A 426,480-nucleotide genomic window follows, 5' to 3' on the forward strand; every position below is an offset into this window, starting at 1 on the left:
ACATTTTTATGCTTGTCCCGTTGAGTTGAATAGCCAGGTTTTCAGTTGTTTTCTGAGAGTTAGGTGGTCATTCTCATTTCCTTTGGTACTGAGTTCACAGTTTGGCTATCAAATAGGAGAATGCGGTTCTTCTGAATTTCCTTTTCTCATGGTGTTTCATTTCTATTTGGACGTCGTTGATCGATCTTAGGTTTCTTTCTGGTTGGTAGCGGTTGATTTTAGCTTGGAGAAATTCGGCTCCTAGTCCATGTAGTGATTTGAGGGCAATGCAGGGGACTTTAAAGTTAAAAATATGTTTTTTTACTGATAGCGAGTGTACACTTCTGAGGGCAGGTGTTCTATTTAGTCTCAGGAGTAGTCTTGCTGCAGTATTTTAGATGCGATCTAGTTTTCTTGTGAGGTGTTCTGGCATTCGAATGTAGAGGTATTGTCTAATGTTGATAGTTTCAAAGAGATGATTGCGAGGGTTCTGTGTGGGAAGTGGCGGTATGGGAGTATCTCTTTTATTAGTCGCAGGAGGCAGAAGCAATTATTTGCCATTGCGTTGACTTGTGGTTCTAGAGAAAGTCTGTTGTCTAGGAGGATTCCTGGGTTTTCTTCAAGGACGATGTCTCTTGTTGTGTTCCCATGCACGGTGGCCAGCTCAGATATGTCAATGTTGCATTGTCTTTCTGTTTTGGTCAGATTTAGGTTGAGATTGTTGTTTGTCATCCAGGTGTATATTTCTGTGAGGCATTTGTTGAGGGTGTTGTTTGGGTCTTGGGAGGAGGTTATCTTGGAGGTTAGTTGGTTATCATCTGTATAGTTGCAGGCGGTCTGTTTGAATGAGTTTCATCAGGGGGGACATGTTGATGTTGACGAGGAGCAGGGAGAGGCTTGATCCTTGTCGTACGCCGCAGGTGATGGTTTTAGAGTTAAATGTAAATGGTGGGAAGTGTGTTCTTTCTGTTTGGTTGGGTTGGAAAGATTTCGCCCATTGTAGTACAGAGTTTTTATGCCACATTTCTCCAGTCTCTGTATTAGTGTTGTGTGTCTGATTGTGTTGAAGGTGACTGATATGTCTAGTAGTATGAGGGCCAATTGGGTGCTGTTGTCTGAGTTTATTTTTAGGTCATCCCATATAGAGAGAAGTGCTGAGCCAGTTTCTCTCATGGGTCTCAAGCCGACTTGGGAGTGGTTGAGTATTCCATTGATTTCTACATGGTTGAGTAGCACTTTGTAGATGTGGCTCTGAAGGATTTTTGCTGGGTAAAATAGATTCAATATAGGTCTGTAGTTGGTAGGGTCTTCTGCATTTCCTGTTGCGGGCCCCTTAATTTTTTAGGAGGGGCAATATGCATGCTGATTTCAAGGTTTTAGGTACTATTGCTGTGTTTAGGGATAGGTTCATTAGTAGTCAGAACTATGAGGCTTGGGTTCTGTGGTTGAGGAGTTTTTTGAAGATGCCCGGTGGGCATGGGTCACTGGGGGATCCATTGAGGTTGATGTCTTTTTTTAGATTGTTAAAAGTTTCTTTGCTTATAGGTTTGAAACGATTGAGTGGTTGGTGGCGTGTAGGTTTCTGGCGGTTCTGAGGGCGTGTTTTTAGTAGGGCAGCTTGAATCGATGGTCTGTTGTATTGCTTCTATTTTTGTTCTTAGATGGATGTGATGTTGTCACATAGGGATTGTGATGGTACGACGCATTTGTTGCACAAGGTGAGGTTTTTAATGATAATTTTGAATAATTATTTTTGTGGGTTTGTCGCTGTTTGGATTCTTGTAGTGCAATATGCTTTTTTTTTGCTTTCAGGCCTGTTCATTTGTAAACTAGGATTAGTCAGTGATTTCTCCATTGTTTTTCCAGTGTGCACTTTGTTTTTTGAGTTCTTCTTTGAACCATCTTGCTGCAATTTTCTTCAAAGTGGGTTTGAAGAGTTTTACAGGCGCTAATTGGTCTAGGGCGTCTGTGATCCAGGTGTCAGGTTTCTCTTCCGCTGAGTCTGGATTCATTCTATGTAGCTGCAAGGTGCTTGGTTTGGTTGATTCCAGAGGCTCTGTTAGCGTTTCTAGGTCAAGACCCTTCAGGTTTCTTTTGTTTTGTTTGTTGCAGGGACTTTTACATCTGTGGGTATCATGGGTTTTGGGATTTTAACAGTAAATGGGATCATATGGTGATCGCTCCATATGATTGGTACTGGTGGGGCAGTTGTCGAGAGTGTATCTCTGCAGAAGATTGTATCTAAGGTGTGTTCAGCACTATGGATGGGATTGTTTACTATTTGTTGGGAGTGGATGTTTTCAGTGGGGCACTGAGAGGTTTGCTGTGATTTAATTTTCTCTTTCGTACCAGATGTTGAAGTCCCCCTGAACAATTATGTTGTAATGATAAGTGGAGAGGTTGGCTATGGCGCCAGTGAGATTTGTGGCAACTTTGCGGTTGTAGGATGGCAGTCTGTAGATCAGGGGGAACAGTAGGCTGGATTGGTTGTTGAGCTTGATGTAGGAGTGATTTGCAATCTTCTATGTCGGTTGAGGGGAGTGGTCTGGAGCAGATGTGCTTTGTGTGCACTATTGCTATTCTTCCTCCTCTTTGGTTTTCTCTGTTAGAAAATATTCGTTTTAAGTTGTCGTGTATGGCTTTGTGGCTGATTGTTTTGTAATTGTCTGATAGTCATGCTTCTGTGAGGAAGAGCACATCAGTGCGGCCTTCGCTTAAGAGGTTATACATTTCTGTTTTGTGCTTAGCCATGGATCTTAAGTTGGGTAGTCTGCAGTGTAGAGTGTGCGTTTTTCCTTGCTGTTTGTAGCGTATCATTTCTCGCGTCACGGTTTAGGTGCTGCCGGACAGATTTTTGATTCTCTCTTGGGTGAAGCTATTTGATGGTTGTGTATTTGGGGCCTCTAACCCTTCTTAGAGGAGTTCAATTAAGTTGTGTGATGGGTTTCTTTGTTCTGGGCCATAGTAGTCGGGTGTTTGGTTGCCCATTTGGTCTTTTTTCCAGTGTCTGATTCTTTATGAGGTTTTTCCAAAAATGTCCTTGGAGTTGCTGGGTTTTGTCTGTTGTAGTGTGAGGTTTGATAGTCTGGTGGGGTCCACTCTAAGATTCAATGGTCCTTAAATGTGGGTTGTTTGTTTTCGTTGTGGTAGGATTGTAGGTGGAGAGGCAGCAGGAGATGTATGCTGGTTTTGTTCTTGTCTTGGTCCATATCTTTAGTCTGCTTAGTGTTGGTTGGTGGGGGTTTTGAGGTGTTGCACATTTTGGTAGGTGGTTCCAGTTCAACGGGGATGCAATTTCATTCCTCTTTCTTGTTCTGTTTTCCATTCTTTTGTGTCCTTATTGGATAGCGGAATGTTTGTGGTCTTGAAGTGTCTGGCTGTTGTGGCTTGGGGTTGTACAGCATGTTTGGTTCTGTGATTACGTTGTTTTGCGATGTTTTGCATTTTGCATTTGCGCTCCGAGCGCGTTGTTGTGCCTGCTCTCCACTCCCCTCCCACTTCCTGGTCTTCCTCTCCCTCCCGCCTCCCTGCCCGCCCACCCCCCCTCTGATTGGCTGTCTGGCTGCCTCCCTTCTGGGCTACTCGACGCCCGCTCCCCCTGCTCGCTTCTTTGTTGAGCTGAGCGTGGGAGAGCGGTCGCCGGTAGCCAAGAGGGAACTGCAGGCCAAGAAGCCCTGCCTGGCCCTAGCGGGCCTCTGTGAGTGATTTCTGTGTTATTTAAAAAGAATTTTGCATTTGCGCTCTGAGCGCGTTGTTGTGCCTGCTCTCCCCTCCCCTCCCACTTCCTGGTCCTCCTCTCCCTCCCGCCTCCCTGCCCGCCCACACCCCCCTCCCCTTCCTCTCCTCCCTCTTCCTATTACCACCCCGCTCCTGGGCAGCCCTCTGCCCGGCAGCCCCCTGCGGCTAAGGGCCCCAAGGCCAAGGGCGACTCCTGCAGTTGCGGCTCCCTGTGTGTCTGCAGGTGTCCGCAGGGGACGCAAGGCGCAAGTAAATTTCGCCTTCTCCACCTTCTTCCTGCCCACCCCCACCCACGCCTGGCCACTGCATTCGCACGGTGTCTTCACCTCACTGTGTTCCACAGTTGTGGTAACTAGGGTTTTTCTCTCCTCGCAGGATTCTCAAACTTAGGTGGCCTCTCCACTGTGTTCCTAAAACACAATACTGTTGTTGTTCTGAAATGTGGTAACCTGTCTTGCCGTTCCTTCCTGTCTGTGGGCTCTCGCATCATCTGTCTTCCCCCCCTCCCCCCACTCCATGGTGCTCTCTATCTCGCCTATCTTCTCTAACTGCTTCTCTATTGACTATCCTGCTCTCCTCACTAAATCTGGTAGGAAAAATTTTAAAAAGGACATCCTGGTCTCCAAACCAGGCCTCCCTATCGCTGACACCTACACTAGTGCCTGCTCTAAGGAAACTCTCACTGACATCCTCTTTTTCGTGCCTTCACCTGACCTATGGACCCTTCATATGGTCTCTGTGCTCTCTCCTTTTTCCTCTTCTCCCATTAATGGTGGCACCCGTTGGGATGTCCTCTTGGCCCCCTTCCACTCCTCTAAGGCCATCATTAATGTCTACGCTAATGGGACCGTCTTGGTCCAAGGCCCTCAGGCCAACCTTCACCTCTTTGATAGACGCTTCCCTCGCCTCATCAACTTCCTTTCCTCCCCTGCTGCCCCCCCCCCTGTCTTCGGCTACCTTGCCTCTACCCTCCCTCCCTGCCCCCTCTCGCACTCCCTCTTCACCTCCTTCTTCTACACCTCCGCAGGGCGTACCTCTGATCTGTACCCCTCCCCGGAAGTCCGTCAAGGATGGCAACCTTCTCCACTTTGCCACTCTTAACTCTCGCTCTGCCATCAAGCATTCCTCCGATATCTGTCGCCTTCTTGAGGAACTGGACCTTGACGTCCTCGGTCTCACTGAAACATGGTTCACAGCCAGCTCTGTCACGAGCTTTGACACACTCCTACCTGAAGGTTACAAGATCCTCTCTGTGCCCAGGCCCAACCGTGCAGGGGGGGGTGTTGCCCTTATCTTCCCTGAGTGGATTCCTGCCACTGTCACTCCTACGCAGACCTACTCCTCTTTTGAATGTCTTGTCTGCCGACTCTCTCTCTCTCCTAGCCATTCCCTTACCGTGGCTACTATCTATCGGCCACCTGGTCAAATTTCCTCCTTCCTCTCTGAGTGGGCTGACCTCTCCTCCTCACTCCTGTCCTCTACTACTCAACTCCTCTTACTTGGTACTTCAACATCCACCTAGATGCCTCCTGTCCCCCCACTGGACTCTTTTGTGACCTCTGCGACTCTCTCTCACTCTCTATTCTCCCGTTTGGGCCTACTCATTCTGCAGGGCACACTCTTGATGCTCTGATCTCTTCTGACCTTCCCCTCTCTGTCCCTCTCTCCACTCCTCTCTCCTGGAGTGATCACTTTCTCCTATCCTCCCACCTCACCCTCCCTACCCCACAGGCAAACCCACTCTCATCATTGCCACCCACCTTCTCGGTCATCCGACCCATGAAGCGCGTGTCAGTTGCGGCTTTCGCTGCCACCTTCTCGCCCCCCCCCCCCACTTCGGCTGACTCCCACCCTGACACAGCCCTCTCCTTGCTCCACTCTGCTATATCTGATACTCTTGATATCCTTGCCCCTGTCATGAAAATCCGCCTGAAGCCCAAAGCCAAATGTAACTCCTGGTATGATTCGGATCTCGTCACCCTAAAACGCAAGTGCAGGGTGGCAGAGAGGAATTGGCGTGCTTCATGTTCATCCTCTGACAAACTGGCCTGCCGCCTGCTCCAAAGGCAATACCGGCTCTCTGTTCTCACCAAGAAGAGAGCCCTTATCCAAGCCCGCATCTCTGCGGCATCTAACAACTCGGATGAACTCTTTAAAATCTGCAAGGAGCTTGCCAACCCTGCTGCAGTCTCTACCTCTCCTGTCCCCTCCCAGGCCCTCTGCACTGCACTGGCCTCCCACTTCATCTCTAAAACTCAGGACATCCTGTCCTCACTCTCCTCCTATCACCTCCCCCCTATCTTCCCTGCTCTTCCTCTGGCCCTTCTGCAGCCACCCCTCCTCCCTCCTTCTCTGCCTTTCCCCTTTTTTCTGCTGACAAGGTTTCCAGACAAGTCCGATCTATGAAAGTCTCGTCTAAACAGATTCACCCCTGTTCCTCCAAAACTATCAAGGACCACATCGACTCCCTGGCTCCTGCCCTGGCTGACTTTTGCAACCACTCCTTCGCCTCTGGAGTCTTCCCATCCCCCCTCAAGCACTCCCTTGTGCACCCTCTCCTTAAGAAACCGTCTGCCGACCCCTCCTGTCCGGCTAACTATCGCCCAATCTCCATCACTCCCTTCCTGGGCAAGCTCCTGGAGAAACTGGCCATCTCCCAGCTTAACCTCCATGCTGAAGCTGTTGATAGTCTCCATTACCATCAATCTGGCTTCAGAGCGGCCAGAAGCACGGAAACTGCTCTCCTGAACATCCGTGAGGACCTGCTCTTGAACCTCGACTCCAACACTCCGTGTGTTCTCATTCTGCTCGATCTCTCTTCTGCCTTTGACACTGTCAACCATGCCATCCTGCTCAACCGTCTCCGTGATAACCTGGGTATCACTGGTCAGGCTCTGGCGTGGCTGACCTCTTTCCTTTCCAATCGACCCTCCCAGGTCCAACTTGGGTCCTTCCTCTCTGACATCTTCTTCTCCACCTGTGGCGTTCCCCAGGGATCTAATCTCTCTCCCTGGCTGTTCAACCAGTATCTGGCACTCCTTGCAAACCGCATCGCCGCCCTCTGCCCCAACTTTCAGTGCTATGCGGACGATGACCAGCTCATTTTCAGGCTACCCTCGGCCTCCTCCTCTCCCTCCCTCATCTCTGACTGTCTGTCTGCTATCCAGGAATGGTGTGCTGCCAATGACCTCTGCCTTAATTCTAGTAAGACTGAGATCCTACTCATCGGCACACCCACTCCCTCCTTCCCTGCAGCTCTCTGGCCGGCCTCTCTTGGCCCTCTTCCTGCTCCTATCTGCAAGGCAAAAAACTTCGGGGTCATCTTCGACTCCACACTCTCCTTCTCTCCTCATATATCTGACGTCTCTAAGAAGTCACATTACCAGCTGCACCTCCTCAGAGGTATTCTTCCCTCCCTCTCCTTCCCCCAGAAGCTCACTGTCTCCCAAGCCCTGGTTCTCTCAAAGCTGGACTACTGTAACAGCCTCTATCTTAATCTGCCTGCCTCCACTCTCCGCCCTCTGCAACTCATCCAGAACAGAACTGCGAGACTTGTCCTTCGCCTCAAGCCCAGGGACCGTATCTCTCCAGGACTAAAATCTCTACACTGGCTCCCAGTGGCTACGAGGATTAAGTTCAAAACCCTCTGCATTGTCCACAAGGCCTTCTGGGGCCTGGGGCCTAAATACCTTCAACTCTCTCTTCCTAAATATCTTCCTTCCCGAGCCCTACGCTCATCCGTCTCCAACTCCCTCAGGGTCAGCCGCTTCTCGAAGCAACGAGCTGGGGGTAGATCTCTCTCCGCGGCAGGGGCCTCCCTCTGGAACAGCCTTCCTGCCTCCCTGAAACTTGAGGAGAACCATCTCCGGTTCTGTAAGCACCTCAAAACCTTCCTCTTCACTTCTGCTTTCTCTCTCCCTCTCCCCTGCTAAAATCTTCACCAAAACTGCACTGATTCTGCAACTGGGCCACTCTCACCGACCTCGGTCCTGGGCCCAGTCACTCTTCACTTGCACTGCCTCCCTGGCAACCCCTGCACTGCGGGACTGTCTCTGTATCCCTACAGCCCCCCCCCCCAGCACTTATCTGCACTTACCTTGCACTTGCCACCAGCTGGCCCCATTTATTTTTTATTTTATTTCTATTCTACTTATTTGTACTGCACTCCCCCCCTCCCCCTTGCACTTTTTCCCTTCCCCCTACCCCTGCACTTGCGCGGTCTGAATGACACCTGGCCTAGTAGGATCGTTGTCTGTCTTCCCCTTGTTCCCCCCTCCCTGCCTCGTCGCGCCTTGAAACACTTGTGTATAGGCACGTTACAAATGCCATATCATATCATATCATGTTTGGCTTTCTGCTTGTTCAGTTCTCTGATGTTGCCTGATTCACTGCTCATTTTGATCTGACTAGATGAGTCGTGGTGTTAAATGGTTTTTGGTTGAGAAGATTGTGTGTATACCTAGAATATGAATATAATTGAAGTCATTCCTGGGTATACCATCAAGCAGAATATTGTTAATGCTAAGTTGTTCAAGGCAAAAGGGAAAGGGCGATTCCTTGCTACCTAATTTCAAGTTGCCCATTGAAAGTGAGAATGGTATGCTGTTACATAGTTATTAAATAGAAATATCACTGAAGGGAATCTAGCCTACATTTTTCTTTCTACAAGCCATTTACATACATGAAGGTCCAGTAGTTTGTTGTAGTTGAGTTTTTACAATGCTGTTGACATTGACATGTCTATTGAGTATGGAAGGAGGTTTCCATTTGCAATAAAGGGGAAGTACAGAGAATTTGATAGGCAGGGATTTTTAAATTAATTATTTGTTTTTGACAAATGAAAGTCTTATGCTCGATACTCATGCAATTTAATCAATGTGGCATGTGCACCACGGGTAAGCAAAACATATAAGTGGTGATGTGTGTGTTACAAAAGTCTCTATTTCTATGACTGCAGCATTGAAAACTGAGGTGAACAGTTTCCTGATTATTTTTCATCATTGCTTTCGAATGTAATGGAAATGCAACTTATTTTCTGACTGATTCAATTATTTCTCTTTCGTTAACAATAATACCCGAGCCATTGTTGGGAAGGGGCTGATCCGTCCCGCCCCATGCACTTTAGAGTAAGGCAAGCTGCATTCGATTCACTATGATGGGCCAGGGGGAAGGGGAGATGGTGGTAGGTCGCCACCCCAATATAATCAACCCACATGGTATAGCCTAGGATATGAACAAGACTGCCATTTTGCGTAGATGTTAGTAATCATAGTTAGGAGATAAGGCCTGCACAGCAAATGCAGCATTTCATGCACTAGGCCCTAATTGTGAGACGAGGGAAACTTCCAGCCATGCCCGAGCTCCCATGAGGACAACCCACACCCCCAAACACTGTAAAGCTCATTCATTTCTCCAACAGTGTTGCAAAGATGTTTTTCTACCCTAAAGGAATGTGCCCTACAAGATCACGATCCTAGACAGGCGCTTGGTGTGCATGTTATCTCGCACTGGCCAAAGTCTGACTTTGCCCACACCCAGGCAACCACAAGTTATATAGCCCATATAACAGACTAAGTCCCAAGATCCCTGAATTCCAGGGCACCGGGTGACCTTTGACCATCACACCTAAAGTAACAAGTCTTGAATGTTCAAAGAGAACAAACATTGCACGTCTGCGAGCTACAATTATGTGATTTGTATTGCGAGGTGCTGGGAGGGATAAATGATAGTGTCATTGCAGAGTGTTCCTGTGTTACTCTGTAGCTGCTGTTGTCTGTCGGTTTGGACAAAGTCTTTCATTAATTTCAACAACGTGACGTGCAATGTTAAAAACTGGCTCCATAGCAGAGTGTATTGTGGAGTGTCATTGCAGAGTGTTCCTGTGTTCCCGTGGCTTCCCAGGCTTCGGTACTCCTCTTCTACCTGCACCTGCGAGCACGACCGCATTAAAGTCTGCCAGCTGTTCTCCAAAGTGGTAAGCCGATACTGCTTCGTCTCAGGTAGGGGGTGTTTGGTTATATAAGGAGCATTCCATTAAGCCCCATGTTACGCTTCCGCTAAATACTTGTACACTGGGCAGTGTCCCATGGAGCCCTAGACTTCTGTGCACATGAGCTATACTGTTAAGTAGCTATCTACACTCAGGGCAAAATCTGTCCGCATTCGAGATTATTACATCTCCCAGTGGAGCAGCGTGGCAATTAATGAAGTAGCCCTAATCAGTATAGAGGCTTAGTCTCTCCGTTTAGAGCCACGGGGAGTGCGGGACTTGTTCCTTTGAACCGTGTTCTCCTCAATTAACGATCTACTCATGTTTGTGGATCCATCAGTGATCGCTCAGCGGTCACTTCCACACTACCTTTGCCTGGTAAGATCCAGCACTGCACTAAGGTTGTGGCCTGTTGCACGAAGAAACCCTACGGCCTGCGCTCAGGAATGCATGCCGGAGCATCCATAGCCACTTCGGAACACCTGGAAACGGAAGTGTGGTGAGGGGATGGTAAAGGAGGCGCAGCCTTCGCTAAACGGCCCCCTGAATGCCTATTTCCCTACCAAGTCAGCTGTCTCAGTTGCTGCTTTGGTAAACACAGAAGTTCCTCCCCCTTCAATGGAGGCTGACAATAGCTCCCACCCCCTTGATTTGGACAACGATTCCCTATTACAACTCTGCTACGCACTTCAAGGAAACGTTTCGGCTGGGCTTGGCATGGGTGCATCTAGTTGCCCTTCTTCTACGGTGGGCCATGTGCCTCCGGCTGTTGTAGCTGACCAACCCCTTAATCATTTATCAGATGTAATTGCAGCTAATCGATCTGTAGAGCTGGGACACATAGTGAATGGACGTCCAGTTGCTTTGGTTCCTCGCTCAGCTTCAAATTTATCAGCTCCTTTGTTACAGGCACCTACTACAGGTAACCAAAGACTATCTTCAAGCCCTAATTTACTATATGAATCTGCATCAGCATTCTCTGGTTCAGCACACAAGGACTTCAGTACCCACGAAACCTCTGGATCTTTGCAGAGTAATGGAGTCCCTAATTTTGCCGTAAAGATCCTATTAAAACTCTGTGGCCCTATGCACAAAGATCTAAAAGCACAAGGGGTGACTTTGGCTGCAATGTATGGAATGTGACTAATTCTCTATCTGCAGATGGACCAGTTACTATTGATATTCGAGATGAAATAACTCAAAATCCCGAATCCCAGAATCCTAAAGCCCCCTCTTGCAAAACACCTTTTATCTCTGAATCAGATCTAGTTCCTGACTGTATACCACTAAACAGTAGTGTTGTTGAGGCAACTTCTCTGACGCTCTATCCTTCCAGGAAACAACTAAGACGTGTAAAAAAAACTGCAAGCTAAGGCTGCTTCACAATCAAAACGCAGGCACATTCCTGGTGCTCATAACACCTCGGCTGATGCCGAACCGTTAAATTCAACCTTGCGCCCGAGCAATAATATTGCATCAAAGAAACAGCAAAAGAGAGCAGCCAGATGAAAGAGAAGGTCTGCTCTGTCTGTAGGAACTTTAACAAGCTGGCTTGTAGCGGAGGCACCAGAAAAAGATCCCTGAGACTGCGGCATTAATACGCCTAAATCAGTCGTCTCTGGTCCACCTGGGTTACATGTTGGATGTCCCGCTGCTTGTGGAAGGGAAGCTTCAGGCTGCTTCGAGTGTAACTGCTCGTGAGTCCCTGTAAATACAATCTCCCAACAAAAGATTTCTCAGGCATCAACTAAGCTTAATGATGACCAAGGGTGGGAATGGCCGAGGAGCATGATCCCCCAAAGGAGACCAATAGAGTGAATCAATTTTATCCTAAATTGGAATACCCGGGGGGTTCAACCATTGGCTTGGCCAGGGGGGTTCTCGTGAACTGCTTACGTCCTGTGAAATCTTTGTCCTTCAGGAGACCTGGGTTACCTTCGAGCTGGAGTTCGATGGGTATGTAATACATCAAACCCAGGCCCATAAGGGCAAACGAGGTCGCCCTGCAGGGGGCCTATTGATTGGAATCAAAAACTGCCTTAACCCAAGAATAATCCATCAGGGACAACCGGGAGGCAACAGATTGGCCGTCGAAATATCTCTTGTGGAGGGGAGAGGGGTAAACAGGAATGTTTTGGTAGTTAACATCTACGACCCACCTGGTACCAATCTAACAGAGTCTATATCTGATTAACTGGACCTCATATTATCTAAATGGTATGGGAAGGCTAATGCGTAGGGCTAATCCTCTGTGGTGACTGGAATGCCAAATGCATGGATAACAATGGGTGTGGGTCACATGGTAATGATTTTGACCGTTGTGTAATGTTAATAGGCAAATCCAATGACAAATGAAGACTTTGGTTGGACTTTTTGAATGAATGGAGTCTGACCTTATTGAATGGCCGTACCATAGGGGACCAACCTGATCGGGTGACTTGGTCGGTTGGTACTAAAGGTCGACATTGGATTATATGGCCGTCAATTATTGTTAATTGGAACATGTGGCACGCCTTAAGATTGAACTCAATGATTATAGGGACCATGCTACTCTAATGTTGGCATTGATGTTACCTACAATTAATGAGGGGATTGGGGTATGCAGAGATGTGCTGCCCAACAATGCTGGTAATAGAATCCGATGGACACAAAAAAGTATTGAAGCGGTGTGCACCATTGCTTTCCCTGTAGGATTTGAGGTGGGCATTAGCCTGAGGGGTAAAGACCCTGGGGCTACTGAAACATGGATTCAGCAGTTAACCAACTCTGTTTTCAAGAGTAATCCTAAATCTGATATAGTGTGGAAAGCTGGGGGTAGCAACACCTTTGATATAAATATTCGTGATCAGTAGCGCAAGATGCGCAGAGCAATCAGAGCTGCCAGGGCGCAGGTTATACATATTGGCACAGCTTCCCAGCTGCACAGAGTGATTAATGCGATAAGGGGGAAATATCGCTCCGGGCTGAAACTATTTCGACTGTCTGAGCAAAGGACTGCCTGGCAGAATTTTGTCCAAACAGCGATTAACAAAGACACCCGGAAAATCTGGTCTATTAGCCAAAGCCAGGGGTGATACGGTAACCAAAATACGGAACCCCATATCGAGTGATAGCATATATCTGCCAAATTCTATACTGATAGGTTTTCCCCTACTGTAGAGCATTTTCCTGATCCTTGGCCTTTACCCCTGAGTCATAGGATACAGAAGGATGCCATATTGAATCTTAAATCATCCAATGCCCCTGGCCCGAAAGGTCTGGTCAATTGGGCCCAGGTTTTGCTCATTCTCTTTTCCCGACTATGTCAATTGTGCACCATCCCGTCCTCATGGCAACATTCGGTCCTTATGCCGGTGAACAAAAGAGGGGACCGGACTAATGTCACTAACTACTGTCTTTTTTCCATGTTGGGCATTACTGGAAAGATTTTTACGTCACTTGTATTAAAGGAATTGCAATCCTGGGTGCCCTCGAATAAGATCCTCAATTTTGTTCAGACTGTTTTGCGACCCTGGTTCAGGCACTACCCATAACTAGGAGTCCTTGACCAACTTATACAGTCCACTCATAGTAGAAGGGACGCTACGCTTTACATTGCGTTTGTCGACTTCCGTAGTGCCTTTGACCAGGTTAACAGGGAAACATTATGGGCAAAGCTTAGCGACATGAAGTGTCCGTCTTGGCTTTTGCACATTCTGATTCTCCTTCATAGCAATATTTTTGCCAGAGTAAGACTTCATAACGAGAGAGTGCTTCAGATTCTATCCTCATAAATATAGGGGTCAAACAAGAGTGTGCTGCTGCCCCTCTTTTGTTTAACTTATACATCGCTGACCTTCTCTCTCGTTTGTTCATAAAATTTAACTGCCCTCCGAAGAAAGGAGACACATCACTAGTGGGCATGTTGTACGCCGATGATTTGGTGTTATTCGATCGAACAATTTCTGGCATGAGGAATATGCTCAACGAGATGGCTAAATATGCCTCTGAACTGGGTTTAACCATCAATCTGGAGAAAACCAGTGTAATTTTAGTCTCCAGAAACAAGGTCAATAGGACTAGGATGGATACCTTAATTTGTAGCATAGACTATACACTAGCCTACTTCTATTTAGGCCTTGAGTTTGATACCCGGATTGACTACTGGCAGATATTAAGCTACAAAACGAGGCAAGCAAACCTTTTAACAATACAAGCTTGTAGGTTTGCTAGAGGCCATGCAGGATATAGTATACTGGGGATTATTAAGCTAAATCAGCAATGCTTTGTCCCAGCTACCCTGTATGGTCTCGATCATTAGCTATGCAAGATCTTGTTTGGCTGAACAGGCTTGAAGGTCACTATTGACGCTCAGTATTGGACTTGGGTCCGTCCTGCTCAATGGAATTTCTTCGATTAGAGCTGGGCCTAACTTCACTCGGGGGTATGGCACTTTGGGCCAGGGGATGCTTATACTTAAAATATTGTGCCGATCCGATCTGTAAATTGTTGGCAGTGACAGGGCGGAACCTTGACAATCAGAGAGTATCTCGAGGCCTGAATTTCAAGTCCTTGAATGAAAATGTCTTTGCAGAGATTGGCTGGTGTTCGACTCAGATCAGAAATAGGCCTTACCTCCACTCCAAAAAAATCCTTTGAGAAGAAACTCAATAAATGGGATTGGTGTGGGAACTATGCACATCTCTCAAAGTTAAAGGGGTAAGTGGAAGTATTGCAGGTGGTACATCGATACAGAAAAAAGTATACCTCCTTTTGTGTCCCGCCCCTCGTTTAAAGTTGTGGCCTATCTGGAAAACCAGAAACGGGCTGACACGTATTAACTCAGTGTGTTAACTTGAGGCCACTAAACATGTGCAATTTGGGTAGGCATGTGCATTGTTCTGAGGAAATTACCTCAGACTCCTTTTGGGATTATTGTCTAAATTTTTCCTTTCAACCTGCTTTATTTTGGGTGTGGCTGCATATTAAATCTTTGCTCCCCAATTAAAGGGCCTTACCCATTTCCACTCTGTCTAGAAATGTATGTCTTGGGGTGAAGTCAAGCTAAGTTAAGTTTGGGTCTTCTGTTACGTAATGCATGAAACATCTGAAGGAATGATTGATCAGTTGGTGAATAATGTGAAATGATTTAGTGATCTGCTAAATTTCTTTTATTTCACTCTTTGATGAATTGTCGCGGAATGTTTTCTTGAATGTGTTATGACTATTGTGCTTAAATCACAATTGATTGTTTGTTTATGCACACAATTTTGATACCTTGTAATTGGTGCATATGAATTAAAAAAATTTAATTATATCATGTATCTTATTTATATGCTTAACTTTGTGTAAAGCTCAAATTTTGAACTAATCAACAATAAACTTATTATTATTATAGTTTAAAACAAGGGTGGAAACCTTGGAGCCGGGTGGCGCTAAGGGGAGTGAAATGTGTGTCTGGAGGTCAGAGTGCCACCTTTGTGCCAGTCTTAAAGACTGCTAGGTGCACAGTATAATGATGAAGTAGCATTGTGTTAGGAGTGTAGTTCATTTGTTCTTTGATCTTCCTTGATGAGAAGATGATCTCTGCAGCACCCAAGTGATGGAAGACGGACGGACTGGGCTGGAACTAATGACCTGTCATCCGTTATGGAGCAGGTGGATCCTGTATAGGCGCACACCAACCAGCCGCGTGGGTTTTTACTGTATGGTATTGCGTCCTGATGACGATGTGTCTCCTCTTAAGCCTCAGCTTGTAGCCTTTTCCAGCAGAACGTTCTTGGCAGCAGAGTTCCTTGCTGTTGCTCTAATTTTTGTGTGAGATTAAAACTTGTTAACTTTGCAAGATCGACTTGGGCCTTTGTTTCCTAGCGGGTTGTATTCTCTCTGGGTGAGCGTTCAGGGGCATGCCTTCACCATATAGTGTGGGTCTTCTCATCCCCTTTTGATTGTCCCGTTTATACCTCCTGTACATCACAACAGATGAGAATGTGTTCCATACAAAGTACAACGTGCACCAAGAGACCTCCCGCTCCCACATCTGGCTCAGGAGCCTAGCACTGAAGAAGAGGAAGAGAGACTGCTCACACTGCATTTTATGTACTGGGTCATATGAGAACTGCTAGTCTTATGACGCCAGCTCATTAAGGAGCTTTGTTTCCTGTTTTCTCTAGTTATTCATAAAATGTTTTAAAATATGTTTTTTTGTTGCTTCTGGAGTAGATGAAGATATTTTATGAAAGTTGTTTGCAGGTTCAAATAAAGCCTGCATCAGTGGAGTAACTTTGCTGAAAATGTTGGGGGGGCAGATGGCATCTAAAGGAAAGGGGCCTGCCAAATGAGGGGGACAAAATGGTGTTCCACAAAAGTTGTTGGCGGGGGATGCATCCTTGTCCCACTCTAAAATTATGTTAGTTCCATCGTGGCTTCTGTGTGCCTATATAACGTGGGTGGTGTGGCGGTCAGAAGGGAAGAGATAAGTGAATGTTTTCGCTCTTTTTATGCCAACTTGTATGCTGAGGGCCGTCTTCCATTAGAAAATGAACTAGCTGAGTTCTTTGATAAGATTGATGTTCCCTGCCGCTCCAGTGATGGTATAGATTCTCTTGATGCTCCAATTTCCGTTGCGGAAGTTCTACAGGCTGTCAAAGGGTTAAGGGCTGGGAAATCTCCTGGTCCAGATGGACTGCCTGTTGAATTTTATCAGTCAGTTAGCACCAGAACTGTGTGCTCTTTATAATCGGTTCCTAAGTGAAGGTATTTTATGTCCCTCGATGAAGGAAGCTATTGTTAAGGTGATCCCCAAGTCAGAACGAGATACATCTAAGGGCCTCATTACATGGAAAGAGGTAAGAGTTAACGGTCACCGGTAATGGTATCAGTGACCGTTAACCCTTACCGCCTTACCACGAGGTCCCTTTGTGGGTTGGTACTTTAACGCCTGCTTTTTAGCAGGCGTTAAAAACCAACCCGCAAAGGGACCAGGGTGCTAATTACGGTACGGCAATTTGCAGTACCGTAATTAGCACATTCCCATTCCCATTATGCCTAATAGCACCTTGGTCCACCGCCTACCGCGTAATGAGACCCTAAGTGTTGTAACTACCGTCCTATATCACTCCTTAATGTGGACGTGAAGATTTTTACAAAAATACTGCCAACAGATTGGATAAATATATAGGTGACCTTGTTGATAGAACGCAAGTAGGACTTATGAAACAACGCTATGGCTATGATAATATCAGAACTCTTCTAGATGTTTTGAATTTGTCAAATTCGGAATCCATCCGTTTGTTCATTTTTTTAGATGCTGAAAAGGCTTTTGACAGTGTAAACTGGACTTTTTTGAATTACACCTTGGTGAATATGGGCTTTGGCCCCTTATTTATTAATGCTGTTGGAGCTCTACGGTTGGATATTAGTGCCAGGGTTAGGGTGAATGGGGACCTATCAGCTTCTTTTAAGCTATTCAGAGGCACACGACAGGGATGTCCTTTGTCGCCTTACCTCTTACCTCTAATTTGGCATTGGAGCCTTTCTTGATTTATATTCCACAGAGTCAAAGTCTTTCAGGCTTCAGGGTAGGGGAGAATGAAATTAAAATACTGGCCTATGCAGATGATGTCACGATCATTCTTGGTAATCCAGAGGAAGGGGGCTCAATTTTGCAGAATATGATTGAAGAGGTGGGTATGCTTTTGGGTTATAAAATTAACTGGGAGAAAACTCTAGTATTTCCAGTTAGAGATACTGCTATACGTGATCAATTGATGACTTGGGACTGTAAATGGGAGAATAGGAATGTGAAATATTTAGGGGTATATCTCACCAGAGATATGAAGGGATTGGTTGGGTATAATGTGGATAGAGTAATAGAAACTCTTTGTAGAGATATCCGTAAGTGGGGAAGACTCTTATTGACTATCTGGGTGAAGATTAATGCAATTAAAATGGTGATCTTACCTAAGGTCCTATATATCGTTCAGTCACTCCATTTAAGATTTACAAAAACGATTTTGGGTCATATAGATAAAGTATTCCAGGAATTTCTATGGGGGGTTGGTAAAAGACCTAAAATACCACGGTATGTTATGGTCCATAGTGTCCACAATGGGGGGTTGGATACCCTATTCTTGAAAATTACTATAAAGGTTACTTATTTCACTCTCGACAGACCATTGATTCTGCGATGGGCTCAGATTGAGGAACATAAAATGAGGCCGTATAGCATTGAGAGTTTATATTCATTGGGAAAGTTACCTAAGCATGTGGCTGATTTACAAGCCGTGATCGCCACCAAGGAGCCTTTAACTTCGCTGATATTGGGTAGTGGGCAAGGTCTGTACATATATAGCGAGGCTTCCATCTGGCCCAATCCAGGATTACAGATTAATAATAAAATGTTATGTTGGAACAGTTGGATTAACATTGGTATATTGTCAATAGGATACATCTGGTGTGATGGAGGAATGCCAACCTTTGAATATTTGAGGTGGCTGTGATATCTGAGAGACAGCAAATGCTGGACGTACCATTGAAGCAGAGGCCTGGAAGGTGTGATTTCCCTAAAATTATTCCACATATGGTGTCAAGTTTTTTAAAGCTCTTTCCATTGGAGAGTCAATCAATAGTGTCATGGGATAAAATGAGACTTCATTGTTTTGAAGAATTGGGCAGGGTTATCTTGATGACGGGATGGAGTATGTGTGGAAGGTTCCTATTAAGGCAAAAATTGATCTGAATCAACAAAGGATTTTGGGGCGCCTTTTATGGACCCTGGTTAAGATGAGTAGGTTGATATTAAGTGACAGTGATACATGCTGGGGATGTCTGAAAGAAAAGGGCACCTTGTTACATATGTTGTGGAATTGTACCAAAGTGTCAGTTTTTGGAATGATGTTTTGGATAGGATCGACATATGGAATATTGTATTTCCAATAACTCCTCTAGCTGTGCTTTTGAAATCTCCGAATTGTGGTCGACACCTTGATTATGTGACACTGTGTTGGGTTAACAAAGTTCTTTTGGTTGCTACCAGATACATATTAAGAGCTTGGAAAACCAGGAAAAAACTGTGTGTTGAGGAATGGCTAATAAATGTACAACTTCTTTCGAGCCCCGAGTGGGTCAAATTTGGTAAACTGCATAGAGAGGATGCCTACAAGGAACAATGGAGACTGTTTAATGAGTTCTAAGAATAATACTTTGCTAGGGTGTATATGATATTGTTTCAAATTTTTATGGTGGGGGGGTCTGTTATGGGTGTTGGTGTTTGTCATGTCCTGTGTCTATGTCAGATTAATTTATAACTCTGATAATATGTCATCAATTTGCTATTTACTAATCAGATGGTCTATTGTTGATTCATTTATTGTTTAATTTGTTAATTTTTATCCTGGAAATGATAATTATTTTATATGCTGAATTTATTACTTATGCATTGCTTTATTGGTATGTTACTGTTGTTGGAAAAGTAAATAAAGAGCATAAAAAAATTAGGCACATGGTATGCATCATGTGTTTGTTAATTACTGTCACTAAATGTTTTCATATACCGATGCCATTTTCGAGAAAAAAAAACGGTTTAAACCGTAGTCGCCATAATTTCTGCATTTAAAATTAAAATGCATGAACTAGTTGCACATGCACTTCTTTAATTTCGTAAAGTAAAAAGTTTTGACCCCGCGTTAGTCCAGTGTGCGGATCCCACAGCTCCTGCTGCACCCGCTGCAAGCGGGCCGGGACGTGATCCCATGCAGCCCCCTGACGTTCTGGGTCCAAAGGTATCATCCCATCAGTGCCAGGGCCTGCAAACCTGCTACGGTGAATGCGTAGCCAACGCAGTCGCCGCAGCTTTCCCTGCAGGATCCTGCAACGCTGATAGCGCAACTTTGCTAGCCTCGGCCCGTAGGCGTGTAAGAACTCTGCATAAACTACGCCGTTGCCGCAGCTTTCACTGCAGAATCCTGCAACGCTGATAGCGCAACTTTGCTAGCCTCGGCCCATCGGCGTAAGAACTCTGCGCAAGGTACGCCTTTGCCGCAGCTTTCAATGCAGAATCCTGCAACGCTGATAGCGCATCTTTGCTAGCCTCGGCTCGTCGGCGTGTAAGAACTCTGCGTAAGGTACGCCGTTGGCGCAGCGTCCTAGGCCGCAGTTGCCCTTGGCAGTCCACGTGAGCCGCTCCTCCGAAGCTCTCCACCATGCAGGCCGCCCTCCGTGTCCTGGCTCCCCGGGCCCTCCCGTCGCTGGGACCCCTCAGTTCCTGCAGGCCTCGGGCGCTGCACTGCACGGCCAGCTGCGCCGGGGCCCGCGTGGCTGTTGTGAGTATCTGAGGCTCTCCCCCCCGTGCCGTGTCCCCACTTTTCCTGAATACTCTGCTCGCCTCTCTCCCCTTCACTTCCGGGTCACGCCTCCCTGACTCCCAGGTGTTCCCTCCTCGCTTATAGCTTCTGGCTTTGGCCGCTGCCACCCCCTTCTGGCCCCTCCCTCGCTGGAAACACAGCGCCTTCCCACCTCCTTCCCCCAACTTTCATTCTCCTGTTCAATTGCCCCCCCTCACGGGTCGAAGGGCACAAATAGTGGTTGAACCATGTTCCCAGCCACCCCCAACTGACCCCATTCACACCCCTCACAATACAAACCTCATACCTGTTTCCTCGGGCCTGGCCTTTCTCCCACTCCACTCCCCACTTGTGTTTTACATGACCACTGTTACTTTCAGCCATTAACCATCCAGCCCCAGCTTTATGCACCCTCATCTTTCTAATCATCCCCACAGCTTCCAGGTTTATGCACCCTCCCCTTTCTAATAATCTCCCACCTCCCCTAGTTTCAGGTTTATGCTCCATCCCATTTTAATAATCTACCATTCACCCCCTAGTTTGCAGGTTTATGCCCCCTCCCCTTTCTAATAATATTTTATTCACACCTCTTACGGACACGCAAACACTAAAGCCACCCCTCCCATCCTCCCTCCCTCCCACCCATTATATACACACACATAGCAGGGCCAGCAGCAATTTCACATTAATTGGTTGCTTAAATGCAAGAGGCACGATGGTCACTGCAGGGACAGGGCTAAGGGAGTAGGCGTTATGTCCCAAGCAAGCTATTGAAATAAACAACAGCAAGCCAGCAGCTGCAAGATAGCTCAATGGGTTGTGACATTAGAGCCGATACAGCAGGGCGGGGGTTGGATCCTCGGAAAAGGGGTAGCAAAACACAAAAGCGCCCCTTGCCTGCCATCCAGGAACGGTACTGAGTGTGAGAAAGAAGGGATCAATAGAGGAATGTCATAACCTTTTAGTTCCCGCCCACTTGGACCTCTGATCATCCTCGTAATCTACCCTGCTGCAGTATCCCACTGTCCATGTTCCCCAAACTCTTCTTCAGACTGTCTTTGTAGGCCCTCGTGCCTCCCTAATGTCCCTGTCCTTCCACTACATCTGCACCGTCCCACCCGCACTATCTTCCTCCCCACTGCCCATGTTCCCTACTACTCCTTGCTCTATTGTTTTGTTTATACTGCCTTTGTCGTGCCATTGGTTTCCCTACTTCGTGATAAAGTTCGCAGATGGTAACACCCAGTGCTTTAAATGAGGGACGGTGGAAAGAAGTGCATGTACTCAGCAAGCTACGAAACTGGACATTCCGGTGCAGCACTTTTGGCGCCAGTTTTTTTGGCACGGCACCGTGGGCACAGGTCCGTTTTAGGCACACCATGTTGTTTGCAGGCAATGCCCAGTGAGATTAAATCATGTGCCAGGGGGCACAAACTTTGGTAAAGCAGTGTATCTGAGATCATTTCACACAAACTTGCAGTTTGTTGTTATGCATTATGTTAAGAAAGTTTGAATATCTGTATTAAATAAGACTTTCTTTTTTTGCGTTTCAAAACTAGCAGATATCATAGCTGTAATCTAGGCTTTAGAAGGAAGTTTTATTGCTCACTTTCATTGCTTAATAAGAAATAACTGGAGCTGTGTGCGAGTTTTCAGTCAAAAACGTTCCCCACCACAACTCTTAATTACTTAACATTTACATATTAGAATAGGCACTGCTAATAACAAAAAAAATCTTTAAAAAGTAATTTCCCAGACTTTCCAAACCAATCATTGCTCCTTAAAAGGACGCCAATGGTTACAGGTGAAGGCCACTTAGCGAAACAGTGTTCCGTGCCTAGAGTGGTGAGAGCAGAGTAGCAGCATGTTTGTCTCTCCTTTTGTTCTGCAGGGTAAGGGTGGGTGGGCGGTGGGTGGGCCCTGAAAGAGACATTATGGGTGGGTGGCTGAAGGAGACATTATGGGCACTGCAGGTGATGGAGAGAGGAGGAGAGCAAGGACACTGCTTTTCCCAGCAAAGGCTGCAGAAACTTAATCCTTAAAGTTGCGATAAAGTGAAATTAAAAGCTTTCATTTTCACCTCGCGACCTAGTTGAGCACTGGTACTCTCTTTCAGGCATTGAGAAGTGCAGGTACTCAAATGCTCAAAAATAATAAGTGCAGGTACTGTGGCCGGGTAGAACCGGCCCATTTAAAGCACTGGTAACATCAATGTCTCATGGATTACTGCTTCAGTCTCAGGGACAGAGGCAACTGACTCCTCAGACACCCAAGTTTCTTCAAATACATTGTAAAAGTATAACCTTAGTAGGTTTATCTATGATCTCACTATGCAACAAGCCAGGCAAAGTGAAGTTCAGTATAATGGGCTTTGATTGGCAAACAACGAAAACCACAATTCTAGATTCACAATTGTACAAATCTGCCTGTTCTACCTGGAACTGGCAAGCTGATATGGAAGGTTATCTGATTAAATGCCCGAGCAAGAGGTTGCGTAGTGACTTCATGCACTTTCGCTTTAATGTCTTGTCTACTAAATAAGTACAATGCATTAGAAATCGTACAATTGAAGGTGATCGATGGTGCAGGTACTGCAAGACTGTTGATGTTGTTGAAACTCTCCAGCACATTTTATTGGTTTGCCCCTGTTTAAAGACTCAGAGGATAAAGTACTTCTCAAAATGTGCAGTGTCTATACATGAAGTGCAAAGAGACTTCATATGGTACAGAATGCTGCACGATAATTGCATAAGTTTAAAAATATCTGTGACAACTTTTTTGAGAAATGTTTGTGACTTGAGTTAACCTGGGTAAAAGATTTTACTTGTCTTGATTTACGCAGATCTGGATCTGAGGAAAATTTTCTCATCTGTGTTTTTCTTTTATTCTGAAAACATAATGTAAGTTTACTATGATATGAACATTTTGATACAAAAAAGGATTAACTTGTATTCAAAGTTTGGTACTTTTATGCATTCTTTTTTTAAACTTTTTTTTTCTGTACAATCAATGTTTGATAAATCTTGTGATATTGTATATTGTATTTTGTGATATTGTAAAGGTTTGTAAATAAACCAAAGCAATAAATAAAAAAAAATAACCTTTACAAACCCAACAATACCTTTGGTCCCCCTTATCGCTTGGTAAACCCATCAGTCTCTTTTTTTTTTAATGGGTCATTATATACGCATGACACATAGAATGTTAGGAGCTGCATATTTTGTGCCATTAGATGTCGTTTTCTAGGGGAGTGAGATGTTTTGCCTCGGGCATAGTAACACACAAGCAAAGAGAATACTAGAAAGATCTAAGCAAGCCTTGTCAGTTTGTTGGCGGGGGTCTACTGCTGGCTGTCAAGGACTAAGAGGAAGCTTGCCTTTCAGATAGTCATCACACCGCGCATACTGTCTAAAACACCCTATAGTGTGTGGGCGCTAGATGTGATGTGTAAATTCCCTCCCGATAGCCTTGGGTACATGTAGACAAAAAGTGCAGGGTTCAACTAAAGATCTGCAGCTAAGCACAAGAAGGCCACATTTTTATCTGTGTGCGCCAATAAATACACCAGCAGAAAAGCACTGCAGTGGCTACTGAGCGTTTAATTATAGATATTGGTCGGTGTCTCCGTTTTAAAAACAGTCTCTTGTTTTGGGGAACAATTGCAGAAATCAATAACTTATGGTGCTCTCCACGTACCATTTGCTGGTTTCATCAGCTGTGTACGCTGTTCAAGCATTCCTCAGCATAGTTTAACTGTGTGCTACATAAGGTAGTCAAATGATTTGCTTGTGTAATCTTCTGGACATCTGTTCCTCCAATACCTCTCAAACCAGCACATCTGAAAGATGCAGTACATTGACCCCGCTTCTACGTGTAGTCCTACATCATTCTTGTGTAGTATCCAAACTTTATATCAAGAGACAAAACATTCTCTCCATTTGTGTAATAGTCAAGTTGATGGAGGAGGCATGGCCCTGCTATTCACCGCCATTGCGGGTCAGATAGCACAACGTGCTAAGCGTTTGCCCGTGATATCTGTGCACGGCCTGCTGTGGCAGGCTCGAATCCCGGCATGGTCAACTCAGCCTTTCATTCTTCCGAGGTTGATAAATTAAGTACCACTCTGTTGGATAATAATGTCTTCTGTTATTTCAGCGCTCTGAGACCTATGGGTGTGTAGTGTTATATAAGAAATACGTTATTATTATTATTATTGAATATGGGGCATGCTGGAAACACAAGAGAGAGGTGTAGTGTAAAACCTCAAACCCTTTTATAGGCCATGATCTATGCCCTAGGGAACAACTCCCACTGTTTTCTCAATGTTCGGCTCCTTCTCAAAAGTCTGATATTGGAAAGACAGGGGTGGGCAAGTTGTAGATCATTAATGTCTAAGAATATTTTTGTATGATGCATGTACTGTAAATGCAATCTGTGTGCCATGCTATGCATAAGGTGCCATGTACTCTGCTGACCCAGTAAATGTTTAACACAAACTTGTACATCACATGATACCTGGAGGGGAACTACAACCCTGAGTTAGCCCGACTGGCCCTGGAGAGGCTTACCTCCTTACTCTTGGATCGCCCCTCCAAGGTCGAACTTGGTCCCTTTCTTTCCGCCACCTCTCTCTACCTGTGGCGTACCCCAGGGCTCTATCCTCTCACCCTGGTGTTTCAACCGCTACTTGGCCCCTCTGGCCCACCTGATCTCCCCCTTCTCTAACTTTCAGTGTTATGCAGATGACAATCGGCTTTCCTTGAGGGTCCCCCCAGCCTCCTCTCCTCTCTTGCTCATTCCTGACTGTCTATCTGTGATTCAGGATTGGTGCACATCCAACAATCTCTGCCTTAATGCCAGTAAGACAGAGATTCTTCTCATTGGGACCCCAACCCCTGCTTTCTCTCTCTCACTCAGGCTGTCCGCCTTGGTCCCTCTTCCTGTGAGGCTAAAAGCCTTGGTGTCATCTTCGACTTTTCTCTCTTTCTCTCCTCACATCTCGGACGTTGCCAAGAAGTCCCATCACCAGCTGCACCTCCTCAAAGGGACTCTTCCCTTTGTCACGTTCCCCCAGAAGATCACTGTCTCCAGAACCCTGGTTCTCTCTAGGCTGGACTACTGCAACAGCCTCTTTCTCAATCTGTCTTCCACTACTCTCCACCCTCTGCAACTAATCCAGAATAGGACTGCACGACTTATCCTTGTCCTCAAGCCCACAAGACAGTATCTCTCCAGCCCTGAAATCTCTGCACTGGCTTCTGGTGCTGCAATTATCAAGTTCAAGACCCTTTGCATTGTCCACAAGGCTTTCTGGGGCCGGGCCTGCACTACATCCAACTCTCTCTTCCAAAATACCTTCCTTCTCAAGCCCTTCGCTCAGTTACCTCCAACTCTCTTAAGGGTTAGACGCTTCTCCAGGCAGAGGGTAGGGGGTAGATCTCTCTCCTCTGCAGGTGCCTCCCCCTGGAATGGCGTCCTTGCCCTTCTCAAACCTGAGCCAGACCACCTGAAGTTCCGGAAGCACTCAAAACTTTCCTCTTCTCTGCTTTCTCTCTCTCCCTCCCCTGCTGACCTACATGTCTGCTGTACCGACTGGTTGCTTGGCTACCCTCAGAGTCTCACTGGGTACCAGGCTCTTTCTTGACCAGTCACCCTTGCACTGCCTCCGTGCCTACCACGCACTTAGGGGCTGTAACTTTAACCCTACAGTCCCTTGTTCTCATTGCACTACCCAGAACCGCACTGCCCTGGCTGCACTTACTCAGAGCATTGCTGCCCTGTTTTCCCTTCCCGCTCCCTTGCATCCCCAGCCCCTTTCCCCTTGCACTTCTCGTTCTTGCACTTGCACGATGTGAAGGAGGCAAGGCCTAGTAAGATTGTTTGTCTTGTCCTCCCTCTGTCTTCCCTCCCTTGTCTTGTCGCACCTAGAAACACTTGTGTACAGGCACGTTATAAATGGCTTATATCATACTGCCAGCTGGTGCCACTTGCCCTCTTCATGAGGACCCGGTTCCGTGGTGCCAAGATACAAAATCCATTGTTGCTTTCATCCTTTTTGGAGCTTGTATTTGTTCAATTACCGTCCACGTAAAGTCATTTGGACTGTGTACCTTTGTCCTTCCTATTACGACTACAAGAGTGATGTTCCCCTATCCAGATTTTGATCTGTCTGCTGGTCATGCCCATATCGCGAAGTTTGCAGGGACGAGATGTAAAATAAATGACATGGGTTATGGTACAATAAAGTTCCTCTATTTCCATGCATTGGTATCCCCAAATCAATCTCCTTGGTCCCCTTTGTGAGTGGCGTGACAAATCTAGAGAATTCGTCCCTTCTCCCCAAGGGGGAGACAACCCTTCTGAGACTAGGGTTGTGAGTCCACTATGCAGAATACTCCCCAGGGGACAGGGCAAGCAGGATCTGAGGGTGACCCCCACCTTAGGGGACAGGAACTTCCCAAGCAAAGATATTTCTATACCTCTCTATTGAATCGCCAATCTCTGCAGGATGCGTGGCAGCAGAACCTTGTAATAATATACAGGGTACTTTAAATGGGTTTGGCTTTGTTTCTGACTCTTGTTTGTGTGATGCCACGTTAGAGGTGTGGTGGGTGGAGAGCCCGTGGAATGTTGCTGAGCCCAGGCGAGAGGTAGAGAGAACTGAGCGACTGAGAGGAACAAGTAAGGAGACAAACAGACGCCAAAGACTGGTACCCGACCGACTGGAGAAACCAAGAGCGGCAACCCGACCGAGAGGAAGTCAGACCGGGGGTTCTGCCACCGGAACCTAGGCCTCCTTCCCTGCGATGCCTCACCGCAAGCAAACAAGTATGCAGCTGTGGACTGGAAGCTGGTGGAGGGCGGACTCCTACTGTAGGAGCCCATGCAGGGCTAATGCCGTGAAGAGCCTAGGAGAGGCCGAAGCTGCTAAAAACCCACAAGGGGTTACAAGTGAGTATGCTCTGGAAAGGGGAGAATCTTGAGAGTCAAAAAACCCACAAGGGGCCCAGAATGAGAATACCCCAGGGGGAGTGAAAGACAACGACGAAGCTAGCAAGGGGCTAATACCTTGAAAGGCCTGTGAGGGGCAAAACTGAAAACAACCTGTCTGGGGCTTACAAGTATGACTATCCTAAAAAGGGGAAAACTAAGAGAATGTATATACCCAAGAAGGGGCACAAATAAGGAAGTTCCAGTGGGGAGTAGAGCTCATAATAGAAGTTTGAATACAGAGAATCAACAAGCCTATTAGAAACGGACACAATCTCCACAGGAGAAGATAGCAAACCATAAAGCCAGAGGCCTGGAGGGCACGATAGTTCAAGCAGAACTATAAGTGACGAGCTGAGTAAAGCATTACATTCTCCAGAACTAGAGACTTACTTTGAGGAGCGAGTGCAGAAAGACACTGAATACCTATAATCAGTAATTGCACGAGAGTGTTGACAATGAATGGGACAATTTTCATGGGGAGCCCGAGCCACCTATTATCCAGGAACAAGAACAGAAACCCAAGGATTACAGTTTTTTGCTTAACAGGCCGTATCTGTGTTAGAGGAGACCAATGGGAAAACTGGGTGGGGGTCAGAAAGCAGCCACCCCGTGGACAGTATAGTGGACATAACTTACTGAGGCTAGTTACATTGTTGAGTTTTAGTGGTAGGGCTAGCATAGGACAGAATAGGTTTGGACAGAGGACAGAATTTATGTGAGACATCTTGGCATGCACTTACTTTTGGTTGATGATAGGGAACCTCGTCGTAGACATAACGCTAGTTCCGATTTTCTTTTCTTTAATAAACACCCTTGAAACATGTCTTCTTGTCCGACTTCTATGTTCGAGTTACCACAGTGGGAAAACACATTTTCCATATGCCACATTTGCCAGCCAGTAAGATAGCTCAGTGGGTTGAGCACTCGCTGCTGTGATCTGTGTGTGATCCGTAGGGGCCACGTTTGAATCTGAGCATGGCCAACTCAGCCTTTCATCCTTCAGCGGTCATTAAATGAGAACCAGCTTTGGTTGGGTGATTTTATGTAAATTTTCATCATTATATGGGGTCTGTCTGGTTGGGGTCGGGGTCTCATAGAGTGTTGGCTGTGATCATAAAGCGAGTCGTATGTCCCAATTTCTAAAGCTACTCTTTTTAATCTTTTTTGTGAGAGGTGAAAAGGATAATACGCATGTTAGTATGTCTGTGTCATTGTTCCTCGTAGACGCTTAACATGACTGCTCTCGGAATCAATATTACCCTTTGTGTATGTGTTCTTCACTAATCTTGGATTCCCCTGTTAACATAGGAATTGTGCCGAGTGTCGATTGTTGATTAAATCCCTGAGTAATTGAACAATTGCATCTAAATCATGAAAAATGACCAAGGTGTACATTTCCCCTTATTCTTCTTGTATATTGTATGCCCCGGGAGGATAGCACAGCGGCAAAGTGTTCGCCTTGGAAGCAAGATGACACAAAGCAACACAGGTTCGATCCCCATGTCCGCGCTTAGAAACCTCTGGGTATTTAAGCATTATAAATACGCAACTAACACAAAAAGAAAACAATTACGCAAACAAACAATTCCTGTAACAGCGCCTCGATGCCCGCTGGCTGTGTGAGCGCATTAAAAATGCAAATAAAGAAATATTCGTTGCTACTGTACTACAGAAGAGAGTTACGGTCTGAGGGTTCGAAATTAAGATCTGGTTAGCAGAAGCTAAAACCAGTTCCTGGGTGTAGGGCATCAGCCAGTAGGCAGGAGCTAGCAGTGGGGACCCAGGAGCGAGTTACCAGGGCACCTCAAATCTAATTCCATATGAGATGAACACTTCTACTTGTTTCCATTACGAATGGTTCATTATGTTTGAATGTGCACTAGATGTGTCCTAATTCTTCTTTATTAGCATTCTCAAATACTGACATGTATTGTCATGTATACATGTTTGTAAGGCACCAATTGCCTTGGGAGCCAAAAGTAGCTCCTGGTTTCAAGCGAATCAGGCTCTCCTAGGCTAGAAGCAGGAGCTTAAAAGCTCCAAGTTCCCCTCAATTTTGAACCCTGGATCTGGTGGGTTTTCTGTATACTATTGTCAATAATTGACTATTTGTTGACTGGATTAGTAGGTTCAGAAAATATACATGAGTTGTACTCTGGGTGCATGTGAAATTAAGAAACCTCTTGTTCTGTTGGTTCAGCCATTCATGAAATACCGCCATTAGAGTCTCAGAGCCACCCAGATCATCAGTACATTGAGGTGTGCAAAATTTCAAGTCGTAAGCCACTAGCCACAGGAGGCTGACAAGGTGGTATCATTTTGGCTGTAGCCATTTATTCAAATAAAGAAAATAACCTCTCCCTATTTCTAGAGGGGTTTTCTCTACAGAATAACTCAGGTGCTCGTCAGTATGTAAGTCAAAAACCAATATACCATCCTCTGCCTAAACCAACTACTCCATCCCTAGCACTAAGAAATAAACCAAGAAGAAACGGGTTCAATGAACCTCTTAGCCAAGCCACCAGGAGAATGGCTTGCTTCTCCTGGTGAAACAATCCAGTCTTAGGTTGACTTAACAGCAGTCTCTTGTATCAGGATCGGAGTTACCAAATATACGTAGATCAGGAGAAGTACTCCCTTCTCCTGGTCTATCTGGAAGAGCTTTGAAGACTGTTCCTTGATAGTCCTTTGTACAAGTCTTTAGAATTCTCTATACTTCCTCCCAAGGATTTGCGAACAACAGAGTTAAGTCTTAATCAACTATTCTTCTTATTGATGGCACTTTGTCAGCACTTTTTATATCTTGATGATTGGGGAGATTACTCCCTGACAGTTCTTTGTCTTTTGGTATCTTTGACATAGACATAAGTTGGGTTTCCCACTATAACAAGGGAGTTCACTCCCGAGGCACTCTTGAGATTTATGGTTTCTCGTGTCACCACTGTGATGAGGGCGATCACTCCAGAGGAATACTTGATTTTTCGGGCTCCCTGGACCCCATCCGGCCTTCCTGTTGTATCTTCACTGGGAAGTGCTACCGGGGTCTCAGGTTACTGTTCGTTCTGCACACGTTTGCGCGTATTCCTGCTTTCCACCTCTTTGGTCTGTACGGCTCACCGGAGCCATTGCTGCAGCGGTCCCAGCGTGTTTTATGGACCAAACGGTAATGATTTCGGCAGCGCAGGTTTGAATTTTCCGGGCCCTGCAGGGTGGATGCCAGCTTCCCTGGCTACTCTGCCTGCTCCCGAACACACTTAGTCCTTCCTCTGTCTTTACTGTATACTGCTGAGCCCCCCCCCCAGCGTAGCGTCTGTGTTTGTCGTCAATACCTTTTGAAGTTATCTTCCTGCCTCCTAGTGTCCACCTCGTCGCAGTTCTTTGGTAATCTCTTTTACTATTGTTGTTCATCTCAGTCCTATCTGGTCTTACAGATGCGATAGTAAAGGCTTCACAATAACACACATTAGTAGTTTCAGGTTGGGAGGAAGGAATAGTCAATGGGGTCATGACTTTTGGGGACAAGGGTTTAGGGAGTTCTTTTACGGGACAGGAGTCCTTATCCCCATGAGGGGAGTCTCACCCTATGAGGTCCTCTGTCTTTTTTACCACCCCTAGGGGGACTATTGGGTAGCAGCCTCCCCTTTCTAGCCTCAGAGGGAAGTCTTCTCTCTTGGGAGAAGTGACGAGATCCTGTGAATAGTCCCACAACACACAAGTCACTTGCCTTATCTGTGAAAGAAGGTTGGTGGATGACACGAGCGCACCCACACCTAAACCTTCACACTAATGTAGTAGTGATATCAATAAACATGACAAGTACATATTATCACAATCCAGTTATGAAACCAAACAATATGTTTTATTCACTTTCTCATTTTTGTTTTTGGCGAATTTCTGTGGCAAAGTGCCACAAAGCTCCCTAAACCATTGTTGCAGAAGAGAGAGAGAGGAAATGGGGTTGTGAAGCATAGCAACGGGCAATGCCATGGCATAGAACTGCCAAATCATTGAAAGTTGTATAGCTCAATGGCAACGCGCTCATCTTGGAAGCAAGACGACACAGAGCAACAGAGGTTCGAATCCCCAGTCTGCGCTTACAAGTGTGTTATAAAAAAACGATTATAATTATAATCTTTTTTTTCAAACTCTGCAGCTCTTCTACCCAATGAGAATTTCCCTAATAATATTTGCTACAATCATCAGCTGTGTAAGAATCGAGTCAGGTTCTAGGCTTTCCATTTCCCAGCTGTGAAGTGATTTCATATTTGGCTAGTTTGGGCTATTTTCAAACATTTGGTTTATTTTGGGCTAATACTGGCAGCAGATCTTTTTTCTTTTTGTCCTCCTGAGGCTGCCTTTCTACCCCCATTTACCCCACACCCACTCTTCCACCGTCCACCCTCTTTACATGTCTTGGTTGGGTTTTGTTTGGAGTATTTTGGGCTCCGTTTGACAAGTCCGCCCGAGGCTGCATTGTTTTTCATGTTTTTTGCCCCCAACCAACTACCAACACTGACCCCCTAATCTCTCTAACCCCACCCCTACCCACACCCTTTCATACTACTGCCAGACACCCATCTCTCTCTACCCCATCCACTCTCTATCTGACATTACAATTTTCTGTTTGGAATATAGATTTGTATGAATGCCCTTATTAAGGCCATAGAATGTGTATAGGTGAATTGATGTTTTTTTTAAAGAAACTGAGTGTTGTTTGGTACAAGAAATAATAAAAAAACGTGTGTTTTATAATGAACAATAAAGTCAAAATACCAATCGAATATTTGAACCATTGTGTTGTGACATAGATAGCCTTGATCATTGATAGATTTTTTTTGTGAGTATTAACCTGGAGGATCAAGGCTCACCAGGTACACTTGATATATAACTCTTGAGTATTCTCCAGGCATCCACGACCCCAAGGTCTGACATACCTCTCTGTATCACATGGGCAGCCTTAGTAAGATGCCGAGTGCTATGCCCAGACAAATCAAGTTATTATCTAATATTGTGTTGAATTTGCCTTCCCCAACAAGATTGATATCAAGGGGTACAATGCCAGCAGGTCAATTATGCCAGAGTAGAACTCAGGATCGTCCACATTTGGCCCATAAATGTTCATCAATACCACTTTGTGTCCCATCAATGTACCACATAGTAGCACATAGCGTCCCAGGGAGTCCAAATGTGCCTTCCTATGTGTGTATTGTAGTGACTTGTGGATTAAGGTCATCACTCCCTCACATTGAGTAGAATATGTTGTGGAATACCTATGTGCGCCTCAGTTCCTGGCAAAGCTCTCGAGCCAGAGACTACTGCATGCGTTTCTTACAAAAACAAGATGCAGGCTTTGTGTCGCTCCACATACAGTTAAAGTCTCCACATTTTGACTGGATTCCCCAATCCTCGTACATTCCAACTCATGCATCGAACTGTCTCAACACCCCATCAGGCCAGCATGCAACTTGGGTATTGTGTACACATATCGGGCCTGTACTGAGCATTTCAAGAGAATTGCCATTGGATAACATTGCACATTGATAACAGTAGCACACGTCAAGCACATTTTTGATTTTTCACCCAAAACTCCCTGACCCCTCTCTCGACCAGAGGAGTATGTAACTCACTCCCATCAACCCAAAAACAATTGCAACTCTGCATGGGGGAAGAGGGGTGTTTGTCGGCTATAGCCCGGTCAACAACACATCCATGACGCTATATATCTTAAACATGTTTCAAGGTGTGTAATGTGGATTCAAAAATTTGTCAAATGGGAATTTTATGACAACAGTGATAAACAAAGCAACTGTGTTGAGTATGTAGGTGCAGTCTGCAACAACAACTAAATCATGCAGCGTTCACCATATTTCAATGAACATTGATCGGTAAGCTTTCCTGGGTAACATGGGCAGCTCAGTATTCACTCAGCCAGGGGAGCGTTCATCCAGAAACCTCATGGCATCCTCAGGTATGGTGAAGCAGTATACCTTGCCTCCATGTTCGATTCGCAGCTTAGCTGGGTATAGCATAGCGTACTTTACACCTTGGTCACGAAGATGCTTCTTTACAGCCATGAAGGATTTTCGCTCCTGTTGCACCGCGATAGAGAAATCTAGGTATAGGTGAATCTTGTTGGAGCCTAACAGTAGCTTGCCCTTAGCTCTTGCAGCCCGTAGTATCGCATCTCTGTCATGATAGTTCAGCACACAGGTTATTATCGGGCTAGGCAGGGCTCCTGGTTTGGGGGCAAGAGCCCGGTGAGCGCATTCAATTGCAAATTGTGTGTATAGTTTAGGGGCCTCCAGTAAGGTTAAGAAGGTTTGTTCCACAAAGTCTTCCATGGGCCCATCAATGTTATCCTCTGGAATGTCTATTATCCGCAGATTATTGCGTCTTGATTGGGATTCCAAGTCATCATTCTTCTTGCCAATATTAAGCACTTGCTTTGAGAGTGAGGTGACATCTGCTCTCAGTTCCATGATTTCATCCTCTGCCGTTCCCACACTAGTTTCTGCTTCAGAGATGCAAAGGTCAGTTTCCTCCATACGGGACATTATAGAGCTGATCGTACCACTCATATCATCAAGCTTGGTGTTTATAGCAGTGAACCCCTTGCACATGTACTCCATTATGCGATGCAATTCGCTGGACTCTCCCTGTTCAACATATCTCCTGTGGTGCCTCCCGCTCCATCAGCAGGTTTAGGTGCTGTTTTGGCAAGCATGTTAATGGAGCTTTGTTTCTGCCCCGCGCCTTTAGTCATATCTGCGTTTCACTGTAGTGCCTCTGCAAACACAATGCAGAGGGGAGGAAGGGAACAGCACCACCAACAACAATTGCACACAGTAGTGTCTCACTGTGCGGTGCGGTTGATGGCTGGATTACTGATTGATCAATAGCAGGGGGGCACAGGAACACACACGGGCCGACACTGGTACACGTGGGTATGACAATGCAGGCCTGTAGGGTGATGTGTGTCCACACATGGTATTTGACTCTTCCAAACCAATGGTAACGTGGCTCCCCCACAGCAGTGTCTGATTGGTTGAATATGGCCCTCAATCTGGTGCTTCCTGAGTGGGAGCACCAGGCGTACAGTGTAATAGTCTGCAACACACTTGTCGCGTACCACATTGCTTCGGCAGTCTCCCACAATAGACAAGCTTGTTCTGCTACGGATCCCTGGTTCTTACTCTTCTGGAGTAACAGAGGTGGCTACTCTTCTCACAGTCTTTGGGGGATGGGCAGGGAGCCACAAATCGAGCCATGTGTTTGCCGCTTAGATCAGCAGCAGCGTTCACCGCATTCTCGCCGCCCCTGGTGGGCCGTAGTAGCAGAGCACCCACTGGGTCACGGCGGGAGAGGTGGAACAAGTCGCGGTTCTGCAGTGCGTGCCAAGCTGCCCGCTCAGCTACGCATCACCGGCTCAGTAATTATCAGCGAAGCAGAATCAGCATGCCACCAAAAGTTAAAGTTGCTGGTAGCGTTCTAATGCAAAGCCGTTCAGCCACAGCATAGTATGAATTGGTGTCAATGTGCACCCCAGACAATTAGTTATTGGCCGTGTGAAGACCTCGGGCTGTGGATCTCCTCTTTCAGGTGGCCATCCTCTGCCGTGCGCAACAGCTGCCCCACCCCCAAGATCCCTTAGTTTCTGATTACTTTCTATTTTTCAGTGCACAAACTGCCTCTTTTTTACAAGGGATTGCTGTCTGTGGGGTATTGCTGACTAGAGAGATCAGGATCTCAGTCTTGTCAGTGTGTAGTTCAAGGTTGTTTTTTTATCATCCATCTATGTTCTACTTGAATGAAGCAGCTGGTGAGGGTGGTGTATGTGCGTTTGAAGGTTGCCATTTTGAAAATGATTTGAGTATCGCCTGCATAGATGTAGTAGGTTAGACCATACATTTTGATGAGTCTCATGGATTGGACCTTGTATATGTTGAAGAGCAGAGGGGATTGGCTTGATCCTTGTGGTACTCCACAGGTTATGGTTCTTGACTTTGATCTGTAGGGTAGTTTCCAGGTTGCTTCTGTACTGACTGTAATGAGTGACCTCATATTGTATAGCAGAGTGTTGCCCAGTCCTGCTTCCTGGAGTCTCCTGATGAAGAATGTGTGTTTACTGTGCAAAGTGCTGTTGAGGGTCCAAAACTGTGAGATACGAGCAGAGGGTTATATGACCTTGTCCAAGATCTCTTACATCTGGGATACTCTTACCACCTCTCCCTTCTGCCGCCTTCGTCTTTCCCCCTCTTCCGTCCTTTGCATTTGCCACCTAGAGTTTTTCTCTCCAACTTATACCACTGAATTCACACCAATCCTGAGGACAGCTAAGCCTCATTTGTACCTCTTTTGACCCAAGTACCCTGTAGATGGTGAAGAAACGTTCACCCCTCTACTGCTCCTATCTCTGTTCTCTCTTTAATTTCTCCATCCCACAGGATGTTTCCTTTCTGCTTCAAGGTAGCTACTGTCCTACCAATCCTAAGGAAGACGGTGGCTGCCCCCAACAATCCCGCCAGATATTAGCCTCTATCTCTGCTTCCTCACTATTCAAAATACCTGAAAGGCTTACCTTCAGCAGGCTCTTCACTTACCTTAATGTTGATGACCATAGTGACCCACTCCAAGCCAGATTCCTGAGCCAGCATTCTACTGAAACATCTGTCACCCATGTCTCCAATTTTCTGACCTCTGCTCATCACTGTAAGATCTCCTCTATCTTTCTGGGTGTCTCTCCGGCCTCTGATACTGTGGAGCACCCCTCTCATTTGGATCCTGCTAACCTTGAAATCCAGCGTACCTCCCTCAACTTGATTGCCTTCTACTCCTTATAATTTTTTCTCCATCTTGTGTAACAGGCTGACTCTGATCGGACCTCTAACCCTGTCATTGTCTCCCAAGGCTCCATCCTTGGACCTTTCCACTTCATCCTTTGCACCTCATCTCTCAGAAAACATGTCTGCTCGGAGGGGCGCTGTTGCGCACGACCAAGATGGCCGCCTGATGTGAGAGCTCCGACCTGACAGAAATCCGAACTACATTTGAATCCTGTTTCGGAGCCCCCAGCGGATAGTGGAGTCGAGCAGAAGGTGCACCTTGACCCAGTCCACACCCGACTGAAATCCTGAGAGCGACGGACTAAAACTCACAGAGATATCGGCGTTGGCATGGTGTGCGGGAGAGGGCCCGGGAGGTGGCCGCGGAGGACATCCGGCTGGTCTGCGCCCCGTGCCGCTGACGCTCTGGCCTGAGAGACATAGAGAGGTGGGACTCATGGGCCATGGTCGCGGTGTCGGACCCGTGGACACTGTGGAGCGACTGGTGTGACCCCCCCTAGGGCCCCGTACGCGTGGCTGTGCGAAAAAGTGTTGCTGACTCGTGGGCCCTGCTCCGGACCGGAAACGAGGTTTTGACCGGGTGTGCCCGGTGGGACCCTGCCTTCGCAGTTATTGAGACCATCCTGTTGGGCGAGAGCTGGAGCTCCCTGCCGCGGCACGGCGGGTGCTGGAAAGTGAGCCATCGTGGGACGGCGTGATGTCCTGTCCTCCCCGACCGAGGAATCGACTACATTTTCTGGCCTGTAGCGGGGCGCGCCACGCGTGCTACATTCCCTGCAAGTTGGCGGGACGGTGAGTTGGGCGCCGTTCGACGGCTGCGGTGCAGCTCTTTTCTACGCATGAGCGGTCGAATTATCAGGCTACCGCTGATACCTGAACGTTGATGGCTCCATGAAACACTGTTCTTGCGATACCCAGGCCTGAGCGAGCCCGCTTGACAAACAATATCCTACGCGGCACAGGCGGCCTGCCTCCGCAGTAAAGTCACACAGATTCCACTGCCCCTGTCGGGCTGTGGTGGGATACTGGCAGGTGTGGCGAACATGGGCAACACTAGGAACCAGGATAAGGCGGCTGAAGGGGCGACGGGGAAAAAGAAAGGCCCGATGGATTCGTACACCAGTAGCCAGGCAGCTGGCCACGAGCCGGATGTCTACAGCGTCAACGGCGGAGCCTGGCGTGGAAGGCGGCGACAGGGTTGATCGCCTTACCACGATAGTGCAGAATGGCTTCCTATCCCTGAATGTGAAACTAGATGACATTGTCAACACCATAGGAGCGCTGAAAACCAGAGTTGACAAAGAGAGCCTTAGAATCACCGAGGCTGAAGACAGAATTGGTACAAGCGAAGACACTATTGCGCGACACGATCGCGACATAGCGCAGCCTAAGGCGGGCATGAACGCACTGCAAAGTAAATGCGAAGACCTAGAATCCAGATCCCGAAGGAACAATATTCGGATTGTGGGGGTTTCTGAAAAGTTCGGGAAAGGCGCCATGGAACAGCAAGTGGAAAACCTACTTAAGACTCTTTTTGGAACAGAATCCTTTCAAGCCAATTCCTGGTTGAGCGAGCACATCGCACTCTAGCCCCCGCGCCGAAGCATGGAGCCCCGCCGCGTACTATCATCGCCAGACTGTTGAATTACAGAGACAGAGATGCGATACTTAGGAAGGCCAGAGAAATTGGGACACTACAATATGAGGAGAACTGCATACATATCTATCCGGACTTTGCTGCGGGAGTACAGGCCAACAGGAGATCATATGAGCCGGTCAAACTGCTACTGAGGGCGCGTCAGGTCCCGTATGCGCTGATATTCCCGGCCAAGATGCGAATCCAGTATGGAGGAAGAGCACACTTTTTTGAGACTCTGTCTCCCTCTCTGGCGTATATGGAAGCAACTATACCCCTACCACCTAGAGGCCGTGGACCAGACCAGAGCGGAAGATCCCTCCGGGAGGGGGAGACCGGGGTGCTGTCGATTGAACTTGGTTGCGCACATATCCTATGCAGCTGCTTTGTCTATGTTTAAAGGGATTCTGCTCCCACTGGGGGCTCTGAGTAACCTTCGAAGCGGGTCGTGAGCCCGTTCTGGTGGCCTCGTGACGACAACGTGGCACCCACAGGAAAAGTTCCAAAAAAAGTTAAGGGTACATCGTCAAGTTGGGGTGGATGATGTGGGTGGAGGGTGGAGTTGGGGAAGTCTGGAAGTTACAGACTGTTATTGCTGCCAGGGCATGTTTGGGACCTGGGATTTAGATTGGTTTAATTTCAGTTCCAGGTTGGTTGAAATCAGGTCTGGCGGGTGCACGATGCGGCCACAGCAGATAAACACAAGACATGGTGGAAGCAATGGCACAGCATGGATTCTATATATGGGGAAATAGGTGACGGGGTGAAGATAACTTTATTGTCTTGGAATGTCCGAGGGCTAAACAACCCGATGAAAGCCAGAAAGGTAGGAAATTATGTCACCAGACATGGTCCTCAAATCCTAATGCTCCAGGAGACACACGCCCAGGGAGCGGTTAACCGAAACATAATGGCTAAATGGGGCAAGCTACGTTATTATACAGAATACCAGGGGGGTCATAACACTCATACATCCTGCGCTGGGATTCCGTACTGAGGGGCACGAGGCCGATCCAATGGGAAGATATGTGTAGGTGTGGGGGGAAATGGCCGGCAGACGAGTAACCCTGGTTAACACCTACGGCCCTAACATAGATGACCCGGATTTCTATCTGAAAATATTCGACACTCTCAACAAACATGACACAGCAATCATTATATGGGGCGGCGATTTTAATGTTGCACTCGACCCCATGTTGGATAGGTCAACCAGCGTAGTGAGGGCTCCCACGAAAACAGCGACAACCCTGAACCAACTCCTCCCACAGTTGTCACTGATAGACGCTTGGCGGGTGCTGCACCCGGATGATAGACAATACACATATTACTCAACAGTGCATGACAGTGAGTCGCGTATGGACTACTGGTTCATATCCTCTGACATTTCGAATACGCTGCGACACTGCGCGATCCTTCCCCGCACGCTGTCCGATCACTCTCCTGTCTTATTGAGCCTCGTTTTCCAAGATGTTCCCAGACAGGCCAGAAGGTGGAGAATGCCGGGGGGACTGTTGGGAGATGCAAACATGGCCGAGTCACTACATGAAGAGATAACCAACTTCTTTGTAGACAATCTGGGGACGGTAGACCGGATATCCAAGGTCTGGGAAACCTTTAAGGTTTGGGTTAGAGGGATCCTTATGTCCAAATCAACAGGACTCTTGAAGGGGGTGAGACGGGACCTCGAAGTGGTGGAACGGGAACTGAAAGAGTTGGAGGAGATATACAGCCGCACCCATGATAGGGACACCCTTGCTGGAATTCATAGACTTCTTAGGACCTTTGACAATTTAACCACGAGGAAGGTACGATACATTGCGACCCCCATGCGGGCACGTCGCTATGGGGAGGGGAATAAGACGGGGAAAATGCTGGCCAACCTGCTTCGAAATGAAACAAATAACGTCCCAATAGCCGCTATTCAAACAGCTCCAACTGTAATGGTCACAAGCGATAAAGGTATCAACGATGAATTTGTTGAATATTACAAAACACTCTACACGAATAGAGATCGGAAAACCCCCACTGAGACAAAAGAATACCTGGCCTCACTCGGTCTCCCGACGCTCCCAGAGGAAAATAGATTGGCTTTGGAGCTACCTGTCACAATAGAAGAGATCACTGAAGCCATCAAGGATCTCACGTCGGGTAAAGCTCTGGGTTCTGATGGACTGGGGGGCGAATTTTATAAGGAGTTCCATGAGGAGCTGGCCCCTATTCTACTCAGAACCTGGGAGGAGGCCCTCGAACAGCACAAATTGCCCCCTACAATGAGGGAAGCTATTGTTACGGTGCTTCTCAAGCCCAGATGCCCACCCCAGGATATGTCCTCTTACAGACTCCTCTCGCTCATAAATACCGACGCAAACATTTTCGCGAAGGTCATGGCCAATCGTATGTTACCCATGGTTCCAGCACTGGTCCATCCGGACCAAAATGGGTTTATTCCCGCTAAACCTCCGTAGGCTGTTTGGAATCATGGAACAAATCGACTCGGGCGGGCAGGCGGTTGCGGTGTCCCTCGACGCCGAGAAAGCATTTGATTCGGTCTCATGGGAGTACCTCTTCTCGGTGCTGGAGGCTTTCGGGGTGGGACCCAATTTTATCAGATATGTCCGCCTACTCTACACAAAGCCGGGGGCGAGAGTATACACTAACAGAACCATGTCTGACATGTTCGAACTGGGAAGGGGCACAAGACAGGGATGCCCGTTCTCGCCAATCCTATTTGCTCTTACAATAGAGCCCATGGCTGCTGCAGTCCGATTGCGCCATAAAGATAAAGGCATAGTTATGAAGGGCTCCAATCAGCTGATTTCGCTTTATGCGGACGACACACTGTTATATATCCGTGAACCTGACAAAAACCTTGCGCCTATAATGGCAGATATACACGAATTTGCTGATTACTCTGGTTACACTGTGAATAGTTCTAAGTAGGAAATCTTCCCACTCACCCCTTGCACTAAATGCCCGGAAATGACAGAAGGCCTTAAATGGACGGAGAGATATATTAGATATCTGGGCGTTCTGGTCTCCAGGAGCAGACAATCTTTATTTACCGATAACCACGAAGGGGTGCTACAGTCAATTAATGCGAAGCTTGCGATATGGAGGCACCTCCCTATCTCACTGCATGGCAGGATAGCAGTGCTAAAAATGACCGTCCTTCCTAAACTACTGTACCTGTTTGTGAATATCCCGATATGGCCAGGCAGGGAATTCTTCTCCAGGCTGCGATCAATGGTGACCACATTTCTATGGAACATGAAGACTGCTAGAATGGGATGGGAGAAAATGGTGGAACCATACAGTTCCGGAGGCATAGCAGCCCCGGACTTTGAACTTTATTATTTAGTTGCCCAGGCGCAGTTTGCGAGATATTGGTATGAGACGGCAGAAGAAGCACCGCATGCATGGGTTGAGACACACACAGTTGCACCCTCGGATGCGAGATAAATTATCTTCGCCCCACGACATAGAGACGTGTGTGAATACGACCCAGCGAGCTGCACGTTCCGGGCTTGGGGGGCAATATATTGGATACTTAAAATCGAAAGGCCCTATAACCCTCAGATTCTCTTGTGGAACTTTCCCGGCATTCCTCCCACATTCGACACGGACATGCAGGAAGCATGGGACCCCAATGGGGAAATGGTAGTAGGGGACATGTTCATAGAGGGGAAATTTGTTAACTTAACGGATATTTTAAGGGCACTGGGGAGAGGACCGCTTCGAACACTCCAATATTACCGAATGAGATCAACATTCCAGGCTAGATGGCCCCTATTTCCTGATGAGCCACTCTCACACCCTTGTTTACAATTGATCACAACTCAGGGGGGTCTCAGAGTCTCCAAATTATATGCATCGGTGCAGGCCCAGACCCCCACGATCAACAATGTGAAAACAAAATGGGAAACAGATTTGCAGGTAGCCATTCCAGATGAGAAATGGGTAAAGTATTGTACACTCACTAAAAGGGTTTCGCTCAATGCAGGACTGCGCCAGATACAATTTAAAATTCTGAACAGACTGCACTATACACTGGCCACAGTAGCGAGGTTTGTACCAGACTCCTCGAGCGAATGCCCCAAGTGCAGCGCCCCACAAGCAGGGTCTTTCCACATGTATTGGGACTGCCCTGAGCTGGGGCGGTTCTGGGGGGGGCGGGTGGCTGAGTTACTGGCGGAACTAACACAAATATCCCCATTCCTGTCTCCACAAAAATACCTGTTTGGTGATATTGGGAAGTGCTCAGAGAGAACTAGAAGACTCTTTAATGTTTCTTGCGCAGTCGCTAAAAAATGCATCATCCAGGCTTGGAAAAGCCCTACGCCTCCGAGCATGAACACCTTTCTACGAGAATTGACGTATGTGAATGAGAACGAGGAACAATATGCACTGACTCAGCCGAGAATGAGCTGACCGAAAGATATCTGGGGCCCGTTCAGGACATACTTATGTGAACTGCCGTCGGACAATGAAGACCCCATGTGAATATGTATCACTTGTGAAAATGTAAAGTGCCGCCACTGTATAGTTTTTTCTTGTTATGCTGTTGAAACGAGTTGTGAACCTGCTACTACCTCAATAAAAAGATGTTAAAAAAAAAAAGAAAACATGTCTGCTCGCTTGAACTCTTCTGTTTCCTTTTTGCGGATGATACTCTCTCCTTCTAAACTCTCAATCCTTATCTCCCTACAAATGTATCAAATTGCTGGTCAGTAATCCGGCACTAGATGGCACCTTGCTGTCTTAACGTCCGTCATTGAGTGTTACGTTTATCTACCCCAAGGCCACCAACACTTCTCCCGCTGATCCCCCACTCCTATCTGATCTCCCTATCCCCTAAAGCATGCAACCTCTGGGTTCTTTTGGACAACCATTTCAATCTTCATCACTTTATCACGACTACCTTTAAAACTGCCGGGATTCACCTGCTTAAAAACAAGAATTGGTGAATGAAGGAGACGATAAGTCAAAACCGTTACATGAATAAATTTATGTATTTTAATTTTGAAAAATCGGATGCATAAAAAGCTATCCTAACACATATATAAATCAAATATCCGCCGTAACATTTGACACAGCAATATATAGTGATCCCTGCCCCCACGACGCTAGGTGAAATAAAAGACATGCTGGACACTTTCAGAGGCCACGCCGACAGGGAATTGAAGTTTCTTGATAGCCCAGTTGCAGCAAGGTGATACAGTGACGGTGAGCTCCCGGCTGATTACTGGCCAGGGTCATGCAACAGGAGGGGGCAGACCACAACTTCCCGCTCATTGAAGACTCAGCTGGGGTGCTGGTCCACACATTGTCAGATGTAAATGAGCTGTTCTGATCCTTCTACGCAGCACTTTATGCTAACAATAATGTGGCGCCTGGCACAGACTTAGACGCATTCCTTGATGAACTTCCACTCTCGGTACTCTCTGCCGAGGCTAGGGATGCTCTGGGCGCTCCGATGAGTGATCAGGAGATCTCGCGAGCTATCGAAGCTCTACCCTCTGGCAAAGCCCCCGGTCCAGATGGCCTTACAATGGACTTCTACAAATGTTACAGATCCCGCTTTGTGCCCATTTGTCCGCTCTATGGGACGAATCCTACCGCTCACAGAGAGGCAGTGATTACTGTGCTCCTTACACCCATTAAGCCTGCCACACACTGCGGCTCATATCGCCCCCTTTCACTAATGAATAGTGGTGTTAAGATATTTGCAAAGGTACTGGCCCTCCGGTTCACCCCCTATATGCCACATCTCATACACACTGATCAGTCCGGAGTGGACGTGAGGGCGGTAGCTGCAACACTAGATGTTCAGAAGGCTTTTAATTCTGTATCCTGGCGTTTCCTTTGGGCTTTATTAGAAAAGTGCAACTTCGGCCCTCGATTCACCTCGTGGATACAACTACTCTACACGCTACCGGTGGCCCAGGTTTGCACAAATGGCCTGCTTTAACCCCCATTTGATATCTGCAGGGGGACCAGACAGGGCTGCCCGTTTTGCCCACTCATGTTTGCGGTAGTCTTGAAGGCCCTATCCGACCTGATGCGCCATAAGCACTTTCCCCTCTGCCTTCTGGCCCCACACTTTCCTTTTCCCCCTTCCCTTGCACTTGCGCGGTCTGAATGACACCTGGCCTAGTAAGATCGTTGTCTGTCGTCTGTCTGTTCCCCCTCCCTTGCCTCGTCGCACCTTGAAACACTTGTGTATAGGTGCGTTATAAATGCCATATCATATCATAAGCATGCACATAGAGGGATCAGATTCTAGGGCTCCCCGAGATCATATCGATGTATGCAGATGATGCATTGCTATATGTTAAGAGATCCTGAAGTAAATCTCGCTCCCATCATGCGCAAAGTCCTCAGTTTCAGGCTCCTATCCGGACTTAGGGTCAACTGTGCCAACTCCAAACGGTTCCTACAGGACCTCATGGGGTTTGCTTGGTCTCCCATTGAGATTAAATATCTCGGGGTCATAATTACTAGACATCCAGCCTCGTTGTATGACCGGAACTTCTGATCCTACTTGCAACAACTCTTGGTTAAACTGCGTATGTGGGCAAAACTACCTATAACTCTTGTTGGTCGGGTGTCACTCCTGAAGATGATTGTATTACTGCAACTACTGTACCTCTTCCTGAATGTCCCGATATGGCCTGGTGCAGCATTGTACGATGGGTCGCTGTAAACGGCTTCCTGTGGCATGCTGGGGCGGTAAGACTCAAATGGGCCCCTTTCACTAGACCATACGGTCAAGGAGGGCTGGCTACCCCTGACTTCGAGAAATACTGGCTAGCGGCCCAGGCTCAATACGCAGCATACTGGTTCACTGAGGGCCCACCACACCCACATGTAAAGATCGAGCGGCACGCGACTAGGCCCCGGGACATCCGCTCCCTGGTACTACCTCCTACTGTGGAAAGACCCTGATGTTGCCAATCCAGCTGCCACCACGGCACTGGCACGGGCTAAGATATGGTGGCTAGTCGATAACCATTACCCATTTCTTCGGGACTTACCGCTTTGGAACCTCTGCCCTGACTTTCCCAGGATAAGTGTGGGCAGCCGATGGATACATCACTCTGGGTGATATGTTCGCTCTGGGTTCCTTTATCAAGTGATCTGACCTACCTAAACTCCCTGATAGGTAGACCTCCCGATGACTGCAATATGCGAGACTACGCCGGGCGGTCAAGAAAGCATGGAGGGAGTTCCCCACGCTGGCCCCCGATGAACCACTTCTGGTACTGGTTATGGAAAGCGCTATGACCACAAGAATGGTATCTAGACTGTACAACCTGGTTCAGGACCGGGTTAGCAAACCTCTATCCAAGTTGCATGAGGCCTGGGGTAGAGATAATAAGGGTTGGGAGGCTATGTGCATGCAGACACATGGGGTTTCCCTTAATGCTAGGTTCCGGCTAATTCAATTTAAAGTATTGCACAGATTTCACTACACCATAGCCAGACTACACCTTATGTCCCGAGACCGCACCCCCTGTGCCCTAGATGGCACTCAGACGATGCAGGTTATTTTCACATGGTTTGGGCTTGCCCCAAAATCTCTGAGTACTGGGATGGGGTATGTGCTGCGGTATCTGATATGCTGGACGATGTTATTGAGCCCTGCCCTATGAACGGCCTATTCCATGATTTTTTATCACTTCACTGTACCCATCGCAAATGTTCTAAGCTCTGTATGATTCTTGCTGTGCGCTGCATATTGCTGTTGTGGCTCCGACCTGATACCCTCACTGTAGACCACTGGCTCCGCGATGTTACTCTGGTATCAGACCGGGAGGAACGTTGGATTTCTCTGCAACCGGCCCGCGGCAGACCCTGTGGGCATTTGGCCCCCCTTCCAAGCTTATCTGCAAGCACACGCTGACGAGGGATCTCGTGATGCAAATCTCCCCGACCTCCCCCTGAACTTGACAACTTTCCCGTTACAATCATTTATGTTCTTACCGTGTACTTCGATCCGCTCTCGTGCAACGAGATGTATCGATGTTGGCCGATTGGATTTTTCTTAAGTTGATACTGCCTTGTTCAGTACTGTTTGTATAACTGCCATTGTCACATTGTCAAGCACCCAAAAAAATAAGATGTTAAAAAAAATAACATATTCCATAGATCAATACAAAAAATGTATACATAACATAGACATAAAAGAATATGATGATCAGATCTTTCAGTGCTGAAAGCAGAGTGAACCCCCACCTGGGTTAACACAAAAAGTGCAGATTGTACTGAAAGTGCATCGAATAAAGAAACACGACTGTTGCATCACTTTAAAATCTAGTTATCGCCATTTATAATTTCCTCCAAAGGAAAAGAAGAGAACGAGTTGCAAATGCGTGATTTGTATTAAAAGACAGGCCTGGGATTCACCTGCTTACCATTGAGGAAGTCGGCCCTCTTCTCAACTCCAATTCTACTGAAACCCTCATACTATACCTCCTGGGCATTTCCCCTTTTATTCCTTCTCCATGTTCAACAAAACAATTGTCAACTGCGCCAGACTCCCAATCCTTTTTCCCTCCAATTCACAACACTGTCATTGTCAGGTGACTCACAATGAAAAATAGGTCCTTTTCACATTTCAGAAACAAAAAAGGGAGGATGACCCAAAAGTCGATTTGAGTGGGCATTTACAGATTTTGGGTGGGCCTTGCCTGCTCGGCCCTACCCTGTCTATGCCTCTGCATTGGCTACAGGGGAGCAGTGAGGCACTGGCGGCGGAGCTGGAACTAGCAAGAGACTACCCAGGAATAGGGGCAACCGATGAACACACACCAAACCCAGTTTATTTGAACATTTACGTTCCAAGTATCAATCCTGAACTGAACCTGTTAGAAAAAGGAAAAGGGAATATATGTTTTTAACTGAGTGAAGGAAGGAGGAGTTGAGGTATTGTACGTAGCGGAAGCCCCCTGACGTGATCGCACCTCGGAGGAGCAGAGCAGAGTTGCGGAGCCACGACTTTCAAATCGACGAGGGACACCACAGTGAGACGCTGGCGAGAATAACAATGGGGAAACCACTGCCCGAGGAGAGGGAAGTATCCAGGAGCTGGTGGTGGTTTGACAATGAACGCACGTGGTGGGTAAGGCGCCCACTGAAACCACGCTGAGACCATCACAGTGGGGAGAGCAAGGAGCTCCCTGTTGCCCACGTCTGTAGATGGCTGCAGCGTGAGAGGAAGCCGACGAGCATCCGGAACGGGAAAACCGACAACATAGAAGAATACCCGAGTGTGTGCTGAGTCCTGCAACGCTCCATTGTGCAGATGAACGTACCGGACCGGGGAGAACAGGAAAAGGAGGAACCCGCCAGCGCAAGAGTACATAAAGGGCCTCACTACACGGAAGGCGGTAAGGGTTAACGGTCACCGGTAATGCTACCGGTGACCGTTAACCCTTACCGCCTTATTACGAGGTCCCTTTGCGGGTTGGTACTTTAATGCCTGCTTTTAGCAGGCGTTAAATAACGAACCCGCAAAGGGACCTTGGTGCTAATTTCGTTACCACAATTTGCGGTACCGTAATTAGCTCCTTCCCCATTCCCATCATGCCCACGGGGGCAAAAATGGGAATGGGGAAGGGCCTTTGTGAATGGGGAATTACCGCCCCCGGTCACCTTGGAGTAGGGCGGTAATTCCACCATCCACCAAGGCGGACACGGTAAAATACCGGCGGCAACCATGGCGCTAATAGCGCCATGGTTACCGCCTACCGTGTAATGAGGCTCAAAGAGTGTTACTCGTCCCAGTCATAAAGACGAGATACAAGTAAAAAAGTATTTTGATTGGCAATGTGAAAGGCTCGTAAAGCAAGTAACAACCTTATGAGGAGAATAAAGAGGAACTGGAACTGGAGACAATTACCCTGAAAAGAAGGGAAAATAACTGATGGACAAAAAGACAAAAAGTGGATAAAACAAAACACAAGCACAGCATTTGAGGAATATGATATAAGAGAGAACCCAGTGGAGAACACGGGCGAGAACCTAGGATTGGGGGAATATAAAAGGGGTCCACCCAATACAGGTCACGCAACCGACACACCTTTCTTGCCCCTTCTCATTCGTTCCTTGTATGCACAATGCCACTGCTTTACTTCCACAGTGGTGCCGGGTTTGCTTTCCTGCCAGGTGAAGGGCGTTTCTCATTTTACATTCTAATACTGCTTTACCATGTTTGTCTTGCCACTATTCATGTTGCAGTTCATATGTTCTTATGGCTCTTGCAAATGCTCGTTAGCTTCTCAGATCACAGTTTCAAATGGCTCTTTTCAACACTTGTTTGCTTCTCAAATCACAGTTTCAAACGGCCCTGGCCAATGCTTGTTTGCTCTCACGGATTTCTCTTTGTTGCCTTTTTATAGTATAATCCTGTTCATGATTTAGCCGTGGTTCATATGCCTCTCTGTAGTTCCCAATGTTTATGACCATCGGCTCACGGAATCTCTGAGTATAATTTATGCAAGCGGTACACGATATGAAGCGCCCCAGTGTCCTGTAGCCCTGGAAAGGTTCACTGGTTACTGGTGGCAGCTTTGTTGTCCTCTGCGATGGCTGTAGGGCGTAGCGGTTCTCCTGCTCGGCAGCCCGGCATCTCCTGCCGTCTGGGTCTCTCCCTCAAGGAGCCTTTGTTGCTCCTCCCTTCTCGACCACGGCTTTTCCGGTCTTGCGCCTCTCTCATCGGCTCTGCTTCCACGCCTCTCCTTACAGCAGGTTTCACTGGACAGCCACGCTGTTCCCAAGCCGCTGCCTGGGGCATGGAACTGCTCTCCCTTTCACATGCAGTGTCTGCTGGGAACCAGTCACAAAGGTTTCACAACTAGACCGCTGACTTAAGTTAGCGATCCTCTTCCTCGTCCCAGTACCAGACTGGGGTTTGTATATATGCAAGTCAATGGGACTGTAAGAACAGGATTGATAACACCCTACAAAAGCCTGGGGGGCATTGACCTCTCTATAAAAGGGAAATGGGGAATACTGTGTCTCGTCCAAGGGTGCCTCAGCCCCACTTCCCAAGTCTCCTCCACCCAGGTGATCCTCCCTTGCATATCCACCCCCAGGGTCATGATTCAAAAGCGTTGGCCTTTCCCTGGCCCCTGGGAGGAGGATAGTTTGGGGAAAGAAGTGAGGACACCCTCAGATTCCTCACTTTGCGCAATCCACAAGTAAGGACCGGAATTTCTCAAAAACAATATCTCCCACTACCACCCCACAAGAAATCTTAGATCAGGCTCTGCATACCTCCTGGTAGTCCCTCCTTTCAAGTTCTATAGACTAGGAGGCGCCTGCTCCTGTGTCCTCACACCCATATTCTGGTACTCCCTTCCCCTTGCACTCTGCCTCATAGTGGATCAACTAGCCTTCAGAAAAGCCCTCAAAACATAGTTCTTCCCCCGACCTCATGATCTCCCCCGTGCCCACCTACCGCCTATCACATACCTGCTCCAGCCAGCAGTCCCCTGCCTTTCACCACTGTGTCCCCTTACCTCCCACCTGCCCCTCTCAGCTACTAGTCTCTCCTTCTGCAAACAACCTGGTTTTCCTGCCATCAATCCAACCTTCCGTGGGGAATGCAATACACTCATGGAGGATTCAGGTGGTCACTTCAGCAACTTGCACCTAGAACGAACCTGATAGTGGGCCAGGTATTGCACTCATATGGGCGGAGAGGGTGATAACGCATTGCACTTAATATGCACCTTGAGATTATCAAGCTGATCGTGCCGAAGGAGGACAACAAAGCACCTCGAATCCCGATGCCCAGAGTTGGCACGGCAGATAACTCTAAAGCATGGATGGTAGGCCAGGCTGCCACACGCAATTATGAAATGGGGTCCCTGTTCCCTCAATAGAAGGAACTAGGGATGGCAATCTCTCTCTAAGAACTGCTCAGAGGGCGAATATTATGCACTCATCAAGCACTTAAATCTCCCATGAGAGAAATAATGCTCCTTGTACATAGATGGAACCCAGGAATTACTTGTTGGTTGTACAATTAACCTATTTCACCCCTTGTACATTGCACCTTTGCAGCTTAGTGAAAGGCACGGCTTCACTTCATACACCATGCACACACATATAACACAAACACTCTCGCACATGACCTCTACCATAAGAATGAAGCTACGTTTAACAGCACAAATTTGAACTGTAGGTTCCTACATATCTTCTATCGCCTCTAACACAAGCCCCCCTTAGTCAATACTATTCCACCACTGCACCCATACACACTCCTTTTAGACATGGGTGACTACCAGGGTCTTGGCCACCCTCGAATAACTATAATGGCTGAAATGCACCTCCCAAACCTTTCCCCAAATGTCTGGACCCCGGTCTGTCCGAGGGGTGTTCAAACAAAAGTGCATTGGGACCATAATTGTGGTGAAAGGCGCTGTAACAAATGACACAATGAATGAATAAACTTAAAGAGAGAACCAAGCCCAAACGTGTTTTAAAAGAGCTACAAAAGCTCATGGGGGAGATAGCCAGAGCTTACCAAAGAAGGTTGTATAAAGAAATTCGTGTAAGAGAGACCTTTCCATACAGAGTCTATCAGAAACTACGTGAAGCCCAGGAGAAGACATACCTTTTCCTTGCTGAATTTAAGTTGGTTAAACTAGTGGTAGGGTCAAGTAGAGTTAGGTTTGGACTAAGGACATTTTACTTTAGGACTTCCTGGCGACAAACAAGCACCGTAATTTCTTTAGATAGGCAGGGTGATCCCCCTAGCAATAGGGAAAGTTAGGCATCTTCATATAATTTCATTAAAGTTCATAATGTCCTTAATATGTCTGACTCCTTCTATTGCCCCCCGCAATACACACAGCACCCCATTTCTTAATCGGCAAGAGCCAAATATCGCTAGTCAATGGTGAGTGCAAATTTGCACCCTGTCTGATGGAATCCCCCTCAGATTACCATGATGAGCAGGCGTATTCCATATGAATCCATTAGTAAAACATTGCCTGCTAAGTGTAAATTGCAGGGGGGCGTTTACTTTTTTACAAAGGGTCAAGTAAACCTGAAGAGTAAAGGCGTTATCACCTGATTTGACTCAATTTTTACACTATGCTTTGTCAATTTTTAAAATTTCATGCAAGGGACCAGCAACACATATATGCAAACATTGGTACTCTCCTGCATACAATTAGCGTATGTTGTACACATTTCTCTTACTTGGACACCAGGGAGCAAAATCACTGCATGGCAGGTGGCAGTGGGAACACTAGGGAGAAAAATTACAATAGGAAATTAGAGTGGGATACAGGGAGCAAATCACTGTAGGGCACATGTTGGTACATCGGAGAGCAGGATCCCAGTGGGACACGTGGGAGCAAAATTACTGTAGGGTTTATGTTATTATGGTGTGGAACTAGGTAGCTAAATCACAGTGCGATACCATTTGCAGTGGGGACATCAGAGGAGTAGCACAGTGGAACATCTGGGAACAAAAGTAGAGTTGGAAACATATCACAGTGGGTGGTCACCAGGGAGCAAATTACAGTGGTGCACCAATCACAGTGGGGCATAAGGGACCAAACTACAGTGATACACCAATCCCAGTGGGGCACGAGGGAGGATGGTGTGAGCGTAGCACGAGGGAGCAGGGTCCCAGTGGGACAGGAAGGGAGGACATTGCTGTAGGGCACACATTACAGTGAGGAAGACGAGTGGATTCAGAGATCTTTTATCAAGGCAAAAACAGGTTAAGGCCATTTTCACAAGCCTGGAATGGCTGCGAAAGATAAGCCTGGAACAAAGATAAGGCATACACCTTGACTATAAAAGATTATGCATTTACAGGAATTTCATATCTTGGCTGCAAGGACAATCTTATAGTTACGTGGCACAAGGGGACCCACAACTGGAATACTGGCTGCATACAGGTACTGCGACTTATTATTTAGAAAGCAAACCTGTGTCAACAGTTAATGTTTAAGCTAAGTAAGGCCAATGGCATATGAAATGTGACCCTTGTGCCCAATCCTAGGATAAGAGTGATGTAGCAGCAGCAAACATGAGCAGCGATAAGCAAGAAATGATCATGAACTAGGAAGGGTGACTAGTGGGCAGATCAACATGTAGGAGAGGGCCCAGCAGCCAACAAAGCACTCAGAACTGGTATCTGGATGACTGTCACCAGACATGTAGACAACAATAAGAAATGCACCATCAGAAAGCAGCAGTCCCACTCTACAACATTTCTCTTACATCCCTATACCAGTGATGACATTATTGCCTGTGCATTAATCATTCTGACATGCCCTTTGAATAAATAGCGCACTGTCAAAGAACTATGTGGATAAGTATTTATTTCTAATGTGCCAGTCCTGTGTTGCTACCCAATTCTACACAGGCACCCACTCGAAGCGTAACAAAGCTGCTAAGGAAACAGGAAAATGTTCAGAGCATGGAGGAATTTTGGTGCATTTGATTGGAGGAGGGAGGGACTTCCACGCTCTGGCCACACAGAATGAGAATAATCTACCCATGGAATGTGTCTACACATTAAGATAGGTTCTGTTTGCATAGTTAAGGAAACACATATGTTGTGCTCACTAGAGGAGTAAAGGAAAGATCCGACTCCACTAAGACACCAAGTGGGTCATTACGAGTTAGGCGCTAAAAATCAACATTACCGGCTTGCCGCAAAAGTCCCTAAAACATCCCTTAGCGGCATCATTGAAAGCGTTGACGGCCCTTCCGCCTCCGTCCACCTCTAAATAACGGGCCAGGCATTAACGGGTCCGGCCCGCTAAAACCGGAACCGGAAGTAACGTCATCGTGCCGGAATGGGAAATGGCACGGCGGCCATCTTGAAAAACACAATCCATTGCCATCCTCGATACACAGGACCTTGATCCTCAGTCCAACACCAGAACATCAACCACCACACCACCAGCACCATGCCAAAGTCGATTAAGAAAGGGGCATCACGGCAGCGGAAGGAGCGGTTCTCTGAGGATGAACTCAACATGCTCGCGGACACTGTTGCTGAGAATGCAGAGGTGGTCTTTGCCTCGGACCTGAAAAGAGCAGCACAGCTAAAAAAGAAGGAGATATGGGAGCTAGTGGCCCAGAAAGTCGGTGCGATTGGCACCAACCCCCACACAGTAAAGGACGTCAGAAAACATTGGGACGACCTGTGCCTCAGAGTGCGCAATATCTTGTCAGCCAACTGGAGCCAGGGCCTGGCTACTGGTGTTGGCTCAAACTCACCAATCAAACTGAGCCGCCGGGAAGAAACCTGCGCAAGCACAATCGGTATGGAGTCCATTGAAGGTGTCGGGGGGGAAATTCTCTCGGGGTCTGCTGGGCCGTCCGCGGAACCCCGGGCAAAGAGGCCCAAACTCCTCCCGCGTATCCCAAAAATGAGTATGAGGCACACGCAAGAAGCAAGGTGGTTCTGCTGTTTATTAAACAACGGCAGGGATGGGTCAAGGATCGTACTCGTCCGTCCTGACTCTCTCTCGAAATTCGTGGGGCTCGCAGGCCCTTTTTACCTCAGTATGACGTGCTACTTGCGTCACCTGGAAAAGTTAGCAAAAAACCTATCGTCACTGTGGATTGGTTCCTCGAGTGGTAGGGTTAGTATAGCATACGTATAGAGAACGCTGTTAGTGGTTAAGGGTCAGTCAGGTGGTATACTTGGGTTGTCCCTTCTATTAGATACATGAAAATTGTTACATGAAGACCCCTGATGATTGGCTAATGTTAATGACGTCAGTGATAAGTTCCCCATGTTCTGATTGGTCCACTCGCGAACCCCCCAGCTTGGGACCATCGTTGTTCCCAGCTCGCGGTGCACCTGCCATTTGCAACAATGTATAACTATGTGTTTGTGCAGACAATGCGTGGATTTGTTCATAAGCTTGAGAGCAGACTACTCACACCGCCGCAGATGTCCATTGAGTCGCTTCATTGTTGCTGCCTGTGTCTCAAAACGTGGGACCCAGGCGCCTCCTCCCTCCTGGGCCTGGCACCCTGTCAGGTTTGGCTTGGTCACGTGAGGAGAGACCGTGGTTGAGGCAGAATTCTGCACATTTAATGTTGCATTTTCCAGTGTGTGTCTGGCTTAGTTTGCAGGTGTGACCTTGGCTTCGGCTTGTGGTATGCGATTTTGCAACATTGCTCCCTTGGCTGTCTGTTCTCGCCGGCTCATTCTGCAGGGTCAGCAATTGTACTCTTGCTCGTTCAATGTTCGTGGAGGCTCTTGCTTGCGGCCTACTTGGGCCTGGTGCATAGGTGGGGATGTTTGATGCACGGCGCTTTAAGTTACGGTGTCATATTGCTTTATCCCCAGTATCATGTCTTCGTTATATTTCTCATTGCAATGCATGGGTCAGGAGAAGCGTCAGCAAGCATTTTAGATGAGTTTGTTGTGCGTCGTGCGTTTCTGCATTTTGAAAAACCTATGTGAAAAATAATAAAGATGCGCGTCAGTGGGTGTGTCTGTCACCTACGTCATAGCACTGAATATGTTCTTCGTGTGGATTGGTGTGGGAGTGTCCAGTGTGCATGTTTGCACGGGTGTTCTGACCGTTGGCTAGGTCGTCATGGCATCTCTAACGATGTGTTTATTTACTGTTGAATGGTTCAGTCGAGTTCATCCATGCCGCAGGTGTCGGTTTGGGCAGGGCAGGCTGGTGGGCACATCCGTATGTTCCTGTACCAGGGTATTTGGTCGTCTGGTAGATAGGCAAACTCCTCTCGTGGCGGGTATCTGGGCCGCGATCCTCTAGGCCAGGGGCGTGAGGGGATTGGTGGGACTCTTTTGTCCCATTCTCCCACTTCAGTCCCCCCTCTGGTCGACTTGTCGACCACAAACATATCTTTTTCCTTATCTCCTCTTACTCTCCATATTTTAGTTACTCCTCCCAAGTGTCCATAGTGGTTGACATGGTCTTCAAATGACCAATACATATATACACAGGTTCCAGGTGTGCAGTATACCCATTTCCCTATGTAGCTCCTTGGGTTTCTTGGGTTTTCGAGCTTCACAGATGGTGGGTCCAGGTGGTTGGTGATGATCTGTTTGCGCAGTTTTTCTCTTTCTTTTATTATTGTGCCTGTGTGCTGGCCATCATCTGTCGGCATCAAGGGGTGCATGCCAACCATTTCGATCATTTCGTCTGTCGTGCGTGCCTTCCGAGCCTTCCAAAATCTTATTATGATCAGTGCAGATCCAGCCAGTATTATGCATCCAACTATAATCTTCAGTCCGTCCGACAGCCAAGATGGCATCCATGACCATAACATTGAAAACCAGCTGTCATCCTTCTTCACTCCTTTACTTTCTTCCATCATTTTGGAGTGCATCTGGGCCAGTTGTGATACTGCTTCTGTCAGTGTACCATTGTCAGCATCGTTAGCAGGAATAAATGTGGAGCATGATTGTCCTATCTTTGCGCAAACTCCTCCTTCCATTGCTGTAAGGAGATCTAATACATATCTGTTCTGTAGTGCTACCATCCTCACTGCTCGCAGTTCCTCTTTTATTGCGTTGAATCCATTTACTGTAGAATTAATTGTCATCATTAGCTCCCATCGAGTTATCTGGAGCCATTTTGCGTTTGCGTAAGCTTGTAGTCCCGGATGTATTATTGACGAGAAGAACATTGCTGCTCTGCTGAATAGTCTGTGTTCTGGTGGGATTGAAGTGAGTGCTGTTTCCGACCTTCCCCATAGGTAATTTCCTGTCAGAGGTTCTCCTTGTCTCTTCTTTCTATTCAGGACATTGTTGTTGTTGTTGTTTTCGTTCTCTGACCCCTTCTGAGGTTTTACAGATCTCTTCTTCCTCTTGTTTCCTTCATCCATTTTAGGGAAGTTCGCCATGTTCACATGTTTCTGGGGCACCACTAGTGATGGTACATTAACGTGTACAATTGTGCATATACCATTCCACAGAGGGGGCAGTGTGTGGTATGCCTTGTTTCCGCAGGCCCAGTAATGGTCCATTAATACTGCTGTTCCTGCTCCCCCCTCAGGTAACTCTATCACGCTTGCACAGTTGGTGTTGTATCCCACGTCCACTTCTCCTCTATGTTGGTAGCATATCATAGGTGCAGACAGCGGCAGTATGCTCATTGGGTCTTCATCCTTCTCCATCCACGTCATCATGGGTACGTACTTGCCCCAAATCGTCCAACATCTGTTATTGTGTTCATCAATAGTTGTAATATTTTCTCTTGTTACCATGTTGCTGCCAATCACTCCTATGTCCCATTTGTTGTCCATGTACACCTTCCCTGTTATTGTTACCAGTGGTCTTTCCCAACATCCTTGTGTACAAGGAACTTCAGTGGCGTACCAGTCACATGGTAGGTATTATAGTGTTACTTTCTTTGTTTCTCCCTTTTCAGGACCACTTGTCATGTATCTGAATGCTTCAGCATGCAAACTGCTTTTGTGGTAACTCAAATAAGTCTTGAGGAAGTTGTTTTCGTATGGATACGTGTCTCGCGTTTTCCACACCAGTCTCACCACCGTCCCTTGAAATCTCCCTTTCATTTGGAACAGTGCCAGGTATATTATACATCGTGCTGTCTTTTCATCTATTTCCGTGGCAACGAATGTTCGAGAAGCGCTCATGGCATATGGGATCAATGAGCAGACGTAGCAGCTGTCTTCTGTTGTCTGCTTACCTATTTGGGTCATGTGTTGGTACCACATGTTGTTCGAGACGTGTGCTGAATCTGTTATGTAATTATCAATACCTTTATTATCTGAGTATGTGCTACGTTTAACTCTATCTCCCTTATGTGGAGGCTTGCTAGTACCACCTGACGTAACACCTGTTGCAGCTGTGGGTGGGGGTACATTAGGTTTGGGTACAGCCAAAATATTGATAGCATAACTTTTTTGCCATACAGAGGCAGCCAAAAACCCAGTGATCATCAAAATCCCTATCATCTTTATTACAGAAGCTAGTCTCACCGCCATTTTGCTCTTACCTTGCTGCAGTCCGGCAGCTTATTCTTGCAACGTTAAAGTTGCCCGCCTGAAAATTCTCAATATGCTTGTTATTAGTGTTGTTGTTTTCAAGCTCTCCCTATCAAGTAGTCGTTCAGTGCCCAGGCGAAGAGCTGTTCCCACGCCAATCTAAGAGATCTGTCTCTTAGGGCAGGAAAGTGTTGGTGAAGATGGGGCATTGATTGTTCTATGGCCAAGATAAATGCTGTGTAGTAGACACGTACCCTCCTTCTTTTTAGGTACTTTGGCCTTTTTATGTGATAGACAAATTGGTGTGATAGGGCTTCACGGTAGTTATCGTCTGAGGGTAGCATCTACTCCTGGGCAATGAACTTTATTAGTTATCTGTTTTCTTAGCAATACAATAATACGCGGTACCTGCATGTGCGAGAAAGAAAAAGAGAACATTCAAGTGTTTACATGTGTATATGTGCAAAACAATGTCCTTCAATTGGGTGGTTACTGTAGTAGGTAGGAGGTCGATGGGCAGAGGGTTTGGGGTTCAACTGGCGGAAGTCTCTTTACTCATTGATCGTGTGACCATGGGGTGGGCGGTATGGGAATTACCAGTTTCTATTTCAGTAGTTGTCTCTGGGGAATATGGGGGGTGGCACGGTATGGAGACACTTAGGTCGTCAGCTGTGGTAGAAGTCTCTTCCTCCGTGGGTGACGCTGTTGCTGTTCTTCCAACGGCCCTGTCGGTGACGCTAGGGCGGGTCTGGAGTTTGCAGATCTTTACGTCGTGTAGGTGATTCCAAGCACGCTTATCCTGCAACTTTACTGCTCTCGTAGATACCTCCTCTACAAGGGGGGGACCAGTGAAGCGTGGGCTGTTCCACTTTCTATTGAAATTGCAGAGTAGCACGTGGTCACCTATAGCAATTTTGCACAGTTTTTCCTTTTCCGATCCTTGGTCCTCGTCTTTTTGTTGATAACTCTTAGACCCGCCCCGCGTGCTCTCGAGCTGTTGAGACACAAACACTACACTAGTAATCAAAGAAGACACATATTGGTACATTTCATCACCAAGAACAGTTGCAGTGTTTTCATAGTCTGTGAATGCCCTTGATGTTGGCGTTAGAGGAAGGTGCATTTGACGTCCGGTCACCACCTCATGAGGAGTGAGGTGGTGGTCGGAGCCTGGTCTACTCCTCAGCTCAAATAGGGCTAGCGGAAGGCAATACAACTAACTCTTCTTTGTTGTTTGCTGTATCTTTGCAATTGCCTCCTTCAGTAGGCCATTCAGGCGTTCGCATATACCGTTGGCCTGCGGGTGATATGCACATGCAAATTTATGCTTGATGTTCAGTAAGGATGTGATGTGCTGGAACATCTAATTAGCGAAATGCGGGCCGTTATCCGACCGCAGTACCTCGCACACTCCCCACCTGGGGAAAACCTCCCTCACTAGAAATTTAGCTGCTCTAAATGCATCTGGATGTGAGCAGGGTCCTGCCGCAATCCACCTGGAGAATGGGCATACTACTACAATCATATACCTATTTCCTTGACATACGTTGATCATATCAACGTAGTCAATATGGATGTGCAGGAAGGGTCCCTCTGGCCGGGGTATAGTACCTTTTATCACTTTCAGCGTGTGACCGGCCGTAAATTGTTGACATGTGAGACAATTGCTGATAAAATTTGTCACATGGGAATTCAACTCGGGACAGAACCAATCTTCCTTAATTCGTGCTGCAATAACTTCCTTGCCTGTGTGGGCTGGGTGGTGGAGTTGGCTCAGGGCGGTGTTCAATAGTGCCAATGGCATTACCATCTTTCCAGTGTTACCCTGGCGCCATAGTGCGTCAGTTGGCGACATTGTACATCCTCTTTTTACCCATATTTCTTTTTCTGCCATTGTTGCAGCCGCTTGTAACTCCATTATCTGTGTGGCTGGGAGATGGGTGTACCCTTCTCTCATCAACATCTCTTTAGCTATCCCCCTCCCTCTCCCTCTCTCTGACTCCGGGGGGTTCCATATCTCACCAAAATATGCGGCATACTTCGCATGTGCGTCTGCTGCTGCATTTCCTTTTGAGATATGATCTTCTCCGTTAGTGTGTGCGAGACATTTGAACAAAGCTAGTTCTTGGGGATCATTTATTACTTCAATTAATTCAGCTAACAAGAGAGCATGTTGCACTGGGGTGCCGTCAGCTCTCCTAAACCCTCTTCTCCTCCATTTGGACAATCCTGAGTGGACAGTAGACGTGACATATGCGCTGTCAGAATATATACACTCTTTTGTCAAAGCTTTCCTTCAACGCCAAGATCAGTGCAACCAATTCTGCTGCTTGAGCAGAGTAATGTTGTGGTAATTGTACGCCTTTCACCGCCACACACACCAATTCCTCTGTCATTTTTACCACTGCTGCCCCAGTTCTCCTTATCCCATCACTTTGGTCTATTGTTGATGACCCATCAATGAACAAGAGCTCTCCTCCATTTAGCGCGTCCTCTTCAACTTTTCTAGTACATGAGTACATTTCGGTAGTCTGCGTACAATCATGTGCATAGTCGCCTTCCTCAATTACGTCCGCTATAAACCTTGCAGGATTAACTGTGCTGCATCTAACAATTGATAATTCTGGTCTAGATAAGATGATCTCATAACCTGACGCCCTCTGCGTGGTTAGTGTGGACTTAGGCTTGTTCAATATTGCAAATAGTGCATGTTCCACAAATAGTGTGGTTGGGCACCCCATTGTAATTGATGATGCTTTCTGTACCGCGAAGGCAGCTGCGGCGAGACCTTGTTCGCAAGGGAAATGTCCTAACATTACAGGATCCAAGTGACCGCTGTAAAATGCTACTGGTTTGTAACCCATGCTTGTTTTTTGAGCCAACATTGCTTTCATTACTGCTGAGTCGCAATGTGAAAATATAAAGAATTGTTGTTCATAATCAGGGGTGGCCAGTACCGGAGCAGTTGATATTGCATCTTTCAGTTCATCAAAGGCCTCTTTCATTTCCGTTGTCCACCCCAATTTTTTCTCCCCTTTGTTAGCTTCTCTTAATGCCTCAAGTAGGGGTCCTATGTATGAGCTCGAATCAAATACCCATGCTCTACAGTAGTTGCACAGTCCCAGGAACTGCTGCAGTTCCCTCACTGTTTGTGGCAGCGGCGTTTTTGATATGGCCTGTGCTCTTTGTGGTGCAATCTTTCTTCCGTATTGGGATATGAGCTGACCAATGTATAGTACCTGTCCCTGACAGTACTGTAACTTTTCTTTGTCTACCTTGTAACCCTTTTCAGCCAATATTGTCAGCATCTTCAATGAGTCCTCTCTGCATTTTTTTTCGCTCGTGCTGCAAATTATTATATCGTCAACGTACTGCAACACTGTGCTTTCCAATTCAATGTTTCCCAAGTCCATCTGTATTACTCTGTTGAAAATTGAGGGTGACTCGCAGTACCCTTGTGGCAATCTGGTGTGTTTCCATTTTGTGTTTCTGTATGTGAAGCTTGTTAGATCTTGTGAGTCTGGATGCAGGGGTATTGAGAAAAAGGCATTTTTGAGGTCAATCACTGTAAATCGTGATGCCTCTGCTGGAATGCCACACAATATTGTGGCTGGGTTTGCTGCTATGGGGTATTCTGCTTCCACTATGTTGTTCAAGGGCCTGAGGTCCTGGATGAAACGCCAAGACCCTCCTTTAGCTTTGCGCACTGGATATACGGCTGTGTTACATGGTGATTCTGATGGTACCAATATGCCATTATTTATAAGGGCCGTTATTGTTTCATATATGCCCTCATCTGCCTCTTTTGATAGCGGGTATTGCTTCACTCTAGGGAGTATTGCACCTTTTTTCACTTTTATTCTTACTCCCCCTATACTCTTTATGCACCCCACGTCATAGGGACTAGTAGTCCATAATGATGTTGGGACTTTTGCCATATCCTCCTCAAAGAAGGGAACTTCAAGTGCCATTGCAATTTTCTGTGCCACTTGTTTGTATGTCACTCTTAGCCATATGTCCACACTCATCATAAATACCATTTCACCTTCTTCCTTTCCTTCTGAAAAGAGCTCCTCGTCTGACACCTGGGTGAGCCTGCATCCCTCAGCTAGGGCTATCACTGCCCTCCATGCTCTTCCTTCCCTGTCTTGGGCATGTACTGCGATATAATCAGCAGTTGCTATAATGCTCTCCATGCTCACTAAAATCACCTTTCCTTCTGGTTCATTGGCTGGTGTTTCTGGTCTAAACAAATAGGCTGTTGGCCTCCTCCAGATCTTTCCTTCTATTCCTGGCATCCATGCGAATGCCATGTCTGTTCCGTACTGGAACAGTTCGCCATCTACTGGCTCAGCCCTAATCACTGTCTGTCCACATTATGCTTGCATAATTTGCCGTGCAGTGAGCATGCTTATTCCAGGATTGGAGCAAATTATGCCGTCCTCCGTAAAGGAGATCGTCATATTCAACCTGCTCATTATGACTCTCCCAAGTATGTTTACTGGTGAGTCCCTAGAATATAAAAGCGGGACGGACATGTCATAATCCCCTATCGATAAGGGAATGCTATCAGTAAAGGGAACCAACCCCCTAGCCCCAGAGAATCCTTGGGTGTTCATGGCCTCACCTGACATCTTAAATTTACCTTCCCTTATGCAAGACCGGGTCGCCCCGGTGTCAACAAGGAATGACAATTTTTTGTCACCTATCGTTACCTCTATGCGTGGTTCCTCCACACTATTAGGTGTTACCGACAGGATGGGACACACCAAGGCCGTCTGTGGGCTGTCCTATTGTGGGTATAATGATTGACCACTTCCTGTGTAAGGGTTGTGTCCCAGGACCGTCACCCTTCCCAGTTGTGTTTGCTGTAGTTGTGTATTGGTAGATGTTATTTTATGGTCTTGAATTTGGGCAGGTTGCTGTACTTGCTGCACTTGATGTTGTTGTGTTATTGCTACCTGTTGTTGTGGTAGTGAATATGTCTGTGGCTGTTCTTGTGTTACTAGTTGTTGCTGCACATTTCCCGGTTGCAGTGCCTGCTGTTGTTGGATGCCCTGCTGTTCCCTTGTAGGCCCTTGTTATCCCTGTTCTCCCCATGCTGGTGTGCCGGGTCTCATTCTACATGTGCGTGACATGTGCCCTAGTAATCCACAAATCCAACATACCGGTGGTTCCCTGTTCTGCCATGGAAAGCTCCCTGAATTGTCCTGGTATACTGGTTGTCCGGTGGGGTAGAAATTTCTTAATCCTCCCCCTTGCTGTTGTGTGTTATAGCCGTATCCCCTCCCCCTCATCATTCCTCCCCTTCCCCTGTTATAATTATAATATCCAGCTCCTGGCGTTGAGTATCCTCCTCCCATGTTAGTCGTGTATGGTTGGGGTGGTGGCAGCTGTTGTGCTACAATCTGTGATGATTGTATTTGGGAGGGATCTTGTGCAGCCACTACTTGTGTGGGGTCTTGAGTCATTGTTGTAGGTGTAGTTATCAGTGCACCTTCCATCGTGTATTTAGTAAGTTTTTTCTGTACCAATTTAGCCTCTTCCGCTTTTCTATCCTCTTCCTTTTGTTTCATCTTTTCTTGCCATGTCCTACAATGATGTACTATCGTCAGTTGTATTTCTGGCCATGCTTTTGCTTCCATCCCCGCTACCTTCTTCAGTTGTTTCTGAACTGCTTCTGGGAGCCCTTGTATTAGTATATGATAGAATATTGCTGGTGTTTTGTCCCATTGTTCTCTAGTTTCCATACGCCACTTCTCTTCAATTTCCTGGATATAATCAACAGGATCTTCGTTCTCACGCATCTTGCGTGATGTAATTGCTCCTATGTCTGATGTGTCTGGGTACTGTACCCTCAGCGCTTGCCATAATGCATGTCTGCAGTTTGCGAATGGTGCCCCATCGTGTGATGTGTTTGTTATTGTGACCCCGGGGAAGCCTGCTCTCTTCCAGATGTCATCTGCTGCATCCCCCAAAATTGATATTAGAAGGCCCTTTACATCCCCCACTGCCAGTTTCTGTCCTGCGGTGTGTTTTTCCATTTCATATATCCATTTTCCCGCACCTCCACTTAATGATGGGAGCCTGCACTTTATGTTTTCCTTATCTGCATGCTTCCAAGGGACGTATTGTGGTCTAACCCCTCCCCTCTCCAGAAGTGGCATTAAGTTGTGTCCTGTTTGACCCCCTGGGTTCCCGAAAGTCGAGTCCGTGTACCCCTCCTCTTCTTCCGTGTCGTCTATATCGCCAATTGTGTCCATATTTCCCCTGCTCGTAACTGTTTCTCCTCCATCTCTTCCCCTTCTTTTATCATTTCCTTTATTTGATGTGGGCGTGTGTATTCGTTCTTCCTGCCTGCGTCCAGGGAGATCTCTAAGCCTGCCTGCATAGGGTGTGAGTTCGTGAGGGGCGGGTGCGGGTGTAGGTGGGCATGTTGCACGGGATGAGTGTGGGGTGGTGGAGCATGTTGGACGGGATGATGAGGGTGTAGCTGCACGTGTCTGCCTTCCTGCCATTCCTTGCTCTTCCCCCTCACTTCCCTCCAGTTCTTCCTTTCTCCTGCAGGCCCATGGTGATTCTCTATTTGTCCGGGTGATGTAAAATTTATCTAGGCTTTCCCTTTCACTATTTCTTCCTCCCTTCTCCATTCCTTCTTCTTCCTCACTACAAAAGTCATCTAGGAGTGACAACCCCCAATCTGTCTTTTTCCCCCTGATCGTTAATGTTTTTAAGTCTATTAGATCCGTTCCTCCCGTTTCTTCTTTACCAATTGCTCCCCTTTGTGCTGATGTTGTGGCTACTTCTGTGTTCCTGCGTACATACCTCCTTACTTCACTCTCCCCTCTCCTATCTTCTCTTTCCCCTTCTTTTTTCTCCGCTATTTCTCTACCAATTTCCTCTCTTTTCTTTATTAACTCCTCCATTACTTCACTACTCATCTTTTCCAATATCCTTTCTTCTTCTCTCTTCCTTTCCCATCTCGCTCTTTCCCGCTCTAATATACTCTCTATCATCCTCCCTTCTTCGTATTTCTTTGTCGTTTCTGATAGTTATCTCCTCTTCCATATTTCCATTTCTTTTTCTTTCTCTTCTTCCTCTCTTTTCTTGTCACGCAGTGCTGCTCTGGATACCCTTTCTGCTACTGCCTTTACCCTTTCGGCTTCTCTCTTTTGCTCCTCAGTTCGTTCCCTCATTTTTACCAACTCATTCTTACTTTCTTTCCTTTCCCGTGCTCTCTCTCTTTCCTCTCTCTCAAGCTGCTTGATCAGTGCATTCTGCTCATCCCTTAATTCTGCTAATCGTTCCTCCAAAATCTCTTCCTTTTGTCGTAACAGCTCTTCCTCCTTTCTTTTCCCCTCTTCCCCTTTTATGTCACTCTTTCTGGTATTATCCTCGTCCATTTTCCTTACTACCTCCTTCTCTTCTCCTGTTAATGAACCTCGTAATTTTAATAATACCTGCGCAGCTACCCACTCATCATGTCCTATTCCCGCGATCTGTTCTTCGCCAGTCCTCCCCTCCCCTGCGGGCATCTTCGTATGAGCTGATCCCGTCGTACTAGTCTGCTCTCCTCCCGTGTGGCCACCTGTAGCTGTATATGGTGGCGTGCTGTATGCCGGGTTCGAGTACCCCTCAGCCGCCCTTAAGTGTTCTCTTACTATTTCTCGTAGTTCTGTTAAAGGATATAACCCCCCTTCCTCCGTTTTCACTACCTTCGCTAGGGGCATATCGTCGCTCTGTTCCTTTTTTATTTCCTTTTCGTTTAGGTTGTTACTCTTTTCTCCTCCCTCTTGTCCGTTCCCCGTGTTCTGTGTGTCTTCACTCTCTTTTTCCCCATTCTCTCCTTCCTCCTTTATCTTCTTTTCTTCCGTTGTTTCCCCCATAGTGAATATTCGGTTTGGTCCTGGTCGGGCCCCTTGGAACATCCTCCATAAGTTAAACACCTCCACGTGGTGTGTCAACTTCTTCCCCTTGTATGTGTTATGCAGATGGGTTAATAGTGAATGTTGGGTATATGGATCGAAACTGCCATTAGGCGGCCATGGTGTCGTCATTTTGTTGTCCGTCCCCTGTGTCCATTCTATGCTGTATTTGATCAGTTTCTCCCTATGGGGTGACAGTGTTTTACATATATGCTGTAGCGGGGTAGTGAGGGTGTTCTCCCACCCTCCCGATCCTGTCCCGTATGACATAGTAGCACTTCACTTGTTATCCTACCCCTATTTGGTAGCGGTTATCTTGCTAAAAGTGTACGCTATACAATCTTAGATCTTTTACCTGGCCCTGTAATTTTGGGGACTTGCGATTGTCCGCTAAGGAAAAATAGTAAAATATAGCAGTTGCATTTGCATATTCTTTTCTTTTTTTTTTTTTTCTTTCTTTACCGAACACCTTTACGGCCCCCTACGGCCGAGGCGCACGTAGCCCCCTGCGGCTGCGTGCCCTGTGCGACGTTCTTATACAGCCGTCCCACTTTTGTTTTACCCCTCCTCCTCTTTCTTCACTTGTCGTGGCCGGCGTTCTCCGTGCGTGGCCACGTCCCTTTTCACCTTGCCCCGATCTACTTGTTACTGTTTATCTCCGTCTCCACTCCCTTTCCATTATTCTCTTCCCCACCACTCTCCGAAAAATGCCTTGTGTTCGAGATATCCTATGAAAGCCCTACTGGTGACGTCACCGATCTCTTCCAAAACTACTGGTAAGTTCTTTACATGTTTTTAAAAGTTCGAAATACGCTTGCAATCTACCCCCGTTAGCCACACAGCTGTCCTCTTGTCACGCCTGGAACAAGGTAATCAACAATATAATCAGACTGCACACGCTGCGTCGCCTCGCGTGTGATACGCCCCTCGACAGGAGGGCTTAACCAGCCAATTATCTTCCGTATTAGGCAACCAGCTAGCTACCGCCTACAGGGAAACGTCATCTATCTATCGAGTTTTCTGCTCGATCAATAGGGATCCTCGTCTACTCATTGATCAATAATCACCAAATCGTAGGAAACCGCACACACACACACCCTTACAGGTGGTCGGGACCTAGGCCAATCAGTGTCTACGAGCGGCCGCACGTGATGTTTTCGTGCTCCGCCCCCTCCTCTTCCGTAACGTAGCGGACTGCTCTCGCACTTGTCCAGCTACCATTCACTTCACCCTCAACACTAATTTATCAAACCTTCGCCGCGCACCTGTGTAACACCTCCCACCTCCCGTATTCTATTCCCTCCCCCTCCCTTACAATTTCACATTGCTTGTTGGGCGTGGCATACTCACCAAGTTCTCTTGATGCGGGGCCGCTCGACCGCGTGCACCCCTCCAAGCGGCTCGCCACCTCCCCTCGTCTGGACCACGTCTGGACACTCGCCAACCGCGGGCGGGATACTTCTCAACCGGCTCCCGAAGGCCAATATCCGGATTGCGCTGTCCGGTCTTCTCGCAGTTCCGCGATGGTCCTGTAGTCCTCAAAAAGAGGGCAGCGGCAGAGGGGGCCGCGCCGCCGGGCCTCCTCGCAACGAGAGCACTCAGAAAAATAAAATAAAAGCAGATCTTAAACAGATCTCAGCAGTGCCTCCAACTTGTCGGGGGGAAATTCTCCCGGGGTCTGCTGAGCCGTCCGCGGACCCCCGGGCAGGGAGGCCCCAACTCCTCCCGCGTATCACAAAAATGAGTATGAGGCACACGCAAGAAGCAAGGTGGTTCTGCTGTTTATTAAACAACGGCAGGGATGGGTCAAGGATCGTACGTGTCCGTCCTGACTCTCTCTCGAAATTCGTGGGGCTCGCAGGCCCTTTTTACCTCAGTATGACGCGCTACTTGCGTCACCTGGGAAAGTTAGCAAAAAACCTATCGTCACTCTGGATTGGTTCCTCGAGTGGTAGGGTTAGTATAGCATACGTATAGAGAACGCTGTTAGTGGTTAAGGGTCAGTCAGGTGGTATACTTGGGTTGTCCCTTCTATTAGATACATGAAAATTGTTACATGAAGACCCCTGATGATTGGCTAATGTTAATGACGTCAGTGATAAGTGCCCCATGTTCTGATTGGTACACTCGCGAGCCCCCCAGCTTGGGACCATCGTTGTTCCCAGCTCGCGGTGCACCTGCCATTTGCAACGATGTATAACTATGTGTTTGTGCAGACAATGCGTGGATTTGTTCATAAGCTTGAGAGCAGACTACTCCCACCGCCGCAGATGTCCATTGAGTCGCTTCATTGTTGCTGCCTGTGTCTCAAAACGTGGGACCCAGGCGCCTCCTCCCTCCGGGGGCTTGCACCCTGTCAGGTTCGGCTTGGTCACGTGAGGAGAGACCGTGGTTGAGGCAGAATTCTGCACATTTAATGTTGCATTTTCCAGTGTGTGTCTGGCTTAGTTTGCAGGTGTGACCTTGGCTTCGGCTTGTGGTATGCGATTTTGCAACATTGCTCCCTTGGCTGTCTGTTCACGCTGGCTCATTCTGCAGAGTCAGCAATTGTACTCTTGCTCGTTCAATGTTCGTGGAGGCTCTTGCTTGCGGCCTACTTGGGCCTGGTGCATAGGTGGGGATGTTTGATGCACGGCGCTTTAAGTTACGGTGTCATATTGCTTTATCCCCAGTATCATGTCTTTGTTGTATTTCTCATTGCAATGCATGGGTCAGGAGAAGCGTCGGCAAGCATTTTAGATGAGTTCGTTGTGCGTCTTGCGTTTCTGCATTTTGAAAAACCTATGTGAAAAATAATAAAGATGCGCGTCAGGGTTTATGGTCATAATGTCGAAAAAAAAAATGTCGACAAACAAAAATGTCGAAAAAAAAATGTCAAACAATAATGTCGACATCCTATGCATATAATAGAGAAAGTCAATTTTCCGAAAAAAAAATGTCGAAAAAAATGATCAATTAACGTAGGCAATAGCACGAAATAAATAAACATAAGAAAAATACTGTTTATTATTGGGGGGGTTCCCCCCCCAACACCCCAACCTCACCCTACATCACGAACCATCCCAACACCCCCTCCCCTCCCCCTCGCCCGTGATCACCCACTCGTCTAATACACTGGAGAAAAGTAGGTTACGAAATGGTTAACACGATAGGTGACATTCCTGAGTAAAGCACCTTCTTTTGGTAGCAGGAAACCAGTAACGGCTGTGGAAAACCGTCATTACCTGACAGAACATCTCGTGAGAGCGTACTTCAGGCAATAGATTACAATTCATTCATACTCAAAACAGGTAAGAGACACGAACACTAAAAGAAAAGAAAATGTACTATAAAACACATAGTATAAAATACCACAAAAAATAATTTTATGTATCATTTCAGGTGATATAATGGAAAACAAAGTGGAATTCATAAGCAGTCAAAAAGGCGGAAAGCAGTTAATTTTAAATGGTTACGTGTTCTATAAAGAACTTCAGAGAAAAGAACGGATTTACTGGCGCTGCGCGGAATATAGAAAAAATAAATGTACAGCACGCGCAATAACAGTCGAATCGGAAGTACAATGTAAACAAGAACACAATCATATGCCTGATCAGACTAATATAATCATCAGGAAAACCTTGACGGAACTGAAAAGAAAAGCAATTGACCATCAGGGGGAAGCTAGCGGATCTGTGCTCAGAGAAGTTTGTGGCCAGTTACCGACCCATATAACAGCTCAGTTGCCGGCTGAAAAATTAATGCAGCGCACAATTAACCGAACAAAACATGCGAATGAAAACCTGCCACCACCACCAATGTCATTTAAAAATATAACAATTCCGGATATTTTTAAGGTAGCTGCAAGAGGAGAGAATTTTTACCATGGCACAATTGTAATGAACACTGACAAAATCTTAGTATTCTCTACCGCAAATAACTTTGAGCATCTTAGTCGAAGCAAACAATGGCACAGTGACACAACATTTAAAGTATGCCCTCAACCGTTTTTTCAATTTTACGCAGTACATGGGACAATAAATGACAAAATAATACCGCTAGTATACTTTTTGATGCCAAAAAAAACAGAGGAAACATACAAAATCGTGTACAATAAAATTAAGGAAACAGCACCAGAATCGAAACCAGAGACAATAATCATGGATTACGAAACAGCTCAGATCAAGGGATTTTCAACCGTGTACAGAGAAACTAAAGTAAAGGGATGTTTTTTTCATTTTACACAGAGTATTTGGCGAAAGATACAAAAATTAGGTTTGGGATCAAAATATACAGAAGACAGTTGCTTTCAATTTAACATTAAGAAACTTTTTGCTTTAGCTTTTGTACCAGAAAATCATGTAATTGCTTTTTACGAACATTTAATAGAAAGTCAATACTATAAAAATCATGAGGAGGAGTGTACAAATTTACTGGACTACTTTGAGAACACCTGGTTAGGCCAATTAACGAGAAGTGGAAACAGACGCAGACCAAAATACCCAATAGAATTGTGGAACTGCTACCAGGCTACCATGGAAAACACACCGAGAACGAATAACGCATTAGAAGGCTGGCATAGCCGCATAAATAAAAAATTCAACACACAGCATCCGAATTTATGGCATTTTTTAAAGGATTTAAAATTAGAAGAACAGCACCAGGAATTACGTATTTCACAAACAATATCATTGGCAAACCAAGCACCGAAACGAAAAAAGTACAGAGATTATGACAGTAAATTGATGCAAATAGTACACGATTTCAACATGGAAAACAAGGAAAATTATTTAGATTCACTGGCATTTAACTTAAAATGTTGAAAAACACTTACAGTTAATGGTCATCACGATTCCACGGTGAAATAGTTGAAAACTCCAAGATAAGCCCTTGAATCCTGGTGTAAAGCTACATACCATATAATTGATCCACGAAATAGCCCACGGAAAAAACAAAATTCCAATGAACAAAAAAAGTGATGATTCCAGGCGAAAATCCAAACCAACGAAAAAAAATATCCACACTCAATGGAAGGAATCCGTAAATCCAGATGTGAAATTTCAATCCTAATGTCTGTTCCAAGAAAAATACATAATCCAGGAAAAAAAACGTATTAATCCATAGGAAAAAGGCCGCCGCTCGAAAAAAACAATAATCCAAGAAAAAAAAAGTATTAATCCTTACGAAAAAAGAACTTTGCTCAAATAAAAACCTGACTCCAGGAAGCATCCAAGAAGACCCAGTCCATCCAGTGAAAAATGCAAGAAAAAGTAGTGAAAACAAGAAAAAATCCAAAAAAACGAAGACCCAACTATCGGAGACGCGACCGCGGGAGAAGCTTTTGGAGAGTGAACTTTAAAAATGGCGCTTACGGTTACGTAGCAGAACGTACCGTGCGTAAGAAACCAAAACAAACATTTGTTATTAGTAAACATGCATTTTTAGCACAATAGCACCATCAAATGGTCATTTAATATATTACATGTTCAAATGAGATTTAGACTTAGGATACAGTTATTTATTTATTTAAGTAGTTACATGCAACTAAAAGTTTTTATTTAGAAACAATAATTGGATTTAAAAACATTATTTATTTTACTAATAAGTTATAGTGATATATTTACTATTTGAATATTATATTGTGTTAATAAAAAATGAAGATAACTTACCTGTGATGAATGCTTTGCTTATTATTTTAGTAATTGATGAATACTTCTTATTTTAGAAATTTCGAAAAATAGATGTCGAAAAAAAATAATGTCGACATTTTTGTTTGTCGACATTATTGTTTTCGACATTTATTTTTCGAAATTTTGACTGTCGACATTATTACTGTCGACATTATGACTGCCCACCGCGCGTCAGTGGGTGTGTCCGTCACCTATGTCATAGCACTGAATATGTTCTTCGTGTGGATTGGTGTGGGAGTGTCCAGTGTGCATGTTTGCACGGGTGTTCTGACCGTTGGCTAGGTCGTCATGGCATCTCTAACGATGTGTTTATTTACTGTTGAATGGTTCAGTCGAGTTCATCCATGCCGCAGGTGTCGGTTTGGGCAGGGCAGGCTGGTGGGCACATCCGTATGTTCCTGTACCAGGGTATTTGGTCGTCTGGTAGATAGGCAAACTCCTCTCGTGGCGGGTGTCTGGGCCGCGATCCTCTAGGCCAGGGGCGTGAGGGGATTGGTGCGACTCTTGTCCCATTCTCCCACTTCAAAGGTGTGGGAGAAATGGAACATGGAGCCACGTCATAGGCAGATGGAGGTGAGTGTCCTAAGAAAACACTGTATTGCAAAGTATGATGATAGTCCACCAATGGGACCATGCCAAGAAGCAATGCATGGCCCATTACACACACATGGACACATCTCTGCCTAGATGCCGTCCCCAGCACTTACACATCCACATGCATGCAGCATGCCTATGCCATACCTGACACACACCGCAGACAGGGAAACGGCATGTGTCACACTGTACGCAGTCCACAACACAAAGGCATGTCTCACAGCAGACACCACCTCACACATGTCTGAACCTAACATATGCCTGAGCAACCCCACCAAATGGCAGATAACCTGTATGCCACAAGAGTAGGACAGCAAGTCATCAAATGTGTACAACTGGACTAATACCATTGTATGCATGATGCGTGTACAACCATCACTGATGCCGTCCCTCTTATGGTCCCCCACAGGCCGAGATACCGACAGCGATGCAGAGGACTCTGCAGCACAGGCCACCACACCTACCAAGAGGGCCAAGTCTAGGGAAGAAATCAACAGGCCTTCCACCTCCAAGGTCACTGACAAGGCAGATCAGCAACCGAGGAGAAAGGCACCATTGGATGGCAGGAGGAACAGGGGCGTCATAGCTCATCCACTACTCCCCAAATTCCAACACCTGTGGTATCCGTAGCTGTAGAGCCGGTGGGACCCTGTCTGCAGCTACCAGTTCGGTTGGGGAGGCAGCTGCCACTGCGCCACAGAGTGGCGATGAGGTCCTTTCCCAAGGCGAGGTCAGTGTCCCTGAGGGCCCCTTGCCACACCAGCCAACCACCTCCACAGCGGTCTGGGACGGGGAGTTCAGGATGACACCGATGGAGGTGCGCCAGCAGGCGTTGAACGGCCTAGTGAAGCAATATGTCACTGATGGTGATGTGACGAGGAGGGAGGCCAGAGACAACACTGCGGTCATGAAAAGGGCCATAGATGCAAGCACACAGAAGATCTGTGAGGAGCTGTCGGCAGTGCGGCAGGTCCTTTGCAGGATTGCGGATGCCATGGAGGCTCTGCGTCCTGCCCCGACAGTTGAGCATGCACCCACGGGGTCTTCCTCAAGCTCAACACAGACAAGCCCCCTGCACAGGTCTGTGCGCACCATGCGCCGCTTCAACATGCCACCCCTGGAGTCAGACACAGGACATTAGTTGCACACCTATGCAGACTGGAGTGGCATAACATTGCATGCCATGTGTGGGGGAGTCGTGGGGGTAGGGGGTTTGTGGGGGAGTTGTGAGGGGTAAGAGCACTTTCAACATTTTCCTGTTAAATACTCCCGTTGTGTACATGAAAAAATACTTGACTGGACATTCTTTATTGTGTATGTCTTATTTATTGGTTTACAGTGCATAGTGTCCATGTACCCCCACACCCAGTGCCCTCAGTCCCACATTCATGGCACCCTCTGCACCCATGTGTCTCAAAAGTATTGGCCTATCACTGACTGGCGCGCAGCACGTCCCTCATGTGCATCTCCACCGGGATGATGTACAACCCCATCTTCTTCATCTTCTTCATCCTCACCTGGTGGTTGCTGTTCAATGTCAGAGGCCAAAGGTACGTTCCGTCGGATTCACATGTGCAACATGACACATGCCATGATGATCTTGGCCACCTTCTCATGCCTGTACAGGAGTGCCCTACCCGACCGGCTAAGACAGCGGAAACGTGCCCTCAACAGGCCAAATGTCTGCTCGATGACCACACGGGTACGGGTATGGGAACGATTGTAGTCCTCTTCGTGCCTGCACTGCGGGTTCCGGACAGGGGTGAGGAGCCACATCTTCAAGGGATAGCCACTGTCACCTGCATGGGTGCAAAATAAGATATGTGTAAGTCAATTCCTGATGGACACCTGCACTTATCACACATGCCTGCAGATTTCTGTTGTTCACATGCACGTGTCCCTGGTTGTATGCACACATTTTACCTTGCCACAATGTGTGCTGTGCCATGGTCTTATGGTGTGGGTTGCGTCTTCCAGTTGATACTGGGTGTACACTCCCTTGATGTTCTTCATGCACTGTGGATGCATTCCGATTTGTGTTTGTTATCATTATGTGATGTATAGTGATTAGTATAATTGTGTTACTGGCAGAGTTGGCAGACGTCTCAGCATTATTTGTCATTCTGCGCTTATTATTCTTATGGTAACATGCAGCGCTACTGTGCTGGTAGCCCTGTGACAAGCAGTGTATACCCTTGGTTGAATTGATTTGTGCACTCTCATGGATGCTTATCCTGTGTTGTGAATTGCTCTGGACATTTACAATGTGCATACTCTCAGCATGTTGCTGGATTGTGTTACGGAGGGTGAGGTCTGATGATGGGTGGTGGACTTGTTGTGGGATGTGGGCTGGTTGAAAGTTAGGCATGCTGTAATTGGTGTGCAGCTTCCATCATTGCTATGGGGATTGGTTGTCATGTTCAGTCTGGGATGCTTTTGGGCACAGTGTTTTGCGATGTGGACCTTGTGCTGTCACCACAACAATGACGCCATGGTGGTGTGTGCATCTCTCCCCCCGTTACACTGCCATGTGTCTGTCATGCGACTTACCAAGCAGCCGGTCACGTCGTCCTGCATGTCGCTCCATGTAGCGTGGTAGCGTGGAGTTCCGCAGGACCATTGAGTCATGAGTTGATCCGGGAAATCGGGCACAACAATGTGTGATGATCTTGCAGGAGTCACATACCATCTGTACATGATGGAGTGATATAGCTTACGATTGCGGTACACCGCCTCTGTGGCATGCAGGACCACCAATTCTACATGGGTGCAGTCAAGTGCACCAATACAATTTGGCATGCCTGCCAGTGCATGGAAGCCAACTTTTGTGTCAAAGATCTCCTGGGCAGTCTGTGGTAGGGTTATGTAGTTCCTTGAGTGCTTTAGGAGGGCATCCAGCACTTGGTTCAGCATGCGAGAAAATAAGGGTTGTGATATGCCATGCATGTGCCTCACTGTCTGCTGGTAGGTGCCTGTGGCCAGGAAGTGGAGCACAGATACTACCTTCAGTAGAGGGGGATGGCAGTTCGTATTTCAATCAAGCTGTCTATGTCGGCGTGTATCATGTCCACAATGCTGGTGATGGTGTACCGGTCCAGACGATACAGGTTGTGGATCTGCTCACGGGGTAGGTTGAATGGACTGGCTCTGATGCGAGGGTTTGGGGGCTGCCTGCGTGGTACCACTGGCTGGGCTGGTGGGGCTTGCTGGGCCTGTCTCACCCTCCTTCTCCTCCTGTGTCTCCCCTGTGGCCCCCCCAAGACTTTACCACTTTGGTAGTGCAGGGAGCGTCCCACCGGTCGTTAGGCCGTTGGTTCAGTGGCCGAGGACCTGCATGTTTAGGTTTTTATTCAAGCTCTAAGTTCACATCCAAAACAAATCTGGAAACGCTCAGTTCATTAGATCTCATATAGAATTATTTCAATGTCATCTGTATATGAGAACACATGAAATGGTTATTTGCTGAGGATTGTTTAAAAAAGTGATTTGATAGAAACCATACATTTCAAACATGGATAAATGAACAGAACGACTCAACATCAAATGTATGGAGACTTATCATAATTGATGTCTTTGTGTGTGAATTTGGATTCTGGCTCAATGACTGATATGGTCTGATCTTTTGGATATTGGCATTTGACTAAACAAATGATATTTCTCGACAACAATCTGTGTGTTTTGAAAAAATGTGTTATGTTCATTTATCCACATTTGAAATGTATTGTTTCTATCAAACCAATGTTTTAAACAATCTTCATTTTCTACTGGTTTTCGACAACAGTTATTCATTTGTTTGAAATGTGATGCAACATATGGATTTTGTTTTGGTGTCGGCATGATTGCTGCTGAAATCTCCAATCATTATTCACTATGTGGATGAAACTTTGCCAAACTCTAATGGATGATGATATGCTGGTGATTTTAACACATTTACACAGTTATGTAACATGAATTATCAATAACTCTAGCATAATCAAAACCCTTGAAAACGACCAGTGGTCCAAAAACGTGTCATCTGAGTGCAATATATTACACATCTTATATAAGACTCACTGAGACTTATGTTTCTGTTCAATCCCTATTCGAAGGTAAGTGCATGAGCATAGCAAACAACCATTTCATGAGTTTTAGACTATAGAGACAACAGGGAGAGTCTCTGTTTCGCTAGGCACTGCAGCTATCTAATCACTAGAAAGTAGGACCCAAGAACAATCTAAACCTAAGTGCACCTGCCACCCAGGAAACCCTTGAATTCTTTAGCTTTGTATATAAGAACACCATAGGATTTAATGATGTTAATAAGTAGTCAGCCTCTAAGCATGTCTGGCTCGTTCCTGACATCCTTACACCTAGATGATGAAGGATCAGCAGAGCACACAATACAATATAATGCTTTACACCGAATATCAGCAAAACACAATCAAATAAGTTGGATTAACTGTTAGGGCAAAGGGTTATTTCATTACACAATGGGATATCTTTCTATGAAAATAATGGGCTGTTTTTCTTTTTCTTAACTCCTCTAACCTACTAACTCGTCTCTTGCTTATTATCCCTGAAGCCACATTTATAGCTACTCCTACATGAAGGGGTTGGGCTAACACCTATAGCAATGAGGGTTTCCACTAAAAGACAAATGGGACAGCTGTATTAACGTGTCAGTCTGTGCTGTTTTCAAATAGTGTAAGGTGGTGCTTAATTTCCACTCAACACAAGCCATTGACTAGTGATACTTGACTCTTGGCGAGTAAGAAAGCGGTGCTTTGTATATGTATAGAATTGAGGTGGCGAGTGACTTTTGCGTGGCTTGCTAGTAGCTTGCATTTTTTGCATCCTGGACACAGTCCAGTTGCATGGATATAGGTCCCATCCCACATCTTGACTTCTACCAGCAAGTATTTCTTCCTCCCGCCTTCAGACCTTACCGTGACACACTCCTACTAGCACAGATTTCCTTTTCCTTTGCTTTGGGAACAACTCTTTGCATTGTTGGATGTGCCCCTCTAGGGGAGAGGGGGCAGAGGGGTGGGCTTGCACCTTTTCCAGAAGGGTGAAAATCCCCAGCTCAAAGGGAACATTTAGAGCCTCTCAGCATATTTTTTTATATCCAAACAACATATCCCCAGGATGTTTGTGCGCCCCGTGGTGGCAAAAGTGAAATTGTGCCGTCTGTATGTGTGTGTGTATGCATATATGTATATATATATAATTACACGGCCCGCAGTAGTGGGCGTGTAGTTATGGTTAAGTTGCTAAACTCATAGGAAGTCCACTTTTTCAGCGGCTTATTACTCTGCTCCTCCTGGAGGAATCCTCACCAAACCTTGCAAAAAAAGTATATGGCCCGCTCTGAAAATTTTGCAGCAAGTTTGGTGATGTTTGGTGCAGGGTGGGGAAAACTAAAGGGGGGGGTCCCCACATTTCTTTTTTCCCCCATAGACTGAATGGGCAAAAACTGCGCACGACTACAGGACGAATGGCTGGACGGATTTGCACCAAATTTGCAGCAAGAGAGGGGGCTTGGGTCAGAAAGCATGCTTTTGTGTGTTTGGTGGAAATTCAACCAGTACTTTTTTTTCAAAGAACTGAAATGTACGTCTCAGAAAATGTGTGATATCTGGCTCCGCTCCGCTGACCCATTTCCCTGTTCGCTCCGCAGACAGAAGGCTCATTGGCTTGCAGTACACTGTGCTGGCAATAAACCTTGGATGCGGCTGGTGGTTGGCTGGAGAGAAGCATGCTGTGCATCAAAGTTTTTGGGAAAAGCTGCCATGGTGTATCGGAGGACAGTGCACCGCCTAAAAGGGGACTGACAAACTTAATGTATGGCATGTGGTGGTGGGAAGACGGGATGGAAAGGGTGGGGGAGCGAGAAGTGGTTCATCAAAGATATGTGATTAATATGTGGACGAAGATGTTGGCGTGCCTGCAGTATCCGTGCGTACTTCGCTGGTCCCTGCACATGCCCCAACTATGCGTGGTTAATGCAGGCAGCCTTCGTTGCGGCACGATATCTTGTGCTGCGACCTCTTACCATGCTGACTGCTGGTACCTGAATAGCAGACGTGGAGTGCATTGCACAACATATATTACGCCATGTGATGGTGGGAAGAAGGGATGGAAAGTGTGGGGGAGTGAGAAGTGAATCATCTGAGATATGTCAATAGGTGGACGAAGACGTTGATGTGCCTGCCGTGTCCTTGCGTACAGCGCCAATTCGCGGGTCTCTGCACAGCCGCCTCCCATGTGTGCTGCATGCAGGCAGGCTTCGTTACAGCACAATAGTTGGTGCAGAGACCTAACTTCCGTGGTGACTGGTGGGAGCTCATTTGCAGAAGGGGAGTGCATTGTACAAGACATGCACATTATAAGATAGCGTGTACTCCGGTGTGTTGCATGGATGGAGGCCTTGCAACGACAGCTATGTGCCGTGGTTGGAATTAGGTTTGACATTGTTCCCTTCTGTGTGTGGTATGTCAGCATTGCATAGATGGTTGATTGCATGGATTCTGTGCTTCTTAGCACATCCTACAGTGTATAATCCATGGCTGCAGGTACTGGAGTGAACAGTTGTGCAGTGAGTCCACTGAGTGCAGTATTGCAATACTGACAGTATTGAAGAGGGTAGGGATGTAGTGCACCTTCTATGTGCATGGGTACTGCAGGGTGTGAAGTGGGCGCAGTTCTTCATTAGTGCGTGCATACGAGTGGAGATGGACTAAACTGCATATTGCATCGGATTGCATAGTGTCTATTGCGCGGAGTGGTGACTTCTTTACTGCAGTATGACGTATTGCTTTTCTGTACTGGATAGAGAGCTGGGAGACGTACTATGTGAATGAAAGTGGGTATGGGTGCCGGAGGCTCTGTTATGTTTCCATGAATAGCTGTATTACGGTGTGGTTTGGCAGTAGTGGCGGTGGCTGTGGTACGTGTGTGCAGTGTGGTACGTGAGCACATGATGGTATGCATGCCTGCATTATGTTGCGGTGGGTGTGGGCAAGGCCTAGACTATTGGGTGCATGGCCGTAGGCCTTGCCCACACCCACCGCAGCAATGCAGTTTGCACTGCATCTGTCACAGACTCCTCACCTTTACAGAATGGTTGTGGAGCACATTGTACCCTTGATAGAGCACCAGAAGTCAGCTGACATGCAAATACTATTGGTTGGTTGGGTTGGCAGTAACACCATTGTATGTGAATGAAAGTGTGTAGGGATGCCGGAGGCTGTGTTAAGTTTGTAGATTCAGGTAGAAGGTGATTCTTTCTATGCATAGCCGTATGACGGTGCAGAGCTTGGGTAGGAGTGCCAGTGGCTGTGGTATGTGTGTGGATTGTGGTACTTAATGACATGTTGCTATGCATGGCTGCATTACGTTGTAGTGGTGAGGCCAATGCCTAAACCATTGGGTGCATGGCCAAAGGCCATAGGCCGTAAGCCATGCAACCGAAAACCAAGGTCTTCACCACAGCCACTGCAATACACATTTTACTCTTCATAGAGCACCAGAAGTGTGCTGACATGCATACATTGTTGGTTCCATGTGTGCAGTCATTGTTGCAACATCCTGCAGTTTTCGGTGTATGGCTGGAGATTGTGCAGTGAAAAGTCTTGCAGTGTGCCCACTGGATGCAGTGTTGGAACACTGTCAGTATACAAGAGGGTAGGGTTGAAGTCAATGTGTGATGTGCTTGGACATTCTGGTTTGTGTAGCTTTCTGGGAGTAGGCCCAATGTTGTGAGGATTATGCGGCTTGGTTTCCAGAGACATTATACTTTGTGCAAGGAAGTGGGTAGGGGTGGGGAAGGCAGTGGTATGTTTGTGGAATTTGCTAACTGTGACATGTTTCCATGCATCACTGTGTTATGGTGCTGGGTTTGGGTAGGAGTGCTGTTGGCTATGTTATGTTTGTGGATTGTGGTTTATGGCCACATGCTCTCATGCATGGCTCCATTATGTTGTGATGGGTGTTGGCAAGCAGTAGACTCTTCTGTGCATGGTCAAAGGCATGATGTGTTGAACGGTAAATATGGAGTCCTGCACAGAAATTATAGTGTTGAATGCTGCCCTCTTGGCTGTGACTGGTACATGCATGCCTGCATATTTCACAATCCTCAATGCGGGAGTGCTGGAAGAAGAACAGTGCTGGGGTGCAGCCCTCGCTGTAGCTGGGAAAGCGCGCGCGCCTGTCATGATGCCTACCCCCGGGGACCCAGACCAAGTCCAGCAACCCCGGAAGCAGGCATCAAGTTATCTCAAGCAAGCCCAACAACCCCTGCTAGGGGCTATTTGGGTGCAGTCCTGGCGTCTATGGCGCCTGGCTCATATGGAGAGTCAGTCCTGGCGCCATAGGCGCCAGGCTCATAGATTAAAACTTACCTGATGCAGACCATGCTGCAAGAGCTACAAGCCAAAAGATGCTTGGAAGGGACTACTTTACCTAGGGACTATTTTTCACTCGGGTGGGGCTGGGGAGGAATACTTACCTGGGACTACTTTGGGGGCTATTTAAACCACGCCCGAAGAGCAGCACACGCTTCGCGTTATTCTGCATCCAGCAGCGTAACACTCACTGTGCCTGCAAGTCTGCATCCAGTCTTCTGCCATGCCCGCCTCGAGTCCGGAGCTCCTAAAAAAAGGGAGAAAGAAGGAGAAAAGGTTAGAACAAGAGCAATACCTTTGATCCTTACCTGAATTCCCGATCCATCGCCCCTTCGAGCTGGAAGAAAGAAGTTATCTTGTGCGCGTGGCCTCGCCTGCTGCAGCGCCGCGCTGAACTCACCGGCCTTCGCAGCATCTTCACATTCCACCGCATCCTCCTGCATGTTCCTGCCGCACTCCGGCACCTAAGGGGAAGACAAGAACAGCAAGGTGAGCCAAGGGAATACACAGAGGCAATATTAGTTACCCCCCATAGACTTACCTGATTTTACCATCAGGGCTAGTATTCCTCTTCACGGGTCGGCGCAGCTTCCACTGCATCTTCGCCGAACCCCGGCCCCTAAGGGGAAACAAAAGGACAGCAAGGTGAAACAAAGGGACAAACAAGGGAAAACCTCCTCACCACAATAGACTTACCTGATTTTACCGCCTGAGGTATTATTCCCCGAGACTTCATACTTTCTCTCAGCGCCTGAATAAGGGAGAAAGCAACAGGTTACATATTGACATTATTTTATCGAACTGCGTTGGATAATACAAATCCTTATCTGAATATTACCGATAGCCACGAGGAACTCTTCGCTAGAGTCAAGCTGCAACCTGCAAGGAATCCGACAAGAGTGAAAGTCAGACATTTGAACTCTTACGAACTGCATACTTACGGCGTCTTGCCGGGAATCTCAGAGTCAATATTGTTCTGGAACTCACCAATTCCTTCGAGCCAGTGAAGCAACTGGTTATTACGCACCCCTGCACTCAATGCAGGATGGAGAGCTCTTCTTTCCAAACCATCAGGTGAGAATATAAGAGGGAACATAAAATGTGATCAGTGGGGAGAACAGCGCGGGGGGGGGTAACGCTCAACTCCACAGGTGGTTAATTCCCTTTCTCCATTTGCAGAAGAATATTCCTACGGGCCAAGCACAAGCAAACGAAGCTAGGTGGGCCAGTCCAGTCCGTCATCTCGGCACTATGCGTCACATTGGTGGAGACCGCAGCTGTCCAGTTCAGATCGACGCCTCTGTGGGAGCCAGGTGAGCGTAACAGCTCCACATCCTGCCATTCTCCGCATGGTGGGCATGCGACTGGAAATGTGGGTATTATGGAATCATGTATTGAAGGTGTGGTTCACAGGCAAGGGTGGTACTTCATTCTCCCAATATACACAAAGTGCTGATCATGGGTGATACATGTGTACCAGATCTGTACAGGTATGCCGTGCAAAGAGGCGTTGGTGCTAATTTCGGTTTGGAAGGAGTGGACGCTTTGTGGGCCAGTCTCGATGCGTGCAGTTTTGGTCGGATGATTGACCTTTGCAGATATCTGGCCTCCATCTTTACTGGTGAAGTTGTTGTGGTGTATTATGGAGGTCTACATTTGGGTTACATTTCGTATGGATGTTTGCCCCATCACCTGAAGAAGTTGATGACTGCAGAGATGCAGATTTTTCCCACTGCCAAGGTCGTTTTCTCACCGATTCCCCCAAAAGGAGTATGGGACCATGCCAGTGTAATTTGTCCCCAGCCACAGCTCGGAAGTTGTCTTATGAACAGAAGCATGTCTGCATTTATGTGCGCTGATGGCATGTTGTCCACCCACTATGACAGTATGAATTTCCAAAACATACACTGTACACGAAGTGTTGCCCTTAATTCGGTAACAAACGAAGGAGGAGGAGCAAACAGAAAGTCATACAAAGAGAAGAAACAAAAACTGTGGTTTGCAAGCACGTAAAAAACAGGAAAACGCACGTAAAAAACACAAAAACAAAGAAAAAAATCAAACCTTTCCAGAGGGACCACTACAAACCAAATCGCCTACCCTCTTTCTCAATTCTCCCCCCCTCCTTCCTAGCACGAACACTCCGTGGATTCCGCTGTACTTTCAGGATTACACATGGCACATCCTGCCATTTTCAGAATGGGAGCCATGGAAATGGGACTGTGGAGCGAAATACACTCAATAAGGTTTGTGGTTGTGGTGTGTACACAAAAAGTGTAGTCGAAGGTCCCTTTGTACAAAGAAGTGCAGAAGGCTATGGTGGAAGTGGGCAAGCTAATGGCCAGGCATCCTGTGTGTATGCATGAACTGTATGTACTTGTTTGAAGTGCGTAACATGAATGCAGTGCTATTTGTGAGCGATAATTTTTGAAAAGTGTGCAGTAAGTGGGGTACTACAGAGAGAAAACAAAAACCTGTGCAGTGTACAAGGTAAGTGACTGGCAGCCTACTGTTATGAATGCATTCTGTGTATGATATTATATGATGTGCAATTGTATGCTATGGCATGTGAAATGCGCCTATACACATGTTCAGCAAAGTGCACCGAGTCAAGGGATGGGGGAACAGAGGGCAGAAGAGACAACAAATCTACTAGGCCAGGTGTGACGTACATCGCCCAAGTGCATGGGTGGGGTGAGGGGAAGGTGCAGTACATGGGTAGAAGAAGAAATGACAATAAGTACAAATACGGGCCGCTTGTGACAAGTGCAAGGATAAGTGCACTCATCAGGTGGTACAGGAACTGTTAGGGATACCGAAAACAGTCCCCAAGTGCAGGGTTTGCTAGAAAGGCAGTGCAGGGGTTTGCTTGGCGTGGGAGGTGGCATGGGCCCGACATCTCAGAGTCGCCAGGTACCCAGTGCAGAATCAGTTTACACCAGGCAGTCAGCCGGGAGGAGGAGGAGGAGAAGAAGCAGACGCGAAGAGAAAGGCTTTGAGGTGCTTCCGGAACCGGCAATGGTTATCCTCAAGTTTCAGGGAGGCACGGAGACTGTTGCAGAGGGAGGCCCCAGCTGGAAAAAAAACATCTACCACCAACGGGTTGCTTGCAGAAGCGATTGACCCTGATGGAGTTGGAGGCGGATGAGGGAAGAGCTCGGGCACAGAGATACTAAGTGAAAGTTGAAGGTATTAAGGGCCCAGAAGGCCTTGTGCATAATGGAGAGGGTTTTCACCTTATTCCTTGCAGCCACCGGGAGCTATTGCAGACATTTCAGTGCAGAGGAGATACCATCCCAAGCCGGGCAGTCCTCTTCTGGATGTGTTGCAGAGGGCGGAGAGTAGAAGCGGGCAGATTTTAAAAAAAGCCTGTTGCAATAGTGCAGCCTAGCCAGAAGCACAGATGTGCAGACAGTGACCTTTTGGAAACTTGCTTTAGGTTGGTAAGATACATGTAGTGCTCCTTTTGGTGGCGTATCTTTACGATTTATGTATGAGATGGGTTAGTGGGGAAAACATTTCGTAGCATTGCCGGAAGTAAAGTAGAGAGCTCATGTTTCAATATTACAATGTATGATATGGATAAATGAAAACTTACAAGCACACACCACTGAAGTGAAACTTGACGGTAGGGGATGGGGAAAAAAAGACAGTATTCTTTTAAAGAACGTAATGGACGCTCAGTGGCAGATACTGTGCGCAGAGGCATGTATAACATAGCAGTAAACATACAGTAGACAAAGTTTTCATACCTCCATTTTATGGTGATGGGTGCGCATGTCAAGGCATGTGGATGCACAAATCTTGCAATCTTTTACTGAACTGTCTACTGCACGTGCTTTTGAGTGACAGAACACTTGCAGGCTGATTTTGTAACGGTACCTATTAAGTGTTGTGCAGAACTGACATTGTTAGATGCTATCGTCTTGGATGGCATTGGTGGAATCGTGTGTGCCTATTTACCCGTACCCATTGAGGTAGTGGTGGACAAAAGATAGTGGAAAGGGAAGAAGGACTGCCCCTGCTTTACTGGGATGTGGCCCTTGTGGTACTTTGGGAAGAGAACACTGCCACAATCTGCGCTTCTCTCCATGCTGGCCTTTGGACATGGGTCTTTGGGGATTATCCAATCAGGTACTGTGGGTGTGGTTAACAGGAAGAGGTGGTCATACTGTTCTACATCACTCTGCGTAGTGAGGCTGGCTGACATGGCGAAATGCATTGTCTTGACTTTGGGTGATGCCTTTGTGATAGATCTGCACAAGTATGCCCTGGAAAGACACTTTGATGGCAATTTCGGTTTGGAAGGAGTGAACGCATTGTGGAACGCTGTCTACGAGCGCAGTTTTGCTGACATGCATGCACTTTGCAAAGACCTGGCCACTTTTGCTACTGCCGATGTCATCGTCCTCCACTACAGCAATATGCATATGGTTTACGTGTCTTGTTCAGGTTTGTTCTGTCAACTGAAGAGGTTGCTAAATCTAGTGAAGAGGCTTTTTCCCACTGCCACAAGGTGCTTTTCTCATCCATAACACCACGATTAGTATGGGACAGTGCTCCTGGATGTTGTTCCGAGCCAGAGGCAGGACAGTGTCTCATCAACAGAAGCATGTATACTTTTTTGTCCGCTGGTGGGATGTTCTTGTGCAACAATGACCTCATTAGTTGTGGAAATGGAAATGTGGAGTTTTTCCAAGCAAATGACATTTCGTTGTCGCCCATTGGTAATGCTGTTTTGTTTGCCCGTCTACAAGATGCAGTGAAGGGTTTACTGTAACAACGTGAGCACAAGAAAACACAAAATCAATTAAAAACTGAAAAAAGGTGTTTCTCTACAAGCATCCAAAATAAAAACAAAAAAATGCTCTTTTAGAGCCACCCCTTACAACGATCTCCCCCTACCCTGGTTGCAAGTTATTGCCCCACGCCCGCACGCAGCACGAAAGCCACATCCGGGGATTTTGAGGATGGCCATGGAAAGGGGACTGTGGGGATTGTCCAATCAGGTGCTCCGGGTGTGCGTCACAGGAAAGGTAAGCAATAGGAAGAATGACTCCTCCTGCTTTGCTGGGGCGCGGCCCTCGCTGTACTTGGGGAAGCGCACGTGCTGCATTCTGCACTTCTCACCATGCTGGCCAATGGAAATCGGACTGTGGGGATTGTCCAATCAGGTGCTCCGGGTGTGCGTCACATGAAAGGGCAGCAATATTTTTCTCTGTTACTCTGTGTAGTGAGAGTGGCAGGCAGCGATGGAGAGACATACTGCCCTGATAGTCGATGATGCCTTTGTGGAAGATCTGTTCCAGTATGGTGGTGAAAACGGCTTTCATGGCAATTTCGATTTGGAGGGAGTGGAGGCTTTGTGGTGCTGTGGCTATGTGTGCAGTTTCGGCCCTGTGCTTGCAGTATGTCAATGAGTGGCCTCTGTAGCTACAGTACATGGTGTGGTCGTGCAGTATGGAGTGTTCCATTTGGGTTCCATGGCTTGTTCCCGTGTGTACCGTCAACTGAAAAAGTTGATGAAAGCAGTGAAGCGCATTTTTCCCACTACCAAGGTGCTTTTCTCATGCATCCCACCAAGAATAGTATGGGACTATTCCCATGACTCCTGACGCCAGCCAGAGGGCGGAAGTGGTCTCGTCAACACAAGCATGTGTGACTTCTTGAGTGCTGGGATGTTCTCCTGTGAGAATGAGAACATTGGTTCTCGATATATACACCTTTTCAAAGCAAATGGCATGTCTTTGTTGACCAGTGGCAATGATATTTTGTTTCACAATCTACAGGCTGCACTGAAGACCCTATTGTAAGAATGTGGGCTGACGTATAAAACACAAAAATACGTATAAAAACTGCAAAAAAGGTGTTTCTGTGGAAGCACTTTTCAGCAAAAAAGGCTCTTTTCATAGCTGCCACAACGAACAACGTCCCCTACCTTGGTTGAAATGTATTCCCGCACTCCTGTGCATGCACAGCACGAAAAGTCAGCCGACATTGAGATAGTTGCAGGGTTGCACGTGTTACATACTCTCCTTTTGCAGATGACGGCCATACAAATGGGCCTGTAGAGGCTACGGGATTGGTCAATAAGGGTTCTGGGTGTGGCTTGTACGCACAGACTGTGGTACACAGTGTATTTGTCGACAGAAATGCAGAGGGCGAGGTTATGGCTGTGTGCTTCACGAGCCACAGCATACAGGTTTTGGGGGAGTTCTAAATACATTCATTGAAAGTGAGTGGAAAACACTGTGCAGTGGCTGGTCATTTTGCATTCTGTCATGTGGATGCGTACTGCTATGGAGAACCTACAATGAAGTGACTGATTTTGGTTTGTCTGTGCGACACTTTGGTAACGTGCAAACATGCTGACATTGTTCATTGTGGAGGGAACATTGCACAGCATGTTACAGGAGGAGCAATGATGGAAGCACTTGCCCAGGCCGTGCGTCTGTTTCCGATCTCCTGAATAACTTTCTATCGCATTACACAGACACTGATATGGCTGCGTTATTTTTCATTTGGTCCGCAAATGGAGAAAGCGCGGTACATTGTGAAGAAGTCTATTTGTGCCTTTCTACGGCATGTGGCAATGGCGTACTTCACACATGGGAATATGACGTTTCACAGCACAAACAGTTTTTCCCACCAATAACGTTCATCTTGCTATGACTGTCATCCCGATTTATGCACGCCATATCCAAATTGCCCTGTTGCCCTTCTGGAAAGTATTGGAAGAATTTTGGTAATAAGTGTTGCACACTTACACTCTTCAAAACGCTTTGCAACATGTAAAGAAACCTCTTTCTACAGCAAACCCCTTTCTACCCGATTCCACTATAGTGTTTTGCACAGTGCCACGCCTCCCTTTATTTTGCGTACATGGTATGGAGCGTATACGGTGCGCCGCGCCCTGCATCCGTTCATTGGCAATTCCATTGTTCAACTGTTAAAGGAGCTTTCTTTATTTCCCTTCTTCCTTTCCCAGTTCCTTTCCATTTATTTTGGTCTTCTAACACATGGCACATAAGGAACGGCAAGCAAGGCCCGGTACGGAAGGGGCAGCACCTGCATGAATAACATAGGGGACGTGCAGAGAGAGGGAAATATTGGGTGGCCCTCACCTTCATAGTCATGCTCCCGGACGGACCCTTCCCACGCACTTCCAAGTACCTTCCCTCTGTAGAGTAGCACGTTGCAGTACGTGCACAATACAATGCCCTTTGCCGGGTAAGGGTCTGTAGTGCGGCATATGGTCTGCAAGGAAGTTTTTGAGCTCTGCTGCCCTATAGGAGTGCCCCTGTTGTTGGCTGCAGCAGATGTGGAAAATTCTGCACATGAAATTACCCTACTGCATTTTTGGAAGGGCAGTACCCTGCTCACTGGTTCCCTGTGCTTCCATTTCAGCCGTCGTCACATGCAGTACAACCACTTCATGCTACACCATTAGCAATAGGACTAGCATTAACGGAGATGCATACGTTCTGAAATACAGGAGGTGACTCTGGTGATGGTTTCTTATAGGTGGAGTGGAGCAGAGAGACTGAGGCATTTGTGTGTGAGGGTAAGAATCTTGAAGTCGACTATTTCTTTGACGGGGAGCCAGTGGCCAGCTTGTCTGGCCTGTGTGACGTGGTCTCTTTTGGGGATGCTAAGGGCTGCTCAGAGCGCATTGTTTTGTACCATTTGTAGACTGTTGATGTTTTTTGCTGAGGGGCCTGCAAGGAGAGTGTTACAGTAATCCAGTTTTGCTCTGATAGTGGCTCGGGCAATGTTGGCTGGTTAGAAAGGTTTTTATGGCATTAATGAGTTTGGTGGTGTGGCCAGCAGCGGAGGAGATGGTGTTGACCTGGCGGGTCATTGAGAGAGTGGAGTCTATGTATATTCCTAAGGTTTTTACAGAGGAAGAGATGGGTATGATGCTGTTGTCAATGTTAAAGTTTCATATTTTTTTGTTTAGGCAGAATTTCCTTGGGGCCTATGATGATTAACTCAGTTTTGTCCCCATTAAGGCATAGACCATTAGTTGCCATCCAGGTTTGGATGGTAGTGTACATTTGAAGGAGGGCTGCCTTATCTTGGTCATAATCGCCAGTGAGCGGGAGGAGTACCTGTGTATCGTCAGCATAGATCGTGTAGGATATGCCGAGCAAATCCAGTTTGTCGAAGAGGGGCTTCGTGAATAGGTTGTATATGGTATGGGCAGTGCAGGATCCTTGGGGAACTCCACAGTGGATGGTAGTGGGGTCTGCATTGACCTGATCGGAGTAAACTTTCATGGCTCTGCCCTCCAAGAAGGAGGTTATCCAGGAGGTTGCATGATTGGAGAAGTGGGCTGCGTTCGATAGATGGGAAGTGAGGATGTTGTGGGCAACCAGGTCGAATGCAGCAGGGAGGTCTAGGAGTAGTAGAAGGGCTGGTTTGCCCCTGTCCATTATCTCCGTGATTTGTTTTTTTGTTTTTTTAGGTCGGAGGGCAGTTTCTGTGCCATGACCTTTGCGGAAGCCTTGTTGTCTCTTGCCTAGGATGGCATTGGACTCAAGGTAGTGTTGGATCTGTGTGTGGGCAGCTTTATCAAGAATTGTAAGAAGGAAGGAGACAGTGGTTATGGGCCAGTAGTTGTTAGGGCATGTTGGCTCTAGAGATGTTTTTTTATAAGTGGACGGACCCATGCTTCCTTCAAGCTTTGTGGCACGGTTCCTGTGGCGAAGGATGCATTGATAAATGCTGTGATGATGAGGGATAGGGCGTTGGCGCACTCTTTGATGATGGTAGGCGGGCAAATGTCCCCTTTGCATGTGGATGGTTTGATGTGTTGGATGAGGTCAGCGACTTTAGATTCTGTGACGTCTCTGAAGGAGAAAAGAGGGTTGGAAGTGGGCAGGGGGGTAGGATTGGGCATCGGCATACTGTCAGGTTTGGGTAAAGTATCTCGTTGTGATTGAATGTTATCTTGCAGAAGTTTGATTTTATTAAGGAGGGCAGCCTGAATACTGGAGCACCAAGTTTTGTCTTTGATGATTTCGTCTGGGCTGGTGGCAGTTGTGATGAGGATGTTTCTGTAGGCGGCTTTAATGTCGCAAAACGGACCAGAGGTAATGATACTAGTTTGAAATCTGCAGCAGAGTGCCTCAAACTGCTATTACTGAATACTAGGTTCAGCGCCTCGATGCTCCCGGGCTATGTGAGCGCTTTAAAATTGCAAATAAATAAATAAATAGGTCCTTATTAAAGCATGCAGTAGAAGTAGAATCATATGTCAGTAGTCAAGATGTTGATATATGTGCAGTCACTGAGACCTGGAGTCATGAAGCATCTGGACCTACTTTAACATTGGCTATTCCAGGTGGATATAGCATGGTACAGCAATCTAGAGCTACAGGAAAATGAGGAGGGGTAGCATTTAATTTTAAATCCAGCCTTGATGTCTGGGAGGGAGAGCCTCTAATTAGTGATGGAATTGAGATCACATATATTAATCCGGACAAATGCTGAAACTACTATAAATATGCTATTAGTTTACGGACCGCTTACCCCTATGCCGGACTTTGCTAACCTGCTGAGCAGCCATTAATTGCCCTTACTGAAAAGCAATACCAGGGCAATAGTTCTTGGAGACTTACATCTGTGGCTGGGTAATGAGAATTACCTCATGGCCAAGAGGCTGGAGGATTCTCTAGACAATCTGGGCTTTAAACAACATGTTTCTATGCCAACCCATGAAAAAGGTAATATCCTGGATTGGATAGCCACACACAACATTAAAATAAAGGACTTACAGATCCTCCCATGTCCTTGGTTGGACCATTTTTTTACCCATACACTACTGGTTGCCCATAGGGGTAGTTACCTTCTATGTTAAAATGTTGGGATACATAAACTTTATATCAAACTCCAACCAGCTCCAATCATTTATCTTACAAATGTTCCTATAGGAACATACACAGGATTCAAGGCAGCACCCCACAAGGCCTTCAACACGCCAAGAGCAACTGAACCGACAGGCTCCCTTCACTGCAATCCCCATGGAATAATTCTACAATGGGACCGCCATAGCCACATGTGCCGTTCCACATGGCCCTTCAGATTCAGGAATTGGGATCGAGCTCCGGTAGGTAAGTGCACTACCGGCGCCTAGAGGTGGTTACATATAACCAACTTTGTTCAAGTGCTTAGGTCACTCAGGCACTCTATGAAGCATGCACTACTCATATACTATATGTATTTGTTCACAGGGTCCTCGACATGGAGTCCTGACAAAGGCGGTATTCGAGTAGCCTGAGACTGCCGAAACGTGAAGTTTACCGGGAACTATCACAATTGGATTGGTTCCCCAACTTGAGATCTTGTCAAGTCAGATCTTTCCACGTTGGCTAAGAAAAGATTGGTTATGAAAATATTTTAATAATAAGACCCTGACACAACATGTATTTCTTAATTACCGTTTGCGCCTAGGGTAGTAGGAAGACCCTAACCTTTCCAGTATCAACAAAGACCCTAGTCACAATTTGCTCACCGACAAATAGCCTACACTTGGGGCAGGTGTTCAAATCTGAATTGCACACAAAAGCTGATACAAAGTAATAATGCGAATTAGCTTCTTCATACTTTCTATGCACTCTTTTTTCATCCTTTACGGTTCAAGAATAAGTTGAAACAACACATCTTTGTACTCAAATTGTTTATTTACTTTTCTCTCCTTTTTATCAGACTACAATATCTTCACATTTATTTGAGTTTATATTGAGCATTTTACACTTAAATATTGATCGATTTGTATAAAGTGACAACTGATTGTTAAACACCCATGATTGTTGTTTTTATGTCAGTATAATGATCAATCAATTGTGATTTGTATTTTTCTGTTTAAACTTTTTTCAAAACATTGTTTGGTGAAGTAAATCAAACACATGGATTAATTCCTTCTTCTTTCTCATTGCTTTTGACTTCTTTGTAATTCCTGTCCTATCAGGATCGATAGCGGGTACTCATAGACCAACACACGATGATCTCTAAATACAGAGACTCGACAGTACTACTCATCAATAGTCTAAATAGCAGGGTCTATTGAGTGAACTATTTCCTTCTTGGATAACTACACAGAGGTACACTTTCCAGTTGACACAGACCATTTTTTTATACATTGCATAGTAGACACAGAGAAACCCATTAAGCAAAAAACAGAAGGAAAGGTTTCTATAACGGCTGGACATCTGAAAAAGCTTACAGCTAAGGCACTAGAGCCACGGCTAACTTCTTTATCTAAAAAAATTATGAATCTTAAAACCTGCGATGAGATGACAGGGATATATAAACAGATGATTCAGGAAGCTACTAACTCACTTGCTCCTCTGAAAACTAAGCAAGTGATTGAGAGGAAAAGTAATCCTTGGTTCTTGGCAGATTTACAAAAGCTGAAAGCCATTAAACAGAAATACTTCTGTGCATGGAAATTAACACAATGAACTCATGAGCAGGAGGGCTGTCGGATTGCAGCTAAAAGAGTTCAGACAAGCTGTGATTGCAGCAAAAAGGAACTTTTATGATGACAGGATCACAAAAGCAGAGTCAAGTTCAAAAGAACTTTTGAAAGTATTAAAGGAATTGGAAAAACCGTGCACAGTTAATACAGACACTATTGAAAAGAATGCTGCATGGTGCAATACTATTCAGGATGCGTTGCTGGGAAAAATGAATACAATTAAGGGGAATATTGAAGCTAATAGAAAAACCCATCATATAACAGAGAATATATCAACAGATGATTCCATCCAGCAATCAGAGAGTCATGAACACCGGTTTAATTTTAAACCTGTAACAGAAACTGAGTTGGCTGAAATCATTACCAATCTGAAACCAACAAATTGCAACCCATGCCCGGTCATGGTAATTAAGGAATGCGCTCCACAGCTGATAGGTGCACTTTTTTGTAAATGCATAATTTCGGGAGAACCATGTTCCTAGTGACTTAAAGAATGTGTGGATTACTCCACTTCTTAAAAAGCGTGTTCTCTGTCTAGCGACAGCTCTAAATTATCGTCCTATCACAAATACACCCTTTTTGTTGAAGATTTTGGACCGTGTGGCCTGCATGCAACTTTCTGTGTTCTTGAATGAGCACCATACTTTGAATAAGTGGCAATCAGGCTTCAGACAGGGACACAGTATGGAGACGGTGCTACTGGATTTAAAATCACGGTTGTTCTAGCATATAAATATATGGGGCAGATGGTGACATTGATGCTGCTGGATTTTCTTCTGCTGCCTTTGACCTGGTGGACCATGGTAAATTGGTCACCAGGTTAAAGGAGTTAGCAAGATTTTCCGAAAAATGCAAAATCGTTGGATTACATAATTTCTAAGCAAACATAGCTGTAGAGTATGGAGTGGGGAGGCAGAGGCTACTCCTGTATTCTTGAAGTTTGGCGTTCCGCAGGGAGCATGCTTGTCGCCATCGCTATATTACATATTAACAGTTCCTTTCTTCAACCTGCTGAAAAAAAATAACATAAGGTTCACTAACTTTGCAGATGACACCCAGCGTGTCATTCCCATGTTGGGCCAACATAAGGAGGATGAAAAAAGGATAAATGAGACATACGAGATCATCTAATCATGGATGATGGAAAATGGCCTGCCGCCCAACAAAGAAAAAACAGAGCTGATCATAATGAGCACAAGCAATAAAATAAATAAATTGGATGAAGACTTTAAACACTTTTTAATAGCTGGTTGTGATATAGAAACTAAAAAGAAAGTAAAGACTCTAGATATTGTCCTTGATCAGAACTTAAACATGAAAGCACACATAGACAGCCTGATGTCTTCTACAGCATATCATATTAAATTGCTGGCCCAACTTAGACCCTACAGTTCCCAAACCAACTGCGAGATTGTTGCTAGGGCTTTTGTTGGGTCTAAGATTGACTATTGTAGTAGTCTTTTAGCCAGAGTAGCCAAGATTGATGTCTCTCGACTTCAAACACTACAAAAAACCATAGTTCGAATTATTGTTGCCGTTAAAAAGAGAGACCATGTGTCGGAGTCCAAGCGGGGATTGCATTGGCTTCCCATTGCTGCTAGGAATCAGTTTCGGCTGCTGACTATTGCTCATAAATGCTTGGAAGGGATTGGGCCCGCGTTATCTAATGGAAGCATTGAGGAAAAAATCTAATTCTAGAACGTTGAGGTCAAATAACTCAAACCAGCTACAAATTTCCAAATGCAATCGTACACAAGTCATTTAAATGTGCGTTCTTTATGGCAGCTCCTAAAGCATGGAATGCAATCCCACCTGGCCTTAGAGATATTGACTCAATAACAATATTTAGGAAAAGGATCAAGACATTGCTTTTCAAACAATATTGTATACTGTTAGCTGTTTCTGTCCTGTGCATGATCTTTGTTTGTCATGCCCTCACGCCTCCGGGTTTTATGGTGAGCTATACAAGTAAATAAAGTAAAGTTGGATCACTTCTCTTTTCACAGGTCTTATCTGGGTGTGGTGTTTTTGACGGGACAGAGATTCATGAAGCTTCAGCGTAAGTGTAAGAGTATAGGCTTATAGTCGATGTGTTTCTGTTCTTGTTATGAATATCTTCCTATTCTCCCTTCCCTTCGTTACAACCCATCCTAGTTAATTGTGCTTTCTCTGATTTTGTTACAGTTGTATAATTCGCAATACTATGTTTTAATAGTGCAATCACCAACATTAGGATTGAATCAATGACACACTTGCCTAATGTCTGTACTATTTCACATCTGATAACTTTAACTTACAATACTATTGATGAAGCTATGTGCCATTGCTTTTTGTCTATACAGGTAGTTCATTTTGTTAAAAAAAGTGTATTGCTTTTATATAGCGGTTTAGCCAAAGCGCTTAACAGTATGTAAAGGACAGTCCATCAAATAAACAAATGGATGTGCAGAGTAAAAGCAACGGAATGGGGTTTAGTTTTAACCTAGAGCAGACGATGTGACGTGAGGGGGAAGAACGAGACTGGGAGCGAGAAAGGGAAAAGAACGGAAACGAGAGTGGAGAAAATGAGAAGGGCGTCCATGGTAGTATTTAACACAATAGTGAGGAAATGGAAAAGGAGACGAAAATCAAAGGGGATGAGTGAGATGGACAGGAGAGAGAGAGGTAATAGAAGATTGATGAGGTAAAAAAAGCCAAGCCAAGTAAGATGACCCACTAGAAAAGAAAACAGTAGTCCAAAATGGGAAAGAATGGAGGAGGAGATAAGAGGTTTGGTAGCGTGGAAAGAGAGAAAGGGTCTTATTCGACATAAAGTATAGAAATAATATATGAGAAAATGATAATGAAGGGTCAAAGGTGACACCAAGATTGCGGGCGAGTGAAGAGAGGGAAAGGCAGGAGGGGAAAAAGAGATCAGAGCAAGCGAGAACAGGGAAGATGCAGGAAAGAAACGCATTTAAATTCTGGATAGATTGAGATGAAGGAAGTGAGAAGACATTCAAGACTTAACAGCTAGGAGACAGGCAGTGAACGCAGAATGGAGGGAGTCAGAAAAAGAGAAAAAAGGGAAGGTCTGTGAAGTTGAAATACTGGATGAGTGCAGAAAGAGGAATAATATAGATTGAGAATAGCAGTGGCCCAAGCACAGAGCCCAGAGGGACAATGTAAAGGGAGGTGAAGAGGTAAAACTAGCCCAAGATACCAAGTAGGTGTAAGAGGAGAGATGGGAACGAAACCACTGCAGAACATTACCAGAGACTCCAAGAGAAAAGAGGGCACAAAGTAGTGAGGGGTGGTTGACATGATCAAATGCAGCAGAAAGATCAAGGAGAATAAGAATAGATTAAAGTCTGTTGTGCCGAGGGGAGAGTTGGAGACGTGTCGGTGAGCGGTTTCCGTGGAATATGCCAATCAAACTCCAGATTTGACAGGAGGTTACAGAAAATGGGCATGAAGATAAGATAAGACTTTAGAGTAGATGGCCCTTTACAGAAGTTTAGAGAGAAATGGGAGAAGAGAAACGGGTTGAAAGTTGTAGCGGTCAAAAGTGGGGTTTCGAGAATAGAAATGATGGTAGTGTCGTTAAAGGGAGAAGGGAAGGATAGGTAAGATAGACAATTTAAAAATAGAGGTAAGCTGAGGAATGATAGACTATATGTGGTAGGGATAAGGGGAGAGGGTGAGAGGGGGATGCTGTGGGAGGCATGCAAGAGGAGAAAGGCGGTGTCAGAGTTGGTAAGAGTTTTAAAAGAGGACAAGGGTGGGATGGAGGCTGATGCAAGGGAAGTAGATGTTGCTAAGGAAGGGGAAGAAGTGGGCACAAAAGAGGAGCATAGAAAGGAGACTTTGGAAGTTAAATATTCTGCAAAGTCAGTGGAGGGGAGTTTAGAAGAAATTGATGGATCTGGGGGGGAAGGAGAAGGTATTTTATTGAGTAACAAACAAACGACAGTGGTGCTGGAACATAGATGAAGTGAGAGAAGTACGAATTTCCGGTACTGAGAAGAAGGTAATCATAGGAGGCATCAAAAGCAGAAAGAGTAGTGAGAGTAGAGGGAGTAAGAGTTTTCTTACACTGCCATTCAGCTTTGCGGAAAGAGTACCAGGATACCGTAGGGTGGGAGATAGCCATGGTTGTGAGGGTTTCAGAGAGGGAGTAAAAGGACGAGAAGGGTAGTAGAGAGAAGAGAATTATGCAGAGTAGATGTACCATAGTCTGAAGTGACTCTGGAAGTGCGTGAGGTGGAGTAGAACAGGCAAGAGAGGGGAGATTTGTGAAAGAGGAAAAGGAGCATAGGTCGCAACAATAGAATGAAAGGGTCAGTGAAGGGGAAGAAGGACTAAAAGGCAGTGGGGAGGAAACAGAAAGAAGGTGATGATTAGAGGAGTAGATTGGATGTGAGTAGACAGGGATATTGAGTGGTACAGATGAGAAGAGAATATCAAGAGAGGAACCAAAGATGTGAGAAGGAGGACAAGAGGGGGGTAAGAGAGTCAGGGAGGATGAATGGTGGAAAGATGGATTGAAGTAGCCAAGCAGAAAGAAAACGGAGGAAGATGGAGAGAGAACAGAAAGAAGTGAGTCCAAGTCATGATTGAAACTAGAAAGAGGACCAGGAAAAAACACATTTTCCACACATTTCACTCGGCGCACCCATCGAAACACGCCGCCAACAACACATGGCCTACCGTCCCGCGTTCCCACAGGTGTCCCGATGAAAACGATACCTCACATGTGTGGGTGCACCTACCTGGGCACCAAGGGGAAAGCCTAAAACACAAGTAACCCCAAGTCTGTTTTCACACCTGAATTGCACACTCTCACATCATACAGATATGGGCCTCGGGTGTCCAAGCCACCAAGGAAAACAGGGAACCCCATGCATTTCCAAAAAGAGGACACCCGTGGGAATCCACAGAGGTATGATTTGCGCAAATCGGGCCAGAATTTATTACCCAGACACCCCCGCAAAATCTGGAATGTGGGAAAAAACACATTTTCCGCACATTTCACTCGGCTCACCCATCAAAACACGCCACCAACAACACATGGCTTACCGTCCAGCGTTCCCACAGGTGTCCCGATGTAAACGATACCTCACATGTGTGGGTGCACCTACCTGGGTGCCAAGGGGAAAGCCTAAAACACAAGTAACCCCAAGGGGGGGCGTGGCTACAAGGGCCATGTAGGAAGACATGTTCCGGAGGAGCTCCTGCAATCCTGCCATGATCCTTGCAGAAAGTGCAGTTATAGATGCGTACGACTATTGAAAATAAATATGCTTGTCTATGAAGGTGACGAGCATGCCTGCTGAACTTTTGAAGCCCACGGGAGGTACTGAGACGGAGTTCTACATATTACCAGATTGCTAGAGTGTTAGAGAAGAAGGTGGATACAAAATGGCCGGCGGAGAGTGAGAACAAAGGAATCAGTCGGCTTTGAGATGGAAATGCGACAGTAGCGAAGCGCAGGCAATGTTGCATGGTGCAGCGTACTGGGATACTCTGTAACAAGATACGGGCTCAGTTGGGCCAGAATGCTTGGTGGGACGATGGATGGAAGCGTGTGCGGAGCCCAACACACATGAAAGGGATCCCTGGACAGACCGTCGCTTCGGCTTGCAGGCAGCCGGGAGCAGTGGCGAACCACAGCTGCAGAGGCGGCAGCCGCCTGGATGACCAACTGCAGCCCTAGTATCTGGAAGAGCTGGACGGGCAACAATGTTTCCAACGGACGCGTAGTCCAGAGGAAATGAAACTTGGCAAGATCACAGTGAGGAGCTAGCCGCAGGGTCCGGAATCGTGAGGACATGGGACAATAACTGGCAGCCTGAATCGGTGAAGTGGAGCGGAGCAGCTGTGTGGAGTATAAGTACGTGGCACACACATGGAGCCTGGCTGTGAAGGGTAGCGACAGGCCAGCTACACAACGCAGGCAGCGGGTGCGAGGAAGTAAGCTGGGGATCCGAGCCCCGAGGCGGCGCACGCCACGACGAAGGCAGAGGCGGACTGGAGAGGAAAGCGGCCAGAACGAACACGAGACACAGGACCCGCGGGGCAATCTATACGGAAGGCGAGCGGGAGGGGTCTGTATATAAGGCCGCCATACACGGGAGCAGAGTGCACGGCGGACATGGAGCTGCATTAAGAAACAGGCAAAGTGAGAAGACAGGCACTGCGGGGGGATGCGCACATGAGACGGCACGGAATGCTTTGTTTGCGGACCAAGCGGCCTGCACAAGACACTGATTGCGGTCGGAGAGGTGGGAGTGCCCTGCGCATGATAAGCATCGTGGTGGAAGCACTATGTTGCGGCTGGAGACGCGGGGGCAAGGCAAGTGAGGGATATTGGCTCATATGAAGACAAAAAGACCATCAATAACAGCCACCTCGGATAAGGCCGTCAGGAAGTGATATGGACGATGTTGGTTTGCATACCAGGCAACAAGGGAAGCTTTCCAGGACAAATGTGCTATCACCAAGGTGGACAGTTGCAAGCCAGGACGCACAGCTGGCGAACCTGGTATGAGCCTCTGATCCTCTGAGCATCCCTTAGATGCACAGCAACCTGTGGACAATAACAAGTAGGATCAGAGGATGTGTGCGAGTGTACTTGGTGGAAGGTTACAGAGGGCCAGCCAGGAGACTTGATAGGCAAAGTGTCTGGGACCGCGCACAGCAAATAACAGAGGGAGCAAGACGCACAACCTGTGTGAGAATAGAAAGTGATAAAGCCCTGAAGTGTTGCGCGGCACAGAGCACATATAGAAACAGCTAACATGCCCGAGGCCTGGGGGCCGCTGGCGGAGCCGGAAAGGGAACTTATATGGTCATGTGGGAGGGCACAACCCATTCCTGCAGCATTGAAATAGTTTCGGGATGACATTGGGCCGACTCCCCCTGGGCTCGGGCGCTGACAGAAGTCTGCCCCCACCGGGGCTGGAAACCACAAGTGAGGGGGCCCACCCACAAATCCCAGCCTCAGCGACATGAACAACAAGCCTCCAAGATTGAAGGGCAAACAGCCTATGCTAGTCGAATATGCCAGGACACTGCCTGGCCCGGAAGGAGCCAGGAGCAAAGACAAAGCCCTCGCAGGGGGCATGGCCGCCATGGGCACGAACCAGGAGGTCCTTGCAGTGATTGCCGATTTGAAGGTGGCTTGGGAGACCAAGCTTTAACTGGCCGTGACAGAATTGAAAACAGCGCTGAAGCTCAAAGTTGGGGCGGTGCAGGAGGAAGTGAACCTTCTCAGGCAAGATGTCAGGTCACTGGCGGAGCGCACAGAGAATCTTGAGAAAGAGGTGGACCCGACCACAGCGGACTGTGCTACACACAAATTGGAGCTTCATGCCCTGGTGCAACGTGTGGGCAACCTGGAAAGCAGGGCGGAGGAGGCGGAAGGACGTGCCCGGAGGAATAATATCCACATTGTTGGTTTGCCGGAGGGAGCGGAGGGTTCCAACCCTACAGAGTTTATTGAGACTATGCTGATGTAGGAGATCACTGGAGGAGCCTTGTCCCAAGGGTTTGCGGTGGAAAGGGCGCATAGGGCCCTAACGAGGAAACCGCCGCCGGGTAATCCGCCTAGGCCGATGATCGCCAAGATCCTTAACTATCGGGATCGAGAAAGAATCATTGAACACTTCCGTAAGGGCAGCACAATACAGAGAGGAGCAGCGAACATAACTGCCTACCCAGATCATACCCTGATGTGATGGTGCAACAGAGCCGTATGAACTTTGGGTCTGTCAAGAGAAGATTGCGAGAAGCGGGCCACAAGTACATGTTGCTCTACCCGGCGAAGCTGAAAGTTTTCCATAAAAACAGAACCTTGTTTTTCGAAACTCCGGAAGACGCCATGGGGTGGCTCGACATGCAAAGCTGCCCCCAGGAGTCGGACATCCAGATGGGAGACGGAGGAGGAAGAGATAAGTAATGCACAGGGGGAGCACCTGAAGGTGTCGGGACTTAAGACTATGGAACTTGATTATAGTCACTGACGCAGTTTATGGGCGGGCATGCATAGTTCGGAAGGAAACATGATCCGTGAGCACTGAGACTATTGCTTGGTAAGGGAGCCTCTTAGGGCTAGTCTTTATATCCCCATCTAGAGTTTAGTTAGGTCACTGATAGTGTGGTGACACCCTGCTGGGTTCTTAGCTTGGGATCCCAAGGCAGGACCAAACGCGGGGACGCCTGAGATCCAGGGATGGAGCTGGTCAGTTGTTGGGGTTGGGGTAGGAAGGAGAGGGGAGGATTGTGTGCTGTGGTTTATTGTAGTTGCGAAGGGTGTTCAGTTGGGGGGGGAGCCTACACTCCGGGAAAAACGAGATGACCCATGGGAGGCCTTAAGATAGTCACTTGGAATGTAAGGGGGCTCAACAGCTATTTGAAAAGAAACAAGGTTATGATGTACCTGCGCAGACAGAAAGTGGACATAGCCTTGTTACAAGAAACTCATTTAACGCAAGCAAAACTGGAAGTGATACGGAAGACGTGGAAAGGGACGGTAGTAGGAGTGGCATACTCTGCTTATGCAAGAGGGGTAATCACATGGGTGGCCCCACATGCCCCGTTCCAGCTGCTGCATTCTGCAGCGGAGTCAGATGGCAGGATGGTGGTTATGAAAGAGCTGGTGGAAAATAGAGAGATCTGTATTGTAAATACTTATGCTCCGAATCAGGAGACGGCTGGGTACTTCAGAACCCTGTATGGTAAACTCAGTGAAAGTGTGGGGGAGGCTGTACTGTGGGGGGGCGATTTTAATTGCGTGCTAAACCCCAACATAGATAGATCAGACACTAAAGTGGACAGACCCACTCTGGCGGCAAAGGCACTGCAGTCACTGTTGGCAGATTTTGGGCTGGTTGATGCATGGAGGGCACGCCATCCGCAGGATAGACAATATTCACACTATGCAGCCCCACAGGGCTTATATACTAAACTAGACTATGTGTTTGTCACACATGATTTAATGACTGAAATACCGCAGGCGGAATATAAAGCAAGAGTCCTCTCGGACCACTTGCCACTGATGGTAGTGTGGCAGTACCGACCCCAGGGGGAAGGATACCCACATGGCGCTTGCGAGCAGAGGCACTTAAAGACAACGTATTTAGGGAAGACATGGGAGAGGAAATAATAAGTTACTTTGAGATAAACACTGGCAGTGTTCAGACAGCAGGCTCACTCTGGGCAAGGTAGTAGTGAGTGGAATTGCCATAGCCAAGTCCAGGGGGCTGCTGTCATGATGCCTACCCCCGGGCATCAGCACCAAGCCCATCAGCTCCGCGAGCAGGCATCCAGACACTTATTAAAACCCCAACAGTTTGGGTTCAGTCCTGGCGCCTTAGGCGCCAGGCTCATCATAGAAATCAGTCCTGGCGCCTTAGGTGCCAGGCTCATAGACTTTACTTACCTGATGCAGACCATGCTGCGAGTGAGTCCAAGCCAACGTGAGGCCTGGGTGGGACTATTTTATTACAGGGACTATTTTTTACTCGGGCGTGGTTTTGGGGAACTTCTTACCTGGAACTACTTTGGAGGCTATTTAAACCACCCCCGAACAGCAGCACCCGCTTTGCGTTATTATGCATCCAGCAGCGTAACGCTCACCGTATCTGCAGCCAGCATCCAGTCTTCTGCCACGCCCGCCTCGAATCTGGAGCTCCTAAAAACAAGAGGAAAGAAAAGGACAAGGTTAGAAAACGAACTATTTTCGAATTCCTCACCTGATTCCGGGTCCATCTCGCCTCCGGACCTGGAAAGAACATCATTTCAGTACGCGTCGCATCTCTAGCTGCAGCGCCGCACCATACTCACCAGTCCTCGCAGCATCTTCCGATTCGGCGCTGCCTCCATCATTTCTTCGCCGAACTCCGGCACCTGGAGGACAAAAGAAAACAACAAGGTGGGCCGAGAAAACCAACAAATATAACTCTTATCACCATAGACTTACCTGATTTACCACCGGAGGCATTATTCTATAACTCTTCACATCTTCATGTGCCGCACCTGCAAAGAGAGAGAAAACAACACGTTAAACACGTGCAACATTTACCGGACAGCGTCGGGTAATACAGACTCTTACCTGAGCGCCACCAGCTACCACGAGAGCATCTTCTCACGAACTCAGCTGCAAGACAAGGAAGGAAGGGGGGAACAAGAGTGAACATCGGACATATTGAACTCTATGAACTTGATACTTACTGGTCCTAGCCAGGAACCTCAGAGTCAATACTCTCCGGAACTCTCCCACGCCTTCAAACCAGTGAAGTAACTGGCATCAACGTGCCCCTGCAATCCATGCAGGATGGAGACCTCATCTTTCAAGAGTATAAGGTGAGATTGCTGAAAGGGCACTTCAGAGTGATAAGTGGGGAGGACTGTGGGGGTGCCATCACTTGAATCCACGGGTGGCTAAATCCATCTCTCCACTTGCAGGAGAATACTTCTACGGGTCAAGCAGACAAGATTCGGAGGGCCAACCCAGTCAGTCATCTCTGCACTACGCATCACATTGGTGGAGACCGCAGCCGTCAGGGTCCGACCGATGCCCCTGTGGGAGCCAGGTGAGCGTAACAGAACGCGAAGACTCTCTATAAATGCCCACCCGGGCGTTATGGAAACCTCGGAAACCGACCAACTGGCCCAATTACTGGGGGAACTTAGGGCGGAAGTGCACTCCGCTCGCCAAGAGACTAATGCCCTCAGGAGAGAACTGATTGTTTCGAAGGAGCGCACTGATGATCTGGCTAGGCAGCTGCTGCAAAACCAAGCAGGGCAAACACCTTTACCAGGACTCGGGGGGGGGGGGGGGGATCCAACTCCTGTTTCATCGAGCAATCCGGTGCAAGTGGTTTTACCAGGGGCTATTCCTTTAGCTCCACCTGAACGCTTTGCTGGGGACCCAAAAAGGTTTGCCTTGTTTATGAACCAATGTCGCTTGCACTTTCTATGCAGACCTGGAGCTTTTCCGAATGACCAAGCCAAAGTAGCTTTTGTATTATCATACTTGAGTGGCAGTGCAGCTGAATGGTCGATTCCATTAGTCAATCAGGATGACCCTCTTCTTCGGGACTTTCAGGGTTTTCAAATGAGCATGGAAAGACTATTCGCTAGACATTCCGAGGGACAGGCCCTGGATAACAAACTTTTATCCCTACGACAAGGTAACCAGGATCTGTTAACCTATATTGCAACCTTTAATCGGCTGGTGGTAGAAACCGGATGGCCAGAGGTTAAACGAATTACACTATTTCATTGTGGACTTCGGGGAGAACTTAAAGATGTTTTGGCCCAAGTTGTGAACCCACCTCAGGATTGTGCAGAATATATAGACTTAGTGGTCCAGTTAGACCATCGGCTTCAGAATAGAAAGGCTGACCGAGCTAAGTTCGAGAATCGGGTATTGGTTAAACCCAACGTCACCCCCAAAGGAACAGATGCAGCAGAACCTATGTAGATCGGGGGGGTTAAGGGACCCTTAACTCAAAAGGAAAGAGAAACGAGACGGCAGATGCAATTGTGTCTATACTGTGGGGCCTCAGGACATTTTCTACGGAATTGCCCTATAAAACCATCCAAGAAAATAGTCGGAGTCGCTGATAGAAATCAAACAGAACCTGATTCGGGAAACAACCATGCCCGACAAGCGTAGAGGTCTGCTTGCCGAGCTTAAAGAAGGACACTCAGACCTTGCACCTAATCATACCAATGGTCCTTATTGATCCAAGGCAGCCATCACGTATGCATGCAGTAAGGGCATACATTGACAGCGGGCCGTAGGGAACTATATGGACCACGAATTGGCTTCTAGGATGAATCTACCTTTCTGCAAAAAAACCTCTTCGGATGTCATCACCACAGTTGATGGAACTGAAATCGCCTCTGGGCCTGTAACTCATTCCACCACAGAGATGACACTGTTGGGCCAAGATGGGCACCGAGAGACTATTGTGTTTGATTTAATCAAAGCCCCGCAGTTCCAAATAATACTGGGGATACCTTGGTTGGAAACACATAATCCTAGTATTGATTGGCTAGAAAAGAGAAAAACCTTCCCGGATTGTGCACAGATCTGTTACCCGGAAAAAACCTTGAACAAAGGTCTGGCCACAGATGCTATCCCAGTCGCGCAGTTACCTCAGGAATATCAAGAATTCCAAGATGTTTTTCAAAAAGAACAGGCAAACACTGTACCACCTCACAGATCATACGATTGTCAAATCGACCTCATACCCAGTGCACTACCCCCATGCAGTAGGATCTACGCCCTTACGGAACCCGAAAACCTTCACCTACGACAATACTTGGACCAATACCTTGCTAATGGCTTTATTAGTCCATCCAAGTCCCCTGCATCCTCAGCTTTGTTCTTCTTGCCTAAAAAGGAAGGTGACCTCAGAACATGCATAGACTACCGCGCATTAAATCAGATTACGGTGAAGAACCGATACCCATTGCCTCTGATCCCCGAATTACTAGCCCAAGTAAAGGATGCTTGCATCTACACTAAATTGGATCGCCGAAGCGGGGAATATCATCTGGTACGTGTAAAGAAAGGCGACGAATGGAAGACTGCCTTTCGCACCAAGTACGGATTATTCGAATATCAGGTGATGCCCTTCGGGTTGCGCAATGCACCAGCAGCCTTCCAGTATTTTATCGACGATGTCCTTCGTGAACTCATTGACGTCTGTGTTGTCGTATACATAGACAATATTCTAGTGTACTCCTCCTCAGAATCAGACCATGTTAAGCAAGTGCGTGTAGTCCTTGAGAAACTACGCCAGCACAAGTTATATGCAAAATTGGAAACATGTGTTTTTCATACTACGGAAGTTGAATTCCTTGGATTTATCCTGACTCCAAAAGGAGTCCGAATGGACTCTCGAAAGGTGGATGCAATTCTCAAGTGGCCATCACCCAGTTCAGTTAAAGGGGTACAAAGTATGCTCGGATTTGCTCATTTCTACTGCAGATTCATTCCGGATTTCTCACATGTTGTACACCCCATCACAGCACTTTTGCGAAAAAACAAACGCTTCTTGTGGACCGAAGAGGCTGAAAAGGCCTTTCAAGAGCTGAAAGCAAAATTCACGTCTGCACCTGTCTTAAGGCATCCCCGCCTTGAGCTTCCATACATAGTTTAAACTGATGCATCCAGTTTAGCCATGGGAGCTGTCCTGTCGCAGAAGGATCCCGAAACCGGTCAACTTCACCCAGTAGCATTTTGGTCCAGAAAGTTCTCGGCACCCGAGTTAAACTATGCGGTTACCGATAAAGAGTTATTAGCTATCAAATCCGCCTTCAAGGCTTGGCGGCATTATCTTCTCGGTGTCAGGCATACCATCACTGTAATCACTGATCACCGGAACTTGCAGTATTTAAAAACAGCCAAAGCCCAATCATCGCGCCAACTTCGATGGGCATTGTTCTTTGCCGAGTTCGATTTCGTGATCACTTATCGACCAGGCTGTAAAAACGGCAAGGCAGATGCCTTATCCAGAATAGGGATGGGAGAAGCATATGCGAACCCGGAACTGGTGCCTATAATTTCAGAACAAAGAATTCTTGGCATAACTACTCTACAGACACTAGAGGATATTAATGTAAAAATCCAACAACTCTTCGATCCAACAGCCCTGCAGGACTGGGTAAAGAAAGGCCCGGACTACTCAGTTATCAACGACCTACCTTATTATCAAGGGCGACTATTTCTACCATACAAGGAACTACAAGAACTAGTCATCTCCAATTATCATGACACCCTGATGGAAGGGCACCCAGGTATCGCAAAAACTGAAGCTAAAATTAAGAGACAATTCTGGTGGCCCACCTGGCGAAAAGACGTAAAGTCATTTGTGATGTCTTGTGGCATTTGCGCCCAAAACAAAATCCAGAAGAAAAAACCAGCTGGCCTTTTACAACCTTTGGATGTTCCACCTACACCATGGCACACCTTATATTTACACGTTATTACAGATCTACCTCCATGTAACAGATTTAACACCATTCTAGTTATTGTGGATCTTTTTTCCAAGATGGCCCACTTTATTCCTTTAAAGGGATTACCTTCTGCGTCAATTCTGGCCAAGGAGTTCCTCGAGAACATTGTTCGAATACACAGATTTCCTTCCGTATTGGTCTCTGACCGAGGTAGTCAATTCATTTCACAATTTTGGAAGAAATGTTGTCAATTGGCGCAAATTGACGTGAGGCTATCAACCAGTCACCATCCCCAGACCGATGGTCAGACGGAGAGGACCAACCAGACACTTGAACAGTACCTACGTTGCATGCTACACCAGACCGAAAGTAATTGGAAAGATATTTTATGGATTTCCGAGTATGCATACAATAACTCAGTACATTCAGGAACCGGACAAAGCCCCTTTTATACCATATATGGACATCACCCCCGAACCTCAGAACTAGATTCGCCTCACCACTTAGAAATGCCCACAGTTAGTCATTTGCACTCTACTATTACACAAGCCTTTAAGGAGGCAACAGAACATTTGAAACAAGCAAAAGAGAAATATAAGAAAAATGCTGATCAACATAGAAGTGAAACTCCACAATACCAGATTGGGGATCAAGTTTGGCTAGCTACAAAACACATACCTCTGAAGGGAACTCAGACTTTTAACCCTAGATATTTGGGACCTTACACCATTAAGGCCATTATCAACCCAGTGGCCGTCAAATTGGAATTACCCTCTAATATGCAAATTCATCCTGTCTTTCATGTTTCACTTTTAAAACCAGTTCAACCAGGAACAAGATTAACCAAACCACCCGACCCCATCTTGATAGATGGAGAACCTGAATTCGAGGTAAAAAATATCCTGGACTCCAAGACGATTAAATCAAAACTTTTTTATTTAATCGATTGGAAGGGCTACGGACCACAAGAAAGGTCATGGGAGCCTAGTGACCACGTTCATGCACCTCGGTTGGTGAAGAGATTCCATCGGGACTTCCCAGACAAACCAGGGCCAAGGGGAAGAACAACTTTAGGAGGGGCCTTGGGGGGGAGTGCTGTCATGATGCCTACCCCCGGGCGTCAGGACCAAGCCCATCAGCTCCGGGAGCAGGCATCCATACACTTATTAAAACCCCACCAGCCCCGGCTGGGGGCTGTTTGGGTTCAGTCCTGGCACCTTAGGCGCTAGGCTCATCATAGAAATCAGTCCTGGCGCCTTAGGCCCCAGGCTCATAGACTTTACTTACCTGATGCAGACCATGCTGCAAGTGAGTCCAAGCCAACGTGAGGCCTAGATGGGACTATTTTATTACAGGGACTATTTTTTACTCGTGCGTAGTTTTGGGGAACTTCTTACCTGGAACTACTTTGGAGGCTATTTAAACCACCCCCGAACAGCAGCACACGCTTCGCGTTATTCTGCATCCAGCAGCGTAACGCTCACCGTATCTGCAGCCAGCATCCAGTCTTCTGCCACACCCGCCTGGAATCTGGAGCTCCTAAAAACAAGAGGAAAGAAAAGGACAAGGTTAGAAAACAAACTATTTTCGAATTCCTCACCTGATTCCGGGTCCATCTCGCCTCCGGACCTGGAAAGAACATCATTTCAGTACGCGTCGCATCTCCAGCTGCAGCACTGCGCCATACTCACCAGTTCTTGCAGCATCTTCCGATTCGGCGCTGCCTCCACCATTTCTTCGCCGAACTCCGGCACCTGGAGGACAAAAGAAAACAACAAGGTGGGCCGAGAAAACCAACAAATATAACTCTTATCACCATAGACTTACCTGATTTACCACCGTAGGCATTATTCTATAACTCTTCACATCTTCACCTGCAAAGAGAGAGAAAACAACACCTTAAACACGTGCAACATTTACCGGACAGCGTCGGGTAATACAGACTCTTACCTGAGCGCCACCAGCTACCACAAGAGCATCTTCTCACAAACTCAGCTGCAAGACAAGGAAGGAAGGGGGGAACAAGAGTGAACATCGGACATATTGAACTCTATGAACTTGACACTTACTGGTTCTAGCCAGGAACCTCAGAGTCAATACTCTCCGGAACTCTCCCACGCCTTCAAACCAGTGAAGTAACTGGCATCAACGCGCCCCTGCAATCCATGCAGGATGGAGAGCTCATCTTTCAAGAGTATAAGGTGAGATTGCTGAAAGGGCACTTCGGAGTGATAAGTGGGGAGGACTGCGGGGGGTGCCATCACTTGAATCCACGGGTGGCTAAATCCATCTCTCCACTTGCAGGAGAATACTTCTACGGGTCAAGCAGACAAGATTCGGAGGGCCTGTCCAGTCAGTCATCTCTGCACTACGCATCACATTTGTGGAGACCGCAGCTGTCAGGGTCCGACCGAAGCCCCTGTGGGAGCCAGGTGAGCGTAACAGCTGCAGAATGGGATCCTGGCTGAGTTGCAGGACGCTGAACAAGAGCTAGAAAGGGTATTGGAACGGGGCGGTAACACTAAGGAAGATGCAGAAATGGCACTCTGCCTACAGCAGAAATGTGTAGTATACTGGGAAAGATTATGCAACCTCAATTATAAGAAGTATATAGAGAGGCAACACGCAGAAGGGGACAAACCAGGGAGAGTCCTGGCATGGCTCTATAAAAATGAGACCCCTAGGCCCCCAATCAGAACGATAGTGAGAGAAGATGGCAACAGGGTGGATACGCAAGAGGGGTTAATCGGGAATTTGCAGAGTATTATAGACGCCTGTATGGGGATGAGACAGGAAGCAACAGGGAGGAGATAAGGGACACATTGGAAGATATTGGATTACCCCAGATTAGTGCAGAGGAGAGGGAGGAGCTAGATGCCCCGATCACCCTAGAGGAAATGGAGGGAGTAGTGAGGCAGCTGCCCACGTGCAAAACCTCTGGAACTGAAGGACTCCTGAGTGAATTTTACAAGGCATATAAAACAGAGATACTCCCCCAGCTGCTGGAGATGCTCAACGAAGCATATGAAGCGGGGAAATTACCAGAATCCTTACGTGAAGCGGTCATTATACCACTTCCCAAGCTCAACAAGCCTGGTAGCGACTGTGGCTCTTATAGACCTTTGTCGTTGTTGAACCAAGAAAGCAAGATTCTAACAGCGGTCTTGGCGAATAGATTGAAGAAGGTCATCAATAAGTTAATACACCCCGATCAGACAGGATATATCCCGAACAGGAACATCTCGAATAATCTTAGGCGACTCCACCAAGTGGGTGAACATACTAATGGGGATGCAGGCGAGATGGCGATAGTATCATTGGACGCGATCAAGGCATTTGACTCGGTCAAATGGCCCTGGTTAACGGCGGCCCTAGCCAATTATGGTATTGGACCGGGATATCTTAAATGGGTTGAACTGTTGTACAGCCCGCCACTAGCCAGAGTGAAGACAGGAGCTGTGGTGTCTGAAAGATGGCAACTCAGCAGAGTCACCAGACAGGGATGCCCATGGTCCCCTATGCTGTATATTTTAGCCTTAGAACCCCTGGCGATTTATTTAAGGCAGCAATATGATGCAATAGGTATTGTCGTCGGGGAGACACCGCATCTCATTTCATTATATGCAGATGACATGTTACTGTACTTGCGCTACCCAGAAGAGAACCTCCAATATATACTGGAAGTGATGAAGAGGTTTGCAGAACTTTCAGGGATAGCTGTGAACCCCAGTAAATCCTGCGTGTTCCCGTTGGCCAGATATAGAGGGCTCCCGTTAGAGAATCTGCCGATCCTGCCGATACTGTGGGAGGTTACAACGTTCAGATATCTTGGGGTAGACATATACCATATGGTAGAAGCTGAACATAGGCATAACACAGAGAGAACAGTTGGGAAACTGGAGAGTAGCATGAAGTTTTGGACAAAACTCCCCTTGGCAATGATGGGACGAGGGGCGATGCTCAAGATGGTGGCGTTGCCCAGATTGTTGCACTGCTTTGCGAACAATACCCAGGAAATTCTTTGTCAGGCTGAACGGTATATGCAGGAAATTCTTATGGCACGGGATGAGGAACAGGGAAGCCCTGTGGAAACTACAAAATCCATACGGGAAAGGAGGCATTATGTTACCAAACTGGGAAGTCTATTATATAGCGAGCCAATTGCAATATGTAGCCAAATGGCTCTCTGAGGAGCCTACCTTAGAACATAGGTTGCTTCAGAGGGACTGCGCCCCATACTTTCTGAGAGAAATGATATGGTTGCCCAAATCGGAGTTGGATGGTCGCCCGGGGATGTTGGGTCTTGGGTGGGGAATGTGGCAAAGGGCATGCCGATTAATGGACAAGCCGTCCCCGTGCTCCCCTCAGATCCCACTGGTTACAGTGGTGGGAAGAGAAAAGCAACTGAGGTTAATGATTAGGAAGCACTGGGAACCGGCGGGGATAGCAAGGATGGTGGATGTGTGGCAGGAGAGGAAGATAGTGGAATTTGGGGAGCTAGTGGAACTAATGGGGTTAAGTGCGGGCCAATATATCACGTATCACGGGGTGGTGCAACGAATTAAAGATACCTGGTCTGAAGTGGAACTGTCGGAGGAACTGGACACTACTTTGGACATGATATATGACATTGCAGAAGGAGGACATGAAACGTCTAGAGTGTACGAAATGATAATGTCCCAAGTGGGCAGGGAGGTGGTGCAACTTAGACTGGACTGGGGAGAGGAAGTAGGGGCCCCGATGAGTGATGGGATGTGGGAGAGAGCGCAAGGATATCATAAAAAAGTATCGAGAAATGCTAGACTGCAGCAGATACAGTTGTATATAACTCACAGGGCATACCTGACGCCACAAAAGATAGCTAAATTTAATGCACTGTAAATAAATTGCCCCAGTTTTTATTATCCACAATCCCTGACGAAGTGTGAAATTTGGTGGGGAAAAAACACAATGTTCACTTCGTCTGGGGTGGTGGATAATAAATTATGGGCCGCTTCGCGCAAGTCAGACCTCTGTGCATTCCCATGGGTGTCCTCTTTTGGGAAATGCATGGGTTTCCCTGTTTTCCTTGCTGGCTTTGACACCCTAGGCCCAAATCTGTAGGTTGCCCACATGAACAAATTGTGCTGTGGCGAAAGGCTTGGGGTTACCAGCGGGTTACCCTTTTCCTTTTGCGCCCCCGGTGGGAACGCGAGAAGGTATAACATCTGTTGTTGGCGACGTGTTTCAGTGAGTGGACACAGGGAAATGTCTCTGAAATTGGCTGGAAATGAAGACAATTCTCAGACATTTCGCTCTGCCAACCCACCGCCAACAACACATGGCCTACCTTCCCACATCCCCACATGTGTCCCGATGAAACCGGTACCTCACATGTGTGGGTGCACCTACCGGGGGCGCAAAAGGAAAAGGGTAACCCACTGGTAACTGCAAGCCTTTCGCCACTGACCATTTTGTTCATTTGGGCAACCTACAGCTTTGGGCCTAGGGTGTTGAAGCCAGAAAGGAAAACAGGGAACCCCATGTATTTCCCAAAAGAGGACACCCGTGGGAATCCACACATCGCCAAATTGGAGGGGCGGCCCATCTCATGTAGCCCTCGCCAGGGGCAGATAAGGGGGGGGGCTGTCCTGCACTCCTCCCTGGGCTCAGGCGTCCGTTCCTAGGAGCAGATATCTGGTCGCAGGGAGGGCTGCATGACATGGCACCCACCCCATTGCGGCTGGGGGGTGGGGGGTCAACGCCTCATCCCATTAGAAAATTCCCAGACCCTTTGGGGTGCCCCTCAGCCTGCCCTAAAGTGTAGAGTACCATTTTCCATTTTTGTCTTTGTTTACAAAACTTGCCTTGGCGCAGAGGGGCAGATTGGTGTGCCAATCTGGCGCCATGGTGGCCAAACCTCACTGCCCCACCCACTGGGGGGCCTGTCCCACCATTTTTGGGGACCCTCTCCCCCCTCACGCCAAATGGGTGGCGGGGGCACCTCATGCAGGCCTAAATGGCTGCGTGAGGTACACCCCCCTCCATTTGGGGTGGGGGGGAGAGGGCCGCGACGGGTACGGACGACGAGGTTTACGACGAGGATCTCCCGTCGTCACCTCCCACCCGGGCTTCCCCGCCCGACGAGATTGGATCGTTTCACTCCATGATCGCCAGGGCATCCAAGCTTTTCCAGCTCTGCCCGGAAGAGAAGAAGGAAGGTTTCCTTTATCAACGTCGCGAGGCCAAGAGGAAGACGGTCCTCGCTATACCTCTACTGGACGATATTTGGGATGAAGGCCTTGCCCTCCTCAAGAACCCATCCACGACACCGGCTAGAAGGGATCGGTACGAGAAGAAGTACCGGGTCCCGGACGCGGCCCCCTTGTGCCTTCGGGCACAGCCGATCCCGGACTCGCTTGTCTCCGCGGCGGCCAGGAAGAAAGCGGGGGGGGGGCGCGGCCTCTACGTCGACCATCCCGCCGGACGGCGAGGGTAAGAAATTGGACATGATGGGACGCAGAGTCATCTCGTCGGCAGCGACGACGATTAAGGCGGCCAACGCCTTGGCTATCGTAGCCCGCTACGACAGGGAGTTGTGGTACAAACTGGCCCCCCTGCTGGACTTCCTACCAGACGACAAGAGGGCGGAAGCCCTAGAGATCTTGCAGGAAGGAGAGGTGGCGTCGGACCACGCCATTACGATTGCGACAGACATCGCTTACACTGGATTCCGCCAGTTGGGCAACAGCGTGTGCCTTAGGCGGCGTGGATGGCTCAAGGCTACTGACTTCTGTCAGGACGTGCAGACCAGTCTTGGACATGCTGTTCGACGGAAACAACCTGTTTGGGAAAACAGTGGACGATTCCCTTCAGGCCATCAAGGCGGACACAGAGACGGCCCGGGCTCTTGGGGTTCTCCAGCAATGGCGGCCTCCCTTTCGGAGCGGCGGAGGCAAACAGGGTGCCTCCAAAGGTTCCAGCGGCGGATTTTCCACCTACCGTTGAGGCAGTTCAGGCGGACCCCGCCGTCGTTGCCAGGGAGGACAAGGCGGCAAAGCCTCGTCGAAGCAGGACTGAACCAGCCGCGGGGTCGGGCCCCCACCGAAGTACCCCGGTGGGAGGCCGGCTGGCGAGCTTCGTCAGCGTGTGGGAGTCCATCTCCACCGACCGTTGGGTGCTGGACGCCCTAGCTCAGGGTCACGCGCTCGAGTTTCTAAAGAGGTGCCCGCGCGTTCCCCCTGTGGCCAGGAAAGAACATCACGTCCCTCAACTTCTCTTGGAGGTAAAGGCGATGCTCAAGAAGGGCGCCATCAAGCTCATCCCAAAGAGGCTTCTCGGCTCCGGAGTTTACTCAAGATACTTCCTCGTGAAGAAGAAGACGGGAGGATGGCGTCCCATCCTGGACCTACGATGACTGAACAAATTCATCAAGGCGCAGAAGTTCTGGATGGTCACCCTCCAACACGTCCTGGGTCAGCTGGAGGAGGGTGATTTCCTGTCGGCGTTGGATTTGGAGGATGCCTACTTCCATATCCCCATCTTAAAGGGGCACCGAAGGTTTCTCAGGTTCGTGGTCCAAGGGCGCCACTACCAGTTCAAAGCCCTTCCCTTTGGTTTGAGGTCGGCACCCAGGGTGTTCACCAAGTGCCTCGCACCGGTGACGGCGCAGCTGCGCCGAGAGGGGATCCACGTCTACCTCTACCTGGACGACTGGCTCATCCGTGCAAAGACAAAGGAGCTCGCCGTGGAGCACACGGCAAGGACCGTCCAACTACTCACGGACCTGGGATTCTCCATAAACTACGCCAAGTCCCACCTGGTGCCCTCGCAAGACGCACTGTTTCTGGGAGCGAAGCTCGACACAGTGTCGCTTCTGGCCTCTCTGTCGGAGGAGAGGACGAGGGCCATCTTGGGCAAGGTGCAGCGGATGCTGGTTGCGGACGCGGCCAGGGTGAGGTCCATCAAATCCCTCCTCGAAATGATGTCTTCTTGCATTTATCTCATCCGCCTGTGCAGGCTTCGGCTGCGCCCGTTGCAGGAATTCCTGGACGCGCGTTGGATCCAGACGACGGGCAGCTTCGAGAAGAGGATCACACTCGACGAAAGTTTCCGACGAGCGATCCGGTGGTGGGGCACCCGCGCGCATTGACGGCGGACATGGACTTCCAGACCCCCGGCCACCAAGAGACAGTGACCACGGATGCCTCCCTGGAAGGGGTGGGGAGCGCACACCGAAAATCTGCACGCGAGAGGCCTTTGGCTCCTGACGGAGAAGTCCCTCCATATCAACGTCCTGGAGCTCCGTGCAGTGTTTTGGGCCCTCAGGTCTTTCCTTCCGTCCCTCAAGGGTAAGGTGGTGAGGATCTTCACCGACAACACTACCACCATGTTCTACATCAGAAAGCAGGGCGGTACCAGATCCCCAGCCCTGTCCAAGGAGGCGCAGGATCTGTGGCATTGGGCCGTCGCCCAAGGGATGTTTCTGGTGCCGTTTCATCTGGCAGGAATAAAAAACACCATCGCCGACTCGCTCAGCAGAGAGCGTGTCACGAGTGGGAACTACGACAGGATCTAGTGGACCGCCTCTTCCGACGGTGGGGCACTCCCCAGATCGATCTGTTCGCGACGGCGACGAACTCCAAGTGCCGGAGGTTCGCCAGCAGGTTTCCCCAGCCGAGGAGCATGGGCGATGCTTTCTCGTTCCCCTGGGAGGACCTGTTTCTATACGCGTTCCCTCCATTGCCATTGCTGATCCGGCTCATCAACCAGCTCAAAAGGTCACGGTGCAGGATGATCCTCCTCGCACCTGCGTGGCCGAGGCAGATATGGTTCCCGGACCTTCTGGACTTGTCAGCGTCCCCGTCAATCAAGCTGCCAGTGGACACGGATCTTCTCTTCAGGGAAGGAGGTGCCATCCTCCATCACGACCCGAAGTCGCTGAACTTGCAGGCCTGGCTCCTGCAGTGTTAGAGTTTGGAGGATACGACATACCGGCAGACTGCAGAGAGGTTCTTGCAAAGGCCAGGGCGTCCTCAACTCTTAAATGCTATGGACACAAATGGAAGAGGTTCTCTGTCTGGTGCCACGCACAGAAGATTAACCCTCTACGGATTACGGCCCCCAAAGTACTGCCGTACCTTCTGACCCTGGCCAAGGCTGGACTGGCTCACGCGTCCATCAAGATTCATCTTGCTGCAATCTCCTGATACACCAGAACCACGGGGCGGACGTCTTTGTGGTCTCATCGTCTGGTGAAGGAATTCATGAAGGGACTGTTCAGATCGTTCCCGCCGGTGAAGCCTCCGGCCCCGGCGTGGGAGCTCAACGTGGTGCTGACCAAGCTCATGGGACCTCCGTTCGAGCCTTTGCACTCGGCTCCGTTGAAGTTCTTGTCGTGGAAAACAGCGTTCCTTGTGGCCATCACCTCCGCACGACGAGTGGGAGAGATCCAGGCCCTTTCCTGCAAGCCGCCGAACTTGACTTTTCACGGCACGAGGGTGGTGCTGAGGACGCATCCCTCCTTCATGCCCAAGGTGCCATCGGACTTCCACCTCAACGAACCCTTGGTGTTGCCTGTTTTCTTCCCGTCGCCTTCGTCGCCGGCCGAAAGGACTTTGCACTCGCTGGATGTGGCTGGAGCGCTGAAGTTCTACGTGGACCGCACAAAGGGTTTTCGGAAGACGTCACAACTTTTTGTGAACTTTGGACCTGTCAATCAGGGGAAGGCTCTCTCAAAGGCCTCCATTTCCAGATGGCTCTCCGGCTGTATCATGCACTGTTATCGGTTGGCAAACCGACCGCTGCCTGGCCATCCGAGAGCCCATTCCACCAGAGCGATCTCAGCTACCACAGCGTTCCTATCTGGTGTGCCCTTGCTGGACATCTGCAGGGCTGCTACGTGGAGGTCGACGCACACCTTCACGAAATTCTACTGCGTCGATCGGGATTCCAGGGAGGAGTCCAGGGTCGGCCAAGCAGTGCTGCGCAACCTGTTCGCCTAAGGTGAGCCTGGTGAGGAGGTAAGAATTGCTTAATGTTGAGTTTGATGTAATGCTTAATGTTGAGCCTTTGCCACCTCCCGTGGTTGTGCATGTGTGTACTGCTATGTATTCTTTATTCATGAGCATGTGAATCCATGCCATACCCCATGCTGGAGAAGGAACAAGTTACTTACCTGTAACTGTTGTTCTCCAGCATGGGCCTGGCATGGATTCACATGCGAACCCTCCCGCCTACCCCTCTGCGGCTCTTCACTTGGTCATACTACCACTTCACGTGCTAACAAATCTGAGGATGGCTGCCAGAGGCGGGGCTTAGGTAGAGGGCAGTCATTGGCTGTGGTCAGTATGACGCAGAGATCAGTGATTGGTTACTACTACGAAAGACAGATCAGAAACGAAACTGATACTGATTTTTTCTTTACCGAGGATTCCCAGCCTGACGACGGGGAATATTCATGAGCATGTGAATCCATGCCAGACCCATGCTGGAGAACAACAGTTACAGGTAATTAACTTGTTCCTTCTGTTGACTTCCCTAAGGTCTATACAGTAACAAATGTATCCATTAGGGTTCTTAACAATGAAAATGGGGCTTCCCCACTCTGAAGCTTCTGCTTTCTCTATTACACCATCTTTTATCATTCTCTCAATTTCTTTCTCAACGTCTTTTTTGCATGCTAATGGTACAGGCCTAACATTTGCAGCAAAGGGAAGTGCATTCCTTCTCAACTTAGTCTCATGAACAAACCTATTCAAACATCCAACACGAGACTGAAATACTTTGGGTGCCCACACTCTGTTCCATACATTCACCACTCTCACCTATTCCCTTCACAGATTGCACATCTGTGTGATTGCATTCATTATACATTTGTTCATCTCGATTGGGATCTAATTTTATCCCTAACTGTGCTTTCCATGTCCGTGACAGCAGGTTTTCACCTACATCTGTAACATACACTTTCGAATTAACCATCTTCACTTTGAAGCTCACTTCAGCAACAGGTTTTCCAATAATAACAACGGGGTTTTCACCATAGGCATTGGCTTTGACTTTAGCCTCTTTCAATGTGCATTTTTTTTATTTATCTTGCCAAGATCTCTTACTTATCAATGTGTAATCTGCCCCACTGTCCACTAGCATTTCAATTCCAGGCCCATTTATCCCAATAATGGCTCTGGGCTTCCTGACCTTCATTTAATGTGTTGCCGAGACAGCATCAATCACTTTTATGATGTTGATCCCTTCATACACTTCAACATCATCCTCACCATCCACTTCAAAATTTCCCATTTCACCACTCCAAAACTTAAAACATCTAGAAATGTGTACCCTTCTACCACATTGCCTACATTCTACAAATCTGGCCATACACTCTTTGTCTCTGACAAAAGTATTCATATTTCCATATCTGTAGCATCCACCACCTCCTCTTGAATTGTGCCACCTAAATGTTCCTCTATGTGCTTGAAAGCTTGATGTTCCTCCTCTGTTGTGTGGTTGAAGACCTCTTCCTCTTCCACAGAAACTGAATTCTTCAGCTCTATTCCTATTGAGAGTTATAACCCTCCATGTATTCTTTTTGCTCCTGACAAAACTAGTCTCTGTTCCTTCCGAGGAGTTCTTTTTTGTCAAGTGCAAGGGTTTTCCCTTCTTGGGCTAATTCCTTAATACAGATGGAGGTATGTTCAACGGTCTTTGCTATCTCAATAGCCCTGTCTAAGTCTGGGTCTTTTTCTTTCCATAGTTCTTTTCAATTCTTATCCTCTTTGCATTTTAACATGAGTTGATCTCTCTTACAATAGGCTTTGAATTGGCACTTTAAAGCCAGACCCCTTAGAGCTGTTAGAAACTCTTCAATTGTCTCCTCCTTCTTTGCTCTCTAGTGGCAAACTTGTATCTTGCTAAAATCTTATTTTCTTTGACTTCAAAATGTTTGTCTAATTTCAAAATGCTGATATCAAATACATTGAGCATGTGACCTTCTTGTGGTGGGTCTGGTAATCTTTTTAACACTTCCTGACCACCATTTCCAAGACAGTGAAACAGCAAGTCATATTTCCTGTCCACTGAATAGTTCGGACCATATACAGACAGGGTGAATTTCAAGAAATCTTCCTTCCATTCCCTCCATTTAATTCTTGGTTCACCGCATCCCTGGGGAAGGAAGATTGCCGGGCATGGTATATTTGCCATGATCTCTATGCTCTACTGTATTTGCAGTTCTTTTGATGGGATATTACCTTTGTTCAGCCTCCTGTGTGTCCTTGCTTTCCTCAGAGGTGATATTTGCAGTATAATTGTGGTTATTGAGCAAAACAAACAATGGTGTATCAATAACTAAATGTCTTCCATTTGTTTAAATGGACTGCGTTGTATAACCGTGTATTTCGGATCACTTTCCCTGTATGATGAAAGCATGTATCGTCAGCGGAGCCTGTGAGTGGTATGTCCGCGCTGTTTTTTACCTTGTAGCTATGGATACCGCCATGGCCGATAGACGCATTGGCATGTTAATACGTCGCTTCCTCTAATGTTGGTGCGCCATGCGGCGCAGATCCTCCTCTATCGCTGCACATCGTTCACAGAATGTGTTGCACACCCTGACTTTCTAAGACGCAGTGGCCCTTAATCACTCGCGTTCACACTACGTTCCCCAAACTCAGTGAATTTTAGGCGCTCACCTTCATGCCGGGCGTTGAGATCGTGGCACGCAGAGTATTCACATAGGTGTCGGGGTCACTAGCCACTTGCATGTGGCTGGCACATACCTCAGGTTGCCAGGGGTTCACCAGACCACGTCTTCATCAGCTGCAGCCCAGGCAATGGTCAATCCTTGTCGCCAGTATTATATTCCAAGTTCTCCAGCATGGGGTCTGGCATGGATTCACATGCTCATGAATATTCCCCGTCGTCAGGCTGGGAATCCTCGGTAAAGAAAAAATCAGTATCAGTTTCGTTTCTGATCTGTCTTTCGTAGTAGTAACCAATCACTGATCTCTGCGTCACACTGACCACAGCCAATGACTGCCCTCTACCTAAGCCCCGCCTCTGGCAGCCATCCTCAGATTTTTACTGCACGTTCAAGTGATGGGATCCTCGTGCTATTGCTCTCGAGCGTTAGTGCTTTTTTTCACGTTTTTTCTCAGAAAAATTTCTCTTTTTTCGGTCAAAGAGCCTCAACCTCCACCGTCTCTTCATCCGATTAACGGTGACCCGTGTCTGATTCGTCTACGCCCCTCAAGGGTGAAGATTTCGTCGAGCCACGCTTTTGGAGGATTCCAGAAGTTTCTCAGGCCCATCTCGGACATGGCCCAGGAGAAGGGAAGCTCGACGCCCCGGAAAGCTGTTCAGGGTCTGCCCTGGATGCCAGCTTCAGAATGTCTTTAAGGAGGACGAACACTCCCTTTGCCTTTACTGCCTAAATGAGGATGAGGCGCACGTGGAGAAGGACTGTGCGCTTTGCGGCAATATGTCGGAGCTGACCATGAAGGACCGCGAGCAACGTCTCGCCAGCTGGCTGGAAGGAAAGAGCCTGTCAGGTGAGAAGAAGAAGAAGAAATCCGAGCGGTCTTCTAAGACCTTTGAGGGCGCCCCGGCGACGGGGGTCCAACAGAAGGCCAAGAACCGTGAGTCCGCTGGCACTGGGAGCGCCGAACTGTCGGGCTCTACGGACGCCAGGCAGGGCGCATCCTCCCCGGCGCCATCAACCACGAGCCAACGCTCTGGCTCGGGTAAGAGGAAGGCCGAGCACCCGGCGAAGCTCCTGGAGAGACCCCGGTCGAGCTCGAAGGCCCCATCGGAGGGGGAGCGAGGTGGTGACCCTCCCCCGAAGGAGAAGGCGGTGAGCGCACCTAAGGTGGTGAAAGCCTTAATCCACCCGGCCAAGGCCTCTATCGAGACAGTTGCGGCGGCCCTGGCTCAGCCTGTGGAGGTTACACCAGTGGTGGCGACCTCGGGGCCCAGAGTCTCCCTGCAACGCGGGGGGAGTCCTCTTTCTTGCCCATCGCAGGACCCCCGTGAAACCTCCGACGGAGAAGAAAAAGGGGGGGGCAGGAGGTCGTCGTGGATTCGGCCTCAACCTCTGAGGAGGAGCTGATCGAAGTCTTAAGCCACGGCGTTGGCGTCGAAGAAGACCAGCCCGTCGGGAGGGACCCCGACATAGGAGACGACGAGAACGTCAAGGGTGCCGACGGGGCTCCTGACTGCCCGTCGGACTCCCCTCAACCAGTGCCGCAAGACAACTCGGCGGCCATTTTGTTGGCTATACAGTCCTTATGCTCGGAGATAAGGATGAGACTGCCGTTACCACCGACGGAGGAACCGCTCCCGACGGGGGACCCGGAACCAGGCCCTTCTGGGAGCCCTCCCCCTAAGAGAAGAAGGATTCATCCTCCACCTCCTTTTCAGCCATCGCGCCCTGTTCAGCCCTCCTCCCCGTCCATGGCACGTGGGGATTATACGGGGACTGACACAGCCGCAACGGGTACAGACGACAAGGTTTACAACGAGGATCTCCCGTTGTCACCTCCAACCCGGGCTTCCCCGCCCGACGAGATTGGATCGTTTCACTCCATGATCGCCAGGGCATCCGAGCTTTTCCAGCTCTGCCCGGAAGAGAAGAAGAAGGAAGGTTTCCTTTATCAACGTCGTGAGGCCAAGAGGAAGATGCTCCTCGCTATACCTCTGCTTGACGATATTTGGGATGAAGGCCTCGCCCTCCGCAAGAACCCATCCACGACACCAGCTAGAAGGGATCGGTATGAGAAGAAGTACTGGGTCCCGGACGCGGCCCCCTTGTGCCTTCGGGCACAGCCCACCCCGGACTCGGTCGTCTCCGCAGCGGCCAGGAAGAAAGCGGGGGGGCGCAGCCTCTACGGCGACCACCCCGCCGGACTGCGAGGGTAAGAAATTGGACACGATGGGACACAGAGTCATCTCGTCGGCAGCGACGCCTTGGCTATCGTAGCCCGCTACGACAGGGAGTTGTGGTACAAACTGGCCCCCCTGCTGGACTTCCTACCAGACGACAAGAGGGCGGAAGCCCTAGAGATCTTGGAGGAAGGAGAGGTGGCGTCGGACCACGCCATTACGATTGCGACGGACATCGCTGACACTGGATTCCGCCAAATGGTCAACGGCGTGTGCCTTAGGCGGCGTGAATGGCTCAACTTCCGTCAGGACGTGCAGACCAGAGTCTTGGACATGCCGTTCGACGGAAACAACCTGTTTGGGAAAACATTGGACGATTCCCTTCAGGCCATCAAGGCGGACACGGAGACGGCCCGGGCTCTTGGGGTTCTCCAGCAACTGCGGCCGCCCTTTCGGAGCGGCGGAGGCAAACAGGGTGCCTCCAAAGTTTCCAGCGGCGGATTTTCCACCTACCGTCAAGCGGCCCGTTCTTCGTCACAGGAAGCTTACAGGGGACGAGGCAGGTCAGGCGGACCCCGCCGTCGTCGCCAGGGAGGAGAAGGCGGCAAAGCCTTGTCGAAGCAGGACTGAACCGGCCGCGGGGTCGGGCCCCCACCGAAGCACCCCGGTGGGAGGCCGGCTGGCGAGCTTCGTCAGTGTGTGGGAGTCCATCTCTACCGACTGTTGGGTGCTGGACGCCCTAGCTCAGGGTTACGCGCTCGAGTTTCTAAAGAGGTGCCCGCGCGTTCCCCATGTGGCCAGGAAAGAACATCACGTCCCCCAACTTCTCTTGGAGGTAAAGGCGATGCTCAAGAAGGGCGCCATCGAGCTCGTCCCAAAGAGGCTTCGGGGCTCCGGAGTTTACTCATGATACTTCCTCGTGAAGAAGAAGACGGGAGGATGGCGTCCCATCCTGGACCTACGACGACTGAACAAATTCATCAAGGCACAGAAGTTCCGGATGGTCACCCTCCAACACGTCCTGGGTCAACTGGAGGAGGGCGATTTCCTGTCGTCGTTGGATTTGGAGGATGCCTACTTCCATATCCCCATCCTAAAGGGGCACCAAAAGTTTCTCAGGTTCGTGGTCCAAGGGCGCCACTACCAGTTCAAAGCCCTTCCCTTTGGTTTGAGGTCGGCACCCAGGGTGTTCACCAAGTGCCTTGCACCGGTGGCGGCGCAGCTGCGCCGAGAGGGGATCCATGTCTACCCCTACCTGGACGACTGGCTCATCCGTGCAAAGACGAAGGAGCTTGCCGTGGAGCACACGGCAAGGACCGTCCAACTACTCACGGACCTGGGATTCTCCATAAACTACGCCAAGTCCCACCTGGTGCCCTCGCAAGACGCACTGTTTCTGGGAGCGAAGCTCGACACAGTGTCGCTTCTGGCCTCTCCGTCGGAGGAGAGGACGAGGGCCATCTTGGGCAAGATGCAGCGGATGCTGGTTGCGGACGCGGCCAGGGTGAGGTCCATCAAATCCCTCCTCGGAATGATGTCTTCTTGCATTTATCTCATCCGCCTGTGCAGGCTTCGGATGCGCCCGTTACAGGAATTCCTGGACGCGCGTTGGATCCAGACGAGGGGCAGCTTCGGGGAGAGGATCACACTCGCCGAAAGTTTCCGACGAGCGATCCGGTGGTGGGGCACCCGTGCGCATCTGACGGCGGGCATGGACTTCCAGACCCCCGGCCACCAGGAGACAGTGACCACGGATGCCTCCCTGGAAGGGTGGGGAGTGCACACCGAAAATCTGCACGCGAGAGGCCTTTGGCTCCCGACAGAGAAGTCCCTCCATATCAACGTCCTGGAGCTCCGTGCAGCGTTTTGGGCCCTCAGGTCCTTCCTTCCGTCCCTCAAGGGCAAGGTGGTGAGGATCTTCACCGACAACACTATCACCATGTTCCACATCAGGAAGCAGGGCGGTACCAGATCCCGAGCCCTGTCCAAGGAGGCGCAGGATCTGTGGCATTGGGCCGTCGCCCAAGGGATGTTTCTGGTGCCGTTTCATCTGGCAGGAATAAAAGACACCATCGCCGACTTGCTCAGCAGAGAGCTGCGCTCGTGCCACGAGTGGGAACTACGACAGGATCTAGTGGACCGCCTCTTCCGACGGTGGGGCACTCCCCAGATCGATCTGTTCGCGACGGCGACGAACTCCAAGTGCCGGAGATTCGCCAGCAGGTTTCCCCAGCCGAGGAGCATGGGCGATGCTTTCTCGTTCCCCTGGGAGGGCATGTTTCTATACGCGTGCCCTCCATTGCCATTGCTGATCCGGCTCATCAACCAGCTCAAAAGGTCACGGTGCAGGATGATCCTCGTCGCACCTGCGTGGCCGAGGCAGATATGGTTCCCAGACCTTCTGGACTTGTCAGCGTCCCCGTCAATCAAGCTGCCAGTGGACGCAGATCTTCTCTCCAGGGAAGGAGGTGCCATCCTCCATCAAGACCCGAAGTCGCTGAACTTGCAGGCCTGGCTCCTGCAGCGTTAGAGTTTGAAGGATACGACATACCGGCCGACTGCAGAGAGGTTCTTACAAAGGCCAGGGCGTCCTCAATTCTTAAATGCTATGGACACAAATGGAAAAGGTTCTCTGTCTGGTGCCACGCACAGAAGATTAACCCTCTACGGATTACGGCCCCCCAAGTACTGCCGTACCTTCTGACGCTGGCCAAGGCTGGACTGGCTCACGCGTCCATCAAGATTTATCTTGCTGCAATCCCCCAATACCCCAGAACCACGGGGCGGACGTCTTTGTGGTCTCATCGTCTGGTGAAGGAATTCATGAAGGGACTGTTCAGATCGTTCCCGCCGGTGAAGGCTCCGGCCCCGGCGTGGGAGCTCAACGTGGTGCTGACCAAGCTCATGGGACCTCCGTTCGAGCCTTTGCACTCGGCTCAGTTGAAGTTCTTGTCGTGGAAAACAGCGTTCCTTGTGGCCATCACCTCCGCACGACGAGTGGGAGAGATCCAGGCCCTTTCCTGCAAGCCGCCGTACTTGACTTTTCACGACACGAGGGTGGTGCTCAGGACGCACCCCTCCTTCATGCCCAAGGTGCCATCGGACTTCCACCTCAACGAACCCTTGGTGTTGCCTGTTTTCTTCCCGTCGCCTTCGTCGCCGGCCGAAAGGACTTTGCACTCGCTGGATGTGGCTAGAGCGCTGAAGTTCTACGTGGACCGTATGAAGGGTTTTCGGAAGACGTCACAACTTTTTGTGAACCTTGGACCTGTCAATCAGGGGAAGGCTCTCTCAAAGGCCTCCATTTCCAGATGGCTCTCCGGCTGTATCATGTACTGTCATCGGTTGGCAAACCGACCGCTTCCTGGCCGTCCGAGAGCCCATTCCACCAGAGCGATCTCAGCTACCACAGCGTTCCTATCTGGTGTGCCCTTGCTGGACATCTGCAGGGCTGCTACGTGGAGGTCGACGCACACCTTCACGAAATTCTACTGCGTCGATCGGGATTCCAGGGAGGAGTCCAGGGTCGGCCAAGCAGTGCTGCGCAACCTGTGAGCCTGGTGAGGAGGTAAGAATTGCTTAATGTTGAGTTTGATGTAATGCTTAATGTTGAGCCTTTGCCACCTCCCGTGGTTGTGCATGTGTGTACTGCTATGTATTCTTTATTCATGAGCATGTGAATCCATGCCAGACCCCATGCTGGAGAAGGAACAAGTTACTTACCTGTAACTGCTGTTCTCCAGCATGGGTCTGGCATGGATTCACATGCGAACCCTCCCGCCTACCCCTCTGCGGCTCTTCACTTGGTCATACTGCCACTTCACGTGCTACCAAATCTGAGGATGGCTGCCAGAGGCGGGGCTTAGGTAGAGGGCAGTCATTGGCTGTGGTCAGTATGACGCAGAGATCAGTGATTGGTTACTACTACGAAAGACAGATCAGAAACGAAACTGATACTGATTTTTTCTTTACCGAGGATTCCCAGCCTGACGACGGCGAATATTCATGAGCATGTGAATCCATGCCAGACCCATGCTGGAGAACAACAGTTACAGGTAAGTAACTTGTTCCTAACTATCCACACAACTGGATGGGTTGATGAAGCTTTATTTAGGAACTCAGGTAAGGCTGCAGCTCTCTCCCTTTGGCCAGCACTTCAGCTGATTCAGTTCCTACAATAACATTCTAATGTTTCTACATTCTAATTGTTACCGAGGGAAGTGTTCTATGCAGAATGGTATGAGGGTGTAAGTGAAGTCTGTCTGTGAGGGTGCAGTGGTCAGTGGTGTCAAAGGCTGCTGATAGGTCGAGAAGGATAAGTGTGGCACAACCTTCCAAGTCTTAGGTTATTTTGAGATCGTCCCAGGTGGAGGCTAGGAGAATTCCGTTCCTCGTAAGGGTCTGAAGCCAGATTGAGTGGGGTCAAGGAGGGAGTTGGACTCAGTGAAGAGGCCTAGCTGGAAGTAGGCAGTTCGGTCAATTAGTTTGGCATTGAAGCAGTTGTTTGAGATCAGTTTGTAGTTGGCCGGTAGAAGAGGGGCAAGGGAGGTTCTTTTTTAGGAAAGGTTTGATATGGGAGTCTTGAAAGCAGCTTGGAATGTGCCTGAAGTGAGTGATGAGTTAATGATAGAACTTGTGATGCTGCCTGCACAAGTTGAGGAAAGGGTATCTTTAAGGAGAGCAGGGATCTCCAGGGGATCCTGAGGGGCGGCTGCTGGTCAGTAGCTTAAGGAATTCAGGATGTGAGATGGGAGGGAGGGGATGATATGATATGATGATATGATATGGCATTTGTAACGCGCCTATACACAAGTCTTTCAAGGCATGACAAGGCAAGGGGGGGAAACAAAGGGAGACAGACAACGATCCTACTAGGCCAGGTGTCATTCAGATCGTGCAAGTGCAAGGGTAGAGGGGAAAGGGAGAAGTGCAAGGGGGAAAGGGAGAGGGGAAAGTGCATTACAGGGTCAATAGCATATAGGAAATAACAAGGGCCAACAAGTGGCAGTGCGAGTAAGTGCAGATAAGTGCTGGGAAGGGGGGCTGTGGGATACAGACACAGTCCTGTAGTGCAGGGGGTGCCAGGGAGGCAGTGCAGGGGAGAGTGGCTGGGCCAAGGACCGAGAACGTCGAGTGGCCCAGTTGCAGATTCAGTGCAGTTTCAGTAACTTTAGCAGGGGAGATGGGGAGAGAAAGCGGAGGCGAAGAGGAAGGTTTTGAGGTGCTTCCGGAACCGGAGATGGTTCTCAAGTTTCAGGGAGGCAGGAAGGCTGTTCCAGAGGGAGGCCCCTGCAGCGGAGAGAGATCTGCCACCAACTGGTTGTTTGGAGAAGCGGCTGACCCTGAGGGAGTTGGAGGCATATGAGCGAAGAGCTCGAGAAGGAAGATATTTAGGAAGAGAGAGTTGAAGGTATTTTGGCCCAAGGCCCCAGTAGGCCTTGTGGACAATGCAGAGGGTTTTGAACTTGATCCTCGCAGTCACTGGGAGCCAGTGTAGTGATTTCAGTCCTGGAGAGATACGGTCCCTGGGCTTGAGGCCAAGGACAAGTCTCGCAGTCCTGTTCTGGATGAGTTGCAAAGGGCGGAGAGTAGAGGCAGGCAGATTTAGATAGAGGCTGTTACAGTAGTCCAGCTTCGAGAGAACCAGGGCTCTAGAAACAGTGAGCTTCTGGGGGAAGGAGAGGAATGGAAGGATACCTCTGAGGAGGTGTAGCTGGTAGTGTGACTGCTTAGAGACGTCAGATATGTGAGGAGCGAAGGAGAGTGGGGAGTCGAAGATGACCCCGAGGATTTTTGCCTTGCAGGTAGGAGCAGGAAGAGGACCAAGAGAGGCCGGCCAGAGAGCTGCAGGGAAGGAGGGAGTGGGTGTGCCGATGAGTAGAATCTCAGTCTTACTGGCATTAAGGCAGAGGTCATTGGCAGCACAGAGAAGAGTGGGCAGGTGGTGAGAGGGTGTGTGAGGCCGGCTGTGGGTGCAAGGGAGAAGGGTGGGAGCGCTGCTAGTTTAGAGCTGATGGTCCAGTTTCTATCCACGGTTATGTTGTGGAAGTGGTCAGAGAGAGTGTCGGAGTGCATGAGAGTGGGGTGGGGTGGAGGAATTACAGAGAGGGGCCTCGAATTCTGAGATTATCGTGTGGACTGCCCTGCTGGTTTTCGGGCCATTGGAGATTCTGTTCCCGTAGAAGTTCTTTTTGGCGTTCCGAATTTATGCCCAGTTTGCTTTGATCTGATGGGCTTATGCAGTTCTGTTCGGAGGTGAGGGGTCGGCCCGTCATCTGCTTTCAATGATGTGGTTTTGTGTTTTGAGGGATTTCAGGGTTGGGGTGACCATCTGGAGGAGAGGCCTTGTCTGTTGGACGAGGATCCAAAAGGGGTGAGAGGTCTGAGAGCTTTGGCGAGCCATTGGTCAAAAAGGCTTATTTAGAGCTGGCCTTCCCCGAGTGGGAGGGAGGATAGGGAGGCATGCAGGGATTCAGCCAGTTTTGGAATTACTTTGACCTTGTTCCATAGTCGGAAGCGGGTAGATGGTCCAGTGCTAGTCAAGAGGGTAGGGGTGTCTGCTATTGCTATTGTGAAGAGGATGGCAGAGTGGTCTGTCCAGATTAGTGGATGTGGGGGATTGTGAAGATCAGTTTGCAAGAAGTGAACATTGTGTCTAAGGTGTAGCCTGCAGAGTGTGGGGCACCTGATACTACCTGAGTCATGTGGAGAGCTTCAAGGTTGTCCAGCATAGGTTGTGCCATGGAGTTGTGCAGGACATCGAACCATATGTTGAGATCTCCTAGCATGGTGAGGGGAAGGGTGAGTGACCAGGATGGCTGCTAGGGTGTCGCTGAGGGTATCCACATAATTTCTGTTGTATCTTGGGGGTGTAGGATTAGGAAGCTGCGAGTAAGCGAGTGGGTGATGAGAAATTTCACTAGGAGAGATTTGCAGTCTGCGTTGCAGGCTTGTTCCTGAGAGTGTGTAATGGAGAGGCACAATTTGTAGAGGATGGCGATTCCGCCTGCCCTGCTGGTTCTGTTGTGCATGATAAGGGTGTAGCCTGAGGTAAGTTAAAGGCCTTGTGAGAGATGGGTTGGAAGTCCTGAGAGAACCAGGTTTCTATGATGAAGAGAAGGTCAGGGCCTTCAGAGGATACTAGGCTGTATATGTTGTTTCAATGGCTGGGCATTTTCTGTGAGGGTCGATGGATTGAGGGGGGGTTAGGGGCAGAGGGTGACGGTCACAGGAAGGCGGTGCAGTGGTGGGATGGCTGAGGGGGTATCTGGTCAATCCATCGAACACCAAAGCATCTAATGCAAAACCATCGAATTATATACAACGAAATTCCATTCCATCGAATAGCCATTTCGTTGTATATAATTCGATGGATCCATCAAAATTAGTGGGGTTAGGTTGGGGCTAGGGTTAGATTAGGGTAAGGGGTTAGGGTTGGGTTAGGGTTGGGTTAAGGTTGCGGCTAGGGTGGGTTAGATTAAGGATTACATTAGGCTTGGGGTTAGGGTTGGGGCTATGGTTAGATTAAGGGTTACTTTAGGGTTAGTGTTGGGGCTAGGGTTAGATTAAGGGTTACATTAGGGTTAGGGTTGGGGTTGGGGTTAGGGTTGGGGCTAGGATTAGATTAAGGGTTACATTAGGGTTAGGTGTCACACCCCGGGGATACCTCCCGACACTCCTCCTCACCTTTATCTTCAATAGAGCTGTTCGGAGTTTCAGAGTCCTTCTTGCATGGTCCTTTGAGTTCCTTCAACTTCCTCTCCTTCTGACGGAGATTGGAGCGAGCTCCCTCGGAGGCCACCTTGACCGTAAATAGAATCCAATCCAGGGGATCCCCAAGAAGCAAGCCCCCAAAAGATCAGGGAAAAAGCCTTCTGGAGGAAGAAACCCTAATTGGTATAGATACTGTTGTTTGCCCAAGAAGCTGTACTCAAGATGGTAAAATGATGAAAATTGGTGATGATATTGCAAGGTGGTAAAGTCTGAATCCGAAGTGGAGATATAAGTACAGATAGTCAATGGTGGGATCCTGGACTAGTTATCTTCCTTAAAGGTAAGGAATAACTCCTTCAGCATGCGTACCACAGAAGAGAGTCTGTAACCTAGGACCTGCTGTATGATGGAGGAAGGCAGCAGACAGAAAAATAGGAACAGGACAGAGGACCGAACAAGGAAGAAGGGTAAGTATCGGAACCAAACAGCAAAATATAGACGGAGAAAGCTAGGAAAAAAGGAAGCAGGCAACAAAGTGTATTAGGACGCCGGAAGATAAGGAACAGTTACACAGGCCGAAGCGACCCGAGCGGAAGGAAAGAAAGCAGACCGCGACCGCCAGGAAAGAGGGAGGAGTGTACCACCGGCAGACGCGACCAGTAAGAGCAGACAGGTAAGCCGATCGCAGCCACCGGAGGAATAACTACCGGTAGCTGCGAGCGGAGAGTAATAAAATATGGAACAAATGAAACGCAGGGAAAATAAACACTGGGTACAGACGGAAAAGAACACAGATACTAAAGATAGGAAAGTAGATGATAGCCGAGAGGAAACTATGCGAAAAGAGAGAGAAGAAACAAAATTTAAGGAGGCAGCAAAAGTAGGCAACACAGAGAGAGTGTACAGAACAAGAGTTTACGGAAACCACGGAAAATACCTGAAACGGAAAGAAATCACCACTAAGGTGACAAGAACAGGAAGAACACAAAGCAGCGGAAATAAGAGGAACTCAAGAACACTGCAGTAAAAACAGGCTCCAGCAGCGTAGTCCAAGAGACGGATACAACGAAAGGAAACCATGCACTTCCCCTGGTGTTAAAGGGTCTGCGGCCATATTGGAGAAAGACTAGACTGTCAAAGTGGAACTGTGAACAGCCATGTTAGGTGTATTTCCATCTTTGCCAGCACTTCCAAGGGCGATGTATGACATTAGGGTTGGGGCTAAGGTTAGAGTTAGGGTTCGGGCTAGGGTTAGGTTAAGGGTTACATCAGCGTTAGGGCTAAGGTTAGGGTTGGGGCTACGGTTGGGGCTAGGGATAGGGTTAGGGTTAGGGTTGGGGCTAGTGTTAGATTAAGGGTTACATTAGGGTTAGGGTTGGAGCTAGGGTTAGATTAATGGTTACGTTAAGGTTAGGGTTGGGGGTGCTGGGGGGGTACCCCCCCAATATACAAAAAAAAATTGAAATGTTACAAGAAGCTGGCCAGTGCCGAAATTTCAGCACTGGACAGCACCATGTAACGTTTTAAAGTTACAAAAGAAAGCATTGAAATGCTATCTTTTACAGGTGAAAGTGCATTTCCATTGAAACCAGTCCATTTATATTTTCGACGGACTGGTTTAGATGCAAAGGCACTTTTACATGTAAAAGATAGCCTGTCGATGCTTTGGCATTCGATGCTTTTTATTAGATGCTTTGGTTTGACGTCGTTTTTTTTCCGATTGAATCATTATAAACCGCTAAGGGTGAGGAAGAGGGCTGACGCTGACCTCCCCAAGGGGAAGCCCCGTGTGTGGAGGCGGGTGTGAGAGGGAGGATGATTTGGAGGGGCAGGGATGGGTGTATAGTGAGGTGGCTGCTGAGTGGAAAGGGGTTACATAGGGTGGGTGTAGTCTCTGTTTCGAGTGGAGAGAAAGGATGCTTGGTATGTTATTGATGTGTGTGAGAAGAGTGTTCGTGATGTGACGGTTCCTAGGGAGTTAGTGGGCTGCGGTTGGCTAGGTTGGTCTGGTTGGAAGCCTGTGTCGGGGGGGGAGGGCAGTGGGGTTTGTGTGATAAGATGGGGGGATGTTTATTCCCAGAGGGTGGGCATGTGGAGGGAGCAGAGTTGGGTGGGGATGGGGTCTAGGAGAGGGGGTGGCCTGGTTTCTGGTGCGCCAGAGTGCCCCTCTAACTTTAGAGCTGCTTTACATGGTGGATGATCAGCTGTTTTAGCCATGAGGAAGAGATGCAGGGTTGTGTAACAATAGAGTATCTAGATACAAAATACAGCTAATTTAAAAAATACAGCACTTTGGCACCATCCATGTGGGTAAAGATGCAGGGAAGTGGCGCAAGCAGTAGTTAGATAGAAAATACAGCTAACTACAGAAATACAGCCCTACGGCACCATCCCTGTAGGAAAAGGTGCACAGTAGCGGCACAAGCAGTAGTTAGATTGAAAATGCAGCTAACTTAAGAAATACATCTGTAGGGCACCATCCATGTGGGAAAAGATGCAGGATAGTGACGTAAGCAGTAGCAAGTGTAAAGGCATCATAAAGAAGGACACAGACAACAGATTCAAATCTTAAAATGAACACTTTTATTAACTTAAATGTCAGGATGGAAAAAGGCCTAACTTGCTCTATACTTAGGTGGGATTACCCTACCTAAAGAAAACTAAGGAAAGTCTGAGTCAAGAAGTTTAACGGAAGAATCTGTCTGTGTCCAAAACCTATACTTGCCCTCACAACTAATTCTATACAAAGTGTGGGGACATTAGAAACCAAAAGAAAACAGTGTTTAACCCCCAAAGTTCTGAGCTTCTTCCAGCTCGCAGCTTCTGTTCAACCCTCTTCCCCAAGTGTGAACATAGTTGTATAACAAAGTCTCAAAATTCTCCTTTGAAAACCATGAAAACAGGAAACAGTTTAAATCATGACCCAGGGTTCTCTTCCCCAAGTTTAAAACTGCTCCCAGCAAAAGCACCCGGGTTCCCTTCCCCAAGTTCAAAATAGTTCACCATGTAAAGACGGGGGTTCCCTTGCCCAAGTTCAGAATTGTTCACAGTATACACACTGGGGTTCCCTTCCCCATTTTCAGAATAGTTAACAATGTAAGCAATTGAAGCACTGCTTGCCTGTAGTACTTCAAATATAGTTTAAGTTGGTTTTATCCCCTTCACTGTGTTCAATAGGGTTCCCTTACCCACCTTTGTTTCACTCCGATATTTAGTAAAAAGCCATCTGCTTTGTTTTGATTCAATTTGAGGTTTAAAGAGGTTTAAGTATTTTATAAAGTTGAGTAATGAGGATTTTCACCATTTAAATGTTTGTTCCCGGATCGGAACCGTGCAGAACTTCTCTGTCTCCTTCTTCAAAGTGCACAGTCCCTTTAACAGTTTATATAATGGTTGATTTCAATGAACAGTTGAAACAGAAACTTTCGAGAACATGTTCTGTTCCATTCAGACCCACGCGACCACCCCGCTACAATGTATACATTCCCAATTACTGAAGAGTGGTTCGCTGCGCTCTAGGTTGGTTTCACACCAAGTTTCCTAATTTATGAAACGCACCCGCTTCATTTGCAGCTTTTTCACATACCACGCTTGACCTACTTTGGTTATCTTCATGGTTCCTTCCACTTCCACTGAGACACTCCCGTGCTCTCGCAGCGCCACAGGAGAAATGAGCACTCTACTTCTTTTAGAAGGCTGGCACTTAAGCATGCCGCCTTCCCTTGCCATGCAGTTGCACCTGAGAACTTCTGTTCTCACACCATCCCGGTTCGGATCGCCAGCTCTTGCGGGCTCTGGTATTCCGACCCTTGTTACACGGCAGCTCTGCATCCAACGGCTCCTGGCAGTGTCTCGCCTTTCTCTCCCTCTCTCTGCTTTTTTGGCTACCCAGCTTTTATACACCTGTGGTTTGTGAAGGAGCTGCAGGTGTCTCTCTTTAAATTGCCTGACCATAGTTAGGCTTATTAGTGAGATACGCCTGATCTCGATAGTGGTATTCCTTTGAGGCTCTCTTCCTCCTCTTAGTACTAGAGTGGTGTAGTTGCATGTTAGTGTGTATGCCTCTTGGTTGTTTCTTCCTCGTCTCAGTACTAGAGTAACATGAGACAAAATAAGGGAAGCTGGTTTGCAATATCTCATGAAGGTTCGAGAATGATTGGTTGGGGTTTTCATTAGAAAAAGGGGGATACCATGTCTAGCCCAAGGGCCCCCCATTACCCAAGGACCCTCCAACCAGATGATCCTCCCTCGCTTGTCCACCCCCAGGGTCAGGATCTAAAGGTGATGGCCTTGCCCTGGCCACCTGCACAGAGGATTCAAGAGGAATAGGAGTGAGAATACCCTCTGGTTTCTCACACTAAATAATACAGCTAATTTCAGAAATACAGCCCTAATGCACTATCGCTGTGTGAAAAGAAGCAGGGTGGTGGCACAAAACAGCAGCTAGATACCAAATGCAGCATACTTGTAAAAATCAGTTAACCAATGCAATGACATACTATCTTTTTCTTCTCCAAGGTGTCCTGTATAAAGCCCTATATGCTCATCTGGTTCTTCTATGAATATTCCAACTTATTCAGCTGCTCTTTGTAAGGTGTCTGAATTTTTTTAAATTGTCCTCTTTTAGGGAAGAGGAAACTGGAGGGTCAACTGTCTTGGTACTCCTGATGCGAATCAGTATTGTCAGTGTCCCCAAAAATCTTCCTGATCCGTGAAACGGTCTGACTCTATCCATAAAAGATATCATTCTGGATAGTTTCTGAATTTATGCATGTTGTGATACAAGTTATGACATAGTGCAGAGAAGCCTTTGCTTTGCCTTTTACTACTTCTGGCCAATAACTGCCTTGTACTACTTGTGGCCAATATTGGATTTTGTCACATTGGGCCTCATTACAAGTTTGCAGGTCTGGAATTACCGGTGCCGGCAGCACCGTACCGGCACCGTTTTCCAGACTGCCACATTGCGGCCCACGATGGCATAAACACTCAGTGCAAAGTGACCCCCCACAGTGCTACCGCACCCGGTAGCACCGTGACCGCAAACAGCGGGACGAATCGCTGGACGGCCCTGAATTACCAGCACGCCAGTATACCGGGTACATTACGAGTAGCACCTATTGTGTTAGCACCGTGACCACCGTGCTTTTATTACCACCACCACGGACCAGGCGTTAAACAGTGCCAGGTGATCACCAGCAGGCAGAGGTGGCCAAAACTAGCCCTGCTGCACACCATTGGCCACTGGGAACCTACAAATGGACCACACCCACACCCAACCCACCTTCCAACACAACTATGCTGGTAATCGGGCCACAGGTGGCCAAAATTAACCCTGCTGCACACCATTGGCCACTGCGAACCTACAAATGGGCCACACCCACACCCAACCGACCTCCCAACACAACCATGCTGGCAGTCGGTCTAGCAGCAATTGGGCTGGGGAACCTGCAAGCAGCTATGGAGTTAGAAGCAGCACTGAGGCAGAGGAGGAGGCGGAGGTGTAAGCACAGGAGGCAAATGAGGAACCAGGTGGCCATCCCAAACATCATTCTTCAGTAGGTAACACCCCGCAGGCAGCCAGCAATACCACGCATCACGGCCTCACCCTGGAACCAGACGCCAAGCCAAATCCACACCTTAAACCGCTTGACAGGGACCCCAGAATGGTAATAGTCACCCTCATTAAGGATGACATCTGCAGCATCATAAACATCCGGACTGCAATCCCACCCTTGCTGAAGGTAATGTTGGTACTGCACTTCCTTGCAACCGTCACATACCAGCACACCTTTGGTGAGCTGCACGGGCTGTCACAACCCTGTTTTTCAAGGATAATGTGCCACGTAATGGATGCGCTGCTGCGCCATGTGTCAGTCCACATTGTCCTACCCCGAAACCCTGCACAGGTCAATGCCACCAAAGTGGCCTTCCATGCCCTTGCCAGCATGTCCAATTGCATAGGTGCGCTAGATTGCACCCATGTGGAGTTGACTGCCAGACATGCCATTGAGGCGGTGTATAGAAATCGGAAACTATTCCACTCCCTGAACGTGCAGATGGTCTGTAATGCTGAACAACTCATCACCCATTGCTGTGCAAGTTTCCCGGGATCGACACACGACTCAATGTTTTTGCGGAACTCCACGTTGCCAGTGTACATGGCATGCTACCACGGAGAGAACGCCTGGCTGTTGAGAGTAGAATTACCAATGCAGGAACTCTGTGTAGTGTGGGTGGGAGGGGGGGCAAATAGACACTCATCAGAGTGCTTTGGATGTTGAGTGAGTAGAATGACCAATGCAGGACCTCTGTGTAGTGTGGCGGGGGCAAATAGACACTCATCAGAGTGCTCTTGGCTGATGGGTGAGTAGAATGACCAATGCAGGACCTCTGTGTAGTGTGGGGGGGGGGTGCAAATAGAAGCTCACCAGAGTGCACCCAGCTTACACTTCCAATAGGCAAATGCCAGTTTGCCATGTCACGGGAATCCATATACTGGCTAATGGTAACACCCCCGAACCATGGAGTGGCAGACCATGCAATGGTGACATGTGAATGTGAGTATCGGCACAGGCGAGAAAGTGGCAGGTGCTCCCATGTACACAATGCCTATTTCACCCACTCTGCGCAGAAAGTGTCTTCACTCCTGTGCGCTGCGGGTGCATAACGCTGATTTTGAAAGCACCTTACAAGACATGAGGCACCTGGTACGTACACAAACAGCATCATGCAATTTGTAAGTAATAAGACATGTAGTTGACTAGAATGCATCATGTATACAGACATTGAGCACGCCAAACAGTCTCAGTAGGAATGAGTCAGCCAAGTGTGTCATATTGAAGAGTACATCCAAGACAATTTAGCAGGTTGCATTCTGAAATCTGTGCCATTTACTATGTTCTGTGCTAACAAAATGCTTGAGGCTGTGTACATGCTATAATCACCAACACTAAATTCCCACCATAAACATCAGATCACCTTTCTGTCACTCCCATGCAGGTGATGCCGGATACCTCCTCACGCCATGGCTCATGACACCCACCTCACGATCATGGAACATGCATGATGAGGCCTACAACCGGGCACACATACGTACATGGGGCATCATATAGTAGACTTTTGGACTGCTTAAGGCCAGGTGCCGCTGCCTCAGCAGATCCGGCAGGGAACTGATGTATAACCCCGTGAAGGTTGGCAAAAATTCTGCTGGCATGTGCCATGCTGCACAATATGTGTATACGCGGGAACATTAACCTGCCCCCGGATATGGACCCAGCAGATGAGGAGGAAGAGGATGATGACGATGATGATGGGATGGGTGTGCAACCAGGGCGAGGTGCCATGGATGGACAACATGCACAGGAAGCACTTATTCACATTTTTTTCTGAATAATCATCACATGCACTTTGAGCACATTATCCCATGCATAATTTTGAACACTTGCATTAAATCATTCATTCAAACACAGAAGAAGATTCTCCATTCGTTATTCTGATTAACAACCCTGTGTATTATGAATGAAAAATTCAACCGGTGCTACAACAAAACACGTCCAACCGTACCCATCCACCTCCAAGGACCCAACCACCTATCCCAACTATGGACCTCCCCCTCCACCTCCTAAACGTACCCGCCCACCTCCCAGGATCCAGACCCAAAATGCCAACATGTGCAACAATTGTCAGTCAAACTGCACTATTCTTGCCATGCTTGGGCGCATGTATGTCCCTCTGAGACGCCCCAGACTGCCGTGTGGACGTCCTCCTGGGGCTACCTGCCTGTGAGCTGGTTGGTGTGGTGCTGGTGGAGGGCATTGTGGGGTTATGTGGCGGCAGACGCGTCATGATGGCCTGTAGGGCCAGCGCCATTGTCTCCGCTATGGTTGACTGTACACTGTTTCCCTCACGGACCCTCTGTGACATCTGCATATTGCAGGTGGCACAACACCCAATGGGTTGTACAACACGGCGCCCAATGGTCTGGTTGCTCTCCCATTGCAGCCTAGACTCCTCCAGATACTGCTGGACCAGTGCAGCCAGCATGTCCTGCCTTTCCTCAATCCGTTGGAGGCGGCTGCCGATCTCCTGCAAAGATGGGGTTGGAGAGCGCATGGGACTCCGGAGGATCATGGGGCTGAATCTGCCCAGTGGTTCCGGGGTGGCATTTCCTCTGGACTGCTGTCCGTGCTCTGGGACTCGGCCTGGTGGGTGGTGCACGTCCATGTGGGGTTCCAGGGGCAGCAGGGGGGTCGGGCTGGGGGGCCTGCTATGTCCCAGGGGCAGCAGGGGTGTTGGTCTCCGGGGCGTGGGGTACCTGGGCTTGTATAACTTCCCGGATGGCCGAGGTGCCTGCAGTGGAGGTGGACTGACGTTGTGCTGGCCGACGTGCATGTCCCATCTCCCGCAACGTCCTGGTTGTCCCCCATTGGTCTCAGATGATGTTCCTGTAGGTGAATGAAAGGCATGCTGTTAGTGGACTGACACGATGTGCATAGTACAATGACATGCAACACAGTCATCAGGCAACATCACATTGTGGCTACACGCATTGATGTGTGCTGCATTGTAATGTGGGTGTGTATGGGTACTACTCGGGTGCAGGCCATCTGACTGGCTTTGCACTGTATTCTGGGCAGGAGGGGCATGGGAGTACTGGGTGTGCTTGGGGTGATGTGGACTGTGATATGTATTTTTGGTACATTGATGGTGGGCAGGATTAGCTTGATTCAGCTTCATATTTGAGCACTTTCTGTACTCCCCAGCCTCGACAGGTGTCCCAGCTCCTGCCTCTGCTGCACTGACTCCCTCGATGCCCTCGAGGTGCAGCACACTGCTGCACTTTTCCTCCCATGGGAGCAGCTTTAGGGGAGACTGTTGCAGTGCATTGTCGTCTGTGGGCTGACAGAAGGTTGCGTACCCTTATGCGGAGGTCATCCCATCTCTTATGGCAGTTCTTGACGCTACGGGCTGTGACACCCACAGCTGTCACCTTCTGGGCCGCCTCAGCCCATATGACCTTTGCACCTCAGCTGCGTGCTGCGCCGCTGGTCAGCTGAGAACAACTCCCCTGCATTTTCCACAATGTGGTCAACCAGCAGGCTGTTTTGTGGGGTTTTGTGGGATTCTTGATGTCATATCCCTCTGTATGTTTGGCCACTCACTGTTGCTGGATGCCTTCTGGCACAGTAGGACTGCAGTGGATTGGGATTTTTGTAATGGCTGCTGCTCTCTTTCCGGTTCCGGCGATCACAGTATTTCCGGTTCCATTGTTTCTGGCTCTGCGTATGCAGTGCCTGGTATGTCCGGCATGCATGTGGCAGAGACGGATGCACCGCCAAGATTTGTGGCGGTACATCCGTCTCCGCCGGTGTTTCCGTAATGGCGGTGCCACCGGTTCCACGCATTAGTGATGCGTGCAGCTTCCAAGCCGTAATCCTACCTTGTTTACGCCACCATGCAGTGGTGGAAACGGTACGGCCGCCATCACAGTAACACCAGATTTTTACTGCCGGACCCGTGATGAGGGCTATTGTGTCTGGAGATTCAGTTCTCGACTCCATTGTACTGCTTACTAATCAAAAATTAAGAGAAATGTGCAGACAACAATAAAAACACTAGTTCAGGCATTTCTGTTTAAACGTATGAAACTGGAAATAGAGGCAGAGGAGTACTTGAAAGAAAGTACGCTTTAGGATCCATGGCAGAAGTGGTGACTCTACTTTGGCAAAAGGGTTACAAAAGCTTCATTACTGAAAAGCAGCCACACATTTGATGGGTCAGGCTGGCTGAGACGATCTGAGGAGCAGGCTGTAAGCCTGAGCCTTAAGGTGATCGATCAATCCTGGGTTGTAGGTGGAGGGTAGAGCAAGACTGGGATAGAGAGGATGGCCATATTTTCCGTCACTCTTTCCATATAGTAGGTAGAGTGGCTATTCATAGGTCCCAGGGTGGTCTGCCTACAGCCGATTTAGGTACCAGGCAGTTCCTTTTATGGGAATGATGGTTAGTCTTAGGAGAACAGAAGCATAGAGAAATGGTGACCATCGATTGGAGTAAGTTAGAGTTTGAGGGCCTGAGGAATGAACGCTTGGTTATCCCTAGTGATGGGGTTTGTTATAAGAACTGCGTAGCCTTGGATAAGACATCACACCCCCAAGGATTTAATCTAACCTTAGATGTTTGGGAAGGTTACCTTTGATTGGGCTAGAGGATTTGCACTAGCTTCTCCAACTCCAGATGCAAAGGCAGTATTGTGGGGTGCAGCTTAGATGAGTCACTCACTGACACGGGGAAGTGATGCTCTCATCCAGAAAGCGTCCATTCTTAGGACATTTTGAAAGACAGCTAAGCAATGCCTTGTGAGTTTTAGAAAACTCCCAAAGAGGGGTAAACCACACTTTCTAAGCATTTGGTCATTTGTCCTTGTATCTAAGTGGCTGGGTAAGGGGTAACTATGTTGACACATACAATGGTATGTACATTCAGAGCATTTTCTTAAGAATTTAAAGGCAGAGTTGCATTGATACTTTGTTGACAAGATCACTGACCCTGTGGAGCTTGCAGAAACCACTGCCAAATATGCGGGTACTAAATCAGGGAAGAGAACTCAAACAAGTGCCGAAATCCAGTATCCAAACCAGAAGAAAAGGCTTCTGACAAAAGTAAAGCAAATAAGCATATGTGTATAACTTGTAACGGTTTTATAACACAGCACATTCCAGCCAAGTGCTCCTTCCACTGACAATAAATGTGGCGCACAATAGAAATGCTTTTTATCTTTAGTCAACTTCTGGTTCTTTATTTGAGAAGGCCCCCAACCTGTCTCGCACCCACTTTAACAAACATTTCGTGTCGCAATGAACCAGGCTGGTGTGGAACAATATGATATTTATTAATTTTATAGTCAAATGAAAATCAAGCAAAATCAAACAATTGGCCAGCAACCACCAAGGTTGTGGCAATACAAATGCAAAAATCCAACTCTACAGTTAATTCAAACTCCTAACACAATATACAGAAACCTTTACTAGCAAACAGAAGAAAAATTGTTTTTAAAAGCAACAGATGGTATTCAAGTTAAGCACTTCCCCTGCAACACTCACCCCCAACCATCTGCTAACTAAATTCTTTGTGGATGGAAGGCAGTGGCAAGGTGTCAGTATGAAGAGGGCAAAATCGGATTTTGAATTCAACCCACCACCCCAAGATGGGAGGCCAGAACAGAAAATGAAAACCTTATTTATGAGCAAAACGGCATAATCGGATTTCACTTGTTACTCACACAGCAGTTGACAACCGCGGTGGGATAGCAAGGGAGGAAATTCGGGTTGCTACACTTGAGAGATAAGGAAGCGCACAGACTACTAGGCAGGGCAGCAAGGCAACGTGAACACAAGATAAGAAAGTCGATTTGGGGAAAAAGACAAATGCAAAGAAAACACGCGGCAGAATGGCAATTCGTTTCTACACAGGATTTGGGATGACAGGCAGCCACAGATAGGGCTTTGGCTGCCAAAATCGAAAATCGGCTTTCAGGATAAGGAACAGATGCACATAACAAATAGGATTCTGACAGAAAGGGATTACTCTTAATGGGATTACAGTTTGGGTTTTTCTATGGGACAAATGCAAATCGGAATTGGTAGGAAAGCACACAATACACGAGCAAATTCATTTTTTGTTAGGCAAAGACTAATTCTGTTGAGGCTATATTTTATTGACTATAGTTATTAAAGAAAGGCACTTGACATGAGCTGGTTAATTTCAAATGTCAACCAGCTCACCGTGAATCTCTTTATAGGTGAATTAATTGGTTTACTGCAAAATGATGCAAAAGATTTATACTGACTATTGAAGGACATATAAAAGGAACTCACTAACATACACAGCTAATACACATTTGTCTATGGAAAGGTGAACAGATTATACTGGCAATTTGGGATTTGAATGGGATTTCAATGGGATGCAAGAGTTAGAAGAGCGGGACATGCAGTTTGGGGACTGGGGTTAGGTGCTACTTACAATGTAATTTTGAGTTTGGGATTCTGGAAAGCCATCGAGGTCTCTGGACAGCGGGGCCAAGGGATCTGGTCACTCTGGACGGCTGGGCCAAGGGATCTGGTGACTGGGACAGCAGGGTTAAGGGATCTGGTCACTGGGCTCTCCTGGATGGGATGCTGGACAGCTAGGCAAGGTCTGGTCACTTCGCTCTCCTATATGGGATCAGCTAGGCAAGGGATGTGGTCACTGGGCTCTCTTGGAGGGGATCAGCTGCTGTCATGATTCCTGCCCCTCATGTCGCCAGCCCTCCAAGATGTCAGGCTGGAGCCAGGCCACGATCACCTACATGGCCCTCAAAGGCCTCTCCATCCCTCCAAAGACCCACTTGGAGTCAGACTTGGCGCTTGTGGCACCAGACTCACTCACTCCCATAGGATAACATTGGGGATTGGACTTGTAGTGCATTGATGGGGACAAGATGGATGCCCCCACATATTTCGTTTCCCAGAACTGCATGTGCAGTCTAGTCTTTTGGTTGTGGTTCAGCCCAGAGACACCTGGGATACCCAGAGACTATTTAAGCCACGCCCAGGCTGAGAAACATGCTTTGTGTTTTCTGCACCTGCAGCGTGACACTCACCGTGTTCGGATCGGTCTCCAGTAGGCCTGCATCTTTCTTCTGCGCTCAGCTCCTGCAAGAACAAGAACACCATTAGGAACAGCCTTACCTTGCGGCGCTTCTGCCCATCATTCATCGCTCCTTCTGTTCTGCGGGCATCTTCGGCGGTGTCATTCCCATCCCGGCACGCCGCTTCCTAAGGAAAAGGGAAAAGAACAGAAAAAAGGCATTAGTAAGCATTCAGCAAATCTTCGCTTATTTTTAAAGACTGTACGAGCTTCAAACGCTTACCTGAATCCCAGCCGCTCTGGGGGAACTCTGTCTCCGGAAGTTCTCATCCATCTGCAAGAGAGAAAAGACACTCCAGGTTAGTGTGGAAACATCTAGAGGCGCTGCATACCGCGCTTACTCACCGCATTTCTTCTTCATAACCGGCATCCACGCTGAAAACGTTGCGGCACCTAAAAGACACAGAAAAAGAACTCAGTTCAATACAAATACGAAAGGGTCGCATCGCGCTCTCACTCACCTTCAGCGCTACTCTTCTCAGCAGCATGTCGCCATCCCCGGACGCCGGCCATCATCTAAGGAAGGAAAGGAACGAAGTTAGAGAACTGTTCCAAAGACTCATTATACTTACCTGTCGGACTCTTGCCAGTGAAGTAACTAGGCAGCAACGAGCCTGCATCAATCAACGCGCCCCTGCGCTGAAAGCAGGACAGAGAGCACACTTTCCAAGAAAACAAGGTGAGCTGTGGATCAAAGGGAAGGGTTGGACCCCGGGGAAGAAGGGGTTCAAGCACACAGAGACAATAGGGAGTTAAACTCTACCAATCCTGTGTTTCAGGCCCCGTCTCCAGTCGAGTAGACTCCAGGGAAGGGTTCGAGATCGTAAGAGGTCAGAACAGGCTGAGTGACGTCCCCGTGGATACCAGGTGAACGTTACAGAACACAAAGCCTCACATCAAAATCCACCTGGGCGTCATGGAAACGTCAGAAACCTACCAGTTAGCCCACATGCTGGGGCAGCTACGTTCCGTAGTACATGCAGCCAGGCAGGAGACCAACACCCTGAGGAGAGAGCTGATAGTAGCCAAAGAACGCACTGATGATTTAAGCTGGAAACTTCACCAGTCACAAGCAGGGCATGCACCATTGCCGGGAAGCGTGCCCTCGATGCCAGCACCATCAGCCAATCCCGTTCAGATAACCCTTAGTGGGGCGTGAGCAAACTGTCTCTGCCAGGCTCGGCTTACAACAAAGGACTTTTATGATGCCCTTTGAAGATTGACAGTTCCTCCTTCAGAGTGGGTGCTGGAGGAAATCGCACCTCTCGGTCATGTATCAGCCCTACTAGCCTCCTTTGTTCCTTCTTCCAGAGCTGCCTGCTAGTCTAGCAGGGTAGTGAATCCTCACACTCTCGGCCACCCCATGTGTCATTGTGGGCTGGTTCACTTATGGATGCGACTTTTCAGTGGGGGGCAGGGCTGGCCATAGCATTCAGTACCTGGGCCCAAAACCCAGCTTTACTGGTTTCTGAGTCTTTTCCAAGCAACCAAGTCTTGTGGGGAAAAATATAATGTACATTATGTAGCCAAACCCCCAACCACATATTCAACAATATTTCTGTGCGAACAAAAGCTGTCTTTTGACATTAACTTTTAAATGACATTTTCCTTATTTCCAAAAGAGCAGATTCACAGGCCTTTCATTTCAAATTTGCAAATGCGGTTCTGCAGACCACAGGATTGTTTTTCACTTAGTCTTTTTTGGGGGGGGGGTTGCATGTATTGTTGGTTCATGGATACAAAGGGATACTGCACAGAATCTCTTTGATATTGACATGGAAAAATAAACACCACGTTATTGCTTTCATTTACTGAAATTTGAGCGGAATGGTTCACATAAAAGGGAAACAAAAGCCATGTTGGGTGAAAAGCAGAACTCTCTGCCCTTTATGTAATTTTTCAGGAAGACAATGCCGTTCTTGGAAGGTATTGCCTAACTTTTAGGAGATCACATGAAATAAAGCATGCAGGTGTGTGTTTAAATGGAATGCACAACTTTGTGAGGTTTTACATTAAAGAAAGAACGATTTCAGGGCCGTCTTGAATGTTGTGCACAACTTTAGGATTTCAAAGGACAGACATTATATTCAGAGGACATTATAGAGCCGTTCTGAATGCAGGACATTTTCTTATGTTTCAACTGGAAGTAAAGCTAATGCAGAGCCATTCTTTGGGTGGCAGTGTTCAATGCTCGCCACACATATGCCTGGGAGACAAAAGCACTGCCGTTTTTGTGGCACTGTTTCAATGCGTTTTTTGGTGGAGGGGATTTCTGCGCAGCGCCATAAATGTATCCCACAAGACCACACTCGTCCTTCTAAAAAGTCCTTCAAAAGTCTCAAGGGAAATCTCATTCACCCCGGATCATTCTTTCAGCAGAAACTAGAAGTGATGGAACCAACTAACAATGGGGATCCCTCAACATCCAGACTGTGTTTTGTACATAGAGAAATGTCTTGTAAACAGGGATATCCTGCTTGTAAGGGCAAAGCCAAGCTGTCTGTACTCAGTGTGCACTTTATAGAGGAAATATTCCCCATGGGCCATGAAGTGGCAGAATATGCATATGTATTTCTCTTTGGGAATGGTACTGGTTCTCCAGTGGAGTCCTCTTCCATATACCACACAGCTCTTTATCGAGCAGGTCTTAATGAATGTACACAAACACCATGTGCTCTGTGCGACTGGTCTTCATGTAATGATGAAGAAAAGAGGTGGGCACTATTGAGTGACTTACATGTTCTGCATAACGCTGTCTTAACTGATCGAGTAGCATAAATATAGAGGAGAAGACGGGTTAAGGCATTTCGGAGGAAGTCTCCTTCATCAGGGCTGAGCTGAGCCCTGATGAAGGAGACTTCCTCTGAAATGCATTGGCTTAAGAGCTCTTTTTGATGAGGCAACAGCTGGCCTCTCCTACTTTTGTTATTAAAATGTAATTTTTTTCGCTAGAAAACCCTATGACTGGTTTGTGAAGCTTTATATCACTTGAAGAAACCTTTTGTATGAATTTTTCAGAAGGGATATGTCTTACACTTGCCTTTCTGCTACTAACTAGTAACTCCGGAAGGGGAACAGAGTGAGAGCGACTGGCTAACTGTGTGGTTCCCACCCAGTTTTTTCCGTACTACAGATTTTTGATCCTGGTGTCTTTGGATCGCTCCTCTATATTTGTGCTACTTGATCAGTTAAGACAGCATTATGCAGAACATTTAAGTCACTCAGTAGTTCCCGCCTCTTTTCTTCATAATTTCTTCAACCTCGAGACACATCCAGGTGGAGGCACACAACAATTTACATTGTTATCAACACTTGCAAAATGTAGTTTGAAGATATCTAAACTCTAACTACAAAGCATGCAGAAACTCTAGGTTTTACTACAGAAGAGGTGGATACCATCCTAGGCCTCATCAGTGACACCACATTCAGCAAATTTAATTCTACAAACTCTGATCCAGCAAAACGCTTCAAACAATTGGAGTATTTAATACGTAAATAAATGAATCATAAGCTACATGCGATCACATTAGGCAGATATTATAAGAATCAACGAATTCCAAGAGGACTAAGGATCCAGTTACGACCGTCTTTATGCAAGGAAAACAGGAAGTTTTTGCGTAAGTGGGAGGCCATCCTGAACAAGTGTTCACTGGACCTAATTCTCCAAACCATTCAGGAATTGTCAGCTAACTTAATGACACTCAATACAGAAATAGAAGAAATAGAGAAAGAACTGCTGGAGACATTGGGCAAAGAAGACTTTAAAGAGATTCTAGCAGAGATTAACCATAAACTTGATAGCTACAAAAAAGATTTGGAATAAAAAAAAGTAAGAAAATTCAAGAGAGTTGCGTATGATTATCCCAACGAGGAAGTCTACACGTTGATGGAGAAATATGGGCCGCCTTTGAGCAAACCACGACGAGACAATTCGAGTAACACCTCCAGTTCAGATTCTGAACCAGCCCGGGAATCGATTAGCAGACAAGGCACAACACCCAACCTGGAACTAACGAAGGGGCAGCAGCAACGACCATTGTATCAACTGTCCTTTTTTTAGGGGCCAGACGAAAAGAACTAGAAGAGGCAAGAGCAACCAAAAAGAGGGACGTGTCACGAGGCAACAAAAGAAAATGTAGTAATTAACATTTCGAACAGAGTACTTACTTCGTCAGAGAGAGAAACTTTACAGAAAGGCCTCAGTTTTGTTCCTACTTATGGGACAACCCTATTTGACAGCAAAGTAGAATAATTTCACTTTATAAGGTAATTGAAATTGAAGGTCTTCCTTGACGAAATTGAGGCCAGTGGGCAAACCTCTATGAACACCAATGAGCCAGAATTCAAGGAATTTAGAGCTAAAAGCTCCTTTATGCCGCCCACATCAATACCATCAGTAGAGATTTTCCACAAACAAGTAATTAAAGATCTAGAATGGATTAGTTATACACGTCCCACATGCAGAAATCTCAAACCACATGAGATGACTCTGATAGAAATCTTTATGGAGCCAAAGAAATCACCATCCATCTCACGGATAAGGGAGGGTCCTAGTAATTATGAAAATGTGACTATGACATCGAATGCATGAGACAACGGAGACACCAACACCTATGCCCTACTTAATGGGGATCCCACAATCATTATCATGCGTAATCTTGAAGAAATATTTACTAGGACTAAAGATCTTGGGTGGATCTACTATCATATGCACAAGTTCCTCATGACCCCTCATCCAAGAATCCCACATTTTTACACTATACCCAAAAGTCACAAAGACCCCATGAAACCAATGGGCAGATCAATTGTAGCTGGCATGAACAGTGTGTTACAGCCTTTGGGGAAGTATGTGGATTTATTTCTACAACCTCTATTCAGAAAACACACGTATGTGAGGGACACCACCCACGTTCTACAACAGCTAAGACAACCAGATATGATCCTAACAATATTCTATTGACAGGGGACGTTAAAGGTTTATACACGTCGATACCACATAACCTGGGTCTTGAAGCCATCGAAAGGATGCTCTTGAGAGAGCAGACATGAAAGCACAAAAAGAGTTTATCCTAGTTCTACTTCAATTTATAGCTAAAAAAGCATACTTTCAGGATAAGGACAGTTTTTATTTACAGGTTTCTTTAAGGATGAAGACCACAAATGCGCAGGGTCTAGAGAGGTGGCTAAGAGAAGAGATAGAGGAGTGGGGTGGAAGTTGAGGATAAGGTGATGTTATGTTATGTTGTTACTTGAACCTATAGCGCGCACGTTCACCTAGGGGCATCTTGGCGCAAGAACATCACAGCTAAGCAACACAACTGCAGCCTAGAACATCAGAGTTTTCAGGAACTGCCTTAACAGAAGATGATTCTAAGCACACCAAACAGCGAGCGGCAGACCATTCCACAGTTTACCAGCGGCAAGGGTAAACGCACAGCTTCCAATTTAGGATAGCCGAGTTTTCGGGATGGTCACTAGGTGGGCACTACCGGAGCAGAGCTTCCGACCAGGAACATAGGAGCTGAATTTCTCTTGGAGTTAGTCCGCCCACTGACGGTAGAACGCCCGGTGAAGGATTTAAATGTAATCCACTGGTCGTACTGGGAGCCAGTGAAGGGACTGGAGAACAGAACTGATATGGGTGCCATAGGGAGAGCCAGTGGCCACCTGATTCTCCAGGTTTTGCAGCAGCTCTAGGTGATGTATCAGGACAATAGACTGAGCCAGGAACAGAGTGTTACAATAGTCAATACGACTAGTAACTAATGAAGAAACAACCAGAGATTACAGATGACGGGAGAAATGGCAGCACTTTCCGGAGCACTTTAAGGAGAAAGTGACCCATTTTGCACACTGCACTTACTTGAGGGGCTATCGAAAGGGAGGAAGATATGGGAACCCCTAGGTGTTTTACCACCGTCGCTGGAATAGGAAGATCACCCAGGGTGGAAGGCAAGAAGGAAGACACCCATGGTGCTGGATGGGGTGGGGGGTCCCACCACCAGTACCTCTGTCTTGTCCCTATTCATCTTAAGCCAGTTCCCATTCATCCACTCGCCGCCAAGCACTCACACAAGCGCAACGACACCTCAGCCTAGTCGAGATCTAACCGGACCAGAATCTGGGTGTTCTCGGCATAGGAGTAACATCGGAAGCCGTGGGAGCAGATGAGGTGAACCAGTGGCTGGACATGGATGTTAAAAAGCGTAGGGGGACAAGGCGGAGCCCTGAGGAACACCAAAGGAAAGTGCTTGAAGTGAAAAAGAGAAAGGAGAAAGAGAGAGCAGTTGGCCCCTATAAGCCAGAAAGGAGGTAAACCATGACAGGACTGGGACAGAGAAGCCTGCCGAGGCCAAGCAGGCCAACAGGATGGAGTGGTCAACGGTGTCAAATGCATCAGACGGCTCTAATAGTATCAGGGCTCCCACTCCACCCTGGTCAACAAGCATGGCCAAGTCATCAACTACAGACACCAGAAAACTCTCTGTCCCTTGCCCTGGGTGGAAGCCAGACTGAAAGGGCTCCAATTGTAAAACACAGACATTTCAAGAAAAGATGACGGAAGGGGGATACCAAAGATTCCAACAACTTCATGAAAAAAGGAAGCTGAGAGAAAGGACAAAAAAGGAAGGAGAGAGATGGGACGAAAATGAGACAGAACCGAAGCATCCTGTGACGGTTTTATAAAAGGAGATAAATGTTGCTTGTTTGAGCTCAGTGGGAATAGAACCTGACTGACGGGCTAGATTAACTTCCTCCGTGACCCTTCAGATCATGCCAGGCATAATGGCTTTAAGATTAACCAAAGGAACAGGGTCAGATGGAGCCACAGACTTAATTTGGCTGACCACAGCTAAGGGCTTCCTCCGTAGAGAACTCGAAGAACTGAGACCTGGAGTGAACTGCAACATTTGCTACTTGCGCCGTAGATGAGAAGAGTTCTGACTATTAAAGTGGATATTCTTTCGAATGTCAGCGACTTTGGTGATGAAAAAGTCAGAAAGAGAGTCGCACAGAGTTTGAGTGGAGAGCAGAGTGGCAGAAGAAAATGACTTAACCACCGAGAGCAGTTATTTGTATTGATTCAGGGCCTGCTCTACTTTACATGTGAAAAAACTCAGCAGTTTGAATGCCTAGATGGTAATCTTGGGTGAGCTGCCAATAGACGCTCCTCTCCATAAGAGTGGTGCCACTTGCGCCCTGGCTGGGTGAGTTCCAAGCTTGCGGCTTCAGTTCGTCTGTGAACCAGGGTTCAGAGGAACGTCTCTGAGATTGAATATGTTTAAGTGGCGCAACCTTGTCAGACACAAAAAGTTATGTCATTTTGAGAAAGGATAGATCAACTGTCGAGGAGTTGCTGCAGTTTAACCTTCTTTCCAATTCTGTTGGCTGTCTCCATGACCACCAGTCTGGCTTCAGAGCGGCCAGAAGCACGGAACGTGCTCTCCTGAACATCCGTGAAGATCTGCTCTCTAACCTTGACTCCAACATTCCCTCTGTCCTCATTCTACTCTATCTCTCTTCTGCCTTCGACACGGTCAACCATACCATTCTGCTCAACTGTCTCCGTGATAACCTGGGTATCACAGATCAGGCTCTGGCCTGGCTGACCTCTTTCCTCTCTGATCGAGCCTCCCAGGTCCAACTTGGGTCCTTCCTCTCATCTATCTTGCTCTCTACCTGTGGTGTTCCCCAGGGGTCTGACCTCTCACCCTGGCTTTTCAACCAATACCTGGCAACTCTCACCCACTGCATTGCCATTTTCTGCTCAAATTTCCAGTGCTACGCTGACGACACTCAACTCATTTTCAGGCTGCCCTCGGCCACCTCCTCCCCCTCTCTCATCTCGGATTGCCTAACTGCCATTCAGGATTGGTGTGCTGTCAGTGATCTCTGTCTGAATGCCAGCAAGACGGAGATCCTCCTCATCGGCACACCTTCGCCATCCTTTCCCCTCACTCTCTGGCTGGCCTCCCTTGGCCCTCTTCCTACCCCCACCTGCGAGGCTAAGAACCTCTGGGTCATCCTTGACTCCACACTGTCCTTCTCCGCCCACATCTCTGAGGTCTCTAAAAGTAAAACTTCCTACTGCACCTCCTCAGAGGTACTCTTCCTTTCCTCCCCTTCCCCCAGAGGCTCACTGTCTCCCAAGCTCTGGTTCTCTCTAGGTTGGACAATTGTAACAGCCTCTTTCTAAATCTACCTGCCTCTACTCTCCGCCCTCTGCAACTAATCCAGAACAGGACTGCAAGACTTGTCCTTGGCCTCAAGGCCTGGGATCGTATCTCTCCAGCTCTGAAATCTCTCCATTGGCTCCCAGTGGATGCAAGGATTACATGCAACACCCTCTGTATTGTCCACAAGGCTTTCTGGGACCTGTGTTTTCTGGGACCTGTGTCCAAAATACCTTCAGCTATCCCTCCACAAATACCTCCCCTCTCGAGCTCTTTGTTCCTCTATCTCTAACTCCCTCAAATAAACAAGCTGGGGGTAGATCTCTGTCTTCGGCTGGGGCCTCCCTCTGGAACAGCCTCCCTGCCACTCTAAAACCTAAAGAGAACCATCTCCGGTTCCGGAAGCACCTCAAGACCTTCCTCTTTGCTTCTGCCTTCACTCCCCTTCTCCCCTGCTGATCTGCTCTCTCTTGGCACTGTGCACCTGGCTGCCCTCTTTCCCCTGGACCCAGGTACCTGCTCACTCTGCCACCCTCCTGCACTTCCCCCTGGCCACCCCTTGCACTGGTTACTGTATCTGTACCCATACAGTCCCAACCCACCACCCCGGCATTTTCTTCTTTTTGTGCACTTATCAGACGTTCCCAGTTCTGCTGCCGTAAACATAGCACTTGGCACTTGCTGGCTGCACTACCACTGTTTATTGCCTCCATTATCTATTAATTTTATTTATCATTATTTATCTGTTCTCCACTGCTCCACACTTTCCACTCTCCCCCCTTCCATGCACATTTCCCCTTTCCCCTTGCCATGCACTTGCGCGTTCTCAATGTCACTGGACCTAGTAAGATCGCTGTTCTGTTACTCTGCTGTTCCCCTCCCTTGCCTTGTGGCGCTCTGAAACACTTGTGTATGAGCACGATACAAATAAAATATCATATCATACCTATCGATAATCACGGACAGCATAAGATTGGGGTCCACTGAGCGCCTGCTGCGCCTCAGAGTGGCTTCTAATGGGGGTTTAGCTAATGCTACTGTACCTAGCACAGAGAATGGAGCAAAACAGTGGTCAGACTACAGCACCTGCTTCACAGGGATGACGCGGTTGCTAGAAGCAGATGAAAAGATAAGATCTAGAATGCCACCCTGCACATGAGTAGACTCATGTAGAGTATAATGGAGACCAAAGTCCATCAATCACTCAAAGAACTGAGCCAACACTGCAACCTGCGGGGAGTTATCCCGAATGTTAAAATCTCCCTGCACCATCAGATTAGAAAACTTTAATTGGAGGGACAATACCAACTCCAGAAGGGCGATATATAATCAGAAAATGAGACAGAGATATGAACTAGAAGGGCTTCCATCTTTAGATTATGGACTAGGGGAATCATAGGAAATCACAGAGCAGCCTTAAAGATAATAGCTATTCTACCACCAGGGTAGAGGGATATCTGATCTAGGTGGATGATGCTGTAGCCATTCGGGAGCGCCTGTGACAGAGCAGGTGCAGCCCTATCTGTAAGCCAAGTTTCTGTCATACAGACAGCATCTGGTGAGTGCTCCACCAGGAACTCATGGATGAATGCAGCATGAGCCACCAATGAGCGGGCATTAATAAAAAAAAGCATTAAACAGTTCCTACCAGGAACGTGCTTATCAGTAGCCAAATTAATCATTTAAAAATGTTGAGGGAGCGAAGTCCCTGGAGTAGAGAGTTCTAATATAGCCTTACGTGTATAGCTATGTCTGCATATGCCTCCACAGCCGTCGACCGCGTCCGTGTTCTGGTCTGGCCCAGATGGGCTTAACTTTGGAGCAACTACAGCACGACCGGTTCCCTTCTGCTGCGCATGACCATTGCACAGTCTGCCTACATACTTGTTAAATGGCAATATTGTCTTACCCTAACCAATAAGTAGGAAATAAACTAAAGACTAGTAGTCACTGAGCACGGGCATTGAAGTACTTGTAGGCCAGGCAACCTTAGCCATCCTACTGGCATACAAGGAAAGAAGCAATGCAGCGGTACACTTAAAATAATAAAATAAAGTACATTTTACTTCAAGAAATAAAGTCACTGCAGCATAGGGTGAGTGCAGGTGGGAGGTGCCCAGTCACAAGCCACGGCCCTGGTGATAACCCGGTGCCTAAAAGGAAAATAAAACAACTGATGCAGGATCAAAATAAATAATTAAATAAAGCAAGGTCAAATTAAGTCAAGTGCACACAGAGGCAGAGCCGTACTGTGATGAAGTTGAACAACAGAAGGTGTGGTTTGGAGACTTAGGAGGTGGTGGATGAGAACAGCAGGAAGAGGGCGATGGAGAATAAGCAAATTGGCTGGAGGGAGGTGGAAAAAATAAGTGATAAGAAGGGAGTGGAAGTGAAAGAGGAGAAGGGGGAGTCAAAGGTGGATGTTGGAGTTGACATCTGGTGGAAGGAAGTAACTGGCAAAGGGAAGAAGGCTATCCAGGAGGGAAGTGAAGGCAAAGCAGGTGGAGAATAGATAAGATGACTAAAGAAAAAAAGGATGGTGATTGGAGGAGTGGACGAAGAGAAGCAGGCTTGGTGTCAACCCTTGGTACTAGACTGGAGATGGTTGTAGGTACGAGCATGTGGAGGAGGGACAGGATAAGATGATCAAGAGAGGCGAGAACAGGGATTGCAGGAACGGCCTCGGTTAAGTATAAGACCGCTGTAACTTGGCAAAGAGGTAGCTACGTGTGGGATATGGAGGCAATAGCCAGGAGCCCGGATCTGGGATAGAGGTGGACCAATCAACCTCCAAATAGCGAGGTGGTTTAGAGCCAATAGGTGGCCTGAAGGTTTGGGGCCAGCCCCATATCACACCGACCTAACCAAGCTGGCCGAGAAGCCAGGTTGGCTGCTTGCTTGTTGGGAGCTTTGGGGCAGAACCTAACCTTACAGTCCCCTACCTCCTTGCACTTGCCGCTCTGCCCTGGCTGCACAATTGTGCCTTGATTGCACTTCCCCCTTCCCTCCCACTTCCACTTTCACCCCCTATCACTGCACTTTGTGCTTCGCACTTGCACTATCTGAATGACACAAGGCGTAGTAAGATTGTTTGTCTTGTCCTCCCTCTGTATTCCCTCCCTTGTCTTGTCACGCCTAGAGACACTTGTGTACAAGCACATTATAAAAGACTTATTATATCATATGCAGCCACCAGCATTACCATGATTGTGGCATAGAGGAGCATGCTCTTGTAATCCAGAGGCCTGAATGAAGGGGTTTCCCTAGGACAGAAGGAAGAGAAGTCAACCACCGACACAACAGAATGAGGTGCAGCAAAAGCAGTGTGGGGACACTTAACCCCTTCAATCCCCACACTAACTGAGAATTCTGAAAAGAGTTATCATTGGAGGTCTCCGGAATGAGAACTGGAAATCCCCATAAATCTATATTGGGTTTAAAGTCTAATTTAAAACCTTACACTTTATTTATTATTGTGACAGAGGATTCTTATTTTGTTATTTATACATGCTCTGGTAGAAAAAAAGGATGGCCAGGTGTTTAAAGACACATTAAGTGTGCGAATTAGGCTGAGTCAGTTGAAGTTCCAAGCATTATTTACCTGTACTATTGTCTGTCTGTTAATTATCCTGCTCAACTTCATGGCACGGCATACCCTTCTTGGCCATACTCCATTGACACATGGACTTTCCAAAATAGTTTTTATATTTCAGGATTTTTTTCCTTGACCAAGCTATTTTTGGTTTATATCAATAATGCATCATCAACTATTCCAAGTCTACAATGTGAGTCCTAAGTTGAAAGCGTTTTTAAAGGTATTATGATATCAAGTGTGACCTTAATATATCTCTTACAGAATCCTAGTACATCTGAGCCGTGGGGGAGCCAATGTCCAGATCTTCGCCCCAGACATTCCACAGATGCACGTGATTGATCACAGCAAGGGACAGCCAGCTGAGGCCGAGTCCAGGTACATGTCACTTTATCAGAGGGGCAGCCTGGGGAGGCCAAGTTCCGGTTGGGCATGTTCTTTGAGAAGAACATTCTCAGTTTTGTTAGGATAAAATAACTATTTTTTTAGGAATGCATGATGGTGGGAAGACCCCAAATACTGTCAATAGTAGCAACACCAGCAGGGGTGAACCTTTTTTAAAATGTATTTTATTTGTAGGGAATGCGTGGGGAGTCATTTCCAATCACTGATTTTGAACTGCTGTACTTGAGTGTAAATTCATTTACCGGAAAATCTATTTTTTTAATCAAAGACGCAAGCTTATATTTTTTGCATATACTTCCGATAAGCCCAAAAAAGTAGCAAACAAGAAAAGAATTGAACACAAACGAATGTGGCATTGTGCTGTTTTTCTGGTAGAAATAATACAGGTGACTCCAGATTGTGCTCATCTTCAGCACTGAAGTCCTGGATCACTTCATGGAATACAAGTCACTTCTCCCGTACTTCTTTCTCAAACTTCAGCTTGACTTCAGACTCTTTAGGAAAATGTAGGAGATCTAAATAGCATTATGGGATACTAATCCAGGGTATGCCATAATGTATGGGAATTCGATGAATCATTTTTCGATGGAAATGATTTGATGCATCTAATTCTCAATGCAAAGAATTTGATGCAAAGACTAGTAACCCTAATCCAGCATGGCGCAACACAGTGACTTCAATTTACCGTTGATCATTGGATTGAAAAAAAAAGACAATTTTAAGTAGAACATGCCATTTTAAGTGCCTTCATTCTTGTATTATGGCAGCATCGCTATTATGGAACATCAATCTTAAATACAAACATCAATCTTAAATACAAACTCTACTGCTTTTAATTAGTAGAATTTATTTGCTGTCCTGCTCTCCTTCCTTCCCAACCTGATAGGCATATGCCTGCATTACCAGGCAGGCTCAGAATCATTCATCTATCCCGTCACTTTAAAGGTTTTAGGATAGCACCCCACACCATGTTCCTTGGTGCGCAGACCATACCCCTATAAATAAAGCGACTATCTGTTGGAAGGCCATGAAGTCTTTCATAGCAATCAACTCCCATTACTCTTTCAGCTATGGTAGTTTATGAACACTTTTGACACTCTTAGAAGAGTATTTATTCAAAATCCAATTGGTGTTCGAAAAATGTCTTGTTGACACGGATAACGATTCCTCTTTTGCTGCAAGTCATAGGTGAATGTATTCAATTGGATGTGGTGCTAGAAGTTCGTAAATGCATTGTGCTGAAACATGCAGTGTCTTTTGGTTTTGGTACGGAGGACCTCCCCATTCCTGGGCCTTCATACATCCAGATTAGGGGTAGCTACTTCGCACACAAACACAAGTTAGTACCTTTAAAACAGAACAGAAAGATCAGCACTTTATTGAAAGCAGAAGGCTAGAACTCTGTCTCCTGAGAGAGGTCTATAATACTCTATGTGAGCCTCAGCACCTATATGTTGCACACAGGAACATGAATAGCTACTTCTCAGCACAAAAGCACAGTGCGGTATTGCAGGGAATTTTCAGCGTTCCCTCACGCAAATGCTGGGTGTATGTAGCCTGCATATCCATCAAAGGTTTAAGAGAACATACTTTATAGTTTAGAACAGGTGTAGTTGTACTAGCTACTCCACAGCACCAGACTGCACTTTAGTATCAGAGGGGTTCCTCACACCCTAGAGAATATCCATGGCCAATGTTGCCCCCAAGGTTTCTAGGGCAAGGGCTGGGAGTCGTCTAAAACATCTGAAGAGACACAGGTTGCAGACACCCTGTTCTAGGGCCTAATCATTCCTGTTGAAACAAGAGCAGCCCAACTAGCTAATCCTCAGTACAGAAAGTGAAATCTAATTTGCAGGGATTCTCCAGAAAATCTCAATTCCACGGCCAGTGATTGTGGACATCATTGCCATCAAAGGTGCCAAGGATATATTGAGTTGTCTTGAATGACCCAACTCAGAAACCCTCTTCAAAGAGCCACAGATTGGTTTCCAGCGGGTTCAAGTTTCCCTACTTCAGAAAAGTGGTAGCAGCCTGACCCAAAGAGTCCATCCAATGTCTGCCTGCTGGGATCTTCTTGCTCCCAGAATCTTTCATTTTTTTTTTTTTAACAACTTTATTTTATTCAGTTGCAGACAAGGAATGAGCAGTAAAGAGTGACATATTTGGTGTTAAACATTCAATCAAAAGTACAAGAAATAGGAATAGCCCCTTACTCTCCCTCCCTGTCCCTTGAAAAATTGCTGCCCCTACTCCCTAGTTTCCCTCAGTTTGGTAGCAGTTAATTGGTAGGGTCTCGTTGCAAGTGTTGTCCCGAAGGAACAGGCTCGGGGGCCGAAGTTTGTGTGTTTAAGCAGGGAAGTGCCGATCATATTGCAAGATAGGGGCGCACACATCTGCGAAGCAGTGCCAAAGGCCTTCTTTAGCCGCTGTGACATTTTCCGCCACTAGTATGTCCCATGTCTTAATCCACCACAGGGATATTAACGGGTGATAAGTTTAGCCGTCTTCCCAAATCTTGAGTATACCCCCTATACCGGAGACACTAGGATTACTTAAGGTTTTTTCAGAAGTTTAACCTGGGGATATCTGGTCATTGCATCGAATCCAAAGCATCGACAGACCATACCATTGAAAAAAATGCATTAAAAAAACCATAGAATGCATTTTTTAAAATGTTAAACGGTTTAGTTTAGTAAAAATGTGTTTTAATGTTTTAAAAAAGGGGGGTGGGGGAAACTCCCCATTTAATTATTTTTTTTTAATTCAAATGCATACAATGTTTTTTTCCGATGGTTTTTTGTCAATGGTATGGTTGTCGATGGTTTGGCTGTCGATGGAATCACTAGGAACCTAACCTGGGTGATGGCTTCAATTACAGTGAGTACTTCCTCCCAGAAGGCTTGAGCAGAGGGGCAGTCCCACCACATATATAGATGAGTGCCCTGGTTACCACAGTTTCGCCAGCACTGTGGGTCCAACGCATTCTGAATTTGGTGAAGCCGCATTGGGGTATAGTACCACCGAAGAAGCAGTTTAAGAGCACATTCTTTATTCGTCACACAGGATGTGGAAGAGTAACTTGTATAGCCTGGAGATATTTCCCCTGTTTAGTTCCTCCCGCAAAGTGCGTTCAATGGGGTCGAGGTCCCGTATGGCCTTCTGACAGACCAGAGGAGTTGGGCGTAGGAGAATCGGTCACTCTCGGTCAGTTGAAACATCCCCTTACAGTTCTCGAAGGTGCGTGGCTGGCCATTTGCAGATAGTTTGCCAAGGTTCGCAACCCACACTTCAACTAGTTTTAAAGTTTGTATGGCACATGCCTGCCATGAAGACTGGGTTGTAGAAGAGCGGAGAAAGCAAACCCAATCCGGTCTGGATGTTATGGCCCAGTTCCAGATGCGAACTGTGTATTTTGTGGAGCAAAGTATGCCAGGCCAGTGTTTTCGCGCGGGTTGGGGGATGTATGGGAGGGAGCAAAGGGGAAGCAGCAGTCTTGACTGTTCAATCTCTACCCATTTCAGGGGATCTGTCGGAGAGAGCCACGCCTGGAAGCGTGTCAGTTTCGCTGCTAAGTATTATTTGTGCAGATTAGGGACCCCCAGTCCACCCAAGCGAGCGTTGCCCATCATTGCCTATTTAGGGATCCTTGCTTTCTTACTCCTCCATATAAACTGTAGCGTTTTTTGTTGTAGGCAAAGCAGTTGGGGTGGTGGGACCAGTACGGGGAGAGTGGAACAGAAATATAGGACCTCGGGAGAAGGTTAATTTTACCAGCCGTGATCCTTCCCATCAACAAGATCTCTTGGTAGGTCCACCTCTTCAGGTCTGTGTCAAGTTCTTTAAAGAGAGGGGGGAAGTTTGCAGCATATACCCTTCCTGGGAGGGCTGGGATGTGTGCCCCTAAGTAATCTATGGATTTCTCGTTCCAATGGATGGGAGATAAGGGTTGGAGGGTCTCTGGCTCCTCTGAGGTTAAACCCACTCCCAGGGCCGATGATTTGTAATAATTAATATTGAACCCCGCAATCCTACCAAATGTATTTAGTTTTTAAAGGGATTGTTGGAGAGGGGGATTGATGCTTGTTAAAGTGAGCAGGACGTTGTATGCAGAGGGAAAGTTTATGGTGCGTCTGGCTCACCCGGACCTCTTCAATGGCAGAGTTGCAACAAATTTGTTGGGCCAAGGGTTCCGTTACCAGGGCGGAAAGTAAGGGAGACAGAGGGCATCCTTGCCTAGTCCCACAAGTTAGTGAAATGGGCATGGTCTGTCCCTGGTTTACCCGTAAAGCAGTTTTCGGTGAGCTATAGTTAGCTAGGACTATTTTACAAAAGAGTGGGCCAAACTGAGAGGCCTAAAGGGTTAGATTTAGGAAGGACCAGTCCACTTTGTCAAAGGCTTTGGTTGTGTCCAAAGCCAGCTGCGCCATTTTCCGGCGGTCTGAGAGCGCCACCTAAACCAGGTGCAGAGCCCGCCATATGTTATCCCCTGTGGTTCTGCCTTTTATGAAGCCGGTTTGGTCTGAGTCAATTATTTTAGGAAGAACTAAGGATAGGCGGTTTTCCAAAACTTTTGAATAGATGTGGCATCTATATTAAGCAGCGATATGGGCCTATATGAGGTGCAATCTCTAGGATCTTTGCTTTCAGAAGGTGGATCGTTGAGGAGATCTGCATCGATGGGGTTGTTGAGCCAGATTGGCGGAAGCAATTGAAAAGGGCCGTGAGCGGGGACAGGAGTTGAGGGCGAAAGAGTTTGTCAAATCTCATTGAGAACCCCTCGGGTCCTGGAGCTCTTGTTTTCAGGGATTTAATGACTGAGTCTATTTCCTCGTTAGTGATCGGGTAGTCTAGAGTTTCCCAGCCTCCCTTAGTGAGGTGTGGGAGGGTGGCGTCCTCAATGTATCATGTCTGTTCGGCCGGATCCCGGGTGATGCTGTCATGGTTTGTGTCAGGTGGGCGACTGCTAGTTGCAGTTTGGCTTCTTCCGTATACTAGACCTTAGCCCTCGAATCTCGCAGGCCAATTATGACATTGCGTTGTTTAACTTTTGCCAATTTTTTAACCAGGAATTTATTAGCTTTATTATTTTTGGCATAGTATCCTTGTTTGGTTTGGAGTAGGGAGTGGGCCGTTTCTTCAGCATAGTGGGCTTCTAGTTTGTTTCGGGCCACAGGGAACAGTGTGCTTTAGGGCTTTAGGAGACCACTCCTTTTTATGTTTACCTTCTGCTTCAATTATTTCCCTTTCTAACCGTGCTCTGGTCCCCTGCCTACGCTTTCGGTAAGCAGAGGCATGGGCTATGAGTTCTCCTCTAATCACAGCCTCCATGGCATCCCATGTGATTCCCGGCGAGGTCAGTTCTGTGGGGTTTTTCTGGAAGTAGGATAGAATGGCTTTAGCGATTGCATCCCTGAGCGCCATGTCATTCAGGACCGGGTCATAGAGGCTCCATTGCGTTCTTGGGGGAGGTTTCGAGTCATAAACTCGGGATGTCAGGAGAACTGGGATGTGATCCGACAATATCCTTGGTTTTATGGGCACTTCATCGATATAGGACATGAGTTGGGGGGAAGCCAGGAGTAAGCCTATTTGGGATGAAGTTGGTTGTACATGCTAGAAGAAGGTAAAGTCTTTCTCTCCTTGATGTAGTACTCTCCACGTGTCAACCACCCCCAAGTCTTTGAATACGTGAAGGAGACCGAGAGCAGTTTTGAAATCTTTTGGTGTGGGTGGGTGGGCTCTATCTATCTGGGTGTCTGGGACCCCATTAAAGTCTCCGCCAATGATGACTTGACCCTCGTGAAAGGGGAGAAGTTCTGATTCTAGTTCCAGTAGAAGGGCTTCTTTCCCTTCTTTGGGGGCGTAGACCGAGATCCCTGTATATAGTTTGCCAAATAAAATACCTTTGATCCCTGTGTATCGGCCTTCCGAGCTGTAGAGCTTTTCCATTTCTGTGAACGCCACCCCCTTCGCCAAGAGAATTGCAGTGCTGCCTTTTTTGGACCCAGTGGAGGCCAGATATTGAAATGGAAAACGTTTGTTTCCGAAGGTGGGCAAAGTCAGACGGAAGAAGATGGGTCTCCTGCAGAAATATCACAGGGCCGTTGAGGTCCTGGAGGCGTTGAAGTGTGGATCTACTTTTGGCTGGGGCGTTTAGGCCCTTCACATTGAGCGATATGAAGTTCAATTTCTGATGGTGTGGAGGCGTCGCCAAGGGGATTGCTTCCGCAGTGGGAGAGGGGAGATCCAGATGGGTTTTATCCGCCATCTAGTCCTGTTCCTGCCTCAGTACCCCTCCACAACAGTTTTATTTAACATTTAACTCCAACTGGTAACCATGAAACATGAAACAACAGTAGAATTGGATTCTGTGTGGGATCTTACCCACGTTTAGGCATAGAACATGTGAATCTGGGTGCCCAGATAGACGTTGTTGCTTCTCAGCGCCGGCTCAGTGGTTGTGCGCCAGGTTAGTTCTGCTGATGGCTAGCCAAGAGGCCTTCAGGTTTGTTGTGGAGGTAGCTTGGGTTTTTCGTCCTCTGGCTACTTTTGCCCAGGCATTGCGTTTAGTCAAAGGAGCATCTCTTTTCGGTGATGTGAGTGAGCTGGAGGGGATGGGGGATCCCTCCCTCCCCCCGTGTCCGGGAGGGTGTCTGGTAGAATACCCTTCACCTCTTCCAGGGAGCTGATGGTGGGGGTTGTATCATCTAGCACAAACTGTAGAGTGGGGGAAACAGCCAGCAGTATTTGACCTTCTGATCCTGCAGGAAGGTGGTCAGTGGTCAGAGCATTCTCCTCCTCTGTACCGTGGCTGTAGCTAGGTCCTGAAAGATTTGGAGCGACACCCCTTGGAAAGTCAACTCTCAACATATTTGTTTGTTTGTTTGTTTGTTTGTTTGTTTATTTATTTGGTAATGCGCTCCGAGCCCGTGGGCATCTGGGCGCAGCAGTACAAGAGGACTCGAAACTTAGTTACAATGCCTGACACAGGCTAACACAGCAAAACAGTGGTCACTTACAGTGGGTGATACAATGCATATAAAATAACAGGGTTAAGCGCATAAGAGTAACATTTTAACAGGTTGTACCGTTTCCGCTAGGGTGAGGGTCGTTGCATGTCGTTGTTGTGCAGCCATTTGAGAGCGTAGGATCTGAATCTTGTGTAGGTAAAGGGCATCTAAGGTCGGATGGGAGTGTGTTCCATGATTGTGCAGCTCTAACTGGGAAGCTAGCACCGCCCGCTGTGGTAAGTTTGAATCTGGGGACTTCCAGTAGGAAGGTGTTGGCAGATCTCGTCAGTCGGTTGGAGGGTCTCCAGTTGATTCTTTCCGCTAGGTAGGGGGGTGCTTGATTGTTGAGGCATTTAGAAGTGAGGGAAATAGTTTTAAGTAGGATTCTGTCCTTTATTTTTAGCCAATGGGCTTCTGTCCGGTGTTTGGAGATATGTTCTCTGCGTGGTATGTTCAGAGCTGCTCTAAGTTTGTCAGTGACCGACTTGTTGGCACCTGAGTATAAGGCGTTGCAATAGTCCAGTCTGGACATGACAAGGGCATTGGCCAAGGTGAGGCAGCTGGCACTGGACAGGAAGGGTCTGGCGGCACAGATGAGTTTACACGTGTAGGTGGTTGAGGAGGCAAGGGAGTTCACTTGTTTTTTGAGGGTGAGAGCTGAGTCGAGGTAAAAACCCAACGTTTTGACCTTGCGCATAACCTTGATAGTATTGTTATCAATGTTAAATGAGGTATAGTCCGGGGTGAGTTTGGATAATTTGAGGTCTGAACCGAGGAGCAGGATTTCAGTTTTATCGTCGTTCAGGCAGAGGCCATGTGTGGCCATCCATGCTTGAATGAGGATGTAAATTTTATTCACCAGAGCCAAGTCCACTTCATAGTTGCCCGAAAGGGGTATGAGGATCTGGGTGACATCTGCGTAATTAGTGTAGGTGACGCCCAGTCTGTCCAACTTGTCGAACAATGGCTTGGTGAAGATATTGTACATAGTGGGTGAGACACAGGAACCCTGTGGGACTCCACATGTGATTTGGATAGGGTCAGCAGAAGTGGAAGAGGAGAACACTCTCATAGTCCGGTTGGCTAGAAAGGATTGGACCCATGCTATAGCGTCTCCTGTGAAGTTGGCAGCCAGCTTGAGGTGGTTGCATAAGACTGCATGGTCCACCAGATCAAAAGCTGCTGACAAGTCCAGTAAGAGTAGCAGCGCTGTTTTCCCATTATCCTTAAATTCCTCCATTTTGGTTTTGAGATCTAGCAGGGCTGTTTCCGTGCCATGGAGGGGGCGGAAGCCCGATTGGCGCGAGCCTAGAAGATGATTAGCTTCTAGGTACTCTTGAATTTGGAGATAGGCTACTCTGTCGATAATTTTTAGTAGGAAGGGTACCGTGGTGATAGGCCTATAGTTAGTCGGGATAGATGGATCGAGGGTTTGTTTTTTGAGAAGGGGGAGGACCCAGGATTCTTTTAAGTTGGCTGGCACTGTGTTGGATTTGAAGGATGAGTTGATAAGCTTCGAGATGAAAGGGGCTAAGTCTCTGGCAGCGTCCTTTATTATTTGAGCTGGGCAGCTGTCTGGTTAGCTGTGAGAATTTCATGCTTGGCCAAGAAGAAGTGCACTCTCGTGATCACATTAGGCGGAATGTTCTGGGGGCTCAGCCTGTGAGTGCGGTCCAGGAGCAACGTTGATTTGTCAAGATGCAGGAGGAGAGTCTGGTACAGGCCCCCTATATATTCATTTAGGGCTTGGTCCGAGATCGATGAGGGAACCCACCTAATCCTTAGGTTGTTTCTACAGGCTCTGTTTTTCATATCCTCTTGCTTGTGTTCCATGACGTCGCTGCTACACTCCAAAGTTTTGATCTTGCGCTGCAATTCAGCCACCATCACTGCCTGGTCCGTTGTTTGGTTTTCCACCTGACCCAGCCTTTGCTCCGCTTCCAGCATGCGTTGGTCCAGGCGGTCCACCTCACATGATATCTCAGTCATGCAGTTGCGGAATTCCAGATTGATTTCAGAATTTCAGACATGAAGGATTGTATGTCTTGTTTCGTGGCTAGTTGCCCTCTAGCTGGAAGTGAGGAAGAGGGCTGGGTTTTCGTCGCCACCAGTTACTTCCCTTTGTCCATAGGCTGAAGCAGTGTTGCAATGTCTGTATTCTTTTGGGGTTTCACCTGTTTTGACATGGCTCCCTCTGTGCTGGTTGAGGTGTGGGGCGGGATGTTTCGGTGGCGCTTGGGCAAACCTTTAAGAAATCCAGTCAGGTGGGTGCTATGAGGTGGGGAGTGGGTGGCCACCCACTGCCATGATAGTGCCGGGCTACTGCTGCTCTTCAGATGGGATCCCCTCCACACCCCCTGCAGTCTTAGCTTAGATGTGCTCCCCTCGGCGCTCCAGGTCTCACTACCCAAGGCCGTAACACAGAGGGCATTCAGCCATTATTTCTTGGTGGGATTTTCTGTTGCACTTAGTGCAAAGCTAGGGCATAGGCAGGCTGCTCACTGACACCAGGCCGCTGGTTGTGTCTCTGCTTCAGGTGCTGAGATCTCTCTGTATTCGGAGCTCTCCCTTATCTCTGCTACCGCTCCTCCAACACATGCAGGAGTTGAGCAGAGAGGAGCTTGTTGCTCAGCCCATCCCCCAGCGCTCCAGCCCTCCATCAACTGCTGGCTGCCGATCGATGGGTAGGGGAGGGGGGGGGGTTGCTCACTTCTCACAATGTCCCCTCCAGCATCTATCTTGCGCCCCCGCCGGTTGACTCCTCCGGTGTTCCAAATTTTAGGCTTCCCTTTATTGCCGCCCTCCGGTACTTGTCGGCGCAACGCAGCGTTCCCCTGCTGTTGCCTCACCTTGCAAGGTTGTTGGTCGCCGATCACTTCAGAGCTTGTTTTTCCCCTCGTGGGGGCATGCCAGGGTCGAGGAGGGAAGCTGGCAGCAGGGATTTCGAAAATTCCAGCTGGCGGCTGCCATCTTATTTGGGCTCTGTCGCGGGTAAGGCAGTTATCTGCCTCGCCAGCTGATCCCCAGTGCCGCCGTTCACTGTACATGCTCCCCAGCCATTCACACGCAATACCTGAGGTTTACCGGCATCTGTGGTGTGTCAGAGCCGGAAGTAGCTCCATCAAGTCTGGGCTTCACACAGAGGCTTTCATTGTAGCATCCACATCGCTGGCGCTTCAAGCCACCCCCCCAATCCTTTATCTTTTAAAGGTATTCAGGGCATACGGCCACAGAATGGGGTGTCCACAAGACGCACGCCCAGTTCTTCATACCTTAGCAGGGACCCAACACACTGTCCGTGCTGGGTTTAGAGGAAGGCATTGCTACGAGACTGGGAGAATTGACTGTCTCCAACACACAAGAGAAACCCCTAATGTATTTCTTCCATGCAGATGTCTTTCTAGCCTGCTGACTTATTCGTCACTTATTTATTTGTCTTAACAAGTCCAGCATGGACTCCATTGTCTCTTTGTTCTTGCTCTCGGGAGAGCTGTATTCAGCGTCTCCTTCATCAAAATAGGGCTTTGAGACCCTATGAGTCCTGCATCTTTTCAAGCATATTGATTCCACAGGAAATAATCTGCCTAATATTTTCTGATATTTCGTAACTGCTTGATCTTGCTGGCACCATTTAATACACAACTCTCAAACCCTGGTAAACGTAAATGCCAGTTACAGATTGTTTAATATAAAGGAGATTCCCCGGTAGCTCTGGTCTGCCAGTTAGTGGTCTTTGTCAGCACTGTATGTTAGACATTGTATAATCTCTATGCCTCTCCCTAGTGCCCGTAGAAGCAGGTCTCCACCAACTTGAGACACTACACAGCCAGATGAACAGGACACAGCATCTTCCTTCTGGGAATATGCAATGCATATTTGTCTCCCTTGATCACCACCTGGTTTAGACTGAAATGTGCTGGGCACTCTGGCCTGTGTTTCCACATTTCATGACCCCTGAAAATCAAAAAAGTCACAGACCGGCCTGGATACCAAAATTGGCCTAGACACACTTTTCCAACTTCTTGGATCTTAAATAAAAGTGCCCTTAGGCGGAATATATTTAGTGATTTCTAACTACCCGTCAGTCCAGCCCACAGTGTGTTCTAGCAGTGCTCAGGAGAGGAAAAGGCCCTGCTTTCCTGTCATTTTCAATCCTCATTAAAGATGCTAAGGCTTGGGACACACAGGGCAAGAAAACCTTCATGATGCCAGGATTTCCCTCTGTCTGCCTAATGCTACCACTGCTGTGTCATATTACTTCTTACAAAATGAGGATTATTTAAATAGGTTTCCAGAACTTCATCCCCCTGTGATGGTAGAGGAGTTTGCCTTCTTGCTTTTGAAGGGAAGTAGGCAGCTTAGACAGTTACTTTAGAGATATAAATTCAGATGGAGCAATTAAATGCTTGGCTAGGCATGTGCTGCTTGCACTGAGACATCCAGGACAAAATTACTGACCTTCCTTTTGATGGTGACACTTTTTGCTCCTTTAATGAGGGAAGTATTTTAGAGAAGCAAAACTAGGGTGGTGACTGCAAAATCCCTCAGTTCTGTTTCCAGTCCTCAAATGAAGATTGAGTATCAGCCTTCCGGTGCTTTTAAGGACTTCAAAGATTGTCAGGGACCAAGATTACAATGAAGCTGTGATCGTGAGTGAAATCAAAATCTGCAGCCTCTTTCCTTCAGTCACATCCAAGAAACTTGTTTGACTTTTAAAAGGGGATGATGGCTCCTCTTTCCATCAAGGGGTCTTCATCTCTAGTAAGTGTCAGACTTTCTTACTATTGCCAGTGGTGGACACGTATAACCCAGGGCCTTTGGGCTCTCAGTATTAATCTCTGGCTTTAATAACAGGTCCACTGTCATCGCCTGAAATTTCTTTCCAGAATTGCTTATAAAACCGCAGAGATACCTTCAGCTTCTTTTGCAATGGACCCCTCTAGCATGCTTTTCTGACATCCCAATCACAGAGGAACACATATTCATGTATTCTTTCCTAGACAAAGTCTTTATCAACTCAGCTTTGTGGTTCTAGAGACTTTTAGGCCTGTTGGGCTCTTGGATTCCCATCCTCCTTCTGGCCAAACAGAAGAAGTGGCCATTATAGTGGCATCTGGTTGCAACTGGGATTAATCTTTGGAGTCCCATGTCAAAAACATTTTGATTTCCTCCTATGTTGGTACATTCTCTCCAACCATTGAATCGAGCAGTCTTCTGTAGTGGAAAACTCTCCATCTGCTGCTTCACCAGATATTTGTCAATGCATACTTCAGAGTGGGGGCCTTGTTTGAATCAGAAGACTCGCAACCACTGGGCACTCCAATACAGGCTCCAATCCATCAATTATCTATAGCTAAAAGCAATCTTCCTGGCAAAGACATCATTTTTGCCCCTGCTTCAGAGCAAGGCTGTCCAGGTAATGGGTGCCAACACGACTGCTATGTTCTGCTTCAATAACCAAGCCTGTAATTGTCCCTTCTACTCTGCAATATAGCTGCAGAGATTTGGGATTGGGCATTTCATAATCAACTGATGCTTCAGGAAGTTCACTTGGAGGGAAAAAGCAATATCACAGTCGACACTCTGAGTGGACTTCACCATTCTTTTTTTTTGTTTATTTTATACGGTTTATATAAACCTTTAAAATTTTTACATACACATTAACAAAACAAAACAACATAAAACAAACATCGTTATTCAGTGATCCACATGTTTCTCCCGTCCTCCTTCTCCCTCCATCGACCGGATTACCCAACCCTCCTTTTAGCCATTGCTCAATCAACATCGACCAGACTTAGTCGCTCTTCAATTATTTTTTAAAAGTGAGTCAGAGGAATTAACAATTTGAAGTCGATTCCATTGAACATGTGGCCCCCACCAGTCATCCGCACCCAAGGAGGGATGGTTGACGCTCCACGGGTCCAGGTGTAAGGATCTTTCATTACGGAGGTTGGAGCAAAAGAGAACCAGATGCTTCAATGATTCCGGTTCCCTTGTGCAAAATCTACACATAAGGTTCATGTTCTTGTTGCCTTTCCACATTTGTAATCGCTCTTTAGTTCTAAATAAGTTAATGCGGAATAACATGAAGCGTCTACGTGCCTCGGGATCTGGGAAAAGGCTGATGTAACGTTGTGCCTTGTTAAATGCACGAGCTTCAGCTGGAGCGTCTATCATCAGTTTCACTACGGCTCTTTGGGCACAGGTTCGCTCCCAATCTATACGCCAGATTTTTGTTTTAGCAGCGTTCGGGTTTTCGTGTAGTGTGAGGATCTTGATGTCGAATTCAGTTAGTAAGCTTTTGCATCTTTGCATCCACATAGCCACTAAAATCTGACCTTTATCTGATGCACTGTGGAGGATTTCAAACTGCAGAATGTTTTCTTGTGCTCTGGTCTTTCGAAACAAGGATAACAGGTTCCAAGTGATTCTAGCCTGAAGTGAAATGAGGGAAAGTTCATATCTGATGCATGCAGTCTTCGTTCCTCTAGGAAGTCCCACAACTTTCGTCCAGAATTGATTCTCGAGTGAGGACCAGAGTTCCTGTGTACAGCCCAGTGCATTTTCGGCCCCATAGATCAATACTGGGATGACCTTCTGTTGATAAAACAACTTTAGTGGTTCGAGAGAGAACTTCCCAAATTTCTTTTTCATAATAACGGCTTGTCTGGATAGTTGAACACACTTCCTCTTGGTGTCGGCTATCCAGGGACCATCATTGATGCAGGAGCTTAATGTCATTCCCAAGTATTTCACCCTTTGCGAGGTCCTCAATGGAGTTCCACCCAGGGTCCATCTGAACTTTTTGGCCGTTTTCGAGGAACCTCCTTTCAAGTTCTTAAATGTTAGGATTTCACTTTTGTTTGAGTTGATTAACAGCCGATTCTCACTTACATACCTCTGAACGGCATCTAGTTTTCTTTGTAAGCCGATAGGCGTTAAATCCATCACAACAAGATCATCTACATAAAGAAGCCAGCTTATGTGTGATCCGTTTATTTTCAGTGGGAATGAACTTACCGCATCTATCGAGATGCCAATGTCCGATATAAACAAGCTGAAAATGGCTGCAGCAAGCGGGCAGCCTTGCTTTACACCGTTCCCTGTAAGTACTGCCATGGACAACGTTCCAGCTTGATCCAAGCGTATCTTGATTAATGTTTCCATGTGTAGTTCTTGGATCGCGGATACAAGGTCTCCCGGACAGCCCCACCGCCGCAGTTTTGCCCACAAAAGGACACGATCAACAGTGTCAAAAGCGCTCGAGAAGTCTATAAACGCTAAGTATACTGCAGTATTTGTTTTTATGGCCTCCATTTTTGCCAAGTTTAATAATAATAAATTTAAAGAGCAGCCAACTTGTTTGACGATACCTGCCTGTCTGGCATCAACGTGACCAGTGTCTGATGCCCATTGAACCAACTTTTGTTGAAGGGTGGTGGCATAAACTTTGCCCAGGACATCTAGCAAAGCCACCGGTCGATAGTTTTTGGATCTGACCTGTCCCCTTTTTTAAAAATCGGCACAATAATCGCTGTTTTCCATGATTTGGGAGAGTTCCCTTGGTTGTTTATTCTTTCGAATAGTGCAATGCATATCTCAGCCCAAATCTCGGGATGTTGTTTTATAGTATAGTTCGTTAGGCCATCCGGGCCGGGAGCTCTTGAATTATTGGCCCTCTTTATTATGTCCACAATCTCATCTTTACAGTATGTGAGACTTCTGGGTGGGAATGTTGGCTTTATCAGATCACCCGCAAATTTAGTCCCCCTGTAAAGGGCCTCAAAATGGGACGTCCATGCTGTTTCAGTCACCAGACACGTTTGCAGCGATTTTTGCGGGGCCTGCATGTTATTTGCGATCCTCCAAAACTCTCTTATATTTTTGTTCTTTAGGATGGATAACATTATCTCGGCATCATTTTGTAAAGTCATGTGTATGTGGGCCTTCAGCCAGTTCTTGTATGACTGCTTGGCTGCTTTGGTTTGCGGCTTTCTAGTATTCGAGTCTGATAATCGAGCCTGTCGAATGACCTGTCGCATCTTCCGTTTCCGTTTCTGAATTTCAGAATCAAACCAATGTTTTCGAACCGAATTTAACTTTTTCAGTCCAATGTTCTTAGTCTTGAATTGGAACAAAAACGGGTCGTATTCCAGTTCAGTACTGTCCTGACAATAAACTGTTGACCGTTGGTTGACCTCTTGTTCCCCAAGACACAATCGACCCTGTTTGCTACTGCCGAGATAGTGTTGCCACATCGAGGATCCATCCTTTAATGATGTAAGGAGTTTTGTTATTACCATGTTATGATCGCTATTTGTTTGCTTCTTGATCTCAAAGGATTTTATTCTGGCATGCAGATCAGTTGATACAAAGAAATAGTGGATTATTGATGCAGAATCGGCACGCTGCCACGTTGATGCAGGTGGCATATCCCCAATCGTGTTTCCGTTCAGCATTTGCAGGTGTCTAATTTCCATTTCTTCAAGCCAATCATTGGCAATCGCCTTTTTGTCTTCAGTTGCCAGTTTAAAGAGATCAACATTCAAATCCCCGCATATCAGGATGTTTGCCCTAGCCTTCCCTTTAAGGAGATCATCCAGAATTTCAGCAATTTTCTCCATAAATTCACGTTTGCCTACTTTCTGATGGTTCCAGTAAACATTTAGAAGTGTTATTTTGTCATTGGTCTCACCATCCATGTTCTGTTTTATGATAGTCGTTTCTTGAATAAACGGAGAATGGTTATGGGACTTTGAGATTCTGAAGCCTGAAGCCCTGTTTACCTTTGTCAGCAGCCCCGGCATCGGTCGCCCTTTCGCCAGTTTTATTGCTGGGTTCACGGCCACTTCGAAGTTGCTGACTAGTGGCATTTCAGTTAGCCATGTCTCCTGCAGACAAGCGATCGCTAATCCCTCTAGCCAATTTGTGTTGAAGAGATGTGTAAAACCTTGCGTGTTCCAAGAAGCCACTAAACACTCATTTAAAATTGACTTATCCTGGCATTATTGTCGATCTTTTATGTTGAGTGTAGCGGCAAGCCAACCCCAATCACCATTTTCCTTGCCTGTGTTAATACAGTTGTGCGTTTCAGCTACAGGCAATTGAGACCCTTGATTTCCGCTTATGGTGATTCTAATTTCCGTTTTAAGTGCTTCAGGTACACACATGTCATTCGTCGTCTTGGGATTAGAATTTCGATCCTCTATCCTATTGCCTTCACGTGTTAAATTCGACCACTGGCTGCCTGCCTTCGGCCTTGCTTCAATCATTTTAGTTTGTGAGCACTCTTTTTTGTTCAAGGAGCGCAACACAGTGCTCTGGTGCAGGCAGCTTAATGCTTCACCGTTATTTCGTGAGTTCGATACGTAATGGCTCAGACTGAGAGAACCCCACATATAGACTTCGAATCCCAATGAAAATAGCGTGACGTTTGCCTCGATGATTGTATTCGCTATCAGTGAAGAACAAACATGAAGAATTGCTTTGTCATTCCGATTTTCATTAGGGAATTCGACGATTTTTAGATCTTTAGATGTGATAGCACGTAAACTGGGAATCAAGTTAAATAACTTAGTGATGTTTGCGTGATTTAGGATCAGCTTGTCCTTCGAGTCGATCCTCTCGATCATCACCTTATTACCTTGTTCCATTTCGTTCTCTCTTTTCGCCTTGCCTCTATGTCTCCCTTGGGAGTTCACTTGTGGGACCGAGTGAGCGATATTTGAAGGTTCCTTTGTTTTTCTGTTAAAGGTTCTGCCCACATCCCCCTCGGCTCTTCTTTTGTCTTCGATGTTTAATTTCTCTTCGCAAATCGTGGTGGTTTGGGGGTCCTCTCTTTCGCTCATTTGTGCTTTTAATCTGTTACATAAGTTAATCCTTTTTTCGTACAGAGTCACAAACGGCGGACTTCTCAAAATGTTGTGGTCCACTTCTGGGTTTGCTGGTTCATTAACAGGGTGACATGTTCTCGAGGTCTTTAGGACCGCGATCCGAGGAGTGGCAGCCAGATCCGAGTCCTGAGCCCTCAGACCTACGACTGTGGAGGGTTCTTTCTCTGTTTCTACTGGGCGATCGTTAGATGAACTCTCTTGTGAGTCCCCAATGGTTTTTAGAGAGCCATTATCTGGTTCTCTTATGACCTCCACTTCCTCCACGTCGTCGTTTGTAGACATATTCAGGAGCTCTTCAGGAACATCAACCGGCGGTTTAACAGCCTCCTTCCCTGGTTGGAGAGAGACCACTTCCCTAGACTGCTTTGGTCTTTGGTTGTTTTCTTTCAATTTGGATTTGGATAAATCTTTCGTCACTATCTGAACGAAGTTAAGGTTCCTCAAAAATGTGCTTTGTTTCAGTGCACACAGTTGGCGGTAATGTTGTACTTCTTTGTTTTATATTGCTGCTGTTTGGATTATTGTCACAGTGTGATCGTATACGAGTTAGACCTTCGTATTTAAATAAAGCTAAAGCTTCTCGGGCGACCTCCGCCAACAGTTTTTTGTCCAAGGAATCATTTCTCTTTTGCGCTCACATGAAGCTTTGAGTGAGGTGTCCAGGCCTTTTAACCCTTCCTTGATGTTACAAGAAGATTGGTTGCAAATTTGATCCAAATGAGCAACTTTTGTGTTCAATAGGGCCATCAAGGTTGAAGGAGTCCTTCATTGAGTCATTCAGGTTTTCATAAAGCTTCATGAACGGGGCCATGGAAATCGCAAGCGAATATATTATAACGGCTTATAGATCTACTTTTAGGCCAACGTCGCAGCCCTCAATATTCCTGGCCTTGGAGTTCCGCTGCTTCACTTTCTTTTGCTTAGAAAATCTTCCCCTCCTTATTTTCGGAAAGGGGCGTTCCATAAAGAACGAATCAGACAGGTCACAATTGTCTGATGAATTCATACAACTACTGGGTTGTGAATTTTGCATGGTCAGTGGCATTATATCTGGTTGAAGCCGTTTCACATTAACAGCTTTCTTCTGTGAGTTCATTTGATTAAATGACGAGTCCTGTGGGGGGCACTCGCTAATCCTTTCAATAGGCGCACATAAAGCCTGCTTTGCATGTTTGTATTGAACATTTGCCCAAATGTCCTCGTTTGGCTCCATTAATTGAGTGTTCTACCGTTTTAGAGCTACTTTCTGCATTTGTGGTGTTTCATCCTGCAAATTGTTGCACTTATTCAGTTTGCTTTTACATATTTTGTTCATTGCAATCATGTTATGCAGTATATTATTTACTACATCTATGGAGTCACGGCGCTCATCGCTTCTTGGACCCGCCAACTCCTCTGTTACTGGTATTCTTCCCTGCCAGGCCATTGTATTGGGATCATTAGGTAGTCCCGTCGAGGTGCAGAATACCTCATCATGAGGCTCCCCCGGGGCGGGCCCAATGAAGAAAACCTCAGGTCTTGCCTGTGGACTAGGAACCAGAGGACCAGCAGCTGGTCCATCGCACAGGGACCTGCCCCCCTCTCGGCTGCCCGCAGTGCCTCTCTGACGAGCTCCGTGTCTCCAGCCGAGGCGTTCTCTAACTCGGGAGGCAGGGCCCTCCCTCCCGAGCACGGTGACACGCGTCCTTTGCAAACCAAATGGTTTGCGTGCCCGTCAGAGGGTGCGCCGTCCGCACGCATGCGCGCACTGTCATCCGTGTGCAACCCCGCTCGCGGACCTCTGTCGGCTCCTGCTCCCTGGCCTCCCGCAGCCACAGCAGCTACAGCAGGTCGCCCCGAGGGGATCGGACACCGAACAACTCCACCCGCTTCTAGCGCCGGCCCCTGCACACCCGGCACCGTGCTCGCACAATCGCGGACCGGTGACACCCCGGGTAAGTAATCACAAAGGTTGGACTCATTGTCATCAGAGTGCAAAGAGCTCTGTCGGGGGCCCCTCTCGCCCATACCATCACCATCCCCAATACTACAGTCCGAGTTGCATGGGGCGTGACTCAGAGTTTGGTCACAACTAACGTTATACACATTAGGGATGGACGTTGAAATCTTTTCCGTTGCGACATTCTCTTCACAACTTGACATTGATTGGTCATGCAAAGCGTCTGTACGCACCCCGGTTGCAATATGGGCGGTATTGCTAGAATTGATAATGTTATTGTTAGTGTTGTAGCCACCCACACAAGGTTCTTCAGTCGTAGATGTACAAGAATAAAATCGACTTACTTTCCTTGCGCGAGGAGGATTTACAGTATTGCAGGCACCAGTTTCTTCCTTACCACGTTTCTTCTGTGCACGTGTTCTTGAAACGGGGGTGGCCATTAGTTATCTGCGCTGGCGCCACTCGCCAAACAGCCTAACAGCAGTTTGTCCAAGCCCTTTCTCCACAGTGTTTACACCACAAGGGCGCTAGAGACGGCCTTTTAAGGTCAGCTGGTCTCCAGGTCTTGTTCCCTTAAAGGCACACGCACCTCTCCTGTAGACTCTCCTTGAACACAGAGTGTGGGTCTCCTCTCCTCTCCACTTCACTCGCCACAGCTTAACAGCAGTTTGTCCAAGCCCTTTCTCCACAGGGCTTACGCCACAAGGGCGCTAGAGGCGGCCTTTTAAGGTCAGCTGGTATGCAGGTCTTGTTCCCTTAAAGGCACACGCACCTCTCCTGTAGACTCTCCTTGAACACAGAGTGTGAGTCTCCTCTCCACTTCACTCGCCACAGCCTAACAGCAGTTTGTCCAAGCCCTTTCTCCACAGGGCTTACCATTCTCCAAGCAAGTAGACCCTCAAGCCTTAGTGTCCTGGAGAATCTTGCAACTCTGAAGCTATCTTCAAATGGACCTATTTTCCCCACACCAGAATTTTCACTGTACTGGTCTGCTCCTCAGCAATAGCTCTGTGTATGGGCCTTCACTTAGCATAGTATTATAATAGGAAATGTTATATATTAAAGCATTTAACCTGCTGCTGGTGAATGGAGATACAAGGTGACTTATCTGTTCTGAGATCGGTCGGGTGGGGGTCTGTATGCCTGTCCTTCGACTCCTCTAATGATCCCAACCTGGCTTTAGCAATTCTGGCAATAGGATCCCTCCTGGATCTCCCTCGGGAGCCCAATCTCTTTACTCTGCATAATTAATTAATCTTTTGTGACATGCCTAATGCCGGAGATATGTCTCGAAGCGCAGGACCGGGATTTTAACCTGTGTTGCTCTGCGTTGTAATGCTTCCAAGACAAATGCATTGCCCCTAAACTGAATTTGGGATATTGGTACCTGGAAAGTTAACTAATCTCATACTCGCTTGAGAATTTCAGAGAAGAACCTACCTTTTGACTGCTGCAGGGATGAAAGTCACTCGAAAGTGTTTCAAAAATGAGATTTTTCTCTTTCGCTGTTGGGATCTTGCCCAGAGGCCAACACGATCTTGACCAACTTGGATGATGTCCTATTTCAGGAACTATTTATATAAAATGGAGATGTATCTCACTGCCTGTAAGAATTACCTTTAGGTGATTAATACTTCCGTGAAATAGCCATTTTCATAACCAGCGTACCAGCTAAACTTATCCATCAGAGACATGAGTGTAGGGGTGAAGTGTGAGGGGGACGACTGTTTAACAAACATGTCACCTGTGACCACAAGGCATTTGGTGTGTCCAGTCCTTATTATGCAAACCTTTTATTGCATGGATTTCCCATATAGCAACTGCTGACGTCTTCAAGGCCGTGTTAAAAATTAGTGGTAACCCGGTTTATAACCCTGTGAAAAGTGATGGATTTCATATAGTTAGTGCTGATTTGTAAATCTTTAGTGAATCAGAGAATGGTACTCCAGAATCATCTGTAAGGTGTCAAAAAGGTTGAACGTATATTGCCAAGTGATGTTGATGAAGACCCTTTCTGTGTCCAAGCTTAGTGACAGGTAGTGCTCGGGCTCAACTGGCATGGTGTAAAATGTCTAGGATTTGTCTGATGATGCTTGTTCCAGGGCTGATTCTGGCAACTCCCATCTGATCCGTAGCCAACATTTCTGATGCTACTGAGTCTGGCTGTCCATATCTTAGTCAGAATTTTGGCATCCATATTTATCATTGAAAACAGCCTCTATTTGGCATATTCTTGAGGGCCTTTCTTCCTCGTGAAGGAGGATTATGCAAGAGCATTTAATTAAGTTCATGAACCGTTTCTCCTCTGTACTTGCATTGTATAGTTAGTGTAGAGATGTGATTTAATTTTCAAAACGTTTGATAACTTGCGGTCTCTGCATCCAGGCCAGTGGACTTTCCAGATTTCATAGTCGAGACTGCTGCAAATAGCTCTTCAAGTGATATTTTTTCATTCTTTAGCTCCATGCTCAAGTCTGACACATTATTGTTAAGAATCATTTTGTCAGGCCCATCTTAGTAAGGGCGGGCAATTGCACCTTCATTCTTTCTTTGTTGGTTTCAAATAGCTTGCTTTTGGCGTTTTGATGGACCATCTAGCTTTTTGCTCACCTTGACCTGCAGCCTGTATGCCAGCATCTTAACAGCTTTTTCACCGCCCTCTCTGTACGATGCATTCATTTTCAACAGCGAGAACTCTGCTTTCCTTGAATAGTACTGATTGAGATTGTATTTTCTTTTTCAGTTTGGTGATGTAGTGATTGGATCACACCATTACGTATGGCCTTCTTCTGTTGAACTGCTAATGAGCTTTCAAAAGCTTTTTTTGAATGTTAATCGAATTTCTTTGATGCATGTCTTTTCATTCCCAAATGAAAGTCGACATTCCAGTTGATAGACATAAACTGATCACCAGCGTAAACTGGCGACATTGGACAAAAAGCTAAATTTGATTAGTGATTGTGACTAGTGATTGTGACCTAGCGGTCGATCTTTGGAATACGTCTACAAAGTGTCCTTCAAGCTTACATTTTAAATAGGTCAAATTTAAAGGTACTTGCGGAGACAACAGAAGACTGCAAACATTGTCCATCAAGTTACAAACAGATTGGGGGTAAAGCTCCCACTCACCTCCACCAAATCCCTGTACTGAAAAGATACAAAAGTTAAACAAAAGTTAAACAAGGCACACGTAAATCTGTGTTACGCTCACCTGGTCTCCACAGGGTCACTGAACGAAGCTGGACGGCAACTGTCTCCACCAGCGTCACACGTAGCGGAGTGGTGAATGGCTGCACATGCCCTCTCTGTTTTGCCCTTTCGTCACGAATGAAGATTTGCCTAAAATGTTGAAACGAGATGTTAACTAGCCATAAGGAGGAGGACCGGCTCCCACCTCCCGTGACCTCCTTGTGCACCCCTCTACTATGTCTCACCTTTGAGTTATGAATGGCAGACTCTCCATCCTGCGACTGTATGCAGGGGTGCGTTGTAGTTCAAGGATCTAGTTACTTTGCTGATCCTGCAGATTACTGTAGAGTTCCAGACAACTGTGACTCTGTGGGTAAGTCTTTATTCCAATATTTCTTGGTATGGATTGCTTTAGAGTTTAAGTTGCCAAAAGTTCACTACTGTGCTTGTTTCTTTGCAGATCCCCTTTTCGATGCACCCGATGAAGAGCGTCTCCTCTCCACAAATGATGAGCAGAATTCCAGAGGTGAGTTTCAACTCTAGCGCAATGTGCTAATGTCTAAAATTACGGTATTGTTCTTCTGTGCAACTAACCTGCTGTTCCTTTTCAGTTCTGCAGGTGCGGTGACTCCGGAGCGGCGATCGCGTGATAGTGTCTCGAGGGACCGTAGGGGGGGCAGCCTTCGGGTGAGTATTAGCGCTGCGTAAGGTTGATATGTTTTTAATGAGGCCTTTTTCCTCTGCGCGGCTAACCTGCTGTTTCCTTTCTGTTCGGCAGGTGCAGTAGCTCCGGAGCGGTGATCGCATGATGGTGCCTCGATGGATCGCAAGAGTGAGCAGCCTTTTGGTGAGTATTAGCACTGCGCAGTGTTGAAATGTCTTTAACGTGGTCCTTTGCTCTGAGCAGCTAACCTGATGTTTCCTTTTCTGTTCGGCAGATGCGGCGGCCCCAGAGCGACTGAGATGGAGCGTCAGGTAAGAACCTTGTTTCTCCTCTCTTCCTTTCTTTCCTTACAGGCAATGGTTCGTGAAGACCAGGACAGGCGTGACTGAAGACCGGGCTGAAGCTAGCAGACACAGTGAGCGTTACGCTGCAGGAGTGCAGAATAACGCGAAGCGTGTTCTGTTCTGAGGGTGTGGTTTATATAGACTAGAAGAAGTAGTCCCAAGGTGAAGTAGTGCCTCCAACCACACCCTACCCAAGTAGTCCCAGGTAAAGTAGTCGCTCCAGCATGCCTCAGACTGGGCTGAATGTCATTCCTCTTCCCCTGCAAACTGTCTTGCTTGAAAGAGCATTATGAGCCTGGCGCCAACGGCGCCAGGACTGAGTCCAGGAAGTCTTTAGGCAATCCTTTGGGGCCTTAAAGGTCCCCATAGGTGCTGGTACCTGGGGCAGGTTGGTCTGCTCCTGATGTCTTGGGCCAAGCACCGTGACAACCTGTAAATAAGGAAAGGCAACTTTAGTATAATGTGTTGATAGGATGTAGTGAATACACTTCAGTTTTAGTCATTGAAGAGCTGAGTATCTCTAAACATGAAGTGTCTTCAATTTATTTTTGCAAATCATCCCCTCTAATGAGAACGAATATGGCCAAATATGCTAGGCAATTCCCGTCTGAAGAAGACTACACCACCAGCAACCAGTGGTAAATCAGACATAGGAGACAGACCCGAAGACATGATTTTAACTTCTGAATTTTATTAAAGGAAAGAATACCTCTCTTGTCCCTTCTACCTTGATGATGGTTTCACTAATCTTCAAAGAAAAATAATAAAGTATTGCTAGTCAGGATGTTTTAAACAAAATTCTATTCTCCTTCCAAACATAAACTATCCTATCATCTGTCCTTACCACTAATGAAAAACAACAAACATATACTAGTTAAGAACCTCCCCTTTACTTGGCTAGTGCTGATTGATTTCTGACCCCTACCCAAAGTATTTTAGTTTTCTCTGGTGCAGTTCAAAATGTTTTTTAGTCTCTCTTCCTGGTGGAGTTGGCTTCTGGCCTCCACCCAAATGTTCCTATCAGTTCAAGTATCAAGTGGGTCAACTGACTTTGTAAGCATGCCCCTTTTCGATACAACAGGCTTGGTGGGTCTGTCTTGGCTTCACTTCTCTTAACTGAGAATGTCTTTTGCCCGACTCTGGGTCTCGTGTACCTCAGTACGTCTTGGATGGTTGTCTCGTTCACCTCTACTGTGTGTTTCACCCGCTCTTGGGTTATCGTGTGATGTAGCCCGGCGTGGGCTTCGTGGCTCTTCAGCCCTGCTTAAGTTATTGACTCTCTCACCCCCTTGTGGGGTATCTTGATGCCCAGCATGGGCTAGTAGGCTTTTCGGCCCTTCTAGGATTATTGTTGCTTTCACCCCCTTGGTGTTCAGCGTGGAGTGGTCTATACGGCTCCTCCCCCCTTCTGGGATTGTCACAGTTTTCACTTCCTTGAGGGGTATCTTGGTGCTAATCCCTGTGTGGGCTGTGTGGCTTCACAGGCCATCTCAGATTATCTCTGTTTTCACCCTCTCACAGGGTATCTTGGTGTTCAACCCAGTGTGGGCCTTGTGGCTTCCCAGCCCTTCTAGGATTGTCACTGCTTTCTCCCCCTCGTGGGGTATCTTGGTGTCTTACTGCCCTCCTCATGCTCTCTGTGTCAGCCGCATACCTGGTTCTCAGCGGCAGTGCTTGACATGGGAGGGGGCTTCTCAATTCGATACAGAACCGTGATTCTGATTTTCTTCATTGGCGGGTCTCCTGCTTCAGTTCCTACTGTCTGTGACAGGGCTCTTCCAGTATATCACAATGTGTCTTTTAGCTAATATTAACTGGAACTGGGCCATTTTCATCTTGGTCCTATCCCTCTTTTTCTTCCCTTGTAACAGTCCCAGCAAGCAAATGGTTGGTGTGCACCCATATGCCAAAAACTTGTTGAGTTTCTCCACATCTAAGACAAGTATGGGGGGCCTGCGTCCCATAGCATGAAGCCTTGACAGGGTCATACAAACCCTATGCAAGAAGTTATATTGAATGAATCAGAAGCGTGCATTTCTGGATATTTGTTTCATCTGTTCCCCCAAACTTTAACCATGTGCTCTCTGTTTTTTCCTCCACTTAACCTTCAAATCCGGCCTTGGTTGCCCATCTCTGAAACCCCTGTATAGACTTGTGATGGCCCCTCTATTCCCTCCCAGTGTTAGTAAAGCATGTAACTCCGGATCTGTGTCCGGCTCCTACAGAATGCCCTCCCACATGGCCACCATCTTCCTTACTACCCATGCATACCATAAGCATATTTCTCTCTCCATTGCTCGAATGTGAACAGCTGACCCCCTTCGATAAAGTCCCCTAATCTGTGGCATTCTAACGCTCTGTAACCCTCTTTCACCAACTCCCAAGGGGAGTTCCGGGCTGTATAACTCCTTACCCTGGGTTTTACGTCTGTGTCTGTTCCACGCTGTCCTCTGGATTTTATATATAGTCTCCCATTCCAACGATTCTATAGGTCCTCATAGTAGCTCTATTCCGTTTCTATGTTTCAGGAGTGTTCCCAGCAGCAGCCGTACTTCCCCCTCCTCTGAATCATTCCACCTTTCGACTGCCTGCAACTGTGCCGCCACAAAGTATAACTCGTAGTCAAGGAGGGATAACCCTCCGTCCTGATGCGACCTCCGAAGTGTCCCCAAGGACACCCTCTGTCTCCCATTACCCAACAACAGTTCCCTTACTTTACTGTCTAGCATCTTAAAGAAAGCTTTTTTATTTAGGTACGGGATGCTGACGAAGTAATACAACAATCGGGGAATTATCGCCATATTACACAGGGCCACCCTTCCCATCAGAGAAATCGGTACGGTCTTCCAAAGGTCTATTGCGTTGCCCACGGCCACTAGTGCCCTTCCCGTATTATATTCAAATGTGTCCTCTATCTCTCTATCTCGTGAAAGAGCTGCACCCCGAGGTAGCAGAAAGACTCACGGTCCCACTTAATTCCCCAATCTAGGAGCTCCTGCCTTCATTTCCTCCTAAGAGATGCCAGAGGGAACAGCACAGATTTGTCCTTACTAATAAGGAATCCTGATAGCCTCCGATACTGTCCCAATGCTTCCAACAGAATTGGTACATTTACCAGGAGGTTACCTACATATAATAAGGCATCATCCATGTCGAGCGAGATGCTGTGTCAATACCCCGAATCTCAATCACTGTTTCCGGCATTCACTTCCAGAGATAGCAAGCTAATGGCTCCAACGCCATTGCAAAGAGGAGCAGTGATACGGGCAACTTTGCCTCGTCCCCCTCTCAAGTACCCAGCTCTCAGAAACCAACCCCCATTTTCACCCTGGATATGGGGTCTCTGTATAACAGTTAGATCCATTGTCTTATGTTAGGGCCCAGACAAAACGCCTCCAGTACCTTAAATAGCCATACCCATTCACTGAATCAAAGGCCTTTATGGCATCTAAGGACAATAAGGCCATCTCCTCCTTTTCCAGGTGTGCGTGGTCCATTACATAATGCAGCCTTCTCATGTTCATGGAGGTATTCCTGCCAGCCACAAACCCACACTGGTCTGGATGTATCAGGCATGGGACCACCCTTGATAGCCTGTTTGCCAAGATCTTCCCCAATATCTTCACGTCTACATTAATCAGGGAGATTGGTCTGTAGAGTCACAGTAACACTGGCCCTTTTCTCTCTTCAATAGTACCGTAATGAGCGCTTCAGAGTCGTAGACCTGTGTAATGGCAGTTCTGGGAACCTCCCTCCTGATTAACCATGCCAACAAATGACCCGCCTTATCCCCCTCCCCATGCATCTTCACAGTTTACTGTTCCCTATTGTATCGGATGAGTCTCTGCTGCAGGTCTTGATGCCTCTGTAACTCCGTCGCTGAGTCCTCCCCTACCTGGAGTCCACTGATCTGCTCTGCTTCCAGGCATTTAACCTTTCAAGGATTCAGTGAAGGTCCTACGCACTCCCACCACCTTAGATATACATCCCCCCGCAATGTCACCTTGAATGCATCCCACATAGCCCCCATATCTTCCACGGACCCTTCATTGATCTAGAAAATTCGAGCTATCTCTTAACGTACCGCCTCACTGGCGGGCACCTCCTCCAGTGTTTCCACTTTCAATCACCACTGTGGTATTGGCAGATGCCTTCTCGCCCATTTATATTCCGTGACCAACGGAGAATGGTCTGACATTATCCGCCCCAGGCACTCCATGTTCGTAAGACCAGCACACATGCTTCCTCCCAACTAATAGATCATTTAACCGAGAGTACATGCCGTGCACCGGGGAATAGAAAGAGTAACCCCGTTCCTCCCCATGGGATCCCCGCCATAAGTCTCCCAGATCCAGGTCCTGTACAACTAAGGGTGAATAGAGTGGCAGAGTACTTTGATCGTACAGGTTCAGACATCCCTGATCTGCTCCTATTTGGGTCTAACCGCCAATTAAAATCCCCTCCCAGATAACCATCGCCATCCTGTCCTCCCCCATCCTCTCCCTCACCAGTTTGAAATATGTGCTGGAATCAGCATTTGGTGCATAGAAGTTCTTCAAACAAAGGGGTTGTCCCTCCAGTGTCCCCCGTAATATCACTGTTCTACCATCTGAGTCTACCCAGTTGTCTGTAATATGTATTGGCGCCCCCCATTATCCCGACCAAGACTCCCCTTGCATAGGGGGAATATGCAGACCATATCTGCCAGATCTGGGCCCAACAGGTGCGTCTCCCGGACCAATGCTACCCATATCCTATTGTGCTTCAGAAAGACACCCACTTTAACCCTTTTTCCTCACCTCCTCAGGCCCGGAATTTCCAGGTCCCTATCTTAATGTGCGTGGTGCCTGGCCATTTGAATGTCCATGCATGAACCCTCCCTTCGTCCTACGCCAGTACCGCCCAGCCCATACTGTGTAATAACCATGCAACATCAAAGTAGCTGTGCCATAAAATAACCAACAAACTAGTTTTAACTGTAACCTTCCAACTACTTTTCCACCCTCTCTGCACCATCCCTCCCCCCTTCTTTCCCTTTGCTCCTTCAGTGACAGCTCCTTGTTATTTCACCCACTGCAACCCCTTCGAGGAACAAGCCGACTCCCTCCCCCATTCACCCTCCGCCATAGTGTGACTCATCCTTTTAGCCCTCAACAAACCAAGTAGCGCCATGCTGCTACTTCCGAAAATAAAATTGCCCGCCTCGGAATCACCCTGCAGGGCAAATAGCTCCATGGTTCCGGGTGCTTGGCCACCACTCAAGGCTCCACCGACTTTTCAGCCACACCAAATCGGTTCCACAGATTCTTCTTTCTTCTTGTTAAGGTCCTTAGGCCATTTTGCCTCCCCTCCTTAGGTCACAACCAGTCCCGGTCATCACTTTCCCTTCCAGCCCCCGACTCATGTCCCATCATTACATTTCTTCTTCTGGCGATCTTCCATCACTCCCCTGGCTTCCATCCAGCTCCATACTTCTGGTGCTATCAGAAAAAAAAAGATTTGCTGTCTGCTTGGACCTTCAGTTTCGCAGGGAAGAACATCATGTAATGCATGTTAGTCCCTCAGTCTCCTCTTCACTGCATAGAAAGATCTCCTTTGCCTCTGGACTTCCTGCGTGAAGTCTGGGAAGATGAGGATTTTCACGCTGTCTCTCTGAAAATGTGCCCAATGTCTGGCCTATTGTAGAATGGCGTCTCTGTCCCTAAAATTTTACATTTTTACCACAATCGCATGTGGAGGTGCCCCCGGTGGCTGCACCCTCCCTGGCACCCTGTGTGCCCTTTCCACTGTGAACAATTTGGACAGACTTCTCATCTTGAAGTCCTCTAGCAGCAGTCTCTCCAAAAAATGTTCCATGCATTGCTTCTCCCTCCAGTACCCCAATCAGGCAGATGTTGCACCTCCTAGTGCGGCCTTCTGCATCTTCAGCTCTCTCCTCGAGTGTCCTGGTCGCCCCCATCAGGCTCATAACCTGTTTCTTCAATAGGGTCAGAGCTTCTTCAACGTCGTGCACTCTTTGGTTCACTTGTGTCACCCTTTTAATCATCTTCTTCATGTCTGCCCGTATCAAGGTTACATCTACTCCAACTTCTTGAATCTTCTTTTATAGCTACTGCGGGGCTTTGCATGGTGACCACCTACAGTGTATCCAACACCCCCTCCTGGTCACTTGCTGCCTCTCCCGGGCGTTTCCCCTGTTTGGGTCGTGCCCCCGCAAACTGCTCCATCTTTTGCTGCCATTTCACCATGGTGGGCAGTCTGCGACTCCACCTGTTTCTTGTACGAACCCCAGAGACCCAATGTCGGTACTCAGCTCCCCAAGCGTATGATTGGTAGCTTGCCCCGACACTCCACCAGCTACCGCCATAGGTATCTTGTCCGCTTCCTGATCTTGGCGTGATGTCCTCGGGTCTACAGACCCTAAATACTCTGGGTGGGCCTCCACTTTATTTATGTCCCACCTGAGGACTACAGTTCAGCAGACCCCAAGTAAGCTGGGTGGGCCTCCACTGTACTTATGTCCTGGACAATACTCATGCCAGCCTGCGGCCCCACACCAGCTTCCCAAATCTGATTCCAATGTCCTGAGCCGTTCCACCGTTTGCAGTGCTGCCCCAGTGTCCTGAAAGTATGGGCTTCCTCGTGTTCTTCGCCCCGGGTTCCCAGGCAAGGCCACCCGCTTTAAATTCACTCCCCCACCCACCTGCCTGCCGTTCTTGCACGGCAATCCGGTGCCCCTGCAGAGCCCTCTACTTGCTTGATGCCGGTTCTCCTACGGGTAGCCTCTGCTCCGACGTCGTTGGAGCACGCCTTGGTTCCAGGGAATCTGCAAGGCTCCATTCCTCCTGCGCCAACTACCTGGAGCTGCCAGGGGTTCCTCCCCGGCCTTGGCCGGCTAGCCATTACACAGCAGGCCCGCGTTGCGCCTATGTCCTCGTTATGTGCGACACTCGATCTCTGCCATGCAGGCACCGCTCGACACAGGAGAACCCGCATCCTGGATTGTCCCCGCCCACTCACAACACCAGTATTTCAGCACAAAGTGGTCCAATCGGTTCATATATCCGATATTTCAACAGGAGTTTTGTTGGCGGGCCATGGTGCTCCCGAGCTTCACTGCCTCATCGCTCGGCTCCTCGCCACGCTCCCCACCCCCTTGAGATAGGTGACTCGATTGGTTCCTCTCTTTATGCATGGATGGTAACAAACCCTGGTCAGAAATCAAACCATCTACATTTAAAGGACCCTGTACATTATTGTAGTGCGCAACTCCCATATAACCAACACACACTTGGGATTCTGTGTTCAAGTTTGTGTAAAACCCTTACTTGGGGATTTCTTGTTCCCTAAAAGGGGTGTCACCCCCAGTGGGGTCCTGCTTGCCCTGTGCCCTAGGGGGGTGTTAAGCATAGGAGGCTCACCTGCGTAATCCCGAAGGGGGTGGATCCCTGCATTTGTACCTGGATTTGTCACACACCCTAATGTGGTTCTGCCTTGTTGGCAGGAGTATGTGTCTGATGGACTGCCCTTGTAGGCTCTGTGAAAGTTAGTGAGCTAAAAAGTTGTTGCAGACACTGTGTGTGGATCCATCCATAGGAACAGGTTATTTGGCCCTGTTCATTCTCTTTAGTGGGTATGGTAAGTCAGACATAGGAGACGGACGCAAAGGCATGTTTCATAGTGTGTCCGTTTTATTAAAGTAAAGAAAATACCTTGTCTATTCCTACATCCCTATTAAAGAAAAGATAAACTGGTGCTAGTCAGGAGTTTGAATACAACTAAAGCTTGTCCTCTGTCCAAAGCTACTCTATCCTACTGACTACCAGAAACAATAAGAAAAACAGAGTTTAGCCCTTTTTACCTTATGCTGGTTGGTGCTTGACCCCCTCCCAAGTGTCTCTCAAATGTTGCTCTTGGTATTTCAGGCCTTGGCTTGCTTGTGCATTTCAAACACGTTCCTTGATTTTCTACACAAACAAGAAGGGATACTGATGCCCTCACCAAAGTCATGCTTAACTTGGAGAGTTTGTTCCTTAATGAATGACTTCAGTTTCTAAATCATCCATTTTGTGTGACACTTGCTCACTCCTCCAGGGCATTTCACTTCCTTTGAAAAAAATAGATTTTCTTGGTCCAGCATGGACCATCTGGCAGTTTTGTTCTCACGTAGTTTCCCACCATTCATGAGTGTCTTTGGTTCTCGGCCCGGACTGGGCTCTCTGGTCCTTCAGACTTTTTGACTCTCTGGTGACTCTTACTTGCGGGGTCTTGATTTCAGGTTTGCCATTCCCAGGTGTTTCTATTTTTCTCAGGTATCTGGTACCCTCTTGCATGGTCTTGGTTTAAGGTTCACTCATCCAGGGTGTATCAATTTCTTTAAGTCTTTGGTAGCCTCTGTTGTCGTTCCTTCCTTCAAATTTCACCACCTTCCTTAGCTGCTCCCTCAGTGGTTCAGCTATTGCTGCAAAGTCTTACATGAATTTCGTGTAGCATTTGCATAGACCTAAAAATGATAACAATTCAGACTCATCACTTGGTCCAGGAGCTGCTATAATACTCTTAACCAATTACTTCTTTTGAATAATTCCATCCTTTGACAGCTTGTTTCCCAAATAATCTACCTCACTTTGGTCTAGGTTGCACTTTTTTAGTTTGACTGTCATCCCACATTTCTCATGCTTCTTCAGTATTGTCTCTAGCATCCTTGTGTGTTCCACCTCTGTTCAGCTAAATATTAATGGTTCCATGGGTTAGTATCCCCTTAGAAATATCGCCATACAAGAATGGCGCCGTATTTGTGCGGTGATATTGACCCATTGAACCTGCTGGGGACACCCCTGCAACCCCCATATTATTTGAAAGGGAGCGGGCGGCTCCCCTGCAAACCCTGCTCCCATTTACCCTAAAAATTATCCCCATTAATAATATATCGCCTATGGCCGTTCCCGACGACCATATATATGGCAATATTATTGGTGGGGATAATATTACCTGATACCATATTAATCTCATCTTGAAAGTACATGACACCAGGGAAACCTCTAATCAATTTCCTTATGAGTTTTCTGAAAAACAGATGCCACAGTGCCAAACCAAAGGCTATTCTGTAAAACGAAATAGGCCATACGGAGTGATTGATGTAGTTAGATGTTTACATTGCTCCGTCACTTCAATTGGAGGATAGGCACTTCTTAAATCAATAGTTGAAAATATGATGGCATCTCGAATATTGTAAATCATCTCTGCTACATTCGGCATTGGCTATGCTTCCGTTACAATGTTAAAATTCAGTCCTCTCAAGTCAATACACAATCTTATAGCGCTGTTCGATTTAATTACCAAAACTATTGGAGCAACCCATTCCGATCCTTCTGTTTCTTTTAAGATCACTACTTTGATTATATCCTGTTTCACTATTTCAAGTAAGCCCATCAACCTTATTGGTATCTTCCTAACTTTACTCTTAGGGGGCTCTGCTCCTTCTCTTAACTTATTATGATGCTGATATCCTTCAGAGTACCTACCTTTTGCGAAAACACGTTTGGACATTTTGTGACTACGTCTTGATGTTGCAAACTTTGTTCTATCGTCATTACTTGCTCCGAGCCCCAGGTTTCCGCTCCATTCTGAGCTCTGTTTTATGTCTTCAGCTTAGTATGGGTACCCACTTTTCTACAACATTGATTTTTCCAAATATTTCTTTGTTCTTGAATTTAATTTGATCAATGAACCAGCCAAGTGATCTGATAGGATGTCCTGAATATGCATGCAGGACGCATGTAATCTGGTTCAATGTGCCCACTTTCTTTTCCAATTCCCCCTTGTACATGCTTTTTTGTATTAATGTATGCAGTGAGCCTGAATTAACCGCAAGCTCCATTTCTGTTCCTGCGATAATTATCTTGCAGGTGGCTCTCACAATATTGGCAAATTGATTCATATCTTCATCTGGGTACCAGACCATTAACACATCTTTACAGTGTTCACCTTGTAGGGTATTTTGTGGAGATTTGGGGCCTGACGGTATTTTATTACCGCCGAAAAATAACTTAGCAATAATCACTCCTCGTATTCAGATTGGGCCCTGTACAACAATAATACAGTGGACATGCATTATTTCAGCACCCAGACATGCATATTTGGTGTGCGTGGTTGGTATGCGTATTTGGTGGTATTTTGGTGAGCATTATTCCCTTGTTTTATTGGTGGCCCCAATGTCCAGAATCCCTTATCTTTGCTTAGATTTTTCGTGTAATCACTAGAGAGACCTCAGGCCTACATTTCAGGAATACCACATTTTCAGTGTTAGTGTTAGTGTGCCACCATGGGCGATCTCACTGACTTATTTACGACAGAGAGCTATATGTGGTAATTTTGTGGTAATTTCCACTACCTTATATACGGTAGGGAACTATGTTCAGAGAGTCTCTCTTCCCGTTGGCTCATGTACCTCCAACAAGCTATGCTACAATCACTCACAACTGTTCATACTGAATCTGATCATGCAAAATGACAATTGCACTGTTTAAAAATCTCCCCTCATCAGCACTGTATTGGTAAATAGAAGACACACCACCCATCTGCTTTCAAATATTTTTCTGTATTATAAAAGTTGCATTTAAACACGATCTCACTCTTTACAGAAATAACTAAAACAGCACAGTAACAGCTTTGTCTATGACACACTGCAAAGAGAGTGGCGGAGAACAGAACTCAAATTGCAACATTAGCATTTGATTAAGGCATGCACAGGAATCCTACACTGACTGCATATTCTCGTACACACTAAGCTCCCACACTTATGTAATTACCTTATCTGTTCAGTGAAGTTTTCTTTAGCTGTTCTCTTTCTGAGTGTGGCTCCCTTGAAGATTAACCCCAGTAAAAGGATTGCCTGCCTTCTCAAACCGGGGTCATTGCCTGGAATTCTCAGCTTTTGCAGATAGGAATGCTCCAACCAGGAAAAGGTCTTCCTCCCAGCTCTGCCAAATCTTGACTGCCTTTCTTCTTCCTCAAACTCCCCCCAGCAAAAACCTGATCACTCCCTCTAGCATGATACTTGCTATGACGCTGCTCCAATCAGAATTAATCACGCCATCTCCTCCTTCTCTACACAATGGCTCATTTTTATAGTAATACTTTGTAACCAACTGATTTCCTGTTCTTTCGAGCCCATTTGCTTCCTGTAGTTATATGGACAGGGCAGCAGAGAGAACAGAAAAAAAAAATGGATGTGCGTTTAAAAGTTCACTTTCAGAATAGGCCTAATTCTGCAGTGGAGACACATTTTTATTAGTGGATTATGTTTCATTAGTCAGGTTAGTTATAATTTATGTTAGTTGTTATTTTCAAATGTGTCTCTCGCACCATAGGCATTTCAGGTGAAAAATAGTGTGCATTTTTGAATGTGCACGTGTGCTTTTAACTGTAAAAATAGATTTGCATCTTATATGTTAAAATCGTTTTTGACTGAATGGCCTGTCTTTCCTTGTTAATCTGATAACACATATAGCAATGCACCGCACCCTTGTGGTGGTGCTGCAAAAAAAAAATTGCTACCTGTGCAGTAGTGCTGTACTCTGTGCTGTTTGCTACCTGTGTAGTAGTGCTGTACTCTGTGCTGTTTGCTACCTGTGTAGTAGTGCTGTACTCTGTGCTGTTTGCTAAATATCCTTACAACCTCATTAAACGTTTCATGTAGGTTGTCTAAGTTTCCACTGGTAGTGCTATCAACAATTGATGCTACTTGGTTCCTTTCTTTGGTAGTACTGGTTTTGCCATATTTGTTTCTGCAGACCTTTGCCAAATGACCTATTTTTCAACATATTGCACGTCTTTCCAACTGCTATGCAATGTTTGGATGGTGCTATATGATCCTGTGATCTGCACCTATAACACCGTCAGTTTGTTTAGTGGCCAACATTTTGGCTTTTGTAATTGTATTTTCCAGAGAACATACTTGCCTTTTGTCTAACATTTTGTCTTGTGCTAATACTTTGCATGCATTCATTAACCTCTCAATGCTCTTCGCTATGCATATTGGAGAGCGAGAGAGAACTGATTCTTCCCATATTCTTCTCTGATGTGATCCTTTCTAGTATGCAGCATTAACTGATCTCTAAGTACTTCATTTAATAATTGGCCAAAGTTGCAGTGGGCTGCGATGCATCTTAGCGCAGCCACATTTTCATCAATGGATTCTCTAGGTAATGTCGCAGTGTAGAATATATGTTGCTCAAGGATGACACCGGGTCTTTTTAAGGGTCCGGCGGTAACCGTGCTGCTGCTACTGGCGGCTTGCCGTCGGACCCGTAAATATTTACCGGCGCCTGACTTCACGGTGCCACCGGGAGATTACAACTCCGGCGGCCTGAAAAGTCAGGCGCTGGTAAAATGTAAGTCCCCATTCCCATAGAGTCCGATAGGGAAGTGTTGCCCAGTGTTTGGCAGCGCCCTTGAGCCTGTCAAGGACCAGGTCCAAATTCTTCTGGTGAAACATCGGGTCCTTCACACACACTCTGATGCAGATATTTAATTGAGTTCCTCGCTATCGTGAGCGGACAACCCTCTAGTATCACATCCTCCCCTTCTTTTATCGGCATGAGCTCAGATTTGTCCCATTTTATCCTAAGACCGCTGACCTCTCCAAACCTCCTAAATACCTTGTGTGTTTTGGGTTCCCCCAAATAAATAAGGACATTGTCGGCATGCATTAAAATGTGGTCTCCCCCCATCCCCCGTTAGACCACACAAAGGCTTTCAGCTGGGGATCCGATCTCACCTTTACTGCCAGTGGTTCCATCGTCAGCAAACAGTGGTGATTGGGGGAATCCTTGCCTGGTTCCCTTTTGGAGTGGAAAGGCCCCAGAGGTACATCTGTTAACCCTTACTCTAGCAACCGGGCTGGTGTACAATAGCTGTACCCATCTCACAACTCTGGGCTCAAAGCCAAACTTTGCCAAACTTTGCCATAACCGCCCAGAGGTATTCCCACCCCACGGAGTCAAAAGCTTTCTCCGAGTCTAACGCAATTACCGCATGTGGGCCCTCTAGGGAGGAAGCTGCACTGAGAGCATTATGTAGTCTTTGGATGTTCATTCTGGTTGCCCTACCCTGCACTGATCTGGATGGATTAAGTGGCAGATCACTGGTAATAGTTTTGTTGGCCAAAACTTTCTCTAAAATCTTGGCTTCTCCATTAATTACAGAGATTGGGCGGTAGGTCCGGGGGCTTTCCTTTTTTATTTATCGCTACTACCGTTGCTTGTCTAATATCCTCTGGTAAAATACCCTCCTCCAGACATTCCAGAACCATGGCCCTCATTTCTTCTGCCGGCCCCTTCCCCACCAATTTCCAGAATTCCACTGGAGTTGTGTTATGGTTTGCTGAATCTCCTCCAGGTCTGGTCTACTTCTAGCCTGTCCCGCTGCTCCGGAACCACATCCGGTAGATCTGTAACCCCCAGATACTGAGCAATCATGGCAGTGTTCCCTGTGGCCGGGTCCCGGCGTAGGTCTCTGTAGTACTCTGCAAATTCCTCTTCGATATCCTCACTCGTACACTTCATGTCTCCCCACCCCCCTAATTTCCTGCACCCTGCTAGCCACCTTGTCTCTTTTTTGTAGCCATGCGAGAAGTGTGCCACATTTATCCCCCCGCATCAAATATGCTCGCCTCTTTAACCCAATAGGCCGTCCTGACCTATGCCTAATGTGGTGTGCCTATGCTGCCGAAAATGTCCCGTTCTAGCTGTTCCATCCGGTCTCCGCGGTCTTTATGGTGCTGCCTTATAACCTGCCCTCCCCCTTAACACTGCTTTGTAGGCTTTTCATGACGTGAAGCGACTGCCCACCGTCCCTGACTTAATTTGAAAATAGACCTCCCATTCATTCCAGAGACCCACCGCGATCCCCTAAATTTTCAGGTAGAACACTTTCAGACTCCAGCCCCCCTTCTGTCTAGTTTCCTTTCCCCCTGAAAGCTGATAAGGATCACAGTGAGTTCTGAGATGCCTCTTGGGATAAATGTGGCCATCTCCACCGTACCTAGCATCGGGCTTGGGAAAAGTAAATAATCAATTTGCCAGAAGAAGGAGTGTGCATTAGAGTCAAAGGGTGTGTATAGGCCTTCTTAAATAGGTCGATCTATCTTCCTCAGGCAGTGCTGTGTCATTGAAATCCTTCTTCCCCATCATGTCCTCCCCCGTATTTGGCTAAGCGGTTTTGTACCAGCCTCAACGCCTCCCTTGTAACGTTGGAGGTACATACACATTCACTATACATACTGTTGTGTCCCCGTAAGTACTCTGTGGTCGAGCATGCAGGGTTTGCTTGAGGATCCAGGGAAGTGGCTACTTTAGTCAAGAAATCATTATAGCTGGAAATGATGCACATAGAAAGGGACCAAAGGGGTAGGATGGTTCTATTCAGCGGTAGACCCGGGACCGTTCCCCTACTCTGAATTCTGTGGGGCCTTTCCACTGAGAAGAATTGAGAAAGCCCAGAAGGCCCATCCAGTCTGCCAGCCAGCTTTGGAGGTACAGCTCCATGGAGGGACCCTCTGTTTTCTCGGGTAGGCCCAGTATACTGATGTTGCTGTGATGGGCCCTCCCTTCCGCATCCTCCACCCTTTCTTCCAAGTCTTTTGTCTTACTTTTGAGTTCTTGGATGTCTTTTCTCATTGGTTGCAGTGCATCTTCTACTTCCGCAATCCTCTGCTCTGCTTCCCCCACTCTCGCAGTTATTTTCTGTAGGTCCTGCCGTAAGAAGCTCACATCGGCCCCCACTGCAGCCACTTTTTTTTCCCAGAGAAGATTTGGATTCTTTGAGTGCGAGGAGAAATTCATCCAGTGAGGGTGTTGACTGTGATGCTTCCACACTATCCTCATTTCTACCTTCCCTGCATTTCGCTGGCTCTATTGGGGGTATCATGCAGGTGCGTATTCTTCCTCTTCTCCTTCGCCATGGTGTTTACTGCCGCTCTATCAGTTGCCCACAGCCTGCTTTTGTATACTGCCCCTGTGGTGCAGTTAGTGCAAACCTTTGTGTGTAAGAGTGCTTTGTTGCGCTATCCCTCTTATGTTGCCTCAATTTCGTGTGACTTATTGATGGCCTCCACCTGGGCCCCTGCCTTCCCCCTGCTCCAATGGAGGGGGCTGGTGGAGAAGGGGTGGTCCGGTCGGTTAAGGCCCTCTGGATGAGGCAGTCAATCTTCCATCACCCCCTTCAAGGGAGGGTGCCCACATTCGCTCCTCTCCCTTATTCCTTGCCGAGGCACTTTGTGCCTTTGTGGAGCGCCATGCGGTAGAGGAGCCGCCTGTGTCCGGGTCTTCCACGGAGCCGCAGTCAAGTTTGTCGGAGTGCCCCTCGAGGCCTTTCCGATCCCAGCCGCACTTCTCTGTAGCTTCCGCCTCCAGGCAGTGACCATTAGTGTTGCAGTGTCATCTTGGCTCCGCTGGAGCCGAGCAAGCAAAGGCGGATACTCTTCTCTCCACATTCCGCCAGTGGAATAATGTTGCCTGGACTTCTCCCAGGCTGGTTCTCGTCTTTTGAGCCTCGGTAGGCTCAGATCTGATTAGTTTGTAGGTGCGTAAGACCCTCGCCAGCGGTGTCGGAGCGGAGCTAGACAAGGACAAAGATTTGCTGAATGCTTACTAATGCCTTTTTTCTGTTCTTTTCCCTTTTCCTTAGGAAGCGGTGTGCCGGGAAGGGAATGACACCGCCGAAGATGCCCGCAGAACAGAAGGAGCGATGAATGATGGGCAGAAGCGCCGCAAGGTAAGGCTGTTCCTAATGGTGTTCTTGTTCTTGCAGGAGCTGAGCGCAGAAGAAAGATGCAGGCCTACTGGAGACCGATCCGAACACGGTGAGTGTCACGCTGCAGGTGCAGAAAACACAAAGCATGTTTCTCAGCCTGGGCTTGGCTTAAATAGTCTCTGGGTATCCCAGGTGCCTCTGGGCTGAACCACACCCAAAAGACTAGACCGCACATGCAGTTCTGGGAACCGAAATATGTGGGGGCATCCATCTTGTCCCCATCAATGCACTACAAGTCCAATCCTCAATGTTATCCTATGGGAGTGGGTGAGTCTGGTGCCACAAGCACCAAGTCTGACTCCAAGTGGGTCTTTGGAGGGATGGAGAGGCCCTTGAGGGCCATGTAGGTGATTGTGGCCTGGCTCCAGCCTGACATCTTGGAGGGCTGGGGACATGAGGGGCAGGAATTATGACAGAGGGTGGAAAATGGTCTGGCAAAGAATGACCAGGCCAGTAAGGACAGAACTCAGGAGGTGAGTCTCCTGCAGCAAAAATTGTCCCAATACTTCCAAAGCAGGCAGGAAGCACAGAGAGACAATGAGGCTCTCTGTGGAAAAAATGACAGGCTCCATAGACAAATAGCTATGCAGGAACACCTAATAGAGACCAGTAAGGCCTTAATAGAAGAACAAAAGGGCCAGGTTCTTTCATATCAACAGGGAGTAGGGGCTGAAATAGATGAGCTCAGATTGGAGAGGGACCCCCTGGGCATAACCTCAGGAACTCTGGCACCAGAGTCCTCAATCTCTTGAATTCCATGGACTCTGCCAACCCCATGTCCACTGGCTCACATGACCCAAGGGCCATGGGGATGGTAGACTTCAACCCAATGAGGAATATGGGGATAATAGGTCAGCGCCTCCCAGAAATGGATGGGTGGGCATCTGTGTATGGGTTCCCAAGTGCTAGGGCCATCTTCTCTGATCAGGGACACTCCAATCAGGGGAGGATCATAGAAATGGATTCTCAGAAATATAACTACCCAGAGATCAGACGCTAAAATTTGCTGGGGAAACTGTGTGAGGGTAGGCCCACCAAGAGCATACTGAAAACCTCTTCCCAGCTAGGACAGTGGGGGTGGGGGGTACTCAGCCAATCCTGGGAGCAAGGATGAGTCAGAAGACTCTTCTGAGCGCCACAGGACCGAAGAAACTAGGCCCCCACATTCTGCCAGCCATTCCCAAGCTCGCAGAATCCGGGAGAGCCTAGAAGACCAGACAGCCACCTCTGGCAGCAGTGCCTCTGAGTCAGAGGATGGGTGGACCAGGGTGACAAGGACTAAAAAGGCCAACAAAGTCAAGAGGGCTTTACTCAAGGATCCCCTAAAACAAATAAAAGCTATTAGGAGCGTCATTATGCCCTACCAGAAGAATGCAAAATATTTGATTTGGGAGCACCTTGAGTTATTTGAACAGATGATGTAAACTTTCCATTTGAAGGACAGCCAAAGCTGTATTCAATATGTAAAGTGGACATTTTCTCCTGAGTACTCCAGCTTCTTTGCGGGGCTGGAGGATCAGAACCATTCTAGGTGGTCCACCTATATGGCAGCCTTCCTGAAACATTGTTCCATTCATAGGAACCCTCAAGAGGCTCGGAAGGCAGCCTACAATTTACAATGTGGGGAAGACCAGGCCCCACAAGAATTTGTTCAGGAGTTGAAACGCGCCTTTGCGCAGAACACTAGAAGGGTGCGCACTGACAGTAAAGAATTTGTGAACACCTTCTTTCATGCTCTCCTTAAGTATATTATGACCCAGCTAGTGAGGGACTTTCACGAGAAATGATCACTAGACTGGGTCATTGAACAAGCAACGTGCATCTATGAGGTGCAGAAGCCGTTGGAAAATAAAAATAGTAGCAAAAGCCCCAATACAACCAACACCCCAGCTGCTGCTAAGGTGGCGGAGGTGACGGTTGCCCCCATTTTAGATCTAGAGATGGGGGGCTCTAAGAACCTTCCCGCACAGAATCCAAACAACCCCAAACCCAGAAGGCCCTCGGGCCAATCCCAAACAGAGAGCCAAGGAGGTAATCCCACAAATGGGACCCCTAAATCCCCTGACTACATCAGCCCACGCTACAAGGGAAATAGACCCATCCTGGGGTATGTGTGGACTTTTACCCAGGGAACTTCCCTCCTCACTTCCCCCAGGAGGGCAGTAATCCCCCAAATGCCAGACCAAATTTCTTACCCATGTACCCGCCAAATTTCAATCCCCAAAACAACCCATCCTTCTTTCCCCACTTTCCTGAGCCCAGACAGCCCAATCCGGGAGAGGGGAGGCCAAGGGTGGAGGGGTACCCAAACTTTCCTAACCAGGGGTATTTTGCGAGAAGGGATAGCTACCCTTCCTGGGATCAACCGAGGGGAGACTGGAGAACCACGTACCAGCCAGCGCGGGTGTCCCAACTAGAGCACCAGGTCCAGAACGTGGCACAGGACCTGGGTCGCATGCTGAGGGCTCAACAGAACCCTCAGATGAGCATGGCGGCTCGCTCGGAATGCCTCAAATCCAGGATCTGGTGCTCCAGAACAATGACTGGGGAAGAACCCCGACAACCCACCGGTTCCCAGGGAGGAGGCACAGGGGGAAGGGGAGTGTAAAGCCTTGGAGGAAGCTTCCTTCCCCACTTGTGGAAAGCCCCTGGAAACCCAGGAACCGGAACCAAAATCTCCTGCCCCGGAAAGTCTGCAACCCAAGGAGCAGAGGGCGGGTAGGAGAAATAAAGAGCCCAAAAAGACCCATTCTGTGGAGGAGGTACAAATCTTTGAGTTTGAAGGAGAGGGATCCTCAGAGGATCCTGGGAAAAGGATCTTCTCCTTCAGGGATGGGGGAACTCCTCCCAAAGAAAAATGGGTCCCAAAGGATCTTAATCCAGACTGGGTAGATGTGGGGACCGAGTTATCATCATCAGTACCCAGAATGACCAGCACGAAAAGCTTCCCCCATATCTAGCTGTCACTTTTTCTTACAGATTCCCAAGATCCTAAACAGAATCCTGCCCAAGTCACCTCTCTGTCAGTATCCAAAGCCAGGCAATTAACCTTAACCCACCCGTTGGCCAAAAATATGCATTATCTTTACCCCCTTGAGGAAAAGGAGGGAAGATTTTATGCCCCGGTCCAAATAAATGGCAATGTACAATTTTGGCACTGGTGGACACTGGATCCCAGCTACCCTTCTGTCAAAAAGGGCCTTTGATCAACTGAATTCGGGAAGGGGGGAGAAATACCAAACTCCTCTCACCCCTCTTCCTGGACAACTTCAGAACTTCAACGGGAAGGAAATTCCCATCGAGGGGACTGAGGATTTGGACATTAAAATTGGGTGACAAAAGGTGAAGCACCCGGTCATAGTTGTGACTCCAGAGAGCACACCTTGTTTACTAGGGAATGACATCCTGCGTAAATTGTCTCCCCTCATAGATTGTGTAAACAAGGTCCTCTGGACCCAGACTAAACAACCAATAAAATTGAAACAGAGTGTCAACCATGTTAGTTTAAACGGCACATGCCAAATGGTTGAACAAAAACCTGACCAAAATAGAATTTCACTTCCAAAATAATCAAATCCCAGACGTGACAGTAATTGCAGTAGGACAACAAAATAGTGATGGGGAGTCCTCTCTATTTCTGAAAATCAACCTTCCTTCCAGTCTAAGGTGGCATTCCACACTGGAAGGAAACACTCTGAAATTCTATACCAATTCACAATCAGAAGATCCCATTCCTATAGTCCAAAAAGATGAGATATCAGCTCAAAACCTGGCTGATATTCAGAAAATTGGAGAGCAGTTGTTCATCCCTATTCAGTTAAATGAAGGAAAGGACTCTGTTCTTGCCCGAGTGTGTGTGAACAACGGTAAGAGCTTCATCAGCGAGGCCATGTTCTGCAAACTCCCAAAAGGTCCAGCCATTCCCACATTTAAACTGTTAGACAAATCGGAAATGGACCTGGAAACACCCAATTCCAAACATCTCCTGCCTAGCAGGTGCATGCTCAAAATTTCCATAGGCGACAAGAGCATAGTCCATAATTGCTGGGTCGTGCGAGATGTCCCTGCTGCATTTTATTTGGGCAGTGACATTCTCAATCGCTTTGCCATTCGCTTGGACCTAATAAACTTCAAAGCTTGGTCCCGATTAGCGGGTAATCCCATGGACTTTGATGACCCAGAGAAAGCATTTTGGTCAGCTCAACTGCTGCCATATGCATTTGAAATTCAGATTGGAGAGGAAGTCACCATCCCAGAACGGACCCAACAATTCTCATTGGAAGTAAAAATTAAAAGAGGACAGAAACTGAAAAACCCTGATGCCTATGTCCATCTCAATACTCATTTCCAACGGCAAGGGTTGGGGGTAAACCCAACACCACCAGTCAATATAGAACACAGCACCATTCCAATAGAGGTGGATAACAGCGACCTAAAGAGTATCACTCTGGGCGCAGGCACCATTATTGGAATGGTGGTTGATGACTGACATTTTTCCATAGATTTAGGTAATGAACTGTTAGGACCAATCCCCAAGGACTGTTTTGACAGTGATAGTGACGATGACACAACACCAGACAGGATCTTCGCCCGGCATGGGGGGAATTTCCTGGTGTACTCTTCCTGCCCTTATGGTAAGGAAGATGTGACCTGTGACTTCAGGAGGGATGAGGTGATCTTTCAAGTCAACGAGGACTGCCTAACCCGCCTGAAGCCATCAGTCCAAATCAGCACTGTGACCAGGGACATCTCCACCCAGCTGAAGGAGGCCGCTGAGATAGCCAAACCGGAAGTCTTTCCAGGCTTCAGGCAGATGGTTGAAAAGAGAGTCAACCTAGCTGACGCCTGTGAGGCTCTGGAGCAAAAACAAAAATTGAAACAAGTTTTCTTAGATTTTCAAGATCTCTTTGCTGTGGACTCATATGACTGTGGTCGCACCGACCTACACACAACAATTCCCACGGACCCTGGCATGACTCCAGTGTTTGTGAGGCAATATCGCTTGCCTCTCGCATCAATGCAATGGAGTCCCTTACTGAAATAATTAAGAACCTTGAGTCCCGTGGGATAATTCGTCCAGTCCACAGCACCTCCAATAATCCGGTGCTGGGGATTTTGAAACCAAACGGCCAGTGGAGACTCTGTGGTGACCTAAGGGAGCTCAACAAATGGGTCCATACATCCCGATGGCCTGTTCCCTACATTGACCAAGGGCTGGCCCAGATCCAGGGGTCAAAGGTATTCACTGCAATTGACCAGACCAATGGGTACTGGACTGTACCTGTCAGTAGGGAGGACCAATACAAGCTGGCCTTTACCTTCGGGGGGCAGCAGTACACTTGGACCCGGACTCCCTTCGGATACATCAACTCCAGCAATGAGTTTAACATCTTTCTACACAAGGTCATGCCCGACCTGGATGAAAGGGGTAACCTGGCCTATGTAGACGATGTTCTCGTCAAAAGCTCAACTGTGGAGGAACACATAGCGGAGATCTGTTATGCCCTGAAACAGCACGTCTTTTTTCTCTGCTGTATTTCGCGCCGCCATTAACTGAAGGTGAGCCCCGTGCGCCCGTGGATCCAGCATTAGGTTGCCATGACTCCGCTTCGTATGCGCATGCGCCGCGGTGTATTATTCTTCTCTCTGCATTTGCGCAAGCACATCCTGGGGACACAGCTTCATTCTGAGTTCCACCGAGATCCTTATTCCAAGTATCCACAGCGGCTCGTGAACAGCAGGTACTCCACTCATTTTGGGCAGCCTGCCAGTGCACGGGATTCGATCTTCTGTACCTTGCCTTTACTGTGGATACTTTCTTACCATTTTGCCGCATCTTTCTCTGGCTCTCACAGACATATGCAGCTCCGCTCCACCGCCGTGTGCTAGGCTTCTCCAGCACATTTTTCGAGTTTGCCTACCTCCAGGAACATACAGATGTCCATTTTGCATTTTTTCATCACAAGTTCAAGGTACATCCAGCCTTGTGCACACTTTTCACGCAATCATTAATTGTATGTTCAGGTCCTCCTCTGTGGTAGTATGATAGGGGACATTCACTTATCAGAGCCTCTCTCTGCCCTTCCTCTTTTTACCAGCTCTTCGCTGTGAGGTGTACTTACCACATCCCAGATGAGGGATTCACCTGATTCCAAGCATCCTTAGCCTCCTGGATACAACCCAGGACCCAGTCCGGTGCAAGGTCAGTTCTTGACCATCAATACGAGAAAACTAGAGCTTTTAATTAGTTTTTTGTGTCCTTTGCTTTCAGTAGTGACATATTTATGTACTAGGTTTTTTAACCACTGCGCTCTCACATTATCCCTTATACACCACGTGTAGTAATCTTTGTTCCCCTTCATTCTCTACAGGGGAAACCTTACCTTGGCTCCATGAAGAAGGCTGTGACCCACTGAAAGCCGAAACATCCTGGGACCCTCACATCCTGCGGTGCTGTTAGGTCCCCTAAAAATCTTTGTTTGGATTTATTTCAGTGACGTCGATCCATTATATTTGGTCACCCTTTAGCCTGGCTATGTTAGATCCATCCAAGGTCTTCATTTTAGAGGAACAATAGGTTTTGTTCGTTCTACTTTGGTTAGGATAACATGTCTAAAAACCTGATGTAATAACATGGCAAATAAGGAGGAGAACAGAATGTATTAGAATTGTATATGTGTCTCTCTCTATTACTGTTAGCATGCATATTCATGTATCAATTTGTTTTGGTTTTGATTTATGCTCACCGCACAATTTTTATGTTGGTGTGTTATTTGTGCGGGTTGATTGCACCTTTGCATATTGAGCTCATTATCTCTTTATAAAATAGTCAAGTGGATGAGGACAGTAACTTAAATATCTACACCTTCCCTAGGATATGCATAAATAATACCACTGAAGGGTAGCTAATACACTACAGATTTGATTTGCATTGAATAAATCGCAATTAGCTCTGACTCCCACAGCCAGGACACCCCTCCCCCATTTGTATACTGACACAGTTGAGGGCTGCCAGAGCAAAACTCTCCTTTTAAAAGGCACAGTGGTGCAGAACCCGTGTCAATTTCTTAGGGCATGAGATAACTCCTCAGTGTCTCTGTCCCCAGGAAAATCAAGTGGAAGCACTCCAGAAATTAAAAGACCCCACAACTCTGCGGGAACTAAGGAGCCACCTTGGACTAACTATGTACAGCAGAAAGTTAATTGAGGACTACGCAGAGATCACAAGACCCCTGATCCATCTTTTGAAGGGGGGGGTCAAGTGGGAGTGGGGTCCAGAACAAGCCGAGGCAGTAAGACCACTCAAAAGAAGCCTCTCCCAAGTGCCTTGCCTAGCTTACCCTGTCAAAAACAAGGAGTTCTTCTTGGAGACAGGGCTCTCAAATACATGCTTGACTGCAGTATTATATCAAAAGCATGACAAGGTCAATAAAGTAATCTCCTATGCGAGTAAGACTTTATCCTCTGTGGAGGAAAAACTCAATGATTGTAAGAAGGCACGCCTGGCAACGGTGTGGGCATTGAAGAATTACCGCCCGTTTATCCAGGGGGAACACATCATAGTGGAGACTCCACACCAACCTTTGCAATATCTTCAGAGTGACAGAATCCGGGCCGGAAATGTGAGTAATTTCCAAATTACTTCCTGGATTCTGTCAATGTAAGGCTTTCCTGTGGAGGTCAGATATGGCCAAAACAAGAAGAGTCCCCTCACGCAAGGTCTGGCTGACTTGCATGATTGTGCCAGAGAAAACTGTCTCGAGGACAAAAGTCTTAAAATCAAGGACAACATGGAGACATACCTTAATTCCCCACACAAAGTCTATGAAGAAGACAAGTGTGAGGGAATGCCCACTGTCTATGTGGATGGGTGCTCCTACCATGTTGAGAACAACGAGGAAAAGGAACTTGTGGCCGGCGTAGGGAATGCATGGGTGAATGATGCCCCAGAACCCTCCGCTGGGTACAAAATCAGTCCCCGAAGTAGTCAAGTGGCAGAGCTGATGGCTGTGCATCAAGCCATCCTCACTGCTGTCCAACACCAACTCCACGAACTGGTCATAATCACAGACTCAGATTATGTACGGAACGGGTTTGTGGAGCACCTGGTTAACTGGAAAACTAGAGGCATGCTATGTGCTAATAACAAACCATTGAAACATGGGAAATTAATACTAAATATTGATCATCTGGTCACCTCGAATGGGATGACTATCTATTGGAAAAAGATCAAGTGTCATTCTAAAGTAGAGGGACCAGACAAAACTGGAAATGACATAGCTGATCAGCTGGCCAAAACCGGAATCATCCAAGGGGATCTACTTGAGATCGAGTCCCTGTTGGGGGAAATCCAGGTCACTGCTATCACTAGGTCCCAGACAAATGCTCACAATGAATTCTCAACTGCACAATGGAGTTAGGAGACCCCAGATGCTGATTTTATTACGGCTCAGAAAGGGGATCAAATAATTGGTAAGTTTTATCAACACATTGAGGACCCTGAGAACTTTCCCCTGACGGATACCGATTACATAGGGACATAAGACCTCAGAGTGTTGATGAAATGTCCAAAAATGTTCCGAATCCAAGACGGTTTGTTGGTGAGAAGATCCACAGCTGGCCATGACCAGTCGGTGGTCCCTACCACATTATGAAGCCTGATGCTAAGTCACACCCATGATGCAGCCACAGCCGGTTATTGGAGGTTTCATACGACACTAGAAATCTTGAGAAAGGTTGCATACTGTCCACACATGGGGCAGGACCTCGACCAATACTTGAAGGGGTGTCTTGTGTGTGCACAATTTCAGCCAACATCACTCACACAACGTGCTCGCCTCCAAAAGAGGGGGATGACACTGCCTTGGTCAGATTTACAAGTCCATTTTATCGGGCCCGTGATTCGCTCCTCAAGGGGGAACAAGTACATGTTGACCGTAACATGCTTGTTCACTAAATGGGTGGAATGTCTCCCGGCCCCAAATTGCAAGGCAGAAACAGCAGCTGCCCTGATGATCAACCACATCTTCTCGCGTTTTGGACTACCCCAAAGGATTGAGTCAGACCGAGGTAGCCACTTCACTAGCGAAGTGATGACAAAGATGCGGGAGATACTTGGGGTCAAAAGAAAACTACACATTGCCTACCGGATAGCCTCTAGTGGTGGAGTTGGGAGATACAACAAGACTATTGTGAGCATATTAAAAAAGTTTGTGGCAGATTCTGGGCCAAGTTGGGACATTCGATTACCTCTTGTCCTGATGGCCATCAGATATACTCCTTCTTCTGCAACAAAAATGTCTCAGTTTGAGCTGATGACTGGACGAAGGATGGTGCTACCCCAGCATCTACTCTACAGAACTCAAGAGCAGACCTTGATAAATGCCTCCACAACTCATGAGTATGTTGAGAATCTGAGACAACACCTTCAACATGCTTTTGCCTATGCTCAGCGAAATCTAGAAAGATCTGCAGACAGTATGAAGACCCACTATGACCTCAAGACAACTAAAAAAGAATACCAAGTAGGAGACCGGATCTACTTGTACAATTTCCAAAGGAACCAAGCCAAACAGTGTAAATTTGAAATTGTAGACAGAACCTCATCAGTCGCCTACAAAATCCGCATCCCCAAAGGCAGTTTGGCAGAGGGGGAAGACAAGTGGGTCCACATCAACCAGCTGAAGTGTTGCCATTCTAGGCATACTCTGCAGCAAATAGAGGAGCCATCCGGAAACCCAGAGGGGGACATTCCAGATCCCTAGAAAATTCCACCTGTTAAAACCATTCCACCTGTTAAAATCATTAGGAATTACAGGCGTGAAATATTGTCAATGATATGTCAAATGTATGCATCTGCACCACTACATGAATAGTGGTGGGGAAATGTCCATAACCATGGTCTGTTCTGTCTCATAGTACTGAAACCATGGATGCTCCAAGGAGGACCACTCGGGGACCGGGAGGAAAGACCCAAGGGGTCCGGAGTATCTCTCCATACTCCCATCCGGAACCAGCGAGGAGAACCTGTCGATTCAGCACTGATGGGAGAAGCAGACAACTTTCTCCATCTGAACACAAAGAAAGAAAGAAAATCCCAATCTCCCGACTTCCCCTTGATGGGCGGTCAACCTCAAGTCGGCAGGGGGGGGCTCTTTGGGATGTCTTGACCCACTTTTTGCTCTGCCATGCGGCATCCCTGTGTTCTGATGGTGCCAGAAATATCAAAATGGCCGCAAAACCCTTGTGCGCGCCAAAACCTATGGAAATCGCGCTTTGCAACACAAAAAGATGGCTGCCCAATCTGCCATGCATGTTGTCAGTGGTGGAACAGAGATTTCACTCCTGAAACATGTCACTGGGCTGCCCAACAAGGGAAAATAGAGCACATAGGGAACAGCAGTGCTTTGCTGAAAGAAATCCAAAATCTTGCTTTTAAATCCTTTTTCTTGGTTGCTGAAACTGCAGAATGCTGTTACAAAACACCCTCAAACATCCAATATTCTTGCTGGGTGTTACAGTTCCCTTAGTTCAAGAAATCATTGTGAATTTACAATATCCTGAAAAGCTGAATTTGTCATAAAAACATCCACAGCAAAAGTTGCCTGCCTGTGGAATCTGTCAAAATCTGAGCGCAGTACACTTGGCCGCCTGAATGACAGAATTTAAACTTGTACAACTGAAATCAAATGGTTGAAAACTAAGTGGTCTGTTACTGAGAGTAACCTATGTTGTAACTGTTTAATCCCATGGTTTAGAATATGGAATCAGTGTTCTAGTTGCTTGTTTGAAATTGCAAGTTTCTTTTAAGTAAAGAAAAAATGCAACAGAATAACATTTAAATTTAAGCCTGACTAAAAACAGCCAAACCAGTATAACAGCTTCCCCCACAGAGGCAGGGCCTCTCCCTTCTGCTCCCTTCCACCAGGAAATCACACCTAAGTGATGAGTATAGGGTGGGAGGAGAATTTGGGCTGCTTTGGGAAGGAGACAATGGACATCCTCCAGCTACAGGAACTGTCAAGTGTGAAGGGTCGTAAAATGGCCTGGGCCCAGGAGGATCTGGGAGGAGACTGCTTCTGAGCTGCAGGGAGATAGGAGGCGGAGACAAACAACCATTTGTTGCTTAACAAGGACCAAAGACACATTTTAAAAAGACTGATAACTTACTATGTAAAATTGTTAAAAACACAAAAATTACAGTATTGTTAATCTAAATATTGACTGCACATTTTAAAAGGCGCCAGAACTCTGTGACATGTTCTAGGAAGAAACGGCGGAAAATTATTACACAAAATGTATTTTTGATAGAAGCATGAAACATCATACACTTATGCCCATATTCAATGCGCACATTTGAAGAAATTTGCTCCGAAATTGGACATTGTGTTCCGGACAAAAAGGGTAAAATTCAGTAAACAGCAGACTCAAGATCTTAAAGCAACGGGGTTTGGAGGAGTATCTGCTACACAAAATATTTAATCTATATATATGATTGTTATAAAGGTTGCACGCATGGAAATATGTATTGTACCAAAAGTAGATTTTGTTTTCAAGAGGCTAGGGCTCGTAAACCCACATCATCATGGTGACACCCTGTTCTTCTCCTCCTATCAAGGAAGAGAGGAGACCCTGACCAATCCCTGTCCAAAGGGGCATGCTTAGGATAAACCAGCACACACACCCCTTTATCATAAGCATAAATAGAGACAGCTCAGTACTAAAAAAACACAGACAGATTCACCCACTAACCGATTGCTGGCGGAGCACCCTGTTACAGAACCATCCATCTTCCTTGCTCCAGACTCCAGAAACTTGGAAAAGCAGAAAGGCCCATTCTATAGCTGATTAATTTTCAGCTAGGCTTTAAAATTCCAGAATCCCAGAAACCTAAGGGGAAATAGACAGCCGGGATGTGCTGTACTGCTGCCTGCTAAAAGAATTATCATCAGAACCAAGCGATCCAATCCAGTCCTGTGCCGAGCTGTGACCAGAACCATTGCAGACCCGATCCGGTTCTGTGCCGTGCTGTGAACAGACCCAGTCCAATCCGGTGTGCCCAGCAGTCTGTCCTGACCAGAATCCCTGACCAGAATCCCTGACGGTTCCGTTTGAAACACATATAGTGAGTATCTATAGAATAGAACTGTGTCACTAGCCTATGTACCTAGTTTAGTGCAATCCCTATATGAAATCCATCCTATCTTGTATTCAGAACCGGTAGTGTTAGGAGTATTTTTGAATTGTCAGAACTTTTCTTGCGCTAAGTTTCTCTCATTTGTTTTCTAAAATTATAAGTATTTAGTGTTGTGAGTAACTAAAGAGAATCTCAGAAAGAAATTGAGTATCCACCACGTGAAGGGTTCCCTGGCCACGAACTGATGGAGATTCATGTGTGGCATTCTCTTTTTCTATAGTCATAATCTAGTGTAAGAAATCACATTTGTCTTTTAAAAGTGCATTCCCGTTTTTCCATTTTGCGTCCATCTCGAAAAGAACAACCTCCACTAAAACATCCATAACTTCTTCAGTTTTCATGCTAGAAACACAATTCCAACTTCTGCTTGTAGCTAACATCCTCAGCTTTCCATAGAACTGCATCCCAAAACCATACGATTCTCCCGTAATCGCGATTATCGCACGTCAAAAAGGTTGCCGCGAATGTTCATGTAGGGAATTTCTGACACGTGTAAAACAGCTTTTGATTGCTTCCGACCTCAGTTTTAAGATTTCACATTGCTTCTTAGTATTAAATCGTTGCTAGTGTTTGTCTGTAACTATCTAAAGCGGCTCCCATAAGAATTTAAACAATTTCAGCGATTTAGCCCATATTTAGTGTTTTTACACATTCCAAAACCATTTTGACAGTTTGCCAATCAATTCTGTTTTTCTCTTGTGTTGCTGGGGGGAAAGTGGGATTGTTATTTTGTTTGAATTCTGCCATTCCTGAAACCTGTTCTCTCCTTCTATCTCTTTACATTTGTCTATTGGGCTGTTCTGGACACACACACAAAAGTATTATTTCTGTGCTGAATTGTTTTGCTCACTATTGTTGCTTGTGCATTAAAGAGATTTCTTAGTGTGACATCACCCCATTGGTGATTATTGTATACCCATTAAACATAGTGTGATTGAATTGTAACTACATAAATAAATATTTTAACTTTGCAAATGTTAATGTTAAAGGATATTTGCACCGCACACTATCACCACCGGAGTGGTCTCCCGGCGCTCTGGCAGTTCGGAAAAAGGGAGGGGGGGGTTCAGTTAGTGGGAATGAGCTGGAAAAGTGCAAGATAGCAGTGATGTGCTGTTGGCAGCCTCAGCCCGGTGGGTCCGTTGGCTGGGCTTGGGGTGTTTTACGGTCGGTAGTCGCCGTGTGCTGTTGTGCAAGTCTATGTGCAGTTTGTTTTGTTGTTGCAGTGTAGTGAAGTTTGTGCGGTTTGCTGCGTTTAAGGCTTGTGGTTGTGTTTGATTAGCTTTTGAGAGGTGTAAACAGAGGGATGAAATTGTTAGAGAATTGGTTAGTTGGCATAGCTGTGCTTGCAATTATGTCTGGGTGTGGTGCCTGCTATCATTCACTATTCCATCTAAGTGTGGCACATGCTAAGATTCATAATCCTGTCTAGAAGTGACGCAAGCTAAGGTCGAGAATTCCATTTGAGTTTGACACATGCTAACATTCACAATCCTGTCTTGATGTGACTCAAGCTAGGGTTAAGACGTTCAGCTGAGTTTGGCACATGGTAACATTCACAATCCAGTCTAGATATGGCGCAGGCTAATGTTTTCGATTCTAAGTGTGGCAGATGCTAACATTCACAATCCTGGTCAAATATGGCGCAGGCCAGTGTTGTCGATTCTAAGTGTGGCACAAGCTAACATTCACAATTCTGTCTAGATGTGACACAAGCACAAGGTTGAGAATTCCATCTATGTTTGACACATGCTAACATTCACAATCCTGTCTAGATGTGACGCAGGCTAATGTTGTTGATTCTAAGTGTGGCACATGCTAACATTCACAATTCTGTCTAGATGTGACACAAGCACAAGGTTGAGAATTCCATCTATGTTTGACACATGCTAACATTCATAATTCTGCCTAGATGTGACGCAAGCATAAGTTTGAGAATTCCATCTAAGTGTGGCACATGCTAACATTCACAATCCAGTCTAGATATGGCGCAGGCTAATGTTATCGATTGTAAGTGTGGCACATGCTAACATTCACAATTCTGTCTAGATGTGACGCAAGCACAAGGTTGAGAATTCCATCTAAGTGTGGCAAATGCTAACATTCACAATCCTGTCTAGATGTGACGCAAGCATAAGGTTGAGAATTCCATCTAAGTGTGGCACATGCTAACATTCACAATCCTGTCTAGATACGGCGCAGGCTAATGTTGTTGATTCTAAGTGTGGCATATGCTAACATTCACAATCCTGTCTAGATACGGCGCAGGCCAATGTTGTCGATTCTAAGTGTGGCAGATGCTAACATTCACAATCCAGTCTAGATATGGCGCAGGCTAATGTTGTCGATTCTAAGTGTGGCACATGCCTGATTCCTGGTTCAGTGTGACCGGGGGGGGGGGAACTCCAGGAGGGGGGCGTGATATGAGTGGTACATCGTTCAGAATAAAAGAACTTTTAGACACAAATAAATAAGGATTTCAATTGTGCAGTACATGCTAGGCGTTGACTTAGGTGAAGTGCCAGATTGAAATCACTTACACAACTGAGATACTGACGTTATACAACGCTAACAACAGATGCCTTAACCAGATAAGCTACCATTAACTATTTTTTTATCCATCCTACTTCATCACTAGGACAGGCTGCCAAATGGTGAAAGATGAGAGCCATTTAACCTCTTCAGAACGGGCCTCTACTTTGGTATTGTACAATAAATGTTTGAACAAGGATTGCTCTGCTGTAGGTATTGGACATAAAGGTCGATATTCAGTATCTTCAGTAAGAGTTTTCTTTTGAGTATTCACGCCAATAGAATGGCTTTGATGTCAAGGGCGGTGCATTTCAGTGGAGTGGGGCTAGTAGAGAAAAGGAGCACATGTGGTAGGAGCAGGAAACCGATAGATTGGCCCTTGGTGTAGTGGGATCTCTGTGGAGACCAAGCCCGTCCTTCACCTACTTCAAACAAAAAAATAGATACTATTTTATCAAGCTTGTGGCATCTTGGATGCTTTCCCTTAGAGTGATAGTGTGATTTTCTTTAACGCCTTTTGTTGTGTGCAGAGTGTAATCTGTGTATACAAGGACCAAACGGTCATTAGGGGTGATTTTAAAAAAGTATTTTTTTTTAAAAATCGTTCCCAGGCTAGACATTTGAAGAGCTAACCGTAAAATCCTGCAGTACAAGTGACTACTCTCTTGTGGCTATCTCCTATGCATCTAATTTAGTACAAACACAGTAACTAACCCCTATCAGCTCTCCCTAGAAGTGACTCATTTGGGTGCTTGTGTACATTTGCATGCGCTTGCTTTCCTTCTCCCACGTGACTGAACACGGGCCTTCTGTAACATTTTTTGTATCTTCGTTTTTCTTACAGAAATGTCTTGCCGGAATCTGCACGCATTGCCAGAGGCAAAATCTCTAACTTGTCCCAACTTAATGCAAGCAACCACGATGCCGTCATCTTCCCTGGTGGATTTGGAGCAGCCAAAAACCTGTATGTTTTCCACACTTGAAATGCCAACTTCAAAAAATAGCATTGATTTTATAGTTTCTGCTCTTCCTCAAACTGGTTATGATAGTCCTGTCAGGTTAAGTAGGCCCAGAAGCATTGTCAGTTTACCTTTCAGCCAGAGTACCGGGTAAAGGAACCATTTTGTGGCATACATGCACCCAATAAATGTGCATAGGCCTACACACAGGTGGGGAGTGGGAGTGGGAGGACTGTAGCAATACCAATCGTCCCGCCACATAGGCCTTTGTAAGATCACATAAAACAAATGGAAGGATTTATCTTCGGTTTCCCAAAATCAAGAGTATAATTGCCAATGTTTCAACTGTATGGATGCATATGTCAGAAAAGGTGAGAGCCACAGGAACACTTATCTTGACTGTGATTCAGGTTGCCATACGTCTTTGCTCTCCATCCTTCACAAAATGATTTGGATGTGCCTACCCCGCCAGGTAGGCTGAAAGCATTTCTAGGAGATGTGGTGTTAATTGAAAGCTTTTTCAGAATGTGCTTGCTCCCCTAGGCTTATTGCTCTGATTAGAGCATCCAACCAGTCACGCTCCATTGCTGTTTTTTCTGTCTGTCTAGGACGGGAAGCATTTTGTAACTGTCCTCGCCCCTTTTTTGTCATCTGAGTTCACTGGTCAGTGCCTTTTGAATTCTGCAGTTATTGAGACAAACATTTTCCTATGGCTGCCTAAGCTAGCGAGCGCCATTCAGAAGGGACGGGCGATGGCCTCCGTTGCCTTCAGCACAAGTGGGGAATGCAGTAGCTTGTAACATCTAGTCAAGTTGAATGCGAATAGTGGTGGATACATTTTGACATGGGTCGACACTGTCCCTAGGTAGGCAAGTGAATGACCAACAAGTTAATTGCTGTCTGTAATACCACAGGGCGATTTGGTGATTAGTGTTACAGAAACGGAATTGGCAAGGATTTACCCCTGAAGATGGGACATAGTCCCGAAACACTTAGGGCTTAAACTACGATCCTTGCTTCTAGGTGTTCAATAGTCCTTGGGGTGTTTCATGTATTATTTTTCCATTATTACACTGCCTCTTGGAAATTATTTTTGTTCACCATAATTAGTATTTTTAATATTGGAGTGTTTACAATAAATGAAATTTGACATGAAAGGGTCTTAGTTTTTTTTGGTTTGAGTTTCTTTAAAAAAAAAAAATCTGTTTATTCTCCAGCATGGGGTCTGGCATGGATTCACATGCTCATGAATATTCCCCGTCGTCAGGCTGGGAATCCTCGGTAAAGAAAAAACCAGTATCAGTTTCGTTTCTGATCTGTCTTTCGTAGTAATAACCAATCACTGGTCTCTGCGTCATACTGACCACAGCCAATGACTGCCCTCTACCTAAGCACCGCCTCTGGCAGCCATCTTCAGATTTTTACCGCACGTTCATGTGTTGGGATCCTCGTGCTATTGCTCTCGAGCGTTAGTGCTATTTTTTCACGTTTTTTCTCAAAAACTTCGTTTTTTCGGTCAAAAGAGCCTCAAGCTCCACCGACTCTCCATCCGATCAACGGGGACCCGTGTCGGATTCGTCTGCGCCCCTAAAGGGTGAAGATTTCGTCGAGCTACGCTTTTGGGGGACTCCAGAAGTTTCTCAGGCCCGGACATGGCCCAGGAGAAGGGAAGCTCGACGCCCGGAAAGCTGTTCAGGATCTGCCCTGGATGCCAGCTGCAGAACGTCTTTAAGGAGGACGAACACTCCTTTTGTCTCTACTACTTACATGAGGACAAGACGCACGTGGAGAAGGACTGTGCGTTTTGCGGCAATATGTCGGAGCGGACCATGAAGGACCGCCATCAACGTCTCGCCAACTGGCTGGAAGGGAAGAGCCCGTCAGGCGAGAAGAAGAGGAAGAAATCCGAGCGGTCTTCTAAGACCTTTGAGGACGCCCCGGCGACGGGGGTCCAACACAAGGCCGAGCACCGCGAGTCCGCTGGCACCGGGAGCGCCGAACGGTCGGGCTCTACGGGCGCCAGGCAGGGCGCACCCTCCCCGGCACCTTCAGCCACGAGCCAACGCTCTGGGTCGGGTAAGAGGAAGGGCGAGCACCCGGCGAAGCTCCTGGAGAGGCCCCAGTCGAGCTCGAAGGCCCCATCGGAGGGGGAGCGAGGCAGTGTCCCCCACCTCAAGGATAAGGCGGTGAGCTTACCTAAGGTGGTGAAGGCCTTAATCCATCCGGCCAAGCCCTCTATCGATACTGTCGCGGCGGGCCTGGCTCAGCCTGTGGAGGCTACACCAGTGGTGGTGACCTCGGGGCTCAGAGTCTCGCTGCCACCTCGGAGGGAGTCCTCTTTTGTGCCCATCGATAGGACCCCCGTGAAATCCCCGGCGGGGAAGAAAAAGGGGGGGCAGGGCGTCGTCGTAGATTCGGCCTCAACCTCGGAGGAAGAGCTGATTGAGGTCTTAAGCCACGGCCTTGGCGTGGAAGAAGACCGGCCTGTCGGGATGGATCCCGACGCAGGTGACGACGAGGGTGCTGACGGGGCCCCTGATCGCCCATCGGATTCCCCTCTGCCAGCGCCGCAAGACAACTCGGCGGCCATTTTGTTGGCTATACAGTCCTTATGTTCAGAGATAAGGACGAGACTACCGTTGCCGACGGAGGAACCTCTCCCGTCGGGGGATCCTGAACCGGGACCTTCTGGTGTTCCCCCGCCCAAGAAAAGAAGGATTCACCCTCCACCTCCTTTTCAGCCGTCGCGCCCCGTCCAGCCCTCCTCCCCGTCCACCCGAGGGGATGATACTGGGACTGACACGGCAGCGACGGGTACAGACGACGAGGTATACGACGAGGACCTACCGTCGTCACCTCCCACCAGGGCTTCTCCGCCCAACGAGATTGGATCGTTCCACTCCATGATCACCAGGGCATCCGAGCTTTTCCAATTCTGCCCTGAGGAGAAGAAAAAGGAAGGATTCCTTTATCAACGGCGCGAGGCCAAGAGGAAGACGGTCCTCGCGGTGCCTCTACTGGACGACATTTGGGATGAGGGCCTCGCCCTCCTCAAGAACCCTTCCACGACGCCAGCTAGAAGAGACCGGTACGAGAAGAAGTACCGGGTCCCGGACGCGGCCCCCCTCTGCCTCCGGGCGCAGCCTACCCCGGACTCCGTCGTCTCCGCGGCGGCCAGGAAGAAAGCGGGGGGGGGTGCGGCCTCCACATCGACTTCCCCACCGGACGGCGAGGGAAAGAAATTGGACGTATGGGACGCAGGGTCATCTCGTCTGCAGCGACGACGATTAAAGCGGCCAACGCCTTGGCTATCGTGGCCCGCTACGACAGGGAGCTATGGTACAAACTGGCTCCCCTGCTGGACTTCCTACCGGACGACAAGAGGGCGGATGCCCTGGAGATCCTACAGGAAGGTGAGGTGGCGTCGGACCACGCCATCACTATTGCGACGGACATCGCCGACACTGGGTTTCGCCAGTTGGGCAACGGCGTGTGCCTTAGGCGGCGTGGATGGCTCAAGGCTACGGACTTCCGTCAAGACGTACAGACCTGGACATGCCGTTCGATGGGAACAACCTGTTTGGGAAAACAGTGGACGATTCCCTTCAGGCCATTAAAGCGGACACTGAGACGGCCCGGGCCCTTGGGGTTCTGCAGCAACGACGGACGCCCTTTCGGAGCAGCGGAGGCAAGGGCGCCTCCAAAGGTTCCGGTTTCTCCACCTACCGTCAAGCGGGCCGCTCGTCGTCTCAGGAGGCCTACAGAGGGCGAGGCAAGTCTGGCGGACCCCGCCGTCGTCGCCAAGGAGGTCAAGGCGGCAAAGCCTCGTCGAAACAGGATTGAACCGGTCGTGGGGTCGGGCCCCCACCGAAGCACCCCGGTGGGAGGCCGGCTGGCGAGCTTCGTCAGCGTGTGGGAGTCCATCTCCACCAACCGTTGGGTGCTGGACGCCTTAGCCCGGGGCCACGCGCTCGAGTTTCAAAGAAGGTGCCCGCGCGTCCCCCCCGTGGCCAGGAAAGAGCTTCACGTCCCTCAGCTTCTCCTGGAGGTAAAGGCGATGCTCAGGAAGGGCGCCATCGAACTCGTCCCAAAGAGGCTTCGGGGCTCCGGAGTTTACTCGAGATACTTCCTCGTGAAGAAGAAGACGGGAGGATGGCGGCCCATCCTAGACCTGCGACGTCTGAACAAGTTCATCAAGGCGCAGAAGTTCTGGATGTTTTTATCCAGACATTTGTGTTCTAACCTAGCATAGACTACAGCTCATGCCTAAAAAAGGTCTGATAAATGGGGGGTTGGTACCCTTTCTGGGATTTGTGCACCACATTGAGGGGGAGCCACTCCAGGTAGAAATGTAGGTTAGTATTTCTTGCACTGGACTTGTACATTACTGTGTGGATTTAGTACAATGGGGAGCAACGGAGATCTTATGGTTGGGTAGAATAACAGCAATTAAGATGACCCTACTACCGAGGTTGCTATACATGTTCCAGGCGCTCCTATTGTGGATCCCCAGGGCGACGCTAAAGGATCTGCAAGGGCAGGTTTTCAGATTCATCTGGTCTAAATGTTCCCATGGGTAGCTAGACGCACAGTTATGACCGCGAGAATAGCAGGGGGTACTGGAACAGGCGTGCAATATCCCCTCTCGTAGTCGGGTTGAGTGTCATCTTCCCTCACCGGGGGCGAGTCGGTTACTGGCTTAGCCTGCTGAAGCATATCTTTGATGGATGGGGCCGGCTTTGGTTCTCCCCCACTCCTCCGACACCACCGCCTTAGCTCACCCTGTTTCTTCAGAGCTACTCAGTGGGAGTTTGTCTGCTCCCCTGCCACCAAAATGAGGTCAACTCTCATCCAGAGACCCCTGGGTGGGTCCGCTGGCCGGGAATTCTGCCCACTGTGAGGGTGTGGCTCAGGCTCCAACCCGTTCCCATCTGCTGGGAAGTGCCATCTTCCTGGGCTAGTTTGCTGGCAGGGTCGTTGCAACTGATGCATTTCATTAAAAAAAAAAAAATTCACAATACATTATTTATACATTTCAATTTCATTAAAATACAACATACAGAAATAACCTACTCCAATCCAAAATATATAACCACCTTGCAAGCTCATTGACCTTTTTAAACTATAACACATTCTGCATCATCCATTTAGGCACCAAAGGTTTATGTCAACAAACAAATGTTTTTCAAAAATGTGTTGACTTTTATTTTCAAGGTGTTAGGCGATCCTCGGCACATCAGGCCTCCCCACATCGGAACACTGCTCACATTCCCCCAACTTCTCCACCCCAGCTTCGAGGCTCAAGGGATTCGGTGAACCCACAGAACCGAAAACACCGTACCTCCTTTGGTGTACGGGCTCGATTACAACCTTTCCTGCATTGGCAACTGCCTTGGAGAATATATCGCAGAAGGGACGGCCTTACGTCAGCACGTCGGTCATGTGATACAGTGTGGCGGTCCTCACGTGATCTTGGTGGACGTCACATGACCCAGAGACGTCACATGACCCAGGGACACACAGTATAAAGAACTGAGAGGCAGGACGATCATTGCTTCTCAGCTGGCTTCGGACCCTGTTTGGCGTTACTACGTGCTCCTTGCTACCTCGACCACGGAACTCAATCTTGGACTCTCTTGGACACCCCTTTGTACCTTTGCTTGGAACTGTTTACTTGTTGCCGGATTTTTGGACTGCACATCGACTTGTCTTTGGATCATCCCTGAGTATCTTGCTGTACTCCTACGCCCAAGCCAAGCCCTATCTTACAGGTGGCCTACCCGTATCCACGCTTACCTGCGGTTCTACCACTCCGGGGACCGCTGTATCTTGTTGAGCCTCGAACCTCCCTACTAGGTTTCCTGGGTCTCCCTCACACCAGATAGGTAAGACACTTTAGATTCTTTTGTTTACCTGCTGTATTGTGATTGCCTGGTGCTTAACCTCCTTCCTTCTTGACAGCAGCATCGGTGTTCCAGAGGCTCCGTGGATCTGGGAAGACATCTCTCACCTGTGGCCTCAAGGGTCGCACAGCGGGTTTCTATTTGTTCCCCTGTGCGTCACTTGGGGACGGAGGTCTCATCGGTCTACACGACACTCAAGTCAGAACACAAGGCGATAGAAGAACCATGAAGCATTTCACACCACGGTTTATTTCTATCCACCCCGGCTGTATTATAGACAAAATGTGCAAAGCTTTCCAATCTCTTCTCACGAAGATTTGGACATTCCAGTAGTAAATGTTTTAGGGATTCACCTACGTCTTTTGATTTACAGAACCGACAAACTTCTGTCCCACAGGAGCTCAACCCCCGAATAAAGAGAATCTCATTTGTGCTTAAAACGTTAAATCTGAATCGCATGTAAGAGTTTAGAAATTCTCTTGAAGGATATTTTTTCAGATATGTTTCCGGGTAAGGACAGAATTTCCAATATGACACACTTTCAGTGTATAGCTTCGAGTTTAGCAGAACTACATTGTTCTCCAACCAATCAAATGCATTAACAACCTCCTTCACTTTGTGTGGAAACTTGATAAGTGTATTTACCGATAGACCCAAACCAAGAAGTTTCTTCTCACAGTCCTCTTTTAGATTAAGCATAAAATTTCCATTTAACGCATGTTTCAGATGAGCATAAATTGTGCCATTTTCAGCTACCAAACATTTTCTTAATAGAGCCAATTTTCTATTAAACATGATACTATTGAGTGATCGTAGACCAAGTTCGTATGTTATTAGCTCTAAAGGAATACAATTTGGAACATAGTATAGAACTTTTCGCCATATCATAGTTTCCAGTTGGCGTAAAAAGGACCACATGTTTTTAGAGAACAATTCGCACCCATAGGACAATCTTGGCAACACCTTAAGCCTATAAAACAAGATGCAAGGTTCGAGAGTAAATTTGCCATATGTTCTTTCAATGCCTTTTATTTGGTTGAAATCTACTTTTGCTTTTTGTATCAGTCTGGTCTTTATTACTTTACTGGAGTTACTGGAAAAAACATACCCCAACCAGATTAGGACAGATTGGCTTTTGATTTTTAGCACCATTACAGGTCCAATACGAAAAAAATGGAGTTGGACTTTTGCAGCCCACGTGAAAGATTATGGTTTTGCTCGGGTTAATTTTCAGTTTTCTTCAATAAACAAACCAAAATCATTTATAAGCTTTTGCAGGCCGATTTTTGTGCAGTCCATTAATAAAAAATCATCAGCATATGACACCCACCTAACAATTGAGCCTCCAATTTTGGGTCCAATTAGACCACTAGAATCCAAGGACCTGCCTGCATTAGACACATACAGATTAAAGAGTGTTGCAGCTAATCTGCAGCCCTGTTTAAGCCCATTCTCAGTGGGAATAATATCAGACATGTTTCCATTGTTGTTTAGTCTGACTCTAATTGATGTTTCTGTATAAAGATGAATAATTATGTCTAACAGGTCTTTATCTATGCCTAACATTGACAAGGTTTTCCATAAAGTGGGCCTGTCAACGGGATCAAATGCGGAATTTAGGTCCATGGATGCAATATATAAACGCTTCATAGCTTTTTGTTTGACCGCACTCATTAACTCAACCATCTGTATTGCAGACTGCTAGTGATCCGCTCCACGTGGGTCTCTGCAAGCCCTGTTGCCACCGGCTCATGCAAACAGTATGCTGTCCCAACTGGGGCTCCCTCTCTCGAGCTGCTTGCTCTGTGCCCTCCGGGCATTGCGCTTCGATCCCCTCAGCGGCCGCTATTACTATGATGCTGTGCGTTGCTCATGCGGGCCGCGAAGGGGAAGGCTGAGTCCCCACTGCCACCGTTGCTGCTGTGCCCGCCGGTGGGTGAAGCGACCCAGCTGGCGCCTCGCAGTGTTCCTGCCGCTCTGCGGGAACCCCAGGGGGAAGTGGGAGGATCAATAGGTCCCATGGGTGCTGAGAGATGAAGGGAGGGGGGGGCGCCGCCTGCTTTCGTTCTCCCACATGGAATCACTGCGATCGGGATCAATCTGCCTCCCTCCCAGGGGATAAGGCGTCTGTGGTGGGTACTGGGAAGCCCACCTCGGCGCTTTAATTGCAGAGTGCAGATCTCACCTCTGCCCATGGGTGGATTCCACAAGCGCTCCGCCTCTCCATGGTACTCGCGGGAAGCTCCCGCTCGCGGCTGCAGTCTCTCGGCTCTGGGGTGCTCTGGCATCTAGGCTGAGTAGTGTGGGCTCCCTTTGCTCCTGTTCCCTGACTCCTACCTATGGAATAAAATAGCAGACCAATTTTGTTGTGGAAAAATTACAGGCCGTAGGCTTTTTATTTTCTTACAGAAAATACACAAATTACATATATCACAATACTGTGCTTTTGGGCACTTCGTGTCCAGCTTTGTTTGTAGATGCCCAAAGCTTCTCCTCGCCAAGTCTTTGTTACCCTTAGGCATCGTTTCCTGGACACGTGCCGCCACACCTGAGTGGGTGTTGCCTCGGCCGCTCAGGTCCCCCCCAAAAGCGCCTCTATCTGCATCCCCGTTCTTCCAGCGCCCTGAAGATATTGTCAGAGAAAACCCCCATCCCCTTAGTAGACAGGTGCACCCCTTCCTGATGAAACATCTCTGGGTTATTTTGGGAGAGGCCGTGCTTAATCAAATGGAGCCGAGTGCTCCTGCAGTATTTCTCCACTGCTTTGTTTAGCTTTCTTCTTGCTGTCTCGATGGCCTGCCTCTGATGTGCCCCATACCAGATCCTCCTTGCTATTACCTCTGACATGAAAATTTCAGTTTTCCACCAACAGTATGCTATGCTATGCAGGGACTCGCAAATATTTCTCTGTAATTCTCCCCTATTTGTACTGACCAGATCATTGCCCCCAAATGTATCACCAGGTACTCTGGCGGGTCCCTGAAGCCGATCAAATCTGACAACCTGTCGTGAATGTCCTCCCAATGCATCCCCGGGAGGCCCCACCAGGACGTGATTGTTTTCTTGAAGTGGAGTCCTTGCTTGATATGATATGATATGGTATTTGTAACGCGCCTATACACAAGTGTTTCAAGGCGCGACGAGGCAGGGAGGGAGGGAAACAAGGGGAAGACAGACAAACGATCCTACTAGGCCAGGTGTCATTCAGATCGCGCAAGTGCAGAGGTAAGGGGAAAAGGAGAAAGTGCTGGGGGGGGGGAGGTGAGGGGGGAAAGTGCAGTACAAGGTAAGTAGCGTAAAAAAATAATAAATAATAAATAATAAATAAAAGGGCCAGCTGGTGGCAAGTGCGAGGTAAGTGCAGAGCAAGTGCTGGGAGGGGGGCTGTAGGGATACAGTGACAGTCCCACAGTGCAGGGGGAGCCAGGGAGGCAGTGCAAGTGGAGAGTGGCTGGGCCCTGACCAAGGTCGCTGAGAGTGGCCCAGATGCAGGTTTAGTGCAGAAATTCAGTGGGGAGTTAAGCAGGTTTAGCAGGGGAGAGGGAGAGAGAAGGCAGAAGCGAAGAGGAAGGTTTTGAGGTGCTTCCGGAACCGGAGATGGTTCTCCTCAAGTTTCAGGGAGGCAGGAAGGCTGTTCCAGAGGGAGGCCCCTGCTGCGGAGAGAGATCTACCCCCAGCTCGTTGCTTCAAGAAGCGGCTGACCATGAGGGAGTTGGAGACGGATGAGCGAAGGGCTCGTGAAGGAAGATATTTAGGAAGAGAGAGTTGAAGGTATTTAGGCCCCAGGCCCCAGAAGGCCTTGTGGACAATGCAGAGGGTTTTGAACTTAATCCTCGCAGCCACTGGGAGCCAGTGAAGAGATTTCAGTCCTGGAGAGATACGGTCCCTGGGCTTGAGGCCAAGGACAAGTCTCGCAGTTCTGTTCTGGATAAGTTGCAGAGGGCGGAGAGTGGAGGCAGGCAGATTAAGATAGAGGCTGTTACAGTAGTCCAGCCTTGAGAGAACCAGGGCTCGGGAGACAGTGAGCTTCTGGGGGAAGGAGAGGAAGGGAAGAATACCTCTGAGGAGGTGCAGCTGGTAGTGTGACTTCTTAGAGACGTCAGATATATGAGGAGAGAAGGAGAGTGTGGAGTCGAAGATGACCCCGAGGTTTTTAGCCTTGCAGGTAGGGGCAGGAAGGGGGCCAAGGGAGGCCGGCCAGAGAGCTGCAGGGAAGGAGGGAGTGGGTGTGCCGATGAGTAGAATCTCGGCTTGACTTCCTCAATCCATCTGCCTGCACATGTCATGAAAGAGTGCCCCACTATCCATGCCGACTTGTAGGGGCCCGTTTCTGTAGAAAAGGGGGGGGGTTGAGAGGTTCATATCAGTTCCTCTCGTATGTATCTCTTAAAACATTGTGACTTCCACCCCCCAATCCTTTTCACGCCCTTTGCTCCCAGGCCCCCTGCCCATGCAGAAGTAGCTGCTCCTATTCTAAATGAGTGTGTTCCAAATTCAGCTGGATCCCACCCTGCCTTGGCTACTGCCTCTTTTAATACCGCCTGAAACTGGTACCTGCTGAGAGCGCTGCCGTCCCTATCAGTAATTGCCCGCCGACCTCCGGTCAGATATCCAAAAAAGCCTGTGTGATGCATCCAGGACAGTGGTCCCTCTCTCTGATGCAGTTGAGGTCTATTGCTCTCCCTTTACCTGTTTGGTCAGCTTTTGATTTTCTCAACATTATGGACATGCCCTTACTTCCCATGCTAATATCGCTTTTTGCCAGGCCATCCCCGGCTATTGTGTTACGGGCCACTAGCTCCCCAACCCTGAAGGCCCCATAGTACGCCAATGCGTATGCTGCCCTGAACAGGGCTGTTTCATACATGCTGCTACATGTACTTTGTAATACTTTCAACAGAATCACTAGTTTCCCAAAATTTAGGGGCCTCCTGCTGGCTGGTTTCTTTCCTTCTAACTTTGCCCAACCCTTCATTGCATACTTTATCCGAGGGCTGTCTGTTGGATCTGGTACCCCAGCCACATTTGCGGTGTATGCTACTGCTGCTAAGTGTGCAGCCGCCCAGCTTTTCTTTCTTCCTTTGGCAAATGCCCCTTCCAAAAATTCACACATTTTTTCTGTCGCAATTTTCCCCACATTTTGCGCTCCAGTTTCCATTAATACATTTTGTACATGCTTTCCGTACTGCTTACCCGTTTTGTACGTTAGGGCGTTCCTGACCAGCTTGTCTATGACCCGTTCTGTTTCCTGCGGTTTTCCTTTTTCTTTTGAGTTAACCTTGCAGTCAACCGTTCTTTCCTTTCCAGGGCGTCTTAATGGGACCCATGCCTTCTTTGGCGTGGGCGTTTTCTCCTTTTTGGCGTCCGGCCTCAGCTCCCTGAACCTTTCCCACTGAAAACGAGACAAGGCGTCAGCTACCACATTTTCTTCACCAGAGATGTGTCTCGCCCTTATGCATACATTATTCTTAAGACATTCCAGTGTGATGGCTCTCATTAATTCCAATACTACTGGGCATAATGCACTCCCTTTATTCAACACGTGCACCACCGCCATGTTATCCGACCACACCGCCATTTCTTTATTATTCAGCTCCTTTCACCATGCACACAGTGCTACCCAGATTGGAAAAAGTTCCAGTAGCATGATGTTCCTAGTCCATGCTGCCTCTTGCAATGACCTTGGCCATTTCTCTGCGCACCACTCTCTCCCTAGTATTGCGCCAAAACCAAAACCACCTGCCGCATCTGTGAACAACACTCATTTCCCCTCTTCATTGATGGGCGAGCGCCAGATGACCGACCCTTTGAATGACCTCAGGAATTCTTCCCAATCTTCCATGTCTCTCTTAATTCCTCCTCCTAACCTGACTCTATGGTGCCCCATCTTGGCCTCTCTTGTCTTTATTTCAATCCTTCTTTGAAACACTTTCCCCTGTGGTATGACCATACCGGCAAAATTTAGCTTCCCTGCTAATGCCTGTAGTTCTCTCACTGTGGCCTTGTTCCTCCCTTTTAGATCATTTGTTGTTCCCAGCAGGTCTGCCACCTTATCCTCTGGTATCCGGCGTACCCCCTGCCTTGAGTCAATTTCTATACCCAAAAATTGGATTGACTGTGTTGGACCCATTGTTTTTTCCCCTGCCAGCGGGAAACCCCAATCGCTGGTTATTTCCACGAATTTGTCCAGCATGGCCTTACATAGTTTTGACCCCTTTGGCCCTACAAACAAAAAATCGTCCAGGTAATGGACCATCCTGGCCTCCTCCATCTCCTTTGTAAGTGCCCATTGCATGAATGAACTTACCCTCTCAAAGTATGCACACGAGATGGCACATCCCATAGGTAGACATTAGTCAATTAAATATTCCCCCTCCCATTGCATACATAGCCATTTCTGCGATTCGCTGTTTACTGGTAACAGCCGGAAGGCTGATTTAATATCTGCCTTCGCCATCCATGCCCCTTTGCCTGCCTTCCTGGCTACTTCTACTGCTTCTTGGAAGTCCGCAATGGAAATGGAAATGGCTACTGTTGTTTCATTTTGTGGGATACCGTCATTTACTGACGCCCCGGGGGGGTATGAAAGATGGTGAATCAGTCTGTATTCCCCTTTTTCCTTCTTTGGCACTAGCCCCAGCGGGGAGCATAAGAAATCTGTGAATGGCAATGTTGTGAAAGGGCCCCCGATCCTCCCCAGTTCCACCGCTTTCTTGATCTTCTTTGTTACTATCCCTTTGTTTTCCATGGCTGACTTTAAGTTTCTGGGGATGTTCTGCGACCCTTGTCCTGTAAATGGAATGTTGAACCCTTCCTGGAAACCTTGTCTGATTAAACTGGCCGCCTCTTGGTCTGGGAATGCTTGGAGCCACTTTTCCATTTTTTCAATTTTTACTGGTGTAGCCCCTTCTCGCCCCAGCCCCTAGTCCCGCTTCTCCTTGCTTCTGTTGCTAGGTGCTGCTGACCTGGTGCACTTGGAGCTGCTATGGTCTCCTCTACATTTCTCACACTTGTGGCTGAACTTGAACTTCCAGCCCCAGCTGCATGGAACCCCCTTTTCAAAATTCCGACACTGTGCTGGCTCTGCGTGTGGTGAACATGTGGTACTGCTTCCGCCCCCTTGTGCCGTTGGCGGTAAGCTGCTCTGCCAACCTCTCTGTGCCCCATATTGCCTATTCCGAAAGTTCTGCTCCCTTGATCTTTCATAGCTACCTTCATATCTTCTGCTATTATATCTATAGTCACTTCTGTAGTCATTCTGCCAATACTGCCTTCTCTGTTGCCCTCCCAAGTTTTGTTCCCTTGAGTCCCATTTCTCCTTCAAAACGTTAAATATGTATAGGTTAAAGTTTTCCTCGTCCCACCCCATATCTGGGAAGCAATCCATTTATTTTCTAAACTCGTGGTCGTATTCCTTCCATGCATCCCCCCAAATGCCTTGTACACTTTTAACAGCCTATGCTGATATACAACTAATGCTACCCCGTACTCTGGGTATTTCTGCAATATAATGGTGGACATTATCTGGAACGCCGCTACCCAGTTTTCAAAACTCTTTTCCACTGTCACCCTCCTTAGCAAGCTCTTCTCATCCTCCTTTATATCTTCTATTGACACGTTCATTCCTCTCTTTTGACATTCTAAAAGTGAAAAAATGTCTATGAATTCCTTCCTCCAGATTTTTTCTTTCACTTTGCCATTTATTGTACCATGCCAATGCATTCATGGACCGGCCCTGTGCATCTTTCCGCATTGTTGGCCTGCCATACTTAGTCATGGCTGGCCCCCCTTTCCTTGTCTGCTGTGAGTGCCGCCGCTACCACTGGTGGTACCACCCCTTGTGGCGGGTTCCCTGCCACTGGCACTGCTGTTGCTCCTACGGGTGCTGATGGCTGGCCGGGTGTTGTCCCCTGGCGACTGGTACCTTGCAGGGCCCCTTCTGGATTCGGTACCAATGGTGCCCCTTGAGGTGTTGTGACTGGGGTCTCTACGGGTTCTAACCCTGCCCCCCCCTTCCCCTCTTCCATTCCCCTGTGGCCCAGAGCCCCTCTGCTTTTCCTTGCATATGACACCTTTCCATTTCACCCATGCCTTCAGGTGCTCCCTCTTCTCGTCATCACTGCTCTCTGCTTTGGGTGATGAAACCCCATGCTCCTCTCTGAATCCCCTATGCCCTCTACCCTTCCTGCCACTGGTTGTGGGCGACTTACCCGTACCCGTGATGCAGGTTTTTAACATTTTAACAATGTGCCGCCCCATTTTATCATCATTTTTCACAGTACCTTTATTCTTTTCTTTCCTATTCTTCTTCCTGGGTGCCTCCGTCTGGTCTTGCGATCTCCTTGGCTCTTCCCTCCCCCTCTTCTGTCCTTGTGGTACTGCATCTTCTGCTTCACTGTTGCTGGACTCCTCTATCAGCAAAGGTGACATTTCCGTTGCCCTCTCCTCCTTTTGCATGACTTCCAGCACCCATTGGGCCCCATACTCTTTTTCTGCTTTTCTGGTCCATTCACTGAATTCCTGGGCCCTTCTCGCTCTTTCCTCTGCCATGCCCCTTGTTTGAATTCTTCCTTTTCTGTTCCTTATATGATTTTACTTGTGTTTGTATTGTGCCCGTTCCTGTCCCTCAGGGCACCAAAATATCAACAATTAGGCTTTTTTAAAAAGTTAATTCCTTGTCCGCCTGGCCGGAGCCCGCTGACAAAATGCAGTTTTCGCTCACAAACCACAACCAGAATTTTGTTGCTGGTGGATTGGCTCGAACCCTCAACCTCAGACGTACCAGCCACAATCCTTACTGTGTGCGCTACAGCTACTTGTTTATTTTGTGTCTGGCCCCTTTAATAATTTGGTTTGCTTCCTCTGCCGGGCAGTTTCCGAGCGTTGTTGCTCCTTTCTCTGTTCCGGCCCGCCCCCTTCTCGCCGCTCCTTCCTTTTACGCGCCTCTGGATTGGGCCCTCCTCCCGGGACCTCGTCTGCTCGCCTGTCCCTGCCGAGCGATGCCGTTTTCCTGCCCTCCTCCTTCGGGTGTGCCCGCGATGGTTCCGCTGATCCTCTGGATCCCACCTACGAATTTCCTGCACGGCTGGTGGCTCTTGCGGCTGTCTCGACCCGGCTCCTCTACGCTGCTGCCCGACGCTGCTGCCCGTCTCGGGTCTTCCCTCTGTGTGCGCCGGCTGTTCCTTCCCACGCAGACCTCTGGCTTCCGACTTGGTGTCCTGCACGGCAGCCGTTCTTCCACAGCACAGCTCCCAGCGGTCTTCTCCTCACAGCTACGGCCATGGATGGTAGGTGAAGAAATGCCTTTGATGAGAACTGTACGGCTAACGCAAGTTTGGCCGTTACGCTGCAAAGAGAAAAGTAAACAATAAACCCGCAAGAGTAAACGTTTTCATACCCTTTTCCAGGCCATAGGAGCTTACCCGAACAAGGTGAGCTCCTTACCTGATTTGTGTACCTCTGCTTTCCCTGGGGATACTTATATCCCCCAGGGCCCTTTGTTCTTCCTTTGGGGGAGCTGGACTTCCCCTGGCCCCCTGTTGTTTTCCCTCACACCTTTCTTTGTTGTCCCTGTGCCATTTCCTGGCAACACTGGGGTGAGGGCGCCACTTGGTCGCCCCTCCCCTTGGCTTTTGTGCCGTTTCCCCCCCACCCTGCGCGTAACCCCCCAGGCCCTCCATCGTGCCGTACTTCGCACAGTACGGTGCCTGGGGCAGACAACGTCGTCTCCCTCTACGCGCCCCTTTGATGCGGCCGCTTATTTCATCGCTCTTCGAATTTGGATCACCTCCAGACTTCGCCTGCTCATTACCCGCCTGTTCATGTATGCAGCGCTTGATATTACGATGCGAGCCAGTGCAGATTAAGGCTGTTTCTGCTGTTTTCGCGGCCTCAGGCTGCTGGAGCTGACGAGTTTACACCTCCATCGGCCACCAGCCAGGCCACGCCTTCCTCAATATAGTGTTTTAAGAAAATGCATTATTCATATCATGTTGTATTGATTGTATTGGTTCAATGTATTTTATAGTAGATGTCAACTTGTACTAAACTAAACTTTGGACATGTTAATATTTTTTAGGACTTATATAGCTGAATTTGTGTTTATGGATTTTTTATTTATCTGAATACAGAATGTATTCATTCATTCATTCATTCATTCATTCATTCATTCATTCATTCACATATCAGCAGCCACACAGAATGTGCATTTGTTCATTCCTGGATACAGTAAACAGATAAAAAGCAATGAGGAAGGTACACATATCATAGCATGGAGAGTCTAGATTAGAAGTTATTAGGAAGGTGCACACTTCTGAACTCGGAGTTCACAAGAGGGTTATGGTTGCGAGGGTTGCCATGAGTGAGCCAAGAAACACATGTATTTGTGGTGTGCAGTATGTGATCAGTCAATATAATTTTATTGGGGCAACTGCAGAGCCACTTAAACCATGAATAAGGTTTTTGAAGGCTGTACTCTGAGAACCAAATAGCCCTGTGATTCTGACAATTGTAAAATATTTCAGAACTGGCAATTTTGACAGTTAAGGTGCTGAGATTAAATGAGTTGCACAGGATCCTACACTTTAAGTGGTGAACTGGGATTTTTGCCCAGTGTGCAGTTTTGACATTTTGTACCAAAAGTAATCCAAGAGAAGAAATAGTAATCAACAAGGAGCGTACACCAAGCAACAATTAATGCAGATTTATTGGACCCAAGCAGCTGTGTGATACGGACAGCGCAGTGGAACTTAATTGAATGAAATGAGCTCTCGACTCTGTCCACTGCATCAGTACTTTTTATACACAAACTACAAAATGACCATACAACATTTTAGTTAGGTTTTTGGGGCAGGTCACAGGAGCTGATGGTGGAAATACGTCAGACCCCCATGGTGTTCCTTACATTAGATGGCTTCCATTGGATAAAACATTTCTTGGAATAAAATCACATCAATACCCCTCGTGAAGTCACACTCCTTCCCACAAACCTTCCCACACTGCCAGAAATTACATTATTGTGCTGATCAGTCAAAAGGAAACACTTAATGGTCAATGGTTGGCACTGTTCAATATACAAAAGGATAACCTGCTGCGTACTGATTGGACATGGCATCTTGAGATGGTACCGGGACGAGACCTTCTCACAGAGTCTGTCCGTCCAATGATGTGCCCCAAGGACATCAGCTAGGACACTTGACAATGTTGCACCCTAGGAACACCAAAACCTCTCACCACTGATTGGCTTCCTGTCACAGCCACCACAACCCCTACCCCATTGCTTTAACCCCCCAGCTCCCTTATCACACCTCGCTGCCAGGCGTGCTTCTAAAAACGTATACAACACTGTGTCCTTGATTCCTTTTTCCCTGTTATGAAAAACCAGAGGGTGTTTCAATGTCTAGACCCTGGGGATTCCTTACTCAGGTGGCCTGGGAAGGGCCATCGCTTTTGGATCCCGACCCTGGGGGTGGACAAGTGCGGGAGGATCACCCGGTTGAAGGGTCCTCAGGGCATGGGGGAGGAACACCTGATGGTGAGACATGGTAACCCCCCTTTCCACATGCCTCTGTCCCATCCTATTTTATAGAATATTCCAACTTCCCAGATTGCCCCCATCCTACACAAACACTGAGCTGAAGAAGAGGAGGGTGGTACTGAAAGGAGTATCACCCATGCAATACATTGGACATGTCCCACTAATAGGATCATGCAGTGTCAGGCACTTGATCTTAATTACATACACCTGGTACCTATTAGCTCTCCCCACATGGTTAAAAGGTAGAACACAGAGACGCACTCTGAGCAAGGCAATGCACGAGAAGGAGCAGTTTTTCCAGGGCGACGGCGAACCAGGCGGAGCAGAGTGTAAGGAACTCATGGTAGCATCAGTAAAGGCAGACACAAGTGATCACTGTTCAAGGGTGTTTATTAAACTGCAAAGGTAGGTTGGAAAATCTAAATCTAAGATGGGAGCAAGCTTCGACCATCAAATAATAATAAGGCAGTCCTAGTGGCGTGGTGTCAAAATAAAAAGGGGCTATACTAAAAAAAACTATTGCCATTCCTTACTCTAAATGCAAAAAGAAGTGTGGGATAATGGTCCTAAGAAATAAAGAAGTGTTCACAAATGATAAGTCAGGATGCGGTACTTGAGGTCTCCCTTCCCCATGGGTGGATTTTGAGCACAGCACACGCTCAAGCTATCCCAGCACGAGCTAACAGTTCCGCTTTCAGCAATCAGGGCTATCGGCAGTCAAGTCTCTTTCGATCAAAAAGTCTCTTGCCACCGTTGGACTGATGTATTCAAAATAATAAACAAAAGTTCTAAGTTCCTTTTCGTTTGCACTGAATTTCTGGGTGACGACAGTTCACCCCTTGGATCTCCCTCGTTCGGGCTCAGACCACTCTGGACTGTTCACCTCCCTCATTCGGGTTCACTATGGCTTTCTTCACAAGTCTTACTATGTTTTGTACATTTGACTGTGGACATCCCTTGTTGGGGTTCACTCTTGTCAACACACTGGGCCTCATTACAAGTGTGCCGGTTCGGAAAGAGCAGTGCCAGTACGGTGCTACCGGCACCGCTCTTTCTGGACCGGCACATTCAGAATCGCAAATGCAGAAACACTGTCACTGCAAAGTGACACCCACGGTGCTACCGCACCTGGTAGCACTGTGACCATAAACTGCGTAAATACTTGGTGCACGTGCCTGAATTACGGGCACAGCAGTAGTAGGGGCACATTCAGAGTCCCGCATACATGGAAACGCTGCCATAAAAATGGCAGTGGCACCATCACCACCGCACCTGTAAATCCGGCAGTGCAGACCAGGCGTTAAACAGTAACATGTGATCAGCGACAGGCCCCAGTTGTCCTCTGTGAATGCACAAAAGGACCACATCCACACCAAATATCCCTCCCAACCCAGCCATGTTTGCAGTCAGGCAACAGGTGTACAAAAGTAGCAACGCTGCACACCATTGACCACTGGGAATGTACAAAAGACCCACACCCATCCCACCCCCCAACACAACCATGCTGGCAGTCGCTGTAGCAGCAATTGGGCTGGGAACCTGCAAGGAGGGATTGAGGATGAAGCAGATGAGAGGCAGATGAGGTGGCGTAGGCGCAAGAGGTGAATGAGGAACCAGTTGGACATGCCTAACATCAATGTCCAGCAGGTAGCACCCCGCAGACAGCCACCAATACCCTGCATCAGGGCCTCGCCCTGGAACCTGACCACAAGCCAAATCCACACCTTGTACCGGCTTGACAGGGAGACCATAACATCAATAGTCACCCTCATTCATGATGACATCAGCAGCCTGATAAATATACGGACTGCAATCGCCCCGTGCTGAAGGTAGTGTCGGTACTGCTCTTCCTTGCAACTGGCACATACCAACACACCGTGGGTGAGCTGCACGGGCTGTCACAACCCTGTTTTTCCAGGGTCTTGTTCCAGGTCTTGTTCCAGGTACTGGATGCACAGCTGCGCCATGTGGCAGACCACTTCGCCCTACCCCGAAACCCTGTCCAGGTTAATGCCACAAAAGTGGCCTTCCATGCCCTCACAGGTATGCCCAATTGCATTGGTGCGTTAAATTGCACCCATGTGGTGTTGGTGGCCAGACATGCCATTGAGGTAGTGTATAGAAACCACAAACAATTCCACTCCCTCAATGTGCAGATGGTCTGTGATGCTGAACACCTCATCACCCATTGCTGTGCACGGTTTCCGGGATCCACACACAACCCAATGTTCTTGCGGAACTCCACGTTGCCAGGCACATCGGAGAGCGCACCCGCTGTTGGGTGAGTAGAATGACCAAAGCATGACCTCTGTGTAGTGGGGGGGAGGTTAAATATACACTCACCAGAGTGCACCTAGCTGTTGGGTGAATAGAATGACCAAAGCTTCACCTCTGTGTAGTGGGGTGGGGGGGGTTAAATAGGCACTCACCAGAGTGCACCTGGCTGTTTGGTGAATAGAATGACCAATGCATGCCCTCTGTTTAGTGGGTGGGGGTGGGGAGTAGAAGAACAGCCAGGAGAGCATGTGGCAAAGGCAACGTAACACAAATACATTGCATCCCTTATTGCAAAGCCATGGAACACATGTACCAAACGGGCATATGGATCACACACAATACCTATCAATTAAAATTAATGCAAACCTACACACCATCATCATTGAACCCCACAGCAGGTATCCAGTACACATGCATACACAACTGTTCAGAAAGCACCAAGTAGTGCTCGTTATAGGGCATACACCCACCTCAAATTGACATATGAGCACTCAGAAGATGTTGAGTACCATGGTGAAGCAGGCTACTGTGGTGAAGCAGGCAAAACATACAACATGAAAGAACAATGCTGTGGGATTGGGCATCAATATGTGAGAGCCATCAAAGCCAACACGCACATGGGCCACATCTGTAGGCCTGCGGGAAGCTCGAGCTTGCCCCTGCTGGGGTTGTGCCAGACACCACACACCTTACGTGCACCTGGCTTACCGGTGCCACAGGGCCATTACAGGTTTCTGTTGCACAGGAAGCCATTAACCATGGAGTGCCACAGTACGCAATGGGGATATGTACATGAGAGGATTGTCACCATTGAGAAAGTAGCTAGTTCTACCATGAGCACACTGCCTACCGGGCCAGCTGCACACAGCAGTGTCGGGCCTCTTGTGCGCTGAGGGTGCGTTAGGCAGATTGTTAGCACCGTACAAGATACAATGCTCCTAGTAGGCAGCCACGCCCCCTTGTTTCCATACAAGCAAAAAAACACGTAGAAGCATTGCAGGCCATATCATAGTATGACTGCAGACAGTGTGCACGCCAAACAGTCTCAGATCAAATGAGTGACCAAACATTTAAATATGGTCAGGGCATTACATGTGACATTGCAACAATCAGTGGGGTCATATGTGGCCTGTGCTACATCTTGTGCTAATTAAATGTGGGAAATGTGTACATGCACACCTCACTGACATGTGATTTACACCACAATGATTCAATTATCGTTCTGTCACTCCCATGAAGGTGATGGCGATACCCCCTCATGCCATGGCTGATGACACCCATTAGACAGCCACAGAACATGCATGAGGAGGCCTACAATCATGCGCATATCCGTACACGGGGCACTATAGAACGGACATTTGGACTACTCAAGGCAAGGTTCCTCTGCGTCAGCAGATCCGGCAGTGCACTTATGTATAGCACCATCAAGGTTGGCAAGATTGTCCTGGCCTGTGCAATGTTGCAGAATATGTGTATTTGAAGCAACATTGCACTGCTCCCGCACATGGACCCTACGGAGGAGGATGGGGATGATGACGATGACAGGATGCTAGTGCATGTTGCCCATCCATGGCGGGAGGCCATAGATGGGCAACATGCACGAGATGCACTGATAGACAACTTCTTTGGAATACTACTCACAAGCACATGGTGCACAACTAGTGGCACATATTTTTGAGCACTTATATTAAAGAATGAATATTCACGCAGAAACTGAATGTCCAGTCGTGATTGATATGCAGAACCAAGTGTATTGTTAATTTGAAATTTGAAAAACAGGTGCACCATCAATACCCGCCCCAACTTACCATCCCCAATCCCACTCCCTAACTATCTCTCCCAACTATGAACCCCACCTTCCTCTCCCCAACTTATCCCTCCCCATTCCCACTCCCCAACTATCCCAACTATGAACCCCACCTCCCTAACTTATCCCTCCCCACTCCCACTCCCCAACTAGTCACACGTGCAGCAAGTGTCCATGATCCTGCCCTACTTGCAGCCACGCTTGGCGGCATGTGTGTGCTTGTGTGAGGAGCCAGGCAGGCGCATGGATCTCCTCCTAGGGCTGGCTTCCTGTGCGCTTGCAGGCGTGGACCTGGTGGAGGCCAACGGACTGTTATGCTTGCAATTCGTGACATGCATGTTTGGAGGGCCAGTGCCATTGTCTCAGCAATAGTGGATTGTGCTATTGCCCTCACGCACCCACTTAGCCAAAAGTACGGTGGCACAAGCTGACCACCCAATAGCACAGGCAAACCGCCGTCCAATTGCCTGGTTACTTTTCCGCATTAGACAGGACTCTTCCAAGTGCTACTGCACCAGGGCAGTGAGGGTGTCCTGACGTTCCTCCATGCATCTGAGACGCTCATTCATCTCACGTACAGAGGGGTAGGTTGAGCGCTGTGGACTTGTCAGGCTCATGGGGCCAAATGTGCCTAACATATCCGGGGTGTGATCAGTGTCCTCGCCGGTGTTAAGGCCACCCTCTCCGGCTGCATCACCATCACAGCTGTCAGTGGCATGGGAGTCGTGCTGCAGCGGTGGGGGTGGTGCACGTCCCATTGGCATTCCATTTGTTTGTGTCTGTGACACTGCGGGCACTGCCAGGTGCTCCATTGCAGCTGGGTGGGGGGTGGCACAGGGGCTGCCTGGGTCACAGGGGCAGCTGGGGGGGCGGCACAGGGGCTGCCTGGGTCAACGGGGCAGCTGGGGGGGGCCGGGAGAGGGGCTACCTGGGTCACCGGGGCAGCTTGTGTATCCGCTGGGGCTGCCTGGATCATAGGGGCTTCTGGGGGGGCCGGCACAGGGGCTGCCTGGGTCACAGGGGCAGCTGGTGTATCCGCCGGGGCAGTATGGTGCACAGTGGTAGTTGTCACTTGCACACTGCCAGATGTGGTGGCACAGGACGTTGACAGGCGTTGTGATGTGTCCCTTGCATGTCATCTGGCCCTCGATGGCTCAGGGTGGCTGCCGTCCGTGTCAGATGATGTTCCTGTGGGTGAATGAAAGGCATGATGTCAGTGACCTGCCTAGCTAACGATTGTACAGTCACATGCAACATTGTGATTGTGCACAATTAAATTGTAGGGGCATGCAGTGCTGCATGGTATCTTTAACACATGCATGTGTTGTGTGTCCACAGCTGCAGGCACTGTGCAGGAGGCACATGAAACACAGCTGTGCTGGGACTGCTGACTTGTACACCTACGTCTGGCTGTGGGTAGTGGCATGCAGGTATGCCCGTGCGCAGGTAGTTGGGATGTGTTGCGGGGGTTGTTCAGGGGGTGCGTGCCTGGAGTCAATGTGTGACCTGGTTGCATGCCCAGGATGTGTGTGGGGTTTTCGTGGTAGGGCTGGAAGGCTCATGCACTCCCCATTGGGTGAGTAGGTGCACATGTGTACGTGCAGGTGAAGGCCTACCAGTGTTGTGCTGTGGTGGCAGTGGCAGCACGGCAGACACACATGCAGTACTCATGGCCAGGATGCAGTGTCTGCGTCATGGATTCAGCCTTTTCATTTCAATTGTCAGTAGAGGCTGACTATGAGTTGTTCATCCGTGTTCTCATGTGCTGGTTATTGGAGTGGCATGGATGCGTGTTCAATGTCGTACCCATGTTGTCCATGCAGGTGTGTTTAGGTGTCTCTGCAGGGGGCGGGGATGTGTGTTGCAGCATGCAGGTGACACTGGGCCTCATTATGGATCCAATGTTAACCCTGCCAGTGCTACCGGCGAGTTGCTGCCGGACCCATTAACAATTACCAGTGCCTGACTTTCCCGGTGCCACTTGCCTATTACAAGTCCAGGGGCCAGGGAATCGGGCGCCGGGTATTTTTTCGAAATACACATTCCCATGTAGTCCCATAGGAATCTGTGGGAGTGGGTAGACGGAAGCAGCAGCAATGTTTTTGGCGGTGCTTCCATGGCAACTCAGCATGCCAGGGCCGCAGCACCCACCAGGGACAGGCCTGTTGGGCGCTGCTGCCCTAGCAGCCACTGTAATGGAGCATCATCATGTGGGTGCCGGTCCAGTGACATGTGTGGCGGTGAACTTACGGCAGTCTTGTTTCGATACACACACAATGATGTGTGTTGACTTGTCATGTGGTTGGGGATGGGGCATGCATGGGAGACAGGGCATGTGACTTGCTTTGCACCAACAATCAATAGGTGGGTGGGGGGCCATGGGAGGGCTGGGTCGGGGTGATGTGGCCAGTACTATGGACATTTCAGTGCAGTGGTGGTACGGTGGGCAGGGTGGTCAGGTGTGCGCTTGATAATTGGCCAGTTTCTGTACTCACCAGCCTCAACAGGTGTCACTGCTCCCACTACTGCTGCACCAACTCCCTCAATAACCTCCAAATGCAGCACACTGCTGCACTTCTCCTCCGGGGGCAGCAGCTTGATGGATGAGGGTGGTCCGCCACTTGTAGCTGTGCAGTGCCTGCGGTGTGCAGCAAGAAGGTTGCGCACACTCATGTGCAGGTCGTCCCACCGCTTATGGCAGTCTTTAACACTGCGTGGTGTCACCCCCACAGCAGTGACCTTCCGGTAGCTTCTGCCCAGATTGCCTTGCTCTGGAGCTATGTGCTGTGGCGCTGGTCCGCTGAGAAAAGCTCCCCGGCATTATCAACAATGTGGTCCACCAGCATGTTCAGCTATGCCTCACTGAAGCGTGGCTTGCGCTGGGGGGTTTAGGGAATCCTGGCTGACATGTCCCTGAATGGATTCAGGCACTCACATGGGGTGGTTGGCTTTAGGCACAGGGAGATTGTAGTGGATTTTGATTTTTGGAATGGACGCTGGGCTCATTCCCGTTCCGGCGATCATGCTATTTCCAGTTCCGGTGTTTCTGGCTCTGTGTCTGCGATGCCGCTATGTCCAGCATGTACGCAGTGGAGGCGGATGCACCGCCAACATTGGTGGCGTTATATCCGTCTCCACCGGTGTTACCATGATGGCGGTGGCACCGGTTCTGAAGATAGGGTATGCGCGCGGCCGGCAAGTCGGAATCCTGCCTTCTTTCCGTTGCCCCGCAGTGACAGAACTGGTGCCACTGCCATCACGGTAACACGCTTACATAACCGTCATGCCGAGGTAAGAGCAAAAGCCTTGCAGTTTTCGACAGCGGACGGAAAGTGACAGGCAGCTTAACCACTGCACCTCCCCAACTCTGCCGTTCACCCAGCAGGGTGGCTGGTATCCTTAAAACACAAAAGAGGTTTGTTTCTTCTCTGTGGCTGGGCTTCCTTGCACAACCTTCAAGGCCCTTGAGAGGGAACGATCTCTCACCAGGGTGTCCAAGGTTTATTTGTATCTCGTTTCGGTCCCTCAGCCTGTCACTCTGCTCCGCCTGGTTCGCTGTCGCCCTGGGAGAACTGCTCCTCTCATGCCTCACCTTGCCCACCTTGCTCAGAGTGTGTCTCAGTGTTCCACCTTTTAACCATGTGGGGAAACAAGGTGTATGTAACTAAGATCACGTGCCGGACCCTGCCCGATCCTATTAGTGGAACATGTACAATGTATTGCATGGGTGGGACTCTTTTTAGCCTCTGACCTCCTCTTCCTAGGCTCACTGTTTGTGTAGGAAAGGGGTATGGATCTGGGTAGTTGGAATATCCTATAAAGTAGGATGGCACAGGGGTATTTGGAAAAAGTGAATACCATGTCTCGCCATCGGGAGTTCCTCCCCCAGTCCCCGAGGACCCCTCACCCAGGTGATACTCTCGCACTTGTCCACCCCTAGGGTCTGGATCCAAAGGTGATGGACGTGCCCTGTCCACCTGAGTAAGGTGTCCCCGGGGTCTAGGCAGTGAAACACCCTCTGGTTTTTCACATAGTGCTGGATTTGGACCCTTACAACAACTTGACCACATTGTTTCCAGTTCTTGTCATACAGCAAGGTGCAGTTGCTTGTGAATGCTTACTCACATGAACTAAAATAATAACCCTGTTGTGTAATCCTGACTTGGAAAGTAAACAAATCACATAATAAACCAACATCACATTTAAAAATATATATGTTTCCGAGGCTTGTGGAATCTGCTTAGATTACATGCTGTGCATAGGCTGACATCTAGTGGAAGCTACGGAGTATTACAGTTTGTTTTTTCGAAACTCGAAAAGGGGAGTTGAACTAGTGCGTGCCAGTAATACTATCCCTAGTGTGACGTCCACTGTACCCATGAACCCTCACGCGTGTAGGACCCTCAGATTGTTTTTTTTCCGCCATAGTTGTCGGAAGCATAGTTGAGGAGTTCCCTGGCTTTCAGCCATTTATCATGCATGAACCTAAAATTCCTGTTCCTCAAATCCCACGTCGAGACTCCAAAGATCTATGCAGGTACTGGAGAACGAACAGCCGTCGAGACTGCACGAAGGACTTTGGGCCTCGGAAGGCCTCTGGCCTCGGCTCGGGCCTTGGAAGGCCTCTGGCCTCGGCCCTGCAAGTAGGGAGAGTGGGGGGTGGACATACACTCGTTTATTTTCCTACATACACTCGCCCGCTGCCATATATTAACATATGAAGAGTACTCCATTTAAATTCTGCCCCAAGTGCAACCGTAAATTCTGTTGGGTAGATAAGCAAACACCTGTAATCTGTGTCTTCCTAGGGACCATCCCGAAGCAAATTGCAGAGCGTGTAAGCTCTATAAAGCTAAGACACTTAAGGACCGCTCCACTAAACGTTGGGCCCATTACGCCAGGCAGCTCGAGGCCATGGACGCTGTGGGTTCCTTCAGTGATGCAGCAACGCCGCCGTATCGGACGGCGAGGGCACAGGGGTGTCGTTAGGCACCCAAGCGTAAGCCCCCGACATCTGTCCGGCGGGGCAGTTATGGGGACTACACCCGGCGGCAAGAGCGCTACCCACACACCTGCATCTAAGCACACTAACCCCACTCGAGACTTGGCACGTGTGTTGAGTGATCGGAAGAAAAAGGCACAGAGAGAGCGGTCTGCAGAATCGGTGTCCTCTGGGCACTCCAGGTCACGGTCGCCACATGACACACAGCAACCATCTACGGTTGCTAAGAGTGCCACGCTACCTAAGGTCACAGAGTTATGGTCGTCAGAAGAAACTCCAGAACCTCCTGTACCCACCTCCGAATCTCGACGCGAGGCGTCGAAAGATTCAGGGAAAGCCAAAGAGTCAGGGAAACATGCCTCTACACATGGGAAAGGGGACAAACAACAGAAAAAAGCTTCTGAACACCAGGTTCAGAAGGAGAAACACAAATCTTCTGAGAAGTCCAAGACCCCTGACCCTGTCACTAGGCCTAAAGTTGTCCCTCCCACTCCCCAGGATATGGGAATAGAAGAGGAAACACATCAGGAAGTGGTCATTCCCAGTTCCAAAGAATGGAGCTCTGAAGACATCGACAGAGTGATGAGGAGAATGTCTTTTATGGCAAATTTGTATGAGAAAAACCCTGATTACTTCCTGAGTTATCAGAATACCCCTGCTACCTCTACTCCTTCAGTATCCAAAGACCCTCAACCTCCTAGTAAGGGACCCTGTACTGAGACTCCAGTTCATTGCCTGATTTCAGACCCAGTTACTATTGAACCTTATCATCAGTATGGTGAGGATCCAGACATACAAACACTGGACGATCAGGCAGGGATCGACTATTATGGAGACGATGAGGACCAGGGTGAGGAGGAGGAAGACGAGGCAGAGGCCTATAGTCTCGACTCCCCTATTCAAAAGGACCCACCGGTGAATGACTCACCTGTGGATAATCAGCCATTACTGAATGCGGTTTTAGCTAAAGCTGCAGACCACTTTCAGATAGACACTCATGGGGCTCAAGAAGAGAGGGACTTTGCAGAGCAAATTATGGGGGATAGAAAATCCATTGCCCAAGCCATACTAATTCTGGGGTCTATTCAACGCAGAATTGACCCCTCTCTGCTCACCCATAATCTTACCCAGGCAGTTAACCCAAGAATAGAGAAATTATTCAGGGCCGCCCCCTCCGACCCACTTTATATAAGGGGTCAGCTTAAACCAGAATCATTGGTGGTTACAACCACTAGGAAGAGGGCGGTGACACCTCTAGCATCCTCTGAAGCTCCCCCAGACAAGGAGAGCAAAAGATATTTGGGCTAGGACGGAAAGTGGCTTCCACTTCCGCTTACCAGGCAAGAATTGCTATTACCACCACTCTGCTGGCAAGTTACAACTGTCACCAATGGGAACAGGTAGCTGCCCTCATTGCCTCCCCACCTGAACCTCTAAAGGGTCAGTTGGCCAGATTGCGTCAGAAGGGAGATCGGTGTCCGGATGCATTCTCAAAGCGACCTTTGATGCAGCAGACAATGCAGGCCGGCTCATCGCAGAGAGCACTGTCATCAAGAGACACGCTTGGCTAAGGCAGTCGTGGTTTAAACCCGACACCTAAGCCGCCCTCATCCACATGTCGGTGGAACCAAATGTCTTGTTTGAGAAAGTGGTGGAGGAAGCGCTCAAAACAGCCAAGTACGAATATCATACCCTAAAGTCCCTCGGACAACTAACTAATAAACCCACACACCAACGAGAGGCGGCCAAAATTCCCAGAGAGGGTTTAATAACTTTCAAGGGCAAGGAGCATTGTGGGGAGGCAACCAACAGGCTACCCAGGGTTTCGCCAGAGGTCAAAAGAGGGGCCGTGGTAGGGGGAGAGGCAGCCCAGGTAGAGGCGCTACGCGCCCCAACAAACACGGACATTCCGCTCAAGGTCCCTTCCCAAGCATCCCCAGTAGGGGGGCGCATTTCCACCTTCACCCATGCATGGGAAGGGATCACTTCGGACAGATGGGTGCTGTCCACAGTGTCCGTAGGATACTGTATCGAACTGTTGGAATGCCCCTGCGACCATCCTCCAAGACAGAAAATACACTCCTTGGAGCACAAAAGAATCCTCCTCAAGGAGATCGTCATTCTTCTTGCAAAGGACGCGATAGAACTCACTGCCTGGAGAAGCGTCTGAACCTTATAGAGTTGGAGGAACCTGAGTGAAGGGCTCGATAGGGAAGGTATTTTGGAAGCGAGAGTTGGATGTAGTGCAGGTCCTGCCCCCAGAAAGCCTTGTGGACGATGCAGAGGATCTTGAACTTGATCTTTACAGCGACCGGGGGCCAGTGGAGAGATTTCAGGACTGGAGAGATAGGGTTCCTGGGCTTGAGGCCAAGGATAAGTCTTGCAGTCCTGTTCTAGATTAGTTGCAGAGAGCGGAGAGTTGAGGAAGGCAGATTAAGAAAGAGGCTGTTTCAGTAGTCCAGCCTAGAGAGTACCAGGGCTCCGGAAACAGTGAGCTTCTTGGGGACAGTGAGAAAAGGAAGAATACCTCTGAGGAGGTGCAGCTGGAAGTGGGCCTTCTTGGCAACATCCGTGATGTGTGAAGAGAAGGAGAGAGTGGAGTCGAAGATGACGCCAAGGTTTTTTGCCTCACAGGAATGTGAAGGAAGAGGGCCCAAGGGGGGCGGCCAGAGTGAGGAGAGGGAAAGCAGCAGCAGGGGTCCTAATGAGAAGGATCTCTGTCTTACTGATGTTAAGACAGAGATTGTTGGAGGCGCACCAACTCTTAATCGCTGATAGACAGTCAGGAAGAAGTGAGAGAGGAGTGGAGGCTGAGGAGAGCCTGAAAGAGAGCAGAGTGTTATCTGCATAACACTGAAAGTTAGAGGAGAAGGTAGAGATCAGGTGGGCCAAAGGGGCCAAGAAGACATTGAAGTGCCAGGGTGAGAGAATAGAGCAATGGGGAACATCACATGTGGAGAGAGATGTGGTGGAAAGAAAGGACCCAAGTTGGCCCCGGGAGGGTCGGTCTAGGAGGAAGGAGGTCAACCACTCCAGAGCCTGATCCATGGTGCCCAGGTTCTTATGTAGTCGATTGATCAGGATGGCGTGATTGACCTTGTCAAAAGCAGAGGGAAAGGTCAGGGACGATGAGGACAGAAGGAATGCTGGAGTCCAGATTAGAAAGCAGATCTTCACAGGTGTTCAGGAGAGCAGTTTCCGTGCCTCTGGCTGCTCTGAAGCAGACTGATGGTCATGGAGACAACCAACAGATTCAGTGTAGAAAGTAAGCTGGGAGATGGCCAGCTTTTCCAGGAGTTTGCCCAGGAAAGGAGTGCTAGAGATCGGGCTATAGTTTGCCGAAAAGGTAGGATCGGCAGAAGGCTTTTTAAGGAGGGGGCTACACAAGGGAGTTATTAAGGCGAGAGGGGAAAGATCCAGTGACGAAAGAGTGATTGCAGAAATCGGTCAAGGCTGGAGCGAGTGTGTCAATGTGGTCATTGATGGTTCTGGATGAGCAGGGTAGCACCAGTTTGGACGACACTTTAATAGATCTGACTTGTCTATAAACATTGTCAGGTGTTATCAGAGAGAAAGAGGAGAGAGAGAGGCGGACAGAGTGGGGCCGAGAGAGGTAGAGAGAGAGGAAGAGGAGAGCGAGGACAGGATGTCCTGAGTTTTAGTGGTCAAGTGAGATGCCAGTGCTGTACAGGGGGCGTGGGAGGGAACAGGAGAGGTTGAGACTGCAGAAGGATTGGCCGTGTTGTTAGAGGCCGCAGAGACACGGGCCTGGATGTGGACTCTTCTTGGACAGGTTTGTCAGAGGATGCGCCCGAAGCCCTCCACTTCCTCTCAGCCACCCTGCACTTGCTGTTTCAGGGCGGCGACGTCAGAGTCATACCAAGAGTTGAACTTGGAGGCAGGCTTCAGACGGATTCTCAAGACAGGGGCAAGGAAGTCCACAGTGTTGGATGCAGGTTCGAGAGGGCTGTGTCCGAGTGTGAGTCAGCCACAAGGAGGAGCAGAAAAAGTAGAGCCAAAGGCATCCACTGACACATGTTTAATGGGCCGAATGACCTAGAAGGTAGGTGGCAGTGCTGGGGTGGGCTTTGCCTGAGGGACAGAGAGTTTCAGGTGAGAGGAAAGCAGAAAGTGGTCAGCCCAAGAGAGAGGAGTGGTGAAAGAGTTAGAGAGGGGGGTGTCTGAGGAAATGAGAACATCCAAGGTGTGTCCGGCAGAGTGTGTGCGGACCAGAGGGTAGAATGGAGAGAGAGGCTGTGTCAGAGGTTGCGGAAGAGGCCAGGTGGATGTTGAGGTCTCCCAGGAGAAGTTCAGATGTAGAGGCAAGGAGAGAAGAGGAGAGGTCAGCCTACTCTGAAAGGAAGAGGGCGACCTGGCCAGATGGCCTGTAGATGGTGGCCACAGTCAGAGAGAGCAAATTAACAAGGGGGGTCCTGGGAGTCCCTCTGCCAGACATTAGTCCTGGTTACGAGAGACTTACCCAGAGTCTTTAGCTCACTATCTTTCACAGAGTAGAAATATCCCAAACATATCAGACGTGGACCCCTTGCTCACTATTCTAAGAGAGGCACAGATCCACCCTACTGATGAGGTCCAACCAGACCGAAACACGTGTCTGGGGTTTCTGTTGGTACTCTTGTTCAGAGGAGAATTGCCTAGCATTTCGGTGCTGGACTGCCCCAGGGCAGGACAAAGACCCCCCTTGTTAATTTGCACAGTCAGAGAGAGGCCAGGAGAGATAGAGAGCCTGCAGACCAGGCATTCAACAGAGGCGTAGGCCTGCATAGGAATGACAGAAACAGGGACTCACTCCGGATGATCAGAGCTACTCCACCTATGGGTCTGTTGGTTCTGGGCTCGGAGAGGATCTTTTAGCTGTCAGGGAGGAGAGTGTCAAAACTAGTGACAGAGCTGGCCATGAACCATGTCTCTTGTGAGAGTGAGAACATCCAGGTCAAGTTCTTCGAGGAGCTGGCAGATGGCAGAGGAGTGTTTGACAGCAGAGCGAGAGTAGTGACGTGGAGCAGATTGCCACATTTCAAAGACTTACGGGGTAGGGTACAAGCTTGCGGTACACCCAGCGGAAGTGCTAGTGGGGTCAGAGAGTGGGCAGAGGTGGTAGCAGGAGGTGGCATAGTAGCCAGAGAGGAGGAGGAAGGTGCAAGAGAGGTGGCGGAAGAAGGAGGTGGCCGAGGATCCAGAGAGGAGCTATTAGAAGGTGCAGCAGGAGGTTGATAAGACGCGGGAGACGCCTATCGAAAAATAGGAGGTTGAGCTGAGGTGTCCCAATGAGGAGAATCTCAATCTTACTGGCTGTAATGCATAGATCATTGGTGGCACACCATTCATGAATAGCAGCCAGACAGTCTGGAATTAGAAAAGGAGAAGAGGTGGCTGAGTTGAGCCTGAAAGAGAGCTGGGTGTCATCCGCATAACTTTGAAAGTTGGAGCAGAATGTAGCAATGCAGTGGGCAAGGTAGTGGTTGAAAAGCCAGGGCGAAATGTTAGACCCCTGAGGAACACCACATGTAGAAAGAGAGATAGCAGAGAGAAAAGACCCAAGTTGGACCTGGGAGGTTCAGTCAGTGAGAAAGGGGGTCAACCAGGCCAGGGCCAGGGCCTGACCAGAGATATCCAGGTTGTTGCGGAGGCGATTGAGCAGAATGGCGTGATTGACCATGTCGGAAGCAGAGGATAGATCGAGGAGAAGGAGGACAGAAGGAAGGTTAGAGGCAAGATTGGAGAGCAGGTCTTCATGGGTGTTCAGGAGAGCAGTGTCCGTGCTTCTGGCCGCTCTGAAGCCAGACTGGTGGTCGTGGAGACAACCAACAGATTCAGTATGCAGATAAAGCTGGAAGATGGCCAACTTTTACAGAAGTTTGCCCAAGAAAGGAGTGATGGAGATCGGGCGGTAGTTTGCCGGAGAGGAAGGATCGGCTTAGGGCTACCATAGATGGGGATGCTCATGGGAGTGCTTAAGGGAGCAATGGTGCCGAGATGGTCTTTGATTGTGTTGGATGAGCAGGGGAGAACCTGCTTTGATGAAACATTCACAGATTGGACTTGTCTAGATACATCGTCAGGGGTGAACAGGGGAAAGGAGGAGAAATGGCCGAACAGGGGCCAGGGATGGTGGTCGAGGAGGGGGAAGAGGAGGTAGAGGAAGAGAGAGTGGACAGGATGTCCTGAGTTCTAGTGGTGAAATGAGAAGCCAAAACCGTGCAGTGGGTCTTGGAAGGAACAGGAGAGGTAGAGGCTGAAACAGGGCTGGCCAGCTCCTTGCAGATTTTGAAAAGTTTGGCCGAGTCGTTAGAGGCAGCAGGCTCTGATGTAGGCTCTCTTCTTAGAGAGGACAGTCTGTACTGCCTTTGGAGCAGGCGGCAGGCAAGTTTGTCAGAGGATGCGCTTGATGCCCTTCACGTCCTCTCAGCCGCCCTACACTTGTGTTTAAGGGTGGCGAGGTAGTCCTAGTTGATGGTAAATTAGTGGTTAAGATTACCTGCATTATCCAGGACATTAAAGACAGTATACAGAGTGGCAGGATCCAGTTGAGGAGATGGGTACACAGTCATGTCAGATCGCTTAAAAAACACTGTTTAAAAAAAACAGAGAGAAACATATTTTGATTCCATACAATGACGTATGAAATTAACGTAATGTAGAACGTTTTTAAATGTCGTTTTGTATATTGGTAAATGACATTTATACAAAAATAAGAGGATGGGGAGCATTAAGGGAGGAAAGGGGGTTGGAGGGCTGGGGTAACCATTGCATCTCCCCAAAATGGTATGCAAAACTAATTAAATACAGGTCTCTTGTATCAATTTTATTTAAGTGATTGGCATCACTCTCGATCTTGCTCTGTTTGCATATTTAGCAGCAACCAGGGTAGGGGTGAGCAGAAGAGGGCCGTGTCTTGCGAAAATGATTGATTTTTAACATTTTAAAATGCCTCACGGTATTAATGTATGTCAAACAAGACGGTTTGTAATCATAATCAAAATTATTTCACTGGAGTGTTACTCCCTTAGAAACTGATAGATGGCCCTATATGACTACAGAACGGTACCTGTGAGCTGACTAAACACAACAAATGATGTTAGAAATCAAACCCAAAACTATTAAAACTGATAATATCAGCACAGACATTGGTCCAGGAAAAATGCTGAATAATTTAATTTTCTTTTTCTTTTTCTTTTTTATTAGCAAATGCTTATTCAACCATGTGCAAATACAGAGGACCAGAGAGGTGACTTTTTTCGATGCATGGTGTTATGAATTGAGGGAATTTGTCCCTTTTCCCTAGGGGTAGGAGCCCCTTCCTGCGATGCTAGGGAGGTGAGCCCGCTCTGCAATACCCTCCCTAGGGGCAGAGGCAAGTGGGATCTCACCGGGAGAGACTCCCCCTTTGGGCACAAGGAATCCTGTTCCCATGAGGAACTCCCTACAATGACACACAATCTGGTCTACGTGAGATGCTCACAAATACCAGGAAGATCTTTACATCCAAACTAGGAAGAAGAAACTCTACAGAGATGCCATTATTGGGCTGAAAAGGACGAACCAATCCACTGAGACTAGTAGGTCTTATATCGTAACCTTGAGGAATCAGAAGAGAAAGTAAAGTAGCCTCGACATAGGTAGGTCCTGAGTGACTGCAGGAAGCAGTACCAGAGAAGCTACACATTTCAAACTCGCTCTAGCGTATAACACCAACCCTGCAGCGCATCAGCGACAAGATAATCCAGCGGTGCAGAAGCTAGAAAATAGATGGTGGCAGGACAACAGGGAAACAGCTGTGGTGAACTGCTGGTCTAACCAACTCTGCCGAGACCTTTCTGAAGGGGAAGCCTGAAGGAATATTTTGCCACGCTCAGCGACCGGAGCACCGAAGCGAGACGACAAACCAAGAGAAGAAAGGAGACCGTGAGAAAACACATCTTGACAAAGGAAAGGCACTGCAGTCGACCTCCGGCAATAAGGATCCAGAGTAACCCAACTGAAGAAGACGTTTTTGTTGAAAGAAGAAGCTAACCGTGATTACGGGAGTCGCAGGTCGCCTTGAAGAGGGGATTGTTATATGGTAAATCCAACTTGTCTCAGTACTAGCAATGAAACGAAGTTCATCTTGAAGCAAGTCAAGAGAAAGTGTGAAAGCACAACATGGGAAACTATTCAATATCTAAACGTTGAGAGAGAAATTCTAGTGACTGTAAAACCCTGGGAAAAGGAGAAAGAATCTACACTGAGTGCCAAGTGTGATAACTTGAATTCACAAACCATACCCTGGGGACGGGGGAAAGAATCAAAAGTGAATGCCAAGTGTGATAGAAGGGAAAGGTCTATAAAGTGTATTCAAAGTGTGAACACTGGAAAGTACAAGTTGTCAAGAATGTGAAGGAAGAGAGAGAAAAGTCAGTGACAATAACACCTTGACAACAGGTCCAAAAAAGTGAAACGTGTAAGAACACTACAAAGGAGATCCCAAAAGGCAGAGGAAAGTTTACAAGCCTGTTGGAGGAGTTATAGAGACTGAGCAAAGAAGTAACAAGAAGATATTTGAGAATACAATATTAACAGACCGATACTAGAAGTAACCTAAGGAGAAGGGAGTCCTTCTCTGAGCCTAAGATAGTTTACATAGTGGTAGGGTCAGCTAGTGTAGTTTTGGACAGCAGACATATTTATTTGGACTGCCACAACTGACTGACAAGCACATTAGTTAGTAAGTTAGGTAGGGAACTCCCATAGTGATATGGAAAGTAAGGCCTAACAATCCTTATTTTAATAAATCATCCCGACAGTGTAACGTGAGAGTCTTTGTCCTCCTGACTTGCCACAATGGGCTCAACAATGCATCAAATCCATTCTACCAGAGCTTGTTCCCCTAAGGTGGCCCATTTGAACTGGGCAGTGATTTAAGTGTTTTTACCGCAGGGTTACCGCCGGACTTGGAATGAGGCCCATTGTGTTCCAATATTTGTATTTTATTTTATTTGTAGAGCGCTTTTGCCAATCTTTAGCTAATTATAATATCCCATTTTTAAAAAAAATGTATTGCACTTATAGTTTGTTACAAACGTTTAGCAAATGTATCACTGAGAAAGGACCATACTAAGCACCTAACTATATCCCATTATAATATCCTCAGCACTGTTACTGTGTTGTTTTGGGATCTTGAGATGGACAAAAACTGAGATCTTAGATTGGACGGATCCAGGCAATCAAGGTGAACCTCTTACCGATACATCTTTATATTGCTCAGGCTCACCCGATGCATATTCTTGATAAAACATCCAACCCATTCAAGGCAAACGTTTTTTCACCTTAGACATTTTGACACACCCCACTAGAGATTTGGGTAAAACCTGAAGGCTTCGCTAATCAAGGGATCTTGGCCACTTCGAATCTCGAATGGTATCTTTAAGCTGCTCAGCTTTCCCCAATGCTTAACTGTGATTGTCATCCCTCTAATAAAAAGTGGTGGTCATTAGAACAGTGCCTAACATCTTGAAACCCTAACTGTGGCTCATACATGCTCGGAATTCACTTTAGGAGACCTCCTTGGGAGCAAGGGAGACGTTTTGGATGGTGAGGACACCCACACGTCTTGTCAAGAGCTACCTGAAGGTACTAACTGGAGGACTCGCAAGGCCACCTCCTCCTCCTCCTCCTCCTCCTCGTCCTTCTCCTCCTCCTCCTCCTCCTCATCCTCCCTTGAACGAAGCTTTGAAAAGAAGGCATATAGGTACAGTCAGATGCTGTTGTATGTGGAGTGATCCTGCAGGGAGCAAACAGGCCGTGCAGTTCAGTTTCCATTAACTGATCCTGTTAGAGCCGTGGCCGAGAAAAAGGCCGATCTATTCCACTGAGCGAATACATACAGATAGAATGTAGTCAGGTACACAGTGTGCATGTATGCAGTAGAAAATCCTGCTATGCTCTCGCTCATGCCAGAAAGCTCCAGGGGCCTGTCAGCGACAAGGGGCAAATCTGCTTGGTGCGCTGTTCCGACCGACTCTTAAGCAGGTGGACTGAGAATTCAAGCTCTTGGTACTGTTCGGCCAGTCAATCAACACATTAAGGAAAGTGTAAGAGGGTGGCCTTGTAGATAGATGGATAGCCCCTGATTGACACCTCAGAGTGGGGATTGGTAACCATTCCCAGAACACCCAGCAAAAAGGAAACAGCTCGACCACTGTTGTGGTTTATTTTAGAAATTCCGGCTGGAATAACCCGTAAAAGAGAGCAGAGGAGGCAGGATTTGGCTCAGTGGCTGCATCAGTCCACGGAGGAGGGACGAACAGAGAGGCCGAGGGAGTAAGATTCATTGTTTATTGGGGGCTTTACCATAGACCTTAGAAAATATCAGGGAACCAGGAGTAAAGTTTGAAATAATACTGTTGCAGGTGGACTTTTTTTAAATGTTATTTTGTTAATTAAAAATGTGTATAATCTTGAAAAAACAAAACATTTCAATCAAGCGTCCCCTTAAAGTTTATACAATAAATGACATTCCAATTCATTTTACAAATCTCATAAGAAGTGATAACTGTATAGCACATTCACATACTGGTAGTTTCGTGGAATCTAGTATCCAGAAGTCACAAAGTATAAGAGCTTGCTTCCCAATCTGCTGCCACAGCCGGGTCATATGGTATGTAAGCGAGAGGTCTTCGCCGTTTATGTCCCTATGACATATGTCCTTTGGGTTCATGGCCTTGGCCTCTGCCCCACCATAATATATTCAATGTTTTCTTCTTATCTCGTACAATGAACTACACTCTGACATCAGATGCTTGGCACTTTCCACAGACTCAGTTCTGCATAAGCGGCAAATTCTTCTAGATATTTTGACTTTGTGCCAGGCTCATGTTACAGCCTGAGGTTTGCCACATTAAATGTTTCTCGTATAGTCCCTACTGAGTTGCGGGTCAGCAAACCCAAGCACATACAGAGAGGTAAGTGACCAGGTACGGGGATAAAGTTTTCAATGGGTGACCTTTTCATTGGTAAATCCACTTTATTGTGCCCATAATCGTAGTTCTTGATGTTTCTTTTAATCATGGTTTTATACGCACATTTTTGCGTTCATGTTAGGGGGTTTGAAGTACTGCTTCCAACAGGAAGCTTCTCTAATTATAGACCTCAAAGTGCATGTCTAGTTATGGCATCCAATATAGTTGATATATGCTAGGGTTTTGTGAGACAGGCATGGTATCACAAGTCAGAAACAGATCAAAGATACAAAAGTTTCAAGAGTTTTATTAAGTTTTGACTGTGGGTTGGAGACTTCCTAACTATTTCTATAATGGGAGTAGTCTCAACCTCAAAATAAAATAACATAGCCTGCGTCAGTCAGTCAAATAAAGAAAAGGATCTATGTCAGAAACCTATACTTGCCCTCGCGCTTTACAATAACTAAGGATGGGAAAAATGCATTTAAAAAAAAGGGTGTATCCAAAGGAAGTCAGAGTGGCAAAGTTCAAGTAACTGGGGCTCTTCAAGAGCTCTTTTAAAGTCGATAGTGCTGGATAGTAGCCACAGTTCAAAGAATTCACACAAGTTTTCCAATATGTCAGCATCACGGCCTTCCGCAGACTGGTGTTCGACAGCCCTTGCACAGTTCTCCTTCTGTACCCTCTTTCGTTTACTTATTCTTTCTGTGCTCCTCCTCTTATACTCTGGGTCGCTGTCAAGGAGTGTCAGGGGTGCGTGATTGTGACTGAGTGCCTGTCCCTGCCTGGCCTCGTTAATGGGACAAGGCCATTGCAGATTCCTAGTGGTAATCTTCCTAGTCTCAGTCGTCCTCTTCCTCGTCTCAGTAATTGGGTTGACAAAGAAAGGAGAGGAATCATGGGAGTTGTAGTATCCCACAAAGAGAGAGGGAATATGGGGCAAATGAAATAGGGATACCATGTCTCACCCTCCGGTGTCCCTGCCCCACTACCTGAGGACCCCCTACCCAAGTGATCCTCCCTCACTTGTCCACTCCCAGGGTCGGGATCCAAAAGCGATGGCCCTTCCCTGGCCACCTGAATAAGGGATCCCCGAGGACTAGGCAGTGAAACACCCTCAGATTTATCACAGCGTCCCTCTCAGCCATTTCATATTTCTTAGACATAAAGCATTTGTGTTGCACTGCTGTGTTGATGGATGTCAGCAGTAGTCCAGCCCTTAGGTACTCCACTAGTAAAGTCTTGACAAGACTGAGGATAGCTTTTAGGCAATAGCTTTCCATTTTGGCCAAATCAGTCGGCCTGCCATGGGACCAAATTTCGGTGCCATATAATATAGTGTGCCCGATTTTAAGCAGGTAATTCTCCCTCAAGGCGGCCATAGTATAGCCAGCTTTATGCTTAGAAAAAGTGATAGTAACCTCAGTTAGATGATGAAGGGAATTCCATGTTTCCTCTATCTGTGAAGACCATGTTAAATGCCGATCAGTCTTTACCCCAAATATTTGTATTGTTCAACCACTTCCACCTGGTTGTTATCAAGGGTCCATTTATATTTGATCCTTTTCTTATTTAGTGCCCTGAAGCTCATTACCTTTGTTTTTGCCATGTTGATAAAAGTTGATTTTCATCAGCATAATTGGCCAGGGAGTCCAGCTGCCTTTGTAGGCACCCGGGGGTAGTATCAAGCGGGACTAGATCATCGGCGTACCCCATCCACCTGACCTCTCCATTCCCAACCTGGGTCTATACGTCCCAGGGCCATTTAGCACAGATGGCAAATCTCCTAAATAAAGGTCAAAGGTCAAAGGACATAGCCCTGTTTCAGCCCACTGTAGCTTGGTACCCCATTGCTTATTAGGCCATCCTGTGTATATCTTGGCCTCACTTGTGTGTTGGCATGTAGGGTGATCACCATCTCCAGTAGACCAGGTGTTCCCTCAGATACTGGGAGAAGCCAGAAAGGAGAAGGGCATGTTGTGGACTCGAGCCCAGGAGGATGACTCTTGGCTGGATGCTGAGAAGACTGACAAATACCCAGGCAAGCGGAAGACATTTTTGTAACAGCAGCGCTTGTAAACGGCCTGACCTAGTTAATCTGAATGATGTGTACAACAATCAAAATATTCTTTACTGAGATATTTTACATGCTATCTAAAATTCTTTGGACAAATGCTCGTTTTCACTGAAATACGCCGTTTTTCTGCTGCATAAGGAACGTATAGTTAATGTGTTGTAAATCAAACCAGAAAATATAATTTCTGTTTTTCACACACTGCTCGTAAATGCTCACAAATCACCAGTTCAGTGGTGAAATTTGAAACTTTAGTCCATTAAATACAAAGATGTTTGTGTCCCCTATGGCTGATGTTGTGTGTCTTTAACTCATGTAAGTGAGACTGACTAGCATCTAGAACTGCCTCTCCTGCTTAGCATAGCTGTCTCATACCTACCGAGGGTGGGACTGAGCTCCAACTCCCAGCAGTCCTGCTTGGCACACCACTTGCACATCACCTAGCGACCAATTGGATTGAAAGGCCTTCGTAGGTGCAAGGCACCTATGCACACGTTTACTTGAAGCCTGGAGGCCAGAGACGCTACCTGTGTGATGAGTGGTACGCCCCTCTTAACCTTCTTTTCTCCGCCATGCCTCCCTTCTGTTTTTCTAATGAATTAAATGTTACCCTGCTTAAAACCGACACCTATGGCAAATCTCCTATTGCTAACACCTCCCTCGCCCGCTCACCGACTTGTATTACTGGTAGCGGGTCCATTCCATCCACACTGACCCACACGCCCCCAGATAGGATATCATGCAAAATCCTACTGTCCCCCACTAGCTCCACCTCATGGTTATTAACCGTTCGGCTAACGCACATGCCACATGCACATTATTGAGAACAGCATCCATGTGTGCGCCATCTCTGACACCTGGTTGGATGAGTCATCCATCCCCAATACTAGTTTACTCACTTCCCGATTGTTCTCTCATCAGACAGGACTGCGGCGACAGACCGACTCTATTGGCCAAATCACAAGTAAAACCCCACACCTGGAAAACATTTTTCATTTGACTCCTTCGAAAGCCTAGTAACTAAAATACATCCCGATGCTAACTCTTCCATCTTATTAGCAACTTTATATCGCACGCCTGACTCTAACAAACCCTTGTTCTTAACACAGATATCGGCATTCGTTTCAGAACTCCTTACCCACACAGACAAACTTATCATCTGGTGCCACCTAAACCTACACGCCAAGGATAGGACAGACCCTCTAGTCACCTCTTTCCACACTCAACTCCTGGGCCTAAATCTCACCCCGCTCCACACTGGTCCCACCCAGGACAAAACATTGCATTGGGTCATTCAAGCAAACCTCACTCCCACCGACCTATGCAACAATCAGTTCGACTGGACAGACCACAACATACTTTCGTTCACACTCCCACACAAAAAACAAGTAACGCATTTTAGCCCCATGACTACCTTGATTAGGAATAAGAAACGCCTAACACTGGATCTCCTGGGTCCTACTGCAGAACAGAACATGGCCACTACAACACCTTGCTAAAGACCAATCCAGCCCTACTCTCAGATGTACACCATACCTCCCTCACCAAAGCCATCAACCTCCTAGCACCACTTCAATCAAAGAAAACCTGTCGCCCATCTACTAAACATGCATGCTTGAGCCCTCATGTGAAATCGCACCAAATCAAAGTTCACAAGCTTATAAGGAAATGGATCAAATTGCAAAATAACACCCATAAAAAGGAGTTTGATTTAGAACAAACAAAATACAGACTTTCAATCGAAAAAGCTAAAAATGAAGCCTTCACCAGTAAAATACTAGCAGCAATCCTACCCTATCCTGCTAGAGAAATCTTGAAATCCCTTAGAGAGCTAGAGAATAACCCCCACCCCCGAGATCCAGGAGATGGCAGATAAACGGAATCCGTTTTTCTATGACAAAGTTAAAAAACCATCTGGTAGCGATTACTTCACTTCTTTCACCCGCCCCCCCCCCAATCACCAAGCCAAGCTCAACCTAATCCAGACAACGCAACATTTAAGCTACAAGAAGTCACAGTCCAGGAAGTTACTTACATTGTCAATGGAATGAACTCCACCTCTTGCCCAAATAACCCTCGGCCTTCATCCCTGGTTATTGAAAACATCCACAATTTGGCCCAGGTCATCAGGAGGAGGGGGCTTGTGTTGATTTGCCATGTCCTGGTACCTCCCCTAGGGACTGCCTCATGAGGTTGAATCTATAAGTAGGTGGGGGGAGCCTGTTCTGATTTCCATCAGGACACCCAGATACATCCTGTATACCTGCACACTGCATTCTTTAGTGCTAAATGGAAGGGGTGAGTATTTCTGTGTAAAAGTCTCCCTGGGCATCGTGAGGCTAGGGCTGACCTTGTCTGATTGTTGGGATAGCAGCGTTCAGGCTTTTTGAGGTCTGTGGACCCAACATCGTGCTCACAGATTTTGCGGGACCGAAACGTCTTGTTTTTTTGTGAGTTTGCAGAACAGATGGCAGGCGCATGAAATCTGTAGTGTGGACAAACATGTGGGAGGCATCAGAGTTGTTTCCCAAGTGTGTTGGTGCATGCATGTATGTTCTTCTCATTTAAGGGGACCTGGCTAAGTTCCCTGAGGCCCATGGTTTTATGTATCTAGCCTAACAACCCTAAAAGTTGTGGGTCCCCACTGGAGTCAGTCTGTTCTAGTGAGATCAGGGGAATTGTGGCACTAGTAGTTTTCATGTGAATGACCCCTCCTTAGTGGCATGCAGTGCATGGCCCAAGGGGATTCCCATTATCTCCTCCAGTCCTCCATCCTGGAGCGTAGGTGCGGTTTCAGACCCTGAGCACTGCCGCCACCTATTGCCAAGCTGGGAACGGTTCCTATTTGCAGGTCCTGATAAAGCCTGTTAACTAACATATCTGTTCCAGTGCAGGAAGTGGGCAACCATGTCCCCAGACCCAGGGGCTTGCCACGACACTCACAGATCTGCTCTGAGGCTGCGTTATCGCATGGACGTGCAACCGGCGCTTCAACGAGCAGGCGGCTTTCAGAATACTCTGCAGCACTGCCGAGTCTTCTGAAAGCAGTCTGCTCATTGAAGCACGTGTTTCTTGTGCGTGTGAAAGAACGCCTTCAGAACGGGAGGATCCCAGCGAGATGTGTCCTGAAGCCGAATTATCACATGCACGAGCAACCCACGTTTCATTAAACAGACACACTCAGTAGACTCGGCACAGGAAACGGGGAAACTGAATACAGAGACAACCAAAGCCTCACATACTTTTTGCAGCTGTCCAAATTGGTATATATGTCCTGCAATGGACACACATTGTTTTTCCTTAGGATGACTAGTGTGAGCAATCAAAACTGCAGAGCCCAACTTTATTCCCTCAAAACGGTTTCTTACTGACTCACTATAAGACATGTTTCAAATTAAAAATTGTGGACATTATGTTCCCATAAGGCTCTTTGCAAATCGCCAGGATTGAGTTCTATGAAGAGATACTGTATTGCGTGACCTGGCATGTGGCATTGGCCCACACCCTCCTCCCCTCAGCCCTGCCCCTCCAAGGATGAGAGAGTCCCACTGTACACTTTGTCAATTTCCAGCACTGATCTGTTCACCCTATATTGCACTGTGTTCAATTTCAGTGTTGGGAAAAACAAAATATATTTGGGAGGTGGGGTAAGCATGGAAAATGAGGCGATCCTGGTGAATGGAGAAAGAGAGCTAGAAAGCGAGAGTGAATATATATGAGATTAAATTTCACTTTATTTTGATAAGAAATATTGTTCTACCATCAAAGTTTCATATACAACTCAAAAGTAAAGCATAAACTCATTACGCAAATCAATACGATAAGACGAAAGAGGAATAGAAAACAGAAACACAGACATTCAAATGTCCTGAACCAATAACCTCTTTAAATCGCAAGGAATAAATACAAATAAAATAAGAACTCTTTATATACACTTCTTTGTAACATACCAGCGTAAAGTCGAGTTGGCTACATCCAAGTATTCCTACAGAAATGTACCTCTTATTTTAAAAATAACCCAACAGATTGCCGTAGCTTTCACCAGGGTGGCAAACAAGTTCCTCGTTAAGAAGCTATAACACAATAGTGCTGGCCCAGATTGAACTAACATAATCCTAGAACAGGGAGTAGCGCGTAATGCGTCTAAACAATGGACAAAAAAACATAAAATGTAATAAGTCCTAAGCTATAATTAAATTACAATAACAGCTCACAGTAGTTGTCTCGTGCCGCTTCCATTTAGTAGTTATGGCATTTATAGGGAACAGGTTTGCCTACATTTAAAGAGGTGAATTACATTCCTGCTCCAGGATGAGTAAGCCTCATAATCGCTAGACATTTCCATAATCAAGCAGAGCTGGGTTGAGAACTTCATCCTCCTCTCCCCTCTTTCTGAGTCACGTCACAAAATTCATATTGTAGCTTGAGAATTCCTTTATACTTGCCAAGTGTCTCTGGGCTGAAATAACAAAGGCCCAGACCAAGTGGACCCAGTCCAAGCTTGCTGTATCTTAGCCACTCGTCTCAATCCAGACATCACTGTTCACTGCCCCCCCTTTTCCCACCAGAACACTTTCGCACCACACGACGACAGACTAACACCAGAGCTGTTTACCTGACATGTCCCAAAAAAAGGTTCATGCAAAGTCAAGCAATTGACCAGAATCAAACACACCTGACAGCCCTTTCCCTTCCCCACAGGGTTAAAGGGTGGTGCACGAGAGCCATGGTGTCATGATGCCTGCTCCCGGGGAGCCGGTTCAAGCCCTGCGTCCCCGAAAGCGGACATCCAGTCCCCAAGGAAGGACCCAGCAACCCCATATAGGGGCCCTTTGGACAGTGTCCTGGCGCCTATCGCGCCAGGCTCATAAAAGACATCAGTCCTGGCGCCACAGGCACCAGGCTCATTATGGAAGTGCTTGGGTGCACTTACCTGATGCAGACCATGCTGCAGGAGGCCTGAAAGGAACTACTTTACCTGTGGGACTAATTTACCATCCGGGCGTGGTCAGGGAAGGATACATACCTGATTGGAGGAAGGATACATACCTGGAACTTCTTCCAAGGCTATTTAAACCCCACACGAACAGCCACACGTGCTTCGCGTTGTTCTGCATCTAGCAGCTGGACGCTCACTGTGTCTGCTCCTGCATCCTGACTTCTGCCACGCCTGCCAGCATCCTGGATCACCTGCAAAGGAAGAGAAGAAGAGAACAGAAGAAGGAAAAGTCCTTACCTGCTAAATCCGCATCCCGGAGACATCTCGCCGACAATCCTGAAAAGGAAGACTTTTATTTAAAAGCTCATCGCGTCGATCGCTGCAGCGCCGCATTCCACTCACCTTTACAGGGCGCCTCCATGTTCAGCAGCGATCATCCGGATTCGCAGTCACGCCCCAGCGCCTAGGGAGAAAAAGACCAGAACAAAAGGTGAGAGAGAGAAGGGAATAAGGAAAGATAAATCTCCATGTTAAGTCTTACCTGATTTCTACAAGGATTTCACCTCTCATCTCGGGTCGGTGCCTGTTCCCCGGCATTCCGTACCCCGGCCCCTATGGGGAAAAAGACACTAGCATTAGTACATTCATGCATGGACACAAGGGGAACCTCTTATCAAAAAACTTACCTGGAAGCCAAGCAAGTTTGGTTCTCACCAATCCGAAAATCCAGTGAAGTAACTGGATACCAACGCGCCCCTGCATCAGAAGCAGGATGGAGAGCTCGTCCTTCCAGACCCTAAGGTAAGACGCTACGAGGAATCACAGAAGGTTTTCGAGGAGGGTGAGAGGGGAAAGTGGGAGGCCGATTGCATTATCCCGCAGACAGTTAATCCCCTATTTTCGCCTACAGAAGGATACTTCTGCGAGCCAGACAAGCCAGATTTGGGGGCCCGGTCCAGTCCGTCTTCCGAACCCTGCGCATCACCATAGAAGAGGTCACAGCAGCGCGAACCAGGCCAGCGCCTCCGTGGGAGTCAGGTGAGCGTTACAGAACGCGAAGACTTCCTACAAATTCCCACCCAGGCGCTATGGAAAGTTCTGAGACTGATCAGTTGGCCCAATTACTGGGGGAATTACGGGCCGAAGTACATGCCGCTCGTCAAGAGACTAGTGCCCTCAGGAGGGAATTAATAATACCAAAGGAAAGAACTGATGACCTGGCCAGACAGCTTTTGCAAGGTCAAGCTGGGCAAACTCCTCTACCCGGTTCTGGAGGGAACCCCGCTCCTGTGGTTTCCAGTAACCCTATGCAGATTAATCTACCTGGAAACATGCCGCTGGCCCCACCCGAACGCTTTGCTGGGGACCCCAAACGATTCGCCGTATTCATGAATCAGTGTCGTTTGCACTTCCTATGCCGACCTGGGGCCTTCCCTAATGATCAGACCAGGGTAGCCTTTGTATTGTCATATCTCAGCGGCTGCGCTGCCGATTGGTCAGTTCCACTGGTTACTCAAGATGACCCGATTCTCTGTGATTTTCAAAGGTTTCAAGCAAGCATGGAAAGGTTATTTGCTCGACACTCTCAGGGGCAGGCTCTGGATGACGAACTTCTATCCCTGCGGCAGGGCAATCAGGACCTCCTATCCTATATTGCATCCTTTAATAGACTAATTGTGGAAACGGGTAGACCAGAGGATAAAAGAGTCACATTGTTTTATCGAGGCCTACACGGAGAACTTAAAGATATCTTGGCCCAAGTTGTAAATCCGCCCCAAGTATTCACAGAGTATATAGACTTAGTGGTCCAATTTGATCACAGACTTCAAAACAGAAAAGCAGATCGGTCCAGGTTTGAGACCCGGGTGTTGGTCAAGACCCATGCTAATCCCAAGGGAGTTGATGTCTCTGAGCCTATGCAAATTGGAGGGGTTAAAGGACCCTTAACTCAAAAGGAACGTGAAAGGAGGCGGCAGTTAAAATTATGTCTTCATTGTGGGAATTCTGGACACTTTCTACGAGATTGCCCGGCAAAACCGCCCCGAAAGGCGGTAGGAGCCGCTGATAAAAACCATGAAAACTCTGTTTCGGGAAACGACTCCACCCGACAAGTGTAGGGGTCCGCTTGCCGAGCTTGAAAACTAACTCTCAGACCTCGCATTTCATTGTGCCAATGGTTCTCGTAGATCCAGAACAGCCTAAGCGGTTGCATGCAATAAAGGCATACATCGATAGTGGGGCTATTGGAAACTATGTGGATCGTGAATTGGTCTCTAGGATTAACCTCCCTCTCCGCCCTAAAACCAGCAAAGATGTCATCACCACAGTCGAAGGAACTGAAATTGCCTCTGGACCGGTAACACATTCCACTACTGAGGTGACTCTTATTGGTCCCGACGGCCATCGGGAGGGTGTTGTGTTTGATGTAATCAAGGCTCCACAGTTTCAGGTTATTCTTGGAATCCCTTGGTTAGAGACACATAATCCTCAAATTGATTGGCGAGCTAAGAGAATAACCTTCCCGGATTGTACACAAACCTGCTACCCAGAAAACCTGAAGATAAATCTAGCATCTGTAACCTCTGCCTCCATGCAACTACCTTCGGAATACCAAGACTTTCAGGACGTCTTCCAAAAGGAACAGGCCAACACGTTACCTCCTCACAGATCGTACGATTGCCAAATTGATCTGGTGCCCGGTGCACAACCCCCTTGTAGCAGGATTTATGCCCTTACCGAACCTGAGAATCTGCATTTGAGACAATATTTGGATCAATACCTCGCTAATGGTTTTATTCGCCCGTCAAAGTCCACTGCATCCTTAGCTTTGTTCTTCGTGCCCAAAAAAGAAGGCGACCTTAGAACTTGTATCGATTACCGCGCATTGAACCAGATAACGGTTAAAAAACGTTATCCTCTGCCTCTGATCCCTTAACTCCTTGACCAGGTGAAGGACGCTTGCATATACACCAAGTTAGATCTCCGGGGGGCTTATCATCTGGTACGAGTTAAAGAAGGCGACGAATGGAAAACTGCCTTCCGTACTAAATACGGATTATTCGAGTACCAGGTGATGCCTTTCGGATTGTGTAACGCGCCGGCTGCCTTCCAATACTTCATGAATGATGTCCTTTGGGAACTCATCGATGTTTGTGTTGTTGTATATATCGATGACATTCTGGTGTACTCCTCTTCGGAATCTGATCACAGAAAACACGTCAGGGCAGTACTTGAAAAACTGCACCAACACAAACTATTTGCTAAATTGGAGAAATGTGTTTTCCAGACCACAGAAGTCGAGTTTCTAGGTTTCATCCTGACACCCAAAGGAGTCCGAATGGACTCAAGAAAAGTGGATGCCATCCTCAAATGGCCATCACCTAGCTCTGTAAAAGGGGTTCAAAGCATGCTCGGCTTTGCCAATTTCTATCATAGGTTTATCCCGGAATTTTCACGCGTGGTACAACCCATTACTGCACTCCTGAGGAAAAATAAACATTTTGAATGGTCTGAAGAAGCCGAGCAGGCCTTTCAGGATTTAAAAGCTAAGTTTACCTCCGCACCTATATTGAAACACCCGCGTCCAGATCTCCGTTATGTCGTCGAGACTGACGCATCCAGCCTAGCCATGGGAGCTGTCCTGTCCCAAAGAGATCCCGAAAACAACCAACTGCATCCCGTAGCATTTTGGTCCAGAAAATTCTCGGCACCCGAGGTTAATTATGCAATCACGGACACAGAACTGTTAGCCATTAAGTCCGCTTTTAAAGCCTGGCGGCATTATCTGCTTGGTGCTCGACATACCATCACAGTGATCACTGATCACCGGAATTTACAGTATTTGAAAACTGCCAAGGCTCAGTCATCACGGCAGCTCCGATGGGCTTTGTTTTTCGCTGAATTTGATTTTGTGATTACCTATCGACCTGGCTGCAAGAATGGCAAAGCAGACGCCTTATCCCGAATTGGAATGGGAGAATCTGATACAAACTCAGAACCAATACCAATAATTCCCGAACAGAGGATTCTAGGCATGACTTCATTACAGACGCTTGAAGACATTTAAGCCAGAGTGAAACAACTCCTGGACCCTACAACCTTACAGGATTGGATACAAAAGGGATCAGACTTTACCATAGATAATGGTTTACCTTATTTCCAAGGACGCTTATTCCTGCCACATAAGGAATTACACGAACTAGTTATTTCCGGTTATCATAATACATTAATAGAGGGACACCCCGGTATTGCCAAGACAGAGGAAAAGGTGAAACGACAATTTTGGTGGCCCTCTTGGCGAAAAGATGTTAAATCTTTTGTGATGTCCTGTGGTGTTTGCGCCCAAAATAAAAGTCAAAAGAAAAGACCAGCCGGTCTCCTTCAACCTCTAGACATACCGCCAGCACCCTGGCACACCCAATCAATGGATTTTATTACGGACCTGCCTCCTTGTTCGGGGTACAATACTATTCTGGTAATTGTGGATTTGTTTTCCAAAATGGCCCACTTTATTCCTTTGAAAGGTTTACCTTCAGCTTCTGTCCTAGCCAAAGAATTCCTCGAAAATATTGTTCGGCTACCTGGATTCCCATCTATACTAATCTCTGACCGGAGAAGCCAATTCATTTCCCACTTCTGGCACAAATGTTGTCAAATGGCGCAGATCGACGTAAGATTATCAACCAGTCACCACCCTCAAACCGATGGTCAGACTGAGAGGACAAATCAGACCCTTGAGCAGTACTTACGGTGTATGTTACAGCAATCTGAAAGCAACTGGAAAGACATTCTTTGGATATCCGAATACGCATATAATAATTCGGTACACTCTGGAACTGGCCACAGTCCTTTTTATACTTTGTTTGGGCATCACCCTCGAACCTCAAACCTTGACTCACCTCAGAACCTCGGAATGCCTGCAGTAGAACATCTGCATTCTACAATTACCCAAGCCTTCAAAGAGGCAACTACGCATTTACAACAAGCCAAGAGAAAATACAAGGAGAATGCTGATCTACATCGGAGTGAAGCACCTCCGTATCAGATTGGGGATCGAGTGTGGTTAGCTACCAGACATTTACCACTCAAAGGGCCTCGAACTTTTAACCCAAAATATCTGGGACCTTATTCTGTTATGGCAATAATTAACCCAGTGGCTGTTAAACTTGATTTTCCAGCTAGTATGCGAATTCACCCTGTTTTTCATGTGTCACTTCTGAAACCAGTGGTACCCGGAACCCGACTACTCAAACCTCCAGAACCTATTCTAATAGATGGGGAGCCCGAAGTCGAAGTGAAGAACATTTTAGACTCAAAAATGTTTAGGTCAAAACTGTTCTACCTAATTGATTGGAAGGGGTACAGACCTCAGGAGAGGTCGTGGGAACTCAGCGACCATGTGCATGCACCTCGATTAGTCAGGAAATTCCACCGACTCTTCCCAGACAAACCAAAACCCCCGGAGGGAACAACCTTAGGAGGAGCCTTGGGGGGGAGTGCTGTCATGATGCCCGCTCCTGGGGAGCCGGTTCAAGCCCTGCGTCCCCGAACGCGGACATCCAGTCCCCAAGGAAGGACCCAGCAACCCCATATAGGGGCCCTTTGGACAGTGTCCTGGCGCCTATGGCGCCAGTCTCATAAAAGACATCAGTGCTGGCGCCATAGGCGCCAGGCTCATTATGGAAGTGCTTGGGTGCACTTACCTGATGCAGACCATGCTGCAGGATCCCAGCCTCCTTGAGGCCTGAAAGGAACTACTTTACCTGTGGGACTAATTTACCATCCGGGCGTGGTCAGGGAAGGATACATACCTGATTGGAGGAAGGATACATACCTGGAACTTCTTCCAAGGCTATTTAAACCCCACCCGAACAGCCACACGTGCTTTGCGTTGTTCTGCATCTAGCAGCTGGACGCTCACCGTGTCTGCTCCTGCATCCTGACTTCTGCCACGCCTGCCAGCATCCTGGATCACCTGCAAAGGAAGAGAAGAAGAGAACAGAAGAAGGAAAAGTCCTTACCTGCTAAATCCGCATCCCGGAGACATCTCGCCGACAAACCTGAAAAGGAAGACTTTTATTTAAAAGCTCATCGTGTCGATCGCTGCAGCGCCGCATTCCACTCACCTTTACAGGGCGCCTCCATGTTCAGCAGCGATCATCCGGATTCGCAGTCACGCCCCAGCGCCTAGGGAGAAAAAGATGTGAGAGAGAGAAGGGAATAAGGAAAGATAAATCTCCATGTTAAGTCTTACCTGATTTCTACAAGGATTTCACCTCTCATCCCGGGTCGGTGCCTGTTCCCCGGCATTCCGTACCATGGCCCCTATGGGGAAAAAGACACTAGCATTAGTACATTCATGCATGGACACAATGGGAACCTCTTATCAAAAAACTTACCTGGAAGCCAAGCAAGTTTGGTTCTCACCAATCCGAAAATCCAGTGAAGTAATTGGATACCAACGCGCCCCTGCATCAGAAACAGGATGGAGAGCTCGTCCTTCCAGACCCTAAGGTGAGACGCTACGAGGAATCACAGAAGGGTTTTGAGGAGGTTGAGAGGGGAAAGTGGGAGGCCGATTGCATTATCCCGCAGACAGTTAATCCCCTATTTTTGCCTACAGAAGGATACTTCTGCGAGCCAGACAAGCCAGATTTGGGGGCCCGGTCCAGTCCGTCTTCCGAACCCTGCGCATCACCTTAGAAGAGGTCACAGCAGCGCGAACCAGGCCAGCGCCTCCGTGGGAGTCAGGTGAGCGTTACACATGGTTGAGCAAGACAGTTCACACGACGTGAGAGCTAACTTAACACGGCAGTTCAAGAGGAGGCAAAAGACGGCAAATACCGAGAGGGAGACAAGGAGAGAAGCCACCTTGCCCTTTCCGATCAAGGCCTGTGAAACCTTTGCAGATGGAAAGATAAGACCGCAAAACAAAGGCCAGCGTGTGTTGCAGCAGATGTCAATGGTGCACAAGACCCTCCTCTGCTGGTTACCAAGCCGGGGAGGGACGCTTGTCTCGGTGGTACCAACTAAAAGTGGCAAACTGCTAATTTGAACTTTGAAAGGTTTAAGGAGACTATTGATGAAAGGGGGGGAATACCCGCAACAGAGGCGTCCGGCACCACGTGGGTGCTCACGCAGGAAGCTCTGGGCAATTACTAGATGATAGAGACTATTATAACCAGAAGGCCTTGGGAAGAGGCGAAGAGAGTTCAAAGTGGTCATACAGGGGTCTTGTAAAATCCTCTGTACTATTGAAAGTCTTTGACCATTAGGTGATTGTGAAAGTTAAGGGAAATTAATCCTGCATGCTGAACATTAGTACTTGAACAGTGTGTTGACAGGAATGAACCCGAGGGAGGTACGTCCACAGAGAATTGTTTTAAAGGACTTTAAGACTTGTGAATGCAAGAAAAGCCATTATGAACCAGAAGGAGGGAGGCTAGCGTTTGAAAAGGGCTCTGAACCCGAAAGAGGGAGATCCAGGGGTGGAAAGTCATCACCCAAAGTTCATTGAGAAAGGAACTGTTCAATTGATTTGTTGATTACGACTTGTGAGGGGTCTGCACCCGGAAGAGGGGCACCCAGAGGTGAAGCCGTCACCCAAAGTCATACGTCGAACAGAACTTTATGTTCATTTGTTGAAAATATCAGGCCCTCGAAGGCAAGAGACTTTTGTTAAAAGAGACTTAACCATTGAAGAACCTGAAACGGAACTGTTGGCTCGTGCTGGGAAAGCTCGAGTGTGTACTCTGCTCAGGAGATCCACCTTGTCCCGTGCTCAAAACGTAGGGAAGGGAGACCCCTGGCAATCACATCTTGACTTATTATTTGTGAACACGTTTTCCTTTATTGAAAACCCTATACCATACTCTTTCTGTAATTAGTTAAGTATTTGGCAAAATTATTTTTTAGTATAGGCCTTTTTTACTTTGATAAGACGCCACAAGGACTGCCTCATTTTTCATTTGATGGTCGAAGCTTGCTCCCATCTTAGATTTAGGTTTAGAATAGGCGTTTTTCCACCCTGCATTTACAGTTTAATAAACACCCTTGAACTGTGATCACTTGTGTCTGTCTTTACTGTTGCCACCATTAGTTCCTTACAATACCCAATTCTGAATAAGTAGGGGAAGACAGCAAGGGAAGGAATAGCAACAAGAGTGGAAGAAGTCAGAAGGGGTAAGGGCATGCATAGAAGCGCTACATGCATTTAGGTATAGGATGTAAGAGTATGTTAAGACAAATGCAATCTGTGCGTATGTGTAGTTGGGTGTGTCTATATATATAAAACGGTTAGGTATGTTTTTGTACTCAGCTGATGCAATCTATCAGTGTTAGGTTGCCCTCTGCTGTCCAAATGCCAAAGTGCACCTCTGTGTGCCCTTCCACTTCAACAACAGCTATCATTTTCACAAACAGAATGAGCACGGTTCTATGCGGTCACCTTCACCTTCCACTATCGCAAACATTCGGGATAATTTTAAATATGCCTTTCACATTCAAAAGAAAACAGTTTCTTATACATTTAGCCTTTTCAATGACCATTAACAGTTCACAGGGACCTACGCCCCCTTCTTGCAAGTGATCAGTGGTAATTAATATATTTAAGAAGGGGGACAGAAGTGGCCCTATGAATTACCAACCCATATTGACCTTTAAGATATGCTAGAATGGCGTATGTTACACCGGGAAGATCTGTACATATATTAGGGTATTTAAGTTTAGCTAGGGTGAGGGCATGTGTAAAAGGAGTGCGCAAAGTCAGCTGGGGCCAGGGGCATTTGAGATGGATAAAGTCAGCTAAGGTGATTGTCAATAGAACAGATAAAGTTTTAAAGTAGTGCGGGAGGAAATCTACAAGGGTGAGCAGCATATAATGTTGAGAGACAATTAGGATGTGTATCAGAGCATTGCTTAATGTGAGCATTTGTAAGAGCCTGCTTTAGAGTAGGAACAGGAGTCAACCACATGAGGGTGAATGAAATCAGCATGAGAAGTCGGTGCAGGTGTTTGCAAGACTATATCGAGAAGGTGTCTGATGTGTGGAAAGGAGGTAGAGGATGTGAAACATTATTCCCGGCTCTCATTGACTCTTTTGCTCTACACTTTTTACAGATCTACATTTGCAGTTGATGGAGCAGACTGTAAGGTTAACAAAGACGTGGAGCGGGTGCTGCAAGAGTTCCACAAAGCTGCAAAACCTATCGGGTATGTCAGTATCTTGCTAGTGTTGCAGATCCCAACTACTATTGCGCGTTGAGAGGAAAATAGGTCTATGTGTGTTTCCTCTGCCCTTGAAAGGTGCATATCCCATTAGGTGTGTGTCTGCATTTTAATGATATTGATGGCTGTGTAAGATATTGGCTCTTTTAAGTGTTGCAGACTGATGTGAGTGTTCTCCCCCTCTGACCAAGATTACATGAAATATGACTAACGTCTTGAGCGGAATTGTGTCTCTGGATGCCTGTAATCACAGGATTACTGGGTGCTGAACATTAGGAATCTTGGATGTTCCATAAAATATCTCCCTATCTTTGCTTTAAATTGGTAGGATTTCAGATTGACTCTCGTGACAAAGCCACAGGACTGATGTTGAGTGGGCCAGAGCCGACAGGCAACGATGCCCGCTATTCACAGGTAGAGATTGGACAGAGTGAGGGAATAGGCCATTGCCTGAAAAGTAAATCCTATTCCCACTGCAGTAAATTTGAGATTGACTGACATAGTCGAGCACTTTTCTTGAGGACATTATTTTTTCACGTATCCTACAAGAATCCATCCTGTCTATTTTCTTCATTCATTTCAATTCTTATTTTTAGTATTTGTACATTCCATCCTGAAGAAGGCACTCTGCATAACAACGTGTTTTCAGTTCTGAATAGAATCATCCTCAGGAGAAGGAATACTTGCGATGATCGGATGACCCATGTATGGCAGCCGTTTAGGAAGAGTGATTTTCCCAGTATCACATACATTGGTCAGTTAGGAAGTTGGGATCTTGGGCTTTCTGGCTGCGCAGTTTCAATTTGTTAGGCTTCACACTACACATCCGTATCTACCAAGAGCAAAATGTCTGTGCCTGGGTACAAACCTTTAGATTTTCCATGTTGGGGCGAAGGAAGCAGTCCTAAGGCACAGACTTTAACAGAGCCAGAATTGCCATCACCAAAGCAATCCTCACCAAGTAAGTGTTGGGTTGAGTAAAGGGTGGGGATCATAGTACTTTTGCCTTTCAGAATTGTCCTTTAGACTGAACTGAAAAACACACTCTGGTTCTCCAACCGGTCGGTGCTATACAGTCGTGAGGATAGGACTAACCCACTGAAAGTGATGCATAATTGCACTGTCTTCTCAAAGTTTTACAGGAACAAAGATCTCAAGAGTTGAGATGTTCCGGAAGTTCTTGCTTTTCACTTGCATCATTCTCTATTCTTGTGGAGACTTTATAGGTCCCATCTACGAGTATACATTGTAATAAAGTACCAAAATGCAAACAAATAAACTTGATTCAGAATCAGCAAAATCTGATGTTCTATAACCTATATTTCGAAGGGATTGTGTCCTCCGACGTATTCCTTATCTTAGATATCTCCTTCCAGCTGTGCTGGCCTCGGAATTTTTTTCTCTAGAGGGCGCTGCGCGTCGACGTCCGCCGATTCCATGTCCCTCGACAGCCGCCGTATCGACGTCGACGTCATCCTGCCTATAAAGGCCGCGCGCAGCGTCCGTTGCTCAGTTCCGTTTTTCCGCGCTTACTCAGTGCCTCGGAATACCGTTGCTCAGTTTTGTATACAATTTATCCTATTTACCTCGAGATATTCGATCCGTACTCGATGGCTTCCTCGTCGGAACCGCCGACCCCTCGGTCTGGCTTCAAAAAATGCAGAGATTGTGGGAAAAAGATGTTGCTGACAGACCCTCACAGAGTTTGTCTGTGGTGTTTGGGAGCTGAACACCATTGTTCGGAGTGCGAGGACTGTATGTCCATGACAGCTAAGGCCCTGAAGGAGCGTAGGGGGAAGCTGGATAAAGGTAAGACTTTAAAAGCTTCTTCTTCCTCGACAAAGTCGAGACATTCGTCTCCTCGTCACCATTCGCTCCAGGTCTCGGAGTGGGTCCCATCACTCCTCGAGATCGAAGCACTCGAGAGGAGATGTCGAAGATCCCCTTCTCCGTCCTCCTCTTCCTCTGTTTCTCCAAAGAGAATCCCTTGCCCCACGAAACATAGTTCCCGGGCTGAATGGGAGGAATTCCGCAAAAATATGAGGATTTTTGAGAAAGCGGCCTCGACCCCCTCGAAGACTGCCAAGAGCGATGCTCTGGTCAAAAGACCCGAAGGTCAAAAACGCTGCGAGTCGCAGTACCCGGCGAAGGAAGCTTCTCGAGCGCGTCATGAACCCTCGAGTAAAGCTATGACCTCGAAACCTTCTTCGAAGGTTCCGTCGACGCCATCGACGAAGGTTCCGTCGACGCCGAAGTCGGTGTCTTCGACGCCGTTGTCGAAGGGACCTTCGACACACGGGTCTGTCGACTCGACGCCATCTTCGACACCTGCGTCAACACTAAGGAAAGTCACGGTTACGATGCACCCAGTGGCTATCCCCAGGTCCTCGATGACGATGGCGTCGAGATTGTCGACTTCCTCAAGCAGAATCCCAATTCTCTCGAGGTCCTCGAGGCCTCCGCCTTTGTTTTCGACGCCACGCCCGAAGCCTTCAACGTCGGCGTCGACGACATCGACGTTTTCGAGGCCGATTATGACAAGTTTGGCACCCTCTGCCTTGGAGATGGGTTTTACACCCTTTGTGAGTTCAGAACAATTGAGAACTATGTCCTCAATTATGGAAGAGGGTGAGCTATCTGAACAGGAAGACACATTTGAGTTGCAGGGACCTGCAACCCCAGTTAGAGAGGAGTTATCCTCAGAAGAACGCAGGTTAAAGGATCTTCATGATTCCTTACATGAGGCAAGTGGGTTAGACACTTCCCCTGAGGTGGAGTTTGCTAGGCCAGACCCGGGGGGAGCATGCTGAAACCCCCTATAGAGCCTTAATGGCCAGGATCACAGAATTTATGGGGTGGTCAACACCTTCACAGGCTTTCCAACAAGATGACCTCACGGATATTCTTGACAAAGGTCCACAGGAGGATCCTGTAATGCCCTTTCATAAAGCTCTTCAGAGGAAGATTATGACGAACTGGGAAACCCCAGATGTCGTCCCGGCAGTAAATAAAAAACTGTCTACAAAATACAGGGTATCTTCTGCAGACCCGGAGTTTTTGTCAAACCACCCATCCCCAGAAAGTCTGGTGGTACAGGCAGCATCTTCTACTGACGTCAAGACTGCTTACCCTACCGTCCCACAGGACAGGGACGATAAGAAATATGATGCTATGGCAAAGAAAATTTTTTCGGCATGTAGCATGGCATTAAAATCTGTTAATGCTACTTGCACCCTTGCTAGATTCAGCCATACACTTTGGGAGTGTGCTTCTACAGCGGCTGACTGCATCCCGGAGGGAGAAGAAAGGGAGGTGTTCTAAATATCATACAGGACGGTAAAGACGCTATGTGCGAATCCCTCCAGAAGGGCATTGATTCGGCTGACAGTATCAGCAGAGCAATGGCGGCAAGTACGACAACCAGGAGATTCGCTTGGTTGACAAAGTCTGGTTTTGCCCCAGATGTGCAAGCCAGGCTCTTGAACATGCCATTCGATGGCTCTTCTTTGTTTGGGAAAAAGGCGGATGACGGTTTGGAAAAACTGCAAACATCAAAAGCAGCAGCAAAATCCCTAGGCGCTGCAATCCGTCAGACAACTTTTCGTACCACAGGAACCTCTGCGAGGGGCAAGTCCTTTCGCTTCTACTCCGCATTCGGAAGAGGTAGAGGACGACCGGCTCAAAGGGGACAAAGAAGAACTACCCGAGGTGGACGGGGTAGATATTCAAAAGCCGCAGCAACAGCAGGTGCCTCTTTACCATCGGCATCTGCATCAGCCGCCCCAAAACCACTCTGAGGACTTCCCTCACAGGACACCTGTAGGAGGCAGGTTAACTCAACATCTGGCGGAATGGCAGGCTATCACGTCAGATGCTTGGGCATTGGAAACAGTTGCCCAAGGTCACTGCCTGCCTCTCCTACGCATACCTCAGGGTCATCCACCGGGGATCAGCTCTCAGAAAGCTCCAGATCCGCTCCTCTTGCAGGAAATCTTGGACCTGCTAGAGAAAGGTGCCATAGAACCGCTACCTGTAGCGGAGAGGAACAAGGGCTGGTACTCCCCTTACTTTCTCATTCCAAAGAAAGACGGAGGACTGAGACCCATCTTGGACTTGCGAGAATTGAACAAATTCCTCAGGAAAGACAAATTCAAGATGGTAACTCTTTCTCAGATCCTTCAGGCCCTTCAGTTCCAGGACTGGTTGGTATCTCTGGACCTTCAGGACGCTTATTTCCATGTGCCTATCCATCTCAAACACAGGAAATACCTGAGGTTCGCAATTGGCAACTCTCATTATCAATTTCGAGTGCTACCATTTGGGCTGGCCTCCGCCCCGAGGGTCTTCACCAAGTTAATGTCGGTAGTGGCAGCAAGTCTAAGGAGGGAAGGGATTCACGTCTACCCCTACCTGGACGATTGGTTGATCAGGGCTGTATCTTCGGAACAAGCTCAGATCCAGCTAAATCACGTTTGCCACTCCCTTCACAGACTGGGCTTCTCCCTCAATTTAAAGAAGTCACAAATGATACCATTGCAGAGACTCCAGTTCATCGGAGCGATCCTGGACACTTCCCTGGGAAACGCCTCGCCACCAGAGGTGAGGGCTCAAGATATTCTACAGATGGTTACCAAGTTCCAAAATGCCCAACGTCTCCCAGCCTTCGACTTTTTGAGGTTGCTAGGCCTCATGGCATCCTGCATTTTCCTAGTGCCAGAGGCTCGCCTGTGAATGAGATCCCTCCAGTGGGCACTGAGGACTCAGTGGTCACAATTCTCAGGAAGAATGACAGATCTTCTTCAGGTTCCCGACAGGGTGGCTCGAGACCTTCAGTGGTGGGCCTGTCAAGAGAACATTCTGAAAGGAGAACAGTTTTGGCAACCCTGGCCGGAGATAACAGTAGTCATGGATGCCTCACTCACGGGGAGGGGAGCCCACGCCAACGACTTGACCATCAGCTGTCGTTGGTCTCCATCGGAGTCCAGACTACGTATCAACCTGTTAGAGCTGAGGGCCATCAGACTTGCGCTGAAGGCGTTCCTGCCAGCTGTACAAGGGAAGAATGTCCTGATAATGACGGACAACACAGTGGCCATGCATTACCTCAACAAAAGAGGAGGCGTAGGATCACTACCCCTGTGCAGAGAGGTGATGCAGCTCTGGTTTTGGGCAATCCAAGAAGGAATCTCTCTATCGGCAGTTCACCTAGCCGGAGAGAAGAACTTGACAGCGGATGCTCTCAGCAGGAAGAGCACAGTCTCCCACGAGTGGGAACTAGCTCAGGAAGTCCTTCAAGAGATCTTCGCCCTTTGGGGCACCCCTCAGGTAGATCTGTTTGCCACCAGTGTCAACAGGAAGTATGATCTGTTCTGCTCAAGGGAATTTCCCCCGAGAGGAGCTCTGGGAGACGCGTTCATAGTGGACTGGGAGTTTCCGCTTCTGTACACGTTCCCACCGGTCCCTGTCATTCCTCAAATGATCAGGAGGTTGAGAAGATTCCGGAAAACCATGATCCTAATTGCCCCGGATTGGGCCAGGAGAACGTGGTACCCGGACCTTCTAGACTTGTCCATCTGCTCTCCAATTCGACTTCCACTCAGAGAAAACCTACTCTCACAGAAGGGAGGTCAAGTTCTCCATCCAGACATCAAAACCCTCAACCTTCACGCTTGGCTTCTGAAAGGCTGAGGTACAAGGATTGGGACCTCCCTGATGATGTTATGGAGGTGTTGCTTTCGGCAAGGAGGCCAGCAACAAAGTCTTTATACCGCTGCCGTTGGAACAGATTTTGCAGCTGGTGTAGAGAAAGGAATATCGACTCCTTTTCATGTGGTACACCAATGGTTTTGTCCTTCCTACTCTATTTGGCGAATTCAGGCCTTCAAGTTGGCACCATTAAGGGCTATCTCGCAGCGCTATCCATCTTTAAGCGCACTGCGGAAGAACCATCCTATTTCAAGTTATCCTTGGTAATACAGTTTCTAAAGGGGTTAACCAACGTTTATCCCCCAAGACCATTCCAGGTTCCCCTATGGGATTTAAACGTAGTCCTAACTTTCCTGATGGGCACACCTTTCGAACCACTCCATTCTTGTTCGTTAAGATTTCTTACCTTGTTTTATTAATAACACTTACATCTGCTAGAACGGTGAGCGAGTTACAAGCTCTTTCTTGTAAACCCCCTCATACAATCTTTCACAAAGACAAAGTTGTCCTGCAAGTGAAGCCTAATTTCCTCCCAAAGGTGGTTTCTGAATTCCATATCACTAAGAAGATTACCCTGCCATCTTTCTATCCTCCTCCTCATCTGGGAAAAGAGGAAGAGAGGTTACACAAACTGGACCCTAGAAGGGCTTTAAGTTTTTGCATCAGTAGACTGGCCAGGATAAGACAAGCAGATCAGCTGTTTGTAGGCTACACAGGTCACAAGCTGGGGTTACCAATAACTAAGCAGACCATTTCCAGATGGATCATTCTAGCCATTTTGGAATGTTATAAACTGGCAGGAAAAGAGCCCCCTCAAAACCTTAGGGCTCATTCGACCAGAGGTATTGCAGCTTCATCGGCCCTCAAAAGAGGAGTGCCGGTTAAAGACATTTGTGCGGCCGCCACATGGTCGTCCGTCCATACCTTTACACGATTTTACAACTTGGATTCCTCCTCCAGTCAAGAGACTAGGTTTGGAAGGGCTGTATTGCACTCTATTCATCAATAGAAGGCAGCATGAAGTCAGTACTCCCACCTCCAATAATAGAATACTGCTATGGGAGCCTATCTAAGATAAGGAATACGTCGGAGGACACAATCCCTTCGAAGAACAAGTTACTTCTTACCTTGTAACGTTCTTTCGATGGGATGTTCCTCCGACGTATTCCTTATCGACCCTCCCATCCATCCCCGCAGTTCTACTTCCCTTGTTGTTGCAGCTTACGCTCCTTCAGGGTGATAAGCCTAGTCCAGACAGAAATACTGTGGGCTACAAAACGGAACTGAGCAACGGACGCTGCACGTGTCCTTTATAGGCAGGATGACGTTGACGTCGATACGGCGGCTGTCGAGGGACATCGACTCGGCAGACGTCGACGCGCAGCGCCCTCTAGAGAAAAAATTTCCGAGGCCAGCAGAGCTGGAAGGAGATATCTAAGATAAGGAATACGTCGGAGGAACATCCCATCGAAAGAACGTTACAAGGTAAGAAGTAACTTGTCCTTTAACAGCATTATATTATGTTTAATATGTAGTCATTGTCAATTAGAAGTTGATCACTGCCCCTAAACACTCGTACGTTCTATGGCGGAGTGCAAATACCAACACTCCACCCCCACCGGACCCGCAGCAGTCCATGGTTTTCAATAAGGGATTGCTGCATCCAAAACACGCCCTTACATTAAATGAGCTTAAACACGACTGGCACCCCATCGATCACGTTCAATGGTGGATTATTTCTTAAAGTATCTGAGCGCTGCTTATTACCCACGGTGTGTGGTGCTCATTTATCGACCTCGGAAGGATGAAAGGCTGAGTTTGGTTGCCAGGATTCCAACCTGCGTTAGCAGGCTCTGCACGGATGTCAAAACGAGCGCTCTACTCGCTGTGCCACTTGACCGGTTTTTCTTTCTTTCACCTTTCACCTTTCATTCTAATACCATCATCAGACGGTGAACTGACCAAAAAAATATAACTTTCTTTGCAGTGTTACCGCACTGCATTAAAACACACATTCACTGCGAATAAGCACTGACTCTGGACAGTCATTTAATGCAGTCTCGTTTAACATCTAAATAGCCCCCATAGACACGCAACCTCCCTAAATCAAACAGATGATATAATCACACAAGAGAACAGGGTAGAGGCAGCGGTGTAGAGGTGGTATTTTTTACTGGGTCTTGAAAGGCTAAAGCAATTCAACACAGCTACACACAGCAATGGAGCAGAGAGGCTCCACATTGAAGGACTTCCCGGGGGGGCTGGGAAGGGGGTGTGTGGAATCTGATGCAGAGGAGATAAAACAAACGGTACCATTTTGCAAAGAGTATGTTTAGTGAAGGGCTGAGGAATTTGGAGTTTTGCCTTATTTTGTCCTGCTACCTTAACTTGCTCTTTGAAGAGCAGAGGTGCAGTCACGGACATAGCAAGGCTAAACCCTAAAGGCCCTTTGCATAGTGTACATTAGGTAACTTACCCACAGTTGTTGTTGGAATAAAACAGTCTACTTTATCAAAGAGTAAACTTACTGGTGATTTCAGCAATGCACTGGCCCGTAGTGAACAAGGCCCTAAGCTTAACCTCTGGGTGGCCTTCTGCCATTTCTGAGGCTTTCCATCACTTTGGTTTTACATTCCATCTGGGTGAACTATGTCATTTCGGGTTTAGTCCTTCCGGGTTAAAACTTGCCTCCTGAGCCTTTCCTACCAGGAATAGTCTTTTACCTTCCCTTCCCCTGTATGGAGCAAAGCCCGGGTCACTCTGCAGTTGTTCAGGAGTCCAACTGTCCTTAAGGGTGAAACTGCTGGTCGCACCCGCCCTGGCTTCTGCAGCCAGCAGGTATTGCTTCCACTAGGATCCCTCAGTAACTCTGCCGTGCTTTAGGGATGGCCCCCCTGCAACACCCAAAGCCCTCACACCTTATTCTTACAGATACTCGCCCATCTATTATTCATGCACATCCTGCTCTCACGCGTGGTTGGAAAACAACTAACAGGAATATGTAATGTATTTATTTTTTATTTCTTTTTACTTTTATTTAGCACACTAAGCCCGTGGGCATCAAAGCGCTGATTGCCACATTAAAGGAAGAATGCTTACATAAGGACCTTGGGATAAGTGCAGGTTACATATATACATTCATGAGGATTCATGCAGATGAGGTAAAGAATAGAGAGAAGCCCTAGGCAGGTAGACTACTTGCATAGGTTACATAGGATAGGCACTAGTTACTTAAATGCTTACAGAACGGTTCCATGCTAATGGATATGAGAGTAAAGAGTAAGCATTATGGTACAGGTTGGTAAGTAGTGCACAATGCTACATAGTGCTAGGGGAGTAATCAACAACAAAGGTGAATACAAAGACTAGGAGTGCAGTAACAAAGCCCGGGACAAAGTTCGAGCATGACAGGGATGCTCAGTGAGGAAGGTTAGAGGCGAAGAGAAAGGTTTTGAACTTTTTTGGGACACCCAATAGGATTGTTCCGATCTTAGATGCAGGGATAAATGTTCCAGTTTCTGGCAGTGATGATTAGGAAACTGGTCCCTCCAGATCTGTTGCGACTGAATTTCGGGATGATGAGCAGGTGGGCGTTAGAGGATCTGGTGGGTCCGGTCCTTTGAGGTTTGTGGAATTTTTGAGATGGATAGCTAGGAGCCGTTTTTGATTGGCATTTGTAGGTGATGGCTAGAGATTTGAAGAAAATCCATTCCCGGATGGGTAGCCAATGTACCGATTTTTTTCAGGCATCAGAGGTGTGATCTTGCTTGGGTATGTTGAGGGCAGCTCTCAGCACGTTATTTTGGATAACTTGTAGTTTATTGATGTTGCGACCCAAAGGGCCTACAAATAGGGCATTGCAATAGTCTAATCTTGATCCTATTAGAGCTCTGACGATGGTAACACAGCTTTCCAGTGAGAAGAAGGGTATGCAAGCATTCATGAGTTTGGAGTAGTGCTAGCCTATTATTAAGATTTCTGTTTTTTCATCATTGAAGGAAAGGCGGTTGGGTTTTGCGAGTACTGGGCATAGTTTCCAGAAAGGGGTAGAAGTATCTGCATATCATCCGCATAGTTGGTGTACGAGATTCCCTTGTCGTCAAGCAGATCGAAGAGGGGCTTCGTAAAAATGTTGTACATTGTTGGAGAGACACAAGAGCCTTGTGGTACACCGCAGGTGATTGGGGTATGGGGGTAGGGGCTGCCTCATTAGGGGCAAACACTCTCCTGGTTCTTTCTGATAGAAATGACTAGATCCAGGCAATGGCGTCTAGTGAGAAGTGGGCTGCTGAGGCTAGGTGCCTGCATAGGACTTGGTGGTCAACCAAATCAAAGGCTGCTGATAGGTCCACCAACAGGAAAAGGGCAGGATTGCCCGCATCTTAAATCTCATATAGTTTTCAGGTCCAGCATTGCAGTTTCAGTTACATAACCTGGGCGGAAGCCAGATTGGCAAATGCTCAGCAGATTGTTAGATTCAAGGTGGTGTTCAATTTGAAGGTAGGCAGCACGGTTGAGGATTTTTAGCAGGAAGGGGACAGTGGTGATCGTGCGATAGTTGGTCGGGATATTTGGGTCAAGGCAGTTTTTTTTAGCTGGGTTGGGACCCAAGCGTCTTTGAGGTTGGAAGGGACTGAGCAGGAGGCAAAGGAGGAGTTGATGAGGGTGGCAAAGAAGGGATTTTCACATTTACAAGTTTGCAACTGGTCTCCCTCTTTCGGGCTCGGACCATAGATCTCCCTCGTTCGAGCTCAGGCCCCTTTTAGCACAATGTTCACAATTGATCTCCCTCATTTGGACTCAGACCCCTCTGCATCAAAAACCAAAGAATTTCGATTGTGCAATGGGTTTTGCTTAAGCCGTCACAGGAGCTCTTTGATTCATTCCATTTATCATTCTTTGTGTTTTACTTTCACTTCTGCCACTTCTTGATTGAATACCTCACAGAGACCTTCACTTGAGCACACTTGCGGTGCCGGACCACGAATATTGTATCTCCTTTGCTACAGTTCAAAACAGCTATTAGGCTTTCCTCGCGTTTCTCATCACACGTGTTACCAATCTCTATCTTTTCATTCTTTATACAATATTGCCGCTTGCAACCTTGTCTTCAACACAGACTTGTCTGACATTAGCTCCCCAACTCGCTGGGTCTTTTGATCTTAGAGCAAAGGAAGGTATCATGGCAGCTGCTGTTTCTCCCCGACTCATTTAGCCATGCAACATGGCCCGGGTATCTCCGACACACAATGCAGGATTCTTCAGACTGGTTTCCTGGCATCACACTTTTTTAATCTGAAGGTTTCTAGAAAGTAACGGCTTTCTTCAAGAAAGGTCAAGGGGTATCTCCCTCCTTGCGAACCCTTCTTGGTTTGCTTTCTTTCCTCTCTTGTTCAACTGCCATTTCAAAACTGCTGTTCCTTCGTGTGCTTTATACATGGATAAAAGGCAGAGCACGAGAGCACACTCTGAGCGAGGCAATGCACACGAGAAAACAGCAGTTTGAAGACAGCAGCTGAGCAAGAGAAGAAAGACAGCAAAACCGAAGGGGTACGCTAAGAGGGAAATTCCCATCACTTTTTTTTTTTTTTTACAAGGAACCGTTACTTTCCAGAGATCTTGAGAATAGAAAGCGTAAGACCAGGAAACCAGACTGAAGAATCCTGCATTGTGGGTCGGAGAAACCCGGGGCACTCCCACGTCAATAATCAAGGCGGGGAGAATCACCAGCCTCGGCGGTACCGTCCTTGGCTCCAAGAACAAAGCAGCTGCAGTGAAATCAACACAGCCGGTGAGTTGGGGAGGCGATACACAACCGGTCTGTGTTGAAGCCAATTTTGCAAGCAGCAACATTGTATGGCGAGCGGTGAATTGAACATTGTTAAAACACATGTGATAAGAGACGCAAGTGAAGTTAAACTGCTGATGAGTGATTGAACTTTAAAGCAAGCGACAATACCTTTGACAGAGTGGACGGGCACCGTGTGGGTGCTCAATCGAAGGTCTCTGCACTGTATCCAGCTGAGAAGTGACAAAAGTAGATACATTTGGTTGGAGCCCGGCGGAGGGAGACCAAAAGAACTAATAAATGTGAATCGAAATGGTCCTGCGACGGGTCAAGCAAAATCCTGCACACAATCGAAAGTCTTCAATTTTGATGAAATAGAGAAAGTTTGAAAAAATACATGAATTTGTTCTGAGCTCGGCAGAGGGAGACCAATTGAAGGTTTTGTGTTAAAGTGGGTCCGAGCCCGGTTTAGGGGAACCTGGGTGAACAGCAAATCGCCTGAGAAGTTGGATATGTGAAAATCCTGAGAACAAAGGAACTTTAATGATTTGTTGTGTTGCATCAGGCCCTCTGAATTAAGAGACTTTGAATGGCAAAGAGAATTTGAAACAGAAGGCCCCGATGTGGAAGTTTTGAACTGCATCCTCGTGCTAGAGAAGCCAACGAGTGTGCTAAGCTTGAGTGTGCCAAGCTCGAGTGTGCCTCATTGTCCAGTGCTGAAAATGTGGAGAAGGGAAGCCATCGGCTTGAATATCCTGGCATATCATCTCTTGAACACTTTTCTTTTGCATAACATTGTTTCCCACACTATTTGTATTTAGAAGTAAAGATTGGAAATAGGTTTATTAGTATAGGCCCTTTTATTTTGACAGACTCGACTAGAAATGCGTTATTATTATTTGATGGTCGTAGCTTGCTCCCAATTTTAGATTTAGGATCAGATAGGTGTTGTTCAAACCCAATTGAAGTTCAATAAACACCCTTCAACTGTGATCACTTGTGTCCGTCTTACTGTTTGATACCATGCCTTCCTTACAGATCCCCCCTCAATCTAGCACCTGGGATTGGGAGCGGTAAGTGGGTTTGTGATCCTTATGCTCCTCGCTTCTGCGTACATAGTGAAAGTGTTTTACTGCATCCGAGTGGTTTTGGGCAGTCTCAACAGCCATGACTAGGGTGGGTCGGTTTAGCTGCAACACTGCTTTCTGTAGAAAAGGAGGCAAAGAATTGGTGGATTGTTCCAGAATGATAATTTCTACCAATTCTTCCATGGTCTTGTTAATCTAAAGGGATACTGTGTTTTTAATTTGTTCCCCCAACTCGTGAGGGTTTTCACTGGGGTTTAATTTAATGGCTCTTAGCTTCTGTCAATAGAAGTTACAGGTTTGGCCTACCCTTTTAAGAGGTACCTCCTTTATGGATATAAAGGTAGCCCCCTGGGCAAGGTTAAGTAGCTGGTAGGGTTCCCCTTTCAATAGGGACCCCTAATAACACTTTTTTAGATTTTCTTCCCATCCAAATTGCTTCACTATTCGATCGAAATTCAAAAAGAAATTCCCTAAGTCTTCTCAGGGACTAAGACAGAGACCTAAGGTTGTAGTATCCCTTGAGGTAGTAGGGGTCTCACCTGTAACTACTGGCTTTGGCCTGAATCTGATGGGTGGCCGATTGGGACATGATAGCTTCAAGGTTGACCATGTCTTCCAGGGGAGTAAGGGTCCCCTCCGTAATACTGTCTGAGTCGGAAAAGAAAAGGGTCTCAACCACTTTCGAGAGGGTTTCAAAGTCGTCTGTCTCCTCTGAGCCTGATCCTGATGGAGGGGAAGATCTGGGTAGGTTGATCTCTAAACCAGACGGGCCAGGAATCAGAACTAGCCTAGTACCAAAAAGGAATTGTTCGGGAAAAGGCAGATTCAGGGCGCTAGGTGTAATGAAGACGTGTGAGGGTCTTATTTTTAAAACAATTGATCCAATTGTTGGATATTATAGTTGGAAATTGGAAGAGTATCTAACAATAACTGGGTTTTGAAAAACAAATCTTGTCGGCCAATTGGGACTTGAAGCTGGGAAAACTTGGCCTCTTTCAGAGTGGATATTCTATCAGACTCAAGGATTTCAATAATCCTATTTTCTCCTCTAGTGGTATGACAATTACCAGCAGGGATTTTCAATGTTTATCAATTGAATCACATCCTATTACTGACACCACATGTATGGAAGGCATGGTATCAAACATTCAAGACAGACACAAGTGATCCCAATTCAAGGGTGTTTATTGAAGTTCAATTTGTTGGTTGAACGACTATCTAATCCTAAATCTAAAGATGGGAGCAAGCTACGGCCATCAAATAATAATAACGCAGTCCTAGTGGAGTCTCTGTCAAAATAAAAGGTCAATACTAATAAACCTATTTCCAATCCTTACTTCTAAATACAAATGGCGTGGGACAACAATGTAGGCAAAAGAAAAGTGTTCAAGAAATAATATGTCAGGATAGTTGAGCAGTTGGCATCCCTACCCCATGTTTTCAGCATGGGACACGGTGGTACGTTTGAGCTTCACACACATTCTGGCTTCTTGGCCACGAGGAAACAGTTCAGAGCACAAATATCAGCGCCTTCTGTTAAATTCTCTCTCCCAATGACAGTGTCTTATTGTAGAGGGCCTGACGTAACAAACAAACACCAAAGTACCTTTCTTTATCAGGATTTTCACATTTACAAGTTTGCAACTGGTTTCCCTCATTCGGGCTAGGACCACGGATCTCCCTCGTTCGGCTCAGACCACTTTTAGCAGAATGATGGCAATTCGATTTTGAGATGTGTTTTGCTTAAACGGTAGCAGGACCACTTCGATTCATTCCATTTCTCATTCTTTGTGTTTTACTTTCACTTCTGCCACTTCTTGGTTGAGTACCTCAGAGACCTTTGATTGAGCACACTCGCAGTGCCGGACCACTCTGTCACGAATATTGTATCTTCTTTGCTACATTTCAAAACATCCATCCAGCCATTAGGCTTTGTTAGCGTCTTTCATCACACGCGTTACCAACCTCTATCTTTTTGTTCTTTATACAATGTTGCTGCTTGCAACCTTGGTCTTACATCGGTCTCTCCAACTCACCGGCTGCGTTGTTCTTTCTTTGATCTTGGAGCCAAATACGGTACCATGGCGGCTGCGTCTCCCCGACTCGTTCAGCCGTGAGGGCCATGGGTATCTCTGACACACAATGCAGGATTCTTCAGGCTGGTTTCTTGGCCTCACGCTTTTTAATCTGAAGGTTTCTAGAAAGTAATGGTTTTCTGCCGGAAAAGGTCAAGGGCATCTCCCTCTGCTGTTCCTTCATGTGCTTTGCCTCGCTCAGAGTGTCCTCTCGTACTCCGCCTTTTTTCCATGCGGGGGAGCTTAATGGTAGTTGGGTGTGAATGGTTACCAATAATTGCTTGACCAAAGTAGTAGTACATGTCTGGTACACTGCTAGGGTGTGAGTCTGTTTTCTCCCAGAGCTGGCTGTCCGTGTGAAAGCATTTGTGCAGGGAAATGGGGTGTGGGGTATAGAGTTCCTATATATCCTACAGGGTAGGTGTCACAGCCGCTGGCGACTGGCGTGTGTGGGGGAGGTGGAAACTAGACGCCATTAGACTGTGCCGCCACGTTTCCTTTTCTATGTGTTTGACGGTCTAGTTTCTTTTTCCAACATGGCTGCCGCCGATAGTATTTACCATTCGTCTGTCGGCGGCTCTGCGCGTTGCAACTGTGCTTATTCCTCCGTTGCGTGCCCTCATTTTGCTACCTTCCCGGCAGTGTTCTAGTTTAACTCCGCCCGCTACTCCAGCTATTGTGCTCACCCTCTTTACTCCCTGGCTCTCTCTCTCCCTTCCCTAATTTCTTGCCTCCCTTTGTCTGCCTGAGCATATCTATTGCTTCCTCCCCCGTCTGCCTTTCCAATTTGGATCTCTTCTGTTCTCGCTGTGTTTCAATCCGTGGATCTTCCATCCATCATCCTCCAGGAGCGACGATCCGGTGCTTCTTATTCCAGTGGATTTTCCTCCACCCGCTTCTTCAATCTGCGGACACACCTGAGACCTCAGCCAAGTCTTCTAACAGCTTCTCCGGCGTCTACTCATCTCTGCACCAAGGTTTTTTTTTGAGCTAAGGCTTTTTCCCCTTGCAACATCTGGCTGTCACGGAGGGGAGACATTGTGGATCTCTTGGCCTAGAGTTCACGGTGGCTTCCTTTCGAGGCAGACCCTATCTACTCAAGAAAAAGAAGCCCAACGCTCGACACACCCGAAGGAAGAAGTTGGACTATTCAACCTCATCAGGTGAGGAGGAACGGGAGGAGGAAGAGGGGAGATCGGGGGAACTCTTGTACTTAAGTGAAGAGGAAGATATTGCTGAACCTTTTGCCGAATCCATTGATCAAAACGTTAGCCCTGATAGTAGGATGGGGTAAAAGTGTTGCAGGGAGAGGGATACTGCGTCTTACCATCAGGTGTCCCACTCCCACTCCCCGAAGACCTCTCACCATGGTGATTCTCCCACCCTGGTACACCCCTCAGGAACTGGAACCAAAGCGATGACCGTGTCCTGGCTACCTGGATGACAGATCCCCGATGACTAGTTGGTGAGACACCTTCTGGTTTCTCACACAACCAATCCAGGATTCTGCCCTTAGTGTGTATGGGGTCAGTGAAACATTGTGAGAAGCCTAGGGCTTCTAGAGAGTTGGCTAGGGAGATGGCATTTAGGTCTAGGTTGTCATTCAGGCCGAGGTTAAAATCCCCTAACAGGATCGTCTTCGAGGATGGTTTCACATAGGAGAGGATATGTAAGATGTCCTCTTCAAAGGATAAGATGGGTCCCCGAGGGCGGTAGACCAAATTTTGTGTTTTCGTGGTGGTAGGTGAGAGATAAAGTTTTATCGTCATAAGTTCTCCAGATGAGATGTTAGGGTTAGGGGTAATTCTTAGAGATAATGAGTCTCTGGTGATGAGGCCAACCCCTACACCTTTAGAGGAATCTCTATCTTTACGATAAATGGTGTAGTTGGTAGGGATGGCAAGGGATAGAGCAGGGCCAGAGGCAGCATGCAGCCAGGTTTCTGTGATCGCTAGATGTTCTAGGTTTCTGGTTCAGATAAAGTCTGCGATGTCTAAAGCATGGGCAGAGATGGACTTGGCATTGACAAAGGCACCAATTAATTGGGTGTTCTGTTGGTTGAGGGTCTGCTTGGGAGGTGGTTGTAGAGCTATTATGTTGGCACTGAGTTGTGGCGAAGCAGGTTTCATTGAAGGTGGGTCAGGGCTTGATGAGATGTGCACAGAGGAGCAGGTGGCATTCTGTATAGGCAGGGAGGTGGCATTAAGGGCGCATGGAGAAAGGATGGCGTGCTGGCTAGGTGTTGCAGTGGTTGCCATAGGTGTTTGGTTAGCGGAAGGGTCCGTTTGTAGTTTGGATGGAGTAGGGGTGGCAGAGTTGTGGCATACCAGAATTGGTGTGCATGTGATTTGAGTGGCTGGTGAGTGTAGCGTGAGCGAGGCTGGGCAGCTGATTTCAGATAGGCACTTCGGCAAGGCAGCTGGTGAGAGCATGGAGAGCATTGCAGTGCTATCGACTTTGGACAGGCACATGGGCGGTATGGCTGGTGTGAACACGGGAGCCCTTCAAGGCAACTCGTTTCAGGCTGGCATGTAGGCAATGCAGCTGGAGATGGAGAGAGCATGGAGAACGCAGCAGTCCTTCAGACTTGAGGCAGGCAACTCAGCAGCGTGGCTGCTCTGAGCAGGGCTGCCCTAGTGGGGGATAAGCTAATATGAGGCATCAGTGAGATTTTTTAGAGGGTGGCAGGAGATGTTGGTGTAGAGTGTGGGCACAGAGAGGCGTTTACGTCTTTCAAGGCCTAGACAGGGTCGCATGGCTTAGAGTGGCGATTTAGTTTTTGGTTTCGGTTTGGGAAGGGAGATGCTGACCATAGAAGGAGAGTGATGACAGCCGTGCAGTTCTATCATGTCCTACGCAAGAACAGCAACTTGAGTGGGCAGCCTGGAGGTGTCGTTTTGGTAAGGGCCTCTTATGGTGACACTGGGAGCCCTGAGGGAGTTGAGCATAATGAGAGGTGATAAAGTCTCTCAGGACCCAGCAGGGTTTCCCTGTGGTGTAGTGTGGGATGCAGAGGTGGTGGGATTGGCCAGGTGACAGAGGTGCTTGAGAGGGAGTGCGATTTCGTGTTCGCAGGGGTAATCACATTGACGGCTTGGTCTGGGTGGGGCTGTTGGCGCGCAACTCTTTTGCAGGATCTATTTTGACGCGTGTGGTGGAGGGGGTGTAGTATCTGCATATGACAGCTAATGGTGAACTTGGGGAGGTATTTTGGATTGCGCCAGGGGTAGAGCATAAGAAGGGGGGACTGGTATGGAGCATTGTATGGGCTGTAGGGCTGTAGGATACAAAGTGTCCTTAATTCGATAGGTGCACCCCATCTGATGAGAAATTGGCGGGGTCCTTCTTGCAAAGCATCCTCTGCCTGATGACAATCAGCCGTTCCCTCTGCATGAACTTCTCCATTGTCCTATTTATCCTTTGTCTTGATCTTTCCAGCGCTTTGCCATTTTTCTCTGGGGATTACTGCAGGGCATATTATTTCAGTTCCTACCAACAACTGTACCAAGGCCCTTATGGCCTCCTGCATTTGAGGCAGAAGTAAACCCCTTCTCGGCAAGGTTAATACTCACGAGGACGAGAAACATCTGCTGGAATGTCTGTGAAGCCCACGAACCCTGCTGTTCAAACAGGGACCAAGGAAGGCTATAACAGCAAAGGAAGGATAACTTAATACATAAGACTCCTGATAAGGGACAAGTAGGAATAGCTTAGAGAGGTTGCGTTGTTTGCCCCGAAACATTGGCTCAAGGGTTATAGACGCCACCATCTCCCTGCTTGTTGGTCTCACACCTGGCTTTAACTCCAAAGATAAAAAACTTAGGCTGTATTTGGGAGGAGGATCAGGGGAGTAAAGCGGAGGTGAGCACTAAAGTTCAATCAGTTTTTAGTACTCTGCGCTTGTTATGACAAGCTCTTACTTTTATATCAGCAAAGGACCATGCAGCAGTTGTAGGAATTCTTATCAACTCACGCCTGGACTATTGCAATGCTCTGTTGACAGGTATTCCGATCACCCAAGTCCAGAGATTGCAAATAGCCCAGAATGGCGCTGTTAGACTTATCTTTGGGGTTTCTAAATCTTCTCTGATTTCAGATTTGCGCCATTCACTGCATTGGCTTGCAGTAAAGGAGCACATTGGTTTTTAAAATCCTTTGTATGGTATTTAAATGAGTCAATCAGTTGGCTCCTAGCTATCTTGTGGACAAAATGAATCTGTATATACCATCATGTCAGCTAAGCTCTTGTGATAAGCTGTTGCTGCAAGACCCCTCTTCCAAATATGTTTTTAGGGGTGATCAGAGATTTGCAGTATGTGGTCCAAAGATGTGGAACAAGCTCCCAATGAAAATCTGAGCAATAAAAACACATACTTCTTTTCGGAAAACTCTGAAAACTTGGTTGGCTAGCTTGCTCATTCGTGGTTTTGGAATCTGGTAGAATCCTTGTATCAGACGATTGATCTCTTAAGTATATTCTTTTTTTGCTTCAGCTGCGCCCAGATATGATTGAGTTTGTCAGGTGCACAATATAAATAGTGAGGTAAACATAGACATTTACACAGGAGCTGGACACAACAGCACGCCACGCATAGCAATCAATAGGGAACAAAGAGAGAAATGACAAGCCCAAAACCTCCCCCAACCCAGGGAAGGAGAGGAAAAGGGTAAAAAATAGTAACTTGCTCAATGAGGGGTGTCTAAATGATCATGGTTACACTGCAGAACAGGGTAAAGTTAAAGGAATAAAGAACACAGACAAACTGGGCTGCACAGAATATGGAAAGCACTTTGGAAAGTGCTGACTGCAAAACAGAGGAAGACAGAAAGGGTATCGAGGAAGCAGAACTAAAAAGCACACTAAATTCGAAATCCAGGGAACAAGAAATAAGAAACTAGGAACTAGACACTAAGCAACGAACCAGGAACAAGGAGCCAGTCACAAACAGGAACAATGCAACAATGACCAGTGCTGTGCTGAAGCAAACTTGAGTTTTTAAAGCTGACTAACGAGCACACGCCTCAGGTGTGCTGTTTGCTAGCACCTGCCAGCCACAGGTGCTCCTTATCCTCCACCCAACCCTATCCTGCAAGGGTGGAGATGAAGCAGTGGGCCAGGCATTCTGGGAAGCATAGTGTTTAGATTAAAACAGCCTACTGGCTGCCAAAATCCTGCAATGGATCCAGAAGGGAGTGACATGCAAACATTAGGATTTAGTGGTCCTAAATCACCACAGCACTGTCTCATAAGGTTCAGAAGGAAAGTGCAATAGACAACAAACCCGAAATCAGGCCCACAAGTGGTGGGAACGAGATCCAAGGGAGCTTATTCTGACAATCTCTTTCAGACTTGCTCTCTGAAGCATTAACGATAGAACCTTCCTGAAATGGAACAGGGTTAAAGGAAACCCATCCTTGTGAAGCAGAAAGCAGGCCCCCAAATGGTCTGTTGGCCAGTTAATGCGAAAGCAACCTGGTGGGGCAACTTCTGTGTCTATTCAGTGTGATGTTTCCTACCTCCCCCTTTGTGGTCTGTTTTGGAAATCTTAACCTTGATCACTAACCCTCCATGGTCAAAGGCAACGTCTCCCCCTGTGTCCTGCTTACATTTTGCTACTAACGAACTGATGTGCATTACGCTGAAGAAGGCGATGGCAAATTCTGCCTAAAACAATGCCACCTCAGAGCACACTTCTGGCAATTATTCTAGAGGTTTCTGTAGTAGTTCAAAGCCAATTGGCTAGCGACTGTCCTTCTTTGGCCCTATCATTCTAGCCCAACCTTTAAGTGCCACCCGCACTAGAAAGCTTCTGTAGGGCCCTGCCCCCCACTGAGCTTGGTGTAAAATGCCAATGGTGCCTGGTGGCCAGATGTCCACCTTTTTGATTTCCCTGTGTTCCTTGCCCAAGACACAAACTCCATAACTTGTCCTTCCATTGTGTTATTCGCCCAGCCCCTTTCAGCTATCAATCTTCTGAACGTACCATACTTCCGCTGGTATCTGCACCTTACTCATGTTGTAAGCGAACGCTCCCCCATTTCCCAGATCTTTAAGTCCACGACACCAGCTTCCACCACTTTGTCCTGAAGGGTCTCCCAATAATCTACGGAATCTGTCCCACTGAAAACGAGAAAGTGCATCCGCTGCAGTATTAGCAATCCCTTGCACATGTCGTGCTGTGAACTCAGTTCTGATATAGGCATATCTCAACCACTTTCCTCACCCAACCCAAAACCACTGGACAAGATGCAGATTGTAAGTTAATGGAATGGGCCACCGCCTGGTTTTCCGACCAGAAATGTACCCTCCTGTTGCACAACTTCCATGGCCAGTTCATAAGGCCATTATGTTCCTAGTCCTCCCTTTCCTGTGCCGTGGCCTGGGCCAGCAATGAGCACACCACCCATACCCAAAATGACCCCAGTGCAGTGCTGGACACCCATGTGGTCCTCCATAATCCCTAACCCCATTGAATTCTATATCCACGAAAGATGTTGAAGTGTCACTTTTGTCACAAAAATTGGGAAACGCGCTGGTTCCTAATATGGTCCCTATTCATTGGTTCAGACAGGAAGTGGCCATATGGATTTGTTATTTGTTGAAATTCTTGAATGCTTTACTAGCGGCAAATACAGTACCACATTCATGGACCCGAGCAGTACTTGTCCCCATATTCAAGAATGGGGATGGGGGATCTCCTTCCAACTACAGACCCATCTCCCTTCTTGATGCAGGGTGCAAGCTGTTGGTAAAGGCGGTGCTGGGTCATTTGGATGCTTGGACTCTGGAAGTGGGGGTCTTGAAGCATGCAGCAGCTCAGGCCTGGAGATCGGGGACGGCCAGGAGCTGCTGGATGCCAATTAGCCTTTTTAACCGGCTCCCTGTCTTTTCACTTGTTGTTTAACAGAACGTGGAAACCGCACGACAAACTGTGCCTGTAAGAAGAAGCTGAGCATCGCACGACAAACTGTCCCTGTAAGAAGAAGCTGAGCACTTGGATGGTGGTCCGCTCTTCGCATCCTCATAATTCTTTACTTGCTTCAATTCAATCACTAGCCAACAGCATATGAACGTTTTTCGGCTGCCACAGACGTTTGAGGTTCTCTCTTCGCTTGATTCATTGCTTCCCCAAATTATGGATTATCCTCCTTGTTTTCAACAAACACAGTCATGTTTGCCTGTACTGCCATCGGTTTAGCTGTAGTATGCAGGTCCAAAGTTTAGTAGACGACAGTGGCCATAGTTGCCGTTTCGTCAAATATTGTAGCTGGCAAGGGTAAGGCGAGTAAATTGGCTTGTTTTCCTTTAGTGGCAGCGCTCCACTTTATGTAGCTTCCGTTGTAGAGAGCCCAGCTGCACTGCCATAGGAGATTGCAAGATGCAGATCAGAGTGAAATGTAGAAGGTTGTATTTTCCCAGCTTAGTCTATAGGTGCAACTCAACCTGCACTCTGTGCAACGATTGCTGATCTGGGTGCATTTTCTAAAAATGGGTTTCATTTGTACGTTTTATAATGTGCAAATCCAACTACAAGGCATCTGAGCGTGAATAGAAAAATAAAGTAAGCATTAAGGAAACTGTAACATTTCTTCAACTCTACAAAAATATATGAAAGACACAAAAGGTGATGTAAATTAGTACGTAGAGTTCATTTCTAGAGATACAGACAGCAGCTCTCTACCAACCTTCTTCCCCAACACCCTGACCATCCTCTCACGACTCTCTCTCTCTCTGACATCCTCCCATTCTCTCTTCCAACATCCTCTCCATTGTGGAACCTAGGTAGAAAAGCTGAAGTGTTCTGATCCATACAATGCCTTGACTCCTTTCTGCACAGGCCTCCCTGCTATTCTCAGTATCCATCGGATACAACCGAAACAACCATTGTAATAAACGGGCAGATATGTTCTTAAGGGTTTCAGCCAATGCATCTCCAAGATAAGGTTGTGTCGTCGGCAAATCGATGGATTTGGACCCCAAGCCTCTGACCAATGTCAATTAAGGGTTTCCTACATCAAAGTTAAACCAAACCGGGGACAACCCCTGTGGTACACCACACGTGATAGGCACACTTGTGGGTCCAATGGATTCGACCGGAAGACAGGTAGGAGGTAAACTAAGCTGATTCTGTACCGACAAGGTTCTTTCAATCATAGAGAATTTCAAGTATTACAAAAGAAAAGAAAAGAAAAACGTGAATCTAAATGATAATCAGAAACATAGTTATTTACTATCTAGTTGGGAATCTAAGTGGAATGCTAAACTTAACCACAAGAAAAAGGATAACATTATGAATCAATAAATGACTTAAATGGCAATATCTATTGTATTGTATACATTGTAAACCCAGGTGAACAAATGCACTCGATCATAATAGTACAATTGCTCGTATGAACCGGAGAGTTGCTAAGATAACAATTATTTGGTTACCAGCAAAGCTACACCTCCAGAAAGATAGAGAATCAAAGTGTTTCAAAGTGTAATACTACTTGGTTAAAATAATTGCTTCTCACAAAACCAGTCCATATGTTCAAACCCCGCCCTTACTCTCAGGATTTCATATGTAGCCAGTAAGTTTAATCTGAAACATAAACATTGATATCTCCAATGAGCATTAGGGAATCTTATTAAGTATAAAGCCAGAATTCCCAACTTTTTCTCGACATTGGCTACATCGCAATATAATTCATAAAGTAACAGAGACTCATGCTTGCACTCGCATAATTTAATTTTGCCTTGATCCCGATTATTCACAAAGCTGTTTGCTGAAACCCCTAAAATACATTTTGAGACCTTCAAACTGATATATGCATTCATTTAGGACCTTCACAGATGTATGAACCTCTTCTTTCTGTAAATGGACATATAGAGAAAGTTTTGGAGATACTAAGAATTTCAGGTGCCATTTTTGCAATAGCCGACCAGCGTAATATACCCAACTCACATCTAATTATGGAGACTGGTACGCAGTAGAGAAGGGAAAGCCCCCATTGCCAGAGTAGACCCTCTGATTTGTTTGAAATCTGGCCTCCCCCAAGCTTTGTGATCACTAAGCTATAAACAATAGCAGGGTCTGCTTTCACCTTGTAGTATTTAATGATCGCTAGCATCGAGAAACAACCACTTTTTTTGTTGGTTCTTTTAATTTGTGCCGCAAACATGTTGACTACATTCGTTAATGTGATAAATTCCAGTTGGATTAAAATATTCTCATTAATAGGGAAGCCAACATGTCATATTTAGGAAATAAGGCACTTTGCTCGGGCCTGTAACTATGGGCCCTGGGGCATTGCCTGAAGCAGTAATGCCCCCCCTGGGAGGGGCTTATTGCTATTAGTGCTTTGGCCCATAAAACGGGGGTACTAATAGGTTTTTTTTCAGTTGAGAGACGCTGTCAGCGTTTCGCAACTGAAAAAATGTCTGCCGCCTTATCGCGGAGAAGGGACTATAATCAAAACAAAGAAAATGGCCGCTATGGAAAGGAGAGAAGCAACCATTTGGGGAAGGAACTCCGGGGCTGTGGCGGTGAGCTGTGCCATGTAGGACAGGAAAAGAACGTTGTGCGAAGTCAGGTGCATAGTTACATAGGGAATCCATAATGTACCAAGTCATATTTGGGCAATAAGCTACTTCGCTCTGGCCTGTAACCAGCGGACCCGGGGCATTACCTGAAGCAGTAATGCTCCCCCCTGCGAGGGGCTTATTGCTATTAGTGCTCCAGCCCGTAAAACGGGGTACTAACAGTATATTTTTCAGTTGCGAGACGCCTTCAGTGTTTCGGAAATGAAAAATTCTTTCCCTGCCCCATACATCATTTCTCATCGCCGCAGCCCCCGAGTTCCTTCCCCCGACTGGCCAGCAACTGGCCAGCACCATGGCGGCCATTGAAAAAAAGAAAACAAATAAAAGGGCCGCCATGGAAAGGGAGAAGGGACTACAAGTAGTCCCCTTCTCCTTTTTCATGGTGGCCAGTCTGGGAAGGAACTCTGGGGCTGCGGCGGTGAGCAGTGCTGTGTGGGACAGGGAAAGAATGTTGTGCGAAGTTGGGCACGAGACAGAACATCAGAAGAAGGATTACTGGTCAGGTAAGTCTCGCAAATCCACCAATAGGCGTTTGCAGGTAAGAAAAAAAATGTGCGCGCCCGGTTCTAATTATCATTCCCGATATACCAAGCAAAACCAGGAGTATTCTTCTCTGGGGAAAAGTACATTATTTTACATTTATCCACGTTATCTATTGCATATTGTTGATGTTTTCTTAAAGAGCATTGTAGAATAGTTGGTGTAGCATCTAATATCACTAAATCATCTGCGTAGGCCAGCCAGGGCAAGTTTAGTTAGCCTAAACGGGAGTGTGTCCCAGGCCTGATAGATACAGGAGGGGAACACAGAGCAAATTACACTAGAGACCGCACAGTAGGTTGGAAGAAAATTAGGGCTGTACCGAACTTCGGCTTCGAGTCCCTATTCTGCCGAAGTTCGGCTGAAATACAGCTATCCGGCTTCGGCAGAATAGTTTCTGTTTAGGGACTCGAAGCCGAAGTCCACTTTCTATGATTAGCTGCCCTCTCCCTGTTTGGGAGATGACAGCCAATCATAGAAAGTTTGACAGTGTTCAGGCTGCAGAAGCCAAACAAGCTGTTTGCCTATTGGCTTCTGCAGTCTGACCACAGAGGAACCAGCCTAACGTGTTGAAATAGGAAGCGAGGGAAGGGAACAGTTCTTCCCTTCCCTCGCTTCCTATGCCAGCAGACGGATTCCAGCAGATGCCAGCACCCGGACACAGAGAAATCACCAGGTAAGTGACCCCCCCCCGCCATACCCCCTCATCACGGTGAGGCCGCGGGGGTGCCCTGCACCCCCACAGTCTCACCGCAGTAATTGCATGTATGCTGGTCGGGCCACCGGTGCAAAGCCGGTGGCCCGACATTTATTTTGCATTGGGGGGCCGCTCCTACAGATGCATGCCACCACTACAGGAGCGGCCCCCCCAGACTCATGAGGCCGCCGGGGCACTTTGCCGACCCCGGCGGCCTCGATTTCGAATGTGCCCCCCATCCCCCTCACCACGGTGAGGCCGCGGGGGTGCCCTGCACCCCCACAGTCTCACCGCAGTAATTGCAGGTATGCTGGTCGGGCCACCGGTGCAAAGCCGGTGGCCCGACGTTTATTTTGCATTGGGGGGCCGCTCCTACAGGAGCGGCCCCTCCAGACTCATGAGGCCGCCGGGGCACTTTGCCGACCCCGGCGGCCTCGCTGTGAAATGTGCCCCCCCTCACCCCTTGAGCACGGTGAGGCCGCGGGGCCACAGGGAAACCCCGCGGCCTCACCGCAATAATGTTGTGTTTGTCGGGCCACCGGGCCAAAGCCGGTGGCCCGACATTTGTTTTGCATTGGAGGGGGGGCCGCTCCTGTAGGAGGCCGCCGGGGCACTTTGCCGACCCCGGCGGCCTCGCTGTGAAATGTGCCCCCCCTCACCCCTTGAGCACGGTGAGGCCGCGGGGCCACAGGGAACCCCCGCGGCCTCACCACAATAATGTTGTGTTTGTCGGGCCACCGGGCCAAAGCCGGTGGCCCGAGATTGTATTGCATAGGGGGGCCGCGGCCCCCCCAGAGTTATGAGGCCGCCGGGGCACTTTGCCGACCCCGGCGGCCTCCATTTCTAATGTGTCCCCCATGTTCCCCCCACCCTCCACCCCCACTATTCGGCTCCGGCCGAATAGTTGACAAACTATTCGGTATCCGGCCGAATACTAAATATGCTATTCGGTACAGCCCTAAAGAAAATAGAGGCTAAAACGTGCGTGGGGCTAAAGGCCCTTTTGAAGAGTACCGCAAAGAACTTCAGCCAACAATGGGAGGATATAGAAATAGTTTGTAGTAGACACGATTGGCCCAGGGAGACCACTAACTCAAGTATCTAATGGGAGCCTACAGAACTTTACCAACAGTAACTGAAGGCAAAAAAACAGGAGAGTCATTTGTCAGTGAAAGGTGTGAGGTTAGAGGAGAGGAAATTGTGCACCAGGTGGAGGCGGAGTTAGAAGGAGTGTAATGGCATCTTTAGAGAGAGAGAAGGTTAGGTGTTTGGATTGAGCGAGAGGTACCACTTTTGTTGTATGTCTCTGTGTGAGTGAGTGAGTGAGTGAGTGAGTGAGTGAGTGAAAGAGTGTGGGAGTAAGGTAAGGAGGAGAGTAGGGATGGGAGGAGAGAGCCATAGTAATATCTGGACTTGTGCTGCACTTAGTTCTTGCGCGTACAAATAGTGTTTGCCACCAGTTCTAGTATGGATTTCCTTATTATACTGTATTGTGTGACAGAGTAACATAATATAATGGTACGAGCATTCAGAGGGGGCAATAAAGTCCATTCATATATTGGGCATAGCACCACTGTACTCACGGGCAAGAGTGACAGAGTAACATAATATAATGGTACGAGCATTCAGAGGGGGCCATAAACTCCATTCATATATTGGGCATAGCACCACTGTACTCACGAGCAAGAGTGACAGAGTAACATAACATAATGGTACGAGCATTCAGAGGGGGCCATAAACTCCATTCATATATTGGGCATAGCACCACTGTACTCACGAGCAAGAGTGACAGAGTAACATAACATAATGGTACGAGCATTCAGAGGGGGCCATAAACTCCATTCATATATTGGGCATAGCACCACTGTACTCACGAGCAAGAGTGACAGAGTAACATAACATAATGGTTCGAGCATTCTGAGGGGGCCATAAACTCCATTCATATATTGGGCATAGCACCACTGTACTCACGAGCAAGAGTGACAGAGTAACATAACATAATGGTACGAGCATTCAGAGGGGGCCATAAACTCCATTCATATATTGGGCATAGCACCACTGTACTCACGAGCAAGAGTGACAGAGTAACATAACATAATGGTACGAGCATTCAGAGGGGGCCATAAACTCCATTCATATATTGGGCATAGCACCACTGTACTCACGAGCAAGAGTGACAGAGTAACATAACATAATGGTACGAGCATTCAGAGGGGGCCATAAACTCCATTCATATATTGGGCATAGCACCACTGTACTCACGAGCAAGAGTGACAGAGTAACATAACATAATGGTACGAGCATTCAGAGGGGGCCATAAACTCCATTCATATATTGGGCATAGCACCACTGTACTCACGAGCAAGAGTGACAGAGTAACATAACATAATGGTACGAGCATTCAGAGGGGGCCATAAACTCCATTCATATATTGGGCATAGCACCACTGTACTCACGAGCAAGAGTGACAGAGTAACATAACATAATGGTACGAGCATTCAGAGGGGGCCATAAACTCCATTCATATATTGGGCATAGCACCACTGTACTCACGAGCAAGAGTGACAGAGTAACATAACATAATGGTACGAGCATTCAGAGGGGGCCATAAACTCCATTCATATATTGGGCATAGCACCACTGTACTCACGAGCAAGAGTGACAGAGTAACATAACATAATGGTACGAGCATTCAGAGGGGGCCATAAACTCCATTCATATATTGGGCATAGCACCACTGTACTCACGAGCAAGAGTGACAGAGTAACATAACATAATGGTTCGAGCATTCTGAGGGGGCCATAAACTCCATTCATATATTGGGCATAGCACCACTGTACTCACGAGCAAGAGTGACAGAGTAACATAACATAATGGTACGAGCATTCAGAGGGGGCCATAAACTCCATTCATATATTGGGCATAGCACCACTGTACTCACGAGCAAGAGTGACAGAGTAACATAACATAATGGTACGAGCATTCAGAGGGGGCCATAAACTCCATTCATATATTGGGCATAGCACCACTGTACTCACGAGCAAGAGTGACAGAGTAACATAACATAATGGTACGAGCATTCAGAGGGGGCCATAAACTCCATTCATATATTGGGCATAGCACCACTGTACTCACGAGCAAGAGTGACAGAGTAACATAACATAATGGTACGAGCATTCAGAGGGGGCCATAAACTCCATTCATATATTGGGCATAGCACCACTGTACTCACGAGCAAGAGTGACAGAGTAACATAACATAATGGTACGAGCATTCAGAGGGGGCCATAAACTCCATTCATATATTGGGCATAGCACCACTGTACTCACGAGCAAGAGTGACAGAGTAACATAACATAATGGTACGAGCATTCAGAGGGGGCCATAAACTCCATTCATATATTGGGCATAGCACCACTGTACTCACGAGCAAGAGTGACAGAGTAACATAACATAATGGTACGAGCATTCAGAGGGGGCCATAAACTCCATTCATATATTGGGCATAGCACCACTGTACTCACGAGCAAGAGTGACAGAGTAACATAACATAATGGTACGAGCATTCAGAGGGGGCCATAAACTCCATTCATATATTGGGCATAGCACCACTGTACTCACGAGCAAGAGTGACAGAGTAACATAACATAATGGTACGAGCATTCAGAGGGGGCCATAAACTCCATTCATATATTGGGCATAGCACCACTGTACTCACGAGCAAGAGTGACAGAGTAACATAATATAATGGTACGAGCATTCAGAGGGGGCCATAAACTCCATTCATATATTGGGCATAGCACCACTGTACTCACGAGCAAGAGTGACAGAGTAACATAATATGATGGTACGAGCATTCAGAGGGGGCCATAAACTCCATTCATATATTGGGCATAGCACCACTGTACTCACGAGCAAGAGTGACAGAGTAACATAATATAATGGTACGAGCATTCAGAGGGGGCCATAAACTCCATTCATATATTGGGCATAGCACCACTGTACTCACGAGCAAGAGTGACAGAGTAACATAATATAATGGTACGTGCATTCAGAGGGGGCCATAAACTCCATTCATATATTGGGCATAGCACCACTGTACTCACGAGCAAGAGGAGCACCTTCTTAATGTGGTTTATCAACATTGCACAGGCATCTGGTGTCTGGATCTTCCTCCACAGCAATACAGTGCCTAAAAGAGTTCAGCCTTGTTAGTGGGCTTGTGCACATGCTTGAGGCACCCCTTTAAATGTACCCAGATTAACGTGATAGAATTCTAGGGAAGTGTGAGCTCAAGTGCGCCCCTGTTCCCCAACAAAGCCTTTTTGCAGAGGAGTGCTTAAGGGTATTGCGTTATTTGCAGACAGAAAAGGGCATTGTTCAAGTACAGTAAGTCACCACATTTCCATGAGGCAAGTCTCGGCCACCAGGAATCTGGGACTTGGCAGTGCTTTCAAACGTGCTATAAGTAAGACCAATTTCACCATCCCTTCCTCCCAACAAGCCTTCTGCACATTCCCAACACTTCAATGGGATCACCCCCAGCACACCTTTATCATACACTCCTCTCTGCACAATCACAGTTTATCTGTTTTGCACAAATGCCTGTACTTTTTAATCCTTTTGCCGGTTGATAATCCACTAACATATATTTCCACTCGCAGAGTATTTTTTATTTTGCGCAATCCCAGCAATTGGCAATTAAATGTGATGATGTATAATATATATTTATTTAATACATTTTTCGAAAGTGCAAAGTTGGCAACAGGGCATCAGAGCGCTCTGCAGTTTTTAAAACAAATACAAAGTATTACAACTTCTGCAATAAAACAGAATAAAAGGGAAGAACATTTTGTCATAAAATACCAAAGGTAAAAATAACGTACAATTTTCAGCCAGTCATCCTAAAAAAGAAAAAATTCAGCATTCATTCTAAAGATGTAATCAATAATTTCACTGTGATAAAACCTCCAAAGGGAAAAAGCAAGTTTCCTAAGTATAATTTCTCCAGAGCCAAGCCTTTAAAGCTTCATAAACACAGAAAATCACTAATCTTGGATAATTTTGGGATAGCATTCCTCAATGTCACTGCCACGCCTGAGAAAGAACGATTCCTCATGAAAGTGCTTTTAAAACTGGTGACCTCAAGAAGTAATAACTCTGGCCTGGGAAGGTCTGCAAAACCTCGTGAGATTTTAAATTTTGAAACAAAATGCTCTGGGGACTGGAAATATAAAGATTTGTAAACAATGCAAATAATCTTTTAATTAATCTTTTGTTCCCTAGGCAGCCAATGCAGGCTCTTTAATATTGGAGAAATGGGCTCAAACTTCCTTACTGCACTGACTAATCGTGCGGCCGCATTAAAAACTGATCCTAGTGGAGGAAGTGATGATTCGGTAGCCCCATGACTAATCTGAATCGTAGAAGGGAATTATGATTGGACCATCGATTGAAAGTGTGATAATTAAACAAGAGTTTTCACAGCTTTCAGAGAAAGCAGATGAAATGTGAAGATTTTACTAAATAATGTTTCTGCAGAATTAAAGAAAGTTGTTTATCTAACATAAAGCCTTAGGGCATGATTGATGGAAATGTGCGCCGAAATCTTGCAGGGTCCGCGCCGAGAAGGACACAGCGCGTGCATGCACGCAGAATGAAAAATGCGCGCCCCACGTTTTCATGGAATTTACTGCGCAAAGTAACCGTAATCGCAAGTTGCGGCCGGAACGCCCCGACACGCCCACACGCAAAGTATAAGGAGCCAGAACAGCTAGCTGTGCACGCTCCCTGGGCATGAATAAAAACATCCTTCAAACAGTGTGTAGGGTACCCCGCAAGAAAGGCCTGCATCTCAGGGACCGTGCACGGTTCCCGTAACTGTTTCCGGCGTATAAAAAAATGGTAACTCAGTAATTACTAGGGAAATCTGCATGCGAACCCCGGTAAACCATTCCTGCACTCCGCTAAACTGCGTACGCTCACCCCTAAGTTACATCGAAACCCGGCTTGAGTACACGCACCCTGAAATCCGACATGCAACCTCACCTCACTGCTGCAAATATTACACCCAAGTGTACTTACACCTGCCTTCAGGTGGCGGATCATATGAAGGACTTGCATGTCCATTTCCCGGTCGAGATGTTGCCTGATCGAATCCATGAATACGGCTCGTGACGCACAATTGTGGCTGTGCGAGGGACTGCCTGCAGGCCGTCCCTCAGAATGCCCATTTTTGAGCAATTTCATCCCCATTTTGGGTGTTCTGCCCCTTCCCAGCCCTCTGCGCAAGCCACGCCCACGCTGTGTGTGGAGTCTTGCGCAATGCCCTCGGCGGCTCGCAGAGACGTGCCGAGCCTGTGCGAACTCCACACAAGTCCAGGAAAAGTACTGTGCATTTGATTCCATGAATCGACGAATGGGGATTTGCATGCAGAATGGCGCGCAAGTACCCTATTTTGTGCGCAAAAATTCCATGAGGAATTAGCCATGGAAGCAAATTGTTTAGGACCTCTCAAAACATTTGCTTCCAGAAAATGTTTAGGCAACAATGTGGCTTCACATGTGAAAATATAAGACAATGGCCCTCATTACGACCCTGGCGGAAATCGAAAAACGATGGCGGAAATGCAATACCGCCATCGAATAGCGCTCGGTGCGACTATGACCCGTCACCGCAAAGTACGAAGCCATTAGCGACACCGTAGTGAACGCCAACGCTAACTGCAACAAGCACGCGGGCGCGCGCCATGCCAAACCGCAAACACCACCATGGTGCAACGGTACGCCAATTCCGACCCTAGCGGACATGTACCTAACGCCATCAGGCATGGCGGAATGTACCATTCCGCCATGGCGAGAAGTACGGCATCGCGAATCAACCGTAAACGGCCCCACTGAGTGCCTGTACACCGCTCCCTGCCCACAAAGTACAACTCCCCGTAGGTGCAATGAAGCCACAATGCAACCATTGAAATGTACAAGTCACCCATGCATGCCAACGAACAAAAGAAACACAAGAGGGGCCAATGGGAGCTGCAGGGCACAGATGGCACGAATACAGAAGCCATCCCAATGGACATGACCACAGTCCCCCACCAAGAAACGCACGCAAACACAGGCACCTGTGACCAGCAATATTCCGAAGACCACATCATTCAACCAGTCCACCTGGCTGACCGGCATCTGTTACACAAAACCCAATCCCCCGCCCCTGAGCATGACAACATTCAAACTGGCATATTGGCAGCCCCCATCCCTGACCTCACTGGGCTTCGTAGGCAAACGCGCACAGCACAGTACCACGCAACTAAACCCCGAAGCTGGAACCCAATGCAGATCTCCTCACAATACATCGCCCCCCAAATAGGCATATGCCACATCACTTGCAAAGAAAAACGCTACACGGGCCAAATCAGAATAGAAATTTTATGCACATCAAAATCACAAAGCACATACAGCCATCAGGCCATGAACTCCAAAACACCAATCACCATTGTGGGCTGCTTCCGCAAGAAATGACCAGCCACTACCTGTGTGTCGCCCTGTTCCCCCATGGTACACAGAGCCACATTCACGTACGAAAAGGCAACATGGAAGCGCACAGAACCGCAGGGCCGTCCCAATGGGGAGGCACTAGTCCAGCTGAAAGGCCGAAATGTTGCTCCGAGCCACCAGTACTGCGTAAGGGCATGTGGCCCATTGGCGATCGTCCCATAAGATCGTAATGCTGCTCCACTGATTAACACGAAGCAGCAGGTGTCGGGAGTAAAATCCATCTGCAGGAGTGGCATACAGATGGCAGTGGCAAAAGGGGAGGAGATACCTGTCAACCAAAAGAAAAGAAAAAGAACAGAATGGCCATCAGAACTACATACCAACAACTCACTTCAATGATCACACGAAATCCACAGCCATATGCATGCTAGCCCACTCCAAAGGAACATCACCACCCCAAAACCACTTGCGACTCATAACCATCTATATCGAGGTGCAAACACCATCACAAACGAGTGTCTGAGGGCGCCTCGAGACAGGGAGGGCTCAACAAGGCCAGATGGACGATGGTCCCACTATGGCAGCCCTGCATCACATAGCGTAGGGGAGGCGGATAGATCCCAAGAAGCCCTGTACATGGCAAACTCTGTATCAAATCACCTGCCCATGCATCCATCCATCATTCCCTCATCCCGGGATCAAAATGCCTGAATAATTACTCACATAACATTAGAAACATCCATTGAGTTTGTGCGTTATGCAGCCTGCTAAATCCACAGTGCCCCAGCCCGTAATTCCAGTGTTGTGAAGTAACATGTATTTAGGAACGGACGGCCTCATCGCCCACGTAGCTATTGCGCATCCCAAACTATTCATATCAATCATTGCTCCCTCGCCATGGGCCCTGTCTCAAGGACATAGAACAATAGAACGTTACATTTGCAGTCAGACCTGTGGGCATCTCCTCGCCGCTAGCTGGAAACCGAAAGCGCCGCCCTTCGAATTCCTCATTTGCAACATCACGTCGAAAAGGCATCTGTGGCCGTTTGAAATCACTAATTATTCCATCGAGTGCGGCTGTGTGTGAAAATGGCAACTGCCTTCACCCACGAATGGGACGCCCCGCCCGTCGTTGCAACTCGGTACAGTGATGCATGAGGGCCCACCGTTACTCGAGTACTACGTCCCACTGACCCCTCACAAGTCTGTTCGCGACTGCACAGATAGTATGTGAAACAATGGGACCACAGCAGAATGAACATATCAACCAATCTTACACGGCCATCGGGTACAAATACATGATTGCAATAGCAAGATACAATTCCCCGAATTGCAGCGTTGTGCGCGGGACGTGCTCGGCCAAAGGGGAGAGCAGTTTGCACAGGTGGAATCAATCACCACAGGTGGAGGCCATACAGCCTGAAAACACATAAATTGCACAGCCAGTCTCCTCCCACAACCACACCGAAATGCTACCGGCAGGACTCGCGATGTTGGCCCTGGGGGACCTGATAGCACTGCAAGTGCTCCGACTCCAAGAAGTAGACGAACACCAACTACAACCAGCCGCACGGAGGAGACGCAGGAGGAGGAGGAGGCCAAGGCAGGGCCAGCAAGGCCCACCAGCACAGCCACTACCACCACGCAGGCAGCCCGCAATTCTACGCCTCCGAGCACATCCGTTCAACCTCACTGATGAGCAGATCCACACCCTCTACCGTCTGGACCGGGACACCATAGCCGCCATTGTGGACATGACACAGGCTGACCTTGTCAGCATGATAGATAGCCCAACCGCCATCCCACCCCTACTGAAGGTGGTGTCTGTACTCCACTTCCTGGCCACAGGCACCTACCAGCACACAGTCGGACAGTTGCATGGCATTTCTCAGCCACTGTTCTCACGGACACTATTGCAAGTGCTCGATGCCCTCCTGAAGCACGCAGACGACTACATCTCTCTACCACGCTCGGAGCAGGAAATAACCAACACAAAAGTGGGATTCCATGCACTTGCCGGCATACCGGGTTGCATTGGTGCCATCGACTGCACCCATGTTGAATTGGTCGTCCCACATGCCATGGAGGCCCAGTACCGCAACCGAAAACAATTTCATTCCCTGAATGTACAGATGGTGTGTGACTCCAACAGGATCATTACACATTGTTGTGCCCGATTCCCTGGATCAACCCATGATTCTATGGTCTTGAGGAACTCTACAATACCACGCTACATGGAGCGACACGCAGGGAACAGATCCTGGCTACTCGGTGAGTCTCATTACATGCATGATGATGTGGGGTATGTGAATTGTCAATGACCTGCCAGGAAGGAGGGGGGGGGGGGGGGTGTGCGTACGTATCAATGGCATTCCACATCATACGTTTCTCGTCCACATACAGGTGATGCTGGATATCCACTGAAGAGATGGCTCCTCACACCAGTCCGGAACCCACGGGACCAGCATGAGGAGGACTACAACCATGCCCACTCACGTACCCGTGTAGTCATTGAACAGGCATTCGGCCTACTGAAGACCCGTTTCCGCTGCCTCAGCAGGTCTGGCGGGGCACTCCTGTACCGCCATGAGAAGGTTGCAAAGATGGTGATGGCATGTGTCATGCTCCACAACATGTGCGTACGTAGAAATGTGCCCATGCCCCCTGACGCAGAACTGCAAGCACCTGATGATGGTCATGATGAGGGTGGGGATGTGGCAGCACCTCATGGAGTCTGCGAGGCACCGGAGGCCCGTGACATTCGTCAGCATCTCATTGATGTATGCTTCTAGCACTCACGCCTGGTGGCTGATACATGGACACGGGACTCGTGGCACTGCGTGTGTCTGGGACATGCACAATATGGACTGTACGCCTATGATGGCCTAGTACACAAAGATCAATGTCCACACTTCTCATTGGTTGATCGTGCACTTTTTATGGCATATGTGATATCATGTTGAACACCCTATCGACCCGCCACCCAAGTGAGCCCAACACACCCCCTCCACCCTCCTACCTCCCCCCCGAACACCAGTGTCCAAAGATGCTCATTGTCAGTGGGCTGTCGCTATTGCATGCCCCCTCTGCGGGTATCAGGGGCACCCCTGCCTGTGGAGCGCAGGTTCCTTCCAGATCTACGTTGGGGGCTGCCCTGGACGGAACTTGCAACGGATGATGTGTCTGCCTGCTCACGTCCATGCATGTCCCTAAGGGTTTGCGAGAGCTCAGTGAGCACACGGCGCACTGCGGCAAGTTCGGCACATACGTCTTTGGACGTCGCATGCAGTTCCCCCCTCAGGCTCTCGGTGCTACTCTCCATTTGGACTCTCAGGCTCTCGGTGCTACTCTCAATTTGTGCCCTTAGCGTCTCTGTACCTCTCTCCATTTCTGCCCTAAGTGTCTCTGTTGATGTTTCTATGTCTGCCTTGGTGCCCCCACATTCATCGGCATGGCCCTTGAGGAGTGTGGCCATTTGCTGCTGTTGGACGATTAACTTGTCGAGGGACTGTTGCCTCTGCTGGGCCATGGCCATTTGCGGTGGTGTCACAGAGGGGCTGTTGTCCTCATGTTGCCTTGCCACAGGGCTTGTGGGGGATGGCCAGTCGTCGTCTTGTGGCTGCACCTGCGTGGTATCCTCATGTTGTACGGGAGGGGACAGACAGGGGGATTGGGACAGGTCATGGATGGATCTGACCTCGACATCCCCGTCTTCTGTGTCCGAGCATGCTGCCATCAATGGGGTGTCACCTATGGTGCTGCTGCCACCAGAGGCAGTGCCTTCTGTGGCATCCATTGGGGGGACCTGTGGTGGTGGTGTTGTGGCCATGCTGGCTGCTGGGGTGCCTGTTGATGTTCCCTCCTCTGTGCTGCCACCTGATTTGTGCTGCTGCCGTGTCTTGATGCGTGCAGCTGAGGTGGAGGGTCTCTGGCCGTTGGTCTTGGCCCTCTTTGCAGGTGTGCTGGTAGGGGTGTCCTGTAGCTCGTCGTTTGTATCGGACCCTGTGGTGGAGTAAAGGAGGGCGAGGGTTATTGATGGGTCAGTGGGAATTGGAATGGCATTGTATCACATGCATTGGGGTGGTACCTGAGGGTGATTTGGGTCGGGGTCTTGGAGGTGCTTTGATTTGTGTGTGGAGTGAGGGTGCAGTTGTTTGGCAGCCTGCAGTTAGGGTGTGCCTGCTGCACGTGTAGTGCGTGTATTAGGGGTTTTTAATTATTTATGTATTTATTGTGGGTTTTAACGTGCGCTATCAGGCCGATGTGTGTGGGCGTTCTCCTGGACATGTGTTTCTGTTGCACTATGTGGACGCATGGTACTTCACATGGATGGACTGTGTGGATTTGGCATTGTTTTATCTGGCCCACCTACCTGAATCTTCGGATGTCTGCACTCCTTTCTCCATCCCTCCGACTCCCTCTATGCTCTCCATTCCGATGGTGGAGGCACAGATTTCTTCCCAGGGGGTCAACTTGATGGGTGATTCAGGACCTCCCCCGGTGGCTGTGGCAATGTTGCGGTTGGCAGAGAGTATGCTGCGGACGCGTATCCGCAGGTCGTCCCATCGCTTGCGGCATTGCTGTGGGGTGCGGGGTGCGGTCCCCACCGCACTTACCCGCTGTGCCACCAGAGCCCATATGGCCTTCTTGTTTGCAAGTGCCGTCCTGGTCATTTGCGTGGAGAAGACGACGGCTGCATTCTCCTGGAGGGTCTCTGTTAGCACGGTGAGTTCCTCACGGGAGAAGTGGACCTGCCGCTTGCGGTCGCACGCTTTCTTCGCTACTTTTCCCATTTTTCTTGGTTTCGCTAGGGTGGTTGACGGGTTGGGGTGTGTTTCAGGGTAGTGATTTTAGTGGTTGTGTTGTTTTGGTGTTTTTATAGGTGTACGCCGGGATGTTTCCCGTTCCGGGCCCATGTTTTAACTTCCGTTTCCGTATATTTCCGGGCACCGTACTTTCCGGTAGGCGCACACTGCGGTGACCGCTAAGTGGGGTGGCGGTATTGCACCTAGGGCGCCGTACGGCGGCGGTGTGGGCCGTTTTGGGGTCATTTCCGCCATCGCGGACTTTGCACTTCCGCCGTGGCGTGGTGCTCGTGCCCGATGGGTCGGAATGGGCCGCACTTTGCTCCTTCGTACAATGGCGGAAACGCTATTTACGCTGTGGCGCTCCGGTCAGTCGCTTTCCGCCAGGGTCGTAATGAGGGCCAATCTGTTTTTGAAGTGTTTAGTTGCAGAAAATGCGGAGCCATCTATCTCTCCGAAACTCGCCTCCAGCAGCTGCATATCTCTACAAGAAGACCTCGTTAAGTAAAGCTGGGTGTCGTCACAATATTGATGCATTATATATTATGTTTGGAAATCACTTCACTGAGTGGTTCCATATATAGGTTAAAAACAATGGGTGACAAAATTGAACCTTGAGGGACTCCATAGGGCACCTGGCACGGGTCAGGTCGATCTTGATCCATTTGAATTTTATATATATATATATTTCTGAGGCTTGTGGAATCTGCTTAGATCACATGCTGTGCATAGGCCGACATCTAGTGGAAGCTGCGGAGTATTACAGTTTGTTTTCGAAACTCGAAAATGGGCGTCGACACAGGCATGCCAGTAATACTATCCCTAGTGTGACGTCCACTGTACCCAAGATCCCTCACGCGTCTAGGATCCTCAGATTGTTTTTTTCCGCCATACTGGTCGGAAGCATCTTGCGGAGTCCCCTGGCCTTAGCCATACTTTTGCTAATTATTGAAGTTTAAAATTATTTATTGACATCCTTCCCCACCCCAACGTGGACCCTCGAAACTCGACGACGGCTGGAGAAGACATCGACCGTCGGCTGCTGCACGACGGATCTGAGCCTCGGAAGACCGCTGGCCTCGGCCCGGGCCTAGTAGGCCGCTGGCCTCGGCCCTGCAAGTAGGGAGAGTGGGGGGTGGTACATACTCTTCACTCTTGATATATAGGTACACCTTATATATTTCCTACACTTACCAGCCCGCTGCCTCAAGGTGCGTATGGAGGGTACCCCTTTCCAATTCTGCCCCAAGTGCAACCGCAAATACCCTTGGGTCGACAGGCACGCCACGTGCAATCTCTGCTTGCCGAGGGACCACCCCGAAGCGAACTGCAGAGCGTATAGTAGGTTTAAGCCTAAGATACTTAAGGACTGTTCGACAAAGCGTTGGGCCCACCACGCCAGGCAGGCGGCCATGGCAGCGGAGGGCGCCTTCAGCGATGGCAGCGACGCCGTACTTTCGGACGGCGAGGGCATTATGGCGTCGAAAGACTGCCGAGCGCAGGTCCCCGACCTCGGAAGGTTGTCCGGCAGGGCGGCTATGGGGAAGACCCCCGGCGACGCAAGCGCTACACACCCTACACACACTAAGCACACTAAGTCCAACCGAACCTCGACGACGTCGACTTCTCGGAAAGAGGCACAGATAGAACGGTCCGACTCGGTGTCCTCTGGGCGCTCTCGATCGAGATCGCCTCATGACGCAAGGCAATCATCCACTCTTGCCAAGAGTGCCTCGCTCCCTAGATTAACGGAAGTTCGATCGTCGGAAGACGAAGACGACTTCCACCCCAAGGCCGCGCTCCAGGAGACCGAGGCCGCAGTTAACACCAGCGAGGCCCCACGCTCGAAACACACAGATACCTCTCCCGACCCTCGACGCCAGGCGTCGAAAGTCTCTGGGGCCTCCAAGGGACAGGGAAAACATTTTTCCACGCACGGGGAGGGGGGGAAACAGCGGAAAGCACAGCCTTCCACTCCTGTAAGACCATCCTTCCACCCTAAGCAGACAGACAAACACAAATCTACTGGGACATCAACATCCAGCAAGGGTACCCTTGATAAGTCCTCTAAGTTGCCTACTAAAGTCATACCCTGTTCCAAAGAATGGTCCAGTGAAGACATAGACAGGGTCATGTCAAGGATGTCTTCCTTAGCTGATTTTTATGACAAAAACCCAGAACATTTCCTTTCGTATGACCCTCAAGGGGCCACACCCTCAGGCTCCTCTGATCCTATCCCCCTAAGTAAAAAGGCCCGGTTCGAAAGACCTGAACCCTTCGAGGTGCAGCCTTACTCTACTCCATACTCTACTCCACACCCCAGATACCAAGGACAGCCTTTCCCTGAAGGGGACCAGGAGTTTGAAATTATGGAGGAACAAACCGGGACTGAATACTATGCGGATGATGAGGACCTGGAGGAGGTAGAAGATGAGCAGGAAATTTACAGAGTAGATTCCCCGGTAGAGAGCGAAGCCCCAGTTACCGACTCGCCAGTTGATAACCAGCCCCTCCTTAATGAAGTTCTCGCTCGCGCAGCAGAACATTTTCACATCGACACCCACGGTGTACAGGAGGAAAGGGACTTCGCAGAAGAGTTGGTGGGAGAGAGGAGGCCGGTCGCTCAGACCATCCCTATCCTTAAATCCATCCAACGTAGAATAGATCCATCCCTGGTGAATCGTAACCTCACCAGAGCCGTCAACCCCAGAGTCGAAAAACTTTTTCGGGCAGCCCAGTCTGACCCTCTTTATATAAGAGGACATCTTCAACCAGACTCCCTAGTGGTTACCAACACTCGGAAGAGGGCTGGGACACCCTTATCGTCGTCAGAAGCTCCTCCCGACAAGGAGAGCAAAAAACTGTACGGGTTTGGCAGGAAGGTAGCCTCAACGTCCGCCTACCAAGCAAGGATTGCAAACTCCACCACCCTGTTGGCAAGTTACAACTGCCATCAATGGGAAGAGGTAGCGGCGCTCATAGCCTCTGCTCCTGAACCGTTAAAGGGCCAGTTGGCTCGGATCTCGGCAGAAGGGAGAGCCGTGTCTGGTTGCATATTAAAAGCAACTTTCGACGCCGTGGACAACGCAGGAAGATTGATAGCAGAAGGTACTGTTATCAAGAGACATGCGTGGTTACGGCAGTCGGGGTTCAAAACAGAAACCCAGGCTTCATTAATAGACAAGCCAGTGGAACCCGATCTATTGTTTGGGAAAGCGGTCGAAGACGCACTTAAGAATGCCAAGGACGAATACGAGACTCTCAAATCCCTTGGCCAGCTTACCAACAAACCCCCTAACCAGAGGGGGAACAGTAATTTTCGTCGCCCACGCGGCCAAAATTCACAAAGAGGCAACTATGCCCAAGGACAGGGTACACAATGGAACAACAACCAGCAGTCTACCCAAAGTTACGGCAGGGGTAACAAGAGAGGTCGTGGAAGAGGCAGAGGCAGCCCCAACAAGGGAGGTGGCACGCCTCCACCAAACAGTGACGCTCAGTTCAGGGTCCCTCCAGTGGTCTCAGGCAAGTGGTCAGTGGGACGATCTAGTGGTCGTTTCGCCAACGCTCGTACAGAGCTTACACTGGTGGACAAGAGAGAATCTCGCAAGGGGAAAACCCTTTTACGATCCCGAAGTACAGGCAGTGGTGACTACAGATGCATGCCTGACGGGGTGGGGAGCTCACCTTCTCCACCACACAGCTCAGGGTCTCTGGTCTCACTCAGTAGCCAAGAACCACATCAACCTGCTAGAGCTTCTGGCAGTATTCCGAGCGCTTCGGGTGTTCGAGCCCCATCTGCTAAACTTGTCGGTGCAGATCCGGACGGACAGCACGACAGCCATGTTCTATCTGAACAAACAAGGAGGGACTTGTTCGCCAAATCTGTCCAAGCTTGCCCAGAAAATCTGGATATGGGCACTCAGACGGAACATCTTCCTGTCATCACAACATGTTCCAGGGGAGCTCAATTCCCTAGAGGATGCCCTAAGCAGAGACTCCCTCCCAGAAGAACACAAATGGGTCCTTCACAGAGATATCGTAGAAGATCTCTTCTCTCAGTGGGGTTTCCCCACTATAGACCTATTCGCCACAAGCAAAAACAAACAATGCCCAGGATTTGCATCCAGGTTCCCCCAGCCAGACTCCCAAGGGAACGCCCTGTGGATGAACTGGTCAGGGATGTTTGCGTACGCTTTTCCACCAACTCCTCTCATCAGGAAGGTGGTGTACAAGATGAACAAGGAATCGATGACGCTCATCCTAGTTGCTCCCATGTGGGCCTGACAACCATGGTTTCCACACCTACGCAGGATGGCGGTGTGCGAGCCCATCAAACTCCCAGCCTGGTCCCAGCAACAAGGTCAAACAGTGTACCAGGAACCCAACTCAATGAACCTGGCAGCATGGCTCCTGAGGTCATAGAGTTTGGGCATCTCAATTTACCACAACGGTGCATGGACATCCTAAAAGAATCCAGGAAACCAAACACAAGGCACTGTTACTTTAACAAGTGGAAGAGATTCGTTATTTGGTGCCAGAATAAACAAATCAACCCAGTTGATTGCACTCCTTCCAACGTTGTAACATACATGCTCCACCTGCTGGACGCAGGTTTGGTTTTTAACTCTCTGAAGGTACACCTGGCAGCCCTCTCGGCTTACACCACATCCCATAACAAAGTATCGTGGTGGAAAGTACCAGTAGTTAAAGCCTTCATGGAAGGAGTAAAGAGACTTCACCCTCCTATTTCGAACCCACCGCCAGGATGGGACCTCAATGTGGTGCTAGCTAAGCTCATGGGCCCCCCTTTCGAACCCATGCATAAAAGTAGTCTCAAACACCTGACTTATAAAACGGCCTTCTTAGTAGCCATTACCTCTATAAGAAGGGTCAGTGAAATTCAGGCTCTGTCAGTGCAGGATCCTTTCTTTACTATCCACAAGGACAAACTGGTTTTACGCACACACCCTAGGTTCTCACCTAAATTTATATCTAAGTTCGATGTAAGCCAGTCCATCGAGCTTCCGGCTTTCTTCCAGAACCCGCAAAGCTCAGCTGAGGTGAAACTACACACCCTTGATGTGCGTAGGGCGGTCCTCTACTATGTAAATAAAACCAGACCGCTAAGGAAAACAGATCAACTGTTTGTCTCCGTAGCTACAGGCAGAGAGGGGGATCGCGTCTCTAAAGGCGCAATCTCGAAGTGGATTATCAACTGTATACAGCTGTGTTACTCTCTTTCTGAAAAAACTCTGCCTTTTACGCCAAGGGCCCATTCTACTAGAGGCATTGGGGCCACTCTGGCTTTCATTGCAAATGTTCCCCTTGACACCATTTGCAAAGCAGCTACTTGGAGCTCTATTCACACTTTTACTCAGCATTACTGCATTGACACTCATTCCAAGACACATACACAAGTGGGACAAGCGGTTCTAAGACACCTGTTTGCTCATGACCCTTCTCACATCCCACCTCCTTCTTCTGGTACTGCTCGCTAATCTATGCACAGCATGTGATCTAAGCAGATTCCACAAGCCTCAGAAGGGATACATTACTCACCGTAATCGTATTTCTGATGCTTGTATCTGCTTAGATTCACATGCGACCCACCCTTCCTCCCCTCCGAGAGAAGGCGCATGATTGCTTGTAGTCTTACCTTTCTGTCTATCTGCTTGGATTATCTGTACTCACGCAACTCCTCATGCTTCCTCATGTCAGAAAAAATACAATCTGAGGATCCTAGACGCGTGAGGGATCTTGGGTACAGTGGACGTCACACTAGGGATAGTATTACTGGCACGCCTGTGTCGACGCCCATTTTTGAGTTTCGAAAAACAAACTGTAATACTCCGCAGCTTCCACTAGATGTCGGCCTATGCACAGCATGTGAATCTAAGCAGGTACAAGCATCAGAAATACGATTACGGTGAGTAATGTATCCCATATATTCCCATTTTGGTTAGTGTAGCACAGTCAAGTTGAGAAATACCAAATCATGATGCTTAATTAGCCTCTTCTGTGGGTGCCCTTTCCAACTGATGTAATAAGTAGCAGGCCACGTGACAGAAATCCTGAGAGTGACAAGCCATTGTTGGATTATAGTAATCATGTAGCTTGGTGGTCATCTCTGTTCCATGCTTTAAAGCATCATTGGGCTCGTGAATTAAGGTATTTCAGGAACACCAGGTAGCTCCCAGGTTGCAATGCACAATGAAATAATTTACAGTAATGTCTAAACAGGGCCATTTATATGGGGTTGAAAAATAGGAGGTGTAGCAAATAAGACATATAAATGTCTGCAATTCCATTTTTCTTTCTGAGTACTCTCTTAATTTCTGACAGCAGTCCTTGCTATTACATTTATTCTGTCCCTGCAGACAGAAATCGCCCATGTGAAAAGTTGCAAACACTGTGCAAGTGTCCAGAGGCAGTACCTGCACTCTGTAGATGGTTAACATCCCCATATGAGAGGGGCAGCCAACCAAAAACCAAACCTCAAATAGAAATGGGGAGATCAAAAAGATAAGTGGTATTTTGGGAGTCAAAACATGAAAAGAGTAAAACGTCGTCCTTAGATGGTTTTTAATCTGTCTGTTTGAATAGGGGGGGAAGTATCAGCATTGGTCAAGAGGTAGTATCGAACTGGGCACAGTGTACACAGACTAACGGGTACTGCTGTGCTTATGACACCATTATATTGTTATGAAGTGCAGTACTTGTTTTGCTGCTGTGCTTATGACACCATTATATTATTATGAAGTGCAGTACTTGTTTTACTGCTGTGCTTATGACACCATTATATTGTTATGAAGTGCAGTACTTGTTTTACTGCTGTGCTTATGACACCATTATATTGTTATGAAGTGCAGTACTTGTTTTACTGCTGTGCTTATGACACCATTATATTGTTATGAAGTGCAGTACTTGTTTTACTGCTGTGCTTATGACACCATTATATTGTTATGAAGTGCAGTACTTGTTTTGCTGCTGTGCTTATGACACCATTATATTATTATGAAGTGCAGTACTTGTTTTACTGCTGTGCTTATGACACCATTATATTATTATGAAGTGCAGTACTTGTTTTGCTGCTGTGCTTATGACACCATTATATTATTATGAAGTGCAGTACTTGTTTTACTGCTGTGCTTATGACACCATTATATTATTATGAAGTGCAGTACTTGTTTTACTGCTGTGCTTATGACACCATTATATTATTATGAAGTGCAGTACTTGTTTTACTGCTGTGCTTATGACACCATTATATTATTATGAAGTGCAGTATTTGTTTTACTTGTTTGTACGTTTTGCGGATTAAGCTTTGACCAGTGGGGACTGGTGAATTTTTGAATTGGAGAGGTGAATATGTTTCTCATGAATATGCTTGAGTGACCAGGAATAGCGATGGTGCCCAAAGCACCCAGGGGAGTTCGGTGTGGTTCTCCATCCAAGAACATTAACAAAAATGTGGTGACATTCATGCATTTCCAGCACAATTCCTGTGAAAAAAGGTGAAAAAACTGTTTGCAATCGATTTTGTAGTGTAACAAATGAAACAATCCAATAAGTGCAAGTCGCCAACAGTGCAAAGGCGCTTTTCCAACTCTTTCGTGATGCCTTTGCCCACAACATTTGCCAGTATAAAAAAACCTTTTTGTGCTGGCTGTGCCCATACATGTCCTTGGACGCTTCATCAAAATCTGCCAATATTGCCATATAGGAACATATTCCAGTTTGCTTTATCAGTACAAAATACCATGTAAGTAAGTAAATATGTCCGAGAATAGTGCACCAATTTAGGCACGACTAGCCAGGTAATAGCACTTATCATGTTTGCTTCACCCGTGATGTTTAGTAATACATTCCATGCCACCGTAAAAATATATATCTAGACTTGCTTCTATGTAGGCCATTCTAGCCATGCAATAATACTCATCATCATGGCTTCACCCTTGATGCCCAGTAAAATATGCATGCACACAAACATTTCATGCACATTGACACAAGCAGTTACACACCCATACATCTTCTCTCAATCATTTAATCATTCACATCCACTGTCAGAACATTCAGAGGGCGTTCTCACTCACAAACCTACACAGATACTCTGTCACTCACATACACACACCCTTTTTAAAATAAGCTCACACACATACAGTCATAGTCCATATTTTGTTTTAAAAACGTACTTGGGCCCCAGTGGTGATTTTCTCTTTCGCAAGGCCTTCCCTATTCCTCCAGATGTCATCACCTTCGAGGAAGTGGGATAGGGGACAGGACATACCCTTCACCCCTCCTCCTGCCTATTCCTGGTTCAGGTGGAGGGCAGGGTCTGCATTCTGACCCCGCCCGTGGCCACAGACAGACACAGGGAGGGATGAAGAGGCCTACAGTATGCCTAATGTGCCAGATTTTCCAGCACCTCTGAAGCGTTCTCAATACTGTGACATCACTCATGGTCTCCCTTATGCTTTTCTTACAGTTCTGCATGAGTGAAGGCATGGGTGTTTTATTCGCAGGCCTTCACTCATATAAGGCACAAGGGACACCACGGGTCTTTGCATTTGCAATTTAAAAGGCTTTTAGTTTCTTTGCAAATACAAACACTCCTTTTGCATTTATTTTATTTATTTTATTGTTTGCTTGTTAGGCGCTTATATAGTAAGAAAGAAACACTGTTTCAAAGCGCCCACAAGGCGAGGGGAGGGAACTAGGGAGTGAAATACAAAACAAAACACAATATTTAATAAGAACAGTGGCAGAAACGGATGAAAGGACAAACCTACTATGCCTTGTGAGTATTCAGAACGTGCAAGTGTAGCAAGGATGAGGGTAGAGGGATTAAGTGCTGGGGAGTCTAAGCTCATGGGTGCAGCACAGATGAAGTTCTTGGGTTGTTGAGTGCTCCACGGCCAGGAGCCATGTTAAGGAGTAAGTGTAAACCTCCAGGGCGGAGGGTTTACACTTGCCAAGGCAAGTGCTGAGGGTAGACAGGAGCTCCCTGGGCTTAAGGCCAAGGATAAGTCTTGCTGCCCTATTCTGGATTAGCTGGAGGGGTCACAGAGTGGAAGAAGGTAGATTCAGGAGGAGGCTATTGCAATAGTCCAGCCTAGAGAGAATCAGGGCTCGAGTAACATTGAGCCTCTGGGGGAAGTGAGAAAGGGGAGAATTCCTTTGAGAAGGAAGAGCTGAAAGTGGGACTTATTGGCAATGTCCAGAGTGTCCGGGAGGAAGGAGAGAGAGATGTCAAAGATGACTCCAAGGTTTCTGGCTTCAGGAGCGGGGGAGAGCCCAAGGAGGATGACCCGAGTGAGGAGAAGAAGGAGGGAGCATTGATCCCGATGAGAAGCAGCTCAGTTTTACAGGCGTTGAGGCAGAGATCATTGGATGGCAGATAGGCTGTCAGGGAAGATGGAGGGTGCAAGAGGATCAGCAGGAAGTTTGTAAAAGAGCTGTGTCATCTTCATAACACTGGAAGTTGGAGGAGATGAGGCGTGCAAGCAGTGCTAGATAGACGTTAAAGAGCCAAGGAGAGAGATTAGAGTCCTGGAGGACACCACAGGTGGAGAAGGAAGTAGGATAAAAGGAGGTGCCTAGGATGATTGGGAAGAGCGGTCTGTAAAGAAGGATGTCAGCCAGTGTCACTGCCGCCGGCGACTGGCGTTTGTGGCGAAGGTGGAAACAGGGACGCCATTAAAGTGTTCCGTTACGTTTTTCTTCCGTCTACTAGCCACGGTCTAGTTGTTTCCAAGATGGTGGCCGCCGTTTGTATATCTCACTCGGCTGCCGGCGGCTCTGTGCATTGCAACTGAGTTCATTCTCGCCCCCGTTGCTTGCGCTAGTTCCCTGTGACAGTTTGTCCTTCTATCACGCCTTTTCGGCATCTGTTTGTTTCCCTTCTCCTCCCGTTCCCGTTTGCTCTCTCTCCTTGTTCCGCTTCCTTCCCCCATTGCTTCCTGTGCTGCTTCCCCCCACTGCTCTTTCTCGCTCTATTGGGTTCCCTCGGACATCTCTGATTTCTCCCGTTCTCGCTGGTCCTCCACGTTGTGGGGTACTCACCTGAATCCAACTACCTTATACAGTCGGTCAGCGCTGACACGCTGACCTCACGGTCCCTGGGTATTCGGCGGAGGACCAATCCTACTTGCTACGGATCCGGCGACTTTCATTGCCCTTACGACCACTCCGGATCCAGGGGTTTTTTGCCATCCAGCGGCTTTTTCCCCTCTGGCTGTCGCGGAGGGGAGTCACCGAGGGTTTTCTCTGTCTTGGAGTCATGGTGGCTTCCTTCCGAGGTAGACCCTATCTTCAAAAAAAGAAGAAACCTTACATTGGACTTACCAGCAGAAAGAAACTGGACTATTCATGTGAGGAGGAGGTGATTGGGAAATGTAGTAATTCCAGTGAAGACGAAGACATTGCTGACCTTCTAGCTGATCCCGTAGCCCATAGCGCCAGTTGTGATAGCCAGTCCAGTGCCCGTTCCGAGATATCAAGCGCCTTTGTATGAGAATGGAATGGTTGAACGTATCGAAGGCAGAGGAGAGATCGAGTAGGATGAGGATAGCTGGAGATTTAGAGTCCAGGGATGCAAGCAGCTCTTCACGGGTGTTAAGAAGAGCAGTTTCTGTGCTTCTGGATGCTCAGAATCCTGATTGATCGTCGTGGTAATCACCAACAAGTTTGGTATGTGAATTGAGTTGGGGCCAGACCAGCTTCTCCAGCAGCTTCCCCAGGAAGGGGGGTGATGGAAATAGGGCGGTAGTTGGCAATGCAGGTAGGGTCTGCTGAATGCTTTTCAGGAGTGGGTAAATGGGAGGAAGGGAAAGATCCAGTGAGAAAAGAGTGATTGCAGAAATCATTGAGTGCAGGGGCAAGAGAGCCAGTGGGCCTCATTATGAGACCGGCGGTAGCCGTGCCGGTATCATTTTTTTCCCGGCGCCTGCGAATGGGCAATTACCGGGTCATTATGGCCCAGCTGGACCCGTTAATTGCCCATTCATGGGCGGCGGAATAAAATGCTCCCCATTCCCATTTGAACCCAATGGGGCTCAATGGGAATGGGGAGGTCGGATGCACCGGCACCATTCGTGAATGCTGCCGGTGCATCCGACATGCTCTGCTCGTGGGTTCTGGTACACCGCCATGTCAGACCTCGTTGTTACCGGACAGGCAAACTTATAATGAGGCCCAATGTTATACTTCATGGTCCTGGATGAGCAAGGGGAAACCTGTTTAGAAGAGACCTTCATGGAGCGGACAACTCTGGTAACGTCTTCAGGTGTGACAGGGGAGAAGGAGGAAGGCGGAACGTGAGGGGCCAAGGGAGGCATTAGGGTGTGTGTGTGGGTAGCAAGGGTGTTGAGGATGTCCTGGGTTTCGGTGGCAAAGTGTGTGGCCAGTGCGTTTCAGAGGGCCTGGGAAGGAGAAGGGTAAGAGCAGACTGCAGAAGGGTTGGCTAGTACCCTGCAGATCTTGAAAAGTTCAGCCGTGTTGTGGGATGCAGAGAAAACCGAGCCTGTGCGTGGGCTCTTTTCTTGGCACCGACGGAGAGTCTGTAAGGCCTTTGGAGCAGGCGGCAGGCCAGTTTGTCAAAGGATGAGCCTGAGTTATACCACTTCCGCTCTGACACCCTGCACTTTTCGTTTCAGGGCCGCAACCAGATGTTACGCTTAGAGGCAGATTTCTGGCATATCCTCATGACTGGGTCAAGAATGTCAAGAGTATTCATGATGGACAGGTGGAGGTTGCTGAGAGCTGAGTCAGAGGTAGAGTCAGAGGAAGAGGGAAGGGGGATGAAGGTGGAAGCGAAGGCAGCAGCTGACACTCGTTTCATCGGGCGGATGTTAGTAAACGAGGTTTTGGGCGGCGGTCATAGGGCCAAAGGGGCCCAGATGGGAGGAGAGGAGGGAAGGGTCTGACGAGGAGAGAGGGGTGACTTCAGAGGTCAGAGTGTATGAGGGCGTTCAGAGTGTGTCCAGCTGAGTGGGTTGGCCCAGAAGGGAGAATGGAGAGGGAAAGAGAGGTGCAGAGGTCAGTGAAGAGGGTGGATGCAGAGCAAGGGGAGTCCAGTTGGATGTTGAAATCAACCAGGAGGAGGAGGTTGGAGGTGGATGAAAGTAAAGAAGAACAGAAATCGGCCCATTCAGAGAGAACAGGGTGGTAGTGCCAGGAGGCCGGTAAATGGTAGCAATGGTCAGGGGGGAGATGGGAGAGATGACCAACTTGCAAACCAGGCTCTCAAAGGAAGAGAAGAGCTGGGTGGGTAAGATGGATGTAGGAACCCATTCAGGGAAGATTAAGGCAACCCCTCGCCAGTGCGGTGAGATCGAGGCTTGGAGATGACTTGGAAGCCGTTAGGGAGGATGTAGTCAAAAGCAGTGACTAAGCTTGCATTGAACCATGTCTCGGTAAGAGCAAGAATGGTGATGTCAGTTTCTTCAAGAAGTAGGCTGATGTCAGTAGAATGTTTTTATGCAGCGAGTTAAAATCACTCTCTCCATAACGCAAATTTATTTTTTGTAGGTGTTAATTTTACTTTATGGACATAGAGGCTCCTGAAAATTAAGGGTGAGTTCTAGCATAGTGCCCTCTATGGGCTAGCCACACCTGGCTTTGACTTTATGAATTCACAAAATAAAACACATAGGGCCTCATTACAAGTTTGCCGGTCCGGTATCAATGGTACGGGTAAGGGTGCCGGGACCGTTGTTACTGGACCGGCAAACTACGAGTTCTGCTTGCGGGGGCCTTCCCGCCCGCCAGGACTGACCTGCCGAGCGGACCGGCACCCGATAGCAGACCATGTTGGATGCACCGGCACCATTCAGAATGGTGCCGGTGCATCCAGCTCATTCAGAATGGTGCCAGTGCATCCAACATGCATCCTATGGGGCTCCAATTGGAATGAGGAGCATTTTTTACCGGCGCCTGGGAATGGGAAATTATCGGGTCCGGCGGGGCCGTTATGACCCGGTAATTGCTCGTTGCCGGGCACTGGTAAAAAAACAACTCTGGCGGCAGCCATGCCGGTTTTTTACTGGCACGGCTATCGCCAAAGTCGTAATGAGGCCTATATAATTAGAAAAGCCAATAAACAATGCTATCAGAGGCATTCGAATTTGGCACAATAGAAATAACTTAAAAAAAATCAAATAAATGCAATGATGGATGGCGAGGGGATTCAAAATGCAGCGATTTACGTGGAGAGGGAACTGTTAGCCCTTGCTCAACTTTCCCTGCGGCCATCGAAGCTGCAAGTTTAGTTACCACTAGCTGGGGCCCAGCGTTGCTGTGTTCTGAGCGAGTGGTGTCTTGTGTGCCCTGGAGGATATTGCTCTTGTCCTCTGGTTGGCAAGTCATGCTGCTGTTTGTTGTAGTGTTTCAGAAGCTCGTAATATTGATTTTCGCTTTGCATCAGATCGAGCTTTTCCAAGTGATGTCCGTTTTTTGTGTGCCATATTTCAGTCACTCAATGGCTTCAGCACATTTTAGAAAATGTCCAGAAAAGATTGATTGATTGTATTCTCTTCTCGTGAATGAACTTAAGTAAACTGTAACCCTGCCATTTCCCATATTTGGAGTGGCGTGATAAAAACAATTACTTTTTGTAATTCTCTTTAAAAATGCTTTAATAAACTCTTTCAAACTGTACACAGTATTAACACTTTTTAAAGGAATAACCAACACATCGAACATTTTGCTTCAGACACTTTTCCAAATTTTGACTCCTTCTCATACCTACTCTAGTGAATCGGGGTGAGCATCAGTACATGAGGGCGTCTACAGAGGGAAGTTTTTTGCATCCAAACATAGACTACAATCTTGCCCCAGACAAATAGGAATCCATGCAAATTTTGGTAGCAGTGGGTTCAACAATGTGGATTTGTATAGCCGGACAAACATACACACATACATACACACAGCTTTATATATAAAGATTACAATATTAAGAAGTGAAAGGTCAAATTTTAATAAAGAAAAGTCTGTTTTCTCTAATTCTGTAGTTCTGTAATAAATCAGAGCCCAATTCCAAAATGATTTTGGCAAAGGTGTGGTCCGAACCCTGCTTATAAGACTGCTCTTCGGAGGGCCATCTTCTGTCCACTTGCCAATCCAATGTTGTGTGAGTGAACTCTGCAGACGCGCACATGAGCTTTAACACACCCCTATATGTCACCATGCACTCTGCCTGGGCAAACCCTTGGGCGCGAGCAGCACGTTTCCAGTCTAGCGCCACACCGTGGAGAGAAAGGAGAGGTGTAGTTGCTTTGTCGTTACAACTACCAACAATTTGAAAAAAAGAAATGAATCAAGAAGAGGTCACGTGACGAGACAGTGTGTTTCGCATCTTGGCAGAAGGCGCATTGTGGGTTACCCGATATTACAATTCTCGGGGACAGGTATAGTATACAGGAATTGAAAGTGGATGATTGACGTTTTCCCTCTAGTTTAGATGGATTTGGCGAAGATACAAAGCAATAAACAAACAAACAAAAAAAAGGTATCGCAATTTAGCAAGGCTAAAATATCATTAGATAATATGTCTAGTCCGGTCCAACTTCTATACTTCTGGCCAGATGACCAAATTTTGTTTGCGCCTATGTTGCGCTGCTGCTGCACCGCTCTTGTGTGTTCACACAACTTTTAGGATGGGTATAGCCAATCTGGGCACATGTATGCCAGACAGAGGCTGATTACTCTAAGCCCATCGGCCACAGGCACCTTTTTTTTACCTGCCCAACTCAAATGCTCCAACGTGGTAGCGTGCATGCAAAAAGTACTTCAGGGCTTTTTCTAACTACACAGCTTCCACCTTTAATCCTATCAATTGAAGCATTTTGTTTCTCCATCTTTTTCCTAATCCTTCCTCTCCAGCAGAAACCTCCTTACACACCTTAGATATGAGACGGAAGATTCTTTGTTAGTATTTTTAGAGAACAAAGAAGATTAGATACATGACATGGCTTTTTGTAAACTCCAGGATGTGCTGCTTGTGAACAATCCATTTTGGGATGTTAAAGGCTTACATCTCAACCTGCTAACAGAAAGCCGATAAATGTCGCCTAAATAAACCTCAGGCTAATTCGTCAAGTGATAAAGGGTCTGCTTGCGCTCCACCACTCTGCAACATCCCAAGGGCTGAAATCTGCAAAGCAGCAGCATCTTGGCAGTCAGTAGAACCTCTCGCGTCACTTCCTGGAGAAAATGCCCTGCAGAAGCTGTGTGGGGACGTCTGAGTTTCATTCTTACTATGTACTTTCGTCCCCTCCTACCAGACGATTGGGGAAGTCCTTGCTATTTAATTAATCGCTTCTGAATATTGACGATGATCCCAGGGTGGAAAATGAAAAGTAACTTGCTTGTAAAACTGGTTCTGACAGCGGTGTCTGTGTTAAATCCATACACCACTTTCCATCCTCCTTGGAGAGCTCACGGCAAAGGCGAAGATACACATATTAATGGTAACTATCCTTTCTCCCACTCCCATTCTAAGGCTGAACTGTCACATGCTAATCATGACTGGAGGCTGCCTGCAGCAGGGTAGCTGAAGGTGGCAGGCATTTTGGGATTTTAAGGGCCTGTTTTGTTTTATTCTGTTCTTTCTAATGGAGAAAGACAATTACATATTAAAAGAACCAAGAATGTATGTTGTTGGGAAAAGTAAAACAGGGATGTGACCTAGCAGTTCAGGATGGACTGCCCCTTTTGGGGTGGGACCAAGCCTGTTTTGCATATGGACTTTCCCCTTCTGTAATGGCTTGGCAGGTGAAGAACGATGGTCTGCAGTATTGCCCAGAGCTATGCCCATGGTTATGATTGATGCCAAACCTTCCAGCCATCACCTTTTGTTTTTTGATGGAAAAATACTTTTATATGCTCAAGTAAAATTAAAAAAAAAACAGGTAGGCATGGTTATAGTCATTTATTTGGAAATTAAGTGTGCAATGATTTCGATAGCATTCTGAGATCCCTCTCCTGGAAGAGTTATTCTGTGTTCGTGAATTTAATGCGATACCCTTTGATGACCCTTTGATACCCTTGACATTACCTAGACTCTGAGGCTACTCACCAGCCAATGGGTGACTATCGACAACTCTACTCAGTGCTATCTTGTTAACGGTTTTGTGTGCACACAGATACGCAAACACAGTCTGAATTTCTGCCTGCCTGTTAATGTCCTAATCCTGCTGCACAGTGCTTTGCGGCTTCCGAGCAAAGTGTTCCCTATTTAAATATACCAATGACAATACGCATGATCAAAAACTAGGACTACACATAATCTACTGCATCTTCTGGACCCTGTGCCAGCTCCTCATCCATAGAAGCCATTCAAGCAGGTCTCGCTCCTGGTTATTCTTCTTCATCTCCTCCTGTTTGCATCCATGTATTTACTTTTCCCCTATGTTTTGCTGTGCTAGAACTATAACCTATGTTTAAGAAATACAACAGCCCATAAAAACATCACAAAAAGACAGCCTACATCGCAGATCACGAGCCACACAGAGGTACCCTTAAATTGTCAAACCGCAAGCTATTCTTGCCTATTGGTTCCAGTTTTTCAAAAATCTTTCAGAAAACTGTCCCCCATTTTGCCAATTTCCAGAATTATAGCATTAGAAACAAAACAAAATTAAAGCAAAAGCCAGCACCTTTGTTCAGCTCTTGGAAAAATGTTAATGAAAATGCACCTTCCTCGCAGAATTATAACTGGAGGTTAGCAGAATAGCAGAAATGTCTACTGAATTTTTCACAGCATGAATATTTCTGCTTTTGCCACAATGGATAGAGGGGCTGCAGAGCTTCTTTATTTTGTTCTTTATTATTAGTCACTGTATTTTCATAGCTACTCTCACAACTATGGGTTGTCCTGCCTTTCTGGGGCACTGGTCTCCCCCTTCCACATGCTCCTCTCTGATGGTCTCCAATCTTCATGCTCCTGCCAAAATCTTAGATTCTTTGGTGGCCATACAACTACTTGACTTCCGTGAGACCTCTGGCTATTGTGAGGGGTCAGAAATGAAAGACGGACACACAGTTGTCATGTTGTTGGTTACAGATATTTATTAAAGAAAAGTGGGTTGGGAAAACCCTCTCTATCCCTATTCTAAAGAGAATCTTCCCTACCTAGAAACCAAAAACTAGGGCTCTGTCTTTGTCAGGAGGTCTAACTGAAAAATCCATCCTTGTGTCCAAAATGTCCCATCGTGACCCTCACTATAAACAACACAACAAAGGGTGCAAGGATGATGTTAGCAAAAGTGTTCAAAACCAAAAGTATCAACATGATTCCAATAAAAATGTTCTCCAAGGTATAGACCCTTGGATCCAGAGCATGGTCCCCTTCCCCTGGAGTTGTAGATAGGATGTCAAAATGGTCTCTTTAGATAACAGTTCCTTTGTATCTTCGCTGGGCCATAAAATAAAATGTCTCTTTAGTTAACAGTTGCTTTGTATCTACACTGGACTCACAAAAAAAACAAAAAAGAAAAGCCTCTTTAGTTAACAGTTTGTTTATGTCTTCACTGGACTCACAACATAAAATGTCTCTTTAGCTAACAGTTGTCTGCTGGATTCACAAAGTTCTTGTTTAAACAATAAGTTCTGTAACAATCCTTCTGTAGTGCTTCTTGTAACTTGATAGATCGCCTGGCATACTCCCCTGCCAGGAAGCTCCATACAACTTCAACTGCCTGGTGTACTTGCTTGCCAGGACTTCTTTTTATAGTTTCTCACAGTTCTTTGGCTATACCACAAAAGCATATACCGTGATGGCCTGGTATCATTTGCTCAGCTCAAACCTCTTCCCCACATCCCCCTATTAGCATCACATTCGTCTGTATTTGATTGGGGATTGCCTTTATGCTTTGCCTTGTCTGCATTTAAACATTCTTATTATTATTGGCGTTTGCCTTTATGCTTTGCCTTGTCTCCATTCAAACATTTTTCTTATTGAATTACTTTTCACCCACATTGACATCTCATCCATCTACATTTGATTGGGGTTTGCTTTGGTACTTTGTCTTACCTGCATTCAAACATTCTTCTTATTGGGTGTTGTATTTCCCCTTGACTGCATTTAAACAAGCTTTGGGTGTTTTCTACATCAGCAATCTCGTACTGTTCAAGCACTTGTTGGCGCTTGTGGGGGAACCCACAGCTCCTTTGGGCAGACTCACCGGTGATGTCCAGCATCTCTGACTCTGATTGTGCTTTGGCGGTGTGGCTCCTTCACCCGCTTTCCACTTTGGAGTGTGTAGTTGCTCCCCCAGTGTCCTGCGCGGCTCTGCGGTCACACACCAGCATTCACTCTCGGCCCAGTTTGGAGAACACAGCTTCTGCAAATGGCACAACCGCCAGGAGCTCCTATGCGGCTCCCAGTGTCTCCACGGCCCTTCTTGCTCGCATGCGGCTTCTCTCCTCTTGTTCCGGCGGCCTTTCCGGTGTCCCGCGTTCGTGAGCCTCAGTTTGAGGTTTAATGTCCTCTCCTGCGCACCTCTTCCCAACAGTGCTGTTGTCATCTTTAAATGTCCTGCGCACTCAGGGATTGGAACAGCAACTAGTCTGCTTGTTGTACTTCAAGCTCCTGTCACTTTGTACAAACTCCCTTATCCTCCTCCTCGTCTCAGTACCCAAGTGGTTATGAGAGTTGGAGTCCATGGATGTCATTGGTCTTTTAAATCTTCTCAGAGGTTTCACATTAGACACATTAGAAACAAAAGTTATTGTGTGTGAGTTGTGAGTGTCTGAATCAAAGGTGGGGGCCTGACCAGAATAGTGTAAAGAAAGTTTCTTTATTTCCTCTACATGGGGGAATCCTTAGCTGACAATAGGCCATTAATTTTTTGGGGGCCAGAGGGTCTTCCTCATGGGAAAGGGCAGAATACTGTGCGTCATGCAGAGAAGTCATGGCATCTCCCCGGTAGTTGTCTCCACCCATGTGATCCTCCCTCATACAAGTGCCCACATGGGCAGGATCAGGTAGCAACTGCCGTCCCCTGGCCACATGGGAGGAGGTTCCCGCCGAGGAATCCATGATGACTCCTTTGGATTCATCACACTATGTTAGCTGGTTTCCACCTTTTTAACAGAAAAAGAGTATGTTGTTGTTGCAGTAAGTAATGACCTCTGGAGAGCCGTATCCCAAGCCATCACTTTGGCAATTCTATTACTCAGAATCTCAGTATCCTCAGTTAGCAAATGGGGAAGTTAGACATCTGTCGTTGTACACTTTCTTGGATCATGTCATCTCTTGAAGATTGTTCTCAGGCTTCATCTCTTTCTCCCTTTTCTGTCTTCTTCTCTTATCTGTGAGGCTCATAAGGCCTCTTCTCTCTCTGTGACTCTTTAAACTGTCTGTGCAATCCCTGGCAGACCTTATATAATCCTTTGGGTTCCGGTGTTCAACCTATGTGGATGTTACCCAGTTCTTGGTCCAATTGACTACTACGATCTGCTACCACTCGCTTTTAGGAATGTATCTCATAGTCACTACTAAGGCTAAATACTGATAAATTATGGTGGTTGGGGGCTCATTTTCACTCGGGTATCCTCCCTTTTACACTCTTCTCTTACCTCTTGTCCACTTCTGGTATTTTCTGTAAGAAACCTGTGCTTTATTTTCTATTATTATTTCTTTTTCTCTCTTGCCTCAGGTCAAATAGGTGGTTTCCATCTTCTTTTACCATCTTTGTTTTCTCAGACACATGTTAACCTGCCTCTTATCCACTTTTAGGATTCCCACCCTTACGGCTGCTGTTCAGTCTTGTCTGGGCCACCCTGGGCAATGCTTAACAAAGATTTGTATGCATTTCTTGCTATGCCACATCTCCTTGGCGGGGATAGGGCAATTGAATTGATCAGGGAGAGTTGGACAATCACAGGGCACAGTATAAAGTTGGGAAAAGGATAAAGAAAGTTGAAGGGTGTTTGCGGGACATCAGAGGAGGCGGAGGCGGTGGACCAAGAGTCCAATAGGTGGAAAGTAGGTGCAGCGGAGCGTGGAGGCATTTAGTAAAGGTGACATGTTGGCTTTGTGAGTGCATGGGTACTGCAGAGTGAGTGCCTGCTTTTGGGAGAAGAGTGAGTAGAGAAGTTAGTGTAAGGAGTGATTGTGAATTGACGGATACCGGGCGAAAAGGAGGGTGTTTGTGTAGTTGGTGTGAGGAGAGTAGTGGTGGAAGTAGGAGAGTAGTGGTGATAGAGGTAGGGGAGCAGTGGTGTGGAGTAGGAGTAATGGAGTGGGAGGAGAAGTAATATCAAAGGGTGGAGGCGAGACCTAGGAGAAATGAAACATCAGTGGGTGGGGTGAGACAGTTAGAGAAGGGTAGAGGTGGACACAAGTGAACCAGCATGACTCCAGCTGAGTAATTGCAAGGCACTGTCCCAATTTGCCATTGGAATACAAACAGTTGGATAGAGTAGGGACAGCATCCCTGATAGAGATTAGACAGGCAGCATCTCTGGACCTCGCCATTAGTCTAAGTCTGACATTAGACAGTAGGGGGGTTACCATTTGGTAGCACTAACCAGGTTTTTTTAGGTCTGAACTAGGGAAGAGATCTCACTGGAGACAAGAAAACGAGGGACAGCCCTAGTGGCAACAAAATACAAATAAAAACACTTGATCCGTCTTAAGCATGCATGCGTTTTTTTGGGCCACATGTTACAAAATAGAGAGGGAAATAGCGAATAACAGCCAGCCAGCACACACGGTCATAAAAGGTAAACAAACGTATTCACTATTGACTCTAGTACTGCACTACTTCAAGCTTCATGAAATCCCATGTTGAGCGATGGGTGAAGTAGTAGCAAGAAAGGTCTGTGTAAGGGCAGTTTCCAAATGGTGTCCAGAGTCTCACAAATATTAAGGGCCTTATATGGCAAACTTCATCTTTTTTATTTAAAGGATGGCCGCCTTATTTGCCTACATTCATAGCATGATTCCCTGACTGGAGATATCCAGCTGTAGTGCCATGAGATTACAGCCTCCTCAGCCTTGAACTTACTCAGGATCACAGGGGTTGGGAGGCTAGCACATCAGATGAGCAGGCCATAATGTGACTTCAAACTGGTGGTATGCATCCTACAGCCTTAGCTTTACTCTCACAACTGATGCCGCACCCAGTTGAATGTGTATTAGTTACCGTTTGTACCCCCAATATCATCTATTCGGGAAGCTGTTATCCAGAACTCCTAATCTGGTTGCCCACAGTTCATGATATACTATGAGTATAGGATGTTTGCTGGATGCTTTCTGCCTTATAATGTGGCAATAAGACCCGAGGCGACAGGCCAATACCGCCCCAGGTAATGCCCCTGGGGCCGTAGTTACCTTAACGAAGCCCCGGGGGCATTATCGTGGGTGGTATTGGCCTGCCGCCGAGGGTCTTATAGCCATTAGTACCCCAGCCCGTTAGACCGGGGTGCTAATGGCATTTTTTTCTGTTTTGTCACGTGAAACAGAAAAAAGAAAGAAAAAAAAAGTTGACAAAAAAATGGCCGCCGGGAAAGGGAAACCGTATTCCGTTTTACCTTTCCATGGCGGCCATCTGGAGCGGACGCACTGGGAACAGAAGTGTTTCCAACGCGTTCGATCCAAGAAAACAAGAAAAAAGAAGGAAAGTGGGGTTGGGAGGGGGGAGAGGGAAAAAAAAAGAAAAAAGTTCTGTGGCTCTGGCGGGGGACGATGGAAGCCTTCAGCCGTGTGGAGGCTTCCATCGCCCTCTGCCGGAGACCAAGGGAAAGAAAGTAAGTGGGGTGGCGAGGGTAGCGAGGGTAGGGAGGTCGGCGGGGGACGAAGGCAGCCTCCAGCCATGGGGAGGCTCGGAGTGGGGAGTGCCCTGTTTCGAGCCTCCTCATTGGCAGAGGGGCTGCCACGCCACTCGCCGGGAACAGAGTACGCGGCATGCACAGCGTACAAGGGAATACCGTGTGGTATGGCTCGCCAATGAGCCAATCACCATGTTGTATTCCCGGTGCGCTGTGCATGCCGGGCACTAATTGGCTATACATTGAACAATTGGCTATACATTGAACAAGGTGGTGACATGGGTTCTATGTGAAAAGACGGATTCTTTGTGAAACGACCTCTTTTAAAAGGTCTCAAGAAAAAAAGACTGATTTACATTGACAGATTTGCTTTTGATCGGAAAACCGGCATTGTAAACATCTTTTTCTCTTGAGACCTTTAAAATGCGAGTTTTCTTTTTTTTTAAAAAGATACAGGGTGTTTCACCCCGTCGAGGTCCCCGTTGTTCCTCCCGCACCCCCAAGCACAGATCGGTCTTCCTAAATCGGTCTGTTAGTGAAAAGATCTGCCTCTTCCTTCCTGCTCTTAACTCTTAGATCAAGGGCATCTCTCGCCCGGGCGTCCGAAGCGAAGGGCAGTCAAAGAAAAGGGCAATTTCTGTTCGGACCAGGAGGATCAAAGGCCCGAACCCCTGGTCAGACAGCAGGTTAGCATGCACTAACATGTGTTTACTTCCTCTGTCCCCAGAGGCCATCATCACCCCTCTGGTCCCCCAGTGATTTTCTCTTGTGCCCCCCTTTATCGCACACAGGTGTTGCCTGCTTTGCATGATTCTTCTACCCTGCTCCCGCTCACCCCACTTCAGCCCACTTCTGCAGGCGTCGGTCCTGATATATTCTGGTTTCACCATCACCGTCTTGTGAGCAATGCTGGATTTGACTTTTATGAACTTCATTGATTCACGGTGCGTCACCCTTTCTCATGGTGGCCCTGAATCATGCCGTTCCCATCTTCATCTTGTATCCAGGCTTGGAACATTATGTGTTACTACTGACTTCTGCAATTGTATTTGCTCTCCCATCTTGCTTTTCCACTCTTTTTGACTGCTTACTCTCTGTTCTCTCCTTACTTTCTTCTATGCACTTATCAGAATTGTCCCTGGACCTAGTATGATAGCAACCTCGTCTGTCTCCGCCCCCCTCCCCTCCAGCACTACCCCCCCAGCACTATCTGATATGTTGTCAGGCCTAGTACGATAGTCGCTTGTTTTGTTCCTCCCTTTCCTTTCTGCACCCCTCTCCCTCACCTCTTGTTTTTCTCTGGCTCTACCAGAAATGTCGTCAGGCCTAGTATGGTAGTCGCCTGTCTGTTTCCATTTCCTTCCCACACCCCCCCTTCCTTCCTTATCCATGTCTTAGCTCTTCAACTATCTGAAATGTCGTCAGGACGAGAACAATAGTTAATTTCACATTCTTACTGTTCATGGCCTGTAAGAATGTCATTGTATTTTCCCTTATTCCCTCCCTTGCCCTGAAGCGCTTCGAAACACATTGTGTATAGGTGCTATATAAATAAACTATCATATCTTATCATATAAAGATCTTTTCACTTAGGACCGTTGACATGCACTGTCTGGCATCATCTTACACTCATACCCAGGCGGCTGCTTCAGTGGCTTAACACAAAATGTGGGTGCCCCCTGCAAGCCCTGTTGAGGGGGCCCCCACCACTGCCACTGGCCCCCCTGCTGGGCAGCATGGGGGCCCCTTCACCGCAGGGACTGCTGGGGGGCCCTGTTACGCCAGTGGTCACTTGAATGCACAGCTTCCCACTGCACCAGCCCTGAATGACTGCCAATGTGGTGATCAGTGACGTCGTACTGGTGGGCATGACTGAGGGTAAAAGTGAAAGCTGCGTGGAGCACAGTAGCAGCTAAAGTGCCTGTGCTGCGAAGCAGAGCAAACTAAGGTACTTCTGCTGCATAGACTTTCTCATACTACTTGGGAGGCACATACGAGGCACCCCCAACTGTTTTATTTTTTTAGCAGTAGTGTGTTTCAGATATTTGCTAGTAGTGGAAAATAGTTTCAATTAGTTTGTGATATAAAGACCTCCTGCACCGAACGATCTGAACTTTCAACATGTATAATTGATAACAGTGATTCTATAAATCAGACCATCCGCTTTGTAGTTTTGTTTTGCCCTTTCAATCTGCTCTGCCAGTATCAGTTCTGTTTGAGGCATTGCTCGTTATTTTTTGTGGGTTGTTGACGTGGAGAGCCTTTTGCTTTTGGGTGATCTTGGTTGCATCGCTTTGCACTTGGCAGGTTGGCGTGCAGGTTCATCATTGTTGAGGGCGTGTCAGTGTTTGCAGCACACAAGAGAACAGGATGATCATGAGTGCATCAGAGCGACGATGGGCACTCGTTTCAGTGGTTTCTAATTGCCTGTTTCTCGTTCTTGTTCCTCTCAGGCTGTGCTGCATCGCTCCGGTCCTGGCTGCCAAAGTGCTCCCTGGTACAGAATTAACAGTGGGACACGAGGACGATAAAGACGGGAAATGGCCGTATGCGGGGACAGCACAGGCCATCGGCGCCATGGGGGCGAAGCACTGTGTGAAAGATGTCCACATATCCTTTCACGGGGCCAATGTACATCTTATGAACATGCATAATAACCATGACTGGGCGATGCATTGGGCGCTAGGGGTTTCTTCATGACTGTCAGTTCATATTCTAGAGGAAAAATAAATCTATGTCCTGTCGCCCTTCCTCCAGATACACTGGCAGCAGGACAGCATATGCCTCTCCTCTACAGGTTTCATTTGCCTATGTGCCCTTAGCTTCTTCATTTCCACTGCTCACGCCCATACTCCTCATGCATTGCTTGCAGTTCACCAATGGGGTTCTCCATTTCTCCAGCTCTTGACACACTTTCTAGGTTGTTGGCTCTCAGGCTCTGCTACTGGAACTCATCTATAGCGTCGACGCTACATTCATCACAATCACAATTCTGCAAAGATGATAAACAGGGAATTTGCCTGAGGGCCAAGACCCCTGATCTGCCTGCACAATTTGTGACTCTCACAGGCTGTTTGCATGGCCTTCAGGTTTTCTCTGCGGTACTCTCAAATAACTCTAGTACTTTGTAGTGAAGCACTAGAGGAGACGAAGCATTTTGTTAAAAGCAAACGCTTTCCTGGGATTCCCGGAAGGCTCTGTTATGGGGTGGAAACAGAGCCTAAATCAACTGGGCGTTTGACTAAGTTTCTGAGGCAACTAATTCTTACTGAGCTTGCCCTGAGGTGCTCAGACAGCCTCAATCTGGGATGCCTCTTGTTTGTTCTTTGTAGGGACTAGATGTGTGCATTCTCTGAGTAGAGGAAAAGCCACAATTTGCCTGTCTCCTCAATTAGACGGGCAAGAATCGAATGAAAGGCACAAAGGATCTAAACACTGGGGCTAGGGGGGAGGTGTGTGTGTGTGTGTGTGTGTGTGTGTGTGTGTGTGTGTGTGTTTTCTTGCTCATATCAAGGCATTTATTCTGTGATTTTTAAAAACGTAATTACATCTTCCATATATTAGGTTTGTTTTTTGAGGACAAACACATAGTGACCAAAGTATGTTCCGCACGTTTCTGGTCAAATCTATTTTAGGGGATTTAATGAATGTAACCAAAAAACACAATAACATGGTATAATGTAAATGAATGAAATCTGAAAACAATAACAGATGAGACAACTTACTGATAAAGCCTGAAGTTCTGATAACTATAGCGAACATTCAAGGGTAAATGTTTTACATCAAATCGCAGTGTAGTCAAAGTGGGACCGTGTCAAACGCAATCCCAGGTGGCTAAACAGTCGTGCACTACGTGTGTGTTCATTTTACGTGAATACTCTACTATGCATGCAGTCCTTTTTCTTTATCTGCCGGTAAGTACTGAATTACCCATTACTTTGCTACTATAGCATTCAGGCTTTTACACATGTTTATTATGTCACACGCCATTTTCATTAATTTGTATGACTAACAGGAGGCGCAGAACGCAAATTGTGTTTCTGCCACCTCCCTTCTTCTTCGCCATACAAATTCCCCAGCATTTGCGGCAGCATTAATTTTCATGCCGACGCAAATGCTGGGGATCATGCAAGCCGCCTATTGCCCTGTGCATTTGCACTCCTCTGTGCAAATGACCAAACTTTGGCGGCGTGGAGCCTCTGGAGCTCATATTCAAGGACTTTGTAATTTGGTGGCGCGGAGCCGCCTACGTGAAGGTGTAACTGCTCCCTGCCGCCAAATTACAAGCTCCCTGAAAATGAGCTCCAGACTATTTATTAAAAAGAAAAAAACGACAAAATTAATGGTAAATTAAACACATCTATCGAAATTTAAATCAGTGAGCGTCAGATCAAGGAAAGCTAAAGTGTATGTTCTTGTGCTTAGGCTAGTTCTTCACTTTCCAATGTGCAGCTGAGCATTCAACAAAAGGACACACATATCCACGAAATCAAATATGAGTCACCTTATACACATGATTGTGATTTAAAGGGAATACATTTGGATGAACAGTCTGGAATTTATTTTCTTATTTTAGTCTTTTGGTACGGTACCCTGGAATCCCGAACAAGTCTCCTGAAGAAGGGTTCTGGAAATCCTTGTGCCTGCGACATCCAGAGAACTGAACAGCGATGAGAGAACCCTTTTTGAAATTTGAGGACATTCGAGAGGCCACATTATAGGACCTTCCAGAGATAGAGGCCTAAGTCAGATTGGGGAGAAGACCTATCCTGATACGTTTTGGTTTTGCAAAGATCCATTTTTTTCATTGACCCAACATGTAAATATTTTTCTAAACGAAAATCTGAAATTGAATATATGGTCTGGGTGTGCTTCTTGGTGCCAGGTAGCCCGGTGACAGGCCCTTCGCACCTTGTAAAACAACAATAATATATGAAAGTTATGATGAAAATTTTAAACTTGCAGAATATATGCATTGATATAAATTAGAACAAACCAGGAATTGTGTGGATTTCGTTAGTGCCAAATCCGAGTGCACAGTTTGTTGGTAGGAGTTCCATCAGCCACCTTATACATGATTATACATGATTGAATTTGCCAGGTGTTTAGGCGATTGGACTACTGCAACGTTAAACGTATACCTAACAGTCATTACCAGTCTAAATATATTTTGCACATGATTGACCTCATTTACAGTTTGGTGATATTTTGGCAGGAAATCCAACGAAATACCAGCAAAATTGGTGACCGTTTCTGTCACTTGGTCCCATGGGTTTAGTATGGGATTACAAGTGGAGGTAAAGCGTTGTTAGTCCTCATTTACGGAGTCCGTAGGATTCCATTGGGGATTTCTGGCAGAATTACCACCGGCGGAATTACTGAGTGGTATTTCTGCTGATTTTTGGATTTACCTCCAGCATCCTCTGGAAATCAACACAATTACCACTCGGAAATTCCACTGGTGGGAATTCTGGCAAATTTTGTACTTTGGCGGTGCAGAAACAATGGAGTTATTTCCGTTACTGCTGCAAAAAGTGGTGGTAATCGAATTAGCACAACTTTTTTTAAAAGAAAAATATTTATTTTAAGTCAAGGCAGTTTGACAAGCATACATCGGAAATAGTAGCAAAGACGTGTTAACCCCCGGCCCCTTCCCCTCGGGCCCGTCCCCCCCTCCCTCCATTCCCTTGCAAAGGCCTTCACTCTCTCGGACCCTCCTCTCTGTGGACCCATAGTTTATGTGTCCCCTTCGGGTTCCCAGGGTCCATCGGGCATTGATAGGCGTATAGGTCAGGGTGGGAAACCGCTGGTCAAATTCCAGTACCGGGCCCCAAATGTTCTGGAACCGGTGAAGGACCCCGGCCTTTGCTGCTGTCACCTTTTCCGCTATCAGTATGTCCCATAGTTTTGTCCACCAATGAGCTAAACAGGGGCCGTCTGGGGACTTCCAGCAGCGGGCTAGCACCGATTTCCCGGCTAGAAGGCATTGGGTCAACAGTTTTGCCTTGTTCCCGAAGCATGGGTAGATCGCCGGGACTGGGACCCCCAGCAGAACGGGGCTTGGCTCTAGCGGAACCGTTGCCCCCGTGATTTGTTTAATTGTCCCCAGGCATTGTCTCCAAAAACGCTGGATTTTCGGGCACGTCCACCACATGTGCAAAAAGGAACCTGGGTGGCCACATCCTCTTCAGCAGGAGGGGTCCATCCTGGGATTCATGTGATGGAGCCTAAGAGGGGGGTAGTACCACCTCAGCATGATTTTATATGTGCATTCCCTATTGGTGACACAGGAGGACGAGGAGTGTGCTCGGGTCCAAATGTCCACCCATGTTTGGTCTTCTATCGGGTGCCCCAGGTCGGCCTCCCACTGGGCCATGCAGCGGGTTCTCTTGACCAGGAAATCGCCCAAAAAGCCTCTGTAAAACGTAGATATCCTACCTCGAGATGGGGGGTCCTTGAGCGATAGTTCCAGTGCAGTCGGGACGCGCGTTGCTGCTTGTAGGATTTGGGGCTGTGAGCACCAATGGCGCAGCTGTATGTAGGTAAATCTGTCCTTTACCTGAAGTTGGAACTTCCGCTTGCATCGTTCGAACGTGTATGGCATGTTTCCCTCGTACATCTGCTCCAGGGTCTCAAGGCCACCTTTTATCCAGCGTTGAAAATTGCGCGGGTTTGATCCGGGTGAAAAAGCTGGGTTGTGGAAAATCGGCGATTGCGGGTTCAGGCCTCTTGGGACGCCCTTCCGTTTTAGTGCCCAGTCCCAGGTACTCAGGGTGTGTTTGGTCGCCCGAAAGAGGTCTCCCCAATGTGTCCTGAGGGGGGCCGGGATGTGTGGCAGGAATCGCAGGGGTAGGGGAAGCCGTGACTGTTCCAGTTCTACCCATCTGGGGCGGTTTGTGAGTGTTTGCCATGCGTGTGCCAATTGTGCCGCCACTCTGTAGGCCTGCAAGTCCGGGACTCCAAGCCCTCCCATTTTGGAGGCACCCAGTAGAGTTTTGTAAGGAATTCTAGGTTTTTTACCCCTCCATATGAACTTCACCATTTTCTTCTGTAGATCTCGAAGGGTTGGTGCGGGGATTGCCACTGGGAGGGAGGAGCAGGCATAAAGAAACCTCGGGAGAAGGTTCATTTTGCAGGCTGTTATTCGCCCCATTAAGGAGATCTCCTGGGTCGTCCAACGTCCTAGGTCTCCCTCCAGTTCTTTAAATATCCGGGAAAAGTTGGTCTGGTATGTTTCTTTTGGGTCCGCTGGGATGTAGACCCCTAAGTAGGGGATGGCTCTGTTTTCCCACTTGATCGGGCTCATCTTGATCAATGTTTCCCGTTCCTCCGGGGCGAGGCCAATGCCCAAGGCTATCGATTTAGCGAAGTTAACTGAAAAGCCGGATACCTCACCGTAGCTACTTATTTCTGCCAGGGCATGCTTCAGGGAGGGGCGGGATTCTGAGATCATTAGCAGGACGTCGTCAGCATATAAGGCGATTTTGTGTTGGGAGGGGCCGACCTGCAGGCCTGTGATCTGGGTGTTTTGTCTTATTTTCTGGGCAAAGGGCTCCATGGTAAGTGCAAAAAGCAGAGGTGATAATGGGCAGCCCTGCCTCGTACCACAGGACAGCAAGATCGGGGCCGAGATGGATCCGTTGGTCCTCAGGAATGTTTTGGGTTCTTTGTAGTTGGCCAGGACCATTGTCTGAAAAGCTGTTCCATAGCCAAAAGCCCCCAGCGTGCGTTTCATGAATGGCCAGTCCACCTTGTCAAATGCCTAGGTGGCATCCAGTGCCATCAATACTAGTTTTTGGGAGTTTCGGGCTGCGATGTCCACCAAGTTTAGAGTTCTCCGGATATTGTCCCCTGCTGACCGGTTTAGGATGAAACCTGCTTGGTCTGGCTGGATTATCTCCGGTAGGATGCGACTCAGACGATTCGCGAGGACTTTGGAATACAGGTGTGCGTCTATGTTCAATAGTGCTATCGGTCTGTAGGAGGCTAGGTCTCTCGGGTCTTTCCCTGGCTTGGGTAGAAGAATAGTGGTTGATTCCTGCATCGAGGGGGTCACCGAGCCAGAATCTCTGAAGGAGTTGAAGAGAATTACTAAGGGGGGAGTTAGCTGCTGCTTGAATAATTTGTAGTACCTTGTCGAGAATCCATCCGGGCCTGGGGCACGTGTCTTGAGCGATTTAATGGCTTCCTCGACCTCTTCTTCTGTGATTGGTGCCTCCGGGGATTCCCTTGTTGAGGTGGAGAGTTGGCGCAGTGCTGCGCTCTGCAGGTATTCCTTCTGTTTGAGCCGGTTTTGCGGAGTAGCTGTCATGACCTGCGTTAAGTGGGCTACCGCCAGCTGCTGTTTATTAGATTCTGAATATTGGACAACTCCCTGGGGGTCGCGCAGGCCAGAGATGGTGTTAGTTCGTTTTATTTTGGCCAGTTTGGCTACCAGATATTTGTTTGCCTTATTATTCTTTGCGTAGTAGGATTGTTTGGCCTTGGCCATTAATTGCGCGGTCTGCTCAGTATAGTGGGCTTCTAGCTTCTTTCTGGCCATGCATAGGGCTCGCTGCGTTTTGGGGGACCAGCCTTTTTCCTTGTGGATCTCCTCTGCCGCTTTCAGTTCTTCCTCCAAGGCTGTCCTGGTCTGTCGCCTGTTCCGATGATAGGCTACTCCCTGTGCAATCAGGACGCCTCTGATCACTGCCTTCATGGCGTCCCAGTTATTCGCTGGGGAGGTATCAGAAGCTGGATTTTCTTCAAGAAAATTCTTGATTGTCATCATGATACTGTCTCTCACCGACATGTCATTGAGGATCGGGTCGTATAATGAGCATTTACGCGGAGAATTAGGGATGGGGTTCTGTGCCCGGATCTCCATGATCACTGGGGCGTGGTCAGATAGAATTCTTGAGCCAATGGAGACTTCTTTCACAAAGGCGAGAGTTTGTGGGGACGCCAGGAGGAGGTCGATCCGCGAAAAGGTTTGGTGGACATAGGAGTGAAAAGAGTAGTCTATTTCAGTGGGGTGTAGAACCCGCCATGAGTCCACCACCTCCAGGGATCTGAATAGGTGTAGGAGGCTCAGAGCCTGGGTGAAGTCGTTCGGAGTCGGAGGGTGTGACTTATCTCTTATCGGGTCTGGTACTCCGTTAAAGTCCCCTCCTATTATCACCTGGCCTTCTATGAAGCGCGAAAGGGACGTGCTCAAAGAGTCGTAGAAGTTCGATTGGCCAGAGTTAGGCGCATACACGGAGACAAAGGTATATAAGTCACCGAGGGTGAGCATTGAGAGATCTTGATAAACCTGGAGCGGCGAGCCCTAGAAAGAGAGTTTGTCCCCGGTACGGCTGATCGCCGAGATGGCCTCCTTAGTAGAGAAGAAATGGACCCTGGTGATGACATCTGGGGGGGGGGATCCGAGTCTATTGCCTGGCGTGGGTGCAGTCTATGGGTGCGGTCTAATACAAGCTGGGTTTCATCGAGATCTGGGAGCAAGGACCGAAAGAAGTCTCTGACGTATTCCGCCAGGTTTTTGTCGGGCAGGGAGGATGGAATTCCTCAGATCCGGAGGTTGTTACGACGGGCCCTATTTTCAAGGTCCTCTTGTTTATACTCTAGGATCTCGTATTTATCTTGTAGGTGTCAGAACACCGAATCCTAGTGGACTTTCTCGATTACCCGACAGACTTTCGGGGGTCAAAATAGCTAGGAACAACATTAATCGCTTCCGTTCCTTTAAAGGCTTGTTTCAAAGACATTGGGGGTTACCATGGTGTTGCTGGCCGCTAGTACGCCTGCAGTCACGTGTTGCTCCGGTTTCCCGTTCACGTGACTCCCGCGTTGTGATCATGCAAATTTAGGGCCGCCCCGTTTGCTGTTTCGGTGCTTCTGATCGTTTTCCTCGGAACACAACAGTGGCGCTTTTGTTATCCTGGATCTTGCTCCTTCTCGACCTTTTGCCTGTCTATTGGATTTGCTCTTGTCTTGCCCACGGTACTTCTGCTTCGAACTGCTGCTACGACCCGGACTTCCTTTTTGACTTCGATTCACGTCTCCTGCTTCACTTTGCCTGCTTACTTGGTTTTGGCCCGGACCGCTCTCAGATTCATTGTTTGGATTGTCTACTTATGTCTCTCAGAAGAAGGATCTTTCACCCTAGGCGTACGCGTGCCGGCGGGAATAGGAAACTGGTGCTGGACTAGAGACTACCTACAGCACATTTGGGACTTCGCACAACTTCCTAGGCGTACGCGTTCCGGCGGGAATAGGAAACTAGTGCTGGACTAGAGACTGCTTATAGCACTCTTGGGAACTCGCTGAACACTCTAGGCGTACGCGTGCCGGCGGGAATAGGGTTTTGTACTGGACCCAAGAAACCTTTCAGCACCTGTGAGACTGCTTTCTTCTTGGACTTTCCCTTTGGATCCGTTTAGATCAACTACATCACGCTTTCTTCGTTGCATCTCTTCTTACGGATATACAAGTAAGAAATCTCACCTCTAGTTCTTTTTCCAATTATTGGCTCTTTTGTTTATCCTTGTCTTATGTAAGTCCTTGAATCATTCCAGAGGCTGATTAGTTCCAATCTGCTGTCGTTTTTCTTGTTGGACATGTTATGCACATTACCCTACCGCCACTCAGTGGGTTTCCAGTGTGTCCTGTGCAGTTGCCAAGCACCTTGAAGGAAGTTGCAGTCATCAGGGGTTCCAGAGTGTCCTGTTCCTTTTTCTAACATCTTTCAACCAAACAAATGCTCAGACTGTTTTGTATGCACAACTGAGTGTTACATTGGTGGGAAGAAATAAACGACTTCACTACGGGTTCAACAGCTCCTCTTCGGTCACCAGGCGCTTTACCCTATCAAGGTTCACTGTTCTGACAGAATCAGAAGCCTTAAAATGGACACAGCCACTGATCCCCTGGCTACTTTGGTTCAATTAGTGACTGATTTACGTGCTGACATGCAAACTGCCCATGATGCTACCCATCGCCGCATTGATGACATTCAAGCGGGATTAAGGGTTAGCGCCATAGAACCCCCATCACTTGCAGTGGCTTCCGGGTCTGGTACGGCCAGTGCTCAGGCCAGGGCAGAGCCGGTTCCGGTAGTTATGACTGCACAGTTTCCGTTGGCTCCCCCTGAGCGTTTTTTGGGTGATCCAAAAGCCTTCAGAACGTTCATCAATCAATGCAGATTGCATTTTCTTTGTAGACCAACATTGTTTCCCGATTCAACCACTAAGGCCGCTTTTATATTGTCTAATCTAGGAGGTACTGCTGCAGTCTGGGCTAATCCTCTCTTGGAACAAGGAAGTCATTTGTTATTTGCCTGTGACGCTCTCATAGAGGCGCTTACGAGAGTTTTTGACACCCAATACAAGTCTCAGGCCACTGATTTGGAGTTATTGAATTTACAGCAAGGCGATTCTTCTCTATTGACGTATCTTGCTAAGTTTAACCAATTGGTTGCTTAAACCAACTGGCCAGACGAGAAGAAGGCGGCCTTATTCTATAAGGGTCTGTCAGACTCCCTCAAGGATGTCATTGCTACGGTACCTGTGGTCCCCGTCTCTTTTCCTGACTTTTTGGATCTAGTTCTTCAGATCGATGCCCGTAAAGCGGAAAGGAAGGGGGAGAAGAGGACTTTGCCCCCGGTCCCTGTCAGTCTGACAAGTTCGGTTTCAGGTAATGGGGAACCCATGCAAATAGGGGCGGTAAGAGGACCACTGTCTAGCGAAGAAAGAGAGAAGCGTAAAAAGAACAATTTATGCTTTTATTGTGGTTCCTCTGATCATTTTTTGAGTTTATGTCCCAAGAAACCCGCAAAGTCGGGAAACTCCAAAGCCCGGCAATAGAGGGAGCCCCTATGTCGAGCACTGATCTTCCGGGCTCCAATTTCTCTGTTCCTTTCACTATTAAAGTCGCTCGTGCATCTCCGGACGGCCAAACCTGGTCCTCTGAAGCGGTTTTGGATTCCGGGGCTACTGGAAACTATGTAGATCTCCAATATGTTAGAGACTGGAACATTCCACTAGTACCTAAAAAACAACCTGAAGTGGTCAACGCAGTTGATGGTACCACACTGCTCTCAGGTTTGGTAATGGAGTCTACAGTGCCCCTGAACTTAGTTATAGACGGCTGTCATAGCGAAGTCATTTCGTTTGATGTCATTACTGCACCTCAATTTCGACTCATTCTGGGTCTACCATGGCTTAGGGTCCATAATCCCTTGGTGGACTGGGTTGCTGGGTCTGTCTCGTTTACCTCAAATTATTGTTCAGGACATTGTGGCCCATCAAGCCAAGTGAAAAACAACCCATGTCAAGCCTTATTGGAATCTGTTTCGATGGTAGGTGGCATTGTCAATACCACTTTACCTCCAGAATACAAGGCTTTCGCAGATGTTTTTGACACGGGTGAGGCAGAAAAGTTACCGCCTCATCGTATTTATGACTGTCCCATTGACCTTAAGGAGGGAGCTAGAATCCCCTCTGGGAGGATATACTCCCTTACCTTGAAGGAGGATGCAGTATTGAAGGAATATTTGGAGAAGGCTCTGGCTTCTGGTTTCATTCGCCCCTCCCGTTCTCCTGCTGCATCTCCCCTGTTCTTTGTTCCAAAAAAAGAGGGGGACCTGAGACCATGTATAGATTATCGGGACCTGAACGCAGTTACGATACGGAATCAGTACCCCATACCACTGATTTCTGTACTTTTGGACCAGCTAAGCTCTTCAATAATATACACCAAATTGGACCTCAGGGCTGCGTACAATCTGGTGAGGATAAGAGAGGGGGATGAATGGAAGACGGCATTCAAAACCAGATACGGCCTATTTGAATATTTGGTCATGCCGTTTGGGCTATGTAATGCCCCTGCCACATTTCAACATTTTATCAATGACGTTTTTCAGGACATGATTGATCGGTTTGTGATCGTCTATTTAGACGATATCTTGATTTATTCCCCTTCTCTTGAACTACACATCCAACATGTTACTGAAGTACTACAACGTTTGCGTAAGAATAAACTATGCGCAAAACTAGAGAAGTGCATTTTTCATACTACTTCAGTTGAATTCCTGGGCTATGACATCACTAACCAGGGTGTTCAGATGAGCCAAACTAAGGTCAAGGCAGTACTGGAATGGCCAGTCCCAGGCACACTAAAAGCTCTGCAGTCTTTTTTGGGGTTTGCAAATTTTTATCGTCGATTTATCAGGCACTTCTCTAGCATTGTGGCTCCACTTACTGCCTTAACAAGTAATAAGCATCCGTTTCAATGGAATCCCGAAGCACAAAAATCCTTTGAGACTCTCAAGGAGGCATTTACTTCGGCTCCGGTACTTCAGCACCCTAACGTCAAACAACCGTTTGTTGTGAAGGCTGATGCTTCAGACGTGGCAGTAGGGGCAGTCCTGTCCCAGTCTTGTCCTGACATAGGGGTCCTCCATCCTGTCGCTTATCATTCACGCAAGCTTACTCCATATGAGGTAAACTACACCATCACTGAACGTGAACTATTGTCTGTCCGGGAGGCCTTTACAGTTTGGAGGCATCATCTCTTGGGAGCAGAGACTCCGATTCAAGTATTCACTGGCCCTTCAATCATTGAAATGCACTACAGCGCGCCATGCACGTTGGCATGAGTTTTTCTCTATGTACAACTTTGTACTGACCTACCGTCTGGGGACTTTGCACTCCAAGGCAGACGCCCTATCAAGACTTTATGAAGACCCGGTGCTTCGGCCACAGAAAGGTCGCCTACTCTTGCCCAACCAGGTTGTGTGTGGCTGCACATTGCAACCATCCTTGAAGACTGCCATTCAGCAGTGGGTCTCAGAAAAACATCCAGAATTGGATGATCTTAATCTGGACGTTATTCAATCCTTGCCATACGTTCAAGGTAAAATATATATACCAGATTCTCATACCCGCAGAACTGCCATGTCTTGGTGTCATGACTCCATGTTGGCTGCACACCCCGGTCCTCGAAAAACTTTGGAATTACTCAAACGTTGGTGCTGGTGGCCTTCCATGTCAAAAGACATTGTGCTGTACATCGCAACCTGCGCAGTTTGCGCTCAATGTAAGACTGCCCCGGCCAAACCAATGGGTCTTCTACAACCCCTGCCAGTACCTGCTAAACCCTGGGTTATGCTTTCCATGGACTTCGTAGTGGAACTACCTTTGATTGCTGGTTTTGACACTATTAGGGTGGTAGTCGACAGTTTTACGAAGTTGGCCCTTTTTGTGCCTTGTCGGGGTCTTCCATCCGCTACTATTCTGGCGGACTTGTTTTTACGTAATGTCTTCCGATTCTTTGGTCTTCCGGAGAACATAATATCTGACAGGGGAGCGCAATTCACCTCTCGTTTTTGGAAACATCTTACACAGTCTATGGGCATTGACGAGAGATATTCTACGGCTTACCATCCACAAACAGATGGCCAAACCGAGTGCCTCAATGCCATCATGGAACAATACTTGAGATGTCTTATTCTACAACACCAAGAAACCTGGCTCTCCGTATTGCCCATGGCAGAGTTCGCCTATAATAACTCCGCGCATTCTTCTACGGGGTTCTCTCCTTTCTATGCCATGTATGGACAACACCCTCGCTCTCTGCCCTTGGACTTTTGTTCATCCTCGGATTGTCCAGCGGTCCAATCCTGTCTTAGGGACCTGACATCATTACATAAGAGCGTTATGGAACACTTGACACATGCTCAGGAACAGACCAAGAAGTACGCCGATCGCCATCGCCAGCCAGCACCGCAGTACACTGCTGGTATGCGTGTTTGGCTCTCTACCAAGAATCTCAGTATTCCAGGTTGCAAGACCCCGTTACCTCGCTTTGTGGGTCCCTATGTTGTTAAGGAGGTGATTAGTCCCCTTGTGATCAACTTGGAACTACCCCCTGCTTGGAAAATGCATCTCGTATTCCACGTGTCTTTGGTCAAGCCGTGTTCTGAGCAGGTGAGGCTACCTGCCTGTCCCCCCCCCCTGTTGGTACAAGGGGTGGAGGAATATGAGGTTAATGCTATTTTAGACACCAAGCTATCTCGTGGGGTACGTTTGTTTTTGGTGGATTGGAAGGGTTACGGTCCGGAGGATCGCACCTGGGAACCTGAGTCCAACATCCATGCCCCCACGCTGTTATCCCGGTTTCTAGCATCTCGAGGTCTGGGGGGACCTTTGAGGGAGGATACTGTCAGAACACCGAATCCTAATGGACTTTCTCGCTTACCCGACAGACTTTCGGGGGTCAAAATGGCTAGGAACAACATTAATCGCTTCCGTTCCTTTAAAGGCTTGTTTCAAAGGCATTGGGGGTTGCCATAGCGACGCTGGCCGCTAGTACGCCTGCAGTCACGTGTTGCTCCGGTTTCCCGTTCACGTGACTCCCGCGTTGTGGTCACGCTAATTTAGGGCCGCCCCGTTTGCTGCTTCGGTGCTTCTGATCGTTTTCCTCGGAACACAACAGTGGCGCTTTTGTTATCCTGGATCTTGCTCCTTCTCGACCTTTTGCCTGTCTATTGGATTTGCTCTTGTCTTGCCCACGGTACTTCTGCTTCGAACTGCTGCTACGACCCGGACTTACTTTTTGACATCGATTCACGTCTCCTGCTTCACTTTGCCTGCTTACTTGGTTTTGACCCGGACCACTCTCAGATTCATTGTTTGGATTGTCTACTTACATCTCTCAGAAGAAGGATCTTTCACCCGAGGCGTACGCGTGCCGGCGGGAATAGGAAACTGGTGCTGGACTAGAGACTACCTACAGCACATTTGGGATTTCGCACAATTTCCTAGGCGTACGCGTTCCGGCGGGAATAGGAAACTAGTGCTGGACTAGAGACTGCCTATAGCACTCTTGGGAACTCGCTGAACACTCTAGGCGTACGCGTGTCGGCGGGAATAGGGTTTTGTACTGGACCCAAGAAACCTTTCAGCACCTGTGAGACTGCTTTCTTCTTGGACTTTCCCTTTGGATCCGTTTAGATCAACTACATCACGCTTTCTTCGTTGCATCTCTTCTTACGGATATACAAGTAAGAAATCTCACCTCTTGTTCTTTTTCCAGTTATTGGCTCTTTTGTTTATCCTTGTCTTATGTAAGTTCTTGCATCATTCCAGAGGCTGATTAGTTCCAATCTGCTGTCGTTTTTCTTGTTGGACATGTTATGCACATTACCCTACTGCCACTCAGTGGGTTTCCAGTGTGTCCTGTGCAGTTGCCAAGCACCTTGAAGGAAGTTGCAGTCATCAGGGGTTCCAGAGTGTCCTGTTCCTTCTTCAAACATCTTTCAACCAATTGAATGCTCAGACTGTTTTGTATGCACAACTGAGTGTTACATTGGTGGGAAGAAATAAACTACTGCACTACGGGTTCAACAGCTCCTCTTCGGTCACCAGGCGCTTTACCCTATCAAGGTTCACTGTTCTGACAGTAGGGCTCTGATTGAGCGCTGCACCTTCCCTAGTGCGGTTGTATGTTCCAGTGAGCGATCTTCAACCTCGCCCAGCTTCTGCTCTACCTCAATCACCCTCTGATCGGTCTGTTCCACTTTGGTGGACAGTTCTGCTAGGCATGAGCGGAATTCGGTCTTGATGTCCGCCATAAAAGCCACCAAGTCTCCCTTGGTAGCAAGGGCTTCTTCTCCTCCACGGGGTGTTTGCGGGGTAAGACTGGGAGGGTCCTGTTTCTTACCCTTTTCTGTCGTTGAGAACATAGTAGCTATGTCTGAGTTTTTGCCGGCCTTTGTTTGTTTCGGCATGGCGGCTGCGGCGGAGTTTCTGCAGGCAATGAAGCTGGGCAGGGAAGTGGGCCAGGGCGCCCCAGGAAATTTACGGGACGTAGATCGTGGAGAGGTCGTTGGATTACACCGGCGGTTTCGTTGTACATCCAGGTGACCTACTGTGGGGCGCGTGGTTTTAGGGTGCTCCCAGTCCAGAGGTGTGGGTCCGCAGCTGAGGGTCACAGCCCGCTGGAGCGGGCGGTGAGGAGGGGTCCTGGTGTCTTCCGGCGGAGTAGGGTGGTGGGGGAGGCCTGGGTTGTCTGTGTCCAGAGTCTTTGTTTTTTTGGAGCCCTGCAGGGCTGGGGCAGGCGGCACTCGTTCCTCTGGGGTGGGCTCTGTCCGTCAGCTCTCCTCTCGCCTCTCCGTGCTGCGCGGGGGAGCCGGCTCCAAGATGCTTATGGAGTGCGGGCTTGCAGTGGTCTTCGCCGCCGCGTGCCACGCCTGGTTGGCGGGGGTGCTCCCTCCGTCTAATGCTCCGCTGGCCCCCTCACCATCATGCTAGGTCTGGGTCGCGTTGTGCATCTGGTTTCGAGCTGCAGGCTGCGCCCGGGATCTCCTCTGCTTCGGGTCCTGGATCAGCGTAGGATCCGCCTCCATTTCTTGACTGCGTCTGAGCTCGCGGGTACGCCCGCCATCTTGCTTCTTCTGAGGGGTGCAGGGTGCTATGTTTCAGACGACGATTTTGGACACAGATCTTCCTCGCAGGCTCTTCATCTTTGGACCGCTTGTGCTCTAGTGGTTCCGCTCCTTATTGCTGATGTCGGCGAGTCATTTCAGCCAAGGGAACCGCATGAATTCTGCTGCGGTAGCGGGCGATCCACGGGCGGCTTCAGCGGAGCGACTACATCGCTGGCGCTCCAAGCCACGCCCCCCCACCACTTTTTTAAACCTGCACCGACAAACTCTGAATGAGGCCCAAAGTGCTGCCCATTGCCCCACTGAAGATGGGGAAGCAGAAGGGGACTCAAAATGCTTTTTCCCTAGCACCAGATCATTCATGGATTAACATACTTTGAATATCCCCCGTCATCAGGCTGGGGGGCATCGGTATAGCTTTTACATAGCACCTAAAGCTAAAGCGCAACACTGTACAGCCTATGCACCTCATTTTGGGCCATTGCTCCTTAGCCAATTAAGCGGAGGGGCCGTGGGGCCAACGTCGATTCTTACCACACATAATGTTGCAGGGGGCACTCAAGTATATTTCCAATCTTCACTCAATGTTCTCTGTATTATTTGTTTACCTGTTTCACAAGGGTTTCTTCAGTTCTGGACTTCTATCATTAGCATTTCCTATTTGAGAGATTTTGAAAGGTTGCTGCCACTTGGGGCTACCTGAGGGTATTCTGTCTGGGCCCCATGCCTCTGTCTTTGTGCACAGTTCTTTTCCTTAACTCGTGAGAGTCACATAATCTAGACTGCTACCAGCCTTGCACATCTCTAATGCCCCCATTTCTTATGCAGGCAGAATGTGTTTATGACTAATAACGGAACAAAGTGCATTTGTATTTGTTACAGCCTGCCACTTTGTGCAAGACTGCGCCATTTGATAGGAGGTCAGTTCCAAAAGCTTGAGAGATCGGCAGAGAAAACAGTTGTGCTGTTTGAGTGACGACGTCTATTCAGTCTCATAGGCAGAGTCTTCGAGAAGCACAAACGTGGACTGAAAAAAGAATCTGAAGAGAACAGGATTGCTCAAAAGGTCCAAGTCTGAAGACTGGGAAACAAATGGGGGGTGAACCCGGGGTACAATGTCCTTCAGTGCCATATTCATTTGAGGACAGGGAAAACGTCCATGACACCATAGGTCTCGGCCTCATCTACAGCAACATACTAGCTTTTGCTGTACACATCCTTGTTTACAGTGACTACTATAAAACCGTTTTGCATAATTGTCCATGGTAGAAATTGTATTTACAGGTAAGACCTGTCCTGTTGACTGCATTAGACACACCATGCAAGCCTGTAGATCTACCAAGGGCTTACCGATGGCAGCATTGTCTGCCAGCTCATCATCCACAAGCGTTGTTGCCATAGCTTTGCCTACCACTGGTCCGTCCACATGCCTGTAGGCGGCAACATCATCAGTAGTTGCTATGAGACCCTTACCCATGGAATTTCCATTGGAGATGGCCCTGTCGACGATAGCAAGACAGATGAAAATGCTTAAAGGCCACTCACAAGACCAAGGTTCAAAGGTTCACTCAGAACGCCACTCAGATATCCTCCCCTCACACATGACAGGGGGACAAGGTGACCTTTTGCACATAGGTCCATCTTTCCCACCTATCACTCACTTGACATTCTTCCAGAAGAGATTCAGGATCTCCATATATATGCAGACATTGAGATTCTGCAGGAAGAAGACTTGGCTAAAAGCCAGGATAGCTCGAAAGGATCAGTCGTGAATGAGATTTGAGCTGTAGAAGCCCTATAGGTTTAATGGACCCTGTTCTGTCCACCCTCTAACCAGGCATACCTCCTATGACTGTATCCTAGAAACCTCAAATAATCAACATCATGGCATCACTGGATCACTTTCACAGCAAATGCTTCTCTCTGTGCAGTGCCTAATGTCATTGCAGACATTAGTTTCTCATTTGAATACGAGATTGCCAGGGTCCATGCCTGCTGAGGCTTTAGTCGATTGTCTGCTCAGATGCCGCCACCTGTTTCGACACACATCAGTCCACATCCAGCACTGTTGAGGCAAACCCTTGTAGTGCCACCAGTTGTGGCTCCACCAGCACTGCAGATGCCTATCTCCATACCTGTTGAAATCACAGAAACTGCCAATTTTGTAAGCAATTCTCTGCAAGCGGGGTGGCTCGGGAAAGGGGTTTCGATTTACTGGTTTGATGAAGAAGCCCCATTTACAAACCTAAGATTTCTAGGAGAGGACTTTTTCCATGACTGTGACCATGTAACCCCACCAGCGGAGCCACAGTGAATAGAAATAGAATCACTTCAGAGAACACAGGAAGTCATACAGAAGGACGAAAGTACATGGCCGACAGACTTGTGTGAAGCTGTGACGTCAAGAGAGCAGAGGAGAGCTGACCGGCATGAAGCACCGCACACCACAGAAAGGCAGGTCAAAAGAGTACCAACCAAGCTGATAGACTTTTGATGTACCTTCACGAAAAGGAATTGCAGGAAGAGGATTTCACAGCGGGGTGAGGGTGTAGGAGTAAGACTCTGACACAAGCGTGGCATGTTGATTGGCAAATATTTTTATTAATAACAAAAATCAGGGGGTACTGGAGAAAATCATAACTAACCCTATGTCTAAGAGGGGTATCCCGGCCTCAACAAAGCTAGCTAATGAAACTGTGTCAGAATATCCAAAGAAAAACTTGCCGTCCTGTGTCCAAATCCTAATCTTTCCCTCAGACGCCAAACTCAACATAAGGTGAAAAGGGAACTATCCCTTGGCTGTCAACTGCAGCCTAGCTTTGCAGTTCAAAATAAAAGTTCCAAAAAGGTGTAGAAAAGAAAACATAATTCAACAAGCTCCAGGGCTTGGGTCCTTCCCCAGAGTCTCTTCAGGTTTTAGCAGAATGTCTCTTTTTCTTTACTGTTGAAAATGGGTCTCTGACCCTGGTTGTCAGATCCAGCCCCCATGTGTTGTGACAAAGTAGAACAGCCTAGATCCTCTCCCAAGATGTGCTGAGGGCCTCTGCCCCTTTCTAAGCAGACACGGCTTTCAGGTACTATGTGACAAAGAAGAATAGCCTGGTTCTCTCTTCCAAGCTATGCCGAGGGTCCCAGACCCTTTCATGCTGCGATGACAAAGAAGTCCTGATCTCCCTCTTAATTGCTTTGGCGCCCAGAACCTGCTCACAGTACCACCTTGTCTACTCTCAATGTTCTCACAGTTCTTTCCCTGCCCTTCCACTGACAGTCTTGGTTTACTCTCCTGCCAAAGTTATGGGTGTCACTTGCACACATGGACTTCATATTACTCTTTATTACTATTGTGTAGGTCCCAGATCCCCTTCAATTGGTTATTCTAGCAGTTCTCTTTCTCTTCTACCCACAGCCTTGGTTTACTCCCCTGCCAAGGTTTGTTTGTTTGTTTATTAATTTGTATGGTGCACCAAACCCAAAGGTAGCTGGGCGCAACAGAGAACAGAATACATGGATACTTAAAGCTTGGTTACAACAGTGAGGCACAAGGTACATACGAAACATTACAGGTAATTATCTGAGCAAATCTATTGAAGGAATATAATATATACAAGCAGACTAGGTTTGATCTTCAGGGATTGCCAATTAAGAGGTTAATCTTGGGGTTTGTTGGAGTGTAGCCATGTGAGAACGTTCTGTCTGAAGCTATAATACGATTGATCTATTCTGATGTCAAGTGGGAGAGCATTCCAATACTTAACCAGGAAGCTCCTGCCGCCTGTTTTTTTTTAGCCTGAATTTGGGTATCTGTAGGCAGTAGCAATTGGTAGTTCTGGTAGGGACGGTCGATGTTCTTCTCACTATTCTCTCCGCAAGGTACGAGGGAGCTGCATTGTTAAGGCATTTGAAGGTTAATGAGGCTGTTTTAAGTGAGATCCTGTCACTAACTTTTAGCCATTTATGTTCTCTTCTTGTATTAGGGATGTGTTCCCTAATGGGTAAGTTAAGGGCAGTTCTAAGGGCATTCTTTTGGAATATTTGAATTTTTTCAGTGATTTATTTGTTGGCTCCCAAGTACAGGGCATTGCAATAGTCAAGGGTGGAAAGTATTAGGGCGTTGGCAAGGATGATACAGCTAGCTTGTGTAAGGAAAGCTCGGCATGCCCTAATGAGTTTGCAAGTATAGGCAGTGGAGGATGCTAGGGAGTTAACTTGTTTCTTCAGCGTCAAGGTAGAGTCAAGGTAAAAATCTAATGTTTTCACTACCTTGGCTACTGTAAATGTGTTGCCATCAATGTTGAATGCAGAATAGTTTGGGCTAAGTTTTTTTTAGGTTGGCAGCAGAACCGAGGAGTAGGATTTCAGTTTTGTCATCATTCAGGCATAGGTCATGAATGGCCATCCATGTCTGAATAATGAGATATATTTCATTTACCAAGACAAAGTGGCCTGAAAGGGGAATAATGATCTGAGTGTCATCTGCATAATTTGTGTAGGTGACACCCAATCTGTCCAATTTGTCAAATAGGGGCTTGGTAAAAATGTTGTACATAGTGGGCGAGACGCAAGAACCTTGGGATACACCGCAAACTATGTTGATAGGGTCCGCTGATGCCGATGTAGAGAAAACTCTCATGGTGCAGTTGTCCAGAAATGATTGAACCCAGGCTGTGGCCTCGATGGAAAAAAAGGGGCAGCCGATGCCAAGTGTTCGCACAGGACAGTGTGATCCACCAGGTCAAAGGCCGCCGACAGGTCAAGGAGGAGTAGCATGGCGGTGTTTCCCTTGTCGTTGAGCTCGTCAATCTGTACTTTGAGGTCAATTAAGGCTGTCTCTGTGCCATGTTGCGGGAAAAACCCAGATTGGCGGGCACCTAGAAGCTGGTTGGATTCAAGATAGCGCTGGATTTGTAAATAAGCTACTCTATCTATTATCTTAAGAAGGAAAGGTACCGTGGTGACAGGCCTGTAGTTGGTAGGGATAGAGGGGTCTAGGGTTTGCTTCTTGAGGAGAGGTAAAACCCATGACTCTTTTCGGTTGCTTGGGATGGTGTTGGTAGAGAAGGAGGCATAAATCAGTTTAGTTATGAAGGGGGCTAGGTCTCTTGCCGCATCCTTGATTAGTTGAGCTGGGCAGTTGTCACCCTTACAGTTGGAAGGTTTGAGTGATGCAATAATCTTTTCAGTTTCCTGAATGGAGACTTTGGCAAATTTGAATAGGTCAGGGCCTAATGAGTTTGTAGTGGGGCTGGAGAGTGGTGTCTCGTTGGAAGTGAGGGAGGCTTTTTTAATTGAGATTTTGGTTTGAAGTGTTTTTATTTTATTAGCTAGAGCATTTTGGATGCTGGTGCACCATTGTTTGTTTTTGGGTGTGTTGTCAAGTGGGGGTACAGGGGATCCCAACTCCCTTAGGATGGCGAAGAGTTCCTTGGTGTTGGAACTTGCGTTGCAAATCCTTTCATTGAAGAGATTTTTTTTTTGTGAGTAGGATTTCTTTTTTGTAGTTGTTAGTGAAGTGTTTAAAGGAATGGTTCGGCCAAAAATTTTTATTTAAAAAATAACGATTGCCATTTTTTTTTGTCCCTATGTAAAATTTTGAGCAATTCAAGCTCAAAGATAGCACATGGGGGCATCCATTTTGTGAAAGGGATGCCCGCCGCTGGGGTCGCTTTGGCTTTTGCTGCACTAATGAAGGAAAAGCCATCCAGCTGTAGTAAACAAAAGCTACAACTGGGTGCCTTTTCCTTCATTGGTGCCGGGACTCGGGGGACGCGGACCGGAGACTACAGGCAGAAAAGCTGCAGCTGCATCTCGGTAAGTGCTATTTTTTTTTTTTTTAAATACGCACTAGCTGCGTTTTTTTTTCTACGTTTTCCAGGCTGGAGGAGCCCGGAAAACTTAGAGATAAAACCGCAGCTTTAAAAAAGTTGTATTTATGTTTGCGGTAGCGTTTGAAGCAACCGCAAACATAAATACAACGTTATTGTGTTTGAAAACGCTGCGGTTTTTCTTTCTAAGTTAAAACCGCAGCGTTTTCAAACACAACCGCGTTGTGTTTCTGCCTAAATCTGCTTTCCCATTTGGGGCTTTAGGGCTCCCCGCGGGGAGCCCTAGAGCCCCAAATGGGAAAGCAGATTTAGGCAGAAACATTGCAGCATTTAGCATTGCGGAAAACAACCGTGTAGTGTTTCTGCCTAAATCTGCTTTCCCATTTGGGGCTCTAGGGAATGGGAAAGCAGATTTAGGCAGAAACACTGCAGCATTTAGCATTTCCCATTTGGGGCTCTCGGGCCCCCCGTGGGGAGCCCGAGAGCCCCAAATGGGAAATCAGCTGTAGGCAGAAACACCGCGGCATGTAAACACAACTGTGTTGTGTTTCTGCCTGCCTTTGCTTTCACTTTGGGTCTCCGGTGCTCCCCTGGGGGAGCACCGGAGACCCAAAGCGATAGCCACGGCAGGCAGCAACACAAGGCGGTTGTGTTTGAAAATGCTGCGGTTTTTCTTTCTGAGTTTCTCAGGCTCCTCCAAGCCTGAGAAACTTAGAAGAAAAAGCTGCAGCGTTTTCAAACACAACCGCGTTGTGTTTCTGCCTAAATCTGCTTTCCCATTTGGGGCTTTAGGGCTCCACGTGGGGAACCCTAGAGCCCCAAATGGGAAAGCAGATTTAGGCAGAAACATTGCAGCATTTAGCATTGCGGAAAACAACCGTGTAGTGTTTCTGCCTAAATCTGCTTTCCCATTTGGGGCTCTAGGGCTCCCCATGGGGAGCCCTAGAGCCCCAAATGGGAAAGCAGATTTAAGCAGAAACACTGCAGCATTTAGCATTTCCCATTTGGGGCTCTCGGGCCCCCCGTGGGGAGCCCAAGAGCCCCAAATGGGAAATCAGCTGTAGGCAGAAACACTGCGGCATGTAAACACAACCGTGTTGTGTTTCTGCCTGCCTTTGCTTTCACTTTGGGTCTCCGGTGCTCCCCCGGGGGAGCACCGGAGACCCAAAGTGATAGCCACGGCAGGCAGAAACACAACAGGGTTGTGTTTGAAAATGCTGCGGTTTTTCTTTCTGAGTTTCTCAGGCTCCTCCGAGCTGGAGGAGCCTGAGAAACCTAGAAAGAAAAACCGCAGCGTTTTCAAACACAACAACTTTGTATTTATGTTTGCGGTCGCTTCAAAAGCTACCGCAAACATAAATACAACGTTTTTAAAGCTGCGGTTTTATTTCTAAGTTTTCCGGGCTCCTCCTCCTTAGATAAGAAAACGCAGCTAGTGTTTATTTTTATTTTAAAAAAATAGCACTTACCGAGATGCAGCTGCAGCTTTTCTGCCTGTAGTCTCCGGTCTCCTATCTTTGAGCTTGAATTGCTCCAAATTTTACATAGGGACTTAAAAAAAAAAAGCCAATCTTTTTTTTTAATATTGGCTATCTATTTTTGAAATAAAATTTTTGGGGCAAACCATTCCTTTATGTTTAAGTTTATTTTCTTCAGACGGGGTGTACCACCATTGAGATTGTATGTGAGTAACACGTTTATCTCAAAGTTCGTACTCCTCCTTTTTACTGTTTGTGATACATTTCCACAGCATGAGTTCCAGACCTCCTTCATTTGGTCACCCTGTCCCAGTGAAGGTTCCTTCTGTGCTTTGCTTCGGGCCTCACACACCCTCTGGATCTCCCCAACTCTGGGGCTAGCCACCCGAGTGCCTGCAGGGTCTTGGCTGTCACCCTCCAGGTGTTTGCAGCTCTCCCACGATCTTCGGCAGCGTCTCTGAAACACTGGGGCCTCTACCGGTCTTCGGCGCGTCTCCTCTGCAGTTCCGCTGTGGTGTTCCTGCACTCCAGTGGCTACGATCACCGGCAGATATCTCTCCTCTTTTCCAGTCTGTTTTCTGCTTCAGGGGCCTCCAGTGAGTACGCCTGTCTCCCGGACTGCTTGGCTGCACGTAGCCTGCCAAGCTCTAGGCCTGAGTCGAGAACAAAGATGCCATCGTTCTCTGCCCTTTCTGCTTTTGAATCACAGCTGGCCAATAGGATCATTCAAAAGACGAGAGTGGTGTTTTCGATCTTGTCTGTAATCTGCACTACTCTTGGCCTCTTCCTCATCCTATTATTTCTTACTTGGGATATATTACATAAGTACATGGGGGCATTAGGTAGTGTGGAGCTGGAGGGATTTTGAATGAAGTTAGGACGGTCAAAGGGGTACCACGTCTTCCTGGAATTGTTGCTGCTCTCAATGGGGTCCTCCCTCCCCATGCAATCCTCCTACTGAGTACCACCGCGAGGGGGGCTATCGGGCAGCGGCCTCACCTCCCTGGCCTCATGGGAAGGGGCTCGCCCATCTTAAGCAGTGACGATACCTTGGGATTTGTCACAGAGGCTACTTGGAGATCGAAGCTGGTGACTAGTGAGAAGGGGCATGTGAGCAAAAGTCTCAGAAAAAGGCAGTGCATCCAACCACCAAGTACAGGGAGATGACACTGAAAGCACCTAAAATACTGTGAGGGTGACGGACAAGGAAAGCCCATAGGTAGATGAGTGTGAGAGACAATATGCTTGAGAGGTACAGAGAGGGGAGTGACCAGGGGAGCACGAATGCGGTGGTAGAGGGTTACCTCAGTAAAGGGGAAGATGAGAAACACCAAGGAAAAGTAATGAACAATTGCATGTTGGCAGTGCAGTTTTATCGCTCCAAAAGCGGAAAGCTAGAAAATCAAGTAACATTGTGTGTAGGAAGTTGTGGTTCTAACATTCCAAAAACTGAGCGCACTTATCGCTTAGAAGTGAAAGGGAACCAAGACCTGAGTTCCAAGAATATTTGTATGTTGGGGCCTCTGACCCCTACATCCCATGAATATTGTTACAGCATCTCTGGCACTGAGACTGTGCCTACCACAACTCCCGAGTCCAGCACATTTGGTGATATTTGCAAGAGAAATGGTATCCCTAAAACAAATAAAGAAATCCAGAGGTGATACATCCTTATTCTAAAACTCATCAGCAGAAGCGCAAGTGGCGCAGACCATTCTTAAGGAGCCAAGAGAACTGTAAAATGGTACTGGTGGTTTCAACCCTTAGAGACTCTGGGGGGAAAAACACCAGAGACTTTACCTCATGCAACCATCAAGACGGAGAGGGAAACAAGAATCAGATCACAAAGAATCCCACCAGCTAAGGGGAAGACCAAGGCCATTCAAAGAAACAAAGACAAGTATTCATTTTAAACTTTTTCCTTGTACCTGGACCCTCCGTACCTGTTCCCCTCCTCCTTGGCCCCCCTCCTTGTCTTTGGAACTGCCTTGTGCCTCGACCCGGACCGTGTATTGGATTCTGTGTTTTGGATTGCCCTTTTGTACGTTTCTGCCGGATTAATGTTGAAGACCTTGGACTGCTAAAAGGACTGCCTTGTCTCTGCCTCGATTGCTGTGCCCCGCTTCTTGAACCTGACCGTTCCTGAACGGTTACTGCTGTGGATATGGAAAACCAAAAACTCTTGGGTTGTCTTGGATCGTAGGATTCTTTGGGAACTGTGATTTTTACGTTCTGTACACGGACTAGAGATTGCCGCAGTGTACTTAGACGTCCTTGTGCCGTCGGGTTAGGGTGTACCTTTCTTTTTCCCTTGGAATCCGGACCTGCCTCATCTTGCCTTGCTGCTTGGAACTTCCTAAAACCCTAAATCCATGGTTATGGTAAACCCGCAAAGGGTTTCTTGTTGTGGTGTATCTAATTAAGGGGAGGGGGCTAAGATAGATTGATTAAGGTCAGCATAGCACTACGTTTCACACGCCCAGTCCAAAACTGTATGCACTGGGTATACTTCGTTTTCTAGAGAAAGAGTGGTTGCCCTGCATATACACGTTGTGATTAACCTCGCTTTTCGTTTGTAGGTTCACTGTGTGTCCTGCCCTACGCATCTCGTCCTGCCTTCTTGACACCTGCTTCTACGGCCTCGATCCTGTGGCAGCTGTCTCCTAGTGCGACATCTCTGTCCCATCTGGTATCCTTTCTTTCCCCTGATTTGCTGCTCTGGTTGTCTGATAACAGGACCAGAGGGGTGCATCAGGTAGAATAACTTGTCCACTACACTACATGGGCAACTCGGATCCTGACACACCACGACCCACCTCACTCAACATGAAGCAATGGCTCCCAGAATTGCAGTTACACCACCAGAATGTTGCAATGTCTTGCACACAGCCAGAGCCTCCTAACCTACAAACCTGCCAGCTGAAATGGAAACATATTTTGGGCCTGGTGCATGCTTTTCTGCCAACATACTGTTTGGCATTCTTCCCCAGAAGATTTTACCATAGCTGTTTCTGCTGTCAAAATTAGCTTATTGTATTCATCCGCCAGAGAATACTTGACCTCTCCATCCAGACACACCAGAACCCTGTGACCCCTTTTTCTCGATTCAGAGATGATAATGCAAAACGTGCTTGATATTAATCATTTCACAATTTCCTCAATCCACAAACCTGCCCAATCCTGGCAACTCAACGTTTTAGTCTGGCCTGATGTCCCATTCATTTGAATCTACGCACAAGAGTGACTTGAATTTAGTTTCTTGGAAGACGGCTTTCTTTGTGGTCCTCACAGGCACAACCTGGAGAATATGGGAGATGAAGGGTTTTCGTGGTTAAGGAACTGTACCTCACATTTTTTAAAGGTACGGTTATGCTGCAAACTGATCCAAAATGTTTGACTGAGGTGTTTTCCGGATATAAACTTAGCACACCAGAGCTATGTGCTACCTCATCTCTTCAGCAAGCTTTGCATTTGCTAGTTAAAGGCAATCTCAAATATTACATAAAATAGCTGTCTGTGGTGTTAGTCTCTTCTAATCAGGGAGCGATGTCTCAAAAGAAGGACTTTCAAGATGGATCACTGCTACTGCTGCATTGTATCAGAAGGCAAACAGACCCTGCAGAGTAAAACACAAGCTAATTATAGGAATACAGTTTTTGCTCTGATGAGTAACATTTACTGCTTGCCAAAGTTGCGCTGATCTGTGAGCCGTCAAAGCGATCTTATATGGTGTGAAAGCACCCTTGATGTAAAGTATCCCTTGGGATAACCTTTAAGAAGGACTACCTGAAGAACCAGTGCTCCTATATATATTAGCGATCATGGATGAGTATTTCGGTCATTCCCATGAAAGGGTGTTTAACAGTGATTGGAGTACAAAGTCATAAAGGGAATAGAATTGTGGAATAAGGAGTTCTCCAGCACAGAGTCTAGTATGGATTCACATGCTCATGAATATTCCCAGTCGTCAGGCTGGGAATCCTCGGTAAAAGAAAAAACAGTTTCACTTTAAAACTGTATTTCTCTAATACAATCACTGTCCTCTGGGTCATGCTGCCCCCATCAAATGACAGTCCTATGCCTAAATCCCACCTCTGGCAGCCATCATCAGATTTTTACTGCACGCTTCAGTGTCGAGAGTCCTCGAGTTGCTCACTGAGCTATTTGTATGTTATTTCCATGTATTTTCACAGACAATTCCGATTTTTATTTTTCACCAGAGCCTGTCTGCTCTCTTTCCTCATCAGCCGGCAACGGGGACCCATTGTCGGTGAAGTTTTGCGCCCCGCAAGGGCGAAGATTAATCTAAGTTTCTGGAAGCCGGCTTGGGTCTACTTCGCACCCTCCGACATATCAGAGGAGAAAAAAGAGGGAAGGGCCCTCTTCAGGCCCTGCACCAAATGCAGGCTACAGAACGTCTTCATGGAGGACAAACATATACAATATCTTTACTGCTTGCACCCTGACCACAAAGAGGTGAAGTGCGAGATACCTGTGCTTCTCAAAGAAGACTATGAAAGACCAGCATAGCAGGCTGGCTGCATGTCTCAATTCGAACAAGGCCTCTGCCCCATGCTGCGAGTAGGGTCATGCCTCACCCAGGACCAGCCGTTTCAAAGAGCAGTCTCCCTCTGGGAAGAGGTCAAAGGCCTTTGAGCTCGCCCCCAACCGTGGGGGTCCAAGATAAGGCCAAGAACCGCAAGTCCAATTCCACAGGGTTTTCCGCTGATGCGGGTCCCAGGTTGGATAGGCCGCAATCTCTATCGCCGTCCGCCTCTGTAGGCAGCCTGCCATCGGGCTCCTCATCCACCCTGGCCAAGTTACGGAAGAAATCAGAAAAACCGAGGCCGGAAGAATAGAAGAAGTATGCGCAGGCCAAGCAGGCTCAACTGGTGCAGCCAAAGTCCCCGTCAACCACTTCGTCGACGACCGCAGGGCAGTAGGTGCCGATCCGACGTAGGTGGCTACTATGGCCCAAAGGGTATCCCTGCCTCCAAGGCGCGACACAGCCGCCGAGGCGGCAGCGAAGACTGCAAGCACCCCAGGGGGAGAAGGCACCGGCCCAGACCCCGGTTCAAAACCCTCAGGGAGGAAAAGGGCGAGGAGGCCCCAAAACAGCCCTCCAAGGTTCACATTCAACCGATGGACATCTCATCCACGGACGACGACCATCAAGAGTCCGTCCATATGGTCCAGGAGGACGACGGCGGCGCAGGACCTAGTGATCCATTGTTCCCTTAGCAGTCAAGGGACATCTCCATGGACATCCTGTCAACTCTCCACACCCTGGTGACGGAGATCCAGCAGAGGCTGCCCCCAGCACCGACACCTGAGAGAGAAAAGCACCATCCGACAGCTCCACATCAGCCTCCTCCACCACGTTGGGCCCAACTCCACCAGCGGACCCGGATACTCACATGAACACTGGCACAGACACGGCCACGGGAACCGACGAAGATGATGACTTTGTCCTGGCAGTTGATGAATCACTGCACCTGGACGCCCCTTATAGTCTCTTCACCAGACGAGGTGGGATCATTCCACTCAATGATCTCCAGGGCCTCCAAGCTGTTTCAGCTGGTGCCCGAGGAAACCATGAAAGAGGGCTTCTTTATCAACGACGAGAGTCCAAGAGGAAGACTATCATGGCGGTGCCCTTTCTGAACGACATTTAGGAGGAAGGACTAGCCCTCATGAAGAACCCATGCATGGTTCCAAACAAGCGAGACATGTTAGAGAAGAAATATAGGGTGCCGGACTCTGCACCCAAGTGCTTGAGGTCACAACCGTCGCCGGACTCAGTAGTGTCTGCTGCCGCAAGGAAACGTTCGGCCAACCCGGCTTCATCATCATCAGTTCCCCCCGGACAGCGAGGGGAAAAAGATGGATGCCATGGGGAAGAGAGTCATTTCACGGCAGCATCCACGATCAAGGAGGCCAATGCTCTTGCTATCTTGGCCCAATACGACCGGGAGCTTTGGTACAAGCTGGGCCCGATTCTAGAATTCCTCCCCAACGCCAAGAAGATGGAAGCTCTTGCCCTCTTCAAGGAAGGGGCGGTGGCGTCGGACCATGCCATTACAGTGGCAATAGACATCACTGACACAGGTTTCCGGCAGATGGGAAACAGAGTCTGCCTTAGTCGGCAGGGATGGTTGAAACCTACAAACCTTTGTCAGGATGTACATGCAACAGCGCTGGACATGCCCTTCGAAGGAGAAAATCCCTTCAAGCCATAAAGACAGAGGTTCTTCAGCGAGTGGAGGAAGATCACCACCGACAGATGGGTGCTAGACGCTCCGTATTCCACTGGTTCTTTGTCTGGAGCTCCACATCCCTCAGCTCCTGGAAGAAGGGCGAGCCATGTAACGGAAAGGAGCGATAGCGCTCGTTCACCAACTTCTCTGGGGCTCTGTAGTCTATTCCAAATACTTTCTGGTAAGAAAGAAGACAGGGGGTTGGAGAGCCATCCTGGACCTGCGTAATCTGAACAAGTACCTGAAGTCCCAAAAATTCACGTTGCAGCACATGCTCGGGCAACTGGAGGAAGGGGATTTCTTGACGTCATTGGACCTAGAGGACGCATACTTCCATGTCCCCATCCACAGGAAACATCGAAAGTTCCTATGGTTTGTGGTACAAGGCCAGCACTACCAGTTCAAGGCCCTACCATTCGGCTTGAAATTCGGCCCCAAGAGTGTTTACAGAATGCCTGACCCTGGTGGCGGCCCATCTGCCGCTGCAGGGCATACACGTATGCCCCTACCTGGACGATTCGCTGATATGTGCCCGCTCTCAAGATCTGGCCGACGAGCACACGAAGGAGACCGTCCGACTTCTGACAGAGCTGGAATTGTCCGTAAACTATCCAAAGTCCTGCTTGACACCATCGCAGAACATGCTGTTCCTCAGTGCCAGACTCAACACAGTGAATTGCCTGGCGTCGCCCTCGGAGGAGAGGCCAGCAGCCATTCAAAGGAAGGTGCAACAACTGTCGTAGGCACTGACGACCACGGTGCGGGCCATCAAATCGTTCCTGAGCAGGATGTCATCCTGCATCTACCTAGTCTGTCTATGCAGGTTGCAGACGCGACCTCTACAGGAGTTCTTGGATGCAGGTTTTGCAGACAAGATCCCTCTGAATGAGCAGTTCTGGCGGGCGATGTGGCTTCCAGAGGAGAAGGATCTGCACATCAACATCCTGGAGCTACAGGCAGTGTTCTGACCCTCAAGTCTTTCCTACCGTCTCTGAAGGGCAAGGTGGTGAGGATCTTCATGGACAACACCACCACCATGCTCTACATCAGGAAGGAAGGGGGCACTCGATCCCCAGCATTCTCCAAGGAAGTTCAGGACTTGTGGCACTGGGCTTTCAGACAGGGGATGTTCCTCGCCCCTCTCCACCTGGCAGGCATCAAGAACACCATTGCAGACTCCCTCAGCAGTGAGCTGTGGTCCTGCCACGAATGGGAACTTTGTCAGGATCAGGTGGATCACCTGTTCGTCAAATGGGACAGACCCCTGATCGATCTTTTTGCAACAGCAGCGAATGCCAAATTCCAGAAGTTAGCCAGCAGATTCCACCAACCCAGGAGCTTGGTGGACGCGTTCTCCTGCTGATGGGAAGATCTATTTCTGTACGCTTCCCCCCACCCGTTTCCTCTCCTGTTACATGCCATCAAGACACTCAGACAGTGTCGATGCAATATGACACTCATCGCCCCGGCATGGCCAAGGCAGATTTGGTATCTGGACCTGCTCAGCCTACCAGCCTCGCCTACAGTCAAGTTGCCAATACTTCCGGATCTGCTCACCAGAGAGGGAGGCACAATCCTTCATCATGACCCAGGATCGCTGTGCCTGAAGGCATGGCTCTTGCAGCCTTAGATTTTGGAGGTTATGAGTTGCCAATGGACTGCAGGGAAGTCCTTGCCAAAGCCAGGGCGTCGTAGATGCTAAATTGCTACAATGGAAGCGTTTTGCTACGTGGTGCCGATTGCAGACGATTACCCCTCTGAGGGTCATGGCTCCACAGATTCTTCCATACTTGCTGTCCTTAGAAAAAGCTGTACTGGCTCACGCTTCCATCAAGGTGCACCTGGCTGCCATCTCATGCTACACCAGATCCCCGGGTAGATCCTCGCTGTGGTCCTACAGGCTCATCAAGGGGTTTCTCAAGGGGCTTTTCTGATCTTTCCCGCCGGTGAAGGCTCCTGCCCCGGCATGGGAACTCAACGTGGTCCGGACAAGGCTCAGGGAGGCCCCTTTTGAACCTATGCATCAAGTACCACTCAAGGTTCTCTAGTGAAAAACAGCTTTCCTTGAGGCCATCGCCTATGCCGGACATGTGGGTGAGATCCAGGCCCTATCCTGCAAGCATCCATATCTGACTTTCCACAAATTGACGGTGGTACTGCATACACACCCCTCCTTCATGCCGAAGGTTCAGTCGGAATTCCTTTGGTGTTGCCTGTTTTCTTCCCGAAGCCATTGGAGCTGGCGGAGAGGGTCTTGAAGTTCTATGTGACGCACACAACGAGTTTTCAGAAGACTTCTCAATTGTTTGTGAACTTTGGGCCTGTGAACCATGGGAAGGCCTTGTCCAAGACTTCCATTTCAAGATGGCTCTCCGGCTGCATCATGCTCGGTCATCGGCTGGCGAATCGGCCATTGCACCAGAGCGATCGCTGCGACAACGGCGTTCTTTTCTGGTGTGCCCATGTTTGACATCTGCAGGGCTGCAACGTGGAGGTCCACGCATACCTTCACGAATTTCTCCAGCATTGGCTCTTTCATGGACTCACATGCTTTGAATATTCCCCGTTGTCAGGCTGGGAACCTCGGTCCTTTTTAAAATTGTGTTTTCCCGTGGAAAATTTCGAACCTTTTGTGTCCTATCAACATCTTTTTGAATGCTTAGCAACCAGTCAATAGGACGTAGTGTATAAATAGGCCCGCCCCCACGGCTTCCCTTCAGATTTCAACCATCTCCAAAGTGTTGGGATCACCTTGTGCTCGTTTTGATTCTACACGTGTTGGTGTGTTGTGGTTGTTTTTCCCAATGTCTTCAGGAAAAGCTTTGTTTTGGCCCAGCGCGACTTGCGGGCTGAAGAAGGTGTATGAAGGGGACGGGCACATGGTTTGCCTCTATTGCCTCTACCCTCATCACTACGTCGTTTCCTGCGACATCTGTAAAGGCTTCTCTCAGAAAACGCTAAAAGACCGCAATCGGTGTGGTGTGTTGGCTAAACGAGGGTACCTGCCCTTCATCTGAGGTGGGATCAGTTCGTAGCCTGGCGTCTGAGAGACCTGCTCCAACAGTTCCTCGCTGGTCGGTGTTGGCTGAACCACCGGCTAAGAAGTCTCACCCTTCCGGTGCAGAGAAGAGTGGTCGCCCTTCTTCGGGCAAACACCTGACGAAAGGGGCTCCTTCATCTTCCAAGCATGGTCATTTGGACCAGTCCCGTAGGTCGGAGGCAAGGCCTCAAAAAACGTCTTCATCAGTGAAGGACAAAAAGGACTCTTCGAAACGCTCCTCTTCAGGAGACCATCGTAGGTCATCCTCCAGTAGAGAGTCGTCGAAGCATCGATCCAGTGGGACCAAACGGATGGGATCACCTGAAAAAACTATGCCACAAGTGTCGGTGCTGTCGACAGGAGTCCCGTCGTCGACGGTTTCACTGCTGGCTACGGTGTCTGCCTCCACAAATGTGTCTTCGGCTCCGTTGGCTACGGTCAAAGAAGGCCCGAGGTTTTCGTTGTCGACGGACAACTTGCTACCAACGTGTGGGGCGTGGCAGCCTTTGGCTTTTGACGCCCTTATGCCTGAGACTCTGCTACAGCAGGAGGCGGCCCTTTCAGTGTCATCAGTGGAGGATGAATGGGAGCCAGTGGTGAACCCAACGAGCCTCGGCTTACAGTATGTTGGCCCTTCGACGACGACGGGAGTGGAGTCTGATCCATCCACATATCCTCTGGTGAACCCGCAGTCGATGCTGTCGCTCCAAGTCCTATCTACACTACAGTCCCTGTTGAGTCAACTAGATTCAAGATTGCCTCCTCTAGGTGCGGCCCCGGTGGCCCCAATCGTCGACGCAGCAGGTGTCCCTCCGCGTTCAACATCTGCAGCCGAGTTGCCGACTCTTCGGCCGATGAGCGAAGAGCCTCCTCGTTCCCATCCGGAAGAGGGTGAGCTGCCGGACTCTGATTCGGACTATGGACCTCAGACTCTATCTCTAATTTCCCCTTGTCGCCGTCGAGAGACCCAACGTGGGAGTTACATGTGGAAATGGAAATGCCTCGTAGTCCAGCACAACCGTCTCCTCCGGATGATGTGGGGGCATTCCATGCCATGATGGTAAAAGCCTGTATTGAATTTCATCTGACCCCACAGGAGGAAAGGAAGGAATGTTTCCTATTTGACCTCATGGGCAAGAGACGAAAGGCGGTTTTCTCCGTTCCAATCCTGGACCATGTCTGGCAGGAGGGCCTAGGCACAATGCACCATCCCTTCTCAGAACCATCAGTCAAAGGGAGGCAAGAGAAGAAATTTAAGGCCCCAGACGTGACGCTGAGGTGCTTGGTTTCGCAACCCACCCCTGAATCAGTTGTGTCGGCGGCGGTGAGCCGGAAAGCCAGAACCCAGCACAAGTGTACTACATCTCCTGACAGTGACGCTAGAAGACAGGATGCCTTCGGAAAGAAGGTTTTGACAGTGGGGCGACGACAGTAAAGGCGGTCAACTCGTTGGTGATCATGGCTCACAATGATCGCGAGATTTGGCATCGACTGGCCCCTCTGTTAGAGCACCTACCTAAGAAACACCGAAAAGCTGCCATGCTGCTGGTACGTGAAGGTGAGGAGGCGTCGAATCACAGCATTAACATCGCTGTGGATTTAGCAGAATCTGGTTTCAAGCAGATTAATAATGGTGTAGTACTGTGTCGGCAAGCCTGGCTGAAGTGCACAGACTTTAGACCAGACGTTCATTACAAGGTTTTGGACATGCCCTGTGATGGGGAACAATTGTTTGGAGGAAAAATCGACGAGGCCCTCAAGGGCATGAAGGAGGACTCCGACACAGCGAAATTGTTGGGGGCCTTACAGAGTGGGCGGTCATTTCGCCCCTTTCGCCCCTTCTGTGGAGCATCAGGAAACACCCGATTTGCTTCCTCCAGAGACCGGGGTTACGGCTGGTCTGGATACTCCTCACAAGGGTATAGATGGGCAGTACAATGGATGCGAAAGAGCCGAGATTTTCAGGCATCCAGAAGGAGAGGGGGACATGCCTCTTCTGCCAAAGTTAGACAAACTAAATCACAACAATGACTGTCTTCGGAGAAATGTGCTGGGGGGCAAAGTAGCTCTACACATCGACGAATGGAACAAGATTACATCAGACCGCTGGGTATTGGACACAGTACGGTTGGCCCACTCTCTGGAATTCAAGGGCTCACCGGTTCCCATTCCTCCCGTGTACTCTGTGCAACCTCATCTTCACATCTTGCAGCAGGAGGTTGTACTTATGCTACAGAAAGGGGCTATAGAATTGGTTCCAGTGGCCGAAAGAGGTGAAGAAACCCAACGGCAAGTGGCGACTCATTCTGGACCTTCGGGCGCTGAACAAGACTGTGCAACGCCTGAAGTTCAAGATGGTCACACTTCGAGAAGTCATTCGGTCGGTGCAGCCGGGTGAATTTCTGGCCTCGTTAGATTTACAAGACGCATGTTTCCACATACCCATGCGTCAATGGCACCGAAGATTTTTGCGATTTGTAGTAGGTCAAGAGCATTCCAAGTCCCGAGTGCTCCAGTTCGGTTTGAAATCGTCCCCCAGGACTTTTACGAAAATGTTTGGTGCCAGTGGTGGCATGGCTCCGACAAGAAGGTCATCACGTCTACTCTTACCTCGACGACTGGCTGGTGCGAGGCTCGTCTCCGGGGGCGATGCAGGCAAGTCTCAGCGCTACCATGCAGCTGTTGCAATGACTAGGCTTCGCCGTCAACTTCGAGAAGTCATATCTATCTCCCTCCAGGAACTTGATATTTCAGGGCACAGAATTTCAGACTCAACTAGGCCTGAGGCCCTCCGTCAAGAGAATTCAAAAGCTCAAGCAAAAAGCAGCAGAGTGGAAGGTCAGAACAAGAGTGTCGGTCAGAACATACATGTCACTATTGGGAGCCATGGCGTCCTGCATTCCTTGGTGAAGAACTGTCGTCTGTTCATGAGGCCGGTGCAGGAGTTCCTTGCAAACCGGTGGACTCAGAGTCGCGGATTGTGGTCCGACAAGATGGTGGTGAACAGCAACTTAGTGGACGCTCTTCGATGGTGGCAGCTCTTGGACAATCTGGATCGGGGTGTGCCGTTGCTGGAGCCGGTGTTTCAGGCTACAATTGTGATGGATGCCTCCCAAACAGGGTAGGGAGTGCATCTGGGGATCTTCCAGGTTCAAGGTTTGTGGTCTCGGGTGGAATCGAGTCTTCACATCAATGTGCTAGAGCTGAGAGCGGTTCATTGAGCCCTGAAATCGTTTCTGCTGTGCATACGCGGCTCCGTAGTGAGGGTGCTGACAGACAATACTACTATGATGTTTTACCTCAGGAAGCAGGGGGGGGCACTCATTCCAGGGTGCTCTTGAAAAAAGCTCAGGAACATTGGCTTTGGGCCCTGTTACACGACATCAGTATTGTAGTGTTTCATCTGCCGGGGGTGATGAATGTGCAGGCGGACTCGCTTAGCAGAGAGGTAAACCAACTCCACTAATGGCAGCTGAAGGAACAACAGGTGTCATTGATTTTCCGTAAATTGGGTTGTCCTTCGTTGGATCTCTTCGCCACGCGGGAGAACAAGAAGTGCAAGGAGTTTGCCAGCAGGTAGCCTCAGCCCGGGTCTCTGGGGGATGCGTTCTCGTTCCCTTGGACGGACCGGTTCGCTTATGCATTTCCTCCATTTCCACTCATTCGACAGACACTCTAGTGGATTCGGAAATACCCATGCTGTGTGATTCTGGTGGCCCCGTACTGGGCCAGGCAACCGTGGTTCTCGGACCTACTTCATCTATCCGTAGCGGAACCGATTTGGGTGCAAGTGACGCCGGACCTTCTGTCTCAGGACAAGGGCGCTGTCTGGCACCACCATCCAGGGTCTCTCAGCCTGACGGCTTGGCTCCTAATCTCTCTGAGTTTGGCCTACTGAACATTTCTGGTGACTGTCGCTGCATTTTGGAGGCGGATAGAGCTCCGTCCACGAATGTCTCCTATGCATGTTAATGGAAAAGGTTTTGTGTGGGGTGTAAGGGCCAGCCTGGGGTGGGTCCTTTCAACATATCACCGGAGCAAGTTCTACCCTACTTGTTGCACTTGGCAAATAAAGGTTTGGCGTTCTCCTCCATAAAAGTACACTTGGCAGCAATTTCTAGATTCACAAGGAATCGACATGCTATGCCTCCGTTTAGTGATCGTCTTGTCAAGCATTTTCTGAAGGGGTTATTTCGGACCTTTCCTCCAGTCAAGAAATTCCCTCCGGGGTGGAGCCTCAATGTGGTTCTGTCAGGTCTGCTGAGGCCCCCATTTGAACCTCTGTCATCGATGCCCCTGCAGTTCTTGTCGTGGAAGGTGGCATTTTTAGTGGCCATTACTTCGGCAAGGAGAATATCTGAGTTGCAAACTCTAGTGGTGGATCCTCCGTACTTAAGTTTCTTCAAGGACAAGGTGGTGTTGGCCACTAACCCGCACTTTATTCAGAAAGTGCCAACCAGATGCATACGCTGGATGTGAAAAGAGCATTGAAATTTTATCTGAGTCGTACTCAGGAGTTCAGACTTTCAAAACAACTGTTTGTGGCTTAAGGACCCTCCGTCAAGGGACGGGCAATCTCAAAGCAGGGACTATCTCGCTGGGTGTCATCGGCTATCTCGTTCTGTTACTCTAAGGTGGGAAAGCCTTTGGAGAGGCGTCCGAAGGCACACTCGACGAGGTCCATGGCCGATGGTCTGGGATTCCGCTGGTGGACATTTGCCAGGCGGCCTCGTGGTCGGTGCTGCATACCTTTACTCGGCATTACTGCCTGGAACAGCAGCTTAATGCGGATGTACAAGTGGGACGTGCAGTCCTGCAATGCCTGTTTCAATAAGGTAAGCCCCGCAGCTTTGGGGTATCTATTTGAATGTTATCTCTGCTGTTTTTTTTCTGGTCTCATGTATGTGATTCTGTGATGTATTGGTTTGCATTGCACGCCTCCATGCATGATTCCTACTGCTATGTAATCTATTCAAAGCATGTGAATCCATGAAAGATCCAATTCTAGAGAAGGGAGTAGTTTCTTACCTGTAACTCCATTTCTCCAGCGTTGGTATCTTTCATGGATTCACATGGGCCCTCTGGCCTCCCCTGCATGCAAACCAGGTTCGGTTCCTCTACTTGGGAGGTTAAAATGTGAAGGGAAGCCACGGGGGCGGGGCTATTTATACCCTACGTCCTATTGGGTGGTGGCTAAGCACCCAAAAAGACGTTGATAGGACACAAAAGTGTCAAAGTTTTCCAGGGGAAACCGCTATTTTAAAAAGGACCGAGGTTCCCAGCCTGACGACGGGGAATATTCAAATCATGTAAATCCATGAAAGATAATAACGCTGGAGAAATGGAGTTACAGGTAAGAAACTACTCCCTTCTACTGAGTCTACAGGGATTCCAGGCAGGAGTCCAGGATTGGCCAGGCAGTGCTACGCAACCTGTTCGCTTGAGGTGAGTCTGTTCCAGGGCTAAGTGTTAATTGCTTCTGTTAAGTCTTGCCTCCTATGTGGTTGTGTAATGTGGTACTGCTGTGTATTCGTTATTCATTAGCATGTGAATCCATGGCCAACCCCATACTGGAGGAAGTGTAAGTTACTTACCTGTAATTATTGTTCTCCAGCATGGGTCTGGCATGGATTCCCATGCAAACCCTCCCTCCGGCCCCTCTGCAGCTCTTCCTGGTGATACTGCCACTTTACATGCTTACCAAATCTGAAGATGGCTGCCAGAGGTGGGGCTTAGGGAGAGGACTGTCATTGGATGGGGGCAGTATGACCCAGAGGACAGTGATTGGTTTAGAGGAGAAATACAGTTTTAAAGTGAAGTGAAACTGTTTTTTCCTTTTACCAAGGATTCCCAGCCTGATGACGGGGAATATTCATGTGCATGTGAATCCATGCCAGATCCATGCTGGAGAAATATAGTTACAGGTAAGTAACTTAAACCTATTGATATATCGAAATTGGACTATATAAGCAAATGGATTGGATGCTCATAACATGTTACAGTAATGCACATTATTTGCAGGTATATTTGATGGCAGCTAAAGAGGGGAATCACTGGGGTACTGTTGCTTGAAGATGGCAGGGGTACACCTTTCAGGTCAAGGCGTGTCTCTTTAGGTCTGGTCTAAAGCTCTGGAGAGTTCCAGTCAAAACAAAGAGACCCAGGTGGGAGGCAGCACAGGAGACAGATAGGTTAAGTAGTGCTTAAGAACTTAAAAAGGGGGTGGGAGAAGGAGATGGAGTAAGTGAGGTATGGGTCTGCGAGGGGGATTCATGCATAGACTTAAAAATGATCAGCATGAACCTGGGTAGTAGCATTGTGCATGTGCAGCCAACCTGCATGAAAGGGGTGGGGTGTGAGTAGCAAAGTTCACTACTATATTTAGAGGAGGTATAGAGTGGAAGGTCCAGGAGAAGACTGGAATAGTAGTCAATGTGACTGAGAACAATGGTACATATCAAGGTTTACGGTGGCTCAAAAGGCAGGGTACGGGCAGATTTTCTGGATGTGTAGAATGTTCAGTCTAGCCACTGTGGCCTTTGAGGTCAATTGCTCGAACTTGAGGGTTGCAGGAAGGCGAAAGTAGATCTAGGTGAGTGAAATGATGTATGGGATGAGGCTCGGGCTGTTTGTGGCAGGGAGGTAAAATACTCTGATTTGAGAAGGAGGCACTGAAGGCCCATCCAGTGGTGGATGCCCCAGAGATTGTCATATATACACAATGATAGATTAGGGGTGAAGGAGGGAAATTAGATGATGATTTAGGTGTTGTGTGCATATAGTTGATGGGAGAAGCTGGCGAGGTAGATACATTTTAAGATAGACGGCAGGTACAGATTGGTGGATCTAGACTGTAATCAGTAGCTGCAGATTGAAACTTGGCTGGCGATGGATGTAAGCACTGACCAGTCCTTTTCTCTGAGGCGTGAGGGAACCCAAAGCAAGAAGTGCTGACATTTCATCAGTATCCGTCATGTTCTCCCATACAGCTTGTCGTAAGTCTAATTAGGTATACTTGAGATTGTTTCCTGGTACCATTGTCATATAACATGTATTCATACTTGTGTGAGCTGTTGCCTTAACTTTCTTCCACGAAGTGCATGTGGACAATAAGAACAAAGTGGTGACTACGCCAGCGTTTATGTGTGAGACGGACTTGCATCATATCTTCGATGGAATTGGGGCCATGGTGAAGAATGTACTGAAACTTACAGGAAAATAGAGACCATCTGCCAACAGAGATACTTTAATCGACAAATCACATAGTGAAATTCAAACGTTCTCCTGTCTGCGGAAGACATAATGTGGGCACGGGATCTAAGTAACATTAGGGCTGCATAGAATAGGAACTCACAGGTCCTTGTACAAATTGATTTTTCTGTTTCAGAACATACTCTGAGCTTGTTTATTTGAGAGCAGGTGCATAACGCTGTGTGCATCATTTGCTGATAAAGTTAAGCAAAAATTCTAGCAGTCTGTAGAAAAAATATTAAGAAGGAGGAGGTGTCATGCCTATACCTAATGAGGGCCAACTTCCCATAGCCACCATATTAATGCTTGCTTCACATTGTGGTCAAGAATATTGGTTTGATTCGAGTATCCTGAAATCTGTCGGAAGCCCAGGGCCAATATGGCTTTTGCATTAGCTGGTCTTGTTTAAACATTTTGGGAAGGGATCAATATCCTGCACTGTTGACCCTAAATAAGACTTCACCATTATGTTAATCTTCTGCCATGAACCTAGCCACAACTGACTCCGCTTTTTCCTTAATTCACTGGCCATGGCATAAACAGAATCAAAATTGTGTCTTTACGACCGCATTAATTACCTTTGTGGTTGTGTCACTAAATTCCTGGCCAACAGAGTGGAAAAAAATGTGTGAAGCAAACCACACCATTTTTCCTGTGTTTCAATCTCTTTCCCTGTGACTTTGTCCCAAACTGCTCTGTTTGGATAGATGGGTTCCCCAATAGAGAGTCAGGAGGTAGAGGTATCACAGAGTCTATACAGGAAGAAGAAATGCTTGTTGCAATACCTACTATTGGGCAGTCCCTAGTGATAAGCACCTTGGAGAACTGCTTCATTTGTTGAAATTCGAAGGCTAACAAAAATGTGTGTGGAATTAAGTACCATCCTCTTCTGTAAAGGTGTCTCTAAACATGACAAATGTGCCTTTTGCTTTGATTGGTTGGTTTAATAAAATAAAAATAATTCTATTTCAAACATGTTTTATTGCATTACCTGTATGCTTAAAAGTCTTCATTACATGATTGCTTTCTTGCTTTGACCTGTTGTTAAAATGCTTTTTATTCATTCATATTGTTACGCTGTACATTAGTGTCTGCAGGATGGTTATTAAATTATTCTTCAAGGACACAAAGAAGAATTGGATTTTAAAACTAAATGATGCAGGATCTAAACAATTATCATATCGCGTCTCAGGGTAAAAGAGTGGTGGTTTCTTATTAATATTTAGCAAATTTCAATTAAAAAAACAAAACAAAATCAGGTAATTTATTGCTTCCAACCGTATCTAGCCTAAAATATCTGCCTGCTTGAGAAACGGGAGTGTCGCAACCCCTGCCTTCATTCACCACCCTACCAACTGCTGATTCAGTTCCACATCTGCGGAGTCAGAGTGATCCGCTACCATGCATTGCTGCTAATTGCTCGGCAATTTGGTTTCTGATGTGTGCGTTAAAAATCATAAATTTAAACATAGGTATATTCATGTCCTGACTTTTAGCTCTTGCACCCGCGTCTGGCGCAATACCTCATTATTAGGGCTATTAAATGGCCATCTTGTAGGTTCCTGCGAGAAAACGAGTTCACTCGGAATATCAATTTGACATCATGCACTGCTTTAAATTTAACAGATTTTTGATATGTTTGGATTGCAACATTATTTGTACTTTAAATATTAACACATTAGAGGCTATATCATTCAAAAATCTAAGGAACTGCTACCATTAGTATCAGATCAGTTTGTGGAACTGTTCCAGCACTATGCTAGGCTTGCAATCTTTATACTTGATGGTTAAGGGATGCATGATAGATCATTTTAATAAATGTGACTGGATCTTGGTACATTTAAGTGTGGTCCAGCTTAATCCTGTCCATACACAAATTGCATCTTTTTTGTTAACAGATTCTTTTTGATATTGAGGGATTTACAAAGTAACACAAAACCGTTTCATGGTCAAATTTTTGCTACTTCGACACCTGCACCCCTCCCACACGCACCCTCCTTTCATGTATCCAGCTAGCACGACAGATTGATCAACATTTTTAAATCAAAGATAAGAATGTATGCCCGATCTTACTCTTCCTTGCTGCCTCACCAGAATCCTTTAACCAAGTTGCCACTGTTGGTATCCAGGGATTTTACTGAATACATTACAGAGAATGCTTTTTTACCGAAAAAATGAACAATGAAAAAAATACCGACATGTGGTCAATAGGTATGTGGGGGTGGGGCAAGGGGGTAAAATTGGTTGGGATGGGGCTGGGGTGGGCTTAGGCTTATAGAAAAACAGGGGGCTTGGGCAGAGGACTGCACTCTAAAGCCCACCTACCCCCCAAAAAATTAAAATGTATTATTTTTTCGTTGTTTTGGGTTCGGTAAAAAAGCCTTCTCTGTAATGACATTTGTTAAAATCACATAGATCCCCACTGTTGATATCAAGTTCACACATACTCAGAACACTTTTCTTGTGGTCGGATTTTCAGTGCTACATAATCTGTCTTTTGGCGCTTACCAGGATCGGACTTACCATTTCTTCTCCTGATTAGGCAGAACCTCTTGTATTTAAAATTCACCCAAGATTGTCTGGCTCTGTGGTTTTTCCAATGCCCACCCTAGCACACTATTATCCTCAGAACTTTCCCCAGAGCTTCACCAGTGGTCAGTCCGATACCAAATGAATGAGCATGCCTTCCAAGGTGCATCCCTATCGCTGTGGAGGGGAGAGCTCCATGTTATTTCCCGAGGCCAGAAGGGGGGCAATCATTTCTGTACAGATGTCTGTGTGAGATTTGAAGAGTGTTTGCTTCTCTTGCACCCACAGATCAGGAGCTGAGCATCACTTCCCAAAGGTTGCCTAGGATCTTGGTTCCCATGTCCATTTCCTATGCCTTTCTCACATTAAGCAATAGTGCTTTAATTGTTGGTTGGAGAAGGGCAGGTATAGGCACCTGAAATCGCATTGAAATTTGTTACAAAAAGATTTTAAATATATTAACTTGATGGAATTTCTAGGTCCTTTCTCATCAAAATCACAAATAATGGGCAAAATGCAGTGGTCTGTTTGCAGGTATTTACAAAAATCTGCTTTGTCATATTGGGGTTTTAAGTTCTCAATGGATTCCAAAGATCTGGTCCAATTTTCAGAGTCCTTTGCTGTACCATGATGGCCAGAAGAAGGTGTTTGATGCAGTATGTATTATTGGATCAGGACTTCAGGCATCTTTCATTAATGTCGTCCTGAAATCCCTGGAGCTTGAAAGCACTGCAATAGGTGTCTAGAGGGAGTGGCCATGGCTGATGGAAAAAAGGGGTCTAGAAGGGAGTAATCACAAAGCACCCAGAATAAACCTTCTGGGCTCTGTGAGAGTCTTTACTTTATCACCACCTCCCTGCCTCAGGGTTCTGGCACTTTTTCCAAACCCCCTTTCCAAACTGTTCTCCTTAATGGGTCACCATTTCCTCACAGCTTTAGGTATCTCTTTTGCACTTCCTATTCTTTCCTCGCCAGCCTGTATCTCCTCGTACAAGTCTTCAACGCTTTGCCACATGCTTGTACCTTCACCCTTCCTAGACTCACCCTTTTTAGGAGTCGGGTGTGCCTGTGATCCTACACAAGGTCCCATGTGGTATTTCTCATAACCTCCTCCTGCTGATGCCTCCCTTTCTCTTCCTTCTCCTCTCCAATATCTCCTCCAAACTCCTCTTGATGTTTCCTTCCAATAGCCTTCCTCTATCTCAGATCTCCTTCAACCTTTTCCTAGTGTTTTCTTCTAAGCTGTGTTCAAACATCAGAGGCACACATTTTCTTATAGCACTCACACAGTGAATCCACTCAAACAGTACAGGAACACTACACGACAATCACAATCACAAATCAGAAACAGAAGGCGTATTTGTTCCCTGATGCGCGGGCTCAGTGAAATTATGCCACATTCAAAAGTACTTTTTTTGCTCACCGTCAGTTGACTCTTCTGTGGAGTGCAAGCATATACTCCAGGTCCCTGGGACAAGGGAAATTCTCTGGGCATTCTAAAATGGCAGAATTCCCACAACTGGTGAATGTAAAATCCAGGATTGTGAACCAAAATTCGAAAGGCTTGGTCTGACCCCAAAGTTCCAAAGTAAACACAGGTGAATCAATTGGTTCCATGTCATTTCCACAAAGTAAATAACTTAGTGGTAATTTACTTTGTGGAAAATAGCTCAACATTTTAAATCAATTCGTTTTTATGCGTCCTGTGAAGGCATCATGAAGCAAGACACAGACAACAGATTCAAAGTTCAAACAGAAATAATGTATTAACTCAAATGTCTGGATACTAGAAGGCCTAACTTGCCCTACGCTTAGGTGGGATTTCCCAACCTGAAGAAAACCAAGGAAAGTCTGAGTCAAAGAGTTCAACTTAAAATCTGTATGTGTCCAAAACCTATGCTTGCCCTCTTCACCCTCTGCAACTAATCCAGAACAGGACTGCAAGACTTATCCTTGACCTGAAGCCCAGGGACTGCATCTCTCCAGCTCTTAAATCTCTCCACTGGCTCCCGGTGGCGTGAGGATTAAGTTTAACACCCTCTGCATCATCCACAAGGCTTTCTGCTCAAAATATTTGAAAAACAAAAGCCTCCAAGCCATGCTCCTCCTACCGCGCCTTCGAAAGAAGCCAGGAAGGAAAGTACTCAACCTAAATCCTGCGCGCCCAGGACGAAGGCCCGATCCACATCGAGAGCCATCGAGGCCTTGATCCGATGAAGTAACATCGAATGATCAATCGAACCGAAAGCATAAGTCGAGGTCGTGGTCGTCAACGCTTTTCGACAACTTCGCATGCAGTGCCTTCGACGCCAGCCAAACCCTTGATGTCGACGCCGAAGCCATCAACGCCAGCTGCGTCATCATTGCCAGCTGCGCCATCATTGCAGAGCGCCCCGGGAAAACCCTCTGGCGCCAATGAAGTTAAGTTTCGACTGCTCCTCCAGCATCGGACCCATTATTCATGAAACCTCTCATACCTGAGAAAACCTATGTGCCACTACCGAGAAAAGACTATTTTAAGTTGCTTACTTCCATATATGAGGAAAATGAACCCTCACATTAAGAGGCTCCATTTGGCCTCCAATTTGGTATGCCAAATGTACCAGAGAGTTTTATTGCAGAGGAGTCAAGGTTGAGAGACCTCTATGACAACTTACAGACTGCAAGTGGGGTGGATACCTCACCTGAGTTGGAGTTTGGGGAGCACGCACATGCGTCCTAATGACAACTCATGTCAAGGTAGTGGACTACATGGGGTGGAGTAGGTCTCCATTGCCATTCGAACAAGATGATCTAACCGACATCTTAGATAAGGGTCCTCAGTCAGATCCCATATTACCGTTTTACATTGCATTGCAGAAAAGGGTGGCAACGAATTGGGAAACACCGGAAACCAATCCAACTGTAAATAAAAACTTGACCAGGAAGTACCGCCCTTCCAGTAGTGACCCCGACTACTTGTCGAAACACCCCACTCCAGAAAGTCTGGTGGTGCAGGCAGCTACTGCAACATCTAAGCAAGCGGCTTACCCTACCATCCCTCCAGATAGGGATGACAAAAGAGTAGATGGATGGACAAGGAAGATATTTTCCGCGGTGAGTATGGCACTCAAATCTGCCAACTCCACATGTGCGTTCACTCTATGGGACTGCATTTCCATGGCAGCAGAGCAACTTCCCGAAGGGGATGAAAGAGACGGTTCTTAGCCATAGTTAGAGATGGCAAAGAAGCCATGCGTGAGTCTCTTGAGTCAGGTCTGGATTCTGCTGATAGCATCAGCAGAGCCATGACTACTAGCACCGTTATGCGCAGGTTTGCATGGTTGCGGAAGTCAGGTTTTGTACCGGATGTGAAATCCAGACTTCTCAACGTGCCCTTTGACAGGTTTCACCTTTTTGGCAACAAGGCTGACGATAGTCTTGAGAAGTTGCAGACCTCGAAGGCGGCAGCCAAATCTTTAGTTGCCTCTATTAGGCAACCTCAGCCTTTTCAAACTAGTGAACAACCTTGGAGGGGTAGATCTTTTCGCTACTACTCAGTTGGAAGGGCGAGAGCAATGGCCAGTCAAAAGGGCCAAAGAAGGTTTTCTCATGGTGGACGAGGAAGGGGTGCAAAGCCAACTCTCAAGCAAGGGCATCTTTACCATCTGCCACTGCATCAGCCGCCTCAAAACCTCTCTGAGGTCTTGAGTGACAGTTCACCAGTGGGGGGCAGACTGTCGCAGCATCTAGAAGAATGGTGACACATTACTTCGGCTGCTTTGGCCTTGGAAACCATAGCCCACGGTTACTGCCTTCCTTTTATACAGAGACCTCAGATGAATCCTCAAGAAGGATGGAGGACTGAGACCCATCTTGGACTTGAGAAACTTGAAAGTTCCTGAGGAAGGACAAGTTCAAGATGGTCACACTTCCCCAGATCCTTCAGGCCCTTCAACTCCAGGATTGGATGGTGTTATGGGACCTTCAGGATGCCTATTTTCGTGTGCCAATCCATCTAAAGCACAGAAAATACCTCAGGTTCGCAGTTGGCGGTTCTCATTATTAATTTTGAGTTCTGCCATTCGGGCTGACCTCCTCCTCGAGGGTTTTCACCAAACTGATGGCGGTGTTGGCAGCGAGTCTCAGGAGATAGGGGATTCACATCTATCCCTACCTGGATGATTGGCTGATAATGGCACGTTCTCCCGACCAAGTCCTGAATCATCTCAATATCCCCTACCACTCGCTTAACAAACCGGGCTTCTCCCTCAATTACAAGAAGTCCCATATGACACCTTCTTAGAAACTGCAATTCATCTGAGCTGTTCTGGATACATCCTTGGGAAAGAGCTTGCCACCTGAGGTGAGGGCTCAAGACATTATTCAGATGGTCACCATAGGCGCCAGGACTGCATCCAAATAGACCCTAGCAGGGGTTGTTGGGCTTGCTTGGGGTAACTTTATGCCTGCTTCCGGGGTTGCTGGACTTGGTCTGGGTCCCCGGGGGTAGGTATCACGACAGCACTCCCCCCCAAGGCCCGTCCTGAAGTCATTCTTCCCTGTGGTTTCGGTTTGTCTGGGAAATTTCAGTGGAATTCTTTCACCAATCGGGGTGCATGAACATGGTCACTAGGTTCCCATGACCTTTCCTGTGGTCCGTAACCTTGCCAGTCGAGTAAATAAAAAAGTTTTGACTTTATCAGCTTAGAGTCCAGGATGTTCTTAACTTCAAATTCGGGTTCTCCGTCTACAAGGATGGGGTCTGGTGGCTTGGTTAGTCTTGTCCGTGGTTGTACTGGCTTCAAAAGTGACACATGAAAGACGGGATGAATTTGCATATTAGCAGGTAAGTCCAACTTGACAGCCACCGGGTTAATAATGGCCTTAATAGAGTAAGGTCCCAAATATCTGGGCTTAAAGGTCCATGTTCCCTTTAGAGGTATATGTTTTGTGGCTAACCATACTTGGTCCCCTATTTGGTATTGTGGAGAATCACTTCTATGGCGATCAGCATCTTTCTTGTATTTTTCTTTCGCCTGTTTTAAATGTGTAGTTGCTTCCTTAAAGGCTTGTGTAATCGTAGTGTGCAGATGGTCCAGTGGGGGCATTTCTAAGTCTTGGGGTGAGTCAAGGTCTGAGGTTCGAGGATGGTGCCCATATAAGGTATAAAAGGGGCTTTGTCCAGTTCCAGAGTGTACTGACTTATTGTATGCATATTCGGCGATCCAAAGAATGTCTTTCCAATTACTCTCCGTCTGATGTAACATACAACGCAGGTATTGTTCGAGAGTCTGGTTGGTCCTCTCCGTTTGACCATCGGTCTGGGGGTGGTGACTGGTCGATAACCTCACATCGATTTGCGCCAACTGACAGCATTTTTTCCAAAAAAGTGAAATGAATTGACTGCCCGGTGAGAGACCAACACGGACGTAAATCCATGTATGCGAACAATGTTTTTGAGGAATTCTTTGGCCAGGATTGAAGCTGAAGGTAGTCCTTTTAAAGGAATAAAGTGGGCCATCTTGGAAAAAAGATCCACAATAACTAGAATGGTGTTAAACCGATTGAGGCGGTAGATCAGTAATAAAGTCTAACGATAAGGTGTGCCATGGTGTAGGCGGAATGTCTAAAGGTTTTAAGAGTCCAGCTGGTGTTTTCTTTTGACTTTTATTTTGGGTGCAAATGCCACAAGACATCACAAATGATTTAATATCCTTTCGCCAGGTGGGCCACCAGAATTGTCTTTTAATTTTAGCTTCAGTTTTTGCAATACCTGGGTGCCCCTCCATTAGGGTATCATGATAACGGGAAATGACTAGCTCTTGTAGTCCCTTGTGTGGCAGAAATAGCCGCCCTTGGTAATAAGGAAGATCATTGGTGACAGAGTAGTCCGGGCCTTTCTTTACCCAGTCCTGCAGGGCTGTAGGATCAAAGAGTTGCTGGATCTTTACCTGAATGTCCTCTAGTGTCTGTAGAGTAGTCATGCCAATAATCCTTTGTTCGGAAATTATAGGTACTGGTTCTGGGTTCACTTCTGCCTCTCTCATCCCTATTCGGGATAAGGCGTCTGCTTTACCATTCTTACAACCTGGTCGATAGGTTATCACGAAATCGAACTCGGCAAATAACAATACCCATCGGAGTTGACGTGACGATTGGGCCTTGGCAGTTTATAAATACTGTAAATTCCGGTGATCGGTGATCACAGTAATGGTATTCCTGGCACCGAGAAGATAGTGCCGCCAAGCGTTGAAGGCGGATTTAATGGCTAATAACTCCTTGTCGGTAACCGCATAGTTTAACTCGGGTGCCGAGAACTTTCTGGACCAAAATGCTACTGGGTGAAGCTGGCCAGTTTGGGGGTCCTTTTGAGACAGGACAGCTCCCATGGCTAGACTGGATGCATCAGTTTCCACTATGTATGGAAGTTCAGGGCGCGGGTGCTTTAACACAGGTGCAGACGTGAATTTCGCTTTCAGCTCTTGGAAGGCATTTTCAGCTTCTTCAGTCCACATAAAGAGTTTATTTTTTCGCAAGAGTGCTGTGATGGGATGTACGACATGTGAAAAATCTGGGATGAATCTGCGGTAGAAATTGGCAAAGCCGAGCATGCTTTGTACTACTTTAACTGAACTTGGTGATGGACACTTAAGGATTGCGTCCACCTTTCGTGAGTCCATTCGGACTCCCTCTGGGGTCAGGATAAACCCAAGGAATTCAACTTCTGTGGCATGAAAAACGCATTTTTCTAGTTTTGCATATAGTTTGTGCTGGCGCAATTTCTCAAGGACTGCTCGGACGTGCTTCACATGGTCAGATACTGAAGAGGAGTATACTAGAATATCATCGATATACACGACAACACAAACGTCAATGAGTTCACGAAGGACACCGTTCATGAAGTATTGGAAGGCTGCTGGTGCATTGAACAACCCGAAAGGCATCACCTGGTATTCGAATAACCCATACTTAGTGCGGAAAGCAGTCTTCCATTTGTCGCCCTCTTTTACACGTACCAGATGGTATGCCCCCCCCGGAGATCTAATTTAGTGTATATACACGCGTCCTTCACTTGGTCTAGTAGTTCAGGGATCAGAAGCAACAGGTATCGGTTCTTAACAGTTATCTGGTTCAATGCGCGGTAGTCTGCACGTTCTGAGGTCACCTTCCTTTTTGGGTACGAAGAACAAAGCTGAAGATGCAGGGGACTTGGATGGGCAAATAAAGCCATTGGCAAGGTACTGGTCTAAGTATTGTCGTAGGTGAAGGTTCTCAGGTTCCGTAAGGGCATAGATCCTGCTACAAGGGGGTTGTTCACCGGGTATGAGATCGATTTGACAATCGTACGATCTGTGAGGAGGTAAGGTGTTTGCCTGTTCCTTTTGGAAGACATCCTGGAATTCTTGGTATTCTGGAGGTAGTTGCATGACTGCTGTGGTTACTGTGGCCAGGCCTGCTTTCTGATTTTTCCTTGGGTAACAGGTTTGTGCACAATGCGGGAAGGTTATTCTCTTCTCTCGCCACTCAATACAAGGATTATGTGTTTCCAACCAAGGTATCCCCAGTATTATTTGGAACTGTGGGGCTTTGATTAGATCAAACACAATAGTCTCTCGATGCCCATCCTGACCCAATAGTGTCATCTCTAGTGTCATGCGGTGGAGTGAGTTACAGGCCCAGAGGCAATTTCAGATCCATCGACTGTGGTGATGACATCTGAGGTGGCTTTTCGGCAGAGAGGTAAATTCATCCTGGAAGCCAATTCATAGTCCACATAGTTTCCTATGGCCCCGCTATCAATGTATGCCCTTACTGCGTGCATACGCGATGGCTGCCCTGGATCTACGAGGACCATTGGTATGATGAAATGCGAGGTCTGATTATCCTTCTTCAAGCTTGGCAAGTGGACCTCTACGCTTGTCGGGCGTGGTCGTTTCCCGAGTCTGACTCCATATGGCTTTTATCAGCAGCTCCTACCACCTTCTTGGGTGGTTTTACAGGGCAATCCCGTAGAAAATGTCCAGAAGTTCCACAATATAGACACAATTGCATTTGCCGTCTCCTTTCTCTTTCCTTCTGGGTTAGGGGTCCTTTAACCCCTCCGATTTGCATGGGTTCTGAAGCATCTGCTCCTTTGGGGTTAGCGTGGGTTTTGACCAACACCCGATTCTCAAACTTGGCTCGATCAGCCTTTCTGTTCTGAAGTCTGTGATAAAACTGGACCACTAAGTCTATATATTCAGCGCAGTCTTGAGGTGGATTCACGACTTGAGCCAAGACATCTTTGAGTTCTCCTCAAAGCCCTCAATGAAATAAAGTGATTTGTTTTACCTCAGGCCATCCAGTTTCCACTATTAACCTATTAAAGGTTGCGATGTAGGATAGAAGGTCCTGGTTACCCTGTCGTACGGACAAAAGTTCATTATCCAGGGCCAGTGCTTGGGAGTGCCGGTCAAATCGTCTTTCCATGCTAGTTTAAAAGCCCTGAAAATCCCGAAGAATTGGGTCATCCTGAGTAACTAGTGAAATTGACCAATCAGCTGCACTGCCGCTGAGATATGACAATACAAAGGCTACCTTGGCTTGATCGTTTGGGAAGGCTCCAGGTCTGCATAAAAAGTGTAAGCGGCATTGGTTCATAAACACGGCGAACCTTTTGGGATCTCCGGCAAAGCGTTCGGGTGGGGCTAATGGAATATGTCCTGGTAGGTTTATTTGCACAGGGTTACTCGATAACGCAGGAGCTGGATTTCCCCCGGAACCATTTAGGGGTGCTTGTCCAGCCTGGCTTTGCAATAGTTGCCTAGCAAGATCATCAGTTCGCTCCTTTGACAAAATCAGTTCTCTCCTAAGAGCATTGGTTTCTTGACGGGCGGAATGCACTTCAGCCCTCAGTTCCCCTAGTAATTGGGCCAATTGGTCAGTCTCTGAGGTATCCATAACGCCCGGGTGGGAATTTGTGGGTAGGCTTCGCGTTCTGTTACGCTCACCTGGCTCCCACAGAGGCGTCGATCTGGACTGCTGCGGTCTCCACCAATGTGACGTGTAGGGCCGAGATGACAGACTGGACTGGCCCACCTAGCTTCATTTGCTTGGCCCGTAGGAATATTCTTCTGCAAGTGGAGAAAGGGAATTAACCACCCGTGGAGTTGAGCGTAAATCCCCCACCCCGCTGTTCTCCCCACTGATCACCTTGGATGTTCCCCCTTATAGTCTCACCTGATGATTTGAAAAGATGAGCTCTCCATCCTGCATTGAGCGCAGGGGCGCGTAGATAACCAGCTGCTTCACTGGTTCGAAGGAATTGGTGAGTTCCAGGACAATATTGACTCCGATATTCCCGGCAAGACGCCGTAAGTATGTAGTTCGTATGAGTTCAAATGCCTGACTTTCACTCTTGTCCGATTCCTTGCAGGTTGCAGCTTGACCCTACTGAAGAGTTCCTCGTGGCAACCGGTAATGTTCTGGTAAGGATTTGTATTATCCAACACAGTTCTATAAAATAATGCCCATATGTAACCTGTTGCTTTCTCCCTTATTCAGGCGCTGAGAGAAAGTATGAAGTCTCGGGGAATAATGACTCCGGCGGTAAAATCAGGTAAGTCTTTTGTGGTGAGGAGGGTTCCCCTTGTTAGTCCCTTGTTTCACCTTGCTGTCCTTTTGTTTCCCCTTAGGGGCCGGGGTTCGGCTAGGATGCAGTGGAAGCTGCGCCGACCCGTGAAGAATAATACCCCCGGTGGTAAAATCAGGTAATTCTATGGGGGGGTATTCCTCTGTGTATTCCCTTGGCTCACCTTGCTGTTCTTGTCTTCTCCTTAGGTGCCGGAGTGCGGCGGTAACATGCAGGAGGATGTGGTGAAATGTGAAGATGCTGCGAAGGCCGGTGAGTTCAGCGCGGCGCTGCAGCAGGCGAGGCGACGCGCATAAAATAACTTCTTTCTTCCAGCTCGAAGGCGCGATGGATCAGGAATTCAGGTAAGGATCAAAGGTATTGCTCTTGTTCTAACCTTTTCTCCTTATTTCTCCCTTTTTCTAGGAACTCCAAACTCGAGGCGGGCGTGGCAGAAGACTGGATGCAGACTTGCAGGCACGGTGAGGGTTACGCTGCTGGATGCAGAATAACGCGAAGCGTGTGCTGCTCTTCGGTCGTGGTTTAAATAGCCTTCAAAATAGTCCCAGTAAGTATTCCTCCCCAGCCCCACCCGAGTAAAAAAATAGTCCCTAAGTAAAATAGTCCCTTCCAAGCCTCGTTTGGCTTGGAGCTCTTGCAGCATGGTCTTTGTCAGGTAAGTTTGCAGCATGGTCTGCATCAGGTAAGTTTTAATCTATGAGCCTGGGCGCCAGGACTGACCCTCCATATGAGCCTGGTGCCATAGGCGCCAGGACTTCACCCAAATAGCCCCTAGCGGGGGTTGTTGGGCTTGCTTGGGGTAACTTGATGCCTGCTTCCGGGGTTGCTGGACTTGGTCTGGGTCCCCGGGGGTAGGCATCATGACATGGTGAAACAATTTCTAAAGGGGCTCACCAATGTGTTCCTCCATCTCTGTTCCAAGTTCTAGTTTGGGATCTTAATTTGGATCTAAAAGTTCGAATGTATGCACCTTTGAACCTTTACATTCATGTCCTTTAAGGTTGTTAACCTTTACAACCATTTTATTGGTAGCTCTGACATCAGCACGTAGACTGAGCGAGTTGCATGCACTGTCGTCCAAGCCACCCTTTACTATCTTCCACAAGGATAGGGTTATTCTAAGGGTTAAACCTTCATTTTTGCCCAAAATCATTTCTGATTTCCACATAGGACAAAATATTGTTTTGCCTTGTTTCCATCCCCCCTCATCCTAGCCAAGTGGACCAATTACATAGGTTGGACCCTCATAGAGCTTTACGATTTTATTTATCTAGAATGTCAAAACTCTGTATTGATGATCAGCTTTTCATTGGATAGACGGGTCATAAACTGGATCAGGCTGGCTCTAAACAGACCTTATCCAGATGGATCATTCTGGTCCTTTCAGAACGTTCCGGTTGGCAGGGAAGGATCCTCCGGAAGGTTTAAGGGCACATTCCACCAGGGGCATGACTACCTCTACAGCCCTACAAAGTGGTGTACCTATAAACATTATTTGTGAAGCGGCAACATGGTCTACTATCCACGCATTCACAAAGCATTACTGCCTGGAAACTTCCCTCGGTCAGGATGGTAGCTTTGGTAAAGCAGTCCTGTACACGGTTCATGAAAACAATTAAAATCAAATTCTACTCCATCAACCAAATCAAATACGGCTTTGGGAATCTATCAAAGATGAGGAATACGTGGGAGGACACAGTCCATTCGAAGAACAAGTTACTTACTCCTGGTAACGTTCTTACGATTGGATGTTGCTCCCACGTATTCCTCATCGCCCTAGCAGCCTACCCCACAGTAGAATTTCCCATGCTATTACAGCTTTCGTTCCTTCAAAGCTGAGTACGGTCATTCTCGTGGTTATGCAGGTATTTCTGCTGTCAGGGAAAAAACAGAACTGAAGCCAATGGGCGCTGCGCGTGCTATATATGCCTTCGATGACATCATCCTCGATACGGAGGCCCTCAAGGGACATTGAGTCAACGCCATCGACGCACAACGCCCTCTGCTGAAAAATTATTCCGAAGCAGCTGAAGCTGGATATCGAATATCAAATATGAGGCATACGTGGGAGGAACATCCAGTCGAAAGAACGTTACAAGGGGTAAGTAACTTGTTCTTCTCTCCACGTGCTTCCCTCTGGAATGGTTTCACTGACCCTCTGAGACTTGAGCCAGATCACTTGAAATTCCAGAAACTGCCCAAGACCTTCCTCTTCTCTTCCTCCTTCTCTCTCCCTCTCCCCTGCTAATCTGCCTATCTGCTCGTCCTGACTGGTGGCATGGTCACTCTCAGAGTCACACAGGGTACCACGCCCCCTTGACCAGTCACCCTGCTCTGCCTTCTGGCCTACCCAGCATTTCCGATCTGGGTCTACGTCTATGTAGTCCTCTGCCGTCCTCACACTTACTCAGAGCCCTGCTTCCCTCACTGCGTTTCCCCTCGTTCCCCTTCCCTGCACTTCTCCCCTCACCCTCTGCCTTGCACTTCTTGTTGCACTTGCACAATTTGCATGTCACAAGGCCTAGTAGGATCATTTGTCTTTTCTTCCTTCTGTCTTCCCTCCTTGTCTTGTGGCACCTAGAAACACTTGTGTAAAGGCGCTTTATAAATACTAAATCATATCATATATCATGACTAAAGCTAAACAATATGTAAGGTGTCAATAATCAAAGAAATGGTGATAAACACAAAGTTCTGAGCTTCTTCCAGGTCCTAGCTTCCTTCTCCGCTCCCCTTCCGATAGGTCAAGAAAGTTCCATAAATGCTTGGGGTTCCCTTCCCCAAGTTCCGAACAACACAGTTCAAAAGGACAAGACACCGTTTACAGTTCATCAAATATCAGGATCCCCTTCCTCAAGACTACAACGTAGCAATTAATATTTGTTTCAGGCTTTCAAAGTTCAACAGAACTTCAGGTCAACTTCTAGTTTGTATTAACAGTTCATTGACAGTGCTCCTTCTTGGTTTATTCACATGAGCCTCATTACAACGTAGGCGGTAGAGTGATAATGGCACCGGTAGAGCTGCCGGCACCATTATCACTCTACCGCCTCATTATGAGGTCTGCTCGCGGGTGCCGCTCTGGACGACCAGATGTCCTTAGCGGCACCCGCTAGCAGACCAGGATTCTAACAACGGGCCTGTCATTAATGGGCCCGTTGTTAGCATCCTCCCCATTCCCATTGAGCCTCATGGGGGCTCAAATGGGAATGGGGATGTACCGGGTCCGGGTCCCGCGAAGGGGAATTACTGGGCCCTCCAAGGTCGGAATGGCCCGGTAATTCCCTATTTCTCGAACCCAGACACGGTAGCCGGTTTGGGGGTAGCCATGCCGCTAAAAACAGCATGGCCACGTCCAAACCCGTAATGAGGCCCAATGGATTTTGGCTTTCACAATTCAGGGCTCTGTGGTCTAAGCACAGTTGTCAGGCCACACGGTCCACCCATCACAGGCCGCGCAACCAGGAACTCTAGGCTCTTCAACATACACATGTTCTTTGTATTTGCCCCTGTATTTCAGTTCATCTTCACTTTGCTTCTCTATTTTGGCCTCTTGGCTTTATGTGAAGGTTCACACTCTCATGGCGTCTCCATGCTAGCCTCTTGGCTTTGCCAGTATGTGTCACATGCCTCTTATCAGTCTTTAACCTTGCTGCAATGTATCTTTTCATAAAAGTCCCCTTCGAGGTGGTTTTATGTATTCCCCGCCTTTTGTCACACTCTTTCACACTGGTGCACATTTCTGTCGGTTGCTTTCACAAGAAGGGCACCGTCCCTTTGTATTTTCCTCAACCATTTCTTTGGCTGTGAACTTTCATTCAATTCAATATTCAATGTACGTAGTTTTGCTTTGTTTCTTTCCTTTAGTATGGTATTCAATGTGCCTAATTTAACTATTCTCCGAGTTTTCATTCAGTTCCGAATTCAATATTGGGCATACAGCACTTTAGTATTCATGCACAGCCCGTAGTAGCGCCCCTGGCTTTGAGTGATACCCTTTCCATTCACCAGCACTCATCGTTCCTCCTCTGGCTGCTACGCAGCTTCTGTTCTGCTGCACAGGCGAGTGGGCCGTCTCTTTGATCCCAGCTCGCACTCTTGGTGCCTCCCACTTCTGTTCAGCCTCATAGGTGAGCAGGCCGGTCTCCGGGAACCCCACTCCCAGTCCGGGTACTTCATATCACACGCCAACAGCTCTGTAACCTGCATCCATGGACGTGGACAGGGTCCCGCTCTCTCCTTCCTTGCTCGCAGCTCAAGCTGCTTTCTCTGGGCAATAGAGGCTCCCACACCTCTGGCAGCTTATCGGCTCAATTTGGCTTGCGCTCCAAAGGTTGTCTGGTGCATCGGCCGGCGTCCTGGCTTCCTCTTAGTTCCCATCACGGCTTTCCCGTCACGACACAGGTTCTCTGCTGGTCTCTCCCATACAGGCCTCCCTGCTGCTCCCTTTGCTCTTCCCCGGCTCTCTCTTTGTACACCTGCATCTCCCTACAGGTTGCAGGTGTGGATCCTCAATTAGGCTTGCCTGACTATGAATAAAGGGACATGCCTGACCCTCTCAGTACTCTGCAGGCATCTTCCTTGTGCCAGTACCAGAGTGGTGGAATGAAGGTTTAATGTTCATTACTCTGTCTCCTCTTCCTTGTCCCAGTACTGTCAGAGGTCAAATGTGGGAAAATGAAGGGAGGGGCTTTGCAGCAGCCCATAAAGGTCAGGGGAGGGTTAGGTTGGTCATCAATAGGGAAAGGGGATACCATGTCTCCCCTACAGGAACCCCACACCCAATCCCTAAGGACCCTCCACCCCACCCAGGTGATCCTCCCTTGCTTCTCCACCCCCAGGTTCAGGATCCAAAAGCGATGGCCTTTCCCTGGCCATCTGAGAAGAGTATACAGGGGGAGTAGGGGTGAGAACACCATGAGGTTTCTCACAGCCCCTCAACCCCTTTTCCCCCTTCATCACAGCTCCTACCCCAAACCCCTCTCCCTTTTGCCCCTTGACCCACGGACCCATATCAATTTTGAAGTAATTCCCATGAACTAAATTACCCCAAAGTAATTTACTTTGTGGAAACAACGGGAGACTGAATCAATTAAGAGCAGCCAATCGCAACCCCTTACTTATTTACAACCACAGGTGCAGACTCTCACAGGAAGCTCAAACCCAGTGAAGGGGGTCATAGGGCTCTATAATGCAAAGAAAAGACAAAAGGTGTATCAAATAATGTACATATGAAAAAGATACATTTACAAATTGACAGACAAACCTCAACACAAATTAATTGAAATACCCAAGAAATACCAACTTGGCCTATTTTTTAAATCATTTAAAAAGCTGAAATCCATAATCCATTTTTCAACATTTTGTGAAACAGAAAAAATCAGATAGGGGGGAGCAAACTCATTCCAAATCCGAACTGCAGAAAAAGGCTACTTCATAGAGGTGGATTGGTGACATTTTGTTGTCGCCAATCAAAAGATAGCCTTACTAAGGAGACATTTAAAACCTTCTGAGAAGACCAATTTCTAAGACAGATAATTAGGAGACTGAAAACAAACTGCTTTGAATGGAAAGCAGGTGGTCTTAAATGCAACCCTGGCATTCAATTTAAGCCAATAAAGTTGTTTTAAAACGGGGGAAATGCAATCAATTTCCCTAACCCCAAACTAGCAACTACATTAAAAAGAAAACACTCTTAGAGGAGCAAGCCCACTTTGGGGCAAATTATCAGTCCATAAAAGAACAAGAACTTGAACTAAAAGATGAAAAAGAGATGGTACGTACATATGCCTGAATCACCCTCAAAGTAAAAAGATGAAATTAGCCGATTTCACCAAAGAATTAACATGTGGAATAAGGAAAAGTGATGGCTCCATAGTAAGACCCTAGGATTTAGCAGTGGAAGAAAGTACAGGGGGTTCCTCAGGAATAGCCAAATCTACAAAACAACTCTTAACAGAAGATCTGGGATCAGAGTAGAATAACAAGAAGTATTTTTAGATGTATTCAATAAAAAAAAAAAACTGTCGGCAATCCAGGCTTCAGTCACAGTCACATCGAAGATATAAATTGCTTTCAGACAAACACCCCTGATAAAGCAGAGTGTCATCTGAGTATTGATGGACCCCCAGCTGGCAATCGGATCGCCCAGTAGACCCATGTACTGATTAAAAAGCGAAGGAGACATTATTGACCCCTGGCACATTTTGCTTGTGCTAAAATAAAATCATGAGGCCCTGCCTCAACAATATATGCCAGCACTAACATTTTAACATACATATTCATGATCCTTGTGCCCAAAGAAAACCCAGAGGCCTGTGCGAGGGGTCAGAAATGTGACGCGGACAACTGTCAGATGATTTGTCAAACAATGCCATTTTATTAAATCCAAAGTGTGAACCAACTACCTCACTTGCCCTACTCTTACGGGGATTTCCCTGCCTAAATAAACTAAGGGAAACACTCTAACATAACATTTCTGCCCTTCACACTTATACATAAACATGAACAAGAAAATATATGGCAATTCACAATGTCAATACTTGTATTTACAACAACTTCAAAGTCTTTAATTGTAACCTGAGCGAATTCCCCTTCCCCAGGTTTTAGGGCAAAGTCAGTTCTGTTGAATAACACAAAACACCAAGGAAATCCAACCCTCCACAGTTCAACAGAGAAAGAGCCTCTCCAGGAAATATATAGTTCAAAGTTCCTTAAAAAGCACCAAAGGGATTTGGTTGCAACTTATATGATTCACTAAACATGAATAGGTTGAAATTGGCTTCTCTTCATAGTGCTTCTCTCTCGGCACCATGAACCACAACTTCTTTGTCCAGGAAATGCCACAGTGTTTCTCTCTTAGCACCGTAAACACCAATGGCTCTCTTCACAGTGCTTCCCTCTTAGCGCCATGAAACACAACAACTTCTTGTGTTTGAGAACTACTTCCATTCAACTTCTACCTGGGTCACTTTGTACCAGGTCCTCACTTCTGTCTGGCCGACTCTTTCACCAGACGCAACTCCTTCAAAGATCCACCATGCAGTTTTGCTTTCCTGCTTCACAGTGTTTTAAATCTTGTATTACTTCTGAAGTTTCAGTTTCACTGACACTTCCACAGTTTAACACTTCTTCAAACAGCTTAAACAACTCTTCACAACTTTGTAGCAAATACAAGATTCATATCAATGCCCTTTTAACTCAGCTCTTTTAACTCAGCTAGACAAGTAATGTCTTTCTCTTCTTAACACCAACTTTCTTCTAGGGCCACTTTTCAACCACTCTCGTCTTTTGTCAAGCCACCAACCAAGTACTTTTAATTCAAGCTCTATTGACTTTAGCAATGTGAGTTTTTGTGACTAATTGATGTTCCTCTTACACCATAGTCACTCATCTACAAGCTTTATCTTTAAGGATGTTCTATTAGCCCCTTTTCTTCTGATGCCAATAATTATTCCTGAAGAAACCGTTATTAGCTTCATATGGCTGAGGGCAATACTGGTTCACCTCTTGACTAAATGTAATGCTTGTTTGTTCTCTTCGTTTGACAATATTGAGGTTTAACACTTGGTTTCACAGGATACAGAGTTATTGTGGCTTTTATCAGGCTTTGTCTTTGTTTTAGAATCACTTTTAGGCCCATGCAACCATTAGTAAAGTTGTTACAGCTGTTTTCAAAAGAGTTGAATATTCTAATGTAACTTCTGCAGTGTATTCGTCTATACGCGAGTGCTACATTTGTTGTACTCCATTGTCTGACTCCGGTCAGCTTCAGTCAATGTCAAGGTCAGCAGAGTGGAAGAAGGGATTTCCAGGGGAGTAGAGGGGGGGGGGCATAGGTGGATCTGGTGGAATGGGGCAGAGAGGGGGACCAGGACCATTTTAGTGCTGGGGATGCAGGAAGTGGGGTTATTTTACAAGGGAATGTAGAAGCAGAATGGGAGCGGGATACAATCCATATGCCCCCGCTGGCCCAGTACAACAGCAACACTTCCTTGCGCCTCTGATGTGCACAACCATAACATACAAAATACACCAAGCATACACGCAGTTACCACCATGGCCCCCACAGGCTCAGCTGCCTGCCCCGTTAGTGCCCAAATGCAAGCCACACCGCCGAACCAATCATACAGTGGTTCAATGGCCGCAAACAATACTGTCCCAAATGGAATGGTGTCACCCTATCGGGGGCCCTGGGAGGTAACCCTTTCACGTTCCTAAGTACCAACACATATCCTGACTAGGACTGCTCACAGAAAGGTCTTGCGTGCCCAGCCCTGTCGGTGGCTACCCACCCTGATGAGAAACCCTTAGTGGGCGCTGAGATAGGAAATAAGGAATTCATCTTTATGGTCGACACTGGTGCCACAAAATCATGCATCAGTGAGAGAAACCTTCTACTATAAGGTGAAACTCTTTAAATGCAAGGCTTCTCTGGGGCTGTTGCAACGGTTCCGTACACAGACGAGGTAGCTATCAAAATAGGAGGAAAAGTTATGCGTGCGCCCTTATTGTATTCCAAAACCTCCCCAGTAAATTGAACATGACGATCTCCTTCACAGATTGAGGAATAATATGTGCCATCCCAGGATGATGTGCTATGAGAGCGATGGTACTAATACAGGCCAGAGGTGGGGAGGTGGTGGTTCGTGGCATTCCAGTTGACCCTGATATGTTTGTGTATGGGATCACAGAGGCAGGCAGCTGTGCCTATGGGGGCCGTGGTGGTAATTGCATGTATGCTTGCCCCAAATTGGTACAGCATGTTGGCGGATACCATCTGATTTCATCTTTAGGCCCGTTGTGACCCCAAAGCTTGTGGCAGGGACGATACTTTCATTAGATTTGCAAGGCTTGGTGGTGTCGACGAAAAGGATTATTGTGGTTCGAACAGATTTAGATGCGTGTGAGTGGTGTACTGTGTTGTTTATTGAGCTGACTGTACCCCTAAAAGAAGTAACATGTGTAGAATTGTTTGAGGATCGGGTTGATGATGGAGAAATAGTGCTGACTATTTGCATTCCTTGTGAGATGGTGCAATACCATAAAGTGCAATGTTCTTTGATGGCCCTTGTCACTCTGCCCTCCTTCATGGAGAAAGTTTTAGACCAAGGCCCTGGAGGGGCTATGGACAAACAGCGCCCACGATGTAGGGCTTTTGCAGGGAGTGGCACCGGTACAGATAACAATCAAAACAGGTGCAGAATTGCCTTGAGCAAAACAATATCCACTCTCAAAAGAAGCAGAGGAGGGGATACGAGACACCATTTCCGCACTCCTAAATCAGGGGATTATTGTGCCCTCCAACTACCCATGCAGCACGGCTATATACGGGTAGTTGGAGAATGATCCAGGATCTCCGCCCTTGAATGACATTCTACAGGCAATTTCCTATAGTTCCTAAACATGCAACCATTTTGTGCAGCATCCTTAAACAAGCAACACATTTCACTGTTGTAGATTTGAAGAATGCCTTCTTTTCCTTACCCCTGCACTCAGACTCACAATACCTCACCGCGTTTACACATGGCGAAATGCGGTTCAAGCACACACGATTACCACAAGGGTACTGTGAATCCCCTAGTATCTTTAATCAAATACTACATGCTGATTTAGGAAATATCCAAGTGTCCAGGACCATCATTAAATATGTGGGTGATCTACTAGTATGCAGTGACAATGAACAACAGTGCCGAAGTGACTGTCTCTTTCTTGCAGCTGTTAGCATATAAAGGGTATAAGGTCGGCAAAGCAAAGTTAGAGTACTGCCTCCAAGAAGTTCTTTATTTGGGACAATTGATATCTGTCCATGGAAAGAAAATAATACCAGAACGTGCCACATCTGCACGCAGTGCTCCCCAGCCTAACACTGTCAAGGAAATACAGAAGTTCCTAGGGTTGTGTATTTACTGTAGAGCATGGATCCGAGACTACACAGCTTATACCTAGCCCTTGCTGCAAGGCCTTAAGGAGGCACAACAGACTGATAACAAGATTGTCTGGACAGAAGAAATGCTCACTAGCTTTAATGAATTGAAAGAAGTCATTTCTACTGCCCCAGTGTTAGCAACCCCTGACTACACACAAGAGTTTTATTTGTTCTCCCATTCTAATGGTCAGATGATGACAGCAGTACTTATCCAGAAATGCACATTGGCCACAAGCCACTGGCCTATTACAGCGGAGTGCTGGGTTCAGTGATGCAGGTAGAGTTCCCTTGTGAGCAGGCGCTTGCCACTGCTGCTCTCGCAATTGAGAAAAGCTCCACTATTATCATGGGGTGCTCCGTAATGTTGTATGTGGAGCATGCAGTGTTCAGCATTTTAGAACACTTCATATCAATACTAACCATACAGCAGGCATCTGCGTGCAAGGTCATTTTGTCCAGTCCAAACATCCACATAGTGCAATGCAAGAAGGTAAATCCTGCTACTTAACAGAATTGTGTACTGAAGAAGACCTTGCAAGACATGATTGTGTGACATTTGAGGGGGAGGAAGAAGATATGCCAAAAGCAAAAGATAGCCCGCTTGAAGGGGGGGCTTCTTTTTGTTGACGGGTCAGGAACTATTTACCAGGGGACCAGCTTAAGGCATACTGGTGCTGCAGTTTTCAGCTCAAGCAGCAGAACTCATAGCGCTTATTGAAGCGCTCCTAGCGTTCCATTGGTGCCGCGTAACTATTTACTCTGACTCAGCCTATGTCACCACAACAGTGCTTTCAGGGCTTGCACGATGGAAGAGGAGAGGGTTTAGGAGGGCTGACTGGTCCCCAGTACAACATGTTTGAAGCGCTTTCCCAGTCCTCCATGATGGTGGTGGTAAAATGCACCATACCACACCAATGATACAGACAAGGTTTCACTCGGTAACGCCGCCGCCGTGGACGCAGCGGCCAAACAGGCTGCATATCTCCCTGTGCCCAGTATTTCCGAATATCCAGTGAATAGCACAGGGACAAGCACATTTGCCAGCATCCTGCAACTCATTACCAATTGCACAAATTATTGAATTACAGAGCCGTGCCCCACAGGAGGAGAAGGACCTGTGGCAAAGGAGAGGATGTAAACAGTCTTCTACAGATTATTATGGCGGCAGGAAACAACAGGCAAAGCAGATATGCTGCATGAGCCGCTGCTGGTCACTTTCGAACAGCTGCACCATCCATCTAACGTGTTGAAACAACATATTGCTGCAGATTTACATGAGGAATGGTTTGTCCCAAATCTGCAAGAGACACTGACTAAAATGGTGATTAATTGCACTACTTGTCAAACTTAAGTACTGGCCACACCCTAAGAACTATCCGAGGTACCCTACCCCGCTCAATGGGGCCATTTTCTGTGAGTTGCACATTGACTACGCAGACATGGGGAAGAGGTTTAATGGGTGTCATTTACATGATTGTAATTGTGTGTCCCTTACTCCGATAGGTGGAGCCAGGTCCATGTGCACATCCAGCCTCTAAGTGTGCTGCCAGGTTTTTGGTCAGAGAGGTTTTCCCTCGCTGGGGGGTGTGCGATGTATTAAGATCTGACAATGGCACCCACTTCTTCAATGAGCTGTTCAAGGAAATAACAGGATCACCGAGCATCAGGCATCGGATATGTACAATTTACTACCCTCAGCCCAAAAGGGTTATAGAACTGATCAATGGTCTACTAAAGAGTAAACTTTCAAAGCTGTGCAACACGTTAAAGAAGAACTGGGTGCACTGCTTGCCCCTGGCATTGTTTAGCATGTGCACGCAACCCTGTAAGGATCATCATGTATCGCCTTATGTGGGGGTAACAGGGCGGCGAATGCACATCCCTCTATCTCCCATCAGAAAAGCTTCAGATGCTCACAGGGCTGCGTCTGTTCTAGGGGATGAGGTCAGAGATTATCTTTTTGCCTTAACAAAAGCAATAAAATGTATCTCTCAACAGATAGCGCCTAGGTCCGAAGATACAACCTGCGCTGCACCTGATCCACTGACATCACCTCCTCTCCAGCTCTTCCCAGGAGATAGGGTTTTTGTTAAAAACGTCATCCGCCGGTGGAGTGAGCCTAGGTATAACGACCCTTTCACAGTCATCTATGCCACTCCCCTTGTGGTAACAGTTTGGGAGCTGCGGTATTGGATACATCTTTTGGATGCCCGGTGACCCCCATTCCGCACCCCCCCACACAAGTTGAGTAGACATTAAAGGTGTAAAAACTGTGACACAATCTGATCTGTTGATTTGATTGATATTTCTGAGCAATGTGTCTATAACTACAGCCTGCGACTAAACATTGTTTTATGGTACCATTTCTGCAGTGTTCCTCCAACCTGTCTACCTCCACAAAATATTAACGCTGCTACACATGATTTGCACTTTCTTTTTTACCTCCTCCTTTCCTTCTGCAATTGTTTCTTCTCTTTTCTTCCATGATGGAAATGCAAATCCTTGAACATACATTCAGAGAACGGTCACATCCTCCTTCTCATTCATGTTTTATAGTAACAATGTTTTCTTCTAGCTATATCTGTGTTATGCATTGTTTAGCTGTATTTTTTGCTCTTTCTATGTTAGCACTGGTTATATATTTAGGATATAGTTTTATATGGGGAGAGCATATAAAAGGTGGGGGGGCAGGGGAATGCCAATACTGTCAATATCTCTTCATTAAAAGGGGGAACTGGGAAAAACAACACCACTGTTATTAACATAACATACCAACAAAATCACGGGGCTCCAAACCAAAATTGAAAACAAATGACGACAACTCACTTATGGCTCAATATCCAGTCCAACCCTTCCATCGCCCACTGTTATCAACACAGGCTTCACATTCAAAAAGGTAACTATACCTGAAGTACAAAAAATGATAGCCTCCTTGAAACCTTCAAACTGTAAAGGGGACAGCTGCCCCGCTCAGATCATGAAAGACGCAGCTAGGGATCTATCCCCCTTCATTACCAAATTAATAAACCTGTCATTCACTAGCAATTCTGTCCCATGTAATTTGAAACAATCATGGGTTCTACCACTGTTAAAAAAACTAACACTCAACCCGTTTATACCTACCAACTATAGACCTATCACCACCGTCCCGTTCCTACTAAAAATCTTCGATAGAATGGCCTACGTACAAATTCAAGACTACCTAGAAACTAATCAACTATTAGGAATTCGGCAATCAGGCTTTTGTCCTCAACATGGAACAGAAACGGCCCTTGTTGATCTCAAAAGTCAGATCGACGAACTCAAAGATAAAGGTAGGGCTGCCATCCTTCTTCTCTTAGACCTCTCTGTTGCCCTTGACTTGGTTGACCATAAAATCCTATGTAACCACCTGTCATCGGCAGCACACTTCTCTCACTCTGCGGTCACATGGATCCAATCCTTCCTCGCTAACCGGACCATGCGTCTTCTCACCGCTAGCAGCGGCCGACCCGATTCCCATTACCTGTGGTGTCCCACAAGGCTCTTGTGTTTCGCCTACTTTGTATAACATATTTACAAAGCCTCTTTTCGACCAGCTGGACCATCTGGGTGTCACCTACACCAACTATGCAGATGACACCCAGATACTCCTAACTCTATTCGGTAACTACAACTCGGACGTCAGCCGGATTAACAAAGTCTTCACCATCATTCAGGCATGGATGGCCACACATGGCCTCTGCCTGAATGATAAGACTGAACTGCTCCTTGTTGGATCCCCTAATACCATCCTGAAGCTTAGCCCCGACTACACCAGCTTCACTATTGATGGAAACACTATTCCTATCGCGAAGAGTGTAAAAACCCTTGGTTTCTATCTAGACACCAACACTAACCTCTCCAAACAAATCAACATGACCGCCTCAGCCACTGCCTACACAGGTAAGCTGATCAGGGCCTGAAGACCACTGCTATCCACGAACAGTTGCCTCACACTAGCCAGAGCACGTATACAGTCTAAACTGGACTACTGCAACGGCTTATATGCAGGTGCAAACAAATCCGTAATCAACAAATTGCAGGTCCTCCAAAACAACGCACTCTGAGCTGCTCTTAATATTCCTAGCCGAGAACATATTTCTGCTATTAAAAAATCATGTAAATGGCTCTCCATCCAACAAAAAATCGATCTAAAAACTATTTGCCTCACCTACCAAGCCTTAAATCACCTGGCCCCGCAATATCTAACCAATAAATTCACCTTGAAACCTGCTACCAGAATCACCAGATCCACCAACACATTATTCCTGGTGGTGCCCAAATATACCCTTAAAAGAGCGGGCGGACCCAGTTTCCCGGTTCTAGCCGCCCAAATTTGGAATACACTTCCACTGGACATCAAATCCATCCCCACCTTTCAACCATTCAGAACCCAGGTTATCACCTGGCTTCTGAATAAATAACTAACACCACCTCAGGTCCTCTGGGACACCTCTCACACATACCAGCACTCAACCACCGCCACCCCGCGTCTATTGATACTAGCTTCTATAGCTCCCATTTCTCTGTGTACTTATTATATAAATGTATTGCGACATATCACATTGTCTGATTGCTATCTGCAATAATTGTATTTTTGTAAACTGTATAAATGCGGCACAACTGTTCCAATGCATATACCTTTGTCCTGTAACCATATCCTTGAGCGCCCATATACCCCTGGGTCTGGAGTGTTTACAAATAAAATAAACAAACAAACAAATAACAACCAACACAACTGTCATTAATATGAATGCCACTAAGGAAGAAATGGGGACGTATACTAAGCTGACTATGTCATTATTATTTCCTAATGTTTTTTCTGACATGATTACAAATTTGAGTTTTCCTTCTACTATTTCACACGCTAGTGCATTAAAACATTTCAAAAGACAAGTGAAAAGAGCCAAATACGATGCGTATAGAGGACTAGACCTAGATGTGATAGAAGATGTGCACCACTCAGAATTGAGTAATAGTTGGGACGCAGACATGAGCTTGGTGGGGAAAAAGAGGGTTAATGGGAGCTATTACATCTGTTCCTTGATACCACATGCATCTGGGGCACCCAAGGTATTGATGCTGCAAGGAACTCAATGTTTGGTCCATCTGACGTTATGCAGATTACAAAGCTCTTTTCAGGCACGGAGCATACAACTCGTAATGTTGGGCCTAGACCAACTGCAGTATGCCGAGAATCCCAAAAACATACAGTTTTTACAAAGGCCATACCTGAAGTTGGAAGGTGTTAAGTTTGTGGCAAACATGTGGCAAGAGACTACAATCAGCTGCATGGCAGGAGGCTTCGTGGCATTTGGTGAAGAAGTTATCGAAAGGGTGAACGAGGTGTGCTGAGAATATTGGAGTGATCATGTGGAAAACTCACGTGGATTGAGGTGAGGGAGAAGCCAGTGTAGGTGCAGAAGCACGAAAAATACGAATTGTACTTCTACAATGAAGGACACATCTTTGTGAGGGCCAACAACAAATACAACAAGCCAGTACATACATCCCAGATCTCAAGAAAGGGACTGCTGCGGTGATGGACAATTACTGAGTCTGCGGTTAGCAAGCGTTTTCTGCACCTCCCGCCATGATGGAGGGGCTCTTGTATGCTGGCCATGCTGCACTCGCTCTCCTTGTGGTCCCTGAAGAACACTTAATAGTGGGACCAGGGGCTTGCTCACCCCAACAACAGCACCAGTGCCAGATGTCTCCACCATGATTCCGTCGCCACCCGCCATATTTTGTATGTTGCCAGAAAGGAAAAAGAAAGAAATGTTGCACAGAAAGCAGAGATCTAATTATCTGTCTCAAGACTCATCAGAGCTGCTGATACCAGAGCAATACAGACTGTATAACAAGGATGAGACATTTCTTGCATCGCTATTAGTGCCAGGGATACAATCAGCCGCCAACGCCAAGTGGCTTCAAATAGTCAGCTGGGAAGCGATACAGTTGGCAAATGACACTGAACAAGGCCTAAATGCAATAAAGGCTGAAATGTGAGCGATCAGGTTGATGACACTGCAGGTTCACTACGCACTGGATTTGCTTACCTCAAGGGAAGGAAGCGTCTGTAAAAAAAAATCAGGGATTCATGTTGCACGTACAACCCCCAAAAGACGCCGTCAACGGGTCTCTTACAAAAATAATAGAGGCCCTGCACACTCTCAGCACCCACATGCGAACAGAGGCCGACATACAAAGAAGTGACCTTTTCTCCTGGGCACCATCATGGATGGGGGCGATAGTGAAATTTCTGGTACCAGTGACGGTATTCGGGTTGGTGATCTGATCTTTTGCAGATGCTGTGACAAAGCAATGCCTTGCAGTGCAATAATGATGGTTTCAATTGAGGTACATAGTGCACCTCTTGGTACAAAAGACAGCCAAGTACAAACAGATGACCCAAGCATACCCCGCATGGTTAAGATGGAGCAGTGCCTTCACCCCCCTACCTCCAGGCACAGTCACTATTCCCCAGCCAGACCCCGAGAACTAGGATGTACATTGGGTTGACCTGGCAGAAGACAGGGGTGTACATACCCCAAGGTTCCTTTTGTTTATAACGAACACATTAATTCTCATTTTTAATTTGGGGGCATGCCCCCAAGTGACCCATTTTGCTAGCTTTATTACCTCACCCCAACTTCCCCCACACCCTTTTTTAATCCCTTACTCCCCCATATATAATTTTAACCCAACATTTGACATTCTTTAGTTTTGTTATTAATGTGTTTTGTTATTTATATTTTGTTATAATCTCTGTATACCATACCTCATGTGTACCCCAGAACAGTTTTGCGCAAGTAGGGGAACTTTTACGATCTGTGTGCAAAGCATGGGTGCCCAAGAAGGGAACATGGCCGTATCTGGAAGCTGAGAGGTTGTAAAGAGAGAAAATGGAGGATGAGGACAGAGAAAGGCTTACATGGCAGTTTGTGAATATGGGATAACCGAAAGGGGGGGTGTTGGGGAGCTGGGACAATCGGCCCGGGCCCCCAAGAGGTGGAGACCTAAAAGTGTGTCGTAGGTACTTGGAGAGGTTATTGGAGAGTAGACGGATATCGATTGAAGCTGCATTATGGGTAGGCTATTATGTGTTTGGGTATAGATTGCAACGGAGGTGAAACTCCATATTAGAAAACAGTAGCCATTTTGAAATGGAAGACTAGTGCTGTGCTGTAGCCAGGGCAGTAGACCCGGGCCCAGAACATAGAGGTAAGTGCCTGCATGTGTGGTCGGGTTGCAGCATAGGCAGCAGTGAGAAAGACCAAACCCGCAGAGATTCATAAACCTCACATTGTTTCATACTATTAGCATTTCTATCCCAGAAGGAATGCCCCCTGCAAGACCATGAGTGGGCCGAGAGCTCCCTGTGAAAAGTTATCCCACGAGAAGGAGGGCACGAGCCTCTAACCTTCACTAGTCCAAACCCTACGTTATAGTGCCCAGATGCCCCATCCCAAGACCCCAGAATTCCAGAGTACCAGCCAGCCCCAGACCAGTGACCATAAAACTGTTAGATATCAGGAAGATCACAGCAGAAAGGCGGGTTCACAACACCTTGGATTACTGTGATTTGTGTTGCAAGTAGCAAACCTAAAACCTGGGTGGGGAGATTTGGGAAGATGCTAACGCGCCTGGGATGGAGCTGGGGTTTGCAAGTTATCGTGACCTCGAAAGTATCCTCGCGCCCATGTCAGCATTATCAAGTGCAGATTAGGCCACAGATAGGGAAGGGAATAATTTGTGTTCATAATTGCCAATTGGGAGCTTTGCACCTGATGACTTACAAAGAACCCCCCCACGTGAAAGAAGACGGACAGGAGGAGCTGGGACCAATTACTTGGCATCTCTTATGGAGCAGGCAGCATATGTATAGGGTCACACCAACCAACCACATGGATCTGTAACCTAGGTAATCTATGTCACTTATGACACTGTGTGTCTTTATAACTTGTTGCTTATGCTGTTTTCATCAGCGTGCTGCGTGGCAGCAGAGTTGTTTGCTGGTGCATACTTGCCTTTTTTCGTGACAATAAACCTTGTTCTCCTTGCAGGAGGTGTGCTTGGCCTTTTTCCCTAGTGGTTTGTATTTTCTTCTGGTGTGAGCGTTGAGGGGCTTCTCTATACGTCCTTAGCAGGATGTTAGTTGCTATTTGATCGATGACCGCTAGCTGTCTGTTTCTGACTTACTATATTTAGGGGTGTCGCAATGGGGTCTACTAGGCTTTCCCCAACCTAGCCTGCTTAGTAGCCTTAGAGAGTTAGGGATGGTGCCTTCTCTTTTTTTATTTTTTTTTATTTATAAACCGCTGGGACAAGGCCCTTAGGCATAGAAGCACAGACAAAAACAGACACAAATAACACAAAATGGTCTCATCATCAGGAGTGAATTATTTGAAAGAAACACTTCATTCAGACAAAAAGATCTTAGATCTGCATTAAAGGACACCAGCTAACTATTAACCAGGACAAATTAAGCACACGTCTTAAATTAGAAGTAAATGAGGGAAGGATGCTATGACTACAGCCTATAACAATACAGTCTGTGTTGGCACCAGTGCACCATTCTTTAATCTATCTCCTTCACAAGAGTCTAAAATCCTGTCCTCTTACGCAACCAGGACCAACGTTAGAGTTAAGCCAAAACAAAACTATGTTCCTGAGCACCTCTCTAGTTTCCACTCCGGCTTTTCAACATTGGTGATGATAATGTTCCTACAGTCCATAGCCAGATCTCTTTGAGAGACATCCAATATTACAGGCATTCTTGATTTCATGACACGAATATCCCTACCCTGGAAAGCCCTAACCATTCTTGCCCTAACTATTGGCCCGCTTTCTAGACTTCTGTGGCGGATATAAAGGCCTCTCTCGCCACTTCTACTAGAGTAGAGCCCACGCCACGTCATGGGACTTGCTATTGGACTGAGCTACTTTGATCTCATTTACTGAGTTTTCCTCACTCGTACTCATAGACATATAGGTTTGACATGCTGTATCCATCATATGGACCCCCGGCTCTCTCAAATCACATTGACAGGCTTTATCAATCTTACTCAAGGGGGCGTGTGAGATAATCCCATCAAAGGCGTCCACCCAGTTGCCTAAATCCTGATAGGTTTTACATTGATTCAGATCATATGTGATCTTGTCTTTACTATAATGCCAGTTTACACTTGTATTTGTATTTATATTTATTATGGTTATATAGCGCTTTACACCAAAGCGCTTTACATTATACCAAGGACCATAGAATATAACAACAGTAGAAGCAGTTTTCACATCATGAATCAAACCAATAAAACATTATGTAGAACAATTTGCCTATGATGATAAACGAGAAAAGGAGGGGGTGAAGAATGGGAAGGAGGAGCGGGACAGGATGGGGAATAGAATGAGGTGCAAGAGGAGGTGAGGAAGCGTAGGAGGAAAGGAGCAGGAAGGGAGAGGAAAGAAGGGGAAGACATGAGGGGGAGAGAGATAGGTGAAAGGAGGGATAAGGGTGTCAGGGAGGGGAATGAAGAAGAAGAGATTTCATGGAAGCACGGAAGGAGGAGAAGGTGGGGATAGAGCGGATAGAAAGAGGTAAGGAGTTCCAGTGTAGGAGGCAATGAGCTGAAAGGAGCGGAAACGAGAAGAGGTACATGGTGACGGGGAACAGTGAGTAGGAAGAGATCGGCAGATCGGAGGGAGCGGGAAGTGGTGTAGAATTATAGGAGAGAGGAGAGACAAGGGGGAGCAAGATCGTGAAGGGATTTAAAGACAAGACAGAGGAAGTGAAATCTAAGTTGGGCGTAGAAGGTAAGCCAACCAAGGTAAGACAGCAAAGAGGAAATGGAGTCGTGAGGAGCAAGAAGACAGAGGGTACGGATGGCAGAGTGGTGGAGGGATTTGAAGGGGGTCAGATGAGAAGCAGGGAGTCCAAAGAGGAGAGAAGAACAATAGAAAAGACGAGAGAAGATGATGGAGGAGATTAAAGGTTTAGTGGCATGGAAGGTGAGAGAGGAGCGGACTTTATGAATATTGAAAAGGTGGTAGAAACAGGCGCGAGAGATAAGGGAATTATGGTGGGTGAAGGAGAGGGAGGAGTCAAAGTGAATGCCTAGATTGCGAGCATGGGGAGAGATAGGAAGATTAGAGGGGGGAAAGTGAATAAAAGGAGGGGGAAAGGGAGGAGGAAGATTGTTGGAGGGAAAGAATAATATTTCATTCTTATCAGTGTTGAGAGAGAGAAAGTGGGATGACATCCAGTTTTTAATGGCAGTAACACAGGACGAGAGATTAAGGTGGAGGTCAGGAGTACAGGAAGAGAAGTAAAGGAAGAGCTTGGTGTCGTCGGCATAGAAATGGTGAGAAATTCTGAAGGAAGAGATGATAGAGGCAAGAAGGGAGGTGTAAAGAGAGAATAGAAAAGGGCCGAGAACAGAGCCTTGGAGTACACCGTAGTCCAAGGAGAGGGTATGGGATGTACGACTGCCCCAAGAGACAGCAATAGAGCGGTAGGAGAGGTAGGAGGAGAGCCAGTTGAGAACTGAGCCTTTGAACCCAAAAGAGGAAAGAGTATTGAGAAGTAAGGGGTGATCGACGGTATCAAAGGCAGCAGAGAGGTCAAGGAGGATGAGGACTGAGGATTGTTTAGAGTAGCGAGTGGTGAGGAGAGAGTTGAGAACATAAGTGAGAGCGGTCTCAGAGGAGTGTTTAGGGCGGAAGCCAGATTGGGAGGGGAAAGGAGAAAAAGGTTAGTGGCAAAAGCTGAGAGCTGAGAATAGACTAGGCGTTCGAGTAGTTGAGAGAGGAATGGTGGAAGCGAGATTGGACAGAAGTTGGAAGCAAGAAGGGGATTAGTTCTTCAGAATAGGGATAATAATAGAGTGCTTGAAGGCCGAAGGGAAGGTGGCAGAAAAGAGACAGATATTGAAGAAGGAGGTTAAGTAAGGAATGAGAAGAGGGTAAATCTTCGGAATAAGGAGGGTGGGGAGAGGATCAGAAGGGGCAGCAGTAGGATGAGATTTGGACAGAAGGAGGGAGACGTCAGAAGGGGTGACAGGAGAGAAGTCAGACATGCAAGCTGAAGAGGAGTGGAGGGAAGGGAGAGGAGGGGAATAGGACGGGGAGCAATTCATGTTTTGGCGAAGAGAGAGAATTTTGGAAGAGAAGAAGTCAGCGAAGTCAGAGGGAGAGAGGGGAGATGTAACTGAGGGGTCAGGAGTAGGCGGGGAGAGAAGACGAGAGAGGGTTTGAAAGATGTGGCGTGGATGAGAGGCTTGGGAGTGGAGAAGTTTAGAATAGTAGGAATGTTTAGCTGAGCTAAGGCAGGAGTCATAAAGAGAGTGGTAGGAGAAATAGGAGGTTTGATTAGATAGAAAGGGGAATATGAGCCAACGTCGCTCGAGGCAACGGAAGAGACGGTACATGGACAGAAGGTGAGGGGAAAGCCAGGGTTGAGAATGTTTGCGAGTGGGGTGGAAGGAGGAGAGAGGGTAAAGTTAATCGAGAGTGGAAGAGATAGAAGAGGACAGAGAGGATAGAGCTTCATTAGCAGAGAGAGAAGAGAAGTCGGAGAGGGGGGTAAGAGAGGAAGACCAAGTGTCAAAAAAGAGAGAAGGGCTAAAATTACAGAGATCTCGTCGAGAGAAGGAAATGGGGAGGGTAAAGAATTGGAAGGAGGGAGAGGGGGAGTAAGGGAGAAGGAAAGTAAAGCATGACCAGAGAGATAGTTGCGTAAGGTAGAGACGCGGGAGGAGGAGTAAGTTGAGTTAAAGATAAGGTCAAGAGTGGAACCAGAAGAGTGAGTAGGAGAGGAAGGGAGAGGAGAGAGGAGGTAGGAATCAAGGATGGAAAGAAGAGGGGAAGGTTGAAGGGGACTAGGGAGGTGTAGGTTGAAGTCCCCGAGTACAGTGAGGGGAGAGAGGGAGGGAGAGATAAGAGAGAGGAGGTGGCCAAGGTCATTGTAAAAGGAAGAGAGGAGGCCAGGAGGTCTGTAGACGATTAGAAAGGAAATAGGATGAGGGGAGGGAAGTAAAAGATTTGTACAGGTATTCGAAGAAGGGGAAGATAGGAAGAGGCAATGAGGAGGTAGAAGAAAGGTATTTAGGGTGGGAGAGGAGACCAATGCCACCGCCACGACCAGAAGAACGAGAGACATGAGAGAAGGAGGAGGAAGAGGTGGTGAGAGAGGCAGGAACAGTAGAGTTGTGAGGGGGATCCAAGTTTCAGTTATACAGAGGAAATGAAGGTTAAGATGGAAAAACATGTCCACGACAGCTGCAGTCTTATTGCAGAGGGATCTGGCATTCCAGAGAGCAATGTTGATAAAACTGGAAGGTTGGACAATGGGGGGGTAGATGAGGATAGGACGATGAGGGAAGGTTGGAAGGGGATGAGGTGAAGGGGGAGGGGTGTTGAGCTAGGGAATGGACATGAGGATAAGGGGGAGGGAAAGGAGGAGAGGGAGGGGTTGGGGGAGGGAAGGGGGAAGAGGGTAAAGAGTAAGAAAGACGAGGAGAGACGAGACTAGCAATGCGCATGACAGAGGGGAGAGGAGAGTACTGTGATGAAGAGAGAGTAAAGTGAAGGAAGAGTGAGTAGTGATGAAGAGAGAGTGAAGGAGAGGAAGAAGGCGTCAGTGGGCAGAGGGGTAACGCTAGGAGTAGAACAGGGGGCCCAGGTTGTGGCAGGAGGTTTGTGTTCCATAGCGCCCAGGAGGAAGCAGGCAGGGGCCGGAGTGGGCTGGGCCCAGGTGGGCAGGTGAAGCGTAGATCAGAAGGGTCCAGGTGGTAACAGGCGGTCAGTGGGAAAATAAAGAGCCCTGTAGGGGGCAGAAGGGTACAGGTGCTAGCAGACAGGCCGTGGGAGAAGAAGAGTCCTGGTGGTGGCAGAGGCCAGCAGACAGGAAGGGCCAAAGTGGTAACAGGCGGTCCGCGGAATAGAAGGGTTCTGGTGGTAGCATGCGGCCCGTGGGAAATAGAGAGCCCTGGTGGTGGCAGGGGGCCAGTAGACAGTGGGCCCAGGTGGTAGCAGACGATCCGCAAATCAGAAGGGCCCCAGTGGTATCAGGCGGCCCGTGGGAAATGAAGAGTCCAGGTGAGGACAGGGGCCAGTAGACAATGAGGGGCCCAGGCGGTGGCAGACAGACCACAGATCAGAAGGGCCCGGGTGGTAACAGTCAGTGGGAATAAAGAGTCCTGCAGGTGGAAGGGGGCCAGCAATCGGGGGCCCAGGTGGTAGAAGGCGGCCCATATGAAATAAAGAGCACTGGTGGTGGCAGGGGGCCAGAGGACAGGAAGGGAGGACCCAGGAGGCAACAGGCAGTCAGTATATCAGAAGGGCCCAGGTGGTGGCTGGCAGTCAGTGGGAGGAAAAGCCTTGGTGGTAGGAAGGGGCACAAGAAGAAAGGAGCGGCCGAGGTGGTAGTAGGCAGTCCACAGATCAAAAGGGCCAGGTGGTAACAGGCGGCAGTGTCTGTGGAGTGCACCAATGGGAAGAAGAGCCTTGGTGGTAGGAAGGGGCACAAGAAGAAAGGAGCGGCCCAGGTGGTAGTAGGCAGTCCGCAGATCAGAAGGGCCAAGTGGTAGCAGGCGGCAGTGACGGTGGAGGGCACCAGTGGAGGCAGACGGCCCGTGGACAGCAGCAACACGTCGTGGAGATTAATGGTGAGAGGAGACAGCAGCGATGCATCCGTGAGGTTAAAGACAAGGAGGCCGGTGCTGGCAGGCAGGGCCCGGTGGAGGCGAGAGGCCCGCAGCGATGCTGAAGTAGGAGACACAGCCGCCAGTATCCAAAGGCTTGGGAAGCAGGAGCTGGAGTAGGCACGGCCGCAGTGCCTGTACGAACGCAAAGTGGCCGGTGCAGAGAGGAGGCCCTGGTGGAGATTGCGGCCCGCTAGCAAGAGAGAGAGAGTGCGGGTGAAGGAGTCAAGAGCAGGTGGTGGGGGCCCAGCACACCCTTCAAGACGAGGGTGGAAAAAGACCTGCCTGGTGCCAGCAGGGGAGGGCACGGTGGAATCAAGAGGCCCGTGGCAATGAAGGAGCAGTGGGAATGGCAGCCAAGTATCACCAGGTGTGTGGAGAAGAGCTGGAGCAGGAGCGGCCGCAATACATCCGCAGATGCCGTAGGTGCCGGTATAGAGAGGAAGGTCCTGCTAGCAGGAGAGAGAGAGCGGATGAAGCAATTCTGGAGCAGCAGGCAGAGGCCCTGCGTGCCCGCACTGGGACGAGAGTGAGGAGATGTTACGCTCACCTGGTATCCACGGGGGCCCCAGACGATACTGGATGGAGGTCTAAGCACTATCCCGGACCCCTCTCTGCTTGGTTATGTGCCAGACGTTGGGTAGCGCCTATAACAGGAGAAGGGAGGGTTAAGATACTGGTTCTGTGATGGATGGACTCCCGCCTCCCTCTGGTCCAAATCCCCTCCTTTGGGATTATTGCTCACCTTAGGTTTTTGTGAGTTGAACTCTCCATCCTGCGTCTCTGTGCAGTGGCATGTGGTTGGTGCGGGGGTTCCGTGGACCTAGTTGCTTCACTGGTCTGTGTGCCATTATGTCGGGTCCAGACCAGCTGTGACTCCGACTCTGCTTGCTGTCTTCCAGTTGTGCTATAACGTCTTTTCCGTCTTTATTGTGTCTCTTTCTATCCCTCCATTTTCTCTGTCTTCTCTGCGTCTTGCTCCACTACCCTGTTCCCTAACAATGTCTCTTTTTGTTTTCACAGGGATGGTTGCGATCTCGGAGTTGCTGCGCCGATGGCGAAGACCACGGTGAGTTATTGATGCGCAGAGCGCTGCGCTGTTTATTGGTCTTAATTGCTAACCTGTGTTCTCTTCTCTTTGTACAGGTTGCAGTGATGTTTTGGAGTGATGAACGATCGAAGCGCTGCTTGCCCAGGTAAGAATTGTTATTATTGCTGTGCTTGTTTCTTTACCTTTGCAGGTTGCGGCGCACTCCGGAGATGGCCGAGGTAAGCGAAGAGCAGGATGGATTCAAGACTGGTTAGTTCACAGGTAAGGGTTCTTTCTCGCTAATGCTGTTCTTGTTCTTCCAGGTTATTAATGGAATCCGGATCTAGGGCTTCAGGATCGGCCCGCCGGAGAAGCAGATGAGCAGGAGCTGGACCAGGTGAGCATTACGCTGCAGGAGTGCAGAATAATGCAAAGCATGTTCTGCTGTTTGGGTGTGGTTTAAATAGCCCAGGTAAAGTAGTTCCAGGCCAAGTAGTTCTAGGCCCAGCCACACCCAAAACACTAGACCGCATGGCTTGGTTCTAAAGAACTGAGCTGTGTAATAGGCCTCCATGTTGCATTAAGGTCCAAAGCTGGTATTGCTTTATTCCTGATAATGAGCCTGGTGCCAAAGGCGCCAGGACTGACTCCATGTATGTTTCTGATGGGTTTTGAGACCCCTGGAGCCAGTGTGAAGGTCTTTAGCCTCACTGCTGCCAGGGGGATGTTATACCCGAGGGGGCCAGGGGCATGGACCGTGACAGGAGGGCCTAAGTGGAATCGAGGGGCCCGCAGCAAAGAAAGGAGCGGTAGACACGGCAGCCAAGTACCACAAGGTGCGTGGAGTACAGCTGGAGCAGGAACGGCCACAATGCCTCCACAGACGCCATAGGGGCCGATGTTGAGAAGAAGGTCCCGCTGACAGGAGAGAAAGGGTGAGGCGATTCTGGAGCAGCAGTCCGGAGGTGCCCCAAAGGTAGTAGAGCTGAAACGGAGAGTGGGGCAGAGGAAAAATGCTGTAAGTACTGATTTATTAAAGTTTGAATCAGGTATGGAGACGCCGGGTCAGGCAGCCGAGCTTCTGCACCCCCCTTACTTCCACTAAGCTCCGTATTTTCAGGACATAACTGCATCATAGCCTCAACAAACGAAGCGTCCATGCATTTACACGGTGGACACCTCCTTCAAGGCTGTCTCTCACGGCCATTCTCTCCTGCCCCTTTTTTCTACACTGGTCATAATTAGGGGTGTATTGAATAGTAGATTTAAGTTTTCAGACGAATACCGAATAGTTGGTCAACTATTTGGCCACAGCCGAATACAAAGCCGAATTGTTGCCTTTTTAATAAATAAAGTTATGTTGACAAGAAAAGCTCTATGTAAATTAAACACAATTTGAAATGTGTATGTCCATTCTTTATTGCATTTCTTTTCTTTGTTGTGTACGGAAGATGTTTGTGTAAACCCCGAAAGGAATACATTATTAGAAATTAAACTGTTCAATAACAGCACAGTTTGTATTTTTGTGGATTCATAGGTGTCACTTGTTGGGCAGGGAGGCCAAGTAACTAAGGCTAGCCCAAAAGTCCAGTATGAATGTATGCAATCATTGTGAGGGGAGACTGGGATGTGTCTACTCGTTCTTTCAAATGCTCCTTTTGGCCCTGCCCATCTTTATCCTTCTGGCTCCAGCAATGCACTGAAACACAAAAGGAGTGATTACATCAATTAGCAGCCTGCTGACTGCTGAATTGCTACTGAATATAAACATTTGGGAGGCTAAAGGCATGCGTACTACCCGTGGTACTGAGTCGGGGATGAGGCATTTGACTGGGGTATGTTTGTGGTATTTTGGGGCATGGTAAAAGACATCAGACAATAAAATATAGGGAATGCAAAGTCCTACATGGTTCTCGGCAGAGCATGTACGGAAGGGGCAGTGCTGGTTTTCAGATCTTTAGTTGGCATGTGCATGTTTATTTTACTTATTTGTTTCACTTGTACATCCATTTGGTCCAAGGTGTCTAAATTGTAAACTTGTATCTCCTTGTCTTTATTCCACAAATATCCCTTTTTTAACTCTCAAATGTTGGGAGGAATATTTCTGCTGCTACAGACTGGGTTATTTTGCTTAAAGAAAATAAAGCCACGTTCTTTAGTAAAATCTATCACTTTAACTCAATTCAACGGGACTCATTTGGCAACATGAGAAAGTTGGAGGGCAGGAATTGAAACCTATGTTTCAATATTATAAGCGCATCTTTGACGCAGGCACCTTTCCCACTGAGCCATCTTACTGCGTTATAACCTTGGCCTGCTGGCTGAATACAGTTCCTTTCTGCGGGCACTCTAACCCCCGAGCTTGGAAGTTTGGAACTTACTGTGATCTATGCACAGCAACATTAATCCACTTAATTATTATTTGGATTGGAAATTGGTGGGATTGGAACCTGTAACTTTCAGATTTCTTCCACAGGTCATCAGCAAATCAATAAGCGCCTAAAAAACATACAATTTCCCAATAGTGACTTCAAAACTATTGTTCAAGCTCAATGGTTTTCAACAGCAAAATACAGGGGAAAAAAGAGACAGTTTTGCATCCACTCACCCATCCCCATCAAACCACCAGATGTGTCTGTATGTAAAGCACATGAAAGGCAGGACTTAGTTTGCACTAGCATACCTCTGCTCAGCCTGTTCTCAATTTGCAAAAAGTGACAGTAGCATTTGTTTAATGATCCTTTTAAAGGATAAACATGAAAAGCCTGAATGATTCCAGGCATACAGTGAAAGCAGTACTTAATGTATTTTTTAGGGGAAACTATTCGGCTTTGAGTGATAAGTATTCAGCTGAAGCCGAATTGCTCTTTATCAGCCAGAATTCGGCTGAATATACTTACTCAAGCTGAATTTCAATATACCCCTAATCACAACAGATGTTTTCATCCCACTGTGCTACTGCCCCTCCGATCTTACACTCTGCCTTTCCACGCACCTCCACCCTTTGATCTTACTTCTCTTCTTCCTACTCCTATCAATCTGATCTCCAGCTACCACTCCGCTCTCATATTTTCCTCCCTCCTGTGATACATCTAGGCTTTCTCCACTGCTACTACTACCGCCTCTCCTTTCCTAACGCTACTCCTACCACTACTCTTATTCTCCCACTCCCTGTCACTGCTACCACTGCTCTGCTACCACTACTAACTCTCGCCTACACTACCACTACATACAACTGTCCACTACTATCAACTACCACCTCCTACACCCACCACCGCTCTACTACTCCCACAGCTAGCATCATCTCCGCCAGCACTACTCCTACTCTACCTCTATTCCTCACAATCTCTACTCGCTCACAAATATTCCACAGACCCCCCTCTCTCCAATAGCTATGGCAGTCTGGTTGCTCTGCCTCCTCTGGTCTCTCGGACGTCCTCCACCAACTCCTGGCCTCACCTAACTAAACCACACAACCAAACATTCACACACACTCACTCAAATACCCCACCTCAATGCAGGATTAGCCAACTTACCTTAACCAATAGCTTACCTGTCTCCAGGGATTTGTCAGGGGGAAGGGCTAAAAGGCTTGTAAGCCCCGCCTCTTTCTGTATGCGTTCTAGCTGCATTTCTCACATGGAGCCTCGACTGGCTCCCTGAGACCAACTGTTCTCTCAAGCCTCGCTGCAGGCTTTTTCTCCTTACAAGAGTCCCTCGTGGTTTAGTGGCGAAATACGGCCTCATGGAGACCTTTCTCTCTTAGAAAAAGTCCCTGGTGGGCTAGTGGATTACTTTCGTTGGGCAGCCAGGCTTTCCTCCTCCCACAGCGACCAGTGTTGTCCTGGTCGCCACATTCCCTGCTGTGGGGTTGCCGGGCCATCATCCTCTGGCGGACGGTATTGCTGTGTTCGCCACAGCATCATGCAGACCGCGACTGCATGGCTTTGCCGTCTCCCCCCGTCTGCTTCTCAGGTGGAGGGGAGGCTGCCAACATAGTAGGTAAGTTAGGAAGGGGAGAGGGCCTACCGCACTCGCACGGCACTGTGTGTTTGGGGTGGGTCCTCCCGGTGGGGTCCCTCCCTCCCGGCACAGCAATTTAATTGAATATGGAAGCCGCACATTGAAAAGGCCAGCACTACATGTTGCAATTTATGATAAATTGAAGAGCAAGTGTCAGAAAACCACTTGCTTCTTAAGGCAACCTCCACTGCAGTGTTTCTGGACTTACCAGGGTGCCTTTGGAAAGTGGGCGGCAGAGCATGGATGACCCTATTGACCAGCTGCCACTTCTGTTGAGCCAGAATGATCTCTCTGCTGTATTTGGGCATTGTCAACCGCAAAGGCCTTCTTCACATCCATGCCACATGAATAGGTTTTGATGGCGGTTTAATGCCGTACCACTTACCTCTCCAACTGATGCCAGTGGTTTCAAATGGTGCCCACAGTTCCCATAGCTGACTGGGCATGTGTGGATTCCCCCATGGCTCCATATTCTCAACAGCCTTTGTCAACTTGTACATGGAGAGCTAGTCTCAAAAGATGACATCAAGACCCACCAGGATAGAGACTTTTTCATGATGCTTGTTTCCAAATAAAATCACGAGGCACTGACTAAACAATAAAGGTGTTGGTTGATAACTGCACGTCCAAATTGGTCGCAGGAGATTTGGTTGCAATTTCATTTGCGTTTTTTGCCGCAAATATAAGTGGGGGTTGGGTGGGTTTAGGGATATAATTAATGTATAGCGGTTATGGGGCGAGGGTGGTGCGGGGGTCTCCCCCTGGATATATATGCGGGGAAATGTAGCTGTCAAAAACAATTTCGACCAATTCTCCAACAACCAATTTGATACGATGTAATCAACCCCAACCACAATAAATGCCAACATCGCCACTGTAAAATACATTTGAATGCTGATAGTGCCGATGAGAAATCATGAGGTCTCTCTCAACACTGCATGTCAGCATTGCCTCTGTAAAATATACATACATTGCTTGTACCCAAAAGAAATCATGAGGTCTCTCTCAACACTGCATGTCAGCATTGCCTCTGTAAAATATACATACATTGCTTGTACCCAAAAGAAATCATTAGGTCTGTCTCACATTTTTATACTGCCTGTCATATTGCTTTCAGGGCCCATGTTCTGTCTCTGCATGGGTAAGGGTGAAGGAGCGCTTTCCTATGTGCATGGCACACTCTTAGGCAATGTGCACAGTGAATAGGGCTGCCAGCACCATCCTGTTGCACCTCTTGCTTCTGTGAACCACTTACCCATTCAGCAAAGCCATTAGTGGCAGAAATGCACGGAGATTCATCCCCTCACGTTATGTCTCTACTTTCAGCTGCCTGGCATGCCAGGCAATGTTCACGTTTGATTGTGAGCGCTGCTTGCCATGCTCGCATGGCAAGCAGCTCTCACAATTAAAATGCACATGTCGAGCAGGGTTTAATTATCATTGTGAACACTGCTTACCATGTGCGCATGGTAAGTAGTGTTCACGATTACAAATAAATGCTGTCTGACATGCAAGCATGCCAGGCAGCGTTTACTCACCTCATAGGGATCACTAGCATTTGTGCAGGCATGAAAATCTATGCCAGCCCAAATGCATTTGTGTGGCAGAGAGGAAGGAGGTGTTGGAAACGGTACAGCGTTCATTCATTGCCCTTTTTTTTCGTGCAGATTTTTGCAGAAACATTTTGGGCGAAAAAAAAACATCGAAACATATGAGGGGGTGGGTAAAGGCATATAAGGGGTAGGGGTGGTTGGAGGATAGAAAATAAATAAAAGGGAAAGGGGTTTGGGTGGGTAACACCTTCCCCAACTCCCCCATCCCCAAAAAGAAATTCGATGAGTTTTTTCAGCACAAATATTTTGGCAAAAATCTCTGCGAAAAAGAAATCTGAGGATGAATGAACATAGAAAGGTTGGAAACCCTCCTCTCTGCCATGAACAAGGCTTTCCTGCTTTCCATTAAATGTACCCCGCCATTGGACATGAGCCCTGAATGTCTTCTAAGGGGAGTCTAAAGGGTGTGCCCCTTGGAATGCTGCCAGAGGTGCAAAGGGGATGATATGCTCAAAAGATCTAGGGTGGTTGGGGGCAACGGGAGGTGAGCTATTTCACAGGGGGTAAGCTAGGGAGGTTTGGGGGATGTGCTGGCAGATGTGGGTGAGCTAGGGTGAGGGTGGATGGGGATGGGTGGGTGCAGGAAAGGCTGAGGTAGCGTGGGTGTAGGCCGAAAAGGCTGGGGGATTGAGGCAGAGGTAGGGTGGGTGGGGGCAGAGTGAGCTGTGGTAGAGTGGGTGGGAAGAGGGAAGGCTGAGGTCTGGTGGGTGGTAGCAGGGAAGGCTGAGGTATGGTGGGTGGTAGCAGGGAAGGCTGAGGTATGTGGGTGGGGGCAGAGAAGGATGAGGTTGGGTGGGGTAAGGAAGGCTGAGGCAGCGTGGGTGAGCGCAGGGAAGGCTCAGGTAGGGCATGTGGGGACAGGGAAGGCTGAGGTTGGGTGAGTGCAGGCAGAGAGGTCTTTGCTAGCGTGGGTGGGTGGGGGCAGACTGGGCTGAGCTTGGGTGGATGGGGGCAGAGAGGGCTGAGCTTGGGTGGGTGCGAGTAGATTGGGCTGAGGTATGGCAGAGCAGGCATATATAAACAGAACAGGGTGGGGGAAGCAGAATAATGAATAGGTACCGATTTTGGTTTGTGTTGTGTTTTCTTTCAAAAGTAAACTGTTTTTATCTGCCTCCCTTTTCCACTAGCTGAGAAACCCATTCAGAGGTTAATACACACCAGGCCTTGGGCCTTGGGCTTCTTTCCAGAGAGATGCTTTCCTTTTCCTGCCCATACACTCACCGCCTCATACATTCACACTACAGTTATTCATATGCGCGACCACACACTGAGTCCACACACGCATTTACAGACGTGTGGGGTTTTAAACATGCACAAAAAGGTCTGGCAGGCCCTCTACTGAGAACGAACACGGCCAAATAACATGTTCTTAGGGAAGGTGCCCGCCCGGGAGGGTCTACAACCAGGATTTCGCTCAGTGTACCTTCTGCAGAGGAGAAATACCCATTTGCATATAAGTCTGGTCACACCTACTTGGGCAGTCCAGCACCAAAATGCTAACCAATTCTCCTCTTAACAAGAGTGGCGTGGGGTGTTTGCGAGGCCATATGGACCATGCACCAGGGCACTTTGTGCTACATGTGCATCCCCCCCCACACTTCACTTCCTCATTCACCTTTGTGGCTACATCACTAGGATCCAAGTGTGCTGTCCTCTGTGGGTCTCCATGTACGCAGGAAGGATGCTGCTTCATAGGACCAAGGCCTTTTAACTTGAATCTGGGAAACCAGCGCAGCAGTGGGTCATAGTGAGGTCTGCGTCGCATGTACTTTGCACATTGAGGGAATGGTATGGTTTCCTGTTTTGAAAAACATGCTCTGGTTCCTGGGGTGCCACCAATTCCACATGCGTGCAGTCCAGAGCTCCTATTACATTGGAGAAGTGGGCAGTGTTGTAAAATCTGGCCTTCGTGGCATGGACCTCTGCACGGGTGCTGGGCAGAGAGGCGTGCTAGTGCACATGTTTCAGTAGTGCATCCAGCACATGTCCCAGCACTTTGGAAAATGTTGTTTGTGACATGCCATGCAGCATGCTGACTTGCTGATATGTGCTTGAGGCACAGAAGTGCAGGACTGATACCAGCTTCAAAGGCAGAGGTATGGCTGTTCATATATTGATGGTATTCTCAATGTCCAGCAGGACAAGGGTGAAGAGGTCTACAATGGTTTGGTGGTTGAGGCGATACAGTGTGATCAACTGTGCATCTGTCGGTGTCCAGGGCAATGGTCTGACTCTAGGAATACGCACCCTCCTTCCCATGTGTCTCCACCGCCTTGGCTCTAGTGGGTTTCTTTGTTGCTGCTGGTGTACTATCCTCTGTAGGTCAATATAAAGTAGGCTTCCCTGGATATAATAGTTGGCAACTGCCACGGGCTGCATGGTGCTTGGAAGTGGGTTTGGGGAAGGTGTGCCCCTTACATACCCTGTGTGTGTCAGTTCGGGGCACATGTGGCTTAATTTTCTTCACCTGGATAATCTTCGGCTGATCATTATCCCCCTCTCTTTCGCAGGTCTTGTCCTCTACTCTTGACTCGCTCCACTCTGCTTCCACCATTTCTCCTTCTCACAAACCTCCTCAGCCTTGGCTTACACCCCAGCTTTGTTCTTTGCAGCGTACTCTCTGTCGGCCGAGCATCGCTGGCGTAAATCTTATTCTACTCAATTAATCTATTCTCTCTGTCTTTCACTCTTCGTTTGACACTGCTCTCCTTTCTGCGAATACATCTTATTCTGACCTCCTTAATTCCTATTCTACCCACAATCACCACCTAGTCCAGACTTTCCCCACTCCGTACTGATCCCACACTTATCTCATCTCTTTCAGCCACAAATCTGGCCTCTTACTTTTCTTCTAAGGTCCCTCTCTTGTGACCTGCCATCTCTTCATCTTCTACTTCATTCTCTGTTCCTTCTCCCTGTCTTCATGTCCTCATTCCATACTATTGCTGATGCTGACACTGCCCTTTCTTTCTCTAGAGCCCATCCTACCTCTGCACCTTCTGATCCTCTCCCCTCCTCTCTCATCGCTAAAATCTATCCTTCTCTAGTTCCTTATCTTATGGCATTGTTTAATGCTTCTCTCCTAACATCATCCTTCCCTGCCTCGTTTAAGCATACCACCATTTTCCCTAGCCTCAAAACAACCCTCTCTTGACCCTTCGCTCCCCTCCAACTTTCGCCCAATATCACTTCTTCCTTATCCTTCCAAACTATTGGAACACCTTGCTTACTCTCAGCTTTCTACCTTTATTACTGCTAACTCCATTTGTCTCCGCTTGCAATCTGGGTACCACTCTTGTCACTCCACTGAGACTGCTATCCTCTCTGTTTGTGACACACTCCTCTTTGCACGCTTTGCAAAACATTCTTCCATCTGGATTCTTTTGGACTTGTCAGCCGCCTCCGATACCCTAGATAACTCTGTTCTTTTTTCTTATTGCTTTTATCTTGGATTTTCTGGGGCCGTCCTGTGATGGCTCCAGTCCTACTTTTCCAATTGCACTTATTCCGTCTCTTTGGCTTGCAAATACTCTTCCACTCTTTCATGGTGTCACCCAAGGCTCTGTCTTGGGCCTGCTTCTCTTTTCCCTCTATATAGGTCATCTTGCCTCTATTATTTCTTCCTTTGGTTTGTCTCACCATCTCTATGCTGATGACACTCAGCTCTTTCTATCCTTTTCTGCATTATTTCTCCCCCTCTATCCATGCTGCTCTGACCTCTTGCCTTCTAAACATCCAATCCTGGATGTCAGACCATTACCTCATCCTTAACTCCTCTAAAACTGAGGTTCTTTTCTTTCCTGCCTCTACTATTGCCTCTCCACTATCTTCTGCTGCCATTTATTTCTCCCTTTTTGCTTCCTATCTCCCTTTCAGCTTGCAACATGGCGTCTACCTTGATTCTTCTCCTTTCCTTCTCCTCCCACATCTCATCTATTTCTCACTCCTGCAAGTTTCACCTGTTTAACATTCATAAAGCCCAACCTTTTCTCACCTTCCATGCCTCCAAACTCTTAGCCTCGGCCCTCATTTTATCTCTGCTTTTCTACTGATCCTGTCTTCTCTTGGGATTTTCTACCTCTCGTCTAAGCCCTCTTCAATCTATTTCCAACTCCTCTATTCGTCTCCTCTTTTCACTTTCCCCCTCGTGACTCAGTTTCGCCAGCTCTTTCCTCCGTTCGTTAGCTACCTTTTCACTTCGCCTCAAGTTCAACTTCCTCTGTCTTGTCTTTATGTCCCTCCATAATCTTGCCCCCCATAACTTTCTTCCTTGCTCTCATGGTATTCCCCCTTCGATCTCTCTGTTCCCAGTCCCAATTTCTTTTATCAGTTTCCCATCCATCTTGTGGCCAATCCTGCTTTCGTTCCTTCTCTCTTGACCCCTCTTCCCTGGAACCCACTTCCTCTCTCTCTCTGCTCTCTTTCTTACTATCCTCTCTTTTACGAAGGTCTGAAGCGGCATTTACTTTCCTTGTAGTTTTTTTTTCAGGTCATTTTATCACTTATATTGTATCGTTTTGTGATTTTGTTGTTCAGCGCTTTGGTGTAAAGCGCTCCATAAATCAAAATAAAATACAAATTTACCTCCACCTGTTTCGTGGAGTTAACTGCACCCATTTTTGACCGAAATGTTCACCTATTTTTGGTGGTATTTCAACAGTAATACCACTTGTAACACAGTGGAATTGCCATTCAAATTCCTGGCGGTAATTTCTCATGCAAAATTAGCACCGGGCTAATTCTGCCATATTTCAGCAGTAATTCTGCCGGTGCTAGCGCCCATTTCCTGCAGAGTGGTAAAAGTAGCGGTAGTTAAATTACTGACACTTTTACCACTTACTGCCATACTTAATGAGGCCCAAAGTCTTTGATGCCTCCTACACTTCACGCCTAGTTAGCTTACAAGCATGCAGAGAACAGGCCTTGTTAGCTAGGAGTGACAATGGTTGGTTTTATCCAAAGTCCTTTTCCTGTGTTGTTTTATCTCAAGGAAGGATGCATTTCCTTCAGCTTATTTCACGACATCTGTAGGAAAAATACTTTACATAGGCAAACCTGTGGCTGAACATTTTTGTCTTGAGTGGAAGGAGTTGATCAAGGGCAGAGGTCAGCCAGGTAAAAGAGATCAATTTGAAGGGGTTGGTTGACTTTTCTGGAAGGCAGTAGAACTGTTTCCATGAGATGATGAGTCCGGTTTTGGATGCTAAGCTGGCCCCAGGGTTATGACGTAATGGGTGGCGAGCAGTTTGACAGCTGTTCAAGGCAGTTTGATTTTTAACACCACGGCATGGAGATCACATCAGCAGAACAAGTTTATTGACCAAGATCAAGGGGGTGAGATGGGGAAGATACAAGCTGTGTCAGTCCAACAGGTTTAATCTTGACCTTGATCCTTCCTTCCTAAGTTCATGGTTCCTCACATAATTAATGCTTGCGTCATGAGAATGAATTGCAACAGGGTCGAAAACACTCATCTATAGCCCATAAGAGACCTCCAATGGCTCTATGTGACATTGTTCATACCTTTAAAATACTCTTCCATTCTTTTTCATGTGCCTCCTCTTCACAGCCCCTACCTACCTGAAAAGCAGGATCCATCGTTGCCATCCTCCCAGACACCTGTGCACAGATGCTACTGGAACATCCCCAGTCTAAACATGGCAGCAGAGGACACAGGAGGTTCTTGGTAGAAGCTTCCTTCTCCCATCTGTCATGCCACTTCCGCGCCTTAGTTCAGAAACCTTCTAAAGGCCTAGCTCTTCCTCTGGGACTAGACTGAATGTGTTCCCAAGAATCTTTGGCAGCCCTCCCCTCCTATTGTCCCAGAAAGAATTTAGTTTGTGGAATGTACTATACACGCTAATCCTAAATGAATAATACATCAATAAATGTCGGCTACCGGACCGACAGGGAGGGATTTGGGAGATGTTAGATTAGGAGAATGTTGCTACTATCAGTGTAAGGGCGCAGCCTGCTCACATGTGCCCAAAGGTGTGCAGTTGCGTTGTGGTTGAGCCTTTCAAGTAAGGGTAGGGAGGGCCAACAGATGCTTGTAACATCAATGCGAGGAAGGCAGGGGAGGGGCGGTGGTCCAGCTGGCACACAGACTGCAGAGACTTTGTGAGACTAGATAGGCAAGAGACTAGGTCAGGGAGGTCGTAATGCAACTTGCAAGAAGTCAGTGATCTTTATGCAAATTAGGTTAAGGTTCTAAAACAAGATTATTTCTACTGGACTGGTAACAGATCCCCTATTTAACAGGAGGCAGCTAAGTTCAGTGGTGTGCCTTTTTAGGGAGGTAAAGTAGCAAGTTAGGCGCAGTAAGAGTCCAATGATGTTGGTTTTAATATTGAGGGTATGTTTAGTGTTTATGCAGATTTAATAATAGTTATAGCTTAATAAAACTGGCATTCCTATTCTTGTAGCCTAACTTTGAATAGCCAGCAACGTTAACTGATTTTCTTTTTCAAACAGTAGTTTCTAACGCTTTATTACGGTTTTCCTTCAAGGTGTCCTCTTGAGCGGGAAAGTACACCGGTTACCCCAAAGTATTCGGCGGTTAGGCTTGTGTTTGAATATTAATCAAAGCCGCGCTCCAGCTACGCTGGGACTCACAGTAGGAGTGCATGTATCTTTATAGATAGTCTTATAGCATAACTACGGTTTATTATGCGAGTACGAATGACCTCACGAACTTTGTCTTTATTCACACCAAGCAGGATAACAGTTTAACAATGTCCCAAAGTTCAATACCAAGAAATGTCTTAAAGTGTCTGTAATAAACCTGTGCAGAAGATCCAGAAGACAGTGCGGAGCAACTGACTCCAACTCTGTGGTATTGGAACCCTTATGGTGAGCTCGGCAGGATTCTCATGGCACTCTGAAAACACAGAAGTTCAAGATATACTTGCTTGCTCTGCCTAGCCCTTCATTGGCTGCTGGCTCCAATGCCAGGAAGCACAGAGCAGGTTATGGTGTTTACCATAATAACATGAAATGAAGGAAACTATTGTGAACCTTTGAACTTGTGCATGTGGGGGCTTGCCAAGGCACTGCTCTTTTATATCACAGCGGTAAACAGAGTATCTGTACACAAGAGGAGGCCTGAAATTAACGAATTAACGTTTTAAAATATATATATAATTTAAAAAGGGTTAGGTGCCAGTCTTCAGGTTATTGCCAAAGATCGCTGATTAAGCACTGTGACGAGGAAGAGTATTGTAGGCCACTGAACACTCTATGCCCTGGAGTATTCATCAACCCACAGCAGCGATAGAGTGGGATCCGGTTGACTTGTAGAGGTGAGGTCAGATACTGATGGTGGGGTTTCGCTGGGGCTTTTATTGGTCTCATTATGGGTTTGCCAGTGCAGGAAAATTGCCAGTAATTCTGACAAAACACAAGTTTGCTGGTGGAGGTCACTGATTTGCCTCCAGCCGAGAGCTGCAGGTAAATTAGGCCCCCAGAGGAAAATAAATGCCAGAATTACCCGGTGCCAGTAATTCCAACAATGCCCTCCATGCAGTCCTATGGGGCCCTAATGGGGATTTACTACCCTTTCCGCCGCCTGGAATATCTAGTAATACCGGGATATCAGGTGGCTGGCAGAAACTGTAGGGCAGTTTGCCTGTATGCCACTGAAATTACCGGCGGGATACCGGCAAACTTGTAATGAGACACCTGGCCATCGTTGCGTATCGCAATTCAGATAAACAATAGCAGTGATTGGCTGAAGCATGGACACAGTGAGGACACACACTAGGTTCATGGGTACACCCAGGTATGTGCCAAGATGCTATGTGCAAATGGAAAATAGCTGGCCACGAAGTTCACTGTGACCCACGAAGAACTTGTGTGTCGAAAGGAAGTGAGTCATCGTGGCTAAGCAAGTGACATAATTACAATTGCTGTTTTCAGCTCTGCAGTGATATTTAAAACAGGTTATTAATGGGCAGATATAGCTGGTCTTGCACCCTGCCAACACTCTAGAATTTGGCATGCTTGGGAAGGACCTGCAGGCACCTGGTGAGTGTCGGCCCAAGGCCGGTCAATAGAATCGTGATGCAGTGCCATCAAATGCATTCGACGGGCGGCCACCTGGAGGACGGGTAACCCACAGTGTAAAACAGAAGGAGTACTGAACGTGCGCTAGCCTGTTCCTTTCAGCATCATGTGACTGGCGTCAGGCATTCCTGCACTGCCTAGAAGCAGATAGTCTCTGCATACAGGCCTTAATATGGGTTGACCTTAATGAGAAGGTCTCCTTGACCGAGCTAGCCTGCCATGTGTTATTTTATAACCTTATTCCTGCCTGTCACATCTGCCAGCGAGCTCGGCTTCGCCAGAACCCCCACCAGCCGTCGCCATGATGGGGTTGAATATGAGTATCTGGTTAGAATTTACCCCCTCGCCAAACACACAGCTCCTAGGAACTCTTGAGCACACCCCAAGGCCTGCCATCACACATCCACAACATGACTGGACGTAATTATCTTTACAATACTGGCACTAGTCTTCTTGAAAGTTCTGTTTGCCAGCAAGGATGGAAGCTCCCGTCCCTTCTTTCGATTACATTTTCTTGCAGTCACGTACTATGACACACACCAATGGTTTCATTTCTCTACATGTTGTGAATTTTCTCCCAGGCATTTCCCACTCATTCCCCTTTCCCTTGACCTAGTTACCTTTTCACCCCACAGCCCACGGTCTGGCTACCACAGTGGTCAGGTCCCAAATCACCTCCACATGGACAGGGCTCGGCACATTAGCACCACTGCACAGAATAAAAGACACACGACATGCTGTGGAGCAGGTCAGGGAGAAGGCCCGGTGCCAGAGAGGACCAAGGAGTGCGCTTCCTCTGCTGCAGAATCACCATAGCAAGAAAGATGAAGGGTGCTCTTGCTACCGCCACGACCAGACAGACTGGCTGACAGACAGGAATGAAGACACATCCGGTAATGCGGAACAGATCTTAAATACACATTTTCCAATGATTATTACACAGATCATGGAAGAAATATGTGCTTTTCTCCATTTATTAAAAAAAAAGGAGGAAGGCTTAATCACGACGATTACAGGATGCCATCCATATCTGGCAACATGTCCGCTTCCATTCTGCTCAAAGAGCTTCAAGACTCTGCAATTAAATCGCATTTGCTTCACGAGTTTCACACAGGGTTAGGCAGCAGTAACTTGACAATGCAGAAAAGATCAATTATGAAGATGGTGGCTGAAAAAGCCCAAAATGCAACAAGCCCTCCTGCGTGTCACTTACATAGATCATGATTTTGACAGTATTAATTGCAAATTACTTTGGACCGCCCCATTGAATTGGGGCATCTCTTTAATGCTGGCACTTGTCCTCTTAAAAAGTTGGATCAACATATCTAGATTAGATCGTACATGCTGTCTTTCACCCAATGTTCCAGCTAATAATGTCCGAAAGTTGGGCAGTATTTTAGCTCCACAATCTTTTTATGGCAGACATGCCCAAGGATTTAGTGAATATAAACAACCTTCCCCTGAAATGCAGAGATATCCACATAGTAAGGTTGGAGTACACCAATGTTATACTACCATACCCCAGTGGGGCTTAAAAGATCCTGGATAGAATATTGCAAGGCAAATGAGTAGACACAAATGAAGTACTTTGGCACAAATCCTTGAAATGATTTTTCATGGAATCATACTGACCTGGAACTTGTGGAAGAATAATCTATTTAACTATACACATTTCAAAAACAAAACCTGAAGGTCCTTTTAAACGTCGTGAAACAAAAGCTCCATCGAAGAGGATTGCAATAAAGAATTAGATCAGGAATTACAGAGGTTTTAGTGTCAAGGGCTTGATTAATGTATACAATCAGAGCCAAGTCCCTGGTATATTGTATGGACGTAAGGCTTTGCCATTTATTAGACATGACTAGCTTCTAACTTGCCAAATCAAGGTGTGGCGCTCCAGTTTAGAGATAACTAATTGTGTACGTGTGCACCTTCCTTGGTTTAGAATTGGGACTCACCTCATGTAGTGCACTGGCAATGACACGAACAGGTTTATTGTACTTTCAAAAACAAGCAGTTTCAAATACATACCTTCATGGCTAAGGCAATGAGAACTGAAAATAATGGCTTACTTTACAAACTCAACTTGCAGTCAGATGAATTCTTCAAGAACGATTGAGAGATAGATTGGAATCTGGATTTTGCAGCATTAGAAACCCAATTTCTATGTAAAGCTAAAGATTGGGATGTATATTAAAAATAACAGATGACTGAAAAATACAAAAAGGTGCACACGAATCGGTATGCTTTACATATTTGGATTCTTGGCCGCAGCCTTATTTGCTAAAGCTTCTTTGTCGACAAGTCCAGCATGGGTTTATGATGTTCCGTTTAGTCAATTCCCATGTCTGATTGCAATTGGCCTTCGTCTAGGGGTACCTTGTTCTGATGACGTATGTCTGCAACCATTGGCTCTCCAGATGTTTCGGACTACAAATCCCATGATGTCTGGCTATTGACTCTGCTGGTTAGGAGTGATGGGTGTTATAGTGCAAAACATCTGGAGAGCTAAAGGTTGCAGACCCCTGGTGTATGTAGATTGTGCAAGGATTTGAGCAAGCTAGAAACTGCCGTCATTTAACAACTGACTGTGAACAACTGTTGACAGAACATCAGAGATATTTGCAAACATTTGTATGTTTTGCACTGATTGTTTCTAGCTTAGACGTTTGGAAGGAAAACAGATTGCTTTTATAATATGGATAATGAAACTTCTTGTTAGTAAATTGAATATATAATTAAGGAATTGTAATGAGAATATAAGTTACAATTTCAACTGTAGGTTATAGGTGTACATTTATATAATTTTATTTATTTTGTTTTAATGTGATACAGTTTTAAATAAAACCTTACACATAAGCAAAATACATATAATTATTTTCCAACTTAGAGTTCAATATCAAGAATTTAGGCTTCATCATAAAATCACATTCTAAATCAAGATTAAAAAAAAGATAAAAATATCAATAGAAATGAGGTGGAAGAAAGAAGAAAAGAAAAAATAAATAATGGCCAAGAGACACAATTGATAATTCGAAATTGTGATGTTGAGACACGATAGAATATGGAATTGTTTCTAATGGAATTGTCTTTTTTATTTCATTTGAATATCACTGGCATTTATAAATGTGTAGAAGTGTGAAAGGTTTTCTGTATATTAACTGTAACACTAATTTAACCAATAAAAAAGGAGTGAAATGTATCCCCGATGGTGATATTTTTTCCTAGCTATTAAGTCTGTAGTAATGGCTGATGTCTGACTGTATATCAACTCTGCCAGACTTCCTTAAGGGATGGAGATTGCATAGTGCACTGCTCCGGTGGTGGTGGTTTCCAGGGCTAGACCAAGGTTAAGCACATTCAGCTGGGCAGAGATCCTGGATAGGAGAGGGTCGCTCCCAGGCCCAGGGAGCAGAGGAAGTACTGCATGCTAAGGACACATGCTTGTGACTCTCTCTGTTTTGGACTGTTTGGTTAAAGATTAGAACGTGCCGACAATGAAGAACAGCCCTAATCAGACCACAAATTGGTCAAGATGTTGTTCATTAGAGCGAGATATGAAATAGTTCCCTCAACGTCTCCAGTTTTGCTTTGTTCTCTGGATACAGTGAAAATTATATGTTTAGCATTCTGTGTTTTTTGGAGTCCCAAGAGTGATGCTGAATGGTGGCCATCAGGGTCTGACAAATGGCATGTCCAGGACATGTGTAGGCCAGACCTTGCGGAAAGCAAGCCAATTGAAACCTCAATCTACCCTTCTCTGCGGTATACACAGAGGACAGGTTGGTCCAGCTCCCAGGTGTCCCCTTGCTCTGCTGTCCTCAAAAACAACCTCAGAACAGTTACCTCTCCAGGCATCGCAGGGCATTATGGGTGCATGTTCCAGGGCTACACGGGTCTCCTCCCTCCTACGACAGCTACATCGAATTTAACAAGCAGTCTGCAAACAAAAAGCTCTTAACATGTTTTCTAGCTCTACTGCCTGCAAACAGTTAATGGACACAGTTCAATTTTAGGCTAGACATTTGTAAATAAGCATGAGTACGCGTCACGTAACCCCTTCAAACAACGTAAATAAGGACGCTTTAATATGCAGACTTTTTGCCATACTATTTTATTGCAAATATTTGGAATGATATTATTTTACACTAGACCAAAACGATCCTATGTCTGTATACAAGTAAACAATGATTGATATTCTGGCTTTAGTAGAATTCCCCAGACTTTGTACAAAATGTAGGCCCTAGTACCAAGGTTTGCAAGCCCATGAGGCCTGTTCATTTGGGCCCCAACTGATTACAAGATCAAACAAGTGATGCCGAAACGATAAGGCCAGTTCTTTGTGTGGTGAGAATTATGTAGCGAATGACAAAGCATGCTTGACTAACCTGGCACGTGAGCCTGCCTCCTCCCCCTTTACTCCTGGAGCCCTGGAAGGCATCGCTTTTCGTTCGGCATAGAGGCATAAAAACCAACAAACAGCGGATATACAAAAATATAGATCTATTCTAAATTAAAGTCTTTTGCAGCAAGGTAGAATGAGCACAGTGCAATGGCGCAAACTGGTAACCAGGAAGACGAGGATAAAACTACTGTTTTAATAATCACTCACAAAAGATACTCTTTCAGACCCAACTGCAGTCAGAAATTTGATTCACATGCGAGGGGCGTTTTCATTAGGGCTTTCGACTTGTCAAGCAAAGCCTTAAATTACAGATGGCAATTCTATCTGGCAGGGTCCCAGTTTACTTTGAACAATTCATTCTACTCTGCCTCAAGGACAGCACATTCTGATCAGCTCCCAGGGGGTTCCGGGGGTGGGGGTGCCGGGGGCGGGAGGTGTAGTTGGCTACCTGCACTGTTCTTTGGACCACTGTATTTGACTAATTCTCAGTCCCTTGATCTACTCGGTCCATTTAAGGAACTAGGGTTATCTGGTTACAAACCCTCCGAGGCAGTTTTTGTCCAATAAAGGAAATTCAAACACAGGCTCTGAACAGAACAAGTGGCGGGAGACAGCAAATGCCTGTTCACCAGTCCGAAGGGGGATAAGATCACCACATCGCCCAATGGTTGCGAGAAAGTCACTCTATTGCAGCCTTCCAGAGGCAAAGACTCTGGACAATGCTGGCTCTGAGGTACAGGCTCTGGGAGCCTTTTGGTCCTGCGGAGCTGGATTTACACATCCTTGTGCCATTTGTCTCAGAAGTTGGTGCAACATTTTTACAGAAGGAAAAGTTGTTCAGAAGAAAAAACAAATCAATCCAATTGTACAGAAACCAAAAATACACTGGGCTCACTAAGGTGAGCCTGTATCTTATCTTGAAGATCAATGCACTTCCCAATTGTTGCTCTCGCATTGCACTTACGGTTTTGGGAGTGACGCTGGGGGCATCAATACAGTCAATAGAGAGACACTGCATCTACCCATGGTACAGAGCAGACGATAAGGTTGTAGCGAGCGCTTTGAACGAAGATCACAGCACTCAAGCAGAATTGCATCTTTAGGGCTCTGGTGAAGATCTGTTGAAGCGGGGCCCCATCAAGTATTCATATACAGACAACAAGCATTCCAACCTGATTCCCCTCCTTTATGTTCATTAGCACTTACTCCTATCGTTTGTCCCATGACATCTGATAGCAGCTTGTCTGTCTCCCCCCTCCCTCCTTGTCTTCTACTCCCACTCCCCCAGCACTATTCTTAATCATTGTTTGACCTATTATGATAGTCACTTGTTTGTTCCTCTTCTCCTCCCCACTTCCTCCCCTCCCCCCGCCTCTTGTCATTCATGCACTACATCAATTGTCATCAGGCATAGTAATGTTACTGCTGGTTTTGTCTCATTCTTCCCTCCCCCTTTTCTCCTTAATTGTTGCTTGCACTTGCACTATCTGAAATGTCGCCAGGCTGATTATGATAGTTATTTTTCACATTCTAATTGCTTCAAGGACATGTAAGAATGTAACTGTATTCTCCCTTGTTCCCTCCCTCCTTGAAGCGCTTTGAAACGCTTTGTTTATCAATTCAGTCAGTTGTGGACGCTTGGGATTCAGTCTGTCCTATAGCTTTGATTGACTGAACCCTGTAATTACGTGCTTTATGGAAATGTAACATTTAGTGTTGTGGTGTTATCTTGGTGCAAGTTTACAACCCACCCCACGTTCCGAAGCTGATCAGAAAGATAGAAAGCATGTTAAGGAGTGGACGAGTACAAAGAAGACACTTATCTAAAACAAAGGTTGTTTAAAGAGACCTGGTAAAAACATGTGTCCAACAAAGCTTAGTGGCTTTTTTTACATTTTTTTAAATTGTTTATTATTTTCAATAAGTACATTCAACAGTATCAAACTGCCTCCCCCCCAGAACCCCACCCCCCGCTCTCACCTCCGGGGCATTATCGTCAGTCTGTAGGGGTTCCATCTATCCACTGAATATATCAGTTATTTTGATATTATGGGGACACCACTGTTCCATAAAGTATGACGGTAAGTAGTCTTCGACCGTTCCCCATTCCTTTGGAAATGCATCATCTGTGCCTTAGATTGTGTGGGTCACTTTTTCCATTGCCATTTGAGCCCATACCTTCTGGAGCCATGTGTACGTCATAGGGGTGTCTTTCGTTTTCCAGTATTGGGCAATTGTTGTCCATGCCGCTATGAGCAGGCCAATGAAGCTTCTCCATTGTGACTTATTATAGTTCTTGGCTGTTTGGTCTTGCATTCCACATAACCATACCCTTTCCCCCAGCTGCTCTACCTCCGGAAACATTTTCCCCATCTCCACCTTTACCTCCTCCCAGAATGGTTTGATCCCTTTGCAATCCCACCACGTGTGTCTCCATGTTCCCACTTCATCGCACCCTCTCCAGCACCGATTTGATGTTTGGGGGAACATTGTGTGCAGCCTTTCTGGGGTATAGTGCCATTGGGTTACTATTTTGATCCTCATTTCCCTTGTCTGTGCAGAACGGGCCATTTTGGGAATCTGTGCCCACAAGTCCCTCCACTGTTGTGTTGTTGGTTCCTCCCCAGGGTATTCCCCCATTTAATCATATATGTCCATTTTATTACCTCGTCCTGGGAGTTTATGAAGGAGTATAGTGTCAAGACCCATTTCTTCGCCCCTGAGTTTGAGGTGACATAGGTTTCGAACGGTGTGAGATTTCTCATGGCTGCCCTTGTTATTTCTGGCGACCTTAGCCAATGTCTGAGTTGCTCATATTTATATTTATCTCCCTTATTGAGGTGTAGGAGGGATTTGCAAGCCTCAAATGATCTGATTTCTTTATCCTGGAACATTTCCCCAATTTTTGTATATCCCGCCTCCTCCCATTTCTGGAAGGCCCCTCGTTCCATTCCTGGTGGGAATTGGGGGTTCCTGCAGATGGGTGTAAAAGGGCCTACCTCCGTGGTCATTATACCTCTTCGTGTTTGATTGTCCCATGCCTCCATTGTGATCTTCAGAATTTCACTTATCCCCAGATTGGGGTGTCTGTGTTGTTTCGGTTTCCACAGCAGTTCCACCAGAGGAGTTCTAGCAACTGCCCTGTCTTGTTTCACCCATATTGTTTGCGAATCTTTCCCCATCCAGTCCCGTACCACCCTTAATTGTGCCGCCTGATAGTATTTTTGAAAGTGGGGGAGGGCCATCCCCCCCTCCCGGGTCGGTGCTGTAAGGATCGCCCTGGCTACCCTCGGGGGCTTTCTTTTCCATAGGAAGGATGTTACCGCCTTGGACAGTGCTTTGAAAAAAGATCTAGGTAACCCTACATGGAGCGCCTGAAAATTGTACAGTATCCTTGGAAGGATGGTCATCTTGACTGATTGTATACTGCCCCACCAAGATATCAACAATGGGTTCCATCTTTCCAGGTCTCTGCTTATGTGTGTTAGTAGCTGGGGGTAGTTCTTTTCGTATAGCTGCCCTACCTTTTGTGTCAGCCTTATTCCCAGGTACCTAATCCCGTTTTCTGCTATTTTCAGGTCGAGTGCTGTTGCTTCCCTTTCTAATGCTTCATGATCTCCCGCCAGTATCAGAATTTCTGATTTTCTCCTTTTAATTTTAAGTCCAGAGTTAGCCCCGTACCTTTCTAACTCCCCGACCACTGCCGCCAGTGTCCTCCCCGGGTCTTGAAGGGCTATTAACATGTCATCTGCGTAGGCAATTACCTTGTGTTGCATTCCCGCCATTTCAATCCCCTTGATATGGTTGGACTCCCTTATCTTCAATAGGAGAGGTTCTAGGAAAATCGCATACAACAGCGGGGAGAGCGGGCATCCCTGTTTTGTTCCCCTTGAGATAGCTACCTTTCCTGTGACTTCGCCGTTGATGGCTATTCTGCGTGTTGGAGAGTTATAAGGAGCCTGCCCTCCTTTCTTTTGCCGTTGGTCCTGCTGGGTGCAGGGAGTATGCGCCTGGCCTGGGGGTGTTCACTCGTTCTCTGTAGTGTGGCACCGATGGAGTCCCCTTCTGTCCCCTAACTTTCCTCTTCGCTGCCAATGGGCAGTTCCCACCCAGCCCCCGCTCCTCCTCTGCCTTTCAGTGGGAGGGGGGGCCTGTGTCCTTTTGCTCCCCTGGCTGTAGGTATGCTTAGGGTAGGGGCTGGGGTGGAACCACCCCCTCACCTCCGTGGGGGTTGTTGTGTTGGCCTTCTCCTGCCCTGTAGTGGGCTGCTTGCACGAAATGGATCCACTTTTGGCCGGCGCTTCTGCCAGGCTTTATTTCCCTTCCCGTCTCCGTTAATCTGTGGGATGGGCTGGGGAGACCCCTTGCGGGCTGGTGGTGCCTCCTTTAGCCACCCACATCCTGCTGAAGTATCCTCTTATGGCCCCTCTCCTGCTGTCTCCAGGGCAGGGGAGTGGTCGCCCCGCGGTCTCCCCTGCAAGCAGATCCACGGAGCCGGGCCCGTCTGCCTCTCTCCCGGGGGGGGCACACCCCACGTATCCCGCCTCTCGTTCCTCCCTCGTTGCAGGCCGCCTCTCACCTCTGTCCCCCACTCTGCCGGCCAGCAGCCGCTGATTCCAGGCCCGATGGGGGAGGGACCGTCTCACGCACCAGGATCACTCAGTGGCTACGATCGTGAGTCCAAACTTACGAGTTAGCCTCGCCGGGGGAGGCGGGGGGGGCGAGGTTGTTCCGACCGCCCGGTTTCTATTTGCGCTGCATTGCGTGTGGTTCTGCCGGCTGCCCGGGCGCAGAGCAACTCATTCGCATCTCCTCACCCCAGCGGCCATCTTGGAATCCTGGCTTTTTTTTTTAAACCTCTCTTTATTAATTGGTTCACATCTCCACATCAGACCATATCACAGTTGCATCAGGAAGATACAAGCACAACAGCAAGTTAACAACATACAATAACGTGCAAACCTCAGGGCACATGTGGCACACCTTATTATAGTCCTCTTCTCCTCGCGCTCACATCTGCAGGGTGAGAGAACGTGCCCCCGCATCTCAACCCCCCCTTCATTCCAGTTCCACATCCCTCGCCATCAAATACACTGTCAATGGACCCCAGATATCTTTCGGTCTGTTCTGCGGCCCACACAGGGCAGCGCAGTCTTTATCAGTGTCACTCTCAACCGGATTAGGTCCTTTAGCCACCCATTCGTCTCCAGAGGGGAGGCATGTGTCCATTTCATGAGGATGCATCTCCTAGCTACTATCATACAAGATGCTAACAGCTTACTGTACTTCTTGGGTATACCCGGTGACCACCCCAACATGCCACATAGCATCGTGCATGGGACATCCTGCTCCACAATTTCTGTCATGGTACCAAACACACCCTCCTAGAAAGAGCGCAGCGCAATGCACCGCCATAGCATATGAATCATATCCGCCGGATCCACCCTACACCTCGGGCATATAGTGGGCTTTGTTGCATCAAATTTATGCACGCGCACCGGCAAAATGTAGACCCTGTGAAGGGTCTTAAGTTGAATCAATTGCAACCTTGAACTAAACGCCCCAGTGTGCGTGGTGCCACATATTTCCTCCCACTGCTTGTCCCCTAAGGTGACCCACTGTCTTGTTCACAGTGCCCTTTGCTGCCTGGGGTGAGATCTCGATGTGTATCTGCTAAAATCATCTTATATATTGTCGAGATCACCCAGCTGCACCCCAAGGAGTTGCGTATATAATGCAGCAGGGGTGTAGTGTGGGGAATATCAGGGAAAACCGGCGACCATTCTCTAAAGGCAGCCCTCATCCTGTAGTACTGTAATGTACATTGAGGGTCCTTGCCCATCATGTCCCCAAACTCCTCTTGAGACACAAACTTCCCTTCAGGATACATATACTCCAATTGTTCAATCCCTGCCCCTCCCCACTCCCTTACAAGAGACATATCACATGCTGGCGCCAGGACCTCGATCTGCTATAACCAGATGCCTTGGTCAAACGGGTGTTCGACTCCCATCCTTTTCATAGCTCGCCTCCAAGCGTTCAACGTACATGTTACGGGATCAAATCTACATTTGTCAGCTACCCTCCCCGAGATCAATAGTCCCTGCAGTGAACAACAGTGCACTGAGCCTCTCTCAATATGCACATGTGGGGGCCCAAGCCCTCCCTGCAGCCAGAATCTCGCAAAAGACAGCTGGGCTGCCAAGAAGTACACCTCGACATCCGGGGCTCCTATCCCCCCCTCTCCCATGGCTTTGTCAAGGTCTCCGAGCCTATTCGTGGAGCTTTTGGATGCCAAGCTAGTCGTATCAGTTGAGATTCGACCTCGCGGAAGTAAGCTTTCACTGGCCAGACTGGTATATTTAAGAACATATACAAAAGCTTGGAGATAACCACCATTTTGGCAATGGCCACTCGGCTCATAAGTGTGTTTGGGAGCTTGCACATCTATCTATCTTTGCTCTCAATGACCTTAAAATTCTCCCCATGATTCTTATCCAGCAGGGACTGGGAGTTCCTACTAATTACCACCCGCAGGTATGTAACTGTGTCCTGCTCCCACCCAAAACCCTCCATGCTAGTTGGAGAAACCGTCACCGCATTCAGCGGGAAGAGGGAAGACTTAGCTCGATTCAGGCGGAGACCAGAGAATTGTGGTAGTTTTACCACCCGCTTCCAAAATAGCCCTTCTAGTTTTGCCCAAATTCTATAATCAAGATTCCAACCTGCTTCAGAGCCAAAAGTAATCGCAGGTATTACTTTTTGCAGATAGAATGTATTGGCATTAATGACATTTTCCATATAGGTTATGGATTTGTGCGCCATGTAAGGCCAAGGTGTTAGTTCGTCGCACAATATCTTGCACCCAACTCCATTGCCGTAACGATTTGCTGACCAAGACGCCTAGATATCAAATTTCTGCAATCGCTTCAATGATCGTGTTTTCTATTCTCCAACAAACATTTTTGCTTTTTGCTCCTTTTTGTGATCCAATTTTCATGATTTTTGTTTTGGTGACATTTACTTTTAGTTGATTGAGATTCATATATTGTTGGAGCTTCGTCAGCAATCGTTGTAACCCTATTTGTGTAGTGTCCGCCAAAACTAAGTCGTCTTTTAATGGCTATATCTAGCAAGGCTGCTGGTTTAAACCTCCACCTAGGACGTGGAAGCGGCTCCCCCAAATACACTGTCCACAATACCACGGAGTTGTCTGACAAATTTCTTGGTAACATCTCACACTCCTCTGTGCAAAGAATAAAGTGGTGGCAACCCAGTATATAATCTATTCTGGTTGATGTGTTATGTGCAGTGGAGTGATGCGAAAAGGCTGCCACTTCCGGATGCAGCACCCTCCATACATCCTCCAGTGTAAGAATCTCCATAGCTCCCAGCACCGCTTCAGCCGCCCTCGTGCGCCTCTTTCTCTCCCCCCGTTGTGTCCAGTCCAGGGTCCAAGATAACATTTAGATCCCCTACCCACAGAACGTACATATCACGGTACTTTAGGCATTTCTCCAGAAGACCCTCAAAAAAGCCCAGTTCATCCAAATTGGGACCGTATATGTTAACCAGTGTTAATTTTGATTGGCCCATACACCTATGAGACTATAACATAACTTCCAGCTGGATCTATCTCGGTCCCACTAACCCTGAATCCCAGCGATTTGTGTACCAGCGTCATCACCCCCGCCGAGTATGCAGAATATGTGGTGAAATACTTGCATTTGCCCCACCCTCTAGCAACCCCTTCATTCCCCTGCCCCTTAAGATGCGTTTCTTGCAACAAAACGATTTTAGCACCATGTCTCTCGCAGTACTGCACTACTTTCCTGACTTTGCGCGGGTCATTCAGGCCCCGCACATTCCAGCTCATTACCCTATTCACCATAACTCATATGGGGGCAAAGATGAGTGCCAGTATAACTTGTCCAGGTGGCTGCACCCAGTCATGCGTCCTGGTCCTCCCGATGTGATGTGAACCATTTTCATAAACCCCAACCCTGCCAACCGGGCAGTTTGTGCTCCCCTCATTCACCCCAGCCCACTTGCCTCCACCCCCCACCCACACTGTCCTCCCCCAACTTGCAGTGATCAACCCTCCCCAATAACCCAACACAAACAATAGCATGGGCCACAGCCCGGGGGCGCCGGACACCACTTCCCAAGCGGCCTACCACACCTTAACAGCAGAGGAGAACTATCTAAAAAAAGAAAGAATAAAACATTCATTCATGCCGCAGGACTGACTACGTACATATCTAGCTATATTCCAGCACAACCATCTGGGGCGGGAGTTCCGATTGAGCCCGCCTCTCGTTGACCTCCTTTCCTTGACTTAGTTACGCTGGGTTTCATTTCTTCTCAAGCGTAACCGGACGGTCTATCTCTCACTTAGTCCCTTGTCATATCAATTCGGCAGGTTCTCAATAAATGTGTGCGGCCGACACATCTGTGAAAAAATTTGCTCTCCCATGTTGCTGCACCCTGAATTTGGAGGGTTACTGCATGGAATACTGCAAGCCCTTTTTTCGCGCAGCCTTCTCGTCACAGCTGCAAACGACATACAGGCCTTCTGGACTGCCGGTGTGAAATCAGGGTAGAAGGAAACCCTACTGTTCTCATAAATGAGGTCTCCAAGCTCCATAGCCCTTCTAAGTATGGCGTCACAATCGCAGTAATTAACTACTTTAGCTATGACAGGTTGCAGGTTTTGACCGGGCCTAGGCGCAACCTGCGTTATCCTGTGTGCTCTCTCTACTAAGAATTGTGAGGACAAACCTGGTCCTTGCAGTACTTCTTTGATAAAGGTCTCCATAAACACCTCCATGTTCTGCTGGGGGACGGATTCTGGAATCCCGACCACTCTTATATTGTTTGTGCGTGATCTCGCTTCAAGATCTTCATTTTTATCCCTAATGGCCTTCACCTCTCTTCTCAGTTCTTGTACCGCGTAGGCCGTCTCATTACTTGTGTCTTCTAGCATTCCTACCCTTGACTCCACCTCCAAGGTTCTGTTGCTTGCCTTGTCAATCCTTTCCTGCATCCTGTCCACCTTGTACGTCAGCCCATCTAACTTGGAGTTAATAGCAGCAAACCCGGACCGCACCTCTGCCTGGATCATACTCAATTCTGATGGAGGGGGTTCCTCGCTCAAACCCTTTGATGTTTCTGCGAGGTGACTCAGGTGTTTCTCTATCCCTCCTATGCCCCTCCTTGTGTGTGAACAGCAATCGAGTTTGATTCTTGCCGCCCTTCGTCATCAAAGTCTTCCAGATTGCCGTCTGCCTTCCACTCTTCCAGAGCCCAGGTCTGTCCAACCATGCCCACTTCTTGGAATTAGCCTGGAGCCCCGACCACAAAGTCAGCCGAGTGGGCCCTGAATCCAATCAGCTCACCCACACTCCTTCCGACCCCATCGCACCTATGTAGCCAGTCTCCTCAGCTCTGCTCAGCCAGCACGTTCTTCCTGGTCCTTGTTTTACAGCACCAGCCTGCCGCCACTAGTCTGATGTAGCCCCTCAGGCCTCCTGTCCTGGGCTGCGGTTCCCACATGCACGGGGCACGTAGAATAGAACTTTGTCCGCCTTTTTCCTGCCCACTGTCGTGGATCCAGCACATCCTTGAGCCCCCCCTCGCTTTGAAGACCCTCTAGTGTCTGCCTGACCCAACCCCCTTCAGGAGGTTATACTAGTATTAGTAGTACGCCTCCATCATGCAGTTTACTTCCATTAATTGATGCTTGCTATCTTTCCCCTGGGTGTAGTCAGCCACTATGCCCCTGAGCTTCAGAGGGCCTCTAGTGTCCGCCTGCCACAACCCCCTTCAGGGTGTTCCACTGTCAGCATCAGCAGGCCTCCAGCACACAATCCACTACCATTGATTAAAGCAGACTGTCACTCCTCAAGTATGGTTAGCTTCTGGGCCTCAAAGGGGCTATGTAGCACAGAGGCTCTATGCTCCTTTACTGCTATGGGTGTTCCTGGATGAGCGAGCCCTTCCGCCAGGTTCTTCACTGCTGCCACAGGCTTCTGGACAGCTGCTGTCACCCATGCAAGAGGCCTCCTCACTCCCTCCGACTCAACGACTTGGGGCTGTCCAGCCCTCCGCTGCTCCACCGCAGACAAGGCACTCAATGCCTCGGTGCGCCCCACCGGGCCCGCAGATGGCCGACTTCAATGCAGGGGGTTGGGGGTGCTTCTTCCCGGCTCTGCATCAGTCCTACTCCTCACCGCCCGGGCAAGTCCCAGCCTACGCCCAGGTTCCGGCTGCCCCGAACTGTGCCGCCGGTCCTGCAGATTCCCAGCAGCCACGCTGATCGCCCAGACCCCTTCCACTGCTTTCTTGGGACTCCCGCAGCTCTTCCCACCAAGCTTCTGCTCTTTTTGGCCCCAAAGGGTTGGGGTTTATCCTCCTCTGCAGCCAGTATACGGAGAGCTCACACAGACACTGCCATTTCTGCTGTGGGCTCTCTAGCGCCGCCCCCCCCCCACCAAAGCTTTGTGGATTTTAGCTTTATGAGATAATGTAACATTAAAAAACATGTTT

At 47.6% G+C, this 426,480-nt stretch overlaps 1 protein-coding gene across 1 annotated transcript; it reads left to right on the top strand.

Moving 5' to 3' along the window:
- The first annotated feature begins 19,786 nt into the window (after positions 1–19,786).
- LOC138525697 (glutamine amidotransferase-like class 1 domain-containing protein 3, mitochondrial) lies at positions 19,787–361,115 on the top strand. Its single transcript, XM_069635791.1, has 7 exons — positions 19,787–20,007; positions 92,539–92,591; positions 151,775–151,888; positions 206,343–206,462; positions 260,071–260,163; positions 322,187–322,338; positions 360,844–361,115. Exons 1-7 carry the CDS (start codon positions 19,888–19,890, stop codon positions 360,975–360,977), a joined length of 786 nt encoding a protein of 261 aa, XP_069491892.1. The 5' UTR covers positions 19,787–19,887; the 3' UTR covers positions 360,978–361,115.
- The last annotated feature ends 65,365 nt before the right edge of the window (positions 361,116–426,480 follow it).

Source organism: Ambystoma mexicanum, chromosome 7p (assembly GCF_040938575.1).
Source record: "Ambystoma mexicanum isolate Mex_15411 chromosome 7p, UKY_AmexF1_1, whole genome shotgun sequence".
NCBI classification, from domain to species: Eukaryota; Metazoa; Chordata; class Amphibia; order Caudata; family Ambystomatidae; genus Ambystoma; species Ambystoma mexicanum.

Excerpts from the sequence above, each read along its gene's own strand:
- LOC138525697 (XM_069635791.1), top strand. The coding sequence starts at position 19,888 with ATGCAGGCCGCCCTCCGTGTCCTGGCTCCCCGGGCCCTCCCGTCGCTG. Across the intron at positions 20,008-92,538 it reads CCGGGGCCCGCGTGGCTGTT|GTCTTATCTGGGTGTGGTGT; the intron begins GTGAGTATCTGA and ends CTCTTTTCACAG. Across the intron at positions 92,592-151,774 it reads GAGATTCATGAAGCTTCAGC|AATCCTAGTACATCTGAGCC; the intron begins GTAAGTGTAAGA and ends TATCTCTTACAG.